The 512,107-nt window shown below is 52.8% G+C and overlaps 8 protein-coding genes and 1 non-coding gene across 12 annotated transcripts; 4 read left to right on the top strand and 5 right to left on the bottom strand.

Moving 5' to 3' along the window:
- The first annotated feature begins 25,907 nt into the window (after positions 1 to 25,907).
- Positions 25,908 to 62,650, top strand: TMC5 (transmembrane channel like 5). The gene is made up of 20 exons (XM_056138916.1): positions 25,908 to 26,638; positions 29,405 to 29,571; positions 30,182 to 30,271; positions 34,383 to 34,482; positions 35,297 to 35,381; positions 35,667 to 35,915; positions 37,473 to 37,621; positions 40,206 to 40,350; positions 41,240 to 41,395; positions 42,833 to 42,984; positions 44,450 to 44,528; positions 46,489 to 46,586; positions 48,318 to 48,410; positions 49,390 to 49,465; positions 49,591 to 49,724; positions 51,094 to 51,267; positions 55,445 to 55,523; positions 59,276 to 59,377; positions 61,052 to 61,094; positions 62,412 to 62,650. The coding sequence occupies exons 1-20, from the start codon at positions 25,908 to 25,910 to the stop codon at positions 62,459 to 62,461; spliced, it is 2,952 nt and encodes a 983-aa protein (XP_055994891.1). The 3' UTR covers positions 62,462 to 62,650.
- Positions 62,651 to 66,623: 3,973 nt separating this feature from the next.
- GDE1 (glycerophosphodiester phosphodiesterase 1) lies at positions 66,624 to 81,157 on the bottom strand. Of its 2 annotated transcripts, none has more exons than XM_056138860.1 (6): positions 80,819 to 81,157; positions 75,543 to 75,718; positions 72,143 to 72,248; positions 68,725 to 68,817; positions 68,149 to 68,360; positions 66,624 to 67,294 (listed from the first exon to the last, which is right to left on the bottom strand). In XM_056138860.1, exons 1-6 carry the CDS (start codon positions 81,077 to 81,079, stop codon positions 67,147 to 67,149), a joined length of 996 nt encoding a protein of 331 aa, XP_055994835.1. In that variant the 5' UTR covers positions 81,080 to 81,157; the 3' UTR covers positions 66,624 to 67,146. The 2 variants fall into 2 exon arrangements, with proteins under 2 accessions (XP_055994835.1, XP_055994836.1); XM_056138861.1 differs by having other exon boundaries at positions 75,543 to 75,714; positions 80,819 to 80,951.
- Positions 81,158 to 87,558: 6,401 nt separating this feature from the next.
- CCP110 (centriolar coiled-coil protein 110) lies at positions 87,559 to 116,167 on the top strand. Its single transcript, XM_056138851.1, has 15 exons — positions 87,559 to 87,662; positions 90,788 to 90,942; positions 96,387 to 96,515; positions 99,273 to 100,905; positions 101,835 to 101,965; positions 103,475 to 103,652; positions 104,227 to 104,366; positions 104,924 to 105,040; positions 106,365 to 106,466; positions 107,194 to 107,310; positions 110,480 to 110,553; positions 111,006 to 111,068; positions 112,069 to 112,128; positions 112,558 to 112,643; positions 115,986 to 116,167. Exons 2-15 carry the CDS (start codon positions 90,802 to 90,804, stop codon positions 116,036 to 116,038), a joined length of 3,024 nt encoding a protein of 1,007 aa, XP_055994826.1. The 5' UTR covers positions 87,559 to 87,662; positions 90,788 to 90,801; the 3' UTR covers positions 116,039 to 116,167.
- Positions 116,168 to 122,324: 6,157 nt separating this feature from the next.
- Positions 122,325 to 179,398, top strand: VPS35L (VPS35 endosomal protein sorting factor like). Its single transcript, XM_056138788.1, has 31 exons — positions 122,325 to 122,356; positions 126,350 to 126,449; positions 128,845 to 129,012; positions 130,000 to 130,122; positions 131,001 to 131,025; positions 132,923 to 132,999; positions 133,980 to 134,108; positions 136,126 to 136,210; positions 137,939 to 137,998; positions 141,035 to 141,131; positions 142,009 to 142,056; positions 143,468 to 143,561; positions 145,638 to 145,715; positions 146,345 to 146,467; positions 148,178 to 148,224; positions 149,678 to 149,789; positions 150,147 to 150,263; positions 152,080 to 152,133; positions 152,620 to 152,700; positions 153,192 to 153,254; positions 153,735 to 153,820; positions 154,968 to 155,048; positions 157,390 to 157,453; positions 159,928 to 160,026; positions 163,602 to 163,679; positions 165,143 to 165,257; positions 171,381 to 171,520; positions 175,049 to 175,214; positions 176,613 to 176,731; positions 177,367 to 177,513; positions 178,452 to 179,398. Exons 1-31 carry the CDS (start codon positions 122,340 to 122,342, stop codon positions 178,548 to 178,550), a joined length of 2,892 nt encoding a protein of 963 aa, XP_055994763.1. The 5' UTR covers positions 122,325 to 122,339; the 3' UTR covers positions 178,551 to 179,398.
- Positions 179,399 to 179,403: 5 nt separating this feature from the next.
- KNOP1 (lysine rich nucleolar protein 1) lies at positions 179,404 to 187,628 on the bottom strand. The gene is made up of 5 exons (XM_056138789.1): positions 187,502 to 187,628; positions 185,004 to 185,911; positions 184,178 to 184,246; positions 182,490 to 182,573; positions 179,404 to 180,873 (listed from the first exon to the last, which is right to left on the bottom strand). The coding sequence occupies exons 2-5, from the start codon at positions 185,907 to 185,909 to the stop codon at positions 180,562 to 180,564; spliced, it is 1,371 nt and encodes a 456-aa protein (XP_055994764.1). The 5' UTR covers positions 185,910 to 185,911; positions 187,502 to 187,628; the 3' UTR covers positions 179,404 to 180,561.
- Positions 187,629 to 187,644: 16 nt separating this feature from the next.
- Positions 187,645 to 268,926, top strand: IQCK (IQ motif containing K). Its single transcript, XM_056138790.1, has 9 exons — positions 187,645 to 187,798; positions 191,325 to 191,389; positions 195,139 to 195,262; positions 197,719 to 197,816; positions 225,268 to 225,320; positions 225,452 to 225,529; positions 232,283 to 232,367; positions 253,995 to 254,106; positions 268,486 to 268,926. The coding sequence occupies exons 1-9, from the start codon at positions 187,654 to 187,656 to the stop codon at positions 268,512 to 268,514; spliced, it is 789 nt and encodes a 262-aa protein (XP_055994765.1). The 5' UTR covers positions 187,645 to 187,653; the 3' UTR covers positions 268,515 to 268,926.
- Positions 268,927 to 270,476: 1,550 nt separating this feature from the next.
- On the bottom strand, positions 270,477 to 290,225 carry GPRC5B (G protein-coupled receptor class C group 5 member B). Of its 2 annotated transcripts, none has more exons than XM_056138864.1 (4): positions 290,097 to 290,225; positions 280,660 to 281,702; positions 273,850 to 273,962; positions 270,477 to 270,628 (listed from the first exon to the last, which is right to left on the bottom strand). In XM_056138864.1, exons 2-4 carry the CDS (start codon positions 281,663 to 281,665, stop codon positions 270,581 to 270,583), a joined length of 1,167 nt encoding a protein of 388 aa, XP_055994839.1. In that variant the 5' UTR covers positions 281,666 to 281,702; positions 290,097 to 290,225; the 3' UTR covers positions 270,477 to 270,580. The 2 variants fall into 2 exon arrangements, with proteins under 2 accessions (XP_055994839.1, XP_055994840.1); XM_056138865.1 differs by lacking the exon at positions 270,477 to 270,628 and adding an exon at positions 272,536 to 272,683 and having other exon boundaries at positions 290,097 to 290,219.
- A 97,429-nt stretch (positions 290,226 to 387,654) lies between these two features.
- GPR139 (G protein-coupled receptor 139) lies at positions 387,655 to 432,984 on the bottom strand. Of its 2 annotated transcripts, none has more exons than XM_056138866.1 (2): positions 432,639 to 432,984; positions 387,655 to 388,589 (listed from the first exon to the last, which is right to left on the bottom strand). In XM_056138866.1, the coding sequence occupies exons 1-2, from the start codon at positions 432,760 to 432,762 to the stop codon at positions 387,655 to 387,657; spliced, it is 1,059 nt and encodes a 352-aa protein (XP_055994841.1). In that variant the 5' UTR covers positions 432,763 to 432,984. The 2 variants fall into 2 exon arrangements, with proteins under 2 accessions (XP_055994841.1, XP_055994842.1); XM_056138867.1 differs by lacking the exon at positions 432,639 to 432,984 and adding an exon at positions 398,466 to 398,575.
- Positions 432,985 to 485,580: 52,596 nt separating this feature from the next.
- On the bottom strand, positions 485,581 to 485,744 carry LOC130046049 (U1 spliceosomal RNA). The gene has a single exon (XR_008795658.1). It is a non-coding gene; the product is annotated as a U1 spliceosomal RNA (small nuclear RNA).
- Between the last annotated feature and the right edge of the window lie 26,363 nt (positions 485,745 to 512,107).

Raw genomic sequence — 512,107 nt, 5'->3', positions numbered from 1 at the left:
CAGATGTCGTCTTGTACTGTCTCTCTGGCCCTGATTTTCACATGATTTTCTGTCTGCAGGTTTGCCCTTACCGTCCTTGGAGCAATGTCTAGTCCTTAGCCTGTTTAAAAATCTGGTTAGGGGCCGGAGTGATAGTACGGCAGGGAGGGCACTTGGCCACACATGGCCAGCCCAGGTTCTCGCCCTGACACCCCCTCTGGTTCCCAGAGACCCTCAGGGGTGGTGCCTAAGTGCAGAGCCTGGAGTCAGCCCTGTGCACTGACGCTTGTGGCCAACAAAACAACTCAAGCATCTGGTTAGTTGTTGCTGAGCTGTAGAAGTTTCCTGTGTGCTGGGAAATTCAGAGAATGACGTTCATGGAGCCCGCGCTTGCCTCCTCAGGGCACTCCTTCTGGTTGTGGGGAGTTTTATTCAATGAATGTCCTGCATCCTACCGAGGGCTCTGAGGCCTGTGACTGGGCGGCAGTGGCTCCATCCTTTGAGTGGTGCCAGGTATAGACTCTCCCAAATGTTTCCCCAAGGCAGGAAGGGCTGAGTCATTTCTAGGGCAGAGAACTGGAAGGGGCCCTTGGAAACATCCTGGGGCGCCTATGAGAGGGAGAAAGACAGAGACGGAGACAGACAGAGACAGAGACAGACATGTAGAGATAGAGACAGACATATAGAGATAGAGACAGAGACAGACAGAGAGACAGAGACAGAGAGAAACAGCGACAGAGACAGAGGCAGAGAGAGACAGAGACAGAGGCAGAAAGAGACAGAGACAGAAAGAGATAGAGAGACAGAGATAGAGACAGGGATAGAGAAGGTTACATTGCCTAAGAAACAGGTGGAGAAACTTGGCTATTTTATTTGACAAACTGTATCAAAAATGTTCTCACCCTTATTTATTTTTGGTTTGGGGACCACGCCCCTTCAAAAATGTTCTCACCCTTATTTATTTTTGGTTTGGGGACCACACCCCTTTGTACTCAGGACTTGCTCCTGGCTCTGCATTCAGGGATCACGCCGAGCGGGGCACCAGGGGCCATACGAGGGGATCCAGGGATGGAACCCTGGCGGGCTGCATGTAGAGTGCCCCACCCCGTCCTGCCCCTCCAGCTGTCCCTGTTCTTACTTTAATTCATTCACTGATTGATTCTTTTGCCTGGGGACCACAGCTGGCGGTGCTGAGAGGCTCCTCCTGGCCCTGCACTCAGGAATTTCCCCTCGTGATGCTCACAGGACCATATGGGGCACCGAGGATCAAACATGGGTGCGAGGCAAACACCCTCCCGGCTGTGCGGTGCTCCCACCCTGCTCTCACGTCCCCCCGCCTGGCTGGAGAGACAGCCAGGATAGGGTGCGGGCCTCTCCGCAGCCCGCCTCAGCCTGATCCCCAACGCCACATGCCCCTCCAAGAAGCAGCCCCCCACCAACACCCCCAAATAAAACACCCTCCATTTCAGGTCAGGGCAGGGAGAGATGATGCGGGGGTTAAGGCGCCCGCCAACCTGGATTGACCCACCCGGTCCCCAGGGAGTGACCGCAGAGCGCCGAGCAGCGGGTGTGCCCCCACACCCACAAAAAATGCCACCAATCCCAAGCTTGTGAAGGAGTCTTTGAAGCATTCTTCTCTGATCTCAGGAACCTCTCAGTTCGCGGGTGCTTAATAAGCCACATGGCTGCGGCTCGGGCCGCCCCAGGGAGAGTGTGGCCCGGTCCCCCTGGGCGCGGGTGACAGGGCGCGGGGAGCAGAGCAGAGGAACAGGACACGCGCCAGGCTCGCGGCAGGGGGCGTCCTGCCAACAGCGTCTGTCCAGGTAACCCCGACACAGCCCAGCCGGCTTGGCAAGATGCGCTCCCTGCGCAGGCTGGGGGCACTGGCCAGGGGCGCCCTCGGAGAGACGGGCAGGACCAGCTCCCACTGCAGGGGGACCCGCGACTGCTTCCCTTGCCAGGAAGAAAGAAGTTTATTCTGTCAGCTGGAAGCAGTAGAGGTGTGTGTGTGTGTGTGTGTGTGTGTGTGTGTCTGTGTCTGTGTCTGTGTCTGTGTCTGTGAGTGTGTTTATCTGTGTGTCTGTGTGATGTGTGTGTCTGTGTGATGTATGTGTCCGTGTCTGTGTGCCTCTGTGTATCTGTGAGTGTGTGCATCTTTGTGTGTCTAGGAGTGTGTGTCTTTGTGTGCCTGTGTCTCTCCATGTGTGTCTGTGTGTGCCTGTGAGTGTGTCTGTGCATGTCTGTGCATGTGTCTCTATGTGTGTTTGTGATGTGCTGTGTGTGTCTATGTCTGTCTGTGTTGTGTGTCTCTGTGTGTGTTGTATGTGTTCATGCTTCTGTGTGTGTCTGTGTGTGTCTGTGTGTTGTCTGTGTCTGTGGCTGTCTGTGTGTTGTGTCTCTGTGTGTGTCTGTGCATCTGTGTGTGTCTGTGTCTGTGTGTGTTGTGCATGTGTCGGTGTAGTCTGTGTGTGTCTGTGTGTCTGTGTGTACGTGTATTTGCACATGTGTCTGTGTACATGCGTGTGCGTGTGGCAGGGACTGCAGGTAGGGGTTGTTCTAGCCAGATCAACGGTAATGTGGGCAGGTTCTTCCCCGGTCCCAGTCTCAGTGTCTCCTCTCTGATGGGCACAGGCAGGGTTGGCAGGAGCGAATGGGCCTTTGGTTGCTCACTGTCCCTCTCAGCTCACCGCCCCAGCCGTGCCAGGCAGGCAACATTCTCCCAGGGGGGTTCAGCGAGTTCCGGCTCCTGGGCCCCGTCTCTCCCTCGTCCCATCTCTGCTAGCGGGGCTGCTCACCGCCTTGGCCCTTGTGGATTCTTGGAGAGATTTGTGTTCTGATAAGAAAAAGCTGCCGCAGAGCATCAGGCTATAAGCAGAGGCTGAGGCCAGGAGGGGGCTGTGTCCGTGGGCGGGGGCCAGTCCTTGTTTCACCTCCTTTGGGCAGTGGAATCTGGCCTTTTGGGCCCCACAGCCCGGGTTCAATTGCATCTTGCAGTCCTGCCCCTACTCCTTCATTGCTGTGTGACTTTGGGCAAGTTACCTAACCTCTCTTGGCTTCTAATGACTTCTTAGGGGATGGGGAAAGGGAGTGGGGGGGGGGGTAAGAGAATGCTTTGCCTATTAAGGACCAACATGATACTCCCGAGTACCACTGGGTACAACCCTGGCGGCCCTCCTTGGTCCCGGCTCTGAACCAGCGGTCAGGGCTCCGCTCCACTGGGGGTGACACCCAATCCCCCTGAGCACTGATTGTCCCCCAAAATGACTCCTCTGTCAAATGGGGTGTTGTTTGGCTTGTGGGGGAAACACCTCACCTGGCAGCTCTCAGGGCTGACTCCTGGCTCTGTGCTCAGGGATTACTCCTGGCCGGGCCGGGGCAACCATACGGGATGCCGGGGGTTGAACCCGGCTTGGCCTGTGCAAGGCAAAGGCCTAACCACTGTACCTACTCTCCGGCCCCACTTGCAGATGTTTTAGCTGCCTGCAGTGAAGGAAGGCAGGGGTGCACACAGAAATGAGAGGACAGCCCAGGGCACAGCGCTGGCCTCTGTTTCTCAGAACTCCCCATTACTCCAATCCCAGACTCCACCCCCACACCCCCATCTACCCCCGCCCCCCATCTGGGACCCTGGTTCTCCTGTTTCCAGAACTTCCTTCCTTTCCCTCACTTTCAAAGCCTTAGGGATTTCCCCAGGAACTTTATTTGTTTTTGTGTTTTGGGGGGTTGGGGCCACACTCCGCAGTGCTCAGTGATCACTTCTGATGGTGACTAGGGGACTCCATGGGATGCTGGAGATTGACCCGGGCTGGCCAAGAGCAAGGCAAGTGCCCTTCCCACTGTCCTATGGCTCCGGCCCCGCGCTGGTAATCTTGAGGTCAGTACTTTTTCTTTCACTCTTTCCAAGATGTTATTACTGAGTTTATAATCACCGTCACTGTCACTGTAGCTTATCAGGCTTTGCTATGCAGGCAAGATATCTCGGTAGCTTGCCGGGCTCTCCAAGAGGGGCGGAGGAATCAAACTCCGGTCGACCGGGTCGGCCGCATGCAAGGCAAACACCCTGCGCACTGTGCTTTCGCTCCAGTCGGAGTTTATAATATATTATTACTTTATAATCACAGATATAATAAACAAGTTCTGTGTGTCTGTGTGTGTCTGTCTCTGTCTCTGTGTGTGTCTGTGTGTCTGTGTGTGTATCTGTGTATGTGTCTGTGTATATCTGTGTAGGTGTTTGTGTGTGTCTGTATGTATGTGTCTACCTCTGTTTGTGTCTGTGTGTGTCTGCCTGCGTGTGTCTGTACGTGTCCGTCTATCTCTGTGTGTGTCTGTGTATCTGTGTGTCCGTGTGCATCTGGGTATGTGTTTGTGTGTGTCTGTATGCATGTGTCTGCCTCTGTGGGTGTCTCTGTGTGTGTCTGTCAGCGTGTGTCTGTATGTGTCTGTCTGTCTGTGTGTGTACTGTGTGTGTCTGTGTGTGTCTGTGCTTGTGTCTTTCTGTGTGTATTTCTGTGTGTGTGTGTACATGTTCCGTCCCCATAAACAAGTTATCTTCCGAAAATACTTCAAGCCCAGCGAGAAAATCACCCCTGGGGATAACCATTATGTGTTTTTATGCTTTTATTTTGTTTTGATTTTCCAGGGGGTGTGGGACATCCAATGGTATTCAGGAGGTGCTCTGATTCAGTGCTCATGCCTGTTGGTGTACTGGGGAACAGATTCAGGGTGAAGGATTGAACCCAGGTTGACCAAGACACATGCCTCTTGCCCTACTATCTCTCGGGCCCAATCCTGACCATCCCTGTTGAGCGTCTCGTGGTTTCCAAGCGCTGGTGTGCAGGCGGCAAAGGGTGACCCACTGCCCTCAGCTTCCCTCCTTCCCCTTGGACATGACTGTTGGTCAGAAGCTCCATATCCCCACGGTGCCTGGGCCCATAGACAGAACTCAGGTCTGATCCCCGCTGGCCTTTCCCCTTGCTCCAGGGACCTTCTCTCGCCAGTTACAGTCCACTGCATTAAGACAGAGATGGTTTTATTCTGTTTTGTTTTGGCAGGAGGGGAGAGTTTTGGGGTGAGACTTTTGAATGAGCTCAGTGCTACTCAGAGCCTACTCCTGGCTCTGTGCTCATTTCTGGTGGTGCTCTGGGGCCCGTGGGTGGTGCTGGGCATCAGACACCTGCATGTGAGGCCAGTGTCCCCCCCACTGTCCTCACTCTCCAGTCCCTGCTCAATACTGATCGGCATGAAAGCTTGTAACTATATCTCATGGTGATTCAATAAAATAATTTTTAAAAAGCAAAAGCAAAAACAAAAACACCTGATTGGCATGTGATATCTTGGAAGATGGGAAGCCATTCCTAGGAGCCCCAATTCTTCATAGGAATGAGGAAAAAATATTTTTTTCATTTAGCAGATATTCCCGCCTTCCTACCCCCTGTCCCCCCTTCCCCCCCCCCCCCCCCCCCACGCACACACGCACGCACGTGCCTCCTGTCCTAGGTAACAGGCCTTGTTGGTCGGGCAGCTGTGAGAATCCTGAAAGTCCTGAAACCTTACCCGAGGTTCTGCTTCCTTCTTTCCTGTGTCGGGGGAAGAGGCTGGGCTTGAGGGATTAGCTCCTGCCGCCCCTGAGGTTCCTCTCTGGGAACTTGAGTCCCGGGAGCTGGAGAGAACCAGGGCAGTGAAAGCTGGGCCTTTTCTCCTTTTCTGGGGGGACCTAGAGGGAGCTGAGGCTGATGTAATCTCTCAGGGGCAATTCCTGGCTCTGTGCTCAGGAGTGACACCTGGCCACGGGAGGCTGGAGTTTGAACCTCCATCCCCTTGTCTTCCAGGGGGTTGTTTACCCTGGCTGGGAATCTCTCTCAAAGATGATGGACTTAGCTGGCCTGACCCATTCTCAGAGGAGGCAGAGGGACCCCTCTGTGGAAGATGGGGGTGTCAAACAGTCTTTGAGGTCAGGGTTCAGAATCAGAGTAGCAGCCTTGCAACCCAGGGGTCAGATCCCCCGGCCACAGCCCCGGACAGGTCTCAGAAGGGCCAGATTAAACGTTTTTGGTGTGAACTTGGACAGAGGCCCATTGGGGTGGAACGTGGCGTTCTGCCGGAAGGTTTGCGGAAGCAGGGAGAGATCAATCTCTCCAGCTCACACCCACTGCTGTTTCTTGGGGGTCAACGGGGCGGGGAGCAAAAACAGAACCCTACTGACTTCCTTATGATGTTCGAGAAATAACCTGAGCTGGAGAGAACACTTTGGCCTTGCTTTATTGCCCTGCTACTAGAAAGAACCTTGGGGATGAGAAGGGTCGTAGTCCAGGAAGGAAAAATAACTCTGGGTCTGTCTGTCTGTCTGCAAACACAGTAGTGGAAGCCGGCTGCTCCGATGGTCAGAGTTTAAAGACAGACGGACATAGGTGACCAGGTGAGAGACACCTGGTTATTCATTAGCCAGCGCAGCGAGAGAAGATAACAAAATGCCCTCAAAGTTAGTTAGCCCACGGCCCACCCCGGGAAGCCGGTGCCCCAGCTGGCCCGTCCCTGGTCAACAGCGCAAGACGGACAGACTGTGGGAGGGGGCAGAGGGAGGAAGCAAGTCGGGAGCGGAGGACCCCTGTTTTGGAACATGGATGAGGTAAGAGAGGCCTGGGCCAGGAGGAGCCCCCAGAAATGATGGGGTGCCCTCGGGACTGTGTTCTGGAGGACAGAAACCGCAGCTGTTCCGGGGACTGACGGCTGAACGTCGGGGAGAGAGCAAACACACAGAGATACAAAGAGTGAGTGTGTGCTGGCTTGGTCAGCCTGGATCTGGGATGCATGGACAGACTGCGTGAGTGAGTCATTGGTCCTCCCCCCACCCCCGCCTCAGTTTTCATGCCTGTAGGATGGGCAGAGGGGGCATCTCTTCCCCTTTCTCAGGTGGGTGTCAGGGCTAACCTCTGATCACACCGCTCTTCTGATCTTGTCTGCGTTCCTTCTCATTCTCCTCTTCTTCCTCTACAATGAAGCTCACCAACACCACCCCCAGGCACCCCACAAAAATTAGGAAAAAGAAGGAGGGAATGATAGAGTCCGGTTTCCCCAGGAAGGCTGCTGTTCCTAGCAGGCAAAGCCAGATTTTCTTTTCGTCCGTCCCTTCTTCTTTTAATGAAGAAAGGTAAAAGGTAAAGGTAAAGGCCCTCCCGTTGATCGTCGATTTGCTCGAGCGGGCCCAGTAACATCTCCATTGGAGACTTTGTTGTTACTGTGTCCGGCATATCGAATACTCTCGGTAGCTTGCCGGGCTCTCCGAGAGGGGCGGAGGAATCGAACTCGGGTCGGCCATGTTGGCCGCGTAGGTTTTTTTTTTTTTCGGTCACACCGGGCGATGCTCAGGGATTACTCCTGGCTCTGTATTCAGGAATCACTCCTGGTGGTGCTCGGGGGACCATATGGGATGCCAGGGATTGAACCTGGGCTGGCCGTGTGCAAGACAAACGCCCTGCATGCTGTGCTATCCAGCCCCAAGAAAGGTCGTTTTTATTGAAACTGATTTAGAAAGACGTGCAGGGAGGGAAAGGGGGAAGTATGTGCTTGAGAGGGAACACCGCTTCGCCAGAGTGGGAATAAGCATGTGAACAAAGATGCAGAGATGAGCCAGCAAGGCGCGTGCTTAAGGGGGGACAAGGGCTTGAAGAGGGAGCCTCTTTTCTGGCCTTTAAAGACATTGTTTTAATGAAGTAAGATAGTTTTTTGATATTTTTTAGGGGGGAATCACACCCAAAGATGTTCAGGGGTTACTCTCGGCTCTTAACTCAGGAATTACTCCTGGCAGTGCTCAGGGGATCCCTGGGCTCGAACCTAGGTTGGCAGCATGCTAGTCAAGCACCCTCCTTGCCATACTATTGCTTCAGTCCCAAGCAAGAGAGTTTTTTTTTAAATTTTTTTAAGTTTTTTTTAAAAAATTTATTTTTTAATGAATTACTTATTATCTCATTCTTGTTTTGGACACCCTGGCAGGCTACCGAATGTAACCTGCCCACACGGCAGAGTCTGGCAAACTCCCCGTGGCATACCCAATATGCCAAATACCAGTAACAATGATGGGTCTCATTCTCCTAACCCTGAAAGAGCCTTGAATGTGGCACTTTTTAAAAAAAATATCAGGGCTAGGATGAAGGAAACGTTATTGGGGCCTGCTCGAGGCAATCGACGAACAACAGGATGGTCGTGATTGTGAATCACAGTGAGATAGTTACAGACTTGCAAACCGTGATTATGTCTGATACAATGATTGAGTCCCCATTCCTCCACCAGTGTCCACTCTCCGCCACCAAAGATCCCAGTGTCCCTCCCACCACCTCCACCCCTTCCCACCCACTACCTCTGTGGCAGGCACATTCCCTCTTACTCTCTCAAGCAAGAGAGTTTTTATTGAATGAAACTTATTTGGAGAGATGTGAGCGGGGGAGAAGCCATGGAGAGCGTGCCCACCACAAGAGAACACGAGCTTGAAGGAGCAAGCAAGCCAGGAGATGCAGGGCGATGCGTATTCAGGGAGGATGCATGGCTGAAGGGGTGTGGACACATTTCTAGCCGTGCCTCAAAGTGCTGGCAGGAATTCCCAGCATGGGGGTAGGCAGGAGGCAGGGCTGGACTATAGTCAGGTTCTCTCCAGACCCCTAAGATTCAGTGGCCCCCAAGATAAGGCCCAACAGCTGAATGACTTGTGATGGGGCCCCTTCTCAGAGGAGGGACCTTCCTTACTCAGAGGGAAAGGAGTGACGGGTCCAGGGTAGATCACGGTCATCTCACAAACGCCGGGACTAGCGTGTGATATTTGAGGTGGTGTCATTTGTTCGCTTGCTTTTGGATCACTACTGACAGTGCTCAGAGTTTATTCCTGACTCTGGCAGCAATCACTCCTGGCAGACTCAGGGGGCCCTACGGGGTCCTCAGGATTGAACCTGGGTCGACTGCATGCAAGGCAAATGCCCTCTCCCACTGTGCTATCTCTCCGATCTCTGTGTCCAAATCACCGAACTGCCCAGATGCTGGGCCGAGAATCCTCCTGACAGCGACTTGGAAAACCTCTCAAAAATTAAAACTGGGGGTAGGAGCAATAGTATAGTGGGGAGGGCATTTGCCTTGCACGTGGCCAACCCGGGTTCGATCCCCAGCATCCCATATGGTTCACCAAGCACCACCAGGAGTAATTCCTGAGTGCAGAGCCAGGCGGAACCCCTGAACATTGCTGGGTGTGACCCAAAAAGCAAAGTAAAATAAAATAAATGTGATTAAAACTAAAGAAATGAACAAAAGGAGAACCATCTGGATAGTTTGCTAGAGAGATGAGTCACAGTGGAGTCAGGGATAACACAGTCACCCCAAGTCTGTCTCTATTGAAAAAGTTGATATTTTGCTCTTTTTTTTTGCATGACTTCCTGTTTGATAAAAAAATTGCTTTAAAATGTCCTTTACTGGGGCCAGGGTGAGCTTGTGGCTGAAGCACAGGCTTGACTTGAGAGAGCCCCGGGTTCCATCCGCTATGTTCCTCAGAACGCCGTGAGCAATGCTGGGGTGAGCCCCGAGCCCTGAACCTGGAGTGGGTCCCAGCACTCTGCGTGTGGCCCAACAGGCCAGAGAAGACGGTGGAACAATAGAACACGTGTCCTCGTGGCCCCACCGGTCACTCTAGCCCCTGACCGCCCTCCTGGTCTTGCTTCAGCTTAGCTTCCAGCAATGTCTGACAACAGCAGCTTTCCTCCCCCTCCCACGGGCTTCTCCACTCTCCCCCTTCGGTCCTCCCACTGACCCTCGGCTCTGGCTCCCCCCCCCAATCTTGCACGCTGGAGCCCGTTGCTTGCAGCATCTGTCATTGCTAATGACAACGGCCAGACTGGTGGAGTAAAGTGGCTCGACTTCTGGCCTCCCCCGGGCGTTCCTCCAGTCGGTTCTGTCTGAAGAAGTGTCAGGTGGGGGTCCATCTTACTTGTGTCCACTCACATTCATGGTGGTCTGTTCAGACAGGAGAGCTGGACCCTCCACTGATGGCATTTCTTTATTAGGATCTTTGATCACTTCGGTCCTGCTGTTTCGGTTGTTCCGGAAGGTGTATTTAAGACACCAGAGAAAAAAGGTCCTGAATTTTCTAAATAGGTTTGTCTGTTTTTGCTTTGGGGCCCACACCCTGGCAATGCTCAGGGGTTACTCCTGGCTCTGCACTCAGGAATGACTCCTGCTGGGGGCCCTATGGGATTTCGGGGGTCAAACCCAGGCCAGTTGTGCGCAAGGTTAATGCTCTACCCGCTGGACTATCACTCTGGCCCTCTAATTAGTTTTGATGAATGATTTTCTCTTCATTTGGGGGTGATGTCCTTTTTCCTTTTCTGCAGTTCTGGGGCTTATGCTCGGCCTTGCACCCGAGGCCCTGCTGCTGGCCTGCACCCCAAGTGGGGCGACTCCCACACAACCCTCAGCCTTTGCCAATCGTCATTTTATTCTTTGCTTTTTGGGTTACGCCCGGCGATACACACGGGTTCCTCCTGGCTCTGCACTCAGGAATTACTCCTGGCGGTGCTCAGGGGACCCTATGGGATGCCAGAGATCGAACCTGGGTCGGCGGCGTACAAGGCAAATGCCATTCCCACTGCGCTATCTCTCTGGCCCGTGCTCATTGTCTTTATACTGGGGCATAGTCGTACAGAATCAGCAGCGTCGGCAAGCCAACCTCCCTTTCCATCCCCTCAGGCCATGATCCAAACCTCCCTGGAGCTCCCTACCACGGTTTGGCTGGCCCCAGGTACCCGGGAACCAGGGGCATGTTCATTGAACTGGGTACTCAGAAACTTGGAGATGACCCCCAGGAGTCAAGAGGAAAGGCCAGTGATCTGTATGGTTAAGTTACTTTAAAAAAAAACAAACTTTGGACCACATCTGGTGATGCTCGGAGTTACTCCTGTCTCTGTGCTCAGGAATCATCCCAGGTGGGCTTGGGGGACCCTATGGGGTGCTGGGAATCAAACCCGGGTTGGCCACGGGCAAAGCAGTGCCCTCCCCACTGTACCATAGTTCTGGCCCCTAAAGCTACAATTGTTAAGCCACAGGGTCTGTGTGCCTTGGAAGAAGCCTCCTGGGGTTCCATCAGGTGAGAAACTGTTTCCTGCCCACTCCGAGGGCTGAGCGTGTTCCCGGAACTGGACCGGGTGGAATGCTCCAATGGCGCCCGCCTTCCCTGGTGCGCATGCTGGTTTCCCCGCCCGCTCGATCCCCTATTTCCAGTCTTCAGGAATTTATCCGCAGCTCCAGTCCAAAGGTTCCTTCCTTGAGACAGGAGCAATAGGTCAGTGGGTAGGCCACTTGCCTTGTTTGCAGCGAACCTGGGTCTAACCCCTGGTCCCCCAGGCTCCATCTGGGGCGAGTAAGACCTGGGTGCGACACCCCTCAGAAAAGATAACCAAATGTTCCCTTCTTCCTGTCTTGTTCTTCTTTTTTGGGGGGTGTCAAGGGATAGTCAGGGCCACACCTGCTGCTGCTCAGGGGTTCTCCTGGCTCTGTGCTCATAAGCGACAGCTGACAGGACCATTTGTGTTGCTGGAGATTTGAGCCCAGGTTATGGGAATGCAAAACTAGCACCTCACCCACCCGAATTAGCTCTCAGCCCAGCCTGGAATTCCATTAAGAAGGACTTCAGGGGCTGAGGGAGAGTACGGCGAGGAGGGTGTTTGCCCAAAAACATTGATCCAGTAATTCATCAAGGAAAGCTCAGACACACCCTGTGCCCGCAAAGGAGAACCAGGACTTGGCATACTGGAGAGCAAGTTTTGACAGACAGGTGAGGGGCTGGAGCGATAGACAGCGGTAGGGCCTTTGCCTTGCACATGGCCGACCCGGGTTCGATTCCCAGCATCCCATGGGGTCCCCCGAGCACCGCCAGGAGTAATTCCTGAGTGCAGAGCCAGGAGGAACCCCTGTGCATCGCCAGGTGTGACGCAAAAAGCAAGCGAACAAATAAAAACAATAACAATAACAACAATAGCAACGAAAAAGACAGGCAGGTGAGCCGATCAAGCTCGGGGGAGCCTCTTCAGAGCTGTGGAGAGCGTTTCTGGCTGGGGTGCACGGTGTTTTGGCTGGGTGCCAGGCAGTTAGGGGACACTCATGGTCTTTAGGTATTGGGAATTTTCCAGGGAAAAGTGTGCATATTTATCAAGGGGGACAATGAGGGTATGGTGTGGAGAAACCCACGGTGAGCTGTAATCCTGCTCCTCACCCACAGAAAACAGGCAGAAATGTCCTCAGGGGTGTGTTTTGAGTTCTGTCAGGAGGAGAAAGCTCACGGTCAGGAGTGGAAGGGCTCCCTTTCCCAGTCTCCATTGTCCAGCCTTGTCCAGCTGGTGTCCATGCAAAGCGAGGCCAGGCCTGGGACAAAGAGAATTCTTTGGGCCGGCTCTTGCTTTGCATGTGGGAGGCCTGAGTTCGATCCTGGGCACCACCTGGTCCCTTTAGGACCAGTGAGGGCTGAATACCACTTGCGCCCCACCCCAATCCAACCCGACCAGACCAAGAATGCAGCCAATAAGCTTCTCCCGGGAGGGATTGTCACATCCTCCGAATGAGGCCTCAGGCCAATGAGCTACGGTGAGTCCAGCCCCTTCCCAGAACTGTCTTCCCAGCCAGAGCCCCAGGCCCCTCTGTCCACCCTCTCTCACCCATTTCTGTCCCTTTGTTGTTGTGGTCGCTTCGAAGTTCCAGGGCTGGTTTGGTTGAGCCACTTGTGTGGTGCTGGGGACCACACAGGCCAGACTTGGGGGTTGCACTGGGCTCTGTGTATGTGTGGGGAGGGTGCTTTGCAGCAAGTCACAACAGTCACAACAGTCCTGGATTTTGTTTATTTATTTATTTATTTTATTTTTTGGCTTTTCGGGTCACACCCGGCAATGCACAGGGATTACTCCTGGCTCTGCACTCAGGAATTACTCCTGGCGGTGCTCAGGGGACCCCATGGGATGCTGGGAATCGAACCCGGGTCAGCTGCTTAAGCCCTCCCCACTGTGCTATCGCTTCAGCCCTGAGATCCTGGATTTTATTTTCCAATCCCACCGTCTGTCAAAGTGTGTGTGTGTGTGTGTGTGTGTGTGTGTGTGTGTGTGTGTGTTGTGTAGGCGGGAGTTGGGGAGAAGTCATTTGGGTGATTTGATTAGTCTACCAAGAAAGCAGTAAAGTAATGCAGGGAGTCTCTTAGCTAGTACAAAGAGATCTGAGGAACTTCATGCCACCTGCATCAACTGCAGAATTTCCCTTCTAGATTTTTAAATTTTCTTGAAACTCTTTTCCAGTTTTCTTGAAACTTTCTGCTATATATTTAAGGGAGGCGGGGGCTGTGGATGTTTGCCAACCCTGCTCCCAGGATCTGTGCCCTAAGTTTTCCAGTTCTTAGTTTTGTTTAGTTTTTTTTGGTTTTGTTTTTGTTTGGAGGCCACACCCAGTAGGGCTGGCTTCGACTCCCAATCTGTGCTCTTGGCAGTGCTCAGGAACCAGACGGTGCCAGGGGTCAAACCAGGGCCAGCGCTGGACAAGGTGAGCACCTTAACCCTGTGCTATCTCTCTGGCCTTGGGTCCTTATTTTTAAAAAGTGTATCAGAGACTGGACTTTAGAGCTCAAAGGGTTGGAGCACATGCTGAGCACGCAGGAAGCCCGGTTTGATGGATCCCCCACACTGCCTGTGAGTCCCCGTGTCATTTTACTCCCTCAGGCATAAACCGAAGTAGAAAATTTTGCCCAGGGGCCAGAGTGATAGTTCAGCAGGGAGGGTGTTTGCCTTGCACGCGGCCAACCCAAGTTCGATCCCGGCATCCCACACGGTTCCTTGAGCACAGCCAGGACTAATTCCTGAATGCAGAGCCAGGAGTAACCCCTGAGCATCACCAAGTATGACCCAGAGGCCAAAAAAGAAAAGAAAAGAAAATCTTTTTCTTTTTCAGCTACCCACAGAAAGCGAGGAAAGGTACTGTTGGTACACGAGGGCCCAGGAGACTAGGCAGGAAGTTGAACCCAGGCAGGAAGGACTGTGAACTACAAGCCCAGGGGTTCTTTTTTCCCTGACACGCAGAGCTGCATGTCTCTAGGGAGTTAGGGCGAGGCACTGAGGGTGGCAAGGAGCCAGCTCTCGAATGGAAGCAAGGTAAACTGCAGGCATTTAGGGCGGTCGGTCGTCATAGCAGGGCTAGGGTGGGGGATTAGGGGCGGCAACGAGTTAAGCTCAGCAGGGTGCCCACCCCCACCCCCACCCCACCCCTGAGAGATAATACAGCAGGCCAGGCGTTTGCCTAGCATGTGGCCCACCTGGGTTCAATCCCAGCTTTCCGCATGGCCCCCTGAGCAGCGCCAGGAGTAATTCCTGAGCGCAGAGCCAAGAGGAACCCCTGAGCGTCACTGGGTGTGACCCAAAAAGCAAAAGCAAAAAAAAAAAGAAGAAGAAGAAAAAGAAAATCACCTTTCTCAGGGAATTAGGTGACTGTCTCGGGAAGGGAGTCAAGGGAGTCGGTTCTCTGTGGAGGTGTGAAGGAACAACAGGGACGCAAAGGAATAAGGGTCCCTAATATCCACATGGGTCCATCCTCTATGCCTGCTTCTGCCTTCCCCACTCACTTCTCTGAGTGGGTCTCAGGAACACAGACCCAGTGTTCTGAGAGGCTCAAACAGGACCCAGGACCTGTTCCGGGGAGGCGGGAAACTGCCTCTGAACGGCTCCAGGGCCCTTGCACACACAAATGTTTAGTTAAGGAGGGATTTGTCAAATGTGTGACTGAAGAGATCCAGAGGTTGACTGTTGCCTTTATTTCCTTGTTCTAAACATTACACTGGTAGATAAAAGGCTCAAAGGCATGTATTTGTAATGGCATTGATGTAGGCAAGCAAAGCTGGTCAGCCAACAGGACCAGCCCAGGAAGAACTTGGACAGCAGCAAATCGCCTTCACCGCTGGAACTTGGGTGCGCATTTCAGGCCTGGGGTCTCAGCAGTCTCAAGGGGACTCGTAGTGGCCCTGCTCTGGAGTGGAAAATATCGTCCCAAGATCAGGAAGAAAGAACAGAAGTTTCTAGAACTGCAATCATGAAAGCTTGATCGAAATGAGATGCGTGAGAATAAGTAATTTCTTCCTTTAAAATATTTTTCCTTCCCTTTCAGGAATTCTTAAAGGGCCGTGTGTGTGTGTGTGTGTGTGTGTGTGTGTGTGTGTTTGTGTGTGTGGGTGTGCGTGCATGTGCACATGCGTGCGCATGTGTTTGGGAGAATTGGCAATTGTTAACTATAATAGCTCATATAATTATTAATTACTGTCTCCATGGTTCCCCACATTGATTCATTTGCTTTTCATCACTTTTATCATTTTTGCCTTTCCTTTTTTTTTTGACACCTGTGTGTTTTGTTTTGGGCCACGCCCGGCAGTGCCTAGGGCTTACTCCCTGTTCTGCACTCAAGGATCACTGCTGGTAAACTGAGGGAACCATGTGGGATTCCAGGGAGCGAACCTGGGTCAGCCACATGCACGACAAGTGCCCTACCAGTACTATCACTCCGGTCTCAAGAATGGTTTTCTTTTTTTCCTTTACTTTCTTTTTGGGGGTGTGTGTGGGTGGGGCACACCAACTGTGCTCAGGGCTGACTCCTGGCTCTGTACTCAAGGATCGCTCCTTTTGTTTGTTCGAGTTTTATGAGGAGGGACACACCCAGCGATGCTTGGGGGACCATATGGGATGCTGGGGATTGATCCCGGGTCAGCCGCATGCAAGGCCAACGTCCTACCCACTGTGCCACTGCTCCAACCCCTCAAGGATCACTCCTGGTAGTGCTACAGGGACCATATGAAATGCTGGGGATCAAACCTGGACCAGGCGATACCAAGGCAAGCATCCTCCAAAGGGCTCCTCCGAGCACCCACAGGGCCCTGCTGGTCTAGCCTGGGCCGGGCAGAAGAGAAGAGGCAGGCAGGGAGACAGGACCCTCTGTTGCCCCCCGCAGCAGGCTGCTGATGCTCAGTGCCCGTTATTTGGGATCATTCCAGAATTCCTTGCGCATTTTGCACATAGGTCGGCCTTGATTCAGGCCACCCCCTTCGGGGGAAATAGGAATTTCCCCCAGCCTGGCCTGACAACCCTTAGAGGCACCTGTTCCTGTCTTGTGAGGTCTCTGGCAGAACAGAGCTCGTGGGGACTCTGACTTATGTTGGTTTCCGTGTGAGAAGGGGCAGAGGCAGAGCCAGACAAACAACCTCACCAAGGCCCTAGGATGCACTGATGCGCCCACGTGCCTTGGAGGAGCCAAAAGGTGGTTCTGAGAATCCAGCCCAGCCCAGCCCAGGTGTTCCGGAGTGTGAACTTGCGGCTCCAATTTCACGAGAACCTTGTGGAAACGGGCAGGAGCCCGGCTCAGGAACGCAGAAGGAGGAACCAGGAGAGACGGGGCAAGGGCCTGCTGAGGAAGGTGCTAGGGCAACGCATTGTAGAGATAAAAACAGGCCGTGGGTGTTTTCTTGGTGCTTTTCCAGACAAGCCAACAGGTTCCTTTGAAAGGGCAGAACTTGGCTGCTCCAACCGCAAACGGGAAACGAGGGCAGGTTCCCAGAATTGCGCTTTCCTCTTTCCTGGGTGCAGTGAGTTCTTAGAGTCAATTTCTCCTTCCTCCGCTCTCCCAGTCTGTTCGCTTCCTCCTCCTTATTCTATTTTATCTTATTCAGTTTTGGGGTCATACCTGGTGATGCACAGGGGTTCCTCCTGTCTCTGCACTCAGGAATTACTCCTGGCAGTGCTCAGGGCACCCTACGGGATGCTGGGGTTGGAACCCAGGTCGCCGCGTGCAAGGCAAACGCCCTAGCCGTTGTGCTACCACTCTGCCTGCCACCCCTTGTTCTAAAATAGTTTCTAGCTCTTGAATCATTTTCCGATTGCATGTGTGATATCACTCCCCACCAACCCCTGTCTGTCCTTTGGTTTACATGAGGTAGAAATGAGAAGAGGCAGAGGGATGAGGATGAGGAGGCCGGCACAGAGAGCTACCCAAGTGGCTTGCCTGAGGCCACAGGGTCAGCAGATGGTGCCCCGGGCAGGGCTCCAACCACATCCGCCTGGCCCCGTCCCAGAGACTGACTGTCTACCTCTGCCAGGTGTCCTGTCTTCACAGAGCAGTTTTTATTTGCTTTGGGGCCACACCCGGCAGTGCTCAGCCCTTACCTCCGACTCAGGGATCACTCCTGGCAGGGCTTGGGGGCCCACAGGTGGTGCCAGGGATTGCCCTTGTGTTGGCTGAGTACCCCATCCACAAGGTAAGTGCTGTATCTGCTGTACTGTCTCTCGGCCCCTTATTTTACCGCATTTAAGTCGAAGTCAGGTACGTTGGGGACGCAAGTCTGGAGAAGCTGCCGCCTGGGGCCTCGGTGAGTTGCAAGCACTCCCAGCCAGTTGTGTGTGTGCTTCCACTCTGCGGCAGTCTCCTAGGGATGAAAAGTCCATCAAGACATTCTCAGCATGTTGACCTCCCCCACTCCCTGGAAACCGTGTTTAGCTTATGTGCAAAGCTGTTATGCAATTCATACAAGTTCTATTTGGAGAGAGAGAGGAGTTGGGGCCACACCCAGTGGTGCTCAGGGGCTGATCCTGGCTCTGTGATCAGGAGTGATGGGACTCAAGAGATGATATGAGCCCTGGAGACCAAACCCCGGGTGGCTGCATGCAAGGGACCCTACTTCCGGTGCCATCTCTGTAGCCTCTCACTCATGCTCTGGATACACACTCGTACACACATGTACACACACACAGCAACAGCCCATGAAGCTACCACCCAGATGGGAGTGGAGAGCATTTCCAACACCCTAGAGGCTGCCTCATGTCATTTCTCCTCTTCTTTCTCCTAAGGTCCTTGTTATTCTGACTTCTCTCTTCATGGCCTGTCCTCGAACTTGAGTGAATATTTGATGTCATACGTGCTATGATGCCGGAGAGTTATCCTCACTAAGCCTGTGAGATGTATCCCTGTTGCTGCTCATAGTGGCAGTCCAAGCTTTTTCATGGCTGTATAGCATTCCATTGTACAAGTGTTATCATTCATTTACTAATAAGGTTGTCAAGTGAAGCTTGGATTGTTTCTAATTCCTGCACTTAGGGAGAAAAGGCACAATCTCATTGCTTTTTGGTGGAAGTATTGTTTCTCTTAGTGCTAAATTGTTACTCCCTTGTATTCCAAAGGCAGACTTTAGCTATGAGGCAATGACCTATGACCTATGTTTCGGTAGGATCTTCTTTTTGGGAATCCTTTTTTTTTTTTGGCTTTTTGGGTCAGACATGCGATGCTCAGGGGTTAGTCCTGGATCTGCACACAGGAATCACTCCTGGTGGTTCTGGGGGAACATATGGGATGCGGGGACTGAACCTGAGTCGGCCTTGTGCAAGACAAATGCCCTGCCTGTTTCACTATCACTCTGACCTCGGGCGTGGGAATTCTAAACCAGAAATTAATTTATTTCTAAGGTCGGGGATGTGGTTCAGAGAGCACAGGAGTGAGGCCCCAGGTTCATCCCCTGGCATTGCTTGGCCCTGGAGCACTGCACGTTTAGATACCTAAATAACCACCAACACATATATATATATCACTTGATCACTTGACTTCCCGTTAATCATTGATTTGCTCGAGCGGGCGCCAGTAACGTCTCCATTTGTCCCTGTCGCGTGCTAGTGTAGCCCAATGGCATCTGTTCGCTCTAGGAACACGAAGAGCCTCAAACCGATCGTTCATGATCTTGGTGAAGAAGTCTGACCATCTGGAAGGTGGGCGGCCACGTGGTCTTTTGACATCCCGTGGAATCCAGTCAGTAACAGCTCTAGTCCAGCGGTCGTCTTTAAATCTCATTACATGACCAGCCCATCTGATTTTTGACATCTTGGCAAACGAGACAGCATCCCTGATTCTTGATCGTCGACGGATGTCAGAACTCCAGATTCTTTCTCTCATTTGAGTGAAAAGTGATATTCCAAGCATAGCTCTTTCAATTCCTCTTTGGGAGACCCGAATAGCGTTCTCATCCTGTTTGCATAGGGCCCAGGTTCTGAGGCATATGTTAATGCAGGAAGAACAGTGGAATCAAAGAGATGTGCCCGGAGCCAGAGGCTCTTCGTTCTCTTAACTATTTCCTCGACTCTCTTGAAGGTGTTCCAAGCCACTCTCTTCCTCCTGTGCAGCTCGGGTGCCAGGTCATTTGTCATGTTGACTTCTCAACCTAGGTACACATAGCTGTTGCATTCAGAGATGGTCGTTCTGTTGAGAGCGAATGGGGCGTCAGGAACGAGGCTGTTTCTCATAAACATTGTCTTCGTAAGATTCAGCTGTAGTCGGACCTTTCCACACACACGGTCGAAGTCAGCCAGCATTTGTGCCGCTTGGCTGATGTTTGGTGTTATTAAAACAATGTCATCAGCAAAGCGGAGGTGGTATAGTTGCCGACCATCTATCTTCACTCCCATTCCTTCCCATTCCAGTCGTCGCATGATGTTCTCGAGGGTGGCACTGAAGAGTTTTGGTGAAATGGTATCATCCTGCCGAAACCCTCTCTTGACATCAATGATTACTTCTTTGTAGAATGGTGAGATCCTGGTAGTGAATCCGTAATACAGCTCACGGAGGATCTTGATGTATTGAGTTTGAATGCCCTGATTGGCTAGGGTGATGAAGAGATTAAAATCAGGAGCCCCACCCTACCCTGCTTTGTCTGCTTCCACCAACCACCAGAGACTCAGGGATTGGATTGCACACAAAAGACCCACCCTGCCCCTACCGGGACCAGATAAATACCTCACTGGCAGACCTTCACTACCTCACTACCTCCACTACCCAGCTGCTGCCACACTCCAGGATGCTTTCCGGACCGTGCGACTGTGAAGACACATTATAAGACACTAAATACCCATCCTCCAGAATTGCCGTACCATATTAGATAGGGTTCAAATATGCTAACACCTACAAGGGTGATTAGAGGTCACCCCATATGCCTCTATCCCTCTCGGAAAGCCTGGCAAGCACGGCAGAGCCTCGCAAGCTATCTGTTGTGTATTCAATATGCCAAAACCAGTAATTACAATGGGTCTCATTCCCCTGACCCTGAAGGCTTCACCGCTATGGCAGCATTGAGGATGAGAAAGGAGAGGCCGATAAAATCTCAAGGCCGAACTAGGCTGCCACAACAAAGGAAGACAAAAATGATCGTCTGTACTTTCAATGCACATACGCTAGCATCAGATGCATTCATCAAGGACCTGATGGTACAAGCGCGAAAGATCAAGTACGACATCATTGGTCTGACCGAGACAAGAAGGCACCAATCTCATCATGCTGTTTTTGACACTGGAGAAGAATTGTTCCTCGGGACATGTGATAAAAGAGGTGTCGGTAGGTGTCCTTGTCAACACAAACTTGGCCATGAGCAGTGATTCATTCGAATGCCTAACAACCTCAATCGAATGTTTACATTTGAATAGATGTGGCTCACTGCCGGCAGTTTCTATCTTCGTTGTCTATGCACCAACATCTAATTATGATGAAGGAGAAATTGAGAAGTTCTATATGGAGCTGGAGAAGTTCTATAAAGAAGACCACACCTTCTACAAGATCATTGTGGGTGATTTTAATGCCAAGATAGGACCGAGAAGATCAGCTGAAGAACTTCACATCGGGACCCATGGCCTAGAATGGAACGAACAGGGTGAGAGACTGTCTGAGTTCATCATGTCGACCAAGACCATCCATGGTAACTCACAGTTCCAGAAGGCCGAATCTAAACGTTGGACATGGGAGTCTCCCGGTGGACGATTCCACAACGAAATAGACCACATCATATTCAATCGACGGTTTTGCCTGACTGATGTCGCTGTTGTCCCAAAATTCCAAACGGGATCGGACCACCATCTCCTTCGTGCAAAATTCTACTTCACAGAACCGGGAGAAAGGGCTGCAAAGTTCAAAAAGAGAACTCCCAGAATGACCACCAATGGGAGCTCTTTGGCACTATTGCAGCAACATGGGAAGATGCCATTGTTGACATCATTGACGAGGAATACGATCGACTGGTTCAGCACCTCCATGATTATGCGAGGAACGCCGAGAGAGATAGCCACAAAAAAAACGCCTTTCTTTGAAAACCCTTGAGCTTATTCGCCAACGTGGTTTGACACATGCCTCAGGCAACTGCAAGCGAATGTCAGAGCTCGCAAAGCAGTGCAGAGATGCGATCAAGAAGACCTTAAAGAGAGAAGAGCAGAAGTGCTGGTAGATGTGGCAGAAGCTGGGAAAAGTATTCGTAACGCCCGCCTGTCCTTCGCCAACTACAAGACCAAGATGACTGCCCTCCGACGTCCTGATGGATCTATCACATCTTCCAGAAGGGCAATGGAGAAGATTATCCATAACTTCTACTCAAATCTCTTCGATAGCCATGTCCACTTGCCGACATACCAAATTCCACAGGATGGATATGTCGTTCCCAACGTTCTCCCTTCCGAAATCCGACACGCCATTTTGTCAGTAAAGAAACGAACAGCACCTGGCCCAGACAAGGTCAGACCTGAACACCTGAAGAACCTGCCGTCAATACTCATCAATACACTGGCTTGGCTCTTCACTCGCTACCGGTCTGAATGCAAGGTTCCATCCCAATGGAAAACCAGCAGGACCGTACTACTGTTCAAGAAGGGAGACATCCATGACATTGGCAACTATCGCCCGATCTGCCTATTGTCTGTCATCTACAAGTTGTTCACTGGAGTCATCCTAAATAGGATTGGCAGAACACTAGATGAAGGACAACCATGCGAGCAAGCCGGGTTCCGCAAAGGATTCAGCGCCATCGACCATATCCACACGATAACCAAGCTCATTGAGCTTTCTTGGGAGTTCAAGATGCCGCTCTGTCTAACGTTCATTGATTTAAAGAAGGCCTTTGATTCTGTTGAGATGGAAGCGGTCATTGACGCCCTAGCCAATCAGGGCATTCAAGCTCAATATATCTATCTATCTATCTATCTATCTATCTATCTATCTATCTATCTATCTATCTTTGCCATGACCCACATGACTAGTCGAACACTAACCCGAGAAAGGGAATGAGAGCTGCAAGGACGGGCTAGGGAGGACTGTATGAAGCAAACAGAGACTCTACTGCAAAGTTCATTGACTTTTATAGTATGCAGTAGACAATTCGTGGGAAAGCCAAGGGTTACAAGTTGGGCGAGCTACACGATCTGTTACTCTGTTTTGCCGCAGCATATGTGGGCAGTTCCTTGAACTTTCTCAGCAAAACAAGACAGGGATGAGAATGTGGCTTCTGGCCCAACCAAGGCGGATCGGGTGCAGCCTTCCCTTCGGCCCCACTTAACAGGGTCAGCCGCCAGGGCATGGCGCTCCCACTTGCCAAATTTTCCTCCTGCTCATCCCTTCTTGGGGAAAAAAAGCAGGGCCTACCAAGGCTAGTTCCCAACATATATTAATATATAATAATAATATAAGTTACAAGGAGCGATAGCACAGTGGGTAGGGCGTTTACCTTGCATGCGGCTGACCTGGGTTCAATTCCTCTGTCCCTCTCGGAGAGCCCGGCAAGCTACTGAGAGTATCCTGCCTGCATGGCGGAACCTGGCAAGCTCCCCGTGGTGTATTTGGTATGCCAAAAGCAGTGACAAGTCTCATAATGAAGACATTACTGGTGTCCACTAAAGCAACTCCATGAACAACGGGAGGACAGTGACAGTGACAAATTAATTATAACTCATTATAACAATGGGCTGGAGCGTTAGCACAGCAGGTAAGGCGTTTGCCTTGCACATAGTCGACCCGGGTTCGATTCCTCCGTCCCTCTTGGAGAGCCCGGCAAGCTACCAAGAGTATCCTGCTACCACAGTACCTCCGCCTCTGTGGCAGACACAAATCCCTCCTACTCTTTCTGTTCTTTGGGGTGTTATGGTTTGCAATGCAGGTGACAAGCAGTCAATCATCTTTGGTCCACAGTCTACTTTCAACATGCATCTACTATCCCGAGCGATCCCTCCAACCATCATTTATTTAGTGCTCCTCTCTCCATCCCAGCTACCTTTCCCCCTAGTACATGTGGTCGGCTATCAAGGCGTGGGGCAGTCCTCCTGACCCCTATTTCAACTGTCCTTAGGTGTTGGTCTCCTATTATGTTACTTTATATCCCACAAATGAGTGCAGTCCTTCTATGTCTGTCCCTCTCTTTCTGATTCATTTCACTTGACATGATACTTTCCATGTTCGTGGCCCTCTTCTTACCTATGTGTTCATCACGGAGGGCACATTGGTTCGTGGGGAAGCAAGTGTTTCTATATACTGTGGCGGGTACATTATGTCTACACCATCCCAACACCAAAGTACCAACATCCTTCCACTGCAGCCCATGGACTCTGCATCCTTGTCCAACCCCACAATAACCTCAGCTCTGAGGTCAGGGTGAAGGGCTGGCTTGCATTCGTGGGACGTTGTCTCAGGCTGGCTTTGCTGCTTCTTTCTGGAGGTGGAGAGAGGATTTGGGCCATACCTGGCTATGAGGGGGGCTCACTCCAGGCATGCTCAGGTGATACTCCACAATACTGGGGACTGAACTGGGACAGAATACGTGCACAGCAGGTGATTAAGGCCCCATTCTTTTTCTGAGCCAGCTTTCTCTTTATGGATCCCAACTCTCTCTCTTTCTCTCTCGCACGCTCTCTCTCTCCCCTCTCTCTTTCAATCTTTCTTTCTCTCATTTGTTCTCTCCGGACAGCCTTGCCCACTGGTGACCCCAGGCACTTCATCACCACCTCACTTCCTGTGCACCCAAAAGAGAGAGCTTGTCTCTCCCCAAAGTCTCTGGCAATTCTCTTAGAACAGAATGTATTTGGCAATAGTTGGGTTCTATACCTGACCCAATCACTTGGCCAGGGGTAAAGTCGTCCTTGTTGGGTTTTGTGTTCACACCAATCTGTGGACAGAGAGTAGGGCTGGGTGTCACTCGGGCAGTGAAATGCCTGGCAGAGACAAAGTTGAAGGGAAGAATGAATTTCTGCTAGGGGTCAGAGAGATAGTACAATGGTTAGCTCTTGCCTTGCATGCAATCAATCCGGGCTGGATCACTAGCACTGCAGAAGGTCCCCCAACCATTATCAGGAGTGACCCGTGAACACAGAGCACAGAGCCAGGAATAAACCCTGAACGCACCACCATGTGTGGTCCCCAAAACCAAACAAACCTGCTAGGTTGAGAAATTGAGAGTTGAGTTGACCTTTGAACATTCTAGGCGATGGTAGAAGGGTAAATTCTTTAGCTCTGATTACTCAAAATCTAGCCCATTTTGTTGACACAGAGATAAACAGAAGCATTGGCTGAACTTTGCAAATGGTCTACTTCCTCTTGCAAAATCCTCCCCATTCATCGATGCCTCTTGGCTCGAGATGGTGGAGACGGATTTTCCTTCTTTTCCTTACCTTCCACCCTCCCGTGCAGGGCCAGTCCACTAACCTTAACCCTACTGATTCTTCCTTGAAGTGTCTCCCCCATCCCCACCCCCACCCCCATGTATTCTCTTTTCTACTCAGAGGCTCTCAGTTTAAAGTCCTTACAGTCTATTTCCGTAGCAAACACAAGGAAATGTGACCCTTCCCCCCCACCCCCTTCCAAGTCTACTCAAGGTCCTGGAGGGCTGATTGGAATTAGGTGCTTTTTCCTGAAACCAGCCCTGGCCAGGGTGCACACTGATTGCCCAGGCTGGGTCAGGTGAACACTACTGACTGCAGGAAGTCTGCTTTCCCAGAATCATTTGGGTAAGAGGTGATACCCAGAGGCCAGATACCCAGAGGGAAATCTTGGGGTTGTTGGGGTTGATATGCAATGGAAGGGAAATAGGCTAACCGACATGCGCAAATAATCCCTAACTGTCCTCCCATCTAATCTGAGAGTTTGCAAGCCTGTAGGTTTGAGCTCATGAAATTCATAAAGTCATAGTTTCAAAATGGTAGAAATAGGCGTAATGATCTCCTTACTCAAGTCTTTGTGTTACCATTTGCCTTTCTTCCTCCTGTCACTCATTCTGCTCGATGCTTCAACTCTCCAATCACAAGTCCTTTCCTTGTTTCTTTCGATCTCTTCCTCCCCTCTCCAACATCAAGGGAAAGGATGCAGCAGAATATAAAGGTGGTCTGTGTATCAGAGACCCCCAAACCCAGCAAATGCACGTGGTCAAGGTTTCTTTCTATCAAGGTCCGAGTCAAGGGACCAGGAGATGGTTCCAAAAACTGGGGCATTAGCTCTGCGTGTGGGAGTACAGGGCTCAACCTCCCGTCATCACAATGACCACTGCTTCCGACCACCCTCCATCCCCAGCACCAGTCTGGATTAAGTAGTTGCCAGCACCATTGGGAATGGCCAAAGATGTTGAAATAAAAGTCCAAGTGGATTTGTTGATCTTGGTCACCATCTGCGCCTTTGCTCTGTTGTATTGTGGTTCTTCCTAGGGGGTGGGCACTGCCTTTGGAGGTGTGGTCTGAGATAGCACACTGATACTTCTGTACTTCAGCCCACAGGAAGTAGAGGGATTGAGAAAAAAAAAAAAGGAATGCCTCCTCCCCTGTGGCCACACAGCCTGAAAGTTGATATAGATCACTCATCGACCATGGTCAGGGCCATGCCTAAGTACCGTGAAGTCTGGGGAACTCTGTTCTGGGGAACTGTGTCTTCTATTATCGGAGCAAGGAGATACTGGTTATAATCAGCTAGAAGACAATTAGCAACCTCCTCAGGGAACAAAAAAATCTAAAAAAAATCTGACTGCTTCCTTCCTTTTTGTTTTCAGATAAAGAAAAGAAAATCCTGAGTAACTGAAAATGCAGCAACATTTTAACCCTCCAGGGCAAAGAGTCTAAAGCAACATGTCGGCCTACTATAGGAATTACGGGTATGAAGATGATCCGGATGACCCAGACTACTTAGGGCCTCGGAACCAAACCCAGGGGCCTTGGAAAACTCAGGCATCTCCAGATTCTCGGGGCCCTTGGACCAGTCTCCAGGACCCCAGCCCCAGGAATGGCTGCTCTGCAGGCTCCAGGCCAAGTCCTGGCTCCTCGAGCTCTCTAGCAGGACTGCATCATCCTGGGTCGTGGAGTAATCCAGACCCCTCTGGTACCAGACACCATCCTCATGCTGTAGGGGCTGGAAGTCCGCAGTATCCCAGAGCTTTTGAAGAGCCGGATTATCCCGGGTCACGGAGAGATCCATACCACTCAGAATCCAGACGCAACCCTGGTCTTGCAGATTCCCAGCATCGTGGAAACTATGTCCGCCCCAGAACAAATCCAAATCATCTTGCCTCCTGGGAAGAACCAGATTATCCCGGAGCTCAGGGAAGCTCTTCCAACCATCTGGGCTCCCAGAGAAATCCAGGATATGCCGCTTCCAGCACGCAGCCCAACCTCAGCTTTCTATCGGGACCTGATTACCCTGGGGCTAAGAGTCAAGCGCAGTCTCGGGACCCTTGGGGGGAACCAGACTATTTCTGTGCTAAGGATTATCAGAAGTCTCCAGGCTTTTGGGAAGAACCTGACTACCCAGGCGCTGATGGTTATGCTTTTGGCCCTTCTAAGACCCAGAAGACGACCAGGGAGTAAGTACAAACATCTCCCTCCACTGGGGGTGGGGAGATGATTCTGCACCATCCAGCCAATGGAATCTGGTTAGTGGTGCTGGGGTGAGGGACACAGTTTCTGCAACCAAAGTGTGAGTGTCCCATGCCCACCTGAGATCATGTCTGGCCATGGAGTCCAGGCTTGAGGCCCCTAGTTCTTACCTAATTTCATCTTTTTAAAATTATTTCATTTAGTTGTTTAATTTTGCTTTTTGTTTTAATTTTTCATTTAGTTGTTTAATGACAATGCGATGCTCAGGGGTTACTCCTGGCTCTGCTCTAAGGAATCACTCCTGGTGGGGCTCGGGGGACCACATGAGTTGCCAGGAATTGAACCCAGGTCAGCCGCATGCAAGGCAAGAGCCCTACCCACTGTGCTATCTCTCTGGCCTCAGGGATAACTTTTAATAGTGGAAATGTTCTGAAGACCTAACCCCCTGAAGTCAATATAAGTCTTCAATTGTGTTATTGTACAAGTTGGTTTAGCTAGTCTTGAATTAACACTTGCATCTTTACTGGAACAATAGTGTCAGAATTGATCACTTTTCATGTTTGGAGTGGAGCGATAGCACAGCGGGTAGGGCGTTCGCCTTACAAGCGGCCAACATGGCCGACCCGAGTTCGACTCCTCCGCCCCTCTCGGAGAGCCCGGCAAGCTACCGAGAGTATCTCGCCCGCACGGCAGAGCCTGGCAAGCTCCCCGTGACGTATTCGATATGCCAGACACGGTAACAACAAAGTCTCCAATGGAGACATTACTGGGCCCGCTCGAGCAAATCGACGAACAACGGGAGGGCCTTTACCTTTACCATGTTTGGAGTAGATTTGATCTGTTGATCTTCTGCATTACTGTCATAAGAGTTTATGGAGTGAATTTTTTTTTCCAATGTTGACAGTCCCTTTTAAAAAAAATGTATTTTTTTTTTCTTTTTGGGTCATACCTGGCAATCCTACCTGCTGTGCTATCGCTCCAACCCCCAAAGTTTATTTTTATTTTTTTGCGTCACACCCGGCAATGCTCAGGGGTTACTCCTGGCTCTGCACTCAGGAATTACTCCTAGAAGTGCTCGGGGGACCATATGGGATGCCGGGAATCGAACCTGGGTCAGCGGCATGCAAGGCAAATGCCCTACCCGCTGTGCTATCACTCCAGCCCCCCCAAAGTTGATTTTTTTTTATAATTTATTTATTTATTGAATCACTGTGGGAAAAGTTACAGAGCTTTCGGGTTTAGGTCTCAGTCATGTAGATACCGAACACATTTCCCTTTACCAATACTCATTTTTAACCCCGAACCCCAATAGACCCCCACCTCCCACCCCTCCCAATTCTTGTGAGGCAGATGAGTTCTAGTTAATACTCTATCTACTTTGACTAGATAGATTATTTCGATAGAAGATGCACAATTATTGTTTAGAGTTTACGACCCCCCCCCCCAATCAGACATGCTGAAACAGCGTTGTGAAATGATTTGCTTTCTACAACTTGGTTTAAGAATAAAATGATGTCGCGTGGCCGCCATAGCGGCTGCGCGGTTTTGAATTTCTGCTATTTTACTTATTGACCCTGGAAGAATTTCTATTAAAAGTTAGCTAGTTAAGAGATTGATTTCTGTGCCCTGGAGTCGTGGCCGTGCCGGAGAGCCGCTCGTGGGGGGCAGCTGGCGACCCCGGTGGGGCGTGGGGGACGGCCCACAAAGCCCCCCTTCCCATGAGGTCCCCGCCGCTCCCCCGAGCCCGGCTCAAACCCGCTTTCCACAAGGCTCCCGTGCGGCCGCCATCTTTCTTTCCAGAGAGGAGCGGGCGGGCCGGTCAACGCCCTTCCCCCTCCGGGCAGGCTTGGTGGCGCGGATCAACACAAGTCCATTTGCTTTTCTGCTCCAAGCGGCTGGTTCTCTGTGCTAAGTCCTTGTGCCTCCGGGGCCGTGGCCGTGCCGGAGAGCCGCTCGTGGGGGGCAGCTGGCGACCTCGGTGGGGCGTGGGGGACGGCCCACAAAGCCCCCCTTCCCATGAGGTCCCCGCCGCTCCCCCGAGCCCGGCTCAAACCCGCTTTCCACAAGGCTCCCGTGCGGCCACCATCTTTCTTTCCAGAGAGGAGCGGGCGGGCCCAAAGTTGATTTTTAAAGTTGTACTTATCCTGGTTCATATTTTACAAATAAAAATTTTGTCAAGAAGATTTTATTTATTATTATTATTTTTTTAATGAATCATCGTATCTAGAAGATTTTAATAGTCGATTTTTTTCTTTGGTAAATGACAATTTTTACCAGGCAAGGAGGATAGACATTGTGTAACTTTATCTTTGTGATCACCCTCTTATCTTTTTTCATCACCCCTGTTAATGGAATGAAGGAGAGAAGAAGAGGAAGGAAGAATGAATGGAGGATGGAGGAATGATTGGATTAAATGAATGGGTGGCTTGATGGGGGTGTGGAGAAAGGAGGGATGGATGGAGGGAATGATGGATAGACTGATGAACGTATGGAGAAGTGGATGGAGAGAGAGATAGATGGATTTCTTGATGGATGAAAGGAGGGAGGGTAGAGGAAGGGATTGAATGGATGAGTGAAGGAGTGATTTATGGATAGATGGATGGAGAGAGGATGGCTGGATTTATTGAGGAGAAATGGAAAAATTGGATGGATGCGGGGATGAAGAGAGGGATGGAAGAATGGACTGATGAATTGAGGTGACTAACCTCACCATGCTACGACATAAGTATTGAGCCATCTCTTCGGGATTTCAGTCCGCCTAGGAGAACATCTTCAGTCCAGCCCTCATTTCAGCGTGGGGGTGCTAGTCCATGGGACATCTCTCCAAGAGAACATGAAGACCACCCTGAAACCTTTGAGTTAAGCAAGATGGCGACTCCACTTGACCACTCTGGGCTAGGGGATCCTGGAGCAGGATTTGGTAAACACATCGAGATGGGGTCACATTCTGGGAGCAATCATGAGAGAGTCCAGCAGAGAGAGCCTGGCTTTGTCCTCCTCACCAGGGCTGGACTCTCAGCCTCGAGGAGGCCGGGGTGGGGCAGGGGCACGCTAAGGGCTGGCCAAGTGCAGGGCTGACTTTAGTGTTCCAGTCTGGTTCGTTGTGGTGCTGAGGAAATGAGAACTTGGCACGGTCAGTCACACAAATGTTTCAAAGGAACCCAGAGATATTTTTCTTCATGTGAAACCACCTGATGTTTTTCATGCTTCAACATAACTACAAAACATTGAATGTTAGTTCCACCCCCGGGGAGCGGGGTGTTGGTACTCAGTGAGGTTAGCTTCAGCTTTAATCCAACATAGCCTAAAGTTGTTCACTTGGACACAAAGACCCTGCTAGACAGGCGGGGAGGGACTTAGAAGTAGCTGTCATCCAGTGAAAACATTGGCTCTGGCTCTCTGGCGTTCTGGTTTTTTGTATCCTATTTTGCACCCTTCTTGCATCCTATCTTGTCTGTCCACCCTGGGCTTGGAAACTGTGAGTGTGTTGGGATTAACAAGCAAAGGGCCTAACTCCATTCTTATTTTAGCCCACCTCGCACATGTTGGTGAAATCAACCCGGGCTGTGCTTATGGAGTCGCACCTCTGTCTGGATGTGACTGGAACAAGCCACCTCAAGGTAAGGTTTTACTGGATGGATCTTCAGTCTGAGAGCAGGAAAGGGGTCACGTCCAGGTCAGACAGATATTGCCACTTCCTCCTGTCCTCCAATCCGGCAGCACACACTCTACTCATGACAGAGGTGTTCTTTTAGACGCAGATCTTTTCTTTTCTGACACTAAGGCGTCTTCGTTAGGATCCTCTTGGTAGTGACAGACATTTGCACGGACAGAAGACCAAGGAGAACGCGTTGGCTTATGAACTGGGGAGGATGGGGGAGGAAGCAAATCATCCAAGTTAGAATTTTCTTCCGCAAACCTTAGACAGAGCCTGGTCATGCTCCCTGAATTGCATCAAGGGATAGGGACCGGGGATGCAATTGCTTTGCATGGATGAGGCCCCGGGTCAATTCCTGGCTCCACACACAGGCAGTAAAGGCAAAGACAGTGGGTGGGGAGCAATGAGTGGAATCAAGCTGAGATAAGAAACAGATGGAGGAAAAATAGAGTCCCGGGGAATTCCTGACCCGTCCACAGTTCCTGCTCAAATAAATTCATCAACTGGGTCTTCCGAAGGGTAATTACACACAAGCCTAGGCATACTCGTCATTAACACAATGGCAGGCATTGCTGAGTCATCCCAGGTGAGGCGATACAGCAGCATTCTACTTCAATTTTCCCATCTGTTAAGAGTGTGGGCAGGATGGGGGCTGGAGTGATAGTACAGCGGGGAGGGCATTTGCCTTGCACACAGCAGACTGGGGTTCAATTCCCAGCATCTCATATGGTTCCCTGAGCACTGCCAGGAGTAATTTCTGAGTGCAAAGCCAAGAGTAACCCCTGTGTATCGCCCCCCCCCCCCCAAAAAGAGTGGGTGCAGGAGGAGGTCAGTAATCCCCCCCACACACACACACTCTCCACACAATTTATCATCAACAAAACAACTTGGTGAGGCAATTTCTGAATTGGGTCCGTTTGAATAGGAGTTGCATTTGGATTTGCACCCCCTTCACAAGCAAGGGGGTTATTTAGTTTTCTTCTGTAACGAGTATGAAGGGAGGGTCTGCAGTGGGCTCTGCCTCCTTCTAGAGCTTCTGCCCTCACCAGCTGAAAGCCAAGACAGTGTGACCTCTTGTTTCCAATATGGTGGCCTCTGGTCAGGAAGAAGGGGAAGGTGGGAAGGGCAAGGGTGAGTCAGGCAAACCATTCGCAAGAGCCTTCCTGGAAGCCTCACATCTCACCGTCCAAATAAGATCATAAGTTCACAGGTCACAGGTTTTGCTCAGCCACCCTGGAAGCTGGGAAAAATGGACCTGAACACAGGATGCAGGAGATTTCTGCTGGTCTGACCCAAAGGAGAACAGACCGAGGAGAGAGAGAAATGGCAGGCCAGCCGGGAGAGAATGGCTATCACCATGACTTGCAACCCATCTGGACTTGCATTTTTTGTTTTATTTTGTTTGGAGGGTCCACACCCGGTGGTGCTCGGGCTTACTCCTGACTCTGCACTCTGGAATCACTCCTAGCAGGGCACTGGGGACCAGATGGGGTGCCAGGGCTCGAACTCAAGTCAGCCACGTGCAAGGCAAGTTCCCTCTCCACTTTCACGCCGACCCGCATCTGGACTTCCAGGGGTCTTTATACAATTACCAAGATAGACTGAAAGTTCTTGGCCAGAGGCACCCGATGAAGATACGTGACTATGCCTTGGATTAAATCTTTCAGAAGCATCTGCCCTCCCTCCGTTTCTAGAATCCCATTGTATTCCGTCGAGGATTCTGTTTCTGATTTCTTACCTAGCTACCAAGACAGAACTCTGCCAGAAAAGCTGCTCTCTAGGGGACCTCCCCAGGGAGGAAAGTGATGTGATTCTTGGGTGCAGTGGGGGCCACCTCCAGGCCTTCCCAGCTGTGTGACCATCCTCTCTGGGAGCTCAGCCCAGTGGAGAAGTCTCGGAGGAGGACAGCAATGCTGCCTGATGATCGAGTGAATGAAATCGTCGTTGACGTGGACTACGTGGCCCCAGGGGTTCACCTGTCCTCCAGCCAGCTCGACCCCGGAAAGCAGCTGCTGAAATTGAGTTTCAGCAGCATCTCGTGCAAGTCCAATGTATCTGGCTCTCGGATCTCCAGCCAGGAAAGCAACATAACGGGCAAGCAGTTGTTCTAATTCTTGAGTGAGTCTTGGCTCAGGCCCTTAGGAGCCCAGAAAGCGAGGGCACAGATACCCCCACGGAGGTTGCACACAGGCATTCGAGGTAGTAAGATGCCAGGGAGGGAACTGATGGCGTCCAAGTAATCTCTGGAGTTTCGTCTTAAGATAACGTGTAGGGGGGCTGGAGCGATAGCACAGCGGGGAGGGGTGTTTGCCTTGCATGCAGCCAACCTGGGTTTGATTCCCAGCATCCCATATGGTCCCCTGAGCAACGCCGGGAGTAATTCCTGAGTGCAGAGCCAGGAGTAATCCCTGTGCATTGCCAGATGTGACCCAAAAAGCAAAAAAAAAAAAAAAAAAAAAAAAAAGCAAAAAAATAAAAAAGATAACTTGTAGGTAGGGCATTTGACTTGCACACAGCCAGCTCGGCCGAGCTGGGTTCGATTTCTCCGCCCCTCTCGGAGAGCTCGGCAAGCTACCGAGAGCGTCTCGCCCGCGCAGCAAAGCCTGGCAAGCTACCCGTGATGTATTCAATATTCCAAACACAGAAACAACAAGTCTCAAAAAAATGGAGACGTTACTGGGACCGCTCAAGCAAATCGATGAACAACTGGAGGACAGTGTTTGTTTTGTGTTTGTAGGTTGAAGGGACAGGAGAAGAGGGTGCTAGGGAGGAGGACTGTCCCTTGGGCATTTCTGACAACTCCTGGTGACATGGCCACCGCCAAGTTCCTATCCTGTGCCCACAGAGTCTTTCCTCTGTGTTATCATCCTTTCCTCCCACACACATGCCATGCTTGATGGTCATTTGCCTGATGAGGACCCCAAGGTCCAGGGGGATGAGGAGACCTGGCAGACCGATGTGTGGCTCTGCCTGATTCCCAACCTGACACCCTCACCATCTGTTTACTTTGGTCCCTCTCCAGATTCTTAGTGCATGCAGAAGGCCACGAGTCCAGACTTTGGGGCCCCTCACTGTCCCCCACCCCCTGCGCCTGCCTCTCTGCTCCTGCTGGACTTCACAGGACCCCGGGCAGCAGGTCCAGAGGCTGTCAGGGTTTTTTCTGGAAGGAGAAAAACAATAAGTTCACGTTCAAGCATTTTGTGGTTGTGAGCCCCTTTATTGGACATTGCGGTGCCCCTTTCATGGCTTTGCACTTTGGTGTGATCCCCTCAATTTCCTTCCGCCTCTCTTCGCTCCTCGCCCCCCCATACCTCTTAGGGGATCTTCACTCGAGTTTGGAGGCTCCCTCTTCCCTCGGTGAAATCACTGAAATGAGGTTGGGGAGCCCACCCCCACCTGTCACAGATACAAACTGCACCTCCCAGTTTTCTGGGGGAGCATATCCGGTCACCACACCCCATGGGAGGAAGAATGATCTTTTTTTTACCTGGATTTTTTTTTCTTTTTGTGTCATACCTGGCAATGTACAGGTGTTATTCCTGGCTCATGCACTCAGCAATTACTCCTGGTGGTGCTCAGGGGACCATATGGGATGCTGGGAATCGAACCCGGATTAGCCGTGTACAAGACAAATGCCTTACCCACTGTGCTATTGCTCCAGCCCCTTGTGAAGATTTTTAAAACAAATTTATTTTGGAATGGTCTCCGCTCGAGTAAATCTATGAACAACAGGAGGACAGTGGCAGGGACAATGACTTTTATTTACAAAAAGAATGTCAGGGAAACCAGAATTCCCATATACTCACATCCCTGCATCTCACTTTTCAGGCCACACTTGTCACCATGCACACATCTGGCAGTCAGAAGTGCTTGGTCGTACTGGGTTTTCCTCTCACAACACAGACGCTGCCCGCACTGGCTTTGGCTGTTGGTTTTGCTCTGTCATTTCTGACATCCCCTTCCTAAGAAGCTTCCAGAAGCAGGCTCTTATACTAGCACCTCGTTTGACAGCGCCCTGCTCCCGAGGAGGGGGCGTCAGGAGGAAACAGTCAAACTCTTTATTTCTTCCGCAGTCCAAAAGCTGATCGCGACACTGGCCCCCATGACCTTGCGAGAGAGAAACAAAGCCATCAGGAGTCAGCCGAGGACCATGGACGAGAAGAGAATCCTGAGGTACGCCTGAGTCATGGAGCCCCTTTACTCGCCCCTGTCCCAGCAAGAAATCAAAGTGAGAGACAAGTGGATGGTCCTAGGAAATCGTCCCTAGGAATTTCCCCCTAGGAAATCGTCCTCGGAGAGAACGGAGTGACAGGCCTGATCCCCCAAGAGCTTTCACCTCACCTGGTCAGGGCCATCAAGGCTGGCTTCCCACAGATATTCATCATGACCACAAGGTGATCCTCACCCGCAACTCCAGATTAACCTCCCACCCGTAAGTCCAGTCAAACGAGAGGAAGAGCAAGAGCAAGAAAACCCCAATGAAGGGGCATTTTATAAACTACCTAACTTGGGCCCCTTGAAACTGATAGGTTGGGGCCAGAGTGACATTACAGCGGGGAGGGCGTTTGCCTTGCACACAGCCGACCCGGCTTCAATCCTGGCATCCCAGGTGGCCCCCCAAGCACCTCCAGTAATTCCTGAGTGCAGAGCCAGGAGTGAAACGTGAGCATTGCCAGGGGTGGCCCAGAAACCAAAAACCAAACCAACAAACAAAAATAACTAACTGGCAGATCACCAGTGGTGCTAAATGCAGCCCAGCAAGCTGAAAATTAAACAAAGCGGGTGGGGAATCAGCGAGGTCTCCTTTGGGAGGCCAGAGTGACAGGACAGTGAGCAGGGCACTTGCTGTGCATGCGGCTGACCCAGGTTCAAGCCCAAGCCCAGAGCCAGGTGTGAACCCCGATGGGGATGGAACCCGGGCCGCTGGCTCTGAGCCAGCTCCCCGACCCAGCTGACCGCCCCTTCCTTCCTCCCGCCATCCCTGCAGGAAGCTGGTGAGCAGTGAGAAAAGCAAACAGCCCCGTCGTCTGGAGCTGGGCTGCTGCACGCAGTGCCTGGACTCCGTTTCCCAGGTGGGCCCGCCTCGACAGCCATCTGTAAAATGGGCACATTGAGAGAGGTGAAGATGGGGTGGAGGTGGAGGGAGGACAGGGCTCACGTTGGGGAGAGGCTGTGACAGCTGGGGCTGAGCCGCCGAAAGCTGCAGGCATTAAGAGGAGGTGGGCTTCCCAGCAGTCTTGGTGGCCCTGGGGATTAGCAGCTGATCTCCACCATGGACCCAGTAGGGAGGGGGGTCCTGGAATGTTCTGGAAGGTGCCAGAACAGATGTCCAATCTGCCCTTTGATCCGGACCCCAGGGGTACCAGAGAGCCAGGAACGGCCTGTCGGAGCTGCTCAGTGCCTTCAACCTGTGGCAGAAGACGTTCAAGGTCATCGGAGGCAAGTTCGGGACCAGCGTCCTGTCCTACTTCAACTTCCTGCGCTGGCTCTGGAAGTTCAACATTTTCTCCTTCATCATGACCTTCAGCTTCCTCGTCATCCCCCAGCTGACCATGGCTGAGAAGAACAACCTCCCTTTCACGGGGCTTGAGTTCTTCACGGGCTCGGTAAGTTCTCTGTCCCGACTCAACCCCACTGCCTCGGACCCAGGGCCAGACCCAGAAAGAGAAGCTCATCCCTCTGGGGTGCCAACTGGTGGGGAAGCAGATGTTTAGAATGTTCATCCCCAGAGGCAATTTGTCCGTAGCCAAGTTCTGTTCTCCAGAGGTAGGTAAGCTGGTTGCATCTGAGTTGCCCAGAAATAGGCACATCTCCGCAGGTACAACCCTCTCCTCTCCTGTCCTAAATTTGTTTGTTTGTTTGTTCGTTTTGGGGCCACACCCAGAGGTGCTCAGGCCTTACTCCTGGCTCTGTGTTCAGGGATCATACCTGGCGGTGCTTGGCGAGGGGTGGGGGAGCATGTGGAGCATCAGGGATCGAACCCAGGTTGATCGCATGCTCAGCAAGCACCCTGCCCACTGTCCTGCAGCCCTAGCCCCGTGCCTCTCCTTTCTGACCCCCATTTGTTGTTGCCGATACCACAGTAACTGGACCACACGCATACACGGCCGGGCTGCTCACCTGGTTCTTTGTTGTTTTTTTTGCCACACCCAGTGGTGCTCAGGGCTTACCCCTGTATCTGTGCTCAGAATCACTCCTGGTGGGACTCATGGGACTGTATGGGGTGCCGGGGCTCAAACCCGAGTCAGCCACATGCAAGGCACATTCCCTCCCCACATCCCTCTCTCTCCGTCCCTCACACACTTCTCTGCTGTGGCTTGTGGCAGTTGCTGATGGGCTGTGGTTCTCCCTGAGAACAGTGCTCCTCGAGCTGTGGTGTTCCTCTCACTCATGCCCTCCCTGGGTCACACGCTTCTCAGCGGAGCGCAAATGATGACTTCGGCGCTCAGCGGGGTCTTGGCGGGGTGGGGTTTCACACTACACTCACCAAGTGCGCCCTGAAACACATGCATTTTGGGGGGTGACGCTCAACAGGAGCTCAACCCCTGTCTGCAGTGCTCAGGGATGCCTGAGTGCGGGGGAGCTAAAAATTGTCTATGCTGCCAGGACCGAAGAGGGCAAAGATGCCAGGACTGTTTCAGCACTGGTGGGGCTGTCGGGGACTTGAGCAGACACTCACAAGGCAGGTGCCCCAAGCCAGGAGTGACCTCAGAGCACCAGTCCAGGAGAATTTCTGAGCACTGAGTTAGGAGTGATCTCTGAGCACTGGGTCAGGAACAATCCCTAGGTGAGCTCCCAAACAAAAAGCCGAATCTTGCAGTAGAACGCTTAAACCAATGACCTTAGTTTGTCTTTGTTTTCCTTTTCTCTGACAGAGAAAAAGTTTTCTCTGGCGAGCAGGGCGGTACAGCAGGTGGAGTGCTTGCCTGACATGTGGCCAAACTGGGTTTGATCCCAGCACCCCCTGTGAACCGCCAACCCCCTCAGGGAATGCCTGGGGCCCTCCCTCAGCTCTCATGGAGCAGTACTGGGGGGGTGACGCTTGGCCTCACGCTTGCAGTGCGGGGCCTTGGCCATTGAAGCACCCCAGGGCCTCCAAGGCGCACTGCCGCTCTGGCTGAAGTGACCTGCAGTGCTGACCTGGGGTCTCTTGCCCCTCGCAGGGTTACTTTAACCACACCGTGATGTACTATGGCTTTTACACCAACTCCACCATCCAGCACGGGACAGGCCCCGCCTACAACATGCAGCTGGCGTACCTCTTCACCGTCGCTGCCTGTCTGGTGGTCTGCTTTTTCGCTCTCCTCTTCAGGTACTGGGCCGGGGGGACAAAGGCAAGGGAGTGGCTGGTCCATTTCCTGCACCTTTCAGACTTTAGCAACATTTCAGAGTCTCGAAACCGTGCCATGGTCCATGACCGCTGAGGTAGGGAGGCAGAGAGCTGAGCCTGGATCTTGATTTTATTAAAAAAGCCAAACAACCCCCCCTTCGTGAGATAGACCATTACGAAACTGGTCATGACTGAGTCTCAGTCGTACAATGTTCCAATACCCGTCCTTCCACCGGTGCACATTTCCCAGGACCAATGTCCCCAGTTTCCCGCCCGCCAGCCACGTGCCTCAGCCTGTCTCTATGGCAGACACTTTTCTTCTCTCTCTCTGTCTGTGTGTGTGTCTCTCTCTGTCTCTCTGATCTCTCTGTCTGTGTGTGTCTCTGTCTGTCTCTGTTTCCCTGTCTCTGTCTCTGCCTGTCTCTGTCTCTCTGTCTCCGTCTCTCTCTCTCTCTCTCTGACTCTCCCTTCCTCCCTCCCTCTCTCCTCACTTCTTTTGGACCTCGTGGTTTACAATACAGATACTGAAAGGTTACCATGTGTACCCCTTTGCCCATTTTTGAAGATAAAGAAGGGACCAGTATGACAATAATGACTGGAAATGATCATGCTGGATAAGATCTGAGTGTGGAGCCTGAGCCTTTAAAGAAAAGGATCCGGGGGCCGGAGTGATAGGACAGTGGGGAGGGTGTTTACCTTGCACGCTGCTAGGCCGGGTTCAATCTCCGGCATCCCCAAGGGTCCCTCGAGTCAGCCAGGAGTGATCTCTGAGAGCAGAGCCAGGAGTAACTTCTGAGCACTAGCGGGCGTGACCCCTTGGGTCACATAAGATGCTCCATGATGCTTAAAGCACATGCCCTGGGCTCTGTGTCCTAAGCAGCATTTAGTGGTGATACCTTGCACTCAGCTGACCCGCCGACCTGGCTTCTATTCCTCTGCCCCTCTTGGAGAGCCTGGCAAGCTAGCAAAAGTATCTCGCCCGCATGGCAAAGCCTGGCAAGCTACACGTGATGTATTCGATATGCCAAACACAGTAACAAGAAGTCTCACAATGGAGACATTATTGGGCCCGCTCAAGCAAATCGATGAACAAAGGGAGGACAGCGCTACAGTGCTACCTTTTAGAAAAGGAGGCATCCGTTTTGCTTGCATTTATTACAAGACAAGGCCCATGGTCTGTCCTTATGGACCCCTTTTACTGAGTCTTCTGTGGCTCCAAGACCCTGAACAGCTGCCTCATGGCTGGACTTTCGGTCCCCACCGCCTGAGGTGGTCTAAGATCTTAACCCTTAGAACCCGTGACTCTGTGACCTTATCTACAAATGGCCTTTGCAGATAAAATTAAGGCCCTTACCTGGATTGTGTAATCCCAGGGCTGGATGTAATCCCAGGAATGCCCATCACTGGAAGATCAAAATCAACCAGCAAGAGGAAATGCTACACTGCTGGCTTTGAACTTGGAGGAAGGGGCTGCAAGCCAAGGAAAGCAGGCGACCTCTAGCTGCAGAGCTTAGGATAGCTCCCCCAGAGTGGGCACTAAATTAAAGCCGGGGTCGAGGGGGACAGTAGAGCCTCAATGCTATTAGGGGAGCTTCATTCACTGAAGGAAAGCACATATCTGAGGGTGGGGATCACTGAAATGTTACTTTGCCTGAAAAGGGGAAGATAGGGCAAGAGAACTTGGGATCTCTAACCTAGAACCCCTGGATGCACTCAGTGGTGCCAACACTGACCTTTGACTAAGAAATTACGTTCGTGTTGTTTAAAGTCATTCCATTCATGGTAAAGCATCACAGCAGCAGCAGAAATGCATCTTCCCCCCGTGCTGAGGTCGCTGTCATCATTCCTGCTGATGCACAGTGAGGGAAACCAGGCTCAGAACCATTGCAGTGACACCATGATACCCCAGTTTGCCAATCTGGGCTTTGGCAGTCTGGCTGTTGGTTCCCGAGGCCATGCTGTCTTTTTTGTTTTTTAATGAAATCACCTTCAGACACACGGTACAAAGTTGCTCGTGACTAGGATTCAGTCACACAATGTTCTGACACCAGTGCCTGCGTGGTGTGCGTTTCCCACCACCAATGTCCTCGGTTTCCCTCCCACCCACCCCCGTCTCTATGGCAGGCACTTCTCTGTCTCTGTTTCTCTGTCTTTGTCTCTCTCTGTCTCTGTGTCTGCGTCTGTGTCTGTCTCTGTCTCTCTCTCCCTCCCTCCCACCTTTTGGGCATTATGGTTTGCAATAAAGACGCTGAAAGGTCATCATACACATCCCTTTACTTCCTTTCAGCGTTCGGTTCTTGTCCAGAATGATCACTTCTCTTATTGTCACACTGGTCCCTTCTCTGTCCTAACTGCCCTTTGTCCTCACACACTTGAGCATGTTTCTAACCGTTGACCCATCCCTGAGCCCATGCTCTTAATGACCTTTGTTGTTGCTGGTTTCAAAGACCTTGGGCCCCATGCCTCTGGTTGCCTTGCGCCATGAATCATAGAACCTGTTTCTTTGAACCCTGATTGCCTGGCGGCCGTGCTAATAATTCAGTGCGTGTTGATTTTTGTCCCCTAGCATGGCCAGGTACTTCCGGAACAACTTCATCAACCCCCACATTTACTCCAGTGGGATTGCAAAACTGATTTTTTGCTGGGACTTCACCATCACAAATGAGAAGGCAGTAAAGCTGAAGCAGAAGAATCTTAGCATGGAGATAAGGGTAAGAAAAGTGCACTTTAAGCCGTGTCTGCTCCAAGCCAGGCTTCCCTCCTCCAGGGTCCCTGTAACTTTTTTTGTTTTAAGGTTTTAATGGAGCACCTGTCTATTGTCCATGAGGTTGGTTCTTCTTAACCCCCCCCAAAAAACTAAAAATATTCATAATACCCCCAATGCTGGCGATGATGTTGGGAAATGGATAATCTCCCCGACACAGAGGCATTGTCATTAGTACAGTACAGACATACTGGAGGGCAATTTAGCAGTTTCTATTAAAGCATTCCATGTGAATATTTCCTGATACCACAGTATCAGGCTTCCATTTTTCTCCAGTGTCTCGAGGCCTTGCTCCTTAGGCAACATAAGGCAATGTCTGGAGATTTGGGGGGTGGGGGTTGTTGGCAAGTTGAAGAAGGGTTGCTACTGACCCTAGCGGGGAACAGAGCCCAGGACACTGCTGGCCATGCATGGGACAGCTGCACAAAACAGCATGGTTCAGCCACAAATGTCAGCCAAGTAGCTCGAGAATCCTTGGTCGCTAGGGGAAAATATTATTATTATTAAAAAAGAGCAAACAGAGTTGAGACACAAGAGGGCTCTGGCAAGAGGGTGCCGAGGTTAACTCCCTCCTGGGTGAAGCTGTGCTCTCCGGGAAAGCGCCGTCGGCACGTCCCAGTGCCCTGCTCCATCTGTCTCCCTTGTTGGAGACCTTGGGGACAGAGAGGGGGGTCCTGAGTCCCTTTGAGAGGATGGGGGGTTTCATGATTCCCCTGAGAACTCCCCCTGCTCTCTGGCTCGCCTGTGGATCTGGGCTGGATTGGGGGCTCTGCTTCTGCCGAGCACTGGGTGGGGGCTGCCCTATAAGCACCCACCGGTGTGGCCCTGTGTTCCAGGAGAACCTGTCGGAAATGCGCCAGGAGCAGGTCAAGCTGACGGCCAGGCAGCGGCTCCTCCGCCTGTCTGCCCACCTGGCGGCCTGGCTGGTATCCACAGGAGTGGCCGCTGCTTGCTGTACGGCCGTTTATTACCTGGCGGAGAACAACACGGAGGTGAGCAGGGCCTGGGAGCGTGAACTCGGCCGAGGTAGAGCTCGCTCTGCAGACGGGGGTTTTGGGGTGGGGTGGGTGAGGCCGGCTGCTTGGCTGGGGCTGGATGGTTCTATCAAGGCAGAATCCCAAGTGCCCTGAGCCCCCCGAGAATTCAGAATCGGCATCTTGTTCGCCCACGTGGCAGTGCTCAGAGGAGACTCCTGGCTCTGTGCTCGGGGATCCCTCCTGGTGGAGCTTAGGGGACTAGATGGAGTGCCAGGGATTGAACCTGGCCTGACTGCAGTGCTACTGCTTGGACCTCCGAGTCAGCGTCGTTCACCATATCCCAAGGCCCAGGGGAGGCTCTGGTTTAAGAAGACCTCAGGGGGCAGAGCAATAGCCCAGCGGGTAGGGCATCTGCCTTGCACGCGGCCGACCTGGGTTCGATTCCGAGCATCCCATAGGGTCCCCCGAGCACCGCCAGGAGTCATTCCTGAGTGCAGAGCCAGGAAGAACCCCTGAGCATCACCGGGTGTGACCCAAAAAGCAAAAAGAAGAAAAGAAGAGCTCAGCCCCGGGCAAATGCTGCCGTCAGCTCTGCTGTCTTCCTCTGTCTGGCTCTCCCCGAACCTCTGAGGCGCTGCTGCCGAGGAGATACTCAGGAACGCTTGGGCAGGGCACGGGGCCCAGGGCAGAGCACCTACTTGCCTGGCATGCATGAGACCTGGGTTCCAAGACTGGCACTGAAAAAAATAGATAATTAGGGTGTCTCAGACGCTGGTGGGTGATTTGATGTTATTTTGACAAACTATTTTTTTTGAGGTACCATGATTGACGGCACTGATCATGCTGGAGTTTCGTGCCCCCAACATTGCAACTCTCCCCTTCTTCCACCCCTTCACTCTACCACACCATCTGACCCTCCTGAGTCCCGAACTCCTCCCCTGTAAAATAGGAATGCTCTAAACCTCGCCTTTATTTATTTATTTATTTATTTATTTATTTTTGGCTTTTTGGGTCACACCCAGCGATGCTCAGGGGTTACTCCTGGCTCTGCACTCAGGAATTATTTCTGATGGTGCTCTGAGGACCATAATGAGATGCTGGGAATCAAACCTGGGTCAGCCGCTTGCAAAGCAAACACCCTCCCTGCTGTGCTATCACTCTGGCCCCTGAACCTGGCTTTTGTGCTTGGACTAGGGAAAAGTGATGTAGGGGGCTGGAGAGATGGCACAATGGGCAGCGTGCTTACTTTGATCCCTGACCCCAAATAGTCTTCCAAACCCTGCCGTGAATGATTCTGAGCACGGAGCCGGGAGTAAGCCCTGAGCACTGCCAGTGTGGCTGAAAACGTTCCCTGCATCTCCCTCCCTCCTGAAAAAGTGTGGGTGCTTCTGGGGATCTTCTGAATGATGCCCAGGGGGCTACGGGTCTCTGTCTCTGCCTCCCTCCCGCCAGTTCCTGCAGAGTCACCAGAACCCCGGGGCGGTGCTGCTCCTGCCCTTCGTGGTCTCCTGCATCAACCTGGCCGTGCCGCGCTTCTACTCCATGTTCAGGCTGGTGGAACACTATGAGCTGCCGAGGCACGAGGTCTACAGCCTCCTGATCCGGTGAGTGAGCGGGCAGCCCCTGCCAGGAAACGGCTGCGGACCCCTCTTTCATTTGTGTTTGTTTTTATTACTTATTTATGTATTTGCTCAGAGGGCAACACCTGGTGATGCTCAGGGCTTCCTCCTGGCTCTGCACTCAGGAATCACTCCAGGCGGTGCTTGGGGGACCATTTGGGACATTGGGGACAAACCCTGGTCAGCTGTGCGCAATACAAATGCCTTATTCGCTGTGCTAGCTTTGGCCCTGACCCCCTTTTCAGATGAATATTTCGAGATTTTTTTCTTTCTTTCTTTCTTTCTTTCTTTCTTTCTTTCTTTCTTTCTTTCTTTTTTTGGCTCTTAGGGTCACACCCTGCGATGCTCGGGGGTTATTCCTGCCTCCGCACTCAGGAATTACTCCTGGCAGTGCTCAGAGGACCGTATAGGATGACGGGAATTGAACCTGGGCTGGCCGCATGCCAGGCAAGCGCCCTCCCCATTGTACTATGGCTCCAACCTAATATTTCGAGATTTCTGTATTTGAAGGAAAAAGTCCTAGCCAGGCTTCTTTGCTTTTTTCTTTTTCTTGCCTGCCAAATAGAGGTGTCTCCTTGGCCAGGAGTTAGAAACAATCAGGATTTTCATGAACTTCTGATACATCTAGATGTATCCATATGTAACTTGCTGCTTTTACCTTCCTTTGGGGGGCCAGGGAGCACATCTGGCAATACTTGGGGGTACATGTGGTGTTGAGGGGCAGAGCCCGGGTTCTTTGCTAGCAAAGCTCTAGCTCTCTCTTGAGTTATCTCCTCTACTTCCGTTTTAACTCTTTTTAGTTGTTTGGTTCATTGTTTTAATCAATTAAGACTTTTATTTGAGACTTTTATTGAGGAACTGGAGCCACAGCACAGCGGGGAGGGCGTTTGCCTTGCATGCGGCCAACCCGGGTTCGATTCCCAGCATCCCATAGGGTCCCCTGAGCACTGCCAGGAGGAATTCCTGAGTGGAGAGCCAGGAGTAACCCCTGAGCACTGCCGGGTGTGACCCAAAAAGAAAAAAAACTTTTATTGATAAATAACATAGACTGTTTACTGGAGTGACGTGTCACTCCTGGCAGTGCTGGGGGGACCAGGCAACAGCAGGGATCAAGCCGGGGTTTCTACACGCAAAGTGACCTCCAGGCCTCGTGTTTGGCTCGCCTTAAGGCATCCAGGCTGAAAGAGCCACAACTAGCAAACTGTTGCTGACAGCCATTCCCGAAGAGGAAGAGCACTGGCGTGTGAGTGGCACCGAGTGCCAGGAAGTGCCCAGGGTACAAGGGCTTCTGCTCACCGCTCATTCGCCAGAACTAGCCTAACTGGCCCTCACCCAGCACAGCAGACGGGGAGGACATTCGTTCGTATGATGTACCCGGAAGGAAAGAAAGGCTGAAGGAACGCACTCGTGGTCATCATGAAAGGAATGACTGTTCTTTTCTGTTATTTAGGAACATCTTTCTGAAGATGTCAATCATTGGGATTCTGTGCTACTATTGGCTCAATGTCGTGGCCCTGTCTGGACAGGAGGTGAGATCTCTGCTACTCTGCCTCTATGTCCTCACTCCAGTCTCTCCCTCCCTCCCTCCCTCCCCTCCCTCTCTTCTTCCCTCCCTCTCTTCCTCCCTCCCTCCTTTCCTTCCTTCCTTCCTTCCTTCCTTCCTTCCTTCCTTCCTTCCTTCCTTCCATCCTTCCTTCTTCTCTCTTGCTTACTCTTCCTTCTTTCTTTCTTTCTTTCTTTCTCTCTCTTTCTTTTTTCTCCCTTCCTTCTTTCCTTTCTTTATCTCTTCCTTTCTTTCTCTCCCTTTCCATCTCTTCCTCCTTCTTTCCTTCTTTTTCCTTCCTTGTTACTTCCTCCCTCTTCTTCCTTATTCTCCTTTCTTTCTTCCTTCTCCTTCCTCCCTCCCTCCCTCCCTCCCTCCCTCCCTCCCTTCCTTCCTTCCTTCCTTCCTTCCTTCCTTCCTTCCCTCCCTCCCTCTCTTCCTCCCTCCTTTCTTTCTTTCTCCCTCCCTCCCTTCTTTCTTTCTTTCTTTCTTTCTTTCTTTCTTTCTTTCCTTCCTTCCTTCCTTCCTTCCTTCCTTCCTTCCCTCCCTCCCTCCATCTCTTCCTCCCTCCTTTCTTTCTTTCTCCCTCCCTCCCTCCCTTCTTTCCTTCCTTCCTTCCTTCCTTCCTTCCTTCCTTCCTTCCTTCCTTCTTTTTGTCTTTCTGCTTTTATTTCTCTGCTTTGGGGTCACACCCAGTAATACGCCTGGCTCTGCACTCAGGAATTACTCCTAGTGTCCTAGTGTACTCAGGGGACCAAATGGGATGTGGAAATGTAACTTTTGTTGGCTACATGCATGGCAAGTACCTTACCTGCTATTCTATTGCCTCTGGCCCCTTTACTTTGGTTTCTTAATCTTTGCTACCAGGAAACAAGTTTCTCAACTGTCTCAGCTTCTGCTCATGACATTAGAGCATACCTCATGTTCTTTTCCATTCACTCATCTACCCAATCATCTGTCTACCGCTCCATCCACCCATCTTCCTACCATACACTCATCCACCCATCCATCCATCCATCCATCCGTTCTTCCATCATCCATTCATCCACCTGTTCCTCCATCCATCCATGCATCCATCCACCCGTTCTTCCACCCATCTATGCTTCCATTCATCCATTCACCCATCCATTAGTTCACCTTCTCACCCATCCATCCACCCATCCATCCATCCTTGGGTTGTGCAACTTTCAGCTTTCAGCTTTCTGTCTCCTCCTTCAGCCAAATCTAAAAGTGAAGTTCCTCATTTCAAAGCAGTGACCTCCTACGATTTCTGACCAACAATCTCCTAAACTGTCTGATTCAATCTTCCAGTTTGTGATAGCCTGATACACCTCTAGACCATTTAGTTCTTAGGTATATTTTAACTGATTTTTCCTAAGGCCCCTAGGATAAAAGGTCAGGGCATAATTAGCAGTTGATACCTCCCGCGCTCTAGAAGAAGGTCATTAGTCCTGATAGAGAAAAGGAATCCTGAGGACAGAAACAGGGTTGAGAGATGCTAAGAAGAGCAGGAGCAGGCAAAGTGTAGATGTGTGAACAGCTTAGTGGGGGAAGAAGGAACATCGAAAGGGAAGGAATGTCCTCAGAAACAGTCCGATAGTGCTTTTTTTTTTCTTTTTGGGTCACACCCAGCATTGCTCAGGGGTTACTCCTGGCTCTGCACTCAGGAATTACTCCTGGCGGTGGGGGACCCTATGGGATGCTGGGCATCGAACCAGGTCAGCCACATGCAAGGCAAAGGCCCAACCCGCTGGACTGTTGTTCCAACCCCCGATGGTGCATTTCTGCCTAGAGCAGATCTGCGTTACTTGGTCCCCGAAGACTCAGTCAAACTGACCCTCCAACCAGGTCCTCATGAGAACAGCATGGCAGGAGCGGGGAAAGACCTGGGCAGGAGCAGGCAGGCCTGGGCCGTCCCCAGATCTTGATGCTTGTTTGCCTTCCAGTGTTGGGAAACCCTCATCGGCCAGGAAATCTACCGGCTCCTTCTGATGGACTTCGTGTTCTCCGTCGCGGATTCCCTCCTGGGAGAGTTCCTGAGACGGTGAGTACCTGGGACCGCGTCAGTGATGTTCAGTCAGGGGTGGACAGCCCACGTGCAGGCCGTGTCATCTGTGTGCATATAGGCTCCACCTTTGGGATTTGTGTGATTTCAACTCATGACCAACAGTAATGATACCACCAGCAGGTGCATTTCTCAGAACGTCAAGACTGACTGTTGGATTTAGTATCTGATCTTGTCTTGACTGAACCAGAAATACAAACAGAACTGCTGCCTTGACTGAACCAGAAGTATAGGTCCCTCGCCTACTCTAAGAAGTGTTTGACACTAAGTTCTTCTATTACTCTTTGCCATACTCTTTTCCTCTAAACAAACTGGAATTTCACCTAGGCCTGACAGCTCCGTTGTCCAAGTTAATTTTGCTTCAGATGGTCCTTTTAGAACCTTCTCGTGAAAAAAAATTTTTTCCCCTAGAGTCCAGAGAGATAGTACAGCAGGGAGGGCACTTGCCTTGCACATCACAGACCCAGATTTGACCTGCGGTATCCCATAGAGTCCTAGGAGCACCACCAGGAATAATTCCTGAGTGCATGAGCCGGGAGGAACCCCTGTGCATCATGGGGTGTGACCCAAAAAGCAAAAAGGAAAAGAAAAGAAATCACAGTGGAATCAATATTTTTGAAAGTAAGACACCTTAGCTTCCTCTTCATGGGTTGAGAACATGGGAACAACACTAATTTGATATCAGTAGCCGAAGTTAAAAAAAAATTTAAAAAAAAGTCATAGGCCAGAGTGATAGCACAACAAGTAGGGCACTGGCCTGGCACACAGCCAATTGGGTTCAATCCCCAGCATCCCAGAGGGTCCCTGAGCCCTGCCAGGAGTGATCCCTGAGCACAGAGCCAGGAGTCAGCCACGAGCACCACCAGGTGTGGCCCCCAAACACACAAAAAGTCAATTTATTTGGTTAAGGGAGCTGAGTTTCTCTGCTTCACAATGGGGCAGGGGTGGAGGGAGGGAAGAGGTTTCAGAAACCAAGAATGGCTAAAACAAGAGATGAGGCGATGAGGTGGAATCATTGAAATGATTAAAGTAACATGTGACGTACGTTCTCTCACATGTTTTGGTGAGGAGAGGGTTTGGAGGACACACAGCCGTGCTCCTGGCTCAGTGCTCAGGGCTGACCCCTGGTTCTCAGCTCAGGGATCACTCCTAGCAGTGCTCGGGGATCCTATGTTGTGCCGGGGATTGAACGGGGGTCAGCCGTGTGCAAGGCAAGTGCCCGACCCACTGTACTATCTTTCCGGCCCTCTCTAGACTTTTTTGACCTGCATTAGCAGCCTCTCCTTTTGATGATATGGTGGCCGTTCCATTTCCCTGCTTTAGTTCTTTTAAACCAGCTTATACGGACTTGGGGGTTTTCTAAAGTATGTGTCACTTGTATCACTTGTTGTCCCATTATTCATTGATTTGCTCAAGCGGGCACCAGTAACGTCTCCATTCGTCCCTGTCGCGTGCTAGCGTAGCCCAATGGTGTATTGGGGGCTCTTTCAGGGTCAGGGGAATGAGACCCATCATTGTTACTGTTTTTGGCATATCAAATATGCCATGGGTAGCTTGCCAGGCTCTGCCATGCGGGCGGGACACTCTCAGTAGCTTGCTTGGCTCTCTGAGAGGGAGAAACTGCATGCAAGGGGCCATAATTCCCTTGGCTGGTGGCGGGTCATCCTGCAGGCAAGTGCTAACAGGCTGGTCCCTGTCATCTTTCCCCAGAATTATCGGGACGTACATTGTGAGTCTGGGCTCGCAGGAGTTTGACATTGCGAGGAACGTCCTGGAGCTGATCTATGAGCAGACTCTGGTGTGGTGAGTGCTGAGGGACTTTCCTGGGTTCCGGGGACCCTGAAGATGGTGGGTGTGGCCAGTTCCAGCCTTGGTGGTGTTCAGCAGCACCCTGGACAAGAGCAGATGCAGACTTGGTGTCTCAGATCTGTGAGTTTGTGTCCTGGGCTATTGTTTTCCTTTTGGAAGACTTCCGGAAAGCATCAGCCCATAGCAGGGACCCCTACTGATATGAAAAAAGTCTGGAGGGCCAGAGAGATAGTACAGTGGGTAGGGTACTTGCCTTGCATGTGGCCGACCTGTGTTCAGTCCCCAGTACTACATATGGTCCCCCCAGCCCTTCCAGGAGAAATGCTGATGTGGAGCCACCAGCAGAGCCCTGAGCACTGCTGGATGTGGCCCCCAGAATGAAAACAAAAATGAGGAGATGGAGCTATAGTTCGATTCCTCCGCCCCTCTCGGAGAGCCCGGCGAGCTACCGAGAGTATCTCGCCCGCACGGCAAAGCCTGGCAAGCTCCCTGTGATGTATTCGATATGCCAAACACAGTAACAACAAAGTTCCACAATGGAGATGTTACTGGGCCCGCTCGAGCAAATCGATGAACAACGGGAGGACAGTGGACAGTGGCAGAAACCTAATACAAACCTCCAAGTCCCCTAGAACTATGGAATCTGGGCCTCCCTAATAACATCATTACACTTCTTTTTTTTTCTTTTTGGGTCACACCTGGTGATACACAGGGGTTACTCCTGGCTCTGCACTCAGAAATTACCCCTGGCAGTGCTCAGGGGACCCTATGGAATGCTGGGAATCAACCCAGGTTGGCCGCGTGCAAGGCAAATGCCCTCCCCGCTGTGCTATCGCTCCAGCCAAACAGTCACATTCATGAGGCCTTAGGATTTCTCACTAGGGTTTGGGGGACACTCTTTGCCCCCTCCCCCTCTCTTTCCCGCTGCTTTCGGGTCTCCTGTGACCTCTGACACCCATTTTCTCCCCCACAGGGCGGGAACCTTCTTCTGCCCTCTGCTGCCCTTTATCCAAATGATCAATCTTTTCATCATGTTTTACGTCAAAAATGTGAGTCCCTGGCGGTCGGCCCGCTCTCTTTTGCGCTCTGCCTGGGGAGGGCTCGGAGCTGGGGCCTGGGCAGGGCCGGGGGGGCAGAGGGGCCCGCACACAGGTTCCCACGCTGTTCCCGCCAGGTCAGCCTGAGGATGAACTTCCAGCCGCCCAGCAAAGCCTGGCGGGCCTCGCAGATGGTCACCTTCTTCATCCTGCTGCTCTTCTTCCCGTCCTTCTCCGGCGTCCTCTGCACCATGGCCATCACCATCTGGAGGTATGGCCTGTCTGCCCAGGGGAGGGCTCGGAGGACCAGGAGCGAAGTGTCCCCCCTCCCCGGTGCTGCCTCCCCCACACCGCCTGTCAGCTGAGGCTCATCCTGGGGCCCAGTGGAAGAGAAATCCTTGGGGATGTGTTCGGCCCTCCCACCCCAGCCTTGGTAATGGCTGCCCCGCACCCCCCTCTCTCTCCCTCTCTCACTCGCTGTCTCTTTTCTTCTCTCCCTCTCCTTTTCTCTTCCTCTCTCCTCCTCTCTCTCCCTCTCCCTCTCTCCTCTCTCGCCTTCTCTCCCTACCTCTCTTTCTTCTTCTTTCCTTCTCCCTCTCTCTCTTTCCTTCTCTCTCCCTCTCTCTCTTTCCTTCTCTCTCCCTCTCTCTCTTTCTTCCTCTCTTTCTCTTCCCCCCCCGCCCCTCTCAGGCCCCTTCTCTCCTCAGATCTGCATCTCAGGCCTTCCTCTGGCTGTGGATCCTTGCTCCTTGCTTGACCATCATCCCGGCTAGGTGGTGGGGGGAGGGTTGAGTTCTCTGCCATACCTTCCACACCAGCCCACCCCCCCAGCGTAATTAGCCTTTGTGGATGAATGAAATAGTTGCTTTAATTGGGGGTGGGGGGATCCAGTAATGCTCAGGGAGCTACTTCCTGCTCAATGTGTGTGTGGGGGGGGGCAGGGGGGAACCCTCTGAGGTTGCAGAAAGAACCCAAGACCCCCACATCTGAGCAAGCGTTCCCTTGGAACCTTCTCCCTGGCCCAGAAAGTCTCTGCTTTAGGTGGGAGGTGGTAGACCAACCCTCAAACCTCTGGGCTGTGTCTGCTGACTTGGAGCAAGGAGGGACCAGGGACGCCCCTTGGGCTTCCTTAGATAACAGCATCCCTCTTGGCAGTTCTGAGTTCCCGTCCCAAGAAAGATTCTGTGGGGCTCCCGCTCCTTTCTGAAAACTATAGTTTTAAGTTTATTTAACTTATTTACGTATTTATTTTGCTTTTTGGGTCACATCCGGCATTGCACAGGGGTTCCTCCTGGCTCATGCACTCAGGAATTCCTCCTGGCGGTGCTCGGAGGACCGTCTGGGATGCTGGGAATTGAACCCTGTTGGCCGCATGCAAGGGAAATGCCCACCCGCTGTGCTATCGCTCCAGCCCCTCCAGCTCCTTTCTTGGGCCAGGAGAGCCCCAGGGTTTCAGCTCAGTGCTCGGGGCACCCAAGGATACACGTCCACCCTGGCTGTGAGTGAGTTTCCTTTGGAGCCGGCTGGTCAGAGCTGCAGACCACACCAGCTGGCTCGGCGCCTCCAGAGAAACCGTCGGAGGCTGCTCTAAGCGTCGGCCCGTTTCCCGCCAAGTGACGCTTTAGGGCTTGTGTTGGCAGGTTGAAGCCTTCGGTGAACTGCGGCCCGTTCCGGGGCCTGCCCTCCTTCATCCACGCCATCTACAGCTGGATCGACGCCCTGAGCCACCGGCCCAGCGCCCTGTGGGTGGTGTGGGTGTACCGCAACCTCATCGGCAGTGTGCACTTCTTCTTCATCCTCACCCTCATTGTGCTGTAAGTGGGGTGTGTCTGGGGGAGCTGGGGGGCTCGCTTCCCAAAACGCAGACGGTTCTGGGAGGTTTGGTGGTAGGGGACCCCGGTGAACCTCGGTCTTTCGGAGTCGCGTCTCTCTGATCACGTCAGCTGTGGTCAGATGCGGTGCAGGGGATGACCCTCGGCCTCCCGCTTACAAAGCAGCCCTTGAAACAATCTCTCCACAACACCCTAAAAAAATTTTTTTTGCCATGTGAGGGTCACTACTGGTGGTGCTCGGGGATCACTCCTTGAGTATCTGGGGTCCTGTGTGGTGGCAGGGATCAAACTGAACTGGGTTGGCCACGTGCAAGACAAGGGTTAAGTCCCCGGCCCTCTGCCGTGTGTGTGTGTGTGTGTGTGTGTGTGTGTGTGTATGTGTGGCAATGGGGGTTCGGATCACATACGGCAGTGCTTGCGGGTGCTCAGGGGTGCATGCAGTGCCAAGATTCAAATTGAGTTTGCCTACATGCAGGGCAAGGGCCTTAGCTTACTAGCGTTCCTCCAACCCTTGAAAATTTTATTAATTTTTGTTTGTTTGGGGTTCTTTTTCAGGGGGGATGTGAGGGGCTGCACCTGGCTTTGTTCAGGGCTTACTCCTGGCTCCTTGTTCAGAGTTGGCTCCTGGCAGGCTCAGGGACTGTGTCAAACCTGGGTCAGCTATGGGCAAAGCAAACACCGTACCTACTGTACTATTGCTCCAAATGCTAGTTTTCATTTTACTTTAAAAAAATTATTTTAGGCTGGAGTGATAGTACATAGGGTAGGGCATTTGCCTTGCACACGGCTGATCCGGGTTTGATTCTTCTGCCCCTCTCGGAGAGCCCAGCAAGCTACCAAAAGTATCCTGCCTGCACAGCAAAGCCTGGCAAGGTACCCGTGACGTATTCGATATGCCAAACACAGTAACAACAAGTCTCACGATGGAGACATTACTGGGCCCGCTCGAGCAAATCAGTGAACAATGGGAGGACTGTGCTACAGTGCTACTATATTTTAAGAATTATTTTAGCCACCTTTTAATGCAGGGTTTCATGCATAAAACATCCCATCACCATACCCTCCCACTAGAGTGTCCACTTCCGCCCACCACTGTCCCAGCATCCCTCCCTGCAGCCCACCCCACCCTCCTAAAACTCAAGCCAAACCCAAGGTAAAAGGTTTCACACGCTAGTCAGCTTCCCACTGAAATCACGTTCTCAGTTCCTGCTGTCCTTGGGCAGTTGTTACTCCCTATTATGTTTCTCTACATCCCAATCTGAGCGAGATCATTCTGTGCCCATCCCTCTTCCTTTCAACCGATTTCACTCAGCACGACGCTCTTCAGATCCATCTATGTGGCATTATAGCACAGTCCTCCCACTGTTCATCGATTTGCTCGAGCAGGCACCAGTAATGTCTCCATTGTGAGATTTGTTACTATTTTTGACATATTGAATATGCCACAGGGAGGTTGCCAGGCTCTGCAGTGTGGGCGGGATACTCTCGGTAGCTTGCAGGGCTCTCTGAGACGGGTGGAGGAATCGAACCTGGGTCGGCTTCATGAAACACCTTACTGGCTATGCTATTGCTCTGACCCAGATCCATCTATGGAGCAGCAAAATGCACGGTTTCATCTTTTCTTATCGCCAAGTAATATTCCACTGTGGACATGTACCACAGTTTCTTTATCCATTCATCTGTGTTTAGACACTGGAGTTGTTTTCAGATTTGGACTATTGTGAACAGTGCTGCAATGAACCCGGGAGTGCAATCTGCCCTATTTTTTTTTAAGTTATCTACTATTTTCTTGTCCCAGTGTTTTTTTTTCTGAAAAGAAAATAATATAGTGTGTGCTCTGCCTTCAGAAATACAGTGAAGGGGGCTGGAGCAATAGCACAGGGGTAGGGCGTTTGCCTTGCATGCGGCTGACCCGGGTTCGATTCCCAGCATCCCATATGGTCCCCTGAGCACCGCCAGGGGTAATTCCTGAGCGCAGAGCCAGGAGTAACCCCTGTGCATTGCCGGGTGTGACCCAAAAAGAAAAAAAAACCCAAAAAAACAGAAATACAGTGAAGGGGAGGATTAGGAGGAGGCTTCAGGAAAACTGGCTTGATTCTGCCACCACAAATAAATAAAATAATAATTAAAAAATAAAAATAATAAAATAGGGCTTTCCTGGTCCCAGTTAGAAGAGATTGTTCGGGACCAGGGTGGGGCTCAGTTCAGAGGGTTGCTCACCTGCGGGAGGCCCTGTGCTCCACCCCCACACCGCAGAGGCACAGAGACACCCGACTAGTAAGAAAGGCTGGAGTCCTCGCAGCCCGAAAGGCTGGTTGGCACACAGAGGGCTGCCCCTGACCTGTTGCCCTTGAAAAGCGTGCTGGGGACAGCTGAGGCGGCACCTTCTCAGAGAGGGCCCTCCTCCAGTGTTCAAGAGAGCAGCCCCAATTTATTTGGGGGCACACCCTGAGCACTGCAGGGTGTCACCCAAAAATAAAAAGCAAAATTCTATGCATGTAAGAAGTGCTCACATTGAGGCCAGAGTGACAGTACAACAGGCAGGGTGCTTGCCTTGCCTTCGGCCAACCTGGGTTCCATTCCCGGCATCCCGTCGGGTCCCTGAGCACAGAACCAGAAGTCAGCCCTGAGCATATCTGGGTGTGACCCAAAAGAACAAGGAAAAGAAAAGGCACTGATGTTTAGGGCTAGGGACCTGGCGCAGGGCGAGAGCATGTGTCATATGCATGAGACCCTGCTTCCACTCCAGGCAAACCCAAGGGTGATACCGACACAATGTTAGACCAGGAAACGGAAATGGTAACCCTTGGTATGCTAGAGGTACTAATATCCTAGTGGTGATGGTATTATAGAACATAAAAAACAATCAAGTCAATAGATTTATAGTTATATACTTTATCTGGTTTTGGAGAGGGCAGGTTGGTAGAAGTTGGTATATATATATGATATATATATATGAGATATATATATGAGATATATATATATATATATATCCTGACTGTGTTCAGGGACCCTCTGTGGTGCCTGGGATTGAACCAGTGCCTACCGCATGCAAGGCAAGTGCTATTGGGGTCTCCTTTTTCTGGCCTCCGTTCAATGCACTCCCTCGTCCAGCAAGAGGCCATGGCTCGGGGCCCTGAGAACCAGGCCGATCTACCCTTCCTGTAGAGAGAGGGGTCTGAGGAAAAGAGCAGACCCTATGCCGCTGCCTCCTCAACTGAGAAATGAGCACACGGGCAAGGCGGGGATCCTGTCAAGCAGTTCCACTTTACTAAGCAAACAGCATAGCTTTATATAGGCAAACGGGGAAGACATACAAAGGGTCACGTAGTTACAGTGGTTAGAACAGACGTGTGTTTTCTCTAGGTAGGGTCATACCTTCCCTGTGTGATTACAATGGTCAAACCGTCACCGCACATCTGCCAGAAGCGCCCGGTTCCCCTGTCCCCCCCCGCCCCCACCTTGCATTGAGCTGTGACACACATTTCAACAGGCCTTACTTCAAAGCAGACCAACAGGAGTTTTTCTCCCAACAAAGTGCCTCACCCATTTCACTCTGTCTCTGGCCTGAGAGTTGTATACTTACAGTATAGACAATGTTACTTGTCAATAATAATTCAATTAAGGCTAAAACTAAAAATTAGGGGCCAAAGTGAGAGTATAGAGGGGAGGGTGCTTGCCTTGCATGCGATTGACTTGGGTTTAATCCCTGGCACCCCACAGGGTCCCCTGAGCCCCCAGGAGTGATCCCTGAGCACTGCTGGGTATGACCCCTCCCAAAGCAAACAAATGAAAACTAAAAACCGAAACAGAGGGAAGTTTGCATCAGGGCCTCATGGTCCTAGGACTCAGCAAACTGAACTTAGAGGAGTCGCTTGTCTGGTATGAAATCTCTGCCTCCAAGAAGCCATAAAAGAAGAAGAAGCATGTCCCCAGGTCTGGCCCAAGCCCAGAGGCAGCTTCTCGGAGGGGCCCGAGGCGGGAGTGGCTCCCTGTGGGTCCTGGGTGGTTCCGTGTGCCCGAACGCGTCAGTCTCACCCGCTCACTATGTCTGAGGAACAACGGAGGTCCAGAGTCTCTCTGCAAGCAGATTCCCTGTTCATTTGTGCCCGGTGGGCGCTGGACCAGCGTGTCAGTCACCCGTCCTGGTCTCTTGCAGGATCATCACCTACCTCTACTGGCAGATCACAGAGGGCAGGAAGGTCATGATCAGACTCCTCCACGAGCAGATCATCAATGTAAGTCCTCCTGGCCCCGCTCTCACCTTCTCCCCTCAAGCCTCATTTTGTCATTCATTCTTTTCTGTCTGTTTTGGCCACAGCCAGCAGTGCGCAGGGAGGGACACTCCCAACTCGGTGCTCAGGAATGCAGTGTGGGGAAGCAAACATGCGAAGCACCACCAATGTCCGGCCCTTTGAGCCTCCCCTCCCCGAAAAAAAATTTCTTTAGGGGGCTGGAGACATAAAATGGGTAAAGCGCTTGCTTTGCATGCAGCTCACCTGGATTCGGTCCTCTACTCCACAGGGTCCCCCGGTCCCTGCCAGGAGAGATCCCTGAGCACAGAGCTAGGAGTAAGCCCTGAGGACCACCACGTGAGCCCCCAAATCTCCCTCTAATTTTATTTTATAGTAGAAATCTCCAGTCTCCAAACTTGGATTGTACAGAGACCTTCTCCCTGCACCCCGCCGACACCACCCAGACCCAACAGTCACTGATACTCTAATCCCCCCCGATTTCACCTATCTTGTCCCGTCACTGAAAATGTCTGGAATATTTTATTTTATGGAATATTTTATTTTATTTATTTTTGTTCTTATCAGATTCTTTTTTTAAAATGAATCACCATGAGATAAAGTTACAGACTTAAAACTTTCTTTCTTCCCCACCCCACCCCTCCCCATGCCTGTGAGGCAGATGATTTCCACTTAACTTTCTCTCTATTTTGATCACATTCGTTACTTTTTTTTTTTAGATTTACAATTTTTTGTGCTTGGGTTTCGATTATACAATGATCAAATACCCATCCCTCCATCAGTGCCCATTTTCCACAACCATGGATAATATCCCTCCACCCCCCCCATCCCCCCCCCCCCCCCGTCTCTGTGGCAGGGCATTCCTTTCTGTTCTCTCTCTCCCCCTGGGTGCTGTGGTCTGCAAAAGAGGCATTGAGTGGCAATCATGTTTGGTCTATGGTCTACTTTCAGCATGCTTCTGCCATCCTGGGAGGATCCTCCCAACACCCTTTATTTGGTGCTCCCTTCTCTATCTGAGCTGCCCTTTCCCCTAGAATGCCCAGCTGGCCTCTAAGCTATAGAGTAATACTCCTGGTGCTGATCTCAGCTATTCTTGGGTATTAATCTCATATTTTGTAACTTTATATCCCCCAGATGAATGCAATCTTTCTATGTCTATCTCTCTCTTTCTGACTCATTTCGCTTAGCATGATACTTTCCATGTTGTACCACTTGTATGTAAATTTCATGACTGCATCTTTTCTAACAGCTACATAGTACTCCATTGTGTAGATGTACAGACTTACAAACTTTCATGCTTACATTTCAGTCATACAATGATCGAGTACCCATCCCTCCACCAGTACCCATGGCCCCAGGATCCCTCCCGCCACCCTGCCATCCTCCCTCCCACCCCCCACTCCCCGTCTCTGGCAGGCACATTCTCTTTTACTCTCTCTCCTTTTGGGTGTTATGGTTTGCAATACAGGCACTAAGCGGCCATCATATTCGGTCCATAGTCTACTTTCAGCACGCATCTCCCGTCCTGGCGAGCACTCCAAGCATCATCCACTTGGTGGTCCCTTCTCTATCCCAGCTGCCTTTTCCCCCAGCATGTGAGGCTGGCTTCCAAACCCTGGATCCTCCTGGCCCTTATCTCTCTGATCCTTGGGTGTTAGTCTCCCATTCTGTTACGTTCTATTACATCTGGATTATTTTAAAGCAAACCCTGGACTTTATGGACTTCTTCCCTTTGACTGTGCAGTCACTGGCCACGTCTCCTACCCTCCTGGGAAATGTTTTTCTACCGGAGGGCTCTGGAGGCCAGATGAGGAGGGGTGTCACTTGCTCCCCTCGGGTCTTTCCTTTGTTCGAGGCCCATGTCCAGTTGTGCTCAGGGCCTACTCCTGGCTCTGTGCTCAGGGGACCTTCTTCGGTGCTGGGGACCCAACCTGGGTCATCCATCTGCGTGGCAAGTGCCTTAGTCCCTGCCCAGCTTCTCTGGCCCTGTGGTTAAGCCTCACATAGCTTTGAATCTCCGACCACTTCCCCTCCCCACCTTGCCATGCGTGGTGGAAGAATCGGGTCACTGACCTGATAGCAGTTCCGGTGCTCTGGTAGAGAGTGTCCTTTTATTTCGCATAAACTGGTAGTGACATTAAGTCCTGATTAGATCCAGATTCAAGTCCATTTCCTGTTGGTGGGGACAGGGCAGGGCGATCTCCGGGGCCTGCTCAGGAGCTAGGACCCCCTTGTTTCTCCATCAACCTGATCAGTGGTTCAATGCAAGGGTCCGAGGATGTGGTGCTGCTGAGGCCCATCATGGGGGCCTCCCAGGCAGTGCTCCGGGTACTGTACCTGAGTTTCCGATCCCAAATTGCGGAGAGACCAAGTCCACACACGATAATGCAAAAGCAAAGGAACTAGCCAGCGCTAGCTCGAACTAGGGTCCCAATCTCATCCAACGCCGTGGAGTCTTGACCAAGACCCTGACTCCTAGTCACAAGCAGTTCAGAGTTAAGAAGCAACTTATATACTGGTCTATTTCTAGCATCGGCCCTATTGCAATGGTGGTCAGCAATTAGGCAATGGTTAGCAACAGTTTCTAAGGAGGGTGCAGTGACCCTTCATGACCGGCCAGACCCAACTGCCCAATTCCTTATCTTGGCAAATGACTCGACTGCGAGTTTACCAGCAACTGCAAGTCCAGATCCGGGGAAACAGAAACTGAGGCCTCGCTGAGACTGAATGTTGGCTGCAGCTTGTCATGGCATCAGTTTCGCCCTCACAGGGAGACCATGTGGTGCCACTGAGGAACCAGGCTGGGCCACATGCAAGGCAAGAGTCTTGATCCCTGTCCTCACTCTCTGGCTCTCTCCTCTTAAAGACTGGCGTTGGATTTAGAACTCACCCTCTTCCAGGGTGATCACCTCTTCAAAGCCATCACTGCACCTGCGAAGACTTCTCAAGAAGGCTGTCTTTCTAGGGGGTTAGAATAACCTGAATGATGTGAATACCTTTTGTTTTTTTAAAGAAGTTTTATTGGATCACTGTGAGATAGTTACAAACTTGCATGATTGTGTTTCAGTCACACAGTCTTCGAGCACCCATCCCTCCACTAGTGCACATTTCCCACCACATTGTTCCCAGTGTCCTACCCACCACCCCCACCCCACCCCACCCCACACCCTGCCTCGGTGGCAGGTACCATCCTTCTTTCTCTCTCTCTCTAATTTGGGGCATTATGGTTTGCAATATGGATACTAAGCAGTCATCGTGAGCACATCCCCCCCCCCCCCCGCTTGGTTTTGGGTCACAGTTGGTGGTGCTCAAGGGTTGCTCCTGGCTCTGTGCTAGGAATCACCCCTGGCAATCTTGGGGACCATATGGGATGTCGGGGAATCGACCCGGGGTTGCACGCAAGGCAAGTGCCCTCCCTGCTGTACACTCTGGCCCCAAACATCTCTTTTTTGTTTTGGCGTGTTTTTATTGTTTTTGGTGGGGGGTGAGCGGTGACCACACTCGCTGCTGCTCGGGCTTGCTCTGACTCTGCACTAAGGGATCGTTCCTGGCAGGGCTTGGAGAACAATATGGAGAGCGGCATTGCACCAGGCAAGTGCCCTGCCCGCAGGGCCCCTCTTTCTGCTCCTTAAGCTCTGTCCTCTGACAAGCACTCTCCATGCGTGACGTCACCCATGCGCCCAGCCCGCATCCTCACTGACCCTGCACGTGTGTGCTTCTGCTTTCCGTTTTGGCAGGAGGGCAAAGATAAAATGTTCCTGATTGAGAAGTTAGCCAGGCTGCAGGATGCAGAGAAGAGACCTGATGCCGGCCTGGGTGCGGCGGGGAGAAATGTGGAGGTGAGGCCACTCGCGGCTGGGGCCCAGACCTGCCCTTCCACCCCCTGGGCCAAGCGCACCTGGGAATGAGACCCACCCAATGCCCTTCATCCATTTCACGCGCTCCGCGCCTGGCCTTGCAGAGGTGCTGGGGTCTGCTGGGCCCCACCAAGCCCCGCTTGTTCCGAGAACCCCATCCTCCCCCGCTGTCCACTGGCATCGAGAGTGCCCTAAAAGCTCTGTCCACTGTGGACATGCTTCCATGCTGTTCTTCCAAATCTTTCTCCCCAGGTATCTGGAAAGGTCCAGGTGTCCACTCAGTTCTTGGAAAACCAGGGTTCTGTTAGACCCATAATATCATAAAACTCCCCTGCACACCTTTAATCCTGTGTCTTGGACATATTGTTTCCAGTTGATCTTAAAACTGAAACCCAGGCAATTAGAAATCTATGCTATGATCATTTTGTACTTCTTAGGACACACGCAGGATACTGTTGACACACAGTCTAGAGCTCTTAAAAGAGTTTCATCTTGGTCCCCGATGTGCCTAGTGTTGGAATGCAGGCTGTGTGTACACGGCCCTGTTTGAGGCCCAGCACACACACAGACACACATGCACACACTCAAGTGCACACACACCCACATGCACACATCCCAACCACCCCCCCCACAGGCACACACACACACACACATGCACACAACCCACAACCACATATGCACACCTATACACCCCCACACGCACATACACATGCACATTCACTCATATGCTCACACACATACACGCGCACACCCACACCCACACACATGCACACAAACACCCACACACCCGTATGCATGCACACACATAATCACACCCCCACATGTACAGACACACCCACAAACTCCCACTCACACACACACCCAGCACACACACAACCACATATAAAACACATATGCATACACACACGTATACCCATGAATACGTGCACTCACGAACACATACCCACATTCACATCCACACGCACATCCACTCATACGCACACACATGCACATGCACACAAGCACCCACACACCTCAAGCATGCACACATACACAATCACCCCCCATATACACACACACCTCCACAACCCCCATTCACATACACACTCACGCACACACACAACTACATACAAAAAGACATGCATGCACACATGCACATCCACGTGCACACCCTCACACATACACACATGCACATACACATGCACACCCATGAATTCACACACTCACACACATATACCCCCCCCCACACACACACGCACAGTACCAGCGTTTCATTCCTGGTGAGTCTTCAAGCCTGGAGCTCTGTTCTGCTCCCAAACCCTTAGCAGATCCCTGTGTTCTGGAGAGCCGGGATGGAAGCACACCTTCATTTAGACGCCACTCGTCACTTATGATCGCGGCAGCAGGGATGGCCGGGTCCTCTGTGCATGTTAATACCATCAGTGCCAGCACAGGGAAGGGCTGGGGGTCTGACTCAGAGTCTGTCTGCCCCCCAACCCCACATCCAGATCTGTGACAGATGCAACCATGCCCCCCCGCCCCCCGCCTTCTTCAACTCCTCCCTTGAGCCCTGGTCTCGAGTGTCAGGTCTTTCTTTAGAAACGGGATGGCTTGGGGGGCACCTATCCTGCGACTCCCTCCCTCCCTGCGTGAGGTCTCCGCTCTTTCCTCCTGCAGCCACAGAGTCCTGTCCACGTGGATGAGCTCGAAGATGCCTCCGGTGAGTCACCCGTGAGCCGGAGGAGCTTTCCCAGGACAGAGGGTCACGATCTCATGGTTCAGTGACTTGTTCAATTGCTCTTGCAAATACCCATGGGTAATTCTTACTCCGGGTGTGGCCTGAAGCCCAACTCTCCTGACACACTAATATTCTATTCCCTGTGGCCACACTTTACTGTATCACCACTGCAGATTTTATGCAGATTTGGCTGGAGCGATAGCACAGCGGTAGGGCGTTCGCCTTACAAGCGGCCAACATGGCCGACCCGAGTTCGATTCCTCCGCCCCTCTCGGAGAGCCCGGCAAGCTACCGAGAGTATTCGATATGCCAGACACAGTAACAACAAAGTCTCCAATGGAGACGTTACTGGGCCCGCTCGAGCAAATCGACGATCAACGGGAGGGCTTTTACCTTTTTACATATTTGAAAAAAAAAAAGTGGGTATGGCCATATGTGAACTTCAAAGAAAAATGGTGCCGTTATTACATAAAAATAGCATGCAACAGTTAAGGTGCTGGTAAAGGTGATACAGAGAAATACGGTCTTTTTTTTTTCCTCAAAGAGGCTCTTTCCCTTCAAGGTGAGTTTTCTCTGCTTCTTGATTTGTTTGGTTTCAGGGGGCCACACCCAGTGGCCCGAGGGGGTCAGGAAAAAACAGCAGATAAGGCATTTAGAGCTAGGAGCAAGCCCTGAGCACCACCAGGTGTGATCTCTGAGCACAGAGCCAGGAGTAATCTCTGAGCACCACCAGGTGTGACCCCTGAGCACGGAGCCCGGAGTAAGCTCTGAGCACTGCCAGGTGTGATTCCTGAGCACAGAGCCAGGAGTAAGCCCTTAGCACCACCAAGAATAAGACCTGAGCACAGAGCCAGGAGTAATCTCTGAGCACCACCAGGTGTGACCCCTGAGCACAGAGCCCGGAGTAAGCTCTGAGCACTGCCAGGAGTGATTCCTGAGCACAGAGCCAGGAGTAAGCCCTTAGCACCACCAAGAGTAAGACCTGAGCACAGAGCCAGGAGTAAGCCCTGAGCACCACCAGGTGTGACCCCTGAGCACAGAGCCAGGAGTAAGCTCTGAGCATGGCTGGGTGTGGCCCCAAAGCAAAACCAAAAAAAGGCTGAGAAAAAAATTTGATCTTTTCCCTTTTCGATTTCTGGGTCCCTCCTGGAGGGGCTGAGGGATGGAAGCCACGCCGCCAGCACACTGAGTTCCCCTTGGCGGGAGGCCGGGAGTCCATGAAGGCCCTGATCTAGGCTTGACCTTGGCGAAACGGGGCTGCGTGTTCGCGCTAACTTCCCTTTCCTGTGTCAACTCCAGACCTCCGATTCAGGCGATCGTTTCCAGAAGAAAATCCAAACGCCTGGTGATTCCTGGGCGGCACCAGACTCCAAGGGGGGGAAAGAGGCTGGAGATGGAGCCGGTTTTCCAGGACACATGGGCTATTAGCAGCTTCTCAGAAGGGGATCCAGGCCCTCGCCCGCGAGTGGACACAGACCACACGGCAAGTGCTGAAGCACAAGTGGGCCCTTCCGTCCCTCTCGTGGGGGACACCTAAATGGCTGGTTTTTCAAGATAAAGTTTTGGAGATTTTTCCAATAAAGACTACTCTGATATTTCACTGAGTTCACATGATCCCGCAAAGAGAGAACCTGGAACGAGGGAGATGTTTTTGTCTTTAAGAGATGTTGGAAGCGGGGCTGGAGCGATAGCACAGCAGGCAGGGCGTTTCCCTTGCACACGGCCGACCCGGGTTCGATTCCCAGCATCCCATATGGTCCCCCATGCACCACCAGGAGTAATTTCTGAATGCAAGAGCCGGGAGTAACCCCTGTGCATTGCTGGGTGTGACCCAAAAAGCAAAAATAAATAAATAAACTTCAAAAATTAAAAAAAAAAAGAGAGATGTTGGAAGGGCCCGGAGTGATAGGACAGCAGGCAAGGTGCTCGCCTTGCGTGTGGTCAACCAGGGTTCAAATCCTGGCATCCCATAGGGTCCCCCAAGCCCACCAGGGGTCATCCCTGAGCACAGAGTCAGGAGTCCTGAGAATCACAGAGTGTGGCCCCCAAACAAAAACAAGAACAACAAAAAAGATGTGTGGATGAAAGAGATTGTGATTTTTTATTTCACAGTCACAATCACAATCTTGTGATTTTTTTTCTCCCATACTGGCCCGGGTTTGGGAACTGGTGCTAAATGGTCCAGCCCGAGTACGATGGGTTCCTCCGTCATTGACGTGAAATCGAAATTGTGGCTCGAGCTGGCCTTTGTGATTTTGAACTAAAAACACCTTGTGACGCCAAGCTGAAGGAATGTTGTCACCAGACACCTCGGCTCTGAGCTCTAGAGCGTTCTGAGTACATCAAAGGACTCTTTGGGGGTGGACTTGGGTGGGCCAGCTGAGGTTTGGGGTGGGGGATGTGATTCTGACTCTGATTTTATATGTGAGATGGAATCAAACACAAAATGAGGTGTGGGAGAAGAGGCGTATTCATATGGTAATAATCAGTGTGGGATCACTGTTCACACACATGTATGCTACACACATGCACATGCTTATACATATAAACCTTATTTTTTTCCCTTTTTCTTTTGTTTTGGGGGGAAGCCACATCTGGCAATGCTCAGGGGTCACTCCTGGCTCTGCACTCAGGAATTACTCATGGCGGTGCTCAGGGGACTCTATGGGATGCTGGGAATCGAACCCGGGTGGGCTGTGTGCAAGGCAAATGCCCTCCCTGCTGTGCTATCGCTCAGGCCCCACATGGCGACCATTCATTTGCAGAATTGCCAGTGGTTCCCAAGGCAGGTATGCCTGTACTTCAAATAGGAGGGCTGGGAAAGGGGCAGTGACCAAATTACCGGGGGGGGGGGGGGGGTTGCCATCTCTTGCATCACTGCTGAATTGAGGAGACAGCTGGGAGCAATAGAGGCACCAGCCTCCAGCCAGAGCCCTTGGAGTCACTCATTGACTCAGGTGTTGGGACACAGGCCTTGTTTGAACAAGGGCCTGAATTTGGTCCCTGGCATGCATGACCCCTGAGGACCACAGGTATGGCTTTGAAGTCCCGAGCCCTGGGGCCCCGCAGCACTGCTGGGCCGAGCACTGAGACATCAGCCTGCCTGAGCATCATGGGCCTGAGCCTGAACTGCTTGGGAGACGGTGCCAGAAATCGGCGTCCCCGGGCTGTCCCAGGGGGAGTCCATTCTTTTAGGACATGTCCAGACCAGCTTAATCCTTGGGGCCACTCTGTGCCCCTAAGGGATTCTACCACGCCTTGGTCTGGGGTCTCCACGGGGGAAAAATCTCCCCAAACCTGCTCTTCCATGCCTATTCTACTGTTTCTGGCCACCTCCAGCAGTGCTCAGGAGTCGCTCCTGGTGGGCTCAGGGGCCCCTATGGGGTGCTGGGGATAGAACCCGGGCCAGCCGTGTGCAAGGCAAGCGCCCTGCCCACTGTTCTATCACTCCGCCCGCCAAGCCTAGTTTAGCTCAAAGTGACCCAAGTCACTTGGGTTTTCCGATGGCTGCTTGAGAGCTGGGGGACCCCCATTGTTTTATGTCGACAGGGGACGCTCTCTAGTCAACGTCACTTATTCTGTTGTGACATTCCTCATGGTGCAGTGGGGAATGGGGGAGGAAGGGGTTGGGTGCAGGACATCAAACCCAGAACCTCTCCATCTTGGGCCCCAGCCCCTGGTCACTGCAACATCAACAACCAAGGAGAGAAGGGAGGGGTAGGTTCTCAGACGTGCCAGCTCAGGCACCCATTTGCTCTGTCCCAGGATGCAGGCCCTCCCAGGTGGGCACACACCCTACCGCTGAGCCCCTCTCCACCCCCAGATGTGCGCTTCTAGACACATGGCAAAGACCACCACCTGCTCAGAGTGAACTAATCTCAGGTGAGGAAGGTTCCTGCTCCAGCCACACCTGGTGGTGTCAGGGCCCGCTTGCAGCGGTGTCCAGGGGGCTTGGGTGTGTTTCTGGGGCTCCCACACCCCAAGCGTGCACTCAGGCCTCTGAGCCATCTCTCGCCCCAGGAGCCACTGTTTTTTTTTCTTTTTGGGTCACACCTGGCAATGCTCAGGGGTTACTCCTGGCTCTGCACTCAGGAACCACTCCTGGTGGTACTCAGGGGATCATATGGGATGCTGGGAATCGAACCCAGGTCGGCCGCGTGCAAGGCAAATGCCCTCCCCGCTGCGCCACTGTTTTAACAGAGGGCTCATTTCACAGGCTGCGCGACTCTGGAAAATGCTACCTTCACTCCACAGATGTGTTAAGTAACTTGTCCACTGCCACAGGGCCAGTAAACCGCCCACCTAGAAATGTTGGGCCCGAATCCTGGGCTCCCATGTGTCACAATCCTTCCAAACAGCTGCCCACTAGCATTCTATTAGCCTTTCTTCACCTCTATTTTTTTTGCGGGGGGAGGGGCTGGGACACACCCAGCGACGCTCAGGGGTTCCTCCTGGCTCTGCGTCTAGGAATTACACCTAATGGGGGCTCTGAGGACCATACGAGATGCTGGGGATCAAACCCAGGGCAGCAAGGCAGACGCCCTCCCCACACTGTTCCATGGCGCTGCACGCGCCCCCCACCCCCCACGCTCTCGAAGGCTCAGACCACGTCAGCCCAGGATCTTAAGCTGTAGCTGGCTGACCCAGCAGAAAATGACAGGGGACAGGGCTGAGGTGACAGAACGCCCTCCAGTGTTCCTGAGAGGCGAATGCTACCTTGGTCCTAGGAGCCTCCGTCCCGGGGGGCTGCTGCTGCTCACGCAGAGCTGAGTCACTGGCTGGGGCTGGGGCGATAGCACAGCAGACACGGCCCGATCCCCTGGCACCCCGTAGGGCCCCCCAACCCTCCTCAGGAGTGATCCCTGAGGCCTGCTCCTACACCAAGGTGTGAGGGGCACCGCCCACCAGATCTTCCATTTTTAGAATAAAACTGTCAAACCAGACAGTGTCTCTGTGAAACGTGGGAAGTGTCTGGGCCCCACTTATCAGGTCCCTGCCAACATCAACTGCAGCCCATCCTTTTGGCTTCTCCTTGCCGTCCACCTCAAACGGTCCCCAGAGCACTGCCAGGGGTCACCCCAGAGCCTGGCCAGGCACAGCCCCAGAGCACAGCTGGGGCTGCCCTACATAACACATTTTCCCCGTCCCCGGGAGTTGGAGACCCTGGGTAAGTGGCTTTAACTTGGCAGCACCCAGCAAGTCCTGAGAACAGCTGCACCCCCTGTGGGGGAGGGCGAGTTACTGCCTGAGAGCTCGGTGCTCCTGACACAGTGAACACCAACACCAGGCTCCACGTCCTCCTGGGCTGCGCAGTCCCCGGGAAGGGAGGTGAGTTTTCTCCTGTGTGATGATGGGTTCTTGCATATTCCTCTCAGCGGATGGGCAGGATGTGCGCAGGGCAGTAAGCAGGGGCACAACTGCCCCCTAGCGGCCAGCGGCTTTTACTGGAACATCCCTGGGGCAGTGCCCTTGAACTCCACATCTCAGGACGCTTGGAAGCATTTTTCCCTTTGTAAGTGACTTTATTAGTATGGTCACAAGTTCGATGTCTACAGCACATTGATAACGGAGCTGAATACCAGTATTTTCAATACAAGTATTTTAAGTATTTTAAACACGGAAGTGTGGTGACCTGGAAACTTGAGTACTCATGCATTTCCCACGCACCTGCACTTGTACTTCCCACGTACCCCAAATGCCACGCTGGCTCTGTGCTTATCCTTGTTGGCTCTCGGGGGTTGTGTGGCTCGGCCAGGCCAGCACCGCTGTGCCTCTCTGCAGCCCCAGGCTGTCCCGGGCCAGGGTGGTGGAATATGGCATTCCACAGGCAGCGTGGAGGGTGGCGGGGGGTGGGGGGACCCATGCTGGGTTTGGCTGTGGGTCCAAGTAGAAATCGAAGTACCTGCACTGACTATTGCTTGCGGGGGGCCCCCAGGCCCCCGGAGGCCAGCGCCAGCCCCGAGGCCGTTGTGGGATCCCCGCATGAGGCCAGCTGGCCATTCTGGACTCGGTTTCCCTCCCTGGGGCTTCGCGGCTAGAACTGAGACGCGCAGTCTTCCACCAGACAGTCAGTGATGTAGCTGCAGTGCAGGTAGGACTCGTAGTACTTCTTCTCGCTGAGGGAGTTCACGGTCCACGCCACGACCTCAATGTTTTTTGCTGACCACTTTTTCAAATAGTCTCTGGAGAGAAAGGGACAACCAATTCGGTGAGATGGCGGCCAGACGGTTCCAGGAATCTCCTAATGGCCACTTGGCCTGACACTGGCTGAGCATCAGCAAGAAAAGCCTCACGCGATCATTCTCCGCGTGAGAATGCCCACCCACCCGGCTCATCCCCGGGGAAGACACTTCAGTGACCCGCTCAGGATGCCCTGTCCTCATCTCCCGAGTCACACCGAACGGGAGCCCGGCTCCATCCCGCCTGCCCCTGTACACGCCTTTCTCTTTGGACTCCAGAATGCCGGTCTCGTTTTTTAGTTCCTTCCAAGGAACAGGCTCCCTCCTGCCACATCCCTAGTGTATTCTGTTTGCTGCTCATCCAGCCCGAAGCCCACCCACTCTGGACAGTTAGTTTAGCTTACTTGCCGGAGATCCTGGACTGCTCTGGTTGGACCAGATCTCTTTCTCTCTCTCTCTCTCTCTCTCTCTCTCTCTCTCTCTCTCTCACACACACACACACACACACACACACACACACACGTTCCCAAGCACTGATCTCAGCTGCAGCCTTCTGCTGATTGTGTTTTGGGCTCCAGAGGCTGATTACAAACCTCACGAAGGCAGACCAGAGCTTTGTTATAGCGACAGCACCTTACTGACTTGAACGTGCCCACGTGGACATGAGACCTGGCAACTCTAACATAACAGGAACACAGGGGCTGGAGCAACAGCACAGTGGGCAGGGCACACGTCTCGCACAGGGCTGACCTGGGTTTGGTCCCCGGCACCCCACAGAGTCCTGAGAGTCGGTGAGCAGTGAGCACCGGGAGCAGAGTGTGGCTCCAAACAAGGGAAGAAAGAAACCCTGTACTTACGGCGACACAAAATCCTTTTGTATGAGAAAAGCTGAAATCCCACACAGGTACCACAGGATATTGTGCATGCTCCAGTCGAGCAATATGTCCATGACCACAAAGAATCCGTGTTTCCACAGGGAGTCGTAGCGCGGTTTGCCCTCGCCCGTGTGGCTTAGGCTCCACGGTCTGTGCGTCAAAGCTGTCACTATATTCCCATCCGCTTGTCTCATCTGCGGGAGAATTCGGCACCACAGTGATGACATCTGGAGGCAAGCCTCTCTCACGTCTCCGATACACTCCTCTCCCCAAGCTCCCTTCTTCAAAGAGGGTCTTAACTGAGCCCATTTCCCAGCTATCTTTTCATTTTTATTTATTTTTTTGGCTTTTGGGGTCACACCTGGCAATGCTCAGGGCTTACTCCTGGAGGTGCTCGGGGGACCCTGTGGGATGCAGGGGATCAAACCTGGGTCAGCCACATGCAAGGCAAACATCCGCCCCGCTGTACTATCGCTCCAACCCCTACCTTTTTAATTTTTTAATGCCGCCTTAGTCATCACTATTATCCTGACAAAGGGGCAAGATTTTGAACGCTACCTTATAAATAACTTCAGGTAAAAACGAGCAGACCATACTATTATTGTAGAGCTGAGGAAACTCCATGTATATTTTCTTCAGAGCATCAGTTGCCTGTAAAACAGAGATTTCATGTATCTTAAAAGCGATTCAATGTTCTACCCAGTAACTATTACATATTATGTGTAATCCTAGAGACTCCATTAGAAGCTCAGACAAACAAGGCTGTTAAAAGGGCTATTTTGAGAGATTCTACTCTCCATGGGGATACTTTTTCTTTCTCTTTTTTTTTTTTTGGTTTTGGGGCCATACCTGGAGATGTTCAGGGTTTAGTCCTGGCTCTGCTCTAAGGAATCACTCCTGGCAATGCATGGGAATCATGTGGGATGTTTGGGATCGAATCCAGGCCAACTGTGTGCAAGACCGGTACCTTACCTAACGCTGTCCTATCGTGCTGGCCCCGGAGAGGCTTTTCGCTGGACACACTTTTTAGAGGCCGGATAGTACGGTGCTCAGGCCTGGCGGCTCTTGGGGCTCATCTGGGTCAGACCCAGGGTCAGTGGAGGGGTGACACTGGGGTCTGAGCTCAGGGTCCCCAACAAGGAAGCCCACCCTCCCTCCACCACACGAGCTACCTGCCCAGCCTCTCAGCCACACCGACACAGAAGCTGGGATTCTGTGGCTTTACTATCTTGTCAAGCCACTCGCCCCTTTGGGCACATTTTGGGCAAGCAGAGGCCGGAAGTGAAACTTGAACAAGCCGATGCTGGCTGGGCCCCTGTGTGGCTCCCACTCGCCTGTGGTTTAATTCACACTAATGGCAGCACAGGCATCTGTGCGTTAGAATCACGATCTTGTCATCTAGTTTCGTTACAGGGAAAAGCCAACTACACCCACAACTCACTCTCTCTCTGCTTTTCTTGCTGAAGCCAGAGCCAATCAGCTGGAGAATTTCAGGGCACAGATTTTTCTCAGTCACAGGGCCCAGCCATCTCCAACACGGGGCAGAAGCAATGGGACAAGGGAAGAGAAGGGGAAGGGCCAACGCTGCCCCAACAAGCCAGGGGTGTCTTTGCTCTAGGAGCCTGGCGAATAAATGAAGAAGTGATTCTGCAACCTCCATGTGTTCGTGGACTGGGCCAGTGAGTGCCAGTAGCAGTGTTAACCAGACATAAAGCGGGAGTATATGCCACCTCGTGGCAGCTGACTGGCAGGCAGAGTGTCACAGATGCGTGCGCACCAACTGCTTTCTGGCTCACGGCACGTGCATTGGGCATGGCTCCTAATTACATCTTGTCCACATGACCAACTTGGTGAGTTTCTTATACTCCCGTTTTGTCCAGGATGCTGAAGCTGATAGAGCCTGAGGCTAGAGCTGAGTGCGCCTGGTGCCGGCACTCACTCGGTCTGTTTCCCTCCCTCCGTTATGCAGATTCACCATCTCCAGGGTGCTACCCATATTGCCTCCATGATTTTCTTTTTCTTCTTCTTTTTTTTTTTTTGTTTTGCACAGGTGGTCACTCCTGGCTCTGCACTCAGGAATCACTCCCGGCTGTGCTCGGGGGACCATATGGGAACCTGGGTCGGCCGCGTGCAAGGCAAAAATGCCCTACCCACTGTGCTATTGTTCCAGCCCCGGCTCCGTGATTTTCTTACTGGCCTCCTGGGCCACGCCCAGTGGTGCTAAGGGCTGACTCCTGGCTCTGTGCTCAGGGACCAGTCCTGGTGGGTATGAGGTGCTGGAGATCAAACCCAGGTCGCCGTGTGCAAGGCAGGCGACCGCCGCTGATCTAGCTCCCTGGCCCCACCTGCTCCTTTCTACTCCATTTTGGTGAATCAGATCCTGGTGTTCTGCCCAATTTTGTCTGGGACACCTTTGACCACACAACCAGAAAACTAAGAAATTAACATGAAGGTTGCTTCACTATGGGCCCCCAAACCTCAGTGGAACCTGGGGTGATTGTTAAAGAGACAGGTTTCTTTCTCTTTTCCCATGTTTTGGGAAGTGCCAGGGATCGAACCCAGAGCTGGTAAGTGTTCTCCCACGCACCTGAGCCCTGCCAATAAGAACCCTGCCATCCTATGCATTTCCAGAACTTCTTTTCAGGAATTATGGCCCAGGAATTCCTAGTTTTAAAAAGGTGTTCCTGGTCATTCTGATACAGCCTTGATGGGAAAAGCTAGACAAGGGGAACTACCTGTTTATCAGGCTAAATCAGCACCATTTTCCCTCTCTTCAAAACTGGGAGTTTGTTATACTAAATGAGTACATGTTAAGGGCCACACTGCAAGTGTTAATAACTGGGAGTTTATTAGACAAAATGAGTACATATTGAGGTTCACAATTCAGGTGTTAATAACTGGTTTTAACTATGTTCTTGGATTAATAATAATTTTTTTAAATAACAGAGGTTGGAGACATAGTACAGTAGGAAGGGTGCTTGCCTTGCAAGCAGTCACCCTGGGTTCCACCCCCAGGCCCCCCATGTGGTCCCCAGAGAAGTGCCAAGAGTAATTCCTGTATTAAGAGCCAGGAGTAACCACTGAGCATTGCTCTGTGTGTTCCAATTCCCCACCCCCCACCTCACAAAAGGACATCAGAATTCTCAATCATAGATGAGCAGATTTTAGCTATTATTACCCCTATTACCCAAATGGGGAAAAGAATATTTATACTCAGAAAACTGGTTATAATAGAACAAATCTCCAGTCTGAACCCTATTTTTCCATTATAATATATATCATATATATATGACATATATTTTAATGGGAGGGATGCTAGAAGTTGAACTCAGGGTCTTAAGGATAGAAAGCACACACTAAAAAGGATCAACTCTACAATATATTTATCTAATTAAAATTTAAGCAAATTCTTAAATATGCCATCTATATAAGAAACTAGTAATTTTCTGATGAGAATATATCCGCTCAAATCATAGATAACCAAAACTATATAAGGAACAGAAATCACACAGAACAGATAAATTTAGGGTAAAAGATAAATATTCTACTAGCTACCGGAAGCTTGAAAGACAAGGGTCTCCTTTACCTCCGCTCACATGTCTGAAGATGCTTCATGCATTAGCCAGACCAACTAGCTGCATTTACAACTCTCAAATTCTTTTTTTTTTTAAATGAAGTTATCCAAGCGGTCTGATCAAAAAGAGCATCTTTACCAGTTCCGTAATATGTTTTGTAAATACTTTATGCAAAGAAGGAAATCCAACTCTTGGGAGCTGTAGCAGTTCTAGCAAGGGTTAAAAAGGTTTCATGCTTGACTGTGTCCTTGAAGATGTGGATTTCTTGTACTGCGTACTTTTGATCAGCAAACACATTACTGTGGGAAAGGAATAATTTAAGGGGACCACGTAACAGAAAAACAGAATCTACTTTGGAAGTGACCTTGGAAGCAGGGTGGCCTCTGTGGCACGAACTGTACCTTATTTGCTTGGCTTTTGACATCAAAGAAGATTTTGAGGTCATACTTCAGGCACTCTGTGACAGCTTCCCTTAGAGTAGGAACCTTTTCGTCAGGGAAATCATTCCTATGAGAGAGGGAGAAGGAGTACATGCACAGCAGGGGCAAGGGGCAAAGGGCAAAGGGTCAAAGTGTCATGAACAGACAGCGGACAAGTGTCTCCCCAAGGAATAAAAAGAATGTTTCCCCCCAATGTCCCTTCCTCAGCCATGCTGAAGTCCAAGGGTAATTAAATCTATGCACCGAAACCAACTGCCAGTTGCTCTTTTTTTTTTCCTTTTCTTTTTTTGGCCACACCTGGTGATGCACAGGGGTTACTCCTGGCAGTTCTTGGGAATCATATGGGATGCCGGGGATCAAACCTGGGTCAGCTGTGTGCAAGGCAAATGCCCTCCCTGCTCTATTGTTACTCTGTCCCCTGCTAGTCACTGTGGACCAAGAAAGCAACAATCCCAACAGTTACAAATTTTAGAAAATAACTGGATTTCCACTATATGAAAAATAATTACAAACCTTTTTACCAAGGGGTAGGGTATAAGCCACTTTTGGAGAACTGTCCTGACAGCATGCTATCCAGGAAGGTCAGTTAACTCTACCAAGTGCAGCGGTGCAACTTCCCGGTAAAGTGTCTCATACCAGATTTCTCACACGATGACATTTCGTATTCTAACTTACTCTGTGAATCCAACTACCTTAGCTCAAGGCCTTGGCTGGAAGAAGGGGGGTGGGGGAAGGTCTTTTAAACAGTGCAGGTGAGTTCCGGCCATTCCTTCCAGGCCTGTTCCCCGGGAGAGATGGGGGTGTGAGGAGGTGGGGGGGGGATTTGCAATCCCCTGCGAGAGGCACAGCTCCATCTCCTTTCTCGGGATGAGCATCTCTCTTTGCACTAACTCTGGGCTACTCTCCTTACAACGCGGCCCCTACACAGGCCAGTTCTTCATGTGTGTTCCTACAAAGAAAACACAACTATGCCAATGATGGACATGAGTCTGGTTATGGTAGGTATGAAGAAGATGAGAGATTCACCCCTGAATCACACCTCCTGGGAACTTTTATTTATTTACTTGAGGGGGAGGACAGGGTTTCAGCCACACCTACTGGTGCCTGGAGGTCATTCTCCATGGTGCTGGAGGACCCTGTGATGCTGGGGATTAAAATCTGGGGCTCCTGCATGCAAAGCGTCCAGTCCATCTCAGTCCTTTGACACATCTCCCTGGGTTCTCCTAAACGGTTTCTTTTTCTTTTTTCTTTTTTGCTTTTTTTGGGTCACACCCAGCGATGCTCAGGGTTACTCCTGGCTCTGACTCCTGCGGTGCTTGGGGAGACCGTATGGGGTGCTGGGAATCGAACCCGGGTCGGCCGCATGCAGGGCAAACGCCCTACCCGCTGTGCTATCGCTCTAGGCCCTCCTAAGCAGATTTTTAAGGGTGATCTAACTTTAAGCAGTTTTTGCTTTTAGTGACTTTAAGCCCCCCATCTTTTTGTGGTTATGATGTTGTAATATTAAAACCAGCCTCTTTCTTGAAAACGCCTGAGCAATGAGATATCTGGGAAGAGAAAGAGCAAGGGTCTACAGATGGACTCCCAAACCTCTTCGAACCAAAGGATTAGTTCATCTGGCTGATTTGCAGTTTACCAATCCTAGGAAAACACAAGTCTTGATCATCTTATAGGGAGGTTCATACCATGATGACTGAATCGAGGGGGGGCAGGAAGACTTGTCAAAGGGCTTCGTAGGTCAGGGACTCAGATTTAATCACAGGCACCCCCTGTGATCCCCAGAGCATCAAAGCAGGAGCCGCCCCTTGGCACTACTGGGTGGGGCCCACAAACCAAACCACCCAATGGATTAATCATCAACACTTAAGAACGGAGCATTTTCTAGACAAATGATACAGCACAAACAACTGAGTGCAGAACGTTTATCAATATTATAAAGAGCTGCGATTTATATAACCACAATCCAAAGTATACCAAACAGACAGTAGAATATTCCAAGATGTTGAGAGCTGTTTGTTGGATCGCAGGTCTAAACATTTTAGGCTTAACATGGGGGGGGGGGGGCGCGGGGTGGGAATTAGGTCTAATCAAGATATACTCTGTCCAATAAGTAGGCGTGTCTGGCTCTTAAAAGTTACTGAATTCATGATTCCTCAGAAGGGAGGGCTGGGTCAAAAGACGTTTTGAAAGATTTTAAAGAATGTGTAACATCTTTTGTGTGGAACCATAGCTGAAACATATTTGAATTGAAGGCATACCGCGCAATCATTCTTTTTTCCTTTTGTTTGGGGGACAAACTGGGCCACACCCAGCGGTGCTCAGGACTTACTCCTGGCTCTGTGCTCAGGGGTCACTCCTGGTGGGGCTTGGGGGACTGTATGTGGTGCTGGGGATCGACTCTGAGTTGGCCCCCACACAATTACTTTTATATTTGTGTATATTGTGAGAAGGTCTTCAGAGGAAGGTGAGCTGACATCCATCATCACACCATGGACACATTTTTGGGGGTGCCGACACCTCACACTTCTTTTGTTTTCATGTAATGAGAATTTTCAAGATCTACCCTTGGGACAACCTTCAAACGAAGAATATAGCAGCATTAACTCGACTGTCACCAGGCTATTAGTCCTTTAATTGCGCACTTATTATTTGTTCCTAACTGTGTCTTTTGACCACGGGCACCAGTTTTGCCCACCTCTTATCCAGCTAATTTCTTAGTGTACCTAAATCCCAAACACTGACAAGTCAACTCTTTTGAGGGGCAAGAGGGGTGACGCCGGCAGTGCTCAGGGTCACTCCTGGTGGGGCTCAGGGGCCATACAGGATGCTGGGGACCCCGGGTCAGCTGCGCGCTAAGCAAGCATCATACCCGCCCTACTACCGATGCCGCCCGAGGCGTTAACCTTTGCCACTGCTCTTAACCTCGGGGGACTCTCACTTATCTGACAATGCAAAATGACTGCCCGGGAGCAGCAAGACCGAGTCCTGTGGGGCTGGAGCCATGGGACTTCGGGGAGGGCGTCAGTCTGCCCGGGCTAGTCCCGGGTATCCCACCCCGTCCCCTGGGCACTGCCAGAGTTAATTCCAGGAGTGACCCCTGAGCACTGCAGAGTTGTGACTCAGAAAGGAAAACAACCCCCGCTCCCCTAAAACAAAAACACAGAACAAAACAGAGTCCTGTCTTAAGACGAATTCAAAAGTCAAATCTGGTGTCAAAAGAAAGACCTGCCCAGCCTATCTCTGTGGTCACTGCTGCTGCCTGTTATCTGGAAAGCCTGTCACAGAGGCCGTCGGAAGGCGTCCTGCTTTGTGAGCACCGCCCGCAGCAGCTCTGAAACAGAGGCCAACGTGAGCCACTCACCTTAACCTGTGATTTGCTGCGGGATTCAGTTTCCTGACTTGTTCGAAGGTCAAATCACACAGTCGGCCCGTACCGTCGGTCGTCCTGTCTACTGTGTTGTCGTGCATCATGACGGGAACCCCGTCGGAAGTGAACTCAACGTCCAGCTCCACACCCATTGCTCCATTCTTAGCTGCCTTAACAAAAACAGCCACAATATTAGTGGCAAGTGGCCACCGGCACACTTGTCAATCCCGCCGCTCTTCCCTTCCTCCACCCAGAAGATGGTGGTCTCCTTTGCTTCTTCCTGGAGTTAATCTTCGACTCACATTTAGAGATTCTCAGAAACGGCAGCTTCCCCGCCCTGCCCATCCCTTACCGAAGCGGGCAGGAGGCAGGGCAGTGGACGCTGACGCTTGCTCTGGTTGCTTTAAAGACACGTGCCCACAGAGGGCTTAACGTTAGAGATACTTAGGGGCAGAAGTCACAGTCTAACGGCACTTGCTGCGCAGGCGGTCAACCCAGGCTCCATCTCCAATGCATCACATGTTCCCTGACCCCCTCCAGCAGGGTTCCCTTAGCACGGGGCCGGAACTCCAGAGCACTGGTGGGTATACGGCCTCCAAACAAACAAACAAACAAACAAAAATGCAACCTGTCTGCCCCATTTCCCCATTTCTGTCCATCAACGCTGACTGGTCCCTGAGACCTGATGAGGCTGGTCTTGCTGATCAGCGAGATATTATCACACGACTTGGGCATGATAAGGTTGGTGGTTTGAACTGCACCTTCTGCAAGCAGGAACCCAGGCAGTGCTTCACGGGGAGCTCACATTTGGTTGAGGGGGCTGAGCTGGATGGGCTCTGTGGTGTCACCAGGAAAGGAGGGCCTGAACACACCACAGGGGCCGCGGGCCGCTCCCCTGGGGCACCAGCCCACCTTTAGTTCTTGGCTTCTCTGTCACAATGAGAACGTGAGTGCTCATCACGAAGGAGAGTTTAAAATGTATAAAGAAATAAACAGTGCAAGCATACGTAGCAGTATACAGCAAAAGAAAAACAAGACGATGTCACGTTAACCAGACTCCCATCTACCTCTTCCTGACCCCAAACAGAGGAATAGCTGAGCATTCCCTGAGTGCCTGAAAGATGTCAGTGACTCACCTGACCCTCCCAGTTCTATTGGCGGCTACTATGAAAGTTCTCCTTTTCAGGTGTCTGAGACATATTCGATATGCCAAACACAGTCACAAGTCTCACGATGGAGACATTACTGGGCCCGCTCGAGCAAATCGATGAACAGCGGGAGGACAGTGCCACAGTGCTACTATCACAGTGCTTTTCAGGTGAGGAAACGGAGACAGAGAGCAACTCAGAAAACTTGGTGTGGCTCAAAGAATGAGGATGTGGTCACAACTGCATTTCTTGAAACTGTAGCCGATGCTGGTTTACCCAGCCAAGGAGGAGGCACACCCCAGCCCCAGATTAGGCTTCTGATGAGGGGCTCCCCCTGGCCATGAGGGAAGTGCTCACAATTTTGTACATTTGCCAACTACTTATTATTGTCGGCTGGGTTGTTTTTTGTGGGTCGGGGTGGTTCAGGGTCATACCCCGGTGTGCCTGGGAGACCATGCGGTGGCGGGGATCTGAGCCTGGGCCTCCTGCATGCGAAGCATGCGCTCAGCCCATCTGGCCTCCCCTCTAGCCCTGTGTCTTGTGTATCGCAGCTGTCCTGGTGGGTCTTGAGTGATGGTTGGTACGTGCACGTCCCCGATGGCTGAGAACATGGAGTCTTTCCCCTCAGGAACTCAACTGGCCACCTGGACATCACACACTGTCCAACTCAGAGAGTCTAGAGTAGATTCTGCCAGGCACTGCTGAGCTGAGAGGAGAGTGGGGAGCGAGAGAGAGCGAGAGAGAGAGAGAGAGAGAGAGAGAGAGAGAGAGGGGCGGGGGGCTGGGTGGGTTGTGGGTCCCTACCCATTTTAGGGGGGAGAAACCAAGGACAGTCATAGCACAGGCAGATTTGGTCTTGTAAAAGAAGGCGGGAACGTGAAGAGCCAGGCCAGTGGGTGACTCCGGATAAGGCAGCCTGGAAGGCTGAGCCCCGGCTGATAAAAGAGAACCAGCGGGGCAACAGGACAGCGGGGAGGGCTCTGGCCTTGCATGTGGGTTTGACCCTCAGCACCCCATGGAGTCCCCTGAGCCCCACCAGGAGTGATCCCCGAGTGCAGAGCCAGGAGTTGGCCCTGAGTACAGTTGGGTCTGGGGCAAAAAAAAGGGGGGGGAGGGGTAACTTCTGTTTTCTAAGTAAAAGGAAAGTAACAGAAAGGCCCCCAGGCAGGAGTAGGTCACCAGCTGGACGGCTTGGGGCTGAGAAATGGCCTAAAGGTCAAAGGACTCGCCTTGCTTAGGTGGCCAGCAGGCCATGATCCTCTCAGCATTTCAAAATGCTGCCCCCACCCCACACACACAGAGTTTCGATCGCTTATGCAAATCAAGTTCTTCTCTGCACAAAAGCCAGAGTTATCCTCGCTTTAACCGGGTGTGGCGGACAATGGAGGCGCTTCTGGGAAGGGAAAGAGGGAGCAGGGCGGAGACCAGTGCTGGGGTGAGAGATGGTGACGCCTGCGGGTGGCAAGGGCCCTGGCAGTGTCCAGGGCTAGTGAACACGCTGCAGACGGTCACAAGAATCCTAAGCCTCTCGGATCCAAAGTGACCCCATGGGCCTCCCCGACACGCATGCCTCATGATGGAAGTCCATTTACTGCTTAGGAATGCAGGTCTGTAGTCCTGGCTGCTAGCGGCCAAGGCATCCTCAGGGGCTGGGGGGAGCGCAGAGGTGGGGCATTGCCTTGCAAGACTGAGGCCCTGGGTTTGACTCCCGGCACTGTGGGATCCCCCGAGAACTCCTGGGAGTGACACCCAGCACAGCTGGCTGTGTTAACCCAGGCCCCCCAAACACCCTGATGAGCACCAGGAACAGTGCAAGGGCTTTAAGATAAAGAGGGCCGGACAGACAGTGCAGGGGGTACATCCCTCCCTTGCAAGCAGCTAACCCAGTTCTGATCCCAGCATCGCCCAGTTTCACCCTCAGCCCCACCAGGAGTGATCCTTGAGCAGAGAGTCAGGAGCAACCCCTGAGCACCACCGGGTGTAACCCACACAACAACAAACAAATCAACAAAATTAAGGCAACAGAGGGAAAGATAAAAGAGAAAAGGGCTGAACTTGACCCAACAACAACGAAAAGCGATAGCACAGCGGGTAGGGCGTTCGCCTTACAAGCGGCCAACATGGCCGACCCGAGTTCGATTCCTCCGCCCCTCTCGGAGAGCCCGGCAAGCTACCGAGAGTATTCGATATGCCAGACACAGTAACTGTTGTTAAGTCTCCAATGGAGACGTTACTGGGCCCGCTCGAGCAAATCGACGAACAACGGGAGGGCCTTTTAAAGCCAGGATAAAAACTGATTTATACCTAAAATAAAAAAAAAAACCCAACAACTTACTTTATTTTTGAGGCCACACCTGGCAGTGCTATTCCGGATCCCTGAGTTTGGGGTGGGGGTAGTTCTGGGTGTGGCCCCCCCCCAAACAAAAATGGTGGTTGAACGTGGTTAGAAACAATCCAGCACCTTCCATTAGACTAAAATCTAACTGCCCACCCCGTTTCTCTTCCACACTTACATGTTTTGCTTTTGCACTGAGATGACTGTGAAGATTCGCGCCACCTTTAGACTGGCTGAAGCAGCTGGCACCTGTGGGGGTTTACCATGGCCCGAGCACTTCAGGTGGCAGCGAATCACGACGATTTCCATTTTACAGATGAGGATACTGAGGTCAGGGCTGGGGCTAGAATAAGGCAAGGGGTCCGGCAGTGCCTTGCTTGCTAAACTCTCCTCATGACTCGATGGGGACACAGACAGCTGAAGTAACAAGTTCATTACCCAATGGTCTGCCCCTAATTGCACAAAGGGCGGTCTGCCCAAGTTTTTACACTTGAGAACTTATCTGAATGACCTAGAAGAGCACCCAGAGTGGAGTCAGCAGGCTTAATTTCAGAAGGAGCCGTGGGTGGCAGAGCTCGGTTCCTTCCCCCCACCCCCATGTCAAAATCATTATTTGTTCAGGAAAAGGAGAAGATGAGATGGATTTCCGCATTTGCAGAAGTGCCTTGACAAACACTTGCTAAGCCCAGTTGGCATGACTGGAGCTGGGAGGAACCACAGGGTCCGGGAGAGCTGCAGGAATAGCGGAGGGTGGGATGGGTGAGATTATTCCCTGCGTGCGCTGAGCTGGGTTCAATCCCTGGCACCCTATCCTGTCTCCTGAGCACAGAGCCAGGAGGAGCGGAGAGAGCGAGAGAGACCCCTGCCTGCCTCCAGGGAGGTCTGGGGAGGGAGATCATAGAGATGCTTCAGATGACCAGGAAGACAAACAGGTCAGCTCCTTTGCCCGGTCTGGTTAGAGACCCACTCTCGCCTAAGCCTCTACTTCACATTTCCTCCCCCCAGGGACAGAATACAGCCGCCAAGTCAGGCCACTGACCCGCCATCAGGCAGCTCTACAAACCAGTGACTGAACTGGGAGCTTGTCCTCCCATTCCCAGGGCAGGGCCTGGGCACTTGCGGGCACCTGTTCCAGGACACTCACCCCCACCCCTGCCCCGGCTCCCTAGCTGGTTCCTGCTAATCATTCCAATCTTCGGCTCAAAAGCCACCGTCTTGGCAGGCCAATCGACCTGGCCCTGTCATTTTAAGACTCCCAACCGCCCGAGGCTTCCCCCACCCGCGCGCGCAGCCACCTGAGGTTCCGGTGACCCCCTCCCCGGGTAGGGGCCCACAGCCAGGCGGCGGCGGGCGCTCCGGGGGCTCTGCAGTCCCCAGAGGCTCCGGCACGCAAAGCCTGGACCCTGGGTCCTCGGAGCCCTCTCCACGGCCCCTTCCCTGCACCCCGGGAGTGTCTCCAAGCAGCTCGGCTTGTTCGGGTCGGGGCGGTCGCGCCGGGTCGCGGGGGGCGGGGAGGGAGGGGCGGCCGGCCGGGTCCTGCAGCTGGGGAGGGGCGGCCGGCCGGGTCCTCCGCGCCCTGCAGCGGGCAGGCCAGCAGCGGCGTCCTGCTTTTCCCTCCTCCTTGGAGAGTCCCGCCCGGCTCTGCGCCCGGGGCTGAGGCCTCCCGGCGGGGCGCGGGGGTCGAGCCCGGGTCGGCCGCGTGCCCGGCCCAGCCCTCCCGCGGTGCGCCCCGCCCGGCCCCGCCGCCCCTCCCGCGGGCGTCCCGGGGGTCCCCCGCGCCGACTCACCTGCCGGATGGCCGCCAGCGTGTTCTCGGGCGCGTCGTGGCTGCCCCCGCGGTGCGCGATGGCGGCGGCGCGGTCGCGGGGCCTGAGCACCTGCAGGACGCGGCGCGCGGGCAGCGGCTCGAAGCTGCAGGCGCGCAGCAGCGCGTAGAGGCTGCAGGTGAAGAGGCAGGAGCTGAAGGGGCTGCGCGTCGCGAGCAGCAGCAGCAGCAGCAGGAAGGAGAAGGGGCCCAGGAGGCCGCCCTGCTCCTCCCACAGCCACATGCCGGCGCCCGCACCGGCAGGACGGGAGTCCCGGGCCGCCGGGGCCCCGGGCGCTAGGACGAAGGACGAAGGCGCGGACGCCCCAGGGACTCGCCGCGGCGGCGCCCTCGCCGGGACCAGCGCTGCGCAATGGCGGCGGCGGCCACGTCCGGAAGGGGAGCCGGCGGCCCGGCCAATCGGAGGCCCGAGCGCGGGGGTTTGGGGGGGGGGCGGGGCCGTGGCCATGGCAACGGGGGCGGGCCCAGGCCCGGGCTCCGTTCCGCAGGGGCAGTGGGATCGTTCCCGGGTCCCACACCGCGCTCCCGCCCCGGGGTTTCTCCTCCGCGGTAGGAGGAATGTGAAACCGCCCAGAGGTTGCATGTAGGTCACGGTGATTTTTTCATGCAATCTGCAAGGAGATTTCTCGGGGTGGGGGCGGTGGGGGCAGTGCTAACGTGATTTCGTTCAAGCCGGTTCGATCCTAGATGTGCGGAATCCGCTGCCCCGGTCCATCTGCTGCCCGGGACTGCTCCCCTAGGACTTAAACTCTTCTGAGTAAAGCGAAACTGCAGGAAGTGCAGTCCTTGGAAGAATACTGACTCTTTCATGCCTGAGGCAATTAAAGAGGAGGCAGAGTCGGATGTAAAGCTGGAAGGGCTTTGGTGGTTGTTTTTGGGTTTTGGGGGGGTTCACATCCGACAGCGCTCAGGAGTTACTCCTGGCTCTGCACGCAGGAATCGCTCCTCGCCGTGCTCGGGGTACCCTATGGGATGCCAGGGATGGAACCCAGGTCGGTCACATGGAAGGCAAACGCCCTCCCCGCTGTGCTATCGCTCCAGTCAAGCTAGGAGGATTTTAATGGTTCCCTTCATGTTATAGATAAGAGAACGGAGGCCAGAAGAGGGGAAACAATTGAGCAACAGTGGCAGATCAGAATTGGCTTGAAGGACCCCAGATTTAGGTCTGAAACGATTCCAGTACTGTTCCTCTGCCTAAATTACTCCTCTTCCTTCCAAGAACTTGGAGTGGGCCTTACGTAACCAGGTGTAGTGCAAGAAAGAGGGAGCCTAGCAACCACCCTCGCACAGACTGCAGGGGGAAAGGCGACTTTTGAAACTCACATTGCACTCGCTACAAAATAGCCACGGGAACGAGTCTCTGTCTGGAAGGCAGAAGAGAGTCCTTAAGTCTAAAAACAGAAAGGGGTCATTACATCCTATGTTGCAAAGCTGGAAACGTATTTAGAGAACGTTGGCAAACGTTCAGGGTCTTTCCTGCCATCTTCAACCTGTTAATTTTCCACTTGAACCTAATTTCCCGATATATTGAGGAAGGGTAAGGGAAGTCTTAATGCTTAGAGTTGGCAGCTAGGATTCAGCAGGTTTTATTGACAGAGAAAGTATTTTGGCGAGTATCATGATTTTCAACGACCTCAGAGAAAGTGTAACCCCTTTTAAAGATCAGTTTTTTTTAAAGTTAGTTTTAAGGAAAATTTCTGGGGCCTTTAACCTTGGTAAATGTCCCAAACACAGTACGTGACCTTTTGACAGACGCTGGCTTGCAGCGAAGACTACGCTTCCCGGCGTGCACTGCGCCCCGTACAGGACTCCGCCCTGCGTCCCCGGACCGGGGCCGCGCAGTCCGGCGCGCAATGCACTTCGGGGATTGTAGTTTTCCGGGACCCCACGCGGCGTGCAACGGCCCGGGAAGCGCCCACCGGAAGTGCCTTCTGGAGAGGTGGAGCCGGGACGGTGCCCGCGGCGGCCGTTGCCAGGAGCCCGCGTTGCCGCCGAGACCCGTACTATGGCGGGGAGGAGGAGGAGGAGGCGGCGGCGCTCCGAGCTGCGCCCTCTCGGCCCCCACTGAGCCTTGTGCTTGCTGCTCGGCCCGCGGGGCGCAGGGGAGACCAAGGTGGGTGAGGCCGGCGTTGCACCCTTCCGGGGGTCGTGGCTGCCGGGCGGTCGCCGGGGGCGTCAGGGGAGCCGAGGGCGGAACCCGAGCGCTGCGGGCGGGGTCGGGCGACTCGAGACCCCCGCAGAGTCGCCGGGGGTGCGGACGGCGGATGCCCGCGGGCCTGGCAGGGGATGCTGGGTACCACTCGGTGCAGCCTCGGGATGGAGCCTCCTTTAGCCCGAGGGGCTGGGGGTGGGGATGGGGGGCGAGGGCAGAGAGGGCAGAGGGTCCCCTCCGGTGAAGGCTGAGGGGGCTCTGGAGGATGCCACTGCCGGGTGATGCTGAGCACCGCTTGGTGCAGCCTCGGGATGGAGCCTCCTTTAGCCCGAGGGGCTGGGGGTGGGGTGGGGTGTCCCCATTCAAAAATGAATGGGCGAGGGCGGAGGGTCCTCCCTGGGGGCGCGGGGCCGGGATGCGTCCCGCGGCTCCGGGGGTCCCGTGGGGGGTGCAACTGCCGGGTGACGCAGGGCACCGCTTGGTGCAGCCGCGGGCTGGAGCCTCGCTGGGGTGGAGGGGTGGGGGCGAGTGCAGAGGGTCCTGGGCAGAGGGTCCTCCCTGGGGGCGCGGGGCGGGGATGCACCCCGCGGCGCCGGGATGGGGGTTGCGAGGCCGGAGCGGTTTGTTTTCCGTTTCCCTCCGGGCGTCTCCAAGGAGGCGGCTGGCGCTTTGCTGCGCGCCCGTAACCACAGCCCGGCCCGGGCGCGGCGCGCTCGCTGTTTACCAGCCCCAGCGCCTCTGGGGGAACGCGCCTGGCACCGGCCCGGCACTGGCTCCCGGTGCCGCCAGGCGCTGCCCACGCCGGGCTTCCAGCTCCTTCCAGTCCTCGGCCCTTATCCTCCCAATCCCCATCCCCCCCACCCCCCCAACGCCAGGCAACGACCGGAGCCTAGAGATGGGCTGGGGGCGCGCCCGTGCGTGGTGGGATTTTTTTCCTTTGGAGGGGGTCACACCCGGCGATGCTCAGGGGTTACTCCTGGCTCTGCACCCAGGAATCTCTCCGGGCGGTGTAATGGGATGCCGGGGACGAACCCGGGTCAGCCGCGGGCACGGCAAACCCCCTCCCGGGCTCCAGGCTCCCCTGCGTGTTTTTAAGTCACATTGGATTTTCTTTTTTTGGTGGGGGGCACCCGGCTGTGCTCAGGAGTTACCCCTGGACCACACTCAGGGATCACTCCTGGCAGCCCCTGGGGAGGCGGCGCCCCAGGGGATGCTGTGGATGGATCTCGGGTTGGCCTGGCGCAAGGTACGCGCCCTACCCACCATCCTGTCTCTCCAGTGCTCCTTTCAGCCCTGTTTGAATCTCACCAGAATCCCCCCTCATTCCAAACCCCACCCCCACCGCCCCAGGGCAGGAGGTTGTGATGGGAATCATGCCCACAAGCCCCAAATTTGCAGAAAAAGCAGCCGGCCTTCCCGAGGTCCGGACACACCCCCTATGTCCTGCGCTGTATGTTCCTTGTCCTCTGTGTTTCAGTTCATGAGTCCTGCCAGTCTTGTGTTTTTTTTTTAATTGACAACAAAAATGAAATACCCGATTTTTAGCCGAAGAGAAGGACTACATGGAGGGCGGGATCCACAGATCCCGAAGGAAAAAAAAAAAAAAACCAGGTTCCAAAAAGAGCCGAGATCATCGGGAAGTCCCAGATGGGGTAGGTACCGCATCCCGCCTCCCCCAGATGGAACCCCGGTGACCAGAAACCTCTACAAGCACAGCTCGAGTATGCGGGAACTAGGACTTTTCCTCAAAACCGCGCGGCCGCTTATGCGGCCGCGCGACATCTCTCTATATACAAAGTGATCCATGGGAAGTAAACCACCTAACGTTTCTCTCTGAAAATCATAGTTAAGCTTTGAGCACGGCCACAGCCCCAGAAACACAAGTACTTAATGCATAACCCAGCAGCTTGGAGCAGAAAAGTGAACGGGTTATGTGTTAACCCAGGCCATCAAGTCCGACAGAGGGGAAAGGGTGTTGGTCCCTTCCGCCCTCCTCCCTCTGGAAAGAAAGGTGGCGGCCACATGGGAGCCTTGTGGACAGCAGGTATGAGCCGGGGGTGTGGGGGCGACTAAAACCTCATGGGAAGGGGGGCGTTCCGGTCCGTCCTTCACGCCCTACCGAGGCCACCAGTTGCCCCCCACGAGCGGCTCTCCAGCACGGCCACAGCCCCAGAAGCACAAGGACTTAATGCAGAACCCAGCAGCTTGGAGCAGAAAAGTGAAAGGACTATGCGTTAATCCAGGCCATCATGTCTGCCCGGAGGGGAAAGGGTGTTGGTCCCTTCTGCCCTCCTCCCTCTGGAAAGAAAGGTGGCGGCCACATGGGAGCCTTGTGGACAGCAGGTATGAGCCGGGGGTGTGGGGGCGACTAAAACCTCATGGGAAGGGGGGCGTTCCGGTCCGTCCTTCACGCCCTACCGAGGCCACCAGTTGCCCCCCACGAGCGGCTCTCCAGCACGGCCACAGCCCCAGAAACACAAGGATTTAATGCAGAACCCAACAGCTTGGAGCAGAAAAGTGAAAGGACTATGCGTTAATCCAGGCCATCAAATCTGCTGGAGGGGAAAGGGTGTTGCCCCATTTGCCCTCTCCTCTCTGGAAAGAAAGATGGCGGCCACATGGGAGCCTTGTGGACAGCAGGCATGAGCCGGGGGAGCGGGAGCGACTAAAACCTCATGGGAAGGGGGGCGTTCCGGTCCGTCCTTCACGCCCTACCGAGGTCACCAGTTGCCCCCCACGAACGGCTCTCCAGCACGGCCACAGCCCCAGAAGCACAAGGACTTAATGCAGAACCCAGCAGCTTGGAGCAGAAAAGTGAAAGGACTATGCGTTAATCCAGGCCATCATGTCTGCCCGGAGGGGAAAGGGTGTTGGTCCCTTCTGCCCTCCTCCCTCTGGAAAGAAAGGTGGCGGCCACATGGGAGCCTTGTGGACAGCAGGTATGAGCCGGGGGTGTGGGGGCGACTAAAACCTCATGGGAAGGGGGGCGTTCCGGTCCGTCCTTCATGCCCTACCGAGGTCACCAGTTGCCCCCTGCGAGCGGCTCTCCAGCACGGCCACAGCCCCAGAAGCACAGGGACTTAATGCAGAACCCGGCAGCTTGGAGCAGAAAAGTGAAAGGACTATGCGTTAATCCAGGCCATCATGTCTGTCTGGAGGGGAAAGGGTGTTGCCCCAGTCGTCTTCTCCTCTCTGGAAAGAAAGATGGCGGCCGCATGGGAGCCTTGTGGACAGCAGGTACGAGCCGGGGGAGTGGGGGCGACTAAAACCTCATGGGAAGGGGGCGTTTTGGTCCGCCCTTCACGCCCTACCGAGGCCACCAGTTGCCCCCCACTAGCGGCTCTCCAGCACGGCCATGACTCCAGAGCACAGAAACCAATTTCTTAACTATCTGACTTTCAGTATAAATACTTCCAGGGTCAATAAGTAAAATAGCAGAAATCCAAAACCAACATTTAATTCTTGAACCCAGCTGTAGAAAGCAAATCACGTCACAATGCTTTTTCAGCATGTCTGATTTGGGGGGGGGGGTAAACTCTAAATAATAGTGGTGAATCTTTTATTGAAACAATGAATCTAATCAAAGCAGATAGAGTGTTAACTAGAATTCATCTGCCCCACAGGGACTGGGAGGGGTGGGGGTGGGGTTTTATTGGGGTTCTTCATGGTAAAAAAAAAAAGTATTGGTAAAGGGAAATGTGTTTGATATTTGCATGACTGAGACCTAAACCTGAAAGCTTTGTAACCTTTCCCAAGGTGATTCAATAAATAAAAAAAAAAAAAAAAAAAAATGAAATACCCCCATTTTACAGATGAGGAAATTGGGGCAGATCTCTGAGCTACCAAGAACATAGCGGTCCCACCTGCCTGAAGGAGAAACATTCTCCTTTATTACCCCTACAAGAAGTTGATGTTTAAGTGGGTGGAGGGATGGGGGTGGGTGGGGACAGGGGCTGTGGGATGAAGAACAACTCACATCTGGGTGGTCAGGCGTTTCTGGTTACCCAGGGATATGGCGCAGGGCGCTGAGCCTTTGTGGTTTGCAGTGAGGCTCATCTGGAGGAGTGGAGGTGGAATGAAGGGAGCCACCGAGGCATGTCTGAACTGGGTGCCGCGTCCAGATTATTAATTCGAGTGGCCTAATAATGCTGGGTGATAAAGTCAGGCCAGTAGATTTGTGGTTGGGGAGGCCCTGTAGTCCCGATGCCCTGTAAAACAAGACCCAGCTGATAGTAATTGCGGTGTGAGAAAGTCCCCTCTCACTTAGTCACATAGACTGGGGACGCTCCTTCCTCCTGTGGGGCTGTGCAGTTCAGAGGTACCGTTTGTCTGAAAATAGGGTCACCCGCGCAGGCAACTTGCACCCCTACAGTTCCATTCTTCCCTGCTCTCTGGCCTACTTCTCCCTCCCTCTTTTCCTTAAAAATATATATATATGTGTATATATAGTTTATTTTTAAGTTAGTTGAGCTAGGTGACCCAAATTTGTTTCTTTGATGCTTTTACCAAGTGCCTACTGTGTGCTGACGCTGGTCTGTGCCGGGCATGTGGTGATGAGCAGGACCCAGATGGTGCCTGCGCTTATGGAGCTTCCGTTTCTGTGGAAGAAAACAGACAGAAACCGAGGAAATAAAGGAGATAATTTCAGATAGTGGTAAGTGCTGCGAGCACCTGAAAGCAGTGCCCTTCTCCGCCACGAGCCTCTATTTATTTATTTATTTTTTCCCTTTTTGGGTCACACCTGGCACTGCTCAGGGGTTACTCCTGGCTCTGCACTCAGGAATTACTTCTGGCTGTGCTCGGGGGACAGTATGGGATGCCAAAGATCAAACCTGGGTGAACTGTGTGCAAGTCAAATGCCCTACCCGCTGTGCTACCACTCCAGCCCCAGGCCTCATTTTTGATCAGATAATCAGGGGACATCCAGACTGGAGCAGGAGGATCCCATCATGCTCTAGGACCATGTGAGAATTTCCATCTTTTCCTTATTTGCACATGAATGGTACTCTTCTGTGCATTATCACATACTGGCAGTGAGGCATGAGATGTGTGTGTGTGTGTGTGTGTGTGTGTGTGTGTGTGTGTGTGTGTGTGTGATCCATGGCCTGTTTGAAGTTTGTGACTTCCTCTTTCTGAAGCAAAGGGGATGTACCTGGATGCTATTGAAGGAAAAAAAGGTGACCATCAGGATCCTTTATTTCCTTAAATTTCTAAGACCTTGAAAACAGAATTCCAGCTCTGGCTTGTTCACCCCCACCTACAGCGCAGGATACTGTGTCCATTGTATGGCAGTCTTGATGGTTCCTATATTGCTCAGTGTATAGGTTGTAATCCATATTAAATTGTTTTAGCAGAAATTGGGTTATTTGGGGCTGGAGCGATAGCACAGTGGGAAGGGCGTTGTCCTTTGCATGTGGCCAATCCGGTTAACCTGAGTTCGATTCCTTCGCCCCTCTTGGAGAGCCTGGCAAGCTACCAAGAGTATCTCGCCCGCATGGCAAAGCCTTGCAAGCTACCCGAGATGTATTCGATGTGCCGAACATAGTAACAAGTCTCACAATGTTATTGGGCCCGCTCGAGCAAATTGGTGTTACTGGGCCCGCTCGAGCAAATTGGGAAGACAATGACAGTGGCAGTGACAGTCAATTTCTGTAAATATTGGTCCTCGAGGGGGAAGTCTGAAATCTGAGGATGGGCGTGTTTATCCTGCAGTGAGGCATTATGATTTGTCTTCTGTCCATTCCGTATGTTTTGCATGGTGACCTCTTTTGCGGGCTAGAGAACCACTGCTTTTTAACTTAAACTCACTTTATATGTATGTCAAGCACAGAACTAATCACATGTAACGGGGTGGTAAAAAGAACCCATTGGTCAGAGTTAGAAAGTTATTTTTCATGATCTAATCAAAGCGTGAATATGCTTTTTGTTTCTCTTATTCATCTGTGCTTATTGAGTCACAGTGAATCACAAAGCTAAAAAGATATTTGTGGTGTATAAATATAAATATTTATGAGTTTCAGGCTTATAATCTTCCAGCACCAGTCCCTTCACCACTGTCCACTACCCTCCACCATTGTCCCCGGTTTCCCTGCTGCCCCCAGCCCACCTCTGTGGCAGACACTTCCCCCTCCCCCATTGCCCTAGAGTTCCCTTCCCTAAGTGATCCCCCACGCCCCTGTATACTTTTTATTCCTAATTGCACAATTTGTTCCTGACCCTAAATGTAGTATGTTAATACCATTAGGGGACTGTCATAATCTGGCTTCTTTCGTTTCTGTATGCCCCACCCACTCATGGTTTCTCTGCCCTCCTTTTTTTTTTTTTTTTGGTAATTCTTTCATTATTTTTAAATCAGGACTTAAAGGAATATTATTTATTAGTGCTTTTTTTCTTCAATTTCATGCTGTTATGATTTTGATGATGTCTCTGGCAATGTTTTCTTGCTTATGTGAAGGAAACGGTCTAAGCTCTGGGAAAACAGGTAGACGAAAGTGAGTGCTTCATGCTAGAGGAAAAGGCAGCTCAGATAGAGAAGAGAGCCCCAAATAAAGGGTGTTGGGAGGATCCTCCCAGGATGGGAGATCCGTGCTGAGAGTGGACTGTGGACCGAACATGATTGCCACTCAGTGCCTCTTTTGCAAACCACAACAGCCGAAAGGAGAGAGAGAGCAAAGGGGAATGCCCTGCCACAGAGGCAGGGTGGGATGGGGGGTGGGAGGGACACTGGGACCCGTGGTGGTGGAAAATGGGCACTGGTGGAGGGATGAGCATTTGATCATTGTATAATTGAAACCCAAGCACAAAAATTTGAAAGTCTACAGCTGTACCTCATGGTGTTTCACTGATAAAAATTAAAAAAATTAAAAAATTTTTAAAAAGTGAGTGCTTTCTAGGTGAATAGACCCTGGGCCTGACCCTCCCAGCTTCCCCGGTGGGTGTGTCCCAGCCACCATCACAGTGCTCCGGAATTGCAAATTTACTGAATTAATATTTTTTTGAGTAATTTGGTGGTTTGAAACAATAAAATAGGGGCCAGAGTGATATAGTATAGCAGGTAAGACACTTTCCTGGCACATGGCTGGCCTGCGTTCAATCCCTGGCTTCCCATATAGTCCCCCAAGCACCACCAGCAGTAGTTCCTGAGTCCAGACCCAGGAGTAACCCCTGAGTATTGCCAGCTGTGGCCCCCAAGTGAAAATAAACATGAAAATAAACATGAAAACCAATCCATTTTCTGTTTTCTCATCCTGACCGCTCTGGCTAGTTGTGACTACGTAGTCGATTGGAACTAATAACCCCGACCTCTGTGATAGAAGAATCTCCCAAGTTATTATCCCCTACCATAGCTTTCTTGGGCCCCAGACGTGTTTCCACTTTAGTCGTGATGTGTTTCTTGAGGCTTCTATTGACAAGTCCTGCTGAGGAGAATATCAGTGCATGCTTGAGACCCAGACTCGAACCCATTGCAGGAGAAAAAGAAGCAGAAGTATACACTATTTTATACTCTACAGGACTTTCTTGCTTTGCAGAAGAGTTCACGGCTGCGTTTGTAGTTCTCCTCTAGACGGACTGCATGTAAGGATTGCTGTACGTGCGATTGTAACACATGATTGTAACACGCTTAACTCTCACGCTCTCCAGGCAGTAAAAGACACCCAAGACACCCCACCGCTGAGGCAGCTGAAGAAATTGCCGGGTTGTCTCAGCACCCTACAAAATTTGCCCAACTATTGCCACCTGTTTTCCTCAGCGCATTAAAGTGACTTTTTCTCTCTCTAGTGTGGTTGTGGAAGATGGAGGAATATGAGAAGTTCTGTGAGGAAAGTCTTGCCAGAATCCAAGAGGCACCTTTGTCTGAAGACAACTTTCTGCATCCCGGGTCTGACAGCATTTCACTTATCCGCTTCCATGGAGTTGCTGTGCTTTCTCCCCTGGTAAAGGCTGATTTCAAATGATCTTTTTTTTTTTTTTTTTTTTTTTTTTTTTTTGTAAAATAGCAAACAGGGAGTTGGAGTGATAGCACAGCGGGTAGGGCGTTTGCCGTGCACGCGGCTGACCCGGTTTCGATTCCCAGCACCCCATATGGTCCCCTGAGCACCGCCAGGGGTAATTCCTGAGTGCAGAGCCAGAAGTAACCCCTGTGCATTGCCAGATGTGACCCAAAAAGAAAAAAAAAAGAATAGCAAACAGCGAGATAGTACAGCAGGGAAGGTGTCTGCCTTACACACAGCTGAGTTGGGTTCAATCCCCAGCCTCCCATATGGTCACCTGAGTTCAGGGCCAGGAGTCAGCCCTTACCACAGCCAGGTGTGACCCAAAACCCAAGAAGAGAAACTAAATAAATAAGTAAAACAATGAACCTTTGGGACCAGAGAGATAGTACAGTTGGGGAAGGTGCTTACCTTGCTTGTAGCTGGCCCAAGTTTGATGTTGACACTGCATAGGGTTCCCGGGCTCTGCCAGGAGTGAGTTGTGAGTTCAGCTGGGTGTGGCTCACACACACACACACAGATTAAAATAGAGCACCACTAAGTGGTCCACAGAAAAGCAGAAGAAAAGTTTTATCAGCAGTGGAAAGATGCCTAATCTTTATTTGTAATGAAAAGAATAGAAATGAATTAGCAGTTTTTCCGTACTGGATTGGTAAAGACATGATTGGTAAAGGACCTGATTTCCTTCGGTTTGCGGGGAAAGGTGCTGAGCAGTGCACTTTGGCCGTGACAATCAGTTGATTTTTGTGTGTGAATAATTTGGTTGTGGTCAGCGGATTTCAAAAGGAACCTTCTAACCCAGCAGTTCTGTTCTGGGTACTATCCTATAATCATACTTGTTTGTGTCCCCAAAGAAGTATGGATTGAGGCTCTTAGTGGCATTGCTTAAAGTAGCAAAAGTAGCGGCTGGAGCGCTTTCAGCAGGCAGGGCACTTGCCTTGCATGCCTGGCACCCCTTGTCATCTCCCGAGCCCACCAGAGCCAGGAGTAAGCCTGGAGCACCGCTGAGTATGACTCAAACACCAAAAATAAAATAACTAACGTAAATTAGCAACCTTCATGTACATCAGTGGTGGGCTAGTTTAATTGCGATCCATTTTGAAGATTCCATCATGTCACTAAAGTTTGAGGACAGTCCATTGAAATATGCAGCACAGCCTACTCCAAATTGCGTCACAGAGCTCCCCTCGGAGCCAGGGTGAGGGGGTGGGGAATGGCTCTGCTCTCGGGCTTTCTGGCCTGACTTCAGATCTCTGCACTGCCACTCACTTGCTGTGCAAACTGGCAAGCCCATTTTCTTCATTAAGTCAGGGTACAAATAGTGCCTTCCAGCCTGAGGGAGAGAGCCCAGTGGGCTGAGGGCAGGTTTGCATGTGGGAGCTCAGACTTTAATCCTTGGCACCACGTGGGCCACTGAGCACTGCGGGGAGCACTCCCAAGCACTGAACCAGGGAGTCCTCCTGAGCACTGCTTGTACACCCTGCCTCCTCCCCATATAGCGTGTGCCTTGTGGAAGAGGCCACTGGGGGTGAAGAGGGAGCCTCCCTTGCAGTGCTGAAGGAACTCTGGGAGCTGCTCCCAGTGCTCCTTGGTGGTGGTTCAGTGTCAGGCAGCGGGATGCAGGGCTCCTGGCACCCCAAAGTGCCATTCCTGAGCTGCTCGAGGTCCTCTAGGACCACACACAGTGATGCGCAAGAGGCGACCTGGCACTGGAGCACTTAACCAGCCTGGCACAGGTGCTCCAACCACTGTACTATCTCCCTGTCCCCTTGAGGATATTTTGTTTTTGTTTTTTTGGTCACAGCCGCGATGCTCAGGGGTTACTCCTGACCCTGCACTCAGGAATCACTCCTGGCAGGGCGGGGGGTCCATATGGGATACGGGGGATTAGAACCCAGCCGGCCTTGTGCAAGGCAAATGCCCTATCTACTGCACGATCGCTCCCGCGTCCCCCGTCTCCCCGGCAACCCCCTTGAGGATTAGGTGGACGAACACAAGCGGAATGCTCGGCTCGCTGTCTGCCTCATCAGAGATGCGCAGACTACATCAGCTGTTTCCAACAGAGTCTTTCTTTCCAGTCAGAACGTTGATACTGAAAGCGAGTTTTGAGTCTGATATTTTTATGCAGCAGTTGAAATGGTAAGATTTTCTCCCAAGCTTTTATAAAATTTCTGAACATACAGAGAATTGAAAGGTGTTTTCAATCGGTGGTTGCCCGGGTCTGTCATTTAGAATCAGCAGTTTTGAACGCTTCGGCCATCTTTGCTTTCTCCACTTTGTGGTTTTGTGTACGTGATGACATGCTCCCTGTTGTTTTGAATGCTGTAGCACTGTCCTCCTGTTGTTCATCGATTTGCTCGAGCGGGCCCAGTAACATTGTGAGACTTGTTGTTACTGTGTTTGGCATATCGAATACATCACGGGGAGCTTGCCAAGCTTTGCCGAGATACTCTTGGTAGCTTGCCGGGCTCTCTGAGAGGGGTGGAGGAATCGAACTCAGGTCGGCCAGGTCAGCCATGTGCAAGGCAAATGCCCTGCGTGCTGTGCTATCGCTTCAGCCCATTTTTTAATGCTGATTTGTGAAAATTGCGGATCTGTAATACTTTCCTAAATATCTCGCACAAATTTTTGTTTTGTGTGTTTTGGGACATGCCTGGCAATGCTCAGGGGTTACTCCTGCCTCTGCTCAGGAAATATTCCTGGTGGTGCTTGAGGGACCGTTTGGGATGCCAGGGACGGAACCTGGGTCTGGCTGCATGCAAGGCAAAGGCCCTGCCCACTCTACTATCTCCCCAGCCCCCTAAATCAATATTTTGGTATTCATATTCTAATAATCAGGTTAGTCTACATAAAACCCCAAATAATCACTATCACACCTTGAGAAAATTACTATTTTAAATAGCATCTGAGAGCTTTACCTATTCAAATCCAGCCATTTGTGTTCAAAATGTCTCTCTTAACTATATTTTTCCCAATCCAGATTAAGTCAACATTTACAATAACCTTTGCTTATTCTAAAAATATTTTAGCACTGTAGCACTGTTCATCGATTTGCTCGAGCGGGCGCCAGCTATGTCTCAAAACAAATTGTGAGACGACTTGTTACTGTTTTTGGCATATCAAATATGCCACGGAGAGCTTGCCAGGCTCTGCCACGAGGGCAGAATACTCTTGGTAGCTTGCTGGGCTCTCTGAGAGGGACAGAGGGATCGAACCCAGGTCAGCCACGTGCAAGGCAAATGCCCTACCCACTTTTGGTGCCACACCTGGAGGTATTCGGGGCTTACTCTTGGCGCCAGGCTCAGTGGTCACTCCTGGTGGGGTGGGGGACGGTTTTGAGTTGCTGAGGATCAAACCTGGTCAGTCCGTGTGCAAGGCAAATGTCCTACCCACTGTACTATCTCTCTGGCCCCTCGACACCAAATGTTTTCATCTGTCCCTCAGCCTCTTCAAATGTTTTCTTCATGATAATGAATTTAAGAGACCACATCTGGGGCCGAGCAATAGTACAGCAGGGAGGGCGTTTACCTTGCACATGGCTGCCCCAGATTCGATTCCCAGCATCCCATATGGTCCCCGGAGCACCACCAGGAGTAAATTCCTAAGTGCAGAGCCAGGAGTAACCCCTGTGCATCGCCAGGTGTGACCCAAAAAGCAAAAAAAAAAAAAAAAAATTAAAAAAAAAAGAGACCACATCTGTTATTTTAAAGGATATATCAACTTGTTTTCTCCCTTGTCCTATTTAACTTGTCCTCTAGTTCTTGTTGTTCCCATAAACTGGAACGAAAAATCTGACAGTTTGGGGCTGGAGTGATAGTACCATGGATAGGGGTGTTTGCCTTGCATGCGGCCGACCTGGGTCGATCCCTAGCATCCCGTATGGTCCCCCGTGCATTGCCAGGAGCAATTCCTGAGTGCAGAGCCAGGAGTAACACCTGTGCATCGCCAGGTGTGACCCAAAAAGCAAAAAAAAAATTTTTTTTGACAGTTTGATTAGACTAAGAGTCAGCATTTCGGGAAAGAACTTTTTAGAGATGATGCCACATTCCAAAATCAAATTAATAACTAATGTTCAGTTGTCCTTCTGCTAATGATGTTTAGGCTTTGCTATTCTGGGACTCACAGCTGACTGACTCTTTGAAGATTTTTCCTATTTGGATTGGTCAGGAAGTCAGAATGATTCTAGGGTGTCATGCAAATAAGGAGAAGTTCGAAAATATTTTCATCAGCTCCTTGGTACCATATTGTGAGTAGTTTAGTGTGAACCAAAATCTCTGACTATGAGTCAAAGCTGATTGTGGACCTTGAGCATTTTGACCTTGTATTTGGAAAATGCATAAAGCAAGATTGGAATCTTTTCTTGTATGATGTTTTCCACTTGTGTGAGTCTGAAATAAATCTCGACTTCTTGACATGGTGACTAAACTTTCCAGGACTCAATAATTAAGATTGAATCCATTATAAACAGATAAGATGCATAGAAGCCTTTAATTTTGACATCGTAATACTTTTTTTTTATTGGAGGGTGCAATGAAGTGGAACAAATTATGCATTGTGATTTTGTAGGCAAATAACACACTGTCAGTTTCTCTTACCATGAGACATTCGGGCATTTTCTTGAGACATTAAAAAAGTAAAGTGTATATTTAATAAATGATGAAAAGTTGGAGAACCGCTGCCCAAGTGAAGGAAGGAAGACGTTGCCAAATGAAGTTTATCAGTGGCCGGGGCATGTGTGTGGTGGCAGGGCTAATTTCATCTCTAGTTTCAGGACATTTGATGAATGATTCAGAGTGTTTACTTGTTTTGTTATCAGGGGCCCGGGAATTGAACCCAGGGCAAGTCCAGCACTGCTGAACTGCCGGCCTCTTAAAACAAAAGCAGAGCCAAAATCGTCTCAACGTAGAACCGGTAGAATGCACAGGTCTTTCATTGTTGTCATTTGGGTGCCACTGCTGGCAGTGCTCAGGGCTTCTTCCTCCGGCTCTGTGCTCAGGGGTCAGTCCTGGTGGTGCTTGGGGGTCGAAATATGGCGCTGGGGTTGAACCGGGGTTGAACCCGGGTTGACTGCGTGCAAGGCAAGCGCCTTCCCCCGGTGCCGTCTCCAAGCCTGATGCGCGTCGCTCTTAAGTGCTGAAGTGCCACAACTGTTGCAGCCCACACACACTCGTCTCGTCCCTAGGCACCCGAACGCTCCCATCAGCACAGAGTGATGGGGCGTCTCCCCCCCCCCACGCATCACCACTGCCCATCACTCCCGGGTCTCACACTCCACATAGGTTTTTGCCTTTTGGGCACGTTTTTTCCGTCCTTCTGACTCATAGCTTCCTGTGTTTCGTGACAGCCCTGGGGCTGTGCATAGTAATCCCCTCTGTGCTACTTTGCAGCTCAGTCTTGAGAAAAGGAAGGAGATGCAACAGGAAAAGCAGAAAGCACTCGACGTAGAAGCAAGAAAGCAGGTTAATCGGAAGAAAGTTTTACTGACGCGAGTCCAGGAGATTATTGAAAATGTTCAGGTGTGTATGCTAAGCTTTTTAAAACTATAATGAAGAACTTACATGGTGATTTCCAAAGGAAAAGTGGTGTTGGCGGCGTGGGCTATGAAGAGAAAGCGGATCCGTGTCTAATAGAAACTGAAGATAGATACTGGTGACCATTTCTCAAAAATCTATTACTAATTACCAATATGCTTTACTGAGTGTTTGAGATGCTTACTCCTGGCTTCCGAGGAGTATAATTTGAAATACTCCGTTTCAGTTAGTCTATGGAAAATTCACTAACTTGTTACTGCTTAAATCAGAGGGTTCTTAGACACTGGAGCCCAATACTGAATATACTTGTGTATTGTCTTTGTCTTATGACTCTTAGAACATTGAATTTTCAGTGACACAGTGGTAGAATTGACCATTGTGCTTTGTCCCTGAGCTAATTACACTGTTGATTCAACTTATTCTCAGTCTCTGCATGTAAATAACTGCCCTCATTTATTTTTCTGATGAAAATTCTACTCTTAGGTACACAAATGCAACTCAGATTTATTTAGTTTAAGTTAATAAAGACAATTTCTTTTTAACATCTGGATCATTTCCCTTGAAAGAGAAATTAGGGCATGGAGCAGTAGTACAGCAGGGAGGACACTTGCTTGGTGTGGCTGACCGGGTCCAATCCCCCGCATCCCTATAGTCCCCTGAGCACTGCCTGGAGTGATTCCTGAATGCAGAGCCAGGAGTCACCCCTGAGCATCGCTGGGTGTGGCCCAAAAATCAAACAACAAAATTAATGGGCTGGAGACAGTACAGCTGGTAAGGTGCTTGTATTGCCTATGGCCGACCCTGGCTTGACCCCAGCATCCTGTATGATTCCCCAAGTGATCCCTGAGCAGATCCGGGGTAAGCCCCGAGCTCTGCTGGGTGTGGCCTCAAAACCAAAGAGAAAAAAAAGAATGAATTGCAGCAAATGAATCTGTCAAATCCAGCACTGCTTTGCTGGTGACATCTTTTGATCTTACTCTTTGTGTAATTCATACGAGACCACACGTGTGTACTGAAATTAAAGCTCTTTCCCCTGGTTGCTGCCTTCTTTCTCTTTGAGCGATAGATTTTAATTTGCAGATTTTAATTCCTGCCCATGTTAAGTTTAAAGGTAGAATATGTAGCCCTTTAACAGTAAGAGTAGGTTTATGACTCCTGCGTATTTACTGGTGTTGAAATGCCAGTGGCTTTTCATTCTTGGTTCGCTGAAGGAGTATATCAAGTGTACTGCTGCTGAAATATTAAGTATGAAAATATCCCCTTTGAAAAGCATGTGTGCCCTATTGTCCTGTGGAATTAGGATTAATGATGGAGCTAGAGAAATTTTATGTATTGCAGTCAGATTTCTCTGTTGTTTCCCTTGTAACCCAAGACTTAGCTGTAGATCTTTGTTGCTGTGCTTATTTACCTGTCTAAACAAGGATTCGTTTAACTGGGGTCCAAAAAATGTAGCGAGTTAAAAATTTCAAGTATAAAATATTTTAAAGAAATCACATGCTTTGCTTTAACCCACAAAATGCTCCTGGGCTTTGTGAGTATGACATCATGTTCGTTATTTTGGTCCTGAGGTTGTGAGCAAGAGCATCTGGCTGTACTGTTTATTGTTTTGTGCCTGGAAACCATCTCCTGTCTTGGGATTTGTGAGGTAAAACAGAAGTGCCATCTGGTCTAGGGGAAAAAACAAAACAAAAACACACAAAACAACCTAAAAGTACTCAGAGCTGGGATCCTAGGATTTATTTTCATATAGTAACATGATATTGGCTGCTACCAGTTTAACATATGCTTCTGTAATCTTTGCAAACCGTTCAAGTGTACTTGTTTTTTTTTCTTTTTGGGTCACACCTGGCGGTGCACAAGGGTTACTCCTGGCTCTGCACTCGGGAATTCCTCCTGGTGGTGCTCAGGGGACCATATGGGATGCTGGGGATCGAACCTGGGTCGACCATGTGCAAGGCAAACATCCTCCCCACTGTGCTATCGATCCAGCCCCCAAGTGTACTTTTTATTCTTTTGAAAAGTTGAATTGCTTCAACACAAGAAGTAATTTTATTTTTCCCTATTGGTTCTCTGACTCACATGGTTTTTCTTATGTTAATTCATCAAATATTTGTATTTTACTTTTTCTAAAACTCATTAAATAGGGTGCTGTCCTCAAGGAATTGAACTGAAAATTGCTTTAATAATAAGATTCGTAAGCAGTTACACTATCTGGCTCAGTTATCCTTTACGACCAGTTATCTCAGAGAGAGATTTTAGTTAACATATGGGAAACAAGTCGTACTGATACGGAATTTGTTAAAGGGAATCATTAATGAAAGAAATTTAACAACTTCTTTTCACATACATTGATCCCCTAAGATGACAGCTCTCATTGGTGGAATAGTCGGTCAGTTATCACAAGTACAAAAAATGTTAAGACAAATGCTTCTATTCTAAAAGTAGGTTATACATGGAGATCTGGGGAGATTTAGGGAGATCTAGGTGTGTATACAAATATATGCTTATATTTGTCTCAGTTTTGATAGTTAATTAAAAAAAACTTATAAATAGACTGGAAAGGTCAGATCGTGTTTCTGTCAGTAATTTGAACTCCATATGACACAGAATCCCATAGGAAATAGAACTTAGTTTTTGTGTTTACAGATTAATCAGCTCTCTGAACCTTGGTTCTATTTTAGAGAACAATGACATTTAAAGTCTTCTTTAAAAAACAAACAAAAAAATATTTCCCTCTTGTAGGTTAGAAAAGCACCCAGCGTCTCCGCTTTTGAGCTGTGGGAGACGGGAACTGTTTACTCTCATCCCGACTCGAAGAGCTTGGACCTGGCCCCCGCATTTCCAAGCCTCCTGCCAAGCCCCATCGAACGCTCCACACTAGCAGAGCTCGAGAGGACAGCTGGAGCTTTGCCAGCGAATCATGAGGCCCCATCAGAGGTGAACGGGGTAGACGGAGCCACAGAGGCAGAAGCATTGGAGCCCCTCAGGCCATGTGAAAGGTCAGACGCCGGCCGCCCCGAAAGTGAAGTGCCGCCAACAGCCTCCCCAGCTGCCTCACTGGAGACGCTGATTTCGGAAAATTCCTGCCCAGCCAGGGGAGACCAGGACCTGTCCCCCGGGGGCGAGGCCGTGCCCGACCCCTATGTCCTGAGTCTGCAGAACCTGATGAAGAAGTCCAGGGAGTACATCGAACAGTCCCGACGCAGCCTGAGTAGCGGAGGCAGGAGGAGTGGCCACGAGAGTCACTCAGACAAGGAGAACAACGAGACTGTGAGAGTGACCGCGAGGGTGGTGGAGAAGGCCCAGCCAACGGGCAGGCACTGTGGCCCCCTCATCCCCGACAAACCAAGCCTTGACAAGTCCAATGTTCTCCTCCAGGGGGTTTCTGCGTCGGTCAGCAGCCTGAGGGGAGCTGGCTGGGGCGACCTGTCCACCGTGGTCCTGCCGATGGTCCCCACTGCTGGCGTGGACCCTCACACTGATGGTCAAGGCCTCCCCATGTTTGTCCCCGAGAATAATGTCATCAGAAGCCTCACAAGTTCCTATGCCAAATTACCTAGTCCAGAGCCCAGCCTGAGCCCCCAAATGCACCGAAGGCGCTCCCGGCCACCCTCGGCGTGTCACATCCTCATCAATAACCCCATCAACGCCTGTGACCTCAGCCCCAAAGGAAAGGACCCCGCCATGGGCGCCGGGCCGGGAACACCTGGCCCCGACCCTGTGCCAAAGTTCCTCTTCGATGTCACAGGAGTTGTTGGTCCCGGCCAGGTTCACGGCGGCACTCACATTCCCGAAGCCATCGAGGAAATAGTGGCGGGGAAGATGAACCAGGCGTGTCCGCCTCCAGAAAGTCTGCCGGAAGATGAGCCCCTGCGTGAGCTCGCCCTCACAGAAGGTCAGTCCGCAGTAGACGGGAGAGGCCCCCACCGGAGGGACAGTGCTGGCCCTGCCGTGCCAGGGACGCCCGAGCCGGTGGGCACCGTTGGCCCGAGTGCCCCAAGTCCGAACATGGCAGCTGCAAGTGGTCTCAGGCCGGCTGACACCTTGGAGAACAACGCAAGCTCCTCGCAGACGGAGCTGAACAAGTCTTACGACGTGAAGAACCCCTCTCCTCTACTGCTGCAGAGCCAGAGTGCCAGGCAGCCCGGGGAGTCCTCCGCGGCGCCCGCGGGGAAGGACCAGGTTGGGGATCCCAGTTTGGAGAAAGTGAAACGGAGGCTTGATCTAGACGCCGACAGTGTGCAGAAGGAGAACTGCCCGTACATCCCGACCGGGGGAATCAGTGACCCGGAAAGGCCACAGTTGTCAGAAAAGCGATTCTCCAAGGGCTTGGGCTGCCTGCACAGGAGTAAAATCCTCGAAAGTGCTTCCAAAGGTAAGGCTGCCACGGTTTGTTTGCGTCCTGTTCATACTTGATACAACTCAAGAACCTTGTTTGCTTCTGGGGCAGAGGTTCTGGCGGCTCGAAAGTCGCTTTAATCCCTCCATGGTTTCAATCCCTTATGTTCCCAGAGGACGCCTTCAGTTCCATGCTCTTAATTGCCATTTTGCAACAGCAACAACAAAAACACAAAAACACCGACAGTCGTGTCCTGAGAACAGTTGAGGACTGAATTTCATTTCAGAGTGTGGTCAGCACAAGTTGATTGCCTTGTGACAGGCTTTCGCTTTGGGAGATGGGTGTGGGCAGTGCCCAGAGGGTTGGGTGGATCATGCCTGGGATGAGTGGGGGATGGAGTCAGGGCTCCAAGGTGGAGAGCTGCCCTTTAGTCCTTTGCCCCCTTACCCTGACCCTCTAGGCAGGCAAGCTTTTTTTGGTGTTTTGGAGGTGGGGAGTGTGGGGGGGGGGGCGGCCCACACCAAGTGAGACCCGGGGCTTACTCTTGGCACTATGCTCGGGATCATTTCTGGCAGTGCTGGGGGCCCCTGTTGGGTGCTGGGGATGGATCAAGAGAGCGCCTTCATCCCTGTATTCTCTCTCTGGGCCCCTGGGCAAGTTTTTCTGTCAGTTGTGACATTTGACACAAGTTCTCACATGGAAGCCACACAGTTTCAACCCCCTGTATTCCGTGGCCCAGAGTGTCTTGGGGAACTTTTCCCTCCCAGTTTGCCTGTTGATTGACAGTGAGAGACGCACGTAGGTTTTTCTGAGAGAAACTCGGCTTCTCAGGGAAAAGCACCACCGAAAGGCTCTGCCAGCGATGCTCCGAGGCTCTGGCGCCCGGGTCCAGAGCGGTCCTGGCCCGGTGGCGTCCGTTTTCTGACATCTGCCCACACTGGGGGGGCCCACGTCCTTCCTTGCAGAGGGCGAGGAGATACTCCGAAGCAAGATGCTGGCCTTCGAGGAGATGCGCAAGAGGCTGGAGGAGCAGCACGCCCAGCAGCTGTCCCTGCTGATAGCCGAGCAGGAGCGGGAGCAGGAGCGGCTGCAAAAGGTGAGGGCGCGGGGGGAGACTGCAAAAGGTGTGGGGTGGGGGGTCGAGGGGGGCACGGGGAGGGCTTCATGCGCCATTCTGGCCCCTGGAGACTTGCGGGCTCCTCCCTGGCTCTCTTCAGAGGACTCCTTGCTCTGGGTACTCCAGGACTATTTCTTTGGCTTTTTTTGGGGGGTCACACCCAGCGATGCTCAGGGGTTCCTCCTGGCTCTGCACTCAGGAATCACTCCTGGCGGTGCTTGGGGAACCATATAGGATGCTGGGAATCGAACCCGGGTTCGCCGCGTGCAAGGTAAACGCCCTCCCCACTGTACTATCGCTCCAGCCCCTCCAGGACCATTTTTATTCCTAAGATTGAGGTGAGGTTTCAGGGCCAGAATGTTGTACAGCAGGTAGGGTGCTTGCCTTGCATGTGGCCGACCAGGGTTCCATCCCCGCCACCAGGAGTCCCACCAGGAGTGATCCCTGAGTGCAGAGCCGGGACCAGCCCTGAACACTGCTGGGTATGGCCAAACCACAGTCCCCCTCCCACCAATAAATAAATAAATAAATAAATAAATAAAAGATGGGGTAATGTTTAATGTCCTGAACTAAAAATAAAGGCGTCATCTACCTAAAGGCCACTCTGTTGGATTCTCGGTTCAAAATCCGTTTGAAGAGGTATTTAATATTTTTTGTGTTTCAATTCACCCAGTCAGGCTCAGGAGTTAAACCTGACTCTGCACTCAGGAATTAACTCTGGGTGGTGCTCAGGGGACCCTGTAGGGGTGCCGGGGACCCAGCCTGAGTTGGCCATGTGCACGGCAAGTGTCCTCCCACTCTCCTAAGAGGCTGCACTTGCATCCTGCCAGCTGGCATCATAAGGGCAAGTACATTTATTTTGTTGTTCTTTTTCTGGGGCAACACCCGGCAGTGCTCGGGGGCCATTCCTGGCTCGTGCTCAGGGGTGATGGATCCTGGCAGTGCTTGGGGGACCATATGTGGTGCAGGGGATCTCCCCAGGGTCTGTGCTAAAGTAGCCGCTTGCAAGGCCAGTGCCTCACGCTCAGGCCCAAGGACATTTGTTTTAAGACTAATCTAGTTGGGCTGGAGGGTATTTTTGCCTTGCACGCAGCTGACCCAAGTTCAATCCCCGCTTTCCATATGGTCCCCCAAGGACCACCAGGTCCTGAGTGCAGAGCCAGGAGTAACTACTGAGCATTGCTGGGTGTGACCCAAGAAGAAAAAAAAAAAAAGACCGTTCTAGTTATCACGTCACATTTCAAAAAAAGCAAATCATGTGTCATTTTCATTTGTGGGAGGAAAGCAGTGAAATAAAGAACAATGGGCATGCTTTTTTTTGTTTTTTGTTTTGTTTTTCTTTTTGGGTCACACCTGATGATGCTCAGGGGTTCCTCCTGGCTCCTGAATCACTCCTGGCACTGCTTGGGTTACCCTCTGGGCCCGCTTTTAGCGTTGTCTGAAATCCAAAGGAGTCCGCACATTCTAACAACCTTGGTCGATCTGCAGGAAATCCAAGAGCAGGAGAAACTGTTGAAGGAGAAGAAAATGATTCTAGCAGAGGCTTCAGAGCTGGCGGTGGGGAAGGCCGCGGACTCTGAGTGGAAGAAGATGAGCGACGCGGGGCTGCTGGAAGCCGTGCTGGCCCAGGCGGACCCCCGCCGCCCCCGCAGCCCCGGCAGCTCTGGCAAGTACTTCCCGGCCTTTTGCAAAGACCTCCCTGGAGTAGGACATATGTTTGGTACACCTGGTACTCCTCGCTCCTGCCTTCCAGTGATCCCCCATCCTGCCCACAGCTGGTGGCCAGCTGCTTAGTAACCTGCGTGCAGTGAAGCCCGAGCAGATCAAAGGCCCCTGAGCAGGTGTGCTCGAGCAGGAAGGGTGACCCTGGGGGGCCCCTTCTTTGTTCATTCATGCAGCAGGTGGTGGCTTTTAGTCAAGCCTGTTTGCTCTCTCCCTGGTGAGCTTGAGTTACACCTAATTCCACCCCATGCCCCCCACTGAGAGCTGAGCTTCAGGCCTTCAGTTGTCCCTGGGGACCCCTGGATGACACCCCCCCCCCCCCCCCCCCCCCCCGCCGTTTCTGTTGAGAGGCCCCAGCTGGGGCATCAGGCCCGGTACCATTTGAAGGGGCAGGCGCATCTGAGTTTGAGGCAGTGGCCGTGTTTCCTGAGTCCCGAGGCTGGAGGGGTGTGGGGTGTGGGTTTCTACGGTAGGGACTGTGGGCAGGGGGCCGTGCACCTGACGCGGGTTTCCTCCAGGTTTCACCCACACTGGCCTCCAGCACGGCTCTGTCTCTGCCACCGACGCACCTTTCTACCTCTGGGGGCCGGCGGCCAGCGGCTTGGCCAAACTCTCCGCCCCGCGGCCCGCAGGAAGGGCCAAAGCGAAATGGTCTCAGGTGGGTGAACTCTGTGATGTGTGTGTGCCTGTGTGTGAGTGTGTGTCTGTGTATTTCGTCAGGAGGCCTGTTCTCTTATGCTGTGTGAAGGACAGATTCTTTGGCTGTACGCCAAGGGGCTCCGCTTTTCTTAGAGAAAAAACTGCAGAGGGCTGATTTCCTCTGCTGGGGGTTTGGCCACAGTTCAGCCTGACAAGGACTCTTGGCTCTCTCCCCTCTGGGGTAGCCTGTGTTCCCAAGGCGTAACACACACACCTTCCCTTTGTGTGTGTCTCTCTGTCTCTGTCTCTCTATCTCTCTGCCTCTCTCCCCCCACACACACACCTCCCTTTGTGTCTGTCTCTCCCTCCCTGTCTCTCCTCCCTCTCTCTCCTCTCTCCTTCTCTCCCTCTCTCCCCCACTCCACTCCCACTAGCTCTTTTTCTCTAAATAAAACTTTGTTACTTAATAAACTACACACGAAGCACCTGTGTAGAATTCTGCTCATCTTCATGGGTTCAGCAGAATCACTCTAGACTGCAGTGCTTACAACATGGTATCTGGCTGATTTTCCCTAGGTCTTCAGTGCAGAAGTACAAGTGAAATTTGACAAAATAACCGCAGTGGCAAGAGGGTTTCTTACTCGGAGGCTTATGCAGACGGATAAGCTGAAGCAGCTCCGGCAGACCGTGAAAGTGAGCCGCGCGTTGGAAATCTTTGGCACTTTGTTTCTGTCTCGGTTTCTCCTAGTCTTATGGCAGCTAAGGTGACAGATGAGTTCAGAACGCAGGCAACGCAAACTTAACTGTAGTACAGATTGTCCTAGTCTGGTTATTAATCATTCAGATCATTTTTAAAAACACCTAGGGGCCGGAACGATAATACAGCTGGCAGGCATTTGCCTTGCACACAGCCGACCCGGGTTCAATCCTCAGCATCCCATAGGGTCCCCCAAGTACCGCCAGGAGTAATTCCTGTGTGCAGAGCCAGGAATAACCCATGAGCATTGTTGGGTGTGACCCAAAAAGCAAAAAAAGAATTAAAAAAAGTAAAAACATCTCATTTGTGGGACAGAAATACATAGTATAGCAGGTAAGGCACTTGCCTTGCACACAGTCGACCCAGGTTCGATCCTCGGCACGCTATAGGGTTCCCTGAGCACCACCAGGTGTGACCCCAGAAAGAAGAAAAATTCTAAGTGTGCAGCCAGAGAGATAGGACAGCGGACAAAGTGCTTTTGCCTTGTGTGTGACTGACCTTGGTTTGATCCCCAGCACCACACTGGGTCTCTGGGCACAGAGGCAGAAGTAAGCCCTGAGCACTGCCGGGTGCGCCCCAAAAACAAAATGTGTGGGCTCGGGAGGAGACTCAGAGTGAGAGAACACAGCCCCAGGCTTCTGTCCCCACACCACATGGCCCGCTGAGCCCCCAAGCTCTGCCAAGAGCGAACCCCAAGCAACTCCTTGTATGGCCCCCAAGTCTGCAAAATAACGTGACATTTGTACCTGTTCGTCTTAGGATTTTGTTTTTATTTTGATGCCACATCTGGCAATGCTCAAGGATTACTTCTGGCTCTGTGCTCAGGAATTACTCCTGCCGGTGCTCCAGAGACCCAGTGGGATGCTGGGGACCGAACCAGGGTCAGCTGCCTGCAAGGCAAACGCCCTACCTGGTGCCCTATTGCTCCAGCCCCTGTCTGGTTTCAAGTGAGCTCTGTTAAGCCAGAGCTTTGTTGGTGTTGGTAGTAATTTTAGATTGAGATAAAGAACAGGGTGACTTTCGTCAGCGAGCATGGCTCATTCTGGAAGAATGTTGTTTGTGGGGCTGGAGCGATAGTACAGCGGGGAGGGCAATTCCCAACATCCCATGTTGTCCTCTGAGCACCTCCAGGAGTAATTCCTCAGTGCATGAGCCAGGAGTAAGCCCTTGTGCATCACTGGGTGTGAACCAAAAAGCAAAATAATAATAATAATAACAATAACAGATAAATGGCGTTTGAGGGACTCTCTCTTCTCCCAGGACACGATGGAATTCATCCGGAGCTTTCAGTCAGAAGCACCCCTGAGGAGAGGCGTTGTTTCGGCCCAGGATGCTTCTCTTCAGGAGAGAGTGTTGGCTCAGGTACGGTGCAGGGCTGCAGGCTTCCCAGAGCTGGGAACACATGACTTCTCTCCCTTGGGAGAAACACTGAACTTAGATCTCGGTGAAAGTGTGAACTTGTTTTGTTTGGGGCGGGGGGGGGGGGGGGTCATACTCGGCAATGCTCAGGGGCTACTCCTGGCTCTGCACTGAAGAATCACTCCAGGAAGTGCTTGGGGGACCATGTGGGAAGCCGGGGATCGAACCCAGCTTCGTGCAAGGCAAATGCCCTCCCCGCAGTACTATTGCTCCGGCCCATTTTGTTTTTTGTTCTTTGTGCCACACCCAGCGATGCTCGGGGCTTAACTCCTGGCTCTGCGCAGAGGAGTCACTCCAGATGGTGCTTGGGGGACCATATGGGATGCCGGGATCAGACCTGGGTTGGCTGCATGCAAGGCAGACACTCTCCTTGCAGTACTGTTGCTCCAGCCCATTTTTGTTTTTGTTTTTTTTTTTTTTTTGGGGGGGAGGGGTTGTGTCACACCCGGCGATGCTCAGGGCTTACTCCTGGCTCTGCACTCAGGAATCGCTCCTGGCGCTGCTCAGGGACTGTATGGGACGCTGGGGATTGAACCTGAGTCAACCACATGCCAGGCAAATGCCCTCTCTGCTGTACTGTGTCTCTGGGCCTGGGCCATTTTCTTGAGACGGAAATGCATGTGGTCTCACTGCCCTCTGTCCTCCCACTCTCGTTCTCTGCCCATTCCAGCTGCGAGCTGCTCTGTATGACATTCACGACATATTCTTCGTGATGGATGCGGCGGAAAGGATGTCCATCCTCCACCATGACCGGGAGGTTCGCAAGGAGAAGATGCTCAGGCAGATGGTATGTGGTTGGTATGTGGTGGGGTGTGGATTGAGGGGCGTGGGAAGGAAGGCCTTTTTCCGATACTCACAAGACACCTGCCACCCAATGGGGTCCCCCCAACCTCTCAGCTGCCTGGTGAGCACGCCAGTTCAGTTGTCACTCTGTCTGCTTGAGACTCCAAGCTGAGGGGGGAACCTCGAGACCTCCCGCCCTGTAGAGGCTCCCCCAGACCAGCTATAAATCCAGGTCCCCATCTCCCCTTTCCCATAGTTTTTCTTTTTGGGTCACACCTGACGATGCTCAGAAGTTACTCCTGGCTCTGCACTCAGGAATCACTCCTGGCAGTGTTTGGGGGACCCTGTGGGTTGCTGGGAATCGAACCCGGGTCAGCCACATGCAAGACAAATGCTCTGTTGCTCCAGCCCCACCTTTCCCACGTTTGATAACTCCCTGGCTTGGCTCCCGGAACTTGGAGCAGCACCTCCGGGGTTTCGCTGCTTGGGGGTGGGGATGCAGGGTGTGGCTGAGCAGCCAGTGGCAGCGGGTGCGGGCTGGAGGGCGCCCAGACGTCAGAAATTCTTTGTTCACGGGTGAGTGTATGACTTTGGTCCAGGATGCCTATACTGCGCAGCACGGACACCCTCTGACCCTGCACGTGACGGGTTTCTGTGGAAGCTCCATCACATGAACACGATGGGTAAGGGGGGGCCGTGTCAGTCATGGTCTAGGGCTGCTCCTGGCTCGGTTTGGGTGAACCTGGTGCCAGGGATCGAATCTAGACCTCCCATGACATTTTTTTAAAATTTTATTTTTATAAAGGTAGTCACAGTAATTTATTGTATTCAGTATTTCAACACCAATCCCACCACCATGACACCTTCCTACCACCACCACCCAAGCCTACACGAAAGGCAGAGGGCTAAATAATTTACATTGTATGACTTGTTATGAATAATCCACTAAAAATGATCAGAAAGGTTTCCTTAGAGGAAAGTGTATGAAAATTGTTGTATCTCACCTTGGAGCCATCGATCCCCTGTATAAGAGACCTCTAGTTCTCTAGTGTTTCTTAACGTTACAGGTTGATCCTTGTGTGCTAATACATATGTGTGTGTGTGTGTGCGTGTGCGTGTGCGTGTGTGTGTATATATATGTATATATATATATATATTATTTTTTTAAATCAAGATCAGTTGCCTTCTACTTTATACTCATACAATGTGGTATGCTACTCTTGGTACATCAGTGGCATAAAGTATGAGATTCGCTCCAGAAATTCTATTATTTTATTTTAAGACTCCCAGACTCTTTATTTTGCGAAGTAGGGTTGGACCAGTTAAAGACAGGACTAGGTGCATGGAAGGGAGATGCTCCGGTCCTATGACCTATTCCCCCCAACACTTTCTTTTTCTTTTTTCTTTTTAATTGTGAAACACCATGAAGTACAGTTGTAGACTTATAGATTTTTGTGCTTGGGTTTCAGTTATACAATGTTCGGGGAGCCTTCCAAAAACTGCCTCCTGAGAACCAAAGAAACTCCTGTCATCTGTGAAGTTCCGTGGGATTAAGAGCTCTGTGTTGGGAACTGAGACCCAAGAGCAGATATTGGAAGGAAAGACACTCCTGGTGTCCCGGCCTCCTTGCCACTCAGGAGATGTGTGACTCAGGAGGGTCTCAGAGTGAGCTCTGGGCCAGAACAGCAGAATCCAAATATTAACAGGAACCCAGGAAACATACATACACCCATACATACATATGTGTACTTATAGTGAGATTCTTTGGTGTTTGGAGTAGTGGATTCTAAATATCCTGTTTCAACTCTAGCAAGTTGGTACAGTTCTTTTCTTTTCTTTCTTTATTTATTTTTGCTTTCTGGGTCACACCCAGCATTGCACAGGGGTTATTCCTGGCTCATGCACTCAGGAATTACTCCTGGCGATGCTTGGAAGACCATGTGGGATGCTGGGAATCGAGCCCAGGTCGGCCGCGTGCAAGGCAAATGCCCTCCCTGCTGTGCTATTGCTCCAGCCCCTATAGTTCTTTCAAATATCCAGATTTAAAGGAAATTAGCAAGAGTATTTACTGTTTTTATTTATTTTCATTTATTTATTGGGCCACACCTGGCTTTGCTCAAGGCTTACTTTTGGCTCAGTGCTCAGGAATTACACCTGAAGGTGTTTGGGGGGCCAGATGGGACACCGGGGCTCAAAACGTGGTCCGGCTGCATGCCAAGCAAGCTCCCTCCCCCACTGTCCTGTGGCCCCCAAAATATTACTGTTTTGTAACTGAGTTTTGTATTTGATGTTTTGCCTGATGTTTGGATGCTGTATAAAAAAACCTCTCAGGACCAGTGGCTGTAGTTCATGCTCTGCATTCCAGAGGCTTCGGTTCAGTTCCTGGCACTGCGTGAGCCCCTGAACACTGAGCTGGGAATGGCAGTGAGCCCAAACACCAAAATGGAGACACAGTTATCAGATGTGCCAGATTGAATTTCTTGAACACCAGCCTGTAGACCACACCCTTTACAGGGGCTGGAGCAACAGTACAGCGGGTAGGGGGGTAGGGGGCTTACCTTGTGCACAACTGACCAGTGTCCCATAGGGTCCCCTAAACCCCGCCAGGAGAGATCCCTGAGCACAGAACCAGAAATAAGCCCTGTGCACCACCAGGGGTGGCCCCCAAACCGAAAAATAGTGGGGAAAACATTACCTTTTCTGGAAGTCAAGAGTTAGAAAATGGGGCTGGAGCAATAGCACAGAGAGTAGGGCATTTGCCTTGCCTGCGGCCGACCCGGGTTCAATTTGCAGCATCGCATAGGGTCCTCTGAGCACCGCCAGGGGTGATTTCTGAGTGTACAGCCAGGAGTAACCCCTGTGCATTGCCGGGTGTGACCCAAAAAAGTTAGAAAATAAACTCTAGATTCATTTCTAATCTGTCAGTGTCACAGGTCTGTGGTTTAAAATGATCTTTAGGAGGCTGGCTAAAGAAAAGCGGGCAGAATCACTCCTATTCCGGTGGCAAAGCAAATGCTTTAGAGAATGGATTATTTCCATTACAGAGATGAAGTGAAAAATCAGGACGCTCGCGAGAGCAGCTCTCTGTGCCCTTGAAGATGATCCTGTCCTCAGGTTCCGCGGTAGTACAGACGCCAAAGCTTCATGTCCCTTTTATTTTTTGTTTCTTAAAGGATAAAATGAAAAGTCCACGGGTGGCTCTTTCAGCTGCAACACAGAAGTCTCTCGATAGGAAGAAGTTCATGAAGTAAGTTTCTTTGTGGGCCACATCGCATTAATTTAATATCAGGCCAACTGCTAATTTTGTTCATGCTTTGGTCTACTTGTAGATCCAAATGAGAAATAAAAGACAATTTAAACTGTTCTGAAACTGAGCTGAGGAAAAGCATTTTTTCAACCTTTCCATCCCTTTACCTGTTTCTCCTTCCCCAGCCACCCCCCTCCCGCCGCTGTGTGTTGTGTGTGTGTGTTTGTGTGTTTCTGAGGTTTGAATTCAGGACCCCGTGCGTGGGAATATGTGCTTTAGCATCCAGCCACGTCCCTTTCCCTGAAATTCTCCCTGACATCAGTCTTCGCCGTTCTCGGGATTTGTGTTCCAGTAGGATAGCAGCTTTGAACAGATCACCCGAGTCTGCCTTCCTAAGCCACACCTGTTTCCCCCTTTCTAAAAACATTGTTCTTATTTTTATATTGCGTCAGAGCTGCTGAGATGGGAATGCCAAGTAAGAAATTTCTGGTTAAACAAAGTCCTTCTGAAGCCAGGTGAGAAACATCGCTTAGCCTCAGAGAGGCTTTTTTTTTTTAAATTTGTAAATACGTTTTTATTTTAAAACCCGAACCTCTTTTCTGTTGATTTTGTTCGTGAGATCAGTGGAGTATTTCTGGTAAGTCAGAGGAAATACTTACAGGGTCCGATCATAGCTACGGCCTAGCCCGTGTCAGACCAGGGAGCATTGCTGTTCCTTTCTGTAGGATGTGCTGACTCTGGCAGAAATTCGACCTCCATCTGGGTGAAGCTATAGTAGAGAGGTTAAAGTGTTGACCTTAAGGTGTGGCTGAGCCTCATTAGTTCCCTAAACACTGCCAGGAATGATCCCTGAGAGAAGAGCCAGTAGGAAGCTCTGAACACCACTGGGTTTGGCCCCCAAACCAAAGGATAACAAAAGCTAGGGCCGCAGTGATAGGACAATGGGGAGGGTGTTTGCCTTGCATCTGGCAGTCCTGGGTTCAATCCCTGACATCCCAGATGGTCCCCAAGCACCTCCAGGAGTAATTCTGAGTGCATAGAGAGAAGTAACCCCTGAGCATCACCAGGCATGGCCCCAAAGACGTTTGAGCTCTGTACTTCCTGAGCTCAGTATACGGTTTCTGAGCCCTTCATTTTTTGAAAACCTTAGCTAGCTCACCCTGCCTGACCCAGCTTCTACTTGTAGAAGGATAAAGTTGCTTCTTAGGTATTTCCCAAAATTGTTGGCCTTTGGAAAGGAAGTCAGTTGTCTGAAGGCACGAGGAGTAAAGCTTAGGTCGGCTATCGCCCGCTAAAATACTGAGGTCTGGGTTCTTGATGAAGGACTGTTTGTTCAGTCGCTTTCATCCAAATGAAGTAGGAAATGAAAGCTCTGCTGTGTGTAATAGGCCCCGTCATTTCATAGGTTTCTCCTGGCATACTATTACTGTCTGTTATCTAATGAGGGAAAATGGGAGGGAAAAAAGGGCTGGAGTCCACCCCTAGAATGAACTTTTCTATTTGCTTCCTTAACAGAGTCCTTCAGCCCAACCAAGGGCAGAACACTCCTGCTAATCGGTTGCTCAGCCGGCAAGGGTAAGACGGCCGCTCTCGGGGACTTGGTATCCGCGGGGGAGTCTTGCTGAAAGGGAAGTGTCACCCGGGTGTTCTTCGGAGACTCTTTTCCAAATTCGATGTGTTCCTAGCTAGAGGAAGCTCTCTGGCGTGCTGGCGGAGCACAGGCCGTGGGCCCGCCGCTGTGTGTTCTGTGTTTGTTCTCACCGTCCGTTGTCACATTCTTTCCATCCCATCCCATCCTGCACATTGAACCATTCTCCGCATCCCTCGAGTAAATCCAGCATCACCAAAGTGATGGCCCATGAAGTCGCCGCCACGGTGACGCTGTGGGGCGGCCAGAGCCCCTAGCCTCCCCTTCCCCCCCCCAAAGCACAGGTGCTCTCTTCGAATGTTGGACGTTGCCGCCTCGAGAACGAGAGACTTATTAACCTTTCTGTGTTCAATCAGAACCCCTAAGACAGCAGTGAAGGGGGGTGTGCCCGCTAGACAGAAGTCTTCACAGAGCAGAGAGCCTAGCAGAGCGCCTGTGTCAGGTGTGTAGCTCCCCCGCACGCAGCCCCTGCGAGTAAAACTGGCACCCCCCACCCCACCCCACCCACCCCGTCCCGCTGTTGGCCTGCCCACCGCTGCTGCGGCATATTCACACTCCTGCCTCCCCGCGAGATCGTGTTGGTCCCATATAGTGGGATTCTGATCCCCAGTCTCGATGGCCGAGAGCATTTGGGGGAAACAGCCTTAAAAACCCCGATCTGGATACAGTGGCGACTGGGCTCGGCTTCGGGCAGAAACCCTGCGTATAAGGGCGGCTAACGTGGGAATGGCAGCGATGCCGACATCCAGGCCTGGGACGCAGATTCGGCCCCGGAAACGTTTGAACCAGCACCTGAGGAAGGGAAAACTTGCCCTGTGACCACAAGCTCATGTGTGAATATGCCAGGGAGCCGCAATCAGCTTCTGTTTCTGGAGCCTTTTGCTCAGGGAGAAACGTAACCGCTAATTCTCCTTTTGTTCCGTATTTGAGGACGCTTTGAGGGCGAAGCGAAAAGCTTTACTTCTGCGTTTCTCTTTCTGGCGGCAAGAAGAGAAATAATGTTGCGTAAATGCAGAACTCTCAAGCTAATGCCTTAATGCTTGATTTAGAAATATTTGAGAGTGACTTCACCAGAATAAGCTCAGATGCTGCCCTTGAACTCTGCTGCATTCTAAACATTCTAAACAATGGATCACAGGGGCGGTTAACGTTTAATCTCTAATCAACTCTAATCTCCCTGTTAATAAGCACTAAAGCCTGACTTAGAGCTTCTGTTACTAAGTGATTTCCTCCAGTTTAGGAGGGGATAAGCAGTCGAAGAAATATGGTCCCATTGTCACCGTTTATTCCTGTCAGCTGAAAGAGCAAACAAGACATTGATCATGCCATTGAAATGCTTGTTTCTCCTTAGCACATGTGTAGAGAACGTAATTCTTAGAGATATTAGGGTGATCTAAAAGGTCATTTGGGAGACTGGAGAGTTGGTGCAGAGGGTAGGGTGCTTGCCTTGCACACGGCTGACCTGGGTTCAATCCATCCCTGGCATGGTATCCCAGATGGTTCTTTGAGGCCTCCGGGAGAGCACCGCTGGGTGGGACCCAAAACAAACAGAGATCCTCTCCGTAGGAACCCTTTTAAAGGGGCTAATTCTCTAGCTGAAACTCCAGCTCATTCCAAGGCTGTCATAATTGGCCAGTGTGGGAGATCCAGTGAGTCAGATCTCTTGATTCAAATCATATGGTGAATCATTTGCTTGTGAGTTGTTGTGAAACTTGAAGACCATTTTCCATTTTTTCTCATTTTCGTGTTACATATATTGTGATCAGACCTCGCTAGCTCACAGGTCATCGAAGAATTAGTGTTGTTCTTGCTAATATTCTTTTTTTGTGTTCTTTTTCCATACATTTTATCTCAACTATTTGTCACTTGTGAACCTAGAAGCAAAATAACAACTACTGTCTCTGTTTAATAATACTCCGCAGTGTAAAGGATGCACAGAAAATCACTGTAGTTGTTAAGGTGCAGGAGCTTCATGACCATCAACCTTTTTTTTTTTTTTGAACTTTTGTGGTTTAATTGCTTTGCAGCATAATTGAAAAATCAAATGCACTTAATCCTGAGAATAATGTGTACAATATGCATCTATAAAAGAAGAGTGAAAGGCCTTTCCTACTTTTCTAAAGTTTATTTATACATGAGTACATTTTGCCACTTGAGAAAAGATTAATGGATTTTGTTCTCTTGCCTCAGGAATAAGTACATTAAAAGCCCAACTGTGACTCTCAAGACCGGGATTGTTACTTGCCCCTAGAAAGGTTGCTTTGGGGGCAGAGTGATAGTTTGGGCAGGAGGGCGTTTGCCTTGCCCACAGCTGACCAGGGTTCGATCCCCAGCACCGCCCTGGGTCCCCTGAGCTCTGCCAGGGCAAGCCCTGGGCATCACCAGGTATAGCCCCCAAACCAAAACCAGCAGAAAGAATACAAAAATCTGCTCTTTCCTGCTTAAATTTTTTTCCTTTCTTTTTTTCTGGGCTCGAGCGGGACAACGGGAGCACAGTGCTACGGTGCTTTTTTGGGCAGTTGGGGGACCTGCTACACTGAGCTTACTCCTGGCTCTTTGCCCAGGCGTCACATCTGGGTGCTCGGGGACCCCAGGTGTGATGTGGAGTGCCAGGGATGAAACCCAGGTTGGCTGCGAGCAAGGCAAATGCCCTACCCACTGTACTATGTCTCTGGCCCCCCTGCTTGGAAAGTTTTTTGGGGTCACTCCTGGCATGCTCAGGGAACCCTGCGAGGTGCCGGGGATTGAACCCAGGTGTGCTGCCTGCAAAGCAAACGCCCTCTCCGCTGCACTGTCCCTCCGGCCCCTCCCCTGCTTAGATTTTTTAAAGGCCTAAGTTGTTTCAAACAGTTTGAATTATGCCTTGATTTGATCTACAGGGAGGAAACTATTCATTAAACCCTTTATAGAGAACTCTGTATTACGATAGAATACCATACTCTACGACCAGAGAAGAAGTCTAAGGTGTTAACATTTTTAAAAGTGCTTAAAAGTTGTTGATAGGGTTTTTTTTTTTTGGGGGGGGGTCACACCTGGCGATGTACAGGGGTTACTCTGGCTTATGCATTCAGGAATTACTCCTGGCGATGCTCGGGGGACTCTATGGGATGCTGGGAATCAAACCCAGGTCAGCTGCATGCAGGGCAAACACCTGACCTGCTGTACTGTCGGTCCAGCCCCTGTTGATGGTTTTTACAAAGGACATGTCGTCTGATCTCAACATTTGAAAATGTATTTTATAATTTGATAGTTTGCGCTTGACTCTAGTTCATGGCAAAATTCAGAAGACACTAATTAAAGTAGGAGGTAGCAGTGAGAGGATTAAGTAGAGGGGGCAGGGCCGGGAAGCATCAGCCTCGGTCTTTCCACTTCCTGTTCCACTTACTACAGGCACCGCCCCTTGCCTCTGTTTCATTTTATTATGTTTTAAAATAGTGCTATGATTGGGACCGGAGCGGTAGGAGAGCGGGGAGAGCGTTTGCCATGCATGCAGCCAACTCAGGTTCAATCCCAGCGTCCCATATGGTCCCCTGAGCACCACCAGGAGTAATTCCCGAGTGTAGAGCCAGGGTAACTAACCCCTGAGCGTTCTCAGGTGTGACCCAAAAAATCTCCATTCCACAAAAAAGAAATTAAACCGTGCTATGCTTGTAACATCAGATTGTTTTATATAAGAATGAAATGCTCAGTTTAATGTCAGTTTCCATTGTAAGTGCTTATAAAATGGCATCATTATAGGAAAATGAAGATTGCAAAATAAACAGTAATTTTGCTCTGTTTTTAGGAGTATATGCAGGAAAAATCCAAAGAAAGCGGCCAAATGTTGCGACAATTTAAGAAGACAACATTCACTGGGATAAAAAAAAAAGGAAAGAAAAGAAAAGAAACAGTGGGGGAGGGTCCGCAGGCTTCTGCTCTCTGCCTGAGACTGGTTTCTTTCCGGACTTTGTTTACACGGGCACAGTAATGTCAAAGGGCTGGACAGTGGGTCAGTCTGGCTAATCCTGGCCCCGCGTGTGCTCCTCCTCTTAATACTGGGTTGGGAAGAAGACCCATTTGTGTTTAGTGATTGGCTCATCTCTGTGCTCAACCTGTATGAACATCAGTTTGTTTTCCACACGCGGGTGTTTGCAGGGAACCTTTTGTACACTTAAGAGACATTTGGGTTTATTTCTGTGAAATACTGGAAAGGTGTGTTGAGTGAACAGGAAGTTCTGAAACAGAAGTTTCCAGCGTTTTCTACACACCGATGGACGAGTCTGAGAAATCAAATCAGATCCTGCCGCGAGTCGGAGGCAAATGATGTCAGAAGAATTGTGGCGTGTTGGGGGTGGAGCCATAGCACAGTGGGGAGGGCATTGGCCTTGCACGTGGCCGGCCCAGTTTTGATGCCCAGCATCCCATAGGGTCCCCTGAGGCCCGCCAGGAGTGATTCCTGGGTGCAGAGCCAGGAATAACCCCTGAGCATCGCCGGGTGTGACCCAAAAAAGCAAAAAAAAAGGGAACTGTGTTTTGGTTTTTGGTTCCCTTCTGCTTTTGTACCTTCCAACTGCAGCGAGCACTCGCCTTGCATGCGTGAGGCTTCTGGGTTCTACCTCCGGCCCTGCACACTCCACACTCATCTCTCTCAGCCTGGGACTCCACAGAGTCGCTGCAGAGGGGAGAACCCCCTCCCTGCCTGCTGCCCATGGCCCACCTCCGACTGCCCCAGAGGCGTCCGAGGCCTCCTAGTTCCAAGCACACATGCCTCTGACCCACCGGCGGCTCGATGGCAGGGGGAGTTGTTTCCTGCCCCAGGACTGTCAGAAGTGTCCGCCAGCCCGTCAAGGTTTCCCGGGGGAAGGGCACACCCTCGCTGAAAGCAAGCGGTAACGCCTGGGAACATTCTCCCCGCCCCTCCCCCCCCGTCCCCCCCCCCCCCCCCCCCCCCCCGTCCACCCCATCTCTAGAAATCAAGGATTCCACATTGCATGCCTTTGTCGCTTCTCTGTCGTTCTGCATCTGTGCATTTACTTTAACTTGGATTTTGAAAAAAGATACTGGTATTTTGAAAGCTCAGACTCTGATCTGTTCACAATATTCTGTTGAAGATAACTCTTCTCCAATTTTCTGCTGCATTTAAAATTTCACTTTGAGGGTCCAGAGAGATAGTACAGAGGTGGAGTTCGATCACTGGCACCCAGCAGGGTCCCGCGCAGGAGTGATGTTTGAGCACAGAGCCAGGAGTCAGCTTGAGCACTTGCTGCATGTGGCCCCAAAACAGAAAAGAACACAACAAAATTCACCTTGACATTCAGCTGAGGACATCAGATAATTAACTCTTGGCATCAACTTGGTTCTTTTCACTGAGATGTATCGGTTTATTGACTGAGTGAACCAGAAATATAGAAAAGAGTAAAAGTGTCTTGAGGTACCAGGGTTTTTTTTTATTTGTAGAAAAAAATAGGTCAGGAGCTGGAGCAATAGCACAGCGGGTAGGATGTTTGCCTTGCACTCGGCCAGCCGGGGTTCAATTCCCAGCATCCCATATGGTCCCCGGAGCACCGCCAGGAGTAATTCCTGAGTGCATGAGCCAGGAGTTGCCCCTCTGCAATGCCAGGTGTGACCCAAAAAGCAAAAAAAAAAAGAAAAAAGAAAAAAGTCAAATTATACTCTTGAGATGACAAATTGTGCTTTATTATTCTGAAAACTCAGGATATTGCTCACTGTATTGTGGTGGGCCCTCTCCAATAAGACAGACAGATGCTGGCGGTATGTACATTAATGCAGATTAGTTTTTAAGAAGCAGTGTGTTTTGAAGAAAGTTGAAACTAGTTTTAGATTAAGGATGAGGACCTTGAGTGTTTCTCATTTAAAGAGAAATGTTTGTTTTACGTGTTTTTTTCATGTTCACAGATTTTTCTCATAAAAGTGCCATTGTTTTGTGCTTCTAACGGATTTTTATTTATAAACATTTTGTTATTTTTTGTTACTTTGAGTGGAATGTATTAATGTAAATCCTATTTTTATACTTTAATTTTTCACTAGTTTTGCTTATAGACAAGAGAGAAAATAAACTTTTCTTCTGAAAAGCAATCTAGTTTCATGGTTCATTTGCCAAAAGTCAGGGATTGAGAAATATCTGCCCCAAACATAATACTTATTAGCACTGTCTCGGTTGTTCATCGATTTGCTCGAGCGGGCCCAGTAACGTCTCCATTGTGAGACTTGTTGTTACTGTGTTTGGCATATCGAATACATCATGGGGAGCTTGCCAGGCTTTGCTGTGTGGGCAAGATACTCTCGGTAGCTTGTCGGGCTCCCCAAGAGGGGTGGAGGAATCGAACCCAGGCCGCCGGTCGGCCGCGTGCAAGGCAAATGCCCTACCGCTGTGCTATCGCTCCAGCCCAATACTTAGTATATGATCCTTTTTGTTTTAGCTGTTTTGAGGCCACAGCTGAAGGGCTTACTCTTGGCTCCACTCAGGTATCACTCCTGGTGGTGCTCGGGTGACCATCAGGGGTGCTGTGGATCGAACCCAGGTCGACCCCCATGCAAGGCAGGTGCCTTACTGCTACTATCTCTCTGGCCCCTCTGCTATGATAATTTTTTATAGTGAAAAGTCCTGAACTGGGGGAGGGGGCAGGGCTGGAGTGATACAGCCAACCCGGGTTCGAGTCCCAGCATCCCATATGGTCCCCTGACCACTGCTGGGAGTGAGTCTTGAGTGCAGAGCCGGGAGTATTGGAGAGTAATGCAGAGCTTGTGCATTGCTGGGTGTGACCCAAAAAGCAAAAAAAAATTAAAAGTTCTGGACTGGATCAATTGTAGGCGCAAAAGACATAAAGCGAATCCTGGCTTGATCCTCAGCACCATATGACCCCCACTGAGCACTGCCAAATTTGTTTTTGAACACAGGATCAGGAACGGCTCCTGGGCACTGTGGGGGTGGCGTTAAAGCCTAAAATTGGGTCAGAGACACAGTACAGCAGGCAGGGTGCTTGATTGTGACCCACCTGGGTTTGATCCCCAGCACCAAACACAGTCCCCCCCAATGCATGATTATCCTTGAGCACAGAGCCAAGAGTAAGTCCTAAGCACCACTGGTATGGCTCAAAACCACGGGGGAAAAAAAGTGGAGTTGGGATGCTTGGTCACTTTGAGGACCATTTTGGGCAACTGTTTGGGCCAAAATAATTTTAAAAAACAAAGTAGACTTATAGTTCGGAGCAATAGTGCAGCGGGGAGAGCATTTGCCCTGTACACGGCCAACACAGGTTCAATCCCTGGCACCCTGTATGGTTCGCCGAGTCCACCAGCAGTGATCTCTGAGCACAGAGCCGGGAGTAACCTCTGAGCATCGCCAGGTGTGGCTCAAAAAAAAAAAAAAAAGCAATGACCTGGGATTTTGGTAGAAATACAAAGCCAGTGGCCCGACAACATGAATCAGAACCTGCAGGTTTTTGAATTGTTTGGGGGCCTCACCCAAGGGACTGGGGTGGAGGGTTGCTCCCTGTGGCGCTTGAGGGCCAGTGCAGGGCCCCATAGAATCCAGCTGGTGAATTCTCACCCAGACCCGATGCTGTCATTGAAAAGTAACGTCCAAGCGTTGCACAGTCCAGGGTTACAGGCTCTGCTTTGTCATCCGCTGCATAATCTGTTGGCACTGACTCTGTGAGCGTCACAGAAGACTCACTCGTTCTCTGGGCTGTGGGAGAAGAGAAGTGAAGCTTCTGTTGAATTCCAAGGCGTTTGCTGAGCATTTTCTTCTTTGAGCTGAAAGTCAGAAGCATTGCATGAAGAAACTAGGACTCAGCAAGATTTCTCAGATTCTACGGAGTAGAGAGTGGAGAGTATATCCCAAGGCTTCCCCAGAAAAGTTCTTCGAAGAAGATGGCTTTTCAGTCAGAAAAAGATGACGGGGAGAGGAAATAAAATACATGTTTGTACCACGGTCTCCCTCTACAAGTCCACGGCTCATCCTCCCGGGCAGGGAGGTAGGTGGAGACAGGCCTGCTCGGGCACTGGTAACCTTGGACAGTTGATTGTGATGCCGGCTTTCACACCACCTTCACAGTTTATTCCCAGTCCCCAAACCATTTCAACGCGTCACATGATAATCCCACTCGTTATTTTTTGCACATCCCCCCTGTCCCCTGCCCCTGGGGCTCCTAATAAAGTCAATGGCGGGTTAGACTGTGAAATAATGATGGTTTCAGAGCGTGGCAGCCTCTGGGGAATGCAAAGTTCCCAGCACAAGCACTGTGCCTTGCATGTCATGTAAATGCCTGCACTGCAAGCTTGGATTAAGAAAATAGACTGATATTTTTGGGGGGTGGGGGTGGTATATCGGCTGTGCTGAGTCTTACTCCTGACTCTGTGCTCAGGGAGCACTCCGGATGTAGTGCCCGGGAAGGAACCAAGGCAAGCACCTTGACCCTTGTGTTATCTCTGGCCCCAGCCAGTGGTGGTGATGGTGACTGGAAAAACGATATCTAACGCACAAGTGGGGGAGGGATGCGAAGATGATGATGTGTTGTTGGCAGGCTCTTGGGGCAGCTCTCTCTCGCCGCCGTGTTTGGTGCTCTCGAGCTGCTGGGTGTGGACCGGATAGGGATGGCTCCTCCTTTGTGCTCTGCTTCTGTGCGTGCTGCTGTGCTCTCTTCTGTCTGTCTCTCTGTTTCTGTCTCTGTAGTCTCTCCTCTGGTCTCTTCCGATCTCTCTCTCCTGCTTCTCTCTCTGGAGCCCTTCGCTCTGGATTCTGACTCTGCCCCTGGGTGCCCTCTGGATTCTGACTCTCCTTCTCTCGGCTCTTGTGTTGCAATCACACAGGGTGGTGACACAAAGGTGGGTTGACCATTAACAAATCGACAAAGAGAGGTAAGACCACTCCTCCAGGAGATTAACTCAAGGATAAAATCTCATCTAAAGAGGTTGTTCTGCATTACTAGAAGATCCGCTTAAGGACGGGATCCCATTCAGGGTGTGTTACTTTCTTCTTGTCTCAGCTAGTAATCCACTTAAATAGTCGTAGTAAATCTACTTCTATTATTTCTAGCAATGTCATTCTGTAGGAGCACAGTAAGAGACAGATCAACTTCAAGTTTGGTTCTTCCTGAGGAGGTCGTACCCCAGTCCTCAGGCCAGGTTACTCTTCCTAACCCCAGCAGGGTCCTAGTCTCGCCATTACTTTCGGATCATGACAGCATTTGTCCATGATCATGCCCCTAACTTGTTGAATATCGTGGCGCTTTGGCCTGGCCCATTTCGATGCCAGGGTAGCTCACTGCTTGCCCTGGGTCCATTCAGTCCCTTGTCGGGACCCTGCTTTGGGGGAGCTAGGAACTAAGGGCAACTGAGTCGAGAGCAGATGCTCAGGAGTAAATGTTGGAGTCAATCAACTCCCAAGTTACAAAACATAGTATCAACTGTCTTCCTGTGTCCATACAGAAAGGATGCTGCTTTCAGGTAAACTAAGTTCCCTGTGGCGAGGCTGAAAGGACGGACCCATTGTCATCCTGCAGGCGATGATGGTGCCGATGATTTGTGGGAAGCGGAGTGTCTCCTTAGGCCTGGCCAGGTCGGGTCAAGTGCCAGTCCCGGTTCCTCCGTTTGTTTTCCTTCCAGTGGGCGTCCTGCCGGGTCCAAGGCGGCCAGCCCTTCGACCCCAAGTTGGGACAGGCCTGGGAAGGCGACCGAGCCACGGGTCTCATTTCCCAGGTGCCGGAGGGCAAACGGCGGGCGTGGCTTCCGGCAGAACCGCAAATTAACGGGAAAAAAATCCACGCGACCCTTCACAAGCATGGCGGCCAGGGCTTCGCCAGCGGGCTTGTGCCCTTCGCAATCATGGCGGCCGGGGCGCCTCAACTGCGCTTCGCTAACGGCGCGTCTGCCCTTCACAATCATGGCGGCCGGAGCGCTTCATCTGGGCTTCGCTAGCAGCGCGTCTGCCCTTCTCAATCATGGCGGCCGGAGCGCTTCATCTGGGCTTCGCTAGCAGCGCGTCTGCCCTTCTCAATCATGGCGGCCGGAGCGCTTCATCTGGGCTTCGCAAGCAGCGCGTCTGCCCTTCTCAATCATGGCGGCCGGCGGGAGGCGGGCAGGTCTGGAAGCGAGGAAAGAGGCGGCGGCGCAGCCCGAGGGTCATGTGACCGGCAAGATGGCTGCCTTCCCGTGGTAAGGAAAAGGCGGCGGTGGGCTTTGGAGAGGGGCTGCGCTTGGTTGTCTTGGGGGCTCGATTCCTCCGCGGACGACTCGGGGGCGCGTGGGCGCGTGAGCGCGGCCACCGCGGGGCCCCCGGCCGCGTCCCGCCCCGGAGGTCCTGAGCACTGGCCGCCCCGGCCGTTGCCTGGGGCCCCCGGAGGCCCGGGGCGCCGCGCGGGTGCAGAGTCGCTTCTTCGCGAAGGCCTCCCGCGCCTCGCACGCCCCGTGCCCGGGATTCCGAGGGCGATCGGCCCCCGGCTGCAGCGCAGGGCGAGTTCCGAGCCGGTCGGGAGTGCCTGTGCCTCGAAACGTGCGCGCGGCGGGTGCGGGCCCCGGGCTGGGCCTCCGGGAGCTGCGGCCTCGTTGGCGGAGCGGATCCACGGGGCGGGGTGCGGAGCAGGCGCCCGGCCGAGGTCCGCGCCAGCCGACTCCGGAGAGGGGAGCCCGCTTGGGCGTCGGGGGACGGACAGGGCCCTCACGGTTCCCGAGGCCCGTGCCCGAGACCGGCAGCCTGGGCTCCGGCCCCTGGAGCCGAGGCGTGACGGGCGCTCCGGACCTCGGACGGGGCCGTGTGTCAGAGCGGTGCTTCGGGGAAGACGTGGGCGGCCCCCTGCTTGGAGAGAGAGGCTTCCTGTATTCCCAAGTGATGTCAAGGGATCGCGCGGAGTGAGCGGAGGAGACACAGCCTGGCCGTGATCAACGCGGGCTCCCGGTTTGGTGCCTTGCAGGCCGCCCTCTGCCCTCGTGCCTGCTGCCTGGGTTTGCTCTTCTGGACTCCCTCCCTCCTTCCCTCCCTCTCTTCCTTCTTTCCTTCCTCCCTCCCTCCTTTCCTCCTTTTGCTTTTCGGGCCACACCTGCCTGCCGGTACTCCGAGGACTGTATGGGTTCTGGGGATAAAACCCAAGTCGACCTTGTGCCAGGCAAGCATCCTACCCGCTGCATTATCTCTTTGTGCCTGCTCCCAGTTTCCTTAAACTTGGTCGGTCGTACAAAGGACCTTTCAGGGTCGCGGAGTTTAAACATCAACAGCATGACAAGCGGTAACATCTGAAATTCTGTAATCAGGAAACCCAGGAAGATGCCAGTTTCTGCCTCCTAATGCGTGTGTTCACCTCTGATGTTTTTACACCGCCAGCAGAACATCAGCCTTTTAGCATGTAGACTCTTTTTCAAGTTTCTCTGGGGTTCTGCTTTAGACTTTTCTGTTTGTCGTTGTGCCTTGTTAGAGCGGTGACTCTCTTTGTCACAAATGCCTGATGTGGTGTGTGGCAGGAGGAGGCTGAGACATGTCTTCTCTTGAAGCTGCACATTCATGGAAACTTAGAGGTGCCAGCTTAAGCTGAGAATGCATTTAATGCTCATATCAACCCCATTTTTCAGAGGCAGAAATAGAGGCAGAGAGATGAAGCGGTTGATCTACAAGCCTCTGATGTGGGGCACACTGCCTGAGGGGGACAGTGGAGTGTGCGGCCAGCCACAGTCAGAGGATAAGACATGTTTCCTGGTATTGTGGCAGCTAAGTCTGGTGAACGGCGGGGAGAGCCCCCCACCCCCCACACATACACCCAGGGCCTTGGGGGACACGCCCCAGGGCTCAGAGCAGAGGGAAAGGATTGTTGAGAAAGTGCCCACTAGAGGTCACTGCCGGTCGCCCTGGAGATCCCTGCCCAGGGACGTGCTTCGCCGGCCTCCAGCTCCTGGCACCGGGAGAGTCTGGAGGAAGCCGTGGAAGAGCTGGGAGAATTTGCTTCCGCCTACTGAGCTCTCAGGCCCAATTTTTCCTTCCCTCTCCCTCCACAGAGATATTGGGGGGGGGGTCACACTCCTGTTTAGGGGTCACTGCAGATTAAACCTGAGATTCGCATGCAAAGCCTGTGCTCCTTTGGGCATTCTTCTGGGCATTTTTCTTTTCTCAGTGCGGGGTTGGGGGTGGAGAAACTGAATCCAGGTTCTTAGCTGTGCAAAGCCAATGTCCACCCCCGAGCCTCATACCCAGCCCCCCAGAGGCAGTGTTTCTCTCCTGGCAATTTATTTTATTTTAACTTTTAAAATACTTCGCCCTTTGGGGTCAGAGGGATAGAACAGCAGGTAGGGCATTTGCCTTGCGTGTGGCTGACCCAGGGGCTGGAGTGATAGCACAGCGGGTAGGGCGTTTGCCTTGCACGCAGCCAACATGGCCAACTCGAGTTCGATTCCTCTGCCCCTCTCGGAGAGCCCGGCAAGCTACCGAGAGGATCTCGTCCGCACGGCAGAGCCTGGCAAGCTCCCCGTGACGTATTCGATATGCCAAACACAGTAACAATTGTCACAATGGAGACGTTACTGGGCCTGCTCGAGCAAATCGATGAACAACGTGAGGACAGTGACAGTGACAGCGGCTGACCCAGCATCCCATATGGTTCTCTGAGCACCTCTAGGAGTGCTTCCTGAGTGCAGAGCCAGGAGTAAACCCTGCGCATGGCCAGTGTGACTCAAAAAAGCAAAAAAAAAAAAACACACACACACACAAAACCATACATACACACACGCATACGCATGTGTGCACATACACACACCCCACTCGGCCCTTTAAAGAGAAAAGCTAGTTGCTTTCTAGTTTCTTTGGTTTGAGCACCACACCCACTGGTGCTCAGTGCCGACTTTTGGCTCTGTGCTCAGGGAGGCTCTCGGTGCTCCCGAGACCGTAGCCAGTGGCAGCTGCAGGGTGAGTGACCTTGATCCGATCTGCTGTCCCTCTGCAAAGTTTTCCAAGTGTTAGGGTGACCTCTCAGTCTCCCAAGAAACATTGACCTAGTTCCCATGCAGCTGTGGCCTGCATTGTGCTGGGTTCCTGGGAGCTGTCAATGACAAGTGGTCGTGCCAGCCTCGGCTGTTCTGTCTGAAAAGTGGGCGCAATCCTGGGCTCAGTTGCTCAGGGCAGGGGAGGCCAAAGATTGTCTGGGACCTTTGCTGCTTAGCGGACACGTGATAAATGGGAGCTATTACTTATGTTACTGTATATCAAGCCCTGGGGCTATTTTGATAAGTGCTTTATTTCCCCTGAGTGGGGATTGATTTATCAATAACATAGGATGGAAACAAAATTAGTATAGGATGAAAAGCATTTTTGCCTATGAATTTCAGATTACATTACCTTTCTAGCCATTCTATTAAGTTAGCCTTTCAGAAATCAATTCTTCTTGACAGTGGGTGGAGTTAAGAATCCCTGAGCAGGGAGCTGGAGCGACCGCACAGCGGGGAGGGCGTTTGCCTCGCCCGCGGCCGACCCGGGTTCGATTCCCAGCATCCCATATGGTCCCCTGAGCACCTCCAGGAGTAATTCCTGAGTGCAGAGCCAGGAGTAACCCCTGAGCATCGCCGGGTGTGACCCAAAAAGCAAAAAAAAAAAAAAGAATCCCTGAGCATCACCAGGTGTGTGGCCCCCAAGCAACCCCCAAACTAACAAAAAAAAATCAACAAAAAAGAAAGCTCCGAAAGGGGGGATGGCGTCATCAAATTTGCGTTTTGAGGGCACCAGAGACAATAGGACAGCAGGGAGGGCATTTGCCCTGCACTCAGCTGACCCGGCTTCAATCCCCGCCATCCACAGGGTCCCCCTAGCACTGCCCAAAAAATCTTTCCTCGGTGACTTCACTCACAAGAGTCTGGAAGATGAAGATGCTGCATTTTTTGGAGGGGGCTGGGTTTGGGGCCACACTCACCTGATGATGCTCAGGGGTTCCTCTTGGCTCTGTACTCAGGAATCACTCCTGGCGGTGCACAGGGGACCCTATGGGATGCTGGGGCTCGAACTCGGGTCGGCCAGTGCCCTCCCCGCTGTGCTATTGCTCGGGCCCCCAGGAGGTGCCGCACGTCTGTGATGACGATGCGGAGACCGAGGGGTGCCAGGATTCTCGCTCGTCCCGGTGGCTGGGGGGTTTGGGGCCCTCCCCTGCCCGCTCACTGCTGTTGGTCCGCATCCCACAGGCACCCCAGGAACCGCGACTACAAGGCCGAGTTGGCGTCCTGCCGCCTGGAGGCGGTGCCGCTGGAGCTGGGCGACTACCACCCCCTGAAGCCCATCACCGTAAGCCTGTCCGGCCCCGCGCGAGCTGCTTCCCGGACTCCACTTGTCTCCCTCGTTTCCTGCACCCGTTTCTCCTGCCACTGGGGTGGTTGTGGGTGTGAGGTTCCTGAGCTGTAAGTCTGAGCAAACATGGCTCTCTGCATTTGCCTACTTGGGTACTTGCAGGTATTTTTGTTTGTTTCTGTGGGGGTCTACCCCCACTTGGGTGCTTGGGGGACTGTGTGCAGTGCTGGGCTTGAACCCAGGCCCACGGTGCTGTTCGTCCCCACCCCCGCCTCGTAGCCGCCACAGGCGGTGCTGTCTTTTTTATTCTTCTTGCTTTTTGGGTTATACCCGGCGGTGTACAGGGCTTACTCCTGGCTATGCACCCAGCTCGGGGGAGCGTGTAGGATGCTGGGAGTCAAACCCGGGTCAGTCACTTGGAAGGCAAACGCCCTCGCCATCGTACTGTCGTTCAGCCCCCACAAGTGGTGCTGTCCTGACTCGCACCCAGGGCCCTCTGTGCGTCTCTTTTCCATTTTCATTCTCGTCTGCTTTCGGGGCCGCACCCAGGAGCTCCTCCTTTCTTCTTGGTCACATGGACCCTTGACTATGCCCAGGGGGTTGACCAGGGCCGAGCAGATGTGAGCTTATCTGAGAGCAGAAAAACAGAAGACAGAGGACAGGGACTGAGGCCAGTGCTGGCTTTGCTGGGAGGAGCCCTGAGCACCCCCAGGTGGGACTCCAGCCCCCAGTGGGACCCCAGCCCACCAGGTTGGACCACCAGGTGTAACCTCTAGCCCCCCAGGCGGGACCCAGCCCTCGCCTACCTGAGGCAGATAAAAATAGCAGTGAAGGGAAGTTGGCGGACCCCCTTTTGGGGTGCACACCTAGCAGCAGAGGTTGCTCTTGTCCTCGTTGGAGATGCGTAGACAGGCAGGTGCCAGTGGATGCCAAGGCCATGAGGAGAAAAAGTCTTCTTTTCAGACGCCTTTGATTTTTTGGGGGGGTGGGGGGAAGTGGAGTGGGGTGAGAGACACATCCAGCGATGCTCAGGGCTTACTCCAGCTCTGTGCTCAGGAGTCACTCCTGGCGGTGCTTGGGCGACCCTGTGGGGTGCCGGGGATCGAACCTGGGACAGCCGCATACAAAGCAAGCACCCTACCCACTGCGCTATTGCGCCAGCCCTCAAATGCATGTGACTTTTTTTTTTAACTTAGGTGCCATCAGGACCACCCTAGAGGTGCCTGCGGTCCGAGAAGTGCTTGTCTAGGGCTCTGCCCCTTGGGCTGTGTTTAGCATTTCCTGTGGATTTTGGGTTGTTTTTGTTTTTGTTTTTAATCACAGCTTGGGAGCTACTCCGGCATTGTTTGTGATGGTGAGGAGTGGGTGGGTGGTTTTCCCTCTTGGTGGCGCTCAGGGGACCATATTGGATACCAGGGATGGATCTCAGGTCTGCTGTGTGCAAGGCAAGCGCTTTCCCCACTTTTAAAAACGCTGCTCTCGCTCATGCTGTGTGGGTTTTTAAAGCCGCAGGTGAGATCGGTCCTGCTTGTCTCTGGCCCAGACTTTAAGAAAGTTCTTTAAGAATTGCCCTCAGGGCCGGAGCGATAGCACAGCTGGTAGGGTGTTTGCCTTGTACGTGGACAACCTCGGTTCGATTCCCAGCATCCCATATGGTCCCCTGAGCACCGCCAGGAGTAACTCCTGAGTACAGAACCAAGAGTAGCACCAGGTGTGACGCAAAAAAAAAAAAAAAATTGACCTCTGGGCCAGAGTTATAGTTCAGTAGGTAGAGTGCTTGACTTGGCCGACCCAGGTTCCAACCCGGGATCCCAGAGAGTCCCAAGTCCACCTCTAGTGATCCCCTGAGCACAGAGCCAGGAGTCAGCCCTTAGCACCACCAGGCGTGACCCAGAAACCAGAGTTCACTTCCTCTGGGCCAGACCCACAGTAGAGCCGGGAGGGCGCTCGCCCTGCACGTGGCCGACCCAGGTTCCATCCCCACCAACTCTCGGGTCCTCTGGGCCCGCCTGAGGGGGTCCCAAATACCAAAAGAACGTCAGTAAACTCTTCCTCCTCCTTCCTCCTTTACTTCTCCAGATTGAAGCCTGGCCCTGCTCGCGAGTGCTCAGGGGGCTGGGCCGGGCCGTACCAGGGATTGAACCCGGTGCTTCTCCAAGGCATGTACGGCAAGCAGGCGGCAGCCGTCCCTGCCGTCAGAGGCCGTTTCTCTTGCGCAGCCGTGGATTGGCCACAGCGGCCTGTCCTCCCCCGCCTGGGCCCTCCCATCCCAGCCACTGGCCCCAGGCATGCGCGCTCAGTGGGAACTGCTCTGTCCCAGGAAGGCCTATGAAGGGGTCCCGGGGGACCCCGGAACCTTCAACCGCCCTATGCCTCCCCGGCCCCCTCACAGGTGACTGAGTCGAGGACCACGAAGGTGAGCCGGAAGGGGAGCACCTCTTCCGCCTCCTCCTCGTCCTCCAGCTCCGTGGTGGACCCGCTGAGCAGCGTCCTGGACGGCACCGACCCACTCTCCATGTTCGCAGCCACAGCGGAGCCCCTGGCCACAGCGGCCGCCACGGTAACAGCCCCGGGGTGGGTGGAGGTTTGGGGGGGCAGCCACGTGTGGTGGGGGTCGCAGCCATGTCCAGAATCCAGCTGCCTGAAGCTCCTTTACTATTTCTTGGGGGTGGGGGTGACTGGGCGTTGGTTTTTGTTTGTTTGTTTTGCTTTTGGGGTCATACCCAGCGATGCACAGGGGTCCTTCCTGGCTCTGTACTCAGGAATCACTCCTGGCGGTGCTTGGGGGACCATCAGGGATGCTGGGAATCGAACCCGGGTCAGCCACGTGCAAGGCAAATGCCCTCCCCGCTGTGCTATTGCTCCAGCTCTGGGCGTTGTTTTTTGGTTGTGTTTCATTTGGAAGCCACACCCAACAGTGCTCAGGGATTCCTCCTGTCTCTGAGCTCAGGGATCACGCCTGGCAGACTCAAACCCAGGTCAGATGTGTGCGAGGGAAGACTCTTTCCCCATACTCCCCTCATCCCAAAATGCAACTCTTCATCCTAGCAGACTTTCCAAGGGATTTTTCTCCTCAGAGACTGCCTTTTGCTTATGCCCTTTTTTTCTCCCTTTTTTTTTAAAAAAATCTGCGTCAGGGCGTGTCTTACATGATTTGAAGAAATTTCACGTTTCCAGCGTGATGATTTAAAAGGCACACGCGTGTTGTGGTTATTGTTATTTTGGGTCACAGCCAGCAGTGCTCAGGGCTGACTCCTGACTCTGTGCTCAGGGATCAGTCCTGGCCAGGCTCGGGGGACCCTCTGAGGTTGCTGGGGATCAAGCCCAGGTCGGCCACATGTAAGACAAGCGCCCTGCCCGCTGTCCTATTGCACTGGCCCCCAGATGCACACACGTATTGTGAATGTCAGTGAGCTTTATTGCACAGATGGACCTCTTTTGGGGGTGGGGGTGTGGGGGTGAGAATAAAGATTCACCACACTGCCGAGTCCTGTCGTCGTGGTCGCGTGCTTGCACTCTCTGTCCTGACAGTGTTGCCTTCCCCCAGGACAGCTCCAGAAAGAAACGGGACAGAGACGACGGCTCCGTCCTGGGGTTGGACTTCGAGCCTTGGGCCAACAAGCGCGGAGAGATCCTGGCCCGCTACACCACCACGGAGAAGCTGTCAATTGTGAGTCCTGCCGGCCCGGCCCAGGCTCGGCTATCTGGGAATCAGCGTTGAGCTATGACCAAGCGTTTATTTATTTATTTATTTATTTATTTTGCTTTTTGGGCCACACCTGGTGATGCTCAGGGCTGACTCCTGGCTCTGCACTCAGGAATTATTACTCCTGGTGGTGCCTGGAGGACCATATGGGTTGCCGGGGATCGAATCCGGGTCGGCAGTGTACAAGGCAAACATCCTCCCCTCTGTACTTGGCCCTGATGTCCGAGCATTTAGCAAGAACACTGCAGCCCCAGAGGATGCCTGTGGGGGTCTGGAGTCACCGTGCCAAGTAGTTTTCTCCAAAAGTGTCTTCAGGTCTGGCTGCCGGCCACGTGGCTCCATGGTAGAGCTCAGGCCACACAGGTGTGACTTCTGTACGCACGCCTGTCAGGGATCTGGCATAGTTCACAGGGGACCAAGCAGGGAGGTCCTCTCAGGGAGGCTGATGCTTCTGGTGCCTGGTGAGCCCCCTAAAGCCAGAATTCACTTCCTTCTCAGCGCCAGAAGCCCACTCCGCGCTGTAGCAATAGCGCCACTCTGATTCCTGCAGGTGACACGTTGTCTCTTTATTGTTGTTGTTCAAAGACTCCAGTTGAGTTTTTCAAAACATCGCAGAAACTTGGAAAGGACAGAGTGCCTGCCGTAGAGGCAGGCTGAGGGGCAGAAGGGAGACTGGGGACACCGGAGGGATGTGGACACCGGTGGAGGGACGGAGTTGGGTCATTGCATGCCTGAAACTCAGTCAGGAAGCACTCGGTAACTCGTGGTTCACGGTGATTCAGTACAAAGTCTGAAAAATGTTAGTAAGAATAACTCTTCTCCCCCCTTGCCCCTTTCTGCAGAACCTATTCATGGGATCAGAAAAAGGTAAGTTTTTGTCATTGTTTTCATGAATGTGTCTTCGTAAAGGAAAAAAGCTTTGTGCTGTCCGGCCCTGACGCTTGGCTGTGTTGGAGCTGTCACCTCCCAGACTCTAAACTGAGGAGACTCAAACTACAGGTCTGACTGGACATAGTCCGGGGCTGGCGGTACTTGTCTGGCTTTCAGCTGACCCTGGTTTGATCCCCGCCATCACATATTGTCCTCTCAGCACTGCCAGAGGTCATTTCTGAGCACCGAGTCAGAAGCAGTCCCTGAGCACTGTGGAGGGTGGCTCCCTCCAGCCTCTCCTTTCCCCCATAGGAAACTTTTGGTTGGTTTTTGATTTTTTTTTTTTGTGGGGAGCAGGCCATTCCCGCAATGCTCAGGGCTTACTCCTGGCTCTGCATTCAGGAATTACTCCTGGTGGTGCTTTGGGGGCCATGTGGGGATCCCGGGGATCGAACCCGGGACGGCTGCGTGCAAGGCAAGAGTGCTGTGCTATAGCTCTGGCCCCTGATGATATATTTATTTTAAAGTTACTTAGATTCGACTGTGAAGTCCCTGTTTGATTTGAGTTGCAGACCCTTAGTCTCTCTTGAAACGTCCCCTCACCAGGGCAGGCAGGTGAGATTCGCCTTTGTGTCCCTGCGCACACACACTGACACATACTCTCAACACATGCCAATGCGTGCTCGCCTCAAACGCACGTGCACACGTATGCTCACGTATGATGACACTCACAGAAACGCACTCAGGCACACATCCTTATACTCATACATGTTTATACTCACACACAGACACACACTCATCCAAATACACTCTTACACAAACCCTTCCACTCACACACTCTGACACACACTGACACACCCTTCCAGTTACGCAGACTCACGTGCACGCAGACATACTCTGACACTCCCATTCACACAGGCACATGTTCAGAGTCATACATATTCTGACGCGCACACCCCCCTTATACTCACACACTCATGCACACACTCTGACACACACACACACATACCCGTCCACTCACATACGCTCGGACACACACTCTGGCACACACGCTTCCACACACGTTCTGATATACACAGTCCCTCACACTCAAACACTAACGCCCACGCTCTTTCGCTCACACACGTCATATTGTCTGACACGCCCCCCCCTTGCCCTCACACGCTGTTGTCCCCAAGAGTGCCCTTCACCTGTCCTGCCCCCGGCCCTGCAGAGGCTTGTGGCAGGGAGAGTCGGGGTCCTGGTATGGGGAGTGGTGCCCGCCGGAGGCCACACCCTGCCCGCAGCCCCTGCCGAGGGCGCCTGTCAGCCAGAGCACACGAGAGGGTCAGCACTCGAGGAGCAGGTTTCAGGGCACCGAGGCTGCTTCTTGTTCGGTGGGCTTAGGGCCGGGCCTTTCCACCAGGCCGGCAACCGAGAGGCCTGTAGTCATGCGGACAGTTTGGCAGTGGGTTTCTGGCCTTTAGAAGCACACGGGCACTGTGGAGAACTTGGGAATATCTCACTTCCCCCTTTTTTTTTTCCGGGGGGTGGGCCTCCCAAGCAGGCTTTGACACTCCCCAGACACCAGCCAAGTCTTGGCTCTGGGGTTCTGAGGGTTCAGCGTTTGGACCTAGTGGTGCTGGGGCCGGGGGGTGGCATGTGGTGCCAGGGACCAAACTCAGGGTCTTGCGCCTGCCGGGCACGCACCCCGCCTTCCTGTGGCCCGGCCCCTGCCCCCCACACCCTGCCTTCCCTGCTGCGCCCCTGCGTGTTCAGGTGGAATGGTGTGCACACAAGGCCCTGCTGGGCATCTTCCCCGTGGACACTGCCCCACCACGCCTGTGGTGAGGAAGCAGAAGGAGCCCGGGGATACCCCTGGGAGTGACCCCAAGCCACTCTGTGTCTCTTTCAGGCCGAGCCGGGACCGCCACGTCCGCCATGTCTGAGAAGGTCCGGATCCGGCTGGAAGAGCTGGATGACTTTGAGGAGGTGAGTCCCAACTGCCCTCACGACCCGCTGGGCCCATCCCCCGGGGCTGCCCTCGATGACTCCAGGGGCTGAGCTTGTTGTCTCTCAAACGCTTCCTCCAGGAAGCCACTCCAGACTTCCTGTTTGACCGTGACCTTCACTCCCCCCCATCCCATCCCCGCTTTAGACACCCAGGCCCCTGGTGGCATCTCTCGGCGGCTTGTTTGTCAGTCACGAGCGTCTTTCCTTCCGGAGTGACAGCTTAAGACATTTCCTCCCGTGGGCCCCTCGGCTGCCTGAAATCTGATGTGTTTTCTGAGACTCGTTTCTCCACCTGTGGGTGTAGAAACCTGGTCTGTGTTCCTGTCCCTCTCAGTCGCTCCCTTCAGCTGCAGAAATCACGCGTTTGTGGGGCACACTTTGTGTCTTGGACATCTGGTCCACCAGCCTGGCCCCGGGGTGGACCCCAGTCATTGGGTTGATTCAGGGCAAGTTCTGTTGTCCCTGCTCGTAGGTGAGGCTTGGGGGAGGGTGCGGGGGGGGCACGTCCCTGCTTTCCCCGAGTCGCCCCAGTGCATCCAGCTATTTTTATTTTATTTTTGGCTTTTTGGGGTCTCACCTGACTCAGGGGTTCCTCCTGGCTCTGCACTCAGGAATTACTCCTGGAGGTGCTCAGGGGAACCCTGTGGGATGCTGGGACTTCAACCCGGGTCAGCCGCGTGCAAGGCAAATGCCCTCCCCGCTCTACTACTGCTCTGGCCCCTCACCCAGCTATTAAGCATCTGAGCTGGGAGCTGGTGCCAGGCTGACTTTACCTCCAAGGCCTCATCTTCCAAGGCTATGCGTCTCGGCCACTGCCCCTCCCCCAGCCGCCCCTCCCCCAGCCGCCCCTCCCCCCATTTGCAGAAAACGCAGCGAACCTCCAACCATCAGGCAAAGCTGCCAGCTGGGTCGGAGACCTGGTGGTGTGGGACGACCCCCCTGCCTCTTCCTGCCCACAGGGCTCCCAGAAGGAGCTGCTGAATCTGACCCAGCAGGACTACGTGAACCGCATCGAGGAGCTGAACCAGTCGCTGAAGGACGCCTGGGCCTCGGATCAGAAAGTGAAAGCGCTCAAAATAGTCATCCAGGTCAGAATCGCCCGTGCACGCCCCCCGCTACCCCCCCCACGCGGGGGTCGGTCTTCAGGGTCTTATCCTACTTTCCCTCCCCGTTCCACTTTCACACATGCCCGCGGCAGGCCGTGGGGAGCGAATGTGTGTTTCTAGGGGCGGCTGATCGCTGGGCCGCCCAAGACAGCTGCGCAGGTGGTGCACAGCACAAAAACGTGCAGGGATGGGGGCTGGAGCGATAGCACAGCGGGGAGGGCGTTTGACTTGCACGCGGCCAACCCGGGTTCGATCCCCGGCTTCCCATAGGGTCCCACAAGCACCACCAGGAGTAATTCCTGAGCGCAGAGCCAGGAGGAACCCCTGTGCATCGCCGGGTGTGACCCCAAAACAACAACAACAACAACAAAAGTGCAGGAAAGTCCCTGCTAAGTCCCAGCCGTGCCCCGCTGCTGGTCGGTACTTGGCAGGGGGGATAGGGGGAGTTGGGGGCGGTTTGAGCCTCAGCAGAGAGTGCTCAGGAAGTCAAGGATCATGCCTGTGGAGCTCGGGGCACCATATATGGTGCCAGGGACCAAACCTGGGGTGGTTCTGGGTGAGACGGCACCCTGCCCACTGTGCTGGCTCCGGCCCCTGGCTCTGTCTTGGCTGGAGTTTGCCTCTGTGGGACCCAACGCCACCTGTCCCTGATCTGTGCATTTTGGGGTCCTCGTCTGCACAGTGACCCCCCAAACTGCATGCGCACCGTGTTCTGAGGGCACAGCCCTTGAACCCTCTTGGACCTGGGGGTCCAGGGACCATTCTGGGTGAGGCAGGGGCATTCTGACTTATTTACTTATTTTTGCTTTTTGGGTCATACCCAGCGATGCACAGGAGTTACTCCTGGCTCTGCACTCAGGAATTACTTCTGGCGGTGCTCGGGGGACCCTGTGGGATGCCAGGGATCGAACCTGAGTTGGCCATGTGCAGGGCCAGCGCCCTCCCCGCTGTGCTGTCTCTCCAGCCCTGAGACAGGCATTCTGTAAGGACGTGGTTTATTCTGCATCTCAGCCCTGCTCAGAGTCGTGCCCCTGAGTCGAGAGTGGAAACCCCACGGGTGGAGCGCTGACTGTTTTCCCACCGTCTCCACCGGGCGCGGGAGGCCTTTTCCCGCCTTCTCTGGCCTCTGTCCCTGCCCACCCGTCTCTTCCCACCTTGGCCGTACGGCAGGGAGCTGTGTGCTGCGCTGCCTCCAGGAGAAGATGTCTCAACCCACCAGCGTGGCTTCTGGGGCCAGAGGGTTGGTCGCCTCTGCCTAGGGCGGCTGCGGCAGGGCACAGTGGCTCCGGGGGGCCTCGCCCGGGTCTTTGGGAGGCAGCCGCCTTCCCCCAGCCTTTCCCGGACTCCACGTCTGCTCAGTAGCAACTCTTGTGCTTTCCGTGTCTCTAGACAGCCTCTGTGTGTGTGTGTGTGTGTGTGTGTGTGTGTGTGTGTGTGTGTGTGTTGTGTTGCTTAGGTGCCACACCCAGCAATGCTTGGGGCCCACTCCCGGCCCTGCATGCAGGGGTCACCCCTGGCCGGGCTAGGGGGACCCTATGGGATGCCGGGGATTGAAGGCAGGTCTGCTGCGTGCAGGGCAACGTGCTTGTCTCTTTCTGGCCCCGGGAGGGGTCTGGGGGTAAGTCTAGACTGTCCGTTTGTCCTTGCTGCTTGGGCCACACCCAGCTGTGTGCGGGAGTGCCTCGTGCCTCGGTGCTCAGAAAACCATGAGGTGCCGGGGTCAAGCCTGCAGCTGCCATGAACGTCTCACACAGCGTGGCCCAGAGGGAATGGTCAGGAGCGGAGATGGGCCAGGCGCAGCTCCATGGCAGATGCCCCAATCTGCTGTCCGCAGGGGAGGCTCTGGATTCAGTTCTTGGCCCCGGGAATGAAAGGAAAAAGGACCCGGGTTCCTGCCTGCGCTCCGTCAGAGGGAACCACCCCAGGGGGCGGTCCGGGTGCTCCTGCCTGTGCCCTCCCCGGTGCTCCTTGACCCCCTGCCCTCCCCACCCCCCTGCAGTGCTCCAAGCTGCTCTCGGACACCAGCGTCATCCAGTTCTACCCCAGCAAATTCGTGCTCATCACAGACATCCTGGACACCTTTGGTGAGTGTCCCCGTCCCTCTCCCTGCTGGCCAGGGCCGGGTCACCTCTGCTGGAGTCGGCTGGGGAGCGGGTCTTGGGGACCCAGCGCCAGCTTGCTCTGAGGCGTGTGGGCGCGCATGCTGTCCGGCAAGCCCTGGCCCTGCCTGCCTCTGTGCCCACGTGGTTCTGCACCAACCCTGGCATCTCACCTCGAGGGCCACACTGGGAATCAGAGGCTGCCCCAGGGGACCTGTGCTCCTCTCTCCTGAAGACTGTGCTCTGGGATCACTCTGGAGGGCTCGGGGCACCTCATGGGGTTCCAGGGATCGAACGCGGGTCAGCGTGTGCAAGGATAGTGCTTTCCCCACCATCCTCTCTCCGGCCTGTCTTTCCTTGGTATTTGGGCCACACCTGGCAGTGCTCAGTGGTTGCTCCTGGCTTCGCACTCAGGGATCACTCTCGGTTGGCTCAGGGGACCTTAAGGGATGCCAGGGATCGATCCCAGGTCAGCCATGTGCAAGGCAGGCACCCTCCCCACTGTCCTCTCTCTCCAGCCCTCCTTCCTCCTTTGCTTTTTGGGTCACACCCGGCGATGCACAGGGGTTACTCCTGGCTCTGCATTCAGGAATTACTCTTGGCGGTACTTGGGGGACCCTATGGGATGCTGGCAATCAGACCTGTGTTGGCCGTGTGTGCAAGGCAAAAGCCCTACCCGCTGGACTGTTTCTCCAGCCCTCCTCTCTTCTTTTTTTTCTTTTTTTGGTTACTTGATTCTTGGTTGCTGTCTCTTGTTTTGTTTTTGGCGGGGGGGGGGGGGGGTTGGGGCGGAGGATTTATTTTTTATTCTTTCGGTCACTCGGTCACACCGATGATGCTCAGGGGCTTCCCGTGGCTCTGCAGTCAGGAATCACTCCTGGGAGCCATATGTGTGCCGGGGCGGGTCGGCCAGGTGCAAGGCAGACACCCTCCCCAGCCCACTTTGCTTTTGAAGACGGCTTCGTTGACGCTCAGCTGCGTTTCCGTGCTCAGACACTGATTTGAGGGCAGTGATATTGACCCATCAACCTAAATTAGGCCCGTCTGTGCCCTGCCCTGTGCGAAATCACCCCAGCGCCTCTCTCCGGGTTCCAGGCAAATGTGGGCCGGGTGGGTGGAGCCAGCCACGCACAACCACTTGTTTTTCTCCTCACTCAGTTTCTGTCCTCACACCTGTGGGCTAGGTGGGGGCCCTGCAAGGGCCGGGGGGGGGGGGGGCGAGGATGGTAATGGGCGCTGTTCTAAGGCGTTTTAAAACCTTCAGCGCCCCACCCAATTCCTGGGCACTGGACTACTGTCCCGTCTCAGCAGTGACCCCGGCCCCCCTGCTGATCCCAAACAAACAAACACGGGGAAAGAATGATCAGGTTTCTGGGGCTGGAGCAATAGCTCGACCTAAGTTCGATTCTCAGCATCCCATATGGTCCCTTGAGCACCGCCAGGAGTAATTCCTGAGGGCAGAGCCGGGAATATGCATTGCCGGGTGTCACCCAAAAAGCATGAACAGGTTTCTGCTTTCCCCTGCTTTCCCCTTGCAGAATCCGAGGCCAAAGCAGCCTGGTTTCCAATCTCCCCGCTAGGTGGCAGCCAATGCCCACAAGTGGGCAGTGTGGCCAGTCCATTCCTACCCCGGTTCCCTAAGGCAGCAAGTCTTGTGTTCCATGTTTGCCACGAGTTCGTGGGGCGCTCAGAGCTTCTGCCCTCTCTCCCCAGGAAAGCTCGTGTACGAGCGCATCTTCTCTATGTGCATGGAGAACCGAAGCGCCTTTCCAGGTAAGGACTTCCTTCCTCCCGTCCCCCCTGCTGCTCCTCCCTGCTCCTCCCACCTGGAGTTGGGAGTTGGGCTTCCGCGGCTGCCTATGGTCAGCCCCTGGTCAGACGAGAGACCTCGTCTCTTCGTATCAGTGTGTCAGACGCCAGAGAAGCCCCTCGCCAGATTCTCCATCCTCCCGGTTTCCTGAAAACTTGGGATGATTCTTTTTCTCTTCCCCAGACAGCCCCCCTGGGAGTTGGGGGTCTGTCTTTTGGGTCTCGACTGGTCCTCTCCCACCCGTGGTATTTCTCCTGCGGCTGGACGTCCTCCCTCTTCCCTGCCCGTCTCTCTGAGTCTCAGCTGCTGTGCTCACAGCCTACTTCGTAACGATGAGGAAGAGCGTCAGAGACGGGCCCAGGCTCGACATAGCACAGCAGAGGGTATTTGGCCTTGCACGCGGCCGGGTGCACTGCCAGGAGCCATCCCTGAGTGTCGCCAGGTGTGAGCCCCACCCCCCAAACCAAAGAGCCGTGTCAGAGAAATGCAGAGTCACAGGTGCTCGGGCTCCGCCGCCTCTGTCCAGTAGTTGCTGACGTCGTGGCTGGCTTGCCGTTCCGGCTCGGCTCGACACTCCTGAGGCGGGAAACTGCGCGGCCGAGGCCGGGTAGATCAGCCCCTGCGCAGCAGCGTCCTTTGCCCGCATGATCTTGTGGTCAGAGGCAATTTCCCCCCTCCCTTTATTTGCAGATACAAATATTTGGGAGTGGTGGGGGTGGGGGGTGGGGAGAATCTGCTTCCCGGTGCTGATGTGACATGCCTGAATTTCGCCATCAGATCATTCCTATATTACTCGCCCTTGCGAACAGGGTTTCTGCATGAAGGAGAGCCAAGTCGCCTTCGTGGCCAGATTGGTTTGTTTGTTTGTTGGTATTTTGGGTCACACCCAGCGATGCTCAGGGGTTACTCCTGGCTCTGCACTCGGGTTACTCTTGGTAGTGCTCAGGGGACCATATGGGATGCTGGGGGTCGAACCTGGGTCGGCTGCGTGCAAGGCCAGTGCCCTTTCCCCTGTGCTATTGCTCCGGCTCCTTTTTCTCCTTTAAGGGCATTTCCCCCCAAATACCCCCAGCCATCAAAACTTGGGGATCTAACCCCAGTCGGCCGTGTGCAGGGTGTGATGCACCTTGATGCTTGTCCACGCGCATCCTGTTTCATATTCAGCCCATTGACATGGTATCTTGGGTGGGCTGGAATCCCACTGCATTTCTCGCCCCTTTTCCCACCAGACCTTTCTGACCTTTCCCCTCCTTACTGTGAGCCCCACCGTCTCCTGCCCCTCTCTGACTGGTCTCAGACTGGGCCCCCCCAACCCCCATTGACATAATTTTCACCCATAGCCCCTTTGGAATATTCTGGGGCCCCCAGTTGAAAAAGACGAGGTGCAAACATCTCGTGAAAATGCCACCTTTTGGGGGGCCAGAGTGGTAGTCCGGTGGGGAGGCCGTTTGCCCTGCACCCAGCCAACCCGGGTTCCGTGTCTGGCTTCCCATAGGATCCCCCGAGCACTGCCAGGAGTGATTCCTGAGTGCAGAGCCAGGAGGAACCCCTGAGCATCGCTGACTGTGGCCCCAAAATCAAAACAGAAAACAGTTCACCTGTTTGACCCTTCCTGCCTGTAACTCAGACCTCGGCCCTGGCACCACAGGCTGCTTCTTGGTTCTCCAGATGGGGAGCCCAGAGCACAGCGGGGCCAGCTTGAGGGGGGCGTCAGTGGGTGGGAGGGGGTGGGACAGGCGGACTCCCGTCCTGCCCGCCTACCGGCTTGTCCCCGCGTGTCCTCCGACTCCGGAATCTCAGCATGCAGGTGGGAGCCAACTGGGGAAGGGTACCATTGTGTGTGTTTGTTTTGGCCACAACAGCAGCATTTCAGAAAATGCTGGTAGACACAGTGCTTGTAGATACAGGTTCTGCGTGTACAAGCCCCGTCCCCAGAACGGCTCCCCTGCCTTGGAATGTGCACCCACCTCCCAGCGGCCTTCCCCACAGCCCCTGACTACCTGTTTCAGGGTGAATTAAAATATTTACTAAGGGGTCTTGGGGGCAGAACACTGACTTGGCAAATGTGTGTTGGGGGGTGGGGGGTTTTCCCCAACACCTCCTAAAAAATAACCCCAACCAGCAACAGAAAGACCTCACTGGTGACATCCTAAGAGCTCCACCCGAGAACCGTGAGTTTCCAGTGTGACTGACTGCCGTGTTCAGGAGAGTTCTTCCCTCCTTCATGACCTGTTTCATTTTTGTCTTAGACTGATGCAGACCAGGATTTTGTCTTCTTGGAAATAGTGGGTTTCCCTTCCCTTTAAATCTTCGTGTGTTCCCTGGTTCCAAGAAAATTCAAAACTGTCGCCTTGGTGGTCCAGGTGGCTGGGCCGAGCCCTCGGTACACATGGGACCACGACCTTGACTCACGCTGTCTTGTCTCCTGGGCTCGGCTGGAGGCTCCGGTCACGGGGCGCTTCCCTGACCCCTCCCAGGGTGCTGCTTCCCGGAAGTTGTCCCCCTGGTCCTGCCACAGGACCACCCTCTGCCCAGCAGAGGAGGGAGACCGCTGTGGAGGGGGTCCAGGAGGAAGGGGACAGAGGGACCTGTCGTGGTCACTCAACTACCCAGGCCGGCCCGCAGCAGGCGTCCACTGGGCACGGAGTCTCCCTCGGCTCCCCACTCCCCATGGGCCCGTCACACTCCACAGCTTCCTAGAGTGCCCCCAAAGCTCAGTCATGTTCCCCGAGGCCGTGTGGGCCCATGGGGTCCTAGCTCACACAGTTGCTGGGGCCCCTGGGACCGGTCACTTACCCTCTCTGAGCCTCGGGGAGGCTGACAGCCCCCGAGTCTAGGGCTGTCTGGGGCATAAGGGGCGCTGGTGTTGGCGACACAGGAAGCCCCATCCCCACCCCCATCGACGTCATATCTGCCCCGAGACACTGGCCCTTCAGGGGCCCTCTTCGCCCAGTCCACCCAGCAGGCGGGCAGCTGATGGGTTCGCTCTGCCCTTGCAGATCAGTTCGCCCCCGAGAATGTCACCGACACGGCCAAGGAGACGTGCCTGAATTGGTTCTTCAAGATCGCGTCCATCCGAGAGCTGGTCCCCAGATTGTATCCTTCTCACACTGGGGCCCGCACATAGAGCAGCCGAAAGGTTTTGGAAGGGGGGTCTCAGGACCGCCAGGGGGCAGCGCTGGCAGGCGGGCGGGGGGCACCCTAGGTCCCTGCTCTCCCCAGTTTCTCTCCCCGACTCGGGCTTGGCCCTGCCCCAGGCTCTGCCTCCTTGGGCACCTCCCATGTCTGTTCTTCTAGGCCAGACACTGTAACCTCATGTTTCCTCTGGATTCAGGAACGTGAAAAGCCTCGAGGACCCTTAAGTTTAGTTCCTGAGTGGCCCCTAAAAGCCTGGTGGGAAATGCCCAAAACCCAATTTTTTGTTGCTTGTTTTTTGTTTTTAATTCTTGTTTGTCTGGGGATCACACCCAACGATGCGCAGGGGTTCCTCCTGGCTCTACTCTCAGGAATTACTCCTGGAAGTGGTCAGGGGACCATATGGGATGCTGGGAATCGAACCTGGGTTGGCCACATGCAAGGCAAATGCCCTACTCACTGGGCTATCGCCGAACCCCTTAGTTTTTGGGGTTTTTTTTTTGAATTCTTGTTTGGGGGTCATACTCAGCGATGCTCAGGGCTGACTGCTGGCTCTGCACTCAGGAATCTTCCGGCGCTGCTCCGGGGATTGAACCCGGGTCAGCCATGAGCAAGGCAGACACCCTCCCCACTGTCCTATCACTCACGCCCTGAAAGCCCAGTTCTGAGCAGACTGTCCTCGGGGCTGTCCTCATCCTCACCTCGGGCGTGCTGAGAGACCCTCCCCCCAGCCCCTCTCGTGCCGTGTTCCCAGGCAGTTCCGCAGGGCCGACTGAGGCTTGCCCCGTGGGGACCGGCTCCTGGAAGGCATTGGTTGTCCTTAACAGAATCCGCCCAGTTATGTAGAAGCGTCCATCCTCAAGTGTAACAAGTTCCTCTCCAAAATGTGAGGCTCTCCTTCAACTTTTAGAAGCCTAACATTCCCTTGAGCGGGGCGCCCACATGCACACAGGCCTGCGTACACACGAGTGTGAAGCACCTCCCTTGCAACTCCCACCCCCTGCCCCCCCTCCCGCCAGTAGCTCAGCACCAGCCTCTATCAGCCATCCAGGGAGCCCTGGGGAAGAGCAGAGCTCAGCTACCAGGTCTGCGCTTTCCTTTCTCTCCCGGCGGAAACTGAGAACATAGGACATCAAGTTCTCAGCCCTGCTTTGCAGAAGAGCCCAGGAAGCAGGTGGGGGGGGGGGGGGGGGCTGCGCCCTGCCGTTCTCTGCTGGGCACCACCAAGTGCTTCTCCCCTCTCTGCAGAGGCAGCCCGGTCACACCAGCTGCGTCCCGAGAAGGGCCGGGTAGGAGGTGTCCAAGGACACAGCCCGGGCTCCCGAGAGCCCACGAGCCAGCTACCTCGGCCCCTTGCAAGTGGTTCCTGGGGCTTGGGGAAACCCAATCTGCTTGTTTTCGGCAGAGGCTGGGATGATAGCATCTCAGAACACGCCCTCGGATGGGGCGGGCCACCGCGGGGGGGGGGGGGGGGGGGGAGAGGGGGGTGCTGCCCAGATTCATTGGACTGGAACCTCGGATGTGCATTGCGGGCTGAGGCCTTGGGGTCCTTTGGGACTCGCTTGGTGCTGAGGAAATCGCTCCTTGGCCTCAGTTGCGGGGGAGAATAATGCTTTGGGCAGCGGGGTGGCTCCTCACTGCCGGGGGAATGAGTCAGCTGCTGCTCGCTCCTGTGAGGAAACTGCCATGGCCAGCTGGTAGGACCAGGCTTTGGGGACCGGCAAGAGGCAGGCACAAGGGGGCCGGAAGGAGAGTAGAACAGGTAGGGCCAGCCCGGGTTCGATTCCCCGCATCACACAGGGTCCCCCAGCACCACCAGGAGTGATTTCTGAGTGCAGAGCCAGAAGGAACCCCTGTGCATCGCTGGGTGTGACCCAAAAAGCAAAGCAGGCGGGCACAGCACTGCCCAGACCGAAGGAACATAGTCAAGGGGGCGGAGCCATAGGACAGCGGGGACAGCCTTTGCCTGGCACACGGCCCACCCGGGTTCGATCCCCGGCACCCCATAGGGTCCCCCAGAGCACTGCCTGGAGTGATCCCCGAGCACCGCCAGGTGTGGCTCAAGAAACAGAGGCTCATAGGCGAGGCTGGACTGGCAGGAAACCATGGCGCCGAATGGTTGACGGAAGAGAACTGGGGGCGACACCAGTGGGTGGGATGTCAGGCCACGCGCAGGACCAGGTGGTGACGCGGTGGCGGAGAGAGGACGAGAAGGAGGCCGACAAGGATGGTCCCCTCTGTGCGGGAGCCTGGCCGGCGGGGGTGTGACACCGCCCTCTCTCTCTCGTGTCTGGCAGGGGGATCTCAGAGTGTCTGCCCCGGCTGACGTGCATGATCCGAGGTATCGGAGACCCGCTGGTGTCGGTGTATGCCAGGGCCTACCTTTGCCGGGTAGGTGGGCGCGGGGGACGGAGGTGGGGGGCAACGAGGGGTGGGGGGGAAAGGAAGGCGGCTGCAGGGCCCTGGGGCCGGAAGAGCAGACTGGCTGTAAAGTGTCCTGTGTGTGCGCGCGTGTGCATGTGTGCACGCACGTCCCCTCACCCCCCACCCCCTCGCGTGTACGAGAATTTGAGACTGTCTGTGCCTGTGATGGGTTTCTTCGCTGGCTCTGTGACCCGCCCCCACCCCCCCAAAAAAGAAAAAACCCCATTTGTGCCACTCTACAGCCAAAAGGGCCGGTTGCTGGGCTCAGTGTATTGGGAAAGGCCAGGGCGGGGGTGTGGGCACGGGGGTCAGGTATCAGCCGCCCCGCCCCCCCGACCTCTAAGTGCCTCCTCTCAGTGACTCGTTTGGTCCCGACGCTTGGCGTCTCTCCAGGCTTCTGCCCCGTCCGGGTTCATAGGGGACCCCGGTGGGCACGTGCCTGTCGATTGCCCAAGTGCCACCATCCCGTGGGCTGTGCCTGCCGGCCAGACCGGCACCCCGGTTCCCACCCTTGGGGCTCATGGACCAAGAAGGGGGAGGGAGTGAGGTGGGGGGCGCACAGTGCCCAAGGCCAGGGGCAGCTCGTGCCCGCGCTGCCGGCCCATACGCATTTCCAAGCTGCTCGTTTGGCTGGATGGGTGAGACACACAGCGTGCGGGCAGGATGCGGGGGTCCGCGGTACGGCTCCAGGAAGGGGGGACAGTTACCTCACCGAGAAGCCACGGCCCGCCCCGGCCCACCGCTCCTCTCCTTGGCCACCAGGCCTGTCCTGGCTGTCCCCTGGCAGGGCGTCAGTGCCGTGTCCACGGTCTGAGTGGAGGGAAGGGCAGTGGGCCCGGCTCTGACAAGGGTCGTCGGTGTTCTGCTCTCCTCTGCCACTCTTGTTCCTTGCATACATCCCCCGGCAGCCCTCAGCACTGCGTCCCCCCAGCCTAGGACTCTCGGGTCCTTCTGGAAGGCTCTTGGGAGCATCTTGGTCCTCGGCCCGGCCTCCAGGGCAGGGAGGGGGTGTTAGGTGGGAATCGTTCCCCACTGGTAGAAACTGGGTCTCGGAAAAAGCAGCTTTCCCACTCGCCCAAGTTGTTTTTGTGCTGAAGCAGCAATTTGGCCTGGGGGTGGATGGCAGTTGCTCAGATTCAGGAACATTCTGGAGCTATATTGTAAACACACTCACTTCCTCCTAACTCAGAACGCCGCCCCCCGCCCAGCCCAGCCCAGCCCTGGCCTCGGCTCCTTCTCTCGGTGAGCAATGAGCATCCCTTCCCTGCAAGTGTTTGCGTCTATTTTTGCCACAGTCTGAAACAAGATCGCTCACACCGGGAGCTCGGTGGGGGGCGGGGCGTCATACCCTGCACTCTGAAATATTAAAATGAGTTTGTGCCTGCTGCCTCAGTTTCCCAGCCCGTGATGTCCCGGGCGCTTGGACATGGCAGGGTGCCCTCTTCCCCGCCCACCCACCCCCCATCCTGCTCTCTCTGTTGCCTTTGACAAGGTTAGCCCTGGGTGTGTGTTCAAGAGATGCCTTTGGTTGCTTGGTTTGGGGATCACACCCAGTGGTGCTCCGGGCTGACGCCTGGCTCTGGTGGTGCTCAGGGACACAGGATTGCACCCGCGTCAGGCTTGTGCCAGGCCGACACCCTCGCCGCTGTCCTCTCACTTGGGCCCCGCAGCAGTCACCTTTGGAAAGTTGCAATGATGAATGCTGCCAATGTGTCTCCGACCCCCTTTTTTTTCCATTAAAAATGGGGTGAGTGGTCCCAGATAAAGCAAGGGGGGCTCATGGAGAAGAGAACGTGAGCCAAAGAGTGGGGAAGAAATTTTCTGGATCTCTCTATTCCTCGAGCCATCGCATGTACAGCCTAGGTATCAGGACTGACATCCTACCGTGCGTCTTTGCAGCTGAGATTGATCTTTCTGGGTTTGAGGTGCTGGAACTAGGGCCTCACAGCTGCGAGGCATGCGCTCGGCGCGGCGGGGGCTGCCGCTGTTTCTGGCCTTCTTGCCTTTGTTCCCGCTCAGGGTTCCGGGTTCTGCTTGGCACAGGTGGGCATGGAGGTGGCGCCTCGGCTCAAGGAAAGCCTCAACGAGAACTTCTTTGACTTTCTGCTCACCTTCAAGCAGGTGAGGGAGCCGCTTCCGGCTGGTAGCCCGGGGCTTCCCCCACCCCTGCCCCCTGCTCTCGCCCCCTGCCAATTAAAAATGTGTTGATTGCATGCTGGGAGGGGAGGGGGCGTTCACACGCGCACGCTCACTGGTCCCGCTCACAGGTCCCCTCGCAGGGCGCTTGCTTCGCAGAAGCTGCCGACCCCCTGCTCTGAGCGCACCTCCCCCAGCCACGGCAGGGGGTCTGGCTCTGCATGAAATCCGCCCCCCCCCCAGGAGATTGTCTGCCATAGAGGGAGGGGGAGGGGGATACTGGGGACCTTGGTGGTGGGAGATGGCACTGGTGGAGGGTTGGGTGGTTGATCATCGTGTGACTGAAACTCAAGCAGGAAAACTTTGTAACTGGATCTCACAGTGATTAAAAAAAAATTAAAAGTAATGAAATTAACATTCTGAATTTAAGAAAAGCAATGTGGAGTTCATGCCCAATTCAGTCAGCTCAATCAATGGCTGAATAAATAGCAGGACTCCTACATTAAAAAAAAGAAAAAAAAAAGGAAAGAAATCCCCCGAAGCAGGCTGTTTCTCTTGGGCCAGCCCCGGGCTCTCTGGCGCTTTGTCCTGCCCGTGACTCTGCTCTCCTGCAGATCCACGGGGACACGGTCCAGAACCAGCTGGTGCTCCAGGGCGTGGAACTGCCGTCCTACCTGCCCCTGTACTCGCCGGCCATGGACTGGATCTTCCAGTGCATCTCCTACCACGCGCCGGAGGTAACAGCTGGGCGGTGAGCAGGGCCAGGGAGGACCACCACCTCCTTTCTGTATCCCAGCACACTGCCCTGCGGGATTTTTACCACCGGGGTCCCTCTGCCCCCACGTGCCGTGACCTTGGAGGCAGCGGAGCTCGTGGTGGGGGCTGCTCCCGGGCCCCCCACTCTCCCCAGAGCACCCTGTTGAACACGTCCCTGGGGGCTTCAGGGCTCGGCGCCACACAGCTTGGCAGTGGGGCCCAAGCCGCGTTGCGGCTGACTGCAGGACCCGCGGCTCCTGGCCTCCTGCCCCACCTGGCGTCCACGGTCCCCGTGAAGGCCTAAGAGCCCAGACGCCGTCTCCCCCTTCGCCCTTTGGTTGGGAGCTGTGGGGGCCACACCCGGTGGTGCTCAGGTGTCACTCCTGGCTCTGTGCTCAGGGATCACTCCCGGCGAGGCTCGGGGGAGCCTGTGGGATGCCAGGGCTTTACACCGGGCTTGCCCATGTGCCAGGCGAACCCCTTACTCCTGTACTGGCCCTTGAGCCCTCGGCCTGTATTTTAATTTCTCCAAATCCTAAAGTCCAGGGAGAAAAACAAGGTCATCTTAGGATTTTTTTTTTCAAGTTTTGGGCCACACCCAGCAGTGCTCAGGGCTTACTCCTGGCCATGTTCGGGGACCATGTGGGGTGTCGGGAATCAGGTCCTGGTCAGCTGCATGCGAGACAAATGCCCCCCCTGCTGGGCTATGGCCCAGCCCCAGTGAAGGTTTCTTGTGCCGATGCTCAGTGCATTAAGGAAGTTGTGTGAGGCTGGCAGGCCTGGAAGGTCCCGGGGAAGCTGGCGGGGCCTGCGCTGCCCCTCACCCGCTGCGCGCTAACCCCCCCCCCCCCCCAAGGCAGATGTGCGAGTCGCCTGAGACAGCTCCCAGCAGGGGCCGGCATGTGTGAAAATGAGAACTCTTTCTTATTTTCGCTCTCTCAGTGACAGGCGAGACAGGATTGAAAATCGAGGGCCCATGTCATGTGATCTCGCGCCTTTTATTTTAAGCTTCCGTAATCTCCCCGGGTGGCGGCAGCTGGGACTAGCGCTTTTCCCGGGGCGTAAAACTCGAGGAAACCGTTGTGGCGTCCGAAGCAGCGGTCTCGAGAGAAATGAGGCCGCTGGAGAGCGAGTCCCAGGCACCCTGTGGTGGTGCTCGCTGAGCGCTGTCCGGTTCTCAGAAGGTAGAGTGGGAGATGCAGGGGCTGAGGTTCTGAGCCACACACAGGACTGGCAGGGGGGCGGGGCGGGGGGCCATGTGGCGGCCGTAGATCCCGTTGAACCCTGAGCCCCGCACCGTCCCACCCCTTACCCCGATGGCAAACTTAAAGGAGTTTTTTTTTAGGGTTAGTAGTAGAAAATTCTCTCCCCTGATTTCACAGAAGTACAGCCACAGCCAGTGAAAAGAAATCAAACCTCTGCCCGCAAACTCCGGGCACATTCTAGCCCGGAGAAAGCCCGCCTTTCCTAGAACTGCAGGGTGAGGGCACTGGCGGGAGAGGAAGGAAGGACGTTCCTTGACAAGCTCTGTCAAGCTCCGTTGTCAGCAGCATTTTTCTTTGTTTTGGGGACGGGGGGGCGGGGCGCATACCTCGCCCAAGGCAAACCCCTTTCCGCCGTACTGTCACTCCGGCCCTTGAACTTGGCGGTCTTGATAACTATTCATGTTATTCTTTTTCCTTGTTTATTAGACTCTGTTAACTGAAATGATGGAGAGATGTAAGAAGCTAGGAAATCAGTGAGTATCCCGGAATTGGGCACGCACAACTTTGAGACAAAGACAGCTGCCTCTCAGGAACGCAGTGTGCTTGAGGGGACGTGGGACCCTGTGGCAAGACAGCCCACAGTGACGGGAACCCAGGTGGCCACTTGTGACTCTTCCTGGACGTGGTGGCATAAGGTCACTTCCCTGACCCCTTGCTACCTCAGTCTACTCTCCTGGGAAATGGGTAGAGTGACGGTCCCCTCCCTTGGGTTCTCGGCAGCAGTGACCCAGATGAACTAGAGCCTGGCCCAGGCAGGTGCTGGCCTTTCAGCCCGGAGGGGGAGCAGGGTCGAGCGGGTTTTGTTCAGAGGGTTCCTGTGACTGCAGCAGAGCTTTGCATGGGGAAGAGAGCTGTATACCTGGAGCCGCCTCAGTGCTGTTACTGTTCAGTTTTAGTTCTGCACCAGCCCCTGGAAGGCTTCAGTACTTTTAAGTGGGTGTGTTTGCTTATTTGCCGGTCTGTTGCCCATCTATAAAGTCTCCATCCACCATCCCATGCACCTGTCCAGCCATTAGCCATCCATCCATCCATGCATCTGTCCATCTATCATCTGTCTGCCCATCCATCCACCCATCCATTCATCTGTCCATCCATCCATCCTCCACTCATACATCTCTTCATCCATTTGTCTGTCCACCCAGTCATCTATCTGTCCATCCGCACATTCCTCCATTATCTCAGTCCTCGGCCAACTGATACCCCTATCCATCCATCATCCACTTGTCCATCTGTCTGTCTGTCCTCTAATGCATCCATCCATCCGTCCATCCATTCATCCATCTCTGTATCCATTCATTCGTCTTACCATCTGTCCACTGGTACCCCATTCGTCTGTCTATCCATCTATTCACTAATGCATCCATCCGTCCATCCATCCATACATACATACATACACACACATATACTCTCACCTGTCTACTGATAAACCCATCCATCTATCCATCCATCCTCCACTCATACATCTGTTCATCCATTTGTCTGTCCACCCACTCATCTGTCTGTCCATCCGCACATTCCTCCATTATCTCAGTCCTCGGCCACCTGATACCCCTATCCATCCATCATCCGCTTGCCCATCTGTCCCATCTATCCTCTAATGCATCCGTCCATCCGTCTGTCCATCCATTCATCCATCTCTGTATCCATCCATTCATCTTACCCTCTGTCCATTGATGACCCATCCGTCTGTCTGGCTATTCACTAATGCATCTGTCCGTCCATCCATCTACTCATCCCGTCATTCATTTGGTCATTTCAACATTGATCATTACCAAATATCACACACAAGGCCCCGTGAGTCTCTAGCGTGACCTTTCCTGCCACACTGTTGGGCACCCTTGCTGGCAGCAGACCCCCTCTCCTGCCCCCCCGGGGACGGCAGCACCTCTCAGTGGGCTCCCCGCTGACGCGGCGCGTGTCCCACAGCGCCCTGCTGCTGAACTCCGTGATGTCTGCTTTCCGCGCCGAGTTCATCGCAGCCCGCTCCATGGATTTTATTGGCATGATCAAGGACTGTGACGAGTCTGGTTTCCCCAAGGTAGGCTCCTGCCACCCCGCCCAGGGCCCCATACTCGGCCTGAAAGCTCTGGAGGAAGAGCCCGGCTTTTGGTGCTGCGTGGGCAGCAGGGCCAATGGGAGCTGAGTCCGTGTTGGGGATTGTCACCCGGTGTGACCTGGCTCCCGACTCAGGCCTCAAGCCGTCACGGCTGCAGTCTGCAGGAGAGAATTGGGTCTCTTGCCTCCGTATTTACGGCACGCTCTGTCCAGCGCCGTCCCCAGCGCCAGCTCTCAGCTTGGAGCTTCTCGGTCTGACGCAAGAGGGCTGGTGGAGAAGCTTGCCTCATCACCCTCCTTGGAATCCTCACCTGGGCACGATTTGCTGTTTCCCCCTCAGCATCTTCTCTTCCGCTCCCTGGGGCTGAACTTGGCCTTGGCTGACCCCCCCGAGAGCGACCGCCTCCAGATTCTCAATGAGGCCTGGAAAGTCATCACGAAACTGAAGAATCCACAGGTGGGTGAACACAGAGCCTTGTTCGTATTTTGCAGTGGGCTCTGCCTTTGAAACAACAGGATTGTAGCTAATGATCTTTCAAAGGGCAATCTGCAGAGCTGGTGGTGGGGTGTGTATTGGGGGCCATACCTAGCAGTGGATGCAGGGGTCACTCCGAACAACTCTTGGGTATTGAGCTGGGATTGGCCCCATGCAAGGCTTTAACCACTGTGCTATCACTAACGCCAAAGGGATCTGCTTTGACCACTGTACTAGCAGACCAGAGAAAGAGAGAGTCCAGTGGGTAGAACACTTACCTTGCACATGGCTGACCTGAGTCCGCTCCCCAGCACGCTTTATGGTCCGACAAGCACCATTTAGAGTAATTTATTTACCTTTCAGGGAGATGTGGTAACATGGAAGATGTCTTTCTTAAATTTTGTGTCATAACAACGCCTCATTCTAGAGACCTTAAGATGTAATTGAAAGCGGTGCTGGGGCAACAGTACAGCAGGGCTGGCGCCGGCCTTGCACATGGGCCGACCCAAGTTCGATCCTCACCACCCCCTAGAGTCCCCCGAGCACCGCCAGGAGTAATCCCCTAGGACAAAGCCAGGAGCAAGCCCCGAGCATCACTGGGTATGGCCAAAAGAAAATATATATATGTATATGCATTTATATGTATATATGTAGACTAAAAGGCCACAAATATTCGATACCTTAAAAATCATTATTGCTTTAGGTTTGGGGGCCATACCCAGTGGTCCTCGGGGTTTACACCTGTGTCCTTAGGATCACATAGCCACCTACCTAATGGGAGTTGGCTGTGTGCAAGGCCAGTACCTTCACCCCTGTGCTCCCTCTCTGGCCCATATTCAGCACTTTAAAACACCTGTAACTTGGCAAAGTGTGTCCCGCCTGCAGCCGCTTACAGTATTTGGATTTCACAGTGCCACTGGGGTAGGAGCTTCCCCAAGGAAGTTGGGTGGGTGAGCAGTGGAAGGGAATCCCAGCTTCCAGCCTGTCTGTGGACCCAGCTAAAACCTCTTTCTGCCCAGATGTGGGCTGCAAGAAGAAGGGGAGCGACGAGGGGGTAGGGGGCAGGTGTGACTCGGCAGGAGGCACCTGCCTCGGCTGTGTTGGCCCTGGGTTTGACCCCTGGGAGAAGCAGGCAGCTGGGCTTCTGCTGGTCACGGAACACCACGATGGTGGCCGTGGGCTAAGATTCAGGCCTGTGCCAGCGATGCTCACAGCTGCTAGCCACATCTGTGGTTGCCGGCCCCCCTCCCTGGAGCGGGGCTGCTCCGCCTGCAGGCGTGAGGTGCGAGGCGATCTCTTCCCTCTTCCTCTTTTCCCCTTCCTTCCCGCCAAAGGGGCAGGATCCAAGGAGGAAGGCAGAAGAGGGTTAAGCGTTTTGCAGGACAGGCGGCCCGCCCAAATCTGTCACCGTTGGTTCCAGAGCCTCGCCTTCCTGTTCTCTCTGTGCGTCTTCTGCTATTGAACACTTCATTTCTTTCTCTGTTCTCGTTTTGTTTGGGGGCCACACCCAGCAATGCTCAGGACTCACTCCTAGGTCTGTTCTCAGGGATCACTCCTGGCAGAGCTCAGGGGAAGCATGGCATACCGGGGGATCAAACCTGGCTCGGCCGCACGGAAAGCCAGCCCCTGCCCACTGCACTGTCTCTCCAGCCCTGTGAGCGCGAACTTCTTCTCTAAGACCTTTTGGGCTTTTCCCACCTTTTTACAGCCCCTTGGCAGCACGGTGGACCCACGGGGCCCAGGGTTTCCCTTTGAGAGCTAGGAAGCTGGTCTTACTCAGGACGCCGTCTCGTTGCAGGACTATGTCAGCTGCGCTGAGGTGTGGGTCGAGTACACCTGCCGGCACTTCACAGTGAGTCGAGTTGGCTCTGTGGGGACTGGCCCAGGGCAGCTCACAGCAGGGGGTGAGGGGAGGCTCCTTGCAGCGCTTCACAGGTGGGAGCAGCTCTGCCAACTCACAGTCCGGGTCCCGGGCCAGAGGGATAATACAGCTGGGAGGGCGTTTGCCTTGCATGTACCCGACCCGGGTTCAATTTCCGACGTCCCATAGGGTCCCCCGAGCACCGTCGGGAGTAATTCCTGAGTGCAGAGCCAGGAGGAACCCCTGAGCTTCTCTGGGTGTGACCCAAAAAGAAAAAAAAATAGTCCCTTGTGAGGCGGGTCACGGCCTTCGTGTGGGTCCATCCTGGAAGTGCTGTAGTGGCTTCACGGCTGTCTGACGTGCCTCGCTCCCCGCCATGTAGTTCCTGCTTCCCCCCACCTCCCCCGCCCCCCCAGGTGCTGGGGCATCCTGGCCTGTGGAGTCTCACCCTGGACTCTCTCGTTCCCCGCCGCTCAGAAACGGGAGGTGAACACGGTCCTGGCCGACGTCATCAAGCACATGAACCCTGACCGGGCTTTCGAAGATTCCTACCCGCAGGTAAAGCCGCAGGTCTCCATCCCCCGCGCTGACCACTGGGGAGTTTGTCTCTGCCCCGGGCAGCGGCAGGCCGCGCGGCTCGGGCTGCAGAGTCAGACGCACCTTGGGCCGGGGCCCTCCGCTCGCTTCCTGCCTCTCGCCTGCCTCGGTCTCCTCACCCAGGAGAGGCTCTGCCTTGCTCCCCAGTCTCAGCTGATGTCGGGGCGAGCTCGCCAGGCCAGCACTGTAGTAGCTTTTTATAGGACTCCCCCCCCCCCCCCCCAGCGAAGCCTCACGGGGGTTGAAGAGCTGCTCAACCCCCCATTTCACAGAAGAGGAAGTTGAGGCCAAGAACTTTCCTCCTGAGTGATGAGTGCGGAGGGTGAACTCGGGCTGAGGCCAGGCCCCACCGAGCCCATTCACCCCCTGTTCCTCGCTTCCTGGAACACCAGTCGCCAATGACGGCGTGCTCTGACCCACCCCTGGCACCTCCTGCTCGCTTTGTTTTGCAGCTTCAGTCGATAATCAAGAAAGTGATCGCCCACTTCCACGACTTCGCAGTGCTTTTCTCAGTGGTAAGTAACCATTTCTCGTTATTCTTCTTTTGGTGTTGGGGCCAAACCAGCGATGCTCAGAGGTAACTCCTGGATGTGCACTCAGGAATTACTCTTCAAGGTACTTGGGGGGCCATATGGGAGGCCAGGGATCGAACCTGGGTCGGCCGCAGGCAAGGCAAACGCCCTCCCCGCTATACTATGTCGCGGTAGCCCCAAGTACCCTCTTAATCCTCTTGGAAATATGCTCATGCCCCAGAGATTCTCATCATGTCGCAGTAATGCTTTCATGGAGCCTTGGGCTCTACCCAGCATTTCCTTTCTGTTAAAAATCAGTTTATTTTGGGAACAGTCGTTCACGATATTGGTGATGGCAGGCAGTCACATAGGAGCCGCTGGAGCATCCCAGCTGCCAGAAGGAAAGACGGGCACTGGGTTTCGTTTCTTTCAGTAGCGTGTAAATTGCACACAGCGGACTTTTCTTTCTCTTTCTCCCTTTAGGAAAAATTCCTGCCATTTCTGGACATGTTCCAAAAGGAGAATGTGCGGGTGGAGGTTTGCAAATGCATCATGGAAGCCTTTATCAAGTAAGTGCCACGCGCCAGAAGCTCAGGTCCCTGCGCCCCAGGGAACCTGATGAGTCAGTGTCCAGGGCCGGAGAGTCCAGCAGGAAGCGCTTCCTTGGCCTCACCCGACCTGGGTTTGATCCTGGGCATCACATGGGTTCCGCTGAGCACCACCAGGAGTTTGATCCCCAACCGCTCCATATGGTTCCCTGAGCACCTCCCAGTGTGGCCCAACCCCCACCTCCCTCCTCCGCAAAAATAAAGGATCTGTGACCAGAGGGTCTGGAGAGAGAGCTCAACCGAACCCCATGCTTCGCATGCAGGAGGCAATTTCCGGTCCCCCTGAGCACCAAGTTGGGAGTGACACCAATGACACCCCCCACCCCCATAAGAACAAACATATCCAAGGTGAGGGTAAACAGGGGCCAGGAGGACTTGGTCCATGTTGGGAGCTTGCCACAGGTGTGTGTGTTGAGGGGGTTGGGGGTGCGGGCACAAAGGGCTTTAGGATAGAGGAGGGATCAGCATGACAATGATCGTTGTGGACAGGAGGTGAGCGTTAAAAGTAGTGAAGGGGTGTACCTGCTAACCTTTCGGTGTCTGCATTGCAGACTGAAAGGCCCAAAAGGAAAGAGTGAAGAAAAGTGTCACAGTGAGGGAGCACGGAGGGCGGGAGGGAACCCGGGGACACTGGCGGTGGCAGAAGGGCGACTGTGAAGGGGCGGGTGTTGGAGCCTGTATGACTGGAACCCAGTCATGAATTTCACAGTGTGTTTATCACTGTGATTCAGTTCTTAAAAATAAAAAATAAAGACGCCTCCTTCCCAGTATTTGAAAAGCCAAATGAATGATCTTCCCCGCACTCAGCCTGTGTGTGCCGACTCCAGAAGGTTCCGGACACAGAGTGAGCAGCTTCATCCTGGCCTGATTTTGGGAATGGGGGCATCTGCCGGGATTTTTGCTCTGTTACGAGATGATCAGATGTGCAGCAGAGCCAGCCGGGACCTCCAGAATTCGGGGGAAACCAGATGGTGGCCCAGACCTGGCGACTGGGGCTTGCGTGGGAGCCTGGTCGCTTGCCGTCTCATGCCGAGGCCGTCGGTGAGAACTGGCCACACGCCTCCCTCCCGCTCAGTAGAACCCCCTCTCCTCTTGCCATGTCTCCCAGGCACCAGCAAGAACCCACCAAGGACCCCGTCATCCTGAACGCCCTCCTGCACGTCTGCAAGACCATGCACGACTCCGTGAAGTAAGCCACACTCGGGCCGGGCCGTGGTGGCTTGGATGTTCCCTCCACCAAGCAGAGTGCCGGGGAGGGGCTGGGTCGAGCTGCTGCTGTGGCCACTGGGGTTTTGAGGGTCTCTGTGGAGCCTCACTAATGAGAGCATCCCAAGCGCGCCAGGAGGGAGATTGAGAAAATGAGAAGATGAGGTGGCAGGGCTTTTTGTAGAGGGATTTCTTTTTTTTTTTTTTTCTTTTTGGGTCATACCCTGCGATGCTTAGGGCTGGAGCGATAGCACAGCGGTAGGGCGTTTGCCTTGCACGCAGCCAACATGGCCGACCCGAGTTCGATTCCTCCGCCCCTCTCGGAGAGCCCGGCAAGCTACCGAGAGTATTCGATATGCCAGACACAGTAACCCTACCCGTTGTGCTGTCACTCTAGCCCCTCGTGCCACTTTTTTCCTGATACGGGTTGGAGCGATAGCACAGCGGGTAGGGCGTTCGCCTTACAAGCGGCCAACATGGCCGACCCGAGTTCGATTCCTCCGCCCCTCTCGGAGAGCCCGGCAAGCTACCGAGAGTATTCGATATGCCAGACACAGTAACAACAAAGTCTCCAATGGAGACGTTACTGGGCCCGCTCGAGCAAATCGACGATCAACCGGAGGGCCTTTACTTTACTTTACCCTGCGATGTTCAGGGGTTCCTCCTGGCCCTGCACTCAGGAATTACTCCTGGTGGTGCTCGGGGGTCCAGATGGGATGCTGGGAATCGAACCTTGGTTGGCTGCATGCAAGGCAAACACCCTGCCTGCTGTACTATCACTCCAACCCTGTCGCAGAGGGATTTCTGCCTGAGGGCTAGGCATATTCGTCCCAGGGAACTGAGTCCAGCCTGCGGACTTCCTGAGAGCGGGAGTTAGCACGCCAGGAATGGAGCCCTGGAGTGTTTCCCTGCGCACTCCCACCCTTGACACTGCCATGGCCGCCTCACAGTCCTGCCCTGTGTTCTTAAGGCTCAGTAGCCTGACCCTACCACTCCAAGGCTGACTCCTCCTGTTTGTTTGTTTGTTTGTTTTTGGCTTTTGGGGCCACACCTGGAAATGCTCGGGGGTTACTCCTGGCTCTGTGCTCAGGAATTACTCCTGGCAGTGCTTGGAGAACCATATGGGACGCCGGGGATCCAACCTGGGACGGCCATACACCCCGCTGTACTGTCGCTCCGGCCCCTCCTCATTTTTCTTTATTGATTTTGTTTTGGAGCCACACCTAGCGATGCTCAGGGGTTATTTCTGGCTCCTTGCTCAGGAATTACCCCAGCTAATGCTTGGGGGATCCTGTGGGATAACCAGTTTGAACCCAGTTAAACCCACCTGCAAAGCCAGTGCCCTTCCATCTGTACTACCTCGGCACCCATGTCCTTCTATCTGAAATGTTCCCGTTTTCTGGCTTTGGAAGCAATTCTTATTTACTGGCTGAAATTTTAGTCTCCAAAATTTTCTTAAGCAGAGCAGCTTGATTTCCTGGAAACTTAGAAGAATGGAGAGAATTACTGTGGAGCTTAATCAGCAACAACATAAGCTGTATTTTTCTTTTTTTTTCCTCTGAAATAATAGACGCTCCTTTTTTTTCTTTGCCTGGGGGCCCCCCCTCAGTGGTGCTCAGGGGTTGTTCCTGGCGAGGCTCAGGGGGCCATATGAGATGCAGGGCATGGAACCAGGCAAGAGCCCTAACCACTGTCCTCTCCTCCAACCTCTTCCATCAGAAGCTTTTGTTTTTTTTCTTTTTTCCTTTTTTTTATTGGATTACCTGAGATACAGTTACAGAGCTTTCATGTTTGAGCTTCAGCCGTAAAATGATCAAACACCCATCCCTCCACCAGTGCTCATTCTCCACCACCAATGTCCCCAGTATCCCAGAGGCAGGGGGAGGGTTGGGATGGGGGACAATTTCTTCTATGGCAGGCAATTTCCCCCACACTCTCTCTCTACTTTGGGACATTATAGTTTGCTCGAATTTTTGCACCATCATTCAAGCCTGCCTGTCAGGGGCAGATGCTAGATAATTTGTTTTCTATTGCTCACTTAGAATACGTGCTTCTGGAATTCTAAGATTGTAAATAGGGATCCAGGGACATCTCTGTAGGGCACTAATCCTTTTGGGGATTCAATTGGGAACCCCTGGACGAGGGCCTGAACCGGGGCCTTGCTTATAGAAGCCCAGGGTTGCCGGGGCTTCACCCTCAGAAGCTTTATAAGGCCAGAAAGCACTCGGTGTTCTTCCCCGTGTAGATGGTGTGTGGTGTCAAGACGCTTTTCCTTTCTAACCATTGTTTGGGGACCTTGTGTGATGCTGTCTCTCCGTTTTTAGTGCTCTCACACTGGAGGACGAGAAGCGGACCCTGGCGTATCTGATCAACGGCTTTATAAAAATGGTAAGGATGGGGAGGGCGGGGCTCCGTCAACCCTCCTCCTGTGAAAGCAGTTAGTGGCCTGTCCCTGGGGGCTCCTTCTGTCTTTGCTGGGGGAAGATGAAACCGGAAACCCTCTTCCGGGAGCCAGCACTTGCCCAGGGGTGGGGCGCCCCCAGCCCCCTGTGTCTGGATGGAGCTCTCCCGGGAGCTAGCTCGGGGCTGTGGGGTCATCAGGACCTGCCGTCCTGGCCTCTTGGTGTCCACTGGGCAGGCTCAGGCTCACCTCCCAGAGCCTTGGGCTTCCTGCCCCCTCCCCCACTCCCCTGCAGCCCTCAGCCTGGGCTGATGCTCCTCGGCTTCATTCGGGTCACTGGCTCCTCCCTGGAGGAACTGGACTGTAGGAGGGAGTGGGCGCCGCAATTGGCCAGGTTTGGGAGGCACCCTCACCTCGCCCCCTCCCCACCCCGAAGGGAGAGGGGGAGCTCCTGGAAGTACCCCGTGAGCGCTTCGGGGGGCAAAGTTCGTGCTAGCTGTTCCTGCTGTGCAGAACGCAGCCCTGAACTGTAAGCTTCAGACCCCTGTGCGTGTGCACACGCGTGCATGACTGTCACACCAGTGGTGCTCAGGGCTTACTCCGGGCTCTACGCTCAGAATTACTCCCGGTGCTGGGGATCCAACCTGGGCTGGCTACATGCAAAGCAGGCACTCTACCCACTATACTGTCTCCAGCCCCACCATGCGGGTTGTCTGGACCTGACCTCGGCAGAATAGCCACAGACGGACTCCCACAACTGGGGTCCAGTTGCTAGTGGGGGATGTTGGGGGTCGGGGGCCCACTGCATGTCCCTGTGGGCCTTTTCCTCACCCGCATGCCCTCATCCTCAGCGGCTCCCCTGAATTCTCATGTGGTCAGGCCACCAACAAGCTGTAGGCCTTTGAAGGCTGAGACCTCTAAATCCAGTGACCAGGCCTGCGTCCTGTTGGTAACCAAGTCACAGGGCCCCTGGGTGGGTGCAAAGCAGAGGAGCAGAATCCCAGAATCCCAGCCATGGGAGAGACCGTCCAGCCCAGCCTCCGAGGCCTGTCACAGGCTCTCAGAGCTGCCCAGATCGCCACTGACCACAGCCACAGCAGCTCAGCCGCTTGCAAAGTGACCTTGGCCTAGATGTCGGTCACCCCCACACACCGGACTGGGGTGGGGTCGGGGTCAGTGGGGAAAGACAAGCTCCAAAGGAAAGCTGGCCCCTCGGGCTCCCACAGCAGGAAACGGACCTGGGCTCTCCTCAGCTGCCTGCCACGTGCCCTTGACTTAGGGCTGATCACCTGGTGTTTACCACTGTGGCTTTGTCTGGAAGCCCTGGAGCGCTAATGGGAAAGAATGGGAGGAAGGAAGTGTGAAATCCGACCCTGTAATGGAAACAGCAGCCGGGCAGCCCTCTGGACAGAGCGGGTGCCCAGTGGAAGGTCTGGAGGGTGGGGGGGTCCCACAGGGCCACCTGTGAGCAGCTGAGAGTGGGGTACCCCCCTGGGGATGCAGAAAGGGGTGACTCTTCTCAGGGGAACCCCTACACCCAGGAATCACCAGACTCTGAAGCTGTGAAAAGTGTAAGACCAGTGCAAGCCATGGTCTTGCAGAAGTCGAGCGTGGGGCACAGGCTGTATGTTCCCTAGCGCCTAGCGCCCCCCCCCCCCCCCCCCCCGGTCTCGGTGTGGTCTACTCCGTGGCAGCATCTTTCTGCCGGCACCCCCTTAGCGCCAAGAAGGGCAACAAGGCAAGTGCTGGTAGGAGCACCTGAGGTCATGGCACTTTGCTTTAGAATTCGTCTCTGGGGCTGGAGCGGTAGCACAGCGGGGAGGGCGTTTGCCTTGCATGAGGCCAACCTGGGTTCAATTCCCAGCATCCCATAGGGTCCCCTGAGCACTGCCAGGAGTAATTCCTGAGTGCAGAGCCAGGAGGAACCCCGTGCATCACCAGGTGTTACCCAATAAAAGCAAAAAAAAAAAAATTCTGGTCGTCGTGTGTTTCGAAGCCTCCTGCCATTGCCAGGGTTTTCACAGCACCCATATTCAGTGATGGGCATTGAAAAAGCCAGTGTCCACTCCGGAACCCGTGATAGGAGATTTCAGCCATGTGCCGGGTAAAGTCAGATCTGAGGGGTATATTCCAGGGCCACGGGGGCTGGAGGGACAGCACAGTGGGGAAGGCACCTGCCTGGCACATGGCCGAACAGGTTCAATCCCCAGCACCCCCCAGGAGTGATCCCTGAGCACAGCCAGGTGTGGCCCTACACGGAATGAGTGTGTGAGTGTGTGTGCGCATGCATGCCTACTTTCTCTTTCCAATCCCACCCATACGGGCTCATAGGATGTGGGGCAGCCAGTCCTCCCAGCCCCTTGGCCGCCAGATAAAGCTCAGGTAGGACCCTTCCACTGGTGTGCGCGCCCCCTGTGGAGAGAGAGCACTTTGGGAAGAGCATCTTTGTCCTCGGTCCCAGGTCTCCTTCGGCCGTGACTTTGAACAGCAGTTGAGTTTCTATGTGGAGGCCAGGTCCATGTTCTGCAACCTGGAGCCGGTCCTGGTGCAGCTGATCCACGTGAGTCGGGCTTCGCCTTTATTTCCTGGGGGCTCCCAGGGGTCTGCCCAGCAGCCGCCCGCCCGGGGCGAATTCCACACCAGGCTCCTTCTGGCCCTGGGAGGTCCAAGAGGTGGTTGCTCCCAAGGTGAAACGAATCTGCAACTTGGCTTAAGTCTGCCAGGCGTCTTTGGGCGTCTTTCCTTGGGATTCACTTACGCTTATTTCTACGTGGCAGCAGCCAGTAGTTCATGCCAGCTTCAAGCCCCTTTTGTCCCAAGCAGCTAGACCCCAGCCTCCCTGAATCACAGCACCCGTGGGTAACTTTTCGGTCTTCCCCCAGGCCCAGACACAAGTAACGATTCTCTTTATTAAGAAGCTGGGGGGCTGGGGATATGGTGCTGCCAGCAGGTCAGTCTGTACCTGTGAGGCGAGTGCATCAGCAGCCTGATGATGCCTTCAGACTTCCAGATACCCCAAAATTGCTGCTGTGCCTTTGGCCAGGCCCCAAAAAACTTGGGGCAAAGTTTACCAAGAAAGTAAATGGCCAAAAGTTAGGTATGTGGAAGACACACCCACAAACCACCTCTAGCTCAGCTATATAGTTGGAGGCATGGCCTCTCTGGTTCCTGATCGAACTGCTTAACAGCCATGATCCCAGAGACTCAGAAACAAATATCAGACCCCAACAGCTTTTGGCAGAAATGCATCCGGTCGCTGCAATAGGTTAATGGTGCTGGATCACCTCAGGTGGAAATAGGTTTCGTGCCGTGGCCTGTTCCCCCTGGCCGCCCGGTGGCCATCATGATCCAGAGCCACTGGACAGTCAGGTTAGGGCCCGCAGTGACGAGACACGTGGGGCCTCATGGGAGGGGGTTGGATCCGGCCCTTTCCTCCCCATCCCAACGAGTCACCACCCACGAATGGCCTCTCTGGCTCCTGATCAAGCTGCTTAACGGCCATGACCCCAGAGACTCAGAAACAAATCTCGGAACCTAGTGGCTTTTGGCAGAAATGCGTCTGGACCTGCAGTTGGTTACTGTTGGCAGGCCACCCCAGGGGGGAAAGGGTGCGGTCCCTCTGCCTGCTCCCCCTAGGCGGCTCGGTGGCTGCCATCCTCCAGAGGCCACTGGACAGTCAGGTTTGGGCCCGCAGTGACGAGACACGTGGGACCTCACGGGATGGGGGTGGAGCCGGCCCTTTTCTCCCCATCCCAACAAGACCCCGAGTCGCCACCCATGAACAGCCTTTCTGGCTCCTGATCAAGCTGTTTAATGGCCATGATCCCAGAGACTCAGAAACAAATCTCAGAACCCAGCAGGCTTTGGCAGAAATCCTTCCGGATTTAATTGTTAAAATTTCAAAATCGCATGGCCACTACTGCAGCCACACAACATCATATATTATTCATAACCAGCAATAGAAAACAAACTGTCTACGTTGCCTTTTCAGCAGATCTGAGTGTTGGGGTAAAATCTCAAATAATAATGGTGGGTCTGGTGACAAAATATTGAATGTGATCAAAGTAGAGAGAGAGTAATGTGGAAATCATCTGCCCCACAGGTAGGGGGAGGGTGTGGGATGGGGGTACACTGGGGGTTTTGGTGGTGGAGAATGGGCACTGGTGAAGGTTACGGGTGTTTCATTGTATGACTGAGACTTAGACCCAAAAGCTTTGTAACCTCTCACGGTGATTCAATAAATAAAATCATAAAAAAAAATAAAGAAGCTGGGGGGCTGGAGTGATAGCACAGCGTGGAGGCCGCTTGTCTTGCACACAGCCAACCGGGGTTCAATCCCCGCATCCCATATGGTCCCCCAAGAACCTCCAGGAATAATTCCTGTGTGCAGAGCCATTCCTGAGCTTCGCCAGATGTGGCCCCAGAACAAGCAAAAAACTCCAAAATAATGATAATATATATACTAATAAGTTAGTTCAGGGAAAGGAGAGCTAATATAGGTCAAGGTGCAGCCAATATCGATTCAATACCCGGCACTGCATAGGGTCCCCCAACACTGCCAGGAGTGATCGGTTTGGCCTCAGTCTAGCACCACTTCCCCTAGTCAGAAGAAAGTGATATATAAATTTAGTCTCAGCCAGCCACCCGGTAGCCCAGCAGCGCGCATACTGTGTAAGCAAAAGACAGGGTGGAGAGAGAGTACAGCGGGGAGGGCACTTGCCTTGCATGTGGCTGGCCCAGGTTCAATCCCCTACGCCCCCTATGGTCCCCCATGGAGCCCCGCCAGGGGTAAGCCCTGAGCCCAACCAGGTGTGGCCTCAAAACCAAAATACAATCAATAAAAAGTTGGCAAGAGAGAATACAATGAATGCAAAACAAAACAAAACCAGAAGCTGGCTTTCTTGCATAGGGGCCGGTGCACCCCAGAGCGGGCAGTGCAGCCCCTGGCCCTCGGCAGCTGGTGGATCGCTGCTCCTTCTCTGCTGCTTCTGTATCAATGTCCGCATGGTGTTTGCCTTTCCTCACTATAGTGGCCCAGATGCCAGCTCCCTGAGAGCCCCCCATACCACCGCCCTGCAGTGTTCTGCCATCTGGCCGCACCGGGGCTTCTCAGGAAAAAAAAATGTGGTGCCTCTCTGGGTTTGCTCTGGCACCCCAATGGGGTATGCTGCGCCACAGCCTGGGGACATCGTGGGGGTGTTCTCTCAGACTTCAGTCCGTCCGGTGATGCCCACCCTGTTTTGTGTCACTGGATTTTCAGGTCAGGCTGTATTCCTCAGCTTAAGACCAAAAATAGGGACTTTGGGGCTGGAGCCATAGTCCAGCGGGATGGGCACTCGCCTTGATCCCCAGCACCCCGGAGGGTTCTCCAAGCCCCACCAGGAGTGATCCCTGAGCAGGGCCAGGTGTGGCCTCCAAACCAAAATAATAAGGGGACCAGAGCGATAGCACAGCGGGGAGGGCATTTGCCTTGCATGCGACCGACCCAGGTTCGAGCCCCGAGCACCACCAGGAGTAATTCCTGAGAGCAGAGCCAGGAGGAAGCCCTGAGCATTGTTGGGTGTGACCCAAAAATGAAATAATAATAATAATATAAAGCTAATAACAGGGACTTTGTAGAGTGGGGAGCCAGCATCTGCCTCGTGGGATTTTGGGGACTCCGGAAGCAGATGGGGAGTCCCTCCAAGACAAGCACCAGCCCAGTGTTGGGCGGCGCTGTGATGAGGTCCCGTATGGCTCTGTCAGTGCAGGCGAGTGGGCGGGGCAGGGTGTGACGTCTGCACCTCCGGTCTCTACATTCTTGAACTGCCCTTTGTGGGATTTCTAGAACTGGAGTTCATGAACCCCTGGCTGCCCGTTAAGCCAGAAAACGGTCACTTGGAATGCCCGGTGCGGGGCGCGGTGCCTGAGTGAGCGAGAATGCCTTGTGTTTCAGCCCTCCAGGGAGGTTTGCTCCAGCGGAGGGCAGACCCGCCCTGTGGCCCCAGAGGCGTTTCAGGGTTCGGTACCCGCTCAGCCTGGACCCAGTTAACTTGTACTGTTGCCTTTTCTGGGGCGAGGGTCCCCGCAACATGGCTGGCGGTCACCGGCCTCCGTCACCCTTTCACTCACCCTCTCCCTTTTTGTTGGCTGCAGAGCGTCAACCGGTTGGCCATGGAAACCAGGAAAGTGATGAAAGGAAATCATTCCAGAAAGACGGCCGCGTTTGTGCGGGTAAGGTCCCGAGATGAGAGCGGCTGGCCTTGAACTCGGGTGGGAGGTTTTGTTTGCGAGTCTCTAAATGGCTCTTCCCAGAAAAAGACACAACATGGGTGGTTTCATATTGATTTTCCAGATGCATTTTCTTCGCTGGTCTCTGCACTCTCCGGCTTTTTTTTTTTTGTACTGTTCTCCAAAGAAGTGATCCAAAGCCTCTGAATTCCAATGAATGTGACGGGGAGATGATTTGGAGATGGCTTTGCAGGCCCTGGTGCCAGAGGCTCATCTCTGTGCCTTGTGCCCAACTGAAGGCCTGAGGTCTCGGACCTTGTTTGCCTTCTGACCGGGCTCCCGGCCCCGCAGGATCTCGTGGGCCCCCTCAGTTGAGTTCCAGGCATCCAACCTGGGTTCCCTTTGAGCCACCTCCCCCACCCCTAAATCTCTCAAGATAAAGAAAAATGCAGCTTCAGGGCTGGAGCAATAGCACAATGGGTAGGGCATTTGCCTCGCACGCAGACGGCCCCAGCTTTTCCCAGAATCCCATAGGGTCCCCCGAGCACCTCCAGGAGTAATTCTTGAGTGCAGAGCCAGGAGTAACCCAAAAAGGAAAAAAGAGAATGCAGCTTCTTGCAGTCCATATCCAGGGGGGTCGGTTGGTTGGTTTGTGTTTCTGAGTTCTGTCTGGGGGGCCACACCAGATGGTACCCAGGGGACCAGATGAGATGCCGGGGATGAAACCCGGCTTGGCTGCACACAAGGCAAGTGCCTGACCCGCTGTACTAACTCTCCAGGACCCCTGTTCAAGTTTTGAAAAATGAAATCGTGCCCCAAAAGGTCATGATGAGAAGCAGCATTCCTGTCCTGCCTCTTCTGTCCTCTGCCTTCAGTGAGAGGCCTCCAGCTTTTTGTCACGGCTGCCATACTTTTAAGTCGTTGTAAGAACACCGGCTTCAAGCACTGATTTAAACAGCTCTGCCGTGCGGCCAGAGGGAGAAATGGCACGGGAGGTGGGGCCCTTGCCAGTGTCAGTGCACGCTGGTTCAGTCTGGGCACTGCTTCTGGCCTCCTGAGTACACTAGGGGTCACTCCTGAGCACTGAACCAGGAGTACCCTGTGCACCACCTTGGTATGGCCCAAAGGCCACCCGCAGAGAGCTGCTTCCCCAGTCCTCCCCTCCCGGGGTGGCCGCTTTTTTTCCTGGGACAGTGATGAGGCATTTCGTTTCTTGTGTTTTGTTCGTCTGCTGCCCGAGAGGCAGACAGAGCTGACAGAGGGGGGAGACAGGGGCTTGAAAGGGAGAGTGGACGTCGCTGCCCTTATGACGGGGCGTGGTGCCGGGAATCAGGCCCGAGCCTCCCAGGGAAGGGGCGCCCGGACGCTGAGCTGCCTGCCCACCCGCCCGCCCGCCCCGGGTGGTTGTGGCAGATGGAAGCAGGTCACTGGCCAGCCGGCCACCTCACGCCTGCCCTTCCTTCCAGGCCTGCGTCGCCTACTGCTTCATCACCATCCCCTCCCTGGGGGGCATCTTCGCGCGCCTCAACCTCTACCTGCACTCCGGCCAGGTCGCCCTCGCCAACCAGTGCCTCTCCCAAGGTGAGCCTGTTTCGGAGGCGTGCTTGCTCACGGACGTGAGTGTGTGTGTGAGTGTGAGTATGAGTTTCTGGGTATGTGTGAGTGTGAGTGAGTATATGTGAGTGTATGTGTGTGAGTGTGTGTGTGGGTATAAATGTGTGTAAGTATGTATTTGTGTGTGTGTGTGTTTGTATGTATGGGAGTATAAGTGCATGAGTGCGTGTGTGAGTGTTTGTGTGTGTGAATATGTATGTGAGTATGAGTGTGTGTATGAGTGTGTGCGAGAGCGTGCGTGTGTGGATTCCATTAAGTGCCCCGTTCCCTGCCGATAGCACTGAGGCCTTACCGGCATGCTCTGTGGGCGCGTCAGTGGGTGACATGGGGGTTTCTCTACACAGCGTTTCCCAGCATTACCTCCCTGGGGTGGGCTCGCTGGCATGCTTGGGGGGTGGGGATGGGTAACGTCAGCTGCCGTTGGAGGTGCCTTCTCTTTGCCCCCTTAGAGATAGGTTTCCAGGGCAGGTGCTGAGTGACTTTTTTTTGGTTTGTGAGAGAGAGGTAGTAGGCCCCATCAGTTTGGAAACAGACAAGAACTTGGCCTTGGATTACAAAACTGAGATTATAAATTCATGGGGGTCTGATGAGGTGGCATCCGTGTGATGTGAGGCCTGTGCTGGGGACTCCTGGGCCTCTGGGAGGGGTGAGGCGTGGTGACCGTGTCCATCCAAACCATAAATGTTGATGCTGTTGTACACATGTGACCAGAATATGATAAACTTTTAAAAACAAAAAAAGCAAAAACATGAAACAAGGGGCCCAAGCGATAGTACAGCCAGGAGGGTGTTTGCCTTGCACACGGCTGACCCTGGTTCCATCCTCGGCACCCTGTACGGTGCCCTGAGCCTTTCCAGGAGTGATCCCTGAGTACAGATCCAGGAGTAACCCCAGGTATTACTCCCAAACAACACAAATCCTAAGGGCCAAGGAGATAAGTCCAGGGTCAGGCTGTGCACCCCCAAGTGTCGCCGGGGGCCCCCACCAGCACCCAACCCAGGTAGCCAAGTGTCTCCCAGAGTGACCATCTCCAGCCCCCGGAGCACTGCTTGGGAGTCCTCCGCTATGTCCCAATCCCTGGCAGAGGTTTGGGGCTCCTCAGAACTGCACAGAGGGCCAAGAGCGCCTTTGTCTGGTCCTGGTCCGCCCACGGGGCCAGCCACGCGTAGGCACAGCCGGGTCCCCTGGGTGAGTCCTGAGCAGGAGGCAGCCCCGTTTAATAATTCAGCGGGGATTTTTCACTTGGACTCTTAGAGGCCACCGTGCTGACCGCTCAGCGCCAGTCACTGCTCTCCTGGAAGCCACACACACGGCCGCACTGGCCACGGCAGAGAACGCGCTCAATCGCGGGGAACGGGGGGCTAAAAATAGACAGACTGTGAGCATCCCCAGCAGCTGCGCTCAGCTGCCACAGGACCCTGGCCGCCAGCCCCCCGCCCCCATCCGGCAGGGCTGGCGGTGCCTTCCCGTGGGCTGCGAGCGAGGCTGCTGCGGGACGCTCAGCTGTGGGGATGGTGGGGATTCAGTCCGTCTTGCCTCTTCTCCCCCGTCCTGCTGCCCCCCCCAGTGTTAAGGGGACATTCTGGTCAGTCCTTGGGTCTTTGTCCAAGCGGCGGACAGGCGGGTGACGCCCGGGCCCCGGGGAGCTTTGTTCTTTCTGGGAGTCTCTTGCTCCTGTTCTGCCTCTCCAGGGTCTCCTGTTGGTTTCTATTCAGGGGGCTACCCTGGCAGTACTCAGGGCGTCCTCCCTGTTTCTGCACACAGGGATTGCTCCTGGTGGGATGCGCCAGGGGGTTGCACCTGGGCCCACCTTGTACATGGCCGAGCCCTCGCTGTTGTCCTGCCACTCCAGCCCCGTCTCCAGTTCCTGACCTCAGGAAGTTGTTTCCAAGCGGGGGGTCTTAAGAAGTCCAGGGGGTGGGGCTGGAGCGATAGTACAGTAGGGAGGGTGTTTGCCTTGCACGTGGCCAACCCAGGTTCAATCCCTGGCATCCCATAGGGTCCCCCAAGCACAGCCAGGAGTAATTCCTGAGTGAGTGCATGAGCCAGGAGTAACCCCTGAGCATCACTGAGTGTGACCCAAAAGGCCAAAAAAAAGAAACGCCGGGGGTTTTGGAGGGGCCTTGGGAAGGGGAGAAGAACCAGCCCACGCCGAGACCTCGGGACTGACTTGCCATCGGCACCAACAGCAGGACCTATTGGTTGGATGTCCTCGTTCGTGGTCACTGTCCAATGCGTCCTGGACAGGTGGGCCTGCTTGGTCCTCAGCTGGCCCATCAGCAGCGAGGGGGCGGTGAGCTCGGTTGCAGGGTAGAGAGAACAGGCCTCACGTCCCTGCCCTGTGGCCCATGAGCTGCTCAGTGAACACAACCTTGGTGGAGGCGCCTCGGGGCCCGCTGTCCCGGAAGTGAAGATCCCGGCTCTTCCAGCCCCGCTGGTGGTCAGCAGATCTCATTCCCGTCGGGGTGAGGACCCCTTCCCCACTTACGGAGGACTTGGCCCTGCCCTGCACCATCTGACTTCTTGGGCGTTTTTTGCATCTTCATCTTTCCAAGCTCGACTCACTCCCAAGCTGGGTGTTTAGGAAAACCGTCGTGGGCTCCTGACCCCCGCCGTGGAGAGTGGTGGCGGCACGTCCCGGACGTCACCGGGGCCTTCACACAGCCTGGCACGACAGCTGTGCCGTGAGCAGAGCGAGTGACGCGGCCACGAGGCAGCGGATTTTCTCCCCGACGGGGAGGGTCGGCCCCACCACGTGTCGCTGCACCGCTGCCATCTGGCCTGGCTGAGAGCGCACAGCCTGCCCTGTGGACAGGCCTCTGGCTAAGGAACGAGTGGGGACACTGGGAGAGGATTTCTCAGCCAGTGCAGAGTGGTTGCTGGAGGGGGAGAAGGTCCCCTCGAGGCCTGGTGTTCGGGGGCCAGTTGCCACATTGAAGAGGAAAGGAAACGAGCCGCGGGCCACGGCGTGGAAGGAGGCGTGCGTGGTCTCCTGGCCTGTGGGATGGCCGTTCAGCACAGAGGAAGGCTGGGGCTGACGAAGTGCAGGCTCCTTGTCTCTGCGGACCCCACCTGCCCGACGGGGAGCCGAGAAAGAGAACCTTGTCTCCTGGCCCCGGAGAGCCGCGTCCCTCTCTTCACCCCGCCACGTCTCCCAGTTGTGGGAGGGGGAGGAAGTCCAGTCCAGATGCTTTTGATGGGCGTCTCTGTGGGGGGCTGGAGCGATAGCACAGTGGGTAGGTCATTTGCCTTGTATGCGGCTGACCCGGCCGACCCGAGTTCGATTCCTCCGCCCCTCTCGGAGAGCCCGGCAAGCTACCGAGAGTATCTCGTCTGCACGGCAAAGCCTGGCAAGCTCCCCATGGCGTATTTGATATGCCAAACAGTAATAAGTCTCACAGTGGGGACGTTCCTGGGCCCGCTCGAGCAGATCGATGAACAGACAGTGGGAGGGTAGTGCTCTAGTGCTCTCTGCAGAACATGCCCGACAGGAAAGCTTTCCCTCGAGTCTGGAGGCCTCCTGAGTGGGCACAGCCAGCGAGGTTGGGGGGACAGTCTTGTGTGGGCTGCCACCTGTGGCTCTCGTTCCTGTCTGAGCACCCAGTGGGTGGCAGCCAGCGAGCAGGGGCAAGCATCTCCCCTCCTGCAGCGCTGGGGAACTCGCTCCCTCCAGCTCCGGCACGTGGAAGCCGTGCGCCCAGAGCGGGCGCCTTTCTCCTGGGACGGGGTGGCCTCTGTGCATGGTGACACTGGACAGCAGGTGGCATGTGGCACTGGGGCATCTTCCAGGACAGAGAGGACCCCAGCTGGGTGCAGCCAAAGAGGAGGGGGAGAAAAAGCCTCATCAAAGAGCGGCATGGACGAGCAGGGCGGGCAGCGAGGCATGGGGCATTCCAGGGCCAGCGCCGAGGCCTGGAGGCTAGACACACAGAAGCATCTGGAAGGAATGAGCAGGAGGTCACGGGAGGAAGGTGCTTTGGGGCCTAGCGGGGGGGGTGGGGAGGGGACACTCTGAGTTCCTGGCAAAGCAGTTTGGTGTTTCTCTGCGGGACAAAGGTTTCGGAGATGGGTTCGTGTTCCTTTCTCAGACGGGGAAACTGAGGCTCAGCCAGATTCCCATAAGTAGCTAATATGTGGGAGTCCCAACCAGCTCCCTGTGCGCAGCCCACCCCCACCCCAGACATCCCTCTTTCCTGGCAGACAGGTTTGGCTCTGAACCACTGGGCTTGATTTCTGATGGGGTGAGAATGGTTGTAGCAGACCTGTTTCACCAGTGAAAGTGCAGCCAGACCTGCTCAGAGAAGCGGTGTGTGTGTGTGTGTGTGTGTGTGTGTGTGTGTGTGTGTGTGTGTGTGCGCGCGCGCGCTCATGTGCATTCACCTTTCACATGACTGGCCGGGTTTGATCCCATGATCCCATGTGGCCCCCTGAGCACCGCCAGGAGTAATTCCTGAGTGCAGAGCTAGGGGTAAGTGCCGAGTATTGCCAGAGTGCGCCCCATCCCGCTTTCAAAAAAAAGCAGATGGGGCTGGAGCGATAGCACAGCGGGTAGGGCATTTGCCTTGCACGCAGCCGACCCGGGTTCGATTCTCAGCATCCCATAGGGTCCCCTGAGCACCGCCAGGAGTAATTCCTGAGTGCAGAGCCAGGAATAGCCCCTGTGCATTGCCGGGTGTGGCCCAAAAAGCAAAAAAAGAAAAGAAAAAGCAGAGAGGAATGTGGAAGAGCCCCCAAGCTGCCCGGGGGAGCCCCAAACCTCCAACACAGGCCATGACAAGCTGGGGATGCTGGCATGGGGGGGAATGGGTGTCATCTGCGTTGGCCCAGGGACACCAGTGATGGTGCTCAGGGCCCCTTGGAAGGGCCTGGGTGGTCCGCAGGGAGAGACCAGCCTCATGGTGTGGGGGAGGGGTCCCGTGGGGGTCACGCGTGCACCCATGTGGACTTCTCCTCTAGTGCTGATGCTGTGTGTGAGCTTAAGGCCACTCTGCAGTGCTGGGGGCAGGGCGGAGGGTGGGGGGCGCAGCAAAGAGGGTGAAGCTGCCGGTGCAGGGACCCCTGTCCAGTCCCACAGTAAGGCCTCTTGCTGTCCCTGGGCGAACCTGTTTAAATCTTGGTCTCTAGGCATGGATCGTTAATGTAGGAGCTCTTACGTCTCTGCGCTCAGGGACGAGGGTTCAGCTGTGAGGCACCTGCCTGGTGTCCCATAGGGTCACCGTGGCACCACCAGGAGTAGTTCCCGAGTTGCAGAGCCAAGAGCCAGCCCTGAGCATCACTGACGTGACCCCCAAAAAAGAATTAAAAAAAAAAGCAGACATAAGTTTAACACCAAATAGTGAGTCACCCCGACAGAGTTCGTGTGTCTCGTTCCTCAGACGAGAGGGAGGCGACACTGTGTGGGATGAGTCCTGTGAGGGCAGGGACCTCGTCTGCCCAGGCCGCCTCAGCCCCCTGCTGGCGAACGGGGCCTGGCAGGTGGGGGTGGGGAGGTGCCCGAGGCTGGCTGGCTGCCCCGGCCGACGCCCCTTGGTCGCAGACACACAAATAGAATCAACACCATCCCCGGCGAGCCTTTCCCAGCAGCTCCTTTCTGCCGAGAACAGCCCTTTGCGCCTGCACGGTGGGGGGCAGGGGGGTGCTGTCCGGGAGAAGCAATGCACAGTGAGTGCCCCCCTCCAGGGCAGAGTCCTGGGCCAGTAGGACCCCCGCACCCGCCTGTCACGTGGCAGGACCTGCACACGTGTCACGTGGTATGTCCTGCTGTTCTGTCACGTGGAAGGCTCTGCACACGTGTCTTTCATGGTGGGCCTCCCGTGAGGTGGCCACGTGGGGCTTCCTCCCACAGTCATGAGCGAGCCGGGGAGTCCCTGCCGGGGTGCCTCCCACCCGTGCCTGGGGTTTTCTCGGCTCGGTAAAATACCCCCTCCGAGCCCCAACCTGCTCAACTGCAGCTTTCTGGCTCGGTTTGGCACTGAATCCAGCGCAGGAAGGGGAGGGCCCGAGGTGGGTCCCCTTGCACACACAGGCGGGCCCCGGGGGTCGACAGCCGCCGACACTGAGTAGCCCCCACTCCGGCCCCTCCTCTCGCAGCCGACGCCTTCTTCAAAGCTGCCATCGGCCTGGTTCCCGAGGTCCCGAAGACCATCAGCGTGGAGGGCAAGCTGCGGCCGTCAGAGCCCTTCCTGCTCGAGTTCCTCTGCAACTTCTTCTCGACACTGCTCATCGTGCCGGTGGGTGCCGCGGCGGGGGTTAGGGGTGTCGGGAGCCTGCTCTGCGTGTCCGGCCTCCAGCTCACAGGCCGTGCCGTCTGCCCGGTGGGAGGTTCTCTGTGCGGCTGTCAGTGTGAGGTGCTAGCGTCCCCGCTGGCGGGGGGCCAGTCCTGGTGGGATGCTTTCCTCGTCTGTGAAGTGGGGGTGGCCGTGTCTGCACTTCAGGGTACTCTGAGGACTCGGGGAGCACATCCCGTCAGGGTGCAGCCCCGGGCCTCGGCGTGGTGAGCTGCCACCGGCGCGGGGCATGGTGGGTGCCAGGGACCCTGGCAGCAGAGCAGGGCTCTGAGGGCCAGTACAGGGCCTGCTTGGTGAAGGTGGGAGCCGGGCCCCCAGCAGCTGTGAGAGCTGAGAGGCTCTTCTGGCCCCCACAGGTGCTGGCCTCGCCCCAGAGCCCAACATCTGCCCAAGTCCCAATCTCTTCTCCCTTTTGAAAGCTCTGTGCTGGGGCTGGAGCGATGGCACAGCAGGTAGGGCGTTTGCCTTGCACGCGGCCGACCCGGGTTTGATTTGCAGCATCCTATACGGTCCCCCAAGCACCACCAGGAGTAGTTCCTGAGTGCAGAGCCAGGAGAAACCTCTGGGCACCACTGGGTGTGACCCAGAAAGAAAAAAAAATGAAAGCTCTGTGCTGGCCTTGCTGCCGTCACGGCCTGAAGCCGTCCAAGGGCACTGTTTGGCTTGGTGGGGGGCACTCCTGCCTCCGTGCTCCGAGTGACCCCCGGCAGTGTTGGGACCTGGTGCTGGGATTTGAGCCGGCATCAGCGGGGTGCGAGGCAAGTGCCCTGGCTGCTGTCCAACTTCTTAAACAGCGTTGCCGCCACTGAAGCTGCAAGCACAGGACATTGCCGCCTGTTAGGTCAGAGACCGTCTCTCTGCCCGTGGGCAGGATCCCTAGGGACCTGCACGGCTCCGTCACCCTGACCACCCTCTGGATGGTGTATCGACCGTCCCATCCCCACACCCCCAGCTCAAGGACATCCCACCCTCATCCTCCTGGCATTTGGATCGAAACTGAGTTGCTGGAACATTCCGATGGTTGTCTGTTTCCAAGGCAGATCATTTGAGGAGTCTCGTTCTGACCACGCACGGAGCAGAACGAAAGCGCCTAGTTAGAAACAGCTGTGCACAGAGACGGCCGGCCGGGCTGGGTCTGGAAGGCTCTGGAAACGGATGGCAGCCTGGCGGCTCAAGGGCCAGGGTTTGAGGCTTCCAGAGTGCGGGATGTCCCCCCCTCTCCCTGAGGCCAGTATCATGACAGCGGTTCCTGTGGGTTTCTTGTCCCTTGCCTCATTGTCAACCCCCCCACATACCCACAATGGACCGGATGTGGGGGTCCCTCCCCCAGAGACAGCACCACACATACACACACTCCCCCAGAGACAGCACGCCACACACACACACACACACACACACACACACACACACACACACACCCCACCCCACCCCCACCCCCGGAAAGTTAACATTGCTGCAGTGCTGGGGTCTCACACGATGACTTGAGCCGCATCCTAACCCTCTGATGGCTCCTGCCCCCAACAGGCCCGGCCTGCCAGGCCAGTGTCCAACAATCCCCCAGGGACAGCCTGGAGGCGGTGCCCGCAGAGAGCCCATCGTGACCTCAGGGGCCCCCTACCTCTGCAACTGTCTGTCAGCGGTGAGAGGTGGGCTGGAATCTAGAACTTTCTTTGTAGGCTTGCTTAGGCCCGGTTTGCGAGAGGCCAGGGACCCACAGGTGTCCCCCCATCCCTGACAGGGCCTTGCCCAGGGCCAGCCTTGCCCTGGGCTCCCGGCTCCTCAGCGGAGGGAAAAAAGCAAAAAAGCCCAGAGGTAGTCGGACCCTTGGAGGGAGAGAGATAAATAAGGTGTTCACTCGGGGTGCTCGGGCAGAAGCCAGGGGAGAACTCGGAGCGGCAGACGGCACAGCCACGGGGCACACGGGAGGGTGTGGGAGAGAAGATTCCAGTCAGCAAGGACTGGAGCCAGGACCCTGCCCCATCCAGCCTGTTGGGGTCTGGCTCTGGCTGGCTCCTCTCACCTGGGAATGCAGCCCCTTGTCCTGCCTTCTGCCTCCCTCCTTCCCTCCCTTCCTCCCTCCCTCCCTTCTTTCCTAATCCTTCCGTCCTGCCTGCCTTCTTCCCTTCCCCCTCCTTCTCCCTCCCCTCTCCTTCCTTCCCTCTCTCCTGCCTGCCTGCCTTCCGCAGTGCTTGGACCTTACTCCTGGTTCTGCGCTCAGTCCCTTAGATGGGCTCAGGGATTGACCCGGGTGCATGGACACACAAGGCAAGCCCCTCCCCACCGTCCCAGGGCTCCAGCCAAGGGTTAGGGCTTGCCCAGGAGCCTGCAGCCCTGCTTCTCCCCACCCCCCAGCCGCAGGCCAGGGCATCCCAGCCCCCACCCCTCCCTTTGCTTCCAGCCTGTGGCCTCAGGGTCTCCCCCCTGTTAGAGTTTGCCTCTGTGCACAAGTGCTGAGGGGGTGGGGAGGCCGCAGAGCAAGCAGAGCTTCCATCCGTTCATTCCCCTCCTCATTCCTTCCTTCCAGCATTCCTTCCTTTCTCCCTCCATCCACCCATTCTCGGCCAACTGCTGAGTGCAGGCGGGGGCAGGCGCTCCTGGACAGTGGATCGTGGCTGCTGGCCGTGCACATCCCCGAGCTCTCCAAGCTCTCTTCCAGTCCAGTTTTGCTGCCGGGAGACCTGGAGACCATCCCTGAGCCGGGCCAGGCCCCGGGAGAGGCGTGAGACCGTCCCTGGCTCCATCCCCCAAAAACTGCCAGGACGGGCCCAGAAACAGCTCAGATAAGACCCCCCCCGCCCCCCCGAGTCCTGGCTCGGCCTCTCCCGGGAGAACGTCCTGCTAACACTGCTGAACAGGCTTGAGAGTGAAGCCGGATTTGAGGCTGGTGCCTTGGGGGGTGATGGGGAGGGGACCCAGCCTGGGAGGGGGCTTCTGCTCTCCAAGGCCTGCAGCCCCCTTGGGGTGTTGTCTGTCACTAGAGCGCTGTGCCCATCACAGCAGGGCGGCCCAGCCCAATGGGCTGACAGCAGAGGGTCCCCCTGTGCAGGGTCACTCGCTTGTGTCCCCAGCCTCACCTCAGGCACCGCAGCTGCGTGAGCTGGGGGCTCCACTGGGAGGCTTGCATTTGGGTTGTAGCTTGGTGGGGTTTGTTTGTTTTTGCTTTTTGGATGACGCCCAGCCGATCAAGGGCTCCTCCGGCTCTGCACTCAGGCGTCACTCCTGGCGGTGCTCGGGGAACCCCAGGGGATGCTGGGAATTGAGCCCGGGTCAGCCGTGTACAAGGCAAACACCCTCCCCACCGGCCATCGCTCCGACCCTCTGGGTTGTAGCTTGGGGCCACTCCGCTGCGACTCCCAGCTGGGTGCTCGTGGGGTGGGGCTGGGTGGCCCCATGACCCAGGGTGCGTTGCTCTCTCCTGCTGCTGCTGCTGCCCCTCTGGAGCAGGACTGACCCTGTGTCGGCGCCCCTTAGGACCACCCCGAGCATGGGGTCCTGTTCCTGGTGCGGGAGCTTCTCAACGTGATCCAGGACTATGCGTGGGACTGCGGCGGCGACGACAGGGTGCGGCTGTACACGTGCGTGCTGCACCTGCTGGCAGCCATGAGCCAGGAGACCTACCTCTACCACATAGACAAGGGTAGGCGCTGCCCACCAGCTTCGCCACCCCTGCCAGTCCCTGCCCCCGGCCCCCCTGGCCCTTTGGGGGTGCTCTGTCGCTATCCCGTGTGTAACTCCTTGGGCGAGCAGGGGAGTGGCGTGCGTGCCTGCAGCCCCCACTGTGGGCGGGCAGGGCTGGGGTCCTTCCTTTGCTCTGGCCCTGCAGTGTTCCCTTGCTGGTGGGAGCGGGGCTCCAGGGTCTGAGTGAGGTCAGACTCCCCCCACCCCCCAGCATCCCCAGAACCTCATGGGCTGGGGATCTGCCCATCTGAGGGGGGGAAGGGAGGGAGTGGGGAAGCTCCGCTCGGACTGTCCTCATGGGCAGCCCCAACCCCAGAGTAACAGGCCCCTACATGTGGGAGTGGACACAGGATGTCATGGGGATCTGCTGTTTCATGGTTTGGGGAGGGAAGGAGGTCACTCCTGGCTCTGTGCTCTGTGCTCAGGGATCATTCCTAGCAGCGCTCAGGGACGACACAGGATGCCTGGAATGGACCCCAGGTTGTTCCCCTGCAAGGCAAGTGCCTTCCCCACCATCTTAATCTGTCCGGGCTAGATGCCCACACATCTGCGAGCCTTAATCTCTTGGGATAAATGTCCCAGTAGCACTGTAGCACTGGCCTCCCATTGTTCATCAGTTTGCTCGAGCGGGCACCAGTAATATCTCCATTGTGAGACTTGTTACTGTGTTTGGCATATCGAATACGCCACGGGGAGCTTGCCAGGCTCTGCCCTGCAGGCGGGATACTCTTGGTAGCTCTGAGAGGGACAGAGGAATCGAACCCGGGTCGGCCTCATGCAAGGCAAACTCCCTACCCGCTGTGCTCCAGCCCCAAGTCCCAGTAGACACATGTAGAGGGCTTTGAGAAGGGGAGATTCTTCCCAGGAAGGGAGCATAGAGAGAGCAGAGACAGGACCCGCCCCAGGTGCCAACGTGCTGGGTTTAAAGGTCTCATAAGCTGGAGTAGGAGCTGTACAGTACAGCGGGGAGGGTGCTTGCCTACATGCGGCCGACCCGGCTTTGATCCCCTCCTGGTTCCTGAGCAGTGCCAAAAGCGATTCCTGAGCATGGCTGGGTCTGACCCAAAAACGAAACAAAAGGTCCCATAAGCTGGCCCACCTGCCCATCTCCCATGTCCAGTCCCCGGCAGAGTGAGGCTCGGAGCTTCCCCTCTGCCTCCGTCCCAGGGGTTGCTGCTGAAGGCAGCCCTTTCCCGCATGGGGCGCAGCGCGGCCATCTGTTCTGTTCGCGTGAGCACCAGGACTTTGCTGGAACCCTCTGGAAGGCCGCGTGCCTTCCCTGGACCCTAGATCCCGCCCTGGCTTGGGCTGGCATGTGCGCGGGGCAGCCTCACTCCTCCTGCTTCTCTGTCCTCAGTGGACTCCAACGACAGCCTCTATGGCGGGGACTCCAAGTTCCTGGCAGAAAACAACAAGCTGTGCGAGACGGTGATGGCGCAGATCCTGGAGCACCTGAAAGCCCTCACCAAGGATGAGGTGGGTCCCCTGCCCCTCAGCCTGCCCCGCCTTAGCACCGTGTCCCCTCAGCCGTGAGGGGGGGGGGGGGGTAATGAGGCTCAGCCCCACCTCTGCCTGGAGTCCAGAGAAATGGGGTGTGTCTCAGCCTCACGCCCCTGAACCCGGACTCTTACCCCTGGAATCCCTGGACGTACTGCCGAGTCTGCGGCGTCTTCCCCGTTTTTTTCCAGGTTTTCCCAGGTCTCGGCTGGGAGCAGACTGGTTGGCTTCTCGGGGCTTTCCCTGGCCAGGATGGAGCGGGAGGAACTGGCATCTGGCCTCTCCACTCTCGCGGCATTGCAGGAGCCAGTGGGCTCCTCGAGGGGGGCAGCCGAAGGTCCTTCCGGGACCCCGGCCTCCCGAGGGTGGCTTCTCCAAGCATGACCCAGGCTCCTCCGGCTGCACCTTGGGGATGCGCTCGGGGGAGGCAGAGCCGACCGCTTTCCTCAGACGGGTTCCCCTGAGCTACCCCAAGGGGGACACCAGTGAGGATCGTACTGATGGTGGGGGGCCAGCACGAAACTCGGGGCCCGCCAGGGGGTCACGGGGAGGCCACAGGAAGGAACCGGGCCACCCTCCCACCCAGACTGGCGCCAACTGCCTTCTCCCCGCAGGCCCTGAAGCGCCAGAGCTCGCTGGGCCTGTCCTTCTTCAACAGCATCCTGGCCCACGGCGACCTGCGCAACCACCGGCTCAACCAGCTCTCCGTCAGCCTGTGGCACCTGGCGCAGAGGCACGGCTGTGCCGACCCCCGGGCCATGGTGAGACGCTGGGGGATGGCGGGGCGCAGCGGGCCCCTCCCGGCCCCAAGGGCGAGCGACGTTTCTTTCCTCCAGAGACAGACCAGCCCGAGTCATTCCTAGTCACCCCACATCGGGTTTTCTTTTTTCTTTTTTTTTGGGGGGGGGGTCACACCCGGCAATGCACAGGGGTCACTCCTGGCTCTGCACTCAGGAATTACTCCTGGCGGTGCTCAGGGGACCATATGGGATGCTGGGAATCGAACCTGGGTCAGCCAGGTGGAAGGCAAACGCCCTACCCGCTGTGCTATCGCTCCAGCCCCCCACATCGGGTTTTCTTGGAGGCCGCTAGCTCCCTGAGCAGTGCTCAGTCCCTGGGGTCCTCAGCTTAGGCTGCTTAGGCTGATGGTGGGGTGTTGCAGGGGACCACCAGGGTTGCCCAGGCCGTGTTCTGGGGCCATGTGCTACTGGGGCTCAAGTTTTGTATCCCTCAACCTCTGAACTCTGCACCGCCTTCTGTGGGGTGGGAGTGTGTGTCTGGGGGGGAGTTGGGCCAGAGCGGGCAGCGGGTGGTGCTGGGGATTCAAACCAGGGTCAGTTGCTTACAGAGTGGCACCTTGCCCGTGGGCCCATGTTTAAACCCTCACTAAACCTCCTTTTAAAAGCGCGGAGGGGGACGGGTTTGCCTTGCACGCGGCCAACCCAGCTTCGATTCCCAGTATCCCATGGGGTCCCCCAACACCGCCAGGAGTGACCCCTGTGCATCACCAGGTATGACCCAAAAAGCAAAAAAGAAAAACGTAAGAGAGCGAGGGGTAGCAGAAGCCACTTCCTTCAAGCCTGCAGGGTCCTTTCCTTTCGGTGCCCTCCAGAACTGACCTGCCATCCGGCAGGAAAGTGCCAGCCCAGAAGGTGGCTCGTCCGAACCAGAAGGGACCCGGCTGTCTCTTTCCTCCTAGGTGAAGACTCTGGAGTACATCAGGCAGCAAAGCAAGCAGCCGGAGATGGCTCACCTGACGGAGCTGGCCCTCCGGCTCCCGCTGCAGAGCAGGACCTGACCTCGCGGCCCGGCCAGGGCCTGGGCTCAGGGCACGCCTAGGAAGGCCACGTCTCTGCCGGTCCTCACACACACGGGGCGCAACGATCGTCATCGCAGCCTCCCTGACGCAGCCTCCCGGAGCACCCTGAGCACATGGGCCGCCACAGGGGAGGGGGGGTGTGGGTGAGCCCGAGGAGCGGCAGCGCCACCCGCCTTGTGCCCACAAAGTGCTCAGGCCCCAGCGATGGAACCCTGCCTTGAGCGCAGAGGGCTGGGTGGCCCAGAGAACATTTCCTGTCCCGTGCAGCTCTTTTCGGACTCCGACCATGGCCGTGGGTGGCAGAGAAAGAAGCGTCTACCACAAGGCCCCCGCGGCTTCTGGACGTGAATAATCCTCAAGGAACATGTTGCGTTTCTGCGGGTCCCATTGCTGCGACTCTTCATCCGGGACGAGCAAGTTAGTCACTGCGGCAGCCGCGATCCCAGACCACCCGCCCAGGACCTGCTGACCTCCCTGCTCCCGAGCTGCCAGGCTGAGAGAGGAGGAGATTAGTGCGGCCCGGGGGCCACCGCCTCCAGCGCGGCTCAGGAGCAGGGCTGCCAGGCTGTGGGTCGTAAAAGCCCCCCGCTGCTCTTCTGGAAGCCTTGCATCAGGCAGACTGGCACTTCGTCTGCGCTGGAAAATGCACGAGACAGTTCCTCTCGGACCTCTTGACCCCCCACGTCAGTGTGGACCTGCTGCAGTCTGGTCACGAGCCTCCCGGGGCTTTCCTGGCCTACCCAACGGCCTTCCACGTCCCATACCATCGCCTAGGCCACCCCATCGCCCTTTACGACCTAATACAGAAACTCGGAGAGCACAGTGGTGTGACTCAAATATGCCCAAGGTGGCCTTTATTTCACCCATTATTTCCATTATAATTCTTTCTTGTGACACTTAAAAAAAAAACGAGGCTATTTCAGTAGGTCTAAAGGCTGGGAGGGCTACAGGGAGTGTTTGGGCCACATTGTGTGAAGGTGCCCGGCTCCCTTGGGGATGTGAGACGGAGTGGGGGGCTGGGGGACACTCCTGGTACCTGGAGAGATCAGACGTGGACACATTGGTTCCTGCCATTCGCCACTAGGTCCCCAGAAGAACCCCCAAGATCCTGGGCTCCGAGCTCAGCCCCAAGAACAAAGGGGGAGGCTGGCTTGGCCCCCCGCCCCCACCCAGCAGAGGAAGTTCGGGCCCATCTTTGGGGATGCGAGCCAGGCGCCTCTGCCTGCAGCGGCTGAAACGGGCGAGGAAGACGGATGTTCTCCCTGCCCGTTCCTCGGCCCGCTTCCCGCTGGCCTCTTCCGCCTACTACGGAACTCCCATTCCTGGGCCAGAGGTAGTAGAGGGCTCGGGGCATGCGGCCGAGCCTGGTTCGATCCCACAGCACCAAATACGGCCCCCCCGAGCCTAGCCAGGGCTTGCTCCTGTGCACAGAGCCAGGAAGAGCAAAAGCACCGTGGGGGCGAGGCCCCAACAGCAACCAGGGAAGGGAAAGCACCTTTTCCCTCTGCGGGACCCCGGAGTCCCCAGAGCTCTTCTGAACAAAACTCCCTGGTGGGGACAAATGAGCAGTGACCCAGGTGCTGGCGTGAATGGATTGGTGGGGGGGCTGGCTCTGGCAAATCGATCTCCTTCACCCTTGCACCTCAGTTTCCTCATCTGTAAGATGGGGAGCATCATAGCACCTGGTTTGCGATGAGGAGGAGGAAGTAAATAGGATGCCAGGGTAGTTTTTTCCACGAGGCCCCGCCAGGCACACCGGGAGCCCCCGAGCAGGAGCTGTGCCACCCGGCTCTGGGCCGGGGCTGGGGCCGGGAGGGGCCCACCTGTGCCCGCCTCCCAGCTCTCAACAGCCACTTCCCCACCACGTGTCCGCCACACCCCGCTGTCCCTCGTCCTCTCCAGGGTCTGGGGCCCGGGCCAGGCCGAGACTCCGGCTCACGCCGGCCCGACTCACAAGTGCGATTCTGTGGGGAAGGCGGACAACAGCCGTTTAATCTTCGAACTTGAGCGACCTGGAGCCGTTCTTGTCGATGTAGAAGACCCGGTCGGCCTGGGAGCGGAAGCCAAGGCCGACGCCGCGCCGGCAGCGGTAGTCCAGGGCGCGGTCGTAGTCGCGCTGCAGGTGCCGCTGCAGCATGTCGGCCGCCCGCTGGTCCAGGGCCATGTTGGTCCTGCTCATCACGTCACGGGAGCGGCTGTAGGACGGCGACAGGTTCTTGAGGCCGCCCATCAGCTTGAAGAACTTCAGCCTCTTCTCATCGGTGTCGAACTCCGAGGTGTCCCACTGGCCGAAACGGGTCTCCTGCGTGAGGAGGGCGAGAGGGTCACCCTGGTCCTCGGACCCTCTCCCTGGGCGGGCGCCAGGGCAGGAGACGCCTGCAGGGGACTCCCGCGCCCCAGGAAGAGCCTCACAAGGAAGGCGCTGCTGTCCCATGGGGGGGGGGGCCAAGCCTGATGGGACGGCGACAGGCCAACCGCAGGCCCCCCTGTGCATGGCTCGCCTATGGCGGTGCGGCCCTGCCCGTCACCTCACCCCCACGCCACCCCAGTGGCCTCGGCACTCTCGCCTCACCCCAGAACCCCTACCTCCCCACCCCTCCTGCCTCGGCACCCACCTCACCCGCACACAGCCCCCCTCCCCTCAGCACCCCACCCCCACCATCCCTCCTCGTCGGCGTTCCCCTCACCCCACCTCAAGAGACTCAACCCAGCCTCACCTCACCCCAACACCTCACCCCACGCCAGCGCCCTCGCCTCGCCTCAACCCCTTCCCCTACCTTAGCGTCCTCCCCTCCCCTCCCCCTCAGCGCCAGCAGTCTGCCCCAGGTCTCTGAGAAGGGAGCCGGCCAGAGGGAGGAAGTGCGGCAGTCACGAAGGGAGCAGGGAGGCCCAGAGCCCGCTAGGGAGAGCAGGGCCCAAGGACTGACCCCTCGCTCCCGGGACCCGGGGAGAGACAGGCCCCGGCGCCAGGTCAGATCACCTCACCCGAGCCTCACCGCGCTCAAGGCAAGCTCCCGCCGGCCGCACCATCTCCCTCGCGGCCACTACCCTCACCCACACCGACGGTGCCCTCCCGGGCCCACTGAACGGCAGACCCACGCTTTCTTCCGGTGTGGCTTTGGGAGCATACCTGGCCATGCTCAGGGAGCACTCCTGGCGGGCTCGGGGTGACACCTATGGGGTGCTGGGATGGAGGCCAGGTGAGCCCCCTGCAGAGCCAGCGCCCTCCCTGCTGGCCTATGGCTCTGCCTCAGCCCTACCGCCTCAGCTTGGGGAGGAGAACCAGCGAGGCTATGCTGACCCCCACCTCGCAGAGCCACAGCCAGATCTTTCTAGAACCAAGAAGCTGCCTCCAGCACCCAGGGTCTGAGGACAACACTGCCAACCACACCGGAGGGCCCCCCGGCACCCCACAGTCAAGTGGCCCTGCGTGCACCTCCCGAGCAGAACCGCACCCCTGTGCCAACTCCCCCAATCCCACCCTAGGCCCGCCCCTCACTCGGGGCACCAAGGGACTGGGTGAGAAGTGGCAGAGCCCACCATGACCCAGGCAGGGGCCAAGTCCCTTTCACAGGTGTGAACAGGCTCGAGGCGCGGGAGCAGGGCCAGGAAGGATCTTGGGTCCCGACGCCGACGGCGGGGTTCACACGGGAGGCCTGTGCCTGGCGCTGCCTCCCCCTCCACCCCGTGAAGACCCCATGGACAGGATCCCCTCCTCCCCTCTGCCCCCTGTCCCCACCTCCCTGGTCAGGGGACACCTGAGCTCAGGCAAGTTCCCATGCGGCCAGGGCACTGCATGGCCCTGCCAGGAGCGACATGTCCCCGACACCCCACATGGGTCCCAGCCGCAGACCCAGGGGCTGGCCGGGGTCGCCTGTCCCTCTGCGTCCCCTCCAGAGACCAGGCTAGGAAACTCACCGTCCACTGGCACTGGCTGGAGTTGGATGTTTCAGTCTTGCCTGACTCCCGGTCGATCTCTTCCTGCAAGGCCTTCCGCCTCACCTGGGAGGGGACAGAGGGGGCAGGGGGTGGTGAGGGCCGGGCACACACACAGGGAGAGCGAGCAGCTTCACAGGGCCACACAAGCTGCCTGGCAGCGCCCCCAGGCTCACCTCCCGGCGGGAGTCGCCCCCAGACACACGGGTGATTCGCCAGGGAAGCCTGGCTAAAGCACGAGGGCCCCGGGGCCGAGCCACTCTGAGTGGCAGCCAGCCAGAGTGCCACCTGCTGCCAGCCACATGTTCTGGGCGCGCAGAGGCTGGCTTGGAGTCCCCCGATGCACCCACAGCAGGGCGCACACTGGAGCTTTCTGCACCTCGGTCTTGGAGCCCCACCGGGGGCTACAGGCAACACTGGGGTTTCACAGGACAAGGGACGCCTAGCACCCAGGTCGCGCAACTAAGAATGCCGGTGCCCGCCTGGCCCAGGACGCCATGGGCGCCAACAGGCACACGAGAGAAAGCGCCAGGACAGCCCTCAGCTGCCAACGGAGCGGGCCCTGGGGAGGGGGCGTCACAGACGCAAAGCCCAGCGCCGGCTCGGGAGAAGCCCCACGTGGGCACAGCCAGCAGCATAAAGTGGGACAGGCACGGGAAACACCGCACGCGGGGTGGCGGGGGAGCGAAGTGGCAGCCCCGGCCGGCGGGACGCACGGGAGGCTGCCCTGGGGTCTGTCCCCAGCACCACACGGGGTCCCCCAGCCCTGCGAGGGGTGGTCTCTGAGCACAGAGCCAGGAGTAGCCGTGAGCACTGCCGGGGGTGTGGCCCCCAAACAAGAAGAAATGCGGCTCCTGGAGAAGCAGCAGGCCGCCGAGAGTGGCCTCGTGGTCCTGAACGCAGAGATGCGGATGCCCCGGCCCGCCGCTCCAGGCATCGCTTCCTCCTGTTGACTGGCTGGTTTTGTTTGGGGGCCACACCCGGCGACGCTCAGGGACGACTCCTGGCTCTGCACTCAGGAATCATTCCTGGCGGTGCTGGGGGGCCCTATGGGACGCCGGGGATTGAACCCGGGTCGGCGGTGAGCCAGGCAATCGCCCAACCCGCTATATTTCGCTCCAGCCCCGCCCCCTCAAACAAAATAATCAAAAACAACCACAGTGAAGTTCCAGACTCATGGCAGAGCAAGCATGGGAAAAAGCGTCCCTCGGATTGACAGAAGTGTGTCGTCCCGGGGGACAGACGCTTCCCGATGACCCGCAGGGTTCACGTGGCACGCAGCCAGGAAGCCAAGCGGCGGCTGTTGGGGTGACACGGGCTGGGGCCCCGTCTGGGTCTGTGCTGTGACGTCCCCAAAGCCTCTCGGTCCCACTATGATACCCAGGCCTGGGGAGTCGCTCCTGGACCCCAAGGGCGGCAGATCTGGGACCCCCGGGGGATCCACTGGCGCCCCCCCACGCCCCTTTCTGGCACGCTGCCGCCACCACACCCTGTCCCTGCTCTCTACCCCCGCGGGCCCACAACTTCCTGCCCAACCCGGGGGACGCCATCAGGGCACGGCCTGCCCTCCCGCCAGCATCCGACAGGCCCCAATCCCACCCAACAAAGGGCGCGCGGGTGGGCAGAGCGGTGCTGGGGGACCCGCTCCCGACATGAGGCGGCAGGCTGACCTGGTCAATGTGCAACTCGTCCATGTTGCCCTTCTTCTCCAGCACCACCTCCAGGTCCGTGTCGGGGGCCTGCGCGAGAGGACAAGGGCGTCACAGACCCGAGGGAGCCCCCGGCCACCACTGCCTCCCGAAACTGGGTCCAGCTGGGAAGAGGGGGTGGCTCAGGCACGCACCCCCTCTCCTGCCCAACAGCTACCTGACGGCCCCTGGGCCTCCCCAGACCGGGAGGGGGAGGGGGCGAGGGCAGCCGGGACGGGGTCCAGGCACATCCCCCCCATCTCCCCATCATCTGGAGAACCTCATCCCAGATGCCTGTGCCACCACTCCTGCTCCATTCCCCACCGCAGCTCCTTAGAGCTCTGCACCCAGTGGGATTAGGAAACACCCCCGCCCACCACCCACCTTCAACATCAAGAGAGAGAGCCGACAGAGGGGTTCCTATGAAACCCCATCTGGACATGCCAGGCTTTTTTTTTCCCTGTTGGGTCCCACCCGGCAATGCACAGGGGTTCCTCCTGGCTTATGCACTCAGGAATTACTCCTGGCGGTGCCCGAGGGACCCTACGGGATGCTGGGAATCGAACCCAGGTCAGCACAGCTACCCACTGTGCTATCGCTCCAGCCCCATGCCAGACTCTTCTGTGCAGACGCAAGAAGTGGGACGAGCCTCAAGCACGAGGGGCTCCCGCACGAGCCCCTGGAGGCAGAGGCTGGAGAGCTCTGCCCCTTTCAGGGAGTCGGGCCACAGGGTCACAGGGAGCACCGGCCCCCAACTCTAGCCCGGCTCGTCGCGAGGCGCAGCAGTCCCTGCCGCGGCGGCACCCACCTCCTGCGGGGTCTCTTCCGCCGCGGGGCACTCCCTCCTTTTCTTCTTCTTCTTGCGCTTCGCGGCCAGCTCCTCCAGGTCGGCCAGCCCCGCCTTCTCCTTGCACTTCTTCGGCTTCTTCTTCGTGGGGACCTTGGGGCCGTCGCCGATGGGGAGGCACTCGGCGGCGTCCAAGCCCTTAGCCGGCTTCTTCTTGCCGGACTTGCGCGGGCTGCTGTCCAGGGCCCGGGAGCGCCGGGCCAGGCCGGGGGCGAGCTCCACCTCTGGGCAGCAGGTCTTCTTCTTCCGCTTGAGCTTGGCGCCGCTCCTGGGGCTCCCCTGCTTGCGCTTCTGCCCCCAGGCGGCCGGCTCGTCCCCGGCCGCACCCCCCAGGGTGTCCATGGCGTCCCCCGCCTCGCAGAACCAGGCGGCGTGGCCTGCAGAGAGCCCGGGCTCCGGGGATTTCTTGCGGGCCTTCTTCAGCTTCTTGCTGCTGGCCTTCTCGCTTGGCCGGGGGTCCAGACCCTTGGTCCGGGCGTCAGGGGACAAGGTCAGCGGCCACAGCGACTTCCGCCTCTTCTTCTTCTCCCCACCACCCCCGCCAGCCAGCTCGGACCTCCTGGGGCTCGAGGGCTTGGAGCGGCGGCCCCGGAACTCAGGGACAAGGGACTCGTCGCAGAGCGGGCTGTAGGGGCCTTTCTTCTTCTTCTTCTTCTTCTTCATCAGCGGTGACTCCGGGCCCCGCCCCCGGGCCCCACACTTGGTGGGGGACGCAGCCCGGGAGGTGGAGAACCCCGAGAAGTAATTGCCACTGTCCAGCACCGAGTACTGAGTCTCGGGGTCCCGCACCACTTTCTTCTTCTTCTTCTTTTTCTTCTTCTCTGGGAGCCCCAGGCCCAGATCACCCTTGTGGGTCTTGGTGATCATCACTGGAAAGACAAGAAGTGGCGTCAGTTTACCGGCCTGGGAGCTGCGGTGGAGGTTGGGGGGTGCCCCCAGCCAGCTGCTCCCCGCAGTGCCCCTGGGAAAAGGACATGGGGGGAGGAAGACACTCCAGAGGGTGACACCCCAGGGTAACGTCCAAGAGCCCCTCTCAGCTGGGGGAAATGACCCTTTCTGCCCCCAGGGGCTGCTGGGAGGACCAAGAACACCCAGAGCCTGCAGATGCCCATGACACCCTCACAGTCACGCCCTCAGCACTGTCCCCTTCCCTGGTGGACGGGGTTGGCCAGCCCACGGCAGCCTGACGCCCCCATTCCCACCCGAAAGCAGCTGCAGCGACCTGCTCTGGGCTGGAGACCCATTCCCTCTGTGTGAGGAGCCGACCAGCCAGATGCTGGGCCTCAGTTTCCCCTAAGTGGGGAGGGGAACAAGAGCTAAGCGGGGCTCAAGCACCCGCCATGCAGGCAGCTGACTCAGGCTCCATCTCAGCACGTCAGTGGCACCTCCCTGGACACAGCCCATTTCCGGTTCCTGCCGCTCAGGGCACAGGGATGACCCCAGCATGGGAGCACTGGACATCCAGAGGCCAGGCCAGGAGTCTCTTCAGCTGCGGCTCTCCTGGGCATCAGATCTGAAGTTGGGGGGAGGGGTACACCACATGACTGCAAAGAGTCCTAGGGGGACAGGCTGGGGGGGCAGGGCAGAGAGCACCTACCCAGCATCCACTCCTGGCCCATCTCTCTGGAACCCCCAGAGGCTGGCTCTGGACCTGGCACAGGGCAGGGGCTGGATCTTCCCAGTGCCAGTGAATGCCAGAGAGTCAGGAATGAACGGGGTAACTGCCCCCAGGGCCGGAGGGCTGCCTCGTTGGGTGGCCCACCCCAGTTCAATCTCCTGCACTGCACAATGCCCTCAGCATCCTGGATGATGCAGGCCTGAAGGCCCCCCAGCGCCTCCAGAATGGACTGGACGGATCCCCAGCATCGCCATGAAAGGCCACACCACCACCACCCGAGGCAGCATCAAGAAGCGTGCAGGTCATTTGTGGAGCTTAAACCAACATAACATGAGGCTGACGCCAAGGACCGTAGAGGGTGAGGCAGTTAGACTGCCCCATAGCTGGAAGGCTGCCTCATGAGCCGAGGGGGGAAGGCAGCTGGACCAGGAAGGGATCACCAAGTCGGTGATGGTCGGAGGGACTGCTGGGGATGGGAGACGTGTGCAGAAGGCGGACGAAGGGCCAAACACGACAACCTCTCGGTGTCACAACGAGCAAAAGTAGAGAGGGAGTAGGGGGCACCAAGTCTGCCACGGAGGCGGGGAGGGTGGGAAACGGGGGCGCGTGCCGGGGATCCTGGCGGTGAGGAGTGGGGGCCCCGCTCGCCCGGGGTGGGGGAGGGGCTGGTCCCGGCCCGGCGTCCGCCCGGGATTCGCACCCCGCCCGCGGGCTCGGGGTCGCCGGCCCTCCCCGCGCCGGGGCCCCGCTCCAAGGCGGGGGGACTTCCTGCGGGCGGGGCGTCCGGCTCCTCCCGCGCCCCCACCCCGCGCCCCCACCCCGCGCCGCGCGACCGGCTCACCCGCGGGCGCCACTTCTCCGGCCGCACGTGAGAGCGCGCTCCGCCGCGACCCGGAAGCGAACCGTAGGTCGCAGGCCCGCCCCCGCGAGGCCCGGCTCCTTCCGGGTCGCGGCCAGGGCGCCAGCGCCGTCGCGGCGGCTGAGCCCGCGGCCATGGCGGCGGCGGCGGCGGCGGCGCCCGAGGAGCCGGCGGGCTCGGCCGAGTCGGTGGTCGCCGGCCGCACGCCGGTGCCGTCCGCGTCGCCCGGGAGCCCGCAGCAGCCCGCCGAGCCGGGGCTGTGGGAGCGGATCGGCGCGGGTAGGCGGCGGCGGCGGCGGGCGGGGGCGCGCGGGGCCTCTGTGCGCCAGGCGGCTGACGCGGGCGGGCCGGACGTGCGCCCTGCGGCGGGGGGCCCGGTCCGAGCCCCGGCACCCCGAGGCGCCACCGAGCGTCGCCCGGTGTGCCCCGGCCCCCAGTGAAAAGAAAGAATGGGAAGTTTCAGCCGGTGCCAAAGCCCAGCCATGCTCCGTTCTGAACCGAGGCGCCAGGGAGACCCTCCCTGGGCTTCCCCCGCCCGAGCGCGAGCCGGGGCGCCCAGCGGCAGGAGGGGCCAGCCCCGAGGGTGGAGGCACCCGAGGGCTCGGGCGGAGAGAGGAAGGGCAGAGCGCCCGGGCCCGGGCAGGGGCGAAGGATCGTGCTTTGGAAGCCAAACTCGCCTCCACACGAAGACACAGTATCCAGGAGCCGGAGAACAGGAACAGTAACAAGAGTCGAGACACTTTGTTGCCCTGCGTCCAGCCAGCCCCGATTCCCTCCCGTCCCTGGAGCCAAGAGTAGCTGGGTATGGCCTAGAGCCCAGCCCCAAATCAGTTTTGCCTTTTTAAGAGGAGAAGCTGTTGTCGGGGCAATAGTACGGCAGAGAGAGCACTTGGCTTGGCCGGCCCGGGTTCGACCCCTGGAATCCCCTGCGTCCCGCCAGGAAGGATTCCCAAGTGCAGAGCTAGGAGGAACCCCTGTGCATCTCCAGGTGGGGTGATCCAAAACAGCAAAAATAAATAAAAGCAGGGTGATGCTCATCACCCCGCGGGGGGGGCGGGGGGGCGCCTTGGAGGCTCTCAGCCAGCCCCGAGGTGAGGGCTTTGCGGGGTGCAGCTCGCACCCCCCCAAAAAAAATTGACCGTCCCCAACCCGCCCACCCACCGAAAGCGCTCCCAAAAGCGCTTTAGCACCTCTTGGGGTAAAGGGATGCAATTCGGGTATCCCACCCCCAGCCCCACCATCTCGAGGCCCTGGAATTCAAGTTGTGTTGTTGCTGTGTTTTTGAATTGTTTTTGTTGCCTTGTTTTGCTTTGGGAGCTCACACCCAGCGATGCACAGGGGTTGCCCCTGGCGCTGCACTCGGGAACCCCTCCTGGCGGCGCTTGGCAGACCAAAGGGATGCTGGTGTGCAAGGCAGATGCCCTCCCTGCGTACTCCCACTCCAGCTCCTGTTTTGTTTCGTTTTTTTAATTCTGTCCCCCCTGCACTGTCCTGTTGACCCTTCCACTGAGGGTCATTGAGCTGCCCCCAGAAGGGGTTCTTGCGATCTGGCTTTTTTTCATCTCCCCACTTCTCACCGCTGCCTCCCGGCGACTGCTGCCTTGGAGTCCTCACCACACCTGGGAATTGCCGCCTGCTCTCCAGGGAAAGGCTGCCTCCCGGGCCTTCCGGGTCACAGGATTCTTGACCCGCAGCGGTGATTCAGGACTTCCTGGGAACCAGGAACTCCAAATCTCAGCCCCGATGCCTCTTCTCGTTCTGATTCCTGATGTTTTAGGTTCATCGCACACCATGTACACAGTTGGTGTTTGAGAAATTAAACTGTCCACCTGGAAGATACTGAGTGCCACCAAACATGGTTAAGTGGTAAATTTTATGGTCTATTTTGTCACAATAAAGAGTACAAAGGAGCTTTAAAAACACCCGTTCCTCCCTGGGGTCTGAGTAGGACTGCTCAGCGCAACATTGTTTGTAGCAAGGAGAAACTGGAAACCTGGAACTAAGGGAAGTGCAGTGCCCCGACGGATCATTCACGAGGCGGTGTTGAATGAGGACCAGGATGTAACACCTGCAGTGGTCCCTGGCACATCGTGGCTCTCGGAAATAGGAACAAATGACCAGAGAAAGAACCAAGTTCGTTCACTCAGCAAGTGTTCTTGGGGAATTTGAGGACAGTCCTCCCCCGCATTGTGTACTGCACACAGCAAGAGGATCATTTGCTTTTATACATTTAGAATAAAATGAGAAGCGGAGAAAATTCAGGTCTTAAGGGCACGTGCTTTACTGAGACCTCACCCAGGACCATGTGGTCCCCTGAACACTGGCTGCACGCCCGGAAGTCCCCAGGCCCTGAGACCAACAAGTGCCTTAGCGGCCTCAGCTCACCCGAAACCACGTGGTCCCATGAACACTGGCTGTATACCCAGATCCCCAGGCACCAATATGTATCGCCCTGAGACCAACAAGTGCCTTCTGGGTATCCCCCGAGGGCAGCCCAGGAGCCTTTTACCCTAGCATCCGTCTGCTGGTCTGGCTGGCTGAGAATCTCTGCGACACTCCCACCCCCAAATAAAGCCGAGGACTTATGAAGGAGAAAGGACCAAAAAGAGTGCCTGTATTGGGGTGATTTGACCCAGTTTGGGAGATTTAAAGTAGATTAAGATTATAGGCATTTGTTTGTTTGGGAGAGGCAGTGTCTCTCAAGCAATGCCCCTGCAGCACCTGGGGCCACGGTCATTGTTTCTAAGCCAGACTGTTGGGTCAGTGCAGGCCACCAAGTGACACCACGCTACTGGACACCCAAGGTGTTTGCGCCACAGGCAGAGCCCTTTGGGGCACTGAAGGAATTCTCTGATTGCAGTGAGGCAGTGGTGGTAGGTGGGGCAGACTTCACTGGGTGAGCTCTGCCACCAGCACCCAGCTCCCACACGTGCATGTTGTAGACCGTCTCCCAGAACCTGTTTGTTTTTATATTTTTTCCAATAAAGTGGTTCGTTAACCTGAAATGACTTTTTCATTCATTTAGTTTTAAACGGATTCATTCCACTTCCCTTTTTGTTGTGGTATCTGGGGCTCACCTGCTGTCATCGTGGTGCTCTGCACACCTCAATGGAGAGGGGAAAGGGAGGGAATGTCCTAGAGGGCAGTACTGCTGCGGGCCTGGGGGGAGGGGCGGAGTTCCCACTTGTAGCCTGATGCTTGCTGGGCACGCGCCCTGCCACGGAGCCATCCCGGGACGCCTGTTTCCTCTTCCCAGGGGCCAGATGGAGCCGCTGTGGATCTCCGGGATATTCCCTGGGGGTCACATAGATGGGGGTGTCACAGCACAAGAGGAGGGGAACAACCAGTAGGATGGTGGGGAGGCAGGGGCTGTGGGGGGGGGGGGGGACAAGGTGAGCCAGACCCTCGTCAGGAAAAGGCATGGAGGGAAGCTGCATCTTCAACCAGTGTCGGTCTGTGGCTGTAGAGAGCTTAAGAAAAACAAAACACTGGGGGCTGGAGTGATAGCACAGCCGGTAGGGAGTTTGCCTTGTATGCAGCCGACTCGGGTTCGAACCCCAGCATCCTATAGGGTTCCCCAAGCACTTCCAGGAGTAATTACTGAGTGCATGAACCAGGAGTAACCCCTGTGCATCGCCGGGTGTCACCCCCGCAAAAAAAAGGAAAAAAAATAACACTGGTCAGCCACCTTTGTTACCACCACCAGGGTGCTGCCCTGGTGAGCACCCCAAATCAAAGCTAAGAATGCTTTCTGCTGGGAAAGGAAGTGTCACTGAAGGGGTCTCTCTCCACCCTGCTCCTGCAGAGATCGAGGCCGAGAAGCCTTCCTTTCCAGAAGGATGCAAGGCGAAGCAGGAGGTCGTGAGCACTGTGAGTACCACCCAGCCTCAGCCTCTGTGGGCAGGAACAACAAGGTGGTGTCAGGAAGAAGGGCGGAGGCGAAGGGAAGGGGTTGATCCCGGCCACACCACCTCGGGGTGACTTCCAGGGCCTTGCATCACCCCTTGGGAACCTTGGTTTTGACATCTGTTCAAAGGAACACGTCCTCCTCGACTGATTAACAGGGACCTCAGCTGTTAATCAGATCAGCAGGGTTCAGCTAAGATCCCGAAGGAGAACGGCCCGGGCCAGGGTCCCCAACGGAAATAGTCATGGATAGAGAGTAGGAATCTCGTGGATGCCAGGGCTCAGTGCCAGAGCGTGCTCAGGATGGCTCGGAAGAGGCTCCTTGGGAAGTTTCCTTGCGTGCAAACGGGGACTTGCTTAATGGGGCTTAACAGACACGATTTCAGGCGCTCAGACAAGGCCAGAGCGATAGCACAGTGGGCAGAGTGCTTGCCTTGCATGCAGCCAATGGGGTTCAATCCCTGGTATCTCATAGGGTCCCCTGAGCACCTCTGGGTGTGACCCCTGAGTGCAGCTGAAGGGGTGAGGCCACTGGGCAGGATTGAAGTCTCTAGATGCTGTGTGACTTCAGCTGCAGCTGCCCTTGTTGTTCAGTCACAGCCTGAGTCTCCTCGCTCCTTGAACCTGTGCCTTTTTCATAGTAGCCGGTTCTTGTTTAGTGGCGGCTAGGCTTTCTCAAACCTCTGCAACTTCTTTTTTTTTTTCTTTTCATTTATTTACTGATACTGTTGTTTTGTTTGCTTTTTGGGTCACACCCGGAGATGCACAGGTAGGGGTCACTCCTGGCTCTGCACTCAGGAATTACTCCTGGCGGTGCTCAGGAGACCATATGGGATGCTGGGAATCGAACCCGGGTCAGCCACGTGCACGCAGCCAGCCCACCTGGCCGAGCCGGGATCGATTCCTCCGCCCCTCTCAGAGAGCCCAGCAAGCTATCGAGAGTATCTAGCCTGCGTGGCAAAGCCTGGCAAGCTACCCCATGTCGTATTCGATATGCCAAACACAGTAACAACAAGTCTCACAATGGAGACTTTACTGGGCCCACTCGAGCAAATCGATGAACAACGGGAAGACAGTGACACAGTGATGCTGTTGCTTTATCCTTTGATCGGATATAGAACTAAGCCCTTGGATCGTCACCCTTCTCTGTATAAATAATACTTCATTGATGATGCTATGTAATCTTAGGACTTTAAACATCACCAGTAATCTGTTTCCCCCACTTATCTATATCCACACCAAAACTTTGGCCAGAACTCTAGATTTGTATATTTAACTACCTAATCAATAGGGCTGGAGCGATAGCACAGCGGGTAGGGCGTTCGCCTTACAAGCGGCCAACATGGCCGACCCGAGTTCGATTCCTCCGCCCCTCTCGGAGAGCCCGGCAAGCTACCGAGAGTATTCGATATGCCAGACACAGTAACAACAAAGTCTCCAATGGAGACGTTACTGGGCCCGCTCGAGCAAATCGATGATCAACGGGAGGGCCTTTACCTTTACCTTTATATTCCACAAATGGGTGCAGTCCTTTTATATCTATCCCTCTCTTTCTGACTCATTTCACTTAGCATGATATTCTCCATGTCTATCCACAAATGGGTGCAGTCCTTTTATATCTATATTTATATCTATCTCCATGTCTATCCACAAATGGGTGCAGTCCTTTTATATCTATCCCTCTCTTTCTGACTCATTTCACTTAGCATGATATTCTCCATGTCTATCCACTTATAAGCAAATTTCATTACTTCATCTCTCCTAACAGCACCTCTGCAACTTCTAACTCCAGTCTCCTTCCCAGAGTCACTGCAAGCCCCTCTTTGATGCTTCAAATCAGCTTCTAGGGGCTGGAGCGATAGTACTGCGGGTAGGGTGTTTGCCTTACACACGGCCGACCTGGGTTCGATTTCCAGCATCCCATATGGCCCCTTGACACCGCCAGGAGTAACCCCTGCGCATAACCAGATGTGACCCCCCAAAAAAATCAGCTTCTATGCCGCTGATTTCCTTGATGCCTGTCTAGAGCTTCAGTGGTTTATTCCAGGTTTAAATGGAGGCCTGAGTGGATTTGTCCACAGGGCTGCCTGCCTGCTTTTCTCCTTTTGCCGGCCCTTTTCCCCCTCCTCTCCACTCCCTCCCCTCTTTCTCCTCCCCCTTGCCTCCTCTCCCCTCTCCTCTCCTCCAACAGCCTCGCTGGAGCTTCTGGGCAGGCGAGTGTTTTGGGGCGAGCAGTCAGGGAAGCTTCAGATCAGCAGTGAACGTTTGTTTTTGTTTGTCCCCTTTTGGCCCCAGCCTGCTGCTCCTGATCCTTCTGAGGGGTTGTTTTGTGCATGCGCAGAGTTATTGGGAAGGGAAGGAATGCTTGATTTAAAAAAAATAGTGATGGCTGGAGTGATAGCACAGCAGTTAGGGCATTTGCCTTGCACACGGCCGACCCGGGTTCAATTCCCAGCATCCCATAGGGTCCCCCAAGCACCTGTCACTGTCACTGTCCTCCCATTGTTCATCGAGCGGGCTGGGCCAGTAATGTCTCCATTAGAGACTTTGTTGTTACTGTGTTTGGCATATCGAATACATCACGGGTGGCTTGCCAGGCTCTGCCGTGCGGGCGAGATCCTCTCGGTAGCTTGCCGGGCTCTCCGAGAGGGGCAGAGGAATCGAACTAGGGTCGGCCATGTTGGCTGCGTGCAAGGCAAATGCCCTACCGCTGTGCTATCGCTCAGCGGACTGGAGCGATAGCACAGCGGTAGGGCTTTTGCCTTGCACGCAGCCGGCCCCCAAGCACCACCAGAAGTAATTCCTGAGTGTATGAGCCAGGAGGAACCCCTTTGCATCGCTGGGTGTGACCCAAAGAGAAATAATAATAATAATAGGGGTGGAGGTAGTGTGTGTATTTCAGGAGACGGGAGAGAACAGGGATGGGGCAGCCCACAAGAGTGCTCTGGCCGGATCTCCCTGAGCCTTCCAAGTCCTGTTTCTGGTTCCCTTTGTCATCCACAACCTCTAAGTAACTGCTGAACCGCTGAGCATCACTGCCCTTTGGAATTGTGTTGGTTGTTTTGGTATGGGGCCACCCCGGTGTTGCCTGGATTCCACTCCTGGCTCTGTGCTCAGGGGTTGCCCCCAGGGCTGCTCCTAGGAGCACTCAGAGGACTGCAGCGTCGGAAGTCAGAGCCTGGGCCTCCCGTGTATGGGCATACACTGCCCATTGAGCTCCCTCTCTGGCCCACACGCCCTGTGCAATTCTGGTGGGACCTCTGGCTGTGGAGACCTCCTGTGGACTTTCCTCCACTGGTGCACTTCATTCCCCCCATTAGGGATTGATTTTTTTGTCTTTTGGGGTCACGCCCAGTGATGTTCAGGGCTGTTGTAACAGTAATAGCGAAGTTCCTCCTGGCTCTGCACTCAGGAATCACTCCTGGCGGTGCTCGGGGGACCCTATGGGATGCCGGGGATTGGTCCCAGGCAGACCTGACCCTGTGCATGACGTATGCCCCTACCCTCTGGGCTATTGCTCTGCCCCCGCCCTTAGGGATTCATTCCTGAGTGTCATATGAAAGGTCCCCAGAAGGAGGAGAGGCACAGCTGTATGCTCAGTCTGCCCCTGGAACCCAAAGTCTGAGGTCCACTTTTAGCCTTTCTTGCATCAGGCCACGCGAGAAAAGACAATGGTCTAAAGAACTCTGGGGCCTCGATCCCTCCCTCCCCAGGCCTCGCTGGAGCATGGTTTCTACGGCTTCAATGCACAGCACCTCCATTCCCTTCCTCGCGTGCCCGGCATCCCGCACCAGCCCTGTTCGCAGGTGAAGCCCGAGGAAGTCGATCCCCAGACATGTAAGTCAGGACATGAGATTCCAGCCTTTCGCATGTGGGGCTTCGAACCCTGCCAGACCCGGGGGCGCGGGGAGGGTCAGCAGGGTCAGGCAGAGCGTAAGACAGCAGAAAGGGGGGCTGGAGCGATAGCACAGCGGGGAGGGCGTTTGCCTTGCACGTGGCTGACCCGGGTTCGATTCCCAGCATCCCATAGGATCCCCTGAGCCCCTCCAGGAGTGATTCCCTGAGCACAGAGCCAGGAGTAACTCCTGAGCACTCCTGATGCGGCCCCAAGCAATCGAGGTCATGTAAGAAAGAGTGTTCTTAAACTTTAAAATTCTATTTGATCAATAAAATTTATTGTATGAATTTTAAATTTTACATTCACTGCTGGGGGGGGGGGCGTTGGTTGCACCTAACAGTGCTCAGGGGCTACTCCTGGCTCGGTGCTCAGAGGGTTGCTCCCAGTAATCACTCCTGGTGGTGCTCTGGGGAGCAACAGGTGCTGGGAATCGAGCCTGGGTCTCCTGTAGGCAACGCACGCACAGTGGCCCTGGGGTCATCTTCCGGCCCTGAATCTGGAGTTTTCAGTGCAGCTGAAATGTCCGAGTAAAGATCCTAACAGCAAGCATCCTTGGAGTCTCCTTGAAAGGGAGGAAGGCCACCGATGGAAGGAATCAGCACTGCGCGCAAGTTGGGTGGGAGTCACCATCGAGGCTTCCGGAGTCCTCCCTCCGAGTCCTCCTCCCTGAGACAGGGGTCTCCCCTCCTGGCTGTTTCCTCAGCCTCGGTCCTACGGTCTCGGATACTGTACCCAGCCTCACAGCCCTGCTCTCTGAGCTCAGCCCCCTCTGCCCTTCCCTGCTCATCCTCCAGGCCTCTGTGCCCTGCCCCTCCCCCCACCCTCCTGCCTCCCGCAGAGAAAATCAAGCCCCGAATGGAGATGCTCACAGGGACTGACCCCCTGACCTGCCACTTAACCCCACAGTGGTGCCAGCCTTTCCCAGAGGTGGGCTTGTTGTTTTTTTGATTTTTTTTTATCCTGGGATTGAACACAGGAACTCATGCATGCCAGGCACATGCCCTCCCCTGGGCCAAGTCCCATCTCTGGTGATCTTTTTTTCTTTTTTCCATTTTGGGTCACACCCAGCGATGCCCAGGGGATACTCCTGGCTCTGCACTCAGGAATGACTCCTGGTGGTGCTTGGGGGGCCCTATGGGATGCTGAAGATCGAACCCGGGTCGGCCGCGTGCAAGGCAAATGCCCTCCCCACTGTGCTATCGCTCTGGCCCCAACTCTGGTCATCTTAAGCAGTTAACCTGAAGCCACCCACGGTATCCAGCGGGAGGGCAGCTTAGCTGAGACTCTCAGAGGTGAGCGTGTGTGCATGCGTGTGTGCGTGCAGGCTTGGCATGCCGGGGACCTGGGTCTGATCCCAGCAGAACATGGTCCCCCAGCACCACCAAGAACTCCTTTCAAGGACAGAGCTGGGAGGAGCCTCCGAGCACTGGAGGCTGTGGCCAAGCCCCTTCCACCACTACCCCTGCCCCCCAGTAATCTCTTCCTTAGCTAACCTCCTTCCTGCACGTCCCTGTTCGTCTATAAAATCCCTTCTGGGGGACAGACCCTGTCACACCTTCCTGCCTGCTGAATGGGAGGGGGCCCTGTCCCCAGCGGGTTCAGAAAGTCACTCGGACCCTGACCTCTGAGCAGGGGTGTTGCCAACCCCACCAAGCCTCAAAGGATATTTCCTGTTGCTTTAGTGATACAGCTCCACTTGGCAGGGCTGCACAGAATGCAGTTGGGGGGGTCCTGTTGGGGGGATGCTCCCCTGCCCCCTCTCAGTGCCTCTGGTACAGGGAAAGATCAAGCTGGTAGACATGACAAGAGGGAAACCCTCAGAGGAGGTCCAGAATGACCCAGATACCGCCTGTGTCCTGGGTGAGGCTCGCGGGGGCATCCTGGCTGTACTCCTCGGTGCCAGTGTGGGATCCAATGCCCGTGCCTGCCTCCCTGGACTCAGTTTAAGCTCCCTGCCCCCTTCCCCCAGCTCCCATGTCTCTTACAAATGGCCCGACTCCTGGAGTCCTTCCCGCGAGATGATCATTCTGCCAGGAGACAACTGGACACGTGTCTTAGGGTGTCAGGTTTTGCTCCCCTGCTGAAACATTTCAGGTCGGGGCTGGAGTGGTAGTGCAGTGGGCAGGGCATTTGCCTTGTACTAAACCCAGGTTCCATCCCCGGCGTCCCCTAGGGTCCCCCGAGCACCATCAGGAGTGATTCCTGAGTGCTGAGCCAGGAGTAGCCCCTGAGCATCGCTGGGTGTGACCCCCAAAGCCAAAATGATCATGGTAACAACAGCAGCAATAACAGTACAAAAATAAAACGTTTGGGTTGTATATTTCAAGGACCATGTCTCCCCCCGGCCCCCATGGGCCCTCCCCAGCATGTCAGTGGGTGTTCCCGCTTGTTTTAGGTTCCCCCAAGGAGTACTTGGAAAAGTTCGTCTTCCCGACGCTGCTGCCCGGGATGGAGAGTCTGCTCCACCAGGCAGAGAAGGAGAAGTGCTTCGAGGTCAGTGATGCGCAGGCGCGCTCGCGGGCCCTGGGTGTGTGATTCGTGGCTGGGTTTCCACCAGGGCGGCTCCATCCTTACCAGGTGCGATCAGGTGATTGTTCTTAGCCAGATCCCTTTGGAAGGGAAGAGCCTGGCTTAGCCACGTGCTGCCACGACCTTTGACTGTGTTTCCCCGGGACCCTGACCTCTGCTTGTGCCTCCACTCCCCCGTGCCCTGCCCTGTCTGACATCTCTCTGGCCGCTGGTGCTCCGGAGAGGATTTTTCGCCTTGCTTACCTCCCTCCTGGCAGTGTTGGCATATGCTTCTATGCTAAATCCATTCCCCATTAGCGATGTGTGTGGTGGGGTGGTGAGACTTCCCTCCACTTCCCACCTCCCCACCATACACGCATGCGCGCGCGCGCGCATACACACACACACACACACACACACACACACACACACACACACACACACACACACACACACACACACACACACCCCAGTTCTGTCTGATCAAGCAGTCAAGGCAACATCAGATAGTTTCAGTCAGAGAGAGGGGAAAAAATGATTTTTTCACATGCATGTGGAAAAATCTACATAGAGATTTATAAATCTGTGGGCACTGGGGCTGGAGCCATAGTACAGCGGGGAGGGCATTTGTCTTGCACGCGGGTGACTCGGGTTCAATCCCCAGCATCCCATACAGTCCCCGCAGCACTGCCAGGAGTAATTCCTGAGTGCAGAGCCAAGAGTAACCCCTGTGCATTGCTGGGTGTGACCCAACAAATAAATAAATAAATAATCTGTGGGCAAAACCAAAGGTCTCAATAGGGGCCGGAGAACTTGAGGACTAAGTACATACTTTGCGTGAGGGGAGGGCCCTGGCACTGTGGTCTTCTAAGCACTGCCAAGGGTGATCCCCATGGAAAGAGCCAGGAGGAGCCCCCGAGGACTGCCAGGCGTGACCCTCACCCCCACCACCCGCAAAACTAACAAGAACAAAATCAAATAAGGGTCTGTCAACCCGGAGCTAAGGAGGACTAAGGGGTAGGGACCTGGGGCTTCGGGGAGTGGAGGGGGCGTGTCTGACAAGGAGGCGGGTGCAGGTGATAAGGACCAGGGGTCTGTGAAGGGTGTTTCCATGTGGGGCAGGGAGGCTCTGGACAGAGCGTTGTGAAACCTATGGTCTAAAGCGCCCCAGCTTGAGGGGTCTGCTCTGCGCATCTTGGAGAGGCCTCTCCCTCACGTTTCGGAAACAAGTCCAGGCTGTGAAGGGAATTCAGAGTCTGACCAAGGGGCTGGAGCCATAGCACAGCCAGTCAGGCACTCACCTCGCACGCAGCTGGCCCAGGTTTGATCCCTGGCATCCCTTAGGGGCCGCCGTAGCACCAGGAGTGATTCTGAGTGCAGAGCCAGGAGGAAGTCCTGAGCGTCACCAGGTGAGACCCAGAAACCAAAAACCAAGCAAACAAGTTTAAGGAAAGGGTTTGGGGCTGGAACGATAGTACACAGGTAGGGCATTTGCCTTGCAAGGGGCCGACCTGCGTTCAATTCCCAGCATCCCATATGGTCCCCCAGCACCGCCAGGAGTGATTCCTGAGTGCATGAGCCAGCACCGCCAGGAGTGATTCCTGAGTGCATGAGCCAGGAGTAACCCCTGCGCATCACCGGGTATGACCCAGAAAGGAAAAAAAAAACATCCAAGGAAAGAGCTTGATCGAGAGCATTGCTAGGAGTCAGCTTTTGAGCTCCAGGACTAGGAAACACCCAATGGACCGCTTTGAGGGGCTGCCCGGCTGTTGGGGGCTTGCTCTGCATCAGCACCTTTGACACCTGTCCGGTCACTGCCTATGCATTTGCTTCTGTTATCACGGTCGGCTTGTGTGTAAGGAGCAGAGGGGGCCAGGGAAGTGGCTTAGAAGCCTGGAGGCGTGTATCCTGCATGCGTGCATGCCCTCCAACCTCACCCCTGAAGCACCAACCAGGCCCTGGCGGCCCTCAGCATTGTGGAGCCTGAACTGTATCACAGCATTTGAACCACGTGGCCTGGTGGCCTGGTCCCTCTGCGGAGGGACCCCCAGAGCATTGCCAGGAAGCCCCACAAAGAGGCTCAGAACTGTGACGAAGCTGCAGCCCTAGTACATCGTAGCAAATTCGAAAGGAGACGAGACAGCAGGAACTATTTCGCTGTCAGAGTGCCTGGCCCGGCCCCTGAGCATTCCTCGTTCATGAACAGTGCATCCACCTGGCCGTGCTGCCCTCAGTCCCCCCTGAGAGCCACCGGCCACTGACCTTACCTCATACTGCCGCCCTGTGTCCCCCCGATTCCCCCCTCCGAGCCAGTCACCACAGTTGGCCAGCCTCACGGGACTGTGTCCCAGGCAGAAGACACTGAGACATTGCTGAGGGTTCCGGCAGTCACACCCCTAAAGGAATAGCTTGGGGATGCTCCCTGGTGCCCTGGCACACGGTCTGGGAGCCCAGAGCTCTGCCCGCCCTTCCTGCAGGTGGCTCTGCTTCTGCCCGCCCTCCTGGGTGGCGGGTAGGTGCCCGCAGCCAAGCCAGCCCAGGGGTCCCCAACCCAGGCCCGCACCTCAGGGCCTCTGTGCAGGGCATCCTTGGGTTAGAAAAAGAAAAAAATTCCTTGCATTTCTCCTCCCTGCCTACCGAACCCCTGTTTGCTTTTCTGAACTCTGCTTCCCGCTCCTGTCTCAGGCTGCGTTCGAATCCGTGTGGGCCCCGTCCAGGAAGTGATTGATCCCAGCTGTCAGATTCCAGAGTCTCTCAGCTGTTCCTTGCAGAATGGGAAACGGAGGCATCTTTCATGGAGGCATTCGTTAATATATGTTTGTTTATAGAGGGGCTAGAGCGATGGCACAGCAGGTAGGGCATTTGCCTTGCACGCCTCCGACCCAGGTTCTATTCCTTCCTACTGAGAGTATCCTGCCCGCACTGCAGAGCCTGGCAAGCTCCCCATGACGTATTCGATATGCCAAACACAGTAACAACAAATCTCACAATGAAGACGTTACTGGTGCCCGCTCAAGCAAATCCAAGAACGGGAGGACAGTGCTACAGTGTGGTTTAGATAGATCTGTATTTAAGGTCTATTTCATTTTCTACACTGCTCTCTCCTCCCCACCCAATATTGCTGGTTTCATTTCTGAGGACAGACTCTTTCTGATTTATATTAGTGCTTTGCATGCGGCCGACCTGGGTTCAGTTCCTCCATTCCTCTCGGAGAGCCCAGCAAGCTATCAAGAGTATCCCACCGACACAGCAGAAACTGGCAAGCTCCCCGTGGTGTATTTGATATGCTAAAAACAGTAGCAACAAGTCTCACAATGGAGAAGTTACTGGTGCCCACTTGAGCAAGTTGATGAACAACGGGAGGACAGTGCTACAGGGCTTCTTTGGTGCCCTGGATACTCAGTGTGGCCGCAGAGAACAAATCCTCTGCCTGCGTCTATGCCAGGAGGTGACCAAGCCCCAAGGAAACGTGTCCTGATGCTCAGTGGACCACTTAGTGAATGGCTTCGTGGAGCCAAACTTCATCCTTGTAGGAAGGCCGGTCTCTCAAACTCACCCCTAGAGGGACATTCTTGAGGGATCAGGACAGGAGCCATCTGCTTTCTGTGTCTTGTCAAGGGGAGAGGGGGAGCAGGGGCTGGCCAGTGGCAGTGCCAGCCCTCCTTGTAAGTTATTATGAAACTGAGAAGAAAATGGGGAGGGGGGAGCGGAGCGATAGTACAGCTGGGAGGGTGTTTGCCTTGGGTGAGGCCAACCCAGTTCAATCCCCGGCATCCCATACGGTCCCCAAGCACCGCCAGGACTGATTCCTGAGTGCAGGGCCAGGAGGAACCCCTGTGCATCGCCACGAATGACCCCAAAAGAAAAAAAATAGGGCTTTCTTTTTCTTTTTCTTTTTTTTGCACAGCAGATGAGAACCAGTCTCTGGAGGCAAAGTTCCTTGTTTTGGAAGTTGTCAACCTAAACATTCAGAGGGCAAAGTGCATTTGCTTAGGATTTGAGAATCACAGTTCCCTGTATGTGTACACAATTCTATGTAGATTGTCAAGTTGACAACCTAGGATGTTCCCCCAGGAGGGTCAGGGCCAAGGGGTTTATGAGAGGAAAAGAGGACAATGAGGTAAGTGGTTAAGAATTGATTAGTGACTAAGAGTTGATTAGTTCACAGGCCGTTCGTACACCTTTGACACCTTGGGTTACTCATTTTCTAGAAAGGATGAAAAGAGACTTGGGTCTGTCCTCCAGTGAAGAGTCCTTCATCACCAGTTCTCAAACAACTTTTTGCTTGATGGATTCTTAAAACAGTTGCTTTGGGCACAGTGCAAAGGTCTTCGACCTCGCTCTAAGGGGACAGAGTAATGCAGTTTCTCCTCGTGGCCTCCAGCTCGGCTTTAAAATGACCTCCCACGGGGCTGGAGAGATAGCACAGCGGGTAGGGTGTTTGCCTTGCACGCGGCCGACCCAGGCTCGATCCCCAGCATCCCATATGGTCCCCTAAGCACCACCAGGGGTAATTCCTGAGTGCAGAGCCAGAAGTAACCCCCTGTGCATCACCAGGTGTGACCCAAATAGCAAAAAATAAAAAAATAAAATGACCTCCCAGCTGGCCGGTTTCCACGCCATCCACCTCTGCCCAGCCCACTGCAGGCCTAGGGCCACTGAGTTCATCTTCCAAGCCCCCTCGGCTTTCCTTGAGAGGAAAATTAAGATAGTTCTGGATCCCACCTGCTCTGGGAAATCTCATGCTGATGGAATGAGGGATGAGAGAGGACAATGCTTAGAAATCAGGGACCCTTAGAAATCAGGGACCCTTAGAAATCAGGGAGAACCGGAAGAGCAGAGCACAGGCTAGCCAGCCCTCTCCATCAACAGCCTGGCCAGGTGCTGTCCGGCTAGGGCTGTGATGACACTTCCTGTTTTGTGGCTCCCTAGGGGCCTGACTCAGCCCTGGGTCCCAGCCGCAAGGATTTCCTGAGGATGGAGGCGGGAAGTGTGTGGGGGGGTGGGGGTGGGGTCCTTTGTACCTACCCAGGGATTCTTCATTCACCCTCTCTAGACGCAGCCCTGACCTTGCCAGGGTCTTGCTCCCCAGACAGCTTCTCCTAAGAAAACTCTGCTTAACCACCCCCAGGCCCCTTGAAATGCAATTCTGCCTCCAGGGGATTTCCCTTAGGGGAGTAAGTGCTGAGAGGGCTCCACCTAGCTGAGACACGCGTGGAAGGGCTTCCTTCATGTTGTTGTGGTATATGTAATGAGTCACAGGTCGCCTGATTGATCCAGGTGACCCCGTAGAGCAGTGTGCTGATTTGGCTGGGGTGGACCCATCAGTTCTGCTGCAGCGCTGTGTTCACGGTCAGGAGACCTGGCCAGGGGAGAGATCTGGGGACCGGCCATGAGAGGTGGACACCAGCCTCCCATGCAGGGCATAGGCCAAAGCTCCAGTAATGGTGCCCCAGGCCGCAGGTCTCATTGGCTGGTGCTCACCGCAGAGGCTTCATCCAGGGAGGGGAAGATTATTTCCTGAAAGGACTCTGAAACGGTGAGGAGGGCTGTTCTTTTTTTCTTTTTTTTTGGTCACACCCAGCAATGCGCAGGGGTTCCTCCTGGCTCTGTACTCAGGAATTACTCCTGGCGGTGCTGGGGGGACCATATGGGATGCTGGGAATCGAACCCGGGTGGGCCGCATGCAAGGCGAACGCCCTACCTGCTGTGCTGTCGCTCCAGCCCCGAGGAGGACTCTTCTTTGAGAGACATGGATGTAGATTAGGAAAACCTGTTTCTGATTGGTAGTTTCGTCCATGGACAACATCTGGAAACAAACAAACAAACAAACACCATCTCCAACACTTCTGGCAGCCAGAGGCACCCAGGTCCCTCTGCCGTCCTGACCTTCCTTGTCTGCCTGCCTTTGTCTCCAGCTATTTCGGGAGGTGAGTCAGACCCATTAGTGGGATTGCGCCTTTCACTCGCTTCTCCCACACCCGTAGCCGCGTCCGCATTAGAATTTCACTTTTTGGGGGAGTCTTCATTTTGCCTGCTGTCAGTCTGTCTGCTGTTAATCCGAGACTTAATGCCAAGGGCTGAGGGTCCTCCCCTCACCCTTCCCCCAGATGCTCTGGGTCTGCCCTCAGGGATCACTCCTGGCCATGCTTGGGGACTCCTGCTGGTGCCAGGGATCTAACCAGCCCCGAACCACGTGCCAGGCAAGCGCCTGAACCCCCCTGTACTATCTCTCCAGCCCTTTTCCTCCTCTTTGATTTTTGTTTTGGGGTCCCCCTGGCAGTACTCGGGGCTGACTCCCAGCTCTGTGCTCAAGGCTCTCTCCTGGCGGTGCTCAGGGGCCCAGTTGATGTGCCAGGGATCGGACCCCAGGTCTGCCACCTGCAATGCAAGCGCCGTCCCCACCACACTGCCCCTCCAGCCCCTGGGTCTCCCCTTTGCAGCAGAGCAGCCTTCGTCCTTCGAGGCTCCTCTGAGAGCCAGCCAGGCTGCTGCTGCAGATTCACTTCCAGCCTGGGGCTGCTCTCCTCGGCAGGTGCCGCCTCTGTTTCCTCTGTTCGAGTTTACTCAGCTGCTCCTCCTCCCATTTATGCCCCTTCCGAGGGCAGGTGGCAGCTCAAAGAGCTATAATTAAGGGTTTACTCTGAGCCAGGAAGAGCCCACGTCTGCCCATAAATAAATTATTTGGTAATTTAGCCTTGTCTAGAAGGCTAGAGAGTTTGCAGCCTCCAGGCAGTATTAAAATGCTTTTAAAGCCCCAGAGCCAATTCACCAGGATGAGCGAGGCATCCTGGTGCCAACTCCCCCCCCCCCATCCTTGCCATCCACAGGTGAGCGGCTCCAGGGCAAATGAGAAATCACGGAGAAGCTGCCGCTGCTAATTAGAGCACTGTAGCACTGTCCTCCCATTGTTCATCGATTTGCTCGAGCGGGCCCAGTAACGTCTCCACTGTGACGAGTGTTATTGTGTTTGGCATATCTAATACATCACGGGGAGCTTGCCAGGCTCTGCTGTGTGGGCAGGATACTCTCGATAGCTTGCCAGGCTCACTGAGAGGGGCGGAGGAATCGAACCCGGGTCGGCCGCGTGCAAGGCAAACGCCCTGCCCGCTGTGCTATAATGGCTCCAGCCCTGGAGCAGGGGAGTTTGAACCTCGAAAGGAAGGAGCCCTCTGACCTTGCCCTCTTCTGTGGGTTTTTATTTTATCCCCCCCCCCCCCCGGTTTAAAAAAAAAAAGCACGTGAATGTTGTCTCCATATTTGTCCCCTCTTGGAATCCAGAGCCTCCCAGCTCTGCAGTTCCTCCATTCCCCTGTTCCTTGCCTCCTGTCAGGGAAATAAACGCTTCAGCTAAACGCTGACCAGCCCCCAATTACACAACCCAGCCTGCTGGTCTGTCACCCGCCACTGAGCTTGCATCCAAATGGGCCTTAAACAGCCTCACAGTTCACTCTTTGCTGGGCCATTCGGATGGTATCGCTCTCAGCTCAGCATCTCAGGCCGAGGCCGCCTGGGGGCCACCTGGGATTTGGGATCTGCCCTTCACATGCTGACTTCCAGACTTCCGCCCCCCCCTTGCTTTCCTCAATTTTGTTTTCCTGCTGTCGCCCCAGCAGTAACAAGAGTAGAAACCCAGAAATGTCTGTTAAATGAATAGGGAGGAGCCATAGCACAGCAGGGAGGGCGTTTGCCTTGCACGCGCCCAACCCGAGTCTCACAGTGGAGACGCTACTGGTGCCCGCTTGAGCAAATCGATGAACAACGAGACGACAGTGCTACAGTGCTATTTGGGGGGCCATCTCCACTGGAGCTCTGGGGCTACCCCTGACTTTGCTCCAGACCAGGCAGCGACGCTTGCCCCCACCCGGGTACTGACTGTCCTTGCAGTGCTGGGCTCTCCTTGCCTCGATGGCAGTTCTGCGCAGGTCTGTGGGGTCCCCAGGAACTTGGAGCTGAGTGAGGAGCAAATCCTCAGAGGTCGACGGGCCTTTGGAACCCTGGAGCGCAGAGACCACAGGTGCCGGCTGAGCAGCAGGAATGGGCATGGCTGGTTCCTCCAGATGGAGTGGTTCAAGCACCTTGCGCCGAGGAGCGTATTTTCCTCTCCAGGACAGTCCTCTGATGTGGGTGGTTGGGTCACCTGACAGACAGGGCTGGGTAGCCCTAGGCTGACCCTCGGGGACATGGCTGGGGTCGCCTGGTTCCTGCATCGGAGTTTGACCACTAGACTCTGCTGTTGGTCAGTGTAAGGGCGAGCAGGAAGTGGGGCCAGGACAGATTGCAGAGAGGGTTGGAGGCGGGGGAGGCGAGGGACGGCACGTCGGCCGCTCTGGGTCAGCTGTCCAGGCCAGAGCCTCGATGGTGGGGTGCAGGGGACAAAGCCCTTTCTGTTGATTGTTCTGGGAAGACCTTGTCATTGCAGGAAAGACAGGGGCCGTGAGGCAGAGAGCATGAAGGACGCGGTGCCTGAGAGCCTGACAGTCATGCACACGCCCCCCCCTCCCAGTGAAGTGTGCACGGTTTGCACACCAATGAGACCTTTTTCTGTTTGTTTTTTGATTGAATGAAACCTGCTTAGGAAAAATGTGAGGGGAGAGAAAGAGGAAATCTGTGTTCGAGAGAGAACATGGGCTTCCCTAGAGTGGAAAACAAGTGAGCAGAGATGCCTAGAGACAAGGAAGTGGGACACGTGTTTAAGGGAGAACACGAGGGGCCGGGGTGATAGCACAGCGGAAGGGCGTTTGCCTTGCGTGCAGCCAACCTGGGTTTCATCCCTGGCATCCCATATGGTCCCCTGAGCGCCGCCAGGAGTCGTTCCTGAGTGCACAGCCTGGAGGAACCCCTGAGCATTGCCGGGTGCGACCCAAAAAGAAAAAAAAACACAAACTGAGACAGTTTTGGATTTTTTTTGTCACACATATATATAATTTAATATAATAACTCAGAGCCAGGAAGATAGCTGAGTCGGCCGGGGCACGGGCTCCATCTCCAGCCCTCAAGGTCCTTGAGCACTGCCAGGATTCACCCCCAAGCACTGAGCCTAGAATAGCCCCCAGCACCATGAGGTGTGGCCCCCCCCAAACCGAAGTCAATACAAGAAACAGAATGCAGAATGGAAAAGGAGAGCGAGCAAGAAGGAAAGTGCCTCCCATGGAGGGAGGCTGAGGGTAGGAGGTGGGAGGTTGGGGAATGGTAGTGGGGAAATAGGGAACATTGGTGGGGGGAGGTGGACACTGGTGGTGGACACAGCATGGGTGCTGGATGATTGTGTGACTGAACCCTGATCATGAACAGCTTTGTAGTGGTCTCTAGGGGCTGGAGCGATAGCACAGCGGTAGGGCGTTTGCCTTACAAGTGGCCAACATGGCCGACCCGAGTTCGATTCCTCCGCCCCTCTCGGAGAGCCCAGCAAGCTACAGAGAGTATCTCGCCCGCATGGCAGAGCCTGGCAAGCTACCCGTGATGTATTCGATACGCCAAACGCAGGAACAACAAAGTCTCACGATGGAGACGTTACTAGGCCCGCTCGAGCAAATCGATGAACAACGGGAGGACCGTGACCGTGATCTCACGGATATTCAATTAAACTTTAAAAAAAGGAATGTGGAGTTCATGCCCAATTCAATCAGCTGAATCAATGACTGAATAAATAGCAGTACTCCTACATAGAAGAAAGAAAGAAAATAAATAGAATGCTAAGGAATTTCATTAAGATTGAATATTTAACCAAATATTTAAATCATTTAAATGTTCAGAATAAAATTTAACTTAATAAGCAGATATCTCTATTCCTTGATTTTTTTCTTTTTTTTTTTAGAGACAATCACAGTTGGGAAGCAAACCCCGAGTATATGATTGTTTGGGAATTATCTCAGCCTTAGGGTTAGAAGACACTGCAAGTTTCATGACACTGACTCCATAGGCTCTGTAGGACTTAACCGTTTCCCAGCCTTCAACTGTGTGTCCTTAGGTCACAGGGCATCTGTGTGCCATTAATGTGACCACTTCACAAATGCAGTCAGTGGACCTCTTCTTGGCTTGTTGTAAAATGAACTGTCCTGGGGGCTGGAGACCTAGGGTAGGGGCTCAGGTGTTTGCCTTGCATGTGGCTGATCCCCGTTTCACTCCCAGCACTACAAGGTCCCTTAAGCATCATGGTCCCTTAAGACATCAAGGTCCCTTAAGACACTCCCACCCCTGCAGGACAGAGCCAGACATAGCCCCCAGCCCACCAGCTGTGGCCCATCATCCTCCCAATGCTCCCAAAGCAACCAACAGATACCCAGGAAGGGATTTAGGTACTCAAGGGTGAGGACACGAACATGATTCCCTGATACAAACAGCCCTGGAGGGTGGGTCACCTGAGGCCCCAGATGGGCATTTCCTGCTGGGGGCTGATAGAGAAAGTCTGTCGAAGCCAGAGGCAAATGTCGGTAGTCAACAGCGGTGAGCCAGCAAAATGATTAGAATTCCATGAGCTACTTCGAGTCATCAGATCACAGAGACAGAAAGCCCATGGCTGTCAGCAGGTGGGGTGGGGGTGGAGAACTGGGACTCTCTGATTAGTTCATAAATGGTTGGCCGCAGTGGGTCGGCTTTGCTAGAGGAAACTCAAGTTATGCAGGAGGAATCTTGGGTTATATAATGGCCTGAAAGTGCTGGACAACACGAGCCAGCCTCTCAAAAACGGTTGTGACAGGAGGCTGGGGCTGCCGCTCAGTGTTCTAACACTTGCCTTTCAGTCTGGATGCCCTAGGGTCAGCCCCTGGGACCACAAACCAAAGCAAAACCCGAAACAGTTGCGCTGGGAATTTCAACTTTGGGAATATTTTAGCCATTTTTTTAAAAATTGCCCAATTATAAAAGCATTCTAAAACCTCACTCAGTCACTTCTTTTTTTCTAAATCGAATCACCATGAGATAGCTACAAAACTTTCATGTTTGAGTTTCAGTCATACAATGATTGTACACCCATCCCTCCACCAGTGCACATTTTCCACCACCAATCTCCCCAGTATTAACCCCACACACACACCATCCTAACCCTCTCCCTGCCTCTATGGCAGACAATTTCCCCCATACTCTCTCTCTACTTTCGGGCATTATGTTCAGCAATACAGATGCTGAGAGGCTAACACGTTGGGTCCTTTATCTACTTTCAGCACACGAGTCCCATCCCGAACAATCCCTCCAACCATCATTGACTTAGTGATCCCTTCTCTATCCCAGCTGCCTTCCTCCCCCGCCCTTCTCACGAGTCAGGCTTCCAACTATGGAGCAATATTCCTGCCCCTTGTCTCTACTGTCCTTGGGTGTCTTGGATGTCAGTCTAATATTATTTTATATTCCACAAATGATAACCTCAATCACATTAAGGGGAACAGATTGACGGGGTGGTGCAACAACGACCGTGGTCTTGTTCTAGAACATTCCCATCATCCAAAGCTTGCCAGTGACCACTCACATTCACTCCTTAGTTCCTCCCCGAGGCAGCCACATTCCACTCCCTAGTAGAGTTACTTATTCTGGACATGAAGACATAGACGTTTGCCTTTGGCTTCTTGTACCAGATACACTGTCTCAGAGGTTAGTGTGTTTTTTGGGGGGTGTTTTTGTTTTTTTTTTTTTTTTGCTTTTTGGGTCACACCCAGCGATGCTCAGGGGTTACTACTGGCTCTGCACTCAGGAATTACTCCTGGTGGTGCTTGGGGGACCCAATGGGATGCAGGGGATCGAAGCTGGGTTGGCCATGTCCAAGGCAAACAAATGTCCTATCCGCTGTACTATCTTTCTGGCCCTGTATTGTCCCCATTTCTGCAGATGAAGAAACTGAGGCCCAAGATGGCCTCCAACTCCCCCCCCCACCACCACCACCTGCAGTGGCTGTTGAGAAGATGAGCCGGGGTTGGGCCTGCATCTGGAGCGGCTCCCCTGTCACTGTTGAAAGATGTCGCTCTGAGACTCCTGGAATGTCTCTCCAATCTGGTTTGTGAGCCCTGCGAGAGTCTGGTTATCATTTGATCGTCCCGCTTCTTTTCCTTCTCAACAAAAGCAGCATTGATCATTCTCTCTCCCCAGCTTGGCGCGGAGTGGCTCGTGTCTAAAAAAATCAAAGTCGTGCTCAAACAGAGGAGCCTTTCCAGACAACGAGCTCTGACCCGAGGGTGATCCCCTGGGGTGCGGGGAACCCGGTTTCCTTCTTCGGTCTGGGGCTTTGTCCCCTTACTTTTGGTGGGGGCCCGGCCGCGTGCCAGCTGGCTGCTCAGAAGTCTCGATTGGCCATTAAATTGGGGGGGGGGGGGTGGTGGTGAGCAGGACCATTTGGCCATAAACTGCCATTTCAGTTATTATGCACTGGGAAATCTCTTCCCTCTGCTACCAGCTAAGCCACCTCATAAATGAAAACAACATTTTGTGTCACACCTTGTTCCGCAAGGCAGCAGTTTGGACTTGGCTCAGCTGGGCGGTTCTTCTGGCCTTGACCAACTTCATTCCTGGCCTCTGGGTGCCGGCCGGTCTGAGGATGGCTTTAGCTCATCACGGTCCCACTTGGCACCTCGTCCTCTGCCAGGTTCCCCCTGGAGTGTTCCCATGAGCCTGGACACTGGCCCAGCGTCAGTCTGTGTTGTATTAACCAGAGCGTGACTTGATAATCCAACCACACTCCAGGTGTGAGGTAAAGGACACGCACCCCTCCCCCCAGCTCCCGATGCGGGGAGCTGTGAAGTCACCCAGGCAGCAGTGGACTGTTGGGGTCCAGTTTTGCAGTTCATCTCAGACCCGACGTTCAAAGCAGTAGGTTGCAGCTCCTAACTCCAGGGAAGTGCAATCCACGGCCCCTTTCTCTCCTTTGTAACCTCAGGAAGAATTTTTTTATTTGTTTGGTTTTTGGGCCACACCAGCTTTGCCTAAGACATACTTTTGGTTCTCTGTGCTCAGAGATCACTCCTGGGAGCAATGGGGTGCTGGGGATTGAACCTGGGGCGGCTGCATGCAAGGCAGACTCCCTGCCAGCTGTCCTGTATGTATGTATGTATGACGTACACTTGTGAAAAGTCTAAGCTTGCCCTCAAGGTAATGTCAAGGGCCAGGGAGGTGACTAAGTGGAAGAATATCGTGTACATGAGGCCTTGGGTTCAATTCCTGCCCAACCATCCCCCACCCCCTGCCTCCCACGGGGCCCCCTCCCCCTCCACCAGCTTCCCACCTCCCACAACCCCCCCCTACACACACAAACAGAAGAAAAGGAATAATGTTGTGCTAAGAACCGGAGAAGGAGGTAGGAAGAGACCACCAAGGCTTAAGGCGCTTGTGAACCCCCACCCCCACCCAAGGAAGATTGTAAAGGTCCCAGGCTTCTCTTGAGAATTTAAGGCTTAAGGCTGGGGAATCTTTCTTCTTATTTTAGTGAATGAAAATGGGCTTCTGCAGATTGCTCTTCTTCTTTTTTCAATCTTAAGCTAAGTCATTGGCCTCTCGCTTACTTGGGAAATCTGCATCATCCTGCTACTGTTCAGGAACAGGAAATCCCAAGTCATTAACGAGCCCCAGAGCCCTACAATGTGTAAGCTGTTAATGCCTTAAAGTAGTAAAGGGTTATCTAGGAAATACTGAGGGTAGACAAAGTTGAGTTTTCTTGAAATCAAATGTCTGGTTGGGGGGGAGGGGGGGAAGGGGGAACAGGGAGAGAGAGTTCAGAGTGAGTTCAATATACTCAGAGTGAGTTCAATAAAGCAGACTTTGCAGGTGGGAGGCCTTAGTTCAGTTCCTGGCACCAAATACTTCTTCAAGTACTGCTTGGCATGGACCCCAGAGCACTGAGCTAGGAGTAGCCACCAGTATTTCCAGGGGTGAAGCCATCCCCCACCCAAAAAAAAAAGCAAACAAACAACAACAAAAATACCCACAAAAAAATGCAAAATAGGACTGGAGAGAGAATCCAGAGGTAAGGCACTTGCCTTGTAGATGACTAACCTGGGTTCATTGCACCCCACATGGTCCCCCTGAGTCCTGCCAGGAGTGATACCTGAGTGCACAGCCAGTAGCCCTGAACACCAGCAGGTGTGGCACAAAAACCCAAACGAAGCAAAACCTAGGTTGGGTCAGAAATCAATTCCAGTGGGGCCAGGGAGCTGGGTGAAAGGGCCAGCGTGTGGGCCCAGCATGTGGAGGTCCAGGGCTCCCCTCCCTGCGCTGCGGTATTGCCCTGGTGGCCCAAGCACTGCTAGGCCTCAGCAGCATTGAGCAGAGTGACCACAGGTCCCCTGCACATTGTTTGGGGGACCATCCCCTGAGGAGGGAGGGAGGGAGGAAGGAAGGGAGGGAGGGAGGGAGGGAGGAAGGGTGGGGGGAAGGGAGGAAAGAGAAAAGGAGAAAGTCCTTTCAGATTTGTCCATGCTTTTCTATCAAAGATTCCCTGTCATTACCTGAGACCCTAAAACAAAGCCTCTTTTTATTTTTATTTTATTATTATTATGGAGCGTAATAGCACAGCGGGTAGGGCGTTTGCCTTGCAAGCGGCCAACATGGCTGACCCGAGTTCGATTCCTCCACCCCGCTCCGTGAGCCCAGCAAGCTACCGAGAGGATCTCACCCGCACGGCAAAGCGTGGCAAGCTACTTGTGACGTATCCGAGATGCCAAACACAGTAACAATTGTCACAATGGAGACGTTACTGGGCCCGCTCGAGCAAAATCGATGAACAACGGGAGGACAGTGACAGTGATTATTATTATTTTTTTTGGCTTTTTGGGTCACACCTGGCGATGCACAGGGGTTTCTCCTGGCTTTGCACTCAGGAGTTACTCCTGGCGGTGCTCAGGGGAACATATGGGCTGCTGGGAATCAAATCCGGGTCAGCCGCGTGCAAGGCAAATGCCCTTCCTCTTGTGCTATCGCTCCAGCCGCCCAAAATGCCTCTTTTTAAATAAAGTCTTAGCAGGACCCTGGGACCCCCATGCCTGCTCACATTACTGGTGGCCAGTTGACATCCTGTAACGTACAAGGGCGAAGCAGACGGGGGACTCAAGTCTCCGGCATTTGCCACCTGGCTCTTTGGAAAAAAAAAGGCTGCAGGGTTGATGGGTTGGGGGCTGGGAGAGTGGTTCCAGGGGTGATGTTTATGCCTGGCTCTGGGGGCACCCCCAGGCCTGAGCACTGAACGACAGACAGGAATTACAGAAGTGACCTCTGGGCCTCCGAGCACCCCTGAGGGTGCTATACAAATATTAAAGCTGGCCAGTTCCTGCTTGGGGGCCCTGGAACTGTTCCCATCTTGTACCTAGTAGCTAAAGCTGTGTTTGTGGGTGCCAGGTGGGGGGCAGGGGGACAAGTCTAAAGGAAGCTGAGAGATTCTACCTGAGATCGCAGGCAAGCATGACCAAATTCAGGACTCAGTTCAACTTCCTTCTGGAACTTGGACCTCGCTAACGCCATGACCTCATATCTGGAATCAGCCTGTAGGAGGGAAATCAAAATATAATTGCTACACTGAGCACCCTTTCTGGGAACTATAAAGTAAAGCAGCACCTTTTTTTTTCTTTGAACTGAATCACCATGAGATTCAGTTACAAAGCTTTCATGTTTGAGTTTCAGTCATGCAATGATCAAACACCCATCCCTCCACCGTGCACATTCTCCACCACCAATGTCCCCAGTATACCCCCCTTCCAAACTCCCCCCCCCCCCCCGCCTCCATGGCAGACAGTTTCCCCCACACTCTCTCTCTCTACTTTTGAGCATTATGGTTTGTAATACAGATACTGAGAGGCTATCACATTTGGTTCTTCATCTGCTTTCAAAGCACACATCTCCCATCCCGAACAATTCCGCCGGCCATCACTGACTTAGTGACCCCTTCTCTATCCCAGCTGCCTTCTCCCCCAGCTCATGAGGCAGGCTTCCAACTATGGGACAATATTCCTGACCCTTGTGTCTACCGTCCTCGGGTATCAGTCTCATTATGTTATTTTATATCCCACAAATGAGTGCAGTCATTCTATGTCTGTCCCTCTCTTTCTGACTCATTTCACTTAGCATGATACTCTCCATGTCCATTTATAAGCAAATTTCATGGCCTTTATCTCCCTTAACAGCTAAAGCAGCACCTTTCTGGCATTCAGCTCAGTGACGGACAGGGCCCGAGTGAAAAGTAGCAAGAAAAGAAGAACCGGAGTAAATTGGAACCACCGTGGCGCTGTGGCACTGTCCTCCCATTGTTCATCAATTTGCTCGAGCGGGCACCAGTAACATCTCCATTGTGAGACTTTTTGTTACTGTTTTTGGCATATCGAATATGCCATGGGAAGCTTTGCCAGGCTCTGCCGTGCGGGCGGGATACTCTCGGTAGCTTGCCGGGCTCTCCGAGAGGGGTGGAGGAATTGAATCCGGGTCGGCCACATGCAAAGCAAACACCGTACCCACTGTGCTATTGCTCCAGCCCAGGCAAATCAGGGCAGCACAAAAAACCTCCAGGGACTGAGACAGACTGGGCGAAGGGCCGAGTTCCAGGGAGAGAGACTCCAAGACCCCCTGGGGGTGGGTTGGGGTGGGGGCTCTGGCAATAAATGAAACTCTAGTCCTGGAGGTCCTCAAATCCCTTCCAACTGCAGCTACCTACCCGGAAGATTTCTTCAACTCCGCCAGCCTCAGTTTCCTAATCCGTTCTTGGGGGCAGGAGTGTAAGGCAGAGCACCGCTCCCCGGGGCTGTGGGGACTGTTAGAGGTCAGTGGAGGTGCTGTAGAAAAGAGAGTCTGGGTGGGGGGAGCAGGGCATGGCATGGAAAGCTGGTGTGTGGGCTTTGTCTGTCGACCCGGATCCTTCCTGGCACTGCAGGGTGGGCCAAGAAAGAGACGTTGAGGCCAGAAATCCAACTGCCTTGTTCAGCTACACCCTCAGGCTTCTTCTGTGACTCAGTGTTGATTTTTGTCCCGCCACTGGTCCCTAGGGTGGAACCCAAGGCCTCACACATACAAGGCAAGTGATCACCTACTGGCCCTCGTGGTGTAGATCAGTTGATTAGAAGGAAGGTCCCGGTACCATTCCTGTTCAGTCATGAGCTGGGCTGGGTTCTTCTGGGGCAAACTAACTTTGCTTACTTAGTTCCAGATGTGTAGTAGCATTATGGAGATTAGACAGCATGGCTGGGATGTTCTAAAGCCATCCCCTAACTGCCAGCCCTTCCTTTGGACCAGCTTATTAGCACATGAGAGATTAGGACTTTTTTTTTAATTGCTATTTTGGGGGGCTGGAGCGATAGCATAGCAGATAGGGCATTTGCCTTGCGTGCAGCCAACCCGGGTTCGATTCACAGCATCCCATATGGTCCCCCAAGCACCGCCAGGAATAATTCCTGAGTGCAGAGTCAGGAGTAACCCCTGTGCATCACCGGGTGTAACCCAAAAAGCAAAAAAAAAAAAAAATTGTGTTTTGGGTCACAACCGGCGACGCTCAGGGGTTACTTCTGTCTCTGCACTCAGGGCTTACTCCTAGCGGTGCTCAGGAGATCCTATGGGATGCTGGGGATTGAACCCGGGTTGGCCATGTACAAGACAAACGCCCTCCCTGTTCCAGCCCCGTCGATCAGCGTTTAATGGGAGGGCTGGCTTAGTGGTTGCGCCATGATGTTTGCATGGAAATTCTTTTTAGTGCCTTTTCTGAGTGGATTCTGGAGTTCTCAGGGTCAAGTTAATGATTTTTCACTAGAAGCAGCTTTTGATTAAAAGTTTAGATTGTTAGCAGTCAGTTGAACTCAATGGATTTAAGCAGGGCTCAGAACTCACTAGAATTGATTTAGCTGCAAAAAGTCTGCAGAACTAAACTCTTGTTTGCGGGGATTAGGTTTTTATGGGCAGGGCCTGCAAGAGACAGAAAATCCTATCACAATAGATTTCAGTAGAAGAGATTTTTTTTGGGGGGCGGGGGGGTCATACCCAGCAATACTCAGGGCTTATTCCTGGCTCTGCACTCAGGAGTGACTCCTGGCGGTGCTCAGGGGACCATATGGGATGCTGGGAATCGAACCCAGGTCGGCCACGTTCCAGGCAAATGCCCTACCTGCTGTGCTATTGCTCCGACTTCTGGGTTTATTCTCTTCTGCCCTCTGCTTGGTCTTTTCTTCTAGGGGAGGGAGTGAGGGGGGGCTCCCAGGCATTGTTCAGGACACCTAGACCTCAGTGCTGGGGCCCAAGGATGGGTTGCTCCTCAGGCCCTGTGGTGCTGGGGGGATGACCGGGTTCACCCCAGTGATGCTGGGGACCTCGAGGCTCCATCCAGAGATGCTGGGTGGGGGTGGGGGATGCGTGCTTGTGGTTCCGAGGATCAAACTCTGGTCCTGACACATCCAAAGTAGGGACCCCTGACTGCGAGCCATCGCTGGGCCCCGCAGTTTGGGCTTGATCCTTAGGCCGCTTCCCTCAAGATGGCAAGAGCCGCTCCGGCCTGGGGTCTACCGCCACCTTCTCCCACTAGCCACAGAGACGGTCAGGCTCTTTGGGAAAATCCCAAGAGAAGATTCCCCACTCCCCCTGTGCCTCGTGGCTCTGAACTAGACTGTATGCCCTTCCTGATTTACACACACACGCACGCACGCACACACGCATGCACGCACACACGCACGCACACGCACACAGGAGTAATGGGCAGGGGTAGTACAGCGGGGAGGGCATTTGCCTTGCATGTGGCCAACCTGAGTTTGATCTCCAGTATCCCATAGGGTCCCCTGAGCACCGCTAGGAGTAATTCCTGAGTGCAGAGCTAGGAGAAACCCCTGAGCATCGCTGGGTGTGACCCAAAAAGAAAAAAAAAGGAGTAATGGGCATCAGTTTTATCTAAGTAGAAGGGAGGTCCCGGTGAGAGGGCCCAGCTCCTCCTCCCCATGTCACCCCCCTATGGGGGGTCATGTCTGCTCCATTTCCTTAGTGTTTAACCCCGGGCTTGGGGTGTAGCAGGTGCTCAGTTAATAACTGAGCAGCATCAGCGGCTGGAACAGCACACCTTGCCAAGAAATCAGGAGTGTAGGCAGGACTGATGTGGCAGCTAGAAATAACCCTTATCTCAGCGTTCAGTGCGGATTACACACGGGCTGGGCGGAGGCGATAAGCCTTTCTGTTCTTTTCTACCAGCCACAGAAAAATTCCCCTCCAGGCTGCTGGTTGCTCATCAAATTCCATTACAGTGCAGAGAGTACTGTCAACACAGTTGGGTATCAGGAAACTATTTGTAACTCCTGATAAATCCTTTGATGATGTCATGACATGAAAATTCCCTACTCAAATTCAGTAAAACAAACCCCTGCTTTTCTTTCCTTTTTTTTTTTTAAATCGTCCTCCCCCATCTTGTAGTTACTTATTAGAGTTGGTTTTTAATAGAGTTCAGAACATGAACTATTTGATCGCCTCTCGGCCTTTTGGCTAAGATCAAGTGTGGGACATTAACTATTTGACTCTTTTAAAGAGGGGAGGGGGAGGGCCCGGGGGCTGGGGTACAGGCTTTGGTGGCGCCCTAAGCCCCCAGGAAAGCTCATTGTGACCCAAGAACCCAAAGGTGTGTTTTGTTTTGTTTTAATATGTAGGCACCTCTGGTCAGCGAGGGGGAGAACTTCCATTTCCTGGCCTGGCCAGGAGGAAGCTCGAAATCCCATCAGCCTTGGTTTGCGCAGGATGCCTGAGACACGGGAAGAACAGGGCCTCGCCGGAAAGGCGCACGGGGTGACTCAGCCCTGCTCCATTTCATCAGCTACTCTTTTAGAAATGACCTTGGTGCCTGTGCTCATGCCTTGGCCAACATTTTGTCACTAGTGCCTATTTTTTTTTGGGGGGGGGGGTCATACCCAGCTATGCTCAGGGGTTACTCCTGGTTAATGCACTCAGGAACTACTCCTGGTGGTGCTCAGGGGACCATATGGGATGCTGAGGACTGAACCCAGGTCGGCCCGGCCCGGCCAGTGGCTGCTGCGTGCCAGGCAAACGCCCTCCCTGCTGTGCTATTGCCCTAACCCCTCAACAAGTGCCTGTTTTTTTATTTCTTTTCAGATGCTGATTTTTTTTTTTTTTTTTGCGGGGAGGTGAAGAAGGGTGGGTGGGTTGGGTCATACCCAACAGTGCATAGGGCTTCCTGACTCTGTGCTCAGACATCACTCCTGGAGGGATCCAGGGGACCAAATACAGTTCCGGGGATTGGCATGGGCCATATGCAGAGAGCTGATTTTGTGTTTTTTTTCTCCAGTGGAATTCAAAGACAGAGATGTTGGGGAGAACCTCCCACTGCCAGTCTGCCAATTTAAGTTGGCCAGGCTAAGTCCTGCTGTGAGCTTCCTTGTGTGTGTGGGGGAGGGGGTATGTCGGGGGTCCAGAGGTTCGCCATGGAGATGGTCCAGCAGAGACTTGGTCTGTGGCCTCCGCACCCACGGCCCTTCTGCAGGCGGCACTGTGGCAGCCTGTTCCATGATGGCCAGGGCTGTGAGGTGTCCTGGAGCCAGGGACCCCCTGGCAGAGCACCCCTGGGCTGGGAGCACAGGCGGCCTGGCACAGGGAGGACTAGGAGCTGTCAGAGGTTGAGAGCCAGATTGCAGTGGCTCACTGAGCCGACCTGGAAGCCGCAAGGGAGGCAGAGCGGGCAGGCGACCCAGGGGAGGAGGTCACAGGGCTGGAGTTCAGGACCCAGGGACTCGATGGAGTTCAAATGTACAACAGTGGCTAAGCAGAGACCCCGGGCCAGCTGGTTTCCCAGCTTAAACATGATTGGCCATGGCTCTAACCGTGTGTGTGTGTGTGTGTGTGTGTGTGTGTGTGTGTGTGTACGCAATTTGGGTCTGGTCAGTGGCAGGAAGGCCTGTGATGTGGCAATGTTTCCAGCCCACAATCCTTTCGCTCGCCATGAGCACGGGGGATATTCCAAAGTCATCTGTCAGCCAGCTATCAGCCCCGGTCCCCAGACAGAGACCATGTGGAGCCCCCACAGGCCGAAACCACACGAGACCCCACCGCGCCTAATGGTGGGTGATTCGAACTTGGGGATCCCAGACTGGGTGGCATGGGTACAGTGCAGCCGAGCCTGACCCGACTTCAGAACACGGTAGGAGCTGGAGAGAGAGCAGGACGGTCCCTGGTACCACGTGGTCCCCGAGCATCACTGGCTCTAGAAGCCCGTGAGCACCTCCACCCCCCACCAAATCATCTGCCTGGCAAAGGGGGGATCCCCCCCAGTATATTTCTATCCCCAGGGATTCTCCAGCCGCACAAGGCCAGAGCTCTAGGGCACTGACCCCGCAACAGGTTTGACCTTTGACCTCCCGGGTGGGTGGTGTCTCAGCTGAACAGGACCCCAGACCAGTGACTTGCATCGGGCCTCTCTTTACAATCTTCCGGCCTCCTGTCCCTCGTCCGTGTGTTTCTAAGCACAGCCGAGCGATGGAGCTCCACTTCCTGTCTGCCTTTTCTCTCCCAGAGGGGCGAGTTTTCTCGAGGGCCTCTCCGGCACACACCCTCATCATAGCATAAATCGCAGTGTGCTGGAGCTGACCCCCATCCCCACGGCCCGTGGCGTCTAGGAGATGCGTAGCTTTCGGAGCCAGCCCTGCCCTAGGTAGGCCCCTTTTTCTGTCTTTTCTTCTCCAGCCCCTCCATCCTTCCCTCCCCTCCTTCCATCCGTGCATCCGGGGGCATTGGGCTGGTTCTGAGCAAGCGCAGCTGATTGGATGAGGAGGTGCGGGCCCTGACAGCTGCCCTCTGGCTCCAGATTTGCAGAATGAATCTGCTCGAGGCCGCCTTTGCTGGCCCGTCACTCACACCTGCACGTTGTCACTCTGAAAACAGCCCTATGCCCGGTAGCACTTGTCCATTCCGTGGATCCGCGGTGCCCACTGCTCAGTGTCACCCTGGACATGTTCTATCTCAGACTTCCTCCCTCATCGCTCCCCTCAATGCAGTTTGTCATCAGCAGTGCCATCTCTCTCTCTCTCTCTCTCTCTCTCTCTCTCTCTCCTCTCTTCTCTCTCTCCTCTCTCTCTCTTCTCTCTTTCTCTCCTCTCTCTCTCCTCTCTCTCTTTCCCTCTCGCTCTTTCATCCCCGGCAGATGATTCTTAAACCAAACAACAGCAGAACAATATCCCCACTGTTCAGCACATCTGAGTATGCCCGGCACGTCCCCGCTCGCCCAGAGCAGAAGGCAAATGCAATTTTTTCTCCCATTTTATTTCTTTGCATCAAAGTGATTACATCTGTCCTTGTGACCTTCATAACAGCATTTGGCCATTTTCAAAGTCTATTTCATGGGGCAAGTAAGTCAGGCCGCCTTTCCTCCGTGGAATATCTTGACCACCGAACGAACGCACAGTATATGCCAAGGGAACAAAGCATCTTTTGTGGGGCCTGAGAGAGACAGGGCCGCCTTCAGTGGCTGGATTGTTTCAATTAGCATAAGGCAATTTGTGCTAGATACATATTTGCGTTGTCGTACAAGTATTTGCTTATCACAGTGAGAAGGGACTTCTAAAGGAAGAGGCTGCTCTCGGGAGGCTGCCTTGGGGAACCCCGGGAATTGCCAGTAGATTTCATTTCCGCCTCATGGGCCGTGGTGTTTCTACTGAGGTCAAAAACTACCAACAATCTCCCGCACCACACCAACACCACAGGGCTTTTTTCCCCCTTCTTCTTCTTTGTGTGTCACTCCCAGCGATGCACAGGGCCTACTCCTGGCTCATGCACTCAGGAATCACTCCTGGCAGTGCTCGAGGGACCCTATGGGATGCTGGGAATCAAACCCAGGTTGGCCGCATGCAAGACAAACGCCCTCCCTGCTGTGCTATCGCTCCAACCCCAACAGAGGGCTTTATTAACAGACTTTCAGGGAACAGCTGAATCTGTACTTTTTCTTTTGGGTGGGGGAAAGAAAAACCACCTTAATTTGGCCACAGTCTTGTTCATTGTATCTGAGGTTACAAAGCCTAGCAGGCTGTTTCTGAGCCAACCGGGCGGAGAGCGTTTTCGTCATAAATCGCAGTGGGCTGAGGCAGGGCTGCCTGAGCAGCTTCTACTTGGAAATGTCAGGCATTCTTGGACGGGCTGTTCTTGCTTGGAGGCCAGAGCCGAGGGGTGAGTCTGCTCATTCACCGACTCACCTGCGTGGCCCAAGCATCCCCATGGGGGGTGTGAGAGGGAGAGACAGAAAGGAAAGCAAGGTGGCCTGTTGCTAGGGAGTTGGTTTGGCTTATTTTTTTTGGGGGGGTCACACCTGGTGTTGCACAGGGGTTACTCCTGGCTCATGCAATCAGGAATGACTCCTGGCCGTGCTCGGGGGACCCTATGGGATGCTGGGGATCGAACCCGGGTCGGCCGCGTGCAAGGCAAATGCTCTACCCGCTATGCTATGGCTACAGCCTTGCTAGGGAGTTTGTAGTTCTGCAGGGAAGATGGATCTGGTGGCTGGCAGGACTGTTCCACTTCTCTCTGAGGTGCCTGGACTGCAGGTGTTTGGGGAGAAATGGCAGAGATCCTCAGGAGAGGGTGAGAATGGTCAGCCGGGCTTCTGGGAAGCTTCATGAAGAACTCATGGGAGTCAGCCAATCGGGGAAAACCCTGTTGCGAGTAGTCAACGCCAACTGGATGACTCCACATAAGCAATATCTAGGGATTTGCTCCCATAGGGAATATCACGCTTGGCCCTGAGAAGTCAAGGGGATTTGGGGCTTCAGAAAGAGCTGGATCCAGGGTCCAGTATGAGAGCCGGAGGAACCTGCCACCGATGGTCTCGCTCACATCATTTCCCTTTTTCCTTCTTAGTAGGCCCTACATTGGCTCATTCTTCTCAGAGTTGCTCTGTCCTCTCAAGGGTCAGCTGGGCTTTAACAAATTTGAGTTGTACCGAAACTCATTCCTGCTAAGGCACGTTCTAAAGTAGTGGGCGGGGCCAGAGCGATAGCACAGCAGGGAGGGCATTTGTCTTACATGCAGCTGACCAGGGTTCGATTCCCAGCATCCCGTATGGTCCCCCGAGCACCCCCAGGAGTAATTCCTGAATGCAGAGCCAGGAGTAACCCCTGTGCATCGCAGGGTCACTGTCACTGTCACTGTTCTCCCGTTGTTCATCAATTTGCTCGAGCGGGCCCAGTAACATTGTGAGGCTTGTTGCTGTGTTTTGGCATATTGAATACATCACGGGTAGCTTGCTAGGCTTTGTTGTGTGAGCAAGATACTCTCAGTAGCTTGCCGGGCTCTCTGAGAGGGGCGGGGGAATCGAACTTGGGTCAGCCAACCCAGCCCTGTGCAAGGCAAACGCCCTACTCGCTGTGCTGTCGCTCTAGCCCCATCGCCGGGTGCGACCCCCCACCCCCCAAAAAAAGCAAAAAATAAAAATAAATAAATAAATAAATAAGTGCTGAGCGTTGGGAATTCAACGTCTGAATTCTCAGCGGGGGAAAGGTATGACTCAGCACCCAGTACCCAGCCTTCTCTGCCTTCATCTCCATCTCCTGCTGGTGCCTTCCAGGGGCAACACCGGCTCCAGATGAAGGAAACCTGCTTAATGCAGCCTCCAGGGACCCAGAGCCCGGTGGAGCAAGGAGACCCCTAGAGGGGCCCAGAGGGGATTGCCTGCAGGTTCTGCCTCCTCACGAGACCAGTCTTGCAGGGGCGAGGGGGTGGGGCACCCCTGCCAACCCTCAGAGGACAGGTGGGGACCGGCTTGCTCCCAGCTTCCATGACAGTTCTCTTGAAGGAGCTGGTGGTTCTGATTTGGTGACGAAAGACTTCCCGTAGATCTTGGAGACAGGATACTGGGTGGGGCACCCCAGTGCTCTCCCCACCCCCCCTTTGTGTTCAGGACTCTGTCCCTGCCTGTGACTTACTAGCTCTTCGTCACCCAGGCACTGCATGGAATGGAGAGTGGTCATAGCCCAAGTGACGTCCATCCCTTCGTGTGTACCGAGAGGGCCAGAGTAGGCTGGAGCCAGCCTGGGGCAGCAGCAGACGGAAGTCATTAAAGGTCCAGATTCCCTCTAGCCCACCACCCCTTCGTCCCTGGGGTGTGGGCCTGGCCTTGCAGCTCCCCTTGTAGGCCCACATCTGTTCCAGACTGGAAGGCGGAGAAGGAAATGCCAGGGAAGCAGAGGCCGCGGGAGCCCAGCATGCAGAACCTTCCAGAAACCCACTGGGGCTGCCACTCCTGCCTCACCGGACACACTGTGGTCCCGGCCGGCCCTTGGCTCACCTGGGAAAGGGGGAGACGATCTCCCGGGGCTGGCCGCCAGCTGGCGCCTTTTCATAAAGACGCCGGGAGTGCCTCTCGGGTGAATGGTGGACAGTGTTGGTGACGGCCTTGGAGCCTCCGTGCTTGACTTCCACGTTCGACACCTGCAGTTCTGCCATTCCCAGGATTTGAGTGGGCCAGGGTAAAGCCACTAACTCATCACAGGGGTTCGGGGTCCAGCCAATCAAATCCTTGGGAGGCAATCCCCGGAGCACGTAGTCACCGCCCCCGCGCTCAACGCAGCCTGTTGTCACATCACAGACAGAGCCTGTGTTGGCAGACCCAAAGGCCAGAAAGAACCAGTGCTGCCCGGTGTGGGGGGGGAGGGGGTGGAGAAAAAGGAAAAAAACCTCCATGCACTGTCGGGGTGAATGTAGCCGGACTTAAGCTCCGGAGGAAATGGGATGGAGACTACCTGAGACATGAAAACTGGGGGCTGGAGCGACAGCACAGTGGGGAGGGCGTTTGCCTTGCACCCAGCTGACCTGGGTTCAATCGCCAGCATCCCTTATGGTCCCCCAAGCACCACCAGGAGTAATTTCTGAGTGCAGAGCCAGGAGTAACCTCTGAGCATCCGGGTGTGACCCAAAAAAGAAAAAAAATGAAAACTGGTACTGTATATGGTCTGGTCATTCCACACTTAGTATCTATAGGTTTCTATCCAAAGAACAAACACGGAAATCACGGTAGTGCTATTTATAATAGCCAAGATCTGGGGACAACCCAGGTGTCTGAGGAAAGGTGAGTGGGATTTATTTCTATTTTTTAAAGGTTGTTTGTATACAAGGGCTGGAGTGATAGCACAGCAGTAGAGCGTTTGCCTTGCGTGCAGCCAGCCCAGCTGAGCCGGGTTCGATTCCTCCGCCCCTCTCGGAGAGCCTGGCAAGTTACCAAGAGAATTCAGTATGCCAAACACAGTAACAAGAAGTCTCACAATGGAGATGTTCCTGGGCCCGCTCGAGCAAATCGATGAACAACTGGAGGACAGGACAGTTTGTTTGTATACATACTGGAACACTGTTCAAACTGTAGGAAAAGATGAAATCCTGCCTTTATGTTGTTGGGCGGCCACACCCGGCAGCGTTCAGGGCTGACTCCTGACTCTGCACTTGGGGATGACTCCTGGCGGGGCTCAGGGTACCATAGGGGGTGCCGGGGATCAAACCTGGGCCTGCTGCTGGCAAAGAGCTTTACCTGCTGTACAATTGTGTTACCACCCACCCTGCCCCCCACAAATTCCGGTTTTTGCTACAATGTGGATGGAACTCTGGAGGGGTTTGTCTAAGGGAAATAAGTTGGAGAAAGACAGAAAGTCAGATACTGAATGATCCCACCTGGGTGGAGGATAGAAAGAAAGAAAGAATAGAGTGAGAGAATAGGTAGTCTCTGTCATTTTTTTTTCTTTTTGGGTCACACCCGGCGATGCACAGGGGTCACTTCTGGCTCTGCACTCAGGAATTAGCCCTGGCGGTGTTCAGGGGACCCTATGGGATGCTGGGATTCGAACCCGGGTTGGCTGCGTGCAAGGCAAACGCCCTCCCTGCTGTGCTGTCGCTCCAGCCCTGGTAGTCTCTGTCATCTTGAGCTGATGACAAGGTCTGAGGTACCTGAAGTGGGTGCAAGGTCAGGCTGCTGGGGTGGGGTGAGGGAAGCGGCCAATTGAAAGGAAGAACACTGGAAGCTGTAGTGGAGGGGGTCTTGGCACTCTGTGGGATTTTTTTTCCTTTTTGGGTCCTACCCAGCGAGGCTCAGGGGTTACTCTTGGCTCTGCACTCAGGGATTACTCCTCAGGTGCTTGGGGGATCCTGTAGGATGCTGGGAATTGAACCTGGGTCAGTTGCATGCAAGAGGAATGCCCGACCCTCTGTGCTATTGCTCTGACCCCCACTTCGGAGGTGGGTGGGCCTGGTATGGTAACAGTGTGTCCCAAACACACATACTTTTATACGCTTACAAACCAGTGTGGCTTCAGCACATCAGAAATGTACCAAGAAGAAAATATACTTAGGCAAAGGTGACTTGAGAACCACGTCCAGAATCCTTTGTGGGCATGAGTTCCTGCCTGCTGATGCCCTTGGGGATCTCTAAAGGACTCGGGCATATTTCATCTAACACAATTAATTAGCCTCTTTCTCTTTGTCCTACTTAGAAAGGTGGGCAAAGACTACAGTTTCACTCTCTTTCTCTCTTTAGAGGAAAAGGACCAAATTCATTGCCTGTGACTATCTGACCCAGTGGCTGTTCAAGTAAGTTTTTCACGCTTTGAAGTATTGCACAACCCCGAGATTAAACACTGTGAATTTGCGATCGGAAGAGCAGGCACTGACAGGAACTCTTGCTATTGTCTTCTCGTCCATCCAACGTGACCCGGGAGCAGTCAGAATCCTAAGCGGGCCGGGGAGCCGTTCACAGAATTCTTCTCCATCCCCTTTGTGGAGCAGTGGCTGAAGGATCAGTGAGTACCACGCAGGGCTCTCTGACTCAGGGTTCTCTCAAGCGAAGAAAACTCACCAGGGGCCAGAGCGATAGTATGGCGGGTAGGGCATTCACCTTGCATGCGGCCGAACCAGGTTCAATTCCTGGCATCCCATAGGGTCCCCCAGCACTGCCAGGAGGGATTTCTGAGTGCAGAGCCAGGAGTCGCCCCTGAGCATTGCTGGGTGTGACCCAAAAGGAAAAAAAAAAAAAAACAGAACCAGGAGTAACTCTTGAGCATTACTGGGTGTGACTCAAAAAAAAAAAGTCAAAAATTCAAAAAAACCCTCACCCATGTGATCCATCCCAACCTCTGGCTAGCTGTATCTGCCACCCCTGTCAGGTTTTCTTTTTGTTTGTGCTTGAGCCCACCTGGGCCTCAGAGCTGACTCCTGCCTCTGCACGCTGGGGTCACTCCTGGTGGGACTCAGGGGGCCTTAGGGGGTGCTAAGGGTCCAGCCCAGTGTGGTCACATGCCAGGCAAATGCCTCACACTCTGTACTATGGCTCTGGCCCCTGCATCTGATGATTTTCAGTCTACAGGAAGATTCATCGGATCCACCTGGATTCAATAATTACTTCAGAAATAAAATAGGAAATTAAAAATATTTCTTGGGGGCTGGAGCAATAGTCCAGCAGGTAGGGTGTTTTCCTTGCAGGCGGTCGGCCCAGGTTCGATCCTCAGCATCCCATACGGTCCCCCAAGGACCGCCAGGAGTAATTCCTGAGTGCAGAGCCAGGAGTACCCCTGAGCATCGCCGGGTGTGACCCAAAAAGAAAAAAACGTCGGTCTTGGAGGGGCAGGGACAATGACTCTTGGGAGTGTATGGGCCTCACCTGTGTGGAGCTGTGGCTTGGGTCCCTGGCACCACACACATGTGTGCATGCGCACACACACACACACACACACACACACACACACTCTTCTACACTTCTTATACTAATTAATTAATTTCTCCATTCAGTCCCCCATTCCCCCCACACCACGCCCAGGTCATTATGTCTCAGGAATTATGACTTCATTTCTCTGAACATTAATTTTTATTTCTCTATATGACTTCCACATTCAACCTATTAGAACCTGAAGGTAAGGTTAAAATTCTCGTTTGGCATTATTCCATTCTTAAGTTTTCTCCCCAAAGTAATCAACCTGGTCTCTAGCACATACTCCTAGAGTCTAAATATTATTTAAATGTGTAAATTAGATTGTAACTTATAAAAGGTAGGAGTGGACTTTTGGGATTTTTTTTTGGTCACGGGGGTGGGGGGGGTCACATGTAGTGGTGCTCAGGGATTACTCCTGAATCTGTGCTCAGAGATCACCCTGGCAGGGCTGGGGAACCAGGTGATACCAAGGGTCAAACCCAGGCCAAAGCCGAAGCAAAGCAAACATTCATCTTCTCTTCTCTCTCTCTCTCTCTCTCTCTCTCTCTCTCTCTCTCTCTCTCTCTCTCTCTTTGTCTCTGTCTCTATCTCCTCCTCCTGGCCCCCCACCCCAGCAGTTGATAATTGGTTTGGGGCCTTGCCTGGCTGTACGCAGGAGCTGCTCCTGGGCTCAGGAGTGACCCCTGGCAGTACTTAGGGGACCACATGCAGTGTCAGGGATCTAACTGCGGTCAGCAGCCTGTGTGGGAAAGGCCTCAACCCTGTACGACCTCTGCCCCGATAGTCGTAAACTTGGACAGGACCCGTTTTTTGTTAATGTCAGCAGGGACCCTGACGGTGAGGAGAACTACTTTTTATTCAGCGCTGTGTCATTTCCGCGGCCCTTGCTGTGAATGAACTGACCTGGCCCTGGCAGCAGTGCTGTCCCCAGCCTCCTTGCCCATGAGTGTATTGCTATATGTGTATTGCTCCACTGCTCTGTTGATTCCTCAACATCTAACTCCTGTCCTTGGGGGGCTTTCCAGCCGTGCTGTTTCCAGGCTGATTCATTCCTACGAGGCATCATAACTGAGTCATTCTGTGCACTGAATGCCACTGTAGGTGCGGGCGATAAGACAGGAACCGAGCAGTCCCCAGTCCCTGCCACGGTGCAGTTTATAGCCTAGACGAGTGTCTGGCTCATAGGAGCAAGTCAGTTAGAGCTGTAAGGAAGGGCCAGATTGGTAGCACAGCGGGGAGGACTCTTGCCATGCACCCCATATGGTGCCCTGAGCACCGCCAGGAGTGAATCCCTGAGCTCAGAGCCAGGAGTAACCCCTGTGCATCGCCGGGTGTGACCCCCTCAACCCCCCCCCAAAAAAAGCTGATTTGGGGTATATAGTATTGATGGGGAAACTACTTCTCTGAGAGAACTCAGCTGGAAGGAGGCGTTTAAGCAGGCTTCACCATTTCAAGCTAAAGGTGAAAGAAAGGAGGCTCCATTTAGAAAAATTAAAATATATTTAACCTCTTGTTTTGAAAATGTTTTCACACCAGCCCTCTGCCAGGACAATGTCAGGAAACCAAGGCCCCGGGAAATTAAAAGACACTGGCCAGACCCTGTATTGGACAGCGCAGAAGGCCTGAAACGAACTCCTGCAGTCAGCCCACACAGATTTGGCTTTTATTGCCCCCCCCCCCTTTTTTTTGAGATGCTGAGTTGAATAGACCTTGGTGACTTTCTTAATTTGGAGAAATAAAAACACACTGGCTTTTCTGTTAAAAAAAAAAAAAAGCAACTAAGATTAGCTACACACTGAAAGGAGAGTGACACTGGAAAAACTGTTTCTTTTTTTGTTTTGAGGGGTGGGTGGCTTGGGACATGGCCCATGGTGCTCAGAGCTTACTCCTGGCTCTGCACTCAGTCCCGGCTGCAAGCAGAACCCTGCAGCATCAAGGAAAAACTTCAACGCAGCGCAAGTGCCAAAGGGTCAGAACACAGCTCAGCTAGGGAAAGGAATCAATCTTGGGAGTAATACTTTTTTTTTTTTTTTACTTTTTTGGGTCATACCCGGCGATGCTTAGAGGTTTTTCCTGGCTCTGCACCCAGGAATCGCTCCTGGCGGTGCTTGGGGGACCATATGGGATGCCGGGATCAACCCCGGATTGGCCGTGTGCAAGGCAAACGCCCTCCCTGCTGTGCTATCGCTCCAGCCCCTGGAGTAATACTCCTCCTGTGGAGGCAGGTGCTTGGCCACACTCCTGGCTCCATGCTCAGGCATCACTCCTGGAGATGTCTCGGTGACTGTGTGCAGTGCCGAATACTGCACCAGGGTCGGCAGCGTGCCAGGAAATTCCTGCACCCCGTACTGTCTCTCCAGCCTCCCGTCCCGTGGGCACAATTCTCCCCGCGACCTAAAGCTTTGGGGTGTCCGCCCCCCACCTTTCATCAGTGCTGCAGGACCTCTTGTCTCCCCAGCTGCACCCCTTGGTATGAATCAGCATAATCTCTGCTCTAATGGCCTGACCCAGCCCGCCAATCAGGAGCAAGCAAAACGCTTGCTATCATATTAAGAACAGAAGACGTTTTTTGCCTTTCACTCGGCAGCAACAAAATTGCCCTGAAACATCGGTTGGATTCCTTGGTGAAAATAAGCCCCCAGCTCGGCAGTGAGGACAGGTGTGCTCTGTGGCCTATCTGGTCCCCTGTCCCCAGGGACGAGGCTCATAAAAGCCGTCAGTCAAGCAGAGACCTTCAGTGAAACAAAGGTGGTTCTCCAAGAGAAAGGAAAAAGGTTGCTTTGGGTGAAATGTCTTTTCAGCTAAATTCTACCCTTGCACAAAAAAAATTTTTTTTTTAAAAAAAAAAGGAAGAAAAGAAAAGAAATCAGTAAAAGGTATCTTATGACCACAGCCAGATGAAAACAAAGCAGGAGTGTCCCCGAGCCATTTGAGGACAAGCAGCGGCCCTCTTTGTCCCGAGGGGACCAGCCCGCCTGGTGCCTGTGCCTGAGAAGAGGCTCAGAGCAGGTCTGTCACCTACAGGGAAGGACACTGGGAAGTGATCACACAGCACACGGCTTGCCATCCCAAAGCCTTCGCTGTGTGGAACGGCGGCTGTGTGTGTCTGTCTGCCCCATGGGAGGGGTGGGGAGGGGGTTCTGACCACTCCCTGCTGGGATGCTGGGTCCTGCAGGGCATGCCGTGGCCGGCCCTTCTGGTCACACGGCCGCCTTCTTTCCTTCCCGCCCTGGGAACGTGCACAGGGAGCCCGCAAGGGGCACAGGAGACATCTGGGTTCCAATCTTAGCTCTGCCATTTGTCCCCCCAGTGGAGTGGCTTCCTGTGACCGCCTGAAAATACCCACAGCGAGAATGGATTTTCTTACAGTCCTGGAGGCTCCGAGTCCCAGCATCACTTTCCTGGGGAACAAGCTGAAGTATCAGATGGCTGGTTCCTCCTGACAGCTCTCACGGAACATTTGTTTTCTTGCCTTTTCTAGCTTGGCGGGGAGGCAGGTGCATTCTGGGAAGGCAGGTGCATTTCGGAGTCAGGTGTAATGTGGGGACAGGTGCATTTTGCAGGCCACACAATTCTTCTCATTCTCACCTCCAGCCCATTAGCACCTTTGCTTCCTTTGTGTTTTTATTGTTATTACAGTTTGGGCGACATGGTTCTAATGATGTTGGCATCTATGGTTTTGCTGTACACAGTTACAGCCCCTCACCCCACCCTGGAGCCCAAGACCCTCCACTTCTCTCCCCACGCCAGTACCTGACCATCTCAGACTTAAAATGCCAAGGGCGGGGCTGGAGCGATAGCACAGCAGGTAGGGCGTTTGCCTCGCACACACCAACTTGGGTTCGATTCCCAGCGTCCCATATGGTCCCCTGAGCACCGCCAGGAGTGATTCCTGAGTGCAGAGCCAGGAGTAAACCCTGTGCATTGATAGGTGTGACCCAAAAAAGCAAATAAATAAAATGCCAGAGGCTTGGCATCACTTCATAGTTCCGTTCCCTTGTTTTGTCTCTGTATATCACAGATGAATGGGATTGTCGCTATTTATCCTTCTCCTTCCATCTTCTGTCAACACGCTACCTTTTAGTCCCATCCAAGACGTAGCAGAGGGCAGGACTTCATCTTTTTTTTCAAAGCTGCATAATATTCCATCATACCACAACTTCTTGACCCAGTTACTTGTCATCGTTGGACGTACAGGTTGTTCCCGTATCCCGGCTATTGTCCTAAGTGCTCAGTGAACCTTGGAGTGCAGGCATCATTTCAGATTTGTGTTGGGGATAGATGTACAGATGTAGCCTCACTGGGTCATAGGGAAGCTCTGTTCTTGCTTTCCTGAGGGTCTCCATATTGTTTCCCCTAGAGATGAAACCAGACAGCATTCCCACCAACAGTGAGTGAGGGTCCTTTCTCACCACCTCCCTCCCACCAGCACTGATTTCCAGACTATGGTATCGGCCTTCCACGGATGTGAATGAAACCCTGTTCCATCTGCCTACTGGGCCTCCATACCTGTGTTCATCTCCTCTCCTCACTTTTTGATACTTACTGGGGTGCAGATGTATAAATTCTTTCTATATTGGACAGTAACAACAAATCTCACAATGGAGACAGCACTGGTGCCCGCTTGAGCAAATCGATGAACAACAGGAGGACAGTCCTACAGTGCTATATCGGATAGTAGCCCTTTATTTGATATATGGTGTGCAAATATTTCTCGGGAGACCATCTGGGATGTGATGTCATACAGCCGTGTGGGATTGGCTGGGTTGGCGCCTTCTCTGCATGAAGGTGTAGGACTGGGAGTGCAAGCCATGAGGCTGGGGCCTTGGAGTCCTGTCCTTGCAGCTGCTACCCAGGACCTGCCCTCAGAGCCGGGTGTGGCCCCCAAACAAACAAAATTCCAATATTTTGCTTTTCAGGAAAGCTAACAAATCACTTAGCTTCCCTTCTATAGAAAATTAGAGGGGCTGGAGCAATAGCACAGCAGGGAGGGCTTTTGCCTTGCACGCAGCCGACCTGGGTTCGATCCCCCGCATCCCATAGGGTCCCCCAAGCACCGCTAGGAGTAATTCCTGAGTGCAGAGCCAGGGGTAACCCCAGAGCATCATCAGATGTGACCCAAATAAAGTAAAAAAAATTAAAGACAGAGCCCATCCACCTGGCTGTCTATATAAAAGGGCCCTTCAGGGCTAGAGCAGTAGCACAGCAGGTCGGGCATTGGCCTTACACGCACCAGACCCAGGTTCAATCCCCAGGATCCCATATGGTTCCCGAGCCCTGCTAGAAGTAGCCCTGAGCACCACTGGCTATGACCTCCACCTCTCCCATAAAATGAAAAAAGTCCCTCCTACCCGCGCCCCCACTTCATCAGTTTATTCTTTGCCTTCTCCACAAAATTTTTGTCACTAACATGCAGATTACACCTTCTAGGATGGATGTGCCCCAGGGCCCACCTGAGACCCTTAGAGAGCAGAGGACAGTGATGGGAGACAGCAGGATCAAAACCAAAACCAGATAGACCCAGGCCTGATCATTGAAGATTTTTTGGGGGGGTGGGGGTTCACACCCGGCATGCACAGGGGTTACTCATGGCTCTGCACTCAAAACCATTCCTGGCGGTGCTCAGGGGACCATATGGGATGCTGGGAATCGAACCTGGGTTGGCTGCATGCACGGCAAACGCCCTCCCTGCTGTGCTATCACTCCAGCCCCATTGAAGATGTTTTGAAACAAAGCGAAGCCAAGGCTACAAGCATTTCTCTCGGAACTGTCAGCTCTGCTTCTGAGGAATGGGGTGGAAGGGGCACTTCACCAGGCGGGCGCAGCTGACCCTGGCTTTGCCTTCCAGCCCCCGGCCCCCCATCCCGCTGTCCCTGCTGCTGTCGGAAGAGCAGGCGGTGCTCATCATCCAGTCCTTCTGGAGAGGCTACCTGGTGAGTCAGCACGTGGTGGCAGGCCCTGGGGCCCGGGGACCAGGGGTGATGGCACGCCCAGGTGATCTGGCGGACCTCCAGGCCTCAGGGGCAGTTGGCTTCTCCCCAAGTCGGGCATGGCTCCAGGGGGGATTGAGAATCTTTATCAAAACATTATTTTGCAACTGCTGTGAAAAGAAAATATCTCTTGACTTTTTGAAGGTGGGGTGACTGACTTGTATATCTAGAAAAAAGAGAATGTTGCATGCATTGTGAAAACAATATATGTTAGGGAAAAATGGAATTTAGGATCATGAAGGGGTCGTATTGTTGTTTATCTCAAACCTAGAGTTAGGGGGTCGTTCCAGCAGGAAGTCTGTAGATTTTGCAAAGTCTGTAGATTTTGCATGCCTTAGTACAGAGACTCAGCCGCCAGAGAAAGTAAGCTTTTATTTTAAACTGTGTCTTTTTTTGGTTTTGTTTGTTTGCTTGCTTGTTTGTTTTCTGTTTGGGGGCCACACCTGGCAGTGTTCAGGGCTTACTCCTGGCTCTGTGCTCAGGGATCACATCTGGGGCCACTTGCACACCATATGGTGTGCCAGGGAGCAAACCCAGGTTGCAAGCAAGGCAAGCTCCTCTTTGCTGCAGCTTCCTAGACCGTGTCTTTCGCAACCATTTTCCGTTGGGTTGTGTCTGCCTGCAGCATTATTGTAAATCCTCTAAGCAGCCACTCTGGCACATTTGTCTCGTGCCTATGAAGACAGTATTCTAGAAGTAGACTTTTTAGATCAGAAGGTGAGTTCCTTTCTCAGGCTCCTGACCGGTATTGCCATGTGTTTCTTCAGACAGAATGTGATTTTAAAAATACACACGAGGGGCCAGAGAGATCGTGTAATGGATAGGGCACTTGCCTTACACGTGGCCAGCCTGGGGTTTGATTCCTGGCACCCGATACAGTCCCCAGAACCGTGCCAGGAGAGGTCCCGGAGTGCAGAGCCAGCAATGAGTCCTGAGCACAGTCAGGTGGGGCCTCCCCCCCCCCCCCAAATACATGTGACCATGTGTCTCATGAGAAGACGCTGCATCCCCTCTCTGCATCCCCTCTCTGATGATTATCTGGGAACTAGACTGAACGGCGAATAAGCTTCCAGGTCAGCGCACATGCCCCTCCCTCAGTGGTGGCAGGACTCCACTCGCGTCTCAGTGTCCGACATTAATGGAACAAATTTAGATTCAACATCAGCAGTGACAAAGGTCACCATCAGAGGTCTGCTATCAGGTGCTGGGGTGGGTAGGGGGAATCACTGAAGGGGCTCGTGTGGGCAGAATCAGCCCAGGTGCTTGCCCCAGCAAACAGTGGCCAGTCCATGGGGCCAAAGGGAAGGTACAGCAGGTGGATCGCTTGCCTTGCATGCTGCTGACCCAGGTTCGATCCCCGGTGTCCCATACAGCCCACCAAGCCCACTTAGGAGTGATCCCTGAGGGCAGAGCCAGGAGTAATCCTGTGCACCGCTGGACGTGGCCCCCCCCAAAAACCAAACCAAACCAGTGAACCAACGGAGATCCTGGTGACCCACCCAAACGTTAGATTCATTCTGATGCGCTGCAGTCAGTGAATCAGCAGCATATTTGTTACACGATACGAAGTGGGCTTGTCCCCCTGTGGTCTGTGGCACATTCCTGAAAGCCTGGTCAGAGTCAAGGGTGAAGGCGAACCGTGGTCTTGCACCTTGTAAGGTCAGTCTGTTCCCGAAGTGTTGAGCCTATGACAAAGTCTGCTATTGTATCCCGTGCTTTGGAGACTGCTGTGAATGGCCTAAGTGGTCAGCATTTCCTGCTCCTGAGGAATGTGGACCTGCTGCCCCCTACAACTTGACAGGTATCCTTACGGCCAGGGGGGTTCACCCTGGGATAAAAGAATTCCAGCTTCCAAATGCTGCTTTTTTTTTTGTTTGGGGGCCTCATCCAGTGACATTCTCGGCTCTGTGCTAAGGAATTACTCCTGGAAGTGCTCAAGGGACACGGAATGCTGGGGACCAAACCCGGGTCAGCTGTATGCAAGGCAAATGCCCTCCCCGCCGTGTTCTCGCTCCAGCCTCCAGATGCTTTTTTTTTTTAAAGTAGGAGTACTGCTATTTATTCAGCCACTGATTAGCTGATTGAATTGGGCATGAACTCCACCTTACTTTTTTTTCTTCATTTTTTATAATTTAACTGGCAGGCTACCGAATGTAACCTGCCCACACGGCAGAGTCTGGCAAACTCCCCGTGGTGTACCCAATATGCCAGATACCAGTAACAATGATGGGTCTCATTCTCCTAACTCTGAAAGAGCCTTGAATATGGCACTTTTTAAAAAAAATCTCAAGGCTAGGACGAAGGAGACGTTACTGGGGCCTGCTCGAGGCAATCGACGAATAACAGGATGGTTGTGATTGTGATTGTGATTTTTATAATTTTATTTATTGAATCACTGTGAGAGCAGTTACAAAGCTTTTGGGTTTAAGTCTCGGTCATACAATGAAATGCCCATACCTTCACCAGTGCCCATTTTCCACCACCAAAAACCCCAGTATACCCCCATCCCACACCCTCCCCCTACCTGTGGGGCAGATGATTTCCACATTACTCTCTCTCTCTACTTTGATTACATTCAATATTTTGACACCAGATCTACCATTATTATTTGGGATTTTACCCCAACACTCAGATCTGCCGAAAAGGCAACAGTAGACAATTTGTTTTCTATTGCTGGTTATGAATAACATATGATGTCACATGGCTGCAGTAGTGGCCATGCAATTTTGAAATTCCGAAATTTTAACAATTAAATCTGGAGATATTTCTGCCAAAACCTGCTGGGTTCTGAGATTTTTTCCTGAGTCTCTTGGATCATGGCTGTTAAGCAGCTTGATCAGGAGCCAGAAAGGCCATTAGTTGGTGGCGACTCAGGGTCTCGTTGGAATGGGGAGGAAAGGGCCGGCTCTACCCCTATCCCGTGAGGCTCTGTGTGTCTCATCACTGCAGGCCCAAACCTGACTGTCCAATGGCCTCTGGTTGATGGCGGCCACCGCGCCACCAAGGGGGAGCAGGTGGAGGGACAGCACCCTTTCCCCTATGGGGTGGCCCGGCGACAGTAACCTACTGCGGGGTCCGGACACATTTCTGCCAAAAGCCGCTGGGTTTCAAGATTTGTTTCTGAGTCTCTGGGATCATGGCCGTTAAGCAGCTTGATCAGGAGCCAGAGAGGCCATTCATTGGTGGTGACTCGGGGTCTTGTTGGGACAGGGAGGGAAGGACCGGCTCCACCCCCATCCTGTGAGGCCCCACACCTGACTGTCTGTCCAGTGGCCTCTGGAGGATGGAGGCCACTGGGCTGCAAGGGGGAACAGGCCAAGGCAAGAAATCTATTCCCACCTGGAGTGGCCCAGTGCTGGACGCATTTCTGCCAAAAGCCACTGGGTTCTGTGATTTGTTTCTGAGTCTCTGGGATCATGGCTGTTAAATGGTTTGATCAGGAGCAACAGAGGCCATTCGTTGGTGACGACTCAGGGTCTTGTTGGGGTGGGGAGGAAAGGGCCAGCTCCACACCCATCCCGTGAGGCCCCACGTGTCTCATCACTGCGGGCCCAAACCTGACTGTCCAATGGCCTCTGGCAGATGGTGGCCACCAAGCCGCCAAGGGGGAGCAGGCGGAGGGACAGCACCTTTTCACCTCTGGGGTGAGCCAGCGACAGTAACCTACTGAGCAGTCCAGATGCATTTCTGCCAAAAGCCGCTGGGTTTCAAGATTTGTTTCTGAGTCTCTGGGATCATGACCATTAAGCAGCTTGATCAGGAGCCAGAGAGGCCATTCATGGGCGGCGACTCGGGGTCTTGTTGGGACGGGGAGGAAAGGGCAGGCTCCACCCCCATCTAGTGACGCCTCACGTGTCTTGTCACTGTGGGCCCAAACCTGACTGTCTGTCCAGTGGCCTCTGGAGGATGGAGGCCACTTGGCCGCCAGGGGGAACAGGCCAAGGCACAAAACCTATTCCCACCTGGGGTGGCCCAGTGCCTGTACCTTACTGCAGGAACTGGATGCATTTCTGCCAAAGCCGTTGGGTTTCGAGATTTGTCTCTGAGTCTCTGGGATCATGGCTGTTAAGTAGTTCGATCAGGAACCAGAGAGGCCTTGTCTCCAGTTATATAGCTGAGCCCGACATGGTTTGTGGGTGTGTCTCCCACATACCTAACTTTTGGCTGTTTACTTTCTTGGTAAACTTTGCCCCAAGTTTTTGGGGTCTGGCCAAAGGCACAGCAGCAATTTTGGGGTATCTGGAAGTCTGAAGGCGCCATGAGGCTGCTGATGCACTCACCTCACAGGTGCAGATTGACCTGCTGGTGGCACCAGACCCCCTCCAGATGCTTTTTGATTCCATCTTGGTGGTCAGCATCTCACTCACTAGCCTTAGTTCTTGTTGGCCCGACCATCAGCAGTTCGGGGTTTTGGTTTGCTTGTTTGTTTTCTTTCTTTCATAGTTTAGTTCTTTTAAAACGGCAAAAATCTTGGGACTGGAGAGAGAGTACAGCGGGTAGGTACTCACCTTGAATGTGGCCGGCCTGGGCTAGATTCCCACCGCCCCACATGGTTCCCTACACCTGCCAGGAGTGATTCTTTAGTGCAGAGCCAGAAGTAACTCTGAGCACTGCTGGGTGTGGCCCCGAAACAAAAACGGCCAGACTTACTTGAGGGCAAATCTTCCTAAGCATGCAGAATTCTGTACCCTGTTCCCCCAGGCAGTAGGTTGCCTTCCGGTCCTTTTCACGTGGACCATCTACCCAAGGGAGGCAGTGGGCCCCTTGAGCCTCACTCTGCATCACAGCCAGGACCTGCTCGGTGCCCAGCCGCACCCGGTCATGCGTACACGCCTGGCGTCTTTCCATCCCACCTTCCCAGGAGGTTTCAAGAGTTCGCCAGACCTTGGCTTTCTTTCAAGTGCTGGGAAGGGAAAATGTCGTCTTCCGCAAAATTGTTCTTTTGTGATAAAAATGTGCATAATACAACAACAACAGAACAATCTGGAATGGAGCCGTCACTGCCATTCGTCTCCAGAACTTTTCTTCTCAACCTGTTTCTGCCCCTGGGAATTCTGCGCCCACCCCCTGGCTGGCACAAGCCTGTGCTTTCTGTCTTTGTCTCTGACCTGGGAGCAAGACAGACGGTCTTTGCCCTTATGAGTGCCTCCTCCTTGTAAGGGACACCCCCCTCCCCAAAAGGTCCTTTTTGGTTTTTTATTTTGTTTTGGTTTGCGGGCCACACCTGGCTGCACCCAGGGCTTATCTCTGGCTCTGGGCTCAGGGATCACTCCTGGCGGGGCTTTGGGAACCATTTGGGGTACCGGGGATCAAACTGGGTCTGTCTGTGGGGACTGTTCTCAGCGACCATGAACTTGTGAGCCACCTTGAACAGCTGAACCTCCCAGCAGCCCTCACGCTCCCCTGTAGGGGAGGAGGCGCACACCCCCCTCTGACGGATCCGCAGCCTCCTGGAGCCAAGGCAAGAAAGCCACACGGTCCCTGCATGCAGCGCAGAGCTGACCGGTGGCCGCAGCGGGGGGCTCTGTGAGTCCATCTGGAGCGTTTCTGCTTTCCTTTCCTCTGCAGGGGCCCAGGCTCTGGTCCCCTCCGCTTTCCCCTGCACGCTGGCCTTGCCTGGTTGCCAGCCTGCCTTCCCCTTCCCACTTCCTCTTCCTCCTCTCTAGCCAGGGAGAGGCCAGCTCAAGGTGCAGCTGTCCAGGGTAGGGGTCGAGAGGGTGTATTTCCTCCTTTTGTGTGTGTCACTGGCCACCCTTCGGCTGTTCCCTCCCCGCGGACAGCAGCCCCAGCAGGTGAGCCTCTGACGCAGCCAGCCAGGATAAGTGAGTCAGTTTCCCAGGGAAGGTCCCCCATCCCCCAAACCTCCCCCCGCCCCCCCCCCCCCCCCCCCCCGTTCCATAATGCTGGGGTGAAGCAGTCTTCTTTGACTACTTTGTTATTTTCTTAAGGAGAATTAGGAAGCAGAATGGAACCGTGCTCATGGTAGGCAAGCTGGCCTTGCTGTGAGATCAAGTGTTTTTGTTGTTGTTGTTCTAGCATTTTATTTTTTGTTTGTTTGTTTGTTTTTTCTTTTTGGGTCCCACCTGGCAATGCACAAGGGTTGTTCTGGCTCTGCACTCAGGGATTACTCCTGGCGGTGTTCAGAGGACCATATGGGATGCTGGGAATCGAACCCGCGTCAGCAGCATGCAAGGCAAACGCCCTCCCCGCTGTGCTATTGCTCCAGCCCCAGTTTTGTTTTGTTTTGTTTTTTTTCTGAGCATGTGCTGTAGGGCAGGCAGGAAGGTTATAGAAACTCCGCAGGGGATAAGACCAGAGTCCACACACATGGATCTGGCGTTCTGAGCACAGAGAGACATAACAGGAGGTCAGGCACTTGATTGCATGTGGCCAACCCTGGCTCCATCCCCCACATCCCATATGGTCCCGTGAACCCCACCAGGATTGATCCCTGAGCACAGCACCAGGAGTCAGCCCTGAGCACCGCTGGGTGTGGCCCAGAAACCAAAACAAACAGTGGTGCTCAGAGGACCACATTGGGTGCCGGGGATTGGGTCCTCGTCAGCCGCAGGCGAAGCTAGTTCTCTGTCCACTGTTCTTTTGTCACCCTGCACCCCCAGAACTTTGGATTTTTGTCTGGACACTGGTGAGGAGTGTTGACATGTCTCTCAGCAGGAGGGCCATGATCCGACTTCATGTCCATCAGGGAGGTCCTGCAGGAGGCAGTGTCACCGTGAGTCCCCAGTGATCTCCACTTCCTGGTGTCCCCATTCCGGGGGAGTTCCCTACCCAAAGTCACAGGGCAGAATGTATGATGTATCACTTCCAAGATTCAGTCATAGAAGACACAGCAGTCATGGTCGCTCTCCTCCCTCCCTCCCTCCCTCCCTCCCTCCCTTCCCCTCTCTCCCTCTGCTCTCTCTCTCTCTCTCTCTCTCTCTCTCTCTCTCTCTCTCTCTCTCTCTCTCTCTCTCCCCCCTTGCCCTGGGGATGCCAGCTGCTTTGTCACAAGAGTCCTACCAGCCAACAGGAGGAGAATCTGAGGCCTCCAGTCAGCACCCATGCGCGCCCCCTTAGCCGAAATCCCTCTAGCTCTCCACCAGGGATTCCAGCTGGCTGACACCTCGTGACCTTCTCTTGAGAGACCCTTTGCCAGAGCCACCAAGCTTGGTGGTGGCTCATTCCTAGTTTCGAACCTCTGAGAGGATTCGGAAGTGCTTGTTGGAAACGTCCGAATGGAAGAGGAAGTGGGGGAAATCCTTTGCAGGAGGAGCGGCAGAGTGAGTTGTGGGGGTCAGACCAGCAGCTCAAAGGGCGAGCAGGGGCAGGAAAGCCATGGGAAGATCAACCTCCGGCTACTCCTGTGTCATCCATGGTCTGTGGCCTTTTGGTCCGTGGTCCCGCTGTGTCTGTGTCTGTGTCTGTGTCCCTTTGGTTCGTAGTCTCTGGTCCCATTGTGGCCCGTGGTTCCATTTGTCACTTGTGGTTCTCTTGTGGTGCAATTGTGGTTTGTGGTGCAGTTGGTCTGTGGTCTGTGGTCCCATTGTGACCTGTGGCCTGTGGTCCCATTGTGACCTGTGGCCTGTGGTCCCATGTGGTGTGTGGTCCCATGGTGACCCCTGGTCTGTGCCTTTCCGTTGGAAACACAGAGTTTCAGGCTCCACCCCAGATTTCAGGAACAACAGTTCACATTAAGAACAGTCCCACAGAGCTGGAGCGATAGTCCAGCAGGTAGGGTCCTTGCCTTGCACGTGGCTGACCCAGGTCCCACCCCTGGCATCCCATGTTGTGTCTCCTATACCACCAGGAGTCACTCCTGAGCTCAGAGCCAGGAGTCAGCCCTGAGCATCGATGGCTGTGGCCCCCAACCAAATAAACCAAAAGAGTCCCGGGAGCGTTTGCATGTTGCAGAAGTGCAGGGCTCAGCTTGGATCAGCGAAGCACAGGGCAGCTGGTGACCCCGCCTGACTGACCTGTGGTCTTCTATCAGTGACTGCATTTCCCCAAGCCTTGTTTTCCTTCCCTGTAAAATGGGGGTGCGAGTAATGCAGTGTGAGGGTCTGGGGGTAAAGAGACAGCGCCTATGCGTTTTCTTCCCGACAACTGTCTCCCTGTTCATCTCTTATTGTTTTCCCTTAAAACATTTTTGCTTCAAATGCCCCATCCCCAAAGCCCCGTTTTCCAAGCACCTCCACAACCCCTTTCTCTGTGTTCAGGTGACTCCGTACCCCAGAGTGGAGGCGCCTGGTTTTCCATCGTATTTTCCAGCTCCCGTTCTTAGGACAATTTTCAGGGCCATCCTCCCAGCCCAAGTAGGACACAGCACTATAAATAGTGGGTTTGGGCCACTTTGGACTACTGGGACAGCCCTTCCCCCGCAGGCCCGCAGTTATTCATATCCACTCTGGGTTATATCTGCGAGTGTCTTATCCTTAATATGCCCAGGAAATGGTGTGCCGGCCAGGCAAGCCGTCAGCGCAGACCTCACCCCACCTCCCCGCCTCCCGCTTGCTCACTGCTCAGCCCCAACAGACCCCGAGTATACTGGGAAGGGTAGACGCCAGACTCCTGAGTCGGGGAGGAGTACAGGAGAAGAGTCTGGGTACCTGACTTCCGGGGCCCAGCCATCAATGGAAACGCAGCTACCCCATTCAGATTTCTCCAGAAGTCACTGTGAGACCTGTGGGTGCAGGGTCTGCACTGGGCAGTGCCCACAAAGCTGGCCCTGCCAATGAGGCACAGGATCTTGGCCAGCCAGAGGGCACAGCCAAAGGCCCCACGTCATCAAGTCCTTTTCTTCATTTTTGAGTCCTTTTCTTTAGAGGGTTGTCCAGAGTCCTTTGTGGGCAGAATTTATGGGGAAAGTGCATGATGAGGAGTCAGGATGTGACTGAGCTGCAGAGTGATGCCCTGGGCTCAGCCCCTGGCACAAGGGAGGGTGAAGGGAGGGAGGACAAGGAAGGGAGGGAGGAAGGAAAGAAGGAATGAAGGGAGGGAGGGAGGGAGGGAGGAAGGAGGGAGGGAGGGAGGGAGGGAGGGAAGGAAGAAGAGAGGTAGAGAAAGGAAAGAAGGAAGGAAGGAGGAAGAGAGGGAGAGAAGGGAAGGAGGAAGGAAGGAAGGAAGGAAGGAAGGAAGGAAGGAAGGAAGGAAGGAGGAAAAGAAGGAAGGGAGGGAGGAAGGGAGGAAGGAGGGAAGGGAGGGAAAAGGGAAGAAGGGAGGGATGGAGGAAGGGAGGAAGGGAAGGAAGGAGGGAGGGCAAAAGGGAGGAAGGAAGGGAAGAAGAGAGAGAGGAAAGAAGGGAGGAAGGAAGGAGGGAAGGGAGGAAGAAAGGAAAGAAGGAAGGAAAGGAGGCAGGTCTCTTGGTAAGGAGGAGCTACAGCAGTTGTTGACTTCTCACGCCTCACGCCTCACAGTAAAGGCAGTAAAGGTAGTTTCTTGCCCGTGGCCCACAGGGTCTTAACCCCGAGTGTGCTGGGCTGGAGCCTGCACCAGTGGTACATGGAGCCTCCATGAGCCAGCCTGGGCCTTCCTCGCTCAGCTCTGGGCTGGGGAGCTCTGCAGGCACCACCGCAGCCTAGTTAGTGCGTCCAGACCAGGTTGGTCCCCGCGGGTTGGTTCCAGCTCCCCACATGGCGGTTCTTCTCCCAGAAAGATCCGGAAGGCGCAGGCAGGCAGCCTTCAGCACCTGGGCCCCCACTGCAGTGCTGGCTGGTGGCCCAGGCCCCTGAGTCCTCCCCAGCAAAGCCTCTCCCTGTGCTCCAGGCCGGTAGAAACATCCTAAGGCATCAGAAGGAAAGCTTCAAGCCTTGGGGGACCTTCTACAGTTGGACTAAGATCCCACCTTCCCCCTCGATCTGAGACACTGCCCCCCTGCCTATTAGTGAGAAGAGTCGCTGAGGTTTTGGGTCACTGTGACTCGGGGGGATGTAGTGCCACTGTTTTCGAACTTTCACCCACATCAGACCTCCCCAGGGAGTCTGTTAACACCGAGGCCCCTAGGCCCGCACCCCCGAGCTTCCGGGTTGGTCAGACTGGGATGAAGCCCAAGAACCTGGATTTCAGGCCAGTTCTTTAGCTACGATTGTGCTGCTCTTTGGGGGAACTGGTGGGGACGTCTAGCATGTACCAGGTCTGGAGCAGGGGTTCTCTAGTGTACTGTGTCAGCATGGGCTCTGGACCCTGCTGGAAAAAGAGATTGAAGCATTGTGCAACCATCATGATTCCCCACTGTCCACTCCGCTGGACGTTAGCCATCGCAGCCATGGAGAGCTCCTCAAAGGCCTTCCCTGCTCTTTCAACTCCTTTTCTCAGTTATTGGGTCAGTAAAGGTAAAAAAGGTAAAGGCCCTCCCGTTGATCATCGATTTGCTCGAGCGGGCCCGTAACGTCTCCATTGGAGACTTTGTTGTTACTGTGTCTGGCATATCGAATACTCTCGGTAGCTTGCCGGGCTCTCCGAGAGGGGCAGAGGAATCGAACTCGGGTCGGCCATGTTGGCCGCTTGTAAGGCGAACGCCCTACCCGCTGTGCTATCGCTCCAACCCGTATCAGGAAAAAAGTGGCACGAGGGGCTAGAGTGACAGCACAACGGGTAGGGCGTTTGCCTTGCACGCAGCAGACCCGGGTTTGATATGGTCCCCTGAGCACCACCAGGAGTAATTCCGGAGTACAGAGCCAGGAGGAACCCCTGTGCATCACTGGGTGTGACAAAAAGAAAAAAAAGAAAAAGTCCATGAACTTTATCTCAGCTGCCACCGTGGAGCTGGGGGGGAATTCCAGTTTGCCTAAGTACAGATTGTCACCAGCCTTTATTATTGAAGAGAAAAACAGTAAAACAAAACAAATGAGCCAGTCTGTCCATGTGGCTTCCGGGGCGACGGCCAGAAGGGCCCCTGGAAGTTGCCCCCCACCCCAAAGCAGCTGCCTTTCTGACTCACCCACTTCCTGCCCCCTGGCCACGCCGGGGGCAGCCGGGTCTGAGCTGCCTCCTTGACTCTGGTTCTGGAATTTTGCAATCCCGTCCATGGTGTCCTGTGTGGAAGAAGTGAAACCAAGCTGTCCAGATGTGAGGGGAGTGAGGCTTGGGGTGCTGGGCACATTCTTGGAATGCTCCATCCTTCCAAGCAGGGTTTCCCAAACATTTCAACTCATCAGCGTCACCAGGGGCTCCAGCCAAGCTCAAGGGGGGAGGAGGGAACAGTTTGGTTCACGTCACCCACAATGAATCACGCATGCCCCCACCCTCAAGCTCCAGAGCATGGGGTTCTGTTGAGGACAGGTGGCCCAGACCTCAGTCATAGTAGGGAAGTCTCGGAAGCAGTATTTATGTGGTGCATGTGGAGATGGGGGGTGGGGGAGAGGAAGGGGAAGCTGAACACGGCTGTGTGTCTGTCTGTCTGCCCTCTCAAAGGAGCGAGGGGCCAGAGCCATAGTAAGCGGGGAATGGGTTAGCACGGTGGCCTTGCACACTGCCGAGCCAGGTTCCATCCCATATGGTCCCCCAGACACGACCAGGAGTAATTCCTGAGTGCAGAGCAGGACTAACCCCCAGCATCACCCAGCCCGGGTGTGGCCCAAAAAACAAACAAACAAACAAATAAGATTAAGGGCTTGGTACATTTGAGCCCATGGAACTCATCTGGCCCATTGTCTGTTCTCATTTAAAAAAAATCTTTTTTTAAGTTGGAAACCAGCCACATTTGTTTTTTCCAAAGCACGATCCCTGGCTGGTTTTTTTTTTTTTTTTTTTTTTTTTGGCCTAATGACAGAGTTGAGTCACTGGGACAGAGGTCCTGTGGGCCACAAATCCTGAAATATTTACTCTCTGACCTTTTACCAAAGAAGGCTTCCTGACCCCTAGCTAAAATATATGAGCTCAGATCTGGACAAACTCAGAGTCAGAGACCTCAGTAGTGATGAGGTCACAACAGAAAATAGACCAAGGGCAGAGGGTGCCAGTAATCACAACCCTGGACAATTCAGGAGTGATCTGAGGCTAGGAAGTGAAAAGATGACTTCAGAAAGGGCCCCGAGTGGGGCTGGAGTGATAGCACAGTGGGTAGGGTGTTTGCCTTGCACACGGCCAACCCGGGTTTGATTCCCCAGCATCCTATATGTCCCCCGAGCACCACCAGGAGTGATTCCTGAGTGCAGAGCCAGGAATATCCCTTGTGCATCTGGGTGTGACCGGAAAAGAAAAGAAAAAAAAAAAGAAGGGCCCTCGAACAATAATACAGTGGATTGCCTTTCATGCAGCCCAGTGGGGTTCCTTCCTCAGCACCCCATGTGGTCTAGAGCCCCAGGAATGATCCTTCTGTACAGGGTCAGGGCTAAGCCCTGAGCGCTGCCAAGTATGCACCCCCTCCCCAAATAAGATGATTCAGTATATGAAAGAGGGGTGGGAGGAAGGAAAGGAAGAAAGGAAGTAGGGAATGGGTGGGAATGCAGGAAGGAAGGAACCGAATAGGGTAGAATCAGAACTCAATAAAGCAGAAGGCTTGCCAAAAGGAGGGGCAGGAATCATTACCTGGAGGGTTGTTAAGGCGCCTTCCTGGGCCCCCGATGTGTTCAGTCTGGCTGAGTCAATCTTGGCGGCTGCCCACAAGTGTGCATTTCTAACAAGTTCCCAGGCAATGCTGAGCGTCAGGTGTTAGGTGAGCACAGCTGGAGAGGGGGGAGAGAGAGAGAGAGAGAAAGAGAGAGAGAGAGAGAGAGAGAGAGAGAGAGAGGAGGGGGGAGAGGAGTGGGTGAGGAGAGAGGGGGGGAGATGGAAGTAGTTAAGAGACAAAGGTGGAAAGAGAAGGTCCATCATAAGCCTAAAAGAGTTTCCAGAGGGTGAGAACCACTGAGTGGTGGGGAGAGATGAGGTGCCCCAAGATAGTATGAGAAGAGCCAAAGTCAAACATGAGTCCTGAGCTAGAGAAATAGAACAGACCCATGCCAGGAAGGCTTCATGATGACGCGAGAACACCAAAAGCCAAGAAGAAGCCTAAGGTTCTCTCGAAGGCGGGGTTCCCTGCCGAGAAAAGCCAGCAACTGCCGCCAGTCTGTGCGTCTACAGGGGTGCCCAGGAGCGTGAGTCTCTTCCAGCCCCGGGGGAAAGTAATACCCAACCTAGCGTGAGTTACCTGCTGCGTTGCCCTTCAGGTGTGATGGCTCAGGTACTATAACCTGGGCACTTCTCGAAACGCTAGAGATCGAGCTTCCTTCCAGACTGCCCAGCAGTTCCACTTCCCGGCATCAACCCCAAGAGCCCAAACACGATATTCACAAAAGACTCTCGTGTCCTATAGTCACTGCAGCACTTTTCACAGTAGCCGAAATCAGGAAGCAACCCAGGTGTCCAAGAACAGGTGGCTGGATCAGGAAACCATGGTACACAGACACCTGGGAGCAACACGGAGCTGTAAGAAAAGGCAAAATCATTGCTGCTTTGGGATGGGTTTGGAGTACCATGTGGAGTGAGAGCAGCACTAGGACGATCTCTCTCCTATGTGGGAGAGCATTTACAGCATTGTAAAGCACAGTGCCTAAAATTTAAAAAAAAAAGCCCAAATGCCGTTTTTTAATTTTTTGGGGGGAGGGGTCATACCTAGCATTGCACAGGGGTTACTCCTGGCTCATGTACTCAGGAATTACTCCTGGTAGTGCTTGGGGGACCATACGGGAGGCTGGGAATCGAACCCAGGTCAGCTGCGTGCAAGGCAAATGCCCTATCCCCTGTGCTATCACTCCAGTCTCCTAAAGGCCGTCTTACAATGCTCTCATACTCTTCTCTGGAAGCCCAGAGACATACTCACACCACAAATGTTCATTGGCAACACGTCTGCCCTGCCAGGAAGGGCAGATGCCTGGAACAGTTTGTTCTTCTGACAAATAGACACCTTCCAGATAACAAGGAACCCCACACCACCTCTAGAGTAAGCAAACGGCTCTTGTTTTGCTTTCCCAAACATATGAAAAGAAAATCACACAGCTCATGGAGAGAAATTGAATTCACGAGCAAGTGGACCTGCGACTTTTTCATTCGGTCACAGAAGGGGATTTTTCAAACATACAACCCCTCTGTTGCAATCTGCTTTTCTCAAGTATGGAGCCCTTCACGCTAACAAGTCAGATTTCAAGTCAGGGCGGAGACTCTGTTGGAGGTTCAAGGTTCCTTTAGAGTTGAATGCTTACGAAACAGCCAGATTTGATGCAGTTGCATGCCACGGGCTGCCCATTGCATTCTTTCAGCAGCTTTCCAGCCGTTGGACTAGGTTCAGTACCTTCCTGCAAAGTAATTAGCAGAACTCCAGGGAACCGTCCAGAGAGAGTAACCGTTGCTATGTTTTGGTCTGTTTTGCCAGGAAGCAGAGAAAACAACGGAGCTAAGAGGAATTCAGAAGTAGAGCTGTGTGAAGGGTGCTTTCAGAAGCCCTGGGCAGCAGCCTCGTCCTGCCCACTGTCCCCACCTCCCCACCCCCCTCCCTCTCCACAGGTCAGCTGATGCCGAAAGTTAGAAAATCATCCAGGCTTTAAAAATTCTTTTGGGGGTCCCCTTGCCTTGATTCTGTTAGTCAGTGGCGCTTCAGCCTCTTGGCTCACGTCCTTTCCTGATTCATTCTTGTGACGGTATGGATTGGAGGGATTGGAGCGATCGTACAGTGGGTGGGGAGCTTGCCTTGTGCATGGTCAACCCAGGTTCAATACCCAGCATCCCGTATGGTCCCCCGAGTCTACCAGGAGTGATCCCTGAGCACAGAGCCAGGAGCGAGGCCTGAACACCATTGGATGTGCTCCAAACCAAAAATGAACAAGTTGACAAACCAAAAAAACTGGGGGCCAAAGAGATAGAGCAGTGGGCAGGGCGCTTCCCTTTCATACAGCCAATCTGGGTTTAATCCTGGGACTCTTATGGTCTCCTGAGCCCTACAAAGAGTAACCCCTGAGCACAGAGTCAGGAGTAACGGTAACCCCTGAGCACCATCAGGCATGCCCCAAAACCATAATAAAATATCCTTGTGACTTCATTGGTGGAAGAAAATGGATTCCTTGAGGGAGAGCTGACTCCATGCCAGTCCCTAGAAGATACTGCCTTCCTGCCCGAGGTGGGAGTGATGGTGTTAGGTTACATCTGCTTTACACACCAGGAAATCGGGATCCTCAGCTTGTTTGTTGATCTCCCAACCCTTCCTATGTGGAGTGAGAAAAGTGAGAGACCCCCGTCCCCCGTTTCCACTTTCTCCCTCAAGGACCCCCAGCTTCGTGTGCAGTTTCCTTCAAGGTCTCCAGATACACCAAATGTAAAGAAAGGATTTTACTGACAAAAGCAGGGCCACAAGATGTGTGAGCTGAGTGAGGGAACAGATTGTAGGGACCTTATTCTTAGTAAGTTAGTGAGGGCCGCTGTGCAGGAATGCGGGGCTTTCTGTGCCCACGGGGAAGTTGTGAAGAACCCCTTTTCAGCTCCCCCACCCCGACCAGGAGCATTTGTGCTTGCTTTGTTCCTACTTGGGTCTGAGGCAAATGAGTTTCTTAGTCAATGCTGTTCTGATAGGTGGAAACCCACCCCCCCACACCCATGATTGGTTGAATTTGAATCAACCAATGAAAATTCACTTTTCAATTAAGTTAGAAAATAGTTATTTTCCTTTTCTCCTAGCCTTGGGCCCTGATAGTAATCTCCCGGCTATGGAGTTTACCCTGACTTTTGTTAGAAAGAAAGAAAGAAGAAAGAAAGAAAGAAAGAAAGAAAGAAAGAAAGAAAGAAAGAAGAGGGAGGGAGGGAGGGAGGGAGGGAGGGAGGGAGGGAAGGGAGGGAGGGAAGGAAGGAAGGAAGGAAGGAAGGAAGGAAGGAAGGAAGGAAGGAAGGAAGAAATGCATGGTTTTATATTTCTTTTAAAAATACTTGCCACATTTTATGACATTTTATGTCATTTTTACTCTGAAGTGCGTTTTTTTTATACATTACGTTAGTAGTACTTTATGTGTGTATTTTAAAATAGGTATTTGGGGCTGGCGCAATAGCACAGTGGGTAGGGTGTTTGCCTTACACGCGGCCAACCCAGGTTCAATTCCCAGCATCCATATGGTCCCCAGAGCACTGCCAGGAGTGATTCCTGAGTGCAAAGCCAGGAGTGACCCCTGAGCATCGCCGGGTGTGACCCAAAAAGAGCAAAAAAAAAAGGTATTTATGGGTGAATTGTGTGTTTTCTTTTGAGCGATAGTAGCAACCGTTTATAAGAGCAGCAGAAAATAGTCTTTATTTTAGTGAGGAACAAAACACACTTGAATTTTCTTTTATTATTATGTCAAGAAAAGCACCCAATGCCCTGGAGAAGAAGGAATTAGAAGGACCTTATTTGGGGGAGGGATGATAATGCCACTTCCCCAAATCCTTTTTGGGCTCTGCAGATTTATGGATCTGCATAAGGAACCTATAAGGTACCCAGAAATTTTCTGGAAGGGGAGGGATTGAGACCATTTTCATCCCAATGTTTCTTCTCAAGATCCCTACTTGTAGAAAGTCTATGGAAGAACCCATCGTAGAGAGACTCTTTGGACATGAACTAGGAAGGTAAAAGGTTAATACCTCTTCATGATTGCAATCTGGTCAAGACTTAGCTCTCTGCCTTCTTTTCTTTTTCTTTCTTTTTTATTTCCCCTGGTGTTTGAGCCACACCCAGCAGTTACTCCTGGGTCTGCACTCAGGAATCACTCCTGGGGATGCTCAGGGGACCATAAGGGAAGTTGGGGATTGAACCCGGGTTGACCACATGCCAGGCGTACATCCTTTTCATAGTGCTCCAGCCCCGCTCTCTGCCCCTTAGACGTGGGTTCTTTTGCTTTGAAGCTAAAGAAGGAAGTTCTTCCGTGTTTTAGTGACAACTTGGATCTCAATAAATAACTTTTCTGCCTAGTCTTTGGTTTCAAATTCCACAAGGGGTTTTTGGCTGATTTCTAATAGATTTAGAATGGGGCACACCTCTAAACAACATTGCGACATTTTTCAGAGTCTTTAAAATACAGCTGGGTCGAATATTCTGGAAGTCCTTCATGTGACAAACTGGAAGCAGCATTTTAAAGGCGACGGGTTAGTGATTATTGGCTGGACTTTACCCGCCACCCAAATGCCTTATTTTTGAAAATCAGAACAATTTAGCTCCAAGGGGAAAGAAAAAAGCCACAATGGGAACAGAATTAAGAGGATGGGAATGAATCCACATCAAGGGTACAGCAGGTAAGGCCGTCATCTGGCGAACGGCCAACCTACATTTGATTTCCAACTCCCCATGTGGTCCCACAGCACTGCTAGGAGTGATCCCTGAGACCAGGGGCCTGGCATAAGCCCCGAGCACTGCCAGCTGCGTCCTCCAAATAAAAATGTGAATATAAAAACAAGCTAAGACCGAATAAAGGCATCTTTCCAAAGAAAGAAAAAAGAAAGCAATGACTCAAATGTTTGCAGTAGTTGATCTTTGACAAGCATACCAAGACCAATCCCTGAGGGCAATCATAGTCTCTTCAAGACAGACAGTGAGAAAGCTGGATCTTTGCAGAATGATCCAGTGGAATTCTAACTTACATCCCTATGAAAATGAGCTCCAAATGGATCAGAGTGCTCAATGTTGAGGCTAAAGCTAAGTGACAGAGAAGAAAACCTAGAGGTAAGTTGTGTCTTTGGAGTTAGGATTATGTTTTCGATATGGCGCCCAAAACATAAGCCACAGGACTGGGAGCTAGCACTGGGGTTGCAGCCGACCCTGGTTTGATCCTTAGTTCCAGTATGGCCTCTCGAACCAGGAGGGGTCCCTGGGCATCACCAGGGACAGCCAAAGAGAATCTAACCCCACCCCGCAAGAATAAAGAAAAACAAACAAAGACTCCAAGCAACAACTAAAACCCAAAGTACAAACCACAAGAGAAAAAAATAGATTGGACTTTATTTTTTATTTAAGCAGTAACTGCAGCAAAGGCCATTATCAAGAGCACGAAAAGACATCTTATAGAATGGGAGAGAATATTTGCAAATTGCATGTTTGATAAAGAGCAACATCTACAGTATGTCACTCAACAATAGGAAAACAGTTCAATTCTGCCAAGGGCAATAGATTTGAACAGCCATTTTTCCAACGGAGATATACTGGCGGTCAACCAACATGTGAAGAACTGTTTAAGGGCATAGCCATGATGGAAATGCAACTCCAAGACACAAGAAGAGATAACCCATTAATAATAGCTTTTTAAAAAAATGAGATATAACCTGTGTTGAGGTGGGTGTGGAGAAATTTGATCCTTCATCTTGTAGGAAATGTGAAAGTATGCAGTCAAATGACGATGTGAAATACGATGTTTATTTTCCATCAGTTAAACCATAAAATTACCATATGACCCAGCAATTCCACTCCTCCAGGCCTCATGTCCTCTGAAAATGCGAAAAGAGGCATTCAAACACAAATGGGCACACAGGTGTTCATAGAAACTCTGTTTGCACTGGCTAAGAAGGTAGAGGCGATTCAGAGGCCCGTGAGGTGACTAAACAGAACGACTGTACAATGGAATATTGTTCAGAGAAGAAATGGACTGACCTCAGAGGCCCCATCTTATCACCTGTACATGAAATATCTAGAGTGGGCAAGGCCACAGAACTAAAGACTGCAGGGACTAAAGCAGATTAACAGATGCCAGGGGCGGAGGGAAGGGGAGAACAGCCTTTGCTGATAATGGCCTTTGCTGCAGGCGTGCCTGAGTACTTAAGGGGTGCAGGGCTTCCTCTGGGGCTGATGAAGATCTCCGGTGGGCAATCCCATGAATATCCTTGACGCTGCTGAGATGCACACCGGGAACGGCTAAGATGGTGTCTTTGGGACCAGAGATGGTACAGGGAACACACTGGGCTCCATCCCCAGCACAGAGCTGCCCAGAGCATGGCGCACCAGCGAGTGTGGCTCCCAAACAAAGAGTGAACCAAGAAGATGAACATGGGGACTGGAGCGATGGTATAGTGAGTAGGGCGTTTGCCTCGCACCCAGCTGACCCAGGTTCAGTTCCCAGCATCCCATAGGGTTCCCGAGCACCGCCAGGAGTGATTCCTGAGTGCATGAGCCAGGAGGAACCCCTGTGCATTGCAGGGTGTGACCCCAAAGCCAAAATAAAAGGTAAACATGGTATTTTTACCACTAGTTAGAGCCTAGTGGGGTTACTGGTGACAGGTCCGAATCCAGTGTATGTGTGTGGTCGGGAGGGTAACTGTGTTCCCTAAAGTCAAAGCACCGAGAGAGGAGGGAGAGGCAGGTCCCCCGCAGTTGAGGGGGGCGGGGAGGCGATGGAGATGGGAGTCCCACTCAGATCCTCAGTCTTGTCCTTCGGGGGACCATGTTGGGGTTCTGCGGCGGTGGGTGTGTGGGTGAGTCTGAAAATCCTGGGGCTGGAGAGCGAGAGCTCAGTGTGGGCAATGCACAGGCGTCTTATATGGGAGCCCTGAGTTCCATCCCTGGCACCACATGGTCCCCTAAGCTCCAAGGGGAAATGGCCCCAAAGAATGGCCAGGAGGAGCTCTCTCCCCCCAAAAAATAATGAATAAATAAAATAATGCAGGTGCAGAGAACTGCAGTGACACCCTCTCCCTCCCCAAAGGCTCCATTCCTGTCAGGACACTCAGTGCTCTGACCAGCAGGGACTTGGCCCTGGAGCCCAGGCCCCACCTTGAAGTGCGGGGTGGGGGGCGGGAGGGGGAGCCACCACCCACATCTCCCCAGTCTGTGCGCTGGGGCTTGCAGTCAGCCTGGACCCCCTTTCTCACTGCCCCCAAGTGCTGGGCCCTGCGGAAGTGTCAGACCTGATGCTGGGGGGTGGGGTGGGGCAGGGCTGGATCAGTAGCACAGCGGGGAGGGCATTTGCCTTGCATGCGACTGACCCAGGTTCGAGCCCCGGCATTTCATAGGGTCTCCCCCCCACTCCCCCCGGCCCCGAGTATTGCCAGGAGTAATTCCTGAGTGCAGAGCCAGGAGGAACCCCTGAGCATCACAGGGTGTGACCCAACAAACAAAAAAATTAAATTAAAAAAAAAAAAGACTTGCTGCTTGGGTCAGAGGCTTGGGGCAGGGCTGAATTGTCAGAGCCGCGAGGAGGGAGGCTAGTGGGCCCCTCAGATCCCTGTGCCCCCAGCACTGAGCTGCACCTGGCGGAGTCGCCCGGTTCCATGTGCCACATCCAGGATCTTCTAGAACACGGAGAGCAGCTCAGCAGGAAGGCCCCAAGGTGGAGAAGCAGAAGCAAACAGGAACCCCCTTCCCCACCAGTGGCGTCCTCTCCTCGGGCCTCCAAAGCTCAGCTTCTTAAATAGGGGGTCTCCACCACCCTCGATGGGGTCCTGGAGGCTTGAATGTGGAGTCAGGAGAAATCTGCCCAAGCGGAAAGGTTCCTGAATGTACCTACGACCAAAAATGAATTCGAAGTCAGATGTGTGATGGGCTGGAGAGACGGCCGCTGTCTCTGTTGCTCTGTCTGTAATATTGGGCTAGCGACCCCTGCCTCACTCGTGGGTGGGATGGTGCCAGGGTGTAAGAACACATAAATGCTTAAGAGCAAAGGGAATGGCCACGCACAGATGGCCAACAAGGGCGGTCATGCCCGTGGCCATTCGTTCTCTCTCTTCCCGGCATTCTGTATCAACACCATCGGTTGTTCTTCACTGGAACCGTGCTCGGTACCCAGTCCCTCATTACTGAGCTGTCCCCTGTACAGTCCACCGGCTCGCTGTGGACCTGCTGAACCCTTGAAAAGTGCCTGGTCCAAGCTGAGCTGCCTGTCAGTGTAGAACAAGGCACCAGATAGAGAAGAGACAATATGGAAAAGAAGCAAAGTATCTTAACTTTTTTTGTCTTTTTGGGTCACAACCAGCCGTGCTCCTAGCTCTGCACTCGGGAATTACTCCTGGCAGTGCTCAGGGAACCATATGGGATGCTGGAGATCGAACCTGGGTCGGTTGCATGCCAGGCAAATGCCCTCCCCACTGTAGTACCACTCCGGCCTCCAATATCTTTTAATATTTTAATAGCAGGCCTGAGATCCTGCTCTACGGGCTGGAGCCGTGTGTCACAGGCAGGAGGCCAGGTTCGATCCCCAGCACTGCATGGTTCCAACAGCAGAAGCACCTGCACTTTCTCGCAAGCACTACCAGCTGTGGCCCCCCAAACAAAACCGAACAACAACGGCAATGATGTTTTTATTGATTACAGGTTGGGGTGGTATTGACAGTTCCGGGCCATGCTCCAAAGCTGCTCTTGGCTTTGCGTGGGGGCATGGCACGGCCTTGGGATCAAACCTAGGACTTGTGCCCGGGGAGTATGCACTTTGCGTCATCTCCCTGGCCCAGTAACAACTATTCTTAGAGATCGATCTAGAGTGTTCTCAGCCTGCTCTTAATCGAGCACCTCTTCACCCAGCCACACGTCTGCTCCAATATTCCAAGCGGGAGGAGTGGACGAATTCTTGTAGGCAGTGAGCCGTCTCCAGACAAAAGCGCATCCAGTCGCTGGGGGCAGGGCCGAGCTGGCCTGGGGCTCATGCTCTGCGGGCCCTTTTGCAGGTGCGCTGTCACCCTGAAATCCAAGAGTTGCGCCACTGGCAGAAGAAGCTGCGGGAGGAGAAGCACATTCGCCAGAGAATCCAAATGTTCTGGGCCAAACAAGAGAAGAAACGTGAGTAGCTCGATTCCCGGGCCATCTTCTATGCAGCAAAACCCGAATCGTATCCCGGGCTCCTGTGGGCAGCCGGCGGGTGCGGTGACTCCGCCTGCCCCAGCCGCACCCCACTTCCGGAGTGACTGGTGTGGTGGGGGGCTGGACACGTCATTTCTCTCTCCCCAGCAAAATCACTGTCTGTAGGTGGTTGGTCGGTTTGTCTCTAAAGCTTCAAGTCTTCTAGAATCACCATACAGGAAGTAGATGGGCGGCTCGTGGGCTAAGGGTTAGTTTCTTCTAAGTTGAGGTTGGGGTGTCTGGACCTCCCTGCGTCCGATGCTTCTGTCCACTCCCCCCAGGTGGGACTCAACCAGCCACATGTCAACATTCAGGGACCTGTGTGAGAAGCATGGAACCCCCCCCCGCCCCGCCTGCTGCCAGTGTCCCTCTCTGTCTGGTTTGCATGGCTCCTTTCCACACTGCCTTTGCATGGGAGAAAGATTAACATCACGCCAGTCGTAAAAGAGGCAGAAACCAGAAGTCCTGCATGGTTAAAACAGGTCGGGTGGAGCAGTCTACAGCAGGGAGGGCCTTTGCCTTGCATGAGGCTAACTCAGCATCCCATCGGGTCAGAGCCAGAAGTAACCCCTAAGCATTACCTGGTTTGTGACCCAAAAAGACAAAAACAAGTTGGGCGGGGGAGGTCACATCCTGTGACACTTTTCCAGTATGAAGGAATACAAATCTGTCTACCTAGGGGGTATCTTCATGTGTTACAAGGATGGTTACTGTGTCCATTCTGCATCTCCTCTGCATTTCTCTGGACATAATTGTTGTTCCAGTTACCTGCCAGAAAGTGGCACCTGGCTGTGTAGAGCTAAGAATTCTGCATCTTTTTTCTTTTCCTTTCTTTTCTCTTCTCTTTCTTTCTTTTTTTTTTTTTTTGGATCACACCCAGCCATGCTCAGGTTTACTTCTGGCTCTGCATTCAGAAAACACTCCTGGGAGTGCTCAGGGAGATGGGATGCTGGGAATAGAACCCAGGTTGGCTGCGTGCAAGGCAAACGCTCTACCCGCTGTGCTATCGCTCTGGCCCCCATTTTTTTGTGGGTGTGTTTGGGTCACATCCAGTGATGCTCAGAGCTTACTCCTGGCTCTGTGCTCAGGAATCACTCTTGGCAGTGCTCGGGGAACCCTATGGGATGCTGGGGATCAAACCCAAGTACAAAGCAAGTGCCCTACCCACTGCAATATCTCTCTGGCCCTGGGATTCTGCATCCTTTTTTTTTCAACCAGTAACGTGGAAGGACGTTCACAATCTATTCTCAAGTGAAGGGGAATTGCAGGACCATGCATTTGCATCCATCTTTTTAAAAAAGTACCCCCCCAATAAATAAATTAAATAAAAAAGTACACCCATGGAGAAGCTGCCAGAATGTCCTGGAACAATGTGTTGGTGGGGGTTCCTTCACATAGGGGGTTGCCCTTTATAATCTTTTAAATAAACACATAGTACTTACAATAGTATGAGTCCACAGTACAGTGATGAAAGTTGATAGCAATTCCTGGGCCCGCTCCTGGTAGTGCTGCCGTGCCCACCCTCACCCGCCCTCGCTAGCCCAAAGCTTCTCCTGGCCAATGCACTTCCTGGTTTTGGCCACTGCTCCTGGGCTCAATAAGAAATCTCATCCTTTGGGACCAAGCCATAGTACAGTGGGTAGGACATTTGCCTTGCACGCAGCTGTGTAGAGCTAAGAATTCTGCATCTTTTTTCTTTTCCTTTCTTTTCTCTTCTCTTTCTTTTTTCAGGTAAAAAAGACTTCTCATCCTTAAAATAGATGTCGGGCTTTTTAGGGATCAAGGATGTGATACGCAACGGAATCCCAAATTATTCTGGGAAAAAAAAGCATGTGTTAACACACATGCACACATAGGCAGTACAAACAGAAAATGATTCATGGGGACAGTGACTCAGTATCATTCAGATGATTGCGAGCTTTCTGTGAATTCGAGAGTAGAAGTTTTTTTAAAAAAAAAGAGCCTCTCTGGGGACTGAGAGATAGCACAGCGGGTAGGGCACTTGCCTTGCACGTGGCCGATCCGGGTTCGATTCCCAGCATTCCCGTATGGTCCCCTGAGCACCGCCAGGGGTTAACTCCTGAGTGCAGAGCCAGGAGTAGCCCCTGTGCATTGCCGGGTGTGACCCAAAAAGCAAAATAATAATAATAATAAATAAAATAAAAAAAGAGTCTCACCTCCTGACATTCTGCTGTTATGTGGGCTGGACCTGGGCCTCTGGGTGAGTGTTAGCTTCCTGGTTCTGTTCTGATGGCTGGACAGAGCTGGCCGCTGCCCCACCCCCCACCTCCTGGAGGTGCCAAGTCCCTTCTGCTCTGTGCATTCCTTGAAATGTGCGGTCCCCAAGGCCAGCCGTAACTATCTCAGCTCTGGTTACAAGAGACCTGGGTCACAAGAACAGTAGCTACGTCTGTCTGGATACAAATAAAGTGCTAAAAACAAGTGTGGATTGAATGCACTGTTTAAAAAAAAAATTGCCATACCTAGCAGTGCTCAGGATCACTCTTGGTGGGCTCAGGGGACCAGTCACTACATGCAAGGCAAGCATCCTAGATTCTGCACTAGCCCCTGAAATGCACATTTAATTTTTATTTACTTATTTATTTGCTTTTTGGGTCGCACCCGGTGGTGCTCAGGGGTTACCCCTGGCTCAGGGGTTACTCCTGGCTCTGCACTCAGGAATTACTCCTGGTGGTGCTTGGGGGACCATATAGGATGCTGGGAATCAAACTGGGTAAGCCGCGTGCAAGGCAAACTGTGCTATTGCTCCAGCACCGCACATTTAATATTGAGAGAATAATTGAGAGTGTGGGAGAGTGAATGAATGAATGAATGAATGAACGAAGAAGGAAGGAAGGAACAAACTGAGTCCTGAGGCGTACAGACAGTGCCGGTGGAAGCAGAGCTCTCTCTGTGCCTCAGGGAAGACCTCTCTCCCCTGTCTGATGGCTGTTCCCTTTAGAGTCGGGCAGGCCGTGAGGCCGTGATCAGTTGAAAGGTCAGGGAGAGTGCAGCCTGTTTAGTTCTGTTGTGAGTTATTCATTTCGCGGTGGGTTGACGGATGGACTTGGCGCACGCCGGGAGCTGGGAACCAGGCCTGAAAGCGGCCTGGATTAAAGTCGAGGCATGCAGCCAGCAGGAGGGGCCGGGGTGAGCATTCCCACCCACCACCTGCTGCTGCTGCTGCCGACCTCCTGCTTTGGGTCGGTTGCGCTGTCGGAGGGGCAGTATCAGACCCTCACCACGGGGTCTTCAACAGATGCCCAGCTATGTGGTTTTGGGGTTCAGTTCCCTCTTAAGAAGAAGAGAGAGAGGAGGAAGGGGAGGGGAAGGGCGGAGGGAAGGAAGAAAGGAGAGGAGAAAGGGGAAGGGCCATTCTGAAACTGTCCCAACTCCACGGTCATTTAGGGGACCGGACAGCACAAGGACGTGTCTCAAGCTGAAGGCCACCTTGTTTCATGTTGTTTGGGCCACACCTGTGGTTCTCAAGGGTTCCGCCTTGAGAACCCTGTTCTGGCCCCGGGTGGGGGGGGGGGCACTTAGAAAGGCATCAAGGGGCTGGAGTGATAGTATAGCAGGGAGGGCATTTGCCTTGCACGCGGCCAACCCGGGTTTGATCCCGATCATCACATAGGGTCCCCCGAGCACCACCAGGATGATTCCTGAGTGCATGAGCCTAGGAGTGGCCCCTGAGCATTGCTGGGTGTTGCCCCAAAAGCAGAAAAGGAAAAAGAAAGTCACCAAACCAGATCCCGGAGTTGTGGTGAAGCATTTTGAAAGCGAAGGTCAGACGCAACTCGCTCTCCTTGGGAAATGGTGGGAGTGGCTATGACGGCACCCTTGGGAGCAGCCCCCCTCTCTTCCCTGTGAGACCCTGCATCGAGTACGGTCTTGGTTAAGAGGGTGCTGTTCAGTCCATCGTGAGCCCTGGTATTTCCAGCCTGCACCCGGTGCAGACAGGCAGCCTGAGATGAGGGAGGTGGGGTCAGCTGTCGGGTGGGCCCATGGGGGTCACATATAGCCCGTGTCATATTACCAGAGCACAGGCCACCCCCAGCCGCCGGGCTCTCTTTAAGGCTCAAAGTGGTGCAAAATGATCCCGGAGCGTCTCTCCAGCGGGACAGTTGCAGGAATTATTTTTAAATGCCTGTGAGCAGAGCAGCGGCTCATGTGATGCCCAGGAAGATGCTGGAGTCGCTGGTTCCTCTTCTGCTTGCTCACCCGTTTGTTCCCCACCTCATTCCAAGGTGGGGTGCGAAACCCACTGAGACCTTTTTAACTAAATGCAGTGACTGAGTGACAAGGGGTGGGGGGTGGGGGAATCAGAGTAGGGACAGAATAAAGCCACTGGCTGCAGTAAGCAGAACACTTCCCCTGAGGACTGTGTTGGCTCCAGGTCGCTTGGAGACGAAGCGAAGGGGGAAGTAGGATCAGGGCCCCCAAGAGCAAGGCAGACGGGGCTCAGGAGGCAGGAAGCGGTCAAGATACTGGGCACCCTGCCAGCCATGAACCAGTCCTCCTGGCCCAGGGCAGTTAGGATAGAGAGGGGACCACTGTGACAGTGAGAGTTGGAAATTGTCACTCTGGACCAGAACTGAAAGAGGTAGAGGGACAAATAGGATGACCTTTCAGTGGTCATATTACAACCATAATGCCCAAAAGTGAGGGGGAAAGAGATAGATAGGGAGAGAGAGAGGGAAATAGAGAGAGAGAGAGAGAGAGAGAGAGAGAGAGAGAGAGAGAGAGAAGAAAAGTGCCTCTCATAGAGGCAGGCAGGGGACGGGGGGAGGGGCTGGAAGGAAATGGAGGACATTAACGGTGGGAAATGTACACTGATGAAGGGACTGGTGATGGAACACTGTATCACTGCAGGAGTGAAACCCAATCACGGACAACTTTGTAACTATGTGTCTCATGGTGATTCAGTAACATCAGCAGCACTTGTAGCACTGTAGCACTGTCCTCCCGTTGTTCTTGGATTTGCTGAGCAGGCACCGGTAACATCTCCAATGTGAGACTTGTTATTACTGTGTATGTACAGCTGTCTATTTATGAATGTGGGATCATCCATACGGGGCTGTCACTCGCTTTCACCTTCATTTGGCAGCATGTCATAAATTGTCTTTGTAAGAGTACAGACATTTGGGGCTGAAGCGATAGCACAGCGGGGAGGGCGTTTGCCTTGCACGTGGCCGACCCGGGTTCAATTCCCAGCATCCCATAGGGTCCCCCGAGCACCGCCAGGAGTGATTCCTGAGTGCAGAGCCAGGAGTAACCCCAAAAGAAAAAAAAAAGAGTCCAGAGATTTGTCCCATTCTTTGCTTTTGCTTCTCGACCAAAGGTCACATCTCAAGCATCCTTGCTGCTTCGGTTTGGTTTCTTGGTTCTGACTTCCCCTCCCCCCACCTCCCACCCCACGGGGCTGCTGGGGCTTATTCCTGCCTCTGTGCTCCCCGTGGCACTGGGGGCACGGTGCTGGGGATGGAACTCAAGTTGGGTGCAGGCAAGGCAAGCACCCTCCCCGCTGTGCTTTCTCTCAGGTCCTGGTTTCGGTTTGACTGCGGGTGGTGTTCACACCTGGGGTGCTCAGGGGACCAGGCCGTGTTGGGGGGAGTCGGCATGCCGGGCGCACAGGGCAGCCCTTCCAGCCTCTCACCCTGTGGCCGGGTGTCGGATCTGGAATGTGAGTTAGTGTCCATGCAGCTTTGGGTCGACCCACCTGAGAAGCAGGTCACTATGTGGGTCCACCACAGGCCCTGCGCTGGGAAAGCTGAGGGGCCTCTGGGCCCTTTGGAAGAGGGCACAGGACAGGGTGGCAGGGCCCAGTTAGACTCTGTGGCTTGGGAGTTCCTTCAGGGAGGGGGACTGAGCCACAGAAACCCAACAGCAGGGCTGATTCCAGCACCAGCCCCTCATCACGCACCTGGATCACCTTTTGAGAGCAGGGGCCCCTGATGAGTTTGAGTATCGTTAGAGAAAGCCAGAGAGTGGGAAAGAGAGTGAGAGGAAGAGAGAGCCAGAGAGTGAGTGTGCGCGGGGTGGATGCGTTAGTATAGCAGGGAGGGCACCTGCCTGGTGCAGAGCCGACCCGGTTGATCCCCGGCATCCCAGAGGGTTCCCTGAGCACCTCCCGGAGTGATTTCTGAGTGCAGAACCAGGAGTAACCCTTGAGCATCACCGGGTGTTACCCGAAAAGAGAAAAAAGAGATTGATTACCTGGGAGATCAGTTCTAGGAGGTGCCAACTTGATGGGCGGAAATAGAAGCTTCCAGAGTGTCAGGGGCTGGGCGGGGGTGGGGTGGGGATGTCGGTAGTGACCGCTAGGCCCTGGGCAGGCTCCTGCTTCTCGAAGGCCCTGTGGAGTAGGCATTTCCCTGGATGGGAAGGGGGTGGGGGAGTGTTAGGGGGGCTTCCCAACCACCTCGCTCGTGGGTTCCTTCCATGGTGGAGCAGAGGGTGACCAAGCACCTGCCAGGGGTGCCAGGGGGACCCCTCGCCCACACCACTGCCATTAGGTGGCAAAGCCAGACCCTGCAGTGATCATGGGCACCTGGGTGGTCACCAGCTTGGGAGAGTTTGGGGTGGGGGCACCCGCAACAGTAGCCTGGGGTTGGATATGGCGACCCCAGGCTGAGCTCAGAAGTGAGCCAGGTAGGAGCTTGTGGTGGCGGGGGGAGGGTTTCCAGGGTGGGCAGAGAGCTGAGGAGGGTATGCGGGGGTGGGGTGCCAAAGGGGCTCCAGGGGGAGGCAGGGGAGGGCAGCAGCCTCACAGCTCTGGGCAAGGGCCAGGGTCACGAGCCCACAGGGTTTCAGCTGGGCAGGGGCAGCAGCAGAAGGGCCAGACAGGCCCCGGGTGATAGGACAGCGGGCAGGGCTCTGGCTTTGCACGCAGCTGACCCAGGTGCCAACCCTGGCACCCCATATGGTCACCCGAGCCCCGCCAGGAGTGATGCCAGGAGTGATCCCTGAGCTTGGAGGCAGGAGTAACCCCTGAGCACGGAGAGCTGTATCCGTCCCCCTCCGCCACACACAATGTGGTTTTATTGGGTGGTAAATGTTGAGAAGCTGATGCTTGGGTGTTTCATCGCTGTATGGCTGAATCTCAAACAGGAAAGCTTTGTAACTCTATCTCACGGTGATACAATTAAAAAGAAAAACAACAACAACACACACACACAAAGTAATGTGGAGTTCATGCCCAATCAGTCAGCTTAATCAATGGCTGAACAAATAGCAGTACTCCTATATTATTTTGAAAAAAGAGGAAGAAGAAAAAGAAGCAGCAGCTGCTTCTCAGCACCAGGGGTCTCGGGTAGAGAGAACAGCGGTGGAAGCTGCGAAAGTGCCTTTCAAGATCTACTTCTCTTAGACCCTTTTGAGGCTTAATTTGCACCCAGACTGCTCTGGGTTCCTGACCCACCTGCCAGTGCCTGGATGCCTGAAGCCCTGTGGAAAAATCCCTTCTGGGTTAGGGACTCACTGATCATGCTGGAGCTGTTTAAAAGCAACAGGAGCTTTTGTTTCCATTTCACTGAAAGGCAACGTTTAACGGCCGGGCTTCTGCCAGTCTGCGCTGGATGAGAACTGTTTATCCCCCCAGCTCTTTCAGAATGCCTGGGATATTTCTAAAGGCTCTGTCTTGGCAGCAGCTGAGAATGCAGAGATAGATTCAAAGAGTGGGCGGGGGGTGGGGGGAAAGTCACAAGGCTGACGGTTTGGTCTGTGTTCATTTACACCCGTGACTCTGGGCCTTGGGAGACACAGAGACAGTTTTAAATTCAGTGCAGGGTGCTTAAACCCTGGTGCTAAAACTTCGGTCTCGCTTATAAACTGAGACGTGTGTGCGCGCGCGTGTGTGCCGTGTGCCGTTGGGCGGGCGGGTGGGGGCAGCGGTGGGGCTACTAATCTGTATGTTAAAAGCATATCATCCACAGAGGAAGTGCACCTCTGCATTGTGAGAATTTGTTGCAAAGTGATGTTTGTAACAAATCTCCGGCTGGCTGGAGAGAGGGGAGATAGTGTAGCAGGTTAGGGCCCTTGCCTGGATTTCATCCAGGAGTCCTACCAGGAGGGATCCCAGAGCGCAGAACCAGGAGTCAGCCCTGAGCACCACTGGGTGGGCGCCCCAAAACCAAAGAAATAAAACGCTGTCTTAGAGCTCCCCGTCAGCCCCTCTGTCAGCCCTAGAGTTAAGGGGTGAGCTTACTAAAGATCTTCCCCTTGTAGTGTAGGGAAATTCCCTGTTTCCACATGCTTCCTGCCCCACTTCACAGGTGAGAGAGGGAGCTGAGGCTTCCGGGTTAAGGGGCTTGCTGGCGTGACCCCATGGGGAAGGGGTGGGGGCTCATAGCCAGTCCCCCCAGGTCCATCTTAGCAGCTGAGAGGGACCCTGGAGACTTCCTCCCTGGTCCAGAGAGAGTGGTAGTCGGATGGGGTGGGGTGAGGGGTTCCCTTTCCCTCCCTCACTCAAAATAAGCACAGCGGGTAGGGCATTTGCCTTGCATGCGGCGACCCAGCTTCGATTCCCAGCATCCCATAGGGTCCTCTGAGCACCGCCAGGAGCAATTCCTGAGTGCAGAACCCGGAGGAACCCCTGTGCATCGCCAGGTGTGACCCAGAAAGCAAAAAAAAAAAAAAAAAAAAGCCTTTTTCTAAAGGTCCCTCCTCGCTGCCCCCTACTCTGGTCTCCACAGCACCCTGCCTCCTTCCAGCACCCAGGGGCCCCCCTCAGCAGGGCTCGGGTTTGATAGGCTGGTGCAGAGGTCAGGGACCCAGCCCCGCCCGTGCTAACACTCCCACATTTCGTCCTGTCCCCTCACCCCCAAGCCCCGCCTCTGCTTCTCCAGCTCCCTCCTCCTGGACCCCCAGGGAGGCAGGAAAACTCCTGTGGGCCCTGGGGGGTCTGTGTGACTCTTGTCATTCAAATATATACATTTTTTTGGGGGTCCTCTTTTTTTGGTTTTGGGCCCACACCCAGCTGTGCTCAGGGCTTACTCCTGATTCAGTGCTCAGGACCCACTCTGAGCTACCCCCTTGGGGTCCCCCTGTGGGTGCCAGGGATCCAGCCCAGCTCAGTCTGCCTCCCCAGCCTCCTGTCATTCCTTCTGCCGCAGATCTGCCCTGATTTGAGCAACAACTTCTCCCTTCGGGGTTTCCTTCTTATCTCCCCTGAAGCTTTCTAGAATGGCTGCACATTTGCCTCTTTATCAAGGCAAATAACCTCATTTGTAGCTTCCTTCAGGGGCCGGAGAGATAGCACCGGAGGAAAGGCGCTCGCACTCGGCCAGGTTCGATCCAGGCTCCGGGCATGTGGTCCCCTGAGCACCATCCCAGTCCCAGAGCGACAGTCCAGTGGGGAGGGCACTTGCCTTGCATGCGGCCAACCTGGGTTCAGTCCCTGGCATCCCATACGATGCCCCCAGCACCCCCAGGAGTGATCCCCACGTGCAGAGCCAGGAGTAACCCCTGAGCATTGCCCGGTGTGGCCTAAAAACCAAGAAGGAAAAGGACAAAGAAGTAGTCGTCCCACCCTTCGCCCCCAAGACCTCCCAAATGTGGCTTGGTGCTCAGGCCCGGAGGGAGAGCAACACATGGGCCCAGCCAGGGCCTCACTGGGCAGTGCGGACGGATCTCATGGGACTGGGGTTGGACTTGGGGCCTTAAGGCTCAGTGGAGTTCTCCCCCACCCCAGGGACCACATGTCTAACGCCTTCATTGTACTTGACCAAGGCCAGCAAGTCCCCAGCCCCAAAGACGTTCTTGAGATGCGGCATGTTCAGGGGGGTTAGCCAGAAATGAGTTGGAGACCAGCCCCCTCTGTTGCATCTTTGCAGGATTCTTGCCCTGTCGGGTGAGAGACTGTGACCTTGGGGAGTCTGTGACCTTGCCAAGGTCAAGGGCATGACCTCCTGCTCCGGGATGATAGTACCATGGGGAAGGCGCTTGCCCGGCATGTGGCAGACCTGGGTTTGCTTCCCGGTACCATAAATGCTTCCGTGAGCCCTGCCAGGGGTGATGCGGAGTGGAGGCAGGTGTGAGCTGGGTGTGGCCCCTAACAAAAAACAAAAACCAGCAAAAATAAACACCCCAAACTAAAGCCAGTGTGACTCAGTCAGGCCCCTTCACAGCTCCTGTTTCTGTCTCCTCTACGAGCTGGAAAAAAATAAAAGCACTTACCTCACTCCCGCTCTCGCCCTGCCCTCAAAGGGGCCAGGAAGTGCCACAGACACGTTGCTTTTATTATGCACCAGAACCTAGAACCAGGGTAACTGGATGGAGGCTGCGTGTTCAGGGGCACGAGTAAAGCTCAGCACCAGGGGTGCATGTGTGAGGGCCCCCAGCTCGGCCCCTGGGACGGCATGGCCCCTTCTCAGGGTGCTGTGGGCCCAGAGCCCCGGGCTTCTTTTTTCCTTTTTGAGTCACACCCGACGATGCTCAGAGGTTCCTCCTGGCTCTGCACTCAGGAATGACTCCTGGCAGTGCTCGGGGAACCCTATGGGATGCTGGGAATCGAACCTGGGTTGGCCATGTGCAAGGCAAACGCCCTACCCGCTGTGCTATTGCTCCAGCCCAGAGCACTGGACTTAAGTTGTCAGAAGTGGCCCTGGGGCCCCCACCACGGCCAGGGCGCCCCCGAGTGAATGCAGTGGGGTTCCCTGTAGAGCGCGTGCTGTCTGGGGAGCAGCCCCTGTGTCTTAGGGGGATGCAGGGACCCTTGGCGTGAGGGGCCCTCAGTGCCGGTGGGCGGATGAGGGTGTATGAAGCATGCCCAGTACCCCTCCTGAGCCCTGGTTCTCTGTCTCCCTCAGAACTGTGGCCCCAAAGAGCTGGCTGTGGCCCAGAATTAATCAGAGCTGGGGGCACCTCAGGGGCTGGCTGTGTACTTGAAGGTGTCGGGGTGCGGCTGAGCACAGGGACACTCTCCCCAACACGACTTGGCAGAGGGGCACAAAGGAGGGTGCCCTGGGAATTCCAGTTCTGTTGGGGGTGGGGTGGACTGGGGCCGCTTTGGGGCTTGCTTCTGGTTCTGCATTCAGGAGTGACCCAGGGCACTGCTCAGGAACCCCTCTGGGGCCCGTGGGATCCAACTGGGGACTGTCACGTGCGAGGCACATGTCTTACCCGTTACATTGTCTTGCTGGCCTGGGCTGGGGCCCACCTTGGAACTGTGTCCTTTGGCCAGGCCACCTGGCAGCCCCTGAATTTTCCCCGGGCAGCTTCTTTCTCCATCACTCTCTTGTGTGGGAACAGTAGAGGAGAGGTCGGCGAGGCCGCGGCTGGGGAGAGCGGAGGGGCTGCTCTGGCCTCCTTAGCACACGAGGCAGGCCCCGTCCCGGGATTTTCTGCTCTCCCCGGGTGCTTCCCAGCTGACTGTGCGGTTGCCTGCCCGGGGGGATAGGGACAGCAACGGGCATGGGCTAGAAGCCTGGGCAGTGATGTCTCACCAATGCAGGGAACCTGACCCCACTGCTCACTGCCCACTGCCACCTGCACCCAGCCAAGATGAAGGAAAGTGAGAGACTTTGTTTTTAACACAGTGATCCGTGCACATGGGTCTCAGGGGGAAAGGGCGCTAGAGCAGGGGCCTTCAGCCCACCAGAGCACAAAACAGCTGAAAACCACACACCTACCGGCCACAAATGGAGTGAGCTCCTTCACTCTGCCCCTCCCATCTGGAGAGAACTTGGACCTGCAGACATCAGCTGTGGTACCCTTTATCCGGAGAAGCATCAGCTCTCCTGCCCCCCCACTGCTAAAGTGTGATTTGCCGTATCTGCCCTTGTAACTTCAATGTCGAAGACTTTCTTCCTTTCTCTTCTTGGGGGGCACCTGTTGGTGCTGATGGAGGGGGCTTACTCCTAGCACAGTGCTGGGGGTGGGGGGGTTGTCAGTGAACCAGTTGGCGATGCGAGAGAACCAGGCTCTCAGCCTGGCTCTCGCCCGGGCCCTACCAGCTTTGAAAACTTCGACCTCTGGGGGCTGTGTGGAAAATACAAATGACCAGAGACTCGCACCTGATTGGCTCACTGGGCTCTGGGACCGGCTAAAGCCTGCCCCTCCCCCTCCTTTCCATTCTGTGCCCCCGCCCTGCCAGATTGGTGTGCTGGGGAGTGGGAAGGAATGGAGATCCCGGCTGGCATCCTACCCAGGAATTGGGGGCATCCTGGGGCCAGGCGACTGGGTGGGTTCTAGCCACAGATGGCAACAAGGTCCGAAGAGAAGCTGAGCGCCGGGAGGGAATGCCCTCGGCCTCTCCTTCCCTGGGGCCGCTGGGTGCAAGCTGCAAACAGCAGAACTCTGGAACCCACAGACTCGGGCATATGGGCGCCGAGGGGGCAGGGAATCCCACAGTGCTCTGGTGGTGGGGGTGGGATGGGGGCATTTAAAGGGGCTCAGACCAGGTTCTCGGCCCAAGCTGCACATCTGTAACGGGAGCTGCGGATAAATCCTTAGGCCCAGGCCCCAGACCCCATTACTGAGAAAGCCTGGGGCCAGCCGTGGACCCCAGTGGACTCCAAGCTGCTGGGCGACCCCTCCAAAGGCAGGAGGGGCAATAGCCCTCAAGCCTCAGCGTGCCCGCTGCCCTCACTAGGAGGCGGGGGGGGGGGTAGTGAGACTCACAGATGGCCGGTCCTGTCCCCAGAGCAGCATCCACACCTCAGGGACACTGCGGGAGAGTGTTGGAAGCCAGGAAGGGTCATTAGAACCAACTTCCTTTCTTCCTTCCTCCCTTCCTCCCTTCCTCCCTCCCTCCCTCCCTCCCGCCCGCCCTCCCTCTGTGCTGGAGCAAATTCAGGTCATACCAGGTGGGCCTCAGGGACTCCTCCTAGTTTGATGCTCAGGGGCCACTCCCTGTCATTTCTTGGGACCATGCAGTGCCAGAGACTGAGCCTGGGTGATGTGTGTGCTGCAGCCCCTCCAGCCATCTCCTCAGTCTCACTGGCCCACTCAGAGGCTGCGGGAGCCTGTGTCCACCTAGACAGTGTCATAGTGTTGTTCTTGGGCCTGGCCAGGGGCCATGCTAGTCAGAGGGAGGTCGGGACGAGGCAGGCGGGATTCCCGAGTTCTGCCGTTCCTGAGAACAGTAGCCTGCCCCCACCTGCTCCCGGAACAGTGCTCTCCCACTCAGCACTGAGAAGAGAGGGGGTTCAGGTTAATGCAGTCGGGCATCAACACCGACATCTGGTGCAGGCGCTGCACACCTGGAGCACAGGTGTATTCCAAGAGACAGGACCTGGGGCCAGGGAGGGGAGGCACTTGCCTTGCTCATGACTGACCGAGTTAAGCCCCCCCCCCCCCCCCCAGTCTGTGGGGCTTTGGGCATGTCTGCAAGAGTCCAGGGCCAAGGCCAGTGGCCATCACCCCATCCAAAGGCAGAAACACCCGGCAGCCCTGAACCTTGCATGTGAGTGGCTGCCTTAGGGGCCGGGCCAGCTGGGGAGGTGCTGACCCCATCATGGCTGTCTTGGGCTGGGCAGCCTCTGGCCACAGGGAAATATTTATTCTGTTTGTACACTCAGAGGTCAATAAAACTCATTTTCTAGGGGCAAAAAAAAGAAAATCCCATAGGGTCCCCCAAGCCAAGAGTGATCCCTGAGCGCAGAGCCTGGAGTCAGCCCGGAGCACAGCCAGCTGTGGCCCAACTTCCCCCATTGATCCCCCCACCCCCCACCCAGTTCCCACAGTCCTAGGTGGGGGTGGAGAAGTGGTTTCGACTGGGATCAATTTCACTCACAAACAGTTCAGCGTTGTGTTCACCAATGATGCCAGGAGCCCCCCCATCTCATGTCACCCAGACCTTGACCCCCAAGTTTCTCCGCTGGCCTTGTGCGGCCTCCAGCCATCTCCCCAGTTTGTATGTTTGGCCATGAAACTGGGAGCAGTGACAGATAGTGGGGGGGGTGAGTCGAGAGCAGGGAACCTATGATTGATCGTCTTCAATTAAAAAAAAAAAGGGCTGGAGTGATAGCACAGTGGGTAGGGCGTTTGCCTTGCATGCGGCCGACCAGGGTTCGATTCCCAGCATCCCATATGGTCCTCTGAGCACCGCCAGGGATAATTCCTGAGGGCAGAGCACTGAGTAACCCCTGTGCATCGCCAGGTGTGCAAAAAAAAAAAAAATCCTTCCTACAGTTCCTCAGGGCTGCCACAGATGCCTCTGGCCACCTTCTGAATGGCCAGGAAGGTTCTGGAAAGCTGCGCCAGGAGCGCAGTGGCCCCAGGCCCTGCCATGGTGAACCAGAGCTGGAGTGGGGCAGGGGTCCGGGGCTGTGCAGGAGGGTCGCCTTCCCTGACGCATGCTCTCTCTCTTGTTTGCAGTGCACTGCAGTATGGAGGACGACGACTAGGCAGTCTGGCCAAGGTTGGATGCAGGGCCACGTCCAGAGCCTGTGCCCCCAGTTGGGGGTTGGCAGGTGACCGCGGTATCTTGCCCTGCGCATGCTAGACTTAACTAAAGACCTGTTTTAGGGCCCTTCATCCTAAGAAAGAGCCTGCCTCCACCTCCCACGCACACCATTCCCAGGTTTTTTCCTTTATTTTTATTTTATTTTTTGGCGGGGGGAGTGTCACATCTGGCAGTATTCCGTGCTCTGCACTCAGGATCACTCCTGGCTAGCCAGGGACCATCTGAGGAACCAGGGGATCGAACCTGAGTGAGCGGCATGCAGGGCAAGAGCCCTCCCCGCTGTATTATTGCTCTGGCCCCCAGATTTTTTTTTTAATCCTTTATCTGGAAATTTCTTCCCTGTTCCTCACCAACTGTCTGACAATGTACGACGGGGTTTGTGTGTGTGGGGGGTGGGGGGCTCTAGTTTTTGTTCCCAGCTCAGGACCACTTTTGCCAAAGGGCCTTGTATTTTACATCTAAGTCCCTGAGCTCTGCAGGTGAGCGCTCTTTCAGTAATAAATTGAGAAGGCATTCTTCCTCGTTTCTGCATCTCATTTTCCCCCTTCCCATTTCCAAAGGAGACTGGCCCTTCATTTGTTACTGTCCACCCAGCGTGATGAGACCAGTCAGGGACCCAGGACAGGCCACCGAGTTCCATGGTCCCGGCCCGAGGCACACTGGAGATTGTCTGGTTTTGTGGGTTTTGAGGAGGTGTGTTTTGTGCCAAGTGTGGATGGGGACTGGGCCTCGCCTGTTCCTGGCCACCCTGCCGTGGCCTCCAGAAGGCCCTTGAGCCTGAGCTTGGGCTGGGTGGTTGGGACATGCTACCACACATCTTACATAAATAGTAAAGCCTTTATTGTCGTGTTATGAACAGCGTTTGGAAAATAAAACCTATCCGGCCCATGCTTTACAATCTTTTAAATAAATGCATTGGAGTATTTATAGACAGTCATTCAGGAGTACACATTGATTGTCCTGAAATTTCTTGAAAAATTTTTAAATATATATATATATATATATATATCTATATCTATGTCTGCAACAGTTGGCCCGGGAGGGTGAAGGTACCTTATAAAACACACCATGAATGCGTTTCATAAATATATATTATCCCTTATCAAAAAAATGAGCCGCGGCTCTTGATCAGTGAGTAAACAGCACCTGCTGTAAAGCTCAGGGTGCGGGCCTAGCAGAGTCTCGCTGCCTGCGCCCCTGTGAGCTGTGGGTTCAGCCCTGGCTAAGCAAGAAGAGCCCCCGCCCCAAAAGTTGATCCCCACTTTCAACAACCCAGCCTTCAGCCCTAGCAACACGCAGAACTTTCTGGCCGCTGGCACCTGGAAAACCCCTCTCCACGCAGGCCACACTCCCAGCCCAGAGCGACAGGAACGCGGTGTGTGTGTGTGTGTGTGTGTGTGTGTGTGTGTGTGAGAGAGAGAGAGAGATAGCAGCTCTGAGGGTCCCGGGGTGGGGGTGGGGGGCTGAAGTCAGGGGCTTGTGCTTGGTTAGGTGCCTGCGCCCTTCCTTACCCCCCCAAACTGCCCTGTTCACATCCTCTGCAGCCCGTCAGCCACGGTACCATTGATGCTGCAGAAGGGATATGTGTGGGGCAACCCTGACTGCTGGGATGTCGGTGGGGGGCGGCTCTGTGCCCTGCAGGTGTCGGCCAGGTGCACCGTGCCCGCCCCTCCCTGCCTCTGTCCAGCACCCCCACCCACTGAGGCACGGGTGCGAGAGGGTCCCGGCCAAAATAAAAGCAAGCCCAGAAGCACAAGAACGCATCAGAGATTTTGAAAGCCAAGCCAAGCCAAGCGGTCTGCTGGGGGGTGGTGTTTTCCAGGGGAGGGGGGGGCGCCGCGGGGCAAGACTCCGCTCCTTGGGCGGTGGGATCCCTGTATCCCAGCGAGAGCCTTTCCTGGGGTGCTCACCTTCGGCGCCAAGAACTGAGAGAGAAAGCGATCGTGAGAACGGCTCCCCTCTGCAAGGGGCCTGGGGGACTCTTGCAGACCGAGTGCCCGGGAGGTCTCAGAGCGCTCCAAAGGACTCCAGAGAGCGGGGCTGGACCACCAGTTCCTGGCACGAGAATGTGGAACGCTGTCATCGGTCACCCCTGAGATGGCCGTTTGCAGAAGGCTGGGTGTGCATGCAAACCCCCCCAACCCCACCTTCCCTCCCTGCCCACCCTCCATCCCCCCAACACCTGCTTTTGTCCCTCCCCCATCTCTCCTCAGGGTCCAGCCCACCCAGTGATGAACCCAGAGTCTCCAGAAGCCAGCACGTGCTCTGGGCAGGTAGCAAGGACCATGCAGTTCCCGCCCCTTCCTCCCAGGTGCAGTTCACACCAGATGTACTAGCTGGGGGTGGGGAGCGGGTGGGGGGGTGGTGTCGACTCTGGAGGGCAGCCTGTGCCCGAGCACGCATGGGTGTGCAGCGGGGAACCTGATGGGCTTCCCACAGGGTGTGGGGGGCTGCAGGGCGAGGGCAAGGACACAGAACACTAGGGCCGGGGGGGGAAATCAGAAGGTTTATTAAAACGCGCTCAGCTCCGACACTGGCTTAGGAAGAGGTCAGCTTCTCTCTTCACCACCCCCGGCAACACTAACCTTTTTTTTTTCATTTTTCTTGAAAGGTTAAAGTAAAGGCTTAGGGGTTGTTTTATGGAGGAAAAAGGAAAATTAAAAAAAAAAGCAATATAGGCATTAGAAGATGTGCACAAAGACCCACCAGCCTGCATTCCGCACTCCGGGCCCGTCCGGTTCGAGCTCGCGTGGTCGCGCGCCATTCTGCTGGCCAAACAGCGCAGAGGACATGGGGCGTTGGATGACCGGGACATGGGAAATGCCAAGAACCAAGGAATGACTCGTTCAGGACAGATGGAAACCGAGACGCAACGATGGCTGGGAAGAGAACCGTTCTCAGGGAACTCGCAGAGAACCAAGGCAGAATGTCTGGGAAGTTTCCCCCAACAGCTTCCTCTCACCCCCGCCCGGAAAAGACCCTGTGCATGCCTGTACCCCAGGCCCGGAGGGGGGTGTTGGGATGGGGTAAGATAACCACAGAGGGCACCCCCCGGAATTCTCCATGACCTCATCGTGGATGACTTGCCACCAGGGTCAGGGTTGGGAGCCCGTGGCTCTCGCCGAGCTCGAGAAATAAACTTGGGAGATAAGCCAGCCGGGGCCAGGAGGAGCCCCCCTCCGCCTGGGAGTGGAGCAGGCAGAAGGAGCCATGTGCCACACACTCTGCCACAGATGGGACGGGGGCACCACTTACTTTTTTTTTTTTTTGCTTTTTGGGTCACACCCGGCATTGCGCAGGGGTTACTTCTGGCTCTGCACTCAGGAATTACCCCTGGCGGTGCTCAGGGGACCTATGGGGTGCTGGGAATCGAACCCGGGTCGGCCGTGTGCAAGGCAAACGCCTTACCCGCTGTGCTATATCGCTCCAGCCCCAGGGTCTCCCCTTTCTAAACGGGAGGCATCTGTGGGCCCCCCAGCCTTCTCTTCTTTGGTCCTCGCCAGGGCCCCTCCACCACTAACTGGTGGGAAAGCTCCCCTGACCCCGTAACTCCAGGAGCCTGGCGGCCACCTCCTCAGCAGTCCCTGGTGGCCCTGAAATGTGCAAACTCCGGTGGTGAGCTCTGGGCAAGTGCCCGCTTCTCAATGTAGCCCCCGGCACCACCCCCACACCCCCACTCCTTCCACGCTGGCCCCTGTGAAATGTGGTTCTGTTCGACCCCCGGAGCATGAACCTGTGCTCCCAGCCCCGTTTCCCAGTGAGCCTAATACTATCTGCAAGGAGCTTGGCTTTAGTTGGCAAGGACTGAGGTCGGTTTGGTATGAGTTGTGTGCGCGTGTGCGCGCGCGCCTGTGTGTGCATGTTGGGGGTGGGGGGAGGGCAGGGCAGTCGGGGTTAGCTCTTCAGTTCAGCGGTGTTCACACTGACACAAGGTACCCCCCTCGCTCCGGGATTTCCAAACCTCCCGACTGTGGGGGCCGTAGCCGGGACACCCTCAAGAACGGCAGAGCCAGGGGGTAAAATCGGGAGAAGAGAGAGACTTATTGTCTGGAACTATCAAGTCTTTCACCAGAGTTGTCTTCCAGTGTAACTTGGCGGAGCAGTTGGGATCTGGAAGCAAGGATAACACACTGAGAATTCCGTGCTTTGCAACAGCGGCCTGCCGCTCCAGTTCCCTCACGCCGCGACCAAGGGGTAGGGACCTGGCTTGTTTCTGCCCGGCCGGAAACTTCCAAGGAAAGTGACTTCAAGTGCTGGGGAGTGGGGTGGGGTGGGGACCCCTGCACGGGAAGATCTTCATCCCTTCTGTGCCATCAAACACCCCCACAGAAAGGTCCGCCCCCGCCCCCCGGATGTGTCTGAAGCCCAGAGAGTTTGGGCCTGCCTCGAGCCGTGACTATATTTGATCTCACTCTGCAACTGCAGGTATAGTTGCAGGTCACACTGGCACCTCACCGTAAAATAGGCCACGGGTGGGTGGCGGGGGAGATGAGGGCGCTTCGGAGGGCGTATCTGGGAAACCCAAGTTCCCCAAAGAGACCCAAAACCATCTCTGATGTAGAATTAAAAAAAAAAAAAGCAAGAAAAGAAAAAAGGAAAAGAAAGGGAGGAAAAAAAAAAGGCTGAGACTGAACCATGGAATCGGCGTATGAGAGGATGGAAGGCTAAGGGGTGCGCGGACGTTTCTGGAAGAAGCATGAAGCCATGTTTGGAAACTAAGCGTGGGGATGAGAAGGGCGTTGCGGCATCACGGCGGAAGCACGAAGGATGCCGCCGGCCCGGGAAGCGAACACACACACAGGATGAGGGTTCTGCGGGGCTCTGTTTGGCACCAGAGGGAAAAAAAGTGGGCTCTGCGCTCCCGGGAGGAAAACAAAACATACCTTCCTCTCCCCCCCGCCCAGTTTCTTCTCCTAGACAGCTCTTAAGGAGACCGAGGTGGGCTGGGGGACACTCAATGTCCAGCAGAAAATGTCCAGCGGGACCGAGAGATGCGGACCTGGGGGGATGCCCATGAGACTGGCTGGGGGCTTCTTTGATACTTGAGCTTTTCCAAAAAGCCACTTTCCACAGGGAGGGGAATTGGCCTCTGGCTGTGGAAGAGTAATGGGGGGGTTCCGAGACCCCCAGCAGGAAGGGGCGGGCTGGCTATCGGGGGTCTTCAGAGAGGAGGGGGGGCGACGGAAGCGGAGCATGCTCTCTGTGTGTGCGGCAGTCCCCCGAGCTGAACCTGCGCCCGCTGCGTCCCGGCCCGGACGGCACCTCCGGATACTTACGGTCCCGCCGTTGAGCACCACAGCCATCTCTGTGGGCTGATACACGTTGCTCCGGAAGGGCGCGCTGGGTCTGTTCCCCAGGCTGCCGTTGCGGAATCCTGCCGTGCGCAGAGCTGCCGGGAGGCGGGGACCAGGCACGCCACCAGGAGGGGGGGAGGGGAGCAACAAAACAAAACCAAAAAAAAGGGACAGGAGTTTGTTTCCTCACAGGCATCAACTCCCAGCTCCAGGCAACCCCCCCTCCCCTCCACTCCTCCCCTTTGTCACAAGCCTGAACCAAAACAAAAGTCACACAAAGGGGCCTTTGTTCTCCGGAGCGCCGGGCGCCTGACCCTGCTCGAGTTTGTGGAATCCGGAGCACAGGCCAGGCTCAGGGGGAGGCGGCCCAGGGCTGAGGCTCTGACCCTCCCCTGGTGGTCCCCTCTCCTCGGCCTCAACCCATCAGGCCACAGGAGACAAGGGGCTCCTTCTGCACGCCTGTGCTGGAAGACCCCCTGGAAGACCCCTCATCGCAGAAGGCCAAGGCGTGGGATTCAACGTCACGGGCTCCAGGCAGCTGGAGAACCCCAGCATGGACCTCAGGAGAAGGGGCTTCCGGGGAGAGAAGGGAAGGGCCCCATCCCAATTCTGCCACCACAGCACACCACACCCAGCACACTCAGGGCTGACTCCTGGCAGTGCTCCGGAACCAATGGGGGCCGGGGATCGAACCCAGGTCGGCCATATGCGAGGCAAGTGCCCTCCCCACTGTACTATCTCCCCAGTCTCTCTGTCAACGTGTCTTACCACCAAAGGTAGGCATCAGCTGTGTGTGTGTGAACACAGGAACCTCAGGAATCATCGCCATCAGAACTGCCGGATAATGTCTGACATATGTGGCACTCTGGGGGTTCGAACTCATGACCAAGTGCTTGTGAGATTTCTAAGCAGGTGCTCTCTGCCCACTATTCCTCCAGGCCCCAATTTCTTTCTTTCTTTTCTTTTTTGGTAATGAAAACTCAGTTATAAATTCACTCGGCTTACTGCTAAGTGAAGGAAGCCCAGCTATAAAAGCAAAAGCCATAGACTGTGAATCAATCCAACTGTAGTAATCTGGAAATGCCCAAACTCTAGAAGCAGTAAAAGAGATGAGTGAATGCCCAGGGTGGGGTTGGGGGGATACAATGAAGTCGCTTTTTTTTTTAAAGTTTTTGGGGTCACACGCTGTGATGACCAGGGCTTGCTCCTGGCTCCTGGCTCTTAGCAGGCTTGAGGACAGTGGAGCCCATGTCTCTCCTACCCCTCATTCAGGCCCCAGACCCAGCACTTTTGGGCGTGTAGCCATTCTGGAGGCCATCAAGTGACCAGGCTCTAGAGATGGCCTCATGGAATGCAGTTAATAAGTACAACTATCTAACCACAAGGGGCAACAATTGTAACACCAAGCAAGAAAAGTGGAAGGAGGAGGAGGAGGAGGAGGAGGCACTCACTGTACTTCCTGCTCAGTTTTCTTTCTATAAATTGGGACGGGGGCGGGGTGGACCCCGCTCGATGGTGCTCAGAGGTCCATCTTGGTTCTGTGCTTGGGCGTCACTCCTGGATAGGCTGGGAACGCGACTGTAGCAAGACATGTGCAAGGCAGGCCGCTTACCTGCTGTCTCAGCTCTCCGGCCGGGGCCTGTTTGATTAAAAGTGTGGCCCGGAGGAGGTCTCCCTTTCCCTGTGCTGCTCAGGATTTCTGTGACACGAAAACTTCCTCGAAAAGTCCTCTAATGCAAAATAACAAAGTAGTGGAAACTCTCTAAGACAAAACCCAGCTAAAGTTGCCCGTTGGAGTGAAACAGCGTCTTCGTCATCTGCACTCACACCAAAGGCCCAGATTTGCCTTGCTGGGAAAACCTTCCCTTCCACGGGGCCCTGAAGGGGGTCATTTTTCTGGGTGAAAGAAGAAGCAAGTGCGCTGGGGATTTTTGCAGGTCACTTTGGGGAGAGGTCCCCCCCCCCCCCCCCCATTGCCCTCAGTACCGTATCAACCTTCAGGGTTCCAGCCCGGAGCCAGCCACTGGGAAAGGCGCTTTCTACCTGCCAAACTGTCTCATTTCCCTGACACGATGGGTGCCCATGTTTGTTCCGCACCACAGGCCCAGGGTCACACCGCTGGCAAGTGGCCGCAACCTCAGGGGATCTGCTCAGAGACGGTCTCCTTTCGTTTGGGGGCCACCCCCGGCAGTGCTTAGGGCTGACTCCGGGTTCTGTTTGAAGGATCACTCCCGGTGGGTTTGCGGCCCCCGCCACAAGTTCTCACTTGGTCTCACTGCCAGAACGATCTCTGCCAGACTCCTTTCCCCCAGCCTTCACATAGGAGTGGTTCTGTCTGTTGGTGCTACTCAGAAGCAACTGGAACTGAAGTGAGGCTGAGGGCCGCACCAGACACGAAGGCTGGGGGGAGGGGAGGGGCATTCTAGGCCTTAGCTCCTGAAGCCTTCCTTTCAGCGGCTTGGAGGTTGTGGAGCCACACCTGGTGATGCTCAGGGGTCACTCCTGGCGGTGCTCCGGGGACCCTATGGGATTCCGGGAACTGAACCTGGGTCGGCCGCATGCAAGACAAGCGCCCTCCCTGCTGTCCTATCGCACTGTGATTGCCTCCTCACTGAGCTTCCAAGCAGCCCAGTTATCACCTCCTGAGTGAGGGGTACCCTGCGCTGTGCCGGGAAGCAGGAAGGGGCAGCTGGGGGCTGCCCACTGGGATGGAGGACATCTGTCCTGGGCTCTTCCTCTCATTTCCAGCCAGGAAAGAGGGAAGATGCAGAGCACAGAGACCCCCACGGGCAAACCGTCTGCTCGGAGAACAAAGGCAGCCTTCTCCCCACCCTGGATCCCTCTCCATACTACCTGTGGATATATTTAGCCTCTCCATGGGTATCTGTGGTTTGTCTCGGGATACCCAGCCCCTGGGTGCAGGCTTCTCCCCAGCTGGGAAGTAAACATGCGATCCAGGCCTGGCCAGTCACGGCATAGCACTCACTGGTGTGGGAAAGGGTGACCAGATCCAGCCAGAGGTGACCCTGGAATTGATCTGCCCTGGGGAATGTTTAACCCCAGGACTCTGTGCAACCTGAGATGGGGTAGGCTGCCATGATGCTCACAGAGCCCAGAGACAGGATGAACCAAATCTAGCTAACACCTGATCGAACCATTCCTGGAAACTGCCTCCCTGGCATCTGTTTTGTAGTGGTGGTTGTTTGGTGCAGGTTGGGGTGTTTATTCACTTATATCAACTCAAGTCCATTTAAAAAAATCACTTGTGATTTTAAGAATCTAAGGAGCTACGGAGATAACCTGAGGGGCAGAACATGCGCCCAGCACGTGCAGGCCTTGAGTTTGCTCCCTGGCAGCGCATGGCCTCCGGAGCACAACTGACGGAGCATTAAACCCTCGGGTAGGTCTGCCCCCTCCACCTACCCCAGCTCTGCTGGGTGTGGCATCCGCACAGGCATGAATCCAGGCAAGTAGCCCACACTCACTTGGGCCAGCACTGAAGGAAAGGCAGAGTTCATCCTCTCTGGGGACCGCCAAGCCAGAAGGTGAACACTGGACGCCAGCCTTTCCTCACCCTGATTCTGCTGCAAGACCAGAGGGGTTTGGAGCCCTAAGCTGAACCCAGGGCTGGAGCGATAGTCTTGCACAGTAGTACGTCACTGGCCTGGCACATGGCCAACCCAGGTGCGATCCCTGGCACCCCACACAGTCCTCCATCCTTCGGAAGGACCCCTCAACAGAGAGCCAGGAGTAAGCCCTGAGCACGGCACACCTCTAAAAAAAAAAGAAGAGCTGAGTTCAGGTCTTCAACTGGGAAGTGATGGGCCAAGGTCCCGGGGTCTCTGACATGGGGCCACCAGGATGCCCAGGCACTTCCTCCCAGCAACCTGAGCACAGCCCCTGACCCTCATAACGCTTCCTGGGCTGGGAACCGGGAGCACAACGGTCTGAGTGTTCATCTTCTGTTGCCTGCCTCATGCCCTCCCGTAGCTGCAGGCTGGGCAGTGGGGTGCCCCAGGCTCTTGGCTCCCTCTGGGCTGAGCCCTTGGCTGTCCCCGGGCCCTTCTCCCAAGGGAAGGGAGGTGGCCGGTTAAAAGGCAAGACAAGCAGGACCAACCACAGCTGCTGGGCGAGGTCTCCGGGGAGCCCGGTTCCCCAAAATACAAGCCAGCTGAGGTCAGCACCCAAGATGCCACCACTGCTCCAGTGTGGCCAGGGACTGGCGCAGGCGGCCAGCAGCCTGCAGTACTGGGCTTTCTGGAACAAAGGCCATCCTAGCGAGCGGGCACTCTGGCCTCTGTCAGTCTCCTGAAGGAGCGGCCTTGCCTGGGGGCCTCCCCTGCCTGGTCCCCTGTGATTTTTTGGGGCGGGGGAGATCACACCCAGTGATATTCCGGGGTTGTTTCTCCCTGTGGTGCTTGGGGGGTACCAGGGATCAAGCTGGGTTATAAAAATAAAAAAATTTGAGGGCCAGAGTGATAGTATAGCAGGGAGAGCGTTTGCCTTGCATGTAGCTGACCCAGGTTCGATTCCCAGCATCCCATAGGGTCCCCCAAGCACCGCCAGAAGTAATTCCTGAGTGCAAAGCCAGGAGCAACCCCTGAGCATCGCTGGGTGTGACCCCAAAAGCAAAAATAAATAAATAAAATAAAAAAAAATTCTAGGGGTCAGAGTGATAGAATAGTGGCAAGGGTGCTTGCGCTGCCCACGCCGGCCCGGGTTCAATCCCCAGCTTCACATAGGGTCCCCTGAGTACCACCAGGAGTGATTTCTGAGTGCAGAGCCAGGAGGACCCCCTGAGCATTTCCAGATATGGCCTAAAAACTAAAAAAAAGGAGGGGGAGAAACACAAAATTCCAGCCACATCCAGAGTAGGGAAGCAGTTGGGCCCACATACAGTTTAGGGGGGCCGGTAACCACGTTGGGGTGTGGCCTGGCATTCCTAAAGCCAGTGCCCATCCCTGCAGTCTCCCGCTGGCCTGGACCCTGGAGAGGAGGGGGCAGCTGTGGGCAGGCGGGAGCAGGGGCACCTGGCCCCAGGCCAACTGGGATGCCCCGCAGTGGGGTGTGGGGAAGTGGGGACATTCCAGCAGGGAGAAGGGCAGTGCCGGCCAGTCGGGAGGTGGGGGGCAAGGCCGCTCTCCAGCCTCAGCTCTCAGCTCAGTGGGGGCAGCTCAGTCTTTGGAGCAGCTTGGGAGCAGTGCCCAGGGCCCACTGCCCACTTCTGCTGTCCAGCACGTGTGTGGGGCTCCCAGAGGCCCCTGGGAGGATGACCGCCCCCCAGGCGCAGCTGCCAGTGCTCCGGCTTGCTCTCCTAAAGGCAGATTTCCTGGGGGGCGGGGGGCTGCTCTGAGTATGTTCTTCTGAAAAGGTGGTGGTGGGGGGACAGACCCTCTGGCCTCAAAGCTGTCATCTTCGTCGTGGACAGCACGGAAGCCTGACACGCCCCGTGGCCTGCGGTGATGGTCAGGACTGAGACTTGGTTCAGGGTCTGGCACTCTCCATGCTTGAGTGCGTGATGGGCTGCAACTGGCCAGCTGGAGCGGGTGGCGGTGCTGCTGGGGGTGGGGGGCGGGGGACGGGGACACCCACCGGGAACCCACAGCATAGTTTCGCTCTGTCTCCAGGACTCTGAGCCTAGCACGCAGCCTCGAGGACAGAGTCCGGGAGACACTTTCCCAGCACCCACATTCTCACTCACCTCCCGACTACCCGGGCATGGTGGCAGATGCAAGACCATCACCGCAGGCCATGGGGCGTGTCAGGCTTCGGTGCTGTCCACAACAAAGGTGACAGCTTTGAGGCCAGAGGCCCAAAAGGGTCTGTCTCCCCTACCACCACCACCTTTTCAGAAAAACAAACTCAGAACAGCACCCCCCACGCCCCCCTGGAAATCTGCCTTTAGGGGAGTGAGCCAGGTCATGGCAGTTGTGCCTGGGGGGATGGTCCTCCCCCATCCTCTGGGCGCACCACGGCCTATACCCCAAGTGCTTGCCAACGCTGCCCTCTGAGGCTCAAGGAACTTGCTGGGTTAAGGCAGGGGAACAGGAGTTTGGGGGGCAGATGCCACAGCCAACTGCTCTGGGGACCTCGCTGCCGACCCAATGGATTGGCTCATCTGGCTTTTTTTTGCTTTTTGGGTCACACCTGGCGATGCTCAAGGGTTACTCCTGGTTCTGTACTCAGGAGTCACTCCTGGAGGTGCTCAAGGTATACCCCATGGGATGCTGGGAATCGAACCCGGGTCTGCCACATGCAAGGCAAACGCCCTTCCCCCTCTGCTGTCGCTCCTGCCCCTCATCTGGCCCTTGATCTAAGGTCCAGGGCTCAGTCTCCCCAGTTGCTCCTTTGTCGGGACACCTCCCTAGCCAAGCCCCTGCACCTCGAGTCTCAGGCTCTGCTTTCAGGGGACCCCACTAGAGCACCTCAGCCAACACACCAAGAATTGTAGGCACTCCTCTCATCACACCGGTCTGTTACTCTGGGGATACATTCTCTGATTATTCTTCCTTTCTTTTTTGGGGGGCGGGGCTCACACCCAGCAGTTGTGAGCTTGGGGACTGCTCCCGGCTGCTTCAGGGGGCCATGCAGTGCCGGGAGGAAACCCAGGACTCCGGAAGGTCAAGAGCGTTAGCCCCTGGTCCTCTCCCAGACCCAGCCCTGAACACAGCCGGGTGTGACCCAAAATGCAAAATCGTCACCATAATAAAAAGCCGGCCCTGGAGACGGGGGTGCCCGCGGGGAGGGGAGGGGGGTCGCACGCCCAGGCGCGAGCTGCAGGCAGCCCCCTACCTGCGTTGTGCTCGTCCATGGAGAAGGCCTTGTTCTCCATGTAGGGCCTGGCCAGCTGCACGTCCTCCTCGAAGGCCGTCTCGCGCATGCGGGGCTGCGACGTGTCGAAGTAGTTGGGCGCGCTCTCCTGCGGCGAGGGCAGGATGGAGCAGTGGACCTCGGGGATGGCGTGGAAGACGACGAAGACCCAGCCGCTGGCGACCAGCGCGATGGCCAGCGTGGGGTCGGCCCAGGCCTCGGCCCGGCCCAGCTGCGCGTTGCCGAAGAGGTACATGGTGAGCCAGGCGGCCCAGATGAGCGCCGAGAGCGCGGCGGTGAGCAGCAGGCAGGCGCCGTTCTGCTTCCACTTCTTGAACTTGCCGCACAGCGCGCCCAGGGCCAGGCCGAGCGCGGCCAGCAGCAGGACCGCGTCGTAGGTGAGCGCCAGGGCGAAGTCCAGGCGCTCGTAGGCGCACGCGGGCTTGGCGTCGCGCAGCACCGTCAGCACCAGCCACTCCGCGGCGATGATGACCTGCACCAGCGTCAGGCACAGCGCCGCGCCCACCAGCTGCCAGCCCGACGGGCCCTTGCCGCGGCGCACCAGGCGGCGCACGCGCCACGCCTGGCCCAGCAGGCACGAGAAGCAGAGCGCGAAGAGCACCCCGCACAGGAAGCGGCGCGCGGCGCACACGGCCTCGGCCTCGCGGATGATGAAGGCGAAGGCCAGCCCGAAGAGGCCCAGGGTGCCCAGCAGGAAGAGGAAGTGCAGGCCCACGGGGTCCTTCTTCTCCTTGTCCTGGATGAAGGGCAGCCGCACCAGGAGGATGAGCATCAGGAGCAGCGCGATCAGCGCGCCGGCCCCCGCCACCGCCTCCACCACGATGCCCCAGACGGTGTCCAGGTCGCACAGGGACACGTACTGGGGCAGCAGGTCCAGCCCACAGCCCCGGGAGGTGCTGGCGTTCTCCGAGGCCCCCGAGGCGATCACAAAGAGCAGGAGGAAGACGAGCGCCTGGTGGGTTCTCATCTTTCCGGCTGAAGCCGCTGTCGCCTGCCGGGAAGTTCTGGAAAAGTGGGGGGGAGGGGAAGGGTCAGTTTGTTGGGAGACCCCCCTCGGGAGGGAAGCCCCGCTCCCCTTGTCCTCTCAAGCCCGTGTGCCCAGAGGGTGCCTCTGGGCCCGCAAGGGAAAGGAAGGAAGGGGAAGGGTCAGTTTGTTGGGAGACCCCTTCGGGAGGGAAGCCCCGCTCCCCTTGTCCTCTCAAGCCCGCGTGCCCAGAGGGTGCCTCTGGGCCCCGCAAGGGAAAGGAAGGAAGGGGAAGGGTCAGTTTGTTGGGAGACCCCCCTCGAGAGGGAAGCCCCGCTCCCCTTGTCCTCTCAAGCCCGTGTGCCCAGAGGGTGCCTCTGGGCCCGCAAGGGAAAGGAAGGAAGGGGAAGGGTCAGTTTGTTGGGAGACCCCCTCGGGAGGGAAGCCCCACTCCCCTTGTCCTCTCAAGCCCGTGTGCCCAGAGGGTGCCTCTGGGCGCCGCAAGGGAAAGGAAGGAAGGGGAAGGGTCAGTTTGTTGGGAGACCCCTTCGGGAGGGAAGCCCCGCTCCCCTTGTCCTCTCAAGCCCGCGTGCCCAGAGGGTGCCTCTGGGCCCCGCAAGGGAAAGGAAGGAAGGGGAAGGGTCAGTTTGTTGGGAGACCCCCTCGGGAGGGAAGCCCCGCTCCCCTTGTCCTCTCAAGCCCGCGTGCCCAGAGGGTGCCTCTGGGCGCCGCAAGGGAAAGGAAGGAAGGGGAAGGGTCAGTTTGTTGGGAGACCCCCTCGGGAGGGAAGCCCCGCTCCCCTTGTCCTCTCAAGCCCGTGTGCCCAGAGGGTGCCTCTGGGCCCCGCAAGGGAAAGGAGCTTTAGGGGCCTTGGTCTGTGCGTTCCTGGCCATTAGGAATCATGGTTTCCATGGCCGGGCACAGGCTGCAACGAGCCTCGTGTGTTCTTGGGATTGTGTGCTGCTCCACGGAATAAAATGGAACCTCCCAGACAGTCGGCTGAGCTCTGCTTACAGGCATGCGTCGCCCGGTTAGCCCCAGTGCCACTGACAAAGCTCACTGAATATGTAGCGGGCCCCAGAAATCCGGGTACTAGTCCCCAGTCCAGCCTCCCTCCCCCGAAGGCCAACCCCTCGGAGACGCCTGATGGTCTTTATAGTAGACCCCAAAGGACTAGATCCCACAGTTCTCCCGTCTCCAGCCCTGCCCCCAGACCCCAATCCGCCCAGGGAGTCTCTCGCTTGTGGGGATGCTACAGGGACACCCACAGGTGCCCCCCACATGGCCCCTTGTCTTTTTTAGGGGGATCACAGCCGGTGGTGCTTAGGTGTCCTCCTGGCTCTGCACTCAGGGATCACTGCTGGTGGTGCTCTGAGGACGCTGTGGGATGCCGGGAATGGAACCTGGGTGGGCTATGTGCAAAAGCCCTCCCCGTTGTGCTATGGCTCCTGCCAAGTCAAGCGGCCTCTTGCCTCGCCTGCTCCCTATCAAGCACACCCCAGTCCAGGCACACACACACACACAAAGAACAAAAAAAGGGGGGGCTGGAGCGATAGCACAGGGGGTAGGGTGTTTGCCTTGCACGCGGCCAACCCGGGTTTGAATCCCAGCATCCCATATGGCCCCCTGAGCACCGCCAGGAGTAATTCCTGAGTGCAGAGCCAGGGGTAACCCCTGTGGATTGCTGGGTGTGATGCAAAAAAACAAAACCAAAAAAAACCCTCCTATCTCCTTGGGTCCCAGTTCAGTACAGTGACCTCGGGCGGGTCAAGGGGCCGGGCACTCCTTCACCATCAGAACCTTCTTTCTTAGCTCACTGCCATTAATAATCATTATTTGCTTTGGGGCCACATCCCTGGCATCCTTCTGGCAGGGCTGTGGGGGGGAGGGGAACCACCTGCAGTGCAGGGGGTCGAACCTGAATTGGCAGCCTGCAGGCCTCTTCCCCGCTGTACTATCTCTGCACCCCTAATCATGCGGTTGGAGGTGCTGTTGGACCCACTGCAGGCCTAGTTCCAGGCTATGACAACTGGAAAGCCCTTAAGCCAGTGCCCCCCATTCACCAGGCTCTAACTGCTGGTGGAGGACCCACCAGCAATTCCCCCAGGGCTGGAGGTAGTCACGCCCCTACCCTAGCTCCGCTCCCTGATGTGGCAGCCACGGCCCCCTGGCCTTCAGCTGCTCCCGCAGGGGCTTTCCTAAGTAAAAGCGGCATCGACCACTTCCCTCTGCTCCTTGACGCTTGCGTCTTGCCTTGGCCGTGAGTCCATCAGCTGGGATAAATTATTGATGCTCCCGGATGAGGAGTCTGAACGCGAGTGCTGCTGCCTTGCCCGCGGATGAGAGGAGGCAGACTAGGGAAAGGAGGCCGGGTGCCACTCCAGTGGCCCCTCCTCGCCAAAAGGGGGCCGTGGGGGTGGGGGGCAGGATCCACATTAGTCACCAGGAGAGCCACAGCAGTGATTTGCACAACACCTGGGGTTATTTACTTGACTGACTCACCAGGGCATCAACTCTCTTGAAAAGCCAAAGGCTGAATTACAGGGTCTGTTGCAATCCCCAGATGGATGCGTTGGTGGGACTCACTTGAGTCGCAGGGCCAGCCTCCAGGCACATCCCAACACGGCACTTTCAGAAAAAAATGCCTCCTAGACAGAGGGCCACCCCCCAACCCTGTGCAAGGGCCCAGGAGCATCCTGGGGATCCCGACCCAAGGACCAGAGGTGTCGGAGCACAAAGCCACCAGCACCCCCCGACATGGTCAGGGTCTGAGGCAGAGCCCTCCTCAGACAGTTTATCAGTGATAAGCAGCCCTAAGAGGTTTCTCAGCGAGTCACACTGGGTCTCCTGGGTCACAGCCTCCAGCCTCACCACTGGTGGCTGTGCAGAAATCAGGGAATCTTAACTAGTGGTCCTCAACCAGGGACGCTGATTATATAATATAATCCCCATCCTGTCCCCCCCTTTCTCCCCAGGAAACTGGCTCTGCCTTTCGGCCTCATGCCAGCACCCGAGGGTGCTCCTTGCCAGAGGTGGTCCTCACTCGCTCTCCTGGAGGAGAATGCCCTCTCCAGGCCTGGCCACAATGTGGCACTTGGTGTCCCCAGCTCCTGCCCCCTTCCTGACTGGCTTTGCAACCCTGCTCTGGCTCCTACTGCCTTCTCGGTGCAGAATGGCTCCACTCCGGCGCTCTTCCTCCATCCTCAGCGGGGAAGCCTCTCTTTCAGTCCATTGTGGCTCAAGGTCGCTTTCTCTCCCAGCTCTGCAAAGTGGTCCCCACTTTCCTACAGGGAGCCTCCTCCAGATGGGGGCCCGGCCACCGGAGCCAGCCTGGCCAACCAATCAAAGCATCAATCTGACCCTGGAGCCACAATGATTGGTTCACGGATAGTCTCAAAACCCAGACATGGAGACTCAGGTCCGGGATTTTTGCTGGAACTAACTGGAAGGAATTCTCTTTTTGTTGGGTTGATAAGCTGAAAGGACACAGGCCTAGGGCCGGAAAGAACTTGTTAATCAGAACATCACTGCCCTGTAGTAAAATACACCCAGAGGAAAAGGACAAGGAATCGGTACAGCCTTAATACACAAGGGCAGCTGGATTCAGCTATGCTTGATGCAAGGTCTCCACAGGGCTGGCAGCAATTAACCTGTCCCTTGGGGATTAAACCAAAGGGGCTGCGATTCAATCAGTCCCTCACCAACAAAGACAATTCTCTACATTATATTGCCGCTTCTTCCAGGAAGTCCTCCTTACCCCACATTTAGGCATGTGGCTACAACCAAGGGCCTGCCAGAGGCTTTCATCTGATCTAATTGCCTGCAGGGGGGTCCCTCTCATTGCTAAACCTGTGAGGTGACAGCCTCTCTGGAGCCATCCTGGGCTGGGAATGTGCCAGGCAAGCACCTCCGGCTCTGTATGATTGCTCCAACCCCTTTTATTGCTTCTTCTTCTTCTTCTTCTTCTTTTTTTTTTTTTTTGCTTTTTGGGTCACACCCGGCAATGCACAGGTTACTCCTGGTTTCCTGTCTCATGCACTCAGGAATCACTCCCAGCGGTGGTCAGGGGACCCTATGGGATGCTGGGAATCGAATCGGGGTCAGCTGCGTGCAAGGCAAGCGCCCGCCCTGCTGTGCTATTGCTCCCACCCCTCTTCTTGCTTCTTAAGAGGGAACGGAGGGCCTGGGAGGTGGGGTCCTTGAGTTCCTCAGCAGTGCCAACTCCCAGCCATCCCAATCCAGCACTGTCCGCCCCCAGCCTGAGCGGGTTGGATACCAAGGGCCCGGCACCCTTAGGTGGGAGACGTTCCAATGGAGATGGCAGGGGGACGCGCATCCCGGCCCTGCAGAGCCCACGCACGTTCCCGAGTCTGTTGGCTGAGCCCCGCCAGCCACCTGGTGCTCCCCCCTCAGCAGCTCTCCAGGCGCCCCCAAATGAGCCGTCCCAGATTAGAGGTTTCGAGTTAGCCTGAGGCAGGATTGATGGGGACAGGAGGAATAGATGCCGACAGACCCGTGGGACGGGGGCGTGCGGCTCTCCAAAGGAGCCCTGAATAAAAGGCAACCAGTGTGCAAGGCTGGGCGCACATACTAATCACCTTTGCTGCCAGCCACTCGAGAAGTGACCCATTTGGACGCACTTAACCCACACAGGGTCTCTCGGGAGCACACGCATGCACGCACACAGACAGACAGACAGATGGAAAGACGCATGCACGTACACAGACACACATGCACACACAGACCCTTGCATCAGACAGACACATGCAGAGGCCCATGCACCAAACAGATACACACACAGACCCATGCACACACACAGACATACAGAGACCCATGCGTGCACACAGCCCATGCATGAACAGATCCATGCACACGCACAGACCCAGACACATGTACACATGGACCCATGTATGCAGAGACTCGTGCACACACAAACACATGCACGCAGACCCATGTAGGTACACACACACACACACACACACACACACACACACACACACACACACAGACCCATGCATGCGAGTGCACAGACACAGGCAGACCCTAGAGGACCCAGAAGCCTCTGCAAGGGTAGGACAGGGCCCCTGCTCGGAGCTGAGGCTGCAGAGGTGCCAGGTGCAGGTGGGGTCCCGGAGGCAGCTGCGAGCACAGGGGTCTGAGCCCAGCCCTGTCCCGTGCCCAGCAGCGAGACCCCTGAGACTACCTGGCCTCTGGTCCTGACTCCCCTTCCTCCTCTCACACATGCCCCTTGCTGACTCGACCAGGCCAGCCTTAGTCTCCCCATCTGCAGACTGGCGCTGCTAACAGTTCCCATTGCGTGGGGTGCGCCCCGAACTCACTTAGTGTGAGGATGGCGGGGGCACAGGGGGACCAGGTCAGCAAACAGAACTTTCCTGATGAACTTTCCCAGGCCCAGGTCGGGCGCTCGCTGTGGAGAGGAAGTTGGAAGGGAGGTGGGGAGGTGACCCAGGTCTCTGTCCCCAGGCCCCCTCTTTGATCTACTAAGCAGAGGGGCCAGGGGTTGTCAGGGCAGGAGCCGCAGCATGTGGTCTGTCCAGGGGACCCACATGCTGCAGCAGGCTCCCTGGGAAGGGGGTCTGTCAAGGGGCACCCTAGAACCTAGAACCAGCCTGGGTTCCCCAGCAACCAGACCCTGCCATCCTCTTGGGAGTCAGTTCCCCGTGCCTGCCTACCCCTCGCCCCTGCCATGGGCAAAGGGAGCTAAGATGCTCCAGATAGCCAGCCCTCTGGCCAGCTTCACTGGGAGGCCCCCAGGTGCACCCGGGAGAAAGGTGAGGGGTGGGGTGGGGAACCACGAGAACCGAACCACGTTCTGGGCATGGAAGAACCAAACCATGTCCTGTGCATTCTGGAACCTCTGTGACCCTCTGACTTGAGAATGAAGCACAGGCAGGAGCCTCCTTGGCACAGCTCCTGAGAGGTACCGGAAAAGGACCCCGCAGTGTAGAGGGTACACAGGAGTTCCCAGGCCCAGCACCCCCCTAAAAGACCCTCATGGTACTCGTCTTGTGAGGGGGAAATGGCCGAAAGAGAGACGAGGCGGCTCCAGGCCTCGCGGGGATGGGCTCCCCGGGACTGGGAGGGGTCCATTTCCCATAACTTCTAACCCCCAGGCCTTTCCAGTGCACCCTGAGTCTGCACCCCCCACTCCGTACCAGGCGGGGGGGCCAGGCTGGCTGTCTCCCTCCACCCCCGCATCATCCCAGTCCCAGCCAAATCCTGTTCTAGCCTCAGCCCCCTGCCTGTCCCGCAGGAGACAGACCGAATTGGAAAAAGGTTTCCCGTCTTTTCCAAACCCGCAGTCTCACCCAGACAGGGTGTCCGAGCCATCCCACCTCAATAAACTCATTTCCCAGCGCCTCCAGACCACCGGTCTACCCAGAGTCCCCCCACTAGCCTTCAACAACCCTCTGAGGTTAGTAAACAGGCTGGCCAGAAACTCAGGCTCGAGATAAATGAATATGCAAAGTAGCTCCTATGCTGTAAATAAAAGCCGTCATTTAGATGCAAATTGCATCCCTGGCCGCTCGTTCCGGGGTGGAAGGTTCCTCTGGGGCTGTAATTCGAGTAGAAAATGTGAGGGACTCAGAACCCCTAGGAAGCTGGGGGTGCAAGCGTCCAGGGGCGCTGGGGGGGCTGTTTGCTGCAGAGGTGCTCACGAACTGCTTCGAAGTGGGGAGTGGGTCAGAACCGGAATCACTTTGTGAATAGGCTCATAGAAGTCCCTAGGGGCTGGAAGAGCCCCCCCCCCCACCCCTCACCCCAGGGCCCGGGCCCCACTCCTAACCCTGGGCATCCCCAAAAGGCAAGAATGAAGGATTCGGCAGGGGTGTGTGTGTGGGGGGTGCTCTTCTTGCTAGCTCCTTGCTGAGACCAGATGCTTGCTCCTTCCCGCTCAAATGCATCCTTCCAAGGACCCGCGGGTTCGAGGCAAATAAGCCTTCCCGTGACCCCGAAAGCCCATCTGGCTGGCCCAGCCCTCCGGCCTCCACCCCCACCGGCCTTGCATCTGCCTAGGGGAGCCGCCACAATAGTCTTTGTTCACTCACTCCAGGCTCGGCTCCTCCAAACGGTGCCCTCCGCCTGGTCCCGGCCCTCCCCCAGATCGCCCGGTCACTTTTGCCTCTCCCCGTTTTCTAAGCCCCGACCGCGCCCCGCGCCCCCAGCCCTCCGCGCAGCCCGCAGCGTGCCAGGGCCTCCGCGCCCCCCAATCAGGACACACGCTCCGTCAGCCCGAGTTGACCCGGCGCCCCGCGAGGGCAGGAGGGGGGTTCACCGCGCCCCTTCCCCGCCCGTCCCCACTCCCAACTCGTCCCGGGCGCGCGCGGGGCGCAGGGGACCCGCGCTCGGCCCACGGAAGCCGATCTGCATGCGATTTACATGCCACTGGCACGCGGCGGACCTCCGCAGCCCCCCACGACCATCCCTCCGCAAGCCCCTTCCCAGGGAGGAAAGTTGGGGGGCGAGGGCTCGCGGTAGGTCCCCCGGGCTGGAGTCCCAGGGCTGCGGGACCCCCGCATCCCCTGGGCTGCGCGCGCTCGGGTCGCCCAGGGGAGCCCCTCTCCGCCCCACCGGACACCCCGCGGGCCCGCCACACTCCGGGGGCCTTTGTCCGCGCGCCGAGGAGACACCCCCTTTGAGGAGAGGAGTTCGGGTGTTAAGGGGTGCTGGGTCCGGCCGGAGGGTGACAGGGCCGGCCGGGCACGGCGTCCGGGAGCCGCAGTGGGGTGTCCTCCGCGCCAAGGTCGGGGCCTCGCTCACCACCCCCCGCCCCGCCCGCCGCGCGTCCGGCGCCCGGGAGCCCGTGTCCCCTGTGCAGAGGGGACGCAGCGCTGACAGTCCTCACACGGTCTGGTGGGCACCGAGACCCCTGCCACTGTAGGCAGCCCCCCTTCTCGGCCGTAGCCCCCGAACTCCGCGGCCTCTGCAGTGCCCCCCCCGCCCGGGGCTGGGGGCGCGCAGCCACGGCCGGCCCGGAGCGCGGCCCCCTCCATCGGCCTAGCCAATGGCCAGCCCCCCACCCGGGATCGCCACGCGCCCCCCGCCTGCCGCTCGGGCTCCCCGGCTGGTTTCTCCTTACAGCCCCCTGCCCGTCCCCTGCCGTGGCCCCCAGACCCTCCTCGGACACGCGTTCTCCCACCCGGCCCGGGTCCTCAGAGCCGCTGCCCCCATCCGCGGACCCCCTTCCCCCAAGTCTGGGACCCCGGCCCTCCCCTCCCTGCGGGCCGCTGCGGCTCCTATCCCGCCGCACTCTGCCCCTCTTCCCCCGCATCCCAGCTTCTCCGGCGGGCTGAACGCAGAAACCCGAAGGGGGCCCCCAAAGACCCTCCCCCGGTGCCTCCAAGGTCCACGGCGGGAAAAGTTTCCAGGGTCCCCGCGGCGCCCTCCGCCCGGCAGCTGCGCTCGCACTCACCGACCCCCGCGGCCCGCAGCGCCGACGCTCCCTGGCCCGCGGCCCGAGTCACATCTCTGCAGCGCGGCCGCGGCCCCCGCCCCGCGCACGCCAGCCGCCGCGCCGGCCTCTGCGCCCCGCTGCTGCCGCCGCCGCCGCGCCGCGCGCCCCCTGGCCGGGCCCGCGCCGCTGCAGCCCCGCCGCCGCCCCGCCCCGAGGGCCCGCCCCCGCCCCGCGCGCGGAGACCCCCAGCAACCAGGCACGGCCCGCCCCGCGCGCGGAGACCACCCCCCTACACCAGGCAGGGCCCGCCCCCCGCCAATCCCCGCCCCGCGCGGAGACCCGCCCCCCGCCCCACACGGGGCGGGGTCCTCCCCCGAGCACGGAGACCACCCCCACCACCGGGCAGAGCCGCCCGGCGCGCGGAGACCCGCTCCCTCCACCAGAAAGGCCCGCCCCGCGCGCGGAGACCCCCTCTCCACTAGGCAGAGCCCGCCCCGCGCGCGGAGACCCCTTCCCTCCACCGGAAAGGCCCGCCACGCTCGCGGAGACCCGCCCCACACGAGGCAGGTTCCTCCCCCGAGCACGGAGACCACCCCCACCACCGGGCAGAGCCCGCCCCGCGCGCGGAGACCCCTTCCCTCCACCGGAAAGGCCCGCCACGCGCGCGGAGACCCGCCCCACACGAGGCAGGTTCCTCCCCCGAGCACGGAGACCACCCCCACCACCGGGCAGAGCCCGCCCCGCGCGCGGAGACCCCCTCCCTCCACCAGACAGGCCCGCCCCGCGCGTGGAGACCCCCTTCCCCCAGGCAGGCCCGCCCCGCGCGCGTGCAGTTCCGCGCTCACACACCAGCGCAGCTCTTGGTTCTCCACTCATCGATCGTGCCCCAGTGTCCAGTTCAGGGACCCTCTCCCCACCCCAGCCGCAGTGCCCCCCGTATTAAATCGCCCAGACACACGACGTTTGACCCTTCTCCAAATAGCCGCGCGCGTAAGTGACCCCCCGCGAGAGCTCCTCTGGGACCCTGCCCTGCTCAGGACCGGCCACCTGGGCTTCGTGAGCCGAAACTTCCCACAACATTCCCACAGCGTTTCCAGGCTGCAGCGGGGATTCCTCCAGTCATCAGTGTCGTGTATGCAAACGGGGCTCGGTGTCCCCCTGCAGGGCGGCACCAGCAACCACCACCAGACCGGCCGAACACAGGGTGCCCCTCCCGTGGTCCCCTCACAGGATCCTGCCTCCCCTGTGAGAGCACCCAGACTTCCTCTGCCCTGCACGGGGCCACAGTCCCGGAAGTGCCTGGTGGCCGCAGGACAGCGGTTCCGAGGTCGGCACTGGCCACCCCCTCCCGCTGTGTTCCAGCAGTCCCTGCACCCCCCCAAGCCAGGGTGACCTCAGACCAGCTGTCCCCAAAGCAGAGAAGCCCCTTCAACTGACTTCTCAGAATGAGCCCCTTTCTCTCTCCACCAGGTTCCATCACATAGTTGCCCCTTTCTGTCCACCCCAAGCCATAGGGGCACCCTGGCACCCTTTGGGGGGAGGCCCTGATCTCTGGGAACTCAGACTTTTCAGTTTCTCCTTCCCTCCAGGGACCCTGACTCTCCAGCTTCCGGCTTAAGTCAATCAGCCTTGCCCGGCTTTCTTCCCTGGGTGGTCTGGGGTCCTCTAATACTTTCCTTGTTTTGTGGGGGTGAACTCCCTGCGGTGCTCAGGAGACTCTGAAGGAAGTGCTCAATTCTTGGCCAGCAGAGTTGGTGGGTCAATGAGAGGAACTACAACTGCCTTAGGTGGGGCTCCCGACCTCAGCCATGGTTGCTGGATCTGGGGGTGTCTTCAAAGCTGCACCCCCAGGTGTTTGCTCCCACAAACACTCACCTGCTGTGTTATTGCTCCTACCTCTATTTTTATGTTTTTAAGGAAAGGGGAAAGGGAAGAATTTGGACAGAAACTCACTTCAGTTGCCCAGCTAGCCTCAGACCGCATACAGCTGGCGCTCAATGTTTGCAGGGCCCTCCCCAAGGAAGTGGTCAGACTGTCCAACTGGAAAGTGGGTGGGCACTGCCACCTGGCGGTCACTAGCAGGATGGACACGGAGCTCTTTCCCCCTCCTGGTTGACCTGAGGGGTGGTTTTCCTCCAGAGGATATTCGTGCCTATTGTCACAAAATTCTCGGAAAAGCTCCACACATAGCTCTGGCGGATGGAAAGCTCTTAGCATGCGTTACAGTTATATTCCGTTTCCAGGCTTACTTTTACGGGGAAGTCATCAGCCTGGGGGGACAGACCCTTGTGGGGTTTTTTTGTTGTTTGTTTTTGCTTTTTGGGTCACTCCCGGCAATGCTCAGGGGTCACTCCTGGTGGTGCTCGGGGACCACATGGGATGCCGGCGATCGAACCCCGGTGGCCACATGCAAGGCAAACGCCCTCCGCGCTGTGCTATCGCTCCAGCCTGTGTGTCCTTAAACTTCAAAACAAACAAAACCAACCAAACCGGGGGATCCAACCCGAGACCTCACCCCGGCAAGGCTGAGCTCTGGCACCCAACCGCATCCCGCCCCACCCACTCCCAGCCGGTCTCTGAAGTAAGCAGGCGTGACAGCCCTTATGGCCACCCTTCTAATTTTGCTGGCTACATTTTTTTTTTTTTTGCAGGATTGCGTGAAAAGAATCTGTTCCTTTGGCAAAGCGTTCCCCCTCCCTGGCCTCTGTTGGGGCCCTTTCCTGGCCCGCAGGCCGAAGGTGGATGCAAATCCTAGCTGGGGCCGCTGGGGGAGGGGCTTGCCCCTTGCTGCTCTAGACTCCAGGAAGAGCAGGACCCCTTCGGACCCGGGGCCCAGAGTCATGAGGGACGCCCCCTTCTCCCTGCGAGGCCTGGGAGTGGCCTCCGGGATGGGGGTAACGATTCTGGGTCTGCTGGGTGGGAGGAGAGGTGAGAGGCTCCCATGTCGTTGGGCACTCGTGTCCCGGGTTCTGCATCTGCGATGGGGGTGAAGGGTGAGCGCCAAGCGGGCGGTTGGGTGTCAGGGCGCACGCGCGTGTTCATGTGTGTGCGCACAAGTACGTGTGCATGCGTGTGTGCGTACACGTGAGCGCACGCGCGCGTGTTCGACTGTGCGTTGTGTGTGTGCGTGCACGTGCGCGCGTGTCTGAGTGTGCGTGTGTGCGAGCCCTGTGGGTGTGGTCGGAGCGGTGCAGTGGATCCAAGGATGCGTGCGCCCGTGACCGGCGTGGCCTCACGCTGCAGTGGCCCCAGAACGCGCCCCTTGGAGACCTTCTCTGCCCACGGCAGCTACCCTCGCGCGCCTGAGCCCTGGCATCGCCACTTCGTCTGCACCAGTTCAGCTTCGCGCGATTTTTCTGTTTTGCTTCGTTTTTGTTTCGGAGTTACGCCCCATGTTGGCTCCTGGTGGTTCTGGGGGACCATGCGGTGCCGGAGGTCCCGCCCCCGGGGTCCTGCTTGCGAAGCCCGCCCCCCTCTCCCTGCGTCCTCTTCCATGCCACCCCGAGTGCGTCGTCCTCTCAGTCCCTCTGCCTCTTGCATCACCAACCTGGCCTCTTCCCTGGCAGGTTGACCTTCCGGGTGCACGCGCGGCGCCTCGCCCATCTCCACTGGCCGCGGGTGCGGGGGTCTTTCCTGTTAGGGGTAATGAGTAATGAAGGCGGCAGGGCACGTGCCCACATCGTGGCCCCGTTCCACAGACGTGGCAGTGGAAGCCCAGGAAGCTAGTCTGAGTCCTGGGCACTGAGACCCGGGCTGCCCCTCCAGAGCCGCTCCGGAGGCCAGCCTGGTGCAGCCAAGCCCCCCATCCGCTGCCTCCCCCCCCCCCCCCTCTTGTCTCATTTCTCAAAGACTTTGGCCCCTGTGGACGGATGTACCAGAGGGTCAGTCCAGGGTGTTGTCACCTAAGGGGAGGGGAAGCAGGGCAGTGTATGGGGGGCGCAGGGGTGGGGAGCGCATCGGGGCGCAGGGCAGGGAGAAGCCAGGACAGCAGGACAGTGGTGGGAGCTATCCCAGGAACGGAGAGGGGGTTCCTCCGGCCGGGCACCTGGTCTCCTGCTGCACCTCTTCAGCCCCTACAGTCTTTCTCGCAAACACCCTGAGTGGAGGGAGTTTCTGCTGCTGAAAGGCACAGCCCAGAATCACCCATGGAGCCTCGAGCTGCCTAAAGAGCCCAAAGGTCATAAGTTAAAGGTCAGAGGACAGGACTCAGATACCTGCCGCAGGAGGCAGGTGCAGAGCGGGATGTGGGCGGAAGTGTCCTGTCGGCCTAGTCCCACCCGATGACCCTTGGGTCGCTCACCCCTGAGTGCTGTGGTGTCACCGAGGAGTCAGCCACTCGCCTCAGCTGGGTCCTTGTTCGCCGGGTGCCGTGGGTACAGGCAGGAAACAGGGAAGCGGGACACTGGCCGGGCTTCCCAGCAGCTGCCCGGCTGATGTGAGGTGAGGTGGCTGCACCTGTGCGGTGAGTGTGTGTGTGAGCCTGTGCGACTGTGTGCATATGTGAGCACGTGTGAGTGTTTGTGTTCATGAGTGTATGTGAGTGTGTGAGCACGTGTGAGTGTATGTGAGTGTGTGTTCGTGAGTGTGAGCATTTGTGAGTGTGTGAGCATGTGTGCGAGCATGTGTGTATGTGAATGTGTGAGAGTGTTTGTACGTGTGAGTGTGTGAGCATGTGTGTGAGCGTGTGTGAACTCCCTCCCTCCCATTTCTCCTCATCAAGGTAGTCAGATGTGAGCAGAGAGGCCCGTCCTTTCCACGTCGTGGCATTTTCCTCCTGCTGGAGGCCCAGAGAGACGGGGATTTTCCCAGCTAGTGGGGCGGTCTTGAGTGAAGTTTGAGTGGTCCCCCAGGTGCTGGAACTTGGGGGAGAGGCTGTTCCCATACAACACGTAGAACCTTCCAGGGTCAGGGCTGGAGCGATAGCACAGGGTAGGGTGTTTACCTTGCATGCGGCTGACCCAGGTTCGATTCCCAGCATCCCATATGGTCCCTGAGCACCGCCAGGAGTAATTCCTGAGTGCATGAGCCAGGAGGAACCCCTGAGCATCGCTGGGTGTGACCCAAGAGGAAAAAAAAAGAATCTCCCAGGGCCCTACAGCATTTGTGCCCCCTCTCCTGCCCCTGACCCCAGGTGATGCGTCCTGCCAAGGCTGGTTTTGGACAAGCTCTTTGCTTTGTGACAGTGTAGCCGGCCAGGGTGGGTAAAGCTGCATTTCCCCCGGCAGGCCCTGCCCCAAGCCCCGTCCCTCCAAGCAGCAGACTCCCTCACTCCCCGCTCCTTTCATCCCGGGTCTAGTTTGATAACTCAGATCTTGTCGGACCCCTGCCCTTTCAGATTCTCTTCCCCGCTGCTCCAGTGGCGTTTCTGCTGTTCCCACTGGAGGTCGCCGTCTCTCTGTCTGTCCCCCAGAGCGCGGGTCAGCAGACCATTCTGGCCCCTGCTTGAAGGCTGTTGAAAGCGGGGGATGTTGCGTAGAAGCAGCCAGAGGGCCCCCAGCCCCGGGGCTCCCTGGGGCTCCCCAGAAGCCCGCGGAACCCTGGCATGCCAGACACGAGGTTCATCAAAGGTGTGAGCACAGACCTGTGCTTTGAGGGTCGGGGCTGCTATTCCCATTGTGCTGTACTCATTCATTCATTCATTCATTCATTCAGTTCTTTGCTCATTCTTGGCCCTATTCGAGAACACAGGTAGTCCCGTGACTTATCCTCGGCGTTGCCATCTGGAGACCCCTCAACCCTCGGGTGGGCTCCAAGTGAACTATACCCCAGAGAGATATCTCCCACCCCCAGGGGATTCCGGTGGTGTGTGTGTGTGTGTGTGTGTGTGTGTGTGTGTGTGTGTGTGTCTTTACTTTTCAGTTTTGGTGCCGCATTCAGCAGTGCTCAGGGCTTAGTCCTGGTTCTGTGCTCAGGGATCACTCCCGGTGAGACTTGGGGAACCCAGTGGGGTGACAGGGATGGAACCCAAGTTGGCCACATGCAAGGCAAGTGCCCTGTTATCTGTCCCACTTCAAAGGAGCCTGCGTTTTGGGAAGGGTATTTGTATCAAGATTTGCTAACTTTTATTGACTGAGAATGCAGGGCACTGATTGACATCCAAGAGCTCATTGGCTGAGAGTGCAGAGCGCTGATTGACATCCAAAAGCCCCCTGGCTGAGAATAGAGTTCCAGCACTCACTGGCAAAGTCTACATTAATATTCGCCATGGGCCACAGTTTATTTTGATCAGAAAACATTGGGAGGAAACTGCTGTTGTAAGGAATCCAAGCGCAAACATTTACTTTGCACTTGGCAATGTGTTAATGGGAGTCTGCAGGAACGGTCTGTGATTAGCAAAGTTCTATGCACCCGGTGGCTTAAAACATCAGAAATATTTTTTCTGAAAGTTCTGGAAATCAAATTCAAATTTAAGGTGACAGCAGAGCCAGCCCTGTCTGAAGGGAGGGATCGTTTGGGGGCCCCGCGGGACTCCAGTGGGTCACTCTGGTCTCCGATTCATCCTCGCTTTCTCCTTCCTGCACCCCATCCCACACCTCCTACAGACACCAGTGGTTGGATTTGGGGCGCAGCCCAGTCTAACAGGACCTCACTTTATCTACTTGCATGGATCAAGACCACAGCTATGAGAAGTGATGACACGCGGCTCTGTGACGGTGGTGTGTGGTGTGGCTGACCCAGTGACACAGAGGGACCTCGAGGGTCTTGGGTTACCTGGGGAAAGATAAACGCCAAATGAGAGTGTTGGGGTCGGGAGTTCCCTAGCCCTGGGAGGCACGGAGAGACCAGACAGACAACGTTCCTGCAGGAATTCAAGCGGGGTTTTATTCAGACCAGCATGCTGGGGCTCCACAGCGTACCCAAGAACAGGCAGAGGCTGGGAGCCCCGAACTCAGAAACAGGTCATCTTTTATACAGTTTGAGAACAAAGACCACATATTGCCAATACGTGTTATTTTGCACATATTTTGCCAATACGTGTTTTGCTGGGTTCCTTGCGGTTTTTCTTGGAGTTTCTCGACCCAAACTTCTTGACCTGGTCACATAGTTTCAGTTTCCAGGATAGTCAAAACACTCTATCTATCTTTAATAGTTATGTCTTATTCTAGCCCATACCTTCCACATCTACTGGGTTCAATCCAATTTTGCAACCTCAAGGCTGCAGAACTGTTTACAGAAAGCAATTTTGCAAGTTAATCAACTCCTTCCTAGCCTTCCTAGCTCCTTTCAGAGAGCACCCATGTAAGGGGCCATGGGGGGCAGGGCAGAAACTAAAATCAAACTCTTAGTCCAGAGGAACCAATGATGGGAGGGAAAGGCAGGGTGGAAGGGTGGGGGTGAGGGGTGAGGGGAGCCCCTCTGTGTGGTGGGGCTAGGAAGGGGAGAAGGTGTAGGCACCAACGATGCTCCCAGCCTAAAGCCAGTGCCACACGGTTATGTGACTTCAGTAAAGGCGTTCTAAGGGGTGGAAGCGATAGCACAGCGGGGAGGGCGTTTGCCTTGCACGTGGCCGGCCCAGGTTCGATCCCCGGCATCCCATAGGGTCCCCTGAGCACTGCCAGGAGTGATTCCTGAGTGAAGAGCGAGTAGTAACCCCTGTGCATCGCCGGTTGTGACCCAAACAAAGCAAATGTATATATATAGGATTAGTGCCTCACAAAACGGCCCCCTTCCGGTACTGTTAACCGGACCCCTGCAGTTCCACATAACGGCCACAAGGTGGCAGTGTTGCCCTGGGCTTCGGGAGCGGCAGTGTCAGGCGCGGGCTGGGTTGCTGGGCTCGTCCTTGAGAGGACAGTTTTGGCGCCTTTGAATTGTCCAGGCTCTTTGTGTCTCCACCTCCCGCTTCCTGGGGCTAGGGCGAGTGGGGCTCTACGTGTTTGTGTGTGTGTGTGTGTGTGTGTGTGTGTGTGTGTGAGGCGGGTAAGGGTTGGGGGCTGTTGAGATGACCATAGATGTAGGGTTGGGGGCTCAGAGAGGGTAAGGGACTGATCCAAGGTCACACAGCAGAGTGTCAGAACCTTCAGATCTCTGTGCCACATTGTGTTTTGGAGCCTGGGGTGCAGGTGGAGTCCGGGCTGTGGGGGACCTGGAGGTGGGGGGGAAACCCCTGGGCGGAGAGCCTCAAGCACAGTTCTGGGAGGATGGTCTGGGTGTGCAGCCGTGGGACACCCCGGCACCCCGGGGCCTGTGGGATCACAGGTGATGCTGAGGGATCGCTCCTGGCAGGGCCCGGGTACCCGTGTGTGGTGCCGGGGATTGGACCTGGGGTGCCCTCCCCGCTGTGCTCTCCGGGTACGGCCCTCAACCTTCCTGCAACCAGGAATGTTTCACAGCGGCTCTTCAGAGCCTCCACGCGTTGGTAGGATCCTAGTAAGTCAAGCCGTGGGTCAGCAGTCGCAGCCTGAGCCGCGTTCACAGACAGCCCAGCCCCTAGATTGCGGAGGGAGAGGTGGAACGGATTTGTGCCACCCGACAGATGGGGAAACTGAGGCTCAGAGTAACGAAACCCCCAATGGAGGCCAGTGAACCAGAGACCAGAGACAGGATCTGAACCTGGGTCAGCCGCAGCCCTGAAGCCGAGTCTGAGGTCGGGCCGAGCCAGGCGCCTGTCCTGGGGGCTGGTGGAGCTCGGGAGCTTTGCAGGGGAGCTCCAAATCCTCTTCCAGAGAGGAGGACGCGGCGGGCAATGGCCCCGTGGCCCTGGGGGGCAGTTAGCAGGACCTGGAGATGCCTCTCCTCCTGGTGGAGTTGCTGGCCGGAGCTGTGGACAGTGGCCATCAGCTCGCTGCCCGCCGAGCCTGCGAGACCTCATTTGCTCCCGGTAGCCGTGAAGCGACCCCGCGTGCGGCCCCAGGTCCCCGACCCTGGGCTCCGGCCGTCAGCAGGAATGAAGGACTCTTGACATCTTCAGACCATCACCAGGCCACTTACAGTTCCCCTGACCAGCCGGTGCAGACACCAGAAGCTTAATTAGAGGGACGTGAGGGAAAGGAAGAAGCACCTCGGGAGAGAAATGGAGTTTGGGTTCTGACCGCTTGCTCAGATGGGCTTGGTAGAGGCAGCCTTGAGGCAAGGCACAGCCCAGAAGCCTAAAAAAAACACCAACTGGGGGCTGGGGCGATAGCACAGTGGGTAGGGCATTTGCCTTGCACGCGGCCGACCCGGGTTCAATTCCCAGTATCCCATAGGGTCCCCTGAGCACCGCCAGGAGTAATTCCTGAGTGTAGAGCCAGGAGGAATCCCTGAGTATCGCTGGGTGTGATGAGCAGAAAAAAACAAAGAGCAGAAACACACACACACACACACACACACACACACACACAATCCTATTTTTTTCGTAGTGATTGTCATAATCTTGAAGTGGACAGTGGAGGATAGCAGATATTTTAGGGTATTAGGATAACCAGAACCACTAGTTTTAGAACATTGTTATCCTCCTTAAAGAAACCTGTCTTCTGGGGTGGAGCGATAGCACAGCGGTGAGGGCATTTGCCTTACACGTGGCCAGCCCACGTTCGATCCCCAGCATCCCATAGGGTCCCCCAAGCACCACCAGGAGTAATTCCTGAGTGCAGAACCAGGAGTAACACCTGAGCATCGCCAGATGACCCAAACAAAGCAAAGAAAAAAGAAAAAAAAAAGAAAAAGAAACCTGTCTTCAAATTTGCAAATTTGCAGCCACTTCAGTAGTTTTGGGGATGGGGGTAGGGAGATGTGTGGGTCACACCCAGCTCTGCTCAGGGCTTCTTCCTGGCTCTGTGCTCAGGGATCACTCGTGGCTGGGCTCGTGGGGACATTTGTGGTGCTGGGAATTGAACCTGTGTTGGCCAGGTGCAAAGCAGGCACCTTATCCTGACGTACTGCCTCTCCCACCCCTGCAGTCATGACTTTCTTTCTTTTTTGATTTCTGGGCCACGCTTGGTGGTGCTCAGGGCTCACTCCTGGCTCTGGACTCAGGGATCACACCTGACCCTCCGGGACGCCGGGATTGAACTCAGGCCGACCACTCTCAAGGCAAGTGCTCTTCCGGCTGGATTATCTCTCTGGCCCTCGCAATCACTCCTGATCGCCTCTGTCCCCTCTGTGGACTCTTGGGCTCAGCCCCTTGCCCCTCCTAGCAGGGGACAGCAAGTGGCCGTCCTGGTGGGTTGAGAGCACAGCGGGGACGAGAACTTGGCTCCACTCGGCCCTTCCTGGCCCCATGCCGAGCGCGTCTTATCAGCATTCACCCACAGACTTATTTATAAGAAGAACGCAGCCCCAGAATACACACAGCCCTCACCGGGAAGAGGCATCATAAAAATAGGCTGAGAAAAATCAATGGGGCTAGAAATGGCGGCGGTTTCTGGAGGCCAGGTCTGGGTTTTTTTAACGCTTGGTGAGTGGGGAGTTTGTCTGTTCCCTGGTGCCTGGCTTTTGACCTTGGGGTCTGAGCAGAGTCCAGATGGGTTGGGGTTGTCCTGCTGGACCCCGGGGTGCCAAGTCTCCCCCCACCCCTTCCTCCCTCATGCTTCCCGGCCACCGTCTTCTTTCTAGTTTGCAGTGGAGAAGAAGGTGAGTCATCTGGGGGCCAGAGAGATGGTGCAGTGGGCACCCCCCAGGCCCCCTCCCTCCGGGACAATCTGAGCATCTTTAGGCTGGAGACTTATCCTTTCCAAGTTATCATTTCACATCTAGAGCACGAGTCAAGAAAAGAATGATTATCGGTGATTATTACACAACCATTACTGAAAATAATTCTGCCATCCATCACGCGCTGGTGGCACCTTATTATTTCTTCGTTTCACGGAGCATCTGGGCATTGTCGCCTCGATTCTTTAGCCCCCTCGAGGTCAGCGGGGAGCATTCTGTCCAGAGGCCGAGGTGCTGGCCTGTCCCGGGGCTGGTCCCGGCCACTCTGCACTCATAGGGAACTCACGTCCATGTGCTGAGCTGGGCAGGCGCCCAGCGGTGGACTTGCTGGCTCAAGACGAAGGATCCTTGGCCTGTAGCTGCGGAAGCCTGCCTGGCTGGGCTGATTCTCCCCCGCGTCTCTCTCAGACTATCCGTGGGCCGTCAGGCCCCTGGACGGGCTGCTGGAGTTTTCTAGGGTTCCTTGGCATGAGCGAAACTATAGTCTTTTCAGTTAAGATTCAGCTGTGGTTCCTTTGCTGTCAGCTCAGAACCCCTGCCTCCTCCTCCTCCTCCTCCTCCTCCTCCTCCTCCTCCTCCTCTTCCTCCTCCTCCTCCTCCTCCTTCTTCTGTTCCTCCTCCACTACCTCTTTCTTCTCCCCCTCCTCCCCCTCCTCCTTTTCCTTCTCCTCCTCCTCTACCTCCTCCTCCTCCTCCCCCCTCCTCCTCCCCCCTCCTCTACCACTACTTCCTCCTCCTCCACCACCTCCTCCTCCTCCCCTTCCTCCTCCTCTTCTTTCTCCTCCTCCTCCTCTTCCTTCTCCTCCTCCTTATCTTCCTCCTCCTGCTCCTCCTCTTCTTCCTCTTCCTCCTCCTCCTCCTTCTTCTGTTCCTCCTCCACTACCTCCTCCTCCTCCACCACCACCTCCTCCTCCTCCTCCTTCTCTACCTCCTCCTGCTCCTCCTTCTCCTCCTCTTCCTCCTCCTCCTCTTCCTCCTCCTCTTTCTCTTCCTCCTCCTCCTCCTCCTTCTTCTGTTCCTCCTCCACCACCTCCTTCTCCTCCTCCTCCTTTTCCTTCTCCTCCTCCTCCTCCTATACCTCCTTCTCCTCCTTCTGCTCCTCCTCCTGCTCCTCCTCCTCCTCCTCTTTTTCTTCTTCCTCCTCCTCCTTCTCCTCCTCCTCCTTTTCCTTCTCCTCCTCCTCCTCTACCTCCTTCTCCTCCTTCTGCTCCTCCTCCTGCTCTTCCTCCTCCTTCTCCTCTTCCTCCTCCTTCTCCTCTTTCTCTTCTTCCTCCTCCTCCTCCTCCTCCTCCTCCTCCTTCTCCTCCTCCTCCACCTCCTCCTCCTCCTCCTCCTCCTCTTCCTCTTCCTCCTCCTCCTCCTTCTCCTCCTCCTCCACCTCCTCCTCCTCCTCCTCCTCTTCCTCTTCCTCCTCCTCCTCCTCCTCCTCCTCCTCATCTTCGTCGTTGGATGATGGCTCTTCCCCCTTATCCATTTGCCAAACACTTTATAAACATGAGGGTTGGACCTGTGGTTTAGGAGGACGCAACTTCTGATCAGGGCTGGCCCAGTAGGTGAAACAGTAATGGGCCGTGCTCTTCTCCTCGCTGCTCTGGCCCCTCATGGGTATGGTTGTGAGTGCCACATCATGACACCATTTTGAAACACAGAAATGCGGCCCCTCTCCCACCCCCAAGCTCGGAAACTGATGAGTTGATGCCCCTTAGAGAGTGTCCTTGCTGGTTCTGATGGGTTCCCTTGGCTGGGGAGAATCTGGGGTGTGGCGCCCTCGGTACTGCCGCGGGGTCATTTTGCAGTGGCAGCCTGGAGGAGGGTGGTGGAGGCCGTCTCACTCTAGCTCGCTGTGGGGTCCTGGGAGGGCCTTACAGGGGAATGTGGCACAGGCCTCGTTGCCACGGTAGCTGGTCACTGTGGGTGACATGGGCATGGGGGCCCCTGTGTGCCCGTGCCAGGTGCCTGGTGTGCTGGGAGATGGGGCTGTGTCTTCAGAGAAGGACGAGGGGAGGGGTGTTGTGCCCATAGCTCCAAGGGACCCCCGCCCCCCCCGAAACTGTGCAGAGGACCAGCTTGATTTCTTCTCCTCTCTTTCCCTTGGAGGGGAATTTAGTCTTTCCTTTCTTTTTGTTGAAAGTAAGCCACCCGCAAGACGAAGGTTCAGGAAACAAATTCCCAATATTGCTGTTTTGTTTTGAGAGCAGAGCTTGGACCATCGGCACAGAAAGGCTGAAGGAAATTAAGTTAAGGAGGACAAGATCAGCGGAAGGACTTGAGAGGGGAGAATCAGAGCTACTCTGTCTTTCTTTGTGCCCTTTGATTTTCAGTTGCTTTTAATGTATTGAATAAAGGCAAAGTGATATTTATAACAACACACGCAGTACAAGCTAATGTGATTGTTAGCGGGTGTACTTCCCAAGTGGTGCCACCCAGAATTTGATACTTGGGCGAGATTATATTTTAGTGCCTCCCTCCTTTAGACACCAAAAATATATTTATTTTCAGCCAGAATCATTTAGGAAAGAGTAATAATGATTCTGCTTGGGATTCATGCTTAGACTGAAGAGAAACAACTGGAAAAGAAGTATGACTTTCTATTGTAAACAGATAATTCAAATTCAATAAAATACTGAACACAGGAATATAAAAACCAGAACCCAGACCCTAAATTATCAGCTTGTCATTCATACCTTTTCGTGGCCTGGTCAAAAATATAAACACAAAGCAAAAGTTCAAATCAAATGCTTTATTACTTGATCACTTGACATCCCATTTCTTATCGATTTGCTCGAGCGGGTGCCAGTAACATCTCCATTCGTCCCGGTCGCGTGCTAGTGTAGCCCAGTGGTGTCCTGTTCGTTCTAGGAACATGAAGAGCCTCAAACCAATCGTTCAGGGTCTTGACGAAGAAGTCTGACCATCTCATAGGTGGGTGGCCACGTGATCTTTTGACATCCCGTGGAATCCAGTCGGTAATGGCTCTAGTCCAGCGGTTGTCTGTAAACCTCATTACATGTCCAGCCCATCTGATTTTTGATGCCTTGGCAAATGAGACAGCGTCCCTGATTCTTGAGCATTGACGTAGGTCGGAACTCCGGATTCTATCTCTCATTTGAGTGAAGCGTGATACTCCAAGCACAGCTCTTTCGATTCCTCTTTGGGAGACCCGAATCGTGCTCTCATCCTGTTTTCATAGGGCCCAGGTCTCTGAGGCGTATGTTAATGCAGGAAGAACAGTGGAATCAAAGAGACGTGCCCGGAGCCAGAGGTTCTTTTAGCTATAGGTTCTCTTAGCTATTTCTTCGACGTTCTTGAAGGCGTTCCAAGCCGCTCTCTTCCTCTTGTGCAACTCAGGTGCCAGGTCATTCTTCATGTTGACTTCTCGACCTAGGTACACGTAACTGTTGCATTCGGAGATGTTCGTCCCACTGAGAGTGAATGGAATGTCAGGAACGAGACCATTTCTCATAAACATTGTCTTGGTTAGATTCAGCTATAGTCCGACCTTTCCACACTCACGGTCCAAGTCGGCCAGAATTTGTGCTGCTTGGCTAATGTTTGGTGTTATAAGAACGATGTCATCAGAGAAGCGGAGGTGGTGTAGTTGTCGACCGTCTATCTTCACTCCCATTCCTTCCCATTTCAGTCATCGAATGACGTTCTCGAGGGTGGCACCGAAGAGTTTTGGTGAAATAGTATCACCCCACCAAATCCCTCTCTTGACGTCAATGATCACCTCCCTGTAGAATGGTGAGATCCTGGTAGTGAATCCGCAATACAGCTCACGGAGGATCCTGATGTATTGACTTTGAATGCCCTGTTTGGCTAGGGCCTCGAAGACTGTTTCAGTCTCAACAGAATCAAAGGCCTTCTTTAAATCGATGAACGTTAGACAGAGCAGCATCTTGAACTCCCGAGAAACCTCAATGAGCTTGGGTATTGTGTGGATATGGTCGATGGTGCTGAATCCTTTGCAGAACCTGGCTTGCTCGCATGGTTGTCCTTCATCTAGTGTTCTGCCAATCCTGTTCAGGATGATTCAAGTGAACAGCTTGTAGATGACAGACAATAGGCAGATCGGGCGATAGTTGCCAATGTTGTGGATGTCTTTCTTTTACAGTAGTACAGTCCTGCTGGTTTTCCATTGGGATGGGACCTTGCATTCAGACAGGTAGCGTGTGAAGAGCCAAGCCAGTGTATTGATAAGTACTGACAGCAGGTTCTTCAGGTGTTCGGGTCTGACCTTGTCTGGGCCAGGTGCTGTTTTGCTTCTTTGCTGATGAAATGCCGTGTCGGATTTCTGAGGGGAGAACTTTGGGAATGACATATCCATCCTGTGGAATTTGGTATGTGGGCAGGTGGATGTGACTATCAAAGAGATCCGAGTAGAAGTCACGGATAATCTTCTCCATTGCCCTTCTGGAAGATGTGATAGATCCATCAGGACATCGGAGGGCAGTCATCTAGTTCTTGTAGATGGCGAAGGACAGGCGGGCATTGCGAATGCTTTTCCCAGCTTCTGCTGCATCTGCCAGCACTGCTGCTCTTCTCTCTTTGAGGTCTTCCTTGATCGCTTCTCTGCACTGTTTTGTGAGCTCGGATGTTCGCTTGCGGTTGCCTGAGGCGTGAGCCAAGCCACGTTGGCGAATGAGCTCGAGAGTTTTCGAAGACAGTCGTCTTTTTGCGGCTATATCTCTCTCAGCGCTCCTCGCACAATCATGGAGGTGCTGAACAGTCGATCATTTCCTTGTCAATGTTGTCAACGATGGCATCATCCCATGTTGCTGCAATAGTGCCAAAGAGCTCCCAGTTGGTGGCCGTTCTGGGAGTTCTCTTTTTAAACTTTGCAGCCCTTTCTCCCTGCTCTGTTATTCGTCGATTGCCTCGAGCAGGCCCCAGTAACGTCTCCTTCATCCTAGCCCTGAGATTATATTCAAGGCTCTTTAGGAGAATGAGACCCATCATTGTTACTGGTATTTGGCATATTGGGTACGACATGGGGAGTTTGCCAGACTCTGCCATGTGGACAGGTTACATTCGGTAGCCTGCCAGTTTGTCAAAGTAGGAATGAGATGTCATAATAAGATGTTGCGTGGCCGCAAATGCGGCCGTGCGGTTCCAGGATCTGGTTTTTGTAGTCTCTGAGTCTTGGTCGCTGATGGGATTACACGGCGCCAGGGGCCAGTTGGTGGGTGTGACCCCCGCCTACTGGAATTTGGAGGATCTGGGTGGAGGATGCTCGACTCCAATCCGAGTAGGCTTGGAGATCTCAGCCCCGGAACCCACGTGGCTTTGTCCCTCTGCCGGTACCTTCAGGTGTGCGGAGAGTGGTCTCAGCATGGTGGTGTCTAGTCCTGGAGGTCTTCGGCTGCCGGAGCCCTGGTCGGGGCGGGGAGGAAAGCTCAACTCGCTCTCTCCAAAGGGCCTCGGCGAGGAATAGCCAGGCGTGGGGGCAGGAGACTGCACTGTTCTCCCTCCGGGATCTGGTTTTTATAGTCTCTGAGTCTTGGCTGCTGATGGGATTACATGGTGCCGGGGGCCAGTTGGTGGGTATGACCCCCGCCTACTGGAATTTGGAGGATCTGGGTGGAGGATGCTCGACTCCAATTCGAGTAGGCTTGGAGATCTCGGCCTGCTCTGTGAAGTAGATTTTTGCACGAAGGGGACAAATCAAATGCTAGGTGTGCTGAAAATCAAGTTTCCTTTGGCTGCTATCATATTGCATATTTATAGCATAAAGGTTTAAGTCAGAACTATGCAGTAGGAGATATGAATCGCACCCAAGATAAACTTCTGACAACCTCAACCCATCATGGTTTGCAATGGCAAGGGAGTGGATGTGTGGAGTCTGAGATTGGCCAGGAGTTGGCTGTGCAACAAGCTCTCAATGAATCCCCACAAACTCCCTGAAGATTCTCTCTGTCATCCAGGGACCCCGCGGGGTGGCGCAGACCACACCAGTAATGGAAATAAACTTGGTCCTTTGCACCAAGACTAGGTCTTTAGACCTAGTAGAGAGGGTGAGCTTCAAAGAGAGAAGTAAACCCTCAAACAGAATGCAAGCAAATGGCCGTGGTAGGAAGCAGTTCTGTCCTGCGGATCAAGCGAGAATACAGAGTAACAACGCTGTTCATACGGCACAAAGCGGGAGCCAACCCAGGCAGATGAATGGTGCAGCCAAATGTGGTCTCTGCATGCAACAGACTAGTCCTCAGCCTTAGAACCCCAACCCTGACCCTAACCCAACCCTAACCAAACCCAAACCCAAACCCTAACCCGATCCCTAAACCAAACCCAAACCTTAACCCGAACGCTCACCCGAACCCGGGCCCTAAACCTCACCCTAACCCAAGCCCTAACCCTAACCCAAACTGGAACCCTAACCCGAATTCAAACCCTAATCCATCCCCGAACCCTAACTCAACCGTTTTCCTTTGCTGAGCAACAGATGAGTCCAACGTCAACTACTGATATAGCTGGAGGTTTTAGGGCCACCCTCAGTGGTGCTCCAGTGCTCAGGGACCATGTGCCATCTCAGGGCTTGATTTTGGGTCAGACACATGCAAGGCACGCGCCTACCCCCTGTGCTATCGCTCTAGCTCCCAACATGAGCAGTTCATTACTATTGCCTCTGTGGGTTGGGGGCCACACCCAGCTGTGCCCAGGGATCACTCCTGGAGGTGCTCAGGGATTGAAGCAGGGCCAGTTAAGGAAAGTGCCTTAGCCCCTTACCGTCTGTCTGAGACCTCAGATTTAGCAGGTTCAATCAAGGCCGAGCAGCTGCTCTGGGAAACACAAGGGCCTGTCATCAAGAGGGAGGAAGGAAGGGAGGGAGGGAGGGATGGAGGGAAAGAAGGAAGGAGGGATGGAGGAAGGAAGGAAGGAAGGAGGGAGGGAGGAAGGGAGGGAAGGAAGGGAGGGAGAGAGGGAAGAAAAGAAGTAAGGAGGGAGGGAAGGAAGGGAGGGAGAAAGATAAGGGCATAGACTAACCCTATTAGCGATTCCATTTCTGAGTATGTACTTGAGTAGTTGAGAATAGTCAGCGATACAGCTGTATTCCCATGTCCACAGTGATGCTATTCATGTGGCCCCAAGGTTGAAACCACCCATGTGTCTAGAGACAGAGGAATAGATAAACAAAATGTGGTCCTTCCACAGGATAGACTATTCTTAAGCCTTAAAAAGGAAGGAAATTCCGACACAGACAACCACCAGGGGGTGGGCCTTGCAAACGTGTTGAGTTCAGTTATCCACAGAAGGCCCAACGGGTCAGTCCAGCTCGTCGCTATGGGCAGTGGGAGCCAGGCTGGTAGGGAGGGAAACTGAGGAAGGGTCCAGAGAAGATGAAGGAACAGAGTTCTAGAGGGTCTTGCACCCACCTTGGGAATTGCACCAAAGGCCACGGATGCAGCCACTTAAGAATGCTCAAATGCGTAGCTTTGATGAGTTGTGTATTTTGACAGTAATGACACCCCCATGCCCATGTACAATCTCTTTGTCATCGTTCATCGTTTCTTTCTTTTCTTTTTCTTTTTTTGAGGTCATACCTGGCAATGCTCAGGGCTCACTCCTGGCTGTGCACTCAGGAATTACTCCTGGGGTGCTCGGGGGCCCTATGGGATGCTCGATTGAACCCGGGTCGGCCGTGTGCCAGGCAAATGCCCTACCCGCTGTGCTATCACCCCAGCCCCTCGTTCATTGTTTTTGAGCCCCTCAGAACTTTTCCAGGCAAGACTTCCCTTGAGAGCATGGTGCAGAGGGCTCTCCAACCCAGGCTTGTCATCATGGGCAGGTTCCTGGTGGGTATCGGAGCAACACCCTCGGTCCCAGAGTGATAGAATGTTTCACCCTTTGGTGCGTGGAATCTTTACCTTTTCTTACACCTCCTACTGCCAGACAGAGACCTAAGGGACCCAAGGAAGGAAGGAAGGGAGGGAGGGAGGGAGGGAGAAAGAAAAGGGCATAGAATAACCATATTAGCACTGTATAGCACTGTCCTCCCGGTTTTCATCAATCTGCTTGAGCGGGCACCAGCAACGTCTCCATTGCAAGATTTGTTACTGTTTTTGGCATATTGAGTACGTCACGGTTAACTTGCCAGGCTTTGCCGTGCTGGTGCGATACTCTCGATAGCTCGCCAAGCTCTCTGAGAGGGCTGTAGGAATTGAACTGGGATCGGCTTGGGTCGGCTACGAGCAAGGCAAGTGCCCTACCTGCTGTACTATCGCTCCAGCCTAGAATAACCATATTAGCTATTCCATTTCCGAATATGTACTCGAAGTACATATTCAGATCACTTGCCTTGTGTAAGAAACCAGACGTTCTTGGGCTGGAGCGATAGCACAGTGGGGAAGGCGTTTGCCTTGCATGCGGCTGACCCCGGTTTGATTCCCAGCATCCCATAGGGTCCCCGAGCACCACCTGAGTGCATGAGCCGGGAGGAACCCCTGAACATCGCCGGGTGTGACCCAAAAAGGAAAAGAAAGAAAGAAAGAAAAAAAAAAGAAAAAAGAAATCAAACGTTCCTTGATCACCGTTAAGATCCAGTCTCTTGTCGGTTCTGGGATCATCCACCAGGGGACGCCCTCGGCGGTTGTTTTTAGAATCCAGTTGCCTTAACCCAGGAAGGAAGAAATTGGAAAGAACCACTAGTTCCAGGCCACGGTGTAGACTGTGTGTGAGAGCATGAGAGGGGCAGAATCCCTTGCAAGGTCCATCAGGACGTAGGAAAAGCTCACTGGCTTTTGGAACTCCTTGGGAAGCCATCTGCTGGCGAAAGGCATTGAAGAACCTGCAGAGTCTCTCTGGTGCCCCCTGTGGATGAAGACTCTTTTATTGTGTGTCCCTGGGCCAAGGAGACGCTTTGGCAGGGTCCAGTTGCAAAAATCTCCAAATAGGACCGGGCAGGGTGCATTTGGAGCCGAGAGACACTAAATGCACAACTGGCACAAAGGGTAGGCAATAAAATGTGGAAATTTGAAACCCACCTATATGCTGGCTTATAGATTTCTCTGCCTCCCTATCCATCATCCCCCTCAGGAGTCATTGCGGCAATTTTTAGACTAGAAACCAGCAAACCTCCCCCCCCCCCCCCCTTAAAGGTATTTTGTCACTGACTCCTAAAAGAATCACTAAAGAATCACTGGAGGTAGGTAAAAGTGAAAGTCAGATCGATCACATTTTTAATTTGTTCTGTTGTTTAAAATCCTATCTGGTCCTGAATCCCATTGGCCGGCATCTCACTGTCCTTCTGTGGTGTTTGTCATTTCCCCTTTTCACTCTGAAGTCACCACAATTCTGATTTTTTTTACCACTCCTTTCTGTTCTTTGCTTCTGCCTAATGTTTTGTAACGGGCCTGTATTGCTCAGCCGTGCAGAGTTCTGAATGTGTGTCAACGGACTCAGACGGATGTATTTTTGCTCGCGACTCTTGCTTTCCCATTTCACACTGGGGTGAGTTCACATTTGGGCACAGTTCCAGCTTGGCGTTTTGAGCTGTCCCATCACCGTTCCCCATCATGTGCTCTGAGCTCCCCCATGATTTCTCCCTCTCCTTTTTATCTTTCCACCGTTCCCTGGTCTGGGACTCTCTCCCTCTGATTTTCCTTTAGGAGAACCACTTCCCTCTCATGTCCAGTTCCAAGCAGACAGGATTGTTCTAGAATTTATAGGGGGTAAGGAAACCGGAATACTTAGAATCCAATATGGTGGCTACCACCCAACTAGATGGGACTATGATGGGAAATTTTGTTTATTAAATAATTATTTTTGGCCACCCCTGGACCTACTCCTGGCTCCAGACTCAGGAATTACTCCTGGCAGGTTTGGGGGGACCCTGTGGGGTGCTGGAGGTTGAACCTGTGTTGGCTGCATGCAAGACAGATGCCCTTCCGCTGTACTATCTCTCTGGCCTGCTGGTGGGAGTTTATTTATTTATTTGTGTTTTCCTTTTTTATAATTTTATTTATTGAATCACCGTGAGAGCAGTTACAAAGCTTTCGGGTTTAAGTCATACAATGAAACATCCGTCCCTTCACCAGTGCCCATTCTCCACCCCCAACACCCCCAGTATATCCCCATCCCACACCCTCCTCCTACCGGTGGGGCAGATAATTTCCACATTACTCTCTCTCTACTTTGATTACGTTCAATATTTCGACACCAGACCCACCATTATTATTTGGGATTTTACTCCAACACTCAGATTTGTCAAAAAGGCAACAGTAGGCAATTTGTTTTCTATTGCTGAATATGAATATATGAATAACATATGATGTCGCGTGGCTGCAGTTGTGGCCACGCAATTTGGGAATTCCGAAATTTTAACAATTAAATCTGGAGGGATTTCTGCCAAAACCTGCTGGGTTCCGAGATTTGCTCCTGAGTCTCTGGGATCATGGCCATTAAGCAGTTTGATCAGGAGCCAGAGAGGCCTTGCCTCCATTATATAGCTGAGCCAGAGGTGGTTTGTGGGTGTGTCTCCCACATACCTAACTTTTGGCCGTTTACTTTCTTGGCAAACTTTGCCCCAAGTTTTTGGGGTCTGGCCAAAGGCACAGCAGAAATTTTGGGGTATCTGGAAGTTTGAAGGCGCCATCAGGCTGCTGATGCACTCGCCTCACAGGTGCAGACTGACCTGCTGGCGGCACCATGCCCCCACTGGTAGGAGTTTAAACCAATGGAAATGACATTGTGCTCTTCCTTGGCTTGTGCTCGTGCTTCGACATGCTCAGTACCCACGTGTGGCTGAGAGATGTGGCATGCAGCCGTAGACCATTGCCATCCTTACGGAATGTTCCACTGGATTAGGCAGCTCCAAGAAGCCTGGAGCTCATTAGAGATGAAGCGGGACAGTGAGGAGCCCAGTTGAGAGCGAGCAGAGCGACTTTGTGGGAGTCGCAAGGTCTGGATAAGGAGTTTGGAATTTTTTAAGTGTAAGTGGAGGTCCAGGGTTGGAGTGATAGCACAGCGGTAGGGCGTTTGCCTTGCACGCAGCCAGCCCAGCTGAGCTGGATTCGATTCCTCCGCCCCTCTCGGAGAGCCCGGCAAGCTACCGAGAGTATCTTGCCCGCACGGCAGAGCCTGGCAAGCCCCCCGTGACGTATTTGATATGCCAAACACAGTAACAAGAAGTCTCACGATGGAGACGTTACTGGGCCCGCTCGAGCAAATCGATGAACAACGGGAGGACCGTGACCGATGACCGAAGTGGAGGTCCGGGTGCTGCCAGCTTGTGTGTCTGGGAGGTAGATATGGGAGCGGGGAGCGAGCAGGGTTAGCTCATGATCTCCAGGGAGCCAAGTGGATGGACGCCGGGGGGACTGCTCTCTCTGCAGAGCAGCGGGCTCGGCCCTGGATGCGACTCTGGAATCCAGGGAAAACATACAAGGGTTGGATTTTCCCCTGGGCAAATCTAACCCTGTCGGGTTGAGTTAAGCCTGCACAGCTGTACTTCAAAGCTCCCCAAGGTAATTCACAAGTACACCAAGGCCCAGAACCCCTGTTCCTCAGTGAAAGGAACCATGCAGGCCAGATGCCGGCTGCTAGTCCAGGAGGGGGGTGGAGTTTGGTGGCCGTGCCATCTGCGGTGGCGGGCACCAACTCTGCTAACCGCAGCAGGCATGGTGGCTCTGAGTGATGGTGTGACATTCTGGAGGGCGCCCCTTTCTCCCCCTTTCAATGTAGGAGGGCTTGTTCATCATGTGGATCCTGTTCTGACCCCTGGGTAGGCCTGTGGTCATATAGTTTCTCCTGGGTTCTGGGGTGGCCAGAGGTTGTTGTTCCAGCACACTCAGAAGTGCCTAGCCCTGTGCTTTCCTGAGTGTTCCCAGCTGAAGGCCAACTTACGCGTCTTTCTGTATTGGTTATCTATGTAACGAACTACCCCAGGACACAGGGACTTAAATGATGGTAAATATTTTATTTATGATGATGAATATTTATGATTCAGTGACCTCAGCAGGAAGGCAGAATCTTTTGCAGACTCTCTCTCTCCCTCCCTCTCTTTCCCTTCGTCTCCCTCCCTCTCTTTCCCTTCCTCTCTCTCTCCCTCTCTCTCTCCCTCCCTCTCTCTCTCCCTCCCTCTCCCTCCCTCTCTTTCCCTTCCTCTCTCTCTCTCACTCTCTCTCTCCCTCCCTCTCTCTCCCTCCCTCTCTCTCCCTCCCTCTCTCTCTCCCTCCCTCTCCCTCACTGCCTCTCTTTCCCTTCCTCTCTCTCTCTCTCCCTCTCTCTCCCTCCCTCTCTCTCTCCCTCCCTCTCCCTCCCTCCCTCTCTTTCCCTTCCTCTCTCTCTCTCCCTCTCTCTCCCTCCCTCTCTCTCTCTAACTCTCTCTTTCGGCAGAATCATTGCAGACTCTCTCTCTCTCTCTTTCTCTGTCTCTGTCTCTGTCTCTTTCTCTGTCTCTGTCTCTTTCTGTCTCTCTCGGTGGAATCATTTGCGGAATTTCTGTCTCTGTCTGTCTCTGTCTCTCTGTCTTTCTATCTCTCTGTCTCTGTTTCTCTGTCTCTCTCTCTTTCTTTCTCTCTCTCTTTCGGGAGGCTACCGCTGGCATTGCTCAGGGCTTCCTCCTGTGTCTGCACTCAGGGAACACTCCTATGGGGTGCCTGGATTAAACCCTAGTTGGCTGCAGGCAGGACAAACGCCCCTCCCCACTGTAGTATGGCTCTGTCTGGCTGGAGACTCCCTCTTCCATTCAGTTGTTGCTGGGGGTGGTTGGCTCAACTGCAGGGTGTGTGTGTGTGTGTGTGTGTGTGTGTGTGTGTGTGTATGTGTGTATGTGTGTGTTTGTGTATAGGGGGCCTTGGTGTGCTTTCCCCTCAGGTGGCAAGGATCCCCCGATAGTCAGGGTCATCTCCCTCCCGCCCTGGGGACACCAGCCCTCCTGGGAGGGCTGTGGGTGAGCTCCTGTGCCCACTCCTGCAAGGTGACCTTCCCAGGGACCAGAGAGCCCGGAACAGACTCGCACTTTCTGTTCCTCTGAGGGCAGGATGTCATGCAGGCAGCGCACGTTAAAAGAAATCGAGCCCCAACAACAGTGGATGAGCAGTGTATCTGCCTTTCATCTGCGCCTCAAGGTTGGGGCAGGATCCGGGGGTGGTGGGGCCAGTTTATGACATCGAACAGGTTGTTAATTACCTCGAATGGGTCCCAAGCGATGCTTTTAAGCCTGCGGATTTGGCCGGGGGGGGGGGGGGTGGAGCAAGCAGGCGGTTCAGTCTCGGCTGGGGCAGGGCGTGCGGAAGGCTTTATGGGTCGATGTCCCGGCTGCTGTGAGCTCATCGTGTGGTCAGTGGCACAGACAGTGTGGGCACGGGCAGAGCCGATGGGCACGTGAGGGTTTCTGCAAGGGTGGGCGGAAGGGACTTGGCCCCCAGCCGGGCGCCACCCTTTGAACCACCCTTCAAGGTGGCTTATCACCCCCACGGAGACGTGCTGCCAGTCATGCCATCGGGAGGTGCCGATGAAGGCTGGGCAGTCGCTGGTGTCTGTTCCCCTGGCTCAGAGCACTGTTCTGCAGGGGAAGGGAGGCAGGGGACAGGCAGTGGCTGGAGGCTCCTACCCTGGGCCCCTCCCGTTGGCAGAACCTGACCACGCTTGACCGCTCCTCTGCACCAATCGTTGCCGGCCATCATCTCAAAAGAATCATGATCTTGACACACAGGGAAGGTCATTCTGACCTTCTGGTGTTTGTTTGTTTGTTTTTTTTCCTTTTTTGATCACACCCCCAATGCTCAGGGGTTACTCCTGGCTCTGCATTCAGGAATTCCTCCTGGCGGTGCTCGGGGGACCCTATGGGATGCTGGGAATCGAACCTGGGTCGATTCCAAGTGCCCTACCTGCTGGGCTATCACTCCAGCCCCCACCCCCTTGTCTCTCTCAGGGTTTCCCCACTTCTGACTTTTCCCCTTGTCACTTTGTGTTTTGAGAGAAGTCCACGTGCCCGGAAGCATATGGCAGTGGTCCGTCCACGCCAGGTATCCTTCTGTCAGGTAGGGGAAGGGGTCTGCTCCCGTTCACTGCAGAGACGCACACTGTCCTGTCAGGCTGTCCTTCTCTTAGCCACCGTCTGTCTGGCTGCCTTGCCTTCAGCAGCTGCTGGGGCTTTCCTTGCTCATGTGGTCAATGCTCTGTGGTTCTGGGAACCTGTTTCTTTTGGGGGGAGGTAAGGGTCAGGGTTGCGGCTCCCTGAGCTCTGGGCGTGTTTCCTGTACTGGAAATGGCTTCTTGGTGCTCAAGTGGGGGAGATGGGGAACAGAGGCAGGGGGTCCCCTGGAACATAGCACACAGACTCCTTTCTCTCCTCCTCTCTCTCCCCTTTTCCTCGTCCTCCTCCCCTGTCTCACCCTTCTCTCTCTCTCTCTCTCTCTCTCTCTCTCTCTCTCTTTCTCACTCCTCCTCTTCTCTCTGTCTCCCCTCCTCCTCCTCTTTCTGTCTCTCCCCTTCTCTCTCCTCCTCCTCCTCCTCTTCCTCCTCCTCCTCCTCCTTCTCTCTCTCTCTCTCTCTCTCTCTCTCTCTCTCTCTCTCTCTCTCTCTCTCTTTCTCTCTCTCTCGGTCAGTCCCGCTGCTGGAGCTCAGAACTCAGCAGCCAGCATGGAGGCTGGGAGGCATCACGGGGTGCTGGCGGACCCGTGGGCTTGCTCGGGCACATGCTGATCTACTCGATGCTGGGAACCATCTCCCCGCCCCGGCCTGGGCCCTCTCCCTGCTAATTGGCCTAACTGGCTTTCCTGTGGAGGCGAGGAGACAGACGAGGCCAGACAGCCCCCCGTCACACCCCGGCCTGGGGGGGGCACGCTCCCCTCCCCCGATCCCATCACAGTCTTCCATCAAGCTGTCTGGTGCTGTCTGATTCAATTAAATTTTTTAATTCAATTTGACCTGTGCATTCATCTTCTTTGAAATCTGAGAGACGACAGTATCGGCTACAAATTGAGAGTAAATGGCTGCATTAGCTTTCAGAGGGGACCCAGCGAGCCTGTTTCCTCGGAGCCCTCCAGAGGAGGCTGCGGGGGCCAGTGGGCTGGCAGGGGCGTCAGGCTCCCCGCCTCACCGGGGGCCCCCGGGGAGACCCTGTGCCACGGGGCCTCCAGTCAGAATGGGGTGGGTCAGATGCAGCTGAGTGATGAGCCCCGAGGCTCAGTTCCCCCCACAGTGGGAGAACAACAGTCCCTAGCTCCAAGGGCTGTTGGGGGGATTCCGTGTGTTGTTCCGGGTCCAGAGGTCACGGGGCACCTGCCCTTTCTGTGCTGTCCACGCTTGGCACAGCGCTATTCCAGTGGGAATGGAGCAAGCGAGTGGGCTTGGCACCGGGACCCCAGCACTCAGCTCCCGGGCACGGAGGATGAGCTTCTGGGTTGGGGGGTGTGTGTGTTTGTGTGTGTGTGTGTGTATGTGTGTGTATGTGTGTGTGTGTGGTGTGTGTATGTGTGTGTGTATGTGTGGGTGTATGTGTATGTGTGTATGTGGAGTGTGTGTATGTGTGTGTGTATGTATGTGTGTGGTGTGTGTGTATGTGTGTATTTGTGTATGTGTGGGTGTGTGTATGTGTGTGTATGTGTGAGTATGTGTGTATATGTATGTGTGTGTGTATGGTGTGTGTATGTGTGTGTATTTGTGTATGTGTGGGTGTGTGTATGTGTGTGTATGTGTGACTATGTGTGTGTATGCGTGTATGTGTGTGGGGGTGCATGCATATGGTGTTTGTGTGTGTGTGTGTGTGTGGCACTGGGACCTCCAGGGCTGGCGGGGGAGGTGTGGTGGGACCCCCAGGGCTGGCCAGGAGTGGCGTGCTGATCTCCAATCTGGGACTGGTGGGGGAGGCGTGCCGTGACCCCTGGAAGTTCCTGGCATCTTCGGCTTTTCCAGCAGGACTTGAGGAGACGCTGGAGCTTTGCCTTAACCAAATTTCCCGCTTTGCACCCTCCCCCGCCGACGTGACTCTGCCCCATTTGCTCCTTATCCATGATCAGCTCTGGAGTCCGCGTGAAAAGCTCCCCGCGAGCCGGCGGGAGCCGGGGACTCACAGGGCCAGGGTGCTCCGTCTCTGAAGATCCCCGAGACAGATGGAGCGCGCTCTGCATTTTTATTTCCATACCTGCCGATGGGGAGGATTAGAGTCATAATCAAAATAAAATGATGGCATCACTCAGCTCTGGGGGTGCTGGAGGATGAAGCGGGTTAATATCCAGAAAGTGCTCCGACAGCGTGTCCGGTCACGGCCGCAGTAGCCCACAGGGATGGCGGCCGAGCTGGGGGCGCCGGCACCCGCCGCAGAAGTGGGGGGTCGGGCTTCCAGCCTGCTCCGAGAGTGCGCATGAGGAGCAGCTCCGCTCTGCCACCCCAGCACCCCGGTTGGTTGCGCACCTCCAAGTCCTTCCGGCACCTGTCAGCTCCCGTTGGCAGATGGGGACACTGAGGCTGGGCTGGGGCTGGGGACAGTCTGTTTCACGTGGGGGTGTTGGATCCACTCTGGCCTGCAGGGGTCGCAGCTCCCGAGCAACCCAGGATGGAGGGTTGAGTGAGGATCCTAGAAGGAGCTGGGGGTGTCAGGGTGGGGGTGGGGGTGCAAAGCACTGATGAGGGGTGGGCGGCTCACTGTGTGGGCCATGAACGTGTGTGTGTGTGTGTGTGTGTGTGTGTGTGTGTGAGACAAACATCTGGGGATTCTGAAGGTAGAGGTGACTGGAGGAAGGTTCTGCCGCTTAAAAATTTTGGGGTGTGCTGGTTTTGTTGTGGCGCCACCCCCGCAGTGCTCAGGAATCACTCCTGATGGGGCTGGGGTGGGGGGAGGGTGGGTGGGGGCGAGGTTCTTATGGGGTCGGTGGTGGATGGGAGGGGAGCTTGGGCTGGGCGTTTGCTTGTGATCTTTGCGTGCCTTTCTCTTTACTGGGTGCTGTGGGGTGAGGATGGGGGGAAATGTGGGAGGCTCCGAATGCAGGGAGGGGGGCAGAAGAAGGGCGGGCGTCCCAGGGCAGAACATGTAGATTCTGGGCAAGGAGCCGCTAGGTTGCAGTGGGGCCCTGGGGCGGGGGCTTTGATCTGCAGCTCCCTAATCTGGAACAGGAGGAGAAGGCTTCAGCCGTTGATTTGCAGGTTCCAAGAGCAGCAGTTCAGCCTAGGGGTGTGGCCTAGGGGGGCTCGCCTGGACCTTGCACTGCTTGGCTGGGATTCGCAGGACCTGCCCCCTCCCCCAACCCCCGCAGGAACTGAAACCCTGGGAGGGGGGACTTTGCCGAGGGTATTTTTGTTCTGTTTTGTTTATGGGAGACCCGGGTTCGATCCCTCTCAGAGAGCCTGGCAAGCTACTGAGAGTATCTCGCCCACAGGGTAGAGCCTAGCAAGCTCCCCGTGGTGTATTCCATATGCCAAACACAGTAACAACAAGTCTTACAATGGAGAGTTACTGGTGCCTGCTTGAGCAAATCCATGAACAATGGGAGGACAGTGCTACAGTGCTATAGTTTTTTATGGACCACTCCCCTCCCCTTTCCCCTGGCTTGGTACTCCTGGTGGGGCTCAGAGCACCCTGTGAATGCTGGGGCTCAAACCCTGGTGGGCTGCGTGCAAGGCAAGCCCCCTACCCGCTCTGCTGTCCCTCTCTGGCCCCCGGTGATGAGACCAGAAGAGGTTGGAATGAAGAGTAAGGAGAGGGGAGGGAAAGACGGAGGGCACAGCGTGTGGGACCTCCCGTGGGAAGGAAGAGGAGGTACACACAGACACGCACCTGGCCAGCACTGCAGCCAAGCTCAGAGAGGTCCGGTGGCTTCCCCAGGGTGGCACGGCAAGCAGGCAGCTAAGTGGGAGAAGTGTCTAGAGGTCACCACTCAGCCTTCACGGGGTGTGGGGCAGACCAGCCCCCTCTTCACCCTGACAAGGATGGCGGATATGACCTCGGAGGGCGCGTGGGGGGATGGGATGCCCCGTGAGAAGGCCTGGCCGTCTGCGTCATCCTGCCCGCCCGCCAGCAAGGACCCGCTCAGACTGCTGACCTGGGCCAGCTCTGGGGGGTGGTTCGGCCCCTTTCCTCTTCCAGCCCCAACTGGCGAGGTCCTGGCAGCTGGGGGAAGGGTGGACGTTCAGCCCCAGGCTTGTCCCCGAGCGCCATCCCCTTCCCTGGGTCAGCGAGGCCCGGAGGAAGTCTTGGGAGCTGGGGAGATGGTGGAGGCGAGTCCAGCTCTCGGTGCCCATGTGGCCACAGGCCAGTGCAGTGGCCCCCTCCGGTCCGACGCTGCCCTCTCTGTCCTCCCGCCTCTGGGACTCTTGGCTCAGTCCTCACTGGAACCAACCCGGGGAAGCTGGGCCGTCCGGAATGGGGCGGGAAGTTCTTGATCTGGAGGGCGCAGGGCACACGAGTTCTGTGTCGCAGCTCACACGTGTTCCTGTGTCGCAGCTCACATCTAGCCGGGCTTCTCTGCTGCTCTGGGCTCAGCTCGAGATGCTGCATGTGTGCATTGTGGAAGGGAAACGGGTCTGGGCCTTGCTGATGAGTTTCCTGGCAGTGTTCCTTCTGCTAGACCCTGAACCTTGTGTGTGCGCGCGTGTGTGTGTGTGTGTGTGTATGCGTGTGTGTATGTGTGTCTATGTGTGTGTTTGTGTGTGTATGTGTATATGTGTGTATGTCTGTGTATGCGTGTAGGTGTGTATATATGTGTATGTGTATGTGTATGTGTGTATATGTGTATGTATGTGTATATATGTATGTTTGTATATACAGTGTGTGTCTATATGTGTGTGTATTTGTGTGTATGTGTGCATATATGTGTATGTGTATGCATGTGTATGTGTGTGTATGTCTGTGTGTATGTCTATGTCTATCTATGTATGTTATGTGTGTATGTGTCTCTGTGTATATATGTGTGTTTGTGTATGCGTGTATATGTCTGTGTGTGTTTGTGTGTGTGTATGTGTGCGTGCGCTGCCTCTCGGACAGCTCAGGCAATTTCTGGGGGTGGGGTGAGGTCGAGGAGATGCCTTTTTGCGCAGCTTGTTTATTGGGGCTCAGCAGCTCCTTGGGTCCTGGGGGCATGTGTCTGTGTAAACAGCTCCATTTCAGATGTTCTCTTAGGGAACTCTGATTGTTTAGGCCGGCTTCTAAATAGAGCCTTCCCCTGGAGGTTGGAGGGGCATTAGGCTTCTCTTTCTTTGTTATTGCGTCCTTAAAAAAGATCCCTTCATTTCAAACCTGCCTCAGACTCAGGCCTTTGAGTTGTACCACGCACTTCTGTATCTTTCCAGGGAGGGGACTGAAGTCTGCCAATGGGGCCGAGACCACAGAGACCCCCAAGAAGCACAAGACAGAATCCACGAAGAATCCCTGCATTCACCAAGAGGGAATGTAGCGAATATTTGTGTGTGTATTTGTTTCTGGGTCACACCTTGTGGTGCTCAGGGATCGTTCCTAGTGGTGCTAGGGGACCATATGGGATGCTGGGGATCGAACCCAGGTCAGCTGTGTGCAAGGCAAACACCCTGCCTGCTGTACTATCCCTCTGGGCTCAAATAACCAGGTATGTTGTGTGTGTGTGTGTGTGTGTGTGTGTGTGTGCAAATACTTGATGAAGGGAAGTGCAGGAAAGGATTTGGAGGGCCCCAGCTCTAGGGTCTCAGGATGGGTGGAGCTTTCTGGGGGCGGGGAGTGGATTCTGGCAACCACAGCACTTATTTTGGAAGACGAGCTGGATGGACAGATAGCTCGCAGTGCTCCTTGCCACCCAGACCACCGACGTGAGCACTGACATCCCCCAAACGGCCCCAAAGCCCCTCTGTCCCTGAACCCCCCGCTCCTCCCCCACATCATGCCGTAAAAAAAAGATTTGAGCCCAGGTGGCACCAGGCAGGACTTGGCAGAGGCGCTGGCTGTCCTCTGCCGAGCGCCCGAGCAGGGACTGGGGAAAGAACCTGTAATTTCATCCTTCCCTGATTTGCGGCTGCCCTTTGGCCTCCCGTCTACTTCCTTTCCTTCTCTCCTTTCTAACCAACTGCGCTGAAGGCTTTGACACGTGTGATGAATATACTGCGGAGAGCCCGGGAGGTGGGAATGCACGGCTGATTTATGGCCCCTGAAAGCCCCGGGTGCGATGGTTGGAATGGCTCGTTCCCAGCGGCTCGGCTGGGTGAGGAGCTCAGACCCCCGCCCCTGTCAATTCCCAAGGACACAGTTTCCATCCAGACCCCAGGGACTCTGGGGGGCGTATTTGTGTCTCTCGGGGCCTCGGCACTACGCTGATAGATTGGAGATTGGGTTCGAGCTCAGGTGTGTCCCTAGGGAGTCACTGAGGACCGATGGTGGCCCCGTGTGGTATATGGCACCAGGTACCCAGCATGTGCCCATCCTTGATCAGAGAGGTGGCTTTGATCCTGCCATTTCAGATGCTCTAGTGACTAGGTCACCTGATGAGCCCCTTCAGTCCTGGAGTGTCCACTCACCAGCCAATCTGTTTGTTTGTCTGTTTGTTTGCTTTTAACCCGTGCCCAGTGATTCTCATTCCCAGCTCTGTGCTCAGGACTGAGCCTTCGTGGTGCTGTAAGTGGCGAGGCAGATTCAAAGCACCTTTGGCCGGGCACAAGGCAAGCTCTGTCCCTCGGGCCCTTGACCAGGGGGTTGAGGGCCAGGGAGGGCACCAGGGCCAGGAGTCATGGCCCTGAAGAAGAAGAAAGGGTCCCATTGTCCCTGGAACTCATCCTTAGAGCCAGAGGAAGAAGTAATGGAGCGTTTCTCATCTTGATGGGTTATGAAGAAATCGGCACAGCGGGATGGAAACGGGCTCAAGGAATGGAGGTGGGGCGACAATGGAATGGCTCAGACAATGGAAACAATGTCTCATCCTGCAACTCTTCTTCTAACGGTCCACGCACAACACCCCATCCGTGTGGCATCAGGGTATGAGAGGTCCTGGCCCTGAGCTGTATGATGGCCCTGCCCAGCAGGTGAGGCCATGGAGACGTTCTGTGACTTCCAGGACCAGTGTGTGTAAATTCCCTCCAGTTCCCTCTTTCTCTCTGGGACACCTGCTTACAACACAGACCCACACCCACAAGGGCCATGAGCAGCCTAAAATCCTGCGAAGCGACTCGGGGGAATGAACAAAATCCCTGCAGCCGGAGAGACAGTCTCAGTGAGAAGGTGTTTTGCCTTGCGAGTTGCTGATTGTCATTCAACCCCGGGCACCACACGCGGTCCTCCAAACCAGGAGTGATTCCTGTGTCAAGAGCCGGGAGTGAGCCCTGAGCACTGCCGGATGTTGCCCGAACACCCATTTCCCCCCTGTCCCCCAGTCCCCTGTGAAGAACAAAAATAAAATAGCCAGATCACTGACCAGCTGAGCTCTTCCCATCATGGGCAGCCAGCCCAACCAGTCCTAAGGCTGAAGCAGTTTAAAAATGGATCTTCCGAGGCTGGATCGATAGCACAGCGGGTAGGGCATTTGCCTTGCACGTGGCTGACACGGGTTCGATTCCCAGCATCCCATAAGGTCCCCTGAGCACCGCCAGGAGTAACTCCTGACTGCAGAGCCAGGAGGAACCCCTGAGCATCGCCAGGTGTGACCCACCCACCAAAAAGGATCCTCCAGTCTAGCCCAGCACCAACCCCCAGCCTGGGAGGCCTTTTTACCTCAAACCCGGCCCTGACTGCAGGGAGGGGTGAGCAGATGACGTTTGGGGAGTGATTAGTTAGGTCTCCGTCAGCTACAGAGCCAGTGCGGATCAGCACCCTGAACATCTTCCCCGGGAGATGCTATCACTTCTGGAACACTGCCTCTTCCTCTGTCCTTCCCAATTTCATTAGGACACAGGCTCACTCCCCAAACTCCTCAGGACTGAAGGGTTTTGAAACCCCCACACCAAACACACACCTGGCTCTTCTCACGCAGAAGCCTTGGCTTTCGAAATGTAGTGTCTGCTGCTTCCTCTTGTGAAGAGGGGACGCTGCTGCCGGAGCAGGAAAGGCGGGAATGGAAGGAATTCCCTAGAGAGAGAGAGAAAAGAGCGCAGGAAGAGAGCCTCGGAATACCTACCCTGCAAATGCAAGACCGTGAGTTCCACCCCTCGGTGCTGCCTGTGTCTCTGGGATCCTCCAGCACCGCAAGCAATTTCCAGCCTCACCACATCCTGGTGTGTGTGTGTGTGTGTGTGTGTGTGTGTGTGTGTGTGTGAGCAGCAGTGCCAAGGGGTGCAGCCCCCAGCGACCCCCAAAATGGGAAGATGTGTGAGCACTACAGACAGGAAGTCCCACCCTGGGGAGCACCTGTAGGAGCCTCACCAACCCCCTCCAGAGCCAGTGCCGGGACCTGGATGTGCAGGAGCTCCACAGAGGAAGATGCGTCACTCCAGACACGCACCCACCCTGAGCACCACAGTTAAAATGTGACCACCACCACACACACACACACACACACACACACACCACACAGCCAGCATGTGAGTCCCACCACCAGCACTTCAGCCAGAGCAAGAGAAGGGAAGGATTTTTTTTTTAAGATGGGGAGATGAGGAACTGGAGTGATAGCACAGCAGGTAGGGCGTTTGCCTTGCATGCGGCTGACCCGGGTTTGATTCCCAGCATCCCCTATGGTCCCCCGAGCACCACCAGGAGTAGTTTCTGAGTGTATGAGCCAGGAGTAACACCTGTGCATTTCCTGGTGTGACCCGAAAAGCCAAAAAAAAAATGGGGAGATGACTCAAAGGGCCAGAGCTTTGCATGCTCAGCATGCAGGAGCCCCAGAGTTTGATCCCCAGCCTCGGGGCCTCAGCTCTTGCCTCTGCACACAGCAGGAGACCCCCAAGGCCATGTGGGTTGTGGCTCTGTGCCAATAAAACTTTATTTACACAAACGGATGAGACAAGGTGGGTGACTCTGGGTGTAAGCAGACACGGCCCCTTGAATTCCTGGGCTTCTCTCGTTCTGCTCCAGATAAGGGCGTACATGTCTTCACCGGGGCCGGAACCTGGTTTGGGGGGGTTCAGTATCCCTGGTGTTCTCTTTGGAGGGATGCGGATGTGCCTGGTACCACAGGGTAGAGAAGAGTTGGCCTTCAGCATTCAGCTTTCCTGGAGAATCTTCCAGGCGGCCTCAGAGACGGCTGATCTCTGAGTGGACTGCTTGGGGCAAGCTTATGGAGCCTTCAGAAGCCCAGCGTCCCCGAGGGAGAGGGGAACCCAGCCTGTTGCACCCAAGGTCATTCAAGGACAGCCTGTCAGAGAGAGTGAGGGGGAGCGATCATGCTTGCTCAGAGATCCGAGGGCAGTAAGTGCCCGTGATGCCAGCCTGGAGTAACACGGGGTGAAAGGGCAGGCGCAGGACCCCTGGGTGAAGAGCAAGGGAATGGGCCGAGGGGTCTTGGACCTGGGCCACTCTGTGCCACCAGCTTCACCGTGATGCTGTTCCCCTTGAAAGGAAAAAGCAGAAGGAATGGATCGTGAAATAACCAATGACCCGTGGGACTGGGGGACTCATGCTGATTCACCCAACTTAATCTCCCATCGGACAGGCCTCCGTGACCTGTCACGAGCCGGGGGTGGGGGTAGGGGATGGGGGGTGGGGCTCCAGGAAATAATCAAAGGCAGCTAGAAGGCAAGAAGCAAGAGGATGCTTTTATTCACCAGGATTTTGTGGTTTTTAAATGTTTTTTTGTGATTTCAATTTTTAAAAATAATTTTTCATTAAAACACCGTGGTTTACAAAGTTGTTTATTATATAGTTGTTTCAAGCATTCAGTGTTCCAAACACCACCAGTGTGACCTTCCCCCCCCACACACACTTTCCCTCCCAACCCCAACCTTCCCGCTCAGGGGCATAACAAATTGACTTTCTATTGCTTATTCCAACAGAACTTTCAGAAGTAGAATGGTCAGAAAATAAATCAGTAAGAACCAATGTGTGATCCCGTGTGATTTTGACCTATGTAAATAAGGAAATGAAAACCCTTTAATGCAATGTAATAAAATGCTGTGTCTCATTTACATATGTACATTTTCAACTCGCCCGTAAACGTCTTAACAGCTGCCGGGCACCACGCCTGGACCACGAATATGAGCAGAAACAAACGGGACAGAGCAAGTCAGCCAAGAATGGAGAAAACAAAGGTTAGGTACCCCCAGCATTGTCAGAGAGGTTGTCTTTCTGGAATCTTGGGGACTCGAGGGGCCGCCTGGGGACAGATGGCCTTTTCATCCTTCTGCGGAAGTTCAGGACCGAGCTGCCGAATTGAACAATAACAAAATGATGGCTTTTGCGTGGAGGCCCCATTTGGCTGGGGCTATCGCAACCCCACTGGCAGGCAAGTCTTTGGCATCCTTGGGCGGTGGCAGGTTTTTCCTCGAGTCTCATTAGTTCCCCAAATGGAACAGCTGCTGCCAAAGCCGCTCGCTCCAGCCACCCCGCGCAAGCTCCCCGCCTGGCCGGCTCCTGAGGCTTCGGAGGAATTAATTTCGTCTGTCGCAAGGCTCTGAGGCACCCGAGGTGACGCCGTTTGTTGGCTGGCCACGGCGCTGCACGCAGCCAAGCCAAACAAGGTGGAGAAGGGGGCACCGCTGATGCCCGCACACCTGACCCATTAGTGCCAGCACTGCCCCAGGTGCTGGCTAGCAGGGGTGGGCGCTGGGCAAATATTGCACCCTTGTGGGGTGGGGGTGAGGGGGCGAGGGCCACCCCAGGGCTCCCATCTCCTCCCCCTTCTTTCCTGCCATTGAGGCCAGCCCGTTCATTCCTCTGTGGACTGCCCTCCCTGGAAGGGTGCCCTTGCTCCTGACACATGGAACATTCTAGAGCCAGTGCATCTTGCAGTTTCCCATGTACCTGTACCCCCGGGAGCTTGTTCAAAAGGGAGTGTTCAGGAGGTAGTTTGGGATGTGGCCTGAAACTACCTTTGGGGGGAGGAAATTCTTTTTCTTTTCATTCTGGGCCACATCCAGGGGTGCTTGTGGTGGGGTGGGCGGGGTGGTGTCCAGCATTGAATGTGGGCGTCTGCACGCTTGGCCTTGTCTCTCTGGCCCGTTCTTCACGGCGGTGAAATGCACAGGACCTGCAAAGCTACTCTGTTAGCCCTTAGGAAGTGGACAGTTTGAGGAGCGCCCAGTGCTTTCCCACGGCTGGGCAGCCTTTTGCAGGCTGTCTCTGAAGTCTGAAACTGTTCTCAAACGCTTGCCATCTTCTGTCCCACTCACGCTCCCCAGCCACTGGGTATCGTCTTCGTTGTTGTTTCTGGGGGCAGGGAGGAGTTTGGGTCACCCCCAGCGGTGCTCAGGGCTTCCTTCGGGCTCTGGGCTCAGGAATGACTCCTGATGGCAGTGCTCGGGGATCATATGCAGTGCTGGGCATTGAATGGGTGAGCTGTGGGCCAGCCAAGCTCCCTACCCACTGTATTGTCTCTCTGGCCCTGCAGGACTTTCCTCCGCCTCCGTCCAATGAAAGCCGGGATCAGCACTTCCTCGCTTGATCAGAGTGAATTCCACGGATGGCGAGATTTTATGCAGGTCCCTTCCCGGAGGAGGGGCATTCAGGCTCCTTCTGAATGTGGCTCTGTGAGTGACCCTGTGCTGTCCACGAGCTCAGGCAGAGACTGGTGCTCAAACTGCTGCTGAGGCCAGGACTAAGGGCTGAGTTCCCAGACCCTGACTCTCTGGGTTCATATCTTATTTATTTTTTTGGGGGGCGCCACACCTGGTGGTGCTCAGGGGTTGCTCCTGGAATCACTCCTGGCGGTGCTCAGAGGACCCTATGGGGTGCTGGGGATCAAACCTGGGTTGGCCACGTGCAAGGCCAGTGTTATGGCTCCTCGCTGTGTTATGGCTCTGGCTCCCTGGGTTTGCATTTTGGAACTGCTGTTTTGGACCTCATGCAAATAAATTGACCAGCTAGCCCCGTCTCCTCCTCTGTAGAACGGGGACCATAATGGGACTCATCTGTGTGAACGGGAATGAACATCAATGGCGATGGTGCAACTGAGCTCAATGCTCAGGACGTTGCACCCAGCAAGTCGTTTTTCTAGCTCAGCGCTGCTCAAGTGTCAGTGATTTCACGGAGTTCAACTAAGAAGCATGTGCGATGTTTTTGGTCCTGGGACTGACCCTGGTTCTGTGCTCAGGAATCATCCCAGGCGGTGCTTGAGGGACCACAGACAATGGCAGGGGTGCAAGCTAAGGGTTGGCCTCATTCATGGGCTAGGGGAAGAGGTAGCTGGGATGGAGAGAGGAGCACTAAATAAACGATGATTGGAGGGATCGCTCGGGATGGGAGATGCATGTTGAAAGTAGACTATGGACCAAACATGATGGCTGCTTGTTACCTGTATTGCAAACCGTAACACCCCAAAGGACAGAGAGAGTAGGAGGGAATGTGCCTGCCACAGAGGCAGGAGGTGGGAAGGGGTGGGGGTGGGGGAGGGGAACACTGGGGGTGGAGAATGGGCACTGGTGGAGGGATGGGTACTTGAACATTGTTTGAAACGCAATCATGAAAGTCTGTAAGTCTGTAAATGTATCTCATGGCGATTTATTAAAATAAAAAAATTTAAAGGGTTGATCTCGTGCATGGCAAACCTCTTAGCTCGGCTTCTCTCCCGGTCTCAAAAGATGGTTTGAATCATGTCTCCACGTGTGTGGATGGAAACCCTCTCTTCCAACCCCCAGTGACTCATTGCCTACTAGAATGTGGAACTTTCTAGAATGTAGAATGGCATGCTAGAATCTCATTTTTGGGGGCCAGGGAAAAGCGTCGCCCACTGGGCTCCACCTGCCATCTGGGCTGCCACTCTGGTCCTGCCTTTTGCAGACACGTCTGTCCCCAAGCTTGGCGGGGCCACTCCTGCCTTCCTGCCTTTCGTGTAGCCACAGTTTTGCGTTTGTCCTTCCAGTGCACAGGCTGCCCCGTGGCGTGAGCAGACGAGGCCTTGAGGGATGGGCAGGCCTTCTGGGGAGGGTCAGAACCCCACAGGCCTTACCCCGATGGCCCCCCATCTGCCCTGTGTCCTGGGGCGTGTCCAGAGTCTCCCAACAGAGCCTCTCAGCTCCCTCTCCCTGTCCTCTGCCTACTCTGACAAGGCTGTGCGCCCCCCATCCACAGGACGATTCCTCTTTGTGCCGAATCAGCCTCATGCGTGGGTCCATTTTCCCTCCACACCCCAGTCAAGTTTTTTTTTCTTTTTGGGTCACACCCAGTGATGCTCGGGGTTTATGCCTGGCTCTGCACTCAGGAATGACTCCTGGCATTGCTCGGGGGACCCTATGGGATGCTGGGAATCGAACCCGGGTCAGCTGCGTGCAAGGCAAATACCCTCCCCACTGTGTTATCACTCCAGCCCCCCATTTTTAGTTTTGAGGCTCATGGTGACTCCTGGTTCTGTGCTCAGGGGTCTCTCCAAGTGGTGCTGGGGATCAAACCTAGGCCTCCCGCATGCAAAGTTTTGCACTCCTCTTGGATGCCTGCCCTCCTCGTCTCTGTGATGAGATACCAATGGAGCTGGGGTCACAGTTTAGAAAAGCTCATGCAGGTTGGGTGGGGGTCTCATTTGAACATGCATTTGTTCTTTTTGGGGGAGGGGCTCTAGAACAGTGCTCAAGGGACCTGGGGCCACTCACAGTGATACTCAGTTCCCTAGACTGGGCACTTCGGATATTTGGCCATGAGAGACCGGGTGGGCCAGCAGCGTTTGGGGCTCCAGGCCCAGCCCCCAATCTCCCTGCTCACATAGTTGCCAGTGGGGAAACCCTCTGGTCCCCCCGGGCAGAGACTCTAAGTGTGTGTGTCTGTGTGGGCGGCCTCCTCTTGGCCAAAGAAATGAGCACACGCGCTGCCCTTCTGTGAAACTGGCGCACAGTGATCTCGAGCGGCCCCGGGTTCTGTGCGGGAGTGTGCTTGGGGACTGTTGGTGAGTAAACAGGCGTTCTCGACCAGCAGGATGGCGCTGCCAGCTCATTAGGCTGGGGTGATGAGTGCGGGCTGAGTACCCACTTAGCGCTGAAGCCAGAGGAGGGCAGGCGGGGCGGGGGGGGGGGGGGACTCCAGGGGGCACAGATTCAGGCAACGGGGAGGGGGAGGTGCTGGGGAGCACAAGGGCAGCAGGAGGGGTGGGGGAGCGGAGGGGGAGAGAGAAGAGGAGGAGGAGAGGAGGAGGGGGAAGGGAGGCGAGGAGGTGGAGGAGGAGGAGGAAGGGGAGGGGAGGGGAGGAGGGAGAGAAGAGGAGGAAGAGCAAGGGGGGGGGTCAGGAAGAGGAGGAGGAGGAAGGGAGGAGGGACAGGCGGAAGAGGAGAGGAGGAGGGATGGGGAGGAGGGAGAACAGGATGGGAGGAGGAGAAAGAAGAGGGAGGAGAAAGAGAAGAAAGGGGGGTGGATAAGGGAAGAGAGAACAGGAGGAGGAGAGGGAGGAAGGAGAAGGGAGGAGGAGGGAGGGATGGAGAGTGGGGAGGGAGCAGAGGCATCAGCTACGAGGCGGTCAGCACCCAAAGCCATTGGCCCAGGGGCGTTTGCCTGGTCCGGGAGAGATGGGGTCACCTGGGCGTCCCCCTCCACCTCTATTCCTGCCTTCTGCAAGGCGCTTTCGCCCCGGGGCGCTGCCTGTGGGCATACATGTAAGCGCGCAGACATGGGAACCACTCCTCCTTGGTACAGCAACACCTCACGTGCTGGCATTTTCAAGACCCCCTCAAGCTTCTGAGTTGAGGTCAGAGGGTGGAACCTTCTGGAAGCTGCCTGCCCCCTCCCCCCCAGGCCTCCCCTTGCCGCCCCCCTCCCCCACCTCCCCACAGTTTCTCCTGTTATTCTCCCTCAAAGCATTGTGTTCTTTCTCCTCCGTGGCATTTATCCCAATTTGTAATTAAATATTTATCGGTGTGATTATTATTTCATGGTCCTTTCTGCCGCGGGGCTGGAGCCCCTCTGGGAGCCGGGGACCAAACTGTGCTTGTGTTCCCGGCCTTGCCGGGCCCGCCAGCCCGTGGCAGGTGACCGCAGACGGGCTCCCGTCTCCAGAGCCAAGACCAGCTGCACACCCAGTGTTCTAGCATCCGATTATCAGACTTTTTTTTTTTAAATTTTATTAGTGAAGCACCATGAGATACAGTTGTAGACTTTTGTGCTTGGGTTTCAGTTATACAATGATCGAGTACCCATCCCTCCACCAGTGCCCATTCTCCACCACCACTAATCCCAGTATCCCTCTCGATTATTCAGACTTTTGATGGTTTTCTTTTTCTTTCTTTCTTTCTTTCTTTCTTTCTTTCTTTCTTTCTTTCTTTCTTTCTTTCTTTCTTTTTTTTCCTTTTGGGTCACACCCGGTGATGCTCAGGGGTTCCTCCTGCCTCTGCAGTCAGGTATTACTCCCGGCGGTGCTGGGGGAACCATATGGGATGCCGGGGATCGAACCCGGGTCAACCGCGTGCAAGGCAAACACCCTCTCTGCTGTGCTATTGGTTCAGCCCCGTTATCAGACCTGCTCTTGCCTTTCCGCAAGCAAACAGCCCTCCCTGGGCTTCCCCCCAAGATCATCTCTCCCTGTCTTTCTCCTGCATTTTGCCAGGAAGATTGGAGCATCTCAGGGACAAACACAGCTTCAAATCTCCCTTTGTTCTGGGCTTAACTCAGGAGTCTGCTGGATCAAATCCAGCACACTGCTTGTCTTTGTAAATAAAACTTTGTGGGGTCAAAGCCATGTATCCCCCCCCCCCAACTCCCCCAGCACATGGTGTGGCTGTTGTATGAGCAAGGCAGAGCAGAATTCACTCGGGCGTTACTTAACCACAGGGACACGTCATGAGAAATGAGTCTTTGGGGGATTTTGTTGTGTGACCATCATAGCATGTGGTTGCGGGTGAGGTGGGAGAGGGTTCGTGGGATTGTTGCCCTGGTTTTCCTGTTGCTGAGTGACTGTGGTGGCGACCACGCAGCCGAAACACCCGAGACCGTCCGTTTGCTTCGCTGCTCTGGGCTCTGGTTTGACTCACTTTACCTTTTCGAACCTCCGTTTTCTTCCATGCAAATGCCTTCAGCACAGTGTTGTGAAATTCCCAGAGAGCATGATCGTGACTTTTATCCCTCCCTCTCCCTCCTTCTTCCACAGAACTGGGGGTCCTCTTCTGACCACACCCCCCTACCCCGCCCGCCTCAAGATTCCCTGCCTGTAGTTGCTCATCAGCAAACATTTTGTGTGGATCAGAGAGTTTGTGGTTTGGCTGGGGATGCAGAGCTGCTGGGGCCACGTCCTGGGGCTGCCTGGGGTCCCGTGGGGGGGGGGTCGGCAACTGAACTGGGGGGTCTCCTCCGCATATCAAGCATTGGCCCCAGTCCTTGCAGTCGTCTCCCCAGTCCTCAGCAAACATTTTATTTTACTTTAATTTTTATTATTAAAATTTTTAGAAATCGAGATACAGAGTTACAAAGCTGATCCTGGTCGGGTTTTAGGCATACAGTGTTCCAACACCCATCCCTCCACCAGTGTATATTTCCCACCATTAATGTTTCCCTGTTTCCCTCCCGTCTCTATTCCCACAACCCTGTCTCTATGGCAGATACTTTCTCTCTCTCTCTCTCTCTCTCTCTCTCTCTCTCTCTCTCTCTCTCTCCCCCTCCCTTCCTCTCTATCTCTCCTTCCTCTTTAGGACATTACAATTTGTGATACAGGTACCAAGAGGCTATCAAGATTCTCAGCAAGCATTTCTTTTCTTTTTCTTTTTTGGGTCACACCTGGCAGTGCACAGGGGTTACTCCTGGCTCTGCACTCAGGAATTACTCTTGGCGGTGCTCCAGGGACCTTATGGGATGATGGGAATTGAACCCGGGTCGGTTGCATGCAAGGCAAACGCCCTCCCCGCTGTGCTATCTCGCCAGCCCCTCAGCAAACATTTCTTGTACCCATCAGCTGTGTGCTGAATACCTTGTGTTCGGGATGCAGGATGCACCCTGATTTTGGGTATCTCCGGAACAGGGCGATGCAATAAACAGGGAAGGGGAAGAGCAGAGGGGTCCAGAGAGCATGTGAATGAAACCCTGTCCCATCTCCAGCACTGTATGGCCTCTGCAGCACCCCCAGCTACGGCCCCGTTGGCTTTGGAGAACTGCCGAGGTGGTGGTGCTCGGCCCGAGGGGCCTGAGCAATGCTGCATCCCTGGGCCCAGGCATCGGGATGCCTGAGCTGCTTAGCTAAGAAGCACTGACAGTGGCCTCTGGCCACGCTGAGCACGTGGGAGCAGATGGAGAGACAGGCGAGGCGGATGCGGGGGTCTCGGTGCTCATTCACGATTCTCAGGTTCTTCAGTATTTTCGTGTGTGTGTGTGTGTGTGTGTGTGTTTGCTTTTTTTGGGCCACACCTGGTGATGCTCAGGGGTTACTCCTGGCTCTGCACTCAGGAATTACTCCTGGCGGTGCTTGGGGGACCATATGGGATGCTGGGAATCCAAACGGGATCAGCTGCGTGCAAGACAAATGCCCTCCCACTGTGCTGTCGCTCCAGCCCCTCTTCAGTATTTTCAAGAATGAAAAATATTGAATAATAAAGACTTGCAGAGTTGGAAAGTAGAAAGGATTATTGGAAAGTAGACGAGAAAAGAAGAGAAGCTCCTCAAGTGGGGAGGAACATAGTATAGGACTAAGTTTTGTGTTGGCCTTTTTATTTTTATTTATTAAATTTTTATTTTTAAATTTTAATGAATCACCGTGAGATACAGTTACAGACTTACAAAGTTGCATGATCATGTTCTGGTCATACAATGTTCGAGTGCCCATTCTCCACCACAGTGTTCCCAGTATCCCTCCCGCCACCCTCGCCCGTCCCCCTCCCCTCCCCTCCCCCCCCCCCCCCCCCCCCCCCGCCTCTGTGTGTGGCAGGCACATTCCCTCTTTCTCTCTCTCCTCGGTATTATGGTTTGCAGTGACGGTACTAAGCGACCATCATGTTTGGTCCCTAGTCTACTTTCAGCACGCATCTTCCATCCCGAGCGAGTTCTCCAACCATCATTTACTTTGTGGTCCCTTCTCTATCCCAGCTTGTGTTGGCCTTTTTAAAGGTCCTTTTTTTTTTTTTTTTTTTTATTTATTGAATCACCTTGGGAAAGGTTACAAAGCTTTCAGGTTTAGGTCTCAGTCATGCAAATATCAAACACATTTCCCTTTACCAATACTTTTTTTTTTACCATGAAGAACCCCAATAAAACCCCACCCCCCACCCCTCCCAGTCCCTGTGGGGCAGATGAATTCTAGTTAACACTCTATCTGCTTTGATTAGATTCATTGTTTCAATAAAAGATTCACCACTATAATTTAGAGTTTACCCCCCCCCCCAAATCAGACATGCTGAAAAAGCATTGTGACGTGATTTGCGTTCTACAGCTGGGTTCAAGAATTAAATGTTGGTTTTGGATTTCTGCTATTTTACTTATTGACCCTGGAAGTATTTATACTGAAAGTCAGATAGTTAAGAAATTGGTTTCTGTGCTCTGGAGTCGTGGCCGTGCTGGAGAGCCGCTAGTGGGGGGCAACTGGTGGCCTCGGTAGGGCGTGAAGGGCAGACCGAAACGCCCCCTTCCCATGAGGTTTTAGTCGCCCCCCCACTCCCCCGGCTCATACCTGCTGTCCACAAGGCTCCCATGCGGCCGCCATCTTTCTTTCCAGAGAGGAGAAGGCGACTGGGGCAACACCCTTTCCCCTCCGGACAGACATGATGGCCTGGATTAACGCATAGTCCTTTCACTTTTCTGCTCCAAGCTGCCGGGTTCTGCATTAAGTCCCTGTGCTTCTGGGGCTGTGGCTAAAGGTCCTTTTTAAAGGCAATTCTTTAAACTCCATCAAATGTGGTGCAGTATTTAAAGTAGGAGGCAACCAATCTTAGCGGGAAGCTTTTTTACAAATATATTTATTCATAAATAAATAAATAAATAAATAAATATATATCTCACAAGGCTCAACGTTTAACAACATAGTTGTAATCTCTTATAGAAGGGCTTAATGGTCCCTGGGTGAAATACAACAATCTTCACACACTTTCCTCTAATGAAAGTTTTTGGAGCATTTTCAGTGGTTTCATTTTCATAGCAAACAATACAAAATAAATTATTTTGGTTCTACTTTGGGGCAGGGGTTGGGGTTTGGGATGGAAACATCCAAAATTTGGTGGTGTAATGGTGGTGGGATTGGTGTTCGAATACTAAGTATAATCAAATACTGTGAACTACTTTATAAAATAAAAAACTTAAAAAAAAAAGAAAGGCAGCTCTTATCCGTGGACAAGTATTCCAGAGAATTCAGGGACTCCACAGGGTGGTCGGGTTGCTTGGGGTCTTCCTGGTTATCGGCTTCGGGTCTTGTCCACTCTCTTAGTCTCCCCGCGAGCGTAAGCTCTGGGGCAGAATCTTATGAAAAGCCCAGGAATTTGGAGGGAGTCAAAGAATTAGAATGAGCCAACCAAAAGCAGGACTGCTCACAGCAGCCGGCAAAGGGAAACTGAGGCTCCCTCTTTCCTTGAGCCCAGCTCATGTAGCCTCCAGGCTGGGGAGCAAGCTTGGAGCAGCTGGCATTTAAGGTGAAGCTGGAGAGAGGCTGGGCTCGGCAGAGGAGAGACGTGAGAGATGTTGCCAAGCTCGCGCTGAGCCAGGCACGGTGCCCGCCCCGTCCTGCTGGAGCTGAGGCAGTGGAGGGAGAAGCAGGGCCCCGAGGCGGGGCAGGGCCGTCAGAGTCTGCGGAAGGCTGGTCGGAGTCGTTCTAGGACATCTTCATCCACATGTAGCCGCCGAGTCCTGAGGCTTTGCATCGTTTTATGGGACGAGGCAGGGGTCACGTCCAGCAGTGCTCAAGTTCTACACTTGAGTCTGTGTTCAGGGGTCGCACCTGGCAGTGCTCAGGAGACCAAATGCAGTGCTGGGATTTGAGTCAGGGTTTCGGATGCAGCTGCATACGAGGTTAGCATCCTCACCTTTCCTTTCTCTCTCTCTCTCCCTCCCCCCCCCCCCCCCCCCCCCAGTTTTCTTTTTTTAATTGAATCACTGTGTAATACACAATTACAAAGCTGTTCATGGTCGGGTTTCAGCCATGCAAGATTACAACACCCCTCCCCCCACCAGCGTCCATTTCTCACCACCAGTGTCCCCAGTTTCTCTCCTGTCACCACCCCCAGCCTATCTCTATGGCAGCTTTCCTCCTCCTCCTCTCTCTCTCTCTGTATTGCGATTTGCAACATAGATACTGAGCGGTTATCATGTTTGTTCCTTGCCCTACTTTCAGCATGCAGTTCTTATCCAGAGTGGTCATTTCCAAATCTCTGTCCTCGGGGTCCCTTCTCTATCCCTGCTGCCTTCCTTCCCAACCCTGGAGGCAGGCTTCCAACCATGGAACAATCCTCCTGGCCCTTGTTTCTACTGTCCTCGAATATTAGTCTCATACTGTTTTTTTTTTATCCCGCAAATGAATGCAATCATGCTATGTCTGTCCCTCTCCTTCTGACTCATTTCACTCAGCATGATACTCTTCATGTCTATCCATTTGTAAGGAAATTTCATAACCTTATTTTTCCTAACAGCTGTGTAGTATTTCATTTTGTGTAGATGTACCAGAGTTTCTTTAATCAGTTTCTGACCCAGTTTTGTATTGCTTTCTACTCAATACTCGCGCTTACCTCTGAGTCCTGTGATTACTATCTCGTTTGGCTGTCCAGGAAGAGGAGATCCTGAACATATTCGTGATGTTGCTTGAGACCAAAGGAACCAGGATTTGAACAGTGGGCCTGACTTGGTGCTCAGGCTGGATTCTTTTCGAATCCTGGGGGAGAAAGAGGAGACATGGAGACTTTAACCAAAGAGAAACCTGAGGCTTCTTGAGGTGTCTGATTAGGGGCTCAGAAGCGAACTCCGCATGTGCACAATGAAGGCAGATTGTCAGCGTTGGCTCACAGGTATGAAGCGGCTGTGAGCTGTGTGGATGCAGACACTTTGGGCTGGTGATCACCCCTTGCCATGTATGCTCATGCTTCCATGCCTGTCTGGTTCTTGGAGGAGTGTTTGTTTCAAATGCAAACGCCTGGGTTCAATCCTGGCACCCCAGGGGGTTCCCTATAGACCTTGGAGGAAGCCCTGAGTATCGCATATTTTTTTCTTTTTGGGTCACACCCAGCGATGCAAGGGGGTTGCTCCTGACTATGCACTCAGAAATTACTCCTGGCGTTGTTCAGGGGACCATATGGGATGCTGGGAATCGAATTCGGGTTGGCTGTGTGCAAGGCAAATGCCCTACCTGCTGTACTATCGCTCCAGCCCGAGTATCACAGTTTCCCGATTTTCCTCCCTTAACCCCTCAAAAAAATCCCAACAAAAAACAAACACAGATTCCAGATCTCATGAAGATTCAGACAGAAGAGGCAGGACTGAGGAATTTGGGCAGGGATGCTTGGACATGCCTGGTGGTGCTTAGGGATTCCTGACCATTCCTGACTCTGTGTTCAGAGATCATTCCTGATGGTGCCCCAGGGACCATATGCAGTTCTGGGGATCAAGTCAGGGTCAGCCATGTGCAAGGTAAAGACCTTAATCCTTGTACTAGCTGTCCAGCTCCAAGAAATCCCCATTTTGACACACACCCTAATTTGGTTGGGCTGTGGCTGAATCCAGGACCACCTTTCACGTTGCGATGGAATCAGTGTGGTAGATCAGGAAAGATCTGATCTGTCTGGCCTTCAGTTCACTGACTTCTTTTTTTTTGGGGGGGTCACACCGGGCGATGCTCAGGGCTTACTCCTGGCTTTGCACTCAGGAATTACCCCTGGCGGTGCTCAGGGGACCATATGGGATGCTGGGAATCAAGCCCGGGTCAGCTGCATGCAAGACAAACACCCTATTCGCTGTGCTACCACTCCAGCCCCCAGTTCACTGACATCTTAGGTTTAGATTTGAGAGTCACAAAACCCCTCTGGCCTCCATCCTCCCCCAATTCCCTTCTCCAAAGAATCTTTGCTTTTTTTTTTTTGGTACATTGATTGCCAGACCAATGAAAGTGATAATGAAAAGGGCTGTCATTGTTTTAGTTTTCTGTATAGCTCATCCCCACCTTCCAACCACGCATTAGCTCTTTCATCCTCACGACAACCCTATGCTACATTCTATTTTGTATTCCCTGTTTTGCAGAAGAGAAAATTGAAGCTTGAAAAATTTCAGGAATGTCCCCAGGCAGGACATTCTAAGTCCAGAGCCCTTCTCATTAACCTTGACCTTTTACTCAGCTCTGCACAGGTATTTGCAAAGACTTTGAAGACCCAGGGCCTTTGTATCTGCATGAAGCATGGACCGTATTGTAAAGATGAAGGGCATCATTTCAAGGTGTTCTTCCTGATACTGCCTTTTTGTTTTTTCATTTTCCCCCCATTTTTTGGGGTCACACCTGGCACCGCTCAGGGGTTACTACTGGCTCTGCACTCAGGAATTACTCGTGGCGGTGCTTGGGGGACCATATGGTATGCCGGGGATTGAACCCGGGTAGGCCACTTACAAGGCAAATGCCCTACCTGTTGTACTATCGCTCCAGACCCAGTATTTTTCCATTTCAACCAACAATGTGTCCTGATTTTTTCCCCCATGTCACTAGCTATGGACGTACTTCATTATTTTTAATGGCTGTTAAACACTTCACAGACTTCATGAATTGCAAATACAGTCATGTTTGGGTTTTCTTTCTTTTTTTTTTTTGTCATTGCTTTATTGAGGGACACACTTTGATTTTTTTTCTTCCTCTTGTATTCTGAGCTGGAAATTACCTTTAAAATGGTATTTTGTTAGGAGAGTAACACCCAAGAGTGGCCGAGATTAGTACCAGGAGGTTTGCTCCATGGCTTGGAGGCCAGCCACACATGCTAGGGGAAAAGGGAGCTCAGATAGAGAAGGGAGCACCAAATAAAGGGTGTTGAGAGAATCCTCCCAGGACGGGAGATAAATGCTGAAAGTAGACTACAGACCGAACATGATTGCCACTCAGTACCTCTTTTGCAAACCACAACACCCAAAAGGAGAGAGAGAGAACAAAAGGGAATGCCCTGCCACAGAGGCAGGGGGGAATGGGGGGATGGGGGGTGGGAGGGACACTGGGACCCATGGTGGTGGAAAATGGGTACTGGTGGAGGGATGGGTATTAGATCATTGTATAATTGAAATCCAAGCACAAAAATTTGTAAGTCTACAACTGTACCTCATGGGGTTTCACTAATAAAAATTAAAAAATAAATAAATAAAATAAAATAATGACAGCAAAAAAATAAAATTGTGTTTTGTTCCTTTTTGGGGGTATTTGTTGTTTGTGTTTGGGCCACACTGGATGGTACTCAGGGCTTCCTCCTGGCTCTGCACTCAGGAATCAATCCTGGCGGGCTCTGGGAGACCCTATGGGATGACAGGGATGGAATCTGGGTCAGCTGCATGCAAGACAAGCACCCTAGCCCCGGTACTATTGCTCGGGACCTGAGGAATTTGGGGAGGGATGCTTGGACCGTACCTGGTGGTGCTTAGGGACCACTCCTGATTCTGTGCTCAGTGATCGTTCCTGATGGCGCTCAAGGGATAAAATGCAGTGCTAGGCATCAAGAATCAGGATGTACCTGTTTAAAGGGTTAGAATTTGCCTGTGTCTGCAGTAGCTGTTCCTGCATAGTGACTCTGTGTCTTTTTTTTTTTCTTTTGGATCACACCCGGCGATGCACAGGGGTTACTCCTGGCTCATGCACTCAGGTATTACTCCTGGTGGTGCTTGGGTGACAATATGGGATTCTGGGAATCAAACCTGGGTTGGCCGCATGCAAGGCAAATGCCATACTCACTGTGCTATTGCTCCAGCCCCAACCGTGTCTTGAAAAAAAAATATAATTCCTATGAGCTGCACATTCCGCTTACCCACAGGTCTGGTCCTACCCAGCAGGAGTGATGGAGAAGACAGACAACGATTCATTATTTTGTTTTTTGGGGGGGCCATGCCTGGGGGCACTAGAATCACTGCCTTTGACTCTGTTGAGACTGAAGCGGTCATTGAAGCCCTAGCCAATCAGGGCATTCAGACTCAATTCATCAAGATCCTCCGTGAGCTGTATTACGGATTCACTACCAGGATGTCACCATTCTACAAAGAAGTAATCATTGATGTCAAGAGAGGGGTTAGGCAGGGCGATACCATTTCACCGAAACTCTTCAGTGCCACCCTCGAGAACATCATGCAACGACTGGAATGGGAAGGAATGGGAGTGAAGATAGGTGGTCGGCAACTACACCACCTCCGCTTTGCTGATGACATTGTTTTAATAACACCAAACATTAGCCAAGCAGCACAAATGCTGGCCGACTTCGACCGTGTGTGTGGAAAGGTAGGACTACAGCTGAATCTTACGAAGACAATGTTTATGAGAAACAGCCTCGTTCCTGATGCCCCATTCGCTCTCAACAGAATGACCATCTCCGAATGCAACAGCTATGTGTACCTAGGTCGAGAAGTCAACATGACAAATGACCTGGCACCCGAGCTGCGCAGAAGGAAGAGAGCAGCTTGGAACGCCTTCAAGAGCATCGAAGAAATAGCTAAGAGGACAAAGAACTTCTGGCTCCGGGCACATCTCTTCAATTCCACTGTTCTTCCTGCATTAACATACGCCTCAGAGACCTGGGCCCTACGCAAACAGGATGAGAACGCTATTCAGGTCTCCCAAAGAGGAATTGAAAGAGCTATGCTTGGAATATCACGTTTCATTCAAATGAGAGAAAGAATCCAGAGTTCTGACCTCTATCGACGATCAAGAATCAGGGACGCTGTCTCGTTTGCCACAGTCACGGTCATGGTCACGGTCCTCCCGTTGTTCATCAATTTGCTCGAGCAGGCCCAGTAACATCTCCATCATGAGACTTGTTGTTATTGTATTTGGCATATCGAATATGTCACGGGTAGCTTGCCAGGCTCTGCCGTGCAGGCGAGATACTCTTGGTAGTTTGCCAGGCTCTCCGAGAGGGGCAGAGGAATTGAACTCGGGTTGGCCATGTTGGCCGCTTGTAAGGCAAATGCCCTACCACTGTGCTATTGTCTCGTTTGCCAAGGTGTCAAAAATCAGATGGGCTGGTCACGTAATGAGATTTAAAGACGACCGCTGGACTAGAGCTGTTACTGACTGGATTCCACGGGATGTCAAAAGACCACGTGGCCGCCCACCTACTAGATGGTCAGATTTCTTCATCAAGATCATGAACAATCAGTTTGAGGCTCTTCATGTTCCTAGAGCGAACAGACGCCATTGGGCTACACTAGCATGCGACAGGGACAAATGGAGGCGTTACTGGCGCCCGCTCGAGCAAATCGACGATTAACGGGAAGTCAAGTGATCAAGTGATACCTGGGGGCTCTTTCTGACTTTGGGGTTCAGGGGTTGCTCCCATTGGTGTCCAGGAGACCCCCACCATAATGCAAGCAGAGAAGGTAAGAGACAAATGACACAGCAGGAGCCAGAATGTTGAGTTTTCAAATTTATTTTGTTTTTTTTTGGGGGTACATTCAGTTATGCTCAGGGCTTCCTCTCCTGACTCTGTGCTCAGGGATCACTCCTAGTGGTGCTGAGGGGGCCTGTATGCAGTGCCAAGGATCGAACCAAAGTCAGCTGCATGCCAGGCAACGGCGCCTTAATCCCAGTACCATCTCTCAGGGCCCTTTGAAGTCACAACCTTAATTTAACTAATTCATCTTCATCTCTCTTTTTTTTTCTTTTTGGGTCACACCCGGCTTTGCTCAGGGGTTACTCCTGGCTCATGCACTCAGGAATTACTCCTGGTGATGCTGGGGGGACCATATGGGATGCTGGGAATCAAACCCAGGTCGGCTGTGTGCAAGGCAAATGCCCTCCCCTCTGTGCTATTGCTCCAGTCTCTCTTTACCTCATTTTAACCTAATCACAGAAATGGACACCTCTCATTTTTCCGGGGGGGTCTACTTGCTATGAGAAGCTCAGGACCCACATATGCCCAGAAAGATGTGAGTGCCTTGCCTGTCACATACAGTCAGCAAGAGGAAGAGGCAGGATTCGAACCAAGGAATTAGCCTTTCAGATGGTCCTAAGGCATCAGCTTAGTCCATGGGGGTTCTGAGGTTGAATTCGATACATCCCCAGGGGCCTGGCAGACAAGTGAGACACAGCTCCAGGTGCAGTGGGAAGAGGAGAGGGTCTTGGGGGTGAATCCATGAGCTCTGCCTTCCTGCCTTCCTGCTCCAGCCTCACTCACCTTCCCTGAGCCTTGGGCTTCTCCTCAGCCAACGGGGATGTGGTGTTACTGGGGAGAGTGGAGGCCTCGATGGAGTCACTCCGCATGCTCCCCACGTCAGCGGCACCCCATGGAGGCAGCTGCTGTTTTCATGGCTGCTGAGCGGGCAGCGAGATTGTTTACAAACACGCATTACTTGCTTTTGAAGGCTTCTTCCAAACCCCGTCATTAATTGTCAGTGGACTGAGAGGAACCGCTCCTCCCGACAGATTCTTGGTGATGGCGCTTCTATTTGTTGATCTTGCACACACAAACCCACTTGATTAAGAGACGATGGGAAGAAAGTCGTAATTCAAGCAAATAAAGGATGCTCCGCGAAAGGAAGTCTTGACAGCCATGAAATTAGCGCATGAATATGGTTGCCATGGTTCATGGGGACGGAATAAATGCAATAAATGCAAGCAAGTGCCAAGTTATACAATGGATCTCAAGGGCACTTAGCCCCTGTGGTTGAGGATGGGCACCCCAGGGGGCACCCGCAGGTGGCTGGGGTGTGACCAGATACTTTCCCTCTGTTCCATGGGCTATGGATTAATAGAGAAGTTAATACACTGGTGAAGGGACAGGTGTTGGAGCATTATATGACTGAAATCCAATTATGAACAACTTTGTAAATGTGTATAGCATTGTGATTTAATTAAAAAATAGAAAAATAGGGGCTGGAGCGGTAGCACAGTAGGTAAGGTGTTTACCTTGCACGCCCAACCCAGGTTTGGTTCCCAGCATCCAATATGTTGGACCTGTGGATATAAACAGTTCTCTGTCTCTGTCTCCGTCTCTGTCTCTGTCTCTGTCTCTCTCTCTCTCGCTCTTGTTTTCTTTTTGGGTCACCCCTGGCGATGCAGAGAAGTTACCCCTGGCTCATGCACTCAGGAATTACTCCTGGGGGTGCTCAGGGGACCATATGGGATGCTGGGAATCAAACCCGAGTTGGCAGTGTGCAAGGCAAACGCCCTCCCTGCGGTGCCATCTCTCCAGCCCCCATAAACAATTCTCTTACTACTCCTCCTCGGGCCTAGCACTGGAGACCCTCATACAGGAAGGGTTGGGAGTGAGGAAGAAGGACAAAGAACTGGCAGGGTCTGGGAGTTGGCAGAGGGCAAGGGGAGGAGGAGGGAGCTGGAGCCCAGAAGGAAAGAGTGGACCAATGGGACGGCAGGCTCTTGTCTAGTTACCAATCAGGTTCGTTGCTCTGCCTCCCATCGATGGGGCCAGTGAGAGGTAACCTGAACCGGAAAGGCTTATTCCGTACAGGTCCCTGTTCTAGGACCAGACTCCTCCCTGGATGAAGGCGACACTGGTTCCAGCCTTTCATCAGGGATTGATTGTCAGAATGATATGACATATTTACTGTGTTTTTAATTCCACCAGGCCTGGCGCCAAGCCCTGTGAATGAAGAATCCACATGTAGTCCTCAATACCACCTTTTAAAATTTTTATTTATGTATTTATGTATGAGGAACACAGGCATGCAGGACCCGGGGCTGAGATCTCCAAGCCTGCACAGTTTGGGACTGGACCTTCCAGTAGCTAGACAGTTACACCTACCAACTGCCGTGTAACCCCAACAATGGCCAGGATCCAGAGATTGATCACACCAAGCTCCTGGGAGTGCATGGCCGCATTTGCGGCCACACAACTTTTTATTTATCTTTATTTTTTTTTCAGGTTACCTTGAATATCCCACCCACACGGCAGAGCCTGGCAAGCTATCCATGGTATATTCGATATGCCAAATCCAGTAAAAAAATGGATCTCATTCCCCTGACCCTGAATACGGCAGAGCCGAGAAGGATGTTGAAGGAGAGGCTGATAAAATCTCAAGGCCAAACTTGGCTGCCAAAACAAAGAAAGACAAAAATGATTGTCTGTACTTTCAATGCACGTATTCTGGCATCTGATGCATCCATCGAGGACCTGATGGTACAAGCGTGAAAGATCAAGTATGACATCATTGATCTGACCGAAACGAGAAGACACCAATCACATCACGCTGTTTTCGACACTGGAGAAGAACTGTTCCTTAGAACATGTGACAAAAAAGAGGCATTGGTGGTGTCGGTATCCTTGTCAACACGAACTTAGCCATGAGCATTGATTCATTCGAATGCCTAACAACCCAAATCGGATGATTACACTTGAATACATGTGGCTCACTGCCGGCAGTTTCTATCTTTGTTGTCTATGCACCAAGATCCAATTATGGTGAAGGAGGAATTGAGAAGTTCTACATGGAGCTGGAGAAGTTCTATAAAGAAGACCACACCTTCTACAAGATCATTGTCGGTGATTTTAATGCCAAGATAGGATCAAGAAAATCAGCCGATGAACTCCACATCGGGACCCATGGCCTAGAATGGAACAAACAGGGTGACAGACTGTCTGAGTTCATCATGTCAACCAAGACCATCCATGGTAACTCACAGTTCCAAAAGGCTGAATCTAAACGTTGGACATGGGAGTCTCCCGGTGGACGGTTCCACAATGAAATAGACCACATCATATTCAATCGGCGGTTTTGCCTAACAGATGTTGCTGTTGTCCCAAAATTCCAAACGGGATCGGACCACTGTCTCCTTCGTGCAAAATTCTATCTCACAGAACGGGGAGAAAAGAATGCAAAGTTTAAAAAGAGAACTCCCAGAACGACCACCAACTGGGAGCTCTTTGGCTCTGTTGCAGCAACATGGGAAGATGCCGTCATTGACAACATTGATGAGGAATACGATCGAATGATTCAGCACCTCCATGATTGTGCAAGGAATGCCAAGAGAGAGATAACCACAAAAAATGCCTTTCTTCGAACACTCTTGAACTTATTTGCCAACGTGGCTTAGCACATGCTGCAGGCAACCGCAAGCGAACGTCCGAGCTGGCAAAATAGTGCAGAGAAGCGATCAAGGATGACCTCAAAGACAGGAGAGCAGCAGTACTGGTAGATGCGGCAGAAGCCGGGAAAAGCATTCGTAATGCCTTCCTGTCCTTCACCAACTACAAGACCAAGATGACTGCCCTCCGACATCCTGATGGATCGATCACATCTTCCAGAAGGGCAATGGAGAAGATTATTTATGACTTCTACTCAGATCTCTTTAATAGCCACATCCACTTGCCCACATACCAAATTCTGCAGGATGGATATGTCGTTCCTAATGTTCTCCCTTCCGAAATCCAACACGCCATCTTGTCGGTAAAGAAACAAAGAACACCTGGCCCAGACAAGGTCAGACCTGAACACCTGAAGAACTTACCATCAGTACTCATTAATACACTGACTCGGCTCTTCACCCGCTACCTGTCTGAATGCAAGGTTTCATCCCAATGGAAAATCAGCAGGACTGTACTACTATACAAGAAGGGAGACATCCATGACATTGGCAACTATCGCCCGATCTGTCTATTGTCTGTCATCTACAAACTGTTCACTCGAGTCATCCTGAATAGGATTGGCAGAACACTAGATGAAGGACAACCATGCAAACAAGCTGGGTTCTGAAAAGGATTCAGCACCATTGACGATATCCACACGATAACCAAGCTCATTGAGGTTTTTCAGGAGTTCAAGATGCCGCTCCGTCTAACGTTCATTGATTTAAAGAAGACCTTTGATTCTGTTGAGATGGAAGCGGTCATCGAAGCCCTAGCCAATCAGGGCATACAAACTCAATACATCAGGATCCTCCGTGAGCTCTATTACGGATTCACTACCAGGATGTCACCATTCTACAAAGAAATAATCTTCCATGTCAAGAGAGGGGTTCGGCAGGGTGATACCATTTCACCAAAACTCTTCAGTGCCAACCTCGAAAACATCATGCGACGACTGGAATGGGATGGAATGGGAGTGAAAATAGATGGTCGGCAACTACACCACCTCCGCTTTGCTGATGACATTATTCTAATAACACCAAACATCAACCAAGCGGCACAAATGCTAACCGACTTCGACTGTGAGTGTGGAAAGGTCGGATTACAACTGAATCTAACAAAGACAATGTTCATGAGAAACAGTTGTTCCTGATGTTCCATTCACTCTCAACGGAACCACCATCTCCGAATGCAACAGTTCTATATACCTAGGTCAAGAAATCAACATGATGAATGACCTGGCACCTGAGTTATGCAGGAGGAAGAGAACGGCTTGGAATGCCTTCAAGAGCATTGAAGAAATAACTGAGAGGACAAAGAACCTCCAGCTCCAGGCACATCTCTTTGATTCCACCGTTCTTCCTGAATTAACATATGCCTCAGAGACCTGGGCCCTACGAAAACAGGATGAGAACACTATTCGGGTTTCCCAAAGAGCTATGCTTGGAATATCACGTTTCACTCAAATGAGAGATAGAATCTGGAGTTCCGATCTCCGTCAACGCTCAAGAATCAGGGACACTGTCTCATTTGCCAAGGCATCAAAAATCAGATGGGCTGGACACGTAATGAGGTTTACAGATGACCGCTGGGCTAGGGCCATTACTGACTGGATTCCAAGGGATGTCAAAAGTTTGTGTGGACGCCCACCTACAAGATGGTCAGACTTCTTCGTCAAGACCCTGAATGATCGCTTTGAGGCTCTGCATGTTCCTAGAACGAGCAGATGCCATTGTGCTACGCTAGCACGGAACAGGGATGAATGGAGACGTTACTGGCACCCGCTCGAGTAAATTGATGAGTAACAGGGTATCAGGTGATCAAGTAATCAAGTGATATTTGAAATCCAAGCACAAAAATTTGTAAGTCTACAACTGTACCTCATGGTGTTTCACTAATAAAAATTAAAAAAAAACAGCCAAATACCAGTAACAATGATAGGTCTCATTCTCCTAGCTCTGAAAGAGCATTGAATATAGCTCTTTTAAAATCTCAGGACTAGTAAGGAGACGTTATTGGTGCCTGCTCGAGGCAATCGACAAACAAAAGGATGATCGTGATCGTGATTTATGTATTTATTTATTTTTTTATTAGTGAATCACCGTGAGGTATAGTTATAGGCTTACAAACTTTCGTGCTTGCATTTCAGTCATACAGTGATCTAGCACCCATCCCTCCACCCGTGCCCATTTCCCACCACCAATGGTCCCAGCGTCCCTCCCACCACCCCCACCCCATCCCCTCCACCCTACCCCGCCTCTGTGGCAGGGCATTCCCTCTTGCGCTCTCTCTCTCTCTCTCTCTCTCTCTCTCTCTCTCTCTCTCTCTTTGGGTGTTGTGGTTTGCAATAGAGGTTCAATACCACCTTTTAAGAGGAAAAGTGAGATCAGACCTGGTTCACAAATGAGGGTGATGGGGCGGGGTATCTTCTCGACACTGTTTCATTCCACAGCTAGCTAGCAGCAAATGCCAGGTCGAGAGGGAAATCCTGGTCTGTCTGTTTACAAACCCTCTGTGTTTATTTTATTTACTATTCACTTTTTTACTTAGTTTTACAACCACACTCAGGGGTGCTCTGGGGGCTACTCATGACTCTGTGCTTGTGTGTGTGAGTGTGTGTGTGTGTGTGTGTGTGTGTGTGTGTGCACATGTGCCCTCCAGTGCATGGGGGACCATTTGGTGCCTGGGATTAAACCAGGGGTTCCAGCATAGAAAGGATGTGCTCCAGCCTCTTGAGCCACCTACCCAGTTCCAAACTCTGTTTTTCGTGGCCAGCTGTGACTGTGTGTCCTGATGGAGAATCATCAAGAAAGGGTTTCAAAAATGCATATTTCCAATGTGAGGTTCTCCAGCCTTCAGCAAATCAGGGTGCCTGGTGGCTGACTTAGGGAAGTACACTTAAGTCAGGCCCCTGGGCGAGTCTAATGCACACCAAAGTTTGAGAATGATTGCATCGGAAGGATGGATTTCCAATCCGGCATTTGCTAATTTACCTCTGGAACACGAAGATGGGCACTTGTTTGCCCAACAGGCTTTTTCCTTACTGATTTTTACTAATTTATTGAATCTGGCAGCAATTTGGGAACTGGATAAGCTGGGCCTCTCTGGTCTCAGGCATCATCTGAATTCCTGCAAAGGTTTGGATGATGTCCTGGTACAACTTTTTTCTTGCAGTCTTCCAGCTAGGGTTTTTGGATGTGTATCCACTGGTGACCCCTATTTATGCAGAGAGGTTAAGACAAATGGGGCACTCCCTTCAGAAGAGCTGACTCTCTAGGACCCATCCCTTTATTTTTCTAGACAGGGTCCTTAGATGGACATAGCCACTCACATATGTTTGCATAAATCTGCATGGATTTGCATTCATTTTGGATGTGATGAGATTCTTACTCATTTGGATCTACAGTTGAGTGTGTTCCGTGTTTTGCAATGTCCTGTCCTCCTAGTCTCCAATTATTTCCTTCCTTCCGTCCTTTCTCCTCCTCCTCCTCCTCCTCCTCCTCCTCCTCCTCCTCTCTCTCTCTCTTATTTTGTTTTTGTGTCACACCCAGCTGTGTTCAGGAATCACTCCTTGTGGGGGAACAGATGTGGTGCTGAGATAGAACCTGGGTCGGCTGCATGCAAGTCAAGAGCTTTCTCTCTCCCCCCTTCCTTCCTTCCTTCCATCCTTCCTTCCGTCCTTCTCTCTCCTTCCTTCCTTCCTCCCTCCCTCCCTCCCTCCCTTCCTCCCTCCCTCCCTCCCTCCTGCTCTTCCTTCCTTCCTTCCTTCCTTCTCTCTCCTTCCTTCCTTCCTTCCTTCCTTCCTTCCTTCCTTCCTCCCTCCCTCCCTCCCTCCCTCCATCCCGCTCTTCCTTCCTTCCTTCCTTCCTTCCTTCCTTCCTTCCTTCCTTTCTTCCTCTCTTCCTTCCTTCCTTCCTTCCTTCCTTCCTTCCTTCCTTCCTTCCTCCCTCCCTCCCTCCCTCCATCCCGCTCTTCCTTCCTTCCTTCCTTCCTTCCTTCCTTCCTTCCTTCCTTCCTTCCTTCTTTCCTTCCTTCCTTCCTTCTCCTTCCTTCCTTCCTTCCTTCCTTCCTTCCTTCCTTCCTTCCTTCCTTCCTTCCCCCCTAGTGGTGCTCAGGGACTATTCTTGCTCAGTGCTCAGGAATGACACCCAGCCCCCCCAGCCCCCGCCAAGTGTGCTTGGGAGCCATATGCAGTGCCGGGAATTGAACTAGGGTGAGTTGTATGCAAGGCGTGTTCTCCATTTGTACCTGACTTAACTCTGATTTTAAAGTCCCTCCCCCACAAGATTTACCTCATGGTGCCCCATGGGGACAGTTGGCTTCGGCAACTTGATTTGTTTTCTAGGACAGGCAGAGTTCCCTCTACCGGCCAACGGAGTCAGATAGAATAGATGTAAACAGTATGGACTCGCCCTTAGATTCTGGGTCCAGATTTGAACTGCGTACTAGCCATTTTACACTGCACTGCCTTATAGCTTTTTTCCTCAGTAATTGGGAGGAACAAATGATAGAGCCCACCTAAAGCGATCACCCTCATTCACTTTGTCAGTTGTCATTTGGGAAGCCATCACTTGGCACGTGGCACAGATAATGTAGCAATTAGCATATCATCATTCTCCCATGACAATGATGATTGTGAGAGAATGATGTAACACGGTGTGTGCAGAGAGCCAGGCGGTGGCTCTCCTCATCCCAGCAGACAAGAATTCAGTGGGGCATGAAATGATTCAGGATTACTGCCCCGTATTCTTTTGAGAGCATTTGCCTCAAGACATAGAGCTTAGTTCCCTTTTTCTCGAGTCTGAGCAGGTCTTAGTGCTTAAAGTCTATGGCTAGAGTATGGCAGAAGTGATAGTGTGTGACTTGCAAGATTAGGTTGGAAAAAGACTAGAGTGGCAGCCTTGGGTTCAGGTGCCCGTTGGTTCCTGCATCACTCGCTTTGGGAAGAGTCAGGTGAGCTGCCCTATAGCCAGCAACAGGCAGTTGAACCTGGAAGTGGCTCTTTAGAAGCAGTTACAGCTGGTGACTAACATCTCAGGAGTTCTTGAAAGAGAGAACCAGACAGCTGAACTCTCCATATTCCTGACCCCCAGGAACTAAGAAATAATGACTGTGGCCTGTTTATGTATGTATCTATTTTTAAATTAAAGCCTTTTAAAAAACAAATCACTGTGAGATACAGGTACAAAACGTTCATGATTGAGTTTCAATCATACAATGATTGAACACCCATACTTCACGAGTGTGCATTTCCCACCACCAATGTCCCCAGTATCCCTCCCGCCACCTCCACCCCACCCCACCCCACCCCACCCCCTGCCTCTATGGCAGACAATTTCCTTCTCTCCCTCCCTCCCTCCCTCCCTCTCTCTCTCTCTCTCTCTCTCTCTCTCTCTCTCTCTCACTTTTGGGCATCATGGTTTGCAATACAGGTACTGGGAGGCTATCCTGTTTGGGCCTTTATCTACTGTCAGCACACATTACATTTCCCATCCGGAGCAATCCCTCCAACCATCATTGACTTAGTGATCTCTTCTCTATCCAGCTGTTTTCTCCTCCAGCACATGAGGCAGGCTTCCAACCGTGGACACAACCTGGCCCTTGTGTCGACTGCCCTTGCGTATTAGTCTCATGTTATTTTATATTCCACAACTGAGTGCACTACTGCTGTGAAGGGACATGGAGAGTATCATGCTAAGTGAAATGAGTCAGAAAGAGAGGGACAGACATATTTGTCTCATACTGTTTTTTTCAATCTTTCTAGAGTAGTCATTCTATGTCTGTCCCTTTCTTTCTGACTCATTTCACTTAGCATGATACTCTGTGACCATCCACTTATAAGCAAATATCATGACTTCATCTCTCCTAACAGCTGCATAGTATTCCATTGTGTAGATATACCAAAGTTTCTTCAACCAGTTGTCTGTTCTCGGGCACTCGGGTTGTTTCCAGGTTCTGGCTCTTGTGAACAGTGCTGCAGTGAACATACAGGTACAGATGTCCTTTCTACTGTGCTTTTTAGCATCACTGAGATATACTCCCAGAAGTGGTATTGCTGGGTCATACGGAAGCTCAATTTCGAGTTTTTTTGAGGAATACCCATATTGTTTTCTGGAAAGGCTGGACCAGTTGGCATTCGACTGTTTAAAGTGGCTATGTTTGGTGGCAACTTGCCCCACCATAATATTGGACCATGATACTAGTAGGGCATTTTCATTGCAGGGGCCTCATTTTGGGATCCTTGGGGTTGGCCTCGTGGGCTGAGTGGTCAGTGTTCAGGGCTGGTATGAGGAGAGGCTTATGCAGGGCTTTATTGAGATTTAGCAGCAGTAATGGGGAATTTCTTCCTGTTTGCTACCTTCCACGCGATGAATGTTTTCACTTGCATGATACGCTCACATACTTGTGTTTTGAGTTTGAACCACTTAAAAAAATCTTTGATGAGTAAAACATGGCTGCAGTTGGCAACAGCCATGGTAACAAGATTTATGAGTGCCTGAAGCACCTAGGAGAGAGGTGGAGAGTAAGTTCCGGTTCATGTTGGAAGTCCGCTCTCTCTTGCCAATTCATAAAGCCTAGGGAATGTTTGCCATTCATTCACATTTGTGGAGTGCCCAGGAGCTATTTACTCTGTGGTGAATAAGATTGTCTCTGCCATTATAGAGAATATGGGCTGGTAGGAAATCTGGACGCAGCAGGCACGGAAATAAAAATAATAGTGTGTTGGACATTACAATAGGTTATTCATGAAATGATTTTTAGTAGCTAATTCAGGAAAAATCTCGAATAGAGCTTGCTTGGGAATAAACTTCGTCCCCCCTCTATATTTAACAAAGTGGTTTACAAAGTTATTCATGATGCATTCGTTACAGACATTAGCGAATAGAAACTTAGAAACTGTTACTGACCATTGCCTAATTGCTGACCACCATTGTAATAGGGCCAATGCTAAAAATAGACCAGTATATAAATTGCTTATTAATTCTGAACCCTATATAAACTGCTTGTGACTTGGAGTCGGGGTCCTTGTCAAGACTCCACTGCGTTGGATGAGACTTGGACCCTAGCTCGGGCTAGCGCTGGCTTGGGCTAGTAATGAAGGTCCTTTGCTTTTGCGTTATCGTGTGTGGACTTGGTCTCTCTGTAACGAGGGAACTTGGGCACAGCAGGTCATATGGGATATTGGGATTCAGCCTAGTTGGCCACATGCGAGGCAAACTCCCTCCCCGCTTGCTATCTCTCCAGCCCCACTCCTTGACTCTTCAGCTGCTGGCAGTGACAAGCACTGCCTCCATCTCCACAGGTCTTCTTCCTTTTTCTTGCGTGTCTGTGTCTTTGTGTCAAAATCTCTACCTGCTTGTGTCCTATTGAACACAGAGCTTTACCCAGGTGCAGAAAGATTTCTTCTGGCCTTGGTCTCTGCAAAGACCTTATTTCCAGTCACGGTTCCATTCATAGGTTCTTGGTAGACTTGTCTTTCAGGGGAGATGCCACTGAACTCATTAAAGACGATTACTCACCCATTTTTCTCTTTTTTTTAAAGTATTTTATTTTTATAGGGGTCATTCCTGGAGGTGGGAGAGGGGAGCATGTCCGTGCTCAAGATGAAACATTTTTCATACATGCTATGCATATACTCACATATACTCTTTTAAAAAAATTTTTGGGTCACACCCAGCGATGCTTAGGAGTTACTCCTGCTTTGCACTCAGGAATTACTCCTGGCAGTGTTTAGGGGATCGTATGGGATGCCAGGGGTTGAACCCAGGTTGGCCATGTACAAGGCAAACACCCTCCCCACTGTGCTATTGCTCTGGCCCCACTCACCCATTTTTTTGCCTTTTGGGTCACCTCCAGAATTGCACAGTGTTACTCCTGGCTCATAACTCAGGAATTACTCCTAGCGGTGCTCAGGGGACCATATGGGATGCTGGGAATCAACCCGGGTTGGCTGCATGCAAGGCAAATGCCCTACCCACTGTGCTATCACTCTAGCTCCTCACCCATTTTTCATATGAGGAAACTGAGGTTCAGAAGGGTCATATCAGAAGGGTGAAGTGAGAGAACTAAAATTTGAGTTCCAGAAGATTTATGCCAGATACTTATTCTCTCTCCTCTCTCTTTGGTACACATGAAGAAGACATTGCTCCGAATACCCTTGAGGTATCCTTATGTGGGCTGGAGTGATAGCACAGTGGGTAGGGCATTTGCCTTGCATGCAGCCAATATGGTCGACCCAAGTTCGCCCCTCTTGGAGAGCTCATCAAGCTACCAAGAGTATCTCGCCCACATGGCAAAGCCTGGCATGCTACCTGTGACATATTCGATATGCCAAACATAGTAACAAGTGTCACAGTGGAGACATTACTGGGCCCGCTTGAGCAAATCGATGAACAATGGGAGAACAGTGACAGTGCCAGTGATCCTTATGTAGCAGATGGTCAGTGTCTATCATGGTGGGTGGCCTGGTGCAGTTAGCTAGAAAGCACCATTGGGCATGTCTATGAATTGTAGGATCAGGCTATGGCACACTGGTATCTGGTGAATGATTCAGTCCAGCATCACTTTTGGGTGCTTTCTATTGCTATGAAATAGTCCTTTCCAGGCATGATGATGCAACAATTCTTATTCCTTGTAGTTCTGTGAATTGACTCTTTAATTTGCTCTAAATTATAGGGTTGATTGACTCACTCAAGGTGATTGTGTCAGTGATTGTGTCACTGGGAATTCTATTGGGGACATTTTATATTTGACCTCGCTCATGGCACGTTGTCTCATCTTTGGGGGACTCTGTCGACATAGGGTAGATAGCTTTGTCTTCCTTTCAGGAGGGTGACTGGGTTCTGCGGGTGACGCTCTAAGAGAACACCCTCCCTCATCTCTGCCAGACCCCACGTGCAGATATTTCCTGAGTTTCTCTCTGCAGTAAGCTTGCTATGATTCTATTGACCTATGCAAGCCACAAGTCCAGAATCAAACACATAAGCCAAAAGGCATAGGTCACTGGGCTAGCATGGAAGAGCTTGTTGTCCTCCTCATTTTGAGACAGGGCAGGTTAGATGCTTCCCCAAAGTAAGAATGTCTCATAAGCAGACAGCCATATTTTCCCCAGTCATTGGCCAACCTCTAAAACGCTTTATATTTGGAGCCCTACCACTTAATTCACATACAGTAATTTGAATGACTGTTTGCACTCAAGGAGTCATAGAAGGCCTGGGTTATTTATTTTCTGACACTGGCTTGAACATTTATTTCTGGACTCCAATCTCTCTGTTGGCCTCCTTCACTTCCGACTCTAGAGCCAAGATTTCCTTTGACCTCAAAGCAACAGAAGATGGATGACTTCTCTTCCTTTCTAGTAGCTTTCCCTTCACTGCCCAAGTGATGCACACTGGTTGTAGAACCTACAGAAAAATGTGTTGGGTCTGGTAACCTTTCATTGATATGGAAACATTTTTGCACATTGACATACCATCAAATAATCTACTAAATTTTTTTTTTTGCTTTTTGGATCACACCTGGCGATGCTCAGGGGTTACTCCTGGCTCTGTACTCAGGAATCACTCGTGGCAGTACTTAGGGGACCATATGGGATGCTGGGAATCGAACCCGGGTCGGCCGCGTGCAAGGCAAACGCCCTACCCGCTGTGCTATTACTCCAGCCCAATATACTAAACTGTTACTCTAGGAACATTCTACTTCTAGGTAGTGGGAGAAGCCTGTGTAGACAAACAACAGGAAGAGGATTAAAATGACTGGAGGCAGGGGCTAGGAGGACTGGTCAGTGGTTGAAACTAACCACAAGTGTGTGTGTGGGGCTGAGGGTACATAAGATAGAGAAGAGACCAGTATGACAACAATAGCCAGGAATGATCACGCTGGACAAGATCTGAGGGTTAAAAGTATATATGTATGTGTGTGTGTGTGTGTGTGTGTGTGTTTGTGTGTGTGTGTGTTTTGGGTCACAGCTGGCGATGCTCAGGGGTTACTTCTGGCTTTGCACTCAGGAATTACTCCTGGCAGTGCTTGAGGGACCATATGGGATGCTGGAAATCGAACCTGGATTGGTCTCGTGCAAGGCAAATGCCCGACCCTCAAATTGCTCCAGCCCTGGTAAGGGATATTTCAGATAACCTTTCAGTATCAGTATTGCAAACCACAATGCCCAAGAGGGGGTGAGAGAGAGAGAGAGAGAGAGAGAGAGAGAGAGAGAGAGAGAGAGAAGAAAAGCACCTGCCATAGAGGCAGGCAGGGGTGGGGGGTGGGGGGTGATGGGAGGGAACCTGGGGACACTGGTGGGAAATGTACACTGGTGGAGGGATGGGTGTTGAAATCCAATTATGAACAGCTTTGTAAGGGTCTGTCTCACAGTGATTCGATAAAAAATAAAAAAAAAAACCAAAATGGCCTATAGGGAGGTGCTGGAGCCCATGAAGAAGTGCTATTATTTTTTGTTTGTTTTGGGGTCACATCCGACAGTGCGCAGAATTTACTCCTGGTTCTGTGCTCATGGGTCACTCCTGGTGTAGCTCAAGGGACCATCAATGGTGCTGGTGATTTAACTTGGGTCAACTATGTGCCATGCAAGTGCCTTACCCACTGTACTAGACTCTGGCCTGCTAGGAAGAGCTTTATACCCACACCCTAGGAGGTCAATTCTCAGCTGTTAGCCCCTTAGGGGCTGTCTTGGCCAATGAGCGCCACCTTATCTGGTGCTACATCATTTATGGGGTGTCTCACATCTCATGATAGAAAGAAGTAAGAGCTTCTGGTTCCTTCCATTCATCCCTGAAGGTTGGTTTGCTTTTGCTCCCGGCCTGGATGTCCAAACTGCCCATTTCTTGCTTCTTGTATCTCCTCCCCACAGGTGTTAGCCCCAGAGATCGCCCGAGGAAACGTGCTTCATGCAAACACTATATCAGAGACTTCTTGGAGCATCTGCGTGTGATACCACAGCTCTCCGGTCTTCTTCTGGGGGGAGAATCACAGCAAACACTTGGCACCTGTCCGGGCAATACTTGAACACTTTCTTTCCCAGCAATGCTTATTTGCTTTGCTTTTACAAAACCAGGGTCTGCGGGTCAGTCTCTTACTAAGGGGGGCGGTTCAGAGTCTAAACTCTAAAGACAAGCAGTTCGGGTTCAAATCCCAGCTCTGTTTGCTGCTTGGTTTATCATCTCCAATGTGTAGTGTGAGCTCCAGGCCTGTTTCCTTATCTGCCAAATAATGAGCCTTCCTTCCTCCTAAGCCAGGACCATGCGCCAGACCCAGGGAGCCACTTGAATCCCCTCTCTCTGGGGCTGTATTGAATACTCAGAGAGTCAACATGTGTGAAGTTGGAACAGCAGGACAGAATAAATCCTCAATAAATACTAGCTGTGAGCATGAGCTCATCACCAGATTTTCTCAACAGTGTCACATTTCCCCAAGATATTTAGTATTCTCCTTTACCATCCTTTTTGGGGAGGGGGCCTTAAGCAGTGCTTGGGAGCTGTTAGTTCTTGGCCATCTGGACCAGAGGCTCAAAGTATGGACCTGCGGCTGTGTTGCTGCTTGGTCTCTGCAGTGCTCAGGAGTCTCCTGGGCCACATCCTGTGGTGCTCAGAGCCTCCAGGGCTGAACCTCAGTCATGCTGGGTGGGGAGATCATGTGGTGCCAGGGATTGAGTCTCGGTTGACTGCATTCACAGCAGGCGCTTTGACTCCGGAATCATCTCTCTGGTCCCTTGTCATCGTTTTCACGGATGTCACAGCAGTGTGCGTCAGACAAATCTCTCACGGTGGGAGGACACCCTTGGCGGAGAGCTCAGCATGTGCAAAGGCCCGGAGGGAAGAAAGCATGTGAGTCTGAAACACTCAGTGTGGAGAGGATTGGGGTGGGCAGGATCAGACCCCCCTCCGCCCCCCGTGCCTTGAGATGAGACTCAGGCAAAGCCCCCTGGGTGCTGGTTATGTGGACAATGACCATGATTAGACAGTGGCTCTCTAGGGCCGGAGCTCGCACAGATACTTACTAGGGAGGGGAGCCTGGGGGACACATTCGGATCAGACCGGTCCCAGACCATGAGGCTCGTAGGCGGGAGGACAACGTCATGGGCTCATGCGCCACTGAGAAGCAGCTGTTGTTTGTCTGGCCAGCCCCGCGCCCCCATTAATAACCTCACATCCTGGGCGGGTGAGCGGCCGCAAACTGCCTGAGTCTGAATACGCGCCTCAAATCGAATTCCGGGAGCCGGCTGAGAAACCGTGGGGTCAGCGTTAGCTGTTGCGGGCAGAGTCAATTCACTAGTGGCAAAGGATCTTTAGCAGAGGCGAAGGACTCAAGTGCCTGACCAGAGCGGGTGGGGTGGGGGTGGGGAGTGCATCCACTGGAGAACCTGCTGGCTTCCTCTGCCTTCTCGGAAACTGGGGCCAGCAGCAGGCCTCCGATTCCTTTTGTGAGAAAGCAAAGAGGCTGTCTTGGGCTTCGTAAGAGGTTGACTTGGGCTTAAAATTAAAAAAAATTAAAAAAAAATTTATAAGGTAGTTCACAATATTTGATTACATTTAAAATTCAAACACCAATCCTACCACCACGACACCTTCCAGCCACCGTATTTGGGATGTTTCCATCCCAAGCGCCAATCCCTGTCCCAAAGCACAACCGAAATAATATATTTTATATTGTTATGAAAAATTGCTGAATATGCTCCAAAAAGTATCCATGGAGGAAAGAGTGTGAAGATTGTTCTGTTTTGGCAGGGGCCGTTAAGACCTTCTTTAGGATATCACTGACATATTGTTAAAGGTTGAGTGATGTGAATTTTTGTATGTATATCTGAAAATATGTATATGTGCATGTATATATATTTCCCTCTGTGATTGGTTGCCTACGATTTGAACTCCATCAAATGTGGTGTGGTACTCTTGCAGAATGGGCAGAGTGTGTCTTATGATGTGTTGTAGCCACTCAGTCCAGGAATAGTTCACTTGTGTGTCAGGCTCAGCCGGAGGGTGTGGGGACCTTGAACAGGGCGGGAGTTGGGTTGTGGATGTTTTTGGCTGTAGGGGCTGGGTGCCTTGGGGTGGGGAGGGCTTTCACCACCCGCCTCTGGGGAGCCCCGAGTGCAGGCTCTAGTGGCATAGCTATGGCGGGTGTCATGCTGCTCCCTTCCGGGAGAGAAAGCCGTGCCATCTGGATGGTGGCCAATGACAAGATTATCTGGTGCTGGCAAGAGGTGGCTAATGAGCATGACCACTGTGTTGCTGGAGATGGGGGCTTTATTTATTTATTCATGTTATTTTTATTACTGAAACACCATGTGGCACAGTTGTAGACTTACAATTTTTTTGTGCTTGGGTTTCAGTTATACAATGATTGAGTACCCATGCCTTCACCAGTGCCCATTCTCCACCTCCAGTGCTCCCAGTATCCCTTCCACCGCCCCTCACACCCCCCCCCCCATCCCACCCCACCCCGTGGCAGGGCATTCCCTTTTGTTCTCTCTCTCCTTTTGGATGCTGTGGTTTGCAAAAGAGGCATTGAGTGGCAATCATGTTCAGTCTATAGTCTACTTTCAGCATGCTTCTCCCATCCTGGGAGGATCCTCCCAACACCCTTTACTTGGTGCTCCCTTCTCTATCTGAGCTGCCTTTTTGAGAAGGGGATTTTAAATTGGAGAAAACTTTCACACCCGGGCAAGGGTGATGCTCTGAGAGGAGGAGAGTTTCGCCGTGTAAGGTTGTGCAGGTTGGATACTTTCTGGACTGCAGTGCAGGGTCCCCGAAGCCTGCTCCTGTGAGTACGGTCACTTCTGTAGAGAGACTCAGCCCTCTCTGCACACAGCGGCCAAGACAGTCTCTCCTGAAAGCACCCACATGAAGAGGTTCATAGCCCACCCTCGACTGCTAATCTAATTGTGTGCTTGTACTAGTGTCCTGTGCCCCCCCCCGTCCCTGCCCCCACCGCCAACAAAACCCGCTGGCAATGATGTGTGATTGGCTGGAGGGGTCAGGTGAAGCCTGGCCCTGGCCACAAGCAGGGGCCCAGTTAGCACCCTAGGTCTTGAGCCTCAGGTCACGGGGAATCGTGAGCCAAAGAAGGACAATACATGGGGCTGGAGCGATAGCACAGCGGGTACGGTGTTTGCCTTGCACATGGCTGACCCTGGTTCGATTCCCAGCATCCCATAGGATTCCCCGAGCATCACCAGGAGTAATTTCTGAGTCCAAAGGCAGGAGTAAGCCCTGTGCAGCCGGGCGTGACCCAAAAAGAAAAAAAACACAAGACCTAATGCTAGCTTTAGCTCTAAGCCCTCAGATCCTTTGGCTATGATGACAAGGCTGGGCTTCGTCTTAGAAATGATCCAGGTTCGAATCCCAGTCTGTCTCACTTTCTGTCTTGGGCCAATAGTTTGACACGGTGAACCTCAGTTTCTTCCTCAGGAAAATGGGACTCAGGACAGCATCACGAAATAGTAGGCATCTGATCACCCCTGCCTGCCCACATGTGCACGGTTGTTTGCTCGACAAATATCGATCATTTCCCATTTCTTACCAGGATTCAGTCTTCCGTGTGCTGACCGTCCCACCAAGGATTGGGGAAAGAGTTTTCACTCGGACCCCAGCCAGTCCCTTCAAACTTGCAAGTGGTTTATTGAAGGAAATCCACACCACGTGGGCCAAGTCTACTATCCAGCTGGCAGTGACAAGGAAGGGTATGGGGGTCGGGGAAGAGGTCATGACCCCCTGAGGTTTAGGAGACCATCTAGAGAGCTGTGGCTTTGGGTCGGGAATTTCTCCCTCGACATCTGCTCCCAGGAAGAGCCTTGCGTGGCAGCTGCCGAAACGCTGGTGAAGGCTTCGCGGGCCAGGGTCCGGGGCGTCTCCGAGGTATTTCATTTGGCTTGGCTATTCTGGCTGCTTCCTGGGCTGATTATCTGAGCCTCCTATTCGTGTTTTGGGCTGAGTGTTGGCACAGCTAAGCTGTTAGCCAGCCTGGCCCAGTTTACAATCCATGTCCTCCAGAAGTGGTCAATTTCTCTTTCAGTCATGAAGTCACTTTATTTCAGCGGTACCCCCTTTTTTTTTTGGTGGTGAGGGGCTTCCTGTGCACATAGGAGAATCAGCCCAAGGATTTTTTTTTTGGTTTTTGGGTCACCCCCAGCAATGCTCAGGGGTAACTCCTGGCTCTGCACTCAGGAATTACTCCTGGCAGTGTTCGGGGGACCCTATAGGATGCTAGGAATCGAACCTGGGTCAGCCGCATGCAAGGCAAACACTCTACTGCTGTGCTATCACTCCAGCCCCAGACCTGAGGATCTTGCTGGCAAAGCAAACACATCACCCTCACCTGATCCCCATTTTTGATTGGTAAGAATTATCATAATCTCAACATCTATAGCCTATGTGCTAAGAACTCTCCTAGACAGTGGGGGCTAGAGCAGTGACATGCGTGCACACACACACACACACACCCCTCACCCCCCAATTCCTGTCCTTTTCCCGATGGCCCAGATAGTACATATTTTAGGCCATGCAGGGCACAAATGGTTTCTAGCACATAGTTCTCTTCTTTTTAATAATTATTTTTTGTATTGTCCCCCCCCGAACCCCTGAACACATGTAAAGTTTATTCTTTGTCCCTGGGTTGTATGAGGATGTGCCCTGCACAGATGAGGCCAACTCGGATTGTGATGGATTCAGTGAAGGAGCAGACGTCAGGGGTTCTTGCAGGCAGGTGCGTGGAGTGCTGGGTGCAGCTCGGGGACCTGGTCGAGACTTGGCAAATAGCAGTTGGACTCCCTAACCTCTCCCCAGCCGCTGCTCCCCTGTGTGTGATGTGTTTGCCTTGCCTGGCATCCTTTGGTGTCTTGACTCAGACCCGAGGAAGCTGTCCTTTCTTAGGGCAGGGACCCAAGGCCTCTCCAAAGCACTGTGTCTCCCGCTTGCTCACCCCCGCCCTGTTCCCACTGCAAGGTCAGTGGGGCACATGCCCCTGGCCGAGCGACCGGTGGTCTCCCGCCTGGCTCCCTCTGCCAACTTCTCTGTCTCGCGGGGACAAGGGCGGGAGCCAGCTGGGTTGACTCATGAAGTGGCGGGCGCTCTGCAGCCCCCCCGGGGCCTCTCAGTGCCAGCCGGGGGACGGGCCACTGCTCAGATGTCCTTCTCTCCCCAGGAAGGGGCAGTTGGAGGACATCTCGCGACTGCCGGAAGTTTTCCGGACATGCATGAAATGGTGCGGGGCTAAGCAGCTGCGTCTTGGGGAGAGAAGCGTGGCCAGAGCCTGCCCGGCCCCTCTGGGCTAGCGGGTCCTGTAGGGCTGTGATTGTGGGACCCCAGCTGGGCCCCCCAAATCGGTTTCTGCCCACGTGGTGCGGAGATCATGGCTGGCTGGCTCCTGGTCATTCTTTCTGTGTGCCCATCTCTCTTCCTTAGTCCATCCGCCACATGATAGCCAGCAAGATTTTTTTTTAATTTTAGATTTTGGGCCACCTCCAGTGACGCTCAGGACATATTCCTGGCTCTGCTCTCCCAGGAATCACTTCTGGCGGTGCTTGGGGGAGTGAAGGGGAAGTGCCCAGGATCAAACCCGGGATGACGGGGCTGTACTAACGCTCCAGCCCAGCAAGAACTTTTTTTTAATTAGTGAAACACCATGAGGTACAGTTGTAGACTTACAAACTATCATGCTTGGGTTTCAGTTATACAATACCCTAAAGGAAAGAGAGAGCAAAAGGGAATGCCCTGCCACAAAGGTGGGGTGGGGGTGGGGTGGGATGGGGTGGGGGATGGGAGGGATACTGGGATCATTGGTGGTGGAGAATGGGCACTGGTGGAGGGATGGGTATCGATCATTGTATAACTGAAACCCAGCAAGAACTTTTAAAAGGGAAATTTGAAATTTGATGCTCCAGCTTTAAAACCCTACCCACTGGAGGGATGGGTACTTGATCATTGTATAACTGAAACCCAAGAACAAAAATTTGTAAGTCTACAACTGTACCTCATGGTGTTTCACTAATAAAAATAAAAAAAAACCCTACCCACCACCAGTGTTCCCAGTATCCCTCCCACCACCCCCACCTCTTCCCCACCCCCTGCCTCTGTGGCAGGCACATTCCCTTTTACTGTCTTTCTCCTTTTGTTATGGTTTGCAATACAGGTACTAAGCGGCTGTCATGTTTGGTCCATAGTCTACTTTCAGCACGCATCTCCCATCCCAAGCGAGCCCTCCAAGCATCATCCACTTGGTGGTCCCTTCTCTATCCCAGCTGCCTTTTCCCCCAGCACGTGAGACCGGCTTCCAAGACGTGGCCCTTATCTCTGTTATCCTTGGGTGTTAGTGTCCCATTCTGTTACTTTATGTTCCACAAATGAGTGCAGTCCTTCTATGTCTGTCCCTCTCTTTCTGACTCATTTCACTTAGCATGATACTCTCCATGTCTATCCACGTGGAGGGATGGGTACCTGAACATTGTATGACTGAAACGTAATCATGCAATTTTATAAGTCTGTAACTGTATCTCATGGTGATTCATTAAAATAAAAAAAAAATTACCCCTTCCCCCCCAAAAATAAAAACAAAACCTTTCCAGGGGCCTGATAACGGGGAGCGTGAAGCTGGGCACCTCAGCCGAGGTGGAGACCTGTGGGTGCTGCGGCCCCGGCTCTCCCCAGCCCTCCCCTGTACGCCACACCTCACCCCTGCAGAATCCCACACATGGGCTTCCAGGAATTCCGAGCCTGTCACACCCCTGGGCCCTGCACATGCCGCTCCCTGGATCCCTGGGTCCTCTCCCTCTCCCTGTCGGTGGGAAAGCATTAGTTCTTTGCAGTGCTATTCCCTTGTCACTTCCTCCTGGGGCCTCCCCTCCTCTGCCCTAATTGCCGCCTTGTTTTTCCCTGCTCAGCTCCCACCTGCACTAATTTTAACCCTGCTTCCTAAGTGTAGGCAGGGTGCTTAATAGCCAGGGGTTGAATTCCAGCTCTTGCTATTGCTGGCAGTGTGACCTCAGGAGAGTTACTTAACCTCTCTGAGCTTCCACCTCACCAGTGGAAAGTGGGTGGTCATCGGGCCGTCTCAAAGGATTCTTCTCTGGGAGAAGATTGGGTCGATGCTTGTACATATCATACTCAAACAGGTCATGGCAGGTGCGCTAAGATTTCACTACTATCTTTATTTTATTTATTTTTGTTTTAATGTAGACAAAAGCCATATTATTTTTGATACAACTCTAGAGTTGAAAATAATGAGATAACAAAGCTCCAATATTAAAATCAACAAGTATAAACAATTTTTTATGTGAAAATTATTATATTCTATCATGGGATTGTTAAGATTTTTTGGGGGATTTTTCTTTTGGCGGAAGTGGGGGGTGACACCAGGAGATGCACAGGGGTTCCTCCTGGCTCTGCACTCAGGAATTACTCCTGGTGGTGCTCAGGGTACCATATGGGATGCTGGGAATCGAACCCGGGTTGGTCACGTGCAAGGCAGATGCCCTACCTGCTGTGCTATTGCTCCAGCCCTGGGATTGTTAAAATTCTTGTCTAAAAATTGAGGGCTGGGGCGATAGTACAGTGAGTAGGACGTTCAGTTCCCCAACATCCCATATTGTCCTCCCGAGCACTGCCAGGAGTAATTCCTGAGTACAAAGTCAGGAGTAACCCCTGAGTATCGCAGGGTATGCCTCCCACTCCCCCACCCCCAGAAAAAGAATTGACTAAGTTGCTTGTTGCTTGCTGAGCCTTCTGTGTTAGTTGGCTGCTCGGTTGTTTTCCGTCTAATTCGGTGTCTCCCGACTGGGCTGTCAGTACTGAGGAATTGGGGGGTACCTAAGGGTCTGTGGTCTGGGCCATCAGTGAGGCCCTGGAGTGAGCCCTTGGCATGGCCGCTGCGATGGGCGTGGGTGCAGCCCCAGACTTGTCAGTCACAGGGACCGGTCTGTCCATGAATTTTGCCGGCGTGTCATGTGTCCCCTGGGAGATTTCGTGGGGAATCAGTAGAGCAGGACCAGTGGGTGAGTCAGCGTGGGCGGCTGTGGATGCTGGGCCTGTCACCATCTTTAATGCAAGATGCTGTAGCTCTCCAGGGTCAGGGACCTCTGTTCCCCTCCCCCTGATGCCTAGACCCTGCTTCCACCAGGCATGAAAATTCCTCTGAATGCTTTTCAGAGGAGGGCATGGAGAGAACCAGTGCATTCTGAAACTAAAATCTCTCTCTCTCTCGCTCTCTAAGGTTGCTCACACCAACTTCCGTCTGGAGAGTAAAATTTCAAAACTAGGAAATGTCCAGCAATAAATTACGAGTGCTCCTTCCTATGGAATACTTTACAATGATTAAAACTAATGAGGTCACTAGATAGATGCTGATCCAGGAAAAAATCCAGGCCATATTCTGCGAAAAATGGAAGATTATGTCAGCAGGTGCAGAAGGAGATTCTGTGTGTGTGTGTGTGTGTGTGTGTGTGTGTGTGTGTGTGTGTGTGTAAAATAAAAGGCGATTTATGGGTAGGAAGAGATTTGAAGGCTATAACAGAAACTAGTCATCGTGACTATTTTAGGGGAAGAGAACCAAAAAGGCCTTTTTTCACTACGAATTCATACCCATTGAGTCTGGATTTTTAATTTTTTTTCCCTTGTGAAGCAAGATAATTTTTTTTTCGGTCACACCCAGCGATGCATAGGGGTTACTCCTGGATCATACACTCAGGAATTACTCCTGATGGTGCTCAGGGGACCCTATGGGATGCTGGAAATTGAACCCGGATCAGCTGCGTGCCAGACAAACCCCCTGCCCTCTGTGCTATCACTCCAGTCTCCAAGCAAGATGGTTTTTATTGAAACTTATCTAGAATGATGTGAGGGGAGAGAAAGAGAGAAGTATGTGCACAAGAGAGCACCGGCTTCTGCAGAGTGGAAATAGGCGAGCAAAGACACAGAGAGACAAGCCAGCAAGACGCATAAAGAATGGCCGGAGACAGGCTGGGATTGACTGTGTGTCTGAGCTTGGGGAGGGGATCGAGAGCTGCTTCTGACTCCTAGAGGTCATTTGTGCTCCTTCATCTGTGAAAACAACTTTGTCGCCAGTGACGAGGGCTCAGGCGCCCAGTCCAGGGGACACGTCATTCTAAGCACCAGGCCTGGGAGTGACCGGGGAGTGGGGCCCCTGAAATCTGCCAGCATGTGGACACTCAATCATTTATTTATTTATTTTTGGTTTTGGGAGTGTCCAGGGCTTATGCCTAGCTCTACACTCAGGGATTCCTGCTGGTGGGGCTCAGGGGTCCCTGTGGGGTGTTGGGGTTCGAGCCTGGGTTGGCCATGTGCAAGACAAGCATGCTCCTTGCTGTGCTTTCTCACTGGCCCCTCTCAGTAATTCCTGGTTCTTGGGGTGCTTCTGTTTCTTGGTGCTTCGGGGTCACCAAGGTCACTGCCAGCTGTCCTGGGTGTGGTGGGGCATGTGATGCCAAAGATTGAACTCAGAGGGAGCTGCCCCCCATTCAGCCCGCCAACAGCCTGACAGTCTGAGCTGCCAGTGAGCACTGTGTGGCGAGTATTTTCATGGTGCGAGTGTGGAGGGTGGTTCTCGAGGGGGGTATGGCCCCCAGCTCTCTGTGCCTGTGCTGTGCCTTCCATCTTCCAGACACTTGGGCCCCCAGCAGCTCTTGAGAAGGGTGAATTGCATGATATATACTCACAGACTTGCAGAGAAAGCTGCGTCAAGACAGGGTGTGTGTGTGTATGTGTGTATGAATGTGTGTGTAAGTATGTGTGTGCTGGGTTTCATGGGGGGTCTAGTGTGGGCAGGGGGTGGCTGTTGGGAGCGGTACCCCCTGGAGCTGACAGCTCTGGCTGTGCGTCAGGCTCCAGACGCATAGTTTGCAGGCTGCCTGCACCCCTGTCCTCGGCGTGACGGCCCAGTCAGCACGTAGTGCCGGCTCCCAGGTGCCGTGCGGCAGACACTCTCCCAGGAAGAAAATGCAATTAGGGGCGGCACAGTCGGCAGCTTCAGCTTGGTGCCCACCTTGGGAGGGGAGCCCAAGGGCAGTGCTGGGGCTGTGAGGGGCAGTGCATGTATGTACGTATGTGTATGCATTGTGTGTGCCTGCATGTGTACATGTGCATGAGTGTGTGCATGTGTGTGTGTCTGCACATGTTTGTCTATGTGTCCGCTTGTGTGCATGTGTGTGCACATATGTGTGAGTGTGTGGATGTGTGTGCACATGTGAGTGTGTGCTTGTGTGTGCATGCACTATGTGCGTGTGTACGTGTGCGTGCACGTGCACTCAGGTGTGTGTATACATGTGGGTTTGTGTGTGGTGCATGTACGTGTGTGCAAGTGTGTGTGTCCGTGTCTTGATTAACCCCCGAAACCTTCACAGGGCACCGCTGGGTACTGACGTTTGTCATTCCTTCCAAGCTGTCGCCTCCTCCTTCATCAACTTTCGGGGACTCCCCCAGTCCACATCCTCTGCTGGTCACTCCCATCGTTTGCTCCCCTGAGCCTCTGGGTGGGAAGAGTCTCACGGCTCCTTACTTGCACCCGAGGAGAACGCCCAGTTGGTGAGTGTCGAGGGCAGGAAAGGGCTCAGCTGTGGTGCAGACAGCATCAACCCCCCCTTGACGACCTTTCTGTGGAGGCTGATGCCGCAGAGGATTCCGTGTGCTGACTTGGCGTTCCTTCCTCCAGGCAGCTCCATGGGTGGCGTGTCTTGCATTTTGGGACAGGCAGGTGCCCCTGAGCTGTTTCTCTGGCCCACCTGTGTATGATGACTCGGGGCGGGCACGGGGAGGTTGTGGCAACACACCCCACCCGAGGGTTGTGTCTCAGTGCACGTGGTTGTCTTTGTTGTTGAATATTCACTCTGTGTTGGGCAATTCCTACTGGGTTAGGCATTGGGCTACCCGGGGGGAGTAGTGGGTGAGAGTGAGGCCGAGTTTACCAGTTGTCTGAAGAATCAGGGCCAGCGGGGCCTGGTGTGGGGTTCTAGTGCAGCTTGGGTGTCTTATATGATCACCACCTGCACCCTTTTGTTCTATCTGTTTTCTCGAGACTAAAAAGGTGATTGACCTTGAATCGACTTTAAAGTGTCCACAACAGTTTTGTTTTGTGTGGGGGCCAGACCTGGTGGTGCTCAGGGTTTAGTCCTGGCTCTTTGCTCAGGGCTCACTCCTGGAGGGCTTGGGATGCTATTTCACATTGCCCCTGAAAGTTTTGGTGCCTGAAAGTGGATTGTAAACAATATTGGACCTTATTGGGCAACAGGATGGAGCCTGGATCAGCTGTGTGCAAGGCCAGTGCCTTCTTCTCTGTATATTGCTCTGGCCCAGGTTGGTTTCGTTTTTTTTTTTTTTTTTGAGTTTCATATAAGTTGGTTGCAACTGCTTTTTTTTTATTTTTTAAAATTTATTTATTTATTTATTGAATCACTGTGGGAAAGGTTACAAAGCTTTCAGGTTTAGGTCTCAGTCATGCAAATATCAAACACATTTCCCTTTACCAATACTTATTTTTTACCATGAAGAACCCCAATAAAACCCCACCCCCACCCCTCCCCGTCCCTGTGAGGCAGATGAATTCTAGTTAACACTCTATCTGCTTTGATTAGATTCATTGTTTCAATAAAAGATTCACCACTATTATTTAGAGTTTACCCCCCCCCCCCAAATCAGACATGCTGAAAAAGCATTGTGAAGTGATTTGCTTTCTACAGCTGGGTTCAAGAATTAAATGTTGGTTTTGGATTTCTGCTATTTTACCTATTGACCCTGGAAGTATTTCTACTGAAAGTCAGATAGTTAAGAAATTGGTTTCTGTGTTCTGGAGTCGTGGCCGTGCTGGAGAGCCGCTCGTGGGGGGCAACTGGTGACCTCGGTAGGGCGTGAAGGACGGACCGGAACGCCCCCCTTCCCATGAGGTTTTAGTCGCCCCCCCACACCCCCGGCTCATACCTGCTGTCCACAAGGCTCCCATGTGGCCGCCATCTTTCTTTCCAGGGGGAGGAGGGCGGAAGGGAGCAACACCCTTTCCCCTCTGGGCAGAAATGATTGCCTGGATTAACACATAGTCCTTTCACTTTTCTGCTCCAAGCTGCTGGGTTCTGCATTAAGTCCTTGTGCTTCTGGGGCTGTGGCCATGCTGGAGAGCCACTCGTGGGGGGCAACTGGTGACCTCGGTAGGGCGTGAAGGACGGACCGGAACGCCCCCCTTCCCATGAGGTTTTAGTCGCCCCCACACCCCCGGCTCATACCTGCTGTCCACAAGGCGCCCATGCGGCCGCCATCTTTCTTTCCAGAGAGGAGAGGGCGAATGGGGCAACACCCTTTCCCCTCCGGCAGACTTGATGGCCTGGATTAACGCATAGTCCTTTCACTTTTCTGCTCTAAGCTGCTGGGTTCTGCATTAAGTCCTTGTGTTTCTGGGGCTGTGGCCGTGCTCCAAACTTAACTCTGATTTTCAGGGAGAAAGATTGGGTGGTTTACTTCTCATTGATCACTTTGTATATAGAGAGATGTCGCGCGGCTGTTATGCGGCCGCGCGGTTTTGAGAAAAAGTCCTCGTTCCCGCATACTCGAGCTGTGTTTGTAGAGGCTTCTGGTCACCGGGGTTCCATCTGGGGGAGGCGGGATGCGGCACCTACCCCTTCTGGAACTTGCCGGTGGTCTCGGCTCTTTTTGGAACCTGTTTTTTTTTTTTTTTTCCTCCGGGATCTGTGGTTCCCGCACCCTCCATGTGGTCCTTCTCTTAGGCTTAATCTGGTTTCGTGTTTTGACTGCTGTGAAAAATGCTATTCTGAGCGGAGATGTGAAAAATACCCTTTTGAGTGAATGCTTTTGTATCCTTTGGATAAATGCTTAGTGGTGATACAGAGGGAATTTCCATTTTTATTTAAATTTTTTTGGCAGAGCTGGGGATTGAATCCAGGGCCTCACACATGCAAGGCAAGCATTCTACTACTAACCTGCCAGTGGCCAGCTTAGTGTTTTTGAAGGAATCATTAGTTCTATCATTTTCCATAAAGGCTGTCCTGGCTAACATTCCGCCTACGTGTTCTTTTTCCACTGTCTCCTCAACCAGAATTCTGAAATACTGAGATAAATGGACTGTTTTAACACTTGCCATCACCTGGTGAGGCAGGTGGCATTGTTTTATTTTTAAAAGTGAGTTTGGTGGGAGTTGGGGCGTGGAGCAGTGGTGGCGCAGATGCCTCTCCTATGTTCTTTTTACTGCAGAGTCTGTTCTGCTCCATGGATACACACGGTGTAAGGGTACTTTTGACAAGCTCTCCAGGGGGTATTATTTTCTTTCTTTATTTGCATCTGGGCATTACCCAGAAGTGCTCAGGGGCTACTCCTGGCTCTGTGCTCAAGAATCACTACTGGCCCTGCTGGGTGACAAGACTCAGTGCCTTGGTCCCTGCAGGCCAGACATGTGCCTTAAGCCCTTTACTGTCTCTGGGTCTCTCTAGGGGTTTTAATATGAAGATCCATGGAGAGCCATTGCATGCTAAACTCCACCGTCATATACCCAGAGAGAGCAAGTCCACACATTCAAACTTCTGGATTAGAAAAACAAAGCCAACAAACCACTGGGGGCTCTGTCTCTCTTGCTCCCAGTGGCTCATTGCCTCCTTCCTGAAACCTGCTCAGCCAACTGTCTCCTTCCTGCCTTCTCGATCCTCAGGCCCCAGCTTCTGACCTGTCCATTACTCTCAAACTTTTAGGCTGCTGTTGACTTCTGGTCACCTGTTAGTGAAGCCTTTGGAAGCATCTGTCTCTCTGATGCCTTTCCTTTTTTTAATTTGTTTTTTTTTTAATTCGCCTTTGTTCCTCTGCCGGTACCTTCATGCGTGTGGAGAGTGGTCTCAGCATGGTGGTGGCTGGTACTGGAGGTCTTCGGCTGCCGTAGCCCTGGTCGGGGTGGGGAGGGAAACTCAACCCGCTCCCCTCCAAGGGGCCCCAGTGAGGACAGCAAGGCGCGAGGGCAGGAGACTCTGCGCTGTTCTCTTCTGGGAGCTGGGTTTTATAGTCTCTGGGTCTTGGCCGTTGATGGGATTACACGGCACCAGGGGGCCAGTTGGTGGGTGTGACCCCTGCCTACTGGAATATGGAGGATCTGGGTGGAGGATGCTCAGCCCCAATCCGAGCAGGCTTGGAGATCTCAGCACCGGGACCCACATGCCTTTGTTCCTCTGCCGGTACCTTCATGCCTGTGGAGAGTGGTCTCAGCATGGTGGTGGCTGGTTCTGGAGGTCTTCGGCTGCCTGAGCCCTGGTCGGGGCCAGGAGGGAAACTCAACTCGACATCTTATTATCTCATTCTTACTTTGGACAAACTGGCAGGCTACTGAATGTAACCTGCCCACGCGGCAGAGTCTGGCAAACTCCCCGTGGTGTAACCAGTATGCCAAATACCAGTAACAACGATGGGTCTCATTCTCCTAACGTTGAATGAGCTTTGATATGGCACTTTAAAAAAATAAATCTCAGGGCTAGGACGAAGGAGACGTTACTGGGGCCTGCTCGAGGCAATCGACGAACAACAGGATGGTCGTGATCGTGATCGTTGGGGCCACATCTGCCTGTGTTCAGGGCTTACTCCTAGCTCTGTGCTCAGGGATCACTCCAGGCAGTGTTCAGAGGACCACAGGTGGTGCGAGGGATCAACCCTGGGTCAGTTCTTTGCCAGGCAAACACCCTACCCATTGTACTATCACTCCGGCCTGCCTCTAATTGCTTCCTTCTTGAAACTTGGGCCTGATGACATTGCTGTTTTATGGCCTTTCTCTAAACTCTGTGTTGGTTCTTTCCGTGAACATTTCACTGTGTTACATTTTCTGTTGCACTCCAGTAAATTAGCACCCTTTATAATGACAAGACCATATGTACTTTGAACTCACTTTTTGTTTGTTTCTGTTTGGGGGACACACCTGGCGGTGCTCAAGGCTTACCTCTGGCTCTGGGCTCAGAAATCACTCCTGGCAGGGTTTGGGTGGACATTATGGGATGCCAGGAATTGAACCCAGGTCGGCTGCATGCTAGGCAATCGCCCTCACCACTGTGCTATCTCTTTGGCCCCAGGAATTTCCTTCCTTCTTCCTTCCTTCCTTCCTTCCTTCCTTCCTTCCTTCCTTCCTTCCTTCCTTCCTTCCTTCCTCCTTCCTTCCTTCCTTCCTTCCTTCCTTCCTTCCTTCCTTCCTTCCCTCCGTCCCTTCCTTCCTTTATCCCTCCGTCCCTTCCTTCCTTTATCCCTCCGTTCCTCCCTTCCTTCCTCCCTTTCTTCCCTCCCTCCTTCCTTCCGTTCCTCCCTCCCACCCTTCTTTCCCTCCCACCTTTCCTTCCCTTTCTCCTTCCCTCCCTCCCTCCCTCCCTTCCTTCCTTCCTGTGGCTCAGGAGGGTAGGTGCAACCTACTGGCTGCTCTGCTCAGGGTCTGAGAAGATCGTAATGAGGAGTGGAAACTAATTCACCTGGTGAAGATTTCCATCCTCAACTCAGTCACATTGTTGCCCCGGTTATCGTTCTTGTGACTAAGAGGGTCCATGTTTCTTGTTGAGACGCAGCCTAGCACCAGAATGACATTCCACCCCCTTTGCCATTTCCCATTGGGGGTGACAAAAGCACAGATGTTGCTTGCTTGCATGGGGAGGGGGTTATATAAGGACTTGACTCATGGATGGTGGTGGGGGAGGGGTTACTTTAGGGTGGAACTGCCATCTTATTAAAAAAGATAGTCACAGAAAGTCCTAAGAAATAGTCTCGAAATTGTCTTGACATGTGGCCTCATTTGTCCTAGGGTTTTCTAAAGCAATAAGACACATCAGCTAGAGTTGTGACTGCTTCGGTGTCTGCACCCTTTCCCTTTTCTCCCTCTAGTCTAAGGATTCCCTATCAAATATTTGGAGCTAAGCATCTCCCCGCTCCTCCCCTTGTGTGGCACCAAATGGTGCAAATTCACACCAAATATCCATGTGTGAATTTGTGCATAGAAATACCATGTATTGGGATGATACCAGATATAGGCATCAACTAGCTGCATTTGCTTTGGGAGGATCCCTAGGGTAGCACACATTTATTTGCATGGCAGCGTAATATTCCATTTATTTTTTCCATCCCCCTGGGGGGGCGTTCAGATTGTTTCTGTAACAGTGATGGTTGTCCCTATCTCAGAGTTTGGGCGAGAGTGCTCGAAGTATTGTTTGTGGGAGCAGGGGTGAGGACAGTGTTTGCCATTAAGCTCCACCCCTACTTCTATCCTGATTCGCGAAATCTAGAAAGTTACTTTCTTTAGTGCTTATGTGTCCTATGGAAATAGGGTTTGGTTGTAAAGTCGCTCGTTTTTCTGTTTGCCGCCTGATTACTTTTTGTGTGCTGACGTCCACTTTACCTCTCAGCAAAGATCTGCCTACTCCAGATTCACCCCACACTTGGAATTTTCCATTGATTCTCATGATCATTGATAGATCAGGCTTGAAAATTGTTGCGTTCATGTCTGATTTTCAGTGTATTCAGGCATCTTTTTAAAAGTTTATTCACCATCCAGGTCATTTTAATTTTTTTTCTGGGCCACACTTGGTGGTGCTCAGGGCTTACTCCGAGGCTGCGCTCAGGAACATTCCTCGTGTGCTCAAGGGAACCATATGTGGTGCTGGGGATTAAACCAGGACCTGCCACAGGCAAAGCAGCTTCATCCTGTGCTGTCTCTCTGGGATCTTCAAGGGTGTTTTAAACAACCAAACAGAAGGTATTTGACATTCAAATTTGTAAAAGTTAATGGATAAATTTACAAATGTTAGGAGGATTCTTGTATTCCGTAAGACAATAGTAAGAAGCTCAATTAACACCACCTCCTTTATTACCTCTGAACTTGAACCAAGACGTTGAGAACATGTAATTGTTTGGACAGTCTTGACCATCCATAAGGGAGAAGGTAGGGGACCAAGGAGATAACTCGGTTGGTAGGGCACTCACTTAGCATATGCGAGACCCAGGGTTCAATCCCCTGCACCATATATCCACTCAGGCAACTGCTTTGGGTGACTCCTAGACAAAGGTAAAAGGTAAAGGTAAAGGCCCTCCCGTTGATCGTCGATTTGCTCGAGCGGGCCCAGTAACGTCTCCATTGGAGACTTTGTTGTTACTGTGTCTGGCATATCAAATACTCTCGGTAGCTTGCCGGGCTCTCCGAGAGGGGCGGAGGAATCGAACTCGGGTCGGCCATGTTGGCCGCTTGTAAGGCGAATGCCCTACCCGCTGTGCTATCGCTCCAGCCCTTACTCCTAGACAAATGGGGGAGAAATGACTATTTCTGATCATAATTTTCCAAGAATCAGGAAGAATTTTCAAGATCTTTCTTTGATGCATATTAGATTCTGAAATTAGGATAAAACTGAGCATTAAAATGGGACTGGAGCGATAATACAGTGGGGAGGGTGTTTTCCTTGCATGTGGCCCACCCTGGTTCGATCCCTGGCATCCCATATGGTCCCCTGAGCACCACCAGGAGTAATCCCTGAGTGCAGAGCCAGGAATAACCCCTGTGCATCACCAGGTGTGACTCGAAAAGGAAAAGAAGAAAACAAAAAAAATTGCCTTGTAAGTATGTTGCAACGCTAGTGGAGGGAGTGGAGGTGATGAAGTGAAAGTACTATCAGCATCGAAACCCTTATTTATTCAGCTCAGGACGAGTGAAGATCGTCGGCTTGTGTCTCGGGGTCACGTTGGATGAAAAATTCATGTTTTCAAGCACCACAATCACTCCCAGTAGAGCGAGAGGCTCCTACCCTGAGCACCGCTTTGGGGATTGGGATGGAATGACAGCGGGGCTACATGCCCCATTCATGCCCTCTCATGCAGGAGGAGGGAGAAGCGTGTGTCTGTAGGCGTATGGACATGTATCCACCCCTCCCTTCGTCATTTTTCCTTTGGCCTCTTTTTGTCTTTGCTTCTGTTCAGTATGCGCATGTTGAGATTCTCCTCATGCAAATGTCCCAAGAATTGTACCTTGTGAATATGTGGGAAAGCACAGTCCAGCTAGACAGTGTTTTGGGTTAAAAAAAAAATGAAGTACAGCTTATGCTGAAGGATCGTTGGATAATGAGTTCCATAAATGCTCAGGCTTTTGTGGACGGAATGAGGCCTCACAGCGATTGCACTGTGATGGGCTTTTTAAGGCTGGTTTTGTTTCATCTGTTCAAATGCGGCCCTCAAAGTTTTGGTACCTGAAAGCAGATTGTAAACAAAAAAAGCAGAAGAGTCTCTGCTCTCAATTGATTTTAAATTGATTTTAAATTTCTAAATGTATCTCCTTCCAGATACACAGTGCCACCCCTCCCCCCCCCCCCCCAGACGCTCTGCTAGTCCTCTTGTCTCAGGAAAAGCAGATGAAAGAAACAGATTTACTAACTATGAAATTATCCCTGAGGCATAGAGCTCGCTCTGGGGCTTGGAGCAGATCTGTTAGGAAGCCTGAGCATGATTTCAATATTTGGAAGAAAGCTATGCTGAGGAAAATTCTGAGTTATCAAAATGATGAGAAGCACATATGCACACAAAGGATGCAACCAGAGACACTCCAGCTCCCCACCCCCGCAAGTTCAAAGAGAATTCAGAAAGAGAGACAGAGACAGAGAAAAAGAGGGAGAGAGAGAGAAAGAAAGAGAGAAGGAGAAGAAGGAGGAGGAGGAGAGTAGAGGAGGAGGAGGAGGAAGAAAAAGAGGAGAAGGAGGAGGAGGAGGAGGAGAAGGAGGAAATAATCACTTTTCATTGCTTTGAAGAGTCAGAAATAAAGAAACAATTAGATATGAATGAGGTGAGGTTGATCTGGCTGCAGGGCAGAATCTTTAAGTTCCCAGATGCCCCTTTTACTCCCCCCCTGTACCGCTAGTCACCAGAAAGGCGTCTGGTAAGTTGTGGGAGGTCAGGAGGGTGTGGAAGCATCAGAACTGGCCCAGCTGGGAGAGAACCGGGATGGATCTGGGAGGGGCTGTTCAGACCTGGCTGGGAAGGGATAAGGAAGGGGCTGTCTTTGGGGTCTTCTTCAGCCACTTGGACCCACAGAGGCCCTGGGGATTCTCCATCTGTGGAACCTCCGTCTCTGGGAGGCAATTGCCCTGTTTGGAGAGAGGTGCCCTCATCACTTCCGGTCACTCCTGAGATGGCATGGGCTGGGAGCAGCCTCGGTGCTTGGGGTGCTCACTCGGACTCCAGTGCTGCACGGAGCCTGGTTTTGGGGTGCGTTCTTCCTCAGCACCTTGGTTCCCCTGACACACGGTGAAAGAGTTCCACAGGAACTGGCTAAAGATCTGGGACTCCGTCAGGGAACCAGCCTAAAGAACGTGGAGGTGGGGGTTGGAGTGATAGTCCGGCAGGGAGGGCGCTGGCCTTGTACGCGAGAGACTTGGGTTCGATCCCCATCACCTCCTAGGGTCCCCCAGCCCCATCAGGAGTGATCCCTGGGTGCTAAAATGTAAGGCAAAACTGATTCCATGACAGGCGGCAGAAATCAGCTAAATCAGCCAGGCCTTAGGTTCAGTTCCTAGAATTGAAACCGTCTTGGTTTCCCAGCGATGGAACAATGTGCAACTAGCCAACCTGAACCCACCTGGGAAAGTTCCTGGGCCCAGCAAGTGGGCTCAAACAATCACTATGCCCCCAGTCAAAATGCCACAGAAATTGTCTTTTGTTAACCCTAAAAGGATGATTAGCTTATGTAACCATGAACTGTTACTGGAAACTATTTTTTAACTGTTGACTGACCACTGTTACCACTTGCCGAAACACCTTTGTTTGGTAACTAAGGTTTTTTTCTGAAACAATAAGGCATGTACTGCTTACATAATCAAACCCTATAGAAACTGCTTGCTGCCTGAAGTTGGGGTCGCTATCAAGAGACCACTCTGTGGGTGAGATGGTTGACCCCAGGATGCTGGAATAAAACTCCTGTTGCTTTTGCATCATCGTGTTCGTGTCTGTCCGTCTCACCTCTTGGGAACCCAGAATCCCGGCTTAACAGAGCTAGCAGTCAGCCCTGTGCATGGCCAGGTGTGACCCAGAAGTAAACCAAAGATTCTGGAAGCGATAGTTGCACCCCCACAGGAGAACCTTTCCAGGCTCTAGGTCACTTCCAGCCTTCGACTCCCTGAGCCTTCCTCGCTTCCCTGCAGACCCCTTCCCTCTCCCCTCTCTGCTGACCAATTATTGGCTGGATGCCCCAGGTACCTGGATGCCCTCATTCTTGGGAAGGGCCCTGTCTGTCCCCTCCCGATGGTGGCCTTCTCCAGGCAGCTGTGGTACAGGTAACACAGCACACACAAATGCAACACACACGCACACGGCATACCCAGGGCCATGGGGGCTTCATGTCTGTGCTGCCTCTCAGAGACCAGGTGTTGCCAGCTGAGTTTGCCCTAACAAAAGGCTTTTGTCTTCAGCCGAGGAATATTGTGTCCTCTCGAGGGGCCCTGGAGATGTACTTGACATCGGAGGGGGCAGGTCACCTGCGTCCACCCTTACCAACAAGCAGGGCTTGTTGTTCTCAGTGCCAGAGTCTCACCGTTTCTGGGCTGGAGCGATAGCACAGTGGGTAGGGTGTTTACCTTGCACGTGGCCGACACGGGTGTGATACCCAGCATCCCGTATGGTCCCCCGAGCAACATCAGGAGTAATTACTGAATGCAGAGCCAGGAGTAACCCCCTGTGCATCGCTGGGTATGATTCCCCTCACCAAAAAAAGTAAAACAAAAAACCCCCAAAAAACAGAGTCTCACTGTTTCACATGAGGGGTAAGTGGCTTTGCCACGGGAGCCATCCTTGACCCCTAAGGTTGACGCTGGGTTTTGGCGCAGCCAGTTTTCGAGAAAGAACGCCAGGGTAAGACTGAAGGAAGGCCTTTAGGTTTCTTCATTTGGGGGCCACCCCCAGCAGTGCTCAGGACTTATGCCTGCCCTGGTGCTCAGGATCCTGGTGTGCTTGGGGGACCCTGTGGAATGCCAGGGTTCGAACCTGGGTCAGTCATGTGCAAGGGAGGCACCCTGCCCACTGTACTATAGCTCTGGCCCCATTTCCTGCTATTTTGTGTGGAATGGATGATGATTTTCTTCTCACCGCACTCTCCTCTCTTCCAAGGCTTCGAGGCGCTGTCCTTTTTAGGACTTTGCGCTGGGTGACAGGCTTTCTTTATTGAGGAAAAGAGAGATCAGGATCAGAGCAGAGCTAAAGCCTTTCTTCCTGGGGGTCTTTAATGACAACAAGAAACCCATTTTTTGGGGGGGAGGGAGGGCATACCCGGCGATGCTCAGGATTTACTCCTGGCTCTGTGTTCAAGATTCACTCCTGGCAGTGCTCCAGGACCATATGGGGTGCCGGGGATTAAACTGGGTTGTCCTCATGCAACTCAAGCACCTTGCCTGCTGTACAATTGCTCTGGCCCTCGGCATTTTAATTCTTTTATATATATTTTTATTAGATTATAATTCTTAATACTGTTAATGGTAGGCTTTTGTACACAAAATGTGCCATCCATGCAAAGTTCCTTTGATCCCAGAGCTTTTAGGGAAAGGCATGTGGCAGAGATATGAAGAGAGCAGGGAATCGCTCTGGCAGCAGATTGAGTGATGTTCTTTGGAGGCTGCCAAGAACGCTGATTGGAGAACAGTGCGGGTGCAGGGGTAGTTTGGAGGCCACCTCTTTGCCTTTTGTCTCTGGGCATTTTGGCAGCATGGTGTACCTGACTGTCTCCTTGTGGGCTGTAAACTTTCTCAGCCGCCTTTGTAAAATTTCACTGGTCACGGGAGAATGAGTGCAGGGGAACCATATTGTCATTTTATGGTATATCTTTTTTTTTACTTTTTGGGTCACACCCAGCGATGCTCAGGGGTTACTCCTGGCTCTGCACTCAGGAATCACTCCTGGCGGTGCTGGGGGGACCATATGGGATACCAGGGGTTGATGCCATGCAAGGCAAACGCCCTCTCTGCCATACTGTTGCTCCAGCCTCTTTTTTATTGCCTATCTTTTAGAAAAATTCCTGATGTTGCTCTCAGAAGTCTTTGGAAAGGTCCTTCCCCCAACGCTTCTCTTATACTTCACTCTCCAACAGAGAAGGAGAGCCTTGGTGGACAGGTTGGCTGGGATAAAGGAAAATAATGGGGAGAAAGTCCTCTTTCTAGTTTGTTTCTCAGGTACATGGGGGTGGGGGTAAGGGGATGAAACTGTTCTTAGGCTCCCATCTTATATACAAAAACCCCAACTGGGCTGTGGCCCAGCCTCGTCCCCTTAAGTAGGGCCTGGAGTTTCGTTTCTGGTTGTCCTCATTCATCAGATTGTATTTGGGGGCAGGGACAGACATTTCATTTGAAGTCATATATACACACTTTGAGTTAAGATCTAAACTGATTCTAGGTTACACAGGTTTCCCAACCCATCCTTCCAGACCCAGAGCTTATTCTAGATGCTGCTATCAGACCCTTTCAACAGGTCCCACTCAGCGTGAGGGAGGGCTGTGTCACTCCCATCCCGAGTCCTTCATGGAGGGGGAGTTGGCACTGTGACACTTCAGCTAATTGTGCAAAGTTTGAGTCAGGGTTGTAGTCAAATGCCAGGTTCTTACTGGGTAGGGCTGTATCATGATTTCCCAGTGTTTATAGCCAACCATGTATCTATCAGCATAACGTGGGAATGGTCTAGAAAATTCTGAGGGTTTAGGTTCATTCTGAGTAGTTCATGTTGGACTGATTTGGGGGTAAATGGTAGATGTTCTATTTTGGGGGAGATTTGGGTCACACAAGGTTGTGCTTAGGGGTTATTTCTGAGCAGTTTATACACAGCTGACGTGGGTTCTATCCTTATATGGTCCCCAGTGCCTGCCAGGAGTGACACCTGAGTGCAGAGGCGGCGTAAGCCCTGAGCATCTCTGGGCGTGCCCCCAGATTGGTCCCCGGTATGGCAGGTGGGATTGGTTTTCCGTTAATCCATTCATGGTAGTGATAAAAAATTTTCTTATAAATCAGTAGCTACAGCTGGGAGACATCTGCAGATCTTTAAGAAACTTTCCTAACTGGATTTTTGTCTTGGGAATTTGTATTTTTGAAAGCTTCCCAAGTGTATAACTTTTTTAGGGGCTGGAGAGAGAGTACAGTGGGTAGGGCGCTTGTTTTGCAGAAGATTCATCTGTTCTTGGGACCCAGTATGGTTCTGCTGATAACTCAATGGGAGTTATCTGCTGGTAACTTCAGCACAGTGCCAGGAGTAAGCCCTGAGCACTGCTGGGTGTGACCCCAACTCCAAAACAAATAAACAAACCATCCCAAGACAAAAAACAAACCCCACCTTTAAAAAATCAGTGAGGTGCGCCTCAAACTTTCACACCTATAGGAGTCAGTCGGGGACCTGGTTCGAATTTGGATCCTGGTTCATTTGGTTGGGGTGAGGTCTGTGATTCTGCGGTTCCTGCGGCTTCCAGGCATCGCTGAGACTGCAGTTAGCAGGAAGGCTGTGGTATGGAGAGTAAGTTACTAAGGGGAGCTGACCTCTATAAGAAACTTGCTATTGAGGTCTTAAATAGCTGTGTCTTAATTCTGCTAGTCCAGGGAGGGATGTATTTGTATCTTTATGCAGAAAAGTTTCTTGCAAACGAGATTGCCCTTTCTAGCCTTGCCGAGCTGGAAGCAAATGATTTCAGGACCTTGGACAGCAGCGAGGCTATTGTTTTAAAGAGCCCTCTCAGAAGTGCCTCGGTTTTCTCAGTAATATCCTTTCCGCATCACTTGGGAGTTGAACCTCCCCCTGCCTCTGAGAAGTTGTGTGTAATTTGGGGGCCGTCTGGTACCACAAGAGGGCTTGTGGCTGCTTCAGGGCAGGTGGGCACGGGGTAGCCTGTCTGCCCCCTGGCTGATCAGTGCCCTTTAGGTCTGAGCTGCACAGCCAGATCTGGAGCTGACCTGTCAGACTGGACCAACTGAACCACTGGGTCCCAAGTGCCCATTTCTGCCAGCGCTTTCTCTGCGCGGGTATCTTCAGCCCTGCAAGGCCACTGGATGCTTTTTTGCTAAGTAAGAGGCCCCCAAGTGGTCACTGCATCACCTCTGCTCAGCAATTGGCCGCAGTCTCTTCTGCACCATTTTCTACACCGACCTGCCTGGCACCTCGCAGAAGCTCTCCCCTGCACAATGGCATGGCTGTCACCACCAGCCAGAAAGTCACAGCCAATTTGCTGATTGTCACCAGCAGGGAGAGAGAGAAAGAGGCAGAGGGAGGGGGAGGGGAAGGGGGGAATGGAAGGGGAGTGGTAAAGGGAAGGAGAAGAGGTGGGAGAGATTATCCTAGAAGAGGAGGAAGCACCCTTCTTCATCTGGCAGGGGTATCACACACTTGGAGGTCATAAGCCAGTTTGATGGGCAAAGGTGCTTAAACACTTCCAGGTTGACATTCCTGTTTATATTCGATTGTAGGTGTGTAGGAACAGTGACCTATGTTGACACCCAGGGGTGACTTTACCATTTCCTTTAGGCAAGTCAGTGAATGCCTGGACCTGACATCCAGTGAGGGGCAACTCTAGGATTTTTAAAAAAATTTTTTTTGCCTTTTTTAGGGCCTGGGCTGAGCTTCACGTGGGCTTGTTTACAAAAGACACACTTTGTTTAACCAAACATTATACATGGTAATTCTGCACATAAAAAAAATCTGCCTATAAAAGTTTTTGCAAAAACAAAGGGCATTGAAGCTGTCCCCAAAAGGATTAGACAGGAAGAAATATTCACTAGGCACCTTTCTTGGGTCTTACCTGCTCAGAGAGGTTTTCTTTCCAAGGCCTGATATTTCATTCTGCTGCATCCCATCGGGCCCCCGTGTGGGGCCATGAAATAGAGCTGGGCAGTCTGATGACCTGATGTCCTGTGACTTCGTATCCAGTTTAGAAGATGGTCACAGGGCTGGATTGATAGCACAGCGGAGAGGGCATTTGCCTTGCCCGCGGCCGACCCTTGTTCTATTCCCAGCATCCCATATGTTTCCCCGAGCACTGCCAGGAGTGATTCCTGAGTGCAGAGCCAGGAGGAACCCCTGAGCATCACCGGGTGTGATCCAAAAAGAAAAAAAAAAGAAAGATGGTCACATGAACCTTCTGCACCATTGTGTCCTCCTTTGAAGGAACCACAGAAGCAAGAAAGATGTCACAGTGGGAGTGCGCTTCACTGCTTCGGAGGAGTCACTGGCCCTGACTAAGCACACTGTAATACCAGCTAGACTCAGTGTTTTTATCCAAAAATGGGCTAAAACAGCGTCCTTCGAGACTGGCAGTGACTTGGGGAAGGAGATCAAATCTTTTTCCAGCTTGCAGATTCCCAGTGGATTCCCACCTGGTGCTCCACTGGGGCCAACTGGGCTCTGCATGACCCTGCATGACCCTCCTCCCGCCTCCGCCCCTTTTGTCTTTGCTCCCTAGCATTCTGCCCCTGTGTCACTGCCTGTTGGTTCCACAAGTACCAAGGTCACTCCTCTTGCCAGACCTTTGTTCTTTCTCATCCCTGGCCTTGGATGCACATGCTGTTCCCTGAAGTCAGGCCCTGATTCTGCTGCCACCTGCCCAGAAAGATGAACTTGTCTAATATGTCGGCCTGACCCTATGAGAGCTATCTGCTCTCATCTGTTGCCCCACACTCAGCGTGATCTGAAATGCACCTGTCTGCTTCCCTGTGGAGTTCTCTCAGTGCTGTAAGGGCAGTGTCCAGGGGCAAAGGGGGCACTCTTTGACTTGGTCACCGATAAACTCTATACCTAGACTAGATTTGGGCATGCTTGACCTTCCAATACATGCTCGTCTAATGAACGAAGAACCGTGAGTGCCAAACTCATGGAGATGGTTAAGTGGACACTCCGTCCCCCGACTCTTTTCTTTTACCTCCCAGAAGGCATTCTGACTGATAATCAGGTCATTGGAGGTGCTGGAAGTGAAGAAAAGACATTTCGTTCTTTTATTTATTTATTTATTTATTTATTTGCTTTTTGGGTCACACCTGGCAATGCACAGGGGTTAATCCTGGCTCTGCACTCAGGAATTACTCCTGGCAGTGCTCAGGGGACCACATGGGATGCTGGGGATCAAACCCGGGTTGGCCATATGCAAGGCAAACTTCCTAACCACTGTACTGTAGCTCCAGCCCCAAGACATTTCTGACCCTGAGGGTTGAATGCAAACTTGAGAAGGTGTGGAACTGATGTTTGGGGATATGTCAGAAGGCCTCTGTGGAGGGGACCGATGTAGACTGTGAGGCTTTAGTTTGGGGGGGGTACTGAGGGGGGGATGCTCACGGGCCTTATTCTTTTCATTTTTGGTGTCTGTGTCTGAGTGCAAGAATCTGAAAGACCTCTAGGGCTGTGTCATGATCACAAGAGCCTAAGTAAGGCTGGTTATTTTGTGATCGCTTCCTGTCTACTCCATCCCTCATCTATTTATTGCTGTTTCATGCCTTGGGGTCTGGCCACTCCAGCAGTATCAGTCCTCTGGCCTCTCTCCCTGGCAACTCCATTAGAGCATGGTCAGTGGAATATGCTCCTGAGGAGAGAAAGAGGTGGGTGAGGGGCTTGCTGTCTCTCCTCTCTCCTCTTTGGCATCAGACCTCCGTCAAGGGTGTTAGGATTTGCCCCTGGAAGAGACTCCATCCAGTACCCTCCTTCATTTGGTCACAGTAACTTGATTTTCTTGTGTTAACCCAAAAGGCTTGGCAAGTAAAGTTTCCTGGGATTTCTACTTCCAAGATACGTCCAGAGCTCTTTCTGGCACCCTTCATCTTGTTCAGTCCATTTTGGGGGGGGGCGTTGGGTATTTTGGGTCCTACCTCGCTGAGCTCCGGACTGACTCCTGGCTCTGTGCCCAGGGCTCACTTCTGACAGTGCTTGGGGAGCCCTGTGTGGCGCTAGGGATTAAACCCGGGTCGGCTGCATGTAAGAGAAGCACCTTCACCCTTGTGCTCTCTCTCCATCGTTCTCCAGCCCTGTCCCCTCCATTCCTAAGTTTCTTGATTAAAGTCTTCATTGAAACCCAGGTGATTGGGATTCATTTCCCATCCAGGCTTTGTCAGTCAGTCAGTCAGTCCATTGGGAATCAAGTCAGAGAAGCAGATTCTAAGAGTACCCATGGAAAACCCTTTATATAGTTACTCTGTAGACTCACCTATGGGTTTGACCCAAATACTCAATCCTGCACTTCATGACTCCAGATTCTCTGGATTTGTCTCTCTCTGGGGGAAGAAGCTTTCTAACGACACCCTCTGCGAGGTCCTCGCTCCTCCACAGAGCTGATGAGGAGGTAACACTCTTCTCCATGGCCCTGTTTTGCTCCTTTGAAATCAGAAAAGTTTTCTTTTTCTGGCATGACACATTCTCCCAATAAATCCAGGAAATTCACAGAGTCTATTTATCCCCAGAAGACATGAGCCTCTTATCCCCCCCTTGCTGCGTCTGGCAAGTACATGGATTAATTGTATCCCTCCATAGAGTCTAAGCCATCACGTTCAGCCAAATGCACCAATAAAAGGATTATTATTTAACAGTTTCTACCTCCATAGACTCACTTTTATCTTGCCTCCCGGAGTTGGGGAACAAAATTAATGAGGACGTGGTGGCCCCGCCGAACAGCTTTCTCTTTCGACCTTCTCAGCAAATTCTTAGCATTCCTGCACTTGGCTCTCAGCTTGGAAGTTAATTTCAGTCTCTGAGTTGATGTAAAGATAGAGTGTGACAATAGTTTGTGGGTGGCTGTCAGAACTGATGGTGGTTTGTGGGGGCAATGCCTAGCTCGTTTGAAAGCTATGGTTAGGATTCCAGGTAAGAGACACCGAAAAAACCCTTTGTTTTCCAACCTCACAAGGGAAAGGTCAAACCAAATTTTTAATTATGATGCTATTATCATATATCTCATGCTCAGATGACCTGGGTTGGCAGAGTTGGAAGTAAGTAGGATGCACGGTGGCCAGCTGGCAAAAGGGCACCAATCCAATGTGACCTTTTGAGGGAATGAGTCAGAATCTTGCAGAGAAGTAGAGAGATAGAGCAGAAGGGTGGAGAATTAAGGGGTCGGTCTGAGTTCTACAACGGGCACCATCATTAACCTCGCTCAACCTGGGAATCCTCATTTGGAAAATGAGGTGTAACTGGGGTCTCATGTCAGTTTGGTTATTAATAATAGCTCCATGAGACATGCGTTGGGATTAGTTCTAGTTTAGCAATGTAGCACTGTCCTCCCCTTGTTCATTGATTTGCTTGAGTGGGCACCAGTAATGTCTCCATTGTGAGACTTGTTGTTACTGTTTCTGGCATATCGAATACGTCACGGGGAGCTTGCCAGGCACTGCCGTACGGGCAGGATACTCTTGGTAGCTTGCCTGGCTCTCTGAGAGGGACGGAGGAATCGAACCTAGGTCGGCCACTTGCAAGGCAAATGCTCTATAGCTCCAGCCCTAGTCCTAGCTTATGGAGTGGAAATGGAGAGTGAGAGAGCGAGAATGAGAGATAGAGAGAGAGAGAGAGAGAGAGAGAGCAAGAGACGCGAGAGAGCATGCGTTACCCAAGGCCACACAGCTATAAAGTGGCTGAGCCTTCACAGTTAAAGCTACAGTTATTGACTCTAAACCTGACTCAACAGACCATGAAGGCTTCTATTGAGAGCTGGTGCGTGCATGTGTGTGTGTGTGTGTGTGTGTGTGTGTGTGTGTTGATGAAGAATAAAGTTCTGTACCATTTTCTCTAGAACCGTCACTCAAATATCTTCAAGAACTTGTTCCAGGGCAGACATGCAGTTAGGGGTGGGCTCAGGGGGCCAGCCCCAGACTAACTTCCAAATCCAACCTCTCAGCCCTTCTGCTAGATTTCCACTGAGCACTGCAGCCATCACTGTCTTGAAGATAGTACAGAGGATATGGGTCAGAGACGAGCCAGGTGGACACCCGGTGAGGGCTCGGGGCTTGCCTGCTAGGAAGCAGGGTCAGTGGCCTCCAGTTCTGCAATAAATCCCACTGGAGGCAGGGGCTGCCTGAGTCTCATTATCACGCCACAGCCCAGGAGGCCCCTGTAGGGCACCGTAGAGCTCTGCCATCTGCAGAAAGACCCTGAGTACTAGGGTGGGGGCACCATGTTAGAATTTATTAGAATACAAACAAGTCCAAACACAATAGATGATCGCATTAAGAAAATACAGACAGTGACTATTTTTCTCTAGTCGCCTTCGCTTCTGTTCTTGGAACCGGAAGAGCCACCATGGAACTCTTTTATTCCCTTCTCTTAGAAGATTCCCCTCTCCAAGCTCACCCTCCCCTCCCTCCCCTCCCCCATCCGGCAGTGGTCGACCAGCAGGCAAACTGTGCACAGCCATCTCTTGCCTACTGCAGAGCATTTACAAGATGGCAGTAGGTGCTTCCTCCCTCCTGTCATTCATGGTCTGACTGCCACCCTCTTCCGTGTCGTTATAGTCCTTGAGCTGTTCTGTACAAAGACACAGCACGTTTGTGTCCCTGTGAGCTGGACCAAGGACACATCTTGCACAAGAGAGAGAGATGCTAGTTAGCAGTCCTACAAAGAGACACCACCAACTCCCCACATAAGGCAAAGGCTGAAAGGCCATCGCTGCAACTCTCAAGGCGTTCTTTCTTTTAAAACTGGCTGAAAGACGCTTGCAAGTTGTTTGTTTTTATTTTTTAAACAAAACTCTTTTCATTATCACCCACAATCATGACTATAAATAAGAATAAGTTAAAATCTCTTCAGTGATCAGAAATACAAGGATCTGGGGATCAACGGGGAGGGGGGGAGCACTCCGAGGCTTTCTAACCAGCAGAAACAAATCCTGAAGTGCCATCACGAATCAGAGCTCGGTTCAAGGTAATTGATTCAAATCTCAAATATAGTCCGGAGAGAACACGAGTCAGTGCTACTGGGAGCCGCCTCTCGGCTTTGAGAGGTGGGATAAATGAATGGGTAGGGGAAACATTCCAACACCCAGTACTTTTTTTTTAAACATTTTAAACAGCTACAGTTCATGTCCACATACAATTATAAACAAGGAACGGAGCGTGGGGGAGTCCCATACAGAGTGTCCGTCCTCCATACATTCTCCAGAAGGAATTGCACTAGTCTTCATAAATATTGCACTTGACCATGGAGAGCTCTAAGGAGCAGTTTTCAGAGCTCTGCATTTAGAAAACAATGTAGGGAGAGAGAGAGAGAGAGAGAGAGAGAGAGAGAGAGAGAGAGAGAGAGAGAGAGAGAGAAATCTATAGAGGAAGGGAGGCTTCGGTTCCTTCATCAGAGGATGTGGTGAAGTTACATCATTCACATGAGGAACTGCAAGGACTTAGCTAAAATAACCCATGTGGAAAGAGACATCCTAGGGATTTGGGGTGCCACATGCTACTGGCTGTGTGTACTCCAGGGAGACTGAGCTTGGGTGGGGAGATCAGTCTAGCTCATCCCTCAGACAACTCCCATGAGCTGACTCTTGGCTCACGGGGTGACCCTAATGTTTCTTAAACACTTTATAATTAATTAATTAATTAATATTTTTTAACTTTATAATTTTTAAAATTTCTTTTTTTCTTGTCATTTTTGGTCACCCCTGGCGATGCTCAGAGCTTACTCCTGGCTTTGCACTCAGAAATTACTCCTGGTGGTGCTCAGAGGATCATCTGGGATGCCGGGTCAGTCGAACCCAGATCAGTTGCGTGCAAGGCAAAAGCCCTCCCTGCCGGACTATCACTCTGTGCCCTCTTAGACACTTTAGAGTCCCCAATCTGGTTGGTCTTTTCACTGCAAGCCAGCCAGCCAGCCCCGCCTCGCTCCTCCTTGACCCCCAATCCAGCAACCTGCCCCAGTGTCTGCTCCTCCTCAGGAGAGCATTTGGTCTCCAGCACAGACCATTCCTGAAAAGGACTTGGCAGAGGTAATTAGGCTCTGGTGGAGTTGTCCCTATTGCACGGGCTTAGCATCTAATCCTGGGGTAAGACCAGACTCAGCTGCACTCACTTCAAAAGAGGGGGAGTGGGGATCATTGGGGCCAACGGTCTGAAATAATATTTAGCACGGGGGGGCTTTGGCTGACACCGGGGGTTGGGGGCTCCTCTGCTCCTCTGCTCCTCTGCTCCTCTGCCCCTCTGCCCAACTACCTTGTTGCAAATTCCTTTCAATGGAGTGGCCAGGGCTTCCAAGTTTGGGACAAACGTGTTGTGAAAATCCAAGCCAAATCCAAGATTTGGTTTTTGTTTTGGCAACACAAATATGATGTTGGGTTGTTTTTGGTGGTGGTTGTTTCATTTTTGCATCTCATGTGGCTGTGGCATCTCATGTGGCTGTGCTCAGGGAGCATTCCTGGTGTGCTCAGAATCAAACCCAGAACAGCCGTGTGCAAGGCAAGCGTCTTGCCCACTGTACTCTCTCCCTGGCCCCATGAGGTCATTCTAAAATAGTTTGGGGAGAGTTTTTTTTCTCCAAGGCAGGGATAGGGAGGTTTCAAAAAAGGTTAAAGAAGAGGAATTTTCAGGATGAATTTCTGTTTCTAAGTGTACCCCTGAAAAGTTGGATAAAATAGTGTGTGTGTGTGTGTGTGTGTGTGTGTGTGTGTGTGCATGGGCACACACAGATGAGTGGTATTTCCCAGGGAAACTGCTAGTAATTGCATTCTGGCACTGTTTTTGTTTAGACAGGCAAGAGGAGAACAAACAAACAAAAAATCACATTTACCGTCATGCAAAGGGCCTGGGGTTCAATAGCCTCCCTGAACACTGGCACCACTGCTGCAGCCATGGCAGCGAAAGGCAGACTGGCAGGCATCGTGGGCACCTTTCCATGCCAATTGTTTTCTGAATGACCCCCCGGCTGCACTGTGGGGCAGGGCCAAGCCATCTTCTTTCACCACCGGACAACGACAGTTTCTGACTTTGGAAAAATCAGACCAGAAGCCACTTCTGATCCAAGACTCTGGGGAGGGATTCAGCAAGCAGTTGGGTGTAGTCAGCAGCTGGAAACATGGGAGGAGTCTTCTGGGTGGAAGCACCCTGAAAAGTTCGTTAAAGAAGGGATCACTTGCAGAGGGCACGGGAAGGCATGGCAAGAGTAGGCTCTCTATATATTTTTTGTTTTCCTGGGCTCAAGAATTCCTCCTTTCCCCTCCTGTATACCAGGCAGGGACTTACTTTTGGAGGCAATAGATAAGATCTCTAAAATATTAGCGAATAGAAAGATGACATCACTGACTCTAAGTCTGAGGGGCTGAGTCACGTGGGTTTGGAATCTTTCTGCAGAAGCTCTGGCTAGAGTTCGGAGAGAATGCAGTACTCCTGGGTTCCTGCAATGTCATCCTGCTTGTCGGGGTGCCAGGGCTCTGACCAGAATGCTATCTAGGACAATGGGCACCTGGGGAAAACACAACACTGGTCACCAGCGAGCGCTACAGCAAAGAGCACGGGGAAGCGATGGATGGTCTTGGCTCCTAGATGAATGTGGCTGACTATGTGCTACTGCAGCATGGTGTGTCACCAAAAAAAAAAATAAAACATCCAAGTGGTTCCCAGTGATGGTGGTGGAGCGTGCCACGGCTAAGTCACAGATTATTTCTCTACTGTGTCGCCTTCCTGGCCACACAACCTCCGAGGGCATTCGCAAAGTGGCAGGTGCTTCGGCAACTACGCAGTGAAAATAGATGTGCAGATGAAACCATGCTTCTCCCTCTTCTCGTTCACCTTGCCTCTTCTCCCAGTCCGTGGAGACAGGAAATCAGGTGAGCACTTTGAAGGCGGGTCAGCCAGAGGATGGACCACTCTCTCCCATCTGGAAAGAGATCAGCTTGAGGCACACCGGGGGGTGCCTGCAGGGTTGGTTCACGGGGAGACTTTTACAGGTTTCCCGTTTTTGTCGTACTGGTAGACCAGCATCTTGATACAGTGTGAGTTGGCTGGCGAGATCCAGGGGCTGCTGGTGATGGAAAAGTTGTGGTTGGTGTAGAACTGCACGGGTTGCTTCTGGCACTTGAAGAAGGCCTTGAGTGTGGCGGCTGCCATGGTGCGGAAGCGCTTGCTGATGAAGCAGTAGAGGAAGAAGTTGATGGCCGTGTTGAGCAGGGCCAACATGTTGGCCACGTCGGACGCAATGTGCACCAGCCAGCGGTTCTCGATGGGCGCCCCGTAGAGGTGGTAGAGGATCATGATGATGCGGGGGGCCCAGAGAGTGGCGAAGATGGAGGTGATGGTGAAGAGGATGGCGGTGGTCTTCCCTGTGGAGTAGCCGCGGAGGCGGAAGCTGCTCTTCCTCCGGAGCTTGTACACGATGATGGAGTTCAGGATGAAGAAAATGGAGCAGGGCACCAGGTACACGGTGAAGCAGTGGATCCAGATCAGCACGTGGTGCATGGAGGTGCTGGTGTAGTCTTCGGTCCAGATGTTGGGCCACCAGTAGTAGGGGATGCTGGTGAGGAAGCAGGTGACGTAGACGCTGACGATGACCTTCCGCGTGCGGGCCGGGTAGGAAACGGTGTGATACTTGAGCGGGTGGCAGACGGCGATGTAGCGGTCAATGGTCAAGGGAACGGTGATCCAGATGGATGTGTGGATGGACGAGAACTCCAGCACTTCGATGATCTTGTCGGGCACCCGAGGCAGCTGCATGTTCAGGATGAAGTCCTCCAGCAGGAAGTCCACGAAGACGATGAAGAAGAGGACCAAGATGTCAGCAGCAGCCAGGGCCAAGAGATAGTTGTAGGAGGACTTCTGTCTCCTGGCCACCAGCTGGGACAGAATGATCACCGTCAGGATGTTTGCTGTGGAGAGACGAGAAATCTGGCTTAGTTCTGATGCAAGCAGACTTATTGGCTCTTTGGGAGCTTGTGTATCTTTTAATTCTATATTCTTGCTCTCTCTCTCTCTCTCTCTCTCTCTCTCTGTGTAGTGTTATATAATTTCTGATAGTTTTTTGGCCACCCCTATAGAATCATCTGGTCCATCTGGCAGTACACATCATACTTTACGCCCACATCTGGCAGTACACATCATACCTCAAGCCCACATCTAGAGATGTGTCTGAGTTTATGGTGATGTGACCGTGTTTGAATATATGACAATGTGACCATGTCTGAGTAGATGACGAGGTGACATTGTCTGAACATGTGGTGACGTGCCTGTGACTGAGAATAGGTGATGTGAGTGTGTCTCTGGTGGTGTGACCATAAGTCTCTGGTGGCTGAGTATTTGACGAATGACAGTAGATGAGTAGATTGTGATTTTCCTTGTTGCTCACACAGTTATGGGAGGAGGTACTGGCCTTGTCCTCACATCACACCTGGAACCAGGGCTCAGAGAGCTTCAGGAACTCACTTAGAGACACACAGCAACTCACGTGGACAGGAAGCAATTTTAGATTCTTCCTTTCATCCCTACACAAAGGCTCTTTTCTTCCTTCACTCTGGGACTGTGGGGAGAGTTTGGGGCTGGAATGCTTCTGTGCAGTGTCTCGGACACCATGACCTTTAAAGAACCACTTTAGAACTTGGATGGTAGGACCTCTAAATCCTTTTAAAGTGGATTTCGAAGGGAAGGAGTGGAGAAGATCATGCCCTTCAGTTAATTTTAAAATAAGTGATATTTATTTTTAGAGTAGGTCATCTACAAACAGGGTACGTAATTAAAAATAATAGCAGAGAAAAGTGAATTTTCTGTCCACTCTGGTGCTTCAGCCACCAAGTACCTCTCCCTCAGGGAAACTTGCAGCAAGCAAATCACCTGAGCTTATATGCATGTGTAAAATTGATGTGTGTCTAGTGTGTGCCCCAGAGTAACAACCTGTCTCGGCTCTTGAGGTCAGGTTTATCTTGAAAATGCGTCCCTCTGATTTCTGATCTGCTTTAAAAACCAATGTCTTGGAATAAGACATCTGGAAAGTCACTCGAGACTGACTGGAAAAATGACTCTATGTGCTTTTATTCTGGTTCATTCTCACCGTCAATCCTGAAATTGGAGCATTTTTTTGGTAGGAGTACTGCTATTTATTCAGCCACTGATTAGCTGAATGAATTGGGCATGAACTCCACCTTAATTTTTTTTAATTTTTATATTAATTTATTGAATCACTGTGGGAAAAGTTACTAAGCTTTCAGGTTTAAGTCTCGGTCATACAATGATCAAACACCTTTCCCTTCACCAGTACTCATTTTTCACCACCAAGAACCCCAGTATACCCCCCCCACCCATCCAAATGCATGTGAGGCAGATGATTTCTATTTAACTCTTCTCTACATTGATTACATTCACTATTTCGACAAAAGATGCACCATTATTGTTTAGAATTTCCCCCCAAACAATCAGAACTGCTGAAAAGGCATTGTGAAATATTTTGTTTTTTATAGCTGGTTATGAGAATCATATAATGTCACGCGGCCACAATTTTGGATTTCTGCAAAGAGCCAGATAATTACGAGATTGGTTTCTGTGTGTCTGGTGTTATGGTCATAACTCGTGATCTCGGTAGGGCGTGAAGAACGTGCCGGTACCGCCCCCCTTCCCATGAGACTGTGGTTGCCCCTTCACCTCTGGCTCGTACCTGACTTTCCTATAAGCTCTGAGGTGGTGGCCACCTTCCTTCCGGGGGTGGGGGGGAGGCGGAAGGGAGCAACACCCTTTCCCTCCTGGGGAGGCATGGCGCCATAGTTTAACATATGGTCCATTCACTTTTCTGCTGCAAGCTGCTGGGTTCTGGATTAAGTCCTTTTGCCTCTGGAGCCATGGCCATGCCAGAGAGCTGCTTGTGGGGGGGCAACTCGTGACCTTGGTAGGGCGTGAAGGACAAGTTGGTACCATCCCCCTTCCCATGAGACTGCAGTTGCCCCGTTACTGTCAGCTCATACCTGGCTTTCCAATAAGCTCTGAGCCGGCGGGCACCTTGTATGCAGTCCAGATGCATTTCTGCCAAAAGCTGCTGGGTTTCAAGATTTGTTTCTGAGTCTCCTGTATCATGGCTATTAATCAGCTTGATCAGGAGCCAGAGAGGCTGTTTTTAGGCGACGACTCGGGGTCTCGTTGGGATGGGGAGAAAGAGTCGGCTCCACCCCCATGTGGTGAGGCCCTATGTGTCTCGTCATTGCAGGCCCAAACCTGACTGTCCGGTGGCCTCTGGAGAATGGTGGTCACCAGGCCGCCAGGGGGAACAGGCCAAGGCATGAAACCTATTCCCACCTGGGGTGGCCCAGCCCCGTAACCTACTGCAGGGACAGGACGCATTTCTGCCAAAAGCCATTGGGTTTTGAGATTTGTTTCTGAGACTCTGGGATCATGGCCATTAACCAGTTCGATCAGGAACCAGAGAGGCCATGCCTCCAATTATATAGCTGAGCCAGAGGTGGTTTGTGGGTGTGTCTCCCACATACCTAACTTTTGGTTGTTTATTTTCTTGGTAAACTTTGCCCCAAGTTTTTGGGGTCTGGCCAAAGTCACAGCAGTAATTTTGTGCTATCTGACGTTGCCATCAGGCTGCTGATGCACTCACCTCACAGGTACAGATTGACCTGCTGGTGGCACCATATCCCCAGAGCATTTTTATTTTACTTTGCAAACAAGAGTCTCAGAGAGCCGATGTTCCCTGTTTTAAGTAATGGAACTGGATTTCTCTCTCTCTCTCTCTCTCTCTCTCTCTCTCTCTCTCTCTCTCTCTCTCTCTCTCCCTCTTACTCCCTCTTGTTCTCTTACCTGCTCTCTTTCTCTCCAGCCTTTCAAACAACTTAAGAGATGGCATAGAAGAATACTATGTGATATATACATTCTGGTGTACTTTCCACTCAGTTAAGCAAATGTTAATATTTTGTCATATTTTCTTCAATTCCCCCCCCCCCCCCCCCAAAGAAATGGAACCTATACATCAGGTTGAAGCTTTCTTGGAATTGCCCCAGCTCCGTTCTTTCCTTCCTTCCTCCTTTCCCTCTCTGAAGGCAGCCACCATGCTGGGCTTTTCAAGGCTGAGTTGGAGCACTCTTGGCTTTCTTTCTGGTTCGATTCCTCCGCCCCTCTCGGAGAGCCCGGCAAGCTACCGAGAGTATCCCATCTGCATGGCAGTGTCTGGCAAGCTACTCGTGACATATTTGATATGCCAAAACCAGTAACAACAAGTCTCACAATTTGTTGTGAGACGTTATGGGTGCTGGCTTGAGCAAATCGATGAACAACGGGAGGAGAGTGACAGTGACAGATCCACAGTTACTAAGGTGTTCCTTATCGTGTTTCAGTCATACAGTGTTCCATTACCTGTCCTGCCACCAGTGTACATTTCCCATCATCAATGTCCCTAGTTTCCCTCCTGCCTCCCTCCCTCCTAGACTACCTCGATGGCAGACACTTTTCTTATGTCTCTGTCTCTGTCTGTCTCTGTCTCTCTGTGTCTCTGTCTCTGTCCCCCCTTTCTTTCCTTTTGGACATTATGGTTTGCAATATAGGTTACTGAAAGGTTATCATGTTTGTCCCTTTACCTACTTCCCGCATGCAGTTATTGCTATACAGAACTTGCCTTTGACATGCTTCTTTTGGCACACAACACTATGCTTTGAAGACCTAGTTGTGTTGATACCCGGAGAGTGAACTCACTCATTTTAATAACTATGTAGTATGCCACTGTAGAAACTTCCTGCAATTTATTCTCCTATATATGTATATATGCAGACAAAGCCATGCATACACATATATAGATCTGTGTAGGTCTATCTACACACATAGGATTTAGACACATACATAAAATGCATATTTTTATCAGGTCCAGGATTTTATTACAAATTACTATAGTTAGCATGTATGTGTATAGATATGCAATACAGGTCCAAATGCATTTACTATGCTTTAGAGAATATGTATCTTTGTCTTAGCCATATACTGCTAAATTGGCCTATAAAGTGGTTTTACAAAATATCCTTCCAATGGCAGAGGATGAGTTCCACTCTCCTCCTCCTCTCCTTGTTCTCCTCCTCCTCCTTCATCTCTGATCCTCCTCCTCCTCCTCCTCCACCTTCTCCTCCACTACCACCTTGTTTTTCAAAGCGTGTGTGTATATGTGTTGCTTGAAATTGATCCCAGTGCCTCTTCTAGCCAGGAATCCTACAGCTGAGCCACACCCCTTGTGTGTTTAAAGCACTTTGAAATCACTTTTTGAATTGGTGGAGAGTTACGGTCCTTATTACATCAGTCTGGCAGGATAGGAAACACGCTGCATTTTTTAAAATGCTCTAGTATTTCTGAGCAGTGTCAGGTAGGTCTGCTATATTCTACACACTAGAGAAAAAAAATCAAGTCTACTCTAAGTCACAGTTTAACAAAAGAGGTGTAGTAAGACCAATTTCTTTGTATCTGTAAGCCCGAAGTGTTTGGAATGTATTCTTGCATTCAACTGTATGTGCGCGTGTGTGTTGTGTATCTACAATGAGCTATGCCCGGGGAAAAGATGCTAACAAAGCTGACACAGTCCATCTTGTTCTTCTTAGAGCTTAGAGACTACCAGTAAGAAGAACACCAAAGAAAAGGTAGAACAGAATGCCACTTGGGATTTGAGAAAGCTTTATCGAACAAGCAGTACTCAAACGGAGATTTGGAGTACCCATCCCTCCTGGTTCCAGCGAGACAGGCCAACAGGACAGGAGGGGAAATGGTTCTAGGGCCTTAGAAACAGCCTGGACAAAGGCCCTGAGTGAGGAGTTGGGTTTCTGAAGGTACAGAGCAAGCGTCCAAATTCCCACCTTCCCTGTCTGCATTTGTGCATTTCCTAATGCTCTTTTTAAAACAGCCTTGTGTTTCGTTGAAGCGTGCTCCCAAATGTTTTATTCACCCAGAAAGTCTTTCAGTAAGACTTCAGAAGCGTCTTTTTTTTTTTAACTGTACTGTGGAGCGATAGCACAGCAGTAGGGTGTTTGCCTTGCACGCGGTCAACCCAGTCGAGCTGGGTTCGATTCCTCTGCCCCTCTTGGAGAGCCCGGCAAGCTACCAAGAGTATCTCGCCTGCATGGCAAAGCCTGGCAAGCTACCTGTGACATATTCGATATGCCAAACACGGTAACAAGTCTCACAATGGAGATGTTACTGGGCCTGCTCAAGCAAATCGATGAACAACAGGAAGACAGTACTACAGTGCTACTGTACTGTGAGGTACAGTTACAGACTTATAAACTTATGTGCTAACGTTTCAGTCATATAATGATCGAGTACCCATCCCTCCACCAGCGCCCATTCTCCACCACCAATGTTCCCAGTGTTCCTCCCACTTCAGCATCTGTCTTTTGTGAGACAGGCAGGCCCAAGTGAATCCAGACTGGCCCTGCGGAGGAAGTGCCCGGACTAATGGCCATGGGTGAGAGACCTCGAGGGGAAAACTGGCCCCGGGGAAGGGCCATGGCTTTGGAGGAGGGGTCGGAAATCTGGCTCCTTTGTCCTCATGAAACACAGGCAGAGCTTGAGGGAAGTCCAGCTGCCTGACCAGGGCTGCGGCCTCCTGATGGAGCCACGATCATCGGGTCCAGAGATGAGGGCGTTGTGGAGTCTGGGCCAGTCTCTCCTGCAGTTCTGTCCTGGTTGGGCTATTTATTGATTTTTTTTTCTTTTGGCATTGGGAAAATGTAATCCATTCCTCTAGATTTGGGATTAAGGGATTAATACCAAAGGTGCTTCCTAGAATTAAGTGTGATTCTTTTTGTTTGTTTCTCTCCTTATAAGATTATCTCACTGTCTTCATTTCTGTAGCTTTGAAGTAAGTTTTCAAACTGAGAGTTAAATTCTTTTGCTTTTTTTCTTCTTTTTAAAATTTATTTGTGACTTTTTTTTTTTTTTTTTTTTGCTTTTTGACTTTTTGGGTCATACCTGGAAATGCTCATGGGTTACTCCTGGCTCTGCACTCAGGAATTACTCCTGGTGGTGCTTGGAGGATCCTATAGGCTGCCAGGAATCGAATCCAGGTTGGCCAGGTGCAAGGCAAATACCCTCTCTGCTGTGCTCCGGCCCAATCTTTTTTATATAGTGGGGATTCACCAGTCAGGCCAGTTTCCTTTCCTATGGGGCTAGTCACAGAGTGGCAAAACCGAAGAGTTCACATGGCTGTTGGGAGATAGTACAGTGGTTAGGGTATGTGTTTGTGCCAACTGGGTTTGGACTCCAGCACTGCTTGCCCCCTCCCTGCCATTGCTGCCTCTGGCTCTAGAGGGCCCCCAGATAGCACCAGGGTGGCCCCAAAACTAAGCAGCATGCCTCCTTGGACCGTAAAATTGACATAGATATTGGGTAGGGGCTGAGTGTTCTGGGAGTGGCTCTGGGGTCCCCTGAGCACTACTGTGGAGCCCCCCCTCAACAGAACAAATAAAGAAGAAAAGTAATTTCATCCAAAAATGCCCAAGAGAAGGTCAGATGCTCCCCCCAGAAGGAACAGGAGATGTGTGCTGAAAGTAAATTATAGACCAAACATAATGGCCACTTACTACTTGTATTGCAAATCGTAACACCCAAAAGGAGAGAGAGAGAGTAAAAGGGAATGTGCCTGCCACAGAGGCAAGGGGTGAGTAGGGGTGGGGGTGGTGGGAGGGATACTGGGATCACTGGTGGTGGAGAATGGGCACTGGTGGAGGGATTGAACATTGTATGACTGAAATGTAATCACAAAAGTTTGTAAGTCCGTAACTGTATCTTACGTAACTGATTCATTTAAAAAGTATTTTTTGAAAAAAAAAGAAAGTCAAGACTGAGACATACCGGTTGTTGGTAGCTGGAAGTGATGTGTCAGTCCCGGGATTGGGGAGAGGAGTGCCACGAAGATGTGGGAGAGAAATCCAGTGGTGGGGCTGGGCTGGGCTCCTAGACTGGAAGGGAGGCTCCTTGTCGCCTGATTTGGATACAGGGAGTCTGCCCTAGGCCCCATAAGGAGGGAGGAGGTCGAGGGGGTTCAGAGGCAGTCCTGGGGTATGGTCTTGGTCATGCTCATTTGAGGTTCAGGAGAGGACTCCCTCAGACACACAGGAAGGGCTTTCTGTGCCCTCAGATTGTTTCAAGTTAGAAGAGCGCCCTCATTTCTCAGAACCTCTTTTTTCTATTCACGGAGCAGCCCCCATACATGGAGTTTCCCACTGCGCCTTCCCTAGAAGGAGGCAGAAGGATTCAGAAACCTGGGGTGTCCCCAGACGGAACCCTCACCGTGGTCCTGGTGGGGCCCCCATTCATGCAGTGCAATGCTGAATCTCTCCCTAGGCAAACTCTTCCCGAGGGCTCCAGCCCCGTCTAATTCATGCTTTGAGTCAGGCACGTCATTGGCTCCCAGCGAAATTGCTAGGTATTCATATCTGACATTTCCGATAAGTTTCTAGTAATTGCCTCTCTGGAGAAACAAGCCCACAGACACCGAATCTCTCGGTTCTTTTTGTGCGGGTGGGTGGATTTACCCCCCTCCCCCCAAGGCAGCATCGAGAACTTGAAGAAGGAGCTGCTCGCTCGGAGGAAAGGGATCTAGAAGGCCCAGAACCTCAGAGGGGACAGGAGCAAAACCTGCATGTTGGTTTTGCAGAGATGCAACGGGGACTGTTGGGTTTCCAAGTGTCAGGGGATGTGTCACATGTGCTGTTATCTCCACACCCCCAAATCCATTCATTTCCATGGGGACATATTTTTCCCTAAAGGCAAGATGTTGGAGTGTGGGGTGCTAATGTCAGGGTCTGTCTCTACTTCTAACAAGTGAGTAAATCAAGAAACCCAAGTCGTCATGACCAGGAAGTCTCATTGCTTAGCATTTTCCTCCAACGGTCTGTTCCCAAATCAGGGTAGTGGAAAACTCTTCCCCAGCCAGTCCCGATGCACTTGGTGATCAGGGTTGATGCTTCAGAAAAGTTAATCCTTTCTGTCAACAGTGTCCTGGACAGGGTTAAGCTCCTGGGTAACGCAAAAGTCAGTGTTTTGTGATTGCAAAGCTTTGGGGAAATGTTCTGGGGGGAATTTCTTTCCTGTCTTTGGCGGCTTACTGTGTTTGCACTTGAGAGGATTTGGGAATAGCTGAAAGAATGACATTGGTTGGGTCACCACCAAGGGTCTACTGGTGCAGAGGGGAAAGTTCCAGACCCTCTGTGTCACTGAGAACTGGGTCCCCTGAAGGATCTGGGGCTGGAAGTAGTCGGGAAAGATGCAGTATTGCTGGGAGCTGTGAGTTCATCTTAGTTTGGTGGCATCCCCTTCCAGGGGTCTTTTAAAATGATTGTTTCAGTGACAAAAGCAAAACACACTAGGGGAAAAAATTAAATGCTATATCAGTGAACAAGACTATTATTTGCTGCCTTTTATTGAACATTCACAATGAACAGCGCTTCTAAGCACCTTCCATAGATGTGACAGGCATTCCATTCATTTGGCACAGAGCGTCATGCCTTTGTTGTAGTTTTGCAGGAAAAGGACACCCCTCATGGTGCTTGGGGAGTTACAAAATTCCTGGCTTCATACGTGCAAGACACATGCTCTGCCATGCGAGCCACGACCCTGGCCCCGATCTCAGTGTTCATGATGACAGCCTTCTTAACTTGGTCTTGTTATCTGAGAACATCGAGGCTCTGAGAGGGTAAGGAATTTGTGATCACACAGTGAGCAGAAGACAAACCAGGGTCTCAGGCCACGGTACTTTTGTGTGTGTGTGTGTGTGTGTGTGTGTGTGTGTGTGTGTGTGTGTGTGTGTTTTCTGTTTCAGAATTGGAAAGCAAAAGTCTTCCCTGGTCCCATTGTTTTTCTTTCCTTTTTGGGTCACACCCGACGATGCTCAGGGGTCACTCCTGGCTCTGCAGTCAGGGATCAATCCTGATGGTGCTTGGGGAACCATATGGGATGTCGGGGATCAAACCCGAGTTGTCTGTGTACAAGGCAAATGCCCTACCCTCTGTACTATTGCTCCGACCCCATGCCCTGGTCCCATTTTTCCAGAGAAAATGTAGTGTCTGGTTTCAGGAAGGGTGGCCTCACAGCAAGCCTTTGTTTAATCTTCAGCCCTGGTGTTGGTTTCCTAACAGTAGACTTGGGAAGGAGTGACTCTATGTGACCAGGTCACTGAATCCTGGTCTTGGGATGTTCCCCCTCGGAGCCCAGCTTGGGGAAGGCCAGACCACTCAGAGAGCTTCTGATCAAAGGCCTTGGGTGAGCCAACAGCCAACATCAGCAGCAGTTGCAGCCTGGTGAGAGAACCAGGCTCAGCCCTTTGAGTCTAAGAACCAAGATCATCACCAACTGCTGCTTTCATCTCTAAGGTGTTTTGATTGTTTTGGGGCCACACACTGTGGCACTCAGGGCCTACTCCTGCTTCTGCACTTGGGAATTACTCCTGGTGGTGCTTAGGGAACCATATGGGACACTATGGATTGACTGAGGGTTGGCTGCATGCAAGACACTGTCCTATCACTTGGGCCCTGTGTGTCTAAGTTTTGGGGTGGTTGGCAAGGTTGCCCACAGGTCACCAGAACTGAGATTCCTTAGGCACTTTGCCTCTCCTATTTTTGGGGATGGTACTATAGCAGCCATCATAATTATAATTAGTAATATTGATTAGCATCACAAAATGAGATCATCCAATTATACTGTCGGACAAGCTGTTTTTGAACTTTCAATTAGAAATAAACCATAGATTTCCCCCACCCCGAGGTCAATAATATTCATGAAATATTCACCTATGACTGGACTTTAGTTTATTTTTGGTCACAGTAGAGCTTCATTAAGCATCTTTGTCTATTTCCATAGAATACATTCCCAAACAGAAATGCTGGTGCAGGGAATAACACATTTTCCTCTTTATCCCTCCTCCTTCCATCAAGGCAGCTAAGAGAATTTCTAAGGAGGCAAAAAAAAATCAAGTTGAAATGATCAAAGGATTTAGATAAGACACCCAGAAAAACTTTGTGATTACAGCCCAGTTGCTTGGGGCCATGCAGGCCTCGGGAGGAGCAAACTGCTTATCTGGGATGATAACTGTTCCGGTTTGCTTCTGCAGGTCCTAGTTCTCTGTCCTCAATTATCTTCTTGTGCATTTCCAAAGGGAGCCACCCAGTCCTTCATCCCCATGACAACGTGCCCCTCTCTTTAGGTTGCCTGTCTCTTTCTGTTTTCTAGAAGCTCAACCCTCTAGCCCGGCAGATAGAAAAGTCACTTGAACTCATGAGCAATTGCAGTGGGGTGATTTCAGCAGCTACTAGGAGGGGGTCGAGGGACAGGGTTCTACGAGAAGCAGTTTTCAAGTGTCCCTGCCCAGAAGTCCTCAGCATCCTGGTTGAGTGGAACCGGAAGTGGGGACCAGGGCATGGCTGCCTGGGTTGCGTCACTCCTGTCGCCTGCACCGTGCAGGGTCTTGGATCGGGAAGGAAGAGGGGACTGGAGCCATAGCACAGCAGGTAGGGTGTTTGCCTTGCACGTGGCCAAACTAGGTTCGATCCTCGGCATCCTATATGGTCCCCCAGCACGGTGAGGAGTAATTTCTGACTGCAGAGCCAAGAGTAACCCCTGAGCATCGCTGGGTGGGACCCAAAAAGCACTCGATCACTTGATCACTTCACTTGACATCCCATTACTCATCGATTTCTTGAGCGGGCACCAGTAACATCTCCATTCGTCCCTGTCACGTGCTAGTGTAGCCCAATGGCGTCTGCTCGTTCTAGGAACATGAAGGGTCTCAAACCGATTGTTCAGGGTCTTGACGAAGAAGTCTGACCATCTCTTAGGTGGGTGGCCACGCGATCCTTTGACATCCCGTGGAATCCAGTCGGTAATGACTCTAGTCCAGTGGTCATCTCTAAATCTCATTTTGTGTCCAGCCCATCTGATTTTTGATGCCTTGGCAAATGAGACAGTGTCCCTGATTCTTGAGCGTTGATGGAGGTCAGAACTCCGGATTCTTTCTCTCACTTGAGTGAAGCATGATACTCCAAGCATAGTTCTTTTGATTCCTCTTTGGGAGACTCGAATAGCATTCTCATCCTGTTTTCATAGGGCCCAGGTCTCTGAGGCATATGTTAATGCAGGAAGAACAGTGGAATCGAAGAGATGTGCCCAGAGCCGGAGGTTCTTTGTCCTCTTAGCTATTTCTTCAATGCTCTTGAATGCGTTCCAAGCTGCTCTCTTCCTCCTGCGCAACTCAGGTGCCAGGTCATTCATCATGTTGACTTCTCGACTCAGGTACACATAACTGTTGCATTCGGAGATGTTCATTCCATTGAGAGCGAATGGAACATCAGGAACAAGACTATTTCTCATAAACATTGTCTTTGTGAGATTCAGAGACTCACAGTCGAAGTCGGCCAGTATTTGTGCCGCTTGGCTAATGTTTGGTGTTATTAGAACAATGTCATCAGCAGAGTGGAGGTGGTGTAGTTTCCGACCATCTATCTTTACTCCCATTCCTTCCCATTCTAGTCGTCGCATGACGTTCTCGAGGGTGGCACTGAAGAGTTTCGGTGAAATGGTATCGCCCTGCCGAACCCCTCTCTTGACCCAGAAAGCAATAAAAACAAAACCAAAAACGGGGAGGAAGGGGAGCCAAATGCAGGTGAAGCCCTCCAGGCCTGGTTCCATGTGCAGGCCTGTGCGAGGGCGCTCCGGGGGCTTCCGGGACTTTCCCCCTGAGTGCTTCTGGCAAATGCATGAGGAGGGCTTTCTCCAGACCCCACGTCCGTCCTTGTGGCTGGCAGTGTCAGCTGCTTAATGCCCATCTGTGTGTCCCTTTGTTCCACTCGCCCCAGACCAGGGGATAGGAATGGGGTCCATCTTTCCTGCCACGGGATATTAAGGGTACGAATCAAGCCTTGGGTCCTCCGGGCCTAGGAAAGAAGATCCTCACAGCGGGCTTTCATCCAGGTCTAGTCTGTGAAAAGGGTATCACCACCGTCACCAGCCCGCTTGCTGCATGGAGTCGGTGCTCTAAATGCTTAGCACTGCAAACACTCACCTTGACGAGCTCATTTGGACTTTCTGGGGGTGGAGGCGGGGATGTCGGAGGCTTCCTGAGCAGAGCTCAGGAGGGCCACGGACCCCACGAGCGACTTTCAGCCAACCAGGCTGGGGGGTCTAGCATGAGACCCAATGATACGATATTGCTTGAGCCCTGTGGTGCCAGGCATCACCCACCCACCCTAGTGCTGGGGGGCCCCGGGAATGCACCCTACGATGCTGGGGACCACGTGAATCTTGGTCTGGTGCATGGACCCCAACCACTGTCCCTTTGCCTGGCCTGTCTTGGCTTGTGTCTGGCCTCAATCCCGCTCAGTAGACGAACACTGACCCCGAGGCCCAGTCAGGAGAGGGAAGAGTTCCAGGGTGGGTAGGAATCCCAGCAAAGACTCGCACTTCCATCTGCGGATCATTCTAGGTGCTCATCCCCAGCCGCCCTGCCCAGAAACTCTGCTTACTGACCTCTCCGCGGCAAAGGTCTCCTCTTGCAACCTCCCCCCACCTGGCCCTCTGCTGGCAGGGGAAGAACCTCAGTCATTATCCATGGACCGATGCCCCCGAGAGCCATGATTACATGATGACTCACTTGTCTCTCGAATTCTCGGAAATAGCCTTTGTTCTGGTCAAATATTTTGATAGCTCTTTTCATTTTCTTGGCAGCTTTCCCAAGGTGCTCTTCTCCCAGGTGCTCCTGTGAAGACCCTTCTTAGAGGTCACCCTCTGGAGCCCCCAAGTGGATGATTTCAAAATGAGTTTGTGGTCACCACTTTTTTTTTTATGTTGGGACACACCCAGCAATGCTCAGGGGTTCCTCCTGGCTCTGCCCTTAGGAATTACTCCTGGCAGTGCTTTGGGGACCATATAGGATGTCAGGGATTGAACCTGGGTCGGCTGCGTGCAAGGCAAACACCCTACCCACTGTACTATTGCTCCGGTCCTGGAGTTCCCCTTTCTAAAAGGGGCTGATGCCAGCGACGGGGCTCCTCCATGGAGAGGTCTGGGGCGCTTGTTGAAAGGTACTCAATAGCTGTGCCTGGGCTCGGCAGTGCTGGGATGTGCTAGTGATGCCTGCAGTGGGCAGGGCTGGGCTAGGAGGGCCTGTGGTCTTTTTTTTTTTCCCTGTTTTTTTTTTTTCTCAGAATTTATCAAAGGAGTGATTGATTGCCAGTGCCAATAGGAAGGAGACACCTGGCAGGACTGCCAGGCTCACAGCTGGGACGAGCAAATCAGCTTCCAGCGGCCCATCCATTGGCCATCTCTCGTCAGTCTAATGGGGTTTGGCTTTGTGACCAAGGGGTAGTGCCTTGGGGTATCCATGACAACTGGCCAGGTCTCCAGTGGGAAACTACCCTCAGGCTCACCAGGAGACTCGGAACTTCCCCATCTATTTTCTTATCTACTAGGGTTCCGTGCTGGGGGTGGGGGGATGTGGCGTGGGGGGATGGTGTTGGGGGGTGTGGGGGGGTCGACTTCCCAATACTGGCGCTCACATAACAGGCTCCGCGCTTGGCTTCTATGGACTTTCACCACGGGCCGTGGTCAAGGCTGGCAGGAGGGGCTGCTCAGAGAGGGTGGTCATCTGTCTGATGCGGCATGTGGGAAAGCGCACAGGTGGGTGTGTTTCCCCTGGACCAAGTTCTGTCTGTGGGGATGGAGGCCCAGAGGTTTTCTCAGCTCTGGCTGGGAGTGTGTCACAGAGGCAAGTGGGGGCAAGATGGGAAGGAGGGTCCCCCCCCCACAACACACAGAGCAGAGAAACCTTCAGAGGGACAAATTGCCCTCAAATGAGAGGCGTTGAGTCTGGCCGAGCGGGGCCAGAACCCCTATCTTCCCCTTTCCAGCTGGAGTGCTCAGATCATATGGGGGTGCCAGGAACTTCAGATTCTTCCCCTTGAAAAAGGGGGTTACCGACTTGAAAGCCGACCTCACATGCTGGGGGGAAGGCAGCTGGGATTGGAAAGGGACCATTAAGTGAATGATGCTTAGAGGGCTCGCTCGGGATGGGAGATGTGTGCTGAAAGTAGACTATGGACCAACATGATGGCCACTTATTACCTGCATTGCAAACCACAACACTCAAAGGGAGAGAGAGAAAGAGGGAATGTGTCTGCCACTGAGGCAGATGGGGGGTGGGGGTGGCAGGAGGGATACTGGGGACATTGGTGGTGGAGAATGGGCATTGGTGGAGGGATGAGTATTTGATCATTTTATGACTAAAATGTAATCACGAAAGTTTATAAGTCTGTAGCTGCACATCATGGTGATTCATTAAAAAATTTAAAAAAAAGAAAAAGGGGGTCACCTTTGTGTTGTGGGGAGTCCAGAGGAGAGGAGAGGGCATCACAAGGAATCCCGCACTCGGAGCTCTGGACACTGAGCCTGGCACGGTTCTGCCTGGGGTATTTGGTGTCTGGATCTGCCCTGAGGAGAGGAAAAGTGCTTCTAGAAAGATCTCTGACTCCTGTATCATTCTCAGTTGAGGCCACTGCCTTTAGCCTTCTCAGTTTCTTTTGGTTTGGTTTTGCTCAGGGGTGACTGCTGGCCCTGCACTCAGGGGTCACTCCTGGTGGGCTCAGGGGATTATCCGGGGTGCAAGGGATGGAGCTTGGGTCAGCCACATGCCAGGCCAGCGCCCTCCACCATGTCCGATCTCTGCAGTCCCTCACTGCTTTCTTGATGGGCCCCCTAAGAGAACCCACCAGGACTCTCCCCTCTGCCCTCTGGCACCAGCAAACTCTGCTGCCTACTGGCTCATTGTCCTTCGAGGTTGTCCTGGCTGCCCGGTTTCCACCCACACTACCCCGTGCCTGGCTGCCAGCTGGCGACCGCCTTGCACACAGGATACTCATCTGTTTTCTCCGCTTTGTGGACCCGGGGTGAGGGCCACTGGGTGTCAGGGACCTGCGGGAAGTCAGAGGCTTCCGGGCTCTTCATGCGGAGTTCACTGGGTGTCAGAGGCTAATTGTGGCTGTGCTTGGGTTGCCGCTGTTTGATTAAACATCTCGAGCCCAGCACCATCCATCTGCCTCACCATGGCTGCCAGGGGTAGGTATTTTTAGCCACGGGCAAATAGCTTATCAATCGTGCCCATAAAATGCAGCCAACACGAAGGCCTTCATTTGCAGTTGCCCATCTTCCTCCCCGCCAGGCAAGGACAGGGAGGGAGAATTCACAGGCGGTGGTGCTCACAGAGTCACCCCACAAACACGGGGGGCCCCCAGGCCCGGTACGAGGCAGGGCTGCCTCCACTTGCACACACACTAACGGACCTCCTTCACGTGGCACTTCCAATTTCTCACCCAGCAGCCAAGGCTCAGTCCCTTCCTCTGGACTTTCACGGGCCAATGAAGGAGCACGTGCTGGGGGCTGGAGTGATAGCACAGTGGGGAGGGCGTTTGCCTTGCATCCGGCCAACCCGGGTTCGATCCCCAGTGCCCCATAGGGTCCCCCAAGCACTGCCAGGAGTGACTCCTAAGTGCAGAGCCAGGAGTGACTTCTGTGCATTGCTGGGTGTGACCCAAAAAAGAAGCATGTGTTGGCCATGGGTTCTGTTCCAGTTGCTGAGGCTACTCGCTGGGGAAAGGGGGCTGCAAGATCACGCAAGCCAGGGAGCCCAGCAGCCTGGGGAATTTCCTGGAGCCTGGGGAAGGAGAGAGGCTAGGAGTTTGCATGTGGAGGGCAGGCAGGGCAGAGGCAGGAAGGAGGGCTCGGGAGGAAGTCGTCAGACCCACAGAGCGCATGAATGGGCGAAGGGAGTGTTGCTTCTAAGGGCTGACGGAGCTAGGAGGGCAGCAGAGAGCTGGGATGGATCCTGTGGGGAGCTCTCATGAGTTATCACCAGAACAGTGCTGGCACCGTGCACAGGATATACACTATACCCTCTCCGTAGACTGTAGGTTAGAAGCGCGGATAGTACAAAGGGTGTTGGCCTCGTTTGTTATGATTAAAATAACGGCCACCTCTTATGCGGTTGTAGGAACGCTCAGTAGGTGCCCAGTGAAGGAATAAAGGACGAGCCAAGAACACAGTAATGGCAGTGTGGCCACTTGGACTGACTGATGAAGAGTTTGGATCTTGTTTTGTTTTGTGGCGTTGAATCCTAAGACCCGGTGGTAGTCCGGGCTTACTCCTGATTCTATGTTTAGGGGTCATTCCTGGCAGTGCGTGGAACTCTGGGGGGTGCCAGGAACCACAGCTGGCTGAGCCACATGCAGGACAAGCACTTTAACTGCCGAGCTGCCTCTCTCCGGCGCCGGGGTGAGGGGTTTTTCATAGACAGAACGATGACTCAGGGAAAGGAGTCAGGTGATGTGATCAGGGGAAATTGGAAATTAATTTAGCATTTGATGTGCGAGATGAATCTTTGGAGACTGTCTGCTCCCTGAGTAGAGGTTCTGTGCCAGCATCTTCCACGTGAATCCCGTTCAGTTGGACAGAGACGTAGTGATGCCAACTGTGCAGCAGGCTCTTGGGAGAACCGGACCCAGTGCTAGGCTGCAGGTGCTTGGCACTTAATAAATAATCCATCCCCAGGCAGCCGTACTCCCTTCTGTGGCCTGGAGCCAGGATGTGCAGGCTCAAGCAGCAACTGAGGCCAGGCAAGGGACAGGGATGTTGGAATAGGGGGTTGTGGGGAACTTTATCCTGCCTGTTTCAGGAGGGAAGACACCCCCTCATTGCAACTGTGTTTTCCCATGCAGGGCGGTCTTCTGGTGTTCAATGAGAGGCTTGCAAGTAATACACACACATGCACACAGGTACACTTGTGCACGCACACACACACACACACACACACACACACACACACACACACACACATCATGGTCCCAGATCATTGATCTGAGCTTTCTTCTCTGGAGTTCAAATTTAGTGTCTTTGCAGAACCAACTGGATACCGCCCACCCCTGCCATCATACCAGTGGCCCCGCTTTTCTCTGGGTGAGTGATTCCTGAGTGAGAGCGCAGTGCTCTTTCTCCCCTTGGTAGCCCTGGGTGGATTGTTCTTGCCCCTGCAATTCTTCTGGAGTTGCTTTTCTTGCTGACCGACTCTCTGCAGCCTAGCAGAATTTGTATATCTAAAGCCTTCCCAGATCCTTAATGCACCGAGTCAAGCACCTAATTGGCTTGAGGATTGAACCCATCATTTCGGTAAAGCTCTTTCCTTCAGAAACCTAAAGAACCTTATGACCCCTGTCTTCAAAGGCCTGTCCCAGGCAGTCAGAGAGGTTTCACATCATCAGTGCCTGAGGAATAAAAGAGTGATGGATGGATGAATGGGGTGGGTGGAGGGATGGGGTGAGTGGATGGATGGATGGATGGATGCACAGATGAATGGATAGAAAGATGGATGAATAGATGGGTGAATGAACACAGGGATGGATGATCAGATAGGTGGGATGTGAGTGGATGGACAGATGGAGAGATGGACACATGGATGGGTGGATGGATGACCAGTACATTGGAGATGCACTCACGTATGGATGGATGGAGAGATGGAAGGATGAACACTTATGGCATTGCATTACAGGCATGCTGAGCATCCCTTTTATTAATTAATTAATTAATTTTTGCTTTTGGGTCACACCTGGCGATGCTTAGGGGTTACTCCTGGCTCTGCACTCAGGAATGAGTAATTCCTGACAGTACTTGGAGGACCCTATGGGATGCTGGGAATCGAACTTGGGTTGGCCACATGCAAGGCAAACGCCCTACCCATTGTACTATCACTCCATCCCCACCCCTTTTCTTTCTTCTCCCCAAACCCATTCTCTGTCGGTCTCTCACAAACATCTAAGCCTCCTCTCCTATGGCAGCTGATAGACCCGAGCTTTCACTTAATTGGTTAGGATACTTAACTCAGTTTCCTTCTCTGTGCAATAGTACAAAATTGTTCTCCCACTGGACTTGTTAAAAAGACTGAGATACTATACCCATAACTTTTTTGAGTAGCAACTAATAAAAAAAATATTCAGTGCAATCATGTCTTTGATAGAGCAGATACCTTTCCCATGTTAAAACACGGAGGTTAGTATCAATTCTAAAACTCAGACTTTGAGGGGGGTTGAATCCCAGGTAGGCCTATTCCCCAATTTGTGATCCTGGTTAAGTTTCTGGATGTGCCTTCGTATTCTTCGCCTGTGAGATGGCATTATGCTGCCTGTCTCGCAGGGTTCTGTGGGACTTATACTGAATAACACGAGTTGGTGTCCAGCACATGGTACATTCTCAGTTAATGGTATTTTTGTTGCTCACCAGCCAAGAGACTCTAGAGATTTGAATTTTTTCCAAAACTCCCTTTGCCAGCCTCCCCACTCCTCATTCCTCCTTCCTCCCTACTCCCAACTCCTCCTCCCGTCAAGGATTTGATGACCTCACCTGCTCTGTGTCTGAGCACCTGGCTATAAGCTGAGGATGTCCCAAGAAAGTTCACCCAAACTCCTTCCTCCTGGAGGAAGCAGGTACCCAGAGAGAGACAGAAGCATGCTAGGGGAACCCTTGAGAAAGGCTAATAAATCTGATCTAGAGCATCCTGGGAGGCTTCTGGGAGGAAGTGGAGTGTATGTAAGTGACTCATATAAGTGGAAGTTAGTGAAATGACCTGTTAGCAAAAGGGAACAACATGTACCAAAGGTGAGAGGCCAGAGAGACAGGAATTACAGTTGGAGGGAGCCAGAAGATCAGCCTAGACTGGAGGTCACAGCCAGGGGGCATGGGGGTCCTTCAGACTGCAGATGTGTCTTTGAGCTTTTTTGAATCGGTGTTCCCTTAACAGATTTGGGTCACAGCCGGCAATGCACGGGGATTACTCCTGGCTCTGCACTCAGGAATCTCTCCTGGCGGTGCTTGGGGGACCATATGGGATGCTGGGAATCGAACCTGGGTTGGCCACGTGCAAGGCAAATGCCCTCCCCGCTGTTATCTCTCCAGCCCCAGGACTGGAACTTCTTTTGACATTAAAGGGGAGACCATGCCAGGCCACCTTCCCGCTGGATTACCCCCACCTCCCCTTAGCTCCCAAGTCCCTCTTGCCTCTCTCTGTCCAGGGCTGGCCCAGAGCAGTGAGAGGGAGGAGGTGGGGAATGAGCAACTCACTGAAAGGGGGAGTCAGGGTTGACTCTCTCGACGGCATAGAGAGCCGGGAAAGTCTTTAAAAGTTAGAGGGTTTTACTGGATAAGGTCACGGCACCAGAGAGAAAGCAGAGGGGTTCAGGTGGGCAGCCAACCCTGGCTTGATCCCCGTCACTCACTACATTTGGTTCCTGTGCTCCCCGAGCACAGAGTTGGGAGTAAGCTTTGAGCACCACCGGATGTGGCCCCACACCCAAATAAACAAAACCAAAAGATGCTTATTATGTCGGCACCAAACCCCAGGCAGGCCTGCAGGAATGCCAGGTACAGGGGCTGCAGAACAGAGACGCCTTTAGACCCCTCTTTGAAATTCTCCAAGCCGGTTATGTTTACAACTCTCTCAGACACAGAAACTGGCAAAAGCCCCCCACGCAAGATTTTCCTGCACCACGGGAACCCTCTGCCTCCCTGTCTCCGACTCCTTCTCGTGGGCAGGGCAAGTTTCCAGGAGATCTGGAAGCTCGAGAACATCAGACAATTTCCCAAGTCACACCACCGGCTGGTGGCAGCTCTCCAAGGCCACCGGCCCCGCACACCGTGGCTGCACCCTGGGGCCCACATTCCCTGGCAGAGGTGGGGCTTGAGCGGCAGCCCGTGTGCTCAGGACGTGGACAGACTGGGAATGGGCCATGCCCAGAAGATGCTGTCTAATTACCTGGGGGCCTTGGGAAGCAATTTTCTGCGGTTGGAGAAATTGGTTTTTGTGCTTTCAGCTCGCGTACGCAGTGGAATGACATGTAGGTCACGGAGGGATAATTATATGGAAATGACTTTATGTTTGGGAACTTTTACAAACCCACCCCTGCGTACTGGAGGCAGAAGACTGCGAGAAGAACGACAGAGAGAGAGAGAGAGAGAGAGAGAGAGAGAGAGAGAGAGAGAGAGCGAGCACATGGGAGTGGCTGGTGTGTGCATTCATGCAGACGGGGTTCAGCAGGTGAAGGACTGTTTACTTCCCTGCTTCTCTGGAGGGGCCTGTTTTCCTTTCTGTTTGGCGCCTGCACATATTCAATGTCCCCCTACACAGGTAGCCATGCTTTCCCTGGGGAACAAGGCTTCTGAACTCAAATCCCGTTCTTTCTTCCTTGCCATGTGACCTTGGGCAAGTTGCTGAGCTTCTCTGCGCCCCCATTTGCTCCTTGGAAGCAAGACAGGTTGCAGAGTAGTCAAGAAAGCACAGAAGACTGTAGCCGCCATGACAGTCGCACCCACTATAGTCGCCTCCGCTGGTTAAGGCCTCTGTTCCCCCTCTGCTCCCCTTTCCACTCACCCCACCTGCCTTCCCAGCGCCAAGAAATGACTCTGCGGAGGCTGGAGCGATAGCACAGCGGGTAGGGGGTTCGCCTTGCACACAGCCAATCCAGGTTTGATTCCCAGCATCCCACAGGGTCCCCCGAGCACCACCAGGAGTAATTCCTGAAATTCCTGAGTGCAGAGCCAGGAGGAACCCCTGGGCATCGCCGGGTGTGACCCCCCAAGCCTTCGCCCCCAAAAGAGAAAAAAAGAAATGACCGTGCTTGTAACGCCCCCCCCCCCCAGACCTCCCGACACACTCACTTTGTTTGCCCAGTCCTGCTCCCTGCCACCCCCCACCCCCATCTACTGTCTGTGATCGACCCTTCACACTGCCTAACACAGTCTCCAGGGATGATGTGTGGATGGTCCCCTAGGCTCAGCTGCAGCCCTATCTACTAAGCAGAAACATCACCTCGAAGGCAGGCTAGGGCAAAGCAGCAGGAAGCAAAAAAAACAAGAGACTTTTTCTCACCCCCAGCCCCTTAGAGAGAGAGAAGAGAAAAAGTAAATAAGAGCCCCGGTAGCGGTAATGGCGATGCTGATGAGAAGTGATTCTTTGCCTTTTCCTGCTGGGAGGGATGCGGCCTTAATAAGAAAAATGATTCCCTTCCGTTTAGCAATTTCACCTTCTCTGCTAGTGACGGGGACACGGTTCCAAGTCATGGCTGCCCCGTGTGCCTGCTGTAAAGACGGGCAGTGTCCTCCCCGGTTTCTCTGGCAGGGAACAGAGACTTGGGGAGACTTGCCCAAGGTTGTATGGCTGCAAAGACAGAGCCAGGTTCTGAACTCAGGTCTGTCGGTCAGGGATAGGTCCCGCCTTGCAGACTTGATGGTCTGAACTCAATCCCTGGCACCACCCCACATGCCGCTGCCCTTGGGGATCCTGGCACTACCCGCCAAGTATGTGACCTCTGCCAAGCTCTGGAGCTAAGCAAATGAAAGCAAAGGCACTGAGGGTGCCACCCCTAGTTGTTCTAGGAACCCAAGGGAATGGGGAGAAGGGTTGGAATGTAAAGGAGGCAAAAGGTGGTGCAAAGTGACAGCAGATAGCCATTGTCCCACTGGCCCGCAGAACCTCCTCCAGACTGTCCACTGCATCTGTCCTCGCTGCCCTGGGCACAAAGGCTGTTACCTGACCACTCAGGGTTTCCCTGGAATGAACAGGCACTCTGGGGTTGAGCAGAAGGGCATGGGCTTCCCGATGGCCAGTGTGAAAGCTTGCGGTGTTGGCAGAAGTGTCAAGTGACAGGTGTGGCTGGTGCTCGGGTCTCCGGGAAATGAGGCCCGAGAAATCCAGAATTGGCTGTGACGGGCTCAAAGGCTCCATGAACCCCACCGCTTGTTGTGGGGCCCGAAGGAGCCAGCACCTCAGGAAGCAGAAGCCTTGCCAAGCGTTTGGGCAAATGCTCATTATCACGAGGAATTTCCAAGGAAGCCTGACGGGTCTGGGGAGCTGGAGAGTAGAAAAATGAAAATAGCTGCTAACTTCTCTTTAGAGCCACATTCTCGAAAGCACTATCGATGAAAAATTCTAATCTCATTGCTCGCCTCTCCATTTTCTCCCTAGATAGTAATAGATTTCAGAAGCAAATACAGATCCAGTCCATTTTCTGCTCCTCATCAATGACAGTGCCAGGTTTTGACACTTGGAGTAATTTTTTTGTTAGTTGCTTTTGAATTCACATCCAGTGGATTCCTTTTCCTTCCTTCCTTCCTTCTTTCTTTCCTTCCTTCCTTCCTTCCTTCCTTCCTTCCTTCCTTCCTTCCTTCCCTCCCTTCCTTCCTTTGTTTCTTTCTTTTTTTCTGTTTTTTTTTTTGGGGTCACACCTGAGGATGCTCAGGTTTTTGGTTCTCACCTGATGATGCTCAGGGCTCAGGGGTTACTCCTGGCTCCACACTCCTGGCCGTGCTCGGGGGATCGAACCCAGATCAGGTGCATGCAAGGCAAGTGCCCTCCCCACTGTACTATCACTCTGGCCTCCCACTGTAGCACTGTAGCACTGTCCTCTCGTGTTCATCAATTTGCTAGAGTGGGCCCAGTAATGTCTCCATTGTGAGACTCGTTGTTACTGTGCTTGGCATGTCAAATACTTCACGGGGAGCTTGCTAGGCTTTGCCATGCGGGTGAGATACTCTCGGTAGCTTGCCGGGCTCTCCGAGAGGGGCGGACGAATCGCGGAGGAATCGAACCCAGCTCAGCTGGGCCAGCCGCGTGCAAGGCAAACGCCCTACCGCTTTCCTATTGCTCCAGCCCAACGGATTCTTTATCTAAATAATCTGAGGGAAAGACCCCTTGTCATCTCTCTCTCTCTCCTTGGGCATCCTGACACTGGAGGCAGGGAGCAGGGTAAGTTCTTGTCTGTTTCATTCAGGTGGTTCTCAGGAATGGAACCAGGTTTTCATACACAAGAAGGGCTCAAAAGACACTTGTTTAATACAGCATCGAAGTCTTTAATTGAAACACCGTGATTTACCAAGTTTTTCACAGTACTGTTGTTTTAGGCAATGTTCCAACACCAATCCCACTAGCAGTGGGACCTTCCTTCTGCCAATGTCCCCAGTTTCCCCTCACCCACGTCTGCCCCCTTGGCAGGCACAAACAAATTCACTTCATATTGCTTGTTACAGCACAAAAAAATCGGAATGGTCAAAACATAGATCAATAAAAGTCCGTTTGTGATCATTGTTATTATACTTCACAAAGGAAGCCTCTAATTCTTCATGCCATCATATAGCACCCCAGAGGCTGTGGGGTCCTGCCTCAGCCCCCTGCCCCTTGGTTACACATGCCATCTGCCTGCATTTGGTAAAATAAAACTCCATCTGGGGCTGGAGCGATAGCACAGCGGGTAGGGCATTTGTCTTGCATGCGGCCAACCTGGGTTCGATTCCCAGCATCCCATATGGTCCCCTGAGTATCACCAGGAGGTAATTCCTGAGTGCATGAGCCAGGAGTAACCCCTGTGCATCGCTGGGTATGACCCAAAGAGGAAAAAACAACTCCATCTGTAATGTTAAACCAACTTCACAAACTAGCCAAGATGGTTCTTCTTGCATCTTTTTTTGGCCTAGAAACACCATAGTGGCCCGTTCATTCAGGGAAGCCCTGGGTGGCCTGGGAACAGCCTTTGTGCCCAGGGCAGTGAGGCAAAATGCAGTGGGCAGTCTGGAACAGGTTCTGCCGGCCAGTGGGACAATGGCTGTCTGCTGTCACTTTGGGCATTTTTGTATCTAGTATCCAATGAATAGATCCGTTATACTAATATACTATCTAATGTTTCATAGTACCCAATGAATACTCAAATCACCTAGCTACTATACTATTCTACTTAAGGCAGTATCCAACTCTATGGGTTCGCTAAAATGACAAAGTCAGAAGTAAAAAGACGAAACTACTTCAGAAGACTTGGCTGCTATTATTTCAGATGATGTAATAGCCTGTCCAGAAAGTGTAAGAGAAGGAGCTGAAAGTATTCAAACCGTCAGGGGAGTCCCCAAGAGAACCAGAGTTTCTTTCTATCTATCTATCTATCTATCTATCTATCTATCTATCTATCTATCTAAAGATCTGAGGGAATGTATTAGAAAGCACAGTGGCCAGAGTCATACCATGTTCCACAGCTTAAAGTCCAGCTTAAGTCCAGCTTAGGGCTGGACTTGGGGCCCTAGAAGTAATCATCATAAGAAAGTTTGCAACCCTATGGAGATGGATCTGACACTCAAGGTGTGATCACGGGTGATGTGTACAAATACTGGGTTCATAGGTCGCATACCTGAAATTAATATAATCTTAGGTGTTGTCAGTTACATCTCAATTTTAAAAAATGCTGAGGTGCCAGAGGTGTCGTCTGGGTCACTGGAGCGGTACTTGGAAGCCTCCAGGCTGTGTTTGTGGGCTGGGCCTCCCAATCCTGGCTTCACTCTTGTCCTGGGCCACATAATCATGAGTTGTGCTTGAGAACTTCCCAGGTTCCTCAGTGTCCTCCTCTGCAGAATGGGCTCATACAAGTTTCCTCTGCCCTCTGAAAGTAGAATTCTCCTAGGGATGACATTATTTTCTGGATCTGGGATTGCTTACATTCCCTCCCCTCTTAGAAATTAATGTTCCCAGATCCCAAGAATAGCCTATGGAATCCTAAGTAGGCACATCCTACTTTTGCGGGGGAAGCAAACCCATTAGCACCCATCCTATGGAGGTAGGCACTTTGCGGTGATTGCCAGCAACAGCTGCAACAGGCAGCAGGTGATTTAGGTCAAAGATGATTCATTTCCTTTCCACCATTAAAGCCACTGACATCAGGCAGCCCCTGGGTCTGCCGCGAATTTCACTGTGTGGCCAATGTGGGGTATAGGGGTGATGGTACAGCATCGGGCCATTAGCTGGGGCCTCCTACATCAACCCGAACTTTTCTTATGAAAAGCAAATTATTCCATATCAGGGTAAGAGCTTGAACCATAAAAAACGGAGACTGTAACAGGTCAAACAGTGGCCAGATGATGACAGTTTCACAGGTCATAATAATTTTCCATTGACTTGTTTCAGCCACGAGAACAGCACGTGTAACAAAAGCCTGAGCCAAGTGGATTGATCTTTCTCCTCTGCAGAGTCAGGTGAAGATTTTGATTGATGTGTGTGTGTGTGTGTGTGTGTGTGTGTGTGTGTGTGTGTGTGTGTGGACACTCAGTGCATGGATCCAGGAGGAACCAACCATGTGCTCAGAACATACACTGCAGAAAGGAGGAGGGTGAGTTCCAAACATCAGGTTTCAGTATCAGTCCTGATAACCTGGGCCCCGGGCCCCATCCCAATGCTGCCCCTCAGCCCAGGGTGCTGCCTTCCCCTCAGCCCCCGAGGACATGGGCTTTCTTCTAACTCAGCTCATGTTAGTGCGTGCCACTCACTTCATCTCTCCAGCCAGATTGTGCCCTCCCACGGGCCAGGAACCCAGATCTATTGGTCTCGGTGGCCTCAGATGCTGGCACTAAGTGCTTAGATGAATGGATGATGGGGCTCCCTTGCAGGGATCGTTCCTGCCATGTGTATTTGTTGGGGTGGGCGTCCAAGGCTGCGGCTTTGGGCTTCAGCTATGCCTGATCGTAGTAATTCGGGATAAGCAACTGAACTCCTCAGAGTGTCAGGAGCATAATAGTCATGAAAGGCCTCTGTGAGTTTTAATTCACTTTGCATATTGACCAGTACAAGATTAACCTTTGTGGCTCTTCCTGATGATTCTCTCTCAAGCCTGGCCCAGAATAGATGGTTAGCGAACATGGCTAACAGCAGAATTGGCTTTGGAATTCTGAGCACTCAACTGTACTTGAGCCCGTTTCTGGCTGATAAGGGAAACCTTGGAAGGCTTTGGAAGATGACAGGTTTGCCAGTGGAATTGTTTCCTCGCAATATGCTACTTAAAAAAAAAGCAACTCAATTTCCATTTTGTAGATGTGGGGTGGAGAGGGAATTCACCTGCCCGTCCTTGCTTAAAAATAATTTCAAGTAATTAAACCATCTGTTTGGGGAGAGGGCACTGGGGACACCAGGAGTCTACTTAATCAGGAAGAAAGACACAGTCCCTCAAAATGTCTGCAAAGATCAAGCTGGGAAGATGAACCAAGGCAGAGGTCTGTAGACACAGCATTTGTCTTCTCCGATGTCCTGAATACCAATGTCAGTAGCAAACCCATGATGAGTGCAGAACCCAGCAACCATGCAGGGCTATTGCACCACAGTTCCTCTGCTCAGCTGCTGAATGACCTTGGGCAGGTCACTTCCCTCCCAGTTCATCTCTGTCCCAATCAGTCACGGAAGGATCATAGTGGTACTACTCCTAGTCCTGCAAGGTTACATAGAGTAATGGGTTTGATCAAGTGCTGGGCTGAGAGTAAGTTATTTGCTCATTAAAGGATGATGGTAGTGGTGATGGTTGTGATGGTGGTGGTGGTGGTGGTAATGATGCTGATGGTGGTGATGGTGATGGTGGTGCTGATGGTGGTGATGGTGGTGGTGTTGATGGTGCTGATGGTGGTGGTGCTGACGGTGGTGCTGATGGTGGTGCTGATGGTGATGGTGATGGTGGTGCTGATGGTGGTGGTGCTGATGGTGGTGCTGATGGTGATGGTGGTGGTGGTGATGATGGTGATGGTGGTGGTGCTGATGGTGCTGATGTGGTGGTTGTGATGTTGATATTGGTGGTGATAAAGGTGGTGTGGTGGTGGTGTTCATGTTGATAGTATTGGTGGTGACAGTGGTAGTGGTAATATTGTGCTGGTGGTAGAATTGTGGTAGTGATGGTTAAGGTAGCAGTGGTGATGCTAGTGGTAAGAAATGATGACCATGGGGATGATGACGGTGAGAATGATGAATTCCGTTATGATCAAGATATTGTCTCCAGTTTCTTCTGTATAACATGGAAATTACATTCTTGGGAGTAAGATGGCAGTCATCTATTTATGCATATGCTCATCTACCCACCCACCCAATACTTACCAAATTCCAAATCCCCCCGGTGAGCATTGGCATGAAGGGAGACCTTAGACTCTGCCCCTCTGCCAAAGACAGCATAACTCAGCATCCCTCTGCTATTCCCAGCCAAATGAAGGTTGGAGTCCCTCTGGGAGCTCAACTGCCTCCCCCTCAGCCTGTCACGGGCTCGTCACACTGCGTGACGATGGATCTGCCCCGCTGCCTAAGTGAGTGTGAGTGCTTTAAGGGAACAGACCATTTCAGGCTCAACTCTGCTTTTCCCAGCACTGATACCTCTGAGGCCCCCAGAACAAAGCAGGATGGCAGGGAACGGAGCCTTTCCTGCGCGGCAGGAGCCTGGTGGGGCCTGAGGAGAAACCCCTGTGGGTCTCAGGAAACTTGCCTCTTGCTTCAGCACCTTTTTTGGTCCAGGCTCTTTGTGGACATGGTCGAGTGTATTCAACACCACAAGGCAGTTGCTTTCGGTCTCACTTTACAGCTGCGGAAATAGAGATTCAGAAAAGTGGACTCCACAGGGGTAGGAAGTCTATCTGGAACTCAAGTCCAGGTCTTCACAACTGCCCTTCCTGCAGAACACTTGCAGACTGACTGAAAAAAAGAGGAGATCAGACCCAGACTCTAGTGGAGTGGATGGGTACGTGTGTGTGTGTGTGTGTGTGTGTGTGTGTGTGTGTGTGTGTGTTTTCTAGATAGTCAAATTTGAGGAAGGCATCAAGACGCCAATTCAAAATCCTCTAAGGGCAATTTAGGGAAGATAAAGAAGAGCAGCCGAGATTTATAAGAACAAGAATCTTCATGCTGGGAAGGTGAGGGCAAGGTGGCGACTCGGGCTCACCAGATACCACAGCCCTGCCATGGGAGTGATGGTCACTTGCTTCCAGGTGTTTGGGCACAGTCAGGGGGAGCTATTTTGCCAGAACTGGAAATTCCTTAAGAGTCATGAGAGTCTGGGCTTTGGGGTATCCGCCTCTGAATTTAATAGGGAGACTGCTTTGAAAGAAAACAAGTCCCCAGGCCTCCTCCCCTTCCCCAAGGCCTGAGTTTCCAGCCAGCTGTTGGTGCGCCAAGACCCCCAGACCCTATCCAGGACCCCCAGAATGGGGGTGCCTAGCGGGATGAGTGACCACAAGCTCTCACCAGCAGAGGGAGGGGATTTCTTTCAAGCTGGGGATTTCAAGCTGATGATGAAGCAGATGATCAAGAAAAGTGACCCCTTCCTCTAAACCCTCCACCTCTGTCCTGAAGAGCCATTGTGAGCAGGATGGGAGGCAGCATGTCCCGGTGTACCACCTCCATCTCCATCCTGGAGCGGGGGCTGCAGACCACAGGCAAAGACCGCCGGTGAAGCCACCCAGCCCTCCAGCCACCCTTCCCCAAGTGAAATGACAGCACCGGAGATGGCCCCTTTCCCCTTCCCCTCCAGGTTGTTTATTTCTCTCTGTCCAGACCTTTTGTAATGGCCACAGGGTTATTAGCCACCTTGTTCAAGGTGTGGCCCAGGCACTAGCCCTCTGTGGTCCCGGGGTCTCCTGGAGGATGGGTGGGGATATGGTGGGAGGGGATGTCCTTGACTTGCCCCCCTCTCTTGTCCGACTCGGCTTTTCTGGGGGCCCCTGGGGGGTGCGGGGTTACATGAGCTTGCGCCTCGGGCATCTCTTTCACTCTGCAGGTGCTGGGAAGGGCCCCTGGCCAGCCCACCTCCTCGTCCTTGCCCCATGGGACATTCTTTCAAAAGACTCAAAAATCGCATCACTTATCCTGCCTCCTGTCGCAGCACTTAGAGGAAAACCCCAGCTGCTTGTTGCGAACTGCGGGGTGGGGGTGGGGGTGGGGGTGGGTATGAGGCAGCCCGTGCTGGCCTCCTGCTCTTCCTCAGTTCCAGCTGGAGCCCCCGGGGCTCACACAGTGGCTGCCCCCTTCACTTTTCACTTCCGGGGCAGGTCCTCCTCATTTGGGGGTGGGTGGGATGTGGAGTGGGCGGGATGCTGCACGTGCTTTCCTCACGCTGGGACTCTCAGGGAATTGGGGACCAGGGTCCCACCTAGCATTTTCCCCTGAGCCTCAAACCCACGCGGGCTCCATTTCTGAGTTTGTTGGGCTGGGAGGTGTGTATGGAAGGGTCCTGGTGTGAGGCTAAAGCCGGGGTCCCAGGGCTCCGGCCACACTTCCCAGCACCCAAGCCCCTCTCTACTTCCTGCAGTCCTCGCACCCACACCCATGCCCACACCCGAACCCTCACCCACACCTCCACCCACACCTGGACTGGCACCTGTTCCCGCACCCGTGCCCAGCACCCGCGTTCCCCAGCCCCACTGGGATTGGCGCCCGCTCCCGCACCCGCGCCCGCATGGAGCTGCTGCTCTGCTCTCCAGAGGCCGGCGATGGCTCTTGCCAGCTTCGCTGCTGAGCAGAGCAGGGCGGGTGAAGCCGGGAATGCTGAACGCCAGGACATGCCACCGTGTTGGCTGCGAGGGGTGCGAGCAAGTGCCCACGCATGCAGGCATTTCTGAGCGGTTACGTTAGTGAGTCTCTGGGGGTGTGTCTGTGTGTGTCTGTGGGCATTTGAGTTGTGTGTTTGTGTGTATTCGTGTGTTTATATGTATGCGTCCCTGTGTATCTGTGTGTTCCTATGTGTATCTTTGTGTTCATGTGTCTTTTTTCTTGTGTGTTCATGTGTATCACTGTATGCATGTTTTCATTCCATGTATGTGAATTTGTATGTATTTGTGCATTTGTAGGTGTGTGCCTGTGTGTTCACATATCTTTCTGTGTTCATATGTATGTGTGTGTGCTCATGTGTCAGTGTTTGTGTGTTCATATGTATGCATTCATATGTGTCTCTGTGTTTATACATATTAGTATTCATATGTGTCTGTGTGTTCGTATGTATGTGTGTTCATTTGTGTCTCTGTGTTCACATGAATATGTTCATATGTGACTTGGTGTTCATATGTATGTGTTCATATGTGTCTCTGTGTTCATAGTATTTGTTCATATGTGCCTCTCTGTTCATGTGCATGTGTTCATATGTGTCTCTATGTGTTTGTGTTCATACGTGTTTCTGTGTGTGCACGTGCATGTGCTCCTCTGCCTGTATGTATGTGCTGAGTCTCTCTGCGGAAGTACTGTGGCTATCTGCTTTGCCCTTAGTTGAAATGCTGAGAAATGCTGGTGGCAGGAAGGCAGTCGGCCGGCGTCCCGACTGCCAAAGGCTCAGGGCTCTGGGCCAGAGAAGTGGCTGTGGAGAGGGCGCCCCCAATGCAGAGGGTGCTGCCCAGCTCGGGGCACTCGGTGGGGCTTCACAAAGCTCCCCCAAAACCTCCCCTCACTCCATGGGGGTCCCCAGTTCTTATGTGTGCAGGGTCCCTCTTGCCTTGGGGAAGCTTCCCCGTCTCCTTCCACCCACCCCTTCCTCTTCCTGCAGGCGCGGGCAGCTCCACACATCGGACAAGGCCAGGCATGTGGATGGATGGAGGCGCGGGCAGGTGAATGGTTGAATGAATGGGTGGTTGGCTGTTTGGGTGAGTGGGTGAGTGGGTGAATGAGGGGTTGGTTGGATGGATGGACAGGTTAGTGGGTAGAGGGGTGGGTGGGTGGACATATGAATAATTGAGTCAACGAATGCAGAGACACTTGTCTAATTGTGACCTCTGATTTCTTGCCTCATCCTTCTCTGGAGCAAAGTAGAAATTTGTTTGAAAAGGTCTAGCTTCCTTTCAGTGTGGTCCCGTTGTTTCAGGAAGAGAATTCCAGTTTTATAGAAAAGCCAGGACCCTGGGTTGTCCACAGAGGGACGTTTCTGCTCTTGGAATCCTCCTGGGACTCGCGGTAGCCATGGTCCTGCCATGCCCTGACCTTGCATTTCTTTTGGTAGGAGCTGGAATTGGCAAGATCAATTGAGTTGTTATGGTCAAGTCTGCTAGACTTAGAATCCATAGATTTTGGGTTAGGGGTCACTACCTAATGGCTATGTAACGTTGGGGGACTTGGTAGCCCTTTCTGGGCCTAAGTTTCCTCACCATGAATATCATATTAGATGGGAGCTCCCTAGATTTTAGTGCCTGGTTGGACAATGTCATGAGTTTTGTGACATGCTATATCACTGTCCTATTATTTCCTTACTGAGGTCTGTTTTAAAGTGATTTGCTGTTTCTCCTCATACTACGTGATTTCTGTAATATTGCTGCCTATACAATTTCAATTCTGCACCACCCCCATGGAGTAACTTAAAAAAATCAAGAAGGACTAGGTGAAACTACTCTTCACAATATATTTTCTTTAACCGTGTGCCTCCACGCTGCAATCCATCTAAATGATAGTCAGGATGTTTAATTTCATTTACTGCTGCCTATCCAAAGTGGGTGTGTAATTTATCTGCCCCTGGTCTCTTTCTAGGAACTTGGTTTTCACTGGCCAGCTTTGGTGTTGCTTTAGATTGTCCTAGAATGTCTAGCTGGAAGCTCAGATCCATGAGTTTACATCCCTGAGGGTTCTGAGTATAGGTGACTTTCTAATCAGGCTTCATACTTTCATTGTTGATCTTTTGATCGTCTTCAGTTAACTGGAATAAAATGAAATAAGACCCACAGCTGTGGGTGCACTAAAATGTCAAGGGCTGAGGTGCGGGTAAAACAGCTTGCCTTCCACTTCACCAACCAGGGTTGGAACTCTGGCACTGCAAAGGGTTCCATAAGCACAGAGCCAGGAGTAAGCCCTGAGCACTGCTGGCTGTGAACCCCCCTCCCCCAGACCAGCAGACAAAGCAGGCAAGAGCTGAACAGCTGCTTAGAGGAAATGCGGGCACCACAAAGGGGGCAATATGGATTGGAACGATGCCTGGTGCAAAGCAACACTGAAGCACAGTTGACCTTCAACACAAAGACAGGGTCCAGGCTGAGTCTCTCAGGGATAAGCGCCTGCCTCATAGGTGCAAGACCCTGAATCTGATCCATGGTACAGCCTGGCTCCTGGACACAGCTGGGCACAGCCTGGTGGTTTCCAGCAGCAAATCCAAAGACTGAACTGCCAGGTGTGTGCTGAGGGGCTGCATCCCTGGGTGGCCTCCTCCTCCTCCTCCTCCTCCTCCTCCTCCTCTACCACTTCTATATGTCACCCCCATAGATATATTTAAAAATTTTTATTATTGAATCACTGTGCGACACAGTTACAAGCTTTCATGTTTGAGTTTCAGTCATACAATGATAAAACACCCATCCCTCCACCAGTGCCCATTCTCTACCACCAATGTACCCAGTACACGCGCCCCCCCCCCCATCCTAACTCCCCCTCCCTCTATGGCAGACAATTTCCCCCATACTCTATACTTTTGGGCATTATGGTTTGCAATACAGATACTGAGAGGCCATCACGTTTGGTCTTTTATCCACTTTCAGCACTCATCTCCCATCCTGGACGATCCCTCCAACCATCATTAACTTAGTGATCCCTTCCCCATAGATATTTTTAAAAAGTCATAAAAATAAGTGAAAGCCATGGCAGTGCTAGAGAGACATTCAGCGCTCGCCAGATCCTGCAGTTGGCAAAGGGGCCGTGCCTGGGGTCTGTTCTGTGTCACTTTCAGAGGGAGATTTAGCAGGTCTGAAAAGCTGTCAGGGCCCCGCCGGCACCAAGCAGAGACACAGTCTTGGATGGAATCATACGTAACAAAGAAGAGAAGGGATTGAAGGGTTCGTCCTGAGATGCCCCAGAATCCTGCCTCCCACAACTGCCCCCAGCCCCGATATCTATGGGATGACTCAGGGCTCACACCACCCAGTCTCCTATCCTCTCCGGTTCCTCTCCAGATACCCCCAACTGTGCTTCTGTTGAACATGAGTTAAGTATGAGTTGGGATAACTAGGTTCTGGTTCCGACCATGTGCTGTGACTTCAGTTGAGGTCTCAGTTTGGACTCATCAGAACATACAAACAAACAAAAACCTAACCAGCTTCCGACGGGTGGTATGCCTCACAGTAGAGCACTTGCCTGGGATGGGGAAGGTCCTGAGTTTGATCCCCAGCACTGAAACCAAGCCAAACTAAACCAACATCCTGCAGAGGTGGACCCGGGCCCCTTCCCAGTCACAGACTCTTATCTTGTCTCTGCCCCATTCTTCAGGGGGGAACACAGAGCTGCAAGCACCTTGCCAGGGCCTCGCCAAGAGGAAGTCATGAAACAGAAATGGGGATCCAGATTTGGGGACCCCTGGACCCGCTCCCTGCAGTCAGTTGGACGAGTTCTTCCCTTTCCCTGCAAACGGTCTATTCACATTCCAAGATGTTGTCAACACGCGGCTCTTGGGAAGTCTTGGAGCTCTTCCCTCCCGGGAGGCCAAGTCCTGGCTCTCCTGGGCCCGATTCCCTCAGGCAGCTGCATCCGTCTCCTGGTCCTCATCGTCCTCATTCCTCGTCCTATCCTCTGAGCTCCATCCGCAAAAACCCCCACTGGGGGCTTCCAGAAGACCCCTGCCCCTCTCTTTCTGCTCTGGCATCTGTAGACAAGTGTGACCAGGTTCCTGCCATGATGGCTGGCAGAGTGATTTTTGTTTTTTAATTTGAAGTTCATGGCCAGCATGGACACATGGGGACACTTAGCATTAAAATCTGAATTTCTACATGAGGAGGAAGCATTTGGCAACTCGAGGACCTTCGGATTAGTAGTGGAATGGGGGCCTCGGGCTTTCCCATGACCCCACTTCCCTCTTCTCCCTGCTGTCCGTCATGACCCAGCCCAAGGTCAGTGGCACTTCCACTTGGTTACAGTGATGCTGAACAGCCAGGGCCAGTGCTGCTTGCCTGCTTTTCAGTCATGTGACCTTGGGTGACTCAAGTATTGTCATCTGAGAAATGGGGATGCTATGAGCCTCAGAGGTAACGAAGGGACATGAACAACTCATGGAGAGATATGAAGAAGATACACACACACACACACACACACACACACACACACACACAGAGTGATTTGAAGAATCCCCCAACACACAGAAAGGGCAATGGAAGTGCAGCAGGCTGTACCAGCCAGGACATTTCTGTGTTACTTGGGCACATCTGTCTCCATCAATAAGGGAAAGTGAGGGAGACCCAAAGATCTGTATTTTCTAACATGAGGCTGACACTCAAGAACAGTAGACACAAGTACCAGGAAATATTGCCCCATAGTTGGCAGCCTGCCTCATGAGCTAGGGGAGAAGGCAGCTGGAATAGAGGAGGGATCACTAAGTCAATGATGGTTGGAGGGATCGTTCGGGTTGGGACATTTAGCATTAGCACTGTGTGCTGAAAGTGGATAATGGACCAAACGTGATGGCCTCTCAGTATCTGTATTGCAAACCATAATGCCCCAAAGTAGAGAGAGAGTATGGGGGAAACTGTCTGCCATAGAGGCAGGGGGAGGGCGGTAAAGGGTAAAGGGGGTATACCAGGGACATTGGTGGTGGGCAATGTGCACTGGTGGAGGGATGGGTGTTTGATCATCGTATGATTGAAACTCACACACGAAAGCTTGTAACTATCTCACAGTGATTCAATTAAAATAAAAAACAAAGATCCGTATTTTCAGAAATACAGCAGGAAAGCATGATGATTCATTTGGCTAAGTGAAACAAACATTTCTTTCCTTTCTGGGGGGTGGGTGGATGGGGGCACTTCCCAAGTTGTGCTCAGGAGGCCTCTGGAACCTGACTGGTTTATCTAGGCCAGTCAGGGTCTTTGGTTCAGAGCAAAAAGCTAGAGGATATGCATAGGGCCCGTGGTGCCTGGGCTTCCCGGGCCAACCCTGAAGTGCTGGGCACCTCTAGGCCACACCTGGCAGTGTTCAGGGGCCTCCAGGGATGTGTCCGGTGATGTCCAGAGGACCAGATGGCATTGGGGATCAAACCCAGGTCTAAGCATGGTGTGATCTCTGTCCCCACGGGAGGCCCCCCTCAACAAGCAGGGCCACTGGACTCATGTATCCAACCTGACTCATTCTTGCAGGTGTTTGGATTCAAGAGACCTGCCGTGCCTCATCCAGCGCCTCCTGGTGCCCTCTGCCAAATTCTTGCTCACCCACCGGCAGCACTGGCCACACATTTAGAGGCCTAGTGGCAGGATCTATGTCTGTCCACCTTCCTGCTTCTTCTTTTGCTTCTGCACAGCCATTTTGTGGGTAGAACTTGTACCCCCCATCTCCCCCCCCCAACTTCCCTTTCACTCATGCCCATTTTCTGTTCGCACGGATGTTATTGTGGCAGTTTCTGTTCTGTGATATTGCCCATGACTCTCTTGGAGGCACCAACTCTCTGTCCCTAGGATGGAACAGATCACCCGTGGCTTCACCCCTGGGCTGGTCTTCTTTGTGGTTGTCAGGGCCTGGCCTTTCATTGCGGCCAGATGCATCTGGAGGGGACTGGTGTGCATTTATGGGAAACCACGTGTAATGCAGTTATTGGCTCCAGGAGACGTACTGGTCTTTCTCACATCAACATGGTAGACAATAAAAACAATGCAAGCCATTATTTCTTGAGATCCTACAGTGTGTAAGAAGCCTTCTCATGCTTTATTTTGGGTTGCCACAAGAGTCATGCCATAAGTTTGGCTGTTTATGGAAGTCTTATTTGACTAGACTTACCCAAAATGTGTCCAAATGGTGCTCGGCGTTTTGCCAATTTCATTTAGTCCTAAAGTATTATTACTGGCACTGGCACTGTTCTCCTGTTGTTCATCAATTTGCTCAAATGGGCCCAGTAACCTCTCCATTGTGACACTTGTTACTGTGTTTGGCATATCGAATACGTCACGGGGAGCTTGCCAGGCTTTGCCATGCGGGCGAGATACTCTCGGTAGCTTGCCGGGCTCTTCGAGCGGGGCGGAGGAATCGAACCCAGCTCTGCTGGGCTGGCTGCTGTGCAAGGCAAACTCCCTACCACTGTGCTATTGCTCCAGCCAAAGTGTTATTATTATTATTATTATTATCATTATTGTTATCATTATCCTATTATTATAGCATTTTGCTAATTCTATTTAGTCCTGAAGTATGATGATGATGATGGGGATGAGATGAAGATGATGATGTCATCCTATCTCATCCAAGATGACATTGGGGCTCAGAGAGGGAGAGAGACATGCTGCTGTTCACAGACTATCAAGTCAGAGGGCCATAAGCTCAGCTTCACACGTGGGAAGCAGGATCTGTATTTTGTTATATTTCCTAACACCCTAAATCACTCAGAGAAGCCAGCATCAAAGAAAGCTGCTTAACCATGATTTTATGGGGTCACAGAGCAAATACAGGTAACACCAGGATTCAAATCTGTGTCCGTTCATTCCCACCGCTATCTCTCTGACAGGCAGCCCGCACAACGCAGAACAGACACAGTACGGGGGCATGGAGGAGACTGCCTGGGCCATTGCTACAAAGGTTCTTGGACCCAGGCCAGGTCAGCCCAGCCCTGGGTGAGTCAGGCCCCAGGCCCAGCCAGGCAACACCCCCACCCCTGTATAGCTACCGCATCGTCAGTATCCTGTGTTTCGACCGTGGCTCCAACGAGCTCTGTTCTCTTCAGCCTTCACCAGACCCATCAGCAATGACTTATTCAAGGTCACATGCTGAGTTATTGCTGGAGCCACACCGCTTCTTCAGGCTCGCTCTCTGTTATCAGGGTGCTGGGGATACGGCTCAGCATGGCTCCTGCCTCCTGTGTAAGTAGCCCCGAGTTCAATCCCCGACACCCTCACATAAAACCACAACACAAAAGGAATGCCCACCACTCATAGGCTAGTGGTCCTAAAGTGCACAAAGAGACTGGATAGGGTACAGAGGAGAGTCGGACACCCAGAATAGCAGCTCTTCCAAACTGGAGCGTACTCGAGCGCTTCAAAGTGGAGGCTGTGAATTCAGTGATGGTGGGAAGAGACAATAAAATACTCTGCCACTTCCCAAAAGAGCAAAAGCTGTGCATACTGTTGGGATGACTAACAGATTAAGAGAAAAAGAGCAACTATAGGACAGGGTACATGCTGTGTTCAGTTGGGAAGGGGTGAACAAAGGGGAGAGTTGGAATCCCCGATTCATATTTGCTTGCATACACTCTAAAAAACATGCAAAGAATACAGGGGAAAACTGAGTCGCTAGTGAAGTGGTACCTGAGTGGAGATAGTGGTGATGGAGTGGATCTGGGAACCGAGAACAAGGGTTGGAACAAGACTTGGTTATGTGTGCCTTGTAATAGTCCTAGGTTTGGGAATCGTAGCACAGCAGTAGGGCGTTTGCCTTACAAGCGCCAACATGGCTGACCCGAGTTCGATTCCTCCGCCCCTCTCGGAGAGCCTGGCAAGCTACCGAGAGTATCTCACCTGCATGGCAGAGCCTGGCAAGCTCCCCGTGATGTATTCGATATGCCAAACACAGTAACAACAAGTCTCATGATGGAGACGTTACTGAGCCCGCTCGAGTAAATCGATGAACAGCGGGAGGACCATGACCGTGATAATTTCTTAAGGTGCATATGTGCAGTGTAATATAATTTCTTAAGGTGCATACAGAACCACCATCTCCGAATGCAACAGTTATATATACTGAGGTCGAGAAATCAACATGATGAATGACCTGGCACCTGAGTTACGCGGGAGGAAGAGAGCGGCTTGGAATGCCTTCAAGAGCGTTGAAGAAATAACTAAGAGGACAAAGAACCTCCAGCTCCGAGCACATCTCTTCGATTCCACTGTTCTTCCTGCATTAACATATGCCTCAGAAACCTGGGCCCTACGAAAACAGGATGAGAATGCTATTCGGGTCTCTCAAAGAGGAATCGAAAGAGCTATGCTTGGAGTATCACGCTTCACTCAAATGAGAGATAGAATCTGGAGTTCCAATCTCTGTCAACGCTCAAGAATCAGGGATGCTGTCTCATTTGCCAAGGCATCAAAAATCAGATGGGCTGGACACGTAATGAGGTTTACAGACAACCGCTGGACTAGAACCATTACTGACTGGATTCCAAGGGACGTCAAAAGATTGTGTGGACGCCCACCTACAAGATGGTCAGACTTCTTCGTCAAGACCCTGAATGATCGGTTTGAGGCTCTGCATGTTCCTAGAATGAACAGATGCCACTGGGCTATGCTAGTGCACAACAGGGATGAATGGAGACGTTACTGGCACCCACTCGAGTAAATCGATGAATAACGGGGGATCAAGTGATCAAGTGATCAAGGTGCATACGTGCAATGTACATATGTAATTATCATTACAAAGTAATTACTTTGTACTTTGTAATGATATTATGACTTCTTTATGCACACACACATAAATGAATGCACATACACAGGGGAAAAGAAGCAGCATAGGAAAAGAAGTTTTTCTTTACCTCCAGTCACTTGCTTTCTAATTGAGTCTAATGTCAGGTTTTCTTGTCTTTCAAGGAATTTGGAAGGAATTTGGAAAATTTTAATCCCAATTTTTAAGTTCCAAGTAATTTTGAAGGTTATATAGTAGGGTTTTTGCATAGTAACGTTATGTAGACAGTTCGCATGCACTCATTCTTGCGAGCGTTTGTAGTCTCTGGGGTTGTAGTCTTGAGTAGAAACAATTTATTCACCCCTTCCTGCAAACTTTCATTTTCCTTTCTCTTGCCTTATTGCACTGGCTAGAATTTCCAATCTGATGTTGAATAGAAGTTGTGGGAGCTGACTTCCTTGCCTCACCACAGATCTTGGGAGGAAGCATTCAGTTTTTCCTCATTAAATGTAGATTATAGATGCCCAAGCAAGTATAGGAAGCTCTCTCCTTTTCATGACATTTAAAACAATATAAATGAATGCTGTTTTTTTTTTTAATTTTTATTAGTGAAACACCATGAGGTACAGTTGTCGACTTACAAATTTTTGTGCTTGGATTTCGGTCATACCATGATCAAATACCCATCCCTCCACCAGTGCCCATTTTCCACCACCAAGGATAATATCCCTCCCCCCGCATTCCCCCCATCCCCCCCTGCCACTGTGGCAGGGCATTTCCTTTTGTTTTCTCTCTCCTTTTGGGTGTTGTGATCAGCAAAAGAGGCATTGAGTGGCAAACATGTTCAGTCCAGTCTACTTTCAACCTGCATCTCCCCTCCTGGGAGGATCCTCCAAACACCCTCCATTTGGTGCTCCCTTCTCTATCTGAACTGTCCTTTCCCCTAGAATACCCGGCTGGCCTCTTAGCTATGGAGTAATTCTCCTGGTGTTGATCTCAGCTATTCTTGGGTATTAATCTCATATTTTGTTATTTTATATCCCCCAGATGAATGCAATCTTTCTATGTCTATTCCTCTCTTTCTGACTCATTTTTTTTTTGATAAATACAAATTTGGTGTTGGAGTCTGTCAAATACTTTTTCTCCACTTCAGAGATGATGAGACACACAGTTTTCTGTTTTTATTTGTTCATGTGGTGAATCTCACTGACTGAGTTTCCAGGGTTGAAACAACTTGCATCCCTGGGATAAGACCCAAGTGGGTTTTGATGTGGTGCCTTTCTCATGTATTATTGGGCTAGATTTACTATGTTATTGGGGGTTTGTTGTCGGGGGGTCTATGCTCATGAGAAATCTGGATATGAGCTTTCTTGTCATGTCTCTATTTTTGATATTAGGGGGAAAGATGCCTTAAAACAAGTTGGGATTTTCCTCTTCAACTTTCCTCATCCTTGAAGGGTCAAAACATGACCTGTAGGGGCCTGGGGAGATAGTACATCAGGTATGATGCTTCCCTTGCGCACGGCTGACCTGGGTTTGATCCCAACACCTCATAAGATCTCCTGAGCTCTGCCAAGAGTGACCCCTGAGCCAGGAGTAATCCCTGAGCACCCTGACAGGGGTGGCCTATCCCTTCCCACAAAAAAAGAAAAAAAGAGAAAAACTGGCCTATTGACTACTCACTCAGGGTGCCAAGTCAGCACTTGACTCACAAAATCCTCATTTCTGGCCCTGAAACAGATATGTCCTGATCATCATCCCCACTTTACAGATGGGAAACAGGCACGGGGTGAGGGAAGTCACTCGCCCAGGATCACACAGCTCATAGGCGTGAGAGCCAGGTCTAGAACCTTCCCAACCTCTGAGCACAGGCTACGCCAGGCCACAGCCCTACCTTCCCCTGCATCGTACCCCGGCCCTCGGAGGCAGGAGTGCTTCCTGTACACCCTTGACCATGGCCAGCCATGGGGGCGGGGGGAGGGGTTGTGGTCTCAGGCTGTCCTGTCCCTCCTCGTCTCTTACTCAACACCCAAGGCGGGCGGGCGGGCGCTGTGGAGAAGGTGAAATTTAGAACATTGGTTTCACATTTCAGTTTCATTTCAAGTCACTCCTCTCTTAGCGGTCCCTCCACCCCACCCCTGTCCTCCCCGTGTCCCCCAGGCTCATCGGCCTGGCTTCGGTGTCCCCCCTGCCCCCCATACCTCCTTGCCTCTGCTGACTTCCTGCACAGGCTTTGAAAACCTAAGAGACATTTTACTGACCTCATTGGAGCCAGAGGGCATGTTAAAGCCAGAGGGCTTATGGAGGGCAGACAGACAAAATTCTGCCCGGTGCCCACGGCTGGGTGGTGCGGTGGCATTAGTAGGCATTTGCCCACTGGGTTGCTCATGTGACCATCGATACAGTGCCCGGATTTTCTGGATCTCAGTTTGCTCATCTGTAAAATGGGTTCAAGGGGCTTGTCACAGCACAGAGAGGCAGTGGGGAGGAAGGGCAGGAACAATGTGGGATGTTTCAGTGATAAAGACACTTTTTCAAGTAAAAATTCTCCGCTGGTCCGTTCTGACACTGAGTCATAAGGACTTCCTAAGGACACTGGGCTCAGTCATTTTAACATGGACCATCTCATTTCGCATATACCACTGATATGGGCGCATCCATTTTACAGGTGGGCTAAATGGCACTGGTTCTTCCTGGCAGATGATATTCCTCCAGAACAGTTAAATAAGTCTTGTGGGGGCCATTCCTGGATGTAGGAGATCGGACCCCACAGCCTTTCCCATGCTCTTCCTTAAAATTTAGTTTCGAGGGCCAGAGCGATAGTACAGCAGAGAGGGCAAAGTCTGCTCCGGGTTGGACCCTTTGTGGTCTCCCGAGCAATGCCAAGAGTGATTCCTGAGCGCAGAGCCAGAAGTAAGCCTTGAGCACCTCCGGGTGTGGCCCCCAAGCAAAATCAAACCGAACCAAGCTGGAGCTTCCCGGTGGTAAGAACCATCTGTCCCCCCCTCACCCCATGCCCTGTTAATGCTGTCCCTGTTCCCCCGCATTCACCCCCTCCCCATTCATCCCTCAGCCCTCGCCCTCCCCACCAACCACCACCGAGGCAAGTGCTGGAATTGGGGTGAGTCCACTGACAGCAATTGAGATTCAATTAAAATCTCCGTTTTCAACAATGCGATGGAGCCCGGCGGCCTGTTCCTACACACCCGTCAGCCTCGAGGCCAGAGGCAGGTAATGAGGGTTTACTAATTGCTGGCAGGGCCCTGGCCGGCGGGGAACACCAGGGTGAGTGCCGCCAGGGGGGAACATGCAGAGCTGAGCCCTCTGTGCTCTGCTCCCTGGCCTCCCAGGCTCTTCTCACTGGTCACTGGTGGGGCACAGCGGCCCCCCCACCCACCTCCTCCACACCCAGTGAGCTTCCTGGCACGAATCCATCCTTCGCTTGCACCAGCATCTCCATGAACTCCTCTCCTCTGCCCCGCCAGGGGCCGCGCTGCTTGAGCTGCCCATTTGACAGATGTGTAAACTGAGGCCCAGAGCCACGGAAGGGCCCTGGGGCACACCCAGTGCGGTTTTTCTCTCGATTTGGCCCATCCCATCACTGGGCGATCCTTGGCCATCCTCAGGGTTTTACGGAGCTGGCTTAAGTGTTTCCTTAAAAAAGCCGTGACCTTCAGAACACCAAATGGCGAACTCATGGAGGCCCTCCCGCAACTCTCTGCTCCCCCAGCACCCAGCACCCAGAACCTGGAGGTGGTCCTGCTTCTTAGACCCAGAGTATGTGCCCGTGAGCACGGGAGCAGGCGTTGGCACAGCGGCACCCTCCTGGTTCTACTCCCAGGCACCACCCCCCCTCCAGGCTCTTCCCTCCAAGAGCCCATGCTTGGCACTGCGTCAGGTAAACAGTGGCACCAATGCTGTGCTCTCGGAAGGCGCTTGCTGGCATGTGAGCTAGACGGTAAAGGTATGAGTCTTTTTTCCTTTTCTTTTTTAAATTGAATTGCCGTGAACCAAGTTACTGTGATATTTGTGATTGAGTTTCAGGCACACAATGTTCCCACACCAGGCCCTGTCACCGGTGTCCACTCCCCCCCACCAATGTCCCCCATGTCTCTCCTGCCAGAGTCTTGAGGGGTTCCAAGAGGGGAGTTCTCCCTTGGTCTCACCATCATTCGAGACTTATGTGGGGTGGGGGTGGGGGGCAGGGAGAGGGGTTCCGTCATCTTTACGTCTCTGATCCCTTGGGAATTGTTTTTCTTTTTCCTTTCTTTCCTTTTTTTTTTTCCATAAGGAAAGTCGGGATGGGGATGGAGGCAAAGTGGCTGGGGCTTGTTCTGATGTGAGTTCTCAGGGGGACAGGAGGGGGATGGTCACTTCTCTGGTTCAGCAGAGGTCAGCAAGGATCTAACTCCTCAAGAGCTCACACCCCAAAAGGGAGTTGTGGCGGTGCGGGGGTGGGGTGGGAGCTGGACTAAAGTCAGTTGCATTTGGAGGGACTGACAGGGCATGTGCCCAGAGAAGGGGGTGGGGGGTGTGATTACTAAGACACCCTCATCAGTCTGGGGCATCACTCAGGGGTGCGGTGTGTGTGTGGGGGGGGCAGTATTAGTAAACCTTGCCTTTCTAGTGCCTGCCAGCTTGGGGAAAGGAACTAGTTAGGCAACCTCGTAGTGGTGGTGGGGAAGCGCTGGTGGCCAGGTTGGATGGGAGAAGGTCACCCAGCAAAGAATGCCCCCCAACTCCAGCTCCTCGGGCGCTGGAGAGGCTGCGCAGAGGTCCCCGAGACTCTAGGCTCCTGCCGGACTGTTTGTTCTTCCCGTGCCCTCTGTCCCTCTCTCCGGTCTCGCTGCCGGGGAGCTTGAGGAATCTTCCTGCGGCAGAGAGCCCGCTGGAAGACCGGGCCACGGAACCCAGGGTCCCAGAAACCCCCTCCCCCCAGCCGCTCCATTCTCTTCAGGAATTCTGCAGAAGTCTCCACAGCACTTTGGAGAGGCTGCGCGGGTGAGGCATCAGGCAGACAGCTGCAGGAGTCTGGTGGCCGACGCTGGTGGCCCCGAGGCCGGGTTGGAGTGTGTGTGTGTGCCTGCGTGCACGGGCGCTCCTGTGCTAGGCACATCTTCAAGGAGACCGTGACCCCCTGAGGCCGTGGCCTCTGCAGGCAATGAGTGTGTGTGCGTGCACCCTCACCTAGGAGGGTATGGTTCCAGGGGACTTTAGAAAGCCCTCCTGGCTAGGGATGCAGCCCGGCAAACCCCTTGTTCGTCCCAGCATCCCGCCCTGCAGGGGCAAGGCAGTGCCCAGCACCTGCGTCCGCCGCTTCACGCACAGAGGGGCAAGGTGCGCCCTGGGCTGTGGCCACCCCCCACCCCATCTGTCCAAGAACGGGGCAGTCCAGTCCCGCACCGGCGCTTGCCGCTACCTCTTGGGCTCTCTAGAGGGTCCACACCGCACACACCCACAGCCCCCCGCGTCCGGTGCGCACGCACCCCTCGCGCGCTGCTACCGCCGGCGCTCCTGGTGAAGCACGCGCGTGTGCAACACGCACGAGCCCCGCGGGGCAGGCGACTCCCTCCCCACCCCATCCCCGCGCGGGGAATGTCCGCAATTGCCCTTTACACTGAAAACTTTTTCGGAGTCGGGGAAGGCAGGGAGCAGGGATCGCCGGGTGGGGAGCTAGCCAGGAGGGCGGCGACGGCGCACTTGGGGGGCCCTTCCCCCTCCTCGCCAGGACCCTCGCCGCGTCCCGCCTCCCTCCCACCCCACCCCCACACGCCCCCCTCACCTGGTAAGCCGAGGCACAGCAGGAGGCTGTAGTAGATGACGGGCACGAAGCCCAAGCCGCAGGCCGAGCCGGGGGACCAGGACAGGGAGGCGTTGGCGACCAGGTGGGCGTGCGTGTGCTCCATGAGCGCGCCCCGCGCTGCTGCCTGCCGGCCCCGCTCTGGACCCCGGGGTGGCGGCGCCTCGGGGCCCGCAGCACCTGCCCTGCCCGCGGCCGCCGCCGCCGCCGCCGCCGCCCGGCTCGTCCCGCACTTGCCAGCCGAGGTCCCGGCTCAGCCCTGGCGCGGGCGCGGGGCGCGGAGACTCGGGCGCGGCTGCCCGAGCCGGTGCGTGTGTGCGCGCGCGCGCGTGTGGGTGCGCGTGTGTGTGTGTGTGTGTGTGTGTGTCTCAGGACGGGTGTGTGCGTGCGTGTGTGTGCGCGCGTGCGTGCGTGCGTGTGTGTGTGTGTGTGTGTGTGTGTGTGCGCGCCCGCGCCCGCGCGCGCGCCTCCCTTCTCAGACCCGCTCGGCTCCCGCCTCGGAGCCGGGGGGCTGGGACGCGGCTCCCCGCAACCAATCAGCAGCCGCCTGGACACGCGGGTGAGGTGGGGTGGGTGGGATGCCCGGGAGCAGGGGGGCTCCCCAGCTGCCTCTCAGCGTCTCCAGGAGGAGAAGACATAGAAACCCGGGGACCCCTCCCCCCAAGCCCCCCAGAAGACCAGGGTGGGGACGGGCTACCGGCGGGCGCGCCCCCGGCGCGGGAGGGGCGCGGGGTGGGTGGGACCCGCTCCCCTGAGCGCGGGCTCGTACGCCTCTAGCGTGTCCTCAGTTTGCCTCTCGCGACTCTCCTTCCAGCCACCTCTCGTGCCCCCTCGCCTGGGCGTCAGAAGGAGGCGTCACCCCCAGGGCCGGTAGAAGGGAGGCGGGAGGGCGAGGATGCTCCTGGCCGGTGGGTTGGCCAAGCCCGTCCGCGTGCGGGTGTGGGCGCAGGGGGCGTCCTGGGTGGAGGTCCTAGATCCGTCCTGTTCTTTGTTTGCCAACGCTGCCGGCTGACCCAGCAGCCTGGCCGCAGGGGATAAAGAGGTTGCAGCTGCTCAGACACTCACCCACGCTCTTTCACAGGGACACAAAACCCCGGGGGCCTCCTGGTGCAGTCAGGAGGGCTGGCGGGCGCCCTCCCATCTCACACCTCCCCCACCCCCCGCGGACACGAGGGCCCCTCCCCCTCCCCGGCACCCCACACTTCTGCCCTCCTGGGAGAGGGAGCAAGCAGGTGGCACTCTCAGGCAGGCTGGTATCAGGAGGAGTGTGACCCCTGCTGCTCAGGACAGGGGGTTGGGGGCTGTTCTGCCGACCTCACCCCCGTAGTGGGCGTGTCTGGGGCACACGCGCATGTGGCACGTTCTGCAGAAAGTGTGAGCATCATTTTCAGTGCCCACCTAAGCTGCTGCCGGGGAAGAGGGGGATTGACGCAGGAGCCTGGACTGCCCTCAGCCCCCGTCCCAACATCCCCACAGCCGTGACCCCCAGAGAAAGCTGGCTCCTCTCCAGCCTTCTCCAGGCCTCCCAGGAGGGAGGGAGGGAGGAGACCGCCACACGTTCAGGCCCTGCTATGGGCTGGGGAGTTCCATTTCCATCCTTGTCAGAGGTAGGACTGGGGATGGGGTTGGCGCACTTAAGCCCTTGGGTGGCCAGGCAGGAGGCATGGAGCAGCCCCACTGGGTCTGGCTGGAGAGGGAGATGTGCGCCCCCCAAAAGCGGAAGATTCGAGAGTCAGGGGGTGCCCGTGAGGCTGGCTTTGTGCTCTCAAGCCAAGTTTGGCTTGAGACATTGGGCTGATGTTGGGTGGTGACAATTCTTTCTTTCTTTCCTTCCTTCCTTCCTTCCTTCCTTCCTTCCTTCCTTCCTTCCTTCCTTTTTGACCTTTTAGGTCACACCTGGCGATGCACAGGGGTTCTTCCTGGCCCTGCACTCAGGAATCACACCTGGCGGTGCTCGGGGGACCATATGGGATGCTGGGAATTGAACCTGAGTCGGCCGTGTGCAAGGCAAACGCCTTAGCCGCTGTGCTACCGCTCCAGTCCCAGATTCTTCTTTCTTGGTGCCTACACTGGTAAACCCTGAACAGTAATCTCAAGCATTGATGAAGACAGTGGCAGCATGGAAATTCAATACATACTTGTCTACGAAAGAACATCTAGAGAAGGGGTTTGTTGGTGGGCAGGCAAGCTGCACGGCGTGGGAAGCCGGGGTGGGGCGCTGTGGGCGACCCACTCCCTTCTGGCCCTGCCCCGGTCCAGTTCAAGTCTCAGAACTTGTGTGCAGGCTCCGATGGCTGCCAGCAGCGTTTTCTCCCCAAAGTGGCCCAAATCAGCGTCTTCTCCTTCTTTGCTCTTCTCCTTAAAGCTCCACCCCCGCCCACCCCCCCCAACACCAGGCAATCCAATTCCATGTTCACCTGTCCTCCCTCTCCCTGGTGAGCTGTTCTCGGCCTCAGCACCCACAGGCAAACCCTAGAGTGCCTAGCGTCTGATTTGTACCCCTCCCGTCCATGCCCCCACCTACAGACTGACCTACAGACTGACCCCCCAAGAAACAAGGAAAGAGGGTGGGACCCCAGTACCCACGGAGCAGGGCCCACCTGGGAAGATAAGTAGATCTTTGTGATTAGAACATGATGAATTTATCATGATGTGTTTATCTTTGTGTCAGAATATGGAGGTGTCATTCCTTAGTCCTGGGATCTCAGGGGTATCCCCCAATTATTGTATACAAGTGGACGGTCTGAGAAGGAGTCTTTAACGTTTGGATATGGGAGGTCTTGGGACTCTTGCTGAAATCAGAAACTTGGCAGAGGAACTGGGAGGTGTGTGTGTGTGTGTGTGTGTGTGTGTGTGTGTGTGTGTGTGTGTGTCTGTTGCCACACTGTCTCATTTCTGAACTTCTATTTCCCCATCCGTGAAATAGAAAGAAAGGAGGGCAGGTGGGCCTGATGTCAGGATGTTGAGCTAGCGGGGGAGGGCGTGGCAGGGTGGGAGATGGTCAGGGACCCTGCAGCACAGAGGATCTCTGCCAGCGCGTGCCCCACCTGCTGTGCTGTCTCTGCAGCCATGGGCCCTGGTGCTGGGTTTGAGGCATTTTCCTATCTCTGCTCTGTTCATCCAGGAGGTTGAGGCTTGGTGGAAGGGAGGCCAGAAGTCCCCCGGGGAAACCGTTGGGGCAGGGGTGTCTGTTGGGTGGACTTGTGTGTGCGAGATTGCGGTGCTGGACCAGAGCATCCCAGGTGATGGCATGGGCACTGTCCCAGGAGGAGAGGGGCAGGAGGGAGAGGAGGGGACAGAGAGGGAAAGTGGGAGGGGACAGGAGAAGAATAGGAGAAACAAAGGCGTGGAGACAGACAGATGAGTGGGCATACGGATTGCTGGGGGCCTGCACATTGACCCTGGCTGATGTTGTTCTACCTCTTACCTCTTTCTGGGGTACCCCTTTCCCGCCTGCACCCCACGCTCTGTACCTCCTTGGCTCAGACACACATCTAGCACCAGTGTGTCCACTCAGGGTCACCTGTTTCCTGTTCTCAGTCCAGGTGAGTGGCCTTTCTCTCCGAATTCCCTAGCTTGTGGGCTTAGGGGGGCCTTAGGGGAGTAGGTCAGGTGGAGAATGCAGACCGAAGTGTGACCCCCAATTCATCACCGACTCAAATGCCTTCCTGGCACACTTCTTTGAGATGGAGAGGAAAGTTAGAACTCAGATGGGCTTCCAGTTCACTTACTTATTTTTAACAAGACGCATGCCGAGCATTATAGCTCCAGCTCCATAGTGAGGCTTCCTGGCTTTCAGGTCTGGCTGGATCCAGGAGCATGCTGCACTATTTCTCCCCCTTTTAAAACCTTATTCCTTGGGGCTGGAGCGAGAGCACAGCGGGTAGGGTGTTTGCCTTGCATGTGACCGATCCAGGTGGGATCCCTGGCATCCCATAGGGTCCCCCAGGCACCGCTAGGAGTAAACCCTGAACACCACTGGGTGTGACCCAAAAAGCCAAAAAAAAAAAAAAAAACCCAAAACGTATTCCTTTCCAACCAAGGTTCTGCTTTGCTTCAGATTAGCTATTTAATTAAGTGGACTCTTGTGATAAAACAGAAAGGCAAACGTCAGCTTCCTTGGTTTGTTCTATCCGTTCAGATAGAAATTGGAAGAGAAATTCAGCAAAAATCCAAGGGGGCCCTCTCGATGGAGCAGCTGAACTCAGGAGCTCGTCTCAACGTCAGGAGCATGGGGGTGGAGTGTGAGGGCTGCGGGGAAGGGGCCAGCTCCTTCCCGGATCCACCGACCAGGAGCAGAGGTGGAGCCTTAGCGGCGGAGACTGGGAGCGCCCTGAGAGTAGGTGTCAGGCAGCAGAACCAGCCCCATCTGCGCTGCCTTCAGCCAAGATGCCAACTTGCCGGGTCTCTGTTCCTGCTAGGTCATCTATTTGAGCTCATTTTGGATAACTTCTTCTTCTTTTTCTTCTTCTTCTTTGTCTTCTCCTTCTTCTTCTCCTTCTTCTTCTTCTTCTTCTTCTTCTTCTTCTTCTTCTTCTTCTTCTTCTTCTTCTTCTTCTCCTTCTCCTTCTTCTTTCTTCTTCTCCTTCTCCTTCTCCTTCTCCTTCTCCTTCTCCTCCTTCTTCTCCTTCTCCTTCTCCTTCTCCTTCTCCTTTTCCTTCTCCTTCTCCTTCTCCTCCTTCTTCTCCTTCTCCTTCTCCTTCTTCTTCTTTTAATTTGGGTCACACCCAGGGATGCTCAGGGGTACCTCCTGGCTCATGCACTCAGGAACTACTTCCGGCGGTGCTCAGGGGACCATATGGGATGCTGGGAATTGAATCCGGGTCAGCTGCGCGCAAGGCAAACGCCCTACCCACTATGTCCCAGTCCCTGATTACTTCTTTAATTAAAAAAAATTTAAAAATTACTTCTTTAATTAAAAAAAAAAGGTTCTCAGAGCAGCTTTTACTCCCGGCACCTTTGAGAGGAAGGTACAGAGATCTCTAGATCTCTCAACCCCCTCCCCCGCCCTGCCTCTTTCCCACTGTTTCACATAACAATGCCCCCCATACCAGGATGGCCCCTTTGTTCCCATGGAGAAACTCTGATATGTCATTGTCACCCTAAATCTCAATGTTCCAGTGGGGCTTGCTTTTTGTGAGTGGTGGGGGGCTGGCACAGCCAGTGGTGTTCAGGGCCTACTCCTGGCCCTGCATTCAGGGATCACTCCTGGTGGGACTCAGGGGGCCATATGGGACACTGGGAACCAAACCCAGGTTGGCCGTGTGCGAGACAAGTGCCCCATCCGCTGTACTAGAATTCCAACTCTAGAAAGAGCATTTTTACTGCTCAAGGAAAAAAAATATCCCCTATGTTCCTCCTGTCCTTTAACCCCTGAGTGTTCCTTGATTTATGTAAAAAAAGTACCTGAAGTCTGAATTCTAAGGCAGCACGAACCCTTGTTAGAGGCTGGCGGGCTCGGCCTCAAGCACGGACCGGACCGCACTTGGAGGGGAGCGAGGAGGGGGCAGCGCTGTCAAAGCACAGCGGGGTCAGCAGCAGCTCACATGCCCTCCCCTTCTCTCTCCCCCTTTCCTCCCTCCCTTCCATCCCCTCCCCTTGCCACCCTTCCCTCCCTTTTCCTACCCTCCCTCCATCCCTCTCCATCCCTCCCCTCCCCTTCCCTTCCCTTCCTCCCCTTTCCTCTCTCCCATGCCCTTGCCTCTTCCCTCCCTTCCCCCTCCCCTTCCCTTCCTCTCCTTTTCTCTCTCCCCTCCCTTTCCCCCTTTCCTCTCTTTCCCTCTCCCTTCCCCTCCCCTGTCCTTTCCTTTCTTCCTCCCTTCCCTTTCTACCCTTCCTACTATCCGCTCCCTTCTCCTTCCCTCTGCTCCCCTCCCTGGTGCCCAGGGCTGCATACTCAGCTGTACTGTGTTGGGGGGCGAGGGGAGTTCCCAACATACTGATGATGGGAACCACAAATGGAAGTGCCCCCAGGGTCACACTGGGCAAGAGGGGGTGGCTCTGGGGATCCAACTTGTAGCCTGGAGGCAGGCGCTCAGCCACGGGTCCCAGTCCCATCCCCTCCTCCTCAGGAGGCTCTGAACTGTGGAGGTCTTTGCTCTCTGCTCTAGTGGGCTTACCTACCAGGAGCAACTGGAGGAGAGTGGAGGCCCAAGGAGCAGGTGGAGGGGAGAGGAGGGGGGAGAGAGGCGCAGAGAGAGGACAGCAGGAGAGAAAGGGGGAGGGGAGAGGGCCGGAGCAAAGACAGAACCGAACCATCCATTCTGATCACTTCCTGTCAAGTGGCAGGAAGGACAAAGGGTGATCATTTAAGCTCTGGAGCAACCTCTGGGCTGGAGGCTTCTGCAGATATGGGCTGTGCAGAATCTAATTCACTTCCCCTCCTGATTCTGGAACCTTTGTGGTGAGTGCTCCTCCCTGCCAGCTGTGGTCCAGAGAAGAGTGAGTCCAGGCCCTTTGCCATCTGCAGATATCCCAGTAGGTGTGGCAAACCTGCATAGTCAAAACCTGCCACCTGCAGTTCAGGATTTTGAAGGAACGCACCAAATGAGGAATGGGACTCTCTCCTCTCCTCTTTGGGGTGACAGCTGTGGTTCTGGATTTCTTTCCATTCCCAATGGCCTCTATTTCTTTGGAGCACCTTTTTAAAAATTTGGTTTGTTCAGTTTGGGATCATATCTGGAGATGCTCAGGGGTTACTCCTGGCTCTTCATGCAGGAATTACTCCTGACAGTGCTCGGGGAACGATTGGGATGCTGGAGAATGAACCCAGGTTGGTTGTGTGCAAAGCAAATGCCCTCCCCATTGTTCCTCTCTCCAGCAATACAGTCCCTTTGAGTACCTTCATGCTCCAAGCAACACTTCTCAAGCATCAAGATGCAGACACAGACTAAACGTCCACCAGGGGGTGGGTGGATAGAGGAAACATCTCTGCAAATAATGCATTGTGGTTGAGCCTTCAGGGAGGACCTGCTGTCAGGGAAAGCGTGGACAGCATGCTGGATGGATGAAGTGAATTAGGCAGAAGGACAAAGGCCACGTGGCTGTTCACTGACATGGAGAATCCAAAACCTGCTCATGGAGGAATAGGAGAAGGGGAGTTGTTAGGGTTGGAGGAAAATGACTCTACAAGGGGTCATTTTCAAGGGGTCATCCCCTATTGTGGAGCTCGGAAAGGGACTGTGGCTGGCTTGCCGCACAGGCCAAGCATTGATGACTCACTTGGGCAGCACCTCTACAGGGCTGGTGGCACCAACTGATTGGATGTTAATGTTCTGTGTTCTTACTCCACTTTTCAAAGATGCCCCCAAACAGAATGAGTCTCTAGCTGAGTCTCTGTGGCGATGGGATGAGTGCTTTCCAGAGAGAAAATCCTACTGATCAGGGGGCTTCCCTAGCAGGTGACTGAGGACTCGACTCTCGCTCATATCCCTGGCACCATGTGTGGTCCCCGAGCATTGCCAGGTGTGGCTTCTGACCATGGAGCCAGGAGTGGCCCATGTGCACAGACCCAGGTGTGGCCCTCAAGTGCTTCTGGGCGTGGCCCTTAAACAAAACAAATCAAAGCAAACTCCAATAAATTCCCAAGGGTTAGCACTCAAGAGGTAGAGAGAGCACGGGCCTGGGTTGGCTCAACTGGCCCCTCCAACTCCTGCCCCCCAACCCTCCCTAGGAGTGGCCCCCAGCAAAGTGAAACCAAACAAGAAACAGCTTTGATTATCAGAAGGCAGCATCCCCTTTTGTGGAGCTTGGAGAGGGACTCTGTCACTGGCTCACCGCACAGGACAAGCATTGATTAGCTGGTGATCTTTGCTCTCATTACAGTCACACTTCACAATCGATTGAATTTCACTTGGAAGCAAGTGGCGCCGCAGAGCCATTTGATTTCAATCCTCATTGCTTGCTCGTAGGAGGTGCCCGGAGCGTAGGGAACTCGTTTTACACTTGAGACATCCATGATCTGGGGAGACAAACTGTGTGTGCCTGAGAGTCATGGGACCCCCAGAAATGGCTCAGTCGACTCCTCCCAAACTCTTTGATGAGAGCATTGAGACCAGAGAAGTTAGTTTGTTGAGGTTCCTGGGCCTCTCCCAGCCCCAGTGCTGGTGCTGCCCTCCCAAAGACAAAGACAACCGATGGCAGAAAGGACTGTGTGTTGTTGGAAGGAAAAGTCACCCGGTGCCAGATCTCCATGACCTGTGTTCTTTCCAAGACTTCTCACTCACCCCCTAACCCCAGAATATTCCCAGGTACTCAAAGGATCAACTCAGAAAAGCAGAAAAGGTTTGAATATTCTTTTCAGCCAGTTAATCAGGAGAACAATCCCCTGCCCCCACCCCATCCTCTGCCTTTCCCCCGCCCCCATTTTCTCCAACCACTACACTCCAACAGCCAAAAAGTTCAATTTTCTTTAAGAGCCTCCAAAATAGTCCTAAGAGGGAGGCCTGGGGTATTAAGAGCAGAGAAACGGAAGGTACTTACCAGAATCTTTCCCGCAGGGATGAAATGTTGAAATGTACAGGGAGTATGACTCATCAGCGCACAGGTAAGGCAGCTTGTGCCTGGCGGTGACAGTGACAAGGGCAGAGCAGCTGGCAGGGATGGCCGGCAGGTAGGCAGCCGGGACAGGACGGGGGTGGGTGGAGGACGGAGCTGGCTGGCTTGGGAAAGTTCCAGAACGTCCTGAACAGAATCCCTGAGCTGTGCCGGCTGTCTTGCCTGGAACAGCAGAGCCACCCGTACCGGCTGTGGCTTTCCATTTCCAAGGCGAGGCTCTGCCTCTCTTGGATCTGCTTCCTCGGTGAGGGAAGAGGTGGTAGGAGGCGTGGGGAGGGCATGTGCAGCAGTGCCCTAGCTGACCCAGACACCTGGCAGATAATTGGATTTTTCGTGGATTGGTCCCTGGTTGGCCATGCCGTATTTCAGTGGGAGAGCTTCGCACGTCTGTATGAGTACAACTCACTGGGCCACTACCAAGTTCTGGAGCTGTACCGGCCATCACAGGGACCCTTCTCCCTCTTCCCCTCCTGACCAGCCATCACCAACATTTTCATGAAATCTAGGAGTTGCTTTTCCCTCCCTCCCTCCATCCCTCCCTCCCTCCCTCCCTCCCTCCCTCCCTTCCTTCCTTCCTTCCTTCCTTCCTTCCTTCCTTCCTTCCTTCCTTCCTTCCTTCCTTCCTTCCTTCCTTCCTTGTCTTCTGAAAAAGAAAGACCCAGATGGGTTAATAGGTTTAACTTCTAAACCATGGAGTCTGGTGAACAGAATTGAAGAGATCTCCGTGACCTTGGCAGAGTTATTTCTCCCAGATCTTCCTACAAAGAATCTGGAGATAAAAATGATCCGCCTTTGGGTGCTGGAGTGATAGTACAGTGGGTAGCAAGCTTGCCTTGCACACGGCCCATCTGGGTTCGATCCTCAGCATTCCATATGGTCCCTCAGGTTGCCTGGAAACAATGACCGATTCTCACTGTGGCAGATTTCAGTAGTGAGATTTTAGTAAAGTATCAGACATTATATTAGCTAGTCAATTCTCATCCCTCATTGTTTCTACAAAATACATCAGACTCAGAGGAGTAATTGTCCTCTGTCACTCAGGATGGGAGGTGGAAGAAGCTAAATTTTTTGAGAAAAAATTGTTGTATTTCATCAAGGGTTGTTAAGTCCTTGTATAAGAATTTACTAAGCTCTTTGTTGCCCTCTCTGTTATTGTTTTTGTTTGTTGAGTTTAGTTGGCTTCTCTGTTACTTTCTCCTCTAATTTGGGATGGGATTAATATTGAGGAATTAGTAGGTGTCTAAGGATCTATGACTGGAGCATTAGTGAAGCCGTGGAGTTGAGCCCTTGGCGTGGCTGCAGCGGCGGGTGTGGGTGTTGCTGCCAGGGCTTTGGCAGGGTGGGTACTTGGCCCACCTCCTGAGAGCGACTCGGAGATTTCAGTCACGGAGACACATAGTCAGTAATAATGATAGAACTGGATTTGAATCCTAAAGGTGCAACTCAGGAGACTGAACCTGAAGTCATTTTACCAGCCTCCTAGATGTTAAAGATCAGCAGCTTACAAATGTTACCTTTTCTTTCTTCCTCTCTGTGATATGTATCTATGGAATGGAGTTGATACTAACGTCCTGCTTTGTGCGTTTGTATTAGGGAATGGGAACAAATCTCCAAGGCTTGGTAGACTATTTATTTATTTATTATTTGCTTTTTGGGTCACACCTGGCGATGCGCAGGGATTATTCCTGGCTCTGCACTCAGGAATTACTCCTGGGGGTGCGCAGGACCATATGGGATGCTGGGATTCGAACCTGGGTTGGCCGTGTGCAAGGCAAACACCCTCCCCGCTGTGCTATCGCTCCAGCCCCTTGATAGATTATTTGGGATTGAGCATCTGCACAACAAATCTTCTCCATACCAGGAAGGGTATTATGATGATTGATTTTAGCCAGCTGTGATGGACTGCAAGGAAGAGGACCGCTGACTCAACGAATCAAACCAAGAGGAAGTTGATTTTCTCTTGTGAAAAGAAGCCAGAGCTGGCACTTTCTAGGGCTGCTAGACCACTAGCTGCGTCTGACTTTCAAGGGGTCAGAGCTTTTGTTTTCTGCTCTTTTGTCTGGAATACTTTGCTTCTCCTTCCCAGCTTGCACTTCTGTTTGCAAGATGGTGGCAGCGACTCTGAAAGAGGGACCGTGTGCATCTCTGTCTGTCTGAGAGAAACTTTACTATAAGCTCCCATGCTTGCTGAGACTTCTGAGATTTTTTTTTAAGACCCAAGTTTATCACCATTCCCCAGCTCAACCATCCAGTGTTGAGTGCGGGAGTGTTGAGTGCTAAGGGCTTCTAAACCCAAGACCTTTAAGTGACTTCCACTTCCCACCCCAAGTCACAGAGGACAAGTGACTTCTCTGAGACTGATGTTTTTTTAATTTGTGAAATGGAGAAACAAAGAGTGATTCTCACTGTGGCGGATCTCAGAAGTGAGATTCAGTCAAGTACCAGACATCGTGTCAGCTAATCAATTTTTATCCCTTATTCAGTTTCATCATCACTGAACAATACAATGAGACCAAATATTCGAACGTTGATTTAAGGACTCAATTCACCATTTTATAGGCTGTGTTACTCTGGGATGAAAGGATTAATTTTAATTTTCCTTAAAATTTTAGTGATGATAACGAGAGGTAAGCATAATCAACAATGCATATGACTTTTTATTATGTGCTTGTTAAATCTCTGATACAATCTTGTCGGTCTCAGTCAATTTGCTTCTCATGACAACCTCTATTTTCTAGCAGTTGGTTCCATTTTACAGATGAGGGGCTGGTAACTTGAGAAGATTAAGTGACCCAAAGGTGGTGGTGCCAAGAATGAAATACTTGAAATGAAATTCATATTATAAACTCCACGCTTTCAATGTCCACATGAAGTACCTCTAATTTCTATACAAGAGATCCTAGTTTTCTCACCTATAAATGAAAACTATGATAAAGGCTTTCCTCACTGGCTGCAGAGGGCTGGGAGAGAATCAAGTAAGATGGTGTCTGAGAAAGTCTAGCAAAGACTGAATTATAAGACATCATTCCTTCTTCTTCTTCTTCTTTTTTTTTTTTTTTTTTGCTTTTTGGGTCATACCCAGCGATGCTCAGGGCTTGCTCCTGGCTCTGCACTCAGGAACTACCCCTGGCGGTGCTCAGGGGACCATATGGGATGCAGAATCGAATCCGGGTAGGCAAAAGCTATCAGCTGTGCTATCGCTCCAGCCCCTAGCATTCTTGTTAGTATGGGTAACAGTGGATTATAGGCACAAGAAATAATTCTACTCCGTTAAGCTCTAGTCTCTGATACTGAATTACTCTCTTCTACATCCTCTTTAAGAAATCCAAAATTGTAGTTATTTCTTCTTTTCCCACCTCCCTCCCCCTACACCCCCGCCACTAATACATGCCTCATTATACCTTGTATGCCCTGGGAGTGATAGAACAGCGGTAGGGCGTTTGCCTTGCACGCAGCCAGCCTGGCCGAGCCGGGTTCGATTCCTCCACCCCTCTTGGAGAGCCTGGCAAGCTACCGAGAGTATTCAATATGCCAAACACAGTAACAAGAAGTCTCACAGTGGAGACGTTACTGGGCCCGCTCGAGCAAATCAATGAACAACGGGAGGACAGTGTTTGTTTGTTTTGTTTGCCCTGGGACTATAACTCTTCTTCCAAGTGGTAACTAGGTAATATGATAAAGCAATTGGTTTTAAGGGGCTAATAATATAGGAGGTGAAAGACTCAAATTATTTTGAGTTTCTTATTTGGAAAACTCAAGAGGTACTACAGTTTCCACGAGTCCCTCTCTCCCTCCTTTATGATACCCCCGATTTCTAAGACGTCCACACCAATAATAAGTTAAGTTAAAATGACTTCTCTTTCCCCATCTTGCCTTTGTTTATTGAGTCAACTCTCAATGAGGAGTTATTTTCTCCCCCAGGACATGCTGTGCAATATCAATATTTTGGTCATCGCCACTGGGAAATGGAGCAGTGCTGTTGGCATCCACTGTGTGGAAGAACCAGGAATGGTACTCAGCCTCCTACAGTGTGGAGGGTAGACCACACTGAGAACAAATAATGTGAGTCGTGCTGAGATTGAAATTTCTCATTCTGTATTTTCTGATTCTTTAAGGACTCTTAAGGAAGATGAAGTCTGGGAGAATGTTTAGGGTCTAGTTTAATTTTCTTATTTAAAGGTGTCTCATAGGTCACTGATTTTATTTCCTAGCAACTTACTTTTTAATCTTTCTTGCTTATACATTTTGCCCTACTAAGCATGCATTTAGGAGGATGTTCAAAATCCTGTTAATGTCCAATCAGAGTCTTTACTGAGATTTTAAATTTTTAAATGGGAGGCAGAAAAAAATTATTCTCTAAGACCAGGACAGTTAAGAGAAATTTAGAGGAAGTCCAGAAAGGAAATCATGAAAGTGGGATGTAGCTCAAATTGAGTATCTGCCACCTAAAATCAAAGAGTTCTAATTTAGCTATTTTTAAGGGAAGACCTTAAAAAGGCATAGAATTTCTTGGGCACTGGGTGCATTGTAGCTTACCTAAATGAAATCTGGTGGAGAATTAACGTGTAATAGATATATCTTCTTAGAATTTGGACCTTTCTAGAGAGCAAATGGAAAATGAAGTAATGACATTTTCGGAGTTTCTCAAAAATACGCATACCAGGGAAACACATTTTTAACTAAAAAAGATAATAAAATATTAAGGTCTAGTATTACTCTGTTCTTTTTGTTTCCTTCTTTTGATTTTGATTTTTGGGATCACATCACGTCTGGTAAGGGCTGGAGCGATAGCACTGTGGGTAGGGCGTTTGCCTTGCATCATTTTGATTCCTCAGTCCCTCTCAAAGAGCCCAGCAAGCTACTGAGAGTATCCCATCCGCACGGCAGAGCCTGTCAAGCTCCCTGTGGTGTATTCAATCTGCCAAAAACAGTAACAACAAGTCTCACAATGGAGACGTTACTGGTGCCCGCTCAAGCAAATGATGAACAACAGGAGGACAGTGCTCCAGGGCTACAGTGCTTTTGATTTTTGGGATCACATCACATCTGTGGTGCTCAGAGCTTACTCCTGGCTCTGTGCATAGGAATCTTTCCTGGAGATGCTCAGGAGGCCATATGTGGAGCTGAGGATTGAATCCAGGCTGGACACGTGGAAGGCAAGCGTCTTTACCCTTGTATTATCACCTTATCCCTGTATCTCTTTATATAATGATATCTTATCCATTTTTCTCCAGCTCTCCCACATCACTTGGAAAACTCAAGAGGAAAAAGAAAACCTATTGAATTTGCCCATATTTTAATATACTATTTGTTCTCTTCCTTTTTTATGTTCTAAAGTGTTTTCTTCAAATCCATTTTATTTAGAAAGTTTTCTCCAGTCATTCTTTTTTGTTTGCTTTTGGCCAGAGATGCGCAAGAGTTGTTTTAGACTCAGTGCTCAGGAGTCATTCTAGGAGGTGGTCAGGGACTCCTGGGTGCTGGTAATTGAACCTGGGAATCCCACAGTGTTTTTTTAGTGGAACTCTGGGTATGGGAGATGCTCAACTTCTGGAATCTATTGATCTATGACTCTCGAATTTTGAAAGTGTTCAGCTATTACTTATTAGAGCACTTTTAAATTTATTTTTGTGAAGCAAGGTAATTTATATTGAAACTTATGTAGAAAGAATGTGCAGGGAGAGAGAGAAGTATGTGTTTGAAAGAGAACAAAACCTTCTTCCAGGGTAGAGAAAGCAAGCAAGGAAACACAGACTAGTGAGTGAGATCCATATTCGAGGGAGAAGAGCAAGCCTTGAGTACTTTTTTAGATAAACCATCTTTTCACTTTTTCTTGGGCTCAAGTGTCAAGAATGTTAGATTTTTAATAGTTCCATGGATCCCCGAATCTCTGTTAATTTCTCCCTTTTCCTCTCATTTTACTTTCATTGTTAGCACTGTAGCACTGTCCTCCCGTTGTTCATTGATTTGCTCAAGCCAGCACCAGTAACGTCTCACTGTGAGACTTGTTACTGTTTTTGGCATATCAAATATGTCACAGGGAGCTTGTCAGGCCCTGCTGTGCGGGCGGGATACTCTCGGTAGCTTGCTGGGCTCTCCGAGAGGGACAGAGGAATTGAACCCGGGTCAGCCGCGTGCAAGGCAAACGCCCTACCCACAGTGCTATCGCTCCAGCCCTTCCATTGTTAAGATAGAATAATAAGCCTGTTTTCTAGTTAATTCATCATTTCTTCTCTTCCACTCATTCTCTTGTTGAGCCCATTCATTGAGTTTATTGGCTATTTCACAATGACTATTTAAAACTCATTGTGAGATAATCCTACCATCTCTTGAATCCTACCATCTCTTGGCATTGGCATCCATTGATCATACTTTTTTTCCCCATTGAAATATTCCTGTTTCTTGGTATGTGGATTGTTTTCAGGAAAAATATGTACATTTTGGTATTGTTATGAAACTCTGTAACTAAAGTCTTTTAACTGTTTTCCTCTGACACTTCTGGAAAGAGGAAAAAATGCTTTACTTTTAGATGAAAGCAAAGGTTGTACTTATGTTTATATTCTGTATAATGTCTAAAGGTTTTCATTTTTCTCAGCATGAGAAATAAAGAAAAATGTGTCTATTGATCTTCATGAAGGTTAATTTCTTTTATTTGGTAGATATAAGCTAAATGAAATGTACTACAGAAATGTAGTACCAATTGTTTACACATTGAATTAGATTCAGCTTAGACTGAATTCTGAATCTGCCTTTATAGTCTGGCCAGAGAATCCAGCACAATATATATAGCATTTTTAAAAAAATTCTATCACTTAATCTTTGCATCACATCTGTGAAGTTGCTTTTATCAGAGAAATTTTGATGTGAAAATAACTCTGTGAAACAAAATGGTTTGTTTTTTTAAAAAATGAGATTACTTGGCCTTCAACTTGTCACCTTGCTATGTGTAATAAGCAGACAAAAAAATAATACAGTGAGAGGACCATGGGGATGGTAGCTTGGTGTGGGTGGCTTGAGAAATTGGAGGGTAGGCAGACCAGAAGGCCAGAAGCCACCTTGGCGTGGGCACCACCAGACTTGGAAGAGTGTCAGTGGGGCCACCGGGTTAGTGTGTGATTTCAGACAAGTCACTTAATCTGTCTGGCCTTTCCTTCGAGTGAATGCAGAAATGCCCAGTGAGTGGTACTTAAGGTGCCTTTCACTATTACCGTTTCGTTATGAGTCTGAGACACATTCCCTTCCAAGGACATTCATTCTCCATGCAGTATATGGAAGAATGGGATTCTATTAAGCTCAGAAACAGTCACACAGAGCATTGGACAGAACTGAAAGGTTGAAAATGTGTTGGCAAAGGCTTTGGTCATGGAACGAACAGCAGTGATTACATAAAAAGGCTGTCCAGATGCCTCAAGTTCATCATGGAACTCAGAATGACTCTTGTCTCTGAAGAAAGGACTTTTTTTTTTCTTTTTGGGTCACACCCAGCGATGCACTCCTGATTCATGCACTCAGGAATTACTCCTGGCCATGCTCGGAGGACCATATGGTATGCTGGGAATCAAACCCAGGTCGGGCCATGTGCAAGGCAAACACCCTACCCGCTGTGCTATCATTCCAGCCCCAAGAAAGGGCATTTTAAGTGAAAAGAAACTGGAATCTTCTTCTTCTTCCTTTTTTTTTTTTTTGGTTTTTCGTTTGTTTGTTTTTTGTTTTCTTTAAGCCCTGCCTTGGTGCCCCAAGATGACTAGTTAGTTATCTGCTGCAACTTGGTCACCAGGGACTGGCCGGATGCCTTGGAATTAAGAAAAGAGAGAAATGAAAGAGAGAAAAGACATGGAGTCAGTCTCATACATCGAGAGTCTGTATTCTACCACACGAAAAATATTTAATGCTTAGACCAGTCACCTTCAGGAGAAGAACAACATCCTTTGTTTTGATGCTTAACTATCTCAATCTATCCGGGCTAGACTTTGACACATGCAAGGGCCTTAGGGCCTTAGTCTTTAGGGACAAACGTCTCTGTAATGGGCTTTTTCAAGGGGAGATTCTTCTGGGAGAGGGCACAGAGGTAGAGAGCAGTTATAAGACCCCCGCCTCCGGGCGCCAGCATTCTGGGTTTAAAGGTCACATAAACTATCCTGTCTGACTCTTTCATCGAGCTAGTCCCCAACACTTGATCCCTTACTACTTAATTTATTAACTCATGTGCCTTCCATATAGACTATGGGGCAGAAACGGCTTCCATATAATACTAAAGCAAACTGAAGGAATGCTTGAGGATTCACTAAGTGCTCGATCCAATCTCCTCCTCAAGAGCAATCTGCTGAGTAATGTATTCCAGATCTACCCGGTTTTATTAACTTATTGTTTGCTAGTTTTTTTCCTTTCTTTTTGGGTCACACCTGGTGATGCTCAGGGGTTACTCCTAAGGGCTCTGCACTTAGGAATTACTCCTGGCAGTGCTCGGGGGACCCTATGGGATGCCGGGGATTGAACTTCAGTCCGCCACGTGCAAGGCAAAGGCCCTATCCGCTGTACTATCACTCCAGACCTGCCTTTCTTTTGCCGTGTCTTGCAGTGTTCTTGGCTCAGGGATCACTCCTGGCAGGCTTAGGGGAACCAAGTGGGATGCTGAGGATTGAACCTGGGTTGGCCACGTGCAAAGCAAGTGCACTACTCACTGTGCTATCTCTCTAGCACCTTCCCCACCCCTTTTATTTTCCTTTTTTTTAGAAATTGTTTTTATATTTTGGGAAAAGAACTCAGGGAAACAGATGCTCAAGGCATGCACTGAGAGTTTTAGGATCCAAAGCAATAGTACAGTGGGTAGGGTGTTTATTTTGCACGCAGCCGACCTGAGTTCCATCCCCAGCAACCCATAGGGTTCCTCAAGTACTGCCAGGAGTAATTCCTGAGTGCAGAGCCAGGAGTAACCCCCGTGCATCACTGGGCGTGACCCAAAAAGAAAAAAAAAAGAGAGAGAATTGTGTTTTATGAGTACTTTCTTCCTGATGTAAAAGATTTTTTTTGGTATTGAATCACCATGAGATACACAGTTACAAAGTTGTTCCTGATTGGGTTTTAAAGCCATTCAGTGTTCCATCACCTGTCCCTTCACCAGTGCACATTTCCCACACCAATGTCCCCAGTTTCCCTCCTGCCCCAATCCCCTCAGCCTGCTTCTATGGTAGACACTTTTACTCTCTCTCTCTCTCTCTCTCTCTCTCTCTCTCTCTCTCTCTCTCATTATGGAAGCAATACAGTCCCTATCCCTTTTAGATAGGAGAAAGATAAGGCTCAGAGAGGTTCCAAGAGTTATCAGGGCCTTCAGCTTGTCGGTGACTAAACCTAGATATTCCCTTAGGTCTCTCTGCTCGCTGATCCTCTTGACCATCAGCTAGATGATGTCCTGGGTTTTATTCATCTATGTAACCTCAGAGCCCAATATTTGGAGAACAGAAGAGTCGGTCCATGAATGTTCATTGAACGAGTAGATTTAAAGAAGAACTGAAGGAAGAAAGGAAGAGGCGAATGAAGGAAGAAGAAAAGATGATTGAAGAATAACTAAGTAAAAGGATGAATCAAAGAAGGAATTCAAGATTGATGGCTTGGTTAGTAGACGACATAGATGGGATAAATGGATGGATGGGGGATGCTGACTGGTTGGAACTCTTGAAATATGTAGTAGGAGTATAAAACGCATTAGTGGGGCCGGAGCGATAGCACAGCAGGTAGGGCGTTTGCCTTGCACTCTGCCATCCCAGGTTCAATCCCCAGCATCCCATATGGTCCCCCAGGCACCACCAGGAGTAACTGCTGAGAGCAGAGCCTGGAGTAACCCTTGAGCATTGCTGGGTGTGATCCAAAAAGAAAAAAAATAAAGGTATTAGGGACTCTAGATCACAACATAGAATGAGCAGTCCTAGTTCTAATAAGGTAAAGGTAAAAGGTAAAGGCCCTCCCGTTGATCGTCGATTTGCTCGAGCGGGCCCAGTAACGTCTCCATTGGAGACTTTGTTGTTACTGTGTCTGGCATATCGAATACTCTCGGTAGCTTGCCGGGCTCTCCGAGAGGGGCGGAGGAATCGAACTCGGGTCGGCCATGTTGGCCGCTTGTAAGGCGAACGCCCTACCGCTGTGCTAGTTCTAATAAATTGGAGTAAATTCTCTCTCCTTCAACCAAGTATATGGCTAGAACGCATTAGAGCACTGGAATCAGACTCACAGAAATTCAGGGTTCCTCTGGTATAATTCTAGACTGTCCACCCATCCCCCCCCCCTTTTGGGATCTCCCCCCACAAATGACTTTTCTTTTTTTTTTCTTTTTGGGTCACGCCCGGCGATGCTCAGGGGTTACTTCTGGCTCTGCACTCAGGAATTACTCCTGGCGGTGCTCAGGGGACCATATGGCATGCTGGGATTCGAACCCAGGTTGGTCACACTCAAGGCAAGCACCCTACCCACTGTGCTATCGCTCCAGCCCCCACAAATGACTTTTCAGGTGGGAATTTTTTATTCCATGCAGGGGTTCATATTCTTAGCTGCATGGCAGTGATGGTTTGGGATTTGCAGAAGGAAGGATTCAGACAGCTCAGAACAGAAACCCAGTCTGGTCCTGTTCGGGGGGGCGGGGGAGGTGGTGTGTGGTGTGTGTTTAATGACCCCTGGCACAACCCCCTGAGTCTTTGCTATTTATCAGCAGGGTGATCCAGGCAAATGATTTAATCTCAATGGACTTCAGTTTCAGAACGAAAGTATTTTTATACCCATTTTACAAATAGCTCAAGAATGAAAGGAAATAGTATGTGTATATACATCCCCAAACATGCCTGGTACAAGTGCTCAGTAAATGATAGCTGTTATTATTATTGACAAATCCTCGAATTGCTTCTGAGTCTGAAGTCAGAGGTTTCTGCTGGGGACACAGGTCATGTGACCTCTTCCTTTTTCCTATTTCTTTTCCTCCATCACCTTTCCACTGTTCTGCATGTTGGGCACCATGCCCTTGGCCTTTGCCTGTAGCTGCTGGTAATTCAGCAGAGGCAGACAAATGAATCACAAAAAATCCACTGAGTGGAGAAGAACTAAGGGGTTTAAAGCAAACTGGTTAGCATATTATACTCAGACACGCAGGGTTTTAATTCCTGGTTAAAGCCCTTATGGACTTACTAGTCAAAGTAAATCACTTAATCTTTTTAGACTTCAGAGTGATCGTTGGCAAAGTGGGTGCCATGATAATAAAATGTGCCTCATAGTAGATCCAGGGATGTAGTTCTGTGTTAGAGCACACACCTTGCATGTGTGATATCCTGAATTTAATCCCTGGTGCTGCCAAGACACAAGTGAAAGTAAGGATTTTAAAGTATATTTCTTAAAAACAATAAAAATGGGCATTTTATATAATGTAACAAATACCTCTCCTAGACACTTATCCAAAGGATATGAAAACACTCATTCAGAAGGATGTTTGCACTCCTGATCTTTCAGGAGCGTTATCCAGAGCACCAAACATGGACTCAACCAAAATGCCCATTGACAGTTAAAGGGAAATGAAGATGTCATTTATGCCTGCAATGAAATATTACTCTGCCATTAAAAAGACAAAATTATTCCCCTTGGGACACAAAGGGTGGGACTGGATGTGGCGATACAAAGCAAAATTAGTGCAACAGTGAGAAGAATGAAGAGTGTTGCTTCTCCGTGGGCGTGTAGAGAAGCTCGCACCCGTCATTACATCATTAACTTCAAGGATGATGTGGACCCCCGGAATCCCCCGACCTTGTAAAATGAGGGAGAGTCAATTGAAAAATTAAAACACGAAGATTAAACGTGCCACCTAGAGTTCTTCTGTACTCTGAGAGAAATAATATCTGTCGATCCCCTAGTTTTGTGCCTGGCACCTAGGAAGTCAGAGATGGAGAATTCTTTGCGTCCCTAAGAGGAAAACAGGACCCTGGCCCTGGTGGAGTTTTGAGGAGGAAAGGAACAAAACTGAGGGAGTGGGGCTTGAAGGGGTGACCCTCTAATATGTGAAATATGCATGATTCTGTGCTGAATTTCTGCATGAGAAGCAGGACCCTAAAAATGGCGCTGCGCACCCGTTATCTAAGCGGATTATGTAATAAATATTTGGTGAGGCGTGATTAGGAAGGCAGAGGCTGATCTCGGCTTCCTCGTGTCCAACGGAGCTCCGATTCCAGAGCATCCTGCAAGCCAAGAGAGAGTGGGGGAGGGAGCAGAAATCGGAGTTTGGGGAGCGGGTTCCAGAGGAGATTAGGCTCGGAATAGCAGGTGATTACATGCAATTTATTCTCTGAGCAGCTGCGTTAACCTCCCGCCACTCTTCCCACTCCCGTTCCACAGGTTACCTCCTGTGGCCCCTCACACAGGTGCAGGGCATGAAAGCAAAGGAGATAGGGGCCAGTAAAAGCGGGGAAGGGTATCCGTGGAGGAGAGTGCTTGTGGGGACTGCGGCTGGCTGTGTGGACAGTGGTGCTGGAATAGGTGAGGCAGTGTCTGGGCTGAGCCTGTACCTGGCTCTGCTTGAAGCTTATGTAAATTTCTGTGTCTGTCATTTATTCCATCCATGTGTATTTTTTGGGGGGAGGGTCACACCCAGCGATGCTCAGGGGTTACTCCTGGCTCTGCACTTATGAATCACTCCTGGTGGTGCTTGGGGGACCCTATGGGATGCTGGGGATCAAACCTGGGTGATCTTCATCTGAGGTAACCCCCTCCCCTTTGTGCTATCGCTCCAACTCCTCAATGGGTAATTTTTTGAGTCTTTGCCATGGGCTCAGCATTGTGTTAGGTTCTGCAGCACAGGAGTTGATGAGATGTTACCGTGCACGTGAATTTATTCCTGAGCTCGTGAGTTCTTGAGAAGCATAGGAAAGATTTGCATGTCAAGCTCAGATGCTTAAGAAGTGGCAGGGCATCGTAAAATTCCAGCAAAAGGATCTGGGTCCCTCCCCAGTGGCCAGATCTCTGTTTATACCAGTGTATAGCATCATTCACCCTGTCTCACGATGCTCAGAGGATGACATCCTGGTCCTGTTCCTAGGCCATCTGCTTGCTACCATATGATAGTCATAATCCTGCATCATTCTCAGTGTAGGGTTCCTGATCTGTATTCTGCAGCTCAAACCCTGTCACCTGTGTCCCTTTACTGGGGCTGCTGCTCTGGATTCTCTCTCTCTCTCTCTCTCTCTTTATTGAATCACCATGAGAACAGTTACAAAGCTTTCAGGTTTTTAGTCTCGGTCATACAATGATCAAACACCCATCCCTTCACCAGTGCACATGTTCCATTACCAAGAACCACAGTATACCCCCATCACACCCCTCCCCCTGCCTGTGTGGCAGATGATTTACACTTTACTCCTGCTCTACTTTCATTACATTCAAGTTTTCAACAGAAGACCCACTGTTATTATTTGGAATTTCCCCTCAACAATCAGACCTGCCGAAAAGGCATCATTAGATAGTTTGTTTTCTATTGCTGATAATGAAGAGCATATGATGTTGTGTGGTATGCCGTGTGATGTTGGATTTCTAATACTTTAGTAATTAAGTTCGGAGGGATTTCTGCCAGAAACCACTGGGCTCTGAGATTGGTTCGCGTGCCTCTGGGATCATGGCCATTCGGAGACGGAGGAGCCATTCGTGGGCGGCAACTCGGGTCTCATTGGGGCAAGCTGAACTCCGTCTCTTGTCCTCTCTAGAGCTATACCCAGTGGTTCCTTGTCCTCTTGGTGTTTTGTGGTCTCCAGTTATCATTGAGAACCTCTGCTGTCCTGCCATCTGCCTGGCATAAAGTGAGGGCCCCAAGAGAATTTCCTGGCTGGGGACTTACCACCTCCCCACCCCCAGCCCCACCCCCACCCCAGCCACCCTCTCATCCTATTGTCCATTTTGACGGGAAACCTTTTCAGGGAAGGTTAAACAGCCAATGAAATGAGCTCATGTACCTGACACCCCTTCCTTCCACTCCCACTGGAATAATGTCGTCTCCATCTTCCAAGAGTTTGCACAGGGACTTTGAGTTTGTGTGTGTGTGTGTGTGTGTGTATGTGTGTGTATGTGTGTGTAGGCTGTGTGAGGGTGAAACAGCTGTAAACACAGCAAAACAAGACCACTCACCCAACCTGGACTTCTCAGGAACGTTCACACCATTTGAATGTTTCACTCACCAATGTCACAGTTGAAAGTGGGTGTTCTCGGCTGGGCAATAATTGATTAGTTCATTGAATCACAGTGAGATACACAGTTTCAAAGTTGTTTATGATTGGGGTTCAGTCTAATAATGTTCCCACATCTGTCCCTTCACCCATGTACATTTCCCAAAACCAATGTCTCCAGTTTTCCTCCCATCCCCCCACCATGGCAGGCACTTCTCTCTCTCTCTCTCTCTCTCTCTCTCTCTCTCTCTCTCTCTCTCTCTCCCTCTCTCTATCTCTCCCTTTCTATGTCTCTCCTTTTGTGCATTATGGTTTGTGCAATACAGATACTGAAAGGTTATCATGTTTATTCTTTTACCCACTTTCCACACTCAGCTCTTGTTCCACACTCAGCATGATCACTCTGGACAGTGATGAAGAAACTGGAGGAAACATTGGAGGAAGGACTTTCTACCTTTCCATCATTTTTTCAGCACTGCTCTGCGTATTAACATTCAGCCAATTGTGAGAGGAGACAGAGGGCTTGCGTGGACTTGTTTTGGGTACTTGGACTAGCAGTGGCCCCTGTGACTTAGGGTTCTTGGGCTGGAACCCGTGATATTGCAGAGCCTGCCGGAAGGCAGCCGTGAAATGGAATGGAGTTGTGAGCTTGAGAAAAAGAGGAGAAAGGTCTGGGGGCAGAGAATGAGTCTCTGCTTCAGGTGTTTGGTGGAAATGATCCCAGCTGGGGTGGCCAGGACCTCTGAGCTCTCTCAAGATGTGTCTCGGTTCAGGAGATAGTTTGCAGGTGGGAAATGTTGTCAAACCTTTGGCTGTATCCAGCCAGCGGAAAATCTGGGTTTTAAAGAGTATTTTCCTGCATTGATAAACATTGGCAGTCAGCTCAAAAATTTAAAGGTACAGGGCTTGAGCAGTTGCACAGCGTGTAGGGCATTTGCCTTGCACGTGGCTGACCTGGGTTCTATTCCCAGCATTTCATATGGTCCCCTGAGCACTGCCGGGGGTAATTCCTGAGTGCAGAGCCAGGAGTAACCCCGGAGCATCACCGGTGTCACCCAAAAAGAAAAAAAAATTAAAGGTACAGTGTGGATGATGTTCTGCAGACCAAACTAACCAAGTTAGAGACCACACGTGGCTGTGCAGTATGTGGTGTTGGTTTCCAGCTTATTGTTCCGCTGGAGAGTCCTAAGTCAGGAATTCAGAGATACAAACGTGCATTGTTATTCAGACCTGGTATTTGCTGAACGTCTCTCATTTCCAAGGAACAGCTCGCAATGCTGGAACAAAAGATGTGAGCGAGAGAGATGCATCTCTTACTTTTGAGGCGCTTACCGTGGATTGGAGGAGTCTGTTAGAGTGGATACTGGAGTGATGAGTCGGAAGAGGAGAGTGGGTGTGCATGGTAAGGGAACCCAAACTATTACAGGGTGTGCTTCCTAAAGGATGATAAATTTAAGGAGACGAATGTGAGGTGAGGGGACACTCTCCAGAGGAAGAGGGCTAAGAGGATGTGTGATCTAGGTAAAGGCATGCCAGTGCAAAGGTCCTAAGGCAGGCGAGAAAACCCAGAATTTCTCCTGAGCTTGGAAGAATAGCGCTCACATCCTGTTCTGGGCTCCAGGGTACAGATGGAGGCCCATAGGCCAGATGCCTAGATATTTCTTATTATTGATTAAATTTAAAAAGCAAAGCACAAAGGATACGGATAATCAAAAGCCACATGATTGAAATAAATCTGAGACTCCCCTCAACTCTGTGGATGGATGGGGGCATGACATCGTTTCAGCGTTGAAGATTTAGCAACTTGCCAAGGTAAAGAGCAGAGGTCAGACCTCCAGCCTGTTGTGAATAAGACCTGCCCAGAGAAGAATGTGGATGCGGTGGCCATCATACCATATTGCAAAGTGGACCCCAGCGGCCATGTTCCCCCACCCCGACCCCCTCCAGCAAGCACAGTGCTGATTTGTATGAGTACCCCTGGACCCAGGAACCGCAACATGAAAGACAACAATGAAACGGTTGCTTGGCATTGCCAGGAAACAGTGCTTCATTTTGTAGGAATATATTGCATCAGTGTTATCGGGGAGGCAGGATTGACAAGTTAATTAATTCATGTTTTCTCCCGCCTAAGTGTTTTCAAAGCTGAAAATTCTGCTTTAGAAGGCAGTGTTTGTCTCCAAAATCAGCAGGGGCACCCAAGACAATCCCTCCTGGCATCTGAATGCATTTGGCTTTTGTTTTAAAGATACAGAGCAAAGGAGACCGAGAAGCCAGTCCCGGGAGTCTGGGATGGTGTTAGGAGCTTGATGCTGGGATCTCTTTGTGCTGGTCTGACACACTGGGTCTCACGTGATCTCTAGAGCTTGGAAATCGTTAATCACCCCCCCATGCCAACACACACACACATTTATGATCTGGAGCACCATTTACATCGTAGGACTTCCTTCAAGGAGGGGCAGATATGGGGCAGAGGAGAGGAGAGAGCTCTCCTCAACCTCCCCAGCTGTGGGAAGGGGTCTGGGTTTTATTCCAAGTGCCATGGGAAGTGATGAAAAGGTTTTCAGCAGGAGAATGGTGTAATCAGATTGGGGTTCTTTAAATATCCTCTGAAAGGTGTGTGGAATGGAGGTTTGAGTGGGGCGGGAACGACTAACTGCTCATTCAGGTGCTGAATGGGCAATTAGAAGGCCTTCCCAGGCCTGCTCATAGCCAAGGTTCCAGCTCTCTGTACATGCCTGGGCCTTGATTGAGATCCCTTGCCCAGGAAGGCATCTTGAATTTGTTTTCCACTGTGGGATCAGGCTCTGCAGTGGCTTTTTAGAGATCCTTTGAGGTATTAGGGTTTTATAAATTTCCCGAGAGACAGAGCTACCATTGGTTTGAATCTATCTGGGCCCAAAGGCTCGTCCAATTCAAGTGGGAGGAATTTCTCTTCTTTCCCTTGAGCTGTAGCACTGTAGCACTGTCCTTTCGTTGTTCATCGATTTGCTCAACCAGGCGCCAGTAATGTCTCCATTGTGAGACTTGTTGTTACTGTTTTTGGCATATCAAATACGCCACAGTAGCTTGCCAGGCTCTGCCATGTGGGTGGGACACTCTTGGCAGCTTGCCAGGTTCTCCGAGAGGTACAAAGGAATCGAACCTGGGTCAGCTGCGTGCAAGGCAAATGCCCTACCCACTGTGCTATCACTCCAGCCCCACCCCTGAGCTGTATGATGGGTAATTTGAGTCAGAGAAGTAGCAGAGCGCTATGGCACTTGCCTTACACATGGGTGACCCTCAGTTCAACCCCATGGAAACAACCATGTGGTTCCCTGGCCCTAAGAACCACCAGTTGACTCTGGGGCCTGAGCACAGCCCTGCACGCTCGGGTCCTTGCATTGGCTCTCGGCTGAGAATCTAAAGGGGAGGCTCGAGGTAGGGCCTCCTGAGCACTGCTTCAGAGCATCCTCTCAACGGAACCTCTCCTCAAGAAGAAAAAGATGGGGTGGGGGCTGAAGTGATAGTACAGTGGGTAGGGCATGTGCCCAACCCAGGTTCGATCTCCAGCCACCCATAGAGTCCCAAGCCCGAGAGATAGAATTGTGGACAGTGGGGAATATCCTGGGATGGCACAGGTGGAAGGACATTGAGCCACGTGGCTGAGTTTACCAGCGACATTTCAGAATAAACGTGAGCACTCTCTTTGCCTCCTCATGCTGGAAGGATGGCCCCTGTTGTTTGTTTGTTTGTTTTAGTTTTGGGGTCACACTGGGTGATGCTCAGGGATTACTCTTGGCTCTGCCCTCAGGAGTTATTCCTGGTGGTGCTCGGGGGACCAGGTGTGGGATTTCAGGGATTGAACCTGGGGCGGCTGAGTGCAAGGCAAACTCCTTACCCGCTGTGCTGTCACTCCAGCCTGCGTGTTTGATTTCTTGGCGTCCCAAGGTCCTTCTCATGGTCTCAGGCTTCATCATCTCTCATGCGTCTTGCTGTGAAAGGGTCCTGGGCTCTGCCTGCTTAGGGCACCAATGACAGCCAACTCGAGGCAGACATAAGATCTTGTGTGCCAGTGGCCAGTGTGGTTAGTTCCCCTCCTTGATAGTCTACGTTATGGGCCAGGGAGAGGTAGAAATTGGACCTTGGTGACTCTGGACTTGTTCCCTGCTTTAGACCTGCTCTTCTCCAGGGCGATGACAGCTATTTCCTGAGAACCCAGGAGAAGCCTCTTCTGGTCCAGAGAGATGCATCACTGATCTTCCATTCATGGACTGTCCTGCCCCAGGCCGGAACACAGAAGCCTGGGACTCTGGGGCCCCAGAAGGCAGAACACATGCCCCACCCATCTGAGAACCACCTCTATCCTAAAATAGTAAGGAGGCCTTGGCTAAGTTGTTTTAATTGTGAGTCTCACAGCTGACATCTGCCCAGTGGGGAGAGAGAGCTGAACGGCACAAGGTCCTTTGTCTGCCAGCAGCTCTTGCTGAAAGTGAGTCCAAACGGCTCTGCCTTGTTTGGGTTTGGTTGGTGGGTTTGGGAGCTACACCCAATAGTGCTCAAGGCTGACTCCTGTTCAGTGCTCAGGGATCACTCCTGGAAGACTCAGGGGACTGTACATGGTGCCAAGGGTGCAACTGTGTGCAAGGCGAGCTCCTTCTGTGCTCTACTTACTACTCTACTTACTCTACTCACTTACTCTACCCTACTTACTCCAGGGCCCTCACTTTGCCTTTTCTGAAATTTCTGGTGAGGGTGTTCCTAGGGTCTCGAGGCTGTGATCCCTCTCAGATGTCTCCTACCTGCACCCCTGTGCTATCTTGGGCCCTAAAATTCTGCATTTACATTTTCTTATTTCCTCCTCCTCCTCTTCTCCTCCTTATCCGTCTCCGCCTCCTCCTTCTTCCTCCTCTTCCTCTTTCTTCTTCTCCTCTTATTCCTCTTCCTCCTCCTTCCTTATTCCTGGCTCTACATTCAGTGATCACTCCTGGGTGGGACTCTAGGCTCCCTATGTGGTGCTGGGGATTGAACCCAGGTTGGCCAAGTGCAAGGCAAGCACCCTACCCACTGTACTATTGCTCCGACCCTATGCTCTACAATTTTAAGGGTCCTCCCAGGTGACACTGATGTTCCTGGCTCCAGGATCACACCTCGAGGAACCACTGGCTCAGGAAGACTACCTGCGGAAGTTCCCCCATGGAAGAGGCAGGAAGGAATGCGAGACACCCGGGCTTTCTGCTCCCATTTGGGTTTCTCTGCCTTCCCACCATGCTGGCTGGGGCTGTGATGGAGACATCAAACATTGTCATTCTCTGCCAAGCTCTGAGACCTCCAGTCTCAAGGTCACCCCTCCACATAACACAGACCCAGAACCCCAGGACAGAGACCAGTCTTCTAGAACACTCAGTGCCTTTCTGAGTGATGGCTCCTTATGAGCAGCAAATTGTTCTGCAAATGCAGGTTTCCGCTTAGCCGCTCCTGGCAAATGGAGCCTTTGCAACCCAGGTGGTGTTTGGGTGGGCCGGGGCCCCAGGCCCCCGGAGGAAGCGGGCCAATGAGAGCACTTGCCTTTCCAACAGCTTCTGATGGGCCGCCGCCAACAGCACCTCTTCTGAAAGGGATGTGTGTAGAGGATGTGGCTGGAAATGCAAGTTGGCGGTGTTGGGGGTGATGGGAAGAAGGTGTGTGCTTAACTGCACTGCCCCCCGCCCCCGTCCCCTCGTATCCCCTGGACTATGGCCTCCGACTTGCTGCAAAGCAGCTGGGAGGGCTTGCTGGCAGCAACATCTTCTGGCCCTTTAATCTGCCTGCCCAGGGCTGCCTCTCCGCCCAGGAATCTGGCAAGAGAGGACTTCAAGGTCTGACATCCCTGTTTCTTAATTTGGGGGAGGGAGGGATTAACTGGGGGTCACTCCTGGTGGTGCTCAGGGCTTCCTCCTGGCTCTGTGCTCAGGGATCACTCCTGGTGGGGCTCCAGGGACCACAGGGGGTACCAAAGATGAACCCAGGTTGGCTGTGTGCAAGCCAAGCACCTTCCCTGCTGTGCTATCTCACTGGCCCATATGTTTCCTGAGGTGCTAGTTCCCCTGGCCCGACTTGGGGGCTATTCTCTGGCCTCCCTTGGATGGGCTTTCCTGGCTTCCGAAGGCGTTACCCCCAGGAACTGCCCTGCCCCACCTCCTCCCCCATCACTGGTCATCATCATGAGCACCATCATAGCTTCAGTTCTGGGTTTTGTGGTTATGATGACTGTGACCATCATTTGCCTTCCCAGCAGGCCCCGAGCATGGAGATTAGAGTGCTGTGTTAGCCAGATTGGGAGATAGTGCTGGTTAGTGGTTAGGGTGCCTACGTAGCAGTGGGGAGGGGGGTCAATTCCCTGCAACACACGGTCCCCCCATATTGCACCGGGTGTGGCCCAGGTAATTCTTGGGGCCATAGGGCCCAAGCAACACTGTGACCGCAGGTCCTGGCAGTGACCTTCACTGGCACAGTTGGCTGAAAATTACAGAGGAAGCCCCTGGGGGTCCTGAGAACTGTTAGGGAGACCCCCTCATCCCTAAAGACCTGTAAGCTTAGAACGCCACGGGACCCTTCACACTTCATTGTCATTGCCTTACTGCATTTCCAAAAGGCTAAGTCACAGGCTCAAGTCACAGTTAGAAAGTCATCAAGCTGGGATTTCTCTCTCCCCAAAGGCCACAAACTCAACCTTCCCGTGATCATACTCTCCGTTTTAGAATGAGAAGGGTGTGACCCCAGGCAGCCGGTTTCCAGGCTGGCTTCTCTTCCCATCCCCTCTGTCACTCGGATGAGGTAGTGTTTGAGAGTTTGGCCTGTGGAGCCAGGTGTCTTGAATGCCTGGTCTACGGTTTCCCAGATCTCTGGGGTCAGGTGTCTGAATCTGTCAGGGTTCGGTTTGGTCATCTGTGAAATGGGAGTGAAACATTCTCTTAGAATATTAACAGGGATTAGGAATGTTCTAAGAGTTTTGGCATGTGCTGACTGTGGCTGTGATCACTTTTTCTCCTCTGGTCGGCATTTACCAAGAAATGAGCCATCTTGCTCATTTAGTCATCGGTCTGACAAGTGTGTGTTGAACGCCTGCATCCTACTCGGCAAGGCAGTCGGTGTCATGAAAATGATTTCATTGTCTAAAACCAAATTTTTGCCAATTTGGCAGACCCAGTTTCAGGAAATCTGTGTCTTCCTAGGCCAGTCTTCTCTGGGAAGTAGGAGCTCGGAGACCCTCAGGGATGGCGAGTACATCTGGTTCTGTCTGAGCACGAAGGCTAGAACACTAGATCATCTTATCATACCAACCTCCCAGGCTTGACCAGACCAAGGTGTTTTTTTTTAATTTAAATTTATTTTTATTGAATCACCGTGAGATACAAAACTTTCATGTTTGAGTTTTAATCATACAATGACTGAACACCCATCCCTCCACCAGTGCACAGTCTCCACCACCAATGTTCCCATTATTCCCCCTGCCCTTTCCAACCCTCCCTCTGCCTCTATGTCAGACAGTTGTCCCCGTACTCGCTCTCTCTCTCTACTTTTGGGCATTATGGTTTGCAATACAGATACTGAGAGACCATCACGTTTGACCAGGCCATGTTTTATGGGCTCTTCTGACTTGGAAACACTTACTTCTCCTCAGATCTCTTGTATTCCTTCCATTCGCTTGACACACAAGGGAGAGAGGGGATTTGAACTTGGAGGTTGTTCCAGTTGAAAGCAACGTCCATGATAAAATACAGACTCCAGGTCTCAGAGCACTAGGCTATATCGCTGGCCCCTTTCAGGAAATGGTTCCTGGATCATGAATCCTTGAGTCCACCTGAATGGACCCTGGAGTGCTCAGGTACTAATACTTTTGGGTAGGCCTTATCCAGTGTGTTTCTGGGTGAAAAATGAAGGCTTTATCAGTGGGCTGAGTAAAGCAGATGCCCTCTCTGGGTGGCCCTCATCTCATAGGTGGAGGCTGGAGTAAGGAAGAATTGCTTCTCTCCGCTTGACTGGCTTCAAGCCGGTTCCCGACTTCTTTTCTTGGAATCAGGTTCAGCTTAGAACTTTCACAATCTGCTCTCCCAGGTCTCAGGCATTTGGGCCCAGCCTGAAACTGCCACAGATTCTCCAGTTGGCCAAATGCCCATTTTGAACTTTGCTGCCTCCAGGAACCTAGGAGCCAGTCCCTGATAGAAAACACCTCAATCAATAGTCAATCTATAGCTAACCTATTGCTAAACTGCACAAACACACTTTGTATACTCTTTCGCAGATACTGCATCTTATTCAGAGGAGAGGGTCACTTTTAGGGACATACCCAGCGATGCTTGGGGTTTACTCCTGGCTCTGTGCTCAGGGATCACTCCTGGTGGTGCTTGGGGATTCATATGCGGTGCTGGGGTTTGGCCCGAAGACAGCTGCATGCAAAGCAAGCACCTGAACCCCTATCCTGCCTTTCCAGCCCAATACTGCGTTTTTATTTATTTTTTAAAATTTATTTATTTTTTGCTTTTTGGGGTCATACCTGGCAATGCTCCGGGGTTACTCCTGGCTCTACACTCAGAAATTACTCCTGGCGGTGCTTGGAGGACTATATGGGATGATGGCGATTGAGCTCAGATCGGCCGAGTGCAAGGCAAATGCCCTCCCCACTGTACTATCACTCCGGCCCAATATTGCATTTTTAAAAATAAGATTCTTCACCAGTGAGAAAATTTTGGTTCACGAAGGCTCTGGAGATTGTCAGCAGTTTTTAGCAGTCCAGTATTTTAAAGTGGAAGCAGGTGCCAGGGGCTCAGGGCTACTTCTGGCTCTGGTTGGTGTGGGTATGAGGCTTCAGTGCTAGGGGCCAGTGCTTGGAGGGTTGCTAGGGTGACATCCAGGGGTGCGTGAAGGGCCAGCAATTGAATTCAGAGCCTTCCTTATACTCAGTCTGGGCTCTACGACTTGTGCGACCTTCTTGGCCTTGTACATTATGTTTTTGGCTTTGGACCATACCTGGGGGTACTCAGGAGCATAGTAAGCCGAGATTGTGGGGTCCAGGCAGTTCTTGGGGATCAAACTCACAGCTCCACCCTCTACCTCACTCCCATCATTGTCTTTTTTTTTTTAATGTTTTGTTTGGGGGACCACACCCAGCCGTGCTCAGGGCTTATTCCTGGCTCTGCACTCAGGGATCGCTTCTGGTGGGCCGGGGGACCCATAATGGGTATCAGGGATCAAATCTAGGTGGGCTTGTGCAAGTCAAGTGCCCTGCCTGTTGTACTATTACTCTGGTCCCACACTCTTATTATTATTATTTTAATTAATAGCACAGCGGGTAGGGCATTTGCCTTGCACGAGGCCAACCCAGGTTCGATTCTTCCGCTCCTCTCGGAGAGCCTGGCAAGCTACCTAGGGTACCCTGCCCACACGGTGAAGCCTGGCGATCTACCTGTGACGTATTCGATATGCCAAAAACAGTGACAACAAATCTCACAATTTGTTGTGAGATGTTACTGGTGCCCACTGGAGCGAAACGATGAACAATGCTACAGTGCTACAATTCACTTTTTTATTAATTTTTTATTTTATAAGGTTGTTCACAATCTTTGATTATATTTAATATTGTAACACCAATCTCACCACCATTGCACCTTTCTACCATGAAATTCAGGATGTTTCCATCCCAAGCCCCAACCCCAGTCCCAAAGCACAACTGAAATAATATATTTTGAATTGTGTGTTATGAAAAACCACCGGAAATGCTACAAAAAAGTATCCATAGAGGAAACAGTGTGAAGACTGTTCTTTTTTGGCAGGGGCCAATAAGATGTTCTTCAAGATATCACTAACATGTTGTTAACGGTTGATACTCTTATTTTTTTAAGACACAATTCCATTGCTTTCAGAATAGATTAACAGTAGAGAGTAGGGGCTGGAGAGATAGCACAGCAGGTAGGGCATTTGCCTTGCACGCGGCTGACTGGGGTTCGATTCCCAGCATCCCATATGGTCCCTCGAGCACCACCAGGAATAATTCCTGAGTGCATGAGTTGGGAGTAACCCCTATGCATTGCTGGGTATGACCCCAAAAGCAACAAACAAGCAAACAAACAAACAGTAGAGAGTAAACATAACCTCTATATGCCCTGGGAAGTCAGAAAAACGTACATGCCTGAGTTTGTGCGACGCGGGCTTGTTTGCCACTGTCCAGAAGTGACCCCCCAGCATCTCCCAGGCTGGCTTGCATTTCTCTCTCGCTTCTTTTTTTTTTTTAAAATTTTTATTAGTGAAACACCATGAGGTACAGTTGTAGACTTACAAATTTTTGTGCTTGGGTTTCAGTTATACAATGATCCAGTACCCATCCCTCCACCAGTGCCCACTCGCCGTCATTTACATTTTTTAAAAAATTTTTGTTGGTGAAACACCATGAGGTACAGTTGTAGATTTACAAATTTTTGTGCTTGGGTTTCAATTGTACAATGATCAAACACCCATCCCTCCACCAGTGCCCTCTCTCGCCTCTATGTTCTGTTTCTCTGAGGCTCCTGTTGAAGGCGGCGGCCGGCCTGGGTGCACTATAATTCCTGGTATCCCTGGTTGCCATGGTGAGCCCTTATCTGCATATACATTTCAAGAAACTTCTCCGTTTTTTATGAGTGATTTAGAAGAACCAGACCACAGTGTCAGCTTATACTGAATAGTGGGCAAAAGGGAAGGCTGCGTGGTTCCAGGCGGTTTCTAATCAGAAACGACAGATGTTCATAAAGGCAGGGTTTTCTTTGAATTGTTTGGATAATGACATTAGAAATGATTCCTAAGGTAGAAAGAAGAGCTTTCACTTGAGCCCTCTCTGCATTTTCTGAGAAACAGTGGGAAGATGAGTTAATGGTGTCCCAGGAATCAGAGCTGGTGAGTTGGTGACCCCGGGGTCGCTGGGGTCGAGTTCTCCTGCTTCCTTACCTCGGCGGGGATGAGAGGAAGAACGATTCCTGAGATGATAGAGTTTTGGGCTTTTCCTTTAAAATAATCCCCAATACAAGAGGGATTAAAAAAATAACTTTCCTTTTCTAAATGTTTCCTCATAACCAAGGTGCTTCTTTTCTTCCTCTGGAGGGTGTGGCAATTGCTGAATGTGCCTCCCCCTGAAAACAGGCTGCTTTAATATTCAGAAACTTGGGGAGCAGTTGTTAAACGTGCAGTAGCTGGAAATTAGCCATGGTGGGATTATTTACATCGACAACATCTTCAGCTGTTACAAATCAGGGTCTCTTTTATTTTTGGGTTTTGTTTTCCCTGAAAGTTGGTTTACCAGCACACCACTAGTCCTGACAACCGCGGTGAATATTTGAGAATCCTGCCTGCCTCCCCACCTTCTGTCCTTGGCTGTTTTTTTCTTTCTTTTTGGGTCACACCCAGTGATGCTCAGGGGTTCCTCCTGTCTCTGCACTCGGGAATTATTCCTGGCCATGCTTGGGTTGCCAGAGTTTGAATCCAGGTTGGCTGCGAGCAAGGCAAATACCCTGCCTGTTACACTGTATCACTCTGGGCCCCTTTGCTAATTTTCATGGGGAAATACTCTGCCCTCATCTCAGACCAATGCTTGGGTGGGACTGGCCATCATCTTTCTCCCTCCCACATGGGAGTGAGCACTCAATTTGGCCAATCAAAGTAGCTCTCCCCTCTGGCCTTTAAGCCATGCCCTTAAAATGCATGAGATCCAGGGCTGGGGGTTATGACTCAAATGGGAGAGCACATGCCTCCCACGTGGGGAATCCTGAGTCTGTTCCCCAGTACCACCTCCCCCACCTTCTCTGCTGGCACCCCTAAATGTGGTCCTTTCGCTCCCCAAATAATCAGAGCTTTATTTTCCCATATATATATATATATATATGGTGGGGGACTAGAATGGTAGCACAGCAGGTAGGGCGTTTACCTTGCACACTGCTGACAACCCGGGTTCAATTCCTCCGTCCCTCTCGGAGAGCCTGGCAAGCTACCGAGAGTATTCCTCCTGCACAGCAAGCAGAGCCTGGCAAGCTCCCCGTGGTGTATTTGATATGCCAAAAACAGTAACAACAGGTCTCACAATGGAGACGTTACTGGGTCCACTCGAGCAAATCAGGAGGATGGTGCTACAGACAGACAGTGCTTTTTTTTTTTTAAATTGAATCGTTGTGAGATAGACTCTCACAAAGCTGTTTATGATTAGATTTCAGTCATACAGGATTCTAACACCCATCCCTCCACCCATGTACATTTCCCAGCACCAGTGTCCCCAGGGTCCCTCCCATCACCCCCCACCCCTAGCCTGCCTCTATAGCAGGTACTTCTCTCTCCTTCTCTCTCTCTCTCTCTCTCTCTCTCTCTCTCTCTCTCTCTCAACAGAGCTTTTCATGTGGTCCTTCTGGAGAAGAAGCTCTCACTGCCATGAGTGTTAGAGGTTGTAAGAGCTGAAACACTTGGAGCAAACTTAGAGCTGTGTTCTGAGGGTACAGCTGAATCCTACAAGCTAGACCTGATGCTCTGCAACGGGGGAAGCTCTTGTGGTCCAGCACCATCTTTGCTTGGCATCAGCCCCTTGTGTGCTGGGTTGTATGTCTGTCAGTATGTACTGTGTGTCCATGTATGTAAGTTTTGAGTTGTACCTGGAAAGATTCCACTTCTTTGAGGGTCCTTCTGCTGTTTCTACTCTCAGCCAGATTCCAAGGGATCTGCTTGAACGTCTTTTTTTTTTTCTTCTTCTTCTTCTTTTGCTCAGGGATAGCCTTTTGGACTGGAGCGATAGTCCAGTGGGTAGGGCGTTTGCCTTGCATGTGGCTGACCTGGCTGATCCAGGTTAGATTCAGAGAGCCCGGCAAGCTACCAAGAGTATCTCGCCCGCAGAGCCTGGAAAGCTACCTGTGACGTATTCGATATGACAAACACAGTAACAAGTGTCACAATGGAGACATTACTGGGCCCGCTCAAGCAAATCAATGAACAATGGGAGGACAGTGACAGTGACAGCTCAGGGTTTACTCCTGGCTCTGTGCTAAGAAATCGCTCCTGGTGGTGCTCGGGGGACCCTGTGGGATGTTGGGAATCGAACCTGGGTTGGACACATGCAAGGCAAGCACCTTACTTGCTGCTATCACTCTGACCTGGGGCTACCTGTTTTGGTTTAAGGAGTGAGACTTCAAGGACTTGATCAAGTGAGACTTGCAGGAGATAAGAAAGGAGTGCCTCTTTTGCAAACCACAAGAGAGAGAGAGAGAGAGAGAGAGAGAGAGAGAGAGAGAGAGAGAGAGAGAGAACAAAAGGGAATGCCCTGCCACAGAGGCAGGGGGGGATGGGGGGGATGGGGGGTGGGAGGGATACTGGGATCCGTGGTGGTGGAAAATGGGCACTGGTGGAGGGATGGGTACTTACTTAATCATTGTGTAATTGAAACCCAAGCACAAAAATTTGTAAGTCTACAACAGTACCTCATGGTGTCTCACTAAAAAAATTAAAAAAAAAAGGGGGGGGGTTTAGCATCTCAATGGAGAATATTCTAGGGAGTGGCAGAAAGACCTGTGCTTTTGAAAAGCCTCCTAAGATACCTCTGTGGTGACCTCAAACAGTGTAGAACAAAAAATCCTTCTCTGTATTAGCAAGAGTGTTTTTCTTGGGGTGGGGGTGGCGGCTCCAGAGTGATGCTCAGGAGGCTTAGAGACCCCTTGTGGTAATTCTTAGGACCCATGAGCTGGGGATAGAACTGAGATTGCAGGCGGGGCAAATTCCTGAGCCCTTGGCATAGCTCTCCAGCCCCCAAGAGTGGTTTTGTTATGAAATCTGGGGAAGAGCAGTGGGCATGAAGAGTCCGTCAGAGGAGCTGGTTTGTCCTCCTGCTGAGCTGGGATTTACGGAGCCTTTGGGAGTGCTTTGCACAGAAGCGGCGATCATGGGGGAATCCTGGGTCAGGGCCATCTTATGCAGCTCTCCCAGATGGTTCCAGAACCACACCAACAGCAAGGCATGTTGAAGGGGGACGGTAAGAATGAGGGCATGTCCCTTCAGGTGGGAACGTCTAGCTCTAATCTTGGAGAATAGAAGCATCTGGAAGGAGAGAACAGCGTGTATAAAGGGGTTAGAGAGCCCGGGGACCACTTGAGAAATGTCAAGGACTTCTCTCTTCTCTCTCCAGGAGGGCGGGGTAGATGCTGCTGAACCCTGTGGAGGGGGTGGAGAGTTGGGAATCTATCCCAAGGCTTTGGGGGAGAAACTGCATGTTTAAAAAAATCATCCAGGGAACAGGGATGGGAATTACATGGTAGAGCACAGCCTGGCCTGTGTGCCAGGCCCTAGCACCTCATGACCCCCAGGGCATTTCTGAGGGATAGATTGAGTGGGGGTGAGATTTTAGGGTCCCCTAATACCATAGATTAGTCCAGCACAACTAACAAGACCCCCGACATTGTTTGGATAAACCTGGGGGGAGGCCAAGTGTGACATCTGGGGTGGAAGCCATCCTGTGAAGAAGTGATGGCAGTGTGGCTGTCCTGGAGATTGGCCAGAAGGTTCTAGAACTGGGGCTGGAGCCATAGCACAGCGGGTAGGACGTTTGCCTTGCATGCGGCTGACCTGGGTTCGATTCCCAGCATCCCATATGGTTCCTCGAGCACCGCCAGGAGTAATTCCTGAGTGCATGAGCCAGGGGTAACCCCTGTGCATCACTGGGTGTGAGCCAAAAAGAAAAAAAAAAAGAAAAGAAAGAAGGTTCTAGAACTGATATATAGAAGGAAAGTGGGAAGGACTGGGGATGGGTTTGTGGATATGTGGCTTGCGTGAATAATGCATGGGTTATAAAGTGCAGGGGTGCAAGAGACAAGGAGAAATGCAGGGCAATTTCCAAACGTCCAGTTCAGGCAATTGGAGAGAAGATTTAGCAAGTGGGACAAATATCCAACCTTCAGTGACTCTGAGTGGCCCTGGCCAAGGGCCAATTTTTCCAGTCCCCTTAGTCAAGACCACTGATATCTGAGAAGGGGAACGAAAAACTGAAATCCTGTGTTCTCCCAGAGAAGCCGTTGGTTTGCAGTTGGGCAGACTGCATTTCCTCTCGATTGCTTTCTTGATTTTGTTCCCCCCACACCTGTAAAGTGAAAACAGTAGGTCTTACTTTTGTCAGGGCATTGACAGAATAAAATGGAACAATGGCTGTAAAGGCATTTTGAAAGTAAGGCATTTCATTATTATTATTGCTTGGCTTAGTGAAAAGAAATGAGAAGTTCTCCACATTGTTATTGAAAATCAGACTTCAGCCTTTGGATTATGTAGATAATTACTTCAAAAGGAATTTGCATGAGCGCTAAACAACAACAATAACAACAACAACAAACAACAACAACAACAACAAATCCCAACCCAACAACAACCCCAAAACTCCGGGCTGTGGCAGCATGGAACAGCCCCAGGCACCCAGACAGCCTTTACTTCTATACTGTCGCACGATTCTCCCGTTGTTCATCTATTTGTTCGGTGGGCACCAGTAATGTCTCCATTGTGATACTTGTTACTGTTTTTGGCATATCGAATACACCACGGGGAGCTTTTCAGGCTATGCCATGCGGGCGGGCTACTCTCAGTAGCTTGTCGGGCTCATAGAGAGGGACGGAAGAATTGAACCCTGGTCGGCTGCGTGTAAGGCAAACGCCCTACCCTATCACTCCAGCCCACCTTTACTTCTACATTTATTTATTCACTCACTTGTCAGCCTTACTGAGCTTCCACCAGCCCTTGCATGCAGCCTCCAAGTTTGACCCCATAACCCCCCCCCCCCCCCCCCCCCAGGCACCACCAGGGATCACTTCTGAGGACAGAGCCAGGAATAGCCCCTGAGCTGTGCGGGATATGCCGCCATACCAAACCTTGTTAGAGTAGCTGACTCTACCCCACCCAGCAAGTTCTTGCCATCCTCTTGGGGGTGGGAGTCCCCGGAAGTTTTCTGTAACACCACCAACTAAATCCAACCCAGGTGAACGGGCAGAGTTGATAACTCAGAATTCAGTGACCACCCCCCAAAGGCAGTGCCCAGTATGTCTGCCCGGCTCTAGGGCTGGTACTTCTCCAGGTGCCCATCAGGCCTCTGGTGGTCCGGGGAGCTGTTCCCGGGCAAATGTGAGGACCCAGGTCCTTTCCATCTCGGGACTCTGGACAGTGGCCAGAGCTGAGGAGACAAGAGCTGGAGTGGTGGTGCAGGAGGACTTCCGGTTCCAGCCCTCGATGCCACTCTCAGCCGTTTTCACCCAAGAAACTCAACCTGGGCAAGCACTGCTAGAGACAGCCTGAAGCGTTTCGCTGTGTGTCCAGAAACTGTGGACTGTGGCTACGGTTTTCACGACTCTCCACCCTCACGCCAGTCAGTCATGCTTGTCCCAGGTGGAGTTGTGTCCCACCATTTGGTTTTTATTTATTGCTTTATTTTATTCTGTTCAACTTCTACTTAAAATTTAATTTTAAAATTGAATCACAGCGTGGGACACGGTTACAAAGTCGCTCGTGACTGGTGACCCACAGTTGAAAAAGTGAGGCAGTGGAGATACTTACTACAATTTTGGGGGCGTCTTTCTCCCCCACTCCTCGCCTTCAGCTCGTCATTCTGACATGCACCCATTGCCACATCAGCCACTGTTTGTTCAGTCCTTCTGAATTGGGCTTTTCCACTCTCCCCAGCCCCCGTTTTATTGTAGTTAACTCTTTTGGTTTGGTTTCTTTTATCTTGCCATATTGAAGAAAGAAGATGCATCTGGGTGGGGGAGGGGCATGAGGGAACTGCAGAGCCCTCGGTCACCGCTTCTCACCCCTACCCCCTACCCCCTACCCCCCTACCCCTGCCGCCTCCCTCCTCCCACCAGCTTCTTTACACTTTTCGCACAGTTCCTGCACCAAAATTGTTGTTTTCACCTAGAATTGTGTTTCTACTGTCCTGTCCTCTGCTTCATTTTCCTCCCTGTCAAGCCCAGGAACTCCGGTCCTTCATTCAAGCTACTCCCCCCACCCCAGGTGTCCTTGCTTCCTCCCGTATCCATGGAACATTGCTCATCCTGGAGCCATTTATCTTCTGGACTCTCCACACCTAGATCTCTTCTGGTGAGGTCTCCTGCACGATGTTCCAGAATGTTCTAGGGGTCCCAGACCATCTGTTATTTAGGGAATTCAAACTCCATGTAGCCTGAAATCCCTTTCTTCTGTCCATATTCAGCTCTCAAATCCCTGGCAGAAGCTTCTCAGCTGGCCTTCACTGAGGAGGCCCTCTCTTCCTTTCCTGCCCTCTCTTCCTTCCTTCCTTCCTTCCTTCCTTCCTTCCTTCCTTCCTTCCTTCCTTCCTTCCTTCCTTCCTTCCGTCCTTCCCTCCTTCTGTTCTTTCTCCCGTCAAATATTAATTAAGCCCTGGTCATGTGACAGGCATGCAGGCATTAAGCAAGAGTAATGGCTGAAAGAGCATCACCAAGAGGGGGATGGTGTCCGGCCTCTGAGTCCCATGGCGAAAACATAAGCTATCAGATGGGGACTGTCTCTTGTATTAGCAGAAAGTGGCAGGGGTGCTCACTTTCTTATTTATCATCCTCTTCCTCTTCATAATCAATATCATCATCACTATCTCTTATGTCACTTTTGCTCTGAGCCAAGCACTTTCTTGGGGCAACTTGCATAGATTAGCCCACGTGACATATTACATGCAGTGACTCACACAAGCCCTGAGTTGCTGGTCTTATCACCGTCCTCCCACAGAGGAGAACACGGGGACTCAGCCAGTGTGAGCTGGGTGCTTGCACAAGTCGCACTGTGCTGAGTCCAGAATCGACTCTGCACTCTTATTAGGAAAGTTTCTGTGCTTTGATGCTGACTGATCTGTCCATATTTGTTTGGATCTAAAATTGCCAGATTTAGCAAATAAAAATATGGGAAAACTGTCTCTGGGGGTGTAGCTCAACTGTGGAACACTTGCCTTGAATTTGTTAGGTCCTGGATTCCTGGAATCAGATGCGCGTGGCGCGCACACACACACACACACACACACACACACACACACACACACACACGAACACATACACACAGACACACATGTTTAAATTTAAGGTAAACTTATGAATTTCAGATGAATAATTAACAACTTAAAACAGAAGTATGTCCAATGCAAAACTGGAGATCTACTTGCACTAAATATCATCTATTGTTTGCCTGAAGTGAAAATATACCTGGGTGTCCCGTAGTTTTATTTCGAGACCTTATCTGCCTTATCTGAACCCCAGTCCTTGTTCTCAGGGACGAATCACTCCATGGATCACTCCCCACCCAATCCTCACCCCCTCCAGGAATGTCACAGTCCTGCCCACTGGTGAAAAATTTGCGTGTCACTTGCTGGGACTAGAATATTGGACCCCAAGGCTGCAATTTTGGGGGAGGAAGTTTGGGCGATGAGGCGCGCAGATGCTCTGGAAGATAGCAGTTGTAGTTCATGGTCTCAGGGTTGCCTCCCTGCCATGCCATCCATCCCGGAGCTGGGGAGAAGGGCAGCTCTGAGCAGTCATCAGCCAGGTACAAACAAGGCACGTGTGTGCCCTCGACATGCTCTTGGGCAGAGTGTGGCAGCTCCAGTGAGAAATAAGGTCAGCACGGGGGAGGGAGGCACTCCCAGGCTGTTTATTGAATCCAATCATTTACATCTCATTGAACCCAATCAAATTAGCCACTTGTCCCATTCAAATGGCCGGAGAGGGATTGTGGCCATCCGTGTTAATTCAATCGGAAAGAGATACTGACCGAGAGCCGTGTCCTGAGATTCTGACACCCAAGTTCTAGGAGTCGGATGTCCTCCTGTGTCTTCTACGGGCACTGTGACCTTCTGCCGATCTGTCGGATGCCAGGAAAGGGCCAAGGAAGGGAAAACGGATTTCCTGAGGCCTGTGGAAGTTCAGGAGAGCAAGCATGATAAAAAAAAAAAACGACAGCGAGGGGCCGGAGATATCTCAAATGCACAGCAGGGAGGGCGTTTGCCTTGCACGTGGCCGGCCCGAATTCTATCCCCAGCATCCCATATGGTCCCCCAAGCACCTCCAGGAGTAACCTCTGAGCATCACTGGGTGTGGCCCATAAAGCAAAACACCAAACCCAGAAGAAACCTATGGCGACATGCTCCTTGGACAGGATTTACTTTTAAGAAAGGACAAATGAGTGCAATCTTTCTAGAGACTTACATCCAAGAATAGTCGAGATAAGATGAGTACCAGGAGGATTGCTCCACGGCTTGGAAACCAGCCTCACATGCTGGGGGAAAAGGTAGCTCAGATAGAGAAGGGACCACCAAGTAAAGGGTGCTTGGAGGGCCCACTCGGGATGGGAGATGCATGTTGAAAGTAGACTATAGACCAAAAATGATAGCCACTCAATACCTAGATTGCAAACCACAACACCCAAAAGGAGAGAGAGAGCAAAAATGAATGCCCTGCCACAGAGGCGGGATGGGGGTAGAGGATACTGGGATCATTGGTGGTGGAGAACGGGTACTGGTGGAGGGATGGGTACTCGAGCATTGTATGACTGAAACATAAGCACGAAAGTTTGTAAGTCTGTAACTGTACCTCAAGGTGATTCATTAAAAAAAAAATTGGGGCTGAAGTGATAGCACAGCGGGTAGGGCGATTGACTTGCATGCGGCCAACCTGGGTTTGATTCCCAGCATCCCATATGATCACCCGAGCACCACCAGGAGTGATTCCTGAGTGCAAAGCCAAGAGTAACCCCTGAGCATTGCCGGGTGTGAGTCCCCCAAAAATTTTTTTAAGAAAAGGAAAGAACAGTTGCCTGAATTTTGGAGTCAGACTCCCAAACCGTGTGACTCTAGACAAGTTCCTTAACTTGCCCAATCCTGACTTTTTCCCACCAGTGGGAGGGAGCCACCGCCCCTACTGGCCACAGCTCCTACTGGCCACAGGCACATGTTCCACGGGTAGCCGACGAGAGAAGCCATTCCAGGTCTTGCTTCATCCTTCTCATTCCAGGAAGGCAAAAGACAGCGTGTGGCTCTGGGCCCTCTGTCGCACCTCCTTCTCCTCCATACTTGCAAAGCCTCTCAGACTCTCTGCTGGTGCTGGGGTGTCAGGGATGGGTGTCAGTTGGAATCCTCCAGGCTGGCTCTGGAAGGCCTCTGCCAGCTGTGTGATCTTGGATGAGGCGGCTGAACCACTTAACGCACCAGTTTCCTTCTCTGTAAGCTGGAATCATACTGAGGCTGGAGCAATAGCACAGCGGGTAGGGGGTGTTTGCCTTGCACGCGGCCGGCCTGTGTTCGATTCCCAGCATCCCAAAGGTCTCCCGAGCACCGCCAGGAGTAATTCCTGAGTGCAGAGCTAGGAGCATCACTGAGCATCACTGAGTGTGGCCCAAAAAGCAAAAAAAAAAAAAAAAAAAAAAAAAAAAAAAAGGAATCAGACTAATGACTCACGCACAGTGCAGAGCCTTGCTCATGCCAGCCAATCAGAGTGCATGCCTGTCCTGATGAAGATGACTGGAGTTCACTCCTGCCTCTTGTTGGCCACCTCTTCCTTCCCATAAGGACCATGTGCACTTCCTGTTGGGGTCTGTACTTCCTTTCAGGGTCCTGCTCTCTCTGCCCTCAGTGCCTTTGCACATGCTGTCCTCACTGGGACATTCTTCTCTCAGACTCTTTGTGACCATGAGCGCTTTGTTTTACAGACCTTCACTGATGGATTTCTTCCTCCAAGAAGGCCGCCCTGATTTATCTCTCGCCATACTCATACTCAACTTTCTTACTTAGTATAATGCTCTGCAGTTGATTTGGTTGCCTCTTGGAGAAGCTGGGGAGCCTCCTCAGGGAAGAATGGGAACACTGGCCTGCCTTTTAATTCAGGTACTCTGTAAATGCAGCATAGAAGGATTCCCTGAGGGGGTGGAGTGATAGTATAGCAGGAAGGGTGTTTATCATGCACATGGCAGACCCGGATTCAATCCCCGGCATCCCATATGGTCTCCGGAGCACTGTTAGGTATAATTCCTGAGTGCAGAGCCAGGAGTAACTCCTGAGCATCGCCAGTAGTGACCCAAAAAGTCAAAAAATAAAACAAAATGAAGTAGTATCTGTGATTAAAAATAAAGAAGAAAGGACGTCCCGAGCTCATAAGGGCGCCTGATCCCATTCTTTCTCCGTGAATTCCCTTGTTCCATTCTGACAACGTCCTGGGCTGTTTTCTTTTTCCATGTAACATCTTTATAGGACTGTCGTCGATGTACCACAAACTGCTTGCTGTGATGTGCTTTGACACGTGTGAGAATGAAACCAGTCAAGGGAAAGAGCGGATCCCAACATTCCCTGCTCCTCTGTGTCCTTCCCTTCCCACCGCGTCAGTCCCTCTGCAGACATCCCAGGCTGGCTGCTTCCTGCCACCATAGATGTGTTTGCATCATTTGAAAGGATGAATGGACACTCAGACAGATGAGCTAATTTGGGGGGAGAGTCTGGTTAATTTTAGAGCATAACTATTTTCATTTTTGTGGCATACACCTTTATTCTTTTTCACTAGAGAGTAATATTCCTATGGTAGTGTTTGGCCACTCCCTAATTTATCCACTCAGATGTTGATGGAGATTTTATTGTTTTCTAGCTTGGGGCTATTTCCAAGAAAGCTGCAGTGGACATAGACTTTCTGTCATATTTTTCATCACTTATGGGGCACCGAGGTGCTAGAATCGCCTACTAGCAGTTCTCAGTGGGAAGGGGCTTGAAGGAGTGCAGGTGGGGCTTCTGCAGAGCTGGAGATTAAACTCGGAGACTTACACATGAGCCCTACCTCTGGAGCACAATGCTAAAAAAATCCCCAAACACCAAACAACTGCATTTTTACCCCCAGTTTACAGATGAGGGCATGAAATCAGGAGGCAAGTCAGCTGCCGAGGGTCTCCAATGCTAGTAAATGCAGAGTCCCAAGCAGACGAACAGAGGTTATGTGGGTCTGGGCACAAGCCCCCTGCATCCCCCTGCTCCCCTTCATAAGTGAGCAAGTTTGCAACAGGAAAGTAGAGAGAACAGATGTAGACACATCCATATCCATGCTGCCTCTCAACCCATGGTTGTCGTGACTGATCCTTTTTTTTTTTTTTGCCACACCCGGCGGTGCTCAGGGCTCAGGAGTAACTCCTGGCTCTGCGCTCAGAAATCACTCCTGGCAGTGCTTGGGGGACCATATGGGATGCCGGGGATCAAACTCTGGTTGGCTGCGTGCAAGGAAAACGCTCTCCCTGCTGTCCTATCACTCCGGCCCTAGTCGTGACGGGTTCTATCCTCTTGCCTCCCTTCCAACTTTTAGATATTCAAGTTGGAACTAGCACAGTAAAGCCGAGCTATAGTACAGTGGGGAGTGCGCTTGCCTTGCACACAGTTGACCTGGGTTTGATCTCCCGCATCCCATGTGGTCCCCTGAGTACCTCCAGGAGTGGTTCCTGAGGGCAGAGCCAGGTCTAAGCTCTGAGCATCACTGGGTGTGGCTTGAAAACCAAAACCACAAGGAAAAGCAAAATGCCAGCACAGCAAGGGAATAAATGATGGACATGAGAACAGTCCCCGAGACTCTCTAGAACTGAATCTACTAAAGGGGTTTATATGGGAAGGGGGCAAGTGGGACTCGGAGGCCGTGGAGGGGGGGCTAGTGCACGGTGTGCTGGAGAAATGGTCTTCCGAAGCACCAACATAACATTATGTTGCAAAGCACATTGCCTAGATAAGCACATTAATACTCTGGGCTGGAGAGATAGCACAGCGGGGAGGTGCTTGCTTTGCACGTGACTGATGCAGGTTCAACCCCTGACGTCCCAGATGGTCTGCCAAGATCACCAGGAGTGATTCCTGAGTGCAGAGCCAGGTGTGACCCCTGAGCATGGCTCAGTGTTACCCCCTCCGCAAAAGATGATACTTGATGTATTTTTTTCTTTCTTAAATGAAGGCACTACGATTTACAGAGCTGTGCATTGTAGAATTTCAAGCATAGCAAAAACAGAGTACTTGAAACATGTCAATACTTTTCTGGGGTATTGTCAAGCACACACCAGGTGGGATATTTTCTTCCATACAAATCTGTTGGTTTGGATCTCAAATCTGTGTCAGCACTAATAAAAACCCTTTGGTGTGGGCGCTGCAAACTGAGCTTCTGTGAATAGCCATGCAGAAGGTGGAACATCTACCTGCCACGTGGAAGGCCCTGAGTTTGACACCTGGCACTGCCAGGCCCCTGAGAACCTTATGTTGTAGGGCTGGAGAGATAGTACAGGGGTTAAGACTCTTGCCTTGCTCACGGCCACTCCTGAATCTCTCCCTGGCACCATATGCAGTCCCCCGAGCACAGCGTCAGAAATATTTCCTGGGTACCTCTGGGGTGGCCCCCAAGACCCCCCCAAGTGTATGAATGTCATGATCATCACCAAACTCTGAGAATTAATCATTTTTGCATTTCCTTTTCCTCTCTCCCCCTTTTCCCCTGCCAGTTATTTTGAAGCAAATCTCATAATGTAATAATTTCATCTGTAAACATTTCAGCATGGGTCTATAAAAGAAGGGGGGGGCATTACAAATCCCCACAGCCATCGACCCTGATCTCACTTACACTTGCCCGCCAAGAGGACATTCCCGCACCCACTCCCCCCATCCCCCCTCCCATGCTTTCTCCTCTCTCCCTCTCCAGCTTCCTGCTACTCCCCCCCTCCCCCCTTTCTTTCCCAAGTCTGTGTGAATCAGGAAACAAACAAGGACCATATGTTGCAATCAGTTGTGCTGTTTCTAAAGTCAGTTTTAACCTATAGATTCTCTCTGTCTCTGTCGGTCTCTGTCTCTGTCTGTCTCTCTCCTCCTCTCTTTCAATGTATTCCTGGAGAAAGCAGAACCTTAGAGTCATATTTTATGCGTCCACTGGGCCATTTCCACATTTGCTAAATTAGCAATCATTGAATTCAGGGCTTCTCAAGGCTTGCCCACTTGAGACCCCTTTGCACCAAGAGGTAAATGAGACTTGGGGAAATGCTGTCAGAAATGCCTCTGACTTAACACGCGTTTGACTTTGAATCCATTTTTGGTCTCTGATCACACAGAAATCTTTCACCCAGTGTTGTGCGACACCCCCATTCCGTGACATGAGGCCATAGGGGGCATGACCCCCAGTTTCAGAAGTCAGGATCCGAAATCCATCTGAGTAGCCTTCCCTCACTTGTCTCGGGGTTTCCTCTGGTCAAGAGCCTCGGGCATCTCCCCTGGGCATGGGGCTGATATTTCCCAGATCAGGTGGTAGTCACTCTGTGATGCAAAGGGGTCCCTAAGTGGGACCCCGAAACCCACACTGGGAGCTGTGGGGCTGGGCCCCTTTCAAGAAAGCTCTAGGGTCTTTAAACAGACAAGTCAAGAAAGGAGGGTGGGGGGGCGGCTGGAGTGATAGCACAGCAGGGAGGGTATTGGCCTCGCATGTGGCCGACCCGGGTTTGATTCCCAGCATCCCATACGGTCCCCCGAGCACCACCAGGAGTAATTCCTGAGTGCAGAGCCAGGAGTAACCCCTGAGCATCGCTGGGTGTGACCTCCCCCCAAAAAAAGGCCAAAAAAAAAAGAAAGAAAGGAGTGGACTAAGGTCCAGGAAGAAGCAGCTAAGAGAGGGTCTGGCTGTGTTTGGAAATGTGCTTGGTTTCTTCTGTTCTACACTATATCCGTGATACTGGTGCTTTCATGAGTGCACGCGCGCGCGCGCGCGCGCGCGTGTGTGTGTGTGTGTGTGTGTGTGTGTAACAAAATTAAACCTCAGCAGAAACTTGCCCCGACACGCCATTTCGTCAGTAAAGAAGCAAACAGCACCCGGCCCAGACAAGGTCAGACCTGAACACCTGAAGAACCTGCCGTCAGTACTCATCAATACACTGGCTCGGCTCTTCACTCGCTACCTGTCTGAATGCAAGGTTCCATCTCAATGGAAAACCAGCAGGACCGTACTACTGTTCAAGAAGGGAGACATCCATGACATTGGCAACTATCGCCCGATCTGCCTATTGTCTGTCATCTACAAATTGTTCACTCGAGTCATCCTGAATAGGATTGGCAGAACACTAGATGAAGGACAACCATGTGAGCAAGCAGGGTTCCGCAAAGGATTCAGCACCATCGACCATATCCACACGATAACCAAACTCATTGAAGTTTCTCGGGAGTTCAAGATGCCGCTCTGCTTAACGTTCATTGATTTAAAGAAGGCCTTTGATTCTGTTGAGACGGAAGCGGTCATTGAAGCCCTAGCCAATCAGGGCATTCAAGCCCAATACATCAGGATCCTCCGTGAGCTGTATTGCGGATTCACTACCAGGATCTCACCATTCTACAAAGAAGTGATCGTTGATGTCAAGAGAGGGGTGCGGCAGGGTGATACCATTTCACCAAAACTCTTCAGTGCCACCCTCGAGAACATCATGCGACGACTGGAATGGGAAGGAATGGGAGTGAAGATAGATGGTCGGCAACTACACCACCTCCGCTTTGCTGATGACATTGTTTTAATAACACCAAACATCAGCCAAGCGGCACAAATGCTGGCCGACTTTGACCGTGAGTGTGGAAAGGTAGGACTACAGCTGAATCTTACGAAGACAATGTTTATGAGAAGCAGCCTTGTTCCTGACGCCCCATTCGCTCTCAATGGAACGACCATCTCCGAATGCAACAGCTATGTGTACCTAGGTCGAGAGGTCAACATGACAAATGACCTGGCACCCGAGCTGCGCAGGAGGAAGAGAGCGGCTTGGAACGCCTTCAAGAACGTCGAAGAAATAGCTAAGAGGACGAAGAACCTCCGGCTCCGGGCACATCTCTTTGATTCCACTGTTCTTCCTGCATTAACATATGCCTCAGAGACCTGGGCCCTACGCAAACAAGATGAGAACACCATTCAGGTCTCCCAAAGAAGAATAGAAAGAGCTATGCTTGGAATATCACGTTTCACTCAAATGAGAGAACGAATCCGGAGTTCTGACATCCGTCGACGATCAAGGATCAGGGACGCTGTCTCATTTGCCAAGGTGTCGAAAATCAGATGGGCTGGTCACGTAATGAGATTTAAAGACGACCGTTGGACTAGAGCTGTTACTGATTGGATTCCACGGGATGTCAAGAGACTGCATGGCCGCCCACCTACCAGATGGTCAGACTTCTTTGTCAAGGTCATGAACGATCGGTTTGAGGCCCTCCATGTTCCCGGAGCGAAGAGATGCCATTGGGCTACACTAGCACGCGACAGGGACAAATGGAGACGTTACTGGCGCCTGCTCGAGCAAATCGACGACTAACGGGAAGTTAAGTGATTAAGTGATTAAGTGAAGAAACTTGCCCCAGCAGAGATGATGGAGACTCAGCCTTTCAGGGCCCAAGTGCTGCCCCCACACTTCCTGGGTCACTGCCAGGCCTTGCTGCCAGCCGACTGGGTGACCCCGACCTTCTCTGTTTCGGGAAAGGAGGTCTGTGATAGTCCCCACTTCCAGGAGCCATTGTGAGGTGTGATGAGTCTGAGAGTCCCATTACTTTGATTAACGTTACCCCCAAGTTCCTGTGGACCTCCGCACAGAGCCCAGCGACCCTTTGGCAGAGCCCCACTCAGCAGTCATTACAAGTCAACCACATTCTGAAGCTTCTCCCTCCTTGCTCACTCTACATGGGGGCTCTTGACAGCCCCCCAGATCTTCCCCCTCACCCTGTGGGTCACTCAGGAGCCAAGGAGTCACATTCCTCGACCTGTTTTCATGAAGCCAGATGAGCGCCCCACCCCAGTCACCCCGAGACCTGCCCACATTGCTCCCAGGGACCCTTGCTGAGATGACACAGCCCCTTTGGAGCCGGTATCCAAACCCTGCAACTCATCTCCTGCCACTTGGCTGGCAAAACCAAGTCCATCTGCCTCCAAGCAATTAAGAAATTGCAGCTCTACAAAGGCAAACATGCTTTTGAAACAGGCTTCTGTGTGCCATTAAATATTCACGGCCTGCTGGTGGGTGGTCACAACAGACCAGGAGGGAGCCTCGGTGGGTAGGACCAGCCGTGCAACAAATGAGGCCTCTTTATGAAGAGCAAGACAGCTCCCTCCAACAGAATCTTGGGGGAATCGGAACAGAATATTGCCCTCGGTGGGCACTGGGCAGAACTCGATTTGATGTTTTTCCTTGTGTGATTGGCAAGGCTGCTCTGGGAGGCTGACTCAAGAGGTCCTGCTTTAGGGGCGATGGTACAGTGGGAAGGGCAATTGCCTTGTACCTGGACGACCTGGGTTCAGTCCCCATGTGGTCCCCTGAACTTGCCAGGAGTGATCCCTGAATACAGAACCAGGAGTAAGCCGCGAGCACTGCCAGGTGTGGCCCACAAACAAGCAAAGCAGGGTTCCCATTTACAGAGCTTTGCATGATTGTTTTTGAGTTTTGCATGAAGTTTTCTGCATGATTTCCGAGGCAACAGAACCAGGCTGGGAACCCAGGTCCAGAGGGAGCTTTCCATCACACCCTTCACTGGCTCAGGGCTCTCCATGTCCAGCTCAGACTGGGTGAGGAACCATTGTTTTTCTTCCTGTCAGAGTTTGGACCTGCGTCTCAAAATGCTAGAGGACCCCAAGATAGATGCCATATGTTGCTTCCAGGCAAAATCCACCCAACACCAGTGGGAGCTACTGGGTTAATGTCTAAAGAGGTTTCCATAGAGACGTGTGTGTGAGAGAGAATGAAATATGTATCTCACATTGAATATTATATATAACTTAGGCTTGTCTAGACTCCACCAGGCCTGTGTATGTGTGCGTGTGCTTTTGTTTTAAATTCCTTTTTGTCAGTACCTGTCAGCTTGCTGACCACTTTCCAAAATCCATCCGTCTAACCTTCCCCCCAGTCATCATCCCATTCCCAACTGGACATCTAAGCCCACCCCTTCCTTTCATTTCAATGTGCCCCAGAAACCTGTGGGTGAGAGACTGCCCAGTACTACATTCTCGGCCCATTGTGAGTGGACACATATTGGGCCAGTTGGCCAAGAGTGTTGGAATTTTGCCCTGGACAGTAAGTCAGAAAAATCAGTTGTGGTTTCACCACGGCTCACAGGATAAGTTCTTTGCGTGTCTGGGGTGGCTTCTCAGCCGTGATCTGAGGTCCAGGGGCTTCTTGAGGAGATGCGATGAGTTGTAGGTATCCCGCTGGCCATTTAGACTTAAGCAAGTTGGTTCCCAGCAGACCCGGATAAAGGAAAAGAAACTGTCCAGGTGGCCAGAGAGATAGAACAGTGGGTAGGGCGTTTACCTTATGTGGTGACCTGGGTTCAATCCCTGGCACCCCACCTGGAGTGATTCCAGAACACAGAGCCAGGAGTAAGCCCTGAAAGTCACCAGGTTTGACCCTCCCACCCCCCAACTCCCCATTGTACCAAAGAAAAAGTAAAGAAACTATCTAAGGAGAAGATAGTTCTGGGCTAGTGTTAGAGAATTAGATATATGGATAGTCAGATATACAGATAGTTCTCAGACTGGAGCGATAGCACAGCGGGGTAGGGCATTTGCCTTGCACACGACCAACCAGGGTTCGATTTTTCCATCCTCTCAGAGAGCCCGCAAGCTACCGAAGAGTATCCTGCCCACACAGCAGAGCTTGGCAAGCTCCCCATGGCGTATTCGATATGCCAAAAACAGTAACAACAAGTCTCACAATGGAGACGTTACTGGTGCCCGCTCAAGCAAATTGAAGAACAACGGGACGACAATGCTACAGTGCTACAGATAGTTCTCAACTGGCTCTGGCTGTTGGTTCCTTCGATTTGGAGGGTGCCCGAGGTGCCCTGAACTTAGGGCCACACCTGGAGGACTTGCTCAGGTCACACCTGGAGGTCTCTGGGGGCTTCTGTTTCTCCTACACCCACCCAGTTGTGTTATGTGCATCTTTGTGAGAAGGGACAGTGACTGCCTCTGTGTGTCGCTTTGCAACACTTTGGTGCAGGTTGGTCTCCAGTGAGTGACTGAGTGAGGTGTTCGGTGCCTCCAGCGTCTCAGACTAGGTGTGATATGGGTTTTCTGCCTTCCGCAAAGGCAGGTGAACAAGCCTGACAAGGCTTTTCTCAGAAGGTGTCCACATTCACGAATGACTCAGACTGTACTCTGGCTCCACTGCCGCTCCTCAGGTCTAGACCCCGGCAGCTCTGGGGCTGGAGAGACAGGATGGTGAGGAGGGCATTTGCCTCATGCACGGCGAAAAGGAATTGGATCCCCGGCATCCCATATGGTGCCATGAGCACCGCCAGGAGTGATTCCTGAGTGCAGAGCCAGGAGGAACCCCTGAGCATTGCTGGTCCAACACCCCCACCTCCCCCAATTCAAAACACACACACACACACACACACACACACACAAATACATGTCAGTTCTTACCTGGATGATTGCCACGGCCTCCTGCCTGGCTTCCAGTTTTTTCGTGGGGCATCTTTTTGTGTTGCAGCTAGAGGGAACCAGTGAAGACCTAAGTTGCTTCTGTACCAGCTCCCGTTCCTTAGAGTTGGACTCTTGCCTCCACTGACCGCTGTGCCTCAGACCCTGCTCCTCTCCCCCTCACTCCCTCTCCCCTGCCTTCTCATTGACCACTCCCCCCCAACACAGCGATGCTCAGGCTCCGGCCTCAGTAGCTTTGACCTACCCTGCCTTCTGCCTTCCCCACCCTGCACAGCTCTCCGCCCCTCTTCACTTCCTTTTGGAAGAATTCAAATGGCCCTTCTATGAACCGCCTCCTGCCCAGTCGAACTGAGGTACTGCCACTCTGTTTTCAGTACTTTGCACTCACTGTCTATGACTTTCTTCCCCCAAGGAACTCGTCATCATCCAACATAGCCTGCACTTGCCCTGTATGCTTCTGGGCCATCTCTCCTCCTTCAGCACCCTCAGGACTAGGGAGCACTTTCATGAGAGCAAGAGTGCTGACTGGTCCCAGAAACTTTTCTCACTCTCTCTTTCTTGCCTCCATGCTCATGATGCTGCTCAACCTTGATTTGATTTTATTAAATAAAATAAATTAGACCACCCCCAAGACAAAGAGTAAAGGGGCCCCAGGGGTCTATGGTGCTAAGGCTGTAACCTCTGACCTAGAGACACCGGGGGAAGCCATGAAAGATAGAATTTTCCCTTTCTTTTCCTTTTTTTTCCTCAGGGGGGAGTGTGAATCCAGTGTGACTCCACTACCACAAATTCTGTAGTTGAGTTTTTCCCACATTTGGGGAAATTGTGGGGGTCAGCACCGCTGGAGTGCCATGGAGAAAGCGCACCCTGGGAAAACCACCTTTGTGATCATGGTCTCTTCCCTGCCAGGTAAGTGTAGTTTTCTGAGAAATGGCGTTTGCTTGGTGGTATTGCGAGAGATACAGAGAAGTCCAGTCCCGACAAGCCCTGCGTGGGAATGGTAGGCATGCATGGGGTCTCTAGTGTCTGAGTTTGTGTCTGTGGGAAGACAGAGGCAGAGAGCGAGCGAGCGAGAGAGAGACAAAGAGAGACAGAGAGAGACAAACAGAGAGACAGAGAGAGACAAAGAGAGACAGAGAGAGTGTAGGGGTGTACATATGTACCTGCAAGTTTTGCTATATGGGGTCTCATTCTCTAGACTTTTATGGGGCCTTGTTCTTAGTACTTCCCAGATGGTCTCTGAATTTTCTGATATCCTTTCAAGAAATGCCTTTAAAAATAAAATTTGTTTAGGTTTGGGGGGCCACACCCGATGGTACTTAGAGGCTGCTTCTGGCTCAGGGATCACTCGGAGTGGTGCTCGAAGATCATATGCGGTGCTGGGGACCCAACTACGGTCAGCTGTGTGCAAGGCAAATGCCCTCCTCACCATCCTATCTCTCTGCCTTCCTGTATAGTTTTGACCAGCCGGTTCTCATTTCTATGAAGCTAAGGATTCTGGCTAATGAAAGGAGGAAGCAGCTGGGGGAAATGGATCTGATAGCACGGGAGGAAAGAGCCAGAGAGAAGGAGGGGGAATTGTGATGCATCGCACAAGTACGACAGATCTCAGTAATGGGCTAGCTTTGTGAGAGAGGATTTTCTGTTTTCTCTCTCTCTCCCCTGCTTAATCCTTTTTGAGGCCAACATGTAATCCCTGCCCTTGGATTCCACGAAACAGCCTTGTATGTTGTGCTCTGTGGTCACAAGAGTCAGTCCTGCTTCAGCAAATGCCAGTGGTCCGTCCGTGCTCGTGACGCAGAGGAGTGTGGCAGAGATTCTTGGATTACAGGCACCCCAAACCTTCTTTCTGCACCCGCGGGGCAGATGCTCTGTCAATGTTTGTATAATGGATAAGTGATTGCCATTTGGCTCCAGACACGAAGTGAATGTGCTGTTTATGCCAGCAGAGACATTCTGGTATTCCTGGTGCGCCCGCTAATCATTGCCATGAATATATCGGCGAAGCGATTGCCCTAGAACCCGTGAAAATTGTGACAAAATCTTGGAAATTTTCTGAGTGTGCAGTAATGCTCCCCCCACCGCCCGCCTTCCCCCCCACCCCAACTTAGCACTGACGGAGGGGCCTGGTGCTCGCGAGACAAAAGATCTGAAAGAAGCTACTGAGTTGCTCATCTGGAGGGGTCCCTCAGGATCACTGTGAGCCCTCCCCAGCACCCTCCAAGCCTCACTGATGAACATGATTTCTAGAAGGAATTTACAGGCCTGGAGCCTTCTACCTTGAGAAAAAGTTTTGAACCCAGCAACCTGGGGGGAAAAACCTTAACTTGGCCACATGCTGGTGTGCTGCCTTGGGGGAGATTACTTAGCTGCTCGTGCCTCAGTTTCCCCCTATGTGAAATGGATTCTTTTAAGGATTGGATGGAAAAAGTAGAAGCGCACATACGGACAACTGGGAGTTGGCGCCTAGGGAATACTGGATGAATGGTGTTTTTAATTATTACTAGACATTTCGCTTATTCCAGGGAAGCTTTTCTTTGGAGGTGGGGGAAGGATGGTTGGGCCACATCCAGCATTTCTTAGAGCTCATTCCTGGCTCTGTGCTCAGGACTCACTCCTCCTGGGCCCAGGGTGCCATATGGGGTGCCAGGGAACTGAATCGAAAGTAAGTGCCTTACCTGCCTGCCTCTCCCTCCCCTGTTTTCCTCTCAAACTCTTTGGTACAATGGCCACCGACCAGGAGATGCTCAGAGGAGACAGAGATGGTGATCTCTGGGTGCCCAAGACACCACTTAGTCATGTGCTCAACCGTCCTCAGAACCCAAAATCCTCACAGCACCCAAGAGTGATAGTCTAAGGGCCAATTGTCCAACCAAACAGCCACCAAATCTACTCTACTATGTGCCAGGCATCTGATTGGAAAGTCAAGTATCTCGAGATCTTTGCCTTTGGGGTGTTGACATTTCCAGTGGTAAAAGAAAAAAAGATGATTACAAAGATCTATGTTTTATATTAGTTACGGATCCAAGCTATGAAGAAAAATGAATGGGGGTGGGAATTGGATGTCCTGAGTCGGGGCTGAGGGTGCTGGGACTCTTCCTCGCCACCACTAACATACTTCAAGTACCCTACTCAAATTTACTAAAAGAACCACAATAGAGCCCCAATTTGTTGGGAGTCTTCTGCATAGCTGCCTTGATAAGTTCCCCAATCACCCTCAGAGGTAAATATGATGTACCCATTTTACAGATGAGGAAACTGTGGCTTGGGGAGATTAATGAACTCATCAGGAGATAGATCAGAGCCAGGGAGGGAGAGAGGATGGATACTCCAGAGAACAGACACTGACTCCTCACTGTACCCCCCCCCCCCCCCCAACACACACACACACACAACCTCCTTCTGTCTTAGAGCTTCATGGTCTGCCAGTCGAATCAAAACCCAGTAGTGATCTCCAACTGCTTGGTGCAATGTCAAATAAAAGAGAAAGAGAAAGGGAGGGGGGGGGAATGATTTCCTTTGGAGAGAAAAAAAAGCCAGGAAATGAAGGGACACACTTGAAGGGACACACTTGAAGTATTTAATGTTTATGCCTCTTCCTCTGGCCCCTCAAGTTCAGCTTAGCATCTGAGTGTTGGAGCCGACAATTTATGAGGATCTTGGGCAGGTAACCACTGGAAAAGCTCCCTGCGGCTCTCGGCCTGGCAGGCGATTCATCCCGAGGATGGTGGGGCTTTTAGGGTAAAAGAGTCTCCTAATGTTTTTTCCTTCTGCTCAAGCTTTTCCTGGGAGGTGACAAAAGGTCACCGTTTGCCAGCAAAGTGCTATCCCTGGGCTTAAAGGAGGAGAGGCGTCTACCCACCTCAGGTCACTCTGGGGGAGAAGAGGAAGGACTCCGTTCTCTCCTGCCCCACTGCCAGGCTGGAGCCCGAGTCTCTGGCATGCCAGGGATCGTTCCAAAGTCATTTCTTCCCTGGCTATCAATCCCTCCCTCTCCTTTTCACTCCCCATCTCATTTATCTTTGTAAATCAGGTTTCTGGGGTGTGTGTGTGCGTGCATGTGTGTGTCTGTGTGTGTGTCTGTGTGTATGTATCTCTGTGTGTGTCTGTATGACTGTGTGTACATGTGTGTGTCTGTATGTATGTGTGTATGTGTGTGTCTGTGTGTATGCATCTGTGTGTGTCTGTATGTATGTATCTGTGTGTGTCTGTATGTCTGTGTGTATATGTGTGTGTGTATGTATGTGTGTATGTGTGTGTGTCTGTATGTATGTATCTGTGTGTGTCTGTATGTCTGTGTGTATATGTGTGTGTGTATGTATGTGTGTATGTGTGTGTGTCTGTATGTATGTATCTGTGTGTGTCTGTATGTCTGTGTGTATATGTGTGTGTCTGTATGTATGTGTGTATATGTGTGTTTGTGTGTGTGTCTGTGTGTATGTATCTGTGTGGGTCTGTATGTACGTATCTGTGTGTGTCTGTATGTCTGTGTGTATATGTGTGTGTCTGTATGTATGTGTGTATGTGTGTGTGTCTGTGTGTATGTATCTGTGTAGTGTTTGTATGTATGTATCTGTGTGTGTCTGTATGTCTGTGTGTATCTGTGTGTGTCTGTATGTATGTGTGTATGTGTGTGTGTCTGTGTGTATGTATCTGTGTGTGTCTGTATGTCTGTGTGTATTTGTGTGTGTCTGTATGTATGTGTGTATGTGTGTGTGTCTGTGTGTGTGTCTGTGTGTATCTGTGTCTGTCTGTATGTATGTATCTGTGTGTGTCTGTATGTCTGTGTGTATATATGTGTGTCTGTATGTATGTGTGTATGTATGTGTGTGTCTGTGTGTATGCATCTGTGTGTGTCTGTATGTATGTATCTGTGTGTGTCTGTATGTCTGTGTGTATATGTGTGTGTGTATGTATGTGTGTATGTGTGTGTGTCTGTATGTATGTATCTGTGTGTGCCTGTATGTCTGTGTGTATATGTGTGTGTCTGTATGTATGTGTGTATGTGTGTGTGTCTGTATGTATGTATCTGTGTGTGTCTGTATGTCTGTGTGTATATGTGTGTGTCTGTATGTATGTGTGTATGTATGTGTGTATGTGTGTGTGTCTGTGTGTATGTATCTGTGTGTGTCTGTATGTATGTATCTGTGTGTGTCTGTATGTCTATGTGTATATATGTGTGACTGTATGTATGTGTGTATGTGTGTGTCTGTGTGTATGTATCTGTGTGTGTCTGTATGTATGTATCTGTGTGTGTCTGTATGTATGTGTGTATGTGTGTGTGTCTGTGTATACCTGTGTCTGTCTGTCTGTATGTATCTGTGTGTGTCTGTATGTCTGTGTGTATATGTGTGTGTCTGTATGTATGTGTGTATGTGTGTGCGTCTGTGTGTATGTATCTGTGTGTGTCTGTATGTCTGTGTATATGTGTGTGTCTGTATGTATGTGTGTATGTGTGTGTGTGTCTGTGTGTGTGTCTGTGTGTATGTATCTGTGTGTGTCTGTATGTATGTGTTTATGTGTGTGTGTCTGTATGTCTGTGTGTATATGTGTGTCTGTATGTATGTGCGTATGAGTGTGTGTCTGTGTGTGTCTGTGTGTATGTGTGTGTGTGTTGTGGGAAGGGGGTAGGGAGCTTTGGACAAGGTGAGAAGGGTGTCAGGGGATGATGCTGACAGAAAAGATTCTGGACCAAGACTGGATCCATCTGGCTCATAATCAAAGGCTGCTGACCCTGTTCGGGGCATTTGGTGCTTCTCATCTGCCTTCCTCTCTCAGGCCTCATGAGGAGGCAGAATTAGCTGCCTCCTGGTCTCTGTGGGTCAGCTGCATCTCCGAGGGCTGAGGTGACCGCTGAAGGTGCACCGTGAGGTCAGCAAGTTGCAGAGAGAATATTCCAGGCCTGGGGAGCGCGTGAGGGGGACAGTGGAAGCCAGCCGGGGCCGGCTCAGTGTCCCTGCCAGCCTGTGCATCCAGGCTCAGGGGCCGGAGGCTAGTGTGGGCCGCCCGGCTCTGAGAGATGAGAGTCGGACAGCCAGGAGTGTGTCCCATGCCCCGTGAGCTCCTTCAGAGTGTCTGTAGGTGGGCATCATCACCGCAGGTCCTGGGACGCTGTGGCTGCAGGGCTGTCTGCATAAAGGAATGAATGAGATGAGTTTTTTGGGGGGGGGGGGGACTTTGGATGTTTGAGCCTCCCCCCTCTTCCTCTTTTTATTAATTCACCGTGAGGTACAGTAACAGAGCCTTCATGTTTGAGCTTCGACCATGCATCACCAAACACCTGTCCCTTCACCAGTGCACTGCCCAAATCCCCAGCATACCCCCATCCCACTCCTTCCCTGCCTGTGCGGGAGACAATCTACCCCACACTCTCTTTCTACTTTGTTTATATTCGGACTTCAACGCCAGTCCCACCACCACTCAAACCTGTCGAGGTCTGACAAAAGGCAAGGCTAGACAATTTGTTTTGTATTGCTTGTTATGGATATAATGTGGCTATGTGCTCTCGGAATTCTAAAATTTTAATAATTAGGGTCTGGAGAGATCTCTGCAGAGAGCTGCTCAGTTCCGAGATTCACGTGTGTCTCTCTGGATCATGGCCGTGTGGGAGCTTAAGTAGACAGTGGCCGTTTGTGGGCATCATCTCAGAGTCCCATGGGGTGGGGGGAAGGAGAAGAGCCAGCTCCTCCCCTGTCCCGTGAGGCCTGGCATTTGCCACCACCGCCACCAGCCACCTGGAGCTTTCATTGAGTTCTAGAAGATGGAGGCTGCCAGGATTCCTAGGGGGCAGGCGGAGGGACGGCACCTGCTCCCGTCTGGAGTGGCCCAGCAAAAGTGGCCTATTGCAAAGTCTGGAGGCGTCTCTGCAGCGAGCTGTTCGGTTCCGAGATTCGTGTGTGTGTGTGTGTGTGTGTGTGTGTGTGTGTGTGTGTGTGTGTGTCTCGCTTTGTCCCTCTAGACTGAGGGGCCCCTGTAGGAGTTTGTTTGGCTTGGGGCCACACCCAGAGAAGCTCAGGGGCTGTTACTGACTCTCCCCAGAGCTCCGGGTGAGATGCGCTGCCAGGGAGTTGAACTGGTGTTGGCTGCGTGGCTTCATGCGCGGCCAGGGGCTTACTCGCTGCTCTGTCTCTCTGCACCCTGACCCCCACCCAGCGGGAGGTATTGGTTTTCTCTTTGGGGACCTTGTCAGGCTGTGCTCAGGGCTTCCTCCTGGCTCTGTGCTCAGGGATCCCTTGGAACCATGTGAGATGCTGGGGATCAAACCGAGGCCAACCTCCTCCCAGGCAAGTGTCTTAACTGGGATGTTAAGGTCTGCCACCTCCCCTTCCCACTACTGTGGGGGTTGCAAGCTGGGAGCAATGTCTCTTGGAATTGGCATCTTCTGGAGATCATTCCAGAAGAGCACCCAAGGGGAGGAACACTGAACTGAAGAAGAGGATTGAATCTCTTTGTGTGTGTGTGTGTGTGTGTGTGTGTGTGTGTGTGTGTGTGTGTGAGAGAGAGAGAGAGAGAGAGAGAGAGAGAGAGAGAGAGAGAGAGAGAATCACAGCCAGGTGTGCTCAGGGGCTAGTCCTGGCTTTGTGCCCAGAATGACCCCCTCGCAGTGCTCAGAGGACCCTGTGTGGTGCCGGGGATTCTCACAGGGTCGTCAGGGTTGAAGCAAGTTCCTCGACCCCTCTGCTCTCCTGCTGACTCTCTCCATGTGGGTCTTACCCATGTGACAGTTTTAGAAGGACAGAAGGTCATTTGATAGAGGGACTGCCATCAGAGGGAAGGCTGGCTGAAGGAAGCAGGAAGGAGAGAATGACTAGGAACTCGCAGAGGGAAAGACAGATGCTGAACAAACAGAAAGGAGTCCTGGATGAAATGGGGTCTGAAACTCAGGGAGCCCGAAAACCCAGGAGAGTTAGTGAGGGCTTATTCTAGGGCAGGGGCAAGGCAGGAGGGGTTGGGGGTGCCCACACACTCACCCCCCCTCCTTCCTTCCTTCCTTCCTTCCTTCCTTCCTTCCTTCCTTCCTTCCTTCCTTCCTCCTTCCTTCCTTCTTTCATCCTCCCTCCCTCCTTCCCTCCCTCCCTCCCTCCCTCTTTACCTCCCTCCCTTCCTTCCTTTTTCTTTTTCTTTCTCTTCTTCCTTCCCTCTTTCCCTCTTGTCCTCCCTCTCTTTCTTCTCCCCTTCCTCTTCTTCCCTCCCTCCCTCCCTCCCTCCCTCCCTCCCTCCCTCCATCCCTCCTTCCCTCCTGTCCTCCCTCTCTCCCTCTCTCCTTTCCTCCCTTCCTCCCTCCTTCTATCCTCCCTCCCTCCATCCCTCATTCTCTCCTTCCCTCTCTTCCTCCCTCCTTCTAATCTCCCTTCCTCCTTCTCTCCTTCCCTCCCTTCCTCCCTCCTTCCATCCTCCCTTCCTCCCTCCCTCTCTCCTTCCCTCCCTTCATCCCTCCCCCTCCCTCCTTGCCTCCCTCCCTTCCTCTTCCTTTCTTCCTCCCCCCTTCCTTCCTCCCTTCCTTCCTTTTCCTCCCTCCCACCTTTCTCCTCCAATGGTGCTGGAGGTAAATGGGATGGGGCTGGGACTCCCACCAGTGGTACTTAGTCTGGCGTTGTAGACCTCATGATCTGAGGTTGATGTCACGGGGCCATATGCATAGTACTGCCAGGGTCCTGGGGGGCCTGGGATGCCAAGATGGAACTCAGGGTCTCAGAGCTTGGGTAGATGCTCCTCCACCTGAGCCCTCTTCCTGACTCTGCCCTCTGAGGCCTGAATCGTCGAAGAGCCGGAGGACTCTGCTGCGTCGTCTGTTCCCGGTAGGGCAGAACAGGGGAGGAAGGGGCCCGGAGTGGCCAGTACACTCTGCTGGCACAGAGTTCTGTCTTGCAGTGGCCACAGCGGAATTGGGGAGATAGCACAGCTGGCAAGGCGCTTGCTTGGTATGTGGCTGACCTGGATTCACCCCCTGGTACCATATATGGTCCCCTGAGCACTGCTAGGAGTGATTCCCGACCATAGCCAGGTATGACCCCCTTACCCTGGGGAAAAAATAAAAGATCTAATTGTCCTCCAAAATCACCTTACCACCCCATCTTGGGTGGCTGTGCTTTCGGCTGAAATCTCATCCACACATTCCAGAAGGGAAAGAACCATCACGTTTCCTTCCTGTTTCTTTCCCTCCCCTGCCTGACCCTTCTCTGGCCCTCCCCTCCCTTTTCTTCTTCTTCTTCTTCTTCTTCTTCTTCTTCTTCTTCTTCTTCTTCTTCTTCTCCTTCTCCTTCTTCCTCTTCCTCTTCCTCTTCTTCTTCTCTCTTCTTCTCTCTTCTTCTCTCTTCTTCTCTCTTCTCCTCTCCTTCTCCTCTCTTCTTCTCTCTTCTTCCTCTTCCTCCTCTTCCTCTCCTCCTCTTCCTCTCCTCCTCCTCTTCCTCTCCTCTTCCTCCTCTTCCTCTCCTCCTCCTCCTCTTCCTCTCTTCCTCCTCCTCCTCTTCCTCTCCTCCTCTTCCTCTCCTCCTCCTCTTCCTCTCTTCCTCCTCCTCCTCCTCCTTCTCCTTCTCCTTCCCCTCCTCCTCCTCCTCCTCCTCCTTCTCCTTCCTCCCCTCTTCCCCCCACCCCCACCCCATCTTCATAGTCTGTGACAACGTTATAGTAAATAAAGTGCCACATACCACCTTTTCCATTTAAGTTATGTTTTGAACATTTCCTCGTGCCATTAAGGATTCTCTGAAAACATGTTTTTTGGGTGGATGTCCAGATGGTTCGGAGCTGAGTGTTGTCGTACGTGTCTCAAGTCCTTCGGGGAAGTAGGTGGTAGAGGAGGCGTCAATTAAAAAAGAGAAAAGCAAGTTGTTCTTCATTGCACCCTCCACCTCTAAACTGCACAAGTCTTTAGTGGCTGTCAAGTTTCTGCCAAGCCACTGGGCTCCCGGGACAGTGGCAGGGCAGGGCCATGAGATAGAAGGGGCGGGCAGGGCGTCCGTGCACACACTCTGCCCAGCCTTCACCCCTGGGACCTTGACGAAAATCTCATGGGTTCATGGGTCTGTTGAGAGTGCTTCAGGGCCCCCTTCCATTCTGAGTCTGATTATTAAAAAGATTAATTGTGGGGCATTCCACATGGTGCTCAGATGCCCGGGGTCTCTTGTGGAAATATTTGCTCAACCAGGTCTGTGGGCACAGGCCCCAGGCCCGTGTTACTCAGGGGTCTTCAGGGAGACCCACGACAGCATTAGGGAGATATCTGGGAGGCTCACTCTTGGGTCCTAGTGCGTGTGCCCCTGAACTGTGTCTCAGCCTCCTGATCTCTGAGACCTGTCAAATCCCCGACCCGCTGCTTCTCAACCTTTTCCCCAATAGTGGCCGCTTTCCACCTTGCTCCTTTCTGCACCTCTCCATCCTGCCAGCTGACCCTCTTGTCTCATGGCCTGCTAACTCCCCCCTAAGCCCCACTGTGATTTTCACCGACTCTGCCCTTAGGATACCCGAGAGACCCCCAGGGGGCGCTATGGCTCCTGGTGGAGAAATAAGAAATACCGCCCTGATGGAGAGGCACCTCTTTCCAGAGATGCCCTCCCCCCTCCCCATCTTGTCAGTTTTTCACCACTCTCGCAGGGGCAAGAGCCCCCAGCGACCTGCTCCAACTTGGACCTCTCTGCCGTGTCCCACTGAGGTGCAGGCATGGTTTCTTACAGGTTAAGTACAGGTGATGCTCAGAGGGTCACATGATGAGGTGTCTCGCCCTTCCTCCCCCCTCTTCCTCCGCCCCCTTGCTTGGTCCCCTCCAGCTGCGATGGCTGCCCCGGGGAGGTCTCCACTGCCTACCCTGTGACCCCTTCAGATTCTCTCCCTGCCGCTCCCTCTGCTCTGTAGACTGACTGCTGACTCCTACACAGCTTGTTCCCGCTGACCCTCCCCCCCATTTCCTTTCATTCTTCTCTCTCTTATTTCTTGAAGGGGCATACCCAACTGTGCTCCAGGACTACTTCTGGTTCAGTGCTCAGGGATCACTTTCTTTTTATTTATTTATTTTTTGGTTTGGGGGTCACACTCCGTGATGCTCAGGAGTTACTCCTGGCTCTGCATTCAGGAATTACTCCTGACAGTGCTTGGGGGACCCTATGGGATGCCAGGGATCGAACCTGGGTCGGCTGCGTGCAAGGCAATGCCCTACCCGCTGTGCTATCGCTCTGGTCCTCGGGGCTCACTTTCTGCAGTGCTCAGGGAAACCATGCAGTGCTGGGGATTGAACCCAGGGACCCCCACATGCAAAATAGGTGCTTGAGCCCCTAGAACCATAGCTTTGTTTTGTCCTTCCAGGACCTATGTGCTTAGTGAGGATCCCTGGGAGGATCAAAATTGTGCACCAGCAGAAGGCGGCCGTGTGTGTGTGTGTGTGTGTGTGTCAGGCTCACTGCTGTGCTTTCACACTTGTGTGTGCTCAATGCAGTGCATCGAGAAGATGGATAAAAACATGAATGAATGAATGAAGAGATGCTTTCAGGGGCAGGTCAGTTCCCAGGAGGAAGACACACAACATCATCTTGGGTTCCTAGTGGGCAAGGACAGTATGATGCTCTGCCGTGTCACAGCCTGGCTGTGCCCTGCAAAAGCCTGATGTCACTCTCAGTGCTGTGCCCCCTCCCTCCCCCCTCCCTCCCCCAGGCCACCTCCTCAAACCCTTCCTGGCTTCAGATTCTCGTCCTGCCCTTCTGGTGGCTTATGTCTCCCTCTGCTGCAGTCCCCACCAGTCCCCACCGTTGCTGTTCTCCAGCATTTGTGGGCTGGTACTGTACTCGGTGGCATGTGCCCCCTCTCCCAGATGGAGGGATGGAGGTGCTGATGCCCTAGCTGGAATCCTGGATTCAAGCCACCTCGTTTCCTGAGCCTCCACCCTGCTTTCATCCGGTACAAAACCTGGCAGAGCAGGCAGGTCCGGGAGAACTCCCAGGATGTGTGGTTCTGAAAAGAGCCTTTACCCTGAGCCTTGCGGAGGGACGCTGGAGCTTTTGAGTATGGGGGATGGGGGTGGGGAATGCTGCAGTTTCTGAGTCTTCAGGGAGTGCTGTGGCCCTTGAGTGTTGGGGGGGGGGGGTGCTGTGGCTCCTGAGTTGTGCAGAGGGAGTCCAGCTTCAATGTCTCCACTTCTTAGGTCTTTAGACCCTGGCCCTCGGGGTTCCTGGCTCAGAGACCCGGGACTCAGAGATGGAGACTATGTTCCCCAAGGGGCAGATGGATGGTGACGGGCAGGGCCAGGTTGGAGCCCAGGCTACACCAGCTGCATTCCAGACCTCCAACCCCATGGCTGAAGAGGTGTGTGAGTTAAGATCCAGTGAGGAATGGGAGGTGGGCCAGAGAGGTTCTGAAGGAAGCAGGATGGGCAGGTGGGATAGGGTGGGAAGCAGAATCTTGTCCGCCTCTTGGGCAGTGGAGATGGGGAGATTTCGGTTCTCCGAGCAGAGGCCAGAAAGCCGGGGCCAGAGCCAGGGGTGCAGTGTGGAGGGCAATGCCAGGTGGCAGTGCCAGGATGAATGGGCGGGGGGAGTGAGTCTGCAGACAGAGCAATGAAGCTTGTCCAGAGAAGGTCATTGGTGGGCCTGGTCCCCACCGAGACAACATTCTAAGTGACACTACACAGAGCTAGTTCTGGGGAACCTGGCTGCTGGGTACTACACGCCTAGACCACATAGCATGACCTATGGCGTCTGCCATCTGTGTTTACCCGAAACATTGCTGAGCCGTGCATGGCTGTACCAATATATGTGTATGTGTGTTTGCACGCATGTCTGTTGACATGTGTAAAGATAGGTTTTGTATATTTATGTCTCTACATAAATATGTAAACTTCTATGTGTAGCTGTATAAATATATCTTTATGCTTTATATGTCTCTATCTTAATATGTACCTATATGGCCACATGTATATATAGACAGATATATCTTAATCTCTATACTCTATGTACTAGATCTATCTACATGTCTCCATGTATCTGGATGCATGTATCTTAATCTTTTTCTATATCTATATAGATATATGTATGTTTATATGTACCTATACAGAAATATCTAATGCATATATCATCAACATAGAAATAGCATATCACTCTATGTATTCTATAGACATTTATGTCTACATGGATCTGTATATATACAGTGAATATATGTGTCAAAAGGTGTGTATACATACCTAATACATACCTACCTACGTATGTATATGTGTATATGTGTATAGATATACCTATAGACACACACATATAGAGATATACACAGATGTATCGACATAAAAATATAGATGTACAGATGTAATTTTATCTATACAAGTGATGTCTGCTTGTCTGTAGCCATATTCGTATATGCCCATATTTCTCTGTGTCGCCAACGTGTAGTATGGTGGCATCACACCGTGTGTATGTGTAGAACATGTCTGTGTCCCATGCATCATGCTTCTACGTTTACTGCATCAGCTTTACATGGATGCACACCTGAGGATGGGAAAGCTCCCCTCCAGGAGGTTAGGGTGCCCTTCCCCGGGTCCTGGGGCTGAGCTTCCGGTTCTGTCTCTGGACTCAGTGCCCTTCCAGCTCTCTCCCCCCGCCCCAACCTTGGCGCGCCCTCCCTTGCCTCAGCTGTCACCACCATGGCCTGGTGCGCTCACCAGCTGGCCTCAGGCCACAAGATCAATTTGTTCACTGAAAAGAGACTCAGCCTAGAGCCCCCGGGGTACCCATGACTCACCCAAGGCGGTGCCCGTCTCCTGCCTGCACCCAGCAGTGCCCACTCTGATCTGGGTGCCTGGGTGTGTGTGGGGTGGGCAGGCTCGGTTCCACTGTGTCTGTCCACGCGCAGGGCTCAGTGTGGCACCCCTCTGTCTGCCCGGTGGGGGCCGCCACTGCAACCCTTCTGCAGAGATCCTCGCAGATTCCACGCTCACTGAGGGTGGAATTCTGCACCCAAGGAGAACAGCCCAGAGCACACAAGGAGGAGATTTTATCTTGCACTCTTCCTCGAATTAGCGTGGAGCTCTGGGCCCCACCGGCCATGGTGGCCTATTGGACTCCCACACATTTCCCTGTGTACCCACACAATGCAGGGAGGAGTCTGCCGTTGGACTTTTTCATATGTGCACTTCTGTTTTCCTTATGTGCATTTTAAGACACATCAGGCAGATCTAGGAATCCATGTTTATTTTTTTCCGAGATGAATGTTATTAATGTCATGTCATGAATCAATGTCATGAATATGGATACAAGTAGCACCAAACTGGAGAGAGGATTTAGAATTTGAAGTCCAAATCATAGAGCCCTGGCTTCTGTCACATCTACTCTCTCTCTCTCTCTCTCTCTCTATTTAAGTTCTTTGACCCCATTTTTCCCATCCAGGAACTTGGAATCTGAATGCAAGTTGAGGTGCTTTGGGACCCCTGAATGGCATTGAGCTAGGAGTGATCCCTGAGGGGGCAGTCTTCTGCCCCTGCGCCTGGGTGTTCCTTCCCGGAGCCCCTTGGAGGGGAGCGGGTTGAGCTTTCCTCCCCGCCCCGACCAGGGCTCCGGCAGCCGAAGACCTCCAGGACCAGCCACCACCATGCTGAGACCACTCTCCGCACACATGAAGGTACTGGCAGAGGGACAAAGCCACGTGGGTTCTGGGGCCGAGACCTCCAAGCCTACTCGAATTGGAGTCGAGCATCTTCCACCCAGATCCTCCAAATTCCAGTAGGCGGGGGTCACACCCATCACCTGGCCCCCTGGCGCCGTGTAATCCCATCAGCGGCCAAGACTCAGAGACTATAAAATCCAGATCCCGGAACCGACATCTTATCAGAACTTTTTTTTATGACATCTTATTGTCTCATTCCTATTTTGGACAAACTTGCAGGCTATCATGTAGCCTGCCCACAGGGCAGAGTCTGGCAAACTCCCCGTGGCGTACCAAATATGCCAAATACCAGTAACAATGATGGGTCTCATTCTCCTAAGTAGCCTTGAATATAATCTCATGGGTAGGATGAAAGAGACGTTACTGGGGCCTGCTCGAGGCAATCGACGAATAACAGGATGATGAATGATGAATGAATGACCCCATTTTTCCCATCCAGGAACTTGGAATCTGAATGCAAGTTGAGGTGCTTTGGGACCCCTGAATGGCATTGAGCTAGGAGTGATCCCTGAGCACAGAGCCAGGAGTAAGCCCTGGCTTACTAAAGGGTTCAGAGTCACTGGGTCATTCCGCACCCCCCCCCCTCCACCTATTCTTTTTATGTGGTGTATACAAAGGGTTTAAACACACATGCAGTGAACGGGAAACTGAGTCCAGTGGGAGAGAGAGAGAGAGGTAGAAGGAACAGGCCAGGGTATCCTTGGGTGCAGGCCAGACTGGGACAGGGCTGGGAGGTTGACTGTCACGTTTGCCTGTTGGCTGGTAACACGGAGGGACCAGAGAAGTGGAAAAGGAACAGGGAACAGGGCACATCTCAGCTTCCCTGCACTGTAATTGGAAATTGCCCAGCCCCCTCTAGAAGTAGGACTCTTTATCCAAACCACAAAGGGAGTCGGAGAAAGTGGAGAGAATTCACTGTCAAGGCCCAATCCTGCTCTCAGAATCTAAAGAAATAGAAGAAATCAAATTTGCCTTTTAAGATGGTGATCTTGATATATTTCCTAAAATTGTCAAGCCTCCAATGTCCACTTACTGGGGAGGGGAAAAAAAATCCCAGTAAAGTAGGTAGGGCACTTGCCTTATATACAGCCAACCAGATTTGGTCCCCAACATCCCATATGGTCCCCTAAGCGAGCCAGGAGTGATCCCTGAGCACAGATCCAGGAGTAAACCATGAGCACCACCAGGTATGGCCCCCAAATAAAAACAAACAAAAAGATGGTTACATGCAACAGAGCTTGACCAAGTGAGAACAAGACTCGCTGTGTGTCCACCCCTGGACCTGAGTGGCACATAGAGGATGATGGGACACCGGGGGACAGGAAGTCTCTTCTCTCTGAATGAGGAGGTATCAAGAAATATGAGCAGAGGAGGAAGAAATGCTCCACTGAAACCCGGTCTAGATTACGTCCTGCCTATCACTGGGTTAGAAGGCTAAGCCAAGACAGTCACTTGAGACCGTCTAAGTTTGGCTCTCTCTGTCACAGGGTCACAGGGCTAAGACTATCATCCTTCACTAGACTGAGTTCTCTTCCTTGGGGGGAGGAGCACAAGTATTTTGAAGCAGTTCAGCCTCTGCTTCCAGGAGAGTCCCATTGCCCAGGATACGTTTTCCAGGAATGATTGCTGAGTGTGGATGGTTCAGTCCTTACCTACTGGGATTCTCAAAAATGGATCATAACAACTCAAATCAGAACAAGTCAATGAGCAGACCTGAGGCGACCCGGGCCAGGTAGGGGCAGAGGAGAAGGAGCACAAACACATTGTTACTAATCACCTTCTAAGTAAAATTTCAGAATATGCACTTAAACTCCCCTGGGAAAACTCTCCAGTTCTGGGGCAACGTTTCCCAGGAAAATGGATGTACCCCCTGCTTTGTCACTCATAGAGGGGATTGTTCCGAGTAATTGGTTCTGGGAAAGAATGTGTGTCTCCTTGCTACCTCTGGACATCTTCTGCGGTGGCCTCCAACCCCCAGGTCTTGTTTAAGGCTTTCTTCTTCCATTTGGAATATTTCCTAAAATTGTCAAGCCTCCATTGTCCACTTACGGGGAAGGGAGACCTCGGCCATAGACCCCTAATTTCCAGCAGAAACCTCCCTAAGCAAAGCTCGATGCTGTTCAGGATTCCCTGGCCAGTGCTCGTCCTTGTGCTTTAGTCTCCTAGAATTTTAGGTGGAGGAAAGACTGTTGGGGAATGGGAAACTGAACAAGCTAGTCTTGAGGAAATTGGCTGTTTCGCAATTGACTCTGGTTGGTCTGGGGATTGACCTGGATCAGTATCACCTAGTTTATCCATGCAGGGACTTTCTTCTTGAAAGAGAAGGAAGAAGGAAAGAAAAGAAAAAAGGTGGGGAAGAAAGAAGGAAGGTAAGACATACAGAAGGAAGATAAAAAAGGGAAAAAGGCCCACTCATCCTTTGATGAAAATACATATTGTTTTTTGCTTTTTGGGTCACACCCAGCGATGCGCAGGGGTCACTCCTGGCTCTGCACTCAGGAACTACCCCTGGCGGTGCTCAGGGGACCATATGGGATGCTGAGAATTGAACCTGGGTCAGCCGCGTGCAAGGCAAATTCCCTACCCACTGTGCTATCACTCCAGCTGTTGATGAAAATACTTGAGTAACTCATGTCTGTTCTCTAAGTTAAGAAGAAAAGGTCTCATCGAATTCCCTGACACATCAGCAATTCCGCGCTTGCCCCTTGGAAATCTTTTCCTTTCAATGTGCTCTTCTCTTATTTTTATTTTTTGCTTTACCATTGTTCATATCCAATAACAAGACCAAAATCTTCCTCGTGGCAAAGGAAGTCTGCTTTACCCATCACATCAGGCAGAGTCCTAGTCACGTTTCTGTGGTCTCAGTTTCTGTCTCTTAGAGCTGGCACAATGCCAGCCATGATGGAAGGCACTTAAAAGTGGCTGGATTATTTTAAATCCCTCTTTGTCATTAAAATGCCCCCTTTTTTCCCTTTTCTTTTCTTTTTCTCTGGTCTTCAGCCGGAACCGTGTCCTGTTTGTTCTCTAGTTTGTCCTGTTTGTTCTCTAATCTTTATCTGGTCTTCAGTAGGAATTTTAGTACAAGGGAGGGATTGGGGTGAGGGGGGAGGGAATTGGGACAATGATGGAGGAGAGTGGACAGTCGGGGGAGGATTGTGGTAGGGGATTGTGTTCTGTCTGAAACCCTATCATTAACAGTATTTTAAAGCACCGTGCTTAAAATAATTTTTTTTATTTCAATTCCTTCCCTGTTTGGGAAGGAATTCAAACACATTCTCACATAGATGGTGGCAGAGTATTGGAAAGAGTAGAATCAAGCCACAGGCATGACTGGAATTTGGGGCAGTTTGCTTTCCACCTGGGAATTGGGCTTCCTCCTGGGGCCCTGGGGGGAGCCTCTCCCCACCCCCATCCTGTCAGTGGGCTGGTCACTTCTACACAGTGCCACTGGAGGCCCACCCTCCCAGCTTCCTCTGCTCTGGCCCCAGCAATGTCCCTTCAGACTCAGGCGGCTGTTAATTCACAGGAGCAATTAAGCAGAACCGAATCGCCCTTTAAATACCGTAAACCGTTGGAATGGAAAAGCTTTTGTCTGCCAAGCAGAATTAATCCCCAAAGCTGGGGAAACGCTCCAAATGCATAGATAGAATATGTGCTTGTGTGTATTTTTCTCCTGAAAATGAACGGAAAGATTTTTATTCCAATTGTTTTTTTTCCCTCTATGAAAACTTTGCAGCATACTCAACAGTGAAGAAGGTATGAAGGTGGTGGTTTTCAGCTGCCAGTTTGCAGGTTGGAAAATGTTGAAAACCGGGGTACAGGGGCTTAAATACTTGCCTTGCATCCCTCCGACCCCCATTTGATCCTGGCACCACATGTGGCCTCACAAGCAGTGCCAGAAATTACTCCTGAGCACAGAGACTATAGTAAGTGGCTCATAAGCGTTGCAGAATGAGCCTCCTCCCCACTGCCAAAAATAAGCTTGAAAACCAAAGATCTAGTACACCCAATACCCTTCGCCCCCAACAACATGAAGGATATTGACAAGCATATTTCATCTAAAGTCCCGAAGTCTTCTTAATTTTCCCAGTTGGAGTGTGCCAAGGAAAATTTCAGATATCATCTGTACAACAAGGGGACAAGTCAGATCTTTCTCTTTAAACCATCTGTTATACCTTTTGCACACCCAGAAGGCCCGTAATAATTGCTATTAACTTTCAAAACCCAGCCTGGACTCAGTACCCTGCCAGCCTGGTTGAATTTGGTGCTCTCTGGGGAGAGACCAGCCTCTTCCAACTCATCTTTAAGGTTGGAGGGAATGAGGCAAGGATGCCAGGGTTCAGCTTGGGAGAGAGTTGGGAGTGTTCTGCTCGCAAACTGACTGTGAAGAGCAGCAGATGCAGCAATGGGGCACCTGCAGGTACTATTCATGCCTTCAATTCAGGTCTGTCTGTCAAATCAGCGAGCTCCAAGATGAGGTACAGATAATCTTCAGACAATAGCAGAAGATAGAAGAACCTCCAAATAAACCAACAAATGTCAAGAGAGCATCGGGGGTGAAGTCAAGAGGAACAACATAAGAATCACTGGAGTTACCAGAGGGGCAGGAAGAAAATGCTGATGGAGAAGCAACTGTTAAAGCCATCATTGCTGAGGAATTCCTGGAGCTGAAGACTGCATGCTCCCAGATCCAGGAGGTCGAAGGGTAGCAGCTAAAAGAAATCCAAGTAAAAATACCCCAAGACACATCCTAATCAGAATGATGAAAACCACAGATAGAGATAGGATACTGAAAGCAGCAAGATCAAAGAAGGATCTTGTGTATAAAGGAGCATCCTTAAGAGTCACAACAGATTTATCAGATGAAACCTTCTAGCCTGAAGACAGTGGTGGGGTAGAGAGAAAAAACTCAATGAAGTGGGTCTGTATAACTCATCCATCTGCACCTCCCTCAGTCTGGCCACCCAAGCACCCACTCATCTAACCAGGGCTGACAAGCTCCTAAATCTATTTCAGTGATTGCTCTCAGCTGCCTACTGGTACGTGTAATTAATCCCATTACAAATAATTACTCAAAGCCCGTTGGTTTTTGCCCTACCTGGTCATGCAAAATCTGTCTCTCGAAATTCCCCAGCTTCCTTCTGCAGCTTACTTCCTTGATTTTCTGCCTTGCCCCCCCTCCCCCCTCCACCCCACCCTTTTTTTCTTTTTTCCTCTCCAGAACATGAACACATGGGACTTGAGAATTTATTTTGTGGCTAAAAAGTATCAGCCCCATTCAGGGGCTGAAGGATAGTAGGCACTTAATTCCTATTTTATGGCTAGTGGATGACTCATTAACATTCCTCCCATTTACAGGTGAGAGGGGTTAAAGGAATTTGCTCCAGGTCACCCATCCCATAAAGGAAAAGCTGAACGGTGAAGACAAATGTGAGCAGTGCAAAAGCCTCCGCTCGGAACAGAGTTCCCACACTCCCTCCGGTAAATGAAATATTCCACAGCCGTTGCCTGGAGTTGCATTCTACCGGCTCTCCTGGAAACTTGTTATTGTGTTTTCTTGTGCCAGTCCTATGGAGACGATTGGAAAGCGTTTGGATTATTGTTGCCTCCACATTTTTCCTCTGGGTGGGACTTGGATATGTTGGAAGCAGGAAAGATTATTTGGATGTGATGCAGCCACAAGAAATAGGATGCAATGAAAATAATCTGGCACCTTCTTTTATAGGCAAGGTGTCTGGAGAGTGGGATGGGTTAATTGCCAAAAATCTTGCTCATTTTAGGAGATATTTCTTGAGCACCTACTGGAAGCCAGGAAGTCTACTGTCACTGTCACTGTTCTCCCATTGTTCATTGATTTGTTTGAGCGGGCCCAGTAACATTGTGAGACTTGTTACTGTGTTTGGCATATAGAATACATCACGAGGAGCTTGCTAGGCTTTGCCATGCGGGTGAGATACTCTTGGTAGCTTGCCGGGGCTCTCTGAGAGGGGCGGAGGAGTTGAACTCAGGTTGGCCTGGTCCGCCGCATGCAAGGCAATGTGTCAAAAAATGTTTGCAAGAAATGTCTCATGAGCAAGACACAGGAGGTCTTATCTCTGGTTCCCAGATGAATCTCTGGGACAACATGGGCTCAATTTGAACTTGAACGTAAGTGTGTCTGTGTTAGATTTGATTAAAATCTTTTGCATACATGACTAACCATTAACTCTCGTTCAATGAATGCATTTTATTAATTTAACCATTTAATTATTTTTTAACTATTTAATTCCTTAGCTCATTTTAAAATGAGCTATTTAATAAGTTGGTAAATCAGGGAAACAATTTCTATTTTCCTAGTTTTTTAAGGAGTCAGTGGATTTTCTCATGATTCCACAGATGTCAAGGAAAATATGAGACTGTTCAGTTTTTAATTTCAGTTTTGGAGCCAGACTATCAGGCCTATCTCACCAACAGGCCATTTTGTTGGTAAGAAAAATGAGCTGGGAGCAATTTTCTGTGGGCAACTTCAGAGTTTTATCTGTCAACTAAGAGGTTGGATCAGCTTGTTGAATTCTGGGGCCGGTTGATAGAAAAGAATGTCAGTCTGTTCCTGAGGCAGAAGCAAATCAGCCTGTGCTTGGTGGTCTTTGGAGGTTTTGTGGGGAAGATATGTAACCTTCACAAGCATTGTGCAGGTGATTAAAAAAATCTTGAGAATACGGAATGCATATGAATACATATCAGGCCTATAAATGTTAATGTAACCCGAATGAATGTGTTAGCAGAGCCAAATAAAGAAAGTGTCAATCAAAAAGAAGTGGGAGATTGAGAAGCTGAGGAGAAGGGGGAAAGGAGAGAGCTATTGTCATGCTTAGCTGAGGGTTGTCCAGAGTGGAGGGCATCTTGACCAATCAGGTTTTCCTTTCCCTTTGAGTCATAGCTTCCACTGGACAGAATCTGCAGTGGTCAGTTGAATGGATTTTGACCATTCTACCCTACCACCCCCAACAAGACACCCCAGAAAAATCCTTTCCATCCCCGTTCCTGTGAAAGTCTTCCTCCTATCTAACCAATCATGCTTGGCTGTTTTATCCATTGCAATAGTTTAGCTTGTTCTAGAATTTAAGAGTGACGGAGTCATCTGGCATGTGCCTTTTGTGTAAAGGATTTCTTACCAAACATAATGTCTTTGACTTCACTCTCTGTGGTTGAGCATATTCACAGTTTTCTTTGTATACCAAGTAATCTGATTTATGAAAGTTTTATAACTTGTTCACCTGTTTTCCTTTTTGTATTGGCCAATTTAAACATTTTTATTAAAAATAAATAAGAGAAGTTACCATTTAAATCATTTCAAGAGTACATTTCAGTGTGTGATGTCTATTCACCCCATTGTGTAGTGATTGGCATAACTTTCCCTCATTCCAGAGACTTTGTAGACTTTGAAAATAAATCCTCGTTCTTCCTTGTTCCTGGTAACCACTAGCTACTTTTGTTTTTGGTTTGGGGGCCACACCTGGCAATGCTCAGCAATTGTTCCTGGAGTTGCTCAGGGGACCCTATGGGATTCCAAGGATCAAACCTGGGTCAGTTGCAGGAAAGGCAAATACCCTACTTGCTGTACTATATTGCTACTTCTAGTCCCTATGATCTTGATGACTCAGTACTTTATGTAAGTGGAATTATAAAGTATTTGTCTTCTTGTGGTTGCTTTTTCTTCTTAACACGAAGTCCTCACGTTCATCCACGTAGCTGCATATGTCATAATTCCTTCATTCAAAAAACCTTTTCCCAGGGAGCTCAGATAGAGAAGGGAGCACCAAATAAAGGGTGTTGGGAGGATCCTCCCAGGATGAGAGAAGCATGTTGAAAGTAGACTAGAGACCAAACATGATTGCCACTCATTGCCTCTTTTGCAAATCACAACACCCAATAGGAAAGAGCGAACAAAAGGGAATGCCCTGCCACAGAGGCAGGGTGGGATGGGGGGGATGGGGGGTGGGAGGGATACTGGGATCCGTGGTGGTGGGAAATGGGCACTGGTGGAGGGGTGGGTATTTGATCATTGTATAACTGAAACCCAAGCACAAAAATTTGTAAGTCTACAACTGTACCTCATGGTGTCTCACTAATAAAAATTAAAACAACAACAACAACAACAACAACAACAACAAAAACCTTTTCCCTCACTTGGGACCCAAATTTGATAGGAGATTGGGGGTGATCAGGATTGTGTTGCATGCTGCAGGAATTAAGCTCAGGATCTCAAGCATGTCCTGGGTGCTTCCTAACCACTGAGCCATCTTCTAGGCCCTTTATCACTGGGGATCCCTACAACGGAGCTATCAGAATTGTCTCTGTGCCTATGGCTGGCATCAGGTCAAAACCTTCCATTTTCCAGGCAAATGCTTAATGTCATTGTGCCATATTCTGAGTTAGAATTTTCTTCTTTTTTTTAAGATTAAATGATATTCCATTGTCTGTCTAGATCACATTTTTTTTAATCCACTCATCTGATTTTTTTTGGAGTGTTTTCACCTTCTGGCTATTAAGAAGGATGCTGCTATGAACATTAGTATATAAATATCAGTTTGAATGCGTTATACATATATATAACCTACGGTTTTGGTTTTTGTTATTGAGTTTTTTGAGTTGTTGTTATATTTTTGATATTAATCTCTTATAAGACATGTGGCTTAATAATATTTTCTGCCATTTGGTGGGATGTCTTTTTACTTCCCTGACAGTATTCTTTGATGAACAGAATTTTAATAAAGTCTAATTTAATTATTCTTTTGTTGCCTGCAATTTTGCTGTCAGATCCCCCCAAATTATCACCCAATCTAATGTCATGAGAAGTTCCTGTTTTCTTTTAGGAGTTTAATAGTTCTTGCTTTGACACGTAGGTGTTTGGATTCATTTTAAGTTCTACATATTTTGTATTCAAAATAAGGTCAGTTTCAAATATATTCTTTTGCATGTGGATATTCAGGTTTCTTAGCACTATCTGATAAAAGGACTGTCTACGCCTCTTTGGAAGGTTTTGTTTTGTTTTGTTTTGTTTTTGCTTTTTCGGTCACACCCAGCGGTGCTCAGGGGTTACTCCTGGCTCATGCACTCAGGCATTACTCCTGGTGGTGCTTGGGGGACCATAGGGGATACTGGGAATCAACCCAGATCGGCCATGTGCAAGGCAAACTCTCTACCCGCTGTGCTATTGCTCCAGCCCCTAGAAGGATTTTTTGGTATAAAAAAATCAATTGCCCTTGCATGCAAAGATTTATTTCTAGGCTCTCTATTCTATCCACTGGTTTTATGTCAGACCTATGAGAATACCAAACTATTTTGATTACTGTAATTTTGTCGTGCGTCTTGTAATCATTAAATGAGAGTTCTACAAGTTTTGTTCTTTTTCAAGGATGGTTTTAGCTATTCAGGTTCCCGTGAGGCTGCAGGTAGATTTGAAGCCGGGTCTTTCTGTTCTGCCCGATGAACACTTGCAGTTTTGTAGGCAATGCCTTGACTCTCTATCTTGTTCAGGGTAGTATTATTGTTTTAACAATATTTTTCCAATTTATGAACACAGGATGTTTTACACTTATTTATGGATACTTTTGTTTTTTTTGAGGGGGGTTGTTGCTCCCAAGTGGTGCTCAGGGGACCCGGGAGCCACTCCCAGCAATACTCAGCAGCTGGGCTCAGGTAGTGCTCATATGACCTTCTGTGCTAGGGACTTCCGGGACTACTCCCGGAGATCAGGTGGAGCTGGGATTGAACCAAGGTGCTCTAACCCCTGTGCTATTCTCCCCCCACTTCTTACTTAGGGGTCCTTTAATTTCTTTCAGCAATGTTTTAAGTTTTCAGTGTATAAGTCTTTTGCCTTTGGATTCAGTTTGCTCCTAAGTGTTTTGTTATTTTTGATACTATCATAAACAGTTGTTTTTCAAGTTCTCTTTTTGAGTTGTTTGTTGCTAGTGAATAGAAGTGTAACTGACTGACTTTTGTTGACTGGGCTTTTTTTCAGTCCCTTAACTTAGCTCAACACATTACTAGTGTGTTTATGTGTGTGTGTGTGTGTGTGTGTGTGTGTGTGTGTGTGTGTGTGTGTGTGATCTCGGAGCATTCTTGCAGACAGCCTTGTCATACACGAATAGAGACACGTTTTCTTTCTTCCTTCCCATTTGGGATGCCCTTAATTTCCTTTTCTTGCCTAAATGTTCTTACCGGAACTTCCGATTCCATGATGACAAGAAATGCAAGTGGACATTCTGGTCCAGTACCTAATCTAGGGGCAGCTCTTTCAGCCTTTCACCCCTGAGAACAGTGCAATGGATTTCATAGATAACCTTGATCATGTTGAGGTGACCAGCGGATTTCTTACAGACGAGACCATGTCTAATGCTGGGTTAGATGTAGAGCATCTGAACCAATGTGGGTGGCACCAGAAGCTCCTAAGTATGGAGTTTTTCCACTGGAGGTAGGGGGGGATGATTTCATGACATGTTTGTTATTATAGCCTTAACACTGAGAATGTCTCACTGGCAGAATTTTATTTTTCATGCTAAATTCTTTTACAATGCATGGTCCTATTCACAGGAAAAAAAATCTGCCCGGTGTTACATCTTTAACACTTTTTAACATGGAGTAGCATTTTTTTTTCTTCTGTTAAAAGAAGTTTTGGGCTTTGGTGGACACTACTTCCACTACCCAGCCGTCGCCACACTCCAGGACGCTTTCCGGACCCGCGCGGCAGCTCCGGCCGAGACCCACGCACAACTGAAGACCCACAGAACAAGATAAGTGGAACTCTCTGAGACCTTGGACTCCAGGCTCGGCGGACCCAGGGACAGAGCTTCTCTGCTTGCTCCCACCACCACAGGTGACAAAGGGATTCTAATCAGGAGCCCCACCCTACCCTGCCCTGTCTGCTTCCATCAACCACCCAGGGATCGAATTGTGCACAGGAGACCCACCCTACCCAGATAAATACCCCACTGGCAGATTTCCACTCTCGACACTACTTCCACTACCCAGCTGTCGCCACACTCCAGGACGCTTTCTGGACCCGCGCGGCCGCAAGCGGCCGCACGACACATCATAAGACACTAAATACCCATCTTCTGGAATTGTCGTACCATATTTGATAGGGTTCAAATATGGTAACACCTACAAGGGTGATTAGAGGTCACCCCAAAAGCCTCTATACCTCTCGGAAAGACTGGCAAGCTACCGAGAGTATTCCGCCCGCACGGAAGAGCCTGGCAAGCTATCCGCTGTGTATTTGATATGCCAAAACCAGTAACTACAACTGGTCTCATTCACCTGACCCTGAAGGCTTCACCGACAAGGCAGCACTGAGAAGGATGAGAAAGGAGAGGCCGACAAAATCTCAAGGCCGACCTAGGCTGCCACAACGAAGGAAGACAAAAATGATCGTCTGTACTTTCAATGCACGTACGCTAGCATCAGATGCATCCATTGAGGACCTGATGGTACAAGCGCGAATGATCAAGTACGACATCATTGGTCTGACCGAGACAAGAAGGCACGAATCTCACCATGCCGTTTTCGACACCGGAGAAGAATTGTTCCTCGGAACATGCGATAAAAGAGGTGTTGGAGGCGTCGGTGTCCTTGTCAACACAAACTTGGCCAAGAGCATTGATTCATTCGAATGCCTAACAACCCGAATCGGACGTTTACATTTGAATAGATGTGGCTCACTGCCTGCAGTTTCTATCTTCGTTGTCTACGCACCAACATCTCATTATGATGAAAGAGAAATCGAGAAGTTCTACATGGAGCTAGAGAAGTTCTATAAAGAAGACCACACCTTCTACAAGATCATTGTGGGTGATTTTAATGCCAAGATAGGACCGAGAAGATCAGCTGAAGAACTTCACATCGGGACCCATGGCCTAGAATGGAACGAACAGGGTGAGAGACTGTCTGAGTTCATCATGTCGACCAAGACCATTCATGGTAACTCACAGTTCCAGAAGGCAGAATCTAAACGATGGACATGGGAGTCTCCCGGTGGACGATTCCACAACGAAATAGACCACATCATATTCAATCGACGGTTTTGCCTGACTGATGTCGCTGTTGTCCCAAAATTTCGAACGGGATCGGACCACCATCTCCTTCGTGCAAAATTCTACTTCACAGAGCGGGGAGAAAGGGCTGCAAAGTTCAAAAAGAGAACTCCCAGAATGACCACCAACTGGGAACTCTTTGGTACTATTGTGGCAACATGGGAAGATGCCATTGTTGACAACATTGACGAGGAATACGATCGACTGGTTCAGCACCTCCATGAATGTGCGAGGAACGCCAAGAGAGAGATAGCCACAAAAAGTCGCCTATCTTCGAAAACTCTTGAGCTAATTCGCCAGCGTGGTTTGGCGCATGCCTCAGGCAACCGCAAGCTAACGTCCGAGCTCGCAAAGCAGTGCAGAGATGCGATCAAGGAAGACCTCAAAGAGAGAAGAGCAGAAGTACTGGTAGATGCGGCAGAAGCCGGGAAAAGTATTCGTAACGCCCGCCTGTCCTTCGCCAACTATAAGACCAAGATGACTGCCCTCCGACGTCCTGATGGATCCATCACATCCTCCAGAACGGCAATGGAGAAGATTATCCATGACTTCTACTCAAATCTCTTCAATAGCCA

This window comes from Sorex fumeus, unplaced genomic scaffold (assembly GCF_029834395.1).
Source record: "Sorex fumeus unplaced genomic scaffold, SorFum_2.1 ptg000130l, whole genome shotgun sequence".
Classification (NCBI taxonomy): Eukaryota; Metazoa; Chordata; class Mammalia; order Eulipotyphla; family Soricidae; genus Sorex; species Sorex fumeus.
The sequence above is the reverse complement of the archived record's forward strand: the minus strand, read 5'-3'. Positions and strand labels throughout refer to the sequence as shown.

Bases quoted from the DNA above. Each gene is read 5' to 3' on its own strand.
- TMC5 (XM_056138916.1), top strand. From the start codon at position 25,908: ATGTCGGCCTACTATAGGAATTACGGGTATGAAGATGATCCGGATGAC. The intron at 26,639-29,404 runs GTAAGTACAAAC...TCGGGATTTCAG, and splicing joins ACCCAGAAGACGACCAGGGA to TCCGCCTAGGAGAACATCTT. The intron at 35,916-37,472 runs GTAAGTTCTCTG...TGCCCCTCGCAG, and splicing joins TTGAGTTCTTCACGGGCTCG to GGTTACTTTAACCACACCGT.
- KNOP1 (XM_056138789.1), bottom strand. From the start codon at position 185,909: ATGATCACCAAGACCCACAAGGGTGATCTGGGCCTGGGGCTCCCAGAG. The intron at 182,574-184,177 runs GTCAGCCTGCCG...GTCCCCTCCCAG, and splicing joins ACGAGTTGCACATTGACCAG to GTGAGGCGGAAGGCCTTGCA. The intron at 180,874-182,489 runs GTGAGTTTCCTA...CTCCTCACGCAG, and splicing joins CCAGCCAGTGCCAGTGGACG to GAGACCCGTTTCGGCCAGTG.
- VPS35L (XM_056138788.1), top strand. The intron at 131,026-132,922 runs GTAAGTTTTTGT...TGTCTCTTTCAG, and splicing joins ATTCATGGGATCAGAAAAAG to GCCGAGCCGGGACCGCCACG. The intron at 175,215-176,612 runs GTAGGCGCTGCC...CTCTGTCCTCAG, and splicing joins CCTCTACCACATAGACAAGG to TGGACTCCAACGACAGCCTC.
- GPR139 (XM_056138866.1), bottom strand. From the start codon at position 432,762: ATGGAGCACACGCACGCCCACCTGGTCGCCAACGCCTCCCTGTCCTGG. The intron at 388,590-432,638 runs GTGAGGGGGGCG...GTCTCTCCACAG, and splicing joins GCTGTGCCTCGGCTTACCAG to CAAACATCCTGACGGTGATC.
- GDE1 (XM_056138860.1), bottom strand. From the start codon at position 81,079: ATGTGGCTGTGGGAGGAGCAGGGCGGCCTCCTGGGCCCCTTCTCCTTC. The intron at 75,719-80,818 runs GTGAGTCGGCGC...GTTTTTGTTAAG, and splicing joins CGCTGGCGGCCATCCGGCAG to GCAGCTAAGAATGGAGCAAT. The intron at 72,249-75,542 runs GTGAGTGGCTCA...CCTCTCTCATAG, and splicing joins GCAGCAAATCACAGGTTAAG to GAATGATTTCCCTGACGAAA.
- CCP110 (XM_056138851.1), top strand. From the start codon at position 90,802: ATGGAGGAATATGAGAAGTTCTGTGAGGAAAGTCTTGCCAGAATCCAA. The intron at 100,906-101,834 runs GTAAGGCTGCCA...CCTTCCTTGCAG, and splicing joins CCTCGAAAGTGCTTCCAAAG to AGGGCGAGGAGATACTCCGA. The intron at 110,554-111,005 runs GTAAGTTTCTTT...ATATTGCGTCAG, and splicing joins GATAGGAAGAAGTTCATGAA to AGCTGCTGAGATGGGAATGC.
- IQCK (XM_056138790.1), top strand. From the start codon at position 187,654: ATGGCGGCGGCGGCGGCGGCGGCGCCCGAGGAGCCGGCGGGCTCGGCC. The intron at 225,321-225,451 runs GTAAGTTTTTCA...ACCCGGGAGCAG, and splicing joins CTGACCCAGTGGCTGTTCAA to TCAGAATCCTAAGCGGGCCG. The intron at 254,107-268,485 runs GTGAGTAGCTCG...TCTTGTTTGCAG, and splicing joins GGCCAAACAAGAGAAGAAAC to TGCACTGCAGTATGGAGGAC.
- GPRC5B (XM_056138864.1), bottom strand. From the start codon at position 281,665: ATGAGAACCCACCAGGCGCTCGTCTTCCTCCTGCTCTTTGTGATCGCC. The intron at 273,963-280,659 runs GTAGGGGGCTGC...GCCTCCCGGCAG, and splicing joins CATGGACGAGCACAACGCAG to CTCTGCGCACGGCAGGATTC. The intron at 270,629-273,849 runs GTAAGTATCCGG...TTCTCGTGCCAG, and splicing joins TGGTGCTCAACGGCGGGACC to GAACTGGTGGTCCAGCCCCG.